The 451905-nt window shown below is 40.2% G+C and overlaps 5 protein-coding genes across 11 annotated transcripts; 2 read left to right on the top strand and 3 right to left on the bottom strand.

Moving 5' to 3' along the window:
• The first annotated feature begins 171693 nt into the window (after window positions 1–171693).
• On the top strand, window positions 171694–248470 carry neurl1aa (neuralized E3 ubiquitin protein ligase 1Aa). Of its 2 annotated transcripts, none has more exons than XM_061048384.1 (6): window positions 171694–171872; window positions 214207–214457; window positions 215661–215982; window positions 231705–232436; window positions 243887–244036; window positions 245039–248470. In XM_061048384.1, exons 1-6 carry the CDS (start codon window positions 171791–171793, stop codon window positions 245278–245280), a joined length of 1779 nt encoding a protein of 592 aa, XP_060904367.1. In that variant the 5' UTR covers window positions 171694–171790; the 3' UTR covers window positions 245281–248470. The 2 variants fall into 2 exon arrangements, with proteins under 2 accessions (XP_060904367.1, XP_060904376.1); XM_061048393.1 differs by lacking the exon at window positions 171694–171872 and adding an exon at window positions 201021–201280.
• Window positions 248471–255969: 7499 nt separating this feature from the next.
• Window positions 255970–381702, bottom strand: sh3pxd2aa (SH3 and PX domains 2Aa). Of its 2 annotated transcripts, XM_061048354.1 has the most exons (15): window positions 380747–381702; window positions 365159–365239; window positions 342263–342338; window positions 339174–339250; window positions 334509–334600; window positions 317407–317432; window positions 308343–308387; window positions 300877–301005; window positions 284678–284791; window positions 280199–280282; window positions 272331–272448; window positions 269224–269627; window positions 267465–267514; window positions 266458–266577; window positions 255970–265144 (listed from the first exon to the last, which is right to left on the bottom strand). In XM_061048354.1, the coding sequence occupies exons 1-15, from the start codon at window positions 380840–380842 to the stop codon at window positions 263126–263128; spliced, it is 3531 nt and encodes a 1176-aa protein (XP_060904337.1). In that variant the 5' UTR covers window positions 380843–381702; the 3' UTR covers window positions 255970–263125. The 2 variants fall into 2 exon arrangements, with proteins under 2 accessions (XP_060904337.1, XP_060904346.1); XM_061048363.1 differs by lacking the exon at window positions 308343–308387.
• Window positions 381703–382891: 1189 nt separating this feature from the next.
• stn1 (STN1 subunit of CST complex) lies at window positions 382892–390673 on the bottom strand. 3 transcript variants are annotated; one of them, XM_061048301.1, is made up of 9 exons: window positions 390423–390673; window positions 390149–390244; window positions 389676–389753; window positions 388150–388323; window positions 387287–387398; window positions 385994–386141; window positions 385620–385742; window positions 385438–385510; window positions 382892–383706 (listed from the first exon to the last, which is right to left on the bottom strand). In XM_061048301.1, exons 1-9 carry the CDS (start codon window positions 390553–390555, stop codon window positions 383549–383551), a joined length of 1095 nt encoding a protein of 364 aa, XP_060904284.1. In that variant the 5' UTR covers window positions 390556–390673; the 3' UTR covers window positions 382892–383548. The 3 variants fall into 3 exon arrangements, with proteins under 3 accessions (XP_060904284.1, XP_060904267.1, XP_060904275.1); XM_061048284.1 differs by having other exon boundaries at window positions 385994–386144; window positions 390423–390672; XM_061048292.1 differs by having other exon boundaries at window positions 385620–385739; window positions 385994–386144; window positions 390423–390672.
• A 1258-nt stretch (window positions 390674–391931) lies between these two features.
• slkb (STE20-like kinase b) lies at window positions 391932–422345 on the top strand. Its single transcript, XM_061048375.1, has 18 exons — window positions 391932–392456; window positions 395060–395224; window positions 401754–401802; window positions 402044–402193; window positions 407143–407215; window positions 407377–407571; window positions 407727–407808; window positions 410648–410779; window positions 411787–412497; window positions 412589–412719; window positions 412923–413046; window positions 415233–415412; window positions 417235–417364; window positions 418113–418237; window positions 418393–418584; window positions 418688–418813; window positions 419051–419164; window positions 419555–422345. The coding sequence occupies exons 1-18, from the start codon at window positions 392307–392309 to the stop codon at window positions 419699–419701; spliced, it is 2976 nt and encodes a 991-aa protein (XP_060904358.1). The 5' UTR covers window positions 391932–392306; the 3' UTR covers window positions 419702–422345.
• LOC132982064 (collagen alpha-1(XVII) chain-like) lies at window positions 421428–447542 on the bottom strand. Of its 3 annotated transcripts, none has more exons than XM_061048313.1 (53): window positions 447384–447542; window positions 444331–444404; window positions 442090–442599; window positions 441905–441952; window positions 441762–441815; window positions 441572–441619; window positions 440058–440192; window positions 439796–439897; window positions 438758–438826; window positions 438573–438653; window positions 437778–437828; window positions 436654–436815; window positions 436432–436512; window positions 436282–436326; window positions 435544–435666; window positions 434697–434999; window positions 434551–434601; window positions 434449–434475; window positions 434098–434124; window positions 433757–433819; window positions 433565–433669; window positions 433417–433479; window positions 432715–432750; window positions 432579–432632; window positions 432354–432425; window positions 431499–431561; window positions 431034–431105; window positions 430667–430693; window positions 430544–430579; window positions 429775–429810; window positions 429543–429659; window positions 429309–429425; window positions 429109–429189; window positions 428962–429012; window positions 428754–428816; window positions 428577–428636; window positions 428309–428335; window positions 428162–428212; window positions 427638–427718; window positions 427372–427410; window positions 426752–426868; window positions 426540–426653; window positions 426338–426433; window positions 426003–426143; window positions 425856–425906; window positions 425575–425703; window positions 425345–425485; window positions 425049–425210; window positions 424776–424922; window positions 424399–424494; window positions 424190–424270; window positions 423027–423077; window positions 421428–422703 (listed from the first exon to the last, which is right to left on the bottom strand). In XM_061048313.1, the coding sequence occupies exons 2-53, from the start codon at window positions 444392–444394 to the stop codon at window positions 422654–422656; spliced, it is 4671 nt and encodes a 1556-aa protein (XP_060904296.1). In that variant the 5' UTR covers window positions 444395–444404; window positions 447384–447542; the 3' UTR covers window positions 421428–422653. The 3 variants fall into 3 exon arrangements, with proteins under 3 accessions (XP_060904296.1, XP_060904313.1, XP_060904305.1); XM_061048330.1 differs by having other exon boundaries at window positions 429118–429189; XM_061048322.1 differs by having other exon boundaries at window positions 431034–431099; window positions 431502–431561.
• Window positions 447543–451905: the final 4363 nt, after the last annotated feature.

Genomic DNA, 451905 nt, shown 5'->3' with positions numbered 1-451905 from the left:
TAAGCATTTGATTATGATGAACTGGAATAATCTAAATTATGTCATATTGCTAATTGAATCTATTTCCCTTGGATCAAACTGAATATTAAGTAAAACTACAAATAATCTATTTTCAGTGTTACAGTTAAAAACTGTTCATCGATATACTTTTATGTTTCTGTAGGTCTGTTTGCTTGCTGAGTTTCATTGCATCACAAATATGAACCTTCACAACACATTCTACAGCCAGCTGGACCGACACACACTGCAACAGCATACAGGCAGAAGGCCTCAGCGACATGAGAGACAGCAGGAGGATTTATAAGCTGTAGGTAAATTAATCATTTTAACCTGCAGCTAAGGTTAATAATGACCATTCATTCTTATAGTCATAATGAGAATTTAAAAATGAATTTCTTTTTTGGCCTAGGAACAGCATGATGTACACAAGAAGCACTCTGGCTCTTCATACTCTCCCATTGTACCTGCAAGGGGATCTTCAAGAGCTCCTGCGAGGTATGTACTCAGTGCAATTATGAAAATGTCAATATCAATGACTAGTGTAAACTGTTTTTGTAAAGTAAAATGTGACTTCCTGCATTTAACAGACTTTAATAGAAGAAGAGATGGGTTTAGATTTTTCTATATTCTATCTAAATATAAGGCTTGCATGTGTTAATTACAGTGAAAGAGTATAAGGACTGTTATTGTTCTTCCACTCCATGAGGCATACTGTATTAGGCCAGGTCCAACTGTAAGACATTTTCAATCCTTGTTGAATGTAAGAAAATCTTCCCGTTGTTAGGCTGAAGCTAAAATGGTGCTTCAGCAGTCAGAGGTAAATAAAACAAGAATTAGTTGATTTTCTTTTTTTGTGGCAGGAGGAGGAAGCATGATTATCTTTGATGTGATTTGGCTAAGTCTGAATTCTAGAGGCCACGTAATAATAATGAACTTTAGGTCGCATTTTAAAACAGAATTAGGACTTTGAATTTTGTCCTTCCATCCTTACAGTGGCTCACATTCAGCAGGTATTATAGCGCCAGTATAGACAGAGAAAAAAGTGTGACTGTCAGTAACTGCCAACATGCATATTTACATGCGAGTGTTGTGTCAAGACAGAAACATATTTACTGATGCTTTTAATTGTGTGAGGAGCAAGAGCCTACTGTGCAGGACTTGTAATCTTGTTACTGGGATTATTTCCATCTTTTTTTCCTTTTATTTTTGCAGTGGGACGATAAGCCAAACTTTGAAGACACCCCTGTAGCTCTCCTCTATGTGGTCACTGACAGCTCCACTGGTACCATCCAGTTCGACCCTAACAGCATTTCTGATGTGATTGAAGCAGACCTTGATGTGACAGGTCTCCCCAGGTTGGATGATGCACATTTTCATAATGTTGGTTTTTATCTGAAGGTAATCATTTTATAAGGTTCCTTATCTATCTCAGCACATGATACGTGTGATTCATTATGTTAAATAATTGGATCTTTATTTGCTTTTGATTCCACAAAAGTTATTTTCTCATATTTTGTTTAAATTTATTGGTTATTTCTAATAATGTCCTTAATTTGCACCTTGTAGCACAGTTTAAGGTTCTTTAAATCCTGTGTAAAATAAACACTGTCAATGTTTCCATTAAAATACAGTGCACATGACTGGATCTACAAAACCATTCCAGTTGTTTCAAGTTGTATAGACTGTTTTAAACTTGAATAAAAAAGGTGAACTGAACAAAGTGAGTTGTATTACTATTTTTTAACAATTGTTACTGAAATGAGGGTTTTCTTGTACATTTTGAGCTGATGAGAAGTTATTTTGTTTATCTTTTTCCTTCGGTGTATAAGTTTAGCACAATTTAATTTTTTGATTAGATTTCCCCCAGGCTTTGGGTTGAGCACAAATACATTTATTGAGTAAAAGAGTTGGTTGGATTTAATTTGAATGAGTATCATCAAATCAATTAAAGCGAGTATGCATAACTTAAAAATATATTTTTTGAAAGTAATACATTTGAGTTGGGAAAACTTAAAAATTAAAAAAGAAAATAAGAAAACAATTGAGTGAACTGAAGTTATATTTTTTAATTTCAGTTCTACTCAAAATTGTTATTTCTACTACTCAAAAACTTTGGGGTAATCAGTTATGACAAACATTTTGAATACTTTCAACTTGTTCGGGTTTACAGTGTATGAACAACGTTTTTATTCAGCTCCAAAAGCTGATCAGATGCAGGCTGCAAATATGAAAAGTGAAAATGTAGAGAATGCAAACTGTAGCCAGAAGGCTATCTCAATCGCTACCGATCCAATATGCAAAAAGGCATCTGCAGACTGCAGAGGGACCATTCACTCTGCCTTTCAGGAGCCCAGCCATGTCTTTTTACAGAATTGACGCTGCAGGTGTATCTGTAGTATCAATTGTTGTCGTGTTTAACCACAAGGAAACGTCTGTATTTGACAGAGAACGGTCTGAGAACCTGCTGGATAGAAGGTTGAAAAGTCACAGATAAAGCTAGTTAAACTTTTAGTTCACATTATTATAACACAAAATAAATAAAAAAAGCCTTATTATCAAAATTCCTTTGAGGATAAAAATGCACATGTAACTTCCTTGCATTCAAGTTACAACATATACGTATGTTCAACCTTCTGTTTGAGAATATGCACTTTCTTCCCCATTAGTCACTCAGCTCTGAGATCGCACATATGTCTACCTGTGGATGATATGGTCCATATTTGACCTAAATGTTGTTTGTGCTTTCAGCTTGTGTTCTAACATGAATGAGTGGTCCCTGCTTAGCAATTACTCCCCCATGTTGCTTATAAGCAGCACACGTCACTCGACAGCATATCAGAGCGATATTTGTTTCTATAAGCAACACAACATGTGCTTTTATCACCAATGATTCAGACAAATAAGGTTAGTCACAACCTGGCTCGATAGTATTCGACGGAAGAAGAGGACAACACATAGTCAGCAGCATCATGCAGTGTATTTTAAATGAATGATTACGTTACAACATGTGAGGAAGAGAGTGTGAATGCGGTGTTGAGTGATTGTGTGTATGAATGACTATGAGTCTAAGACAACACATCTACCTGCAACAAGGAGAACAAAGAACAAATGGGTAGAGAGGCTAACCCTGAGGCAGTCACAGGTTCATATGGGAATCAAACTGAAGTGACAGAAATCATTACTTGTTGTATTAAGAGTTCTTATTTAAAACAATTATGAACATTTTCTTAATGCAGTTGGTGTATTGAGTCGAAATAAGCCAAACAGATCTTCAACGGGATCCAGTAGGGTTCAAATCCAACCTGTGGCTCCTCTCACACATATTGTTCCCTACTCTCTCTCTCTCTCCCTGATTTCTGACTCTATCCAGTTTGTCCTCTCAAATAAAGGCATAACAAAACAGATTTTCATAGTGACAAGCCTCCCATAGGACTGCTGGAGGTAAAATATATAAATACATAATGTTTCTTGTGTGTTCTCAGTAAAAGAAAGTATTTTGCCAAGAGGACTTCATGTTCTTTACTTAAGTGAAGTACAAATAACATACTACCAGTTGTTTTTTTCTACAACCTTAACTAGTGCATGTGATTTACAACTATCAGGAATATGACTTCATGTAGGTGATTTTTATCCATGCATTCATTTTTATGCAGGATTTTCTAATGCAGGTGAAACATTTGTAACTTCATAACCTTATTATTTTTATTATGAATGAATCTAATCTATAGTAAGGGTAGATGTTTAAAGGGATACTTCACCCATTTGCATTAATCTTTGTATCATTAGAAACCTGGTAGTATTTTTGAATGGTCGTGCATCCCTCCCTCATTTTCCCCTGAGATGGGAAATCTTTGTATTTTTAAGTCTGAAAAGGAGCTTCCAGTGACGCAAAATGACGATTTATGCGTCACTGGAAGCTGTTTTTATTACTATATTTCTACTGTTATATTGTATATTTTGGAGAAACTGTATTGATCGAATTTCCCTCTGGGATGAATAAAGTATTTCTGATTCTGAACTAGAGGACCTTAGTGGGAGTGGCCTGCGGTGCTGTGCATTCTGGGAGACACTTTCTGCCTTTTCACGGCAAAGAAGGCACCAACTTCAAAATTTATTTCACAATTCTACAACATATATGACCCAATGTCAATACAGATTCATGTTTCAACAGGTGAGGTATCCCTTTAAATGATGGTTGCTGTGGTGGTTGGATCTTAAAACGATTTTGCACAGTCAGAATCAAACAGAACGTAACTTTCTAACGATGTATGGTATGAATAATACTTAAAAACAGCAGGTGTGTAAATAGTTGTGATTATGATAAAACGCACTTCCGAGTGTGCAGGCAGACAGGATTTAACACGTGTTCAGCGATGATTAATAGAGAGGAGCTACGGGAGCTGCTTTAATACAAAATAGCACAATGCTTCCTCCAATGGGGGATGGGTCGAGGTCGGTTCATGTTCTAAATGCAAATGAACTGCACCAAAGTCCAAAAGAAAGTGGACCAAGACCCACCTTTTCAAGCGGTCCTGGGTTGGGTGGTTTGGTTCGCACCAGTGTTCGATTAACAGCTTTCACACCAGCCCAAACTCACCGCACTAGCTTGGCAAACGACTCGAGTTTGATTCAACGGAACCAAACAAGTTAGGTGTGAAAGAGCCCTTAATTAACAATGTTTCTTGTTGTGTATACATGATATAAAGTTTATGTCTAAGTAAGACAACACTAACCATTTCCAGAGTTACAAGAAAGAGCAAATACTAATGTTTCTGACTCTAACTGGTAAGACTAATTAGCCTTCAGTAAGATTTTATAAGAGATAAAAAAAAAGATGTTAAAAACTAGAGGTGGGAAAAAAAAACGATTTATGTAAAAATCGAGATTCTTCTCTTCTCTTTTTTTTATTATTATTATTATTTTTTTTTTTTGGGCTAATCAGTCAGTCTCTGCTAAGTGCTAAGGCTAGCTCTTTAACTCAGTAGAATGCCAAATGGAGCAGCAATTCATTCAGCCAGTGTCACAGATGACTGGAGTAGTAGTATGGATTGATTCAAAAATAGACTTTGAATCATGAATACAGAATCCTTTTGAATTGAAAATCGATTGTGAATCGAATCGTGACCCCCAAAAATCAAAATCGAATCGAAATTGTGAGACACACAAAGACGGATCTCATCTTAGGAGGTCACATGTACTGAATCTATAAGATACTACACGGTAAACACTCCTAAGCCTGGGGAGTCAAATACTGTCAGGAAACATGTGACATTTGAATGAGGCTTTTCTGGGTTTTCTGGTACATCAAGCAAAAAGGTCAGGCTATGATAGAGAGTCCTTGGACACACTACTGTAATTGACCTTTTCCTTTGATAATAGGGCATGGATTGACACATGCTTCTATAGGGGCCCCGGCTACAGTCACTGCTCTACAAATATAATTAGTCAAGTTGCTCGGGGAGTCATTAGGTACAGGGAGACTTAAGCTTAGAGGACAAAGTTCAGCCGTGGTGACAGAACTCAAACACAACAGCTTTTTCTTCCTGTCTTTGCATACAGCATCGTGACAGATTTACCTTGAAAACCTGAAGTCAAAAAGAGACATTCATTGCATCACTGTTGTGATGGGCTCTGGCTTGTCTTGTGTATTTCATGCCATGACTGTTGGCTTGGCTTTCTTCGAGATCAACGCCTTATTAAGATGTGCGTTGGCCGCAGGTGATTAATGACTCAGTATGTATCTGGCATCCAACACAAGGCTTACCACCTTTATTGAATTTCTACTGTGTGAAAATCAATCACAGCAAGTTTGTCACATCTATTAGTTTTCCATTTCTGAATGAGCTTTCAAATTAGGCATAGATGTTGATTCCTTCATGCAGTGCCGGGCTGGTGCAGGGCTTGCCGACCGTACATCCTGAGTGTGCATCAGCCACAGCTTAGAGGTAAAAACTCTCCTGATCACATCTGATGCTGTAATGGAGGAAGAGAGATCATTACTGTATAAGTGGACACAGATGAGAAATACCTCTAAAGAGTCTGCAGACAAGAGCAGAAAGTGATAAAGTAATAATTTCCTGGCTTTTAGGATTCCCCTGTTATTTATTTGTCCCTGTTTTATATTATTTATTTTGGCACTTACCGGGGCTGTGGTGACAACAACAGATTTGGGATATATGACATTGCATTGAAAGATCAACCTTGTGGGGCCTTGTGCCCTAACTCCCTCTCCCCATGTTACCTACACCACATGTTGTAGACCGGGGGTCTCCAAACTTTATAACTTTTCATTTCAAGGCTACTTTGACAATAAAACAAGGAGGCTAAGTTTACTGTAGCTAGGTCTTAGAGGATGTAATGTTTAAAAGAAACAGAACCAAATAATAATGAAATTATCATAAATGATGTTGAGCAGTGTAAGCTGTCCAGGTGATTCCTTCATTGTCTCAGGCCTAGTCCACACAGAGGGGTTTTTTTGTGTGTTTTGGACTTTTCTTACAGACACACCATTTGGAAAAATCCTTCCAGGGTGAAGATTTTCAGAAACTCCATTTAAGGTGGTTATGTGTAGACGAGGAAAACAGAGTTTTGGGTTTGTAATGTCACAATGTGCGCCGGTTTCTCCTCCGTTTGACATCATTGCTGGTAGATGTAAAGGATAAACCTCTTTTACATCTACCGGCAGCTGTTTTCATCACCCAAAGGTCCACCTTTACATACACCTCTGCAGAAAGGTGTTTTTTTTATCTCTCACGGTTTGACAAGAAGACACACCTTTTACTGGTCTCTAATTTCACACTGCATGCTTGTTGAAACCAATACCACACTGCAGAATACAAATACTGTTTTCTTCCCCGAGTTGACTGTGCAGGACTAGAGTTAATTAGCGATTCAATGTCCTGAGCAGCTTTTGAGATAACTGTCTGCAGCAACAAGATTGACATAAAAGCTAATGAGAAGGCATGTCAGTTCCAGCCTGTTCTCTCTCCCAACTTGTCACGGAGAGCAGCTTGATCTGTGGCCCCGTTGCTTGAAATACTCTGAACTTAGTACCCGTTGAGCATCTTTTTTTGCCTTTAGCATATTGTTTGATGTTCCATTAAAGTCCATTGACTTGGAATGAAGAGCTTGACATTCCTATTTAGTGGCTGGCATTGATGATGGATCATAAGGTAGACTAGGGTTAGGCTCAAATGTAGAACCAATATCAATTTTGACACTAGTAATTTAGATACATTGGTTGAACATTAAAATCATGTTTGTGAGGTAACATAACTTATTACGTACAAATATTGGTACTAATTTCAAACCAAATCTTTATTTAATGCCTGAATTATTATTATTTTTTTTTTTATTAGGTGCAATTAAGTGACAAACTGGTGACATACAAATGAGGCACAAAAAAAACAAACAGACAAGGTCAGGACAACGACCTGCATGCCTGACTTAAGACAATTAACATTTTATCAGAGCAGTTTTTTCCTCTACACCAGTCCACAAATTGGGGGACCATTGGTGCATCCATTGGGCGTTCTCTCTTTTTTTCACAGGTTCACCATAATTTAGGGAATATTTCTTAATTGACCAGCTCATACCATTAGGGCTGTTCTGTTCATATGATGCTATTTATCATATCAAATAATGAGCAACAAATCAGAAGACGTGATTATACCCGACCACCCTGATGCCATATTTGAGATTTTGTTGCTTTTGTTTCTCAACAAATTTGTTTTCTTTTCATTCTGGAAGTAATTAAAACTGAGGTCTATTCTATTGTTTCAATGCCAGAATTGCATAAAGTACTACAATTAATACAGGAAGAATTTGACATTCTTTCTCGAAGCATTCAGTACTGAATAACATTACTGAAGAACTGTTGTTTAATAAGGTAGAGAACATTTTTGAGCCATGCACAGTGAGAGAGAGGAGTGGGTAGCAAAATCTGACATCTTGCCAGAGGAGTTACAAAGGCCAACGGATCTGTTTTACATTTGAGTTATTGTAGGTTAAGAAGCAGAAGATGAGATGTGTAACAAGAGGATCAAAAAAAGACTTCACAAAATCTGGGGGATTTTTATTTTTTACTTTCTTTTGCATTTCCCCAATTACTGATAATGAATGTAAGATCTTTAATATTTTTTTTTTGGCTGGAATGCTGTATTTGCGGTATGTCCCTAGTCTATGTATATGTGTTTGTGTATGTATATTTATTCATACATTTAGGCATATATGAATACACATACTGCTCTTTTTAGTTCTTGGTCTGTCAACCAGGCTCTATGTTACATTGTGTTGTAGTTGTCTTCTTAGTTTCTACAGCACACTTATATTACTGCAAAATTCACTGCATTCTTTTTCTGTTTTATAATAGTGCAATACACAAAGTTATGTTGAAAAAAAACATGTTTCCTACACCTGAAAAAGCAGTTTGTTTAACAACATTAACCTTATGCCAATTGCAGTTGTACTGCCAATACTCATAGTAGCTACATTAAATTTAACGCAGCATACTTTATTAATTAACTCTAACTCGACCATGCAGCCCTTCACATGCAAAACTGTCTCTGGATAGAACCCGCATTGTCATATTTTGAAGAAAAGGACATCTGACTGTATCTTCTGTACATCACAAGTCTGGAGTTAGAACATGTCAGACAGTTGCTACCACTGTAGCTTTCACGGGTTATGACTTAGAACTGAAATCCCACTTTCCAAAGTATGTTTACTGGCTCTCATCTCTTATTTAATGTACAGACGTCTTTAAGAAACATGCAGATGTGGGCATTAATCCAAAATTAAACTCTGTTAACCGTCTAACTGCTAACATGTAAACTTCCGTATCAGTTAATCCATTGATTCCGTTAATATTTATCTGAAGTTAAAATTAACATTAACATGAATCGATATCATCAAAAAGAAAGAAAGAATCAGCTTTTTAGAATGTTAATAGATCCGACTTCTTAAGAGGCCATGATGACGAGAAAATGTGTAGAAAATCTACAAATAATAAAAACTTTTTTTATATATGTCAGCACCTCCCCTGACCCGCGTTTGTGTGTTTTCTTATTATCAGCATCATGTAAACACCTGCTGTTCTGTGTTTCACGATCCAAATCCAGCAGATCCACAGATTAATTCAAGTTGTTCGCCACTGTTCAGCTGTTTCCTCTAATCTACTCTGAACTTTTGAATGACACCTCATTTGACCAATTACGGCCTTTCATTCACTGTTCCTAGGCTACTTTAACCAACGAGAGCCTGAGTAGAAAAGGGACTATTTTTTTTCTCTCCCCTCCATAACACTGGCAAAACTCGCCTCTTCAGAGAGTCCGGAAAAATGAGGTAAAGTAACTTGGTGTTGAAGATAGTGAATTCAAGTAATGAAAAAGACGTTATCAGAAACCGAATTTAACGGAAGTTAAATGTTCTGATAATCATTTTTCAAGTCAACATTGTGTTAGAATTTTTTTTTTTTTTTAAATGCAGCGATAATTAATGTTTAATATAAGAACGGACATGCAACGACTAAAAATGCACTGTTTTAGATGTGACATGGCACCACCTGTTGGCCTGCAAAAAACTCATACAGGAAATGCACTTGTTTCCAAGGAAAAACGTCGACATAGAGGCTCAGGTTTGATTCCTGGAACCGCTGAACTAATGTTTTTTTTTTTAGCGTTTTTTTACGTTACCTTATTGGGAGATGATAACTCAAAATGCTCCCAAACAGGAGACGTTTTCCTCTTTCTCGCAGGCTCCATTTCTCGAAAAAATAGAACCAAAACTCCAACTCTCAACAACCAACTAACGCAAACTCACGAGGAGACATGACAAGTGGGTTTCGCTTCCTTTTATCCACAACCCGAAACACAAACAAATCAATGACGTAGTTCTACTCGAAGTGAGGCCTCGTTTGTCATCGATGACGCGCTTCTCTGAAAATGACACGAGCCTCGATACGGGGCCTCGGCTAGATATGCCCCTCCTACTCGACACGCTTCAAAGCCTCGGTGTCAAACGTAACATCACTAGTCATTTATTATGTATGATTGCGAGGTGGCTAGCCCCTAGTTGTTTTGACAGTATGTGGTTGCAGAATCTGTATTTTTGACTTGCTTATCGTAGCATGTAGTTTAGCTTAGTATTTAGCTTAGCATGTAGCTTAGTTTAGCCCATAGCTTAGCTTAGCAGTAAGCTTAGCATAATTAGCTTAGCATTAATGTTATAATTGTATTACAAGTGAAATTGATTATTTAATTATGTGACGTTATTTATAGCACCTTGCTAATCTGTGCATTTTCTTTTGTTATAGTATTCACTCTGAATTCAACCTTGATGAATAAACTCAGAACCTGACTCACTCATCATTTGAATCGAGTTTGGCTGACCGTCGAACTGCGTACCCACACACGTAGGTAGGACAGTTACAGTCTCTTTGTGCACTCTCATTCTTAAACATCCCAAACTGTGTCTAAAGCTTTCTTTCTGTCCGTGTACTCTGATTCAAAATCACTTAAATACGACACATTGTGAATCTCCTTCTATGCTCATCACTTGATCAGTCTATCGCTAATTGCCTGTGCTTTGCACTATCACGTCTGACAGCCGAATTACTTGTACTGCTTCTGTGAGTATTTTTTCTTTAAGAGAAGCACAGGTGATAAATCTAGCCCTGAGCAGTGTGCTTTTATTTGAATAATTGTAGCTGCCTTGAGGCACCGCTTCAGTGGATGTCATTGGTTAATGGGAAAGGATGCTAGGACTTAATATAAACGTAGATGTTTTGAGGTATTTCAAAGCCTTCCATTTAGCTGAAGAAAGCGTGAGAGGCAGGGTGAATAGTTTCTGTATCGATTGCTGCTTTAATTCTAAATAGAGACTGACAGTTCAGGCAGCTACTGGATCCTCCAATGGCTGAGTCAGTGCCTTGTCGCTGTCACAGCTGTGCTCGCCCGTGGCAGGTTTGTTCCCCTATCAGTGGATAAGGATATCCATCTTCACACCTCAGGGTTCTCAGAAGGCAGCAGCTCTCCCAATCGGTCAACTTTGCCAACACCAAGCAGGGCATTTCAGGTAAGCTGACTCTCCCTGGGATGCATCGCTCAACCTTTCAACGGGAACCTTTTTGGTGCTGGTGCAGGAAACTGGGGGGGCAATGCCTTGAACTCTGCATATCACATGTCTTGCGACAAGTTTCATGATTTAGCCTCCAAGTGTAGAACGGAGTCTTGCCAATATATGATGTATTCAATATGAAATCTCAACAAAGAAAGAAAAAAGCTTATGACAGAGCTGGGAGAAGCATATTAGAAATAGTTTTTATAACAAGTCACTGATTGTTTGCGATGATATGCTGAAGCAGAACCCACATCAATTAGGCAAAGCAGAAAGCCTGCGTCACTTTCCAATCCTTTCATACACCTACATGAAAACCTTGGACAACTCAAAGATCTGTTTCGCAGTCAAAGTAATGCATGAGGCCTCCAGTGTGTTATCAGGTATTGACAAAGATATAGTCCCATTTACCCAGACATGGTGTGCCATGATTCCAATTGTGTATTGGCCCAGGTCATCTTGTTAATGTTAATGACCTGTTAATGTTAATTAAAACTGTTTACCCTTTGTAAGTTGTACACATTATACTTTAACAGAGATCTTTCTGTTGAGCTTTTAAGATTTAGAAGAAAGCTTTTTGTTTACCTGACAACCATACGTATATTCATTGACACACTTGAGTAAAACATGCTGCCTATAATGCAATGTTAAAACAATTGATTTTTAAAAAAATTCTAATTAACAATACACGCTTTTTGATGATCTGGATGGATTATTCAATCATTTTGTACATTTTCACCACTTCATCCTACCAGTCACCCCTTCTCTCCGGTCTTACTGACAATTCCAACATAGTCAGAAGTGGAGCGCAGCCATGAGCAGGGTGTACACACATGACAGGAGAACTTCAAGATCATAAAGAGATGCTGATCATTTGGTGATATTTGACGTAACGTTGATAAACGGATGCTCTGTTCATTTCCTTGTCTGACCTGTCAGTCTATTATGGTCAGCATGGCACAACGTTTAAAATAGACTTTGAAGTGCATTTGAAACAGAGCAGACCTTGACCGACCAAGGAGCCAACTGGTGTGGAAATTGGCCAGAGTTTGCACATTGTACTGTTTTATGCTCCAGAGAAAATAGAATTAAAAGCACTGACTAGTGTTCACAATGAATCAAACTCCACCATTTCACTTTGATGCTTGCTTGTCTTTCACTGATGTGTTCAAACATAAAGTGTCTTGTTCGCCACACAGATTTTCAGTGTTTGGTTGAGTGCTACTGGCCTTGACAGTTTTGAATAGCTGCCTTTATCAAAACAACACTGTATGTAAAGCACTGAGAAAAAAAAAGGTATTTGAAGTGATATATTTCAGTAGAGGATTATTTCAAACTATTTCTTAATGTGCCAGATTGACTGTATCAAACCAGCAGGAAAGATTATGATGAATAATTAACTGAAAAACTTACCAAACAACCACAGAAGTTCTCTCTCTCTCTCTCCTCATGTCAGCTTATCTCCCTCACTCTGTATATTCTTCCTTTGAACATTGTTTAATTTCTTCTTTCACAAGAACTGTTTTTTATTTTCTAGTTCCTGTGGTTGTTAACCTTAAACCTGTTGAAGAGTTTAAGCTAGACTTAAGGAAGGAATACTTAAAAAGAAGGTCAAAGGTAAAAATATTTAAAATATGGCCTGCAGGTTAACTTATCCACATCTATCATTCAGCACCTGGGGACAGCAAGGAGTGGCATTAAAACAAATCTTCTTGATGGAATAATTTGCTCTTCTGAGTCATTTGTTACCATCAGTATTATTTTCATTCAGTTTCATAAGCAGTTTACTTACAGTAGGCTGAAACAGTCGCAGTGCAACATTTTCAAGTTAAAATGAATCATTAATGTTACATTAGTCATGTATACCCTCCTATGAAACAAATCATTGGCACTTTGCAAGACTGTATTGGACTATATATCCAGCTGTAACCATAATGCTTGTATGGAACACATAAACACATGAACAGTATGTTTCTATGCAGATTCTCCAGCCACAAGTTCATCCTCTACTAAATGTTTCATGGGCTTTTCTTCAGCTCATGTAACACAGCATGTGCTTGTGTTTGGGGATTTCGCAGTATTCTGGCGATGCATTCTCAGCAGATGTTCTTGAATTGTTGTAGTCTTGTTTCTCAGCTTCCCGGGCCTGTGAAAAAAACTCTCTGCTCAATGCACTGAACAAGTCCTTGTGACTTAAGCCAGCTCAGTAAATATGCACTGCACAGAAAAATAGTTGTCTTTCTGTACCTTTTTGTCTTTGGGATACACAGGAGGCAACTCAAAATAAAGACAAACAAATAAAAAAAAATATTCAAAATTTGAGCAGCGAGAAAATAAGCGGGTTTTATATAATGCAGCCAAGTATGTGTTAATTGAGAACGCACAGACTTCAAGAACTTGTATTAAAGTGTCAGTTTGTTTCATCGAAAAAAGGTCGGCCTATACTGAAAATGTTTATAGTTAACAAGAAAAGGAACCAACGAAAAAATATAATTTACAGAATCTGCGGAAACAAGTTAAGGCATTTTTTTTTCCTGATTCATGCATCAATCCAGCAATTGTGGAATGTATTTTTTAAGGGAGATGCATGATTTAAAAGTCAATTAGACCTCTGCAGATTGAAGTCGCAGACTTAAAGTCAATTGCCATATAGTCTGTACGCGCTGCGTTCCATCAGCATCAGTTTCGCTCCGTCGGACGGCGCACGCCATGCACCCACTGGATCCGTTTCTGGAACGTGAGCGCAGCGGAGCACTGCCATGAGCAGCTGTACACACATCACAGGAGAACTACAAGATCACACGGGAATAAAGAGGAAAAACATGCAAAACAACATGTTGCTTTGTCTTTCTGTAGTTGTTTTGTTGTTAGTTTGGTGTCAGTTTTTATGTAATGTTGATAAAGTGATGGAATATATGATTTTGAGTCCTTCTCTGGCTCGTTCTATTCTGTCAGCTTGATGAGTGCTTGCAGCGTGCTTCTTTGAAAATAGACCTGCAACGTATTTGGGGCGGCAGTAGCTCAGTCCGTAGGGACTTGGGTTGGGAATTGGAGGGTCACTGGTTCAAGTGACCGGAAGTTGGTCTGGTAGCTGGAGAGGTCCACTTCCTGAGCACTGCTGAGGTGCCCTTGAGCGAGGCACCAAACCCCACAACTGCTCTGGAGCAGAGCGGAGTGGCGCTACTGGCATGCTCCAGAGACAGACGGCGGTGCCTGCTGTGGAAACATGAGCAGTGGCAACCAACAGGGTCGCAGTGCGTGGCGTTTACGGACCAAGGCGCGCCCATAGTATGGGGAAATGGGGGATTAGTGTGTATAAATATCTAAAAACACTGCAGCCTGCTGTTTCATTTAGGATTCATTAAACGCTCCTTAATATGTTATGGGATCTTGTCAACATACTGCCTGTTCAGAGTCATTCTTGGTTTTTTTTTAATCTTTTTCTCTAATTATTGTATTATTGGGTATTCATGACTAAAAGGTCAAGTTTGGAGTGACAGTATTGATCCCTACTGGATTGAACAGATCAAAATAATTATGGCTAATTGATCTGTTTTGTATTAGTATCTTAAAGTAGCAGTGGTACATTAACTGCTCTTGGTCATGGCTTAACCTCCAGCTGATGCTTTGATAGGAAGTAAATAAATTATTAAGTTGGAGACAAAGCACAACATCAATAGGAATATCCTGATTCCTTCATCTGATTTTCTTCGACAAGCCCGGCGCCCACACTCACTAAGGCTGTGACTTTTTTTTTAACGTCCTTTGAATTTTTTCTTTTTAAAGTGATGTTTTTAATTGCGCAAGCATCAGAATCGCCACCGCTTCTGTGCCCTTTCATTTGCAATTCTCTCTTTCCTCTTTAAGAGATAGAAGAGGCAAACCGCTTTATTTCAGTGCCTCTGAATAATTGATGTGTAATGCTGTTGTGAAGTGGAAAGCACCTCATAGTGGCTGCTTGAGCGAGCAAGAGAGACACGGTGCACCTTTTTTCAAGCTTCCTCCTCCTGATTTAAGAACAGAGCCAAAGACAGGGGAGAGAGAGAGGGGGAGGAGGAAAGGGCAGTCAAAGGAGAGAGGCAGAGAACTGACCCCCGCACACACTGCCACCCCCATGGCCAGTGATATTATTAACAAGGCTGGTAGTTCTGTTCTGCAGGTTAAAAGAGAGAGAGTTTAGGACTAGACAGCAGAACAACAAAAAGACTTAAGCCAGGGGATGTTTGGGGTCAGGAGAGATACACTTAGCCTTTCAATCTTTCAGAAGTGTTTTGATCCACAATAAATGCAATATAGATAAAGTTTTATTTCATCTATTAAAAGTATTTTTGTAAATAAAAAACAGCACCTTCCTGCAGAAAATTCACTTCATAGCCTCTATTTTTGTTAAGCAGATCTGACACTGTTGACAATCTAATGATCATCGGATTGAGTTTTACTAGACAGCGATGTGTTGAAAGGATTTCCATATATTCACCCTTACTAATATACTACAAAGCACTCTACCCAATCTCATCCCAAATCAGGATAAATGCCTGAAAAGACAAGCAGGAGATTCCTGTGCCTAAAGACTGAACTTTTGACTTTGCTCGGTGAGTCAGCAGAATTCTTAAACTTGTGTGCTTCATTTAAAAAAAGTCCTTCAATCTTGCAAGACAAAAGCCTTTTCGTGTCAGTCTTCACATTTCATAATGTGGTTGTGTGGGCATGAATTATTTGCCCATGCAGCCTTAGTGGCTCTTGAACTTATGTCCCCAAGAAACTAGAACCCAACATTGAAGGCCCGATTCACAAAAGGCTTTTCAACCCCTGCTAAACCGGTGCAAATGAGTAAAAGTACACCTAACACATCCCCAACTGCGCTGTAGAGCAAACTCTTCTGTATGTTGGTGCTGTTTGCGGTTATTTAAATGAGCTGATTGTAAAGTCAATGTGAAAAATTAGTACCTTTATATGGAAATTGACCACATTGCTAGACCCATTATTCACAAACAACGGTGCTACTAATAACGAGTAATATAACGAGGGGTTAAAACAGTCAGGGGCTGTTAGCAGCTCGACATTTCATACATATGTGTGGTGATGTCTGGACGCCTTTTTTTCTTCTAGTTGTCCTTGCTTGCTCCATTGTTATTGAACGGTGAAAATCATATAACATTTTTTCAGCCTGGACTCAAAAAAAGTTTCCTCTCGCTTCCTACCTCATCATCATTATGTCGACACATTTGTGCTCTGAGAGCGCAGCCTTGGCACCGGACGTGAAGATGTATTCTCTCCACATTCAGACGCAAATTAAAAAGCAAACTGAGCGGAGCTGGACAACTTTTAAGGGCATGTTTGCGCCTGAGATATCACAAGCGCTATTTGCTCTGTGAGCTAGAACCTCGAGACTGAGCAGAGGGAGCAACAATGTGCAATTTGTTGAAGCGATCAGTGGCTATAATCCATTCTTTGTGAAACAGGATTGTTGGGTTTTCACCAAAATCATGATCTCCCCCTTTACTAACCGATCCTTTTTTTGCCTAATATTTAACAATGACTAATGTCAGACTTCTTCTTGGCCAGGTGTTGAAAAATCAGTCAAGCTTCATAGCTTCTGTTGACCAATGATCGATTGCATGGACTTCTACCTCCTGCTCTTTAAAATACAGCATATCTTCTTCCTCAGTCTGCTGTTTTTGTCCTGCACCTACAGATTTGCGTATATAACAACCTCCTTTTTCTTAATAATCTTATGTTAGCAGAGACTGAAAGGCTTTTCATGTTAGAGACACAAAAAAGAAATCCAAATCAGCTAAACTAATTTGTATTTCATGCTGAGTGGCATGGGACTAATAGACAAATCTTCACAAGACAAAAAGGAATATGATTTAAATGTGTTAAGTGTTTGGGTTACATGTTAGTCATGACTTCTCTGACAGTTAGGACCAAATCATGAACTGCATTATCTCTGCAAAGCAGTTCAACTGGATTGAAAGATCTGTAGGATGTGTCTGACAAAGTGGCAACTGCAAGAGTATGTAAAACAGACTGTGACGTGCATTTACCTGAATACCTTAGTGTCAGAGTTGTAAAGAGTATGAAAATATTCTACTCAAGTAAAAGTACTGTTAGTTTGATGAAATGTTCCTTAAGTAAAAGTAAAAGTACCAGTTTAAAAATGTACTCAAAGTAAAAAGTAGCAGGTTTGAAATGTACTGTTACGGATCCTCCTGTGAAGGACACGAGGATTTAAACCTCAAAGTTGTTTTTAATTAAGGGAAATCTCTACAAATAAAGTGTATTAACAACATAAACCATGTCAACACATGACAGAATATTCTCTTCCTGTCGAAAAACAAAACATGTCAAATGAACCATGTGGCAGCTGCTACAAAGAAAATTGCCCTGCCTCACTGCATCTCTTAATTAAAGTTCCTATATTTGTGGTTTCTTCTTTTGAACATTACTCACTAAACTTCCTGTTTAGTTTGAGCAGAAGCTGGTTTTCAAAGTTAGTAGAGCTCATCCTTGCTCGCTTTGCAGTGAACAGGAGTCCAGCACAGCTGAGGAGACGCTCACAGGCGGCTGAGGCAGGCAATCCAGTGTTGAGCTTGCGAGAAAGTTTTTTTGATTCGTGTAAATGAGTTCAGCAGATCCATATTGTTTGAGACACAGGCTAGGTACCCATCCAGCTCCCCTGTACCTTGTGACCTTCTGGAATTCATTGAGGAGAAGAAATCATCTTCATCTGATGAATGTTGCCCAACTTGCTCCACCCCAGCCTCTGCCATCTGGTCAAGGTGTTGTCTCACATAGCCCAGACCTGTTGAGTGACAAACAAACAAACAACAACACATATTGAATATTTTCATCATAATGCAGAAATTAAAATAACTACAACTTGTGTAGAAAGACCCATATTACTGCACTTATCACATGTCGATAGAAATATAGTTTATAGAACTGGGATGAATAATTAACAACTGATTGATATTAAATAATTAAATCATACCTGCTTCTATGGTATCAGCACTCTCAGTCCAGGTGGTCTTGAACTTTGGCAGAAGGAGCTTCCGTCATCCCACCAAAGTGATTTTGGACACCATTCTGAATGGCTCTGATGAGGGGCAGACACATCTTGGAGGATGTCTCCTGTCTGCTGAGTTTTGCTTGTAGCTGTAAGATCACTGGCAGAAGCCACCCCAAGTGTGTGTTGGTCTCAGACTGAAGAATGTTTAAAGCTTTCACCAAAGGCTTCATCATAGTGCAGTACTCAGTCAGGAAAGCAATTTCAGCTGAACTCAACCTGTATAACATAAATCAAATGTATACAACTTTTAGCAATCTTCCTGGAGGAATAGGTGTGGAATGTGTATGGAAATGTGTTTCGACAGTTTCATATAATTATGGAAAACACAGAAATATGCAAGGTAGCTTCAGGCATCATTTATCATTTGTGTCATTAACATTTAATACTTTAGAAAATCTGAATTAAAACTCACATGTTCACTTTGAATTCTTCACAGACATTCCTCATTGCGTCCTCCCCCTTCTCTTGTATGATCCGAATGATTCTCTCTACAGCCATGTATGTTGAGTTCCACCAACATACATTTTGATTGGGCCGGATGAGCTGGAGCTTGCATTTATCTTGAACAATTTCTGCTGCCATGTATGACCAACCTGACTTGTTCCACATTGCTTGGCATTTCCCAAAGGCTGCGCGTGATAGACGTTTGTATGTGTCATTCTTCTCTTCTGCCATGGCAGCATCTCTTGTGGCGACTAAGTTTAACAGGTGGCATGCACACCTTTGGTGTGGAGGAAGCTGGTACTCAAGACCATTATCTTGCTCCAGGATGCTGAATGTGTCCAGGTAGTCAGCTTTGGGCTCTTCAGGAGAGTCTGACTCTGAATCCTCAGACTGGCTTTGCTCACCAAATACACTAAATGCTTTAATAAAGTTTGAGCCACTGTCCGTTGTGGTTCTTACCACTTTCCCCCTTATTCTGTATTGACAGTGAATGTTATCAAGGGCACCTGCTAGGACATCAAAGGTGTGGGACCCTTTCAACCTCTGGCAAGCAAGTGTAGCGGATCTCCTCTCCAAGGTTTCTTCATCTATCCAATGCGCTGTGACACCTATGAAACTTTGCTGGTGTGCTGTCCAACAATCTGTGGTGGTGGCAACATAGCTGACTTCACTGAGATGCGACATCAAAGTCTTCTTCATCTGGTTGGCAGCTCCCTCTATTCTGGCCTGGAGAGTGGGTCTGGAAATGACCTTACATTGGCGATTCAGTGTCAATAAAAGTTCCTTGAAAGCAGGTTGTTCAACCACAGAAAACAAATGAGGTTTATCATGAGCTTGTCAACCTTTGCCTGTGGCACACGTCTGTTTGCACCTACTGCCATCACGTCACTTGTTTTTATTTTGCTTGTTTGGGGTATCTGGTGGTTCTAGGGTTTGCTTCCGTGTTGCCACGAAGTCACTGAAGTCCTTCAGCTTTGATGGATGTTTCCTCTGAACAAAATGTTTACATAATTATCAATGTTGTGTTCATTTAACAGACTGAATTGGAAATATTTACATTTATAGATAAAAGGTTTTCTGTCTTTTTACATTTCATAATGCACAATTCTTGCTCACAGAGACATCTGAAGATATGAACAAATCATGATCCCCCCCCCCCAATTCCCTCTCTGACCCGAACTCACACTGCTCCAGGACTAAGCGGGCCTGCGCACGGTTACCTCTCGTACATAACGTCGTAATACATGGCTTTACGTGATCATGAAGCGTGTTTACAAACAGGCGGACTCGGAAAAATGAATAAATATATAATAAAGAGACGCGCGGTCCAGTCCGCGTCTGCACATCGGAGAACAACACAGAGAACATGACAGCATTTACTGACTTTGTGTCATATTTTGGGTCATGTTAGTCAGATACAGCCATGAAACTCTGGATTTCTCCATAATGAACGCTGTACACGTTGTGTATCCGTGCTTGTGCATGAACTGTACCTGCCGAAGCACACCTCTTCCTTACCTCTTCATACTAGACTACGAAAACGTAATTTTAACTACCATTGCAACGGCACAAATATTATTTAAATGTAACTTACCTCTACGTGTTTGCGCAGGTTTGAAGTTGAGTTTTTATAAGCTGCTAGCTCGGTCACTCTGGGCAAACACAGCTTACAGTGCATAATGAAGCTGTTGCCTTTCTTGCACTTGAAGCCGAAGTGGTCCCTTAAATGTGGCCAGGGGTTCTCTTCATTTTCTGTCACAGAATGCGACGTTTCGCCTTCAGCTAGGTCTGCACCACTGTTGTCTGACTTGTCCGTGTCCATCATTCATGTGATTTAGCGCCAGTTTGTTGCCATGATTCACTGCAGTTTTTTAAATTCTTCTTCTGTGGTGTTTATTTGCGGTGGACACAGCAGTTGTCTCTCGCGCGATGTTTTTCTTATCGTTTTTTATTTAAGCCTACGTTTTCTTTTAATCAGTAACGGATATGTTTTATAATGTAACAAATTACATTACTTAACAAAAAAATTACTTCAGTAAAAGTACAGATTTTTAAAAATACTTAAAAAGTAGTAAGTACACAAAAAAACTACTCAATTACTGTAACGCGAGTAAATGTAATTCGTTACTTTACACCTCTGCTTAGTGTCAACATTACCTGGAACAAGGTGGCTTCAGAGCTCAAGTGTTTATGAACAAAATGTGTGTATTGGAGCGTGTAGACACACTTGACTCAAAACCACAAAATGAACATTGTATCATGGTGAAGTTGCAGATAAGCATGGGCCCCTTTTTAATCTTTAATAAATGAGTATCAGTATTTTGTCCACAGTTGTGTCAACTTCCATGTGATCAACTGGAAACTCTTCTGGCTTGTTCTCCCACCACCACCACCAAGAGAGTGACAATAAAACCTAGACACTGCAGCCAGTCCTATTAAGACACACTGGTTCCTGTACATCTAGGATCTGGAGTTTGGTACAAAAAGTCTGTTAGTTGGAAAAAAAATCCGAGGAGCTGTTTGGACTGGTAGGAGGCTTGAGACTAAGATGGAGATTAAAGCCACAATCACTGCTGGGCCAAGAAGCAGCTGGAGCCAGGGAGTGCGAATTTCCATTTTTCAATTTCTCATCCTCCAATATTTTCACAGGCCAATTCATCTAAAAGCCCCCGCCCCCTTTGAAGGAAGGGAGGAAAGCATTTGCTTCATGGCAGTCCTTAAAACAAGCCTGCATGTGTTTGTGTGTGGGTGTGCATTCACAGAAGGATAAAATGGCAAAATGTGCATGCACACTGTATGAGAAAGTGAATGTGTAGCTGTAACTGATCTTTAAAGGAGGCAGCATGTTTTGATGGATTTAGAGTTCAGAAGAGAAAAAAAATGAGAAAAAGAATCAGCATCTCTGAAATCTACTCCAGCTACTCATATGCATGTATGAATATTAATGCAACTGTGCTGCCAACAAGCTTTTCAAGAGCTGTACAGTCAAACGTGGCACTGACATATTTTATAGTCGACTCTCAAAGCTTTTATGATATTCGGACAGATGCTGACAGAACCTATCACAATCATGATCTCGGAACAAGTGGAATCTGCTCAGTTGTTTTTAGTTACAGCAATAATAAATAACAGTGAAGTGAGAACGGATTAGAGGGACATTAAAGTGCACCTACTCACCACTCTGCCCTCCGTTTAATGTCCGAGCTGATATTCAGCTGGTGCCTTGTCTTTTTATGATAGCACAGGGGATTTAGGCCTGCTATGAATATGAAATGGTAAATTAATAAATTGGTTTTGGACATAATCACATAAACGTGATTATCGAACCTAACAAAATGTGTAAAGTCATGAAACTCTGACTGTTTAGTGTAGCTTTGTATCAATTGTAAGTGTTTAGTTCTGCATCATTTGATTGAAAATGTACACATTAAAAACATTTTAAAGAGGGGGCCGAAAATTCTGTGGACAGTGACCATAGGTGTGTGGAAAAAGGGCATTGGTGTTTTGTATGTCAGTAACTGAGATTTGAAAGTCAGTGACATTTATAATTCAGTTTACCTACATGGCCAATACTTTGATTTGCTTACCAACGGATAGAGTTAAATGTTTTTGGTAATTAGTATGTGAATGTTCAATTAGTGTTGATGGTACAAGTTGACTTTTTTGAGATTAGCCTTAGCCCTGCTCTACTGCAATACTCTGGTCATACATGTTGCAGCATATTCAGACAGGACTTGATTTTCTATCTGGCAATATGGTTACCCCTGTCAGTGTGGGTTCTGTATTGAGTCACATTCTTCAAGATAAAAACTGGGAATAATGTAGGATACACATACAATAAGCATAAGTCATACTGTAATTGTTCAGTTGGACTTAGGGACTGTGTTGCAAATAATAATACAAATAATTCTGTAAAATTACAGCTTCAATGAACAATATAAGAACAGGACTTACCTGGTATAATAATTTAGAAAATAACAACAAAATCTTCTTCACTCATGTTTCTACAAGCTTTTTGAAGTTAAAATCTTTCCAGGTGGCATCACAGACCGACTGCAATTAAATGTGTCAAATTAAAAATGATTCGTCCAGCACAATTTAAAATGTATCCAAACATCCCTTTCACTCTGAATAGGCAATGCCATTTTTGCAGATTCCATCATAGTTTGTGTGCTGTATTACAATTCATATCAGAGACTGTGATTCAAAGCCAAAGTAGCCAGCAACAACAACACCACTTCACATGTTAATTTAAGGTGCTAGGAAGACAACAGACTTGCAGATAAGTGAGCAGGAAACAGTCATAGACTATATAACAGATGGACATAATGTCAGTGATGTCACCCATTGGTTTCTAAAGAGCCTTTTTGAAGCCCAATCAGCTGAAGCGCTTCCTGACTCCACCTAACTTTGTTTCACCCTCAAACATGCAAAGAGATGGATGCAGCAGGCCTTAAGCGTCTTTATGATAGCAACAATGTGCCCACCTGTCATTCAACTTAGACACACCCAACTCTTAGCCCCATTACAATATTTCTGCTGTACAAATGACTCTTCTAATATGAGATCCTATGGGGATTTGTTGTTTTTCAAAACCAGCCTCAAGTGGACTCTCAAAGAACTGCAGTTTTTTTCACTCCAGCATTGGATTCATTTATCAACACCGGAGGAAGCCGCTCGGGCCCAGTCAACATTGACTTTGGTATCACGTAAGATCCAAACTTGATTGTGTCTGAGAATCCTTTCATCGCCTTGGGATGGACTTCCCAAGTGATGGTATGTCATTGTTTGCTCTGTGTCCACATGTCATTTTCACACTTTAGATGCCGCCATGATGCTGTCACAGAGTAGTGTTCATTTCTTGTATTTATGTGAAATCATGCTATTTGACAAAGGCATAATAACATATGAGATGATGCTTTAGTGACATGAAATGCATTCTACGGAGCTGTTCAGTTAATAAAAACAGTTTTGATGAAAAAATAAACAATGACTTTATTTCTAATTGGCACTTTACAGACAGAAATCATACCACATGGCACTCAACATGTCACATAATACTTACACAAACAAGACGCTGGAAAGGAGACGGTTTACCATCAGAGTTTGAACACAGACAATTTTTCTGTTTTGTTCATAGAAAAATCATCAGAAGCTGTCATCATATACGACACATTCTACTTTTGTTTAATTTGCTAGTGATTTGAACAATAGATGCCTGTAGAAAAACATGAAGACACTGATTATTAGTCACCACAGATACAAATAATGGAGGGTTAAGTGGTGCTAGCAGTATTGTCTCTCCTCCATTCCAGATATTTTTTTCCTGTTGAAAATAGACATTGAACTCGATATGAGAAATTCAGATTTTTCTTTTGATAAAAATAAACGACAAACTTTTTTTTAGCTTCTATTTTCAGTCCAAAATTACAGTTTTCTGAGCTATTGCTATCCACTCAGCAATCTGCAATTGGCTACTATGACAAAGTCACACTCACAAAAGATCAATGTAAGTGGAATTGATAGATTCAAAATGCAAACATTAATGAGGGAAACTTTGGTGATTCACACACTTTCTGCAGCTAACAGACAGTAACAGGAACTCAAAAAGCTGATGTTGTTACTGGCAGGAAGAGCTCTCTGTCAACAGACTTTTACTCCCAACTTGTCAAATATGACAGGAGTGGTCAGCAGTCCTCCACTTCAAGATATGACGATAACAGGAACCCTGTAGCTTCAGTTTACACATACATACATGGATCTCCTGTGCAAAAACAAATGTTGACATATGACAAGGACTTCGAAAATAAAGCTTGCTGACTGATATTGAATATTTTATGAGTGTGGACCTGCAATAATCATGCACAAGTGATGCATACTGTGAAATGGTCACAGTTTGGCCGTGTTTAGGAGAAAAAGTTGGAAATAGGTGAAAATATTAATTCTTTTTAAACTGCAGTCTGAGTTATGTCATTTCAGATTGTTACATAACTAACTTTATGTTCATCGAAATACATATGCAACAGAGGTGGCTATGAATTATGCAAGAGGGAGACTTAAGTGTCACATTTTGAAGCTTTGAGTCATTGACCGAGCTGCCATATTTGACACATTAGGAGTCAAACTCGCTAAACTCTATTCCCCCAGAAGTCTCCACTCCATCTCGCAAAGCACTGCTTGGTAATTATGGTGCTAAGACAGTAGTTGTCAAGCAGAACACAACGTTTAGTATGGCCCCCCCCCTCTGCCTCGCCTTTCTCAGGCAGCTGTTTTGGATTGTACCTCTGATCTGTCTTTAATGCAGTCGTTTGTAGCAGTGCACTATTCTCTATGTATCCAACAAAGAGCTCCATTTATCTGTGCCTTCTATTCGGGGTCCAAATAGATTGTGAATCATTGCTGGATATATCCCTTTAGCCTCCCCCCCCTCCTATAATGAAAAATCATTATAGGAGTTTTTTGGTGATGCAAATTTATTCAGGTTTGGAGCAACGTATTAACTAGTTAGCACGTCTTTCCATTCAATTTCCCCCTCGCATTACTGCTTTTAATATGGTCTTTGATAACAAAGTTCTGTGAGAATGCACAGCAGGGATTTCATTGTGATGGAAAAGTGATGGATTTCATTCATTTCTACAGGCAGCTGAGGGATCAGTCTTAATTATCTCAGGTTTTGGACTTTGATCTGATTTCCTGTCCACGTCTCCCGGTGCCTGAGGTGTCCTTACACATCATTTGAATGTATTTGAAGTGTGTGCGGTTGGGCATGCTCCTTTGTGATGGCCAAAAGTCCTCATTCTGGGAGCAAAAGGCATTTTAAAGGTAATAGAATCCTTCAGGGCCAGAGTAACAATATAAGAACCCTTTAGAAATGTTACGATTTTCCGTATATGAGTCATGAGTAACAAAAAAATATTGGCAATTTTATAATTGATTGACCGGCGTCCAGTCCATGGTGTACTCTGCCTCTTGCCCAATGACAGCTAGGATTGGCTCTAACCCGCTGTGACTCCGGACGGGAAATGCTGTATAGATAACGAATGGTTGTAATTTTTAAAGTGCTTAAAAATTATCATGCAATCAACCTAATGCATTCATCATGTAAACCTCACTTTTGGGCAGCTTAAAGAAAATAGGTTAACAGTGAACAGTTTTGTATTTTTTTCCAATAGTAGGGAGGTTATCCAGGACTTAATGTGAACTACTGGTATGGTATGGCCCTTAATAACATTTTGGGCAAGTACAAGTGGGAAAAAAAAGTTTCAGCAGATGTTAAGATTAAGATTTAAGGCAAATACTGTAGAAATTGACTGGGCCCTGATAGTCCTTAAGGTCTGTAATACAGTGGGAGCACAGTTAAAAGAAGTAAGAGAACCATATTAGCCCCCGGGCATCTAGCTGAGATTATTAATGTTCAGTTCAACAATGCAGAGGCCAAATGGGTTTGTTTGATTAACAGATTGCATTTATGCAAAACAGCACAAGATGGTAATTACAGGCAAATGACTTAGAAATACATGGGATTAAAGGGATCCTTCCTGCTGAAACTCATAGACAGTAGGGAAGTGGGGCATGTTTCCGTGCCACCATGCCTGTCTGTTGAGCAAAAAGTGAAGCTACACTGCCACGCTGAGTGAACAGATTGGGCTTTTGTTTTACCATGCACAACACATGTTAAATACAACAAGGGCATTGGAAAAGGGGGATGACTATTTCTGTCATAAAACCCACCATGACATCCATCTGCAGCAGTACCATAACACTTTCTTAGTTTGTTCTGTTTAACCATATGGTCACACTTTGATATGTCACGATTCTCTCAGCACTTTTGCTCCATCCAGCTCATACGGATCCCCCAAAAAGCTCAGGTAAGAGAAAATCAGAAAAGTGTGAAACCTTGTTTCAAAGAAAAAATATTTATATTTATTTCGGGGAAAGGAACTACACCACCCACAATCCTAGAATGTCAAGAGTGACGTCTCTAATTTCGTTACCAATTACCAGTTAAATGTTTACCGCCCCTGCCAACTTCAGCTGACATTACAACATTATTATTAACAGTATAAACACTACAATGAAAAAAAGATGTAGAAATGTCAGCGTACATTTTGAAAGAAGTGCGCTAAACAATCGTTGTGGTCTAGTTGGAATTGCAATGGAATTTGGGATGCGTAGTTCCTTCACTACTGGAAAAAAATAGGTCCATTTTCCATTATTTTTTTATTAATGGAATTAAATGTTTTACAGTCACGAGCATTGGGGTAGGTGGTTGGCTTGGTTCCTGGATTCAAAAATATGGATATAATGATTTCTGAAATGTTGTTGGACGATTTTAATGAGGACAATTTACTTAAGGAACCAGAGCTGCAGAAAAATTTGGCAGTCACTGTTGGGCTCTGGTCAACATTGACTGCCAAATTGGTCTGTGCCCATGGGGTTGTCAACTGTCCGCATGAATTTGTAAACTACTGATGGATGGGTTTCAGCCTCTGAATTTGTAACAGTTGATCAACCCATGGCCACAGTTTGCAAAACTGTGCGCACTGTTTAGGAAACCATGCCCACAAATGTAGACTGGGGGGAATGGATTGGCTAACAGCTTTTTTTAACTGAGCCTTTGGGGGCTCAGTAAGCTCTACTGTAAATATGACCACCTCTCGTTTTTTTAGTTTTTTGTATTTTTGGTTGAAACTCAGGCCACTTCTCTTGACTCTCTCCAGTCATGTTTAAACAATATCCACGACTTTATAATGAAGCATGATGAAGCCTAAGTAATGAGGTGGCAGTCAAAGGCCCTTATATAGCTTTTCCCAAGCCCTTTAACACAGGGCCCTGACCTTTTTAACTAGCAGAATTAATTGGCCTGGGCTAACCTTTTAGATGCTAGCTGTGAAATAGGACCAGCAATCCCGGGTTGCCTCATTATACCACACTAGCTTTGGTGTGCCAGTGTTCTTTTCCCCCAATAGTTTTGGGACGCAAAGCAGCCAGTCAGCGGCTCAGTTGGGGAATACATTTCAGGTCAGTTCTATTGAGCCCATTGCTCACAGCCTGGTCCTTTATAATGTACAGTCACATGGAAATTGTTTTGCAGCAGTGCAGCCACAGAGTGGTCCTCTCTAGAAGACAAACTCAATAGCCTCCAATTGAGCCCAGTTATCATTTCCCTGCAAAAAATATATTTTTCACGAGGGGCCAAACCCATAAATGTAGCCATTGTTGGTTTATCTAAAAGAAAGAGGAGTCAGGTACTCTTTAAGGAAGAGCAAATCTTAAGAAATTCAAAAACATTTTTAAGAGAATGAAACTAAAATGTAATACTGGTTATTCAGTGTACAATTCCAAAACAACTGACTTGGCTGTTGATCCTGAAGACATTTTTTCCTTTCATCCTGAAGGCTGCTGCAGTTCTAAACGTACTACTGGATGAGCAAGATTTGTAAGCTGACCATCAGAATTACCATGACCTTTGACAGCTGAAAATATTCACAGACAAACACTCCCCACCCCCACATTCTTATTTTTAAATCTTTACTTTTCATTAGCATTACTAATTAGCATTAGCATACTGTATATCAGGGAGAATATCTACAGCCGTGTCTGCGTTTCAGATCCTTTTATAATTCATTCCAAGTAAAGGGAGCAGCAAACTTAGACACTCTTTTCCCCAGTTTAGGTCTGATTTTTGGAACAGACAGCAAGAAAAGGTCCTGGAACTGTAGAGTATAAGTTGCTGTACTCTTCTGACTGATATAGGTCAGAAGGCATGAAGGAAGCAGACCTAAAATAGACTTGTAGAAAAGACTATGCTAGTGTTCAAGTCTAATTGTGGACAAAGAAGACCATCCAGTACGTTCAAACAATAGATAATGATGAGTGAGGGCTTTAAACTTATATTAGTGGTGAAGAGCGTGAGCTTTGAGATGAGGCGTGCTGCGTGCATGCAGGCTATGAATCATCACCATAGTCCAGCATAGACATAGACATGGCAGCAACCATCTTCTTAGATTCAAAAGAGAGGCAGGATTTGATTCAGAAATAAAATGCAAGTTTCAGTTTGCACATTTTTCAGCTGCTGATGTGGGGTGCAAAAGAAAGAGATTCATCAATTAAAATACCAAGATATCTGTAGCTTGACAGACAATCTGTGTACCCTAAGCAGTGAAGATTGAAGGTAGGTTGGGTGGTTCAGACTTTGCATTGGACACAGACAGACAACAGCATGACTTTCTTTTTGTCTGCATTTAACATGAGTTTTAAACCGTTAACGTTTTGTTGAACACTGTTAATAGCAAGTTGTCACCATGACAGACCTCTTGGGTGCTGAGGCAGTATAGTTTCTTGGCTAACGCAAATTTACAATAATACACTTTTGTCCAACAACATGTTTTGTTATTAGACCAAGCACAAGCAATACTCCAGTGTTTCATACCTCTAAAAGAGACACAGAGACTTTAGTAACAAAGACAGAGACACCAACATTTGCTTTTCCAGACTTGACTTACAGCAGTGAACTTAACATGAAGAACTGATCATCTCACCTTGTTTCAATGCATCCAGCTGCATTGTTTTGAATGCACATCATTTTGCACCATATATTTGCACTTTTGTATATCTGTATTTTTGCTATTTTTCTATTTTTTTAAATACTGTAACAGTTTGCACCGTGATTGGGAGAGAAGCTATTTTTCTGCATGTCCAGTACGTCTGGATGACTTTGTCCTGTTAATTTTACATTTTTTGATTCCTCTTCTGCCGTTATCTGCTGGAATTCTGTTATTTTTTTTGCAAACAGCTAGGCTCTTACATGTCTGAAATTAGGAAATCTAGAAGTAAATCACTGGGTTCAAGTTTCAGGCATCTTATCAGGTATGCTCCCTGGACACCGTTGTTGGTTAGGTGTTTTATGCACATCCAACTGCGAAGAGACCATGAGGCAGACCAGGAGCATGCTGGAGGGATGATCCGTCTCACCTGGCCTGGAAATGGCCCGCAATGCCTCAATAGAACCTGGTGGAGTAGATAGGGAGAAGTGCTTCTGGGCTATAATTGCAATTGACTGTAACCAGTTCATACCATCACAAGCATCTAGACATAAATGGATGGAAACTTGAAGCTCTTTGTAATAGTGCGCACACTCAACCAAAAACTCTTTTTCTAATCAACTATACTTTGGTTCTGAAAGTCTGTGCTTTCTTCCTTTTTTCAGAAAACAGCAGAGTCAGACTGACTTCACATTGTTGACAATGTGGAGTACATAGATACAAGTTTTGCAAAACTGAAGTGACATTGCTGCTGTCACACAGAGAGATAAAAGAAAAATGTTTCTGCTGTCTGAAAGGAAAGAAATGTCACCTGAGCCTGACCTTGAATTTTATCAGGCTGCCTTGCACAGAGGGAGTTGCCAAGATTTGGGTGGGTTATCGGAAATATTCATGACAGCTCACTCAATGGATCAGGGCTGGAAATTAGCCAAGCGCATCAAAAGTGGTTTCAAGCTTGAGCCAGTGTATTAAAGTCAACATTTTAAGGATGAAAATCAAAGAATGAAGATAGCTTATACTGTATGGAACGATTATCCACAAATTTCAGCCTTCTTATTTCCTAACTGTTCAAATACTTGTGCACAACCAACCAACAACAACAAAAAACCAACAGTAAAAGAACCCTAAACAAAACCCGACCAACATAAAAACCTACAATGATTCAGGCAAAACAGGAACCCCGGCAACTTAGGTTGTTTATTAACCCAAACATGATCTAATTTCTTTTCCTATTCAAGTTGCTTTGTACATGTTTTAATTTCATAATCTCACCAAACATTACTCTCTTTTTCACTAACTTAACCTCTTTTAACATTTATAGTTTGATCGGATGTTACACTTTTATTATAGTTAACCTTAAATTGCAGACTTACACATGTGAAAATGATATAGTAGAGGGAATCAAACATCATATTGAGGTGTAAACCACTGACCGAGCTGATATGATTGGAGAACGTGGACAGAGAATGTTGCAAATTGCAATTAAATCTAAGTGCAATTATACCATTTGAGAGGAAGATAATTTACACGTCTGACTGGAAGTGTAACTGTTTTAATTAAAATTACATACAGCTTTTTTGAGAAACCTAACCCTGTAGTAACAAGACAGTGAATTGTACTATGGAAACAGAGGTTCATGAACAGTGTTTGGCATCATCTAGCAAGTTTTGAATCACCCTACGCCTCTTCAACAGAGCGGTGCACATGGCTTGTATTGTCTGCATTGAACAATTCCACTGAGAGCACGCCGACCTAAACGAGACGCATCTGCTTTGTCTAGTTGTCAAGCATGTTGGTACTGGACTGGAGCTTGACCAGAGGTAAGTACTGAGGAGTGCTGAACATCTATTTTTATATTTTGCACGACATTTAATGTTGGTCATGCCCGCCAGTTGTTTCCTTATTGACCCAGAAAAAAAGTACAATACTGCAGCCACAGTCAGGAGTGGGCACAGCAGAAAAATACAACCTCAGTATGTGATACTATTTTTTTGTCTCTTCTTCATTTATTATGTGACTGATTCTATCGCATTTCAATATGTAGTAATACATGCAAAATAAAACGAGTGATAGAAATCCATTGTATTGTGTTCTAGACGTTTAGGGAGCTGCAGTGATCAAAAGTCTTAAAAAACTAACGGAATTATACAAACGTTGGAAATCAGTACAGGTGGTAGCTTTAAATGCACAGTATGTAAATTTCACCCCTAGTGGGCTCTCAATAAAAACAATACCAGTAGATGACGATGAGGCTGGCGGGGAATCATGGGTAGGATTCTCTCTGCAACTCCACCCCTTCAAGATGGAAACAGACCTGAGGAAGCTAATGCTACTAACAAGCTAATGCATCCAAATATAATCCACATGATATTTTTATCACATTAGCACATACAGCAACAGTACGGCGGCTTCCAGTAACAGTCCCAGCTTCCTATGCAGCGGTTTTCAACTTAACATCCGGTGTTTCCATGGCAACGATCGACATGTCGTATCTGTCATGGCGGCTCTGTCATGGTGACCGCCACTACAATTACAACTGTAAGATGAAGGATTTCTCTGGCTTTGATGACTGTTGGAAATATTTGAGATATTGTAAGTTCTCCAAAAAAAAAAATATAACAGGTTTAGTCCATTTCAAATTCATTTAGATATATTAGTGTAAAAATTCTACATATTACACCTTTAAAATGTTATGGCTTTTGTAGCTGTTGATCCAGTCATTTCATGCTCTAAATTTTGAGAGCTTGGGTTGAAAATAAATTAAAATAAATTCATTATTTTTATTTTACTATTTTTCTGAGACATAAAAAAAGACCAAGAGATTGTTGAGCTTTTCTTAAGAAAGGTTATTAACATGCTTTGGTACTTTGCACCTGTGCTAGTGAGCCTGCCTCAACCTGGGAGAGAATTCTTCTTTTTGTCTAAATAAATAAAGAAAATGGCTATGACCTCTTAAATTAATAATATTTCATATCTATAGTGTAATTTGATTTGCCAGTTTAATCCTCATAAGCGCATTAATGTGTTGTTTGACCTGCATTGCTTTTTCCAAGAAAGAAAGAAACTGAAAATGAGGCCAGCGTTTTAGCAAAGCCTCCACTTCTGATGAAAGGATCCCAAGACCGTGCAGTCTCATTTTTTGACACTTTCACTTGGGTGGCAATTTCCTCGTCCCTGGAAGCTGTTAAAGTGGCAGTCTGCATTAACAGTGTGATGTTTAGTTCACAGGGTATTAACCAGGCTTATCCCTGCAGCGTCTGATGAGCTCCTTATCCACGCTAACTCGCCCAGTGAGGTTTTTATTTTTTTTCTTGAAACAGGAATTGCACATTGGACAAGGACCTGTAAAAAAAAGCTTAACCAGCAGTAACAGTATCCAACACAAACATGCATTTTGCTAAATTTAGGCCTCGCTGCATCTGAAATGAGAGCTCGAAGCTCCCAGAAAGGTGGTTCACATTTGGATGTTCACTGAGTTCCTTTCAGCAAGTGAACTAATTCTTCCTCGGTGTGTGCTTATTACTTTATTTGATGATTCATGCATGATTCATCCTGGAACTGTAGTATTTAGGAGGGTTGCGTTCAGCCTGACTGGATAATTGCACAGTAGATATTGTCTTTCCAAACACAGATGATGCAATGTTGTTGTTTTTTTGTCTTTGTTCTCTTTAGACCTAATGAGGATTTGTCATTTTTAATTACATCCTCAAGTGGCACAATGACATCCTCGCCTTCACTAAATTCCAAACGCCACCCAAACATTTGAATCAATCCAGCCTCAAATTGTGGGTGCCAGCTTTCGTCAGTACAATTCAAGTTGAAGAAAAATATAAAAAAAACAATTCTACTTTATATGCTAAAGATTTGGTCTAGGTAAGAATGCCTTATCTATATGCAAATTATAAGTTATCAACTTGAATAACTGTTGAACGAGGTGTCTCCAAACATGCTATTGCCTTCATTTGTCAGGCTGCCAGGGCGGCCCAGTTTTTAATGCAAAGCATTCAATCTTGAGGGAGATGGCAGCAAACACAGACAAATAGTCCATGGAAATAGAGAGAGGATAGTTAAGAGCCCAAAATGCCAGGGATGATAATGAGTTTTGTTTGTGTGTCGCCCACTTCATCTTTATAGCAAATGATAAACCAACTAGTCGACGACAAGTGAAAAATACCTCTGTAATGCTAATTGAAACAATTTCCAAGCGCAGCACGGGGAAATTAACAGTTTGAGAAAACACAACGTGTGTCCTTAAGAGGATTCTGGGACAACAGCATCCAGCAACCCTCTGCAAAGAAGAAAAATGAAGAGCATGATTTTAAAATAATGGCTTACCTTTTCTTTAGATTTCGTCCCACTTTATATATTGTACAGAATTTATTTCATACGGCCCCAGGGCCGCTCTTCATTCACACTTAATGCTGCCACTAAAAAAGGCAACGGCATCACAGAGCTCACAGTCGAAATATGGAAATAAAATGGACACTTAATTTCTGCTCAAAAGTATCATCAGGGAGTGTACTGGGGGGCAGAAGAGGCGTGTCTCGTTGATGGATTGTGGACGGGATGATGTGGGCGTGTCAGGATGACATCACCAAAAGGTCAATGTTTTATAAATCAAACAAGGAGGGTTTTTTGATCAAATGATTCCCTCCCTTCATCTACTGTGTGAGCAAAAACAACCAGTAGACACTGTTTATTGCCCACATTACCATGGAGCTTGTGTAGAAGAGCAATGTGCAAGGAAACACAGAAGAGTACTTTTTACTCTAATGATGGGCGGTTCGAGGTAGGGGCCAACAGGGGCCAGTGCCCCTGTAACACCCCCCTGTGGCCACCCCTCCAAAAGGAAGAGTCCCCCTAATAACACATACACAGTATTTGACTCAACAACTGGACTCACGATCTAGTATAAAATACTCTTACTGAAACAAATATAAATGATGGTATTTTATGTTGTGGTATTTAATGAGGTGCACTATTATTTTGCCTTATATATATATTTTTTTTTTAAATAGATCATCTTTGTCTATTTTTCACCTGGGGTTAATGTTCCCCTCTGACAAAACAACTGGCCCCAGTTTGACCCTCCCATTAAAAGTGGCCTAGAACCGCCACTGTTTCTACGTAGGACTTAACTAGACTGCGCTTTCACTGTTGCCAGATCTTATCCCAAATTTCTGCATACTCTGTCCGCGCCGCGGTCTGTCAGCGCAGCCGAGCGCAGCCCTGAGCAGCTATACACACATCACAGGAGAACGAAAAGATCACGCTGGAATAAAGAGAATATCATGCAAACATCTTTTTTTGTCTTTCTGAAGTTGCTTTGTTGTCGGTGCCGGCGTAGTCTGTCGAAAAAAGACTTGCAAGACTCGACTTGTTTGATACTGGAACAGAGCGCACAGAATATGTGGAAATTGGGAGTTAAACCAATGTGTCAAACAGCACCAACAATTATCAAAAGACCAAATGATTGAATATCTTTTCGAGGAATGATATACATCCCTCTACAGGAGATCATAGACTTATTGAAACAATTGGACTGAAGCTGGAAAAAAATCCCCTATCTAAGGTCTGTTGAGCACTGACCTTAGACTGCAACAATGTCTTGATAATGAAGCAGCCTTTCCATTATAATGTTTGCTCTGTTATCTTTTATGCATGTCTTCCTATATTAAGCATTTAGAATGCATTTCTGTTAATGTTTGTGTTCATGGTTATTGCATGAGTTCAACTTTATTTTTGTCTTCGAAGCTCAACTCTGAGAAAATGTATTTTTTTAAATCGTTTAAGCAGTTTAGAAGGTGTTCGTAGCACTATTTTATTTTCCTTTTTTTGTTTTTACACCTTGTGTGGGTTGTAACATGTTAGTAGATGGAGCTCATTAGTCCTTGTCTTTAACCTTTGCAAATGTATTTCGATTTGCTGCAATTTTTTTTTTTGACATTGAGAGTATTAGCAAATAAAAATTAAAATCCAACAAGAAATTCACTTTTATCATAAAAATACAAAGAGAAAGAAATGATTTAACAACCACAGGAGTGTCTTTGTTATTCAGACATACATTTCATTTGCATTTCAAAGCAGTATTCACAACATGAAATAAGCTGCCTTCAAAACATCCTACATCACCTTTCCTTGGACATGCAGGTTTTGTGTGAGGATGAAGGGACTGGGTCGCCAACACACACCTGCTGAGAAGAGCCTGGCTGCATATTCTTCCATCTGTCTGCCCACGGAAACTCTCCATCTATAAAGGCAAATTGTCACAGAAATCCAAAAGGGAAAGAGTCTCTTTGAATGTCAGGCAGTTTCATATATCTAATACACTTGAAGGCAAAACTGTTGAGATCCAGCAAGTCCCAGGCAGATGATTTGAGCCTTAGAAGCCCCCTAAGAGCTATAGTGCTTATCTGGTCCTCCTTCCCTCAGCACACGGCCACTGTGAGAATGTCTCCTCCAATCGTCAGTGCTGAAACGCTCTTATCTCTGCTCCACTGCATACCTTCTCCCTGCACTCACAAAATTGAGCCACAATTCATTTAACTGCATGTTAAGGCTTTCATCCCAAATGTTATATGTGATATATCCATTTGGAAGAAAAGGTATATATTTCCTATTTACACATATGATTGCGTCCCTTTTTTAAATATGACTACGTTTTAAGTAAAGGTCAAAAAGAGGCTGACGACTAAATTGATGTTTCAAAATACCCTTTTTGTTTGATTTGTAAGGAAAGGTAGTTTTCACAGTGTAACATCACCCTTTTAAGGCCTCTTGAAATGTGACTTTTAAAGTGACAATGACATGAAATGTTAAGAGGCTTGTTAAAAAAACACAAAATTATTTCCAAAACCTTTTTAAAATAACTCAAATTCAATCCATACATATTTTAAAGGTCTCATATTTTACAAAATACACTTGCCCATTATTTTCTATCACTAATATAGTCAGACTACAAATTCCCCAACTATGAGAAAAGTCCATCCTCTTCGTCTTTTACCTGCTCCACTTTTCAGAAAACGTGTGCTTGGCGATTTTCCCTTGTGACATCACAAAGGTAATTAACCCCTCCCCCAGGTGGGTGACACTACCTACAGTTAGGTGCTTGTTCTGCCCTCGGAGTCTGCCTTCTGACCATAAACAATAGGACATGGAATGAGAAAGTACGAGCCACCCAATCCCTTACAGAGAGGCAAGGGCGTAACTTTGAGTTGAACATTGGGGGGGTTGAGACTTTTTGCCTAAGTAAAATCACCAAAAATTTGTTTACATCTCTGTGAAACAGAAATGAACTGTTTGCAGACTGACTTTCTGTCTAAGAGGTCCAACTTGTCTTGGTGGATATGGCAAACTGCTAAATGGTTCTGCCTTTTTTGTGTCATGGTTGAACGTAGCTAAGTCTTCAACCTTCTAAGAGCACTAAAGCTCCTCTCTGCTTCAGAGGATGAGACTGGTACAACAAGGAGCAACCTGACCAGAGTTTCGACCTCAGTGAATAAACCACGCACTTCTACTGGCAAACCTGTAATAATCTCTGCAGCATCTGTGCTGCAACTGCATGGGTAGTTGAGTCTGAACATGGGTAGTTGAACTGCAAGCAACTGGGTGTTAATTTCTGGATATTCATCCACCACAGAATCAATTTTCCCAGTAAGCAGGGTGTTTTCTAGTTTCTGCAGGGTCAGTAGACCATCCTGCTGAAATCTGTCTGCTAGCTGTGAGTCAGCAATGTCAAGCACCTTATAATACTCTACTCTGTAGTGTTCCATGGGAGTTTTGGCCCTGTACGCATCTGCTTCTCCGTGTAAGCGCTTGGGTGGTTTTCTGATTTGTGGCACTGTAATGGGCTCCAAAGACTCCACCATGTAAGATGCCCTCTCAAAAAGGCTTTGAAAAGCATCATCATTTCTTTTGCTTCTCAGAGTTGATTGGACACAACCAACAGCCCTGTGCATACCAGAGATGGTCTGTGTTTTTCTTTGGAGAGAAGTGTTCAGACATTCTAGTTCTCCAACCACAGCTTCTGCTACCACAAGACCCAGCACAGTGTTGCCTTTAATGAATTGATGTTGCAGACCATTAACAGTAGCTGCACTAGGTGAACTGTTATCTGCCATCTCCCCCAGGGATGTGAGGACAAAGTCATACTGTGTGAGCACAGACCGGATGGCACTTTGTCTCACAGTCCATCTAGTTTGGCAGAGAGGTTTCAGAGCAGTGGAGGTACCATGATCAGATGTAGCAATCTGATGAAACATCTCTTTATATTTACCAGAAAGTCCACATAAGGTTCCCAACTGATGAACCCAGTCAAGTGCATCTTTCACCATTTTTTAAGCTGTGCAAGCCTTTTGTGTGACCAAGTTTACACAATGTGCTCCACAGTGCACGTATGCAGCTAGGGGCTGTTTCTGTCTGATCAGAGCCTGTGCACCTGAGTACTTGCCAGACATATTGGCAGCGCCATCATACGTCTGCCCAAGTAATGCTGACAGAGGCAAGTTTAACCTGCAAAGTACGTCTAATGCCATGTTTGCAAGACACTCCCCTGTGGTTTCTGTCACAGAATAGAATCTGATGAATTCCTCATGAGGAATTAAGTCATGGTCGACATATCTGAGACACACTGACTCTTGTTCTTTGCCTGAGATATCTTGTGTTCCATCTACAACTAAAGCGAACTGAGTGACTGGAAGACATCGAATGGTATCAGCTATTCCTCTGATTATGTCATTGCTCATTTGGCTGAGAATCTCATTCTGTATGAGCGGACTGGTGTAATCCTGCTTATGTGTCTCCAACCATTTTTGAAAGGCTGGATCATCTTCTGCTTTGTCTTTAAGAAGCTGGGACAGGTTTCCCATTCCCTGAGCATGACCTCTTAAAGCTAACCCTTGTCGGGCTAAATACTTGATGGAACCAACAATCTTAAGCAGTGCCTGCCTGGCTTCGTCTTGTTGCCTGGCTACAACTGAGGACAGTTGTGAAGCTACAGTGCTCCCTTCATGAGCATATACGGTCACTGCATGGACATGTGAGTGGCTCTTTGCATGAATTGAAAACTTCTCAACTGCTCTTTTCCAGTTTCTAAACCCTGTACTGACAAAGGCAGGGTATGACTTGCTAGCAAATGGTGACTTTTTGGAATAGATTTTGGCACAGTGGAAACATAAAACCCTGTTTAAAGTGGCACTGTAGTGCAGCCATGGAAATTTTACAAACCAACTTTGTTGAAAGGATAAAACATAGTTGGCTCGATTCTGCGCAACAATAAACTTGGGACGAGGTTGTGCAGGCTTGGTACAGGTGGTAATATCTGAATAATCGACTTGTCTGTCCCTGTTGTCTGTATTCAGCTCATGTGGCTCGGTCATCTTATAGAGAAATGATAAAAACAAGATCTGTCTGTTAAGTAACTCCAATTACATCGCTAACTTTTAGCAAAATAGAACTAATAGTAATGAGTGAGAAAGAAAATTGATTTTTTTGAATTCAGAGCATGACCTTGTCAGAGCATGATCATTTTTACCTGCTCATCTGAAACCTCTCCACAGACTGGAATGCTGCTCTCAGCCTGTCTCTCTCTGTGAGGAAAATCACACGATCACTCCTATGGATAACTAAAACTGTATGTTTTTAGCTGCTTAACAACAACATTTTAACTCTTTGACCTTATTACCTGGTCACCTGTGCCTTCTGTCTTCCCTGCTTTTGCTGCTACTTTCACCTTCCATCTGATACACACACATACACATTGTACAGCAATAATTTTAGTAATTGCGTGCTCAGTAATAATATGTGTGTATAATATAATTATATAGATATATATATATATATATAATTATTACTCAAGTTGGCTTGTCCTGTCCCAGCTTTTTACAGGGTGTCTCAGATATGTTGATCATTTTAATTCTTCATGAGAAATTCATTGGATTCTATTTATTGTCAGAAACCACAGGGGAGTGTTTTGTGAACATGACAGGAAATAATAAGGATATCATGTTGATGTTGCTTTTTTGACTTTTTGTATTTAAATTGTGCCTTGTCAGAGCGTACCATTCCTACCTGCTCATCTGAAACCTCTCTCTCGCTGCTCTCAGCCTGTCTCTCTTCACCTTCTTTGATCTGATACACATTAAAACAATACACCAAATAATTACTCATTATAATTTCAAATCATACATAGTAGTGATCATACACGGTCATGGAACAATCATCTTCATGTATATAGACGATCTTTGGCTGATCAAGTGACCGCACAGAGCGCTCCTATTGGCTTTTAGCCCATCATGTGATGGCGCACGGGTCTCTTATTGGACACACCGATGGGCTCAATGATGACAAAGTTGCCTGTTAGCTGAATAGCGAATCTGACTAACTGGCTAAGACACAGCACAGCAGAAAGTAGGACTAACTTTTGTTCAGTTAACATTATTTGACTCGTGAGTGGTGGCACTGGAGCCCTAGCAGTAGCGTACCTCCTGTTGGGAAGATATTTGTATTCTTTTGCCCAACAACAAGGGGAGGGACGCACAGGTCTGAGGTGGGAAAAAACAAATTCTCTCTGCTCTCAGAGCGGGAGGGGGCGCAGACAAACGTCACTATTTTTTACTGCTAAATTGAGAAAATCTACCACATTGTCGTGTTTATAATACTTAACATTCATTATCAATAATTATGATATCATATTGGGTGGGTTGTGGTGGCTGGTTTGGATTATTGGGTGGGTTGCAACCCATCCCCCCCATAAATTACGCCTATGCAGAGAGGGGGCGTGGTCAATCACAGCTCATTTGCATTTAAAGCTACAGACACAGAAACAGCCTGTTCTGAGCACAGCTGAAATAGAGGGGTTTATAGGCATGATTTAATATAGGATCAGAATTGATTTATAACAAGAAACACCACAGACATATTTTGGAGAGCTCTGAGTCATATTTAAACTTGTTGAAAAGGAAAATTATATGTGACCTTTAAAACAATGCAAATTTTAGTGTTATGACCAATTCTCAACTTTTGGGGGGTAAGGCATATCCCAATGTGATTGATTGAAGTTGCTATTCATTTCAGAGTTACAGTTAGCATACACATGCAACGTTAGCTGAGGGGTCCTTTTTTTATCTCAAAGCTATGGATGCAATGCTAAATGAAGGCTATGTGTTTAGCTGGTGCTTTATTACAAGAGCTAAATTCCCCCCACCAACACCAAACATCCATTACTGCAGTCAAAATTTATTTATTATTATTTTTTTTTTTCACAACACTAACACCCACAGCTATCAACAGGCTACTTTGTCGTAGACAACACCAGCACAGGGTGCAAACATCATAATGATTTTTTCTTACGACTGGACCACCAAATTTATATGGACTAATAAATACTGATTAGCATAGCCACAGCCCATCAAACAATATTCGAAACGTTTTACTGAAACTTAAACAAGAACATTTAAACTTTGATAGAAAATAATTTTTATATTTTATAAATATTTGTGTTGCTCAAGCACACCACCTTTAATCGCAGCTGTTGTGGATTTGGCTTTCTAGTTTACAAACCTTGACATAATCACAGATGCACAGAAGTGTGTGGCCATAAAACTGCCTCTCACAAATGTTGTAAAAGCTCAAACAAGACAAATCAATAGCCTGAGGAAGATTAATGATCCACAGCATTACAGCAGCTTAAACAATAATTTTGTTACAGCTGACTTAAACTCCCTGCATGCCTCTTGTGAGGGTTATTAACAAAGGAACAGTGTTTGTCATGGCTCTGTCCGGCAAATGGGGAGTGTTTGTCCATGAAGCAGTGCAACACATTTCATCACTGTAATCGAGTGCACGCAGGCAAAGCAGGAAAAGATGTTGAGTGTCCAAACTAGTGCTTGTGTTTGACATGCCAACTCATTTTAAAAATGCATCATGCACTTGTCTACAAATAAACTTCATTCACCAACTGACAGCCATACCAAAAATACAAGGTTTTTGTCTTTCATTTTGGGAAAACTATTCTACAGTAGAAACTCACAGGCATTTCTTTCTCTGTGCTTGCTTATAAAACAAAGCCACGAGACATAAGTTGGCACTGCAGGCACTGGAGCTGTAAAATGCTCTTTGTCAAAATGGCAGCGTCTTCAGTTAGCAGCTTCGCTTTCTGCACCGAAGAATTTTGCAATGCTACACAATCTTGCAAAAAGGAAACATGCTGAAGTAGGTTAGGGTGAGATAAGTTATTTGATGGTTAAATGCACTTGTTTATGTGTGTGATGTGTAATATGTTACAAAAGCACTTTTCACATCATATTTCAAAGCCTACAGTCTTGATTTTATGGGCACCCTGATTCATGAGTAATATATCAACTGCATCAAATCAATTATCATCTGCTGTAGGACTTTTTGAAGTGTAAGTGTCTTTGACACTGGCTATGACAATTCTAGAGTAAAAGGGAATGTGATGGTTTTATTTTAAGATGAACTCCAACTTTACATATGTGATTTCATAGTGGACATTTAATGAATACAATGGCAAGTGCAGAAGTGTTGGAAGAGTCGTGAGCTACAGTGAACTGCTAGTCTACGCACAAACGTTCTACAGTAATATAGCCCCTTTCACACAACATGTTCAAGGAGGGACTTTATAACACGTCCTTTTGTATCTATGCCCTTTCATAAGGTGCAGAAACTGAATGGGACAGTAGGCAGGCATGGACAATAGCATAGCTTATTTTTATAGAATGCATAGCTTTTCATTCTGTCTTAGTAGAACTTTTTATTTAAAGAGGGAGAAAGAAGGAGCTTATGCAATGCTTTACATAGTTGAAAGAAATAAGTGAAGACTCTCATCTAAACAAATAATACTCTTCCCATCTGGTTTGCAGTTTGATCATTTTGATATAAAAGTTTTTTGGCAGGTTGTAGTGAGTTAATTGGAAAACAATTATCACTGATATAATTTGTCATGACTCAGAATGGAGCCCCAGATATTAATATCCCATCATTTTCATTGAGGTTTATAAGAAGTAAATTATTTTATTGGGGGTTTCTTTGCAAGCTCTCCTTTATTTTCGGTTTTTAAGATAAAAAAAAACAAAGATTTCCCTCTCCCGGCAGTATATTCTGTATTCCTGATCACCCTCCAGCACACAAGCCAGTGAAACAGTGAAGACTTCCCCTCTATGGCTCCCATTGGGGCCATCTTCAATTTGCTGCAATTTATATGGGCCTGTCCCTATAAATCTGACTAATCGATGGGTTCAAAGTCTTTTTTATTAAATAAAGGTTGTGCGAGATGCTGAGTCTCCTGAGAATATTATAGTCAAATCTCATTTTAATGTTACAACACAGTTTAAATCCTCTGAATTACACTTTGAGGTGCACTGTCTTCAAGTCACCCTCACCCTCCAGTGTCTTTGAGTATTTAGAAAAGTCCAATTCATTATTATAATGAAAAAAGAGCTCAATGCTCATAATGTTGATCCATTTCCCATCAATATTTCATCACATAGAATCACTTCCCCACAATACATATCCCACTAAAAAAATCTGATATTACACCCAACAGCTTTTTTTTCTTGAAACAAATTTATATAATCTTATATGTTGCTCTAGCTTTGTTTTTAGCTGATACATTAATGAATTAATAATTTATTTTAATGAAACACACAACAGGAAGTGCTCACATCTGCTCTACATATAGGGCAATTAAACCTAGAGAAACAAATGGGCATGCAGGATTCACTTATCACGATGAGTTCATAAACCTAATGGCTAAATTGGTCCCCAGGGAGGCTCATGGTTAAAGACCGACGTGTCCATTAAGCCCACAGACCACAACTTACAGCTCCGGGCAGAAACACTTCCTGTGAGCTCGTCGAGAAATATATATATCAGTGAATCAGAGTTTCAAGAGAAGTGGTGTCCAATAAGAATATTTTTCAAATAATAGCAATTAACTGAAACCATCTGTTACTCAAATGTAACCCTTACGTTTTCCTGAATCTTTTCCTCAGTGCACAGCAAGTCAGCTTAGGAAATAAAAATGCAAAAAATCTGGCAAAAAAAAACATTTCAAATGATTAATGAATATTTACGGCCTTGTGTTTGTATGATTGTTGTGAAGCTACACCAGCAACAATTTAATTAAGTTTAACAGAAAGATTGGAAGCAGGGGAAACAGCTTTTTGAAGAAAACAACACAAACTTAACCTTACATTATGTGCACATAAAAATAAATTAGACCATTAAAAAGAGGAGTTATTTTTCAAGTTTGCTAATGGATTTCTGAATCTGCGTCATACTAAATACACGTATGCATGGAGTTGGTTTCAATACTTTATACTCATCAGCAACAACAGAGATGGGCACAAGTCACTTTCTGCATGTCCAAACCAAGTCTTAAGTCAGATTTGTGTTCAACTTGAGTCCAAGTCTGAAACTGGAGTCCTCACCTATAAAAATCTGATTCACTCAATTACTTCCAACTTGACAAGACTTCAAATCATGACTCTACCCTCAAGCTTCTGTTGATCAAGCAACACAATAAAATAAAATATATCCAACAGTAATGAAAGTGGTACCATTGTGAACTATTGGTTTATGCATATGGATCGAAACATTCCTAAAAGGTAAAGAGAAAAAGGTCAGCGTTTGGGTTTAAATGGGTTACAATTGTAAAGTCTCTTATAGTCTGCTCACCACTGACAGAGCTTTCAACTACATGTGACGTTCACCTTTAAACACACATTCACACACTAATGACTGAAGCTGCTTTAAGTGCAGCACTGAATATATTTTTTCTTTCAAACACTGATAGCTTTGGCATAGTCAGTACTTTAGGGTTTGGTGTCTTGCCTATGGATACTTCGACATATGGACCGCAGGGGCTGACGATCGAACAGCTGACCTGGAGTCTGGAAGATGACCGCCGAACCACAGCAACCCCTAAATAAAAAATCTACAAAAATACCAACATTAGTTCCACAACTTAAAGACTTTGTTTCACACTTAAATATAATATAAATCAAGTATATCCTCTGAAAATAACTCTGTGAGTCATGACTGTCCACAATGGGTGTAACACCCGAGTCCCACTGTCTGTGATGTTTTCAGAGTTTTCAGAGTCCTATCTTCAGTTTGTTTACATCGCCGGGACGCCGGCCGGCTGACTCCTCCCCTCGTGTATAAAAGTTGTTTAATTGAGGGACTAGAGAAAAGAAGAATAACATACTGTACTCACTGTTTAACTGTGTTTCTAGATCACGCTCATTTCAGGTAAATTTACATGCAGTGTGAAGATACGAGCATAATAAAGATCGCTAGCATTAGCATGCTAACACAACAATGAACCGCAAGTTGTTTTGGTTTCATGCTGGTGCTCAAGGGCGACATCTGCTGGATCAAAAAATCACATATAAAGCCTTTAACAGGATGTTTGCTTGTTAACGGACATCAGCTGGGAAACAGCAGTACACTATTTCATGTAGGATTGTGTTTAATGAAAAGCTAAAATAAAACGAGTGATCATAAACTATGCTCACCTTTTCAGATCACTTCTATAATTCCTTCTAAGATTTGTCACCGGTTACTGGATTCAAAATGTGATTCGTTGTTTTACTTATCTGTGCATCCCATGCCTTGGTTAAGTAGAAAAACAAAGTCCTTAGTGAGGTAATAAGAGATCGTGTCATTGAGGAAAGGCCCGCATTGTCCATTAACAAAGAGATAAGGGCACATTAATGTGTTCTGAATCTGAAGCCCCCCCCCCCCCACATTCACAAACACACCTATTCATCAGAAACCAAGGGCAAAAAATCTATCTCAATATTCATATGTAGTCGCGCTGAGTCTACCACTCAGAGGAAAAACATGCATCCTGACAGATTCTGTCAAAGTGAAGCTCACATGACGATGACCGTGGCGCGAGCAGAAACGGGCTCATTTTACCCGAGACATGTCCTCTTCATTCTACTCGTCGAGGTCCTGTAAGGACTCAAGGTTATACCTCTATCACTGGGAGAAATCATTACGGTGAGACAGGAAGACAAATCTATAAGGCCTGGTCTCTATTCCCTTAGCTAGTCTGCAGCTGACCTGTTTATTGGTATTCTTACAATCAAAGCACATGTGGTGTTCTCCTCTCTCTGTCTAACGCACAAATAGGCCGTTCAGCACATTTCTAACATTAAAATATGCTTGGCAGCTCCCTGGTGTTGCTCCCTCCTGCACCACATGCACTGACTCGTGGCTTATCATAACAGGGTGATGTCCATCAAAACCTTCACTTGTGCTCACGTCTTCTCTCAGCCCTATTGCAATATTCACAATACGCAAAAAAGTTTCACATTTGCTTTTTTCTCTCCTTGTATTGAAATGCTAAATGGACAAAAAGAAAAGAAGCCCAGTTCCCATTTTGCAAAATCCCTGACTCAGTCTGCATGGGTCTCATGTGAATGGAAGCTGTTTGCAGTGTGGCCTGACATGCAGCCCCAGTCCGCTGAGGAGCATTTTACTGCTCAGTAAAGAACAGGAGGAATATAAAGGAGGTTACTTTCAAAAGGGTTTATTGAATCCTTTAACTTGATCTTTTATCTGCCGTCGAAGCCTTTAGCAATTAACAGGTCATTTGTATTTCTTAATTGACCAGCACTGGCGAGGTGGCTGAAGTCTGTTCATTTCCTCCGGAGGGCTGTGGCCACGTTCTCCAGACTGACGCCCTCCATTGATTGTGGAGGCTGATAGGAGCGTGCCATCAGGGAGCCCCCGCTCTAAACGCCGCACACTGTTTGTTCCCTCGTGTGCTGGCTGGGCTGCGCTCTCACTCAAGTGAAAGGTTATGTGTGGGGTTCATGTCGTTCGTGTGTGTGTGTGGGGTGTTTGTGGACATGCAGTCAGACAATATAAGGTAGGAAAAACAAGTGAGGGATGATCTAAGGTGAAAGACAGACTGCAGGAGAGGAAGAGGAATAAAACAACTGTTGATCTTCCTCTTTTCCCTGGCTTTATCTTCCCTCACTTGAACGTAGACAAAAAGGTGGTGATACTGATCACATTTTGAGATCGTCTTTTTAATGGACAAGAAATGATGCACAAAAAAGCAAACAAATCTGTACACCCTTAAATTGAATCCACTATAGTTTATTTTTCTGATCTTTGGCATCCTCAGCACAGTTTTGATGTGGATTCTATAACGATGTTGGCGGAAGGTTTACAAGTCAATAATATTTAATACGGAGTCTTGCAGTTATTGCTCTGCAAACAGATGAGGCTACAGCCGATGTCATGTTAGCATCTCTGGCATATGGGTGAACATGCTCCCTATAGCAAAATGATAGGTGTCAAACCCTTAACGTGTTCAGAGTCAGTTTTGCAGATCAATGCAAATTATACAATTACATTTATTTTTTTATCTTTGCCTATATGCAGTTGCCGGAGAACGCTGTGAAGCCATTTGCCAGGTCTCTGAGATACATTAATCTGATTTCCAAGGGGATGAAATCTATCAGGGAAATCTTTTAATATTAATGTAGCATCTGTGCTGGATCACAACTCCCTGTAATATCAGTGTAAACTCAAAAAGGTCATGTGTAAGTTATTGTCAAGTTCATCCATTCTTTACCTCCTCTCCTACTTCTGTCCCAATATCCCCCTCCTCCTCCTCTTCCCGTCCTTCTTACATGTGTTTTTCTTAAAGTGCCTCTCTCGTCTTCTCTCCCATCCTTCATCGTCTTTGAATAATTTTTAAAACAGTCACTTTAAAAGCAAGTTTAAGTAACCTCCTCTGTTTTGCTAACATAAGACGTTGTGACATTTGGTACAGAAGTGGAAGAATCAGGGAAGGAGAACATGATTCTGCTTTAGGTTATTGAGCAACATCTACCTGCGGACGCAAACAAAATACTTCAAACTACACTTTGGGTTGGATACAATGTACATACGAGGGAATTAATTAAATTCAATAATATGAAAAAACAGAGTGAACCAGATGTATATTCTTCTCAAACGCACATATAGTGAGTGCATTGTGTATGTTTGCAGATCAAGTGGGGTTTTATTTCTCTCTAGTTAAGCAATCCTATGCAATATGAAGAAAGTTGTGCAACACACATACGGAGAAACTTCACAGATATCAAACTTCAAATGCAAAGACTACAAGGTGAATACATTGGTTGCAACACACACTATAGAATATTACTTAAATGATCTTTGTGCAGGAGGAAGCAACCTATCATCTTACAGGACAAAGTGTGATATCAGTGAAAAGAAGATGTTGAAGTGATGGAGCTGGGCTACAACCTGCTGTGGTCGGGCTTTGCAATAAGAAAAAAAACAAAGAAACAGGTTAGGATGACATAATGTACCTGGAGATACAGTCAGCAGGGGTTGTTTGTTCTTTAGAAAACTTGAGAGCGGAACTGCAACATTTAGTTTTTTGTCTACAGTAGCATGCTAACTAATGTGAGCCTTGGAGATACAAAATGTTTACTGTTGCTATAAAACATGGTCCCCTGCTCTTCTTCTTGCCCATGGTTGTTAGGGTACTGGAGGCAAAGGCCTGATCAGGCAGCAGTTTAATTTTTTAGTATTTGAAATCATCAGGCTTGTTGGGGGTTGGTAAGCTCCTTATACCACTATCATTACTACAACAGAAAATCTGGCACTTGTACCCACCAAGGGCTAAAAAAAAAAACAGATTTGTCCCCTAATCATTGGGGGATGAATATGGTACAATAGGCCGGAGTGTAAATCCAGCCTTAGGCAGAAGAACTGCCTTGTTGAGTAAAAAAAGCTTCTTATTAGGGTTATAGAATAAGATGAGGTTTTTTTTTCCAACTTTCCTTCACTGCACTCCAGTAGAGAATGAGCTCCTGTCTCAGCTCTGCAAAAGATAGAAAATATGTTGTTGTGGAAAGGATTTTCATTGGATGAAAAAATAATACTTTTAATATTATTTCATAGCTGTGCTGGAAGAAAGGAAAGAAAGTCTTTCTAGTCCCCACCTTGTGTATTTCTGTTTGATAATGTTTCATATTGCTTTGACTGTCAGAGTATTGCCTCAGTAACATGTATGGTATGGATTTGATTAGTTTACCATGACCTCCATTGATGATGAACACTACCAATGACATTCCCAGTAAATCACAGCTTATAATAGTGCAGCATTTGAAATGTGAACATGATTTCCAGAAAAAAAGTTTGCTGTTATTACATACAAGTCAGCCCCAATTTCAGCTACAGCAAGAAGCGGGAGGTCTTCCTCCGTCCCTTGCCAGGAGGATTCAGCAGCGCTTCAGTTGTTCATCTCTGGAGTTGCTCCACTGCACAGCTCCATTTGTAGCATCAACTGTCTGAATGCACAGCTTGTTAGCGGCTCCAGGCCAGCGAGCGCACGGCAGTGCAATGGGGACGCAAGCAGGGAAGCAGCAGGCCCACCGGCACCACTGGCCCAGCCTTAATGGTCATCATAGCAGACAGGTTGGATACTGGTTAGGGAGAGAACAAGGGGAAAAAGGGAAGATGGGTAGACCAAGGCCAGAGAGAAAACAGGGACAGCAACGGCAAGAGCAGCTTTAATGATTAAAAAAAAAAGGCAAAGGAGTTTATTTCCAAATACTGCTGTTAGCAGAAAAAAAAGACCTGGCAATTTATTGTGGGCAGTGGTCTAAAGGATTTTTACAGAAATTGGGTTGAAGCCAAAAGATGAGATGAACAGGAAACCTTTTCTAATAGTGAGGGTGGGGATTTTCTGCATTAAGCCAGAGTTACTGTACCTGTGCAAAATAATGGTAAAACAGTGTGTAATCTGTGGGTGCTGAAAGACACACAGGATTATGTATTTAAGAAAAATGTAATCCCATATGAGCAAAATTGGAGAAGTTTTGTGCTTGGATTCACAGAATGAGAAATTCTGCCACAGATTTAAACACGTGGGAACTATTGTATCCTCTTTTGAACCATGGTCCCAAAATGCAGAAGGATAAAAAAGGTAGGTTATAAGAAAGGAAATACATACAACATCAGTGCATATTACAGTACAGCAATTAGATGCAAATTACAGTAATCCTACAAAGACAATCAAAGCACAAAATACTTAGTTAGTATAGTTAGACGTTAAAGGTCACATACTGTATTAGGCAAAATTCAAACATTTACCATGTTTTTCTAACACTTATATGTGTCCCTAGTCTGTTTACAAACCCCCTAATTATGAAAAATGTCCATTATCTCTGTATTTTACCTGCTCCATTTTTCAGAAAATGTGTGGCTACATATGTCCATTTGGAAATGTTCCCCTTTGTGACATCACAAAGGGCAGTATGCCCTCCCCGAAGTTGGTGACACTCCCACACCTCAGTGTTTGTTCTGCCCCTTTGAGTCCACCTTCTCACCTTAAACAATTTGGGCATGGTGCGAGAAAGCCGGAGCCCACCCAAGCTCTTCTAGAGGGCTGTGGTTAAAAACACGGATGGCATTTAAAGCTACAGTCACAGAAACAGCCTGTTCTAAGCAGGGCTGTAATAGAGGGGTTTATATGCATGATAAAATACAGGATCCAAGTAGATTAAGCAAGAAACTTCACAACCATGTTTTGAAGAGTTAAAGACTTATTCAAACTAGTTGAAAAGGAGGAGAATATGTGCCCTTTATGTATAGGCCCCAAATGTATAGGTGGAACAAGAGTTGACATATATGAACTGGAGTTATGCACTCAGTTGTCTTGTTCTTTGTTTGAACGTGTTTGTGTGCACGGCTACTGCAACCCACAAAAACAAAGCAACAAAGCAGGAAGTGTCACACAATGATCCAGAATACAACAGCAGATGAAGATGTCATCTTTTTGAAAGCCTGCAGGAAAGTAAAAGTAAGTTTGTGGGACTTTTGCTGCAGTTTCTACTGGAAGATGTGTAATTGATCGTACAGTCTGACATGCCTCAAAACTGATATTCTGTTGTCAGTAACACATTTGTTTCCAGAATCTTTTATAACTGTCACAGAGTATGAAAAGCTATTTTTTCCTGCAAGCCTGAATCGAGGTGCACAATCTTATGTGGAGTGCAACATACCAGCATGTGTCAGCTGTTAGAGGTTTGACCATCAATGATCTTCATGCTACATTTGCAATCGCGTCCAGTTGGAGGGAAATATTAGGGCTGAACCCAAGTCAGATTTTATTCAGTCAAGCTGGCTTTGGAGGTTCAATAAGACGCTATGACAAAAACACCTTTATGAGTGTAATTTTTCTTGGCGTTGGCTGTTGGCCAAACATTAAAACATTTCCATCTGAATACTTTCTTCTTGTTTCGATTCACCCCACTGCTTGAGCTTAATTTAAGAGCAGCTTGGCTCACAGCATGCCTTACCCAACTTAAGAGCTTTTACTGCCTTTAATCCGTCAGCACATTTCATTCTCAAGTCATCAACACTTTGTCAAGGCTTTCAGCGTCACGTCTAGAGATGCAAAGAGTACCTATCAGTGCATGAGGTGCACTTGGTTTTCAACTAACGCGGACTCTGAGATACTATTGAAAAGATAAGTTTGAGAACAAAGATGGACATTAAGCAAATGACTTTCTGGCTTACTCCAACAGCAACGAACAGCTGTTTTTTAAGCTAATAAGCTAGCAGCTAAAGAGCGAAGCTAAAGAGCGAGATGTTTTATTAAAGAGGACATATTATGCCCTTTTTGGGGTTCGTATATTTAATCTATGTACCTACTAAAGTATGTTCACAATAGCTAAAGTTCTAAAAAAAGTGTCTGTTTTCATGTACTGCACCGGCTCTCTTCTGACTCTCTCTCTAAGGCTCTGAAGTGCCCACGGTCAGAGTCCCCACGTGTGCCAAGTCTGATCTGATTGGTCGGCCTGTCGGCTCTGCCGTAATTGGTCAGTTGCTCAGCCACTCTGGCTCCGAGGGCCGGGGAGCAAAAACATTAGCACCTTAGCACTACTGTGCTACCGCAGGCTACGGCATATCGTGGGCGTGCTACAGAAGTTAATGGGAGTGCAACATGAGCTGCTGGGCTTGCCACAACGAGCCAATGGGCTTAGATCAGTGATCTCACACTGACAAGACGTCACACTGACACATTTCTTTCGAGGGGGGCTAGAACCGAGCGTTACATGCAGCTAATGCTGCAGCTAACAGGAGGACGTAGGAGAAGCCGCGTTTCTGCGGACTTTGAATTTTTGCACATAGGGGCCTTCACTCAGGAGGAAGAGGTTCAAGTCCCATGTGACACCTTAAAATAATTGAGTGATTGTTATAACCCCAAGATATGTTTACTATAAATGTTCGACAGGAGATAAACCAAAGGTACCCTGTGTCCCTGTAAGAGAAGAGCTGCTTTGTGCACATACATAAATAAGTGTGTTTCTGATGATATTGGAGGTGATGTCACTGGATAACTTGGTATCTTCAAAAGCATTGTGATCAATAAACACTGAAGCATATTAGGACTACAGGTTTTTTAAGTATTACAGCCTTGTCCTGCCTTGTTCAGTGCACAACAAAGCTGCTATAAAAAATAAAAAGTAACGAGGTTTCAACTGACAAGATGTGAGTTGACTCTCAGTCTTCTTTATTGAAAATTCAAATTGTACCCTATCTATGGGGCAACCCTAGTAAATACAAACTGACATTTGTGAGTTATTTTCTCAAGATGATTTTATTTTTCTACCTGCTGCAGTTGCTGTGCAGCCTGTTGACCCAGTGCCCCCGCCAGAGGAAATTCCATCTCTCAGGAATAAATAAAGTATATCAAAAATGTAGGGTGCACTGGAGAGAACTGCATGTATAAAAGACAGAGCAAATGATGGGATGATACTGTTTACAGTCTCCAGGCTGGACTACATCCACCTACAGCAGGAATTAAACAAACACTAATGAGCAATTGCAATTCACATAAAGTCGCTCAGCCATGTTGAATCCAAAGAGAGCAGTAGGAGAAAAGGCACAGTGGTTGTCAGCGTTTGTTTTCCGAGAGGAAGAGCGAGACGAAGCCTAAAACAAACAGCATCTGCTAACAAAAGCCAACTGTATGACCCACTTTGTGCCGTGCTCCGAAACCAAAGGTCCTCTCCTCTATGTCCCACGCGCTCTCTGCACTTCAGACTTGGCTCCTCATTACTCACATTTGAACCGTGGCCGACAAGAAGCTCCATTGGCTTTTAACTTCAGCCCTGCTTGTTTTCTGTTGCCTTGCTCACGCCCGCCCAGCGTCCAGATGGAGCTGACCAAGGGGTGAGCGTCTACACTTTCTGTGTGTGTTCAGACATCTGTGCCATGCTTTTGAGGTTACTTTGAGCACGCCTCTTGGCTTAAGAGAGCTTTGATACTGAAAACAGCAGGCACAAAGTCACATTTTGCCTAGTCGTTTCTAGAGCAACAATGGCAAATTTTGAAAAATCAAGCAATTAGCGTGAAAATGGAACCAGGACAATAGCTGCCCTCCATGGCACTAACTGGAAGAGAGGAAAAAAACGACGCACCTGGAGATGTGGCATCCAGCATCAACAGAAAACTCAAACAAATGAAGTCCCATTTACAAGGGTGACAAGGTTTGAGGTGTTGCCACGTTGCTGTTTTGTTGTGGAGACATGAAAAAGCAGGAGACGGAGCAGGAGGGAGAGAGTGAGATGTAAAATGGAACAACTCCCAGGGGCAGCAGCATTCATGTTTGCTGGGGGGGGGGGGACCCTAAAAGGGATTGTTGAAGAAATATAACAGCCATTAGCTGTGCAGAAAGTGGCTGCTGACAATGAGGAAACCATTTCCCTTCAGCATGCCACTGTCCCTCAAAAGTGAATGTAATGAGCCCTGTGGAGGAAAACATTCCAGGGTCAGGGGAGGCTTTGTATGTTTGTCTGTGTGTGTGTGTGTGTGTGTGTGTGTGTTTGCCAGTGTGTCATGAAGAGGTTGCAAACTGAATATGAGGTCTTCAGCCCTGGTTAGTTCATTTGGCACACTGAAACAGCCTCCAGGTACACAGTGAAATGAGGAGCAGTAACAGGCAGGCAGTTTACTGGACCTGGAAATGATCCATTGTATGGCGCCTGTCTGCTGTGGCTGTTGAAACAAATTACAAAATAGTCCACACAATTAATTCCCCCCTGATAGACGCTGCCTTAGAGGTGCACACTTGCAGATAATTATGAGCAAAATATGTTTCAACTGGATTGATCTAATTGAACAATGCTGTCACTAAAACAAAATAAACTATCTCAGGGCTGTGTTCTGGCTCAAACACTGAGTGCAGTCTTTGAAGATCCTTGACCTGATTCAGATGATGGATTTCTTTTCAAGTCGCCTGGAATTGAATCGTCATGGCATCACAAACGGTTAGTGGACCCAGAGTGCACATAAGGTGTTAAAGTTAAACAACAGGCACACAATACTCAAGGCCACGTTTCTGAAAAAAATGAAAAAAATTGCACAACACAAGTCTAGAAGTCAGGCGAGACTCCCGTAAAAGATGTTATTTTCTGGGAGGCAATTTGTTTCGTCCTGTGTCACGTCCTTGGCTTGATGTCATTATAAGCAGATTGCAAAGAGTCTTACTTTTTATTAACCTCAAAGATTAAAACCTGTTAAAAAAAACCTCATGACTAACTTTAAACAGACTGGTTTTTGGATTTGTTCCTGACAAACTGACTCGTGTAAGAGTTTTTCTTCGATGCTGACATTGGCTGCATCAGCGACTCAACATTACTGCAACTTTTAAACTGATTTATGCTCAGTTTGTCTACATTACATTCAAGTGGCAAGTACAACGACATTATGCTCAAATATTTCAATATTTAAGATGGACTCATTTATGGCCACGAACAAATATCTATAATCACACTGGGATTGAATTCTGATATCAGTGCATTGGAATAAAGAATATAATTGTAGCCCAAACTATGATCTAGATTCTATAACAACCAGATGGTTTTAGTCACCGGTCCTAATCAAACTGTTGTGAGAAGACTTAGTTTGGGGGAGGTTTAGGGCACCAACTGTACCTTCAGAAAGTATCATGGTTTGGTGTCACCGCGCTGTCTTTACTGTCTTGGTGTGACTTTTGGACTCTGTTTTAGCCACTTTGCTGAAGTGATCAACAACTGAGAAAACACCTTCCAGTGAGGCTAGGGAGCTCTCAAAGATGTGAACTGCAACCCCGCTGAAATGCGGCATATTTAGAAAGATTCTGTTTTAGGAAGTAGAATTGCAATGGGACGTCACATTTAGAAAATCCAAATTGAAATGACTTCTCTTTCACAGCTTAATATCAGCACTTTTGAAATCATTTGCAGATTTTTTTGTATGAATAAATAATATTTATATTTGATTGCAAATCTATTGCACTGTGTCTAAAGAGCAATAATAGTTAATACACACAAAGAACTGTCTGATTTGCCAATTGTGAAAATGCATTAGGTGCATAGTAACAGCTACTTTTTTTCAGGCTTTAAAAAGCCTGAACTTTTGCCGGCCTCATAGAGGATATGCTGCTTACACATCATGGCCATGTATGTAGCAAGCAAATGAACTAGACTTAGTGAATACGACACAGCACTACAAAGGGAGTGAACTTAGATTTAACTGGTGCCCAGACAAAAACACAGAAATGTTTTATTGTTGGGTGTGTCCAACTGCATCTATCTTAAATGTTCTGCATAACACCTCTATGAGGTTATCATATAAATGTTTTGTGCTGCATTGATTGTATTTTTGTTTGTGCTGACTCCAAGGGTACAAACTAATGCTGCGTTAACTGAATGGAAATGCTAATGCTTAAAGGTTTTCTATGATCTAAAAGGTGCAAAAAAGCAGGAAAATACAAGACAGCCAATTCTAGCCATGACAACGGTGGTGTAAATCTGGCATTGTTTCTGAGAGCAAAACTATCATTTGCCGGTTCCCTTATATTCAACAGTAGACTTTGACCACAGACCAGGCTTGTCATCTGTGGGACAGGCGAGGACGATCTCTTCTCGTCACTCTCTTGATCTCAGATGGGGAGCAGGCAGGCAATTCCTTTGTGCTGACAGGCAACGGCAGTCCCTCTGAAGAGGAAGAATCGCACTTTGTAATGAGATATCTCCGCGAAATCGGCTCAGGAGGACGGCCAGAAAAGATAGAAAGTCGAAGCTGAAACACAGGTATGATGGGAATTAAAGTACCCTGCGTATGAGCGTAACATCAAACGTATGTTAATGTGTCTTTGCTTCAGTGTAGTAACTGTCACTTCTACAGACTTTAACTTCACATTCACTCAGTCAGTGATCTGTGATACAGCTAGTATGATTACGTTTCATTTTACACAGCTGATAAATGTGCCATTAGAACCTTTAACAAATGTAATTTGATGTTCAGTTCCTACAGAACATCTGCTGTGTGGGATTTCACCTGTATATTTGTACTCATGTTCCCAAGTTGACTCTGTACAACATTCTCTAAATATTAGAAGTAGAAATAAAAGTGGAGTTCATTCAGTGGTGAACAAATGGAGCCCACATGGGAGCATTTGAAAATGTACTAATTAAATATTGGCAAACACTAAGATGTCCTCTCAAGTGGCACAGTAATTAGTTGTTCCATATTCATTCTTTTTTATAAATGTTTCTTCACAAGGGAAGAGCATGGTGGACTTTTTTTAAATTGTGAATCATCAAGTTCATGCTTACTTGATGATGAAGTCTTAATAAGCACAACATACGCTATGGCACTTAATGATAAAACCTCATGCCTCAAGTTGAATTAAAATGGTGTCAAAAATGTAAAAGGTGAATTTTAAATGTTAAGGAGTTTAAAAGTAAAAAAAATCTGGTCATGTATGGAAGATTATCTCTGAAGCATAGAATGAAAATTATGAAAATTTAATTTTTTTATATATATATCAATAAATTGATTGAAGAAACCAGTTCACGTTTTTGTCATAGAACATTCCATCCATTTGTTTTTCTTACTTAAAAGACGATTCTTCTGGGGCGCTTGTGGCGCAGTGGTTAGTGCGCATCCCATGTATCGAGGCTGTGGTCCTCCAAGCGGGCGAATCCAGCCTGTGGCTCCTTTCCCGCATGTCATTCCCACTCTCTCTCACCCTGATTTCCAACTCTATCCACTATCCTATCTCTCCAATAAAGGCAAAAAAGGCAAAAAATAATAAAATCTTTTTTTTAAAAAAGACGATTCTTCTTGTATTATCAAATGTTCTTGTTGAAATGTTTTTCTTTGTGGAAAAAAACACAATACCAAAATCACCTGTAAACACCAAACTCTGAGAAGTAGCAGTTTATATGTACATATATATATATATATATATATTTGAATGCCCACAGCACCTTCATACTGTAGCTATAGCAGCCAATTATCTTAAAAGGTGAAAACATAAGGAGGATTCATTTTGATGATAAAGACCCTCTTGATGGGAACATGTGAAGGAGTGCACACATGGAGAACCCTTTCTTCTATCTAACCTTTTCAATCTGCAGGACTCTGCAGGCTGTTAATTGTGACAATCTGGGTTCCATTGGTTAATCTCTTCTCGCAAATCATGCTGCAATTACAGTAGTGCCATTGTGTGCACAATGAGTGCTTGGCTAAATTATGCAGGGTTTTCACTTTAAAACTTAACTCACAGTTACTATTTTTAGTAGCTCCGGCAAAGTACAAAAGCCTGAGTGGAATTATGATCAGGTAAGGGAACTGTCATTGAAGGCTTTTAATCAGTTTATTGCCTTTTCTCCAAAAGGATGGTTGGCATGAATATATCCAAGCTGGTTAGAATCAGCAAATATAGTATTACACTGATGCAATAACCATTACAAATAAATACAAGGCAGCATATTGGGATGCTGGTACGGAACCCCGTATTCAGACGCTACCTGCCTTGACACTTCCTGGTCACTGGTCTGACAAGAGACCTTTGGGGTCCACCTCCCCTCCTCACATTTCTCTCTCTCTCTACAGATGTCTTATCCAAAGAGAAAAGGCCAATAAATACATTTACTTACAAATACATTTAATTCTATTCAATTATTGAGAAGAAACATGATTTCTCTTTTAAGGCAATTCCACATTGGCTAGCTTATTAAACCAACAACTCTGGATAGCATTTTTAGAAACTCTATACTGCAAAAAAAAAAAAAAAGGGGGGGGGGGGGGGGGGGGGGCAGTTAACGGTCTAATTAGCCAGGTGATTTATTAGCACTGAGTAAAGAGAACTAGAGCTTTGATAAGTAATCATTTGTCAACCCCCTGCTCCTCCTTGGCTCTAGTCTTCACATACCACTGCAGCACAGATTTTAATTAGGATAATAAATTAACCTGAACTCCTCCTCATTCCCTCACTCTTTTACCTTTTACCAAATCACATATTGCTTTAAACTGGATGTCAGGTTTTTTCCACTGAATTTTTTATGTGCTTTGAACTTACATACTTAATCCCACGAGGAGAACCAGCCTGACCTTGTGTTAGGTCTCATGGAAATAAGGGTCTGTTTGTACAGGTACATGACTGAACATTATGAATTGAATGAAAAAGATGTATTTGAAAAGACGTCCAGCTTCTCCTTGAGAGGTACCACCTCAGTTATTCCTTTGTAACTGATTTAGTGGAAAGCACTTGAGAAATGTGCCGTCAAGTGATAACTATATGTTTTTCATCCCAAACTTTAACAACTTTGACATAACTTCATGATATAAAAGCCAAACACTGCTTATAAATTAAAAAGTTGCCCTTGCTTTGACAGTGTGTTTCAGTGAGAGACTTAATGAATTCTAGACTGCAACAATAGAGGAATCTGAAGTTAACAACATTTGTTTTAGAATTGGAGCTTTTTTTTAATCTTTAATCTTCAATAAAATACTTAGAAGCTGTGATCTACTCAGCAACTATGAGACTTTACATCAATAGTATCTACAACCCATGTAGGAAACGTACAATGGTTCAATGACATTATCAATGACAATATACAAGAGATAAGAGATAAGGAGACAGATAAGAGAAGAAAAAGGAATGTTCCAAACCCCACATTTTTCAACACAAGGCTTCACTATAAGTTCCTATAATCATTTCATTCCAGAAGAGTCTACTGTCAGGCAGATGTTAAAACATTTCCAACCATTACTTCTTCACTATTTTAAGCTACAGTATGTCGCCATGGTAACAATGATATCCTAAACTCACAGCTCTGAAGACTTCACCAAAGAGCATTGGACTCTAGAGATTTCTGGGATAATTGGAGTAGCCTCATTGTCTTCTCGATTGGTGATTTGAATCATTGACTTTAGAGGGCAGACCTAAGATTTGTTTTTGTTTTTTTTACAATGTCCAATACCCAAAGATATTCCTTAATAATTCAAAGCATAGAAATGCAGTAGGACCTCACACTGAAAAAAAAACAGACTAACTTCAAACTCAGACAGACATAAGTGGCTATATCGCTTTAAAACAGGGGTTACAATAAAGGGTTCCTGTTTGGTGTCTAGGGACTAACCCAGAGTGCTGTCCACTCCCTTTGCCTCTGGCAGTTTTATCATTGCTTAAAACATCTTTGAGGTTTACCAGTCTATCAGAGCGACTATTCTGTCTGAAGTACTCCCACTCGGCAACTTGCACGGTCAATACAGCTCTGAATCCAACTGGGAATTCCACAAGTTAATGGAAGCCTAGAAAGAGCCTGGGCTTGTCCCAGTGCATCATTGTAGTCCATTTCCTCTCATGTCATCAGAAGCACTGCTCTGTAGTTTTCAAGGAAAGGTGAACCACAGGTGTTTCCCCTCTGACATTAACTCCATGTGGCATGTTGCCTGCATCCTGCTTATCTCACAGCTTTCTCAGAAAGGCCAAGGGAGTTAGCTCTTCACTTTAATGCACAGAGGAACCATGACATCCAAATACAGGTCTCAAAAGGTTTCCCTTTTTTCTTTTGGAGATTATATTTTGTTTTTTTTTGCCATCTTTGGAAAGGACAGCTGAACAGTGACAATCAATGTAAGGAAGAGAGAGTGGGGGATGACATGCACCAAATGTTTGCTGACCAGGAGTCAACCCAGTGACCAGTGCTATTAGGACCGTAGTCTCTGCACGTGGGGTGACTGCTCCACCAACTGAGCTAGTTTGGCTCAATTGGTTGGAGATGGCATTCAATAAGAGAAAAAACTGTATTTTTCCCTACAGGTAATTTCAAAGTTAATGACAGCTACTCCATTTTTTATTATATTTCTAATGTTATGCATAATTAAGTGTGTGGCCTCAGTGGGTGGCAGCCGGGTGCTGCTAAATCACTGCTAAGTGTCATATCAGCTAATCCCAGCCACTGATCTTGACATCTCAGCAGTGTTTGTCGTACCGTCAGTGGAATTGCAACTTGAAATAATATGTTATCACCTTTTAGTTGGTATCCAAGTCTTTGCCTACTATAGCCTGTTGGCTCCTTCAGTGTTTTTCATACATCGATTACGTTTTGGTAGCCTAGGCATGTGAGTTAGGATTATTGTTCTGCAGAGATAATGTCATGATTTTGTGAAGAGATAACCATGGGTTAGAGAGTGACAAGGTTACAACTTTTATTTCATATCATATTGATATTTTGGTCAAATAAATAGAAACAGCTACCACAATGAATAAGATCCCATTCAGTGAGTTCTTATTTGTAGTTGAAAATGCACTGTTGTTTGAAAAATCTCATTCGCAAGATAATAAATCCCCCCATTGGGTTAGTCAGTTAACCTCAACTGTATAATTTTGATAACTTATGTTTGCCAACTTCACATTCTTCTCCAGTTGTCTAAACATGTTTCCTGTAAAAAGAGATGACGATAACCTCGAGGCCAAACTCAAATGTTAATTAAGCAGTCCACAAACACATTCTGGACATCATGGAGGCAACATCCATACCTTTTAAATAGTCTATGAAAATAGCTCACACCAAAACAAAAAATATATCTTCACTTCTTTCCCTTTCTAGTGTTAGAAAGGGAAAGAAGTGAAGGATCAGGGCAAGGATAAGTGTTTGGTGGTCAAAATATTCATATGCAACCTGACCCACAGTGAGAGCCTCCTCATCAATCCCTGCCAGTAGAATAGTGCATAATATACTATCACTTCTCCTTGTGGAATAGTTAGTCCCTTTTCAGCAATGCTGGAAATATTTATTCTCAAAAAACAACAAATTATGTTGCTTCTTTTACAATCTCAACTAGCCTTTATTAATGAACCTATTTATTAAAGCTTACTGTTGACCAGACAGTGCAATTAAGACGATGTATTGTTACAGTTTGAAGTAAAACAAACTGTTAATATCAGGTTCACTGGACTGCATTATGCTGTTATTTAATCCCAATTGTGTTTTGTGTTGACTTTTTAATGAAATAAAAGAAGGTAAGCACCCCCCTGGTGCTGATGACGGGCTGCTTGCTGCCACACTGTTACAATGCTGCTTGATTTATTTAATATGCATGAACTCAAAATGTACAAACGTAGACCTGCAATTATATTTCACAAAAGTTATTTCAAGCTGGCATATTTTTTTAAATTACCAACTTCTTCTCAGTGCTACAGGGCTGTCACCTTTTCTTTTTTTGTCTTCATCATTTTATTGTCCTCCCTTGGTTCTCATCAGTGCATAGATGTATGATTTTGTGGCTCTCATTCCAAGTTTAGTATCTCCGGTATGAGATTGCAGTGGAATTTAATTGTTTTTAAAAATCGCATGTTGCTCATTTTTGCGATCACTTGTCAAGTAGCTTATTTTTCCCACACATGAGTTTGGGCGCTTTTGGGATGCAAATGAGAGAAAATCAACCTGAAATGGTAGGTAGCAAAATAACCACCAAGTGAAAACATGCTGATGATGATTGTGCTGAAAGAAAGAGAAATTATCAGAATTTCTTTTGAGGTCGCACAATGACACATATTAAGAACGACCTCCATTTCTGAAACATCGAAGAGTTAAAATCTGTCCTGGCATGTGAGTGTGATTTGGTACTAACTGAATGCTTACTTAAATAAACGCAAAAGAACGGCACATTGCACTTAGCTGGGGGTAACTGTGGCGCAATAAGAGATGTACGTCTGTCAAGGCTGGCATCAAAATAACTCACTGAAAAAGTTCCCCTTCCCTCTGACTCATCATCTTAATGTGGACAAACCATATAATTATTGCACATTCTTGCATAGACAGGGTGCTAAAACGGACCAAATAGCAGGTGCTATTTCTGCGCAATTGATGGTGCTAACAGGCACAATCCATTCTAAATGGATTAGAATACAGGTAATTTTCTCTAAACCAGAGCTTAAATCTGGCACTAAATTATTTTGCCGAATGTTGTAGTAAACATATTTGGTTCATAAGTCTATGAGGTTTACTTGTGACATTTAGCAAAAGCAATTTTGTCAACCAACTAGCAAGGACGAATGACTAAAATGTGTAATGAACTAACATTTCGGTAAATTGGAAAATCTAATATGATTATGGTGATGCTGGGGAAAATATCTCAAGTAAATTCTGAAACGTGGAATTATTTTCTGGGGCTAACAATGTCAAAGTCCTTTATGACCTCATGCCATACAGGCTCACAGAGAAGTGTCTGTTTCCTTATTTATAACACTTGGTTGAAGTTGGTATATTAGAATGGCGTATAAGGTTAAAAGTACAAAAACACACAATGGTTATTGTTAAAATGTCTGCTCAACTTAAACTTATGGTTTCTTACAGGCCATCTGTATTGTTTCACCAATCAATTTCCCCTTACCACCACTGTAAGTTGATTTCAATTTGCTTATTTCCAAAGAGCTCATTAGACAACATATACTGGCTTCAAACTGGTTAACATTGGAGTAAGTTTGTAATCCGTTGTCTCTTTTGCTCCCTTATAAGGGAAACTTGTGTGCCTGTATTGAGGTCGTGTGGTGTTTGACATCTTTGGAATGGAATCGGGCTGTTTGTGGAGATATGTCGGTGTGGACAGCTGGCAAACAAGCTGACAAACAAACAGACTTAAAGACTCACTAAACAGAGTGGCAATCCGTGGGCCCTTCTTCTACAGGGCAAAACAGAAGATTTAAGAGTGTTTGCATTGCAGACTTCAATTGAAATACATAAAAACAGGCAAAATGTGTATTGTGAACAAAACTCCCATATAAAAACACACATGTAAATACAATGCTTGTGACTCTTTCATAACACCTTCACAAGGACATACACATACTGTAAATTGACTACATGTTGTTCTCTGAGCAGCTGGTGCTCACAGAGGCAGTTCTTTCAACTCCACTCCACAAAGACGAGAAGTTCATGGCAAAATCTGTGATGCTTTCGAACAGTGACCTCTCTAAACATCCCTGCTGGCTCCCCTGTGAATTTCACAAAGACTGCCAGGAAAGAAAAATGCAGACTGCGAGTAATAGTTTGGAATGATATATATCTAAAGAAAATGCAAGTGTAAAAAATCTAACAACGGACATATCACTGAATGTCTTGAAACTCAATGTTAAACCGTCTTAAACTATGTTATTATCTTTTTGTTTTTCAAAGCACATTGTGATGACTTAATTTTAAATTGTCATCCCTTATGTTGTCATAGATGAGAGCGAAAAAAGAAACAGAATTTTCTTCGTGTTCTCAATTTCACTTAACTCCCACGACAAACAAATTGTCTTTCTTTTAAGTGGGATTGAACCTGCCAGTCTATAAGGCTAATGGTAACATTCTTGAATGTAAGTGTGCACAGAGGGATCTTTGGATGTTGGTTAAATTGTATTTAACATACTCTACAATGTAACTATTCTCTATGAGACAACCATAATATCAACAGGAAAACAGACCCTTCATGTACACAAGAGACACTTCACTCTTAATCTCCTTAATATCACAGAGTAACCTATTTGAACTCATTTGCCCAGGGATGACAACGAAATGTTTCCCAATTAAATATTTTTTTAAAGGATACTCTGATCAGGATTCTTCATGAGTGTATTCCGAAGCTGAAGCATTTCACATTTGTGTCTCATGTTTGGAGGTTCCAATCCAATATCTCCATTCACAGCCAGGACTGATGTAAATGTATGGCAGTGGTTCTAACCCTTTTTGGCTCATGACCCATGTCATGCATTTGTCTAATGTTAAGATAAGATATTTGCATTGATAACTTAATGATAGCACTGGTAAACCTACATAAAAAGGTAACTGCACTTCTAACTAATGATTTTTGTCTAAAAGGGACTATTTGTGTTTCGTCTTGATTCTCCACTTGTCTCCATTTCCAGCACCATTCTGCAACAACATTCAGCATAATCTGTAGATCTTCTTCATGTTCAGCCAGTAAAACTGCATCATCCCAATGGAATAATATTCCAAAAAATCTGATCATCAACTTTAACTTCAATGTTAGAGGCTTTAATTATAAAGCGAGACGACCAACTCTATAGCGAGACGACCAACTCTACCAACTGATCCACAGCTGCCCACTGATCTGTTCTCCTTAATTGTAGCATGTATGATTGAGGTGACTGCAAGTACAATGAATGCGCTTGCTTCTCTGAATCAATTTTGCTCATCCAAAAGCAGACCCATTCTCTCAAGGTGGTGAACTATTCTGCAAAAATACAATTTCTACGTAAAACTAATTCGATTATGCCCCTGTAATTGAGTGGTATCCTGGGATCATTTTTTTGCTAATAGTCTTGGGCCCACTGTGTGGAAATAAGGCCGTTATCAAAACAGACTGAAATAACTCATATACCGAACAGCCTTGGTGACTTTAAGCAAAGTGATGCATGGTGTGCAGAATAGAAGGAATTAGATATAAATAGTATTTCACCTGTCTAGCTGTCCAGGTTGGATATGGACAAGTAAGTTAATACTGAGGTCTCGTCAGTGAGATAAACAGAAGGCCCACTCTGATGCAGTGTAGAGAATAAATTCTGGGATCTGCTTTGAGTGTATGAGGTCTTGCTGCAGACTTGTGGGCTGCAACCTATTTTAAGGTTGAGACAGAAACTGCAGGACACCCCCACACCTAAGAGCAGTCAGCAGGTTGTGAGGTGTGTAGGAAGCAAAGTTAGCCGGCAATAATAGTAGCAACCAAAAGCAGCCACAGTACACTGACTACCCTGCAATTAACCCTGTGTACACCTTCACTTCTTTTCTTACTCCCAATAAAAATAAATGGTGACGGGGCTCGACCTAGAATAAAGAGCTATAATTACTGCTCAAGTTCTAACAAGGTGAAACAGAGACACTTCCAGAAGACAGGTTAACTTGTCATTGCGAGGAAACCACAGATAGAACGACATGTATTGGAAATAAGTTGTCTTGATTCTTTACAGCAGTCGAGCTATCCAATGTGCCATCAAGGCCTAACTACTCCACAGGGGTTTTCATTTTATACAGACCTCCACTCATGACCGTCTAATCTCACTGAGTATACTTAACTCTGTGTTGTACCATCTCCAAAGTGTCAGTGCGGTCTTTAAAAACTCACTTATAGAAGCACTGCTTAAAATGTCAATCGTTCAAATTCACAGGATTATTGAGCAATCATAACATGGCTCTATCAAATATTTCATTTTGATTGGACAATTATGACATCCTATGATGTGCTGTCTCTGAAACGTATACAGCTGTTATGAATAAAAGACCTTCAACGATGAACTCAACAATTTTAGGAGAGAGAGTAGAAGAGTTGGAGACGCATGAAATCGATTCTGAGTGAAACATTGTAAGAGCTACGGAGGTGTCTGAAGACTGATTAAGAGAAAATATTAACAGTCTCCTACAGTTACAGGCAATAAACCTCTGTTGGGTTCAACTATCACGCTCAATCTTCAAAGAGAATGTTGGGATTTATTTTGTAAAACAAGCCTTTTCAAAAAATGAATCTGACAGTTTTTTTTTTGCTGAAGAAATAGCTTGATTTAAAAATCTATTAAAGAATTTCCTAATCAATAATGCAATGCCAATCACACATCATCCCTTACTTGTTTTCTTTGAATTGAGTGGTATTGACATGCTTGAAATCATAACCAACAATAACTCCTCTGAGGCGGACTTCAAAGCAAAATCTGATGCAGTTACAGTCAGTGACACTCGTGGCTCAGAACACTCACTCCTGTACAATTAGCCACATCATGCTTTATAGTCGTATGGAGAACCTATTCCATATCAAAAAGCTAAAATTGAGATGAGTTTGGAGTCATCAGGGGCTGAATCTGTCTTTTATTATAACTATTTTCAAAAGTGATTGAAAACACCAAAATGTGATGACACTAATGATTACAAATTGCTCCCTTCATTTGACAGATAGTGTTGGGTATGAAACAGAGCTGGAGGAAACAAAAACAAGGAGTAAATAGGAGTCACACTGGGTGTGTAAATGTAGGTATGGGGGTAAACATCTCCTGCATTGTTGACCACCCTTACAATTTAATCTGAAAATGTAGTGAAGCAATGCAATAAAAATTGATCTGATCATTGATTGAATGCAATGGATTCTGTGGCATTGAATGCTGTGTGTGTGTGTGTGTGTGTGTGTGTGTGCGTGTGTACTTGTTTTCTACTGTTGCTGCTGTTTGAAGATTTATTTCAAGCCATACTGCTCTGAAAGCGTCGTAGATGCTAAACAGGGAAATGCAGCCATGGCAAATGAGATTAAACTAATTGTTTATTCCTAGGGGTTTATAGGAATAACATTACACACAAGGTTAATTATCTTAATAAAATGAGCTAACATAATCAACAAAGATCATGTCTTTGATTAGCAGACAAGAGTTCCGTTGCTTTTTTTCCCAATTAAACGCATGATAGATGGCGTGTGACAATCTGCTGGCAACGCTCACTATGTTTACACAGGAACCCTCTGAACCGCCTTTAAAAATCACAGTTTAGCAGTGACATACAGTATAAGTCACAGGCTTTACAACTGACAATAAAGTCACGGCTCATAAATCATGATGTCACGCTGCAGCTGTTCTGCTGGGTGCTGTGATAATGACTTATATTCTGACAGCAGGCGCCAAAAAGAAAAAAAAGAGGCTGGCCCTTTACTACTATTCATTAACATCTCGAAAATGAAGTCGACCCTCCGCGGTGGCGCTCAAAAACAGATCAAATGTTCTGTCAGTCAGCGTTTGTCAGGGGAGAAATGGAGGCACATGACAGCGCGGGAGGATACCTGGATGCCACACACTTCCCGTCATTAGCATCGGTTTGTCTTGACAGCACCTGACACATGACGGGCAAAGAGGCCCTCTCTGCCTTTCATCCCAGGAGAGCACGTCTGACAACCAGCTGACTTGACTGACTCATATTCTGACTAACTGGCTGACTTACAGACAATTCTGCGGCGGAGCGGGCTGCAGCGCTATACACAGACGATGAGCAAAGAGGACAAACAAGCTGCAAGCCAGAAGTGAGGAGGGCAGAAATGTGCAGTGTGCAGATGAGGAAAGACATACTTACATGGCAAATGTGGCAGGTTGAAAAATCATGTATTTGTGCACTGTTACATGTTGAAAAGCGAATAATCTTTAAAAAAAAAAAAAAAAAAAAAAAACAGTGTTATCATGGGATCTGCCATCCCACCCTGTTTGTCTCAGTTCTTGTCCCACCCTCCCTTCCTTTCCTATCATCCACCCCCCCCTCCTTCCTCATCCCCTCTTCTTGTTTGTCTAATTCTAGGCACAGTCTGGGCCTTGATCAGCTCGGGGCAGAGTTATGCCTAAAACGGAACCCCAATCCTGAGTCTCCCTCTGCCCTTCAGTCATTCCATCCTCCCAGACTGACAACATCCTCTTCCATCATGATCAGTATCTCAACATACATTCCTCTGTCTCATCAGTAATATGATCTTTAATCATTCATTCTTTAAAACGCAGATTGTTGTGGAGTGGTCCTTGCCAGAGAAGTTTAAGTAAAGAAGAGAGTTGTAAAGTTTGTGTTTGCAGCACCTGCTCGGACTCTTTGTGAATCAAGTGCAGACACATTTGTATCAGCTATGATTCAAATTTGAAGATATATTTTATGTTTTGCACTTTCATCTTTAAGTCCAATTTCTGTTCTTTAGAGTATATTGTTAAGTTTCAGCTATTTGTGCTAAAACATGAAATGAGAAAAGGTGATACTCTTGTATTATTTCTGTGGAAAATGGTTGATACTGAGTTGAAAGGGTACTTTCTACTATGTTCTCTTCTGTACAAATCTGTATGTGTGTAATGTTTTGTCTGGAAAGTTGCCTGTACTCTGCTACACATCAAAGCCGGAGCCATTTTTGTGACCCGAGTGCCGCCCTTCCACACTTTCACGGCTCCGCTGCTCCACAATCCTCCGCCAAACTTGGAAAGGCAGAAATAGCAGCAGAGAGGGAGGAGAAACAAAGATGCTGAGCGACTCAGAGAGACTAGTGGTGCTCTGTGCTAGCCTGCCAAGTGGCACCCATGCCACTGCGCATGGAGTTAGGTGCCAAAGCTTGTCAAACAAGGGGCCCCCATCCAATCCAATCCAGTGGTGGAGGGGAGGGGGGGGCTGGCTGCCACTCAAGACACCTATACAAGAGTCCTCAATTCTCGCCACTGCCTGACCTTAAAAGCACTTGCTTTCGTTAAAGTCCTTACATGGTATGAAGACACATACGCCATACGCCTCAGAAACATGCAGAAATATAAGTGCTGAATTTTGAAATTCCTGCTAATTCCTTCCATTTGTTTCCGACTATAAATAAAATGAGGCTTCTTGCTGAACCAGTAAATTTCTCAGTGCACAAAGTTTACATGACAAATGTGTCTCATGATTGTAATTGGGGTTGGCTCGCTTGTAAAGGTGCTTTGTTCTGGGTATTTACTGGAAAAAAAAAGCACTTGAGGGATAAAAAAAAAAGGAGTGATGACTTCTCAGTGGGGCAGAGAGTCCAGACAAAGTGTGTTTGTTCTCCTGCAGGCGCGTGCAGATGTTTCTTAATTGGATTTGGCCCCGGGTCTACCTGTGCATGACATTAAAACCTTGATTGGGTTTTTGTGTGCAAGTGAGTGAGTGTGTGCATGCGTCTGCGTGCTTAATTGCATGTGTTTGCATAATCAACAATGTTACTCATTGTAAAAGCAAGAGACTATTAACAGTTTCCACACATTAACAACCCCCCCACCCTCTTCAGACCCCCCAGATAAATAAGTGAGACGTCCAAGAGAGATCATTATCGGAGAGGCTCTAAATCGATCCATCCTAATTAATTACCTTCTTGATAGATAGGAGTGAGTCCCGTCACACTCCAATAGCTCAAGAGAAAAGGACCTGCTGTTCAATTTCAACACTTATGCAAACACTGGACAGCTGTAGACAAACTGTACACACCATTGATTGCATATAAAGATGGATGATGCATCCCCTCATTGTACTAAAGTGAAGCCATAATACTGCTGATATCATGTGCGGGTGGCGACATTTGGAGCTAGGGGTGTGCAGATATGTCATTATCTGAATCTGTATCTATCAAATAATGATCTGTATTATGATAGAGAACCAGAAGTTTGTGTGTTTTTGTTTGTTTTCTAGTTGTCTTGCAACAATTATAAAAGAGGAGAACAGACGTAATCAGTTTAGAAAATGAACATAGAGAAAGGTCAAAGGTCACGTATTATAGGTTGAAAAAATACAGAAACAGGTCGGAATACTAATCATGAAAAATACACAGGGAAGGCTGGAACGCTGTCACTAGGGAACAAGATGAATTTGCACAGAAGGAGGGGAACACGGAGACTTAATACTCAAGGGGGAGTGAAGACATTTAGACACAGATGAGACACGTCAGGTAATCACAGACGTGGGAGACCCAGGCGGGAGGGCAGGAAGCAAAGGATCTGAAATGAGACACAGGGTAAGTATCAAAGTAAAGAGGAAACAAAAGACATGAAACATGAGAATAACTTTTTTTTTTACTATGCTGGAGACATGACAGTTTGTGCAAGTCTTAAGCAGATTTTTATGGTTATGGAAAGCTAAATGAATAAAGTGCCAGCGTTTAAGTCTCCTCCCCTCGTTCCTCCTCTACTTTGTTACTATCCAGGTCAAATGAAACTTCTCAGAATGAACAGTTGGACCTAAAGCAACATGATTAGACCTAACTATATTGGCAGAACACATTTTTGTGCATCATGAATTTAACATGTATTTTGATTTTACAACTAATTTCCCATCTGTTAAAATTGAGGGGGCGGACTTTATCAACCTTTACTTAAGCCAATAACCGGGGAGAGATGGAGATACATTGGCTTCACCTTTGGGGAGCTGTCATGCTGTCCGCCTGGATATGCAGTCTCTGATACAGAAAAAGTAGCCCGATGGGTCTTTATCAAATTGTACAAATTGTCTGTTTGACACATGGACATGCTGACTGTGTGGAGTGAAGAAACATCCACACCTCTTCAGAGCACACATGCATGGAGCACAGACTCTAATAAGTCTCATTTTCCTGGTGAAAAGGACTCGCTTTCTTCTTCTATAATCCTGTCTGTGCAATGATCCCCGCCTTCCTTACCCCCTCACACTGCCTTATTCAAATACATACACCTTACAAGAGGATCAGCAGGCTATCTGGACAACCAATGTCACATTAAAACCCAGTTAAGCTCTAATTACACAGTCTGTTAGAAAGTAGCAGATGAAACATGGCTCTTACTGTAATGTATCAGACAAGACAAAATGAAGAAGAGTGCAAATGTGAGACATAAACCAGCTCAAATCGGTTGAGTGAAGCATGATATATCTGCTGCCCACATCCTCTCAAAAAGCCCTGTTTTGTGCATGTGTGTCAGAGTGTGTGTGTGTGTGTGTGTGTGTGTGTGTGTGCGTGCGTGCGTGCGTGCGTGCGTGTGTGTGTGCATGCTTGCCGGGGTGCATGCATATGTGTGTGTGTGTGTGCGAGTTAGCGAGAGTGCGTGCATATGTGTGTGTGTGTGTGTGTGTGTGTGTGTATTTTTTTGTCTCTCTTCTGCTTCTGTCTTGGTTTCTGTTGAGACTCTCTGAGAATCGCCTCACCCTTATATGCTCCATTTCACCCAGCTCACTCTCTCCCTCCTTGAAAAATAGTTCTATTTTATTTTGTCGTAAGTTGTAAGTTGTTCTAAGTTCTTTTTTGGTACTTTGCAAAAAGTTTCTTTTGTGGATGATCTCAAAGATGATACAGAACGGAAATTTAAAGTTGATGTGAAATCTGAATATCTGTCAGATTTTTGAACAAAGGAAATATGAACTACAAGGAAATTGTATATTTTTATATTGACCCTCGGATTTTAAAGCATGGATGTTGTGAACTAAAGAACTGCACTTTCTCTCTGTCACTCTTGATACTCTCCAAATTGGGGCTTCTCATTAAGCGTATCTCTGACCATTTATCAAATCACATATTTCTACTTTTTTTGATGATTCATACTGTTCAGTTTGGACTCCAAGCCAGAAGTGGAAGCTAGTTGGTCTACTTTGCTAATATAGTCGGACTCAAACCGACATATCTTCTATTAATGTTGTTTTTTAACTGGTGAGTCATCAGCTTATACAGTATCAAAGAAACAAAGGGGCGATAGCAGTATTGTCTTATAGGTATAGATGTGATGGCATATAATGAAACTTCAATCAGGAGAGACATGTGAATTAAGAAAATCATGTATTACAATGAAGAACATGGAAATGTATCTTTACAGAAATACTTTGGTGCTTGGACTCTATGGGGTGGGCGATGTGTTTGGAGAATGACAATTCTGAGCGTCGACAGAATAAATCCCCCCCATGGAGTCCAGACCCTGGTGGTGGTGAAGCTGATGACTTGATGAGACCGGATGGGTGAAGAATTGATGGATGATGATTCTGCCAATCTGGGCGGTGTTGGGGAGGTGGCGGGGCGCACGAAACATCAGCATGAAGGACCTAAGGAAGATAAAGAAACATATTTAAAAGGGGAGCAGAACGATGAGAGGTGGAGAATGAGGGAGGTACCCCATGCCATTGGTTAGATGAGTAGCGCTGATGAGACAACTGATTATCCGATGACAGCCCCAGAAAATGACAGCTCGAGAACGGCAGCGGAAACGTGAGTGAGCGTGAAAAAAAGGATGAATGAGAAAGACCCGATCGTGAAGGCAATTATTAAAGCCTTCCTGACTGAACTTACACCAGAGCTTCATTTTCCTAAACCAAGCACGGTTAACAGCCTCTGAAGCCACTGGAGTTAATGGGATGTAGCAAACACAGATTTTCTCCACCAAATAACAGACCAACCAATCTCAGCTTGGACGAAAAAACACAACACAAACTGTGTCATACTGATTGCAGTGTTCCAAGGTTGTTTGTCAAATAACTCTTGTCTTGACCCCAAGATTAAAACCTGCAGGGGACCTCATGCTGAACAGAGATTCTTTTTGTGTGTGTGTTGCATTGATTAAATAGTTACAGTTCTAATTTGACTTCAATGGCATGACCAAATCCACAGCTAGATTTCTGTATAGTTCTTCAGATTATTTTTACCTGACTGTTGATGCATTTTCCATGCTACAAAAGATGGACATCTTAATAGTGCTTACATTTTGAATGACTAAATTTCACCAAATGAGGGTTCTTAATTCGGATATCAATGTTGAACGACAATAATATTTAGCCCAACATATGATCTTTTTTTTAAATCAAGTACATTTAGTTACAACAAATAAACCAACTGTGTCTGCTAAACTCCCAGCTCTTTCATGAACACCTCCTCACTTGATGTTATTGATGATATTTGTGATGTCAATGATGATGATACTGAGGAAGTTTCTGATGTTGATTAGTATATCCATGGTGATGGTGATATTGATGACAGAATCAAATCAAATAGGAAATCAAATAATGAATCGTTTATTTTTCTTGAATTGGGACAAGGCATCTTAATCAACATATTAGCAAAACACATCTATGTAAACATGCTTGAATGAGTGCAAAAGGTACATTTCATCCTCACTAAGGGTCCAGGTACAAACAAAAAAAACAGAAAACTAATTTACAGGAAACCTCGTAAGACAGTCTACAGGACAGCACACAAAATAACTTGCAGCCTGTGCGTTGCCTCTGTGCACTGCCTGTCAGCTCCTGTCTCCGATCTAATTCAAAGAAGTTTGTTGGCCTTTTAGTCACATTGTTACATCCTGTGTAGATACTTGGTTGTGTTGTATTTACTCTTTGATGAACATCGATTTGGACAAAAGCGTCTGCCAAATGAAAATGTGACATTGTAACACTTTAACTGTTGTGTTTCCCTTTTGTGAAATAGAATAGAATAGAATAGATGTTGATTGCCATTTTCACAGGTACAGGACAGTACAGGTACATTGGAATTTTTGTGCGTTTCTCCCTGAGTCAACTTCACAAAAAAGTTAAAATTATATATAAAATAGAATAGCATTAAAAGAAAAAGAGTAGAAAAGTACAAATAAAAGTAAAAAAAATAAATAAGTTGTAGTAACAGCTAAGTAAATTAAAATAAACTGTACAGAAGTTATACACTGTATTAAAGCAAATATATAATACAAAAAAACTAACAGAGGGGAACACTGTACAATGAAATGAAAATATAAATATGTTTTCTACTTTTTACATCTCTTATTGTACCTGAGATTATTGCACACATATTTTTCACATTTCACAAATAGTCCTAGTTTTGTTCGCATGATGATCATGGTAGGTCTTAAATAATACGTCTACATTGTATTATGGTTTCTCATGTGACACACTCATTTTATTGGTCAAAGACAACCTTCTTAGATGTCTCGTAGCTTCCCAAAGTGCGCACTGCTACATTGCATTCTGCAAAATCAACGATTATCAAACCGAAACAGGGTCTCAGTCGAACAATACTTACGTTACACAATGCACTCAATCAGCAGAATATAAGATTATATATGACTTTTAACATTGCTTTCTCGGTGTAGCTCACAAATGGATGTAGTGTGATGTGGCATGATTCAACCCCTAAGGATGGAGCCCTTCCCACTGTGTTTGTCTGTGTGTGTGAGGCTGGACTTCATTGAGGATACACAGGATGAGTCTGGAGGGTCTCGAGAGGTAAGACAGGCAGACACAGTGACCACGCTGCGGCGCCACACTGTGTATGACACGCTTGATCAACTCTCATTACAGCTGTGCTTGCTCAGCGGCCTCATAAACATGAACACAGAGGCTGGATCACACACACACAGATACCTGAATACACACATACACACACACACACACACACACACACACACACACACACACACACACACATACACACACACACACACACCCTGAGAGATGTAATAACCTGTGGACTCATTTACATACATTTAACTGAAGACTTGTCAGCCTTCTGGCCAACACCTCCTGCCTCGCTTTCTAACACGAGAATTGGCTTCAAGCTGTGATCATTCATTGTTCATCATCAGAATCACCACAACAAACACACACACACACACACACACACATTAGACTCACAGAGAAACAAAGGGCAAATGAGGCAGAAATGAATCCACATTAAACATGTAAAAGGGGAGAAGTAATAACAAATATATAATTTGATAAAATGTGTTTGAGTCACTGTCTTAATAGTAACAATGACTTGTGTTCCCTCATGTTGATTCATATTTTTCTTTTAAATGTCAGAGCGTGCAAATGTATTCGGTGTTGAGAAGACATGCTCCACCAAGAGAAAGATGCAATCTCGATCCACGCTTTTCACAGCTGATGTAGCTTAAAATGTCAATTTGCACCTGCCATCAAGATAAACAAGAGATCTCACAGTATCATTGAATGATTTAATTTCATGGTCCAATCAGTGAGGATTTCATGGGCATCAGCAGATCCGTATCGGAACACATTTCATCACAGGATACCAGTAACAGACAAGTACTGTTTGAGTATCGTTCCTTCACCTTCAATGTGAAGAGAAGAACATGTTCGGTAAGAAAGAAAAAAAAGTAGAGAGTTAAATGACTATCTACTTTTGCCAGCAATCGATAGATGGAGACAGTGATGGAAGCGTATTTCTGAGAAGAGTTAAAAAGTGGAAAAGATAATCCAAACGCATATCTCTGTTTGCTGCTTCTTTTTTTTACAGAGGAATCTGACAGATCCTCAAAAAAATCTAATCCTAAGCATAAAGTTTCAAATCTCCACGGTGTCAGGCTGAGCCTTTTGATGTGAGCATTAGTATTCAGGTGCTGGAGGTGTAATAATGTCAAAGGTCTCCGCCTGAAGTGCATGACTAATTTAACAGAGGTGCGGTTTCACTAAAAGAGATGGATGTGTCATAATAGCTTCCAGGTAATTTTGCTCAAAAGGGGACATTGATCTACACTTGATCTACACTGCTTGTGGCCCCAAGGACTTGATTCCGCACATCACTCCGCACTGATGAATCCTTTACTTGTGTCATAATCAACCAAGGACTCTATTAGAAGGCATCCAATCCCCAGCGCTGAACAGTCAGAGCCTTCCCCTAAAGCCTCCGAGGGACATGGAAAAGAAATGAAGAAGTGCATTCTGGGGGGATCAGAGTACTTTAAACAACGAGAAGCTGGAGTGAGCATGTGTTCCAGTGTGTCTGTTTTCTTATTGAAGCTTTGAGTTGGGCATTCTGGAGTTTTCTTGGAGCCAGAAATGACCACATTAGAAAGTGGTTCTTCAGAGGTTGCTGGTAAAGGCCACTTTATCAAAGCTGTAGAGTCTATAGCTGTGTCTAATTATAAATTAGCTGATGTTGTAGTTTATTGATTCCCCTGCAAAATTAGACTTTGTTTATGGTGGTAACTGATTTAAGTTGTTTATCTTCCTGAAAAATCCCAATGCCGGACGAACGACACAAATTGGTGTACTTAAAAAAACTGTTCTTCTAATCACTATAGGAAAAAGCCAACACCAATCCTGAAACCCACGCAGCAAATAAATCAATGTATGCCAAACAGTGAACACACTGAACTGATTCTCTGCTGGACGTGTTAACATCCCCCGTCAGATCAGGTCGTGAAGTGTGATGATGTCCAGAGTCAGCAGCTGCCGGGTTCCAGTGGAGCTAAGTCCGACACTGACCTGACTGACTGACTCTTTTGAACGTCGTTACCGTGGTTACCTGGTGTGCTTTTTGTTCTTGTGTGTTCTTTGATTGTTAGACAGCGATGAGAGACGCTGGTTCTTTGAGTTGTACTTCCTCATTTGCTTTGAGTAGTGGGTCTGTGGTAAAACCCAGTGTGGGATTTTTAGTTGTTGTTTTATGGTTGATATTGAACTAGAATGGACTGAACTTTGGGTTTGTGGAGACACTGGAGCGGACTTTTTCTTCAAATGGATTAAAATTCACGAACATAAAACTGAAATGGTGACACACTCACACATCCTTTTTTTTTCTTTTTGCACTCCTGTTTGGTGATTGTTCTGAAAATACATTATCAGAAAATTGCATTGCTGTTTGTTTGGTTGCTTTTGTGGCTTATTGCTGTGCTTGATTCATTTGTTCCTGGTTATTTCTTGATTACTATTTTGCGAGGGTTGACAAAAATATATTTGTTTGTATTTATTTTTAGTTTATCAGACTTGACTCTGACTGGCACCCCCAAATTAAATCTTGCCAAATCCGCTACAAAGTAAACAAGCCAGTTAGGATGAGGACATACACCTGTTCAGTGGCTATGGATTAGTTTACTTGACACATAACAGACAGCTAGCAGCAGCTGTCACTCAAGCAGCAACACCCTAAAGCCTTGTTTTTTAAAATCCAGTATTAGCATAAGATAATCTCCAAATGTGACTAACAACATAAAGAGTGAGAGGTTAAGTTCAGTGACTAAATTTGCTGAGATGACCCCTAGAACATAGCTTAATCTAACTGGCACTCGAAGGAACCACGCCCTCATTAAGACACGCTATAATACTTCCTTGTCGCTTCGCAAAATTTAAAACACACACACACAGGCACGCATGCACACACACACAAATTCCACTTTCAGCACACAAACACCTAACTTCCCTGAATACCTTAATACTCTCTTCGCCTCAGCTACTACCAAGCAAGCTGGAGCATGAGGGACAATAGAAGAGACAAGAAGGCTAATTGAGAGGTTGATGAGAAGGGAGTGAAAAGGGCAGGAAGCAGATGGAAAAGGGAGATGAGGGAGAAAACTGTCAGTCAAGGATTGTGGAAGGAAGGAAAAGCGAGGAATGAGAAGAGACTTAAAAAAAAGAGGAGTCCTGCTGCCTGTATTTCTGAATTCCTGCGAGCTCAAGAAGCTGCAGCAGATAGCCCAAGAAGTAACAAACACCAGCAAAAGTCAAATGAGGACAAGGGACTGGTTGTTAATCTTGGCCACTCCAGAGCACTAGAAATATCTGTCAACTTGAAGGCCACAGCATGGCTTTTGCACTAGCTAATGTGCTATATTGTGTGCAAGTGAAAGCCTGCACAACATTGTCAGTCTGGCTTGTGCTTCTGTTCAGTCTGCCAAATGTGATTCTGAATTTGAAGTCAGCTCGAGGTGTATGTGACCAACGTTCTAAGGCTGTGCTGCTAAGACTCTTGTTTTGTTTGTATCTGACATGAACCTGATGAACTTGAGGAGGGGAGAGTTCACAGGTTTGCAGTGTACATACATACATACAAAACCAAAATCAAGATGAAATGCTGGTTATGTTTATGCTATGTTGGTCCATCATTCCGTCTCAGGACATTTGGTTGTAAATGATAAATGATGGAGATACTGATGCTGAGGATCTCAGACTAGCTACATCAGTATCTTCTTTTAAAAACACATTTTTATCGTAAGGCTTTCTTACAATCCTTGTTTCATCCATGATGTTTTATTTGTTTTACTGTTAACTTTAGCCAATCTTTGTCTCGGTTGTTTCTCTTTTCTCTGTTCATTGGATGATTGCTGCACTGTTGTTTTATTTTTCATGCTTTTTTTAATAGGATTTTATTGTTGTGTATTTGACTGTTGGGATTTTTGTTCTTTCTGTAAAGCACTTTGTGACGTTGATTTTGATAAGTGCTTTATAAATAAACTTTATTATTATTATTATTATCATTATTATTATTATTATAGATGAATTCAGTAACAATTTTGAGATTACTCCAGCTAGAACAGTTGTATAACTCTGCAAACGGGGTGGGTTACAGCCAAATACAAAATAATAATAATTCTTAAGTTCAAAGCTTTGCTGAAATATCATGTTTGTGTAAATGAGATGTGATTTGGTCACACAGTTTAATCAGTTCAACCTTGAGTCTGTATTTTTCTCTCTAAGATTTATAAATGGGCTTTTGATTCCTTTATTGGAGAGATAGGGAAGTGGATAGAGTTGGGAATCACAGAGAGAGTAGGGGATGACATGCAGGAAAGCAACCACAGGTACACGATTAGATTCCGGGCTGAGCAGGACTATAGCCTCTCTAAATGGGGTGCACAAGCTAACCACCAGGACAACGGCGCCCCCTAGTCCATGTTTAAATCTTGCAACGTTTGGAGATATAACCTCCCAGATGATCAAGAGTTATGAGTTCAAAGAATGGGACACGGATATGGAAAAGGAAAGTGGACATTTTCATGTTGCAGTGAAGTTGACCTTTGAACTCTGTTTGCTTATACCCTTTTTACCATAGCCTAACAGGTTCATCTTCAAGTTTGGGATTCAGAGATTTCTGTTCAAATGCAAAATAAAGCCTGAGGTAGAATTAGCAAAAATAGCAGAACATTAGCATATTACATCACAATCATTGTAAATTGACTTTGGCCTTTGATTATTATAATTCCAGTTTTCTCTCTGTTAGCTCTATTTTTGTCTCCACACTCTCCTGAAAAAAACATTTGGCAAAAATATGCTCTGTTTTGTTCCGCTGTTAAGTGGGAAACAAGAAAACCGACACATTTGGCTTAAATGGGTTGAAAGTCTCTGAACTGCAGAATTAGTAATACTTTGTTGAGCCTCTAGATAGTATAGGCAACAGCTTCTCAGTACATGTAGAGTTTTGATGCATTGTTGTCAAACATATACGCTCATATCTCCAAGCATTGGCACAACCAAGTCCCTTCATTTTGGGGGCCAAAGGATGATTTTTGGTGGCCATAATTTTAGTTCAACCGCTGGCAAAAAAAAAAAAAAAAAAGATACAGAATGGGGTATATTTGGAAACTCCAATAGCCTTTTCTGTGATAAACTGTTTTAAGGTCTCTTAACAGACTTTGAGTGGCATGTGGCACCTGCAATGAAATACATGATCAGAATACAAAAATACATACTTTAATATTAAAAGCACATTTCTTTGTGAATATACATATATTATCTAACGGTCTTTTAGTGCACTCTATGCCTTCACTCTTCATTCTCTTTGACTCAGTCATGGCTGGAATAAAAAACAATCTAATCATTTGTTTGGTTTAATTGATATGAAAAGTGAATCATGAGCTGTTTGGGTAGCTTTTTTGAAGGGTTTTCAAAACGTGCAAATTGATGTGATTAAGTTGTAGAAGTGCTGTACAGCAGCATGCACTAATTAATGGCATGTGAAAGTAAGAATAATATTGAATTTGCTCACTTCTGGATGTACAAAAGCAACCAAACACGAGGACTCACAATGTGGTCACTGTACAAGCTTGTCTGCTACAACAGCTCAATTCACCTTTTTGATGCTAAAATGATGTCACATACACTAGGAATCAGGATGTTTGTGTAACTTACTTCAATGTTGACAGGAGCTCATGTTGGTCGGAGCTCATGAAATATTTGGTTACTGAGTAACTTAACGTGCTTATACAACTTTAATGAGATCACTTTATGTAGCCTATACTTTTACATTTAATCATTAGGTGCAGAACAAAAATATAATGTTAATGTAGAGATGCCTTGCCTAATATTTACATTTTAAATCACAAATCTGTGAAGAAAAAAAAAGGTCAACTTTAAAAAACCTGAAAACCACACTGGCACCACGTCCAGTGGTCCAACCTGATTATGCATGGAAAGCCAAAGATGAAGTCCCACTAGTAAGCAGCCTCACACATAATTTAGAAGCTAACCCTTGGCCTCAGATCTGAGCCAGGGAAAGAGAGTCAGCAATATTCATCTTTATTTGATTTGCTTTCTAATCTTTCCTGCTCAGCTAAGACGTCGTCACATGCCACTTCCATGGGGACCCTTGTATGACAGATCACATTTTTTTTCCACAGTAGTAGCATAGAGGCTTATAGTTTGAGATGAAATTTAGTTTACTGTTGCTTAAGTCCCATGTCTCCCAGCTCCCTAAGCATCAATGGAGAAGAGGAAGACAGGAAAGAACAAAGGGAAATGCTTTTCTTCCACTGATGGAGCAGTTGATACACTTCATGAGCACAGACGACAGAGAGGGAATGAAGTAGGAGAAAACAGTGAGTCACCATGAGAGGCAAAAACAAAATCCATCTTATTTATTTCTAATTTAAGACAAAGGCATACTGAGGTGCGAAAACAAATGAATGTTCAGGTGTGATTTCACACCTCTCATCTCTAATAGACCAAACTGTTCTATTAAAGCTGTCTAGGCATGAGTGGGGATAAGTATTCGGCACATTGCACACCTCCCGGACAGATCCAGGCAAATTCGTCTGTTGGAGACTTTTGGAGCTGTGCTGAGCGAGCGCTCAGTAGAAAGGACACCAACAGGGCCAGCTGGGGTGAACGGCACTGACATAAGCCCAGCTGGATCTGGTGCATCAAACCTCTGTGGCACAGCGATGAAGACAGAACCCCGGCTTGTGTGCAGCGGCCAGAGAGGAAGCACTCTGCAATGGAAGCAAAGGCTTTTTTGGATGCCGTTAATTTGCTGCGACAGTTAGGCTTTCGTCGGCCACATTGCTGCACAGGAGAGGTGGACCTTAAAAGCTGCGCTTAGCCTCTTTCTTAGTGTGATCGAAGAAAAGAGGGGAAGGATCTGCGTCGTGTGCCATACATTTGGTTAAACAGCAGCTGGCAGTCAGCCGTAATTATACACCTCAGCCCGTGCATTATTTATGCCACATTTTAAAATCCATTAAAAGTCATTTGGTCTCCTCTAGAACCTGTCATTATCGATTGACTTTACTGTAATTGCTGCTTTAAGCCCCTAAAGATTTTCTGCCTGGTGATTAAGGATGTAGGCCCGGTTGCAAGCGTGTGCAGAGAACATACGCTAATCAACTCGCTGTAAAACTCGCAAGCCCAAGTAGTATTTCACCTGGTGGTCAGCAGCTGAGGCCGCGTCTGATTGGAGTGGATGGAGGTTTTACAACTCAGATCTCTCTCCTCTTCAGGGGATGATTTGTACACTAATAAAGTTGTGGTTTACTTCCACAGTAGCAGCTACTAAATTGAATCCCGTCAACCAGTGCGAAAAAAAATTCACTGGTGGTTTCACACGGCTGTCTGGACTGAAATGAGGTCGCGTTCTCAAGTGGAAACTTTACGCAACCTGTAATGATATTTAAAAAAATAAAAATACAATTTGCTGCTCAAATCTTGCCTTCACTCTCGCAATTTAAGAGCTGCAGAAGCGTCTGAGTGGGAGCGACTAATCAATACAGACATCATTAACATGGCCTTGTTGAAGCGGCTGTCTCAACATTCAGTGTTTAACATTTAACGTCATGAGCTATTGGAAATGATTCTGGTGGGGCTTATTAATTCAAAGGCAAGTCCAGCAGAGTGTGAGGCTACCCAGCAGCCCCGGTGATTTACAAGCCAAATTGGCTCTCAATTGCCTTAGCGTGGTTTTTAACTGAGAAATGATTGAGTCCGAAGCGAAGTGCATTTCAAGGACGGTTGAAGTTGTATGGGATGGTAATAACAGAAATGATAACATCTTAACAGTGAAAAGTGTGTCTGTGTATAAAGGGGTTTAATGATCTACTCATCAATGTCCTTTAGCACTTAAGAATGATGTTACTAAAGATCTCTTTGTTCATTTATTGTTATTAGGACATTGTTGCTCTAAATTGGTTTTGTAGAGGCCCCCATGCAGACACACATCCACACATTGTATCTGTCTCTTTTCCCATGATAACAAGTAAAGTTCAAGTTGTTTTCTTAAGACCCCAACTTTTGTATCCTGAGAATCTTTTGTTCATGAAACGACTGAAATTAACTCATCATCACGGGAAAGCCAACAATGACATCCTGAGATAATGAGATAAATAAGTCAAGATCAACTGAAATGTACCCTCTATCACAGGAGAACTGAGACAAATAAAATATGTCATCTTAGGGCTTCTGTAGTTTTCGCTGTGGTCAAAATTTGTTTTGATGCTTAGCAGTGTCCGTGGAGTTGATGTTAAAATGAACCACATATATAACCTATGTAACCTGTTTAAAATGGTTTACCATTTGAGCATAAAGACCTTTAGAGATGTGTTAGGCAGCATTAAAGTACACATACACACTTACTTGAAACTTTGGTGTGTTTAAGGAGGGTTCGAGCAACATTGGCACCATGTAGATTTAAGTTTAGGCTTACGAAAGTTGTTCAAATCATCATGAGTATATAGTAATTATAGATGATGTCACAGTGGCCTTATCCACTTCTTCTGTACAGTCTATGCTCTTAACATTACATTTCAACCTTGATTGTGCCAAATGATATAAGAGACAATAAGTCAATCATCTGGGGAACATTTGATAGTTATCACAATGTTTGACTCTCAGCCAACATGGTGAACTAGCCAATTGACATTAAGATTTCACCAATTTAGTTAAGCTTCCAACATATCATTCATGCTGTAGCACATCTGGCCACACTCCCCAATCGCAGATTACCTTGCTCTTCTTTTCCATGAAACATCACCTTATTAGCAAAAAATTGGCAGGTCATTTTTTGGCATGAAAATGTGTTCAAAAACGTAGTGATGCCTGCTTTCAAAAAAAATGCTTAAGAATATAATGACCAATGTGAGAATTGGTTAAAACTGTACATGAAAGTACAAACTCTTGCTTCTCTGCATTTAAAAAAATTGTTAAAATATATAGTTCCATCCTGTTTTTATTCTATTTTATTTTGTAAACATGTGTAAATCAGAAAAAAATACTTTGCTGCAATTTTGCAATTTAAAGACAACATTGCTATAAGAGTGTAACACAAAAATAAAATAAATGTGTTATACTGGCTACATTCATACACACAAGTTTCATACTATATATTGGATAGCTTTACCACGACAGGCTTTTAGAAATCCACCTTGCAACTGCTTGTTTTTGTGGACATTTGAAACCCTGACAAGAAGCTGTGGGAGATTCGTTTTGTGGGCAATTTGTGTGAAAGAGTTACAAGCCAAACATGATGCTGGCTCTGGAGTCATGTGATACCGCTCACATGCTTTATATGCATTACCTCATCTATGTCACCTCTACTTTCACACCACGTGTACGAGCAAACTCTTAATTCTCCTCCTTCACCCTCCTTCACCCTCAGTTTCCCTTAATGTTCCTGGTTTGGTCCAAACTGCTCTGCTCTACAACTGCGAATCACACTGCGCTTTGTTTCAGGCAGTAAACACATCACATGAGGCGTTTCTGAGAGATGACAGCATATGTAGTGTCCACCTGAACAGTGTCCAGGCCAGGCCTGGGCTGGGGCTGGTCCAGCGGGGGTCTACACACCAGACTCCCCTGGTACCAGCAGATGGCTGAGAGGCTGACCAAGTATGGCGATTCAATCTGCTGCTATTATCCAAGGTGGGCCAACTTCCTCCTGCCAGCAGGTTGTCTCTTTCATCATGCGCCCGCTCTCCAAAACTAATGTTTCCTGTGTGCATCAGCTGTGATGTTTTATAGCTCTAGTTCCAGTGGCTGGAGCAATACGGGGATTTCTCGAGGTTGTGGTCAAAATTGTTATGTTACTTGATTGGAGCAAAGATGTCATTGAAAGTATTAGGAGCACTTAAAAGCCACCCAACAAGGACACATCCATTGTTTCTGTTGACATGTGTTTGAGTGGGGGAGACAATGAAACGTGTTTGTCCAATGCTGCCTCGTGTGTATCCATTTATTTGTGGAACTGCTATATTCCCAGAGATGGCGAGGGGATGAGAAAAGGAGAAACTAAATCTAACAAACGTAAAAAGAGATTTTTTTTGCAAAACTCAATACAAGATTATTTTACAAAACACAAACAAAAGAGAAGCTGATCAATCTTAAATACAAGTCCAAAACTAGCAAGCGAAATACAAATATTACGTGCACACCAAGGCCTCAATGAAAAACACAGTACACTAAAGTTGCTCAATATCAAGGCACCCGCACCCGCAAGGCTTACTGGCTACTAGCTGTGACCTCTTTCCTGCTCTTTAAACTCCAGACCCTGATTGCTAAGCTGCCACAGGGTGTGGCTGGCTTCACTGAGTCTGAAAAGCAGCAGCTGGAGAGCAAACAGGAGAGAGAGGGAGAGAAAACCAAAAACCAAAACAACATGTAACTACTACACGTAAGAATAACTCTGCATATCTGTTTGCAAAAGCAATGATTAGATTGGAGACAAATGACAGGAAACCTTTCAATTACTTTTCCGCGGGCCACAAATTGGGTATCCTGGCATGCTGGCACAGAGATTTGTAAATCAGTATTTGGGCACACAGATAACAACAAACTCCCTCCTGTCAGGAATAAGCCAGAGAAAAAGAGCTGTGCAGGTTAGCCTAAAATTTAACAAGTTAAAACCGTGATGAGGGGGGTATCCCCATGAGAGAAGCCACAAATTAAACACACACAACGACAGTCCAATCAGGACATCTTCGGCAGCACAGGTACCTCTGTATGAGCCGTGTAAAGTAAAGTAGCAACCACATGCAACTGTTTAATCTCCCATGCTTCAGTTTCTGTTTGAAGCCAGACAAATGATGGCGGGGTGAGGAAAAAGGAAAGGTCAGCCGATTCTCCAACTCATTGATTGTCTGATTTTCTACCTAAGTTGCTTGTGTGGTCCCTCGTCCGATTTCTATGATCTGAAGTGTCGTTTGCCACATGTCAGGAGCCCACACCGACAGCTGCTGATCGTGAAGGTCATCTGTAACTATAACCTCGGAAAAGCAACACATGCATACACACAAAGCAGAAACTCACATATAGTACATCTAGAGATAAAATAAACTATAACTACTGAATTAAAACAGTCCAGCGCTGTATGTTCTGCCTGTTCCCTTTCTCCGCTCTGCTCAGTCTTGCCCACACAGTCGTCTCAGCCTCCCGCACAGTTCAAGTTCAAGTCCTCTCCCAGGAGGCTGAACCACTTACCTTCTAAAGCAATATCACATTTTTTCTAAACCTTTTTCCGCAGCTCATTGACCACCTTACACTCCATTTTTACCTTCTTTACCTTGGTCTTGTTTATTTAATTCTGTATTTTATCTGCCTTCAGAAGGAAATCAAATATATTCTGTTTGACAATTCTGTCCTGTTTTTTCACATTATCAATGTTCTGTGGTCCACATTATGCTTGATTTATTTATTTTTTTATCTTTAGCAAGTAGACGAGGCTCCTAAAGAGTTGAAGGATTTTTTTACATTTGGGAATAATATAACACTAAATTACATCATGTTTTTATTAGGCCTACACCTATATAATTTTATTAGTCATGTTGTCGTCTTTGAATGGCTGTATCGATAAAATAAAGGTGAGTCTTCATATGATGTTTCAAACTTCAACAGAAATATTTCCATTCTAAATTTGCAAGGTCATTTTTTCGTTTCAAAAATTCACAATGAAATGAGTAGTGCACACATTGTTTTTCTTTGAATATATTTTTTAGAAAGGACACTTAAAATGGAAACAAATGATGTGATTGTTCTTGTTTGCTCCTTGTTTAAAAACACTTCTTACAAGTTTTAAAGTTTTAACAATGAATTGCAAACTGTCTCCTGGGACTGTGTTATATATTAATAAAAACTGTGTATACTGTGTACACCTTCTACAGCTATGACTTAATTGGGGCTCTCCACTATTAATCACCAGTTTTGGATTCATGAATTCTGTTCTCTGGCATCATGTAACCCAGCAGCTGATATGAAGACAGGCTGGAGTTCAACAACTGCTTGGTGATGGGAAAGCACTATCATTATTTCCAGCACTTCTTCCATTCAAAGGTCAAGAGAAAAGCAGATTCTTCACATTTTCAACCGGCTGGTTTTTCACTTGTTGGTACAGTTGAAGTTTCTCTATTCTTAACACCTATTTCATCCTTAGACTGTAAAAGAGTTGATAGATATTGGATAAGAACTGGTCCTCACATTTGTGCAGATTGCTAAATAGTTAAAAGTTATGTATCGATGACTTTTACGTTATCAAGCTCAATAAAAATTGAAGCACATTGTTCTTGCCTGATCTGTTGATAAAATCAAAGGCACATGGGGTGCCATAGTGTGGTGGTTAGTGCGAGGACCCCATGTGCAAGAGGCTGTGGTCCCGGGTTTCGTCCGGCCTGTGGCTCCTTACCCGCATGTCGTTCCCCACTCTCTCTCTCTCTCTCTCTCGTCTCTAACCACTGTCATATCTCTACAATAAAGACCCAAAAGACCCTAAACAAGTCTTTCAAAAAAAAAAAAAAAAAAGGCACAGCCAGCTTTAATTCTTGTCAGTTATTTGAATGGAAGTATCAAAAGGACTGTCACTCAAAGTAGCCCTGCCCCTACTTCTAACCATGACATCCCCACTTCAGTTGCTTATATAAGAAAAATCAGCTAAAGGGGTAGAAAAAAGTGTATGATTCTGCTTTGAAATGGAGCTTTAATACTATGAGCTCTACTGGAATTGACTCACTTTTGGAGCCAGCCTCACATATGATGTTATAACCCAGCCGCAGAGGTTGCTGTTTTGTTTCAACGCTGCACTTTAGCAGTACACTGAGCTGCCAAACTACAGCCAGCCACATGCTCTAGTGTCTTACATTTGCACTACTTTTCATTGGAATTTGTTTGAGCATGCCTCGCAGCCTTGATCAAGTGACAGAGAAAGCCTTCTTACAACTTACAGTAAAAGCAGGGGTGGCTTATTTATTCTAACCATCCAATCATTAACACTCACATTCAAAAACTTTTTTTTAAGACTTGGCCAAGAAGGAAAAGTTCAAATTGGGACTTTGTCTAAGGGCATGTGACCTGGTCCCAGCAGGCTGCTAGCAGATAATGCAATTCTGGGTGTCCAAATTGCCTTGCACTGCAGGACTGCTATTGACAAATAGTGCTACACATTCTTTCTCAGTGTGATCACTACACTAATGGTTAGACATTTTTTTTTAAGAAAACCTGTCACTTTTTCAGGACTTGGCTGTGAAACATGAGTGAAAACACTAGCTAAAAGTGTCATCTCCAGAGAATCATGGTAGGAGATGTAGGTATGCAGACCAACCTATTTAGAATTTCAAGTTTGACGTACAACTCCAGACTTAACTTCTGTGACATCTCACGAAGAACAGGTTATTGACTCTATGTTAGGTAAGACATTGGACTACCTTTAGTTTGAGGCCTCATACTCCCATTAAGGGCTCCTCTGACATTTAGTTCGGGACCTTGGTGGGTAACAATGTAACTCCCTATGAGTATTTGGTAATTTAAGGGTTTTACAGATTCAGTATGAAGTCTCAACGGGCTGCCTTTTAGGACTTCGGACAGTCAGTGTTTAAAAAATGTCTGTCAACAGAAAACTAAAAGTTGCCCTGTAACAAATGGTAAATGGACTTGAGCTTTTATAACGCTTTTCTAGTCTTTCCACTACACAAAGCGCTTTTACACCGCAGGTCACACCTACACAGTCACACCCTGATGGCAGAGGCTGCTAGCCATCAGAAGTTACTACTTCCATTCATACACGTTCATAAGCCACCGATAAAGCAGTGGGAGCAACTTTTGGGGAGGTGTCTTGCCCGAGGACACATCGGACATGTGGCTGCAGGGGCTGGTGAATGAACCCTCGACGAGTCTATCAACCGAGCCACAGGTGAAAAAACTTTTCAGTTAAAAGATCCTATTGAAAAGAACCCTCAATGACGTATGTGCAGTGTCACATTGTTTGGTGTGGACTATCACATGACCAGAGCTGATCACTTCCTGGTTGCACCATTGGAGGAGAATGGCTGTATCAAAGCTATAGTTACTCAAGTAGGTTAATATGAAGATAAGAATTCAAGGTGTTTGATAACCTGAAAACCGTTATGAGAGAACCAGTGAGTGACCTGATGTAAGGTGGAATCACTTGACTCTTTAGATCGGCATGTAAGAAAAAATATATAAAACGGTATGTGCAGATTACAAAAGCAGAGACAAATGTCCTAGGAGTGTTTCCCTATAGGGTCATACAAATCTGTTTTTAACAAATGACTGAACCACTGGGATACTGGTGATCAGTTTAAAGGCAATGTTGAATTCAATGACAGATTCTCCTTCATATGTTTTAATTGGTGAAGTCTTTATGATAACTTCTCTAAAGATAAATTGTTGGAAAGCAAGACACTTTAGGGAGATATATTCTGCTGATCGATATTTAAATACAAACATAAAATGTTACTATTTTGGATGTTTATAGTAAACCTCGGCAAAGTTTTTTTAAACACAGGATACACAGTTTTGTTGGTACAATCCCCAGATTTCCCTGCTGATATGAATGAGACGTCATGAGAACTTCACAGGGTAGGTGTGACCTGCTGTGTAATAAGCAATTTAGTCAGAAGACTAGAAAGGCGCTATACAAGCTCAAGTCCAATTACCTTTTACCTTTTAATTCAAAACACACAAGGATTTAAAAACTCATCCTGCCTCACACTTTTATTGGCCGCATTAAGAGTTCCTGAGATTGGTGCCCTATTATCTCAAACATGTAAGTAGGCTATGGCTTAAGACTCAACAGGACAGGAGTTATCTTGTGTAACAATTCTTTTTGTTTAAGTTTTAAGGAGCAAGTTCTAGTGCAGATTTTCTGGCAATTTCCGCGTGCTGGCATCATCACAAGAATCTGACAGAGCAGAACAACAGTTGAACTTGCTGCAGCTTAGTGAGGTGGATTTTGTTGGCAGTGGTGGGCAGCAGGAGCACAGGACCAGCCATTTGGCTCTACCTGTTGGCTCCCAGCTGCACTGTGCTGATCCCCACTGGGGTCAGTACTGTGGTATTGCTTTTGCAGTTCTAACAACAGTGTTTATGTGAGTACATAAAGTAATAACTAGAAGTATTTATGTAAAGACTTCCTCACTGTTCATGAAGGTATTTTGTTACAATTTGTATTTTAAAAAAAGTTGTCTTTATTACTTTCTAGCCTTCACTTTTATGTGCATCTAGTGCACCTTGGGTGGATAAATCTGAGTATGTATGGCTGTACCCTTTTGGGAGGCATGTTACGATTTAGGTTGAACCTTTGCAGATGCATTTATTCTCCCTCTGACCTCTTTTCATTTTCTCATGTGGTGCTTAAATATATAGCACTTTCTGCACAAACTGCAAATTTGGATACTAGTGTTGTATTGATTTTTATGTCATATCCCTTTATATTAGAAGTCCTGAGGTGTCGCGAGCTAACAGTGAAAGAAAGAATGGCAGAGAATGTTAAATAAAGGGAGACTTATTATCTCGTGTGAAGTGTATTCCTAAAAATGTATTTTCAGACCCTGACAAATACACAAACCTGTTCCTGCAGCACAAAGTTGCCCTGGAGTACATCAAATCAGTTGTGCGATGTGTTCATTAAACTTTCAAACACAACAAATTGTTTTTTCAAAACTCTGCTTGTTTTTTTTCAATTACGGTGGAAATGAATGTCATGACTGCCGCAGTTTGCTCCTGCTACAGAAGAACAGAAAAGGAAAGTGTCTTTAAAAAAAATGCTTATTAATCTACTCCTTTCTTTGACCATGACAGGCAGTTATTTATTTACAACTATGTACCATTTAATGTCAGAATAAAACTCTGTCTGGCTCAGTTCGGAGATAAAGGCCTGACTCTGTGTCAGTCATTTTTACCCCACTATTTTTATTGTGGGCGGACATCAAAAGCACCATTTTCCATTTGACATTGCATTCCTAATATGGCCTCATCACAGAGCTTACAAAGCAAACAGCGTTGTAAGCTAGGGTATAACTTAATAGCATTACAAAATAATGAAGAAGCCAGTATTTGTAAATTGAGAAAAAAAAACTGATTCTTCAATTTTTGGCTTTCCAGAGGCTTAAACGGTTCTTACTCCATATTAGAATTGCAATTACCCTGCATGCAAGCTTGTTTAGCTAAACCGCTGCCAAAAGTGCCAGGGGTCCACATTTAATTAAGCTCTGTAATAAATTATCAAGTAACTGAGCTCAGAATGCCTTCACTTCTAGGCATGGGCGGTGTTTTTATTCAACATACCTAGAGTTGTTTGCAGCTATAACCACTGATACTGCACATACCATTTTGCACACCTGCAGTATTTTTTTAAAGCATTCATTTTTTTGAAGATTAACACTGAGATCTCTAATGACTGCCATGAGATCACCAAAGGCATCAAAAGAACTGAAAATGCATGTTGTTTTTCCCAGAATCATCCGAATGTTTTCATAGTCGTTATATTACATTTCAAAGAAGAACTTGAGGAGACTGCAGGGGGGCATTTAAAAAAAAAAACTAAATTGGGTTGCATATGCAGCCACTGTAATTCTTAATGGGTGAGCACTTAATTAGGTGATGGTGGGTGGGGGTTGTGTCATGGGGGCCTAATTATTCATTTAAGTGAACTGGCCCGAACTCACTACTACTCTGTGAGAAATGATTTATGGGACTCCTGAAAAGCCCTCTGCGGGATGGGCGATAGAGGCGAGTGTGGAGGCAGAGCTGTCGGACATGGTGGCAGCGGTTCTATGAGCGTAACAGAAGGCAAGCACAAAGAGACAGGGAGGAAAAAAACACAGGCACTCTGGGGCTGATGGGAAATAAGGCAACCTTAACATGCACCATAGGACGATAGCCACCCTGGGTTTTGCTGAGCTTCAAGAAGCATTTCTGTGCCGGTGGTCAGACATTCTCCTAAAACAAAAAAAGACAAAGTGAAAATGTTGGAGACAGAAAGCTAGACAGATACAGGGGAGGGAGGGGAGAGCTGGGACAAAGAAAAACAAGACAAGAGTGACACAAGTGCAAAACATGCAGGGCTACGAGAGAAATAAAGATAAAGGTCTTGGAAAATAAACAAAAACCAGTATGGCTGTGTTGGTGTGACAGAGTGTGAGAGATGCTTTGAAGAGGAAAAAAAGAAGTATAGTTAGGAGGAGGGAATAAAAACAGACGGGGAAACACAGACAGAGAGATGAAAGTCAGTGAAGACCTTGAGCTTTTTGTCTCCCACCCCCGATGGAACCCTGGCGCTGCTGGAGCTGCTGTGCTGCCTCTGAATCTCATCGCAGTACAAAAATTGTGTCTAGGCTCCCCACATGCTTTCTTGTGCTTGGAGTGGGAGGGTTTGCAGAGTGAGGGAAAGGTTCAGTGCATTTGAGTGAGTCAGAGAAATCTTTTCTAAAATATGCCACAGGTCCTGCTGGCTGTCTTTTTAACTATAGCTACCCATCCCTGATCTAAGTAGAGATATGTCAACACAGTCAAGTCTCAATAGCTAAGAGGCAAACAAAATGAGCAGCGTTACAGTATCAGCAGTCAGCATTGTTGCTCTTATTGTCGCCACGGCAACTACAGACAATGTCGGTAACAGATTAACAGTTGAAAATGTCCCTTTCCATTTCCAAGCCAACAGCGGAAGATTTTACTGAAATAACATCAGTCTTTCTGGTGCTTTCTGGTGCTTTTTAAACATGGGTCCTAATTCTTTAAATATGTCAGGTTCCTAATGACTAATAGGGACACAAAGGTTTGCCTAAGTAGATCGCCTCAGCCAGTGGCCATGGAAAAGGCTGTAGGTGACTGTAACTAAATACTAAATCAAGTATTGAGCTGAAAGTGCTTGTTATTGCCACTGACAGGCTCACATCATAATCCAAAGTCAAACAACATTACTAAATGCATCCTGAAAGAGAAGTACCTTTGTCATGAAAAATGAACCAGAAACTTCTTTGAGAAAATCTCTGTAAGTCTCCTGAAGCTTCAGAATATATGAGTCAAAGGTGGAGGCTAGATTTGCAGGAGAATTTCTTTGAAGAAGGGTAAAAGAATAAGGCAGGTGTAGATCATTCGCTAAATGATCGTTCTGTTTGTTTACTACAGGCCACCGTAGCAGGTGTGTGTTTAAATGAACCAGTGGCAATTAATAGATTGTCTTCTTAGTCACATGCACGCACTGGATGCAACAAAGACAATTCAACATGGTGTCAGAAATAGTACGAACTCCTCGCCTGTGAGTGTTTCCACGGACAGAGTAAATGTGCCCGGACTGTTTATGCTAACAAGCTACTGGTAAAGCCACGCTACGTCGCTGCAATGGCGGATGGATTTCGCAGACCAGACCCGGTTGTTTTTGACGGCAACGTCGCCGAAAGTTGGCGGATATTTGAGCAGGAGTACGACATCTTTATCGCCGCAGCACACTTCGACAAGCCTGCAAGGACGAAGGCTTACATCCTACTCAATCTTGCAGGAGCAGATGCCATTGAACCAGAGCGCTCGTTTGTCTACGCAGCTGAAGTAAGAGCACCCGGCGACGGCGGAGCAGTAATCACTCCAGCAGAGTCCAGGGAGGATCCCGAATGTTTAAAGAGGAAATTCCGTGAAATCTGCAATCCACAAAACAACAAAATAATGGAGAGACACAAGTTTCATTCAAGAAATCAGAAACAAGGTGAGAGCATCGAGTCATTCATCAGTGATCTGAGGATTAAAGCTAAGAGCTGCCATTTTGGAGATTTGACTGATGAACTTGTCTGTGACCCGATAGTGTGTGGCATCACTAGTGAAATCCCTGTTAAGAGACAGTGAATTAACATTGACCAAAGCCATTTCTCTCTGTCGCATTCACGAAATGATGGAGGAGAGTAACAAGACACTAGCCTTTCAAGACAACAGTGTCATAATTGCAAGAAACCAAATCATTACAAGAAGTGCTGCAAATCGAAAACTCACAGTCAAAACAGCTTTAAGAAGAAGACTTTCAGACAATCTGTGCACGAAATAGCAATAGATGAGCCTGCAACATGCAGGGAGGACACTTTCTATGTGGACGGCGTCCATGTTGACAAGTGTATTGACAGCATCAATGCTCAAGCTGGCGACAAAGATGAAGGATTTGTTACAGTGTATATCAACAGCAAGCCCACTGAAATGAAGGTTGACACAGGAGCAAAATGCAATGTGATATCACAAAAGACTTTCAACAGAGTAACAAACAACGAACAGCTACAGGAGAAGACCACAAATCTTGTTGCTTACGGAGGCAGCAAAATCGAAACGAAAGGTGTGGTCACTCTGTCATGCAGTTTAAAGGAGCAGTGTCACCTCATGCCTTTCTTCATAGTAGACAGAGAAGTGCAGCCACTACTTGGATTTCGAGCGTGTGTGAACATGGGAATAATCAGCTCACCACAGAAAGTGATACAGACTTTACAAGGCAGATCCTCACACAGTACTGTGACCTGTTTAGTGATGATCTTGGAGAACTGCCAGTCACATACTCAATCACGGTGGATCCCAGCATTCAGCCTGTGGTTCGGCCAGCTCACCGCATCCCAGTCGCGATGCAGGACAGAGTTAAAACCGAACTTGAGCGCATGCAAAACATAGGCGTCATAACACCAGTCTCTGAGCCCACAGATTGGGTATCATCCATGGTAGCTGCACACAAAAAGGACAAACAAGAAATAAGACTGTGCATTAATCCAAAAGACCTCAACACAGCACTCAAAAGACCCCATCACCCCATGCGCAGCGTTGAGGAAGTCGCAGCGCAGATGTCAGGTGCAACTGTGTTTTCTGTCTTAGATGCAAAGAACTCTTTCTGGCAAATACGTCTCGACAAGCAATCTTCAATGTTGACTACGTTCAGCACTCCTTTTGGACGCTACAGATTTCTCAGAATGCCGTTTGGCATCAACTCTGCAAGTGAAGTATTTCAGCGTTCAATGGAACAAATGTTAGCAGGTTATCCATGTTCAGTTATAGTCGACGACGTCATCGGAGGCCGTGATGTAGCTGAGCATGATGCTAACTTAAAGAGAGTGCTTGAAAGAGTAAAAGAAATAAACCTCAGGCTTAATCCAGCAAAATGCAAATTTCGCCTGGACCACGTTGGCTATGTAGGTCACATCTTCACAAGTGGAGGACTTAAAGCAGACCCTGCTAAAACTGCAGCCATCACAGACATGCCAGTCCCCACAGGCGTCACCTCACTACAGCGTTTCCTTGGTATGGTCAACTACCTTGGCAAGTTCATCCCGAACTTTAGTGACATTGCCGCACCACTGAGAAAACTGACTCACAAAGGAACTGCATGGTGCTGGTTCCAGCAGCATCAGGAAGCATTTGAACGTCTCAAGTCGTGTCTGTCAAGCCCACCTGTACTGTCATATTATGATGTTAAGCAGCCTGTCACACTAACATGCGATGCATCTTGTTATGGACTAAGAGCTGCATGCCTTCAAAACGGCAAACCCGTTGCCTTTGCATTACGTACCCTCACGGACACAGAGACTTGTTATGCTCAGATTGAGAAGGAGCTGCTAGCTGTCGTGTTTGCCTGCACAAAGTTCAGAGACTATGTTTATGGTAAGCCCATAACGGTGGAAACAGACCACCAACCTTTGGTGACAATCCTAAGGAAGCCGATCAACTCTGCCCCTGCCCGTCTCCAAAGAATGATGCTACGCTTGCAAAGCTATGACATCACCTTAGTCTACAAAAAAGGTAAACACAGACAGACTCGCAGACACCCTCTCACAAGCCCCGACTACAAAAGTTCCCCAGAGCCCTGCTGAAAATGACACTTTTGAAGTTATGTCTGTTAGTTACATTTCCACAGCCCGCCTGGAAGAACTTAGAAAGCACACAGCGGAGGATGAGGTGCTACAGACTCTCACTGCAGTCATTCAGCGAGGTTGGCCCTCAAGAGAGAGCCAGCTCCTGCCTGCTGTACGTTCCTTCTTCCCCTACAGAGATGAGCTGACAGTCGAGGGTGGAATCATCATGAAAGGACACAAAACTGTCATTCCCCAGTCCCTGCACAGAGAGTACGTTAACATTGTGCACAAAAGCCACCCCGGTGTTGAAGCAACAAAACGCAGAGCTAGAAGCATCATATTTTGGCCAACAATGTCAAAACACATCACTGAAGAGTTGCTTTCATGTGCAGTGTGCAACAGCACCAGATCTCATCAGCAAAAGGAGCCTCTTAAGCTTCATCCAGTTCCAAGCCTCCCATGGTCCACAGTGGCAACAGACATTTTCGATTGGCATGGTAAACATTACCAAGTGCTGGTCGACTCTTATTCAGGTTGGTTTGAAATTGACCTTCTCCGCGACATGACGTCATCAGCTGTGATCACAAAATTAAAAAGACGCTTTTCAGTGCATGGCACACCTCACACCCTGCTCTCTGCCAATGCTAGACAATACACCAGTCAGCAGTTTAAGGATTTTGCAAGACAATGGGATTTTGAACATCTCACAAGCAGCCCTGAGTACCCTCAATCAAACGGACTCGCAGAGAGAGCTGTCCGCAGTGCCAAGCAACTGATGGAACGAACTTACAGAGACGGTTCTGATGTGTTTCTTAACCTTCTAAACCTCAGGAACATCTCCCGTGATCCTACACTTGGTTCCCCAGCTGAACGCCTGATGTCACGTCAGACACGTGCAGCTATCCCTGTGAGCACCAAACTGTTGCAGCCTACCCCAAAAAATACCCAGCAAATAAATGCCCAGCTTCTCAACAAAAGGCTCACTTTAAAGTGCCACTATGACACTTCAAGTCGCCCTCTCAGACCTTTGTCAGAAGGACAAGTTGTCAGAATGCAGACTCCCAAAGGCTACAATCAACTTGGAATCGTGAAAATGGTGAGCAAAGAGCCTCGTTCCTAAATCATCCAGTCCAACGGAACAACATACAGGAGAAATCGCCGCCACATCCTTCCTGTTGCAGAGCCACCACCGCCACGACCGTATACAGAGGACTTCGACCCCAGAACACGGACCACTCTGCAGTGGACAATGTTCCCTCCACAGCTGACAGTGTTCCTTCTACACCACAAACACCAGAGCCATACACACTGAGACCTCATCACAAATCCCCTTTAAGGCCACTTCACACAGAGAACCCCCTCAATGATTACAGTAACACCCCTTACATCTCACGGACGCATTTGCAGACCAAATCCAAAATACGTTCAGTAAAATGAACTAAAAAAAAAAAAAAAAAAAAGAAGTAAAAGGGACAGTAAAATGTGTGTTTCATTTTGTTGAGTATTTTGAAAAAAGAGAAAAATTTACAGAAATGTCATGATTCTGTGATAGTTACAAGTTAAATGTGGAAATGTTATTGAAAAGTCCATAAGTTTCTACAAAGCTGTATGATGTACATGTTAACAGTACAGTAAGACAGAATAGTTTTATGTTGATTTTGCAAAGTGTTATTTTGCTTCTGATAGAGCTAAAAGCTAAAGGGAAAGGCTGTAGATCATTCGCTAAATGATCGTTCTGTTTGTTTACTACAGGCCACCGTAGCAGGTGTGTGTTTATCCTGATCAGCGCCACTAGAGTGCGCAGATATAACATGTCATGCCTGATGAATGACACATGTCTACTCTTGGTTAATAAATGAACCAGTGGCAATTAATAGATTGTCTTCCTAGTCACATGCACGCACTGGATGCAACAAAGACAATTCAACAGCAGGGTTAAGGTTAATTGCCACTTTTGTCAATGGAGTTTGGCAGCTTTGAATATATCGTTGTCCCTATTAAAAATTATGACCCAAATATATTAAAAAATCTCAAATATATTAATATGTCAAGGTTTCAGAGCATTGGAACAACTGGTGTTGGCTGAGGTTTCAAAAGTATTCGTGTTGACTGAATGTGCTAACAAGAGTTGAGTTCTTTTGTCCACCTGATGAGCTGATGATCGTAGATAATGAGGTTTTCTTTGGCCTTGGTAGAAACACACCAGAAAGCACAGACATGTTTTCTTACAGATGTATTGAATCTACATTGAGTCCTGACATTGAAATCAAGAGTGTTTTGCAAACATCACTGACACTGATTAAAAAAACACCAAGGGATCTAGCGCAAAGCGCACAGCAATTTGGGGTGTGTCTGACTATATTTTGGCATTCACGCCTCATACACTCTGGGCACAGAGCCAGGCACAGAGCGCAGAGGATGGATTATTTGGCTTGATTATATATATATATATATATATATATATATATACATATACACGTGTGTGGCTATAAAAATGGGGCCACAAGGACGCACTGACACTAGAAATTCTGACATACAACAGACTGACACTCGACACTCTGACATACGACAATGATCTGACACAGAAGGGAAGAAACACTGAGGCCCTTTCCGAATAGTCACAGTTCAGTAGGCAGTACGTACTTTTCAGTATGGAGTTTCAGTAGACTTAACTTTCGTGGTCATTCAGTATGCATTTTTTGGGTCCACCTCAGTATACTGAACATTTCAGTATGGATACTAACTTCTGGGTTTCATGCAGTATGGATCGGATGCATCCTTTCAGGAAATGAATTGTATTTTAGCACCCACAATGCTGTGCGAAATTAAACGTAAATCGTCACTTCACGTCCGCCTCCAAATCAAAACAAAAGAGCGTTGATTAATTTAATCTTAATTTAAAGTCCCGACTGAAACCGCTACTTTTAGTTAACAACAAAAAATGTAACAAATGTCTGCATTATTATAAAACCTTTCCCCCTCTATTTAAATAATGATTTCAATATTTAAATGCGTCTTTAGTTGGTTGGTTTATTTTATATTCTGTATATTAGTGTCTTTCATTTGTACTTTCCTTTATGTACTGTATGTTATTTAGTTATTTAATCTGTCTTTTACTTGTGATATTGTTTTTTGTTTACCTGACTGTATTTGCACATTACTCTTCTTGAATAAAGCTAAACAAAAAAAACAAAAAAAACGGGTGAATGCAGCCGGTTCGGGTAACGTAAATGACGTCACTTCCATACTGAATGAATCAAAGAAGTAGGAACAAATATCTGCCTACTGTGCGCACCTACTGAATAGTAGGTACTAACAGTATACAGCACGGATAGTAGATACTGACTACTGCCTACTGACAGATTGAGTAGGTACTTGGCAATTAGGATGCACCCTGAGATTAAATAGACATGGTAATCAAACACAGGTGAGACCAACAAGACACAGGTGAGGACAATCAAGACTGGAGGGAAAAACACAGAGGCAGGTATAACACAAGGCAAGAAACACTGAGGACAACTACAAAATGAATACAAGAAACACTGAAGACACAGAGAAATCAAGAACGTAACATCAAGACACACTAGAACACAGAGGGACACAAGTATAGGAAACAACAAAATAACACAGGAAACACGGAAAACTAAACTAGGAAACAATCAAACACTGAGACAGATAATTAACTAAGTAACAAAACAAGGAATAAACTAACCAAACAAAAAGTAAAGCATGACAGCTACTTCCTTTTTGATATACGTTTAGAGTATGGTTTTCATTAGAACACAGTTTGTCTTTCTGAAAAGCTCCCCCTGTAAGAGAGACTTTAAAACTATATAGTCTATATTCTCTATAGCACTTTAAGTTTCAGATAATATGGGAATATACACATCTCGTGTGTTTTTGTGTGCTTGATCCAAACCCGAAAGTGTTGCACGTGAGAGATTTGAAATGTGGTAGATTGAAAAGTAGCTGTGTGTGTTGTCCTGATGCTGCAGTAGCGCTATAATCATTTTTAACATGTGCTTGTTGTTTGTACATACTTATAGAAATATACAACTCACTGTCTGATCCATTGTTTATACTTCATCACTTGGGATTTGCTATTGGAAATAACATTTAAAAATGAAATCCTTAATGCTCATCTCATTCACATACACATCTTTGGCTGTGAGACTCGCACACTTGTTCTGCGTTTTTGACAAAGACAAAGCCTTACCGGTCATGTCTAGTTCCGGTTTCTGAGTCATCATCGGACAAAATCTGTTTGGGGAGGGGTTAGAAAAATGGTCAATTAACCAGTGTCGCCTGCAAGCTGGCAGAGAGCCATGCCCTCCTTTAAAGTATCACTTATAATTCAACATATCTTTTAAAGCCATACATGGAAAGGACAGCCTCCTATATCAAAGCCACAGTCTATTTAAAGTGTAATCAGGCACGCTGTGGTGGGACAGCAGGCCTGGTCTGACCCCATCAAGTCTTAATGAGGTCTGCAGAGTCATTAACGCGTACATTTAAATAACATGCATCAATATTAATAGGTTATTAATGACTCAAAGCAATTATGTATACATTGAACTGGAGAGAGAGGGCCGAGGAAGACAGAGAAAGAGAACTAGAAAAAGACTATTAGAATTTAGTGTGTGTGTGTGTGTGTGTGTGTGTGTGTGTGTGTGTGTGCTCAGTGGTCAACAGGGTATTCTGTATATTATGAAATAAAAGCCGGTATACAAATATTGGTCGAGATTGAAATGTATTGAGTTTGCGGGTATGAGCAAATAATGTTTACCGAGCAGATTTCCACGATAGCAGTCTTCTCTTACAGACAAAATCTGCTCTGAATTAAGTTTGCTCTGTTGGCAGAACAGAAATAAAGATGATATATTACTAAAGCATACATTTTGGGTCATTTTTGGGTTTACTGCATAGGACAGCTGAGGAGAGACAGGAAATGTTGAGAGGAGAAAATAGGGGAGGACTTGGTCGAGGTCGGATTCAACCCCACGGTCGCTGCAACAAGGAATAAAGCCTCTATACACGGGGTAGACATCATAACCACTAGGCTATTCAGCATCCCGGCTCATGGTGTTTTTTTTTATTTTATTTTAATTGATATTTTCTTATCTAACCAGGAATGGAACTAGTTGAGATAAAAAAAATATGTTCTTCAAGTGTCCTGGCCAAGACAGGCAGCAGCACAATTAACAGAGTTCTACTCAAACAACAAGCAGCCAAACACAAAAAAAAACAAAAAAAACATTATAAGACATTAAAAGACACAAATAATAAATTTAATGAGCAAATGTTTGTCAAGATCATCCACAAACACAGCAGGAAAAACATCTACAGCAAGATGTGTCTGCCTCCGAGTCATTTAACTTCCTCTTAAAAGCATCCAATGAGATGAGCTTGTTAAGTTTCAGCTCTTTTTGTAATGAATTCCAAGTAAAGGGAGCAGCAAACTTAAACACCTTTTTCCCCCAGTTCAGTTCTTACTTTTGGAACAGACGGCAAGAAAAGGTCCTGGGACTGAAAATGATAAGTCCCTGTACTCTTCTGACTGATGTAGGTATAAAGGAAGTAGACCTAAGATAGACTAAAGGTCAGTGTTTGAGTCTGCATAGGGTCAAAGAAGTCCATCCAACACGTGCATACACCAAACAGTGATGAGTGAGGGCTTTAAAACGAGTGATGCACCTCAGAGCTCCATGATACACACGGTGTCCAGAGCATGTAAGCTTTGTGAAATAACACTTTAAAGAACTTTGTGCTACAATTTTTAAGGAGCCGTACCATTGGCTCAAAAAACAAGGTAGGCACAGGTTAGCCCACTGCTGCCTGTCGTAACCATAGCAACCAGTTATATTCAGGGGGTTCCACAACTTGTAACCGTTCGAATCCAATAAGAAGTTATGATCAAAACCTTTGATCAGTCTTTTCTAATATGTATTTAATTTCTATTTGAAAAATGATGTGTTCTTACTCTCTGGCTGGGTGGGGCTGTGTTTCATGGGTGGGCCGCCTAGACCCATAACTAGCTATGGGGCTGCTTTAAACCAAGTTTGACACTTCCTGCAGATGCCTCACATAAAAGTCTATACACTCAAAATCACAGGGTTTTAAAACATTTAATGGTGAACTGGCTAATACAACACTGATGCAATACTGGGTTAACATGACCCAGTTGCAGATGTGTTTTTAAAAACAACCAAACAGAAAGCTTGTTTTCATCATTAACCCAACAAACACACTGAGTCATACTGGGTCAAGTTAACCTAATGTTGTACAAGTGGTGTACTGACCCTTGCTGGGATTCCTTTTAGGAATCCCTAAGGAGTATGTACTGGGAAATTGAGGGATAATGACTGAAGGTTCCATTTGGTTGAACCACAGTTAACCAGAAAGGCCTTTAATGTGCCCATCCTGCACTTTACATTAATATTTGACAGGCCGCCTCATGCTCTAATGTTTAATTTATCTATTTTTACGCATGAACTCCTGACTCCTGATTTTTTTGGACAAATTAAGAAGGAATCAGGAGCTGATATTTTTTAGTATTGACTATCACACATGTACATGTCCACAAAAGATGTTCTGTTCTGGGCCAACATAAAAATACCTGTTTGGTTGAAGTGAGGGTGGGCACCTGAGTAGAGCATGCTGGAGGGGACGAGAAGTCCTCTTTAATGGGGCCTGTTTCAGGGTCAATATATCATTACTACAATACAAGGACATGTCCACAATAAAAACACTGTAAATGAAGTACTGTCAACCTCTTGCAGTGAATGTTCCAGACCTTAACCAGCTGCATTCACACATCTGCTCACCTGACTTTGTGTGGAGTTTTTACCCAGGTGCAGGCAGGAAAAGTCCCTACAAAGTCACTTGAAACAGATTTGGCTGTTTGCCCTTTACACATTGAGCCTACCTGAACAGTGTTGGGACATTTTTATGTGAGCAGTGCATGTGCGAAAATGGGCTTGTGGCTCTTACAAACAGCGAGTTCCAAAGTATTAAGAGAATCCAGACCAACTATTTTTTTGGACTATTACATGTTTGGTTAACTTTTTCACTATACAATCCCAAAGCAAACATTTTTTCATTCTGTTAAGCTTTAGCACATTTTAGTCCATGTCTAACGATCCGAGGCCAGGCAGTCCTTGGGTCCTCTTTGACTTTTTTTTTTTTTCAAATCATCAATTCCTGGGGACTTCTGGTATATTTTCAATATGCTGAATGGATTGAAGTTTATACAGCTTAAAAAAGCAACAACAATTTTAATTACTGAATCCTTTTTTTATTTAATTTGAGAAGTGTGACTCAGAGCAACAGAATGATGAGAATACTATGAATCTGTGATTTCAGTGATAACTGTTGTGGAAATATATATTTTGTTGAGTTTATGAAGACATAAGAAAACATGGAGCATGTGTTTAATGTGTGACTGTATTTGTGACAGGATGCCACTGACAGACGGCGACCATGAGGCGAAGGAACTTCACTCACTGTAAACTCATACACATCATGACTGGGGGCAAACAGCAGTGAGCCCATTGATATGCAGAGCCTTCACAGACCTATCTAGGCTAGCCAAAGTAAAAAAAACAAATGGCCAGTGTCTGGGTTGTGTATTCGTGCAGAAGTTTTCTGTCATCAAAACACAGAGGTGAGTGACTGAGTTGCTTAGTACGGATCAGCCGAAGCCCAGAAGGTTCATAGGAGGGTGAAGCACTGAGCACAGGGAGAAAAGGAGCACAGAAATGCCAAACGCTGATCCTGAGCAAACACTTAATCCTTTTATGTGAGGCACTCTTTTCATGTTGTGAGCAAAACATGCATGTGTGAACACCTACTGTAAGCAAATGTTTATTTACAGGCTGCAAATCGGCAGCATCAGGGCTTAAAGACTTGACAGCAGCAGCACGTTGCAAAGTCCAAGAGCATAAATCAAAGTCTGTTTTTCCCACCTTTGCAGTTAATTTGAAGTATAGGAGTGACCTTTAAGAGTAGCCCTTAAGTGATCACATGATCAATCAAGTTCATGCAGAGGTAAAACAGCCAATGAGACTTAGCTATATAACTGACATGTCCTGCAATGTGTAGTTTTGTTTATTATTATTCCAAAATCGAGTTTAAAGTGTGACATTTTGCAATTCTTGGTAATTAACACATTATTTTCTTTATTTGTTCAACAAGAAAATATCAACAAAAACATGCAAGAGGACATAATACTATCTTTGGAGAAAGCTGCCTTCAAGTGGAATAACAATATAATCATTTTATATTTTTGCTTAACATATATGTATTAGTTTTCATTGACACATAGTTCAGTTGAATGTGAATCACAGCAGCAAAGGTTTGTTTTGAGAAGGCTAGAGTGTTTAACGTTGCTTAAAGGGATCTTATACAGTGAACATGTGGTTAAGGTGTGTTTTTTAAAATTAATTCAAATACAAGTTTCTTAGATTTACATGTAAAACGCCAATCCAAAACCACTTACCCAAATAAATGGCCATGAAAATTGGGTTCCCTTGTAGAAATAGCAGAGAAAACCAGGTATGTCAGAAAATGCACATCAAACAGGCTAATTCTCTTTATTTTAGTTCATGTCAAATTAATATCTAGAATTGTTTAAAACTTGGCCTGTAAAAGCACGTTGGAAAGTTTATTTCAAAGGAGCCAGGGGAGAGTTGTTTTTACATGCATGAGGGATATTGCCAACCAAAATGATGTGATTACATTATATTGTTGCTTCCAAAAGTTAAATTCAAGCTATTAAAGTGCATCAAAGTTACTCCAGTGATTTTTTTTCTCTTCCAAATACAACATAATTTAAAAAAAAGTCAGAAAGCTTTTTAAAATGTTAACAAAGAACAGAATGCAAAGCGTTGATGCCAGAACATTGGACATGTTATCTGTATGCACTTTTGTTTTGAAAATGATCACATTCTTTATTTATTCATGAGGGAACATAGGGCCCAATTTTAAAGAGGGGAAAATGTATAGAGATGAGGGAACATAGGGCTGAGGGAAAATAGGGATGACCCCGGAGTTTCAAGAGGCGCGGGTAAAATGCACATTTGAACACATTACAAACAGTTTGTGGAGTTTCCCTCCACAGAGTTTAGGAAACATATGCCTGTAAGTAAGAGTGCATATGGTTTTGGTTAGCATGCTTAGTAAAATAAACAGTTTCCTAAATAGCCGCTGTGCGATGCTATGCTTATTCTGTTACCCAGTTTACGACATTTACCAGTAGCATCAAGCTAATAAACTAAGATATACATCCTGCTATATCTTTGAGAAATGGACCCCCCACCCAGAGAACAATGCACCAGGCGCTACTGTATTCTCTGGATACACACACAAAAAAAAAAAACACAACGTATCGCCCTCACAGGCTGAATTGTTATTTGTTTTACAAGAACCTCACTAAACTTCATTTATAAGCTTACTAAAACTCCCGATAAAAGTGAAACTGTTCAAAATGTAAAACCCTTCTGCTAATTGATAGATAGAGGTGCAGGAGAATGATTAAAAAAAAGCCATTTTGGAACTTAAATTGAAGTGTGTGTAGGAGTAATGTGAGATATCTTTCTGGAAAGCCTAAATGGATCTGAGTTCTGAACATGTAAAATAGTCGGGGGTTTGGAGTAGGCACGAGTACAGGGAATTAAAATGATCAAGTTGGGGCGACGCATGAATTTATGTTCAGAATCTTAAAGTGACAACATAAGACGGGCTTATGAAACATGTCGCAGAGCGATAATGAAATGAATTTAAATGCAATAAGCAGATGATTGGCCTGAACATGTTAGATCGCAGCTTGGTGTTAGGATGAGAGGACAGAGGCAGTCTTTGAATGTGCCATGAAAGCATAAATCTGTGCCTCCATGTGCAGGTTTTCCTCTGCTGTGTCCAGATGTTAATTGTCACAGCAAGTCACAAATAACAACAATCAAAGCCCTTGTGTCGTAGCAGCCTTTTCCCTTTTTCCTGGACACATTAACATAGTCAGCGTACTTTCCTCTTCAAACCACATATGGTCCTTGTAGATTGAGTTTCAGTTTTTGGTCAGTTTTTTTTTTTTTTTACACAGCAGGAGGTGCAAACGGTGAATCATTTTTTTTTTTTTTTTTTATTTCCCAGCTTGTACACCCTTGATTTCCTTCGTTGCCTCCTCTCCTCATATCTCCCCCTTAGTCTCTCTCACCTTAGATTTCAGCATAGACGGTATGAAAGCAGTCCAGGCAAGGGGTGTAAGGGGATTAGAGGTTTGGTGCAGCTGTGATCTTTGTCTAGTGTGCTGTATTATTTCTGTCGGATTAACCTTTGCTTAAGACAAATTATATTTGATATATTTTTATTTCTCACTAATGCCATTAAGACTTCTGCAAGATATACACCACTGAGTTCTTAAATTAGAGCCATATACATTTTATTGATTCCGATTTATGGATACAGATTCTTCATTCATTTATATTGTACATTATCAGGCAAAGAAAACCTTCTAACTAACCTGCACAGCTATGCGTTATGAATAACTGTCAAATTAAAGACCTGTAAAGAGTATGATTTTCTCTTGTTCCTTGACAACACTGTGAAGAGCAGCAGTGGTGATTGAACAATGGACAACAAAGACCATAAGCTGCTTCTTGTTTTTATTCACCTGCTGATGTGCGACCCCTGCTTCCTTTAAACATGACACGCAAATGACGATGACCCAGAATCCCTCACATGTTGGGCAGTTTGGTTGTGGTTCTAATTTTACTTACAGCTCCCTGCACTTACCCTCGCAAGTGACGCCTCCAGCTAGCTTCTCAAGATAGCGTTTTAGGAATTGGACTCTTCAAGAAGAGGCACTGAGATCTATTCCCGGGCCAAAGGCAGGAGGTGATTGGGAGACACAGAATGAATTAAAGAAATGAGCAACATTCAGAGAAAGTAGAAAACTAGCTGAACCCTTCCATCTTTCTTTTTTTTACAGCTCTCCCTGCCTTCATGCAGTCCACTCTGAAACTGATTACTAAGACTCGCCAGAGCAAGTCCATGAAAATGTCAAAAAAATCTCTACATTTATCCCAGGTGCAATGAGGGTTTTTGACATGAATGGAGATGGTTTCATGAGTAGCATTCACAACATGACATTAAAACAACAAAGGCATTGGACCTGAAATAGTTGCTTGCTTTAAAAGGACTGCTAACATACAGCATACTATACTTTGGCTGTGAAACAGCATCACTATCATTTTATAGACCGACAAGCCACGCTGTGTGAGTAATTTGTCTTTATGGGGGTGCTGAGGCAATTGCTAGCTAAGTGACAGTGATCAATATGTATGTTATCAAGTCAAGGGTCCACTAGATGAATGGTATTGTTATCTGCCTGGGAAAAACAATATTCTCACAGCAGTTATTCCAGGCACAATGACTCGCTCTTTATTGGCTCATGAAAATCTGAGCTGTCAAACTGTCAAAAGTAAGCCAGCTTTCACTAATATATTTCAAAACTGACTGAGTGCAGTTCTGCCGCATAAAAGAGAGGGGGGGTGGGAGAGAGAGAAAAAAGAGCAACAGAGAAAATTAAACCACTGCCAGAATATTGACTGCCACTTAGCAAGAGAAGAAAGACAGCAAATGAAAAAAATTGGAGACAATTTCATTGCTGCATTGTAAATTAGTGAGACACAAATAGATGCAATCTCAATATGAGAGGGGTAAATACATCGGGCAGAGCGTGGGACCCCAAAGGACCAAAGGGCTGAGCAAAGCAATCACAATTATGACTGTTTATAATCTGCATAATGCATCTGGAAGCCTCTGCAGTCCCAGCAGAGGCTAGCGACATCTACAGGCGTCCATTGTGGTCGATTATAACAGGATGTGCTCACAGTAACCGTGGCAACAGTTGCATATCATGCATGATGCCCGGGTCCGCCTTTGTCCTTTAATGGTGGGCTAATGAGCGGCCCCGTCATCGAAGTCTGAGAGGTCAGAGACAGAAGGAGCGGGAGAGAAGCGCAGGCGAACAGAACAAGGACCATTACTGCAGACTGAAATCATCTCTATTCCATGACAGGATTCAGACTCAGAGTATCTTGGTAACAGAAGCTGTCACCCGCACTCCCTCCCACAGTTCCATTATCTTTCTCCTGCTCGCAATATAAAGACTTTAACCACAGCTGTAACCGCCTGAACCACTGGAACACGGACTTGGCCGGGCACCAGAATGTGTGGGAGAGGGGCAAAGGAGCAAGAGCGGATAGAACTACCATTTCAGGAGGGACAACAGTGCATTTAAAGCAGAGAGGAGAGGTGGGAAATTACAAGAGCAGGCTAATAGAGCTTTAAAAAAAGAAACTATAATTCAATGATACAATAACATGTTTTAATGTTAGTTAATGTCAGAAAGCTTAAACAGGTTCAAGCTGACATTAACCACTTTTTTTCTAATTACACCTTTCTTTCCTTCATCAGTGCAGGGAGTAAATTATACAGTCGGACAAATGTTATGTAGTACACTGTGTACTTTAAAACACTCAAGTCTCTAGTCAGTCACAAACATCTAACATATATCTAACATAATGGGTTTTTTTTTACTTCCCAATAGCTTCTTTTAGATTTGTGTCTTGTCACCTTTTTTCGCTGGGTTTGAAAAATGGCACTACCAGCTTTAAATGTAGTCCCCTGTTGGTGTAAGTGCTCTGCAATGTGATATGAATTAAAGGCCATTTTTTAGCCAAACCTGAGTTGAGTGGAGCTGTGAGTGAACTTCTCTTTGTCGTGTCACAATAAGAAAAAAAAAGTATCATATTTTGAAAACAGTACTTAAATTACACAAACGCAAACGTGCTGTTCAGAACACATCTCTGACACAGCCCTGTGTCTTGTTTCACAAAGTGGAGAATATGTTTTGACACTGAAACAGTATACTCAGTCATAAATAATATTTATTTTTTCTATGAAACCCAGTATTGAGGTTTTGCATATATTAGCACGAGGAGCCTAAAGGGACACATGGCATCCTCCACCAAGTGACATCCAGCCGGCGCATGAAGCCTCAGGCGTCACGAGGACACAGGAGGCCTGAGTGACACTTCACCATTGAGCTATACGATGTCAAGCAGCTTCAATCATACACCACATGCGTATTGTCTGTTAGACATGTGAAACACAAACACACACACACACACACACCACAGTGGATACAGAATGAGTCATTCAATGTCATACACCCCTCTCACCGTGACAGTGCTCAGTTTGCTGGCGAAGACAACCTATGGGCAGATTGGGACTCAGTCTTTGGGGTCCTCTCAACTTCTCTTAACTTTTTCAATGCAAATTAAATTACATCACAAAACCTACCAAAAGAAAAACAATCTCAATCGTTCAATCAACCAGGTACTTTCCAACTGCACTGAATATAGTGAAGAATAGTGAAGTGGAGAAAATGAGACTCAATTATGAGAATTACTTTTTTCCCTGCAGGTTGCCCAGTGGCCACTGATGGTATTGCAGATGAAAATTCACCCCATGACCCAACGTTGTTAAAGAGATGTCAAGTTCAGTCACAGAGATCTTTCTATTAGGAATGTTTGATCCATTGGGGTTTTGCCTTGTCACACATGAACTTTGCTAAAAAAATGTCTTGGGCTGGTACAAGCATAGGAAGTCTGTTTTGTTGTTACAATTTCACTGCTTCTTAAATGGCAAGCAGTCGAAAAGAAAAGTGTACTTCACAATCCAAAAACACGTCTAAACAAATAAACTGAACATATTTGTTTAATCCATTAGCTTCCCTTGAAAACAAAGAATGTTCAGCATTCTACACGTCCCTAACTTACATTACAAATTTGTACTTATTCTCTTTTGGCTTCCTTCCCACAAACACATCCAGTTATATTAAGGGAAACACAGAACTAGTTTGGAGACCTCGGCCAATGAAATTAACCTGAAATATTTGCTGTGAAAGGTGAGTACTTCACCCCAACGCCCACATGCTTCCCATTTCATTCCCATTTTACCACTGCAGTGACTACAATGAACTAAACTGTGTTGAATACCCTGGATGGTATAGGCTGAGGGATGTGGAGGGGGCGGGGGGGGGGGGGATGTTGGCTCAGCAGCTCTGAATGACAGCTTCATCCCAGACGAGCTGGATGACAGTAAATTCACCTCTGGACTGAAAATAAATGACTACCGAGAAATCAGGCAAAGAACTGCAGAGCACAGCAATATAGTTCAGTTCTGAACTAGTTACATAACCTTAAGTACAGTTTATTGTGTTGATTTCTTACTTCGGGCTGTGTAAAATTGCACAAAGAGCTCTTCCATGTCTTCCTCACCGTTCTTACCCGACTGTAATCCGCTGTGCTCAAAGAGGATCAAGCTAAATGGAGTTTGTGTCCTTTTGCATCCTTTCCATAATACGGTCTCAATAATGGAAACATGCTGAAGGGCAGCACAGGGCTGTGTGTATATGTGTATGTGTTCAGAAGACAGTGAATGTGTGTCTGCTCACATGCAGCGATACAGGGGGTTGATAGAGCACCATGTTCCATCTTTCCCTTTTCATTATTTCTTTAGTGATTGTCAAAATAAGGCTCCGCTCCATTCCCCACTGCACACTGCGACCAGCCAAAGGGTTCATGTCGCAACACAGAGATCTCATATAGGACGTTCCCCACACTCATTCACACTCACTATCAGGGTGTCTCATGTCTCTCTGCCTTTTTTTCCTTTCTCTCTCAGCTCCCCTGTTTCATGATCCTTATAGACTGTATCAGCTCAGCAGTTCTCTCCACAGAGCCAAAGGTATTGTGGTAACAAATCTCACAGCCTAATCTCGCCCGGGCTTATGTCAGGGATGTCGCGGCTCGTGTTTTTTCAATCCAAGCTCTGAGCCCTTGTGTTATTAAATTACTGAGGCAAATCGGATAGGAGCACAACACTCAGGGAGGGAATGCGTGCATGTTGCTCGGCCTTGTAGATGGGGTGGTGGTGGTGGGGGGGGAGCTGTATGTGGATCCAAGCAAGTCCATCGAGCTCTTCAGAACAGCATTACCAGACAAAATGTGTCAGGATCAGTGTGAGCAAAATAATAACCGGCAAATAGAACAATGATTTTGGCAGAGGTGGATGTGTTAGCATTGATGCAATCTGCTGCAAGAATGGTAACAGGGCGAGCAAAAGCCACGAGCAAAGATCCATGGGCTGCAACAAGCTCTGCATGCGAAGTGACAGTGGGAAAGTGGGCTATGATCTGCATTGATCTCAGCGTCACAAGGCATTTCAGTTTTAAGTTTCCAAAAACATACGGGATGAAAGAGCTGAAATCTTGTTACTTAGCATCAGTTTGCAGCTTCCAGACTCCTCCATCTCCGCAAAGAAGATCAGGAAAGGAAGTTAAACTTTATTATTGTGGAAAACTTCTCTGACCTACTGTGACATTTTAAAGCACTATCCCTAAGTGACTAGTTCCTCTTAAAAAGGTCCCCAGAACTGTTTAGTCCGAAAACACCTATTGAAGCCGACAAAGAACTGCACAAAAATGACAGTTCTGAGTGGCCATTTGGGGATGGCTTTCCTAGTGGCTCAAATTATGTTAGGTCCCATTTTTTAAAAACCCACTACAGCAGAAATCAACATATTACAGGTTGGTACCCAAACCATATTTAGTCTCTTTAGGATCGTTCTTACTTCATGACTTTTTAAATAACTCACCCGTTTATGTAATATTAAGCCGTGTATAATTATGCACAGTTAGAGATGTGGTTGCTAAGAGTGACAAGTAATTGCTGGTAGCTGTCTGCTAGGTGTCAGCCTTGTTATCACACTCACTGAGTTGATATCGCTCACCTGTGTTTGTATTGATGCCCACTGGGAACTTTTTTACTCAGATATTAGGAAAAATTAGTATTAACAGACCATTTAACACACAGGTCTCTGTAGAAGTCTTTTTATTGAGATAAAATCTTGTTCTTCAGTATTTTTATATGGGCTTACACGACCACAGAGATACTGTAGTCTGTATGAGAAGACGGGTGATTGTAGGTTACCAGATTTGTGTGATTAACTAACAGCTTATAAAGATGTGGGAAAGCAAGCAGCGAATCCACAACTATCCAAACGCTCTCTTTGCGTATTAAATGCAATACATGATTAACTACGGTCAGCTTACAACATTTTTTCGAATGTAATTCTGTAGGAAACACTTTGGTTAAGTAACTCATTCACCAGCTATTGAGTTAGCCTTAATCCTGGACTGTTCACCCTTGATAACTTGCAAACACCCTTTAGTCCAAATGTGGTCAAACAGAAGTTTAGGCTTCAAAACTCCAGTCGTGAAATCAATGGTTGACATGATGGGGGCTACATCCATTTTTCATAGTATTTTCTCTGACTAGAAATAATCCCACTTGGCCAGGTAAAAAGATGTCAAAAAATCTATACCTGTTCCCACAACCAACGGTGATGTGACAGTGAAATGACAAAGCCTGAAGTTTACATCTTCATCATTGCCGCCTCGCAGAAGTTTAAGCACAAAGAACAAGACTCTAATTTTCTGCTTTGTTGCTTATTAAACACAGCCACCCGCTGATTTTAGTAGAATTGTGCACATAATAGCTTTATTGGGACCCATCACGAGGCAGAATACACAGAATGAGGGGTTTTCACTTGCAACAACTTGCTGAAAAAAAAATATTTCAATGTGAAATCATATTCTAGCACATCATAGAGGAAAATACAGTCAAAAACAATTGGTTTGCCCATGAGTCTCTTGCCTTAGAGCATGCTGTTGGGCTCCCTACATTTCCTCCTCTGGGACTAAACCATTTATTTTGGAAAGGCACAGTAGCTTCTTATTTGTGTAACCCAATCCAAGTGCTTCAAATGCTGGTCTTGAAATTGATTGCTTTCTCTTTCAGGGAGTCAAAGAGCTTAACAAAAAAGATTGAATAGTGAGAAGGAAGATGCATGACTTGTGTTTCCAGGTGACACACACTTGATTAGATGTTTTAAAATATATACATCTGGTTGTCGTAGTCACATGTTTTATCACAGTCGAAAACCTTGAATAGATTTCGGATAACCTGTCAACATGTATTCGCCCTCCTTTTTCTCAGCTATTTCTTTATTTAATTTCTTACTGTGCGGCAATGTCCTGAAATAAGAATCAATTTTTCAACCTAGCGTTTGTACCTTTGGATTTGTTCATCTGAGTTCAAAGCGACGACTCTATAAAGCAAGATGACCCTCACTGAGGCATGCAAGATAAACAGGAGCTTTGTGAAAAGGAAAAGGTTAGGTGTGTGTCAGCGGCAGCTTTTAACATCTTTCACAACCTCCGCAGATCCAGGATTAGCTGATTTTAAAGGTTCTCTATAGAGCTGCCTGATTTATACACTTACGACTTGAGAACAGATGTGCCAAGAGCCTCTCCTGAAGGTAAGAGCTCCACAAACTCACTCAAACAGAAAGAATAACAAATATATCCTGCATATATATACTGTCTGGCAAAGGAACAGAGAGAGGAACCACTGCGTGTCAAGGCCAGTCTGATGTCGGTGCCCACTGAGCCACAGCATTCACAAGAGCTGAGAAGTGTCAGACAAACACGCACTGCAAGAAAAATATGACCATTGTCTCCTGCAAGGGGTGCAAGCACCCTGTGAGTGGGAAGTGCACCGTAAAGGTTGAGCACTTTTGCCACAGGTATGTGCCTTATGTGCCGCGGCGCTGTCCAAGGTGCTGATCGTTCATTTGTTCATCTGTTTGTTTGTTCGTAGCTGTTTTTGCAGTTGTTTTTGTAGGTTCTATATAGTTTGTCATGCCAATAGATAGCCGTGTTTTTGTTGTTGTTGTTGTTGTTGTTTTTGGCGTCCGTGCGTGCATGTGTTGTTCAATGATTTCCTCTATGTCGGGGAAACAAACCCAGTTGCAGAGAGGAGGAGGAACATCGGTGTTCAAAAAACGGTGCACTAAAAAAGCTGACAAATATTGTAAATTGACATGCGACGTTTAAAAGGTTACCAATCCTGCTTTATGCTGATAGTCTATTTGGTTTGTACATAAAAGTAAGTTGTATTTAACTTCATCAAAAAAATGCATTATTTGTGTGCTTCTGAGCACAAACAATTACATTTGCATATGTCGTCTGACAGACGGCTGCAGCGCTTGGAGGGGGGTCTAGAATGTGGGCGGTCCTAGTGTTAACACATCACTAAGTCAGTCGGACAAATCATTTCCGATGCTTTACATTTCCCCGTCTCAACATTGTTCACAAATCATTTCCATATAAACTCCTCAAAAACAAACATTATTTCCGTCAATTATTTCACCCCTTTAAAAATACTAATTGGTGTTGTATTTTATATCGTTGGAAAGCCTGATTAGTCACCTTTACAACGAGGTGTAACTTTTAAGGATCATGCATTTGTGGAATGAGCAACATAGTTAAACGTGTGGGTAGTGCCCTAAAAAAATTGCCAAAATCCCCTGCAATGTATCAAATAACGTTTGGAAATAACGTTTCCAAACTTTTTTTGAGGAGTTTATATGCTTTCTGCATATTTTGGTAAATTTTGGTAAAAACTCAGACTCACACAGATGAGTGGATGTGAAGAGGATGAGCACTTTATACCCTTTCTGGAGAGATGTGGCCAAAAGTGTGCAAGTGACACTCTTCTCATCTTTTATTTCAAGTCCATATTACACTCCTACAAATACACTTCTTTGACTGCAATCTCTTTAGTTTTCTATCAAAATACTCCCTTGTCTTGGTCATCATCTTGGGCACTCGGACTCAATATAACATCAGAACTCACAGACTCATACTATGATTAGCTAGCACCTTTTTGAAAAATACTGTGGATGCAGAGTAACATCAGGAGCAATTCATGAAAATCCAAACTCTTTGAATCGGCGTACTTTCTCCTTTTTCTGCTCACTCCTCTCCTCTCTCTGTTGTTACTAACAATCCATCCATTTTGACCCACACATCGCAGAAGTTAGCTAAGGCCCGGGACACACTAAACGATTTTGAAAATGTGGGAGACCCCACAAGTGACGACATATCACGACAAATGAACAGTTCCGTTCTTATGGTGTGTGGTGTGCACAAGACGGCCAACTCAGCACACCACACACTCACCGACTCATTCACCAATAACCAGAGTCTCAACTATCAAAAAGTATAATCTCGCACAGTCAAAACGAAAGTAAACAAACATGATGGTCAAGCTTAATGTGGCTAGCTGTTAGCTGGTACATCCATTACGATATACATTTTGGTCCAACTCCTTTCTTGTTCTCCTTTTGTCAGTTGGATTGTGTTATGTTTTACAGGACACGTTTTAGAAACACTTGTGTTGGTGCCAGAAAATCAACAAGTCAGTCCTGAATTTATGACATCCGTCTAACTTTATGCTTTACGTTTGCTGGTCGCCATTGTTATGTTTGTTGTGCTTCCTGCTTCAGTCAGCTTGCTTCCCCATTGGCCATTGTTCTGTCCCACGTGACAATTTACAGAGTCCGTGCTCGGCCGACCTCGGTGTTCTTCCCAACACAACAGGATTTTTGATCGTAAATATTTAACACATTTAATTTAATTTACTATTTCAAATTGGGGCGGCCCTGATTGTCTTCCGAGCAGATCAGGGAGGTTAAAATCACTTTTAACACACATCACACCTCAGGAGACCTAGCAAGATAATCTTTGAGTCCATCAGATAGTCAGGCCTTTGCTGACTTTGGTCGTAAGCGGGGAATCGGGCCCGCAATCGGCCCTATTATCTTGTAGTGTGTATCCCCGCTTAAGCAGATGGTCATTCTTGTTCTTCTTTGGATTATTTCTTCTCAAACTGTGCCTACACTGACATCTAGGGAATGCACACCTTACTATATACAATAACACAGCAAGCAATTATTCTTGGATAGCTGAATTCTTTACCAGGTTTTTGTTGGAACATCCTAGAGAAGTAACACACAGGGTGAAAAACATAATCCAGTTGAAATCATGGTAAGGGTAACCATAAAACCTGATTTGTCCAGGATTATCCCACTTTTAAGATCTGTTTCTGAGTCCCAAAAATATCTTTAAAACATTAATATGTCCTGTTTTTTTAACATTGCCTGTCCCGGTTTTAACCAACCAAAACAATAACCCATGCTTACAACACTGATTTCTCTGTATATACTTGTGTGTCAATCAATTTCGTTGCCAAGGCTGTTGCTGTTTTAACCAATATAAAAACATAATACTGTACATGTGTCAACCAATCTCAAGGTTGCGGCTGTTGCTTAGCTAAGCCTAGCTTATCATGCTAACAGGACCTTGCTGTATAACAACAGGTAGGCGAGCTGTCATGCCAAAAAGGAAGTCTTCCAGGAGTTTTCCAAAGAGCTCCAGGAGAGTTGCAGCTTCCTGTAGTACCAAGCAATGAATATGCTGCGTTCATGCACACACTTTCCCTTCGCCCAGTGAAAATTCCGACAAAGCCATATTAAAACAAGCAAACATACATGGTGGGTACAGGCTGGTGGTAGAACTGTTAAGATCTACTTCAGTTAGCAAATGCAGCTGACAACTAACTTTTGGGCTGCTCCAGAAGGCCACTTTGCCTTCAACCTTGTGTGACCAGTGCAGGTCTCTAGATCTATACATTTAGGTTTGTTGTAAAATTAAGGTGTCCTGATTTGGAAGTTGGAAATCTTGGTTATCCTATATTATGGGGATCCATGGAGATCGTAGGTTTAATCAATGTTAAATAAAAAAACCATACAGCTGAATCCTTATTACGTTTTTAACATAAACAAAAATGTTATGCTTCCATGTTTTGGATCATCACTTGGTAAGTTAATTATCTAAAGCTAAAGCATCCAAGCAAAAGCAAGTCTTATATGACTTCAATTCCTTTTAAGTTTCAGTTGTACAAATTCTACAGAAATGAAGCATTAAAGCAGAGACCAGACATGTTACATAAGTGAAAGAAAATACCTATACCAGTGTTGAAATGTTTAAAAGGAGAGATAAGTTCCCTTTGAAACAGCAACAAGGCCAAACAGAAAGTGACTTTTTTCATATACAACTTCTTATTAGGTAAAAAAAAACAGCTTGAATGTGGGCTAATTTACTAAATGCAACTCAATCGTCTTGCATAAACACTGAATTGATTTTAATCACACTAATTCACTGAAGTATATTCACATCAGTAAGAGAGTGGGACTTGTAATCAGCAGAACATTTGAGGCGAACAATCGTGTCTTCATGGTAAGAAAAGAGATTTTCAATATTTCAATAACACCAAACAGGTCGAATCAGACTGTTGAGTCAGAGAGAGATGTAAATGGGACTGTTTAAAATGAGAGAGGTGAAGCAGGGTAATGTGTTTGAGACCTCACCACTCTGTAACTGCTTTCTTTCTTCATCGTCATGCTTGGTGGCTGAAACAGAGGTAAATGGATGAAATTGCGATTCAGACGGCAGTGGTGGCCCAATCAATTGCTTTCCCGATGCTTGCATTACCGCCCCGGCATTTTAAACACTTGTCTGTGCCTCTGTTCTTTTTTCTCCAATGTGAAATGCTTCCGCCGAGCCCCCGCCCGCTTTGCAAATGATGCATCGATGGTGTCAAAGCAGCCATATGCTGACCAATTGAGAGGCAAACCGTACTACTTGTAATCTCGCACTTAAAGTCCAATGCACCAGAGACTTTACAATATTACTGTGAGGAGAGCAAATGGTGATAATGGACAGCTCATTAGGCTAATACAGACAAAGAATCAGCCTATTACCCTCAGACATTTATTTGATGCTGTTGGCTCTGAAACATCAAATCTTACATGTCCTCGAACAAGACCTTGTCCTTGATGCCCAAAATCACATTAAGTCATTTTAGTCAGAGCGTAATCATAATGGTCATAATGGGCCTTAATTGGCCAAAGATTCACATAAAAGACTCAGTCTAACAGACATATTTGAACTTTCCTTAGCCCTCTCCTTTGTGAAGGAGCTGAAAAAATTGATCTTGATGTGTTTGTGTTTACTGAGCATGCACTTTGCCTACACTATGTGCCTGAGTGTGAGCTTCCTACATCAAAGCTTAATCATTACCTTACACTGAATGCCTTAGATGCAACTTTTTTTGTTCAGCTTCCAGCATTTATATACATTTATATCAATTCTACTTGTGCTAACTCACACAAAAACAGTGTGACAGCCTGCTGTGCATTGCAGAACTGCACTCTGATGTGGTCCTTTCACCAGGCCAGGAGGGGGGGGGAACAGACAAAAGAAAGTGTTTTGATAAATAAATCTGGTTCTATGAGGGATGCATTTTGAACGCAGCAAGGGGTCACAGTTGTGTTACTCTTAGAGTAAATGTTTATATCTGTTCTGTGGAGTTTAGATTAAATTGTTGATTTGGTAAGCCTAGCTTCGAATTCAAGAGATAATATGTTTTCATACTGTACATTAGGTTATAGCAGGGGTGGGCAATTAATTTTCCCAAGGGGCCACATGAGAAACAGGGACTGTTGTGGAGGGCCGGACCAATAGGCTAAACTCAATTCTGCTCAATATTAATTTTATCTCTTTATAAAAAGCAGTACATTGTAAGGTCTTTGATAAGCTGTGACTGGTAAGAGTAGATTTTATGATTAGGACATGAAAAAAGTGAAGCAGACATAGTACAAAGTGCAATTATGTCACTATTTAATCAACATCCACAAAAGCTATTGTGAACAAAATGTGCATGTTTTTGTCATTTTTCAAAGAACAGCATTAAATTAACTTTATACAAAGTGTTATTATCTTTTTGTTTGTAGTCTTACTACCTCATTTGCTGTTTTTCAGTTTTTTTTTCTTGTTCAGTGAGAGAAATCTAGTCTGTGCTGGGCTTGAACAAGTGCACTGAAGTCAGGTTGAATGTCAGAGGTGGATAGGCGAAGGACAGCTGACAGGTGATCATCAGTGAGAGAAGATCTGTATCTGGATTTGTTAAACTTCATCACTGAAAATGTTTGTTCACAGATGTAGGTCGATCCAAACAGAACCAACATCTTCTGAGCATGCTTCCTCGTGTGGAAAGTTCTCCTCTTTGAGAGAAGAATAGAAATCCAGCAGTGATACTGACTTAAAGTGCTCTGACAGCACTGTATCTGACTGCAGGTCAATGAGTTCGAGCTGAACATCACGAGGTGCATTGTCCCCACTGCAAGTGAAGGGAGAAGAAATCATGTGCATTTCATCCTCAACTGTTTTGAAGTCTTGAAATCGCCTTGAAAACTCACCATGCAGTGCCACTAACATGGATGAGTACCTGCGGAGGTGATCAGTTGATGGTGTGGCTTCTTTCAGGGTTTGCATGTGGGTGAGAGTGTTACCCTCCAACTGCCTTGAGAGAAACTGCAACTTTGTCATGAAAGCCTTCACCAGGCTGTGCATTCCATGTGCAAATAGGCCCTTGCCTTGCAGTTTGGTGTTTAGTTCATTCATTAGTACAGTCACATCAACAGCAAATGCAAGATCAGTCGTCCAGTTTACATCTGAGAGCTCTGGGATGTCTTTTCCTTTCATATCACAAAACTCTCGAATCTCTGCTCTCAGGTCCCATACTCTTTTAAGCACCTTGCCCAGGCTGAGCCACCTGACAGCTGTGTGGTAGCCTATGTCACCATGTTCAGTTTCATGCTCCTCCAAAAGTGACACAAACTGCCTGTGATTTAATGCTCTTGCCCTGATGAAGTTAACTGTTTTAGTTCTAACATCAATAACATGGTTCAGTTTTAGCACTGACTTACACAACACATTCTGATGTGTTCACTTCAGTCACTTTATCTTGCATCCGCTTCAAAAGTCCGACATTTTTTCCTGTCAGATTCGGACAACCATCGGTTGTAACACATGCCAGTTTGTCCCATTTAAGTCCCAGTTTGTCAAAACATGCATTTATCTCAGTGAACAAATCACTCCCCGTCGTCGTCCCTTTCATTGACCACATTGCTGCCAGCTCCTCCGTTATCTCAAAGTCTTTCGTTATCCCACGTACAAAAATGAGAAACTGGACTGTGTCGCGGACATCACAACTCTCGTCCAGAGCCAAGGAGAAAAGTTCGAAATTGTCTGCTTTGCTTTGCAGCTGAATCTCCAGGTTTCCCGCAATGTCCTCAATCCTTCTCGTTACGGTTCGCCTGGAAAGCGGCACATTCTCAAATGCCTCTTTTTTCTCTGGGCATATTAGCACAGCAGAGTCCACCAAACACTCTTTAATAAACTCCCCTTCAGAAAATGGCTTACTGTTTTTGGCGATTTTGTGGGATATCACAAAGCTGGTCTTGACTGCTGCATCCCTGGATGTGCAACGCTTGATAAAAAAGCCTTGTTGCTTTTGCAGCTTAGTTAGCAAAGCTTCAGATGTCCGTGCCCACTCTGCCTCAGTCAAGTTGTTGTATTTCTCTGCGTGTTTAGTATTGTAGTGGCGATTCAAGTTATTATCCTTTAACACAGCGATCTGTTCTCCACAAACTAAGCACACGGCTTTACCTTTGACTTCAGTAAATAAATACTTATTAGTCCATGTTTGGTTAAAAACTCGGCACTCTTTATCGACCTTTCTTTTTTTCCCATAAGCTGATATTTTTGAGGGATAACAGCTCATTCACATCCATGCTAACGTCTCTCGTGAGCTCAGTTCGCGCCTCACCAACACGGGGGTCCGACACATTGCATTTCTTCTTTTAATTATTTTTAGTTGCGATTTGCAACCAGAGAAGAAGCTGCATACGCTCGCACAAAAAAAATCAACAACAAAAAACAGTCGCCTTCAAAATAAAAGCAATGCAGTTGTATTCCATGCATGATGTACACTTATTTACGTTAGATTGCTAACTTCCCATTGACCTCACGCGGGCCGGTTAGGGACGGCCAAAGGGCTGGATGTGGCCTGGGGGCCGTACAATGCCCAGGTCTGGGTTATAGGGATGACTGGCATAAATTGAATAATTGGAATTAGAGACTTAAATAAGCAGCTTTTATGATTAAGTTGCATCTATTAATGAAGTTTCAGATTGCAACCAAGTCATAACGGTTTCCCCTTCACACACCCTTTTAAAAGTTGTTGGAGAGAGCTGCAGTAAAACTCTCAAAAAAGGTCTTCTACAGAGCTATAGTGTTTTGTTTGTCCATTCTGGGTTATGCTGTAGAAACATAGTGGTACTTCATGATAAGACCAGCCCCCCAGTAGAAATGAAGACCAAATGGTTCTTATTTCCAAGTGAACAAATACACTATTATTTCTGGTAATTATTACCCCAATCTTAGACAAGAGCATATGCCAAAATGTGGTTAGCCTAGCTTAGCATTCAAGACCTGAAGTTTAAAAAAAAAAAGCTCTAACAATCATTCTTATCCATTCCACGAATATGCTATTTGTTTTGTTTTCATGCTCACTTGTCACTTTAAAGCCTTTTCAACCTTCCTTTGGTCGGTTTCAAAGATAAAAACATAGTGGTGGGGGATGTCATTAGTCTGACAGCCGAGGTAGTGATAATGTCAATCAAAGTCTGTGTAAATCAGGGATCCACCACTGTTTGGTTGTAAGAGACACCAAGGTTGTTGCTTACACATCACTCCTCTTCTGCTGCAACTACACCAGCCAAATTACAGTTTTAGTGTAAACCACACAGTTTTTTGAGACTGTGTGGAGTTACATTATGGTACTTCTTATTTGCAAACAACAGACAAAATTAGTCACATGACTTTTGCTCAAGTCACATCAAATAGATTTTAACTGGCAATATAGAATTATGTAAACACAATTTAACTTGCTCCTCAGACAACAAACTCAGATGAATATGAACTGCTTCTGCTGTCATCAAAGTTTGCCTTTTATGATTGTTTTGATTGAGAAAACCAAAGCAGCAGAAATAACATTGGTGGTTTTAGCTGCAATGTTTATATAATGTCATAATAAAAAAAAAAGTTTTAAACAGAAGCTTTAACAACCTTGTTAAGTGTTTCTTTACAGCCCTTTCAGATGACATTTGGATTTCCTTACACTGACTCTAGGAAAGAAAAAGAAAGATACATAATGAACAACTGTTCTTGTTTCTCACACATAAAGAGCCATTGCAACACATCATTCCTTTATTATTATTATTATTATTATTATTATTATTATTATTATTAATAAACACATCTGCATAATGGACATAACGGTACAAAGCAATGAGCAGGACATGCTTAATGTCTGCCATAAGTACATAATGTCCATGTATAAATACCCATATTTTCTTTCGCAATGTTCGACCGTGGTTTTATATAAAGTTATGTGCGCACATTTTCCACACATGTAAGTGAACAGGATGCATCTGGCCGTCGATGATATTTCACATTTCCATTCAGGCAGAGAGTAAGTAGGCTGGCAACTAATGAGCCGATTACTGGGAGCAGCATATGGCGTATTCTGTATGGTTCTCTTGTCTCCACCATTAGCTCTGATGAGAGCTGGGAGAGATGTGGAGACTGGGTGGGTCAGCTTGGGGATAAAATGGGAAGATGTCTGTATGTACTGTACTATGTAACACAAAGCTGTGTACACAATCTCTTTGGGAAGGAAGGAATACAAACAGGGTGCCAAATCCTTGAGCTGCAGGGTGCTTCTCAAAATGTATGTACTTTAGGTAGATCATTACAGGACCTCAATAAATCCCTGTCCTGATTAATAAGGTCTATCCTGACATTTCTAATAAGACTTTGCCATCTGATTGTGAAAATGAGTGTATGTGTCTATCTTGCATTGAAGTCACATTGGTAAGCCTAAATATGTACACTGTAATTTAATGGTTCCCTTTATAAAAGAAAAATTATACAAAAATGATAATTTTAATATTATATAATACTATGACCTACAATGAATAGAGTTTACAGGCCCCGGAGTAATTTTGTACCTAAAAGTGGGCTGCGGCAGCTGAGAGAGGCTGCTCCATTCCATCTCATGTTGTTGCAAAATTCCTAAAAGTCCACTTGAGATTGGGGGGGAAATGTGCCACATTGTAAAAAGAGGTAGTTTCCAATTAATGAGGAAAAGCTTCTGGCAGTTCAGAGAGATGCATATTCAAGATAGAATGAAAAAAAAAAGAGAAATATCTTTGTCTTCTGTTTGTACTGTAGTTGAAAACATAACATGTAATTAAAAAAAACTCAACTTCAGCAATGTCACAGAAATCAGTACCAACTTGGCTCTGCTAAAGACTGTATACATGCAGTAAGAAATAATAAATAGTTTCAAACATTGCTGTGTTATCGTGACTTAAAGTGAGTAATTAAAAGAGAGCAAGACTTGCTTGCTTGGTTCTTAAGACCTTTTTAACAGAGCACCAAAAAAAAGTAGTTTAACACTGGAACTCTACCCCGAGGTTTGCTGCTCGCCTTGAGATCAGCAGAATATTATTGAACCATGATTTGATGAGATGTACCTTTGAAATCTGGACAAGGCTGACAATAAAATGCACTTTTTTGTAACATAGATGTCTGTTTTCTGTATTCTGAATAATTGTTTTCTACAACTGTTCAATGCAATCCTTGGTACCTGTTTAACAGAAATAGAAATGTTGGCAGACTCAGTTTGTGTTAAATGGTAACCAGCAGAGTAAGGACCCTTGATGTTTGATGTGTTATTCTGTTGTTGCTCTTCTCTGTTTTTTTGTATCGTCTTGTAAGCCCGTATTGGCTTGGTACCTTTCTGTGGGTAACTACTACTAATACTACTACTACTTATTTGATAGTTTACATATAGAATGGATCAATCCACTGTTTTTGTGGATATCAATTCTCGTAAAGCCAAAGCCACAAACTATTATCAACATACTCTGCAGTTGGCTTCAACTCCACAGTGCCTGTGGAGAGGCAGACCGGTGTGGTGGTCCCATATTTAAGGTGTGCTCTAATTATCAGGTTATCACACTTCTCAGCCTCCCAGGGGAAATTTAACTCGAGGGTGCTTGAAAGCATTGCGTGGTTGTTGAATCTCGGCTACAGGTGGAACAGTGCGAATTCCGTCCTGGCCGTGGGACAGTGGTCCAGCTCTTCAACTTCACAGGGCTTTTTTTGCTCATCAAGTCTTAATGTGTTTTGTGGACTTTTCTTGGGGCCATTGCTATGAGCCATCCAGTCCCTGTATGTTCCAGTTTGGGGGCTTCAAAATGTAATCTCTGCTTTTTTTGCATATGAAGTGGTTTAGTTGGAGTCCTCATGCTGGGACCTCCAGCAGGACTTAGGGCGATTTGCAGCCCAGTGTGATGCAGTTGGAATGGGGGTCAGCACCTCCAATTTTCCGAGGCAATGGTACTCTGCCTGAAAAAGAGGATTGCTACCCTCCGCATGGGGAGTGAGTCTTTGCCCAAGGTGACGGAGTTTAAGTATTTCAGGGTCTTGTTCACGAGTGAGGTTAAGATGGACCGTGAGGTTGACTGCATTATGCTGGACTGTCTAGCCTGAAAGCAAAGCTCCTGAGCTATGAGTAGTGACCGAAAGAAAAAGATAACAGATACAAGCAGCCAATTGAGTGTCATCCAGAGTTTGGCTGTGCTCAGATACAGTTAGGAGCTCAGACATTCGGGGGGGGGGGGGGTTGAGGTGGTTCGTGCATCTGATTGGAATGCCTCCTAGACGCCTATCTCTGGAGGTTTGTTCAGGCACACCCAACTGGGAGGAGACCTCGAAGTAGACCCAGGGCTTGCAGGGGGGATTATATTTCCCATCTGGCCTGGGAACTCCTTGGAATCCACCAGGAGGAGCTTGAAAACGTTGATGGGGAGATGGAAGTCTGGGTTGACTTGCTTAACCTGATGCCACCACGATCCGACCTCAGATAAGGGTTAGGGATCAGAAAATGGATGGATGGACAACGCAACTTTCAAAAAAATTCAATATCTTGAATCGCCTTTATAATTTGTTTAATGACACGGTTTCCAACCACTCTAAGATAATTATCTTGCTCTCTAGCTAAATACTATGCATGCTCATTAGCTAGTTGCTAACTGAGGCTGAAATCGAGCTTCATTGGAGCACTAAAAATACAAGAATAGCAATGGCCAGAACAAATAGACTTTTTAGAATATAGACTGTTGTCAGCTTGCTAAAATATGACTCAACTCTGATCTGTAGTGTTCATTTCATTTTCTCACAGATGTATTAAGGCAATTTTCCATCAGATGTTTTCTTTGTTAAAGGGGATCATAATAGCCCTCATATTAATGAGGGCTAATATGAATAAAAAGGTTGTATGGGTGTATCTTTATGTGCAAACAAAGGATCACACACTTGTACTTATAACCTCTTTAATATAACAAACACATAATAAACATAACCAACACACAATAAACATATTCCATAGAGGGTAATAATTATTGTCTTTTCCACCACAATGGCAAGAGTATTAAAGGTTAAACTGGTGCAGGGCTCAGTCCAGACAGCCCAGCAGCCTACTACAGAAATACACTCATCAACGTCACAAGACGATAGCACAGGGACTGGATTAAGTGCAGCAGACCCTGAGAGGATCCCTGCCCACAGCCTCTTCTGACCACTCAGCCAGACCATCCAGACCAACACCTCCGCAGGCAGTGCCATCGCCCCAGGAAGGAGAGGGGGAGGAGAGCAGCGGATCAGATTCAGAATCAGATTTATTGCCATGAAGGTTTGGGAACAAACTCGTGACTGTTCCTATATTGTTGCATAACGATAAAAGAAATAAGTAAATATAGGAAGAAGATGGAAGACGCTACATCATCTTAAACTAAGAAGATTGTTCGAGAGATGTAACCTTGGCTCACAAACTCCACCTCTTTATTTTTTTTATTAAAATGCATAAATAACATGCTGAAATTTTCTCTGTTATAACTTTTCTTATAAACACAACTTCCAAGGACTGAGAGGAGATCATATGAAGAGCTGCAGGTCACTGGTACTGTGTTAATGGCAAAGTATAACATGCTGTTTAAAGCTTATGAACAATGTAAGAGTAATATAAACTCAAATGTATTGAAATTGGATTTTGGCACAGGGCCCTTCAACAAGACACATAAGACCACTTACTATAACACTTATTAATTGTGCTTATTACTTTACAAAATTGCTACTATTACATTACTACAAACTAATTGCCAACTAAACAGCCAGGGTCCACGGGGCCCACTTTCCCTAATCCATTGTTGACTCAATCAAAAAGATGCTCGACGAGAACAAGGAAGCCGTTAGCCATATCTTTTTTTCCTTTGAGTAAATGAAAATAATTAAAACAATCCACCAAGTACCATAAAGCCTGTGCTTTACTCTGAATCTGCATGTGCAAAGATCGGCCATAACATCCTCCCACAAGCCCCCAGAAGAACTTTGAAATATCTGGACTTTAATAATAAAATAATTCAAAATGAGAAGCCTTTTTATTAGTGCATAATTCAGGCTCATTGATTATTTATTGCAACGGCTGGGGGCCGACTGAAGTCTGAAAGGTTATAAAGCAATATCCCTGCAACAGAAATAACCCAGTTGTAGGAAGGACGATAGAATTTTGATTTAAAAGAAGCCACTGCAGATTTGAGTTGCATACACTCTCTCTTCTTTATATCATGTAAAATTATTGACGACTCAAAGTTTGTCTTTTTGTTTTTATTTCTGTGCTTTGTCTTTACTGAATACAAACTCACTGTTGTATTCTAAATCTAAATGTCCTCTAAATCATTTTTACTGCTCTTCCAACTCATTATCCCATTAAGTGTCTATTCTATGAGGACTCGGACTCGCAGTAATGACACACACATTGTGTTAATTATTTAGCAGCACAGAGAACTAACAAAAAATGTCGACAATTATTTTGTGAAAATTCTTGCTTTTTCCATATTTTAAATATGTTTCTAATACATGACAGAAAGAAGAAAAAATGCTCATGTGATGCTGTTAGTTATTCTATGATCAAATTAATCAACATGATCATTATTTTCTTGGTCATTAAGATTTATTGTATTGCATTTAGGAATAACAATCAATATATTAACATGTTCTCCAGAAGTTCTTCTGGTGCTAAAGATGTCTCTATGTAAGGCAGGCTTAAGCATATGGTAAATGGACTTGAGCTTGTTTAGTGCTTTTCTAGTCTTCTGACTACTCAAAGGGCTTTTACACCGCAGGTCACACTTACACATTCACACTGATGGCAGAGGCTGCTAAAGTGTCCATCAGTATGAACTAATCCCATTCACACACAATTATACGCCGACGATGAAGCAGCAGGAGCAACTTGGGGTGAAGTGTCCAAAGGACACATTGGACCTGTGGCTCTAGGAGAACCCACGACTGACTCTGCCACTGATCCACAGCCACCCATTTGATTGAAATGTATCAAATGTAAACAGGGCTGTGAATTGCAAGAATATGTTAATAGACAATGTGTCTTGATACAAGGGTTACAATTCAATATACTGATATGACCATGTTAACACAGCAATATACAGAATTCACTTGAAGTTAACTGTTCTGTATGAAAAACATAGCAACATACTGTATGTGTAAATATGAGTAATTAAAATCTGACTTTTGGTATGCTATCAGGCTAGTGAGATTCTAACTTATATTTATGACAGTCCCATGCATCCATCATTATGGCATTAATTTGTTTTTCCCAATAAAGGAATGACCCCTGCTTCAAGACAAAAAATGCAGCCATGATGTAACGTAAGAACAAAATGTAAATGCTCATATGTTTGCTCTGTCTTTAACTTCAACCTGTTTCTGACTTCAACCTTAAATACTAAAAGGTAATATCTTAACCAGTGCCTTATTTCCCTTCAAATTCCAACATTTGTATTGTTGAATCTAAATTTAGACCACTGCTATTAAAAACAAAGTTTGGAATGTTATGGCACTGCACTGACACAACACGCCCCAGGATCCAATAAAGAGACCGTTTTTAAACCCAAAAATAGCCCTCAGTCACCTTCGTCCCATAAAAACCCTCAAAAAAAGAAAAAAGCCTTCGGCAACTTTGGTACTGCATGATTGTTGATCGTGTTTGTCCCTGCAGTGTCTCAAGGCACAATACTCTGTTTTTTCATAAAGAGAGATCCCAGCTACAACACTGGCTGACCAAGGACATTTGACTTCTTCTGATAGTAGAGAAGCTGAGTTTTGTCGTAATAAGCTGCCGGTTTGAGAGCTAGAATTCAAATTGACCTCATTATATACTTATTGTTACATTTTGTTATTTGTACACCTAAATATCGTCCTTTCAGGTCAGGTGGTGAAAATAGTACTGACATCAAATATAAATAATCCTCCCTGTGTGAATGTGATTGAAGCATTACATTTTGTTTTTTAAATCAAACAATTCTGTTAATTAATAAAGCAATAGACAGTGGGCCTGGAGAAACGCTGCTCCCGTGGCATTTATCGTATGTGGTTAAATTGATTAAAAATCCACTCCCCCCGTCTCCCTCCCGCATCTGTGAGCGCCCTTTTGTAGAGACCTGAGCGGGGGATTCAGTTGAGAGCAGCCCCAGTATACCCTAACCCTTACCAAACCCGGCACCTCGCCATGGTCCTCCCTAACCCTAACCCCTAACTCCTAACTCCTAACCCTATCACTGGAGTCAACGTGCATGTTTTAAACCATACTATAAGACTACAAACTTATAAACCAAGCAGGACTAAACTGAAAATATTCCTTCACTCCTCCCTTTTAAAAAAAACAGAGTATGAAAAATATCGATAGTGGATTTCAGTTTCATCCGCTGATTCTCCAAACATCAGAAACGATGAGAGCCTTTAAGAGAGACGTGTAGCATATATTTACGCACATTCAATTCATCCATTAATTAATTTATTAAAATCTCACACATGGGAATCGTACAGATCTTTTTATTGACTGCAAAGATGCCCTCCTTAAGTCATCACAATGGCATTGGGGCCAATGTAATAGTTAAGATCCCCTGACACATATTCTCAGGATTCATTGACTGCTTGACTGGAAGTGTTCCTTGAAAAACCACTCCAGCACCTGTAAAGTCAAAAACAAACAAATAATGGGGATATTACAGTCAAAGAGTTTCAGTAATGTGACTTTCCACCTCTTTCAACCACTCCGTTTTGCATCTCGACTGGCCAAAGCAGGGCTCTGGAGCTGTTTGTCAGTATTTCAAGTCAAGAGTCATTACCCATCCACAGACTGATTCAACCCTTAGGAAGGAAATAAATGAGTGACCCCATCAACATGATTATTATTGTCCCTGTTTTAAAAGGTCTCACGATGACAGCTGTGCGTGTTGATGTGGCAGTCAAAAAGTGGGTGCTAGCCAACCCACCACACGAACACACACTCTCCAAAGGAAGCCTATTACGGCGACATGAAGCATACAAGTCAGCGTTCTGCTTTTTGTTCAGGTTCTGTCGAGTCACCTGTTTGACACCGGTGGTTTTTTTTGTAACAAATGCTCCTCTCAGTGTGTCACAACTTGAGATCTGTTAGTCAGACAGCTAGCTGTGTTTTACTTGGTGCAGGGTTAGCGGGGTCACGCGGGCCTTTAGGCTTCAGTGGGAGAGGCTGGCTCTGTGTTTAATGAGCTTGGAGCAGACCCAGACTTCGGTCTCTTTCATCCCTGTAGCAGTCACTGCAGCCAGTTAGCTCACTGAAGCACGGAAAGACCCCTTTAACAACCACACAGACACACACACACACTGTGTCCTCTCTGTCTTCACATCCCTTCTCTCAGAGTCTTACCATCTCTGTACCTCTCTCTTGTCGGTCCCTCTTACCTGGTCTGGTTGTTTCCTCTGTCGAATCAGCTCAGCGTCAATGTGCACTAATGCTCGTGCGCACTTTAACTCCTTTGCCTTCTGGCTGTCAATGCACTGCCTTGTTTCTCCCCTCCCTGTCTGCTTCATTAGCTGCAGTCCCCTCTGTATCGGGACACTAGGAGAAAGGAAAAGGATGGACACTGTATGCACATGCAGGGTTTCCACCAAAGTTATGTCTGCAGATATGAAACAGAAGCCTTCTGGTTGGAAGTGTTGGGTATTGTTTCTGGAGGTGTTAGAACCAGCAGACCGGATGATCTATTTGGAGGAGGTAATTACTCTTTCTTTCCTTAGCATTGACAAGCCCTTGACCGAAACACTTAATTGCCAGTGGAAATTCATTAGCTGCACAGATGCCAGCGGCCGTAGGAGTTCTTACTTGCTATGTGACCATGTGTAACTTTCTGACTGTGCAGCCAGGCAGCCACACTATTTTGCTTTAAAATGACTAATTTTTTTTCACCATTAAATTGTCAAAGAGATGCATGAGACAGGTGTTTAACTTCCCAACACCTGTATGAAATAACGCGAGAATGTAAAAAAATATTTGACGGAAAGCGAGGGACCAAGGAGCAGCAGAGAAAAGCGAGGTAATTTTCTTCTGTCTAATAAGCGATAACCTCTTTACTTTCATTCATTTCAAGGAAATGACAGGGGCAGACCGCTTGTGAGAGACTGTCACACTGATGTACTTTAAAAAGGGCTGAAGATCCTCGTAAGTGCACGGATCAGGTGTCCCAGAGGATGGCTGAGATCCAGTGCTGGGGGCCGTGCATTTTTTACACCTGGGTCTTCAGTGTTCTCCTAACACAATTAAATCATCCCCTGATGACCTCATTATGATGATACAGCTGTTATTGTTATTTCACGTGATCACCTCGTATTCATAATGACGCTGTAACCTTGACAAGAGGAATAATGTAACACATAGCTGAACATCTACGAGGGCTACAAATACACTTATAGCAGATGTTACATATAGAAACCATCAGGGATGTAGTCCTATTACTATTTTGATATATGACAGGATGCTGCATCACAAATGGGCATTGCATACAGCCAAAATCTACGTCATAATCACACTAACAAGAAAGAAGAATAAACATGTCACATTTACAATCAAGTAGGTCAAAATGCAATAAACCTAAATAACAGATTTCAACAGGCCACCGGACATTCCAGTCAAACTGTTGTACTAAAAACACAACATGCCACCACCGCACACTCAAAGATGCAATGGCATTCACCAAAAAAAACAACATAATAGAATGTAAACACATTAGTAAAGCTAGTAGAGAAACATAAGATACACTACACTCACCACAGCTGCTTGTTATTTAAAGACAAAGTCCATCCTTCTTCCTTTCTTTACAAGAATTCAATGAGCTCATTAAGGAGCTCCGATTCCCTGCACTCTGCTTCGTTGAGTTGTAGATCCACTCGAAAAGCACCAGTGCTTGCAAGTGTCCTGCCGTGCCTTGGCTAGGTGAGTCCGGTTTGCAAACCCGTCCTGGCTCCAAACGCCAAGTCGATGATTCCCAGGAACACAATTTGCAATGCTTCTCCACATCTGTAAGCCTGGTTTTACCTTTCAAAGTTGCTGGATTGAAAGTGGGGCACAAACCCTAATCCTTTGCCCCCCCCTTCAGGATGTTCAGCTTCTCTTGAAATGGTCTTCTTGAATAAGAATTTGCCAGAAAATCCATTATCCAACCAGTTTCTTCTCCTTCAGCTATGTGTGTTAAAAAACAACTGAACTAGCTTTGAAAAAATCTATAGCACACAAAAACTTAAGTTCTTAGTGTCTAAACGTCACAAAAATAACTAAATATCACTTAATTTGAACTAAACTCTTCCGAGATCCAACACTGTATAACTAGCTAGTTTCACAAATGTTAGCCAGGCTCACTGATCAATCAAGCTGCTCTAAATTCTGACGTACTAAGGCAAGGCAACCTAGAAGGCTCTGCCATGTCAAAGAATACACCCAATATGTCAAACTCAAAACCTTGATCAAAAAATTGGTCAAAGAATATGACAATCAACATTATTGTCCCCATTTACTTAAACTGTAGAGGGATTCACTTGAAATCCTTAAGGCGTCGAAACAACAAAGGGGTGAAATCTGATGGGATAAAAGTCGAATAAGACTGGCCGCACTGGAAGAAATGCATTTGAATAAGGGAGTAGCCATAAGCTAAACTAATGGGAACAATTCTGACAAATCATATAGTATTCATGAAAAACAACAAAATAAAATAAAAGTTTGTGATTTTGACTGTGTTTATGGCCAGCAGAGAAGGTCTTGCTGGACCTGACGGCCCACCACTGCTGAAATCCCAGAGCAAGTCAAGTCTGCACAATGGGCCATTACTTTTTTGGTACCAACATTTTTTAAGTCTTAGCATAAAAGTAAACTGACATTATTTCTCTTGACCCCATGTTTACCACTTATCACAATTTTTGGCAAATTCCTGTAAGCATAGCTGCATGCTAAGCTAAAGAAAACAGGTAGTAAATCACATCAGCAGACAGAGAGCTGAGCCTGAAGGACTAGGACTGATTGATGTCTGTGAGTATCAGTGTTGTGAGGTCGGAATTATAAGCTGTTTTATCGACCTTTAATGGATCTGTTCAATGCGGTTTATCACTGAGTTTATATGGGGATATGTGGTCGTAAAAATTACTATCACTGCTCTTAAATCAACATATTAAATATTCAAATGGGTAAAAAAATGAAATCCTATTTATTCATTGTTTTTTTACAATTTGTTTTTAAAGAGCAATACCTGAGAAATGTGGAAGAAACAGTAAGAGCTTTAATAAGGAAACTGATAAAGAGAATCAAAATGATCAGTAAGATCGTTAAACTCTAATGATACACATCCCTGTCTACACTGTGAGCAGCATTTCAATGTCCAGTGCACCTCTGGGCAACACTACCTCACTGTTGGTTGGTTGTGGTACAACCAGAGAATATTCATTCATTTTTCATTTATTTATTTGAATCTTTGGAACCCTCATTGAGGTAGAAGCTTAATGTACAATGGTGCGGAGGTACAGACAACACACAAACAAAATCAGGCAGAAGTGTAGACTGTAAATGTTGTCAATTTTGCATAATCTCAAATTATCTTTTATATCACTATTTTTAAAATACGGTGCTTTGTCTGCACATGAAAAACACCTATTATAAAAAAAACACCTGTTATATTAAAATGCTAAGATAAAAGACGAGTGTTGAGTTGAGGTTGTTATGTGTTTGGTATTGAAATCAAGCCAAACTGTGAACGTTTATTTTTTAAAGTATTGTCTGAGGTGGATAATAAGAGGAAACATGTAATTTATTTGTTCTTTGGGCATCTCCGTATAAGGTTTTAAAAAATCAGCAGTATTTGATGACAATTAAAGGGATACTTCACCCATTTGCATTAATCTTTGTATCATTAGAAACCTGGTAGTATTTTTGAATGGTCGTGCATCCCGCCCTCATTTTCCCCTGAGATGGGAAATCTTTGTGTTTCTGAGTCTGAAAAGGAGCTTCCAGTGACGCAAAATGACGATTTTTGCGTCACTGTTGCGGTTAGCGGGGTGAAACTACAACGCTAGTTCCTCATATTTTCGACCACTGAAGCTACAGACCAATCACAGATCAGTGGGTGGGAACTCACTCCCAGAATCGAAACTTAACATCCGCCATATTGCTTGGAAGCTATGCTAACAGGCTCTATGGAGAAAGCTGATAATGGCGAAAAAAATATAAATATAGCGGCGAGATGGCTGCTGCCGACAGGCCGGTCTTGTGTCTTGGCTGCTGCGGCCGCTGGCCGCCGCAACACAAGACCGGCCTGTCGGCAGCAACCGTCTTGCGGCTATATTGCTGGCCGCCGCCGGCCGTTGCCACCTCAGCGGCTGAGACATAAGGCCTGCCTGTCGGCGGCGGTGAGGACGAGGAGCCGGGGCCGGCTCGAGCTGGGGCGGACTGGTAGTGTCTGTGCTCTCACTGTTTGTCTATGGACACAGACATAGAGTCTGTTTTCTGTCAGGAATTTCCAAGATCAATTCTGGAAGAAATCTCTGAATCAGTTGAGGAAATGGTCTTATGTGTTGAAGTAAATATGTCTGTAAATGTTTTTATTACTATATTTCTACTGCTATACTGTATATTTTGGAGAAACTGTAACGATCGAATTTCCCTCTGGGATTAATAAAGTATTTCGGATTCTGAACTAGAGGACCTTAGTGGGAGTGGCCTGCGCTGCTGTGCATTCTGGGATTTGGTGTCTTTCATCCACATGAGCCAAAAAGACACTTTCTGCCTTTTCTCGACCAAGAAGGCACCAACTTCAAAATGTATTTCACATTTCTACTACATATATGACCCAATGTCAATACAGATTCATGTTTCAACAGGTGAAGTATCCCTTTCACTTTAATTTGCAGATTATTATTATTTTTGATTTTCTTTTTTTCAAAGCACGATTCTTTGACATTTTGATGGGAACCTGACCACTGCAAACCTTAATTTAAAGTAACATTTTATCTTAGAATACAAAATATATGACAAAGAAAAATAGTGCTCTTAATATGAAATGAAAGAGAACATTAGGAGAAATTGATTAATCTGGAAAGCTGCAACAAATCCGAAGCTTTTGTCTTTGCACTTCTTTTCTGAACATTTTAAAAGGTTTTTATTTTTTAATTGTTCTGGTTAGAGTGTCTTTGGTTGAAGAACATGCTCTGTCAGGCTTAATTGGTGCAGTCTGCTGATCAGGACCTTGTGTTGCAACAAACACAACTACAGGGCTTTAGTGAAGGAAAGCAGATCTTCTGGAGCTGATTAAAGAAGAAAGAGAGATGGGGAAGAGCTTTCCTCTCATATCTCTGACTCAAAAGGTTCAGCAAAGAGCAGGCTCACACTTCAAAGAGCGATGGTTGATTCCCTCATTGAGGAAGACTGAGGGGTCTTTGAAACTGAGGTTGTATACAGTGTTTTTCATTGTGCGCCGCTTCACAACACTGCATGCTCACCAAAATGAATAGCAGGTTGCTACAGAGAGATAAAAAACATTTCAGTTAACGTCATTTAACACTTGAAATGATAGCAAAGGGGCAGATGTTACAATACTAAACCATAAAAGATAGTTATCCCGCGGCGTTAAATAAAGAACGTGGGTGTGAAATTTAATCAGGCGTATGAACCTGACAACACACAGAGCCGAACAGAGTTTAATCTCCTCAAACATAAAATGCATTGCAGTGAGACTTTAACGAGACTCTTACAGATTTTCTGTTATGTTTTTTCTTTCTTCATTGCATAACCAGTTCAAAAAAGAAGCACAGCCCTTTTTTCTAATCTTTATATTCAAAGTCTTTTAACAGAGAACAGAGGAAATCAAAGTAACTAGACTGTCTAGACTAGACTAGAAAAAGAGACTGATGAGAGGGGGCATAAAGTCGAGCATTTAAGATCTATTTCAGCTGCATAAATTACAGTCGTACATCAATAAGGAAAGTCTGTGAATCTCTGAAGTTTTCAAAAGAATGAAGTCACGAATCGATTTTTTTAGCACAGGATTTTGAGGTTTACAGTCAGGTTGAGCCTTTCTTGTTTTCGTTTTTTTTTTTTTTTAAGGGAGAACAGCAAATGCATCCAAGTGACAGGGTGGAAACACAGGAAACCAGTACAGGGCAACACTTTGTGAAGTAAGTGTGTTTAGAAATGTCTAGAGCTTTCATGCAATCCTAAGACAAAACCTGCTGATGGTGACGCTTTCTGACAGGAAGGAAAAAAGTAGAGGGCTGAAAATTCAACAGCGGTGGGTTAAAAATTAGAACACAAAGGATGGGGAGAGAAAAATCTGACAGGCTATTTTTTTTGGTTGGGGGTGTAAGGATGAGGCAGATTTTTGTTAACATCTTCTGCAAGACCTATAGGCATCCTGGCATAGGACCTGTGGAGGGTAATTGTTAAATGAAGAGTGAAATATGAGTGGTTGACATGAGCAGGCGCTGACACCTGACAAATTGGAAGAGAAGATTTGAGAAGACAGAAAACATCTTTCTTTAATAGTGAGCCGGGATGTCAATATGCTTTAAAAGGGTCATACATTAAAAATGTAAAATGTCATGAAATGAAATGTACTGCTTTTAACTCTGCACCAATTTGATCTGCAAAGTGCCACCTCACACACACTTCACAGGCCTGAAGCCAACAGCAGAAGACGATGCAATGTTTGATAAGTGTAGAAAAAAGAACAGACAGAAAAGCTTAAATAATGGGGGAATCAGTATAGCATGAAGCTCCTTGTTGCTGATATGTTCTGTTCTAAGCCTTTTCTTTTATTCACATCCCCCCTCCCTTTTCTTTCTTCTTCCTTTCCACCCCCAAAAAAATCAAGTCAGCCAACCTCATCTTCACCATCTCAGCTGGAGAATAAGAAAAGACACAGGGCGGCTTTCAACTGAAGAGAGAGACAAAGCGAAAAATGGTTCAAGGTTTCCCATGGATCCGTCTGGAGGTAATAGCTTCTTATAGGAATCACTACAGGAGAGCCATTCATGACATTCATGCGCATAATAGATGTCCTAGGATACATATGGAGTCAGCTAGCCAGGAAATGTCTTTATCTAACCCCCCACTTTCTTCAAAGTTGTACTAATCAAGAAATCTTACATACTACAGGCAAAGATCAAAATGCTGTGAATGGAATCACTGGCAGTGAAAATGTAGAGCTAGCTTTTTTTGTTCCCCTAAGCTCTACTAAGTGCTTTAGCCTCTTTGAGCCCTTTTTCAGTTTTACTGCACATTAATCAATTTTAAAGCCCTCCTACGCCACATTGTCCGCAATGACAGGTAGCTGCTTTCAGAGAAAAGTCACAGAAAAGACAACTAACTGCCAGCACCTAACAGAAGTGCAATTACAGTTCGCTACGTGCTCATAAATGAAGGTGCACATTTAGCAGCTGAAATGGAGATATATATCTCTCAGGAGTTGGTGGAAATCAAAGCAGCGCGTATACAGTAGGAGAAAGAATATTGGAATTTAATATTTTATTCTCCAAATGTACACCATTATTACTCAGTGTTGATGTGAATGTTGTTTTTTGTGAACATGTTAGCTATATAAACTTTTACAGCTTTTCACACAGCCCCAGCTCTAATGAAAAACTAACACAATTTGCTGTCTGAAGAGTGAATTGTTAAGGAATGTTATCAAATTTTTTACAATAAGCATCAGACCTAAATCAGGGAAAAGTTATTTTTCTTTTTTTTTCCCTCTTTTTTTTCCGCAATTTTTTTGCAGTTTTTTGTTGCATTTTTTTTATCTCATGTGACACGTTGGACGGTGATTGAGTGACTCAATGCAGCGGCACATTAACTCAGCATGGACACTATCTTGATAGAAGTACACCTCTGCTGAGAAAAGCCTAAGTGGCGTCATGGGAAGGTGTTCTGGGCAAGTCAGACAAGTGAAGTAGATTCAACGAACAAATGTGATAGAGTGAAGTACAGAGAGCAAGAGAGAAGAGGTAAAACTGAATGTTCCAGTTTGAAGTTTTTGCTGCAAGTCAAGCAATATAAAATTCCAGACATGTAATGGCAGTTTAAGAAAGCAGAATGGTACGAGGATGGACTTTAGTTTTCTTTTCTGGTCAATTAAAGTTATGGTTAAACTTTTTAGTGTAAAAATGTCTCAGTTGGATTATACTTTGGATATGTTTTATAATACCTGAATATTCTTTAGAATGTAAACATGGACCAATTCAGCCAGGACACAGGACCAAACAGTTAATGTCTATAAAAAAGAAGTGGGCCAATCCATCTTGATGCTAACCATTGCTTTGGTAGTGACATGTCAATCACAGATAGCTCCACCCTCGAGAATACCCTGCTTTATCATCAGTCAACCCAATCTCTTACTCTAATTTCATTCATAAGTTAATAAATAAACATAATTTTGTTTTGATGAAGAAATACAAATTCTGACTCTAAAGTCATCAGGAAACTATTTACAAGGGTAATTCATTTTCCCAAATGGTTTTAATATCAAGACTAGTTTTGCAGAAGTTTCAGAGGTTGAATCTGAATTGTTGGGAATCTCAAATGTCTCCTGAGACATTATTTATCCTTGCTATTGCATTTCCCAAACACTCAGTAACAAAGTTTCGCATGGGTGTAATATTGGTGTCCCTGTCTGTGAGATCATGTTGCGTTTAAGTTTTGCGGAAACACGCGTGTAAAGAAACAGCGTAAGCTCCACATACACACATATTCAGATATGCCCACGCACACACTGCGCTGTTTGCCTCAACTGGTTCTGCTGATCCCATCTTGATCCTGTAACACATCTGTTAAATCCTCTGATGGCAGCTCGAGGTGGGAGGACTAATAACTGATGTTACCCCCTCTCTTAGCTCACTGTCTATCTAATACTAACAAAGTAAGTGGCTCACCTTTTGTTATGCTAATTGATGTTTGCTGTTAAGTAAATGTCTACTTGTGATTAGAAAGATGAAGCCCTCCTGTTCTGTTCTAAATACAGCTACACACTCATTCATTCTGAGATTTTGAACAGGGTGATGAATAACACTCTTCAGAGGCTGCTGGTTGGCGAGTTTAAGGCCTGAGGTGGGCCTCCCTGCTGTTTTTATGTCCTCTCTTCCTGTGAGCCCTGAAAGATTAAAAAAGTAGAGTGAGCGGCCACCATGCTAATCAGCTACAGAGGGCACACGCAGCAGTCCCTGAGGGAGGGCGATATTGGCTTCCAATGGATCATAGCGTGGCAGAACTGAGGGAGCATGACTGGACCCTGAAGCATGCTGGGGTTGATGCTCATGGGTGTTCATAAGTGTGCCAGGAAAGTTAGTACCACATAGAATAGAGTGAAGAGGTTTAGGATTGTGTGAGCCAAAAGATCAGCTTTCTTTCAGGCCAGCATTGCAATGTTCCTACTTATGTTCAAGATGTCCATGTACATGAAAATTAAATGACCAGCAAGCTGTTGGTTATAGCGCAAAATAAACCCCCACAGGACAGTGCAGGACTTCATTGAAAAATTATTCATCCTTGTCCGTACAAAAACAGTTACATCTCTCAGCTTGGGTGGCATTCACAGCAATTAAATATTCTGTAACTGTTCCTTTGTGGTTCAGCTCTTTTTGTCTTTCATCTCTCTTGGCCTTATATCACTATCGCAATAATCAGAATTAAATACTCAACAAAGCTGTGTAATAGTAAGACATGACATAGATATTCACTGAATTAGTATTTATCCCGTGCCCTAACAATCCTACCAGCGTTCAAGTTTGTTAAGCTTCTGGCTCAGCACCTGTCTTCTTTGGCTTGGATTTGGTTGCAAACTCTGTAACCATGGAAATGTGTACCAAAATGTGTACCAATCCTTTGAGGTGTACATTTGGAGGTTTAAAAAGATGTTGACATGCTAGATTGTCCTAATGTCAATCAGCCATGGTCTGTGTCCAGGCACTTCAAATTATAGGTTACATAAGTTAAAATTTAGCTTCCCTCGACTGTGATCGTTATGTCAGTTTTAATAGCTCCATGTGCTATATAGTTTCCTTTATTTAAGGAAATATCACCAAGAAAACATGAAAACAATATATAGGAATTTTTTATCTGGAATTAGCAGCAGCTACACACCTGGAAACTCTACCATCAAAAAACAAGTCAGATTAGCTTCTCTTCCGCCATCGTTCCCCCCCCCCCCCCAGCTTTCATCTAAGAGTGATGTAAGTGAGGGTGTTTTTAGCGCTCTTGAAGTTAAGTGCTGACAAAAAGTTGGTGTTGTCACATGCACATGCTCTATGGTTGCCTTTTAGATTTGTAACACATTTGTTTCCCTTGGTAATCCTTTAGTTTTTTATCAAGTGCCATCATTAAGTCCTAATTTCAAGTTATCCAATAATTTTTTTGCCAATACTTGCATTCTTGTCAGCGTCCGCTGTGCTAGAAGTATGTGCTAATTAGCTAGTTTCAGAATGACGCATTATATAAGTCAATGCCTCACACTGCATACTAAGTGGCATGCTAAGCCGTCAATATGCGCACGTTGACATGCCAATGGAATAGAATAGAATAGACATATTATAAGCAGAAACTATACAATATAACGGCGAGTAGACAGCCAAATGAAGTGAACATGAGTGCAGGGATAATTTGTAAATTTAACATGTGCAGAACAGATTACAGTATGGAGAGACAGATATTATCATGATGACAGTTCTCTGCTCGCATGAGGTGAGCTGTTGTACAGAGTTATGGCCTTCAGTAAGAAAGATTTCTTGTATCGGTCCTTGTGACAGCGGAGTTGTATCAGTCTGTTGGAGAAGCTGCTCCGCTGTTTGTCCAGTAGGGTGTGCAGAGGGTGATCAGGATTATCCATAATGGATAACAGTTTGTTCAGAGTCCTCCTCTCTGTCACCACTACAAAAGAGTCCAGCTTGCAGCCTATCACAGAGCAGGCCTTCTTAATCAGTTTGTCCAGTCTCTTAGTGTCACCAGCTCCAATGCTGCTCCCCCAGCAGACCACAGCAGAGAACAGTGCACTGGCCACAACAGACTGATAGAAGATCTCCAACATCTTGCTGCACACGTTGAAGGATCTCAGCTTCCTCTGAAAGTAGAGTCGGCTCATCCCCTTCTTGTACACAGCCTGAGTGTTGTCCTTCCAGTTCAGTTTGTTGTCTATGTTGACACCCAGGTACTTGTACTCCTCCACCACAGACACATCCTCTCCCAGGATGCACAGCGGTGGTGGCTCTGTCCTCTTCCTTTTGAAGTCGATCACCATCTCCCTGGTCTTATCCAAGTTCAGAATCAGGTGATTTCTTCCTGTCCACTCCATAAAGTTATCCACCAGCTCTCTGTACTCCCCCTCTTGCCCATCATTTATACATCCCACCACCGCAGAGTCATCCGAAAACTTCTGCAAGTGGCATGACCTGGAGTTGTACTGAAAGTCAGAGGTGTACAAGGTGAAAAGGAAAGGAGACAGCACAGTCCCCTGTGGAGCTCCTGTACTGCTCTCCACCATTCCAGACTGAACACTGCCAAGTCGGACAAACTGTGGTCTGTCTGTCAGGTAGTCAGTAATCCAGGAGGTGATGGACGAGTCCACACCCATCAACCGCAGCTTCTCTTCCAGCAGTTGTGGCTGGATGGTGTTGAATGCACTGGAGAAATCAAAAAAAGTGATTCTCACAGTGCAGCCGTTTCCCTCCAGATGTGAGTGAGCACGCTGCAGCAGGTAGATGATGGCATCGTCCACTCCCGGGTGTAGCTGATAGGCAAATTGTAGAGGGTCAAGGGATGGTTTCACCTGCGGCTTGAGGTGGGTCAAGACGAGCCTCTCCAACACTTTCATCACAGAAGTGAGAGCCACTGGTCGATAGTCCTTGAGATCAGATGGTGTCGTCTTCTTTGGGACCGGGACCAAGCAGGACGTTTTCCACAGCACCGGTATCCTCTCCTGGCTCAGACTCAGGTTGAAGAGGTGTTGCAGAATCTCAGACAGCTGGCTGGCGCAGGTCTTCAGAACCCTTGGGCTGATGCCGTCCGGGCCTGGAGCCTTGCTAATGTTTAGTTTCTCCAGCTGTCTCTTCACCTGGCCAGTTGTTAGAGTCAGGGGGGGATGGAGCAATTCACCTCAGAGGGGGAAGTGCATTCCTGTGGTGTGAAACCAGAGTCCAAAGAGTTCACCATGGGGGGTTGGGGGGGAGAACAGGTTTAGCTCATTCGCCCTCTCCAGGCTGCCAGAATGTTGTCTTTCTCTCCCTTTGAAACCAGTGATTTCCCTCATTCCAGTCCACACATCCCTCACGTTGTTCTGATGGAGTTTGGCCTCCAGCTTTCTCCTATATGAGTCCTTGCACTCCTTCAGCTTTTCCCTCAGATCGTGCTGTATCCTTTTCAGCTCCTCCCTGTTTCCAGACCTGAAGGCTTGTTTCTTTTTGTTGAGAAGGGCTTTCAGGTCACTGGTGATCCAGGGTTTGTTGTTAGGAAAACAGCGTACAGTCCGGGCCGGTAAAGCAGTGTTTTCACAGAATTTTATGTATTCTGTGATGCAGTCAGTCATGCTGTTAATGTCCTCACCATGTGGCTCGCAGAGTACATCCCAGTCTGTGGACTCAAAGCAGTCCTCCAGTGCCTCATTGCTCTCCTGTGTCCACCTCCTAACAGTCCTTGTGGTCACAGGCTGTCTTTGGACCAGGGGGATATACTCTGGTGTCAGTAGGACCAGGTTGTGGTCTGATCTGCCCGGGGGGGGGGGGGGGAAGGGCAGTGGTACTGTATGCTTCCTTAATGTTAGCATACAGAAGGTCCAGTGTTTTATTTTCTCTAGTTGGACAGTTTATTGATGAAAAGTGGGTAGTGTTTTGTCCATTTTTACATGATTAAAGTCCCCGGTAATGGCTACAAAAGCATTTGGATGCTTAGTTTGAAGCTGTGAAACAGTAGAGTGAATGGCATCACTCGCAGACTCTGCATCAGCTGACGGTGGGATGTAAACAGCTATAACAATGGCGTACGTGAATTCCCTGGGCAGGTAATATGGGCGCATTCCCACAGCTAACAGTTCAATGTCCAGGCTGCAGAGACGTTCCTTCATACTAACATGGCCAGGATTACACCATCTCTCACTCACATACAGTGCAATCCCTCCACCTTTCTTCTTACTGCTCTTAATAACGTCCCTGTCCGCCCGAAAAGTCCTGAAGCCGGCAGTAAGCTCATACCACTGCTAAACCCTATGAGACACCAGCGTGTCTGTTAACATGTTACTTCTCAGACCTCGAGGCAACACGGGGAAAGATTTTTTTTTTTTACCAGTAACAGCACTGTTCAGAACGGGAAGAAACAGCTTAGCATGAGTGGAAGGAACAAATGGAGACACTGCAGTTTTTATCCACATGGGAGCTGGACAGTGTTATGCTCTCAGTTCATGACCAACCTAATTAATTTAGTCTGTACTGTGTTGCTCCTCAAGTAGTTTTTGATCCTTGTTTTATCTGTTTTCTGCTTCAGCTGTAACAACAATGGCTAATGAGTTCTGCTGTGTTGCACAGGGCCAACTCTCCACATGGGGACCTTAGGCTCGGGCAGAGAACAAACCCCAGTAGGGATGTACTGCTCCCTAAATATTTTATACCACTGGCCCTACTGCCCACACTTCTGAGAATCTTTTGATGGAAATCATGTTTATTCCATCCATATTGTCTCAGTCAGTGGTGGCAATTTTAGTTGCAGTGCCCCACTCTCTGAATGAACGGTGGATTTACAGTGAACAATGACTCTATGGGGAGCAACTATTGCTGTGTCACTCCCTCCATTTGGACTGGAACTCATTTTTTTAGTTGGAGGCGCTTTCAGTGATGTGCTCAGTCAGACAGTTCATAATTGCTTTTTTTTTTTTTATAATCGTTGCCTGCTGTCTGACAGCTAAAAACATGAAACATGAAAAGAGAGAATAAGAGACCATTTTTAAAGACCCACATTTTGTCTTTTTACTGTGTCCCCAGATCCTCTTGTCAGTCAAACCCTTCCCCCCCCAGTGGTTGATTCAGCTAGCCGTGAACATCAGGACTACACCCGCCCAGAAAACATCCGGTGCCCCACCAATTCCATCTGTTTAGACCTCTGGTGCTGGGCAGCCCCATAAATACTACACACAGGCGGGGGAATTGTTGGGTCCACACACCTTCCTGTTTGGCTGACTGTCTGATTGCTGTCTCTCACTCTCTAACACACTCACAGACACACACACCTCCCTTGCTTTTCTACATAACTATGAATATGTATGGCACTGTATTTGCACACAAAGGGGGTCAGATTAGCATGTGTTAATGCAAAGATAATGTGATGAATATTTGGTACTGTATGCAGATTGGTCAACAGAGAGACATATGCTTTGTACACTACAGCTGAACACTGAAACTAATGTGTATGTTTCAGTAAACACCAGATTGAAATAACAGCAACAGTAATACTCTCTGTAACTGTTAAATTGCAAAGCTTGGACGTACCTGAACATTTAGTTAAAATCCATCCTTACTTTCACCCCCCAAAAGACTACAAATTACATTCTCCGATGTTTTGGCCTGCTTGTCACCCAAGTCAAACCAAACTCTACAAACAGTAACATCGGCTAACTATGGATAACAGAAAGCGTTCATGAAATCAAAGCGAATGCCTTGGGGAAAAAAGATACATCCTCTCCACACTGTGTTTTTTGTATCAGGCTGTAAACATGTTAATTTCTGCTGTAAAAACATTTAAGGCATTTTTAAATGTGGTGGGCTCTTAAAACCAGCCTCAACTAGACCGTCGACAAAATGAGGGTTTTTTGCATTTCTGCATTGGCTTAATTTTTTAACACTGGAGGTTGCCACTTGGTCTTGATCTCTGTCATGATCTTTTCACCAGATTAGGTCAAACTATCCTGCACTCTATTATCTTCTATAAAATGCAGCAGATACAGGGTCTGAACTTTGACCGGTTCCAGATCTGACAACGTTTGAGCCTCACTGCTTTGTCTGATGGTGATTTGGCTGCACTTGGCTGAACTTTAAACTGTCTGGTACACACACTTAAATCTGTAGACCTCATTCTGCTGGAGCCCCCTGAATTTGGAAACCCTTGGAATTAATTTTAGTAAATAGAGTCAAAGTTGTGGAAGCACCAAAGTTTCGGTCATTTGCTGCTAACAAAAGGAAATGAAAGGCCTCCTTGTTTTCAAAAATAGGCCTTCATGTCTTCAGGCTCTCAGAATACATTTGGGGTGCTTTCTTAGATCAGGTATAGTCTTTAAAATATAAATAAAGCTGCTACTGTGAAAAACTTTTTCAAACAGAATTAGAGCAAGATCTCATTCACTGGATAAGGCAGCTGAAGAAAAATGTGTTTTTCTCAAAAAATGTAATTCAGAACGGTTGGATATTCTAAAGATGATTGAGGTTCCTTTATACAGCATACATCTTTCTTTACCATCTATACAGCATACATCTTTCTTTACCATCTGATGTATGAACTGTATGTTCATGGCAGTACAATCAATTACTGATATAGTGGTCAGCAGAAACGTGAGACCCTATTTCTTCTGGAATAGGGTCTCAGGTATTCTGGAATTGAAATAGAACAGTGCCAACAATTTAATCAAAATATCTTTTTTTTATGTAGCAGAGTCACAAAGTGCTGTACTTTAAAACAGAGCATAGAAATGGTAAATATTGTGAAAAGAGACACTGAAACGTTAGCCTCTCTTACAGACATGCACTCCTAAAAAATCTTTGACAAACTTCAGGACAGCCTTTTCAGCTTTCAACATACACGTGGCTCCAATCCAAATATAACTCTGCTGCTGTGCGAGATGTCTTACATACAGTATATGGTTACATCTACTGACCTAGGAGAAGAGTTACTCTCAGCTGGTAGACATGTTTTAAATGATACATTCACAAAGTTACCAAAATGAATGAATTCATGAAAATACATACTAACAACAGTAAAAGTCATTTCACATATTTCAAGTCTGGCATCAAAATAACTGAAGACGTTTTCCCTCCACTCCTAGCTCATCATCTTTTTGATGACAACATCAGCCTTGAGCGCAGTTCCTTCGAGAGCAAAGGTGCTGACGGCTTTTCTCCACTTTAAAGCGCTAAACAATATTTTTTTTCTTTTAACAATATGTTTATTGACTTTTAAACATTTTTCCAAGACACACAATTACAAATAAATAAATTCTAAGGAAAAATATATACACATACACATATGCAACTATACACATTTATAAAATAAGAAAAAAAGGTGAAATATAATGATATAAAATTAAAAACAAAAACTTGAAGTACAAAATGTAACAATAATATTACTAACAGTATTAAATAAAAATAACGAAAGATAGTACATTGCCATGGATGATTTTTTTATCATAAATATTCTGCCCAAAAACAGTTTCTACAAAAACGACCAGACCTTGCTAACTCTTTACCAGCTTAAATATATTGCAATTTTTTGTGTGGATTGTGTGCTGTAAGGGGGCAGATTGCCGGTGCTATTTCTGCACAATGACGCTATTTTTTTGGTCACTTTCTTGTGTCTTGTATCGTATGTAGTTTAACTGCCTTTCTTTTTTTCTTTTCCTGTCTTTGCCCCACTCTTATTCTAATTAGTCTCACCTGTCATTGATTATCCCCAGTGTATACAGTCTTTGTCTCCCCCTGTTTGGTTTTCTAATTTATTTGTCTAGCAGTGTCGTGGTGTCTCTATGCGTGTTTTCTATACTGTTTTCACTATTTTTAGGACCTTTTTTTTCTCCTTTATTTTTCTTGCTTGCTCCAAAAGGATTCTGTTAAAATGCTTCTGTTCAGCTTATTTAAAATTAAATCTGCGTTTGAGCCTCTTTTTTTTTATTACACCAAAGTGACGAACAGAAATATAAGGATTTTTTTGTTGTTGAGAATTTAATACATTTCAAATTACCCATATTTTATCTAGAATACTTACTCCAATGCAGCACACTTATTCAGTCTGTAAATCAGCAATGACAAATGTACTTACTGTAGAACGAAATGTTCCCATATTATCGCTTCAATTTGACCTTGACAAGAAAAGACAAAGGGCAAAATGTTCATCTGTCAGTCAGTCACACGGTTGTTTTGTCAGTTGTTGAGAGAGTTAGACCCTGAGAGACAGGTAATGGAACAAAAGAACAAGAAAAGAGCTAAGCAGGGATATTGCTGCAGATGTGGGGGGAGAGAAAAGAATGAGGTGAGGTCAGGCGGGGGTACACTGGAACTCTCATTAAATAAGTACAGCCCTGTGGTCAAAAAGCTGTGAAAAAGGAAAGTGACAAGGTCGCTGAGCTTGTCAGTGGAGGACACTCAGAGAAAAGTGGGAGTTAAGCCTCATCCTTCTTCTCAAGCTATCAAAGACACGATATAAAAAAGATGATGAAACCAAAACTGGAATGAAAAAAGACTTTGATTTATACTGTATCAGACCTCTCCCTGTGATATGGCATTTTGTGACATGAAAGCCTTTCTGTTTCTGTTTTCCCTAACAGTCGGTGCAGTGCATTTATATTGGCAGTCTCCATTGGCAGCTCGAAAAAGGTCCAATTGGTGTGGAACAGTGTTTTAATGGGGATCAAATGGAACAAGCTCAAACAAACAAACATTAGGCTCCCAGTTAATGAGCTTGGCTGCACATTATAAACGACCTGCACGAGGCTGCCGCGTCCCCTCGCTCTGTGTAGTGTGGCTGCACTGTCTAACACGAGATCTCCAGCTTGCTGACAAGAAGCAACTTGCTCAATTTCAACAATGGATGAGCATGTGAATAAGTGAGCAAGCAAGCCAACATAGCTTAATTTATCTTTTTGGTTCAAGTCATAGCTGTAGCTGCAGTCTGAGCAGTCAAGCATATTAAGCCTCCGGTATGTATATGTAACAGATGCAAATGGCTTCGTCCAGACATGACAAGATCTTGAGGGACAGTGCTGCCATGCTCATGTGATGTGGAGGGCAGTGAGGACAGCTGCAAAACAATATATGGGACAGGAAGGGATCTCAGTGTATCTTATTTTGTAGTTCAAGCCTTAATTAATGAGCTCAAGAAGCCTAACACCTGCTCTGCTCTGATTGATCTATCTTTTCTCACCAGCTGTATTGAAGGCAACGCGGACACATTCAATGCAAAGTCTGTACTTTGAGCAGATTATGTTGATGATGCAAAGATGTAAACTAAGGGTATGGCCAGAGGGTGAAGTTGTTTTTAAAGATTTTAGCATTTTTCTTTGCAACTAAAGGGAAAAAATTTGACGAATCACTTATATTACATTTTACAATCTTTTGCAGTGCACTAAAAATGCAGAGTGAGATATGAACATCCTATGTTCCTTTACAAATATGTCTCGGTTATACAGTTTGCCAAATGTCATAATGTTTCAATATTTAGAAGGTGAACATCCCCTTTGTTGGTTTAAGTTATCCTTTTTTAATCTTAAATCTTAGGCATAACATAAATGTGTCATTCAGGGGACTAGCTATAACTGATCAAATTGCAATTTAGTATTTGAGTCCAGCTACTGCTGACTTTCCACAGTGGTGCTAACCACTGGCCTCACTCGAAGCCCTGACGGTTACCTATTGCCTCCAGAGTCATGAATCTTTGTGTCAAATGTTGTGCCAAGTAGTTTGCTTTTTTTTTTTTTTTTTCTTATCCATAAATGAACAGGACATACATGCTTGTTTTTGGGTTGAATGTTTTCAAATTCAGCTCTATTGGCTTCACTAAATGAGACTCTCTCTCTCTCTGTTTAAAGAAGTAACATAAATTAAGGTACATATTAATGGATGAAGTCTGAGTGACGTCACCCATCTGTTACTGCAGGGGGCTTTGGAGTCCCATCGATGGCTGTCGCCCTGCTGGAAATCTTGTCTCAGCCTAGGTTTTTCAACCAGGTTGTAAACAGATTAATTTCTGCTGTAACTGGATGTTTATGTGTGTAAGTGGACTATTGACCAAAGGCAGGATTTTTGCACTTCCACATTGGCTTAATTGGCAACGCTGGAGATTGCCTTTTGATCTAAACCTGTAAACGTGATTATTGTTTTTGTTTTGTTGCTGTTGAGGTTCCTTATGTACATGAGAGTCCCACCATAGTGATGGAGCTTGACCTTGTGACAACCAAATGTCCTTTTTTTTTCATCATGCGTCTTTGCAAGTATAGACATTTCTATAAGGGGAGAGCTATAGTCCCCATTATATCCGTTTATGACCAAGACGATGCCGGGTATTTGAGTCCGTTTCAGGTTCATATTTCTGTTTTAACATCCCTTGCCTCCGCTGAAAATAAGTCGCGACAACAACTGAGCTACACCAGTATGCACTTAACAGCTCCCACTGCTGTTGGAAGACTAGAGATGTGTGTTAAGGGCTCCGTTAACAGCACAGGCCAATTTCAATTTGTACAAGATCAATACTGCTTTCACATATCGGCTATCCAGTTTTGTTTTTTCCCGCTTTTTCTTTTTTTTTTCACCCGTCATTTGTCCCGCAGAAAGCAAGATAAGAAACATCAAATTACATTCCTCGATCCAAATCAAATTCGATTTCAGAGTTGTATTATAGTACTCCCTGTGCATGGCTCTGCTAATCTAATCATGGGGTGCCAAGGCTCACTTCAACTCTGACCATGACTGCATGCAGAGAATCAAATGGTTTTCATTCAAGAGGATTTATGAATGACGCAAGTGTGGTTTGTCCCTGTTCTTTTTGAGAAACACTCAAAGGACCATTAACCCAAGAGGGACACACTGTAAATGTTTTCGCTGTATTGTTGGGACTCATGAACAAAGAGTGCACTTCTATCCAAGGGTGCTCAGCTCTAGCTTTTTGCTCTGGATACCAAATGAGATGAGAAATCCATTTTTAATATTTTTAAGGGTTCAGCCGAAGCGCACAGCTTGTCTAGAGACTGAATTAGGTTATTAGTGCATATTTCTACATCTCATTCAAAGATCAATTGTCATCTTTATGAAACACTCGCTCTTGTTCAGCTGCCTTTGCAAAACACAAGGGTTGAACAGTCACTTCCTTTCTCCTCCTAGGTGATCGCACGGGGCAATGAAAAAAAAGGGGAATTAATGCTGCTGAAAGATGATTAAAAAAAGGACATTGGATTAAAATCAATAGCTGCACTGCAATGCTCAAGTAGAATTATGTTGTTTTAACTCTGTCGACTGCCCTAGCTACAGGTAGGCATCGATTTATTGAACACTGTTTTGTGCATCGGTGGCAGATTTTTACGCAAAAGGGACATTTTTCTGAATGTTTTAGTGACTCAGAGATCTCACCGGAGTTAAAGACACAGCCAGGAAACTCCTGCATGGCTCTGTTACACCTTTCATTGTGGCAGGTTAAGAGTTTATATGAGGTGATATTCACCACACTGAGCAAGACAATTCTTTAATGGCCAACATGCAGAACATTGTAAGTCAGCTTTAAGTTTAAATTGCAATATAGATGTGTTACTTCTAACCAGAGACAAAAGAGACAGTTTAAAAACCAATAAGAACTGTGCAGTCTAATGCACTGTGACAGTAAGTGGAGGGTGGAGTTTAAAGACAGTGAGCAGAAAAATCAAAGACAAAGTTTGACAAAGAGATGAAGCAAACATTGACTTTTGTTAACAAGTCAGGAGTGCAAAAAAATGTTAAAAACAGGGAAGGCATACTCAACTTTTTTTGCCACTTAGATATCCCAGAGAACAGACCAGCAGTGGTACCAGGGGGTTGTGATTATAGGGAAGGCATACGGCACCTTTTTTTATAACCTTAATTCTAAAAAAGCTCTAGTGGCAGGCACCATCATACATTAAAAATGAACAAATAAAAGGCATACACAAAGTATACCATTACAATGAACAATCACAAAGTTATTCAGTCATCACAAAAATAAATCAGACACCAGAAATGTTATATTTATATGTGAAGAGAAAATTACTGTAGCACTTATGATAGTTGAATGAAGTCAGACGGATCCATCTTATCTTACATCCATGTAATGAAACAACAATAAACAATTCCTATGATAGGCAGCAGCTGCCTGCGTGCGTTAGCTAATGTTAGCGAGGGGCACACATTGCCTATACAAAGTACACCGGAAGGCACTCATTGACAATACAGCTCATTAAGACAGCTCTCTTATTGAATGTCCTTATTCTCTACCATGTTTGAAATCACAATGCCCCCAAGTTTCCATTGTTGTTGCTGGGAATTATTGCCGCCTTTGATTTCTGTTTCTTTTGCAATCATATAAAAAGCTTTTTCTTATCATCTGATTAGCATAACTTGAACGTACATATTACACTGTTGCAGGAGAAACTAATCAAAATCATAACATGCAGGAGGACCAGGCCTAATAATATGATAAATCAGTTTACTTTGACTACACTGGTCGCTAGAGAGTGCAGAACAGCCCTGTGTCATGAGTGAATAATATGCATTGGACAGGGTTTTTAACTTTTTGGTGGAACTGAGATGCACAACCGAGAGGTCTCATTAGAACTCCCGTTATCACCTTGATTGCTGGTTGTCCTTCCTGGCAGTAACATCAGTGTGTGTTTTGTTGTAGCAAGGTATCCAGCTGACAGGAACATGTTGAAATTGTGAGACGTATGTGGTGAGCTGGGGATAACCGTCTGTGCTGCAACCAATAATCTAGACAAAGTACCAGCATGTAGCCAGCAGTCATTGATGATAAATTGCCATATTTAAATCAAGTTGCTTCCTTGCTTGTTTTTTTCTGCCTCATCGACAACACATGTAAATGTTTTATGTTCAACACTGTGCACGCCGCAATTTATGGAGCACATCATTAGACCATATGTCGGTGGACAGTCTGAATTTCTGATGTCATCTGTGTTGATGCACATTTGGAAATGTGTGTGTATTCAGTTGAATTATAAACAGAATCATAAATCCCAGACACCATTCCAAACTGATACGCAAGGACAAGTACAATAATAAATTCTAACTCCTGAAAACGGTCTGATTGAGTGAAAATGAAGGTGCAAGCAATTCCACATTAGACAGAAGTTATGTTTTTTCTATGCTCTAGGATTTGTTCACCTTTTTAAAGGAAACTGAATTGCCTTGTTGCAGTTCACAAATCTAATCGGTTCCAGGTTTAGGAACACCAAGACTGTACTTTTCAATGCTTGGGACCTTTCTAAAATTGTTACTTTGGCGCCAGATGGACTGTTATAGCTGAATGGGTCAATATTCAGTGTGCTGGAAAGTTTCTTCATCAACAGACACAATTATGCTCTTGCTATAGACACAGTGTTCCTAGAAAGGCTCAGTGGAATTCAGTTCTTGGAACAGAGCTATTATTTTTTTATGTGGTGCGAACTCTATTTGGCCGTGAGAGTTCATGACCTGTCTTGTGTTGGAATCTGCCACTTTGATGCAGTGTTCCAGTTTTTTTTCCTTCTGACTGTCGAATAAGCTTGACCTTCTTCTGGATCTCCCGGTAGATTAAGATGATCTCCTTGTCACCTCTGCTTGTACTGCTTTTTAGCCCCACAAGTTTGCAAATATTCTGAAGTTTTGATTAACATATGAGTGAACAAAGCCAATGCAGAGTCCTGTTCTGATGCAGAGACCTCATCATTTCACATAAATAAAGGTTCAACGCCTGTGTCCCACCGGTGTGTTAGTCATTAAATGATAATTCAAAGAACTAATTGTTCAGGAGAGTACATAAATTAGGCACTACATGCTAAGTGCAAGTAAAGCAAAGCTGTGCTAAAAGGAAGGGGCAATGCAGAAAATCCAGCCTTCTGTGTGAAAGTCAACATCAAATATGTAACCACAACTGCTCCTGCTCACACAATCCCATTTCTTTGCACTCCAGAGTTTGGCGCAGTACTGCCCAAGCCGATTAAATATGAATGGGTGATAATCTCCTCATACACAGCAACACTACAATATTTAGCACATGGTGATTTGTGTCACAACTGATAAATAATATGATAGACAAATTATTTTGTGGTGCTCTTAACTAGAAAAAAATATATAGTATTGGATTACATTTTTTTCGAACAATCCATGTTAAAATAATTGCTGAACATGATGATTTTAATGATCTTAAAACTGCCAATCCCCCCAGAAGGGATGTGCGCGATTAGCTGGATAAACATTTAAACATAGTCGCCCTCTCTATAGTCGGCACCAAAATAACTTGGTTTACTTATTATTACTGTATTAGGCTGCCTGCTACTAGAGCTGTAGATCCATCTGATGGTGCCATACATACATAATGCTCTACTACCCAGATGTAAACCAGCACAGTGGACGAATGGTATCTCGTAGCGTGGATCGGGTTGGTAGTAATTTGATCTGGAAAAAGGAGACACAGTCAAATGAAAGCTCTGTGAGGTCAAACTGGAATATAACCTCTCTACCAGAGCACTGCCTAACCAGTATCGGCATGTGGATGTTAATGTAAGGAGGGCTTAGGACTGGTGGTTATAGCACAGCTAATGTTAGCCAGACTCTGCAAACCGATCTGAGCCGCGTCCTGTTGAACAAATTGTGCTCAGTTTGGACTGTTTTTTTGGGTGTTTTCATAACTTGAGAATGGTTGACAAGTCTGGATTTTAATTTGTGTTTAATCAAGAGGAAAATTAGTCGCAGAAATATCCCTAACTCCCAGCATGCATCTGAGGTTGTACTTGCATTGCTATTTAGAGCATCACTTCCAAATAGTAAATAAGAAAGAAAATAGGCCTTGTGTATACTTTTTTAAAGCAAGAACAAAAACATACTTATAGGCTGTAAACTTTCAAGTATCATTATGTGTCCCAGTTGGGTTCTATGAAGCTCTGCTCAGTAGATGTCTTTCTATAATACTAGACGGCGCACTCTTCTCCTCTCCTGCTCACACAATCCTATTTCTTTGCAATCCAGAGTTTGGCGCAGTACTGCCCAAGCCAATTAAATATGAATGGGTGATCATCTCCTCATACACAACAACACTACAATATTTAGCACATGATGATTTGTGTCAGGAGTGCTCTTCTTTGCATTGCATCTCACATCGAGAGCCCTGAAGAGCAATTAGGGCTCTTTTTTCATGAAGAGGAGTCGACGGCTGGGAATTTAAAGATGTGTTTAAGCAGCAGCAATACTCCAGATCAAAGCCAGTCTGTCTGAGCCTTTTACAAACCATTTTGGGATTCGGGTTGGGTACTCAAAATGAAGTAGGCTATTAGTCCAAACTTCTATTGCAGCTGTAGCTTTATATTTTTACAGAACAAAAATTAAGCAGATACACAGTGTTCTGCATGCTTATGTCACACCTCCTGAAACAATGGCATTATCGTCATTAACTGTTTTATTAGAGACTTTTCTGTGGTGCGGAGAAGTTCTAGAAAACATGAAAATATATGTTTTTAAATAATATAACAATCATTACACATATACTCTCACCTGCCCTTCTCATTGGGATGGACATAAACAAAATTCCTCCACAAGAGGGCACAGTCTTCAGTTCCAATCTCTGCCCAGCTGTTCTGTTGTAGTTGGCTATCCCTGTACCCGGGACGGGTGAGGTCAAATCTGTTAATAGATCCTTATTAGCTCACACAATCTTGCCTCAAAAAGTTACTCCATTTTCCACATTATACCTCTTCTTAATGATTTGCTAGTCTGGCTTGAACTGTTGGCTTACACTGCACAGCTACAAGCTTCCTGAGAGCTTGTAGAAATACAAACGAAGTGAATGAAGAGTAGGTACAGAATTAAGGCTCTGTCCATATCTGTTTGGGTATCTGGCGCAGGGCATAACATAGCCTTAACGTCTCTGGAAATTTGACATGAAATATTAATAATCCATATTTGATTCAAAATTAAAATTTAATGTATCATTAAGCATCCACAAAAATCTGAGTGAAAATTGACATTTTAGAACTCTTGGAAAAACTTGTTCATAAAACAGCTTATTTTGGAGGTAAGACTATCAGGACTGTGTGGGCGGGTCAGCTCACATTTTGAATGAAAAACTCCCATTCATTGTGTATTCTAAACCGTTTCTCATTTTGGTCAAAATCATCCACGCAAAGAAAACTGTGACATTTTGTTAAACTTTGTATTTGTTTGAACAAAAATCGATATTCAAGACAACACAACTCGAGTCCAACTGTTGGCTTTCAGTGAGCAGGCATTGGGAGGTTGAGGTGCAGGGAGACTGGACACCGCTCTGGGAGCAAGACGAAGCCATTTGGCAAAGCTCAGCGCTTTCCAGGCAACATAGGTTAACCGATCTTTAGGGGAATGAGCGTAGCATATGCAGGAGTGCTTTTGCATGACTGTACCACGACTCATCAAAACACTGCCTAGTGTTTTTTCAAATCCACCGTATGACAAGCTGTCATCTTCACTGGTGGATGTGCAGCCAGGCACAGCATACACATGAAGGAGCAAAGAGCAGAGGGGGAGTGAGAAAGAGAGAGAGTGAGAGGGAAAGGGATCAGAAATTTGAAGGATGGATGGAAGGCAGGAGCTAGCTAATGCAAAAGGTGACACAGTTGGCTCAGACTCATGAAGGCAGAATGAGCAGGAGCTCAGTCATTTTTTTTGCACTTCATCGGACGGATGTGTGTTTTTCTTATTATTGGTTGGAAAGTAATTGCGTGATGAATCTCCTCACCACGCCCACTTCTCAGCCAATAACAGAAAGTTTTCAAAAACCTTAAATCATTTTAAAAATGGTTTGAAGGTCATTCCTTTTTACTTTTAGAGAGCTGACATTATGTACATTAGACATTAGACTTGACAGTATAAGAAGCCTATTGAGGTTTTGGTTTTCCAGAGACTTTAAGTGATAAAATCCACAGCAAACATGAGCCCGATATATAGTTCCATCAAATAAAAAAAACATGCACCAAGGCAGAAGTGGGTGTTGGGCATCTAGAACAACTAAAGACATGTTTTTAATCCTCTTAAAGCAATCTCTGTGTGACATGCATCCATCCAATCTGTTGCCATTTTGCAAATTCTTGCACAGAAAGATGACATCAAAGTACAAAAAAAACCTGACTTGTGAACATAAATGCAGATTATTGGAGCGAAGCTTGAGGAAAGGAAACGTGGACGCTTTTAGTTCCCCTGCACTGTTATGGGAGCGGGGCCAGAATCTGCAGTGACAATTATCTTGAAATTGAGACAAATACATCCAACACTGTCTGCATGGCTGAAGACCATCAGACGTATCGAGGGAAATTAGATTTAATGCCAAGCAGCTGGATGTTATGATATATGACACATGATGTTGTGCGTGAAATAGCATGCCAGGTAGATCCTGTTGTTGTGCGACAGTAATGTCATGGAGCTGCTGGATGTGTGACCTTTACGTGAACCACAGAGGCCCTTCATATGGACTCAAACAGTATGATGTGAATGAAAGTGACAGGCTTATATATATCACGCCTATAACTTCAGGAGCCTGTAGCGAGGCTCATAGCTTATTCAATATGTCTTCAGAGCCAGCTTCCCTGACAGCCTCGCCTTTACTTTTGGGGGTTCTTGAGTTGTGCTTGGGAAGGATGACAGGAACTATGAATTATAGTCAAAACAGTTGGCTTTTGACATGCTGATAACTACTATTTGTCTTGTATGAAAAGCATTGTGCCATGTGCCTTTTAATTTTGTAGCAGGATGTGGGCCATGAAGTCTGAAAGAACGCTTACAGCGGTGGTGAAAACAACCATTATTTATACGTCTTACTGAAAATGATGAGAGTATACATAACAGAAACTACACAAAGGGCGGTAAAAGGTAGGACGCAGTGGACAAATCTTTAAAAAGAAAAAAGTAAAAGGTGAGACGGATGAAAGCCAAAGTAAAGCTGGAGGAAAACGAGAGAGCGATCCAAAGTACAAGAGGTAAACAGATCAACATGAAGAGATAGAGAGAAAGAAAGTGAGAAATAGGTAAAAAAAAAAAAAAAACAAGAGAGAGATTGTGTCTTTGAAAGCAATGGAGAGTCCAATGAGCACTGCTAAGTGCACACTGTGTCAGAAAGTATGAGCATCCCGGTTGTCATAAGAAATGGGCATTTCATGTTCTCCCTTTGGTCGCTGTGTAGCAGATCGCGGCTGTTGACCTCCCTGACAGATCCTGGGCTCCCATCCATCACCTCAGGGAGACATATTAATGTGGCAGCAAGTTTTTAGCTTATCCATCACAACATCAGATGGCCCACACAGTACCTAAGGACACAGTCTCGTCCCTCAGACGATTGATTAATAAGACCTTATCTGACTTTCTTAAAATGAAAAACTGTCAAGGATTGAGACTGTCCTTTGGTCACTGAAATAAGTTATGGTATTGAATCACAGGGTTGATTTTTATTTATAATGAAAGACGCAAACAAAGCAGAGTGTGCAAGGTTCCTTCTATTAGCAGTGAAGACTTTGATGGGATCAGAGATTAAAAGTATAAAAGTACAAAAACTCTTCTACAAGAATCCATTAGTGAAAAACGCAAATCTTGAAAATGACCCAGAGGCCGATAAAAAAAAAGAGGAGCAGGCAAGAAAGGGAAACTGAAGAAGATTAAGTGTCTGGTAACTTTGATGTCCCTGACTGTTCTGACACTGTCTGTAACTTTGTCAGATACATCAGGGCAGATTCATGAGAATGAGATCGCGGATACAAGCGGCCGAATTGAGCTTCCTCCGGAAGGTGGCTGGGCTCAGCCTTAGAGATAGGGTGAGGAGCTCGGACATTCGGGGGGAGCTCGGAGTAGAGCCGCTGCTCCTCCGCATCAAAAGGAGCCAGTTGAGGTGGTTTGGGCATCTGTTAAGGATTTCCAGGCACACCCAACTGAGACCCCGGGGCGGACCCAGAATGCGCTGGAGGGATTATATATCCCGTCTAGCCTGGGAACGCCTCGGAATCCCCCAGGAGGAGCTGGAAAACGTTGCTGAGGAGAGGGAAGTCTGGGTGGACTTACTGCGCCTGCTACCACCGCGAACCGACCTCGGATAAGCGGAAGAAAATGGATGGATGGATGGATGGATGGACCCTTTACTTAGCAAACTCTGCCATCACTGTGTGAATGGGTAGATGGACCTGCGGTGTAAAAACGCTCTGAGTAGTTAGAAGACTAAAGCGCTATACAAGCCATTTTACATAGAGACGTCACAATCTATTAGCATAACGAGGGTTTTTTGTATTGAGAGTGAACAAAAAGGCAAAGAAATAAACAGTGGTAAGTGATGTCAAACTGCTGGTCTGGGCTGCAGTGAGAGAGAGAGCGAGAGAGAGAGAGAGCGAGAGAGAGAGAGAGAGAGAGAGAGAGAGAGGTTAAAGTAGCTTGAGCTTGACACAAGCCTTTGTGGACAAGCCTGCAGGTGCCAGTGATCATCATTATTTTCAAAAATATGTATATGAGTTCAGAATTGGTGTACTTTTCCCCCATCTAACTGAGTTATATTATAGGAGCTTATATTATATATTGTTTTTAATTAACTGAATGGTCTTTAAACTTTAAAATTTTAATATGCACATTTTTGTGTAAAATTATTTCTAAAGGACCATACACTTGAAGGCTGCAGTGGAAAACGTGAGAGCAAAGAGAGGCTAAGTCCCTTACACCAGAGATTCATGGAGAGATGCAAGGACACAAAGCAAAGGAGAGCGGAAACAGCTGTCAGTTTAGTAGCTGTTTCTGTCCAAACAAATATGCACTGCATTCATTCTCATAAAATACAGGAACAGTGTTTTGTCTCTGTATGTACCTTAAAACATCTACACATGAAGAAGAACATGCAGTCTAATTATTCTATGTAATGTGTCCTGTTAAAACTGTATGGACCATTTCGGCACAAAGCTTTATCATCAAATTATTTATGAATGAGAGTATTCACCTCGGATTCTTAAGTGATGATTCACTGTCTGTGAAGCTTCATATTCAGCAACTGGTAAAGTTTGAATCGTTGAGGCTGGATTTTTATACCAGAAATATGAGTTGTTTTTCTTTTGCTCTGATCGATTTACGGTGATGTTTTTTATATGCAGTGTTGGACAAGCTACTTGTAAAATGTAGTGAGCTAAGCTACTAGTTACTCCAAACACAATTAAGCTTCACTACACCAAAGCTACCCCGGGCAGGAAATGTAGCAAGCTAAGCTACATTTAATATCCTGGAATGTTTCTATGACAGCTGTTAATATAAGAAGGCTTTAAACTGGAAAATGAACACACAAAAAAAGTCCAAAGTTGCCTACTTACCTCACTGGCGGATTTTGTCCCTTTCTCCCCTGGTCTAAATTCCAACCTCTCTACTGTTTCCTGATATGTTATGCTCCTCTTACCTCCTTTATGTTCTGTATTTATTAGTTGACAAGTTGAAAGCTGTTGTCTTCAGACTGACCTGGCGACTATTGCATAGAGCTTGGTTATGTTAGCTTGTTCGGGAATCCCCTGCATGTGTTCCCTGGTAGGTGAACTCTTGCTTGTCTGTCTGCACGTTCGCTAGCAGCAGAGATGTGGGCTTCAAGGATTAGACAGTGATATCACCCTCATGTGGAAGTGTCCACTATTAATAATTGTCATTGTATTGCCTTGAGACCTTGGATCATCCGTTGAAGTTTGATTTCAGACCATATAAAACTGCTCTGCTGAGCTTCAGCTTTGTTTGGGGGAAAATGAACCTTACCTGGGCGCTACCGTACCACTTGATAAATAAAACAGCTTATCTACTGAAAAGCTATTTGATTAAGAAAACAGCGACGCTACCACAGATCTACTGGAAAATGCAGTTGCAACTTTGCCGCTATTTGTAATGATGTTACTGCCCAACACTGTAACGGCCTTTGTCCGTTGATGTATTGCTTGCGTTGACCGCAGTGCAATCTGGGTCTATACCCGCCATATTTCAGCTTTTGTTTACACATAGGTGATCAGCAGTTACGTCTGCAAATTTTATTTTGGTTAACGTTCCTTAACTGGTGAAAGAGTTTGCTTGTGTTGTGTTAGAAAGTGCAGTAATAAATCCCACGTTGCTAAATTAGTTGTTTTTTCATTCTAAAAAGTAGTTAATGCTAACTTCAGAGTCTTGCAGAGTCTAGCCAAGCTAGTGGACAACAGATTTCTGAAACCGACAGCAGAGACGGGTAAATCTGGTCTTGTTAAGATTTTAAAATGACAGAGAATCGTACTGTGTTGTATTGCTAATCCCAATAAAAACATTTTATATAATTACAGGCTAATCTTTTCATGAGATGATGGAGACTTTTCCAGACGGCACCATCACTACATCTGGGCCACACAGACATTTTGCAGACAGACACTGCACAGATTGTCAGCCGGGGTAAATGCGAGCAAGGCGAAATAGCCTGTTTTTCATTTTGGTCATTCATTAAAGAATAACAAAAGTCAATAATATTTGTGTAAATAGTCCACTTACAGAAACAGAAACGAAAAACTTCACATGCTTACACTTGTCCATTTAACAAGGCGTATTTCTGCCTATCCTGTAAAATCCTTCAAATAAGTCAGAACATAAGCAATCCAACAAAAAAAGCAGATAAAGCATTTCTTAATTATTCATAATTTCACGTTGTAATCATTAATTAATTTGCATTTTAAGGTTTTTTTTAAACTGCACAGAGAACTACTCAATTCCAACTCCATAATTTGACTCCCCTAACTGAGACACGTCTGTATGTTATGTTGGTTCTCACTTTGCATGTTACATACATACATTACCATCTTGAATTATAATTTCCTTCCCTTAATTTAAAAACAAAAATGACTGAAGAAAGCCATCAGCTTCACAATGAGGAGGAAGCACATGAAGCTGGAAGAAGGGACCAACTACAGACTGAGAATGTAGCTCACAAGGCCAAAAAAGTGGCCAAGTGGGCACCAAAGAGGGCACATGCACACGAAGCTGGAAAAAAGTGTCCAGCTACAGGCTGATAATGGGACTCATGATGCTGGAGGAAGTGGCCAGGAAAACACTCAGGCAGGAACACACAAGCCAGGAGGTGGCTAAATGTCACTTGTGCCTTCTGAGACATGCAGAAGCACAGTAAACTGCCTGTTGGAGGAAATCAGAGAACTTCAGTGTGAACTGGATGATTCTAGGATGTCTGACAGTTTCTCTGGAGATGATGACAAAGTCAAGTACTATACAGGTCTGCCAAACCTGGCAACCTTTATTGCCTTGTTCCATTTTTTGCTCCTTCACTCCTCGGACCAAAAAGAAGACTCTCTCCATTTCAAATGCTTCTGCTAACCTTTATGTGTCTCAGGTTTGATCCGCCTGAAAAATACCTAGCTAATCTCTTCCATGTAGCCCCAGAGACAGTGTACAGAACATTTATTGTAATTTATGTCATGTAAACCTGAAGCAGTCAATTATATGGTAAGATAGAAACATTTTGCATACACATGGCAGGTTATGCTGCACTAGGTTGTTTGAGGCATTTGGACACTGAGTAGCAGTAATTAGATTGCTTTGAGATCTTCACATATCCCCTCTAAAAGCATGTGCCCAAATGTTTTCCAGGTTAAAGCACAATCACACTATGAAGTATTTGATAGGTATTACACCCAGACACTGTATTTGTTTCCTATCTAAAGGCTGGGGTGGTCAATGTCTTGGCTGATTTGGTTTGGGCATACAGGAAAGTGTTGGTCTATGTTGTGTGTCAAACTTTCAGCCTTCACTAAAGGCCGCTGTCAGCTTGCTGCAAGACATGTAGAGGAGACGAGAAAAATAGCACGTCTAAGAGTCCACGTTGAAATGCTCATTGTTTGTCAGAAATTTTAGAATTGTATCTGGCACATTACCCATCATCATGGTACTTCTTTATGAAGGTGATGATGCCACAGTTTTGTATATTATCACTGTCTGCTGTGTACTGACAAACCAATGTCCACCAGAATGCAGATGAACTTCATTTGTGCATTATAGCATTAAGCTGATTCTACAGTGTTTCAGTTACTCCTTAAATACTTCATATTTTGTTTGTATTTTGTTTTTCTTAAATGGTATATACTCTTGTTTTGTTTGGGTTATGTTCTATTTGCTCTTTCATCTTGCTACATGATCAATAAAGTACGCACAAGAGCAAGACATTTCTGTAAATGTGTTGTTCTTGATTGTTTTCCATGATTTTTCAAAAAGTACTTACCACTTTAGAAATGTAGTTAATAACCAAGTGTCTATGTATTTGATAACTTTCATGTACTTTTGGATTACCTCGATATGGAGGACTGGAAATAAATATGAGGTATAACACAAGGGTAAATTAACACAATTGCCAGCAGCAATATCAATTGATGTCACATTTTATAAATTACTTCATAGTTCTGTTTACTTTGAAAATAATTTTTGGTGCATTTAATACCATATTATTGATTTATTCATTAAGCCATTTAATTTTTTTTATTAATTCTTATTTGGGCAGATTCAGTTGTGTGTACCTCAATATCAAAAATATGAAAATATAGATGAGAGGAAAAAAAACAAGAATATTTTTACTTGTAAGTGTATGTGAGGAAAAGCTTGACTCATTTGCATGGTTACAGTCTGCCATTAATTTTGTAAAAATGTAATCCTGTTAGTATTCCCTTTTTTTTAGTACATGCTGTTTTGTAACTTTAATGGAATACAGTTACCTTTTTTATGTATGCTAATTTTGTCATCACATTACATTACAATGACAATGATGACACCCCCACTTCTTATAATTATACCTTAAATGCTATCCTCCTTCATTTTATGTCAACTTTTCCCTGTAGATTCGGAATGGGACAGAATATAAATATATAACAGAGTCTTGTAAAGTAGTTAGTTTAGTTAGTATAGTGAATACCGATGTCTATTTTGTTCAAAGTACTGTACGTGTAAGTGTGCAGATTAAATAGTGCAGTTTAACTGTAGATAAGCATATTATAATGCTAAGTAGTTTCTGCAGACTGGGTTGAACAGCGTGAACACACCCAGCTGTCCTCTTTCACCGGTGCACGCTATAGTGCCTAATACAACTATGGTAAAACCGCACATTTTGAAGTTTTGATTGTCGCATGCCACCATGTCGTCCCTGCTCTCCAGCCCATGACAAATACACCACAAAAAAATCATGTGTTTTCTTCTTTCTGTCCTTCTTTGGTAGGGCAGAAGTGTGTATAAATGGAACACCCAGTGTACCCACTGGACACCCAGTGTGATTGCAGCACACTGGGTGAAGTATCCACTCGCAGGTTCCGGAAGACACACACACTGTGACTTCTAAGAACAGCATTCCAGAACAGTGGTTTGGATGCAACAAGCAGCACACAAAAAAATTCACAATAGTCTGCATCTGTCGCAGAAATTTGTGTCTGGACTTGTTTGTAGTATGGACTGCTCCTTTTCAGCTGTAGCTCTCTGTGTATGTACTACTTCCAAACAGAAGCATCTGTCTTTACTGTTGTATGCCTCCTTCAAAGTGCTCTCCTGATACTTGTAAGGGCACTCCAAAGCAATTCTTTCCAGAACTGGTGCACCTTACCTCATTCTGTCTGGTGATGCCCCAACTTGAGGAAACTTTGGATTAACTGGTAAGCCACGCTCAGTCTTCTCAAAAGAACAGTGTCGTTTCTCAGCCTGCACTCTGTACTGTCTTCCTGCATTGTCCTTGTTTTGTCTTCCAATGTAGTAGCAACACACGACTCGTTTGGTGACAGAGCCTTCACCTCAGTTAACAATGCCCCTTCATTTGTTTGTTTTGTGTTATTTCTTTCTTTATTGTGTTTTATGTGTTTATTTTTTATGCTCTACTGTAAAGCGTCCTTGGGTGTCTTGAAAGGCGCTGTATAAATCCAAGCTACTATTATTGTTATTATTACTTTGTAGCTCCATTGTTGGGGTGACAAAAAGCTTTCACTGTTGAAAGGGCAGGTTTATCTAGGGCCGACACGTAAACTGATTGCATATTTGATGCCATTATCCATCCAGTCTGAAAGTGTTGCCATGGTGTGGCTTTGTGCTGCTTTCTTGTCTGTTTCAAAATACATTGTGCCTGCTCAGGTAAAACAACAGACTTACTTGCCAAGTTCTTGCAGTGCATGCACAAAGCAGGGAGTTCACTGCCTTCCCCTTTTCCCCTCTAACAGAAAGAGCAGTGAGTCGCATGCTGAGAGTGGCTGTACTAGGTCCTCAAAGGCATGGAAGTAGCTCGGCCTATATTGGACAGGTTTGCAGCTCCTCTCTAGCGATCCAGAACTTGCTGGTGCTAGATGTTTGAGTCCTTAAAGCATGCAGAGTTCCCACATCAGAGAATTGGAGTGGCACAGTAACCCAGATCCTGGCCTTGAGAGGAAGCAGCAAAAAAGTGAAAAAGAACAACCTGACAGCAGTCCTATGCTTTATTGGTTTCAAAAAGGAATTTGACTCAATACACAGTGGTGTGAGGATACTCAAGGTCTATGGTGTTCCTCCCAACCCTCTTCATGCCATCAGGAACATGCACACAGGCACAAGAGCAATGGTTGTTGTCACGGTTGTACTCCTCTTATGATAGCCACACCCACTGCCAGATCGTTCTCTGTTTATCCACGCAAGACTTTCCAGCACTTGGCCATCTGCCTCCTCTCCAGTTCGTCCACCTAAACGGCCTCGCTCTGGCTCTGCCTTAACTCCAGACAGTTCCCTTGAGGACCTGTGGCCTACCCTCCAAGACTCCCCCAGCCAAAGGTGTTGGCAACTCATGAGACTGTTTTCCTCGCGTTTTTCAAGGCATCTGATGACAAAGTGCCCCTGAAGCTGAGATGGCTGACATTAACTTTTCTGATGTGTTTTTAGATGTAAATGCTGGACCCTGAAGCATACCCTGCAGAAGTCCCTGGATGGATGCTACACTCAAAAAGTTGCATGTAGGGCTGAACATCAATCAGGCAGCACATGTCACCATGAACAAATTATATTGGGGCTTGCCAAAGGTGAGTGAGAAAATAGCATGGAGGACGAGGATGATAAATAAAGGAGCTCCAAGCCAGGAAACTGTTGCGATGGGAGCCCACACACTGGTATCAACCACAAGGACGTCCTACATTAACATATGTGGATGTTCTTAGGAAAGATGCACGTGCAGAAAGCATTGGTGAGTTAGCCAGATGCATGGAGGAGCGGGATGATTGGAAATGCTGCTGGAGGGCTCGTCTGAGGACGACCAAATTAATGAATGTTACCACCTCACCATCCAGGAGTACATTAAGTGAATTTATTTTTGTTTTCAAGGAGGTGTCGTCTATCCAGTGTCCCGCTTCTTCTCACACTTTTGTGACTCTGCTGAGTGTCATCCAGTATGCAGGTTGGCCAGTCACTGTTGCTGCCTGCATCGGACCACCGCCTCCAGCATAGCAGCAAATCTGTGTTAGCCTTGGCTATGCCAGCCATGCAAGTGCAATGACCAGAAGATATAGCCCCTGATGATGTGATGATGGCCCAAGGCTTGAGAGGTGTCTTACTCAGGCATTGTGAATGCAAGACCTGTAGACAAGACGGAGGCGGACAGTGACATTTTGGAACTGTTTAAGTCCTTTGCTGTGTTATCAAACGCTTGTGTTTTATTGAATGCTGATCCACTGCAGTGTCCAATTAATATAATTCCAATTATATAATCTCCAATTATTATTTATCCAATAAGGGGCGGGTCTGTCAGAAAAAAAAAGACTTCTGTGAATCACGCTGTGCATCCTCGCTCACTGTTCCTTAGTTCTCCCTCCTCGAGTCTCTCTCTCTCTCTCTCTCTCTCTCTCTCTCGCTCTCTCTCTCTGAGTAGGATTAAGGGCATTGGAATGATCTTTAAGACAGCGGTTCTGGAACTACTTCCGGTTCAAACCATGGAATGAAGAGCGAGGGCGCATCATTTAAGAGACTTGAGAGGCACCGATGGCTCTTACTTCAAATGTAGGAAATATTCAACATGGATGGATTGTGTCCAAACAAAAGTCAGGATTTCTCAAATTTAGCAAGATGTCAGAAGAGATTGTGGTCTTGTGGGTTCCTTTGACATCATTGTAGTCATGACCGAGGAAGATGTTGTATTAGTTCAGATGCATGTCTGCACTCCTTGATGTGAGTTTCAGTATCTCCCTCAGCAGCTACTGCAGTTTGAGCCTGTTAGCTCTCCAGCCTGGGATTTTTTTCCCCCTTTGTATTATTCTTGCTGTTGTGAGCCTGGTAATATCCTGGCATATCTTGTGTACACCTCCTTGTTTGAACAGACAGCTGTATAGCAGGAAGAGCTCTGAAAAGACTGGGATAGGAATTCAAGAAAGAAGAGTATAGGATAACAGTCAATGTGTCAGAGCCATGAGGTCAAAAACTTTTGTTTTCTTTGTCTCCCTGGTTGCATTTCATGGATATTTTTCCAAAAGATTTGCTAAAGTAAGACGGCATCACTCTGGTTCTGGATGTAATCCCTTTTTTTTTTTTTCACCTTTTGTGAATCAGAAACGTCCGCCTTTCTCTACCTCCTCTTCTCTGTCTGGTCTCTATCTCGCTTATCTCTCTCTCCCTTTCATAAATGACTACCTCCACCTCACAGGAAATGACAACAATCCTACAGCAGCATGAAGAGAAGAGCTTCTCATGTCAAATCAGAATGCATGTCATGCGCCTGCACATCAAAAGCAGGCTGTGTTTGCGTGCTCCTCTGCCTCTCAGGGATTGCTGGGATGTAAAACTTTCTCAGCTGTTGAAGCATCTCAATGTAAACTTTAAGTTAAAAAAAAAGCTCAAATTTCATGCAACAGTATCAGAAATGAATCAGTCAGTCTCCGAATGCCAGAGTACATGTGTTTGAGCATGAAGACTCTGTTGTGTGTGGGTCCATTACATTAGTCTGTCGTGTGTGAGTGTGAGTCCATTACATGATGAAGTGTGTCCAAGCAGTGCCCCCTTGTGGCTGCATGTGACAAGAGTCCTGCTTTGACAAATTATCCATTGAAGCCCTCAGACATGTTTCCATTCAAATCATTTCTTGGCTTGAACACATTTCATCTGAGAATCAAGCACCTCGCTTCTTGTTTGTATTTGATACTAAGGTGAAATAATTGAGAGATTCATGCATCTGTAGGCACTGAGTAAAGCAACCTGAGCTCTGCCTCCTGTCTTAATTTCAAAATGAGCACCATAAAGTAAAGATGTTGGGCATATTTAGCTGTGTTTAAAATGTGAGATCAATGGAAGAGGGGGTGGTTGGGTCGAGGAGCTCCTAAGCATGAATCATACCCTAAAGAGCAGTTATTTTTGAGCTCCACATGATATGAGCGTATACTGTGCAGCAGTTGTTGGAAACAGAATGCCAAACCAGAAAAGCCTTCCTCTTCACCGCGCTGTCGCCTCGGGGCTCGAGGAGGCTTTTTTATTTTCGATGGAGGTGAGTTGAGATTCTTCGTAAGAGGTATAACATTAGAAGCCTCTCCACCTTTGCAAAAAAAAAAGAGGTCAAATATCATTCTGCCTAGCTGTAGGCTAAATGAGAGGCAACAAAAAAAAAAGCAATACTGGACTCTCAGGAGTGCTTAGCTCTTTCTGAAAAAGCAGCAGCTCAGTCCGTAGTAAAGAACACTTTGAGATGAGAGCGCTGTGTGTGTCTTTCATCCGCACAGTGTGTGAACCTGCTGTCACGTCTCTCCTCTTTTCTCTCTCAGACTCATAACCTGAGCGGGAGCAGGCATAGCAACACACTGCAGATTGCACACATAGACCGAGTACACACAGAGAACGGAGCTGCTCAGGTGTGTAAGTGTTGGCGTTGGAGAGTTTACCTTCAGGTCCTCTGCTAACATTCCAGTGAGAGCATGTTTATCGGCCAATGCGAGCAGCCTGCACTTGGCGCTCTCACTTGTTCGGTAACTGCTCACTTTTTGGATAATTCAAGAACTGTCAGATGTCGGAGAGGGCTGCAGAGTGGGAGAGAAACAACACAGGCGATGAGAGATGTGAGGTTTCTGCTTCTTGGCAAGTTAAAAGACAACAAAATAAGTCAATTCAATTCAGTTTGTTTTCAACAGTGAGCTCAGCGGTGGCCATTTACAAAATGTCACTAAACACTTCAAGCCATGGCAAACCACAAATGTCAACAACAACAACAACAAAAAATCAAGCCTGGCACGCTGACTCAGAATGAGAGCAGCCAAACGATAAAGGCAACAGCTGAGCGTTTATCACTCTCCCAGCCAGCGACACATCCGATTGGCACGGCGGATAAACTTGGCTGTTGCTGCACCTCTCCGCAGCCTCAGGAACAGTCGCGGAAGAAGCAACTGAGGGTGAAAAATAAAGAGAGTGGGATGATTCTGTTTACAGACGAGGGTAAGGGAGAGTGTGTGTGTCTGACTGCTTGAGTCTTTATCAGTGCTGATCCAGCACTCATTGCCTGTCTGCAAATGTTGGTGAAGTTAGCGGCCCAAATTATGACATTTTAACCCCGTTTAGAAATGGACCTCCTGCAGTAAGCATCACCTTTAGTTTTTTACAGATTCAAGGGAAATTATGCATAATAAGATACTCCAAAAAAATACATCACAATAAGCCTTTTATAGCAATTTGGGGTTAGATATTTTTGGAATTGGAACAGCCAATCTACCAACAAGATGAAGACATGATCCAGCCCTGAGCCACAGCCTCCCCTTCTGTCCGTTGTTTCCACCAGCTTGTCTGTCTGCTCTTTGGTGCCTCGCTGGAAGTGTAAATTCATTGATCAGATCAGTTTTTTACTGACGTCTGATGCTGCTTAAAATGTTCTGTAGAGCTTAGGGGATCTGCAAAGTCTGGCAGAACCCAAGAATATGCTACTTTATTGTGTTCATAGTACCGGGGCAACAAATGTGAGGCAACTGCAAGGTTTCTGAATTGCAAAAAAAAAAAAAAAAAGGTGTGGATACACCTGATGTTCATCAATGGAAGTCAATCCACTATACTTTCAACAACAACAACAACCATGTTGATATCCAGGGGGACGACGTCTGCAGTTATATTTCAGTCCTCAGATGTGTTTGAGACAATTTCCACCCACAGATTCCACGCATGAAAGTCTGTTTACAGGTCTCGGGGAGTATAAAGTCGTATGAAATCTTTTGTGGCTCCACACGGAGCTGTGTGAAGTCTCACAAATGTCCTCGAGTGATGTCACTTGTAGAGAGCTACAAGTTTGAAAAATGTCGAAAAAATCCGGGGGGGTGGCGTAAGACAGAAGTGAGCTGCAGACGTGTTCAGCTGGCTCCTCATCTCTGCTTGGGGCCACATCAAGATCGAGGCTACATTAGCTGCTACTAGCATATACCACCCAGGTCTCTGACCACACTGCTGACAGTGGTCTTATATAACATGTAAAATAGCTGCAAGGTTTGACAAAGAAGGAAAAATAATCTAGTCTTTTTTTTTTATTCTCCACTAAGAGTCTAATAATATCTCTGGTGTGCATGAATAAATCCATGGAGTAGTCTTAAAGTTGTCTGGGGATGACTTTTTCGACTTGATTCACATCATTCTTGTTAGAATCAATTTTTCCAAACACAGTTACATAACGAACTTGATTTGCTTATGAAAGTCAAACAAGAACTGCAGCTTGGACAATAAGGAATACATTTGCACATTTTGCTTCACATGAAATTTGCCAGAGTGAACTTTAAATAAAATCCTGCAAATAAAATGTCAGTACTGATTTGACAAAAGAACTCCATCTTGTTTGAAGAAATAGAATAGAAAGAAAAAAACATGGCATGGCAAAAAGCATGGTAAACAAAACTAAATTCCTCTCCCCAATTAAAATTGTTCCACACAGGACAGTGGTGCAAATTTATAAATTAAAGTTAAAACAAAGTAAAAATGATATACACATAGCTTCTTAAGTGAAGAGAATGACAGAGACAACAGAGTACAACTTGTACAACAGAGACAGTGAGTGACAATTCCTGAACAAATTGAGGGTCTTAGGATAAAGCATGCTCCCTCTTAAATTAATTGTTTGAACTTCATTTTTTATTTAAATAGCAAAAAAGCTAGAACGTCAAAAGTCATATTGGGCTGACAGACTATAAAACTTAATTTTACAAAATGTGCCTGATGAGTTGAAAAGGGCCCTGAGTAATTTGTTCAGACTCTTTATCTTACAATAGAGTGCTTCCATTCATAGTAAGAGACCATCACTGTTCCTCAGGGATCCTGTGTCTGAGTATATTTGTTTGCGTGTAGGGCTGCTTGTAACTTTCTGACCTCTCGTGTCTGCTTGTAACTTTCTGACCTCTCGTGTCTGCTTGTAACTTTCTGACCTCTCGTGTCTGCTTGTAACTTTCTGACCTCTCTTGTGTCTTGTTTATTCACCTTTATGTTCTATCAGTAGTTGCTCTGGTCTCTTGTTCTTCTTTGATGGTGACTGTCCATGCCTCAATGCTGGCTGTGCAGCTGCTTCACCTCCTTTACCAACTCCAACTTCCCCCATCATTTCTCTGGAGATCTGAAGGACCCGGGAGGTCATGTCGGAGCTGGGCTTGAAAACTCCAAAGAGAAAACAGATGAAAAAGAGGCCTAGAGCTGCTGTGCTGCATTTTTGAAGTTAAATGTTGGTCAGAAGGAATGATTCCTGCTGGGGCTTTGTACCTCTCTTTCCTTACTGTTTTGTATCGGTTGGTGTTTCAGCAGTAACTCATAAAGTAACATTTCCCTTACTGATTTTTAATTCATGTTAAAATAATCTCATACCCCAGTGAAAGCGAGGTAAAAGGTGGTGTGGATGCCAACCTATAAGCAGGAAATCTAATTTTGTCATGTCTGATATCTGGTGTGTACATGAATCTGAGTTCAAGCTTATGCCAATGCTGATTCAAGTCCTACAGCCAGGAGTTTAAAAAAAGGCTACATTTTCCACCACTTGATCATATTCTTCTAAAAATGTAACTCTCCACTCAACCTGCTCTTCAGGATTTTTATCTTTTTTCTGCCAGGATGAGATGATTTAAGAGGAGCTCCAACGACTTAACACGAGAAAAAGTTTCAAGTCTACTGCTATTTAAAAGAAGTTTGAGAACGTCTCAAGTGTCTCAAGACAGAAGAACTGTGTGAAATCAGATTCATGTCCTCCAGTGATGTCACCCAAGTCTGAATTGTTAGGAGTTCAAGGCTACAAATCTGAAAAATAAAAAGTAGATAAAGGTAGGAGCAATGCAAACTTTTTAGACCTCAGTCTAACACCCTTTCAGACTTTTAGTGAAGTTTTTTTGCAAAGATTGGGTTTCATGCAGGGTCACAGTTTAAATGCCTATAACTTGATTCCTGTTTATATTATTTCCTATTGTGCTCTATGTGGAAATATACAAGAAAACAGAAGAAGCTTCTAACCATAGCTTCCCCTCTGTGCAGCGGTTTGTGTAATCTGTGGTGATTTAATGTTAGCATGGCTAGTTTTAGAAGCTAGCAGGCATGGATTTGTTCAAGTAAATGCTTTTACTACCTGTGACTTGATCAGGCCAATAAGTGTGATCATTTTCCAGAGAGTTACAGAGTAGGGATGAGGGACACTGATATAGACCAACAATGATGAGTTTATAGATGGTAAATGGACTTGAGCTTGTATAGTTCTTTTCTAGTCTTCTGACTCCTCAAAGCCCTTTTACACCACAGGTCACACTTACATATTCATACACTGATGGCAGAGATGCCATGAGACCATCAGAAGTAACTAATCCCATTTATACGCATTCAAACACCGCCGACCAAGCAGAGGGAGCAATTCGGTGGTAAAGAGTCTTGCCCAAGGACATGTTGCTACAGGAGCTGGGGATCGAACCGTCGGCCTTCCCGTTGAGAGACGACGACTCTACCAACTGAGCCACAGCCGTAAATGTACATTTTCCTTTCTCAACACAGGGTGCTGAAAAATAAATCTGACATCTAAGTGATGGTAGGTATTAGGTAAAAAAAATTCAACAGTTGTTTGCTAATTGAAAAGTTTTTTGAGGAGGGCATGGTAAAAGGTGACCTTAGCAAGACCTCTGCAGCCAGCTCGATATTATTGGCAAGTGACTTGAGAATGGTTTTGCCCCTACTAGCATAAAACAGGGCAATGGAGGAGGTTGCATGGCGGGCAATGAAGTTAGGTGAAGACAAGGTTCAAGAACCCAAGCATTAAACAAAATGTTTAATTTTGAAAAAATGTCCATTATCAGTCCAACAATGTTTGACAAGGAAAATGCAGTGCAGATGTCAACAGGTGTTTCTTCTTCTTCTTCTTCACTATTCAAACTTCACAGGATCGTCAATTTTGAAAAAAATCACCAGCATTCAATCACTAAGAGTGAGGGGATCCATGATCAAAAAAAGAAATCACACCGATATATTGAACAAACTTTTCTCGGAGACATTCCTAGAGAAGAGTTGAAGATGCTGAAGACTCACCTTATCTAACCTCACACTGATCGTTTTACAAGATTTTCTTAGCTCTCGTTATAAATGGGAAGGAGAATAATAAGCAAGTCATGAGCTGAGATTTATTCCACAAGGAGCCAACTTGTCTTCTCCAGGTTTCTGCCTCCTTTAGAAATGTCACTGACAGAGTGTTTAAAGAGTATGAAGCCTGAACTGAAGCACAGGTATCGCATGAAATTGCCCGACAGTATATGAGGGCGGGCTGCCTGTCCTGTTGTTGCATCGCAGTAAAATGACATGTGATGTGAATACCTGCATCATCATAATGTTTCCCTCTTTTCTCTTTACCTGACACCAAGCTGAGAAGAAATGTATTCGTCAAAGTGTTCTTGTGTATTTGGTCTGATTCCATAACTGCTGAAAGATGGGCACTATTATTCATCTTTCAGTATACAGTAAATACGTTTGTATGGCAGGGATTTTCCTCCTCTCCCATTGTCCCCCCATCTAGCACGCTGTAAAAACACACAACACGCTTTAATGTAATTTCCCTTTTCTTAGTCAAGCAAATATCTAAACTCCTAACTTGTATGTTTACGTTGAAATGAGACAACAATGTTGTCGAATACATTGTTGTCAAGGTTTGAACTGATCCAAATTTCATTTTCATAATTAAAGTATATGAAAGAAAAAAAACTGAAACCAATCTTTGGCTTGTGATTTAATTCTCAAATTGTATTATTTCAGAAGTTACTAACAAACATAGTTAAAAGTATAATATTTCCTATTTAAATATGAAAGGAACAGTACATTCATTATTTCTTTGAGCATTGTGTTTATTAAAACACTTTAATTCAATGCACAAGGTTTAAACATCTTTATCCTTTGTCATAAATGTCACACATTTAAATGTCTCATTGTTGAAGACAAAGGTTGAAGAAGGTCGTGAGAATTGAATTTAGATGGTAAAAAGAAAACAAAAAATCAGTTAAAAAGAAAATACTTTCAGTGTTGTTGAAGGTAGGTAGTGGAGAAAAGCACATGTTCTTCTAATGAATCATTCTTAGTGACTGTCATTCTGAGTTTCAACAAGGTTGATAGTGACTCTAGCACTTTATGGAAGAACTCCAAGAAGATGTAAAGCTGCTTTTTGGTGAGAAAGCACTGCAGATGTAAAGCAAATCTTAACCACCATGGGCTTCTTTTGTTTTGTTGTTTATTGTTGATTTACACTAGATGGCAGCTTCACACAATTCATGAACCATGATAAATCTCTGATTAGTGCTGACATGTGTGTTTTTACACGTTTGATAAGCTACTTTGAATTTAGATTTTAGTAACCGGTTACACTTCAAGGTGTTCGATCACACTTTGAACTACACACCTGCTCAATATTTTTTTAAGTATTTCTCAATTTTTGTATGTTTCTTGAACAACTTTCAAATTAATGGACAATATTAACAATTTTATTAAATAGCTAAAAAGCAGTATTACACAACAGACAACTGTAGATGTTAAACTTGTTAGGCTATGACAAAAGCAAAGTCATGCCAAAACTAACAGCTTTTCTATGGTATTATTTCTCTTACTGAAGAGGATTACAGACGTAAAGTTCCGCTGGAGAGCTTCATCTAGAGGACTCAGCCCCCCCTCTGACTTGGCACACCTGTGTGCCTGTTGCCTCTTCCGCTTGGCTCGCGCTGATGACTGGAAGACGTCATTAAAACACACACACACACACACACACACACACACACACACACACACACACACACACACACACACACACACACACACACACACACAACTACCGCCTCGTGCGTTTTGGCCAAAGAGGAAAAGTGTTCATCCCTTCACTCCGGAGGAAACTGTGTCAGCGGGATACAGACAGCAGCAGTCATCAGTCTTATAAACATCAGATTGAAAGCCCTCTTGGTATGGGTAATAATGTGTCGGGTTTACAGACGCTGCACCTTGGACAACAGCAGGGGTTCCACCGCCTCCGAAACTCTCCGAAAGGTCAGTAAACACAACACACAACTCCCTGGCTGCTGGCTAAACGCGCAATATGCGTAACTACTCATTAGGTATGGCTATATGGAAATAACGCGTCGTCATAGAAAAGCCTATTGAAGTAAACTCTGCGTAAAGTGGCAAGATGAATGTGGAAGTGTGTTTTTTTTAAGCCCCGTGTTTTACACTTCCTGCTTTACTCGTGGATCAGCTGTGTGAGGGTGCTGAAGAACAGCTCCTGAGTCAGGGTGCAGGAAGGCGGGCCTGCTTGTCTATTCGGATGTGAGGTTGTTGCAATTGTTGCGACATGAAGCAGGAGACAAATGAGAGAATTATGTGGCTTGTCAAAAGTGTTTCTTCAAAAAAAAAAAAAAAAAGACGTATTTCCTGAACAATCTGATGACTGCGAAAATCCTACATTTTGCAAAACAATTTTAAAAAAAATGGTGCGCTTCTTTCCCAGTTGACACACTTAACATTATATTCTACAGAAACATGATAGGACAAATACATTTAGAATTGATATAAACAGGCAAAGCTAGGCAGCAAACAATGCAAGTTCAAGGGTAAATATGGACTATTAAAAGTGCTTCATTGGACTGCTGAAAGTAAGTGTAGATAGATGATAGATAGATAGATAGATAGATAGATAGATAGATAGATAGATAGATAGATAGATAGATACTTTATTGATCCCGAGGGAAATTCAAAGCATCCAGTAGCAGGTTACAAAGACGTATATGACATGAAACATTTCCCCCCCTCCCATACATATATATTAACCCGAAAAAAGATTAAAGAATACCCCTAGATGAATCAAACTGTGCAATTAAAAATAGACTTATATAAGAAATGTACATAACCTGTGCAGGGATAAAAAATATATGTGCAATTTAAACAAGAACCTTTAAACAGTTGAGGAAAAAAATCTGTAATTAGACCCGAATATAAAAAAACAAAGACAAAAAGTGTTGACCTTCTGAGTTGTGTTGTTTATATATGTACAGCAATGTTTTAAAAGCAGATTTAAAATTATCAAAAAAACAGACATTAAATAACAGGCAGTGCAAACATTAAATTAAAGGTGCGATTTAAATAATTGAGGTGATCATTAAAGTGTCCGACTAGAGGCTGACTCTTGGGACAGCTGTGCAGATGGGAAATGGAAAAAGGAATATTTAGTGTAACATAGTGCTGAAGCTTTTTTTGTTGCTGACTGTTTTACCTTAGAAGTTAAAATATCAACAATCACTGCATTATAAACATTATTATACAGTATAGAAATATGATAGGGTATTACATAATAATGTGTTAATATTCTGTGAAACAGTAATCACTTCAGAAGTGACGTGTAAATCTTCTTAAACAATTAACCTTGAAGGTAAAACATCTTTTACAGCTGTGATCAATTTAGTGAGTCAAAAAAAGATTCCTAATTTTGGTCAATGTGGACGCTGCTCAAACAAACACAAAATTCAACTCAATTTGCATTTCGAGAATGAACAAGAAGTTCTAAGAATATTGAAAGTAAGCTCTATAACCTCATGACAGTGAGTGGAGTTTGTTTGCTCACCCTCTTTTGACAATAAATGGACCTACGTTATTTCAGCACTCTAACAGCAACACTTTTATTTGGTTTTTAAGACAATGCTTGTACACTGTAAAAAAAAAATAATCTTGACCCAACATAACTCGGTCAAGTCATCTTTTTCCTTTGACTGAGTTAAGTTTACTCGACATTAAGTGTCAAGTTTATTGAACATCAATAAATGAGATGACACAACTTATAGTTTGTTGACTCAACTTCCTATAGGATCTCTTGTAAATTTTCAAAAAAGACATCATTACTATTAGTGATAACCTTTAATTGTTTGAAAAGTTGATAACATCATGGTATCAAAGTGGAACCCAATGCTTAAGTGGCTTAAACATGATGGACAGCGGGGGGCGATTCCACTGGCAGCCAAAATTGTTCAGATTATATGTACATCTTAAAAGAATACAAGCTTAATTGGCACTTTATTTATTACCTCTGTAAACATTTTCCTAATTGGATCCTGGTCTTAATTGCATGTTTGAATTCTTCAGTACAGCATGGTGTTCATTAAATACAGGATGTGGCTCAATCTGGATTGCCAAATTGACGCTAAAGCATTAGCTAAACATGATCAGTTTTGGGTCAAACAAACCAGGATGGGCGGCAGCCAAAAAGCTAACAATGATGCTTTAAAATGTGTATCCACTAACCAGTGGGTGATGTAATGCTAGCTAAGTCCACTTCTTTTATATGTTGATAATTCAAGCATTGACCTACAACCTTCTGGGCTGCTTTTCAAACTAAGCAGCCTTTTTCTGGCTTTATTTGAGGCCTCAGGGCCGTTAGAATGAGGTATATTTGCAACTCTTCATCCCCATGTGTTGACACAAAGTTGACCTTCATTGGGTTGATGCAAAATCTTTGTAGTTTTTCTGAATGGATTGTAAAGGTTTTGTTTTTTTCCCGCTACGAGGTGATGTTGAAAAAACTTGATTTTTGATAATGAAGAGAACAAGACTTGGAACATTTTCAGTAACATAATTTCATCAGCATGATGCATACATTAGCTAAGATTGATGCTAATGCAAGTTGAAACATCTTAACACAGAGAGAAGTTAAAAAAAAAAATAAATAAATAAAAAGTAATTGGGTCTGTTTCTTTTTAAGTACAAAACACATCTAAAGCAACAAACTCCATCTGAGTACTAATTAAAAGCTTAAACAATGAAATGGTCTTTGTTCAGCCACCCTTTATTCTTACATACTCACTGTGAAGCTTTTCCAGGACCCTCTGGGCTGAGTCGCATGTGTAATACAATCATGTAAAGTACAGAAAAGTCCACCTCCACACCCCCCCCCCCCCCCCCCCCCTATCCTGAACCCACTGTTACATCTGGATTACAGAGAGTAAAATGAGCCTGGGGGAGCAGTTTTAAAGGGAGCTGTCATCTGGATAATCACCATAAGTACACAGTTTGCCCTTTTACATCCTCTCCTCTCTACATCGAAACACACTGTCTGAGAGCGCCCAGCTATTTTCACATCGCAGGAACGAGGCGCGGAACAAGTGAGTCAGGCCGAGAGAGAGGCAAGGCAGTGCATGAGAGTTAGAGGAGCCATTATTCGGCCAGGTTTCCTAGGCGACCACCCATAACATGTGCAACAGTTCCCATGGTGATGGTTTCCAGAGTGTGCTATCAGCGGGAGATGATGGCTGATTGGGAGATGTGGACTAGAGCACGTCACTGTGCAGTAATAAAAGAACAAGGACGTGTTTGTGCTGCTCAGCATCTGTATTTATTAGGCCATGCATACAGACAGTGGGCAGTGATTGGCCAGATCATGACAAAGAAATGTCTGGAGATAAATGCTCAGCTGAGGAGATGATGAACACTGCATGTTAAGTTTATAGTCCCCCAACTACATCCCTCCAGCTCATGTTGTGACTGCTCTGTGCTGACTCAGCCTTGTGTTGATGACTTTCTATTAACTTTTGCAGAAATCATCTATTTTGTAACATAAATCACAAATTATATTGAGAAGCTGTCATGTTTAAACTACATGCAGTTTCTGCCATTTCTCAGTTTGCTTCTTTTTGTTAGAATAAGATATTAGGCTACTTGTTTTAAATTGGCAGCTCAAAGCTTCAAATCATACCATTGAGGTTGTTCACCCATCCTTTGAGGAAAGGCACCTGTATCAGGAATGACCCAATGGTGTCCAAGTTTATGTCACATATTCATACAGTCTAAAGGAAAGAATACAAGGAGATCCAAACCCTCACAGATGAATACATTCTGGAACAAATCCCTAGAATACCAGATTATTTAACCACGAGATTACAAATCTACTGAATGCCTTTCAACAGATTTTTGGGGCAGTAAGAGATTGAAAGAACTGTGATTATATAATGTTCACTGATGTGCAATACTGACTCAGCAGGCCCTCATCTGAAAAGATGTTTGCTTATATGTTATATAATTATGTGGAAAGGAAAGAATGTTTACTCCTTTATCAGAGATGCTAACAACACATAGTTTGTTTGACGCCTTATATGTTGCAAATGCAAGAAGGGAATGTAAGTTAGATGCTTCTGTTGGATGTTATACACACCTGTAAAGCTTTCCTCAAATGTCATCATTCTTTCACATATGATGTCATGGGAAATGAAAATATCATTGTTCTGAGAGAGCTGGTTTATACAGGGTCACAAACTCCTCTGGTGCTTGATTCATGTTATAAAGCACAGCACAGATGTTTCATTTAAACCACAGGGGACTGTTTGAAAAAGGTGGAAATGGGTATAATATGTCCTCTTTAAGATTTACAGATTGCTTTGCTAAGCTAACTGCTGCTGCTAAGCAAAGCTGCTATTGGTTACAGAGAACTGTTAGCAGGGCACCTTAGCTAGTAACCCCCTTTTTACAGATTCTATAAAAATGTAGAATCTGCACCCTGGTCTCCAACATGGGTAATGCTCTGGTTTCCTTTTGCAGTACATTGGCAGTCAAAGCTGTATTGACCAATTACTTATCAGCATCCTTTGGTGTGTGCAGGAGACAGTATGTGTGGACTACAAAAAAGAACGGCCCCAATGACAAACTGGCTCCCATCAATAGTATCCTAACAATGATTAATTTGGCTCTTAAAACAGACTATGCAATAAACGTGCAGTAAAAATCTATTATAGATTCATCATTTCATCTTGAGCACCAAACCTACTTGACGCCGTGTCCCGAAAGCCAATCAGTGTTTAGATTCCCAGACTACCTGAAATGCATCAGAAATGATTTTTTTTCAACCTCCATTCAACAAACAAACATTCAACAGGTTGTTTTCATCTCCTCTTGGGGACAGAGCTGCCAACGCTTGACTCTTTAACATGATGTTATTTTGGCAAAATGTATTCCTGTTAATTGTGAGTAAATCGCAAGAAAATCGTTTTCTTATATACTCATGCTCATACTACATTAATGAGCCAGAGGGAAGCTGCTCTATAAAGGTATATTCTAATCTTGAAAACTCATTAGATGAACGGGCGCTAGTCCGGGGGATATACAGTAATGGAACAAGAAATTACCTGTGTTCACATTACAGGCATAAATGCCGCATGGAAAAGGAAGTCTTACCTGGAACTCATTCAATGCTAACACATGCTTCACCGGAAATAGGGAGAAGTTAGCTTCCTATTCGAGAGGCATGTATCATGAGGGCTTTTGGGTACTCTGCACCCTCAGCCTGGAATCTGTTGCAGAATGACTTAAAGCTCAAGGAGCTGGTGTCCTATAGGATGTCGATGTTTTAGCTCGGCTGTTTGACTCATAGATGGTTTCTATTTTAATCCAATATGTTGTGCTTTGTAAATTGTACTGTGTCTCTCTTTGTATTTCCGTCTGTAACTTTGTGTTTTTGCTGTTGCCTGTCTTGGCCAGGTCTCTCTCCCTTGAAAAAGAGGTTTTTAAATCTCAATGGGACCATAAATAAAGGTTAAATAAAAAATAAATAAATAAATTGTTTTATCAGACTGTGATATACTGTACCTTGATTGCCGATGGGTACAGAGATTGAGCAGCTAGCAGCACTTACAGCTGACTCAAGTGCTGCAGCTTTAACAACTAGAGAAGTGCCAGTGTTTACTACTTTTACTACCAGAAGCTTCAGACATGAGGGAGGTTGAAGTTGTCGGGCCCGGGGCAGGAGGGGACTCAGCAGGGAAGCAGTAAGGAATACTGTATGTTTTCAGCTTTGGTTCTGTTTTTCTGTTTCCTCATCAGTAATGTATGAGCCTGTGTTTTTAAAGACCATGATGCTTTAAATGGCACTAAGCACATGTGACAGAGAGGTTTGCAGGGCCTGCATTTAGACAGGATCCGTCCTCCGGGACAGTGAATCACCAAACGCACTTTAAACATGTTTTACAGGCCCAGCAGCAGACAAGAATTAATGTTAGAAAGCACGAGCTGCTGCATGTTCACAAGAGCTCAGCCAGACAAGAAAAACAGAGACACAAACAGATGTAGCCGAAGAGGACATGTAGTGCGGTGCCGTGTGTGTGTCTCCATGGAAAACCAGAGTGTGGTGAGACAAAGAGAGAGGCAGACACGGGGAATGCTAATGCACCGCCGAACAAGATGTAGAGTAATTCCTCATGGGTAAACAACACTTTAGTTCCAGCCCATTTCTCCATCTTTTTTAGAGATAAACCCCATCTCAGTCTAAAAGTTCTGCCTCAGTAAAGGGAATTAAATGTGTAATACCTGCGAACAAATTCAATTACTCCTGTTAAGTAGTTTCCATAAATAGCATAGAGTTCATATTTCGAGGTTTAATCCAACCGAGAAAGGGAGCTAATTTGATGTCTTCCTCAAGGACACTTAAACAGTGAGAAGATGAGCAAACCATCCAGTTAAAATGCTTCTAAAGTGCAGTCAGTAACACCGAGAGGTCAAAGTTGTGCTTTTTGCTTTTCATCCCGATTATCTCGCAGGGCCGAGGGTGCGTTTGTTGGGAGTGTTTTATAGGCGTGCGGGGTTTGCTTCATTGAGTTGTGACACAGTTCATTTACACAGAGACAGCGGCGAGGAGCTAAACAGCCCGTCTGAGCCATACATCATCACCTTTTCATTAACAGCCAACTGACTCCAGCTCAGCTCATTCCACTACATGATACTACTGCGAGGGCACCACAAGGGCATGCTGTTACCTCATACACACACACAGACACACACACATAAACAAGCAAGTGTATTACCCTGTTCATAAACTCCACTATAAATATTAAGTGATTAATGAAAGTTACTTCACCAATATACCACAGAGAGGGAGTGATGTTCTGAAAATCAGCACTGCTGAATTCAATCAAAGTCTATTAAGTCGTTATCTTTTAGTTTCATGTATTTTATTTGGGGTGACTCTGGCCTAGTGGTAACCAGAAGGTCTGGGGTTCGATTCCCAAGCTCCTGCATCACATGACAAAGTTTCCTTGGTTCAAGACACTCAATCCCAAATTGCTTCCACTGCCGTGTCGGCGACGTCTAAATGTGTATGAATGTATTAGTTAACACTGATGGACACTTTACATAGCAGCCTCTACTGTATCATAAGTGTGTGAATGTGGTGTGAATTGGTAAGTGTGACCTGCAGTGTGAAAAGCAATTACATCTGCAGGTCCAATCCAAAACATCACATGGTTATAACATCACTGAAAAAACTCAGCTAGACAAATGTGAGGAATTAGCTAACACAAAAAAAAGGAAATCCACTTTTAAATTCCAACCACAAACAAAAAAGACACTGACTAGACTCTTCTCCTCTGTTGCCCCCCGGTGGTGGAATGAACTTCCAAACTCCATTGGATTTGCAGAGTCCCTCTGCACCTTTAAGAAAAAGCTAAAGACCCAGCTCTTTCATGAACACCTACAAAATTAATGATGATGGTCTCCATATTATTGATGATGATGATGATGGTTGTGACGATGGTTTTTGTTTGATAAATGACGACTTATAAGATGGTTTCTATACTGATTAGAGCTCTCAAGAACTGCCCTCAATGTTGTGCTTTGCCTCTGGTCACTTCCTGTCAGCACCTGTGTGTCCAATCAGACTCAAAGCTGATCGTTTTACTGACATTGTTCCCTTTTTTCTAGATCCTTGCTTGTGTTGTTCTTACTCTCTGATGTACGTCGCTTTGGATAAAAGCGTCTGCTAAGTGAATTGTAGAATTGTAGATTCACATTAAGCTTACTATAGTTGAGCCTGTTAAAGGCAGGATGTGCAACATTTTACACATAAACACAGCAGAAATCAAGTATATCCTCTGTAAAATCTCTCTGAGTCATGACTATTCACAACGAGAGTGACGATCGAGTCGCTCTGTCTGTGTTGTTGTCTGAGCCATGTCTACAGTACATCGTGTTTACATGGACAGGACGGCCGGCCAGCTCATCCCCTCGCATCTAAAAGCTGTTAAAGTGAGGGACTAGAGAAAAGAAGTACTTCACTGCCTATTTGAACAAGCATAAGCGTTTTTAGATCGTGGTCATTCCGTGTAAATTTACCTGCAATGTGCAGCTACGAGCAAACTAAAGAGTGCTAGCATTAGCCTGCTAACACAACATTGCAGCTTCAGCCAAGGAAAACTTTGTCCGCTGCTTGTGCTTAATTGTGCTTAATTTATGTGCCTTCCAATTTGATAACTCCTTTGTGAAAAAGCGAGGGGAGAGGAGTTGGAGGTGTGTCGCTGTAGGAGAGCTGAGGATTCACTGTGGCGGAGGTGGTTCTTGGTTTGTTTTGGTTTCATGCTGGTGCCTAAGGGCGACATCTACTGGATCATAAAGTCGCATATCTTCCTTTAAGTATGACGGCTTGCCAATGTATAAGCTGTAGAATACAGTTTTTTTTACAATCATTACCATTTTTCTAATTTGTTCCAAAAACACATAACATCTGACCCCATTTACACTTTTGTTGTTTTCACAGAATATGCAGAAAATCTGACACATTTCTAGACTGATCACATTTTTGAACACAGGCAACGTTAAGCTTACAACACAAGATTTCAGATTTGAAAAACCTGCAATCCAAATCCTAGAAAATAGTAAAAAGCCTCCACTTCTGCAATCACAGCAGCTCAAAAGTTACACTTGAAAAGCTGATAAGCTTGTAATGAACAGATCAAAGAAACATTGAGAAACAGCTGAATTACTCCAAGTAATAGAACAAGCTGATTGTAATCTCAAGCTGGATAAAAAAGCAAAAGAGTGAAGTTCTTTCAATTACATGGGCATGTACGGGAAAATGGGGACTTTTGGATACAGAACATTGAAGAAGAGCAGAGGAGGAAAACTAATGTCTGGACAAGGAAGAAGAACTGTCGGACCAGGTAGCTTATCTACTCATCATTGCCAGAGCAGTTACCAGCAAAGGGGAATTACCGGTAATTATAAAAAATCTAGTTTTATCTTGTCTATTGTATTTCTGAAGAATTAAAAAAACAGTTTTTTACTGCCATGTATTGTTAGTATTTTGAAAATTATTTTTCCTGTTGGTGTAGAAACAAGCTTCTTTTAATAAGGATTGTGTTCTGATGATAAAATGTGTCATTTAGGTTGTAATGTATGGGTTTTCATTTAATAATCTGGTTTTGAGCATAACATTTTGAATTGGGCTGACAGTTTGGTGTAGATGTGTTGTGTTGGAAAAAAACATCAACAACAATATACAAGTATAGTTTAATGCTTGTAAGCAGTGGTTAATAAAAACAAGTCATTGTGTAGCAGTTCATCCAAAAGCTCAAGATTTTCAGTTGACTGAAAATGTTTCTTTACTATTCATTTCATTGTCAATGTACACAGGCTGCATTTCAGGCACTTAGCCTTGATGGAATTTGTTTGATATAGTTCACATTTTGTAGTTTGTGCTGCACAGAAGTAGAATCTAGAGATTATTTATTTTTCTCTAGAAGAAACATCAAACCTCCAGTGATAGATGAACTTCAGAACTTGTATGTAAAAGGAACATGTAAGCTGTTTGAACCTTGGACAACCCCTATTGAGAACTAAGTGTACCTTCCCTTTGTGCTGTGGTTATGAAGTGAAATTCTTTATTTGTTTAGAAATTATTGAACCATAAGCCATATTTCAAGGACTGCACAGCAGATGAAGTCATAACTACAAAAGGGAACACTAATACTAAACTCCTGGGACAGTCGACAGTCGACCTCGCTTTATGCGACAGTCGACCTCGCTTATGCAACGAGCCACCGACGGTGCAGCTGCCTGCCTGCAGCACTGTTTGAACATCCTTAACACCTGCCTAAATAAGAAACACAGATACAGAGATGTGATAGCTGCACATTGTCACTCCTGAGAGGATTGGAGCACCTCTGGCACTGTAATACAGCGTTCACACTTAGTAAACAGTAGTTATCAAAAAAGACTGCCTGCTCTTTTTCTAACCCAGACAGTTATTTGTGCTAGATGAGCTCATCAGGTTGGACCATGTTTCATACTTATATAAGAAAACACAAAGGCAAGGAGTTATCACAGGATTGTAATAGACCGTTTTGATTTTGCTTAAACGAAGAATATGCTTACTTTTTGATCCAGCAGATGCCCTTGAGCACCAGCATGAAACCAAAACAAGTCAAAGTGTTGTGTTAGCATGCTAATGGTTGCGCTCTTTAGTTTGCTCACAGCTTCACACTGCATGTAAATTGAGACGGAATGGCCATGATCTAAAAACGCTTATGTTACATTCAAATAAGCAGTGAGTACAGTATGTTATTCTTCTTTTCTCTAGTCCCTCAATTAAACAACTTTTCTACGCAAGGGGATGAGCCAGCCGGCCGTCCCATGTAAACATGATGTAGATACGGCTCGGACAGCATCACAGACAGTGGGACTCGAATATCATTGTAGACAGAAATGACTCCCAGAGTTCTTTTCAGAGGATATACTTCATTTCTGCTACATTTAAGTGCAAAAAATTGCAGATTCTTCCTTTAAAAGTTATCGCATGATGCACTTATGACATCCCTTCCTATAACAATTATGTTACAACTGTTTATATTATGATGTAGTCCTGCATGTATTGACAGGAACACATGATGAAATTGATGAAGTTGGGGATTTTTATTCAAAGTATGGTGGAAGATGGATTGATCATATTCTCGATTGGTTAATTAAGAGACCTTCAGCACTTACACTATGGTTCCAAGGACAGAGTTATGGCATTTTGTTCATCACTGGCCTTGTAACTGCTAGCACAGAGTAAACATGTATTGACTTTTTCTCAATAACGATGTGAATATTGCTGCTTCTCAGCGCTGTGACAGATGTGTGTTTTAGCGGTACTTTGCATTGATGTGGGAACAAACAGCTTGCTCGGCGTACTCGGCAGCTCCACAGCTTGCATAAGGGGGAAGAAGGGAATAACTGATCCAAGCCTGAATCATGATCAGGTGCATTTGTTCCAGGCAACCTCGGAAAAGCTTCAGGAAACTGTATGTTTAATTTAGATTTAGGATCTGCCATGCCGTAAAAACTACTTAACTGTCTCGGATCATGGGATCAATGCTTTGCAAACTCGAATGCATCAGTGGACTTGTTCTAAGTCCAGATGGCTCCAAAGTGCCATCATTTTCCAAGCATATATTATCAGGATACTGGGCTGCAGGTGCAGTGGTGGTGTTTATGTTGAAACAGAGCCATAAATGTTGGATTTTGGAAGTTTTTTGTGGAAGTGAAAAGGTTTTAAACGTTTTAGGTCTTCATACTTCACCTCTTGTGTCACACTTCCCGTATTTTTACTCTTGGGCGTTATGGGAGGTTGATGCAGCCCCCCTGTCTTTGTTGGAAATTCTTCACTTAACTTTGTCACTTTCACTTTTCCTTTGCATCAATGACAGTTTTTGTAGTTGATTAGACAGATTGATTGGATGATATAATTGGTCTTAAACCTTCATTTTGGTTTTATCATGTTGACAAAATATGTATATCTTGCTTGTTGCATGAAATGACTGGTGCAGTGGAAATGCTTTACCAATGTTTTCAAAGAATTTCCCCATGGGGACAATGGAGTCTAAAGTCTTAACAATTTCACAAGGCTGGCGGGGAATCATGGGATATATTTTCCCTGCTACTCCACCCCCACCCTCGATGAAAACAAACTCTGAGTTGACCGTAGTCAAGACAGCGGGGAAACAAGAAATGGGGTACAGAATATGTTGGCTGTCGATGAATGAAAATATAGTTTACATTACATTTTAATCACAGCAGCACATACCGCAACAGTAAGCCAGCTTTCAGAAACAGGTCATGCTTCCTTATGTAGCAGTCCTTGACGTAATATTCTGTGTTTCCACGGCACCGTTAAACCTGTTGTATCTGTCATGGCGGCCACAACGACAAGACACATCACGTTACAACTATAAAATGAAGGATTTCTCTGGCTTTGATAACTTTTGGAAATATTTGAGGTAATGTAAGTAGTCAAAAAAAAACAAATAGCCTATATAAGTAAAGTTTTTAATTAATTTAGACATTTTAGTGTAAAATTCTCATAAAATTCTACATATTGTACCTTTAAAATAAAAATAAAACATAAAGGCATTTTGTGGTGTGCGCTATTATGGTTGGAAAATGAACCAACTTTGAAACACAGTTTATCTTGTCCTAATGTGACCTCATGCTTGTAATGCCAGAATGTTCTTTCCTTTCAAAGACAAAACCCCCCAAACATAAAAGTTTTTCTACTTGGCATCAGATCAAAAGAAGCATGTCGAGCACACGAATGCTTTTGATTGTGCAATTAAAAAAGAAGAAAGTTGGAATGAAAGTAGGAAAAGTACAGATAATGCTTGGCAAACCGACAAGTCAATCAGGATGTTAAGTGGTGCTGCTTTTTGTTGCAGAAAAGAACGTAGAACATTGTGACAGGAAGGTGATTATTCTGAAATTAAAATGGGCTTCATCTGAAATGTGTTTTGCGTGTGCGTGCTGGAAACTAGGAAATGTGACCATAGCGTGAAAAGGAAAAATATTAGTATTATAATGTGAAAAGATCGGCATAGTATTTACAGATGAACAATCTTACTGTTCACTGAAGGTAATATCCTGAGAGCTTTTTTCTTTTCACTCAATGAGGAGAGCATTTTGCCATATTTCTTTTTTTTTTTTTTGTTCCTTTGTTTTGTTTATGCTTTAATTTAGTAATAGTAAGTCTGTTAGAATGCCAGGTCTTGTTTGAAACAGTCTGAAAGTCTTTCTTATCTTCAAAACGTACACAGTTTGTCAAAAACAAAGAGAAGGGCCCAAGTGCAGGTAACAAAACCAGTTCTATTTCATTCTTCCTGACCGCCAGGGAAAGTTCTTAACACTGGTTAATATCTGTCTCATGCACGCACAGGTTTAGTATTTAATATCAACACAGTCACATGTGACCTGGAATGACGCATGACGTAGCTTAAATAGCCCGCGTCATCACGTGAGACTTCCCTACAGAATCTCCTCGCCAAGATTCCGAGTGACAGAGAACTCTGGCGGTCATCCAGAATTCATAGAACCGTAGTTACATATGTAACTTTCAATTTATCTTAACACACAAGAGAAACAAGGAGCCCAGAGGAAACATAGCACAGCATACAGGTAGAGGAATACTTATGAACTGACAATGAGAGGGAAGGAACTCTGAGACACGGGGCGCATTCCAATTGTCATTTTTGCTTAGGAAGGTTCCTAACAGTGGCGGCCATGATAAGAGCCGTTCGAATTCTCTAAAAGTTAAGGAAAGGTGGGTCAATGCTTCCTTTATAACCTCCTTTAGCTTAGGATACACCGGACCATCCTTTACCAAAGGAGATGAGATATGACGCCCCACAATTCCTTCCGGCCGCAACATTTAAAGCGAGTCGCGCATCCGACCGCTCATGAACATTAACGATGATCGTAAAGTGACACAGATCAAGTAAGGGATGAAGTATGACATACAACAGGAAACACTAAAGACATACAGAGAACTCAAGAATGTGACAGTAACAATACAGGGCATAGAGAAAGACAATACAAAACACGAGCATATAAATGAGAAAATAAAACAGGAAATCAAAAACTAAACAAGAAACAAACAAACTAAACAAAGGCAAATCAGAACAGGGTCCTAAGTCTCTGACTAGACTCTTCTCCTCTGTCGCCCCCCGGTGGTGGAATGAACTTCCAAACTCCATTGATGATGATGGTTGTGACGATGGTTTTTGTTTGATAACGACGACTTATAAGATGGTTTCTATACTGATTAGAGCTCTCAAGAACTGCCCTCAATGTTGTGCTTTGCCTCTGGTCACTTCCTGTCAGCACCTGTGTGTCCAATCAGACTCAAAGCTGATCGTTTTACTGACATTGTTCCCTTTTTTCTAGATCCTTGCTTGTGTTGTACTTACTCTGTGATGTACGTCGCTTTGGATAACAGCGTCTGATAAGTGAATTGTAGAATTGTAGAAATCATGTCACAACGTCTCCTTCAAAAAAAGGGACATGGAAAGGTGGGTTTGTAAATAAGAAATGCCATAAAAAAACATGAATTATATAGACTTTAAGTTGTAAAAAAGTTTAATTATCCTTTAAAGTCGTTGCCTTCAGGTAATATTTGTTATACATTTGGGTGGTTCAGGTTGCTATTGTTCCACTTGTTCTCGTTTCATGAACTCTGCAGAGCTGCTGAGTAAACACTGTAAGCTGTTTATTCCCATATCACAGAGTGTTACCCATAAAACACGTCTGTCGCTGTGCGTAAAACCGTGACATGTTCCCTTTCTTTATGGGGGTAAGTCAATACATTTTTTGTTCTCAGACAAGAGCTACATGCTGTATAACTATAAACATGCCATAGTTGATTTCTGGTGTCATAGAGGTTAGAAAAAAAACTAAAGCAGCTCTACATCACACTTTGAATGTTCCTGGTGTGAATCTGTCTGATTAATAACAACGCTTATACCACTGATGGTGAAAAGCACTCTTATCATTTCTGAATGCATTCCAATCAAATCTGAAGAGTAGCATGTGACTCCAATTGCCCCTCATCACCTCTTTCACCCAAAAGCAGCCTTTCAAACTCACACACACACACGCGCACAGAAACATGCTTTCAAAGCATTTTATATACACACACACACATACACAAACACACAAAGAGGGATCCCCCCTCCGGCCTGCTGCTCTGCGGAGTTGTGCTACTGTTTCTGATGGGATAATCTCCACGTTGTGCTGTGGCCCATGTGAGGAAGGGATTACATATTTATTTGGAGAGTTGTCATCCCGCCTTTACCATCTGTCACCCCGCAGGCATGGGACGTTTACAAGAGCTTTATAGCGGAGTGATAGGATGAGAGTGGGTGAGTGAGAGACTGGATGTGAGGAAGTGAGGAGGAGGAAGAGAACGATGAGGTAAGACGTGTAAGCATGAGACAGAATGACACGATCCCAGATCCAGGCTGTCAATCCTTTGACTATAACCCCCCCTGCCCTTTTCGAAGGACCAAAAGTTTCCCTTGACACCTGGTGTGGGGCATAATCAGTAAAGTTGGGGGCTCTCCACTGCAGTCCAGCAAGATCTTCAGGGACTTTTCCCATGCTCTCTCTTAGGAGTCTCGCAACAGATCCTCTTTTTAGTCCCAGGGTGATTAAGAGCCAAGTCGGTGCTAATGTCATAATCCACATCCCTGTCGCTTGCATTACAGCAGGGACTTGATAGGTGGTCTGGCTTTCATGGCTGGCCCTGCCAACCTCAGGTGGAATGGAGAGGGTTCAAAACAAGTCAAATTGTATTTTACAGCACAAGGAATTCCTTTTGATTAAAAGGAGGGGGGGGGGCATCCTATGGTTTAAAACATTAAAAGGCAAGTGTATTACTATTCATCTTCAATATTTTTCAGGTTTGTATCCAGTATTGACATAGGATGGAATTATTAAAAATGTTTTTGAAGGACCCACAAAAAAAAAAAACAGGTCCATTATAAATAAATTGATTATTTCTGTATGTTTTTTTTAGGGTTGTCAAACATGATTAATCACTTAATTTCAATAGTTTATCATGATTAATCACATTTTTAATCACATGCTCAATATTCCATTATTTGGCATTTCAAAATAAAAGTTGTAAGGCTTCTATTATGAATTTTTTGTGTGGTTGTGTTTTGAGTATTTTACTTGCCATTTTTAAGTCAACCCTTGAAGGGCCTTCTGGTAGATTGAAGGTTATGACATTAACTTGACCACCGACAAAGGAGCTGGTTTACAGATCAAATACTAAAAGAACACAGCTAAAAGAAATGGTGAAAAAGTGAAATGTTTGATGTCATCAAGATGGATATTACCTTTGAGGCATCAACTGAGCGGTCTGAGAGTCGTTTTTATCATCTTACACCAAAAAGTTTCCTCGTCAAGTTTTCAAGTCAGCTTTACAGTGTGTTCCCCACCCCCCTCCCCGGAGTGAAAGAGACTTAAGCATGAAAAAAAGCAAAAACAAAACTGCCCTTCTAGTCCAAACAAAGCACACATGAAATAAATACATAACGTTTACTTCATGAATTAGTTTTAGTCATTTAGTCAAGTACTTTTAGAGAAAACAATTATTTACACTTTACATAAACACTGACTTATGAGTCTTTCTCTCAGCCTAACACGTCAACATTTATCAAAATAATCGTTTTTTTTTAGTGGAACAAGTATGCTCTATAATAAATGGTTACATTGTTTGTCTGTTTGTAGTCGCGGAGAAATTTGAGTGAGTGTCCTTGTGGGCATGTCTACAAACACATAGAGTCAAGAGTCAATGGTCATGTATAATTGGGCTGATATAAGTTCATCTTTAGTGTCTTCTAAATAAGGTATGAGTTGTTTTTTTAATCTTCTAACAGTTTAACTTGATGTTCAGATGATGTTCTGTTTATTTATGAAGTAGCTGTACCATTATATTTTACAGAGCCCTGCAAGGCTCAGGTATGAAAAAGCCATTTGGTAATCTGTTCCCACAGTTTACAGATCAGTATATTAACCTGATCACCTGTGCACAGGGATTTGTAAACTGTGGGCACAGATGGGGCAGCTGTGGCTCAGTTGGTAGAGTCTGTCGTCTCTTAACTGGAAGGTCAAGGATTCGATCCTCAGCTCCTGAAGCAACATGTCCGATGTGTACTTGGGCAAGAACCTTAACCCTGAATTGCTCCCGCTGCTTCGTCTGCAGCGTATACATAATGTACCAATGGGATTAGTTACTTCTGATGGTCACTTCACATAGCAGCCTCTGCCATCAATCAGTGTGTGAACTAGAAAAGCATGATACGAGCTCAAGTCCATTTACCAGATGAAACCACACCAAGTTTGCAAAACTGTGCAGTTCACACATTTGTGCCCACAGACTGGAAATCCTTGCACACAGATTTGTAATTTTTGGTAACAGATTTGCAAAGAGCTTTAATTTTTTTCTTATTTTAGCCTTCAGGATTGGTAATATTTCAATATTACAAGGTAGAATTTTTAATTTTTAACTGTAATGATAAAGAATATAAAAAATACTATATTAAATGTTAATGTATTGTATTTTATTTCTGGTTAAAAAATGAAAATAAAAAAACAAGAAAAGAAATGAAACAGACAGTTACCAAAAATAGATTAGATTACCCTAAAAGATCCACTCCCACATTATCTGGAATGTGACTTTGTTTGTCTGAATGTTTCTTTAAAGAGTAGCAGAAAGCAGTAATGACACCAAGATAATATGATATGTCTTGTGACTATCTTGGCAAGATTCTAATCAAATATTACAATGCTGCTTGAAGAGCACAAATACTCCATCACCTGTTTATGTGCTTCTATTTTATATTATGCAATAAAATAATGATGTTAATGTCAGGTTATTTTCCTGAATAATTTGTGTATTCTGATCTGCCCACTCTACTAAAATTGTAATTTCCTTAAAAAAAAAAGTCCAAAACTGAAATTGTGATCTGTTGTAGTTGGTGTTGAGTGGCCCTCTATTACATCATATTCTCTTTCTGAAGGGACAGAATCATCATGTGCTAATTGTTGAAACAGTTAAATGCCACTCTGCAGTGTTTTTAATACACTGCTGAATTTCAACTGTTATTTATTTAAAAGATTGTCTCTCTTCAGGGTTTGTCATACAGAAACACAAAGTCTTCTTTATTTGGTACACTGGTGATGATGTAACACAACAGCATTGAGTGCTTTTCATTATGCTTCCTCATGTCCTCTCTCCTCCTGTGGTCCAAACATTAGTATTTCTTCACCATCATGGAGGATCTCCTGTTTCCCTTAAATTAATTTCAACGAGACAAGGTGTGATGAAACAGTTTGACTTTGCTTAAGTCCAAAGCAAAGGAACTATAGGATTTCTTATTTGGCAGTTTCAGCTACTTTTTCTCACTCACCTTTCTCTCTAACATGAGCTAAGAGCTCATTTCAGGCAGGCCTCAGGCAGCCATTGTGTTTATTTTTGAGTATTTCCTTGCTCTCCCTGAGAGTCAAGTTTCTAGTCAGCAGCATGACAGTGGTGGTAAAGCCCCCCCTCTTTCTAAGAGTTTTATGGAAGGCAGCTTGTTTTGTTCTTACTTGTAATCAATCTGATCTTAACCCTTTCCCGTCCTCCCGCTTGTGATTTCAGTGATTTTTCCTCTGGGATAACTTAAAGATACCCCTTCCCAATCTGCGTTGTGTGTCCCGCTACCAACGCTCATAACAATTATGCCTCAGTTGAAGTAATAAAAATGTTTATGTAAGTAACTAAATTGTGAATTCTGCCATGTGCACAGAACATACAGAGTATCGAAATGCTTTTTTCTCAGACCCCAGTGAAACAGAAAAACAAGCTGGAAATAATACACAATAGAGAAAAACAATAAAAAAAAAAAGACAATTGTGCAATTTATCTGTGGTCAATCTGTTGTGTATCTGTAGAATGCGTACAACTGAAAAACCTTTTGGCCAAGGCATAACCAAATGGTGTCTGTTGAAATAAGTGCTTTAGTTAAGGTTAGGGTAATGGCGACCACACCAATAAATCTTTGGCTATGTTTGAGAACAATGGTTGTTAAAAGAAATCAACTGTCCAGCGGCCGGTTGGAGTAAAGGAAGTGAGCTAAAGTCTGTTTTAGTATGAGTTTTGTTTCCTGATGTCACTTTGAATGAACGTTGAACTCAAGCGTTGGTGTGTTCCATGTGTCCCAGTCTCAATCCTGGAAATGCTGAGTTGCCCAGTTCTCAAGTGGTCTCAAGTGGGACCCCTGCGGACTCCCAGAGGGACTGGCTTAGCTTTAGACTTGCCAGCCTTCCCTGGTCCAATTACCAACAATTCATTACCATGGAGATGTGAGTTACAGTTTTCTTTATTGCCGACTAAACACTTCTTCCTAATTAGGTCAGTTATTATATTACACCACATGATACAGAAATATGTAGAATAGTCTGATAAAAGTGTTGTCGGTGTATTTTATCATCACATTATTAAAGCTGTCTGTCAGAAGTCTCATCCTTCAGTGTGTCTGTGTGTGTCTGTCCTAGAAGACATTTGGATTGGGGCCATCATTTTAACATAACGTCAGCCAACTTCCATATTTCGGGAAAGGGTCATAATTTCTGAATCTACTAAAGCACCTTGTTACTTAAACAAATGCCATTTTTAAGTGATTTGCTGAAAGGCTCAATGCCTACACTATCCCTCTTTTTTCATCATGGAAGTTTTATCATCTGTATAAAGTTTTTGTTTTGTCCTTAACCAGAAATGAAAATAGTTTTTTTTTGTTGTTGGTTAGAGAGCTGAGCATAGAAATGACATTTCAACTTAAATGTGACTCTTCAGAGTTCTCATGACTGTGGTTATACAAAAGTTACAGTCAAAAAGTATCCACTATGGTAGATGCACTTGAGCTTGTATAGCACTTTTCTAGTCTTTTGACTACTCAAAGCCTCGCAGGTCACACCTACTAATGCACACCCATTCACACACTGATGGCAGCTATAGTGTCCATCAGTATTAACTAATCCCATTCACACACCACCGACGAAGCAGCGGGAGCAACAAAGGACACATTAGACATGTCGCTACTAGAGCTGAACCCCCAACCTTCTGTTTGAGAAAAAACTAACTCAGCCCCACAACACACTGTGTCATTTTAACAGGCTTTCTTTTAAGTTTTAAAATACACTCTATCATTCAGTTATACACTTTTCTAAACCCCCTTTAAGTTTGTCACATAACTTTGGATAAAAAACAGATTTTTACATCAGAAGTTTTAGTTTTATTTCGTATTTGATGGTTAAGAGAGATGGTTCAAATCTCACAACCACTCCCCTTAACCTTTTGACAAATCTCTCCCTTATTCACAAGCAGTTACTTGTATTTGTATTGTGTGTGCAAAGTAAACTCTTGTAAATCACCCTATTTAACTTCTGCAGAATGTATCAATTCAACAAATCTCTAGAAAATGTCAGAAAATGTTTCCATGGAGCATGCTGCAGCACGTCGCACCCAGCCAGCTCCTCATGACTTTCTGATTTTTGTACCCTGAAGCTACTGAATCTCAGCTGAATCCCGTGACTCCTCTTTCCTTCTCGTCTTCCATCCTTTTCTCAGGCTCAGAGCGAAGCATGAGACATCTTCATGTGTTGTTGTTTTTTCTGAGAGAACCTTATACTCTGAGGTCTGAGCTGGGGGGGGGGGGGGGGGGGGGGGGGGGGAGAAGAAAAGACGCCCTAAAAACAATACCTCAGTCTGTTTTTTTCTGTTATGGTCCCGATTGAGAAAAGGAACAGATTAGCCCCGGGTGTAGTCTTTGGTGGCCTCTCCTGTGTCTAATTAAAAAGGCTATCCTTTTAGTGAGAACATATAAAGCAGTGATTGAGGTGATTTCTTTCTGAGCTGCGCCAGCTCTGTGGGACAATCACAACACTTTCAAGAACTCCATTTTCTTTTGATCTTATTTTCAGCTCAGCTCCTGGAGGATCTAAAAGCAGGCTAAAAACCTGGAGAGAGAGAGAGAGAGAAAGAGAGCAGCGTTGTAAATGTGATAAATGAGAGGAGAGATAAAGTGAGGGGCACATAAACGGATAAAAAGAAAGCTCTAGTAATCTATCTCTGCATCTGGAAGTGTCCTTTTGCCAAATGAGACATGAGCATGTGGGTGTTGAGACGGCTACAATGCACTGATTCACCGAGGGCACGGTTTGGAAACCACTAAACCAGCAGGCCCCGCTGATTGATGGCGCCAAAAATCCATGCGAACGCATTCATATGTTTCCTCGAGCAGCAGCTGTCCCATATTAATCTAATGTAATGAACAATAAACACCCCATCATGATCGGATATAGTGGTTTAAAAGTTGCAGTGATGTGTTCTGAGAGGAATTACAACCACATGTACTCCTGCCGGTAAGAGAGAGGAGAGCTACATGAAACAAGTATTTCATTCTAATGAAATACACGTTTGTGGCCTTCTAAACCCACTTAATTTTCCTCTGTGGCTCCACCTCAATGAAGACGGTTTATGGTTTCTTTATTGACCAGTAATGTTCTGTTCTCGTGGATGTAGCTTCACAACCTGCATTCTTTCAAATGAGCTGCAGGAGGGCATCTCCACTGGCTGCTGAAAAAAAGTATCATTCTATCTTTTTCCATTGTTATACAGGGATGAGTGTAAACAACAAGAGTCTGGGAGTCACACATACTCAGAGAAACTGCCACCACCCCGGCAGCCAGTAAAAAAAACTTTGACCCCCTGTGCTTTGTATACAGAACAACAAGGGGAATAAAAAGGCAACAGGCTTTGTCAAAGAGGCAACAATCTTCTTAGAAATAACCGTATGTTGTAAACTTTTTCTTATTGAGTTTTTGGTCTTAATCGCTGTTGACTATGGCTGACAGCATTAACGCGTTATTTGTGACATAAATAAGGTCAGAATTCTGCACTTTAAATATTTTTAATCCCATTGATTGTGTGCTTTTTTTGTACCTTAAAAAAAAGACAATTGTGCAATTTATCTGTGGTCAATCTGTTGTGTTACAAGAATGCGTACAACTGAAAAACCTTACTAAAAACCATTCGGCCAAGGCATAACCAAATGGTGTCTGTTGAAATAAGTGCGTTAGTTAAGGTTAGGGTAATGGCGACCACAATAATAAATCTTTGGCTATGTTTGAGAACAATGGTTGTTAAAAGAAATCAACTGTCCAGCTGTCAGTTGGAGTAAAGGAAGTGAGCTAAAGTCTGTTTTAGTATGAGTTTTGTTTCCCGATGTCACTTTGAATGAATGGTGAATTCAAGCGTTGGTGTGTTCCATGTGTCCCAGTCTCAATTCTGGAAATGCTGAGTTGCCCAGTTCTCAAGTGGTCTCAAGTGGGACCCCTGCGGACTCCCAGAGGGACTGGCTTAGCTTTAGACTTACTTTAGACTTCTTTATAGCAACAGACTCTGTATAACAGACGCTGTTGCAGGCCACCCCCTATCCTAATCCTACTTGACTGTGGCCATGATGGCAAAGTCAGTGTTTTGAAAGGGTATAGTGCACAAATGCCATAATGGCTACATCCACTTCTTATATGTGGTCTATGGACATTGTTTCTCCTTTGTTATGCCTCGCCATTATGTAAAAGGCACTGAAGTGGAATGGTGGGACACAGTATTTTTGCCATTAGGGCCGCCAGTAAGGGTGTAACTGGTCAAACAAAGTATGTGTTAATGAGGAGGATGGCAAGACAGAACAACTGTGTTTGTGTCACTGACTCGTTTGAATGCTTATTTTGCTTTTGCAGTGCTCTGAAGCTGTCCTGATGCTGTCCAGCATACAAGCAGCAGTAATGCATTACAATCAGTGTAATGGCAGGGGTCTATATAGCAGTTAATTTTCACCTCAACAAAAATCACTTCACCACCTTCAGTGTTTAGACTCAAAGGGGGTATCCTATCCTGCTCTCTGCTTTTCTACCCCTAGAAAATATATAAACGGGACTTAATATCCAAAAACCTTTCATATCATGCACTTCTTATCTTACACTTATCAAATTAAATTTCGGTATACATGTAAGAAAGTCTCTCCTGATTTAAAAGCAATTTTATAGAGAAAGTGTAGAAGTGTATATACACACCGGACAAGATATGCCTTATTAAATTACAAGCTTAATAGATAATTCAAATCCTTTCATAATGTGATACCCCGGTGAAGCCCGTCACTCCTCACCTGCACATTACACTGCAGCGCTTCAGCCATGGAGACGGTATTTGGCAGATCCTGAGAAGCACACACAATAAGGGGTTTCTTTGCAAAAAAATCTAACCCCCCTGAGCAGAGTGGTACTGAGAGATATTAAAGCAGAGTGACAGATCTAATTATCAGTTCCCCACCATCGTCTGCTCCAACTGTGATGAAAACTACGACATCAGACATCCTATGCCCTCAAACTAACTTTCACCTTTGCTAATAACTAAGAGTGTAGTTATCTGGAATACCTGCTGAGGGCATGACTCAGAATAGACGGAGAGGGATTTGCAATAAGGCCGGATTCATGAAAAGAGGAAACCATCATTATTCCAATGAGGTAACTGTGCAAATGCCCCCCTACTTGTTATCTCTCACCTCTCCCACTGCTTTCTCTCTGTTTCTCATTATCTTTCCTTCATATTACACAAAGATACAAAGTCACTTTTGTAGATTTGAGAGTGTGTCACATCTCCATTACAGTTTCTCCACCTTTCCTCATGCTGTTTTTTTTTTGTGTTTTCTTGTCTCGTTTCTGGATTGTATGAGGTTCATCTGGCCCTCACTTTGCCAATGGCCTTGTGATGAGGCTTCAGAGGCCCCGGCTGAATAGGAGGTTTTGTTTCCACACACGTGCCGTGCAGCACGCTCACACAATACTGACTACAGGAGACTCATTCCACCGGCTTCCCCGCCACTCGACATCTGCTGCCAGATTCCCTTTCACTTCCATACAAATCACCTACAATGAGGCAGCAGGCCCTGTTCTGCTGGCAGGATGTTATGTTGCCCCTGTGGACTGGTTGACTCTCGCACAGCTCACACCTTGCTGTGCTATTACTCCACTAAACTGAGATCGGTTGTGTTGTGTCACTGTATGCTCTCTGTTCAGGGACTCTGAGTTCCATTGGGCTAACGGACCCTCTGTGTGTTTATGTGTATCCCTGTGTGTGATTACACATGCATCCCTGTTAGTCGTACGTAATTCCTTTCGAGCAAGCAGTTGTCGTGGAAACCCTCGTCAAGTCTGGTCTCCAGCTGCCGTCAAAGACTGGAACATGCTGGGACATGTGGCTGTGATGGTTGGTTAATCATCAGCCATCATGTCAGATCTGGAGCCACATGATGTCTGACGGCTGCACTCAATTCATGAAACCCCCCCAAAAAAAAGACAAAATAATTTGTCAAAAAGACACAGCTTTGGTGATTAACTAAACAAGCTGTTTGTTGTTGTTGTTGTTGTTGTGGTACTTTCACTTTTGATTCACCCTCGTGTTTTCCCTTTTCCCATTACTGTATATAGTAACTGTACTGTATACTGTATAAGGTTTAGCGATATGGTCTGAAAATAAAATCCCCAATTTCTTCACACCAAACTCAATTTACGGTTTTAATGAGTCTTTTACTTGTAAAAAAAATAAAGTATACAAATAACGAGAAATGACTGAAAACCATTGCTTTTATTTTACCAATAAAATTAAACAAAAGCAAACTGAATATCCCACCTGGGGTTACAGTACAAGCTGTAAACTTATCACAAAACCAAACCAGATCCAGATGATTGATAAGACTGTGCCTATTTTGGGACCATTTCATTGATGCTGGCAGCCCTGTTGTTGTTGTTGTTTTTACCAGGGTGGAAGATGTGAACTAAGAGAGCCCAAGGGGGGTGGGGGGGGGGGGGGGGGGGGGGGGGGGTGTTGTAGTGAAAATCCAGAATTTCAAAAATTGTCCTAAACCACAGATACGATTAATCAATTAAATCGATTTTTCGCTCAGCCCTAATATGTGCTGTAGATGAAGGCTGTGGATGGATAAAATGTATTAATCAGAACATTATATATTTTTTCACTTTCAGTGATGAGAGGAATCTCGGGAGCATTGAGTGTACATAAGCAGTGGAAGTAGCCACTGAAAAGACATTCATGTTTGCAGAGTCCTGTTGTGAAGACTTGAGCTTGACGTTTTGGATGGACGATATTTTGGTTTTTGGAGTCAGAAGAGACCATATTCGGACAAAGGGGAGGGCAATATGCTTTGCTACTCCTCAGTCCTGGTGAACTGGATGCTTTAATGGCGATATGTCAAACACTAGTATCATCATCCTATAGTGCATCTTGTTTTAAAGTTCTTTGGTACTCTAACTTGGACCATAACAACATACAACATCATGTAGTATTGAAGAAGATTTGAAACTAGCGATAGAAACCATAACCGCATTAAGGAATGTTAACCAATATTATAAATAATGTGATTTTTAAAAAATGTGTCGCCCCCTGCTGGCTATAAGAAAGAATGAGAAAAATACATATTGAAAAGGAGGATAATATTTTATATATGTGAGAGTTGTGTCCTCATACACTACCACAGCAACATTAAATAATGTGTTCATTAATATTAACATGAGTTTTGAAACAAAAACAAGTAACTAAAGTAGTAGCTAGTAGCTAAAGTTATTTAACCAAGGAACTTGTTTCTTTTACTGTATAAGGCAATAACTCAGTTAGTAACTCAGTTACTTTTTGATACACATTTGTACAACTGAAAAAGATTGAGATGTGCTGTCCATATTAATATAAAATCAATTCTACAGACAGAAACATTTCTTATTGGGAAAATGTAAACATAATGTACCGTGCCTTTGTTTAAATGATTCTTAACTTAATTCTTAAATATTGTAGTATTAGGTTCAGCAAGAGCTCAAAATATAATGAGTATGCAGGACGACATATGCTGATGATGTGGTATAAGACAGAGAAGTCCACTTAATGTGTGAAAACATGGATAGGTTAAAGGCATACATCAAATATATAAACTGTCAGGAAGGCAGAAAATCAGTTGAAGTTGTAAGCACATCCCTTTCATATATGAGCTGAATTGCAGAATACCATGAGCCAAACCACATTGTTGCGTGAGTACGTTATGTAATCCAATTTTGTGTACAGACTTCAGAAATGCACAGTAATAATAATGCAGAAAAGACCGCAGGCGAAAACAGGCTTTCTTAAGTAAAGGTTAAGGCGGACAGAGTGGAAGATGCATTATTAAAACAGGAAGTAAGAGCTAGAGTACAAAGGAAGGATGTTCAATGTGTTCCTGTACAGCACCAACGTCAAAGCCAGGCGAGGAAGTGCACCTTACTTCAGCCCTTTTCCTCAAGCGTGCATCTGCAAGGTTACACGACACGACTCTGATGTTTCTTCCTGACAGTCGTCTGGCCAGCGTCCAGTTGCAGCTCTTCTTATGGTCACGTCCTTGCGTGTCAAGAACTGTTATACCTTGGAGGACTTTTAAAGCCTTTAAAAATTTCAGATTAAAATAGTAAAAGTGCATCTTTCATCTCAATGGTTAGAGTCTCATCAGGCATCCACATAAATCTGAGTGAAAAAGCATTTTACTATTTTAATCTCATTTCATCTCATCAATCTCATCAGAACTTTTTTTTAAAAGTCTGTGTGGGAGTAGATCATAATTTGAATTATGTCTTGGCTTTGAACACATCAAGGTACATGTGATAATCAGTGCAGTGCTACAAAATATGTTTAAGTCATCTCTGTTAGAGTCAGAGGAGGAAGCAGAAGCCTTGACACCTGAAAAAATAATTTCAGTTGATCAGTGCCTTGCTATCCATATCATAGTTAGCACTTAGCATACACATGCAGAGTTAGCTATGTTGATCAGTTGTATAGGCCAAGAATGTAACGCTGAAGGCTGGCGCTGGTGTGTTAGACAGAATCATATCACATTTTTAAAAGCAAACTCAACACCTACCTTTTTAGTCTAGCTTCAAACTGAATATCATTTTATCTAGTTTTATTACATTTTTAACCTCCTGTGTTTCCTCATTAAGAATTAATGACAGTGTTTCCTCAGTCCGTAAGTACCTGTTTTTATCTAGTTATTTTTACCTTTATGTTGATGTTGTATGTCTTAAAAGCACTTTGTGATACATTGTATACGAATAAAGTTTGATTGATTGATTGATATTATTACAAAGCTACCCCCCCCCCCACCCCACAACAAATACTCACCACCGATAAGTTTATACAGTATACACCTGCGCTAAAATACAATAAAAACACCACCAGTTGTCAACATTTAGCTGTAACTAGCACAACTTTAGCTTACCAATAATGCTGTTTAATGCTATTTGTAAACAACTGAATAGCTGTCACATGACTTCTATTGGACTATGAGAGTAATTATGTGCACAACCACAGCCAGAATCAGGAAAATTCCATTTGTGTTGTTGTTATTCTTTTAAACATTAGATGCTAAGTAAGTATTCTGCTGTGGATTGGGGTTTTCAGTGACTCTGAAGTTCAAGTTAGTCAGGATCAAAACGAGATCTTTTGTCCTTAAATGCTGTCCTTCAACTCATCATTTCTGCTGTAGTAAAAAACAATTGACATGGAATAGCTTGTTTTCTTTTCATATCTTTATCACAGGGGGCAGCTTTGGCTCTGTTGGTAGAGTTGATTGTCTGCTAACCGGATCCAGCAGCTACATGTACGATGTGTCCTCGAGCAAGACACTTAACCCCAAGTTCCTCCTGCTGCTTCGGTTTCAGTTTGGAAATTTTCATTTTAAGTTTTGGTAGCCTTTTTGTTTTAATTAAATAGTCTTTTGTTATTCTGCACTTCCACCTCTCCTTGTTTTCCGACAACCTTGACATCAAGTCCTTTAACCATCTCACAGGTCTTACTTTTAAACACTGATGAATGCAACAATAAGGCCAATATCAAGATTTTGTATAAACATAGAGCATTGATTTCTTTAAAAAAAAACCTGAATCATATTTTAAACACATCTGTACAGGAGATAAATTAAACCATTATGTAGCCTCCAAATGTGCTATGAACAACAGTCTTCCCTTCAAATGTGCGCACCATGTGTGTGTGTCTACATTGTTCCATTAGCCAAACCAAACCTTGTCATTGAAGACCTGATTTTCGTTTTAATCATCATTCCAGCCAGCTAGAGTATTTGTTCTGGTTACACGGTCGTAATCATTAATAGCGGTGGGAAATCGGGACATGTAAATATCATTAGCTGCAGGATTTAGCATGTGTTGCTACAAACGCTAACATGATTGTAAAGCATTACGCTGTTCGTTGTATAACAGTCATTCAGCCTCACAAAAGAACATCCGTGTAACTTCATCAAAACCTTAAATGACTTCTAACAGCCAAACCAGCGGAAACATATCCATAGTCCTGATAATCATATTGTTGAAACACATTTCTTTTGCAGAGGATATGTATTGTATCATCTAGAAACATTGATTGATCATTTTAATTAACTATACTTGATACAGCATATAACTGAAATGAAGTTAATTTGTAAACAATCTACAAAGCCATACTGGACCTGTAACATGCTTTTCAGAAGATAATGCATCAGTAATAATATTCCAATAACCTGATAACACTGAACTGTGCCATATTCCAAACAAACTTAAAGATTGAAACTAATAGTAGCCTGTCTTTTGAAGCCTATAATATGTTATTTTTACCTAAAGCATGATCTCTTATAGAGATGTTTGTGTTCAAACCAACTCAATTTGTAGTCTAATAGTGAGTTTAGATATGCTGCTTAGAAATTCTTTTTTTTTTACCATGAAATGTAATTTAATACATGCTGTTTTACATTGTTTTCCACTAAGTACAAATCAGATCTTAATACCACTGCAATGATGTAATCCTGACGTCCACCCAGTAAAAAAAAAAAAAATGTCATCCATTAATTCCGATATTTAATTTAGCTCAGCCTGTTCTTCTCAATGCCACTATCTAAAAAGCCTGCAGCTTCAGGCCCAAAGTAAACACAGCAGTGTCTGGGATGAGAAGCAGTGAGGTCACCATGGATACGCGATGACAGCTCCAGTCAGAGGCCTGACTCTTGAGGGGTCACCCAGTCTGTCTGCCAGGGGCCTGAGGCACATCAGGAAGTATGTAGGGTGAAGGAGTGAGTGCTGAAAGCAAAGAATTTGACCACTTGCTCTCTGCGGGTCTGGATCCATAGTTAGCCTCAGACTACTTTATTTTTTTAAATACAAAGTCCAAGTTGAATGAATGCATACATTTTACCATCAATTCTATAAGCTACTGTATGTGGTGTATAATTAATTAAACCTTTTTTTTCATCGTTTTTATTAACCTTAACCTTCATATAGTTTTGATACCTTATTTTCAGAAAACAGGCACATATTCAAAATACTTCCTGCTTGCTCACTGCCTGTCGTGGCAGCAGCTCAGTGTGGCAGTGACAGCGTTAAAAGACGCTCAGCCAGTCTCCACCTTTTATGTAAATTGCAGTGTGTGTGTAAGTGGGACCTGAGGCGGAGAGAGAGCGCTCAGTGAATGAAGGGGGGGGGAGTTGCCATCACGGATGTGTCTCTGCGCTCACAAGCAGGAGGTGTGGGGTCTCTTGTCCACTGTTTTTTTGCATATTGGAGCAAAGAAGCAATAAGCTGTCTTTCAAAATGCGAACATGCAATCATGTCCCGAGCGCTGTTCTTTGCAAGCAGAGCATCTGAATAATCCACACTGGCGATAAGCGGACTCCAAAGGAATAAAGCAATGGGTGGCCAGATAACGCGAAATGCCTTTTACGGTAAGAAATAAGAAATGTTTAGCTTTACGTTTTGGATGTAAATGTAATATTAATGCTTCACTGCCTCAGCGTTTACCTCCAGCGATTTTTTTTAAAATAGTGGTTTTGTGATTATTCCGTTGCTATGTTTACAGTAAGCTACTGGCTGTGTTATCAGGTACCATATTGCCACTACAGCCTATTCTTCGGTCACAGTTACGTCACTCCGCTTAATTAGAATAGGAGTCTGGAGACGCGCAGCCTTTTAATTAAGGCGGTGCATCTAACCGGATGTCACCACTTCTTCCCGTCATAGTAAAGACTTTTTTTTATTTTTTTAGATAAAGCTGATAAAACTGTGTATTTAGTATTAAATAGGGGGCGAGGAAATTGTGAGTGAATGATGCAAAGTTGTGGGGTTTCCCTCTGCTCTGTTCTGCTCAGTGAAGTGCAATACCGTATCCCCCCCCCCCCCCCCCTCCCCCCTCATTAATGAAGGGACAGTGAGTGCAGCTGTGCTTCAAAAAACATCGATATATCGACTTCCTATCGCATTATTCTGGATACTGGCAGTAAGGGCGAGGAATCCATCACACATGATGGCTCCTGGCTAAAAACAAAAACAGCTGACTCTATTTCCCAAAAAAGTAGCCCATGGTTTGATGTGGTCTTTTAAAAAGGTTAGTGTTATTTTTTTCACAGACAAAAAAAAAAGGGCATAGTGGGGGATACAACAGGATGTTTGTTGTTTGCGGATTTACCAGTTTAGTCAGTTTATCAAGAGTGAAAGTCAACAGTGTAGCATCTGTGTTGTTCATAGGGAAAATGTAGGCCAGTTTAAGTGTCCTATTTAAAGCTTTCTGGTTACAATAAAAAAAAATCGGTATGATTTATTACATTTTTTAAATAAAATAAAATACAAACTTGACTATATTGCAACATCGCAGGAATATAAAAACAGTACGCATGCTTTACTGTACAGTGGAGCTGATATTATGAACAGCTCGTCCAATTTGAATATTGTTATTTGCATGCTTTTCTGTTACATATAAGGGAGACTTTGGGAGTTAAGCCAAGTCTCTGTTTGTACAGCCTCTCCTGCTTTAGACCACCTGATCATTCTAATTAAAGACCCAGGATTAATCCAATTAGTTAAAGAGGGACAGACTAAGACAGCAGCAGGACGAGGCGGCTACACCGCCTCCTCATAAGGATCAAGGTCACACACCTCTCACACAATTGCTCTCTGTTGGCTGTGTGTGGCGTTCAAAAAGCAATATTCCCTGGCCGCTCACAAAGTAAATACCGCCTTTAAACAGGTGAGTTTTTAAGTGCATATGAAATCCGTTCAGAAATAGCGTCGTAAGGGATGCTGTTGTTAACACATGACATCTAAGAACTGATATAGGTTTGACTGGAGGTCAACTAATAAATCATGTTGAAAGGTTAGGTACAGATTTTGGCATTATTCAAGTTAAGCCAGTGTGTAGAGCACAACCAATATGGGATTATAGGCCAATACCAACGTAAAAAAGCAAGAGTGTTGTTAAACTTGGAGCATGCTCTGCTGGATAAACCACATGACCATTTAGTAAACCCAACAAAGAGTTGTTTCTGCCTTAAATGCTCAGAAATAGAAAGATTTCTACATTGATGTGGAACATAAATGCAGGCGCGAAGATGTTCAAAATATGTCTGTATCAAACAAAATGTAAGTATAGGTAGGGATCTGCACCAGATGTCCATGACAAAGCTGATGTGCTTGATGGCTCATTTCAAGTAATTCAAGTAATGTCACTCCTCCTGCTACGACAAGCAGAAAAAAATCTGCTCTGGAAATAGACTGTTCATTTTCTTAGAAACTTAACTAAGCCTGTGAATGTCCTCTTTCATAATATAAACTAGTCATTTTCTTCTATTGGATTCAGTCTAATGTGTAGAATGATTTTGCCATCAGGCTTATATTTCTACATCATCTCTGTGTATTCTGTCATTTTGCTCACATACAGTACTTACAATGCAACCATTTTTCCAAGAGAATACTCAGGAATCAAAAAGCATTCAAAAATTGGCCAATTTGAAGTTCTTTGGTGAAATACACAGTCAGCTGGTTTTCATTGCAATACATGTTGCAATAATAACCAGCTCTCTACATGATCCTTCTTATTACATTGCATAGAACAAAAGAAATGGGTAATTTTGCACATTACATTGATCAGGGCTTTGTATTTGAAAGATTCTGGTGGTTCTGGTAACTTTTTAGGTTTTTCTGGAACGATTTAATGCATGTTATTAACAGTTCGTAGGCTACTAACCAAGGTTTAAAGTCTAACTTTTTAAATAATGAGCTCAAAAATGAACAAGGAAAGAAAACAAAAGTAACACAAAGAACAACAACAGTAGTAGAAACATAAAAACATATGACAGATGGCATGTGTTCATACTAAACATGTTTGCATACATGTTCTACATGAGTACATTTCTATAGCCTACATTTATGAACACACTGATATTCTGTACCCCCCCCCCCCACACACACACACACACACACACACACAGACACAGTGGACATACACGTGTTTTTTTTATCTTATAAGGACAACTATACTGTTCACTTTTGTGCCATCCTAGCAAAGGAACATTTTTCTTTTCCAATAAATAACTAGGCTAGGTCTTTTCTTATAAATTCATGGTTAATCATTTAGTTTTTGGGGAAATGATTAAGTATCAAAAGACACAATTCCTTGTGTGTCAATATTTAGTTACAGTGCAAATAATAATTTAGAAGTTTTTTAGGAAGATAAAAAATACACTTTTACTTAAACAAATTGTATTAATTCACACAAACATATAAATCAAGTTCCATTTTGTAGAATTATCTGACAGACTTTTAATCATTACAACTCATTCATAATCGGTTCTTACTACTTTTTACAGACCAGTTAAAGTAAATGAAGCTCCATAAAAAACACTGTAGCCGATATCTATATTTAGAGATATTATGTGAACAAGTGAATGGAACTAAATTTGAAATCAGCGTTGCTATGACGACATTGATAGAAAGCATTGGATCCTTCTTGTACCTGAAAACGAAGAGGAAAATTGAAAGAAAGCATGATTGAAGGGGATGTTTTTAACCTTTGTTTGCTCTCTGTTCATGCAGCTTGTCGGGAAGTTATACCTCATCAAAATGTTTATCAATTAAATTGCTACTGGCCTGATTTTGGACCCACTGAAAACATTTAGGTCTTTGGGTTTTTGTTCTACCTAAAGGTGTGACTTGGGGAAAAGATCATGCTTTCTGAAGTTGTACCTCTGCAGGCTGTTGTTCTCAGGTGTGAAGCAGCAGAGCACATCCAAACAGTGTTTGCTGAGTTGGTTACATAATTGAGTCTGCTGAGTGTGTGGGAGCTCCACTTCTGTGCTCCCGATTGACTGAAAGTGGGCCAGTGTCTGAGCTGCACAGGCTCATTCGATGGAGTGTCTGGCTCTGCTAGTTGTGAATAACATTCAGTATCCTAATGCAAAGCGGAGACAGAGCTGAAGAGATGCTACACAACATAAATAGAGTTTCTTTAATTCATAGAATCAGACCTGGACAGGTTATTGAATGCATTCAGTCCACATTGAAAATATCTTGATTTTCTTCTCCCTCTATCTTGTTTCTCTCCCTTATTGTTTGTATGAGGGCAGGAGCTAGAATTAGAAAAAACTTTAATCAGGTCCAGGCCGTTTCTATGGAGTGACAGAAACATATGAGGGTCAGGTGGCATTGTTAAGTGTGTGTGTAAGTGACATCCATAAAATCCTTACCACCTCTGACTGCTGGAATATCAATCTGTCACCTGCATCAACACAGGAGGAAAAATCCCCTCACATTTACAAGCATGTGCAACCGCTTGTAACGTGTGTGTGTGTGTGTGTGTGTGTGTGTGTGTGTGTGTGTGTGTGTGTGTGTGTGTGTGTGTGTGTGTGTGTGTGTGTGTGTGTGTGCACGTGCACAGCCAACCCTTCCATTCTCATCCTCACGACAGATCACCTTCAAGGCAGCACCCACATAATGACTGCCAGCCAGCACTGAATAGCATCTTGCCTGTGTTCAGTCGATACACACTGCATATCATTACGCCCCTCCATCAGCCTGCTCCTCTTTCACTGTCAAACAAGCCTCAGTGGATTGCATTGTGCTCCATTGTATACATGCAGCATGCAGTGTTATTACTTATTGATCCCTGTTGTGTAATCCTTCTCGTGAAGAGACTGCAGGGACAGCGGGAGGATAAGTTGGATGACGTCAGTTGAACTTCATCATCTCTGCTGTCTCACCTTTCACTGCCAGGTCATCACCCTGTGAATTATTGATAAACGAGTGTCTTTACTGGAGATGTGTCCAGGGTAGGAAACTAGACAGAAAGTGTTAAGAAGTAGAAAATACTAGGTAGTTGGATTTGTTATTATTTATATTAGGATCTGTGTTTTACAGACACATTCCCCCAAGAGAACAATAAAGTTAAACTTTAGTTTCTGTTCAAGTTTTGGTTTTTGGTTTCCAACACTTCCAACATGCTCTTTGCTTTAAGCTCCACCCTCTCTTATTTGTATTTCCTGTCTTTACTCAGCTGACCAAATGAATAGAGAAAAGTATGTCAAAAAAAGCAAAGGAATTACACACACGCACAAATAGGACCCCAAAGCTGTTGTGGGGTTTGATGCCTTGCTCAGTGGCACATCAACGGTACTCAGGAAGTGACCTGGCACCTCTGCAGCAACTAGCCCATCTTCATACTTTGATCCGTACCGGGACTTGAACTGGCGATCTTCCGTATCCAAACCCAAGTCCCTAAAGATTGAGCTACTGCTGCTCCAATCGTTGTCAATTTAGATTATGGTGAAACTGTTTGTTTCATTAAATTAGATTGGATAAAATGGCATTGATATCTTATAAACCAAGCAGTAGAAAAAAAAAAGAAGCCAATGAAATGGACTGACTGGAGTTTGAGAAAGCTTTTATTCAAACTGAAGTATATCTGATGTATGTTTAACTCCACGAGGCAACAGCGACCCTAGTTATTTTTGGCCTTTTATTAGATAGGACAGCTGTAGATTGACAGGAAACGCTGGGAGGATAGAGTGGGGGATGAAACGCAGAAAGGGGGCTGGGGGGTCGGATTTGAACCCAAGTCCATTTCGAAGAGGACTGTTGCCTCTGTACATGGGGGTGGGCGACATAACCGCTACGCTATCTGGCACCCCAACCCAACGCACTTCTAATGCAAGTAGAAGAGCAGAGTGCAGGCTGCACAGTCTGTGGAAATGCTGGACTTTAATTTTTATTAGCTGAAGTGGATCCATTTTTTATTTTTATTTCAGTCAGTTGAAGTCTGAAACTCTGGTGCAGGACAACGGTCATTTGTATGCTCCTAAAACACATTAAGGGGAGCAAATAAATCACCAGTTAGCAGCTGATGTAAAAGTAAATAACTTTGAATTGCAGGATTAATGAATTGCTGCTTTGACCGCTGTCTTTATGGTAACCCCCCCACAGAGAAGCATTACCATGGGCACGAGTCATCTATCAGTGCATCAACACTGAACCAATAGATGTGTCAAGTCGTTGCCTAGCAGCACGTCAAGCCCTTCAGTCATCACCAACATAATGACCGATGAGTCTGTAATGAGTGTCGGCAGGTAGAATAGCAGCCACAGCTCAGTTACTGTCTCAGTAACCTTACAGTCATTGAGACACACACAGCTGATTGGGTTACACAAACTGACTCTGTACGTGTGGCATCTGTCACACATGTACAAAAGCACATGCGAGGACACCTTGAAGATGAGTAAGAAGAAGAAATGTAATCCACTGTGGAGCGCCTGCTGGTGCATACAGTGCACAAAGTCAACCCTCCTGAGCTGTATTTTTTTTAAGCACCTCAGCTTAAATGATAATGTCTTTGTGATTAATCACAGCTATTATTGCGTGATTCATTTCACAGTCGGTGCTACATCAGGCTGAAATGCCATTTTATCATGAGTCAGTGGGATTGAATGCATCATCCAGACGCCGCTATGTAAACATCATTAAGATGATGTTTGTCATTGCCCTCGAGGCTTGTTGGTGGTGTTGTAAATGACACTGTAATAATAAAGAACATGAGTAAAATTTTTACACCACTAACCTTTTGTTAAAGAAGAAACTCATGTTTTGATATCCCTCCTGATTCTTGTTTTCTAAGAGAACACAATCAATATGTAAACATGAAGTACAAAAACTGCAAAAGATGTTTTCCTAACCACTCGTTTTGGTGATTTATCTTAAATACATGAGTACATTAGCAACACTTTACACTGATGGTTCCATCTGTTCATAGTGATAGATTTCACTTCTGTAGTTTTATGTTACAGCCAAAGCGACTCTGCATGATTGGAAATGAATACGTGTGTGTGTGTGTGTGTGTGTGTGTGTGTGTGTGTGTGTGTGTGTGTGTGTGTGTGTGTGTGTGTGTGTGTGTACTGTACTTGTGTGTGTGCCTGTGTTTTCACTACAATATCCTGGATGATTGTTAAGCCGGGCTTTTCATAGCAACAAGTGCAGGGCGTGGGTTGGGACGTGGGCTACCTGTGCTTCAGAAGAACTGCTGCTGTTGTGACTGAATGCTACAGACTCATCATGTTTCCACAGTGCTAAAATTAGTCCCAATGGTTATATGATGGAGATCTGGGTCAATGGTTTCTGCAAAAAAGGCAAGTTTTGTTCCAGCACACATAGGACAGAAAAACAAAGCGGACATAGTTTGGAACACATAAGAACAGACTTCACTAAGCTGTACCTGTGTAAGAAGGATTGTATACTGTTGTGTGGTGGGAATGTAATACCAGTACCCTCTCTTACTACCAATGTGTTCAGATTCTTGTATTTAAAGTGGCTGTATTGTCTTTTTGTTTGCTACATCATGGATGTTGAATATGGTTGTAATTAGTATGGCGTTAAGCAACATAATTGATAAAACATGTTTTGTTTGGTTTTGAATGATTTAATTTACTTTCTTGTGCCAAACAAATGAAGTGACATTCAAACATGGTTTCTAAGGAGAAGGCATGCACAGGTCTTTGATCTTTACTAATTAATGGTAACTATATATAGACTGGAGTTTTTCTTCCTGGAACCATTCAATGGATATGTTCAGCTGCAGGCCCCTGTTAAGGTTTGCATTTTAAAGGGCCCATATTATGCTTTTTCTGGTTTTATATACTCTTTAGTGTGTTTTCCAAGTGTCCTGTGCATGTTTAGGCACATCTATTTGCAAAAATTCAAAGTCTGCGTAAACGCGGCTTCTCCTACGTCCTCCTGTTAGCTGTAGCATTAGCTGCATGTAACGCTCGGTTCTAGCCCCCCTCGAAAAAATTTGCCAGTGTGATGTCTTGTCAGTGTGATATCACTGATCTAAGCCCATTGGCTCGTTGTGGCAAGCCCAGCAGCTCATGTTGCAGGCCCATTAACTTCTGTAGCACGCCCACGATATGCTGTAGCCTGCGGTAGCACAGTAGTGCTAAGGTGCTAATGTTTTTGCTCCCCTCGGACGGAGCCAGTGGCTACATTCCCAATATGGTAAAAGGGGTGGGACATTTCCGAGAACCGTGCTGAACGACTGACCAATTACGGCAGAGCCGACAGGTCGACCAATCAGATCAGACTCGGCACAGGTGGGGACTCTGACCGTGGGCACTTCAGAGCCTTAGAGAGAGAGTCAGAAGTGAGCTGGTGCATGGAGCAGCAGTACATGAAAACAGACACTTCTTTAGAACTTTAGCTATTGTGAACATACTTTAGTAGGTACATAGATTAAATATACGAACCCCAAAAAGGGCATAATATGACCTCTTTAATCAATGCACAGCTTGACATTGTATAATAATGTCAGGTCATTAACATCCACATTACATATTCGATGACTGTCAAAGTCTTCTGTAGTATTTGTCTTGTATGACAAATGAGAAGTTATGTTGTACGCCCGATGTACAGAGGCTATGGACTTCATAAGGGCAACCGCGGGTTCAAGTCCAGCCTCAGCCCTTTTCTCCGTGTCATCCCCTGCTCTGGCCTCTAATCATTTCCTGTCTCTCTTCAGCTGCTCTATCCAAAGAGGCAAAAAGGCACAACACTTTTCTGTAAAAAAAAAAAAAAAAAAAATTCCAGATTTCCCCCTCCTCCCTGCACTTATTGCATTTCCAGTAACAAATTTGACACCAAGTAAGCTTCAATGAGAGTTGTTGCTATGGTAAACACACCACATTTGATTGGTACCCTTAGAAGTAGTTTGTATTCCTTTGCAAATCAATGCACCAAGTGCAATTCCAGACCTTCCTGCATTCAATATTTGCCAATAATAATCAACCTGATTTCAAATAAACCAGTTTAACTCTTATCGAATGAGCGTGTTTCAGTTTCATTCTGTGCAAAATGAACCAGGAAGTCATTTGTCTACCAAACCTCAGAACAGTTTTCTCCCATCTATGAAAATCCTCTTTGCATAGTAAACCACTTAGCTGATGGCAGGTGAGTAATGGCCAAACAACTTGATAAAAAAAAAGCAAACATACAGACACACAGCTCAGCCCTCACTCAATGTAGTCGGCCTATAAAGTGCTGAGAGATTAGCTTGCTGCTTCACAGAGATGTTCATTGGAGGATGACAGGTATTAGTCGCACACAGGCCCGTGTATTGTGATGAGGGATTGGAGCTGTTGTGTGTTTGTGTGTTGTTATTAGTGGGATAAAGACCTCTACACTACGGGGCAGACTTATACAGACCTTTTACCCTGTTTGATTATAATGAGACATCCTTGACCTTTGGTAACAAGGCTCCAGAGAGGCTGTTAAAAGTGCTTGTCCCTGATAGTAAACACACAGCGCTGTTTTTTTTTTTATAAGAGGAACCTGACAGATTGATGTTTAAAGGAGCCATTTCAAGCCTTTTACATCAAGGGGTCACATCTTGGGCACTGCGGACATGAGCACACTCAAGGATTTGTGTTGCCGAGGTAATTGGAGGAGTGAGAACAGACGTCAGGCTCGAGGTAGCTTTGGTCTGTCTAACAACTTCAAACTTCAACATGGGATTTTAGAGTTAACAGTGAATCTTAAACTGAAGAACTGCTGCGTTGAAATAAAGAAGTTCACATCCACAGAATGACTCAAAGCTCTTTAGAGCATAGCGCTTAAACATTGTGTTGTGACATGCTCTAAGGTCTATAGTCCTCTGGCAGTGGCAATACATCATATAGTGAAATAAGGGTGTTGGAGTGTTTTAATGTAGGTTATCTATGAGCCAATGAAACACAGCACATTCTGATATGACAGCTTCTGAATTTATATGTGGGGATTTATTTTAGTAAGACACTTATCTAAACAGTAGAGGAACTGCCACAGTGTCCACTAAGTGCAGTAACACATATATGTAGAAAATGAATGTCAAAACAATTCACTTTAAATTTAGTTATAGACAGAATACACTGACATGTACCTTTTACATTTGTGGAATTGTTAGATAGCAAACTGTTGCCTAATAACATACACAGCCACCAGACTGACATTAGCATTCACATGGAGTCTCATATTGAGTTGTATTTTGTAGTGAGTATTAGCAGAGTGCATACAAGATAGAAGACATCTTTATATAAAAACAATCATTTTAGATGAATTGAGTAACTTTGCCGTGAGGAAAGAACTGGTTCTTTGGGGGCTTAATGCTCAACTATTTCTGCTTCTGAAATTAAACTGCATGTGTCGGCGTTTGGTAGTTGGCAGTTGTTTAACTGTCCATTTATTACGTCTGCTCCATGAGGTAAAAGCATCACATGTTCATTTGAAGACTTAAACTGTACCCAAGTAGGTGCAGCTCTTGTTGAGAGAAGTAACACTTGCTTTCTCATGAAAGACAATAGCATGTCTTGAAAACTTAATATTACAACATGGAATGACTGAAATGCTGTTAACACTTAAACATAGACTTTAAATCAAATCAAGTTTATTTGTATAGCACATTTAAAAACAGCTTCATCTGACCAAAGTGCTTTACAGGCAATGCATACAAATAAATAAATAAAAAATCTATACATATGCATATATATATATATATACATATACATGTGCATATACATACATATACATACACATAAATACACAGACACAAACATATATATGCATATACATATATACATGCAGCCTACATACATATTACAAACGCATACATTCCCTCATACCTACATGCATATACATACATACAGATACATACCTAAGCTAAATGGGGTCTGTTTCAACTTGTTTTAAATGCCAGGGAAAAGAGGTGAGTTTTGAGTTTTGATTTGAATGAATTTAACGAGTTGATTCAACTACTAACAGTTACTCTTTCCCTATCCAATAGCAGGCCCAGACTCACAGTAGAACTCAATCAGAACTGTGAATGTTTCTGGTATATCAGGCTGTACATAGGCATGATATGTTATTGATATAATTATAACTGCATGGGTAGATAAAATGATGTCCAGATGGGAAGGGGGGGTGATCAATTTAAGAAGGTGAGGACTTGTTTCTTGAGGAAATGTCATATTTTCTGAATGTTTATTTCGATCAAACATACAGTAGAAACTACACTCTCACTCTTACTGTTCAACCTGGGTATCAGGAAAGGTCAAAATGTCCCCAAGCTCTAATACACTTAATCCGCTGAAGCTCCTTTCATTGACTTGCAAATACAAATAGCTGCAAAGCCGTTGAGTCTTAAAGAAAGAGTTCTTGGTCAAGGTGTAAGTTAAAACAAAGGATTAAAAGATCAATGAGGATGACAGATGTTGGGTCTGCTGTTTTATTCCACTGTTTACTCTCCGAAGAGTGCGTACAAGCAAATAAATGAAACAGCTTAAATGTTTGACTTTAAATATATCGTCGTTGTATCTGAGTGAACAAAAGGCATATGCTGTATCCCAGTCGATAGCCGCAGAGTGAATGAGTGCAATGATCGAGACCTTTTAGATACGAGGGGTTGCTAAGGAACATGAATTCACACATAGCCTTCTCTCTACAGCAGCTGCGCCCCTTTACAGCCCGATAATGCATTCAGCTCAATCTGTCCGGGACCATGTGAGCCACATTCAACAACTGCTCTCCTGTGGCCCAGCCTAAGACAAAAGGCCTCGACCACGCTCTTAGGATGGGGGCCAGATTTAACAGTACACACGTTTTGCAGGGTGAAAAAACTGGATGGGTCATTATGAGATAAACACCAATGAGAGGGAGAGGAGGCAGACAAAGGAGGAGAGAGAGAGAGAGAGCACAAAGCGTTAGAACTGGCTGCTTGCTCTTATCAGGACTCCACAGGACAGCTGGTGCTGCCAGTGTTAGCTTTCACCTGTTTGTCAAACTGTCCTCTGTGATAATGACAGTGAGTCCTGAACTCCACAAACTTAATGTGAATCGTCGTTTCTTTGACTTTTACAATTATTTTCATTTACTTTTGAAAGCAACCACCTGCCATAGGGCTGAATTAAACTCTAAATACTGAACTACTGGAGGCAGAATTAGCTTATATTTCTTTGATGATTGATGGTCTATGGCTTTTGACTCTCATAGAATGGTGGCCAAACATTTTTTTGCTGAAATGTTTCCAGAATAGTTGAGCGGAGTTTGATTGCAGAGAGGCATCAACATGCTGATACATCAGGGTAAACCAGGTTTTTTCTGATGTTTATGCAGATGTATTAATCACTTAGAATTGAAAAGATGGGGTTTCCTTCTTGCCAGTACATCAGACCCACCAATTCCTACACCGACAGCAGTTTGAATTGCCCATAATGCAACACAGCTGGGAGAGCTTTGTCTCAGGAATGGGAATCTATCTCTCAACCCATGATCACAATTACTTCTGCCAACACCATTTCTATTTTGGCCCGCAAGTTGACCACTGCAGAATACAAAGTATGCAGGTGAGAGTTTGAGGGAAGTTTGGACTACATACACATACAACAGAGCGGAGCAGACATTTTGACTGAATGTGGGCACAACAGAAGATAAATGAATCCTCTTCACCACAAAATGCTGGAATGTCTAAACACAAATACTGAAACTTCTGGAAATCATTTGACATTCCCAGAATGATGATTTATAACATGTTGAAGCAGGATCAGCGTCTCTGTTGAAGCAATTCATCTCAGCTCGACTTCAGAATGCTAATCTAACAATTTAAATCTGGAAGTAAACCAGCTTTGATAAATCTGTTCAAATTGCTCCAGTAAACGCTGTTTCTAGTAGCTGTGCAAGTCCTCGATCTTACCACCCTCAGCTACTCTGAAGCAGACTGCATTCAGACACATTTACTACCAATAATTAAGCAGCAGGCCGAGCCTTCTTCAGAAATACTGCAAGCCGTCGAACGTCTTGGTTAGAAGGGTGTGATATGTGTTGTGTTCTGTCTTGCCAGGGACTTGTGATTGAATTTTGGGATAGTTATTTGCAAGAATAATGTAGCAACCAACTTATGCAGTCACAGTGGATAAACTTGATGAAATAGGTTGGCTTTCTAAAGTGCTGTTTGTCTGGGGAAAGTTCAGTATGCACAAAACAGAGGATCATAATTTCGGTCTGACATGTTTTGCAATCTTGACCTGTGTTGAGATTTGCCTTTCACCCTGCAGAGCCCAGTGTGATTATTGCTGATTAGCTCATTACTCCATTGCTCAGAAATAATCACCAAAGAACCCTAACAGAAGAACTCAGAAATCTTAGATTATGTTGTAATATCGGAGGATATTTTCTGTGATGCAAAAACGTTTCATCAGATTTCTAACAAAACATCAGGGAGTAATTACAGTGACCAGTCTTAACCTTCTGTTTCTAATTAGGACTTTTTTTTTGTTTCACAGTAAAAGCTCATCTCTGTCTCACTTCCCAACAGACTCCCTTGGTGGCCCGTTTCCATCCACGTCACACCGATGTCACCACAAACCCAAAAGGTGTCTGCCCATTCAGTGTGGCATCATCGGCGGGCAAATTCCCCTCAGCCCGCTCCTCTTCCATCCGAACACCAAGGGATCCCAAATTGTCATGGACGTCGCCCAGAAGACCGCGAAGAGACAGGCCAGTTTCTGCAACGCCATCACATTCTGCAACAGGCCCATCGCTCTGTATGAGCAAGTCCGCCTCAAGGTATTTTTTAGTCTGAGAGAAGCACTTGAGCTTATAAACATGTTCAAGCTTTTAAACTGTTTTCATCTGAGCGTTTAACTTAAAATATGAAGTCGCACAAAAAATGACTGTATACACAACAGCTATTTTCCTCAAATGTCAAACAAAGGGTGTGACCAAGTGCTGTTACACATTTTGCTGCCGGGAAATCAACGGATCATTTTAAGTACAGGAACTAGAAAAATCTTCAACATTTTACTATACTTGTTGATTAATCAGAAACTGAAAAAAAAATGGCTGGTGAAACTTCAGATTAGGCCGTATTTCATCATACTAGATACCATATACAATCAACATAAGCTTATAAGACCTTTTCAGCTAAAAAGTGCTGTGAGCTTCATGCCTTTTCCATTTTATTGTGTAAGCTTAGAAATTCTTTTCACAGAATCAACTGAAAATACAACAGATGGTGGAATAAGTGAGTAACGCTGGGCCATAATTGAAGGTGAAACACGATTTTAATAACCTTTTGAGATAGCAATAAACAACAACTAACATTAGCAATCAACCAATTCCTTGCTAACAACAATACTGTCAGCTAGCTATTTTGTGTTTGCCTTCTTTTGGATGGGGTATCTTTAAAATAACAGGTAATGTGAGGGAGACAGGAGGGGGGGTGTCATGCACCAACCAAGCCAAACCAGCAAGTTGTTACATTCTCTGGATTTATATTATGCAACCCAGATCAATATGAAATATTACCCCATCTGTTATAAGCATTTCCACCCTGAGTTCAATGTTGAGGAAAACTGCTGCACATTTCAACAACAAGGCAATTCAAAGTGCTTCACACAAGCTTCATGACAGAGGAAAAAAGAAATCTTAAAATAGAACCATTCGGATATTCCTTAGCATTTTTACTACCTCCTTCATATCCCAGATTTGAAGGACTCGCGTGAGATTTTCCCTGAATCCTGAAAACTTCTTGACAGGATGTGTATTTTTTACGGCTGTACGCGAAACCTCAAACTGTTGGATAATTGGGTCACAGTACTGTGAATAGCAACTCAACTTCTTGGTCTCCACTTCAATGAAGGACATGTGCATTTAAAAACAATGAAGTAGTGACAGTTGTTGTGGATTATGTCAATTAGAAGCCTGCACTTTTTACAGTGTCTCTAGGAAATAAGCTTCTTTTTGTTTGTTTGTTTTTTTTGTCCGCAGATCACTAAAAAGCAGTGCTGCTGGAGCGGGGCTCTACGTCTGGGCTTCACCTCTAAAGACCCCTCCAGGATAAACTCTGACAACCTACCTAAGTACGCCTGCCCCGACCTGGTGTCACAGAGCGGCTTCTGGGCCAAAGCACTGCCCGAGGAGTTTGCCAATGAGGGCAACATCATCGCCTTTTGGGTCGACAAGAAGGGGAGAGTCTTCTATCGCATTAATGAATCCAGTCCCATGCTGTTCTTCAGCGGAGTCCGCACAGCTGAGCCCCTCTGGGCACTCATTGATGTTTACGGTCTGACCCGCGGAGTACAGCTGCTAGGTAAGACGGCAGAAACATAAAATAACTAACCAGGCGAAGCTGACAATGGCCTGTGGCATGTGCAAAGTAAGCACCACCTATAGAGCCACAATTGCCATATTTATGGGAAATATGCTGAGTTGAAATAAAGCAGTATTATCCTTTAAGGCCTTGTTTTGTGGGGGTGGGGGGGGGGGGGGGGGGGGCGTGTCAAGTTCTGCCTTTGATAGCTTAAATATATTGGAAAACATAATGCTTACATTGTGTATAACTTATCGCCATAATAAGTCTGGGAACAGTATGTTATCGTGGATTAAATTTTACCCTACGAGTATAACCTTCACCCTACAACAATCAACTGACAATGAAAATCTTGTATGTAAATGTAATTCTTCACAGTTTTCAATACAAAAACTAACACTTGGGATATTATTTTCTCAAACTCTTTTCTTTAGAGGAGTTTTTTGAAAGCAACAAGGTCTTTTTTGGTATTTTCAGATGACCTGCGATTGTTTTGCTTTTACTTTCTACATGACGGCAGATGAAAATGCAGGTTTTCTTGTGTCCTCATGTTGACAGTAAACACGTCCTTTACTAGAGGTTACCCTTCCTGTCTTTGTTTTCAGTGAAGCCTTTCATGAGGCAGTGGAAGAATATGAACAAAGGCTATCTATATCCGACCAATATTTGGCCCCTTTCTGTTTACACTAGAGACACACTGCTGTGTATTATCAAGGTATGCTATAGCTAGCTTAACATACATAACACAGAGGCATAGCACAGGGTAGTAGCCGAGGCTTTGATGTGAGAGAATGTATACACATATTTCTTTTCCCTGGAGAGTCAATGCTGTCATCCCCTGTGTGCTTGTAAAAATAGACCAGGGGTCACATGTCCCATAGATAGCACATTTGATTGTAATTGTGCTCTGAGTTGATTGACACTGGTATCTCCAGGCCAGTGGGGGTGGATGTTTAGTGTTTTGAGCATGAGGGAATCCATACTTGTGTCTCTCTCGTTGTTCACCTCTCCCTTGTTGTCCAGTGGAACCTATTGTTCTTAATTTATGTTTTAGTCCAAAAATCATATTTAACACATTTTACCCTTACATATAAGTGTTTGCAGAAGGAATAAAACCTTTGAGATAAAGAGGAACACATAAAATGTTTCAAATATCAAACAGCAAAGGCCAACCAGCCAAGCGTAGCACCCCAAGGTTTTCTCTGATTGAAGTGTCTGTAACTCTGACCCCTCTCAAACACTGCTTAAAGGCCCCCCCCCCCCCCCCCCCCTTCAATCAAAACTTCCTCTTAGCCCTACTTAAGTCATTTCTACCGCCCTTCTAACAGTTAGACCATATGCAGGGTAGCCAACTGAGCAGCGCTCCTGTTCCTCAGGGGGCCGACTGACTGACATCTGCCCCCACAAACAGAGGCCTGTTCAGAGGGGTGGAACGCTACACCGAAAGGTCAAGATAGAACTACATCTTCTAGACTAGACACGGCCCCTTTGTGGTATTGAATGGACGATTGTGTCAGGTCTGTGCATCACGTTTCTGTGCGCAACGCTTCACAAACCTTTCCCTATCCACAGATAAGCCCTCCGGCTTTCACATCTGAGGCTTCTGCTTCGCTTTCACTCCTTATTTCATCTGGCATTTGAAGATGTTTTCCCCCCCCCCCCCCTAAAGAATTCTTAAATAAACCCATAACTTAAGAGGTATATGGAGTCAAAGGGGTGCCTTAAAAATGGAAAATAAATCTCTGGAGGAATTGGAAGATAAATGTTTGAAATATTACAGGAATTAATTATAGAACAAAAATAAAGACAAACTGTAAATGAACTGTTATCAGCATTGTGGTTGTACATTGTTTTTCATTTGAACTGACAACATAATTTGTGTTATTTTTTACATGTTTAATTATCCTCTAACGTTTATTTTTTAAATGAATTTTGATATCCTGAGTTTTCACTGTTCCTTTGCTGATTGCTTTTTGAAGCCAATTCAATTACATTGTGTGGGCAGATCTTACCTTCTATAGGCTGTAATGAAGTTTACCAAATAAATTGATTAAATTAATGAATCCAATAAATGTGAAAAATAAATGACATTATTTGCATTAAAGATAATTAATAAATCCTCTACACACAATAATAATGAAATACAGCACTAAGTGAATCTATAATGTCGAACAGGACACAAACATTTATTTCCACCCATACTTTATTTTTCTATGAACCATTTATTCCTTTGACTCCATAGAGGTATATAATCGTACTAGAAGAGGTACAAGTTAGGCATTAAGTATTTTCTTTTATTTCTTGTCGTTCCCAGAAATCTGAAAACCTAAGTAACCCTCTTTGAATACATTTTTTGCTTATATGGAAAGGTTGTGACATTTATCTTGAAGCTCTTTCTTACTTTAATTTAGGTTCTTCATCACATTTTCACTTGAAAGCACCAGTTTTCCATCAGCAGATACTTCTTTTCTATTCTCTGCTGCCGTGACGACCACATTTCCCCCTCCGGGATCAATAACATTTTATATTCTCTCCATTACAGCATTTTTCTGCACTGAATGAGATTATATATATGTGCCTCCTTTGGAAATACTATAATCCTGACTGCACAAAGATTGAATTAAAATTCTATGGTGGATTTACGTTCTAGCTCAAAGACATTTCAGTACAGCTTGTGTATCTAGCACTTTCATGATGTAAATTAGCAGGGGGCTCTTGTAGTGTCTCCTCCATTCAGCAGGAACAATGTCTGCACACATAAACACACACAAACACCCGCTCACACATGCGCACACACACACACACACACACACACACACACACACACACACATACACACACAAACACACACACACACACACACAAACATGCACCGTATTTCTATTCAGATCAACCATTTGACTGTCTTCATATCACTTTATATATATTTTTTCCAGCTGGTAAATGATGTTTCCTATTACATGTAATCCATTCCTGTTAATGGATCCTGTGAATTTGCTGATCCCCTTGACAGAATGTATTTTCAGTCGAGTGTTTTTTATTAACACTAAATGGGTAACTTGCTCTATAATGACTAATGGTTTGACAAGTGGAAGGCAGTTTTGTTATAGGACCTAATTTTTAGTAATTCTGATAACCACATCCTGCTCTTAAAACCCACGCAGAATATAAATGTCATCCTTTTATCCTTTTTAAAGGCAAAATCAACATAGCGCTAACTGTATAGCTGCACATAACAGCTATACAGGGGGGGGGGGGGGGGGTGCTTTGAGGTTTTGATTGGGGCACCTAGTTGCATTGCATTCTGGGATTTAAGATTCAAGTGGCCTTGATCGCCCGGTCATGTCGATTTGCCCATTACAACATCAGGACGCTCAGACCTGAAGTGTCAGAGCATGCTACACAGCTCCTGCTACAGGCTCTTGTAATATCATGCATTGACTATTGCAGGTATTCCTACATACATGCACTATCAAACCCTTGCTGATTATCTAAAACGCAGCAGCGTGGCTGGTCTTCGACCTAAAACAGCATGTCTCTCGGCTGTTCATCTCCCTCAAATGGCTCCCAGTTACTGCTCACATCAAATTTAAAACTCTGCTGCTCGCTTACAAAACAGCGACAAAAGTGGCTTCTTCTTTACCTAAACTCTCTCATCCAGGTCTACACTCCCTCCCGCCCACTATGCTCTACTAATGTATGGCGACAACAGGGCCCTATCTCTCTTAACGAGAGTCTTCTACTATGTCGCCCCCCCGGTGGTGGATCAAACTACCAAACTCCATTCTATCTGCAGGGTCCCTTTGCACCTTTATGAAAAAAGCTAAAGACCCAGCTCTTTTTTGAGCATCTACATACTGAATGATATCGATGAGATGACGATATTTTGGATGATTTTGATGCTGATTAGAACTTTCAAGAACAGCTGTCGATGTTGTTGACTTTGAAAGTGCTCTTCCTGTCAGCACCTGTGTCCCTGTCTCTTACTGACGTTGTTTCCTTATCTCTAGATCCTTGCTTGTGTTTTATTAACTGCTAAATGATTTGTAGAATTGCAGAATTTCTGTGTGTGCTAAATAACCGCTATGGCAAGTTATGATAGAAACCTGATCTCTGGTGGACAGTACAGGCCTTCAGTTAGACATCTTTGGTCTACATGGTCAATTGAACTCAATACAAATGTGTATGAACTGCTGTAGTAATACAAGTCATTTATTATAGCTTGCCCCCCCTCTGTTGCTACGTTACTTACAAGAAACAGCACATCAGCGACAATATGCCAAACACAAGTCTGGTGCAACCCATGTCTGCTTAAATTGTCAGCATAATTATAGTATGCCGGAGTCAAAATGTGGGCATTTTTACAGCTCCATATATAAAAAACGCATACAGGTGTGTTGCTCTGACCTATAGCACATTGGACAACCATTGTGCTGCTCTAGGTGATTGCCCAGTTTGCCTACACCACAATGTAACTCAGATTTTATCATTTGGATCTTGTAAGTATCAAGAATTAGATCCTCGGATTTTCAAAAATTTAGTTAAAAGCAGGGTTGGTAATTTTCGAAAAACTAGCATGATTTTGAAAGTAGCATTCCCTCAGTGCTCCGTCTACTCCCACCCCCTCCCCTCTGTGCTCCCTCAAAAGCCACGCCCCCTCACTTACATGCACTCTGAGTGTGGGCCATACCGTGTGGGCTAGTGCATGCAAGGGGTAGAGAACGAGCAGGGAGACAGGGAGGCATCTGATTGGTTCATCACATTGGTACCTCGTGGCAAACAATGGGTCGTAAGTTTTTACAGGCTTACAAACTGCTACAGATGAAGGATTTTCTTTGCTCCTTTTTCAGAGCACATGAGTTATTAATATCTGTCAGGACCTAAAGACAATTTCAACCAAAATCTTAAAAAGTGTATCTGGAGTAAATTACCAACTCCGCCTTTAAGTGATCTAGTATTGATACAAAATATTGATTCTAGATGCCTTCATTTTAAAGATTATTTCACACATGCTAAGAACAATATCTTTCTCTGTATTCATGTATCATCTGTTCGTCGTCCTGAGGCTGCTCAGAGGTCAGCTATCGGAGTAGGAGAGTGAGTGTTGACCCTGGGGAGACATTTTGAACGCCTTTGATGTAGAATGATTGAAATAGGAGCCTTAGTGCACCATGCGATAATCCGGCACAGTGGGGAATCACCGGAGGGATTCATCATACATGACAGGAACAAGGGAGGGAGGGGTGATTAAGTGCTCTCACACCTCCACAAGCATGTTAACAGCAAGTTAAGATTTCTCCTCCCACTTTCCAAATTCCTGATGAGGCTGAGACACTGTAAAGAAATATAGATGATGATGATGCATGAAGGATAGAGTACCTCAAGACTTTTATATATCTATATCTGCATGCTTAATGATTCCGGGTTGGCCATTCAACTAGCCTATTCTTGTGATGGGGTCATCTCAGTAACACCTGGAGGTGAATATTTCAAATGTTGCACAAACATACTCTTTTACTCAAGACTGAGCCGACTAGAGTTAAGGGTTACTGGGATCTTTACACTCAGCAATGAACGCTAATTATGACACAATTCCACAAAAATACCCAAAAGGATAAATTGCTAAAATGACAACATTTTTAATACAGGTCAACTTCACTGTGACATCATAAAGTCCTAATAATCTCTTTTCTTAGCCATCATTTCCTTTTATATACTGTGACCTCACGTCAGTCCCATATTAGATATTCTGTTGAGGTTGTTGTTTTTTTAAACTCCGTTTTTTTCTTTTACCTGTCCATGCAGGAGAACCATGTAACGTGCAAGTTATTAGTGGAAACCTCCCCTCACTCTACCCTTGTCTTACCTGTTCATTCTTAATAGGACGGTCCACTGACATTAACATCCTCTGTAGAAAATACAGATCAAGAAGAAAGACACTCTTAGGCATTATTTCCCATATATTTTTAATAAGCACTATTTGCATACAAAAAAAATATGCACATCTTGGTGCACTGGATCACATTTGATCCATGATCTATATAGATCCACTGTTCAGAATGCATTTGATCAAAGGAACATTAATCAACATGGTTTTAATGTAGGCCTACTGCTAATGAATCCCTGTGCAGTCTCAATGTAAAGAAGCAGTCTTTATTTATATGTAGGCACTTTGGAGATTTGCTGTACAAATGTGAAGACAATCCAGTATCATTTTAAATATTGTTAGCCAAATCTTGTGCAATCTTTCACACAGAAACCTATCGTATATCACTCATATTCTATTGTGTATTGGTATCAGAAGATACTTTTCGCCATTCACTCTTATTGTGATTGTGTTTACTGTGCAAGTATCAGCTGGTACCTGTGCGTGACATTGATAAAGAAATATCTTTTTTTTGTTTTTTAACAATCCCAGAAATAGAGCTCTACGTTAAGATCTGATCGATTAAACTAAATCTGTGATCTGTTTGAACCAGTGAGGCGTCTGGTTGCATCCCCTAATATGCACGGTCATGACCACAGGATTCATTTATTGAAAACACTGATGGATGTAAACTGGATCTAAACTGCAACTTAAATGGTTTTCAGAGGCATACAACATGCTAAGGGGCAATTCAAGCCATGCCTCTGCTGCAGAGAAAAGGTGTTGGATGAGGTGTTGTCTCTGCTTAGACACCTGAGGTGCTACCTCACCTGGTCTTGAACTGGGCAAATACAATATTTCAGAGGCTTGGCAAGATAATCTTTGGGGCAGTCTGAAGCTGTCCCCATACGCTTGAAATCCATCAAACTTGAAAAGCTTGTTTAATATAAATCCAATGTCCCAGTCCTAAGGTTAGCTGTCATTCTCATAATGTACACACACATACACACACACACACACACACACACACACACACACACACACACACACACACACACAGCAGAACTCTACTTGACATCGTGAAGGAGGCTGAGCAAACAGAGCAATTCCAACTGTTGTGAAGGCAGCAGGACTCAGATTGTATGAGTCGGTCACAGTGGAGCTTTAATCAAGAGGGGCCCTCTGTGGGACTTCCCTTAAGGACAGGGGAATGGAGTCTGATTGCACAGCCTTGAGGCTGCTAACACCTCTCAACCAGGCTGACTCACAGAGAAAGAGCTGGCCAATCTAGCTGTCACCACAAAGAAGCAAGGCAGTTAATTTGGTTCCAACGAAACATAGAGAGGATATCTGTGTTTCATCAAGAAAACTGCAGTTTAACTGAGCGGAGGAGGGAAACTAAAGAGCTTCTGACGTGTGTTATGAGGGATTGTCCTCAGGTGATGGATTCAATGACACGGTACAGCTCTTGACTAGAGAATTAAGTCACATTGTGCCATCGGGAAGCAGCAACATTTTCTGCCAGATTAGATGATTGACGGCAGCTGTAGTTTTTTTTATTTTTTATTATCGAGTCAAGCATAGATATGATGCAGGTTTCTTACAAACATAAACTAACGCTCAAATCTTTGTGCTGAACCCTTGAAATCCTCTCGTCTCTTTATGTAACCACACAATTGTTTATTTTTGCAAGATGAAACGGCTTTGATTGCAGAAATGTGCTTTTGTGCAAAGATGACAGATGTGGGCTAGGTGAAAGGAAAACCAAAGCCTGAAAGCTGAAGTGCTTCACTGAGAGTAAAACAATGTGTGAAGGCTTGATGGATGACGGCGCGGCAGAGACGACTCTTTTTGTTTATGTCTTTCCCAAGACATGTCAGAAGAGCTAGCTTATCTGTGACACCGCATCAGTTAGCGTGGCAGGGTCGTCCTGTTTTGAACCTTTCACAACACGTCGGTGACGGTTCAGCTAAAGTGAGGCTCCTGTCTGACTGGGATCTGAACCAGGAACCTCCTCACTGTGAGACCACTGAACCACTGTGCAGTCACCATAGTTTACAAGGTGACTGAAATACATCCTGTAAAATAATGTTTTTCTAAAAAATAATGATATTCCTGGGGGGGAAAGTGACTCAGGTAGATTCTAAAGCAAAAGTGTATGTGACAACAAAGCCTAATACTGAACTGCTCACAACACTTTGACTGACACAAGTCTGGTGAAGACCTGACTGTCTGAGATGTGACACATCTTTTAGCATGTGATGATAAGATACTCCAAACTCTCTCAGATTTAATTAGAATTTGTTACCAGCAACTTAATAAGATTGAGCAGCACCGCATTTTGGTATTTGGGTATTTATGACATAATCAAAATGAGATTAGACCAGTTGGTCTGGTCTTGGCTCTCATGCAAATGAAAGAGGCAAAAAAAAAAGAGCAGTGATGAGCACAAAGTTCACAAGTGCTATTATCAGGTTTGTTTTTCTCTTCCTAACTTGGTTTCAAATGTTTGGTTTTTTTTCAGCCTCGGCTACAAAGACACTATGTAGGATAAATATCTACTGACAATAAGTAGAACTTTTCAGGGGATCAGATGAAGAATCCCTGATCATTAAAGTCTTAAAGTGTTCTGAGAACAGACTTGTTTGAAGCATTACTGCATTATGTATGCCTGTAAACTGTGTATTTTATGCATGTATATTTAATGTAATCAATCATAAAAGAGTAAATCAGGAGGATTTTAGACGTTCGCTCACTCTTTGGTTTTCTCTGTACTAAGCTCGGGCTCCACTCCTAGGACTCAGCTAACATGAAGTCGTCTGGAATGATAGAGGTCCATTACAGTCGTTTGTCCGTGTTTTCCAGCTCAGAGAGAGAGAAACGGACCAGGGTTCCTTTACTTCAGGGAGAGAGCGATTACTTTCACTGAAATGATGATTTGATTATTGCGCGCACTTGACTGGTACTGTTGTTTGACTTGGCAGGATTCAGCGTTCCAGTTAATAGCAGCACTTACAAATCCTGATGCCTACACACAAACACCCTCCCAACGAAAACACACAAAGCAGAAAAGCTGTAGTAAATCCACCTTTTGGGACTCGTTTAGAAAGGGAAGCGATTTAAAAAACATCTAGACATCAAGCAAAGCACATTAAGGGATGTTGTGTGTCTTGGCTTAAGCTGGATTTATGATTGTTGTCGAGAGATCAAAAGTCCAGGAAGAACAAACTAGATTTGTATAATCTGGCGTTTAGATTCAGTTTTAAATGACTGCACCTTGGCTGCTCTCTACAACACTGTTTCCTGTTGAATGACATGTTAGAAGGCTTTTTTTTTTTAAATGACTCTTTTTTTATTTTAAACCAGAAAAGCAGCTAAAAAAATCCAAACTCATAACTTCAAAAGTAGTGAAGGTTACTTATCATCTTAAAATGTACTGTATATAAAAAGTATAGACTCTATAAAATTGGTTAGTTAACTCCGGGGTTTGCAGCCCTGTCCAACACAAACTTCATTCAACCTTTATTTATACTCGAAAGACCATTGAGGGGCAACCCTCGTTTACAATGACATCCAGTCATTACAGAAATAATTAGAAAACAGACATTAAATCAAAAAGAAAAACAGGGGACAGATAATACAAGACTGCTAAAATCAGTCTAAAAAAGGCTAAAATGTACAAAGATAATTAAGCGAGTACAAAACTGCAATAAATAAACACACTTATGTAAAACAGTTACAAACAGAGGTTGGGAGGCTTAAAATCAGGTTTCTAAAATGCCCAAAAGTTAATTTCCCTCAAGAAGATGCTGTATGTTGTTCCAAGAGTCCGGTGCAGAATAAGAAAAAGCAGATTTTCCCAGTTCCGATCTGACTCGAGGAACATTCAACAGTAACTGTCTTGAGGAACGTGTCTGGTAATGCCCAGTCGGGAGATGTATGAGTTCTGTCAGGTATGAGGGTCATTGTTCTGTGAGAGCTTTATAAATAAAAAGATGCCAGTGCACAAACTGCCACGTCAAAGAAAGTTTCTGATCTTGAAACGAGCTCTTCAAAAAGAATTAAATTTGCTTATACTAAAGGTAAATGTAAGACTCTGAACTACTTCTGCTGGTTCTGGTTTTAATAAGTAGTCAACATCAAACTGCATATGTGACTCAGAGGTCTCCTATTTTGGGGAGAACTCGTCTGAAGGCGTGTCTCAGTTGTTTTTCTGCTATGTCAGTATGGATGGACTTCAGGATTTGAGGTCATGGTTGCGTCTACTTTTGTCATTATAAGCAAAGATAGATCTGATTGAAGTGTCCAAAGTGTCTTGGATTCAGACCCCCCCCCCCCGCCAACATTTTTTAAATTGACAAAATAAGGCATTTTGGCTGTTGGTGATTACTGTGAGCTTTTTAATGTAAATATTTTTCTTAATATGAATGGCAGCAAAGCATTGTGGACGGCCTGTGTTGAGATTGTTTGACTTTCCATGGTAATAAATAATTAACAGCCTTTTCTCCATGCCATGAGCTCAGGAATAAAACCGGGCGGCTTTAATTTAAGAACCTTAAATGATGGAGGTTATTACTGCTGAGGTCCCGGCATTCTGATTGGCAGAGAAGGGGCGGCTCATGCTGAATTCTGCAGATGACCTAAGGATGGGGGCTTTTGTGACTTGCCAGGCGTTCTGCCCGGCTCTTTGTTATGGCCATGTGTCGCCCTGGGAGCCTGCTGCTCTTTCCAAAGCCCGGGTTCAAAGCCGCTCCAGCCTGAACAGGGAGTGAGATTGGACCAATGCCAGGGAATAAAGAACAACCCCAAACATCTAGCACAAAGACCCCTCTGACTCCATCTCTCTTTTCTGCCATCCTACTCTCTCCCTTTCTCTCTCTTAGCTGCTTTATATGTCCATCTTTCACTCACTACAGGCCGGTCAGTTTGGGTGTCTTAATTCCTCGATCAGTCACTGAGCTATACTCAGCCTCTTTCTCCCACAAAGACCCTGGGTTGTCTCCCTGACTCTGTACTCTACCTGGATATCCATCTCTACCTTCGGCCTTCATAGCTGATCCCAATTCCCTGAACAACTTGTCTCCTTATGTCCTCGTGTCTCATCTTTCTCTCCTCTCCTCATCCACCTCCTCTAAGAATCACCTCTTAGATTTCTCTTTTCATTTTCTCTCTCCCTCTTCACCTTTGCCGACATCAGATGAAACCCTCGGGAGACTATGGATGAAGATAAGCCCTGTGAGATAGATTGTGTGCGTGAGACTGAGTAAATCCCCCCCCTCTTCTCGAAGCACTGGCTCAAAGTCCTGGCACGTTCCGTTTGCACAGACTAGCAAAGCCACTAAGCCTAGCCTCTATCTCTCTCCACCTCCCCGTGCACAGCATTAGCTAACCTGCTTTGCGGCTATTCCCTAATCAAAAACATTTACAGCATGAGCCAGGGCCGGTGCATGGGGCCAAAATAGACACACTGCCACTCTACATCCCAATCAACCCGCCACCCTTGTCCATGTATTTGAGGTGGATTAGTCCAACAGGTGCTTAATTATTCTAATTTAAAAACGCTCCAAGGAGGAACCAGGGACAAAAAAAGGCAAGGCCAAATGGGTTTCAATTTTTCAAAAAGTCTTATAAAAGAGCTGACCCGTACGTCTCACATTCCCCCTGCTTCAGTTAATTAATGGTTGAACTCAACAGGTGCTACATTTAGTTTGAAAATTCAATCAAAGTTGAAAAACCAGGTGATTAAACCCCCCCCCCTCCACTTTCTAAACCGCCACAGGCTCACAGTGTCAGCAGCTGCATCTTCCATGGCCCCATTTACAAAGTCTTCCTACATGAGAGAGAAGGAAACAAACACACACAGACACTGACAAACACACACACAAACACACACAGTTTAACGATTTCAAAGTACACAACTCTGGCCTGAGCCAATAGGAGAGCGTCTGTGAGTGTTTGATTTGAAAGGGACCAATAGGACAAAGAGGATTGTATATCCGCTAAAAAAAAAAACGCAGGTGCACCATGATTAGAAAGCAGCAGCTGGTGAGGTCACAAACAGACACGGGGATACACACACTGTAAAAGTGCCCAAGTAAACACATATACACACACACACACACACACAAGCTTTTTCAAATGCACGGTAAATATTCTCCGGCACTTTTCATTCCACTATCTGGCCTTTGAGTATAACAACAAGTTTTATAGGAGCGCATAAAGTACCTCAGCGCCTCCGTCTCACCATCCTTTGATGAATAAAGAAGGAAAAAAAGTATGAATACACACACCATAAGCAAGCCAATATGGGTTTGAAATGACTTCCCTTTGAAAAGTGAGTGAGAAAGAAGATATGAAAGGGAGTAGTGAAATCCTCAGAGGATTTTTTTTTTTCCTGAAATAGCTTATGAAAGACTATATTTTTAAAGGGGAATCAATTGACTGTGTGTATGAGTTTGGGTTCACACATTCTAAGTTTCAGTTCGAGTCGGAGCAGCACACTGAGCGAGCAAGATGATCTGTGGCTCTTTTTAAAAATCCACAGACTCCTTTCAACATAAATCCAGCATTGTCACAGGCAGCCATCCATTCCCCATCCCTGATTTACCTCCCCGCTCTATTCTCTCTCTCTCTCTCTCTCTCTCTCCAATCCGCTGTTATCCCCCGAGACATGTCATCATCTTCTCTGCAGCCCGGAGGTCTCGCAACATCGTAAGACCCATCGTAATCCAATTTAGCATGGAGGGATGGGCAGAGAATTGCCAGCTCTGGAATACATGCACGCACAATTCTGTTTTTGTGATGTCATTCAAATCCCTCCAATAACTCGGAGCCGGTGGGCATCACGATTGCTCCGTGGTCGGAGTCAGTTAGCAAATGCTTGCTACTGGGTCTGTGGCTAAAGAAGAGGCCTTTTTTCTGATCACCAGAGAGCTTGAGTTTGAGCCCCATTAAAGGTCCCACTGCTTCATTAAAGGCCTCCCCTTCAGCAAAAGGGGCTCTCTGTCTGATGAAATGGCATAACATGGGGGAAATGGCAGATTGAGCTGTTCAATTACAAAAGCCGCACGTCGATAGGCTCTGTTCATTTCCACAGCCCTGGCCGTTGAGTTCTGGTGAGAGGGGCTTACACGGAGTCCATCAGGAGAAATCGACAGCAGAAGGAAATAGTAAATGAAATCTGAGCTGGCGTGCTAGTCATCTTCAGCTAGCCTCAGGGACCTCGGTTAACTGCAGCACACTTCTGTGAAGAGAGGTGTTTAATGGTTGATTAGCAGTCTATATGAGCTGCCACACACACCCCTCCCCCCCACACACACACCACCCACTAGACCAAAGGCACTGTCCTCTCCAGTTTATGCCCCTCTGAAAAATCAATTAGCTCAATCACAGGGCCTTAAATCCATTAAACATTAATGGCAGAGCGTGGCGCTCAGGGTTAGCGGCTGACATGACTCTGAGGGAGAGAGGTGATTACATCTCAGCTTTTCTGTTTTCAAGGGCTCATCAGACACATCAGAGAGCGTTTCAGTGATGATGCAGAAAATCAGACATGCCACTGAATGAGGATCAAACACTTTGGAGTTTTGATGTCATCTGCAATTCAGTGAAACACATGAGGAGCCTGCTTCTTGATGTCAGCAAGTGTCTGTGTAGACGGCTATCCGGTGTTACAGGTTCACTTCAGAGACTTAAAATAAGAGGTGGAGTTGGATCTTGTCTCATCCTTAGTGCTATGGTCACTATTCTGATGTTTTATTGCTTAATTTTCCCATTGTTGTTACTGTTTTTTAAATATTTTTTGGGGGGGCTTTTTTTTAGATAAGGAATTTGATAGAGATTGGGAAAAGACATGCAGGAAAGGAGCCACAAGTCGGTCTTGAACCCGGGCTGTCCGCTTAGAGGAATGTAGCCTCGGTACAGTACATGGGGTGACACTTAACTGCTAGACCATCAGTCTGTTCACCCAGTGTTTCTTGTTTAAATGCACCAGTGAAAACATTCATGTCATTCTCTGGATTAATTTGATTTATCCATGAAGTCTCAGCATTAGGGTAATACTCACTTTAGCTTTTGCACAAAATGAATTTTGGCAGGAAAATTCTTTACTTTTATATACTGAAGCTTACACTAATTCATGCAATTTAGAATCTGAAAATGAAGTAATTTGAACCTTACTTGTGAGTCTTGTGAGAGTTAAGGTCCTACAAATCCTGACCTGTAGCTTTGATCACCTTTTGCAGCACTTTAACCTTAATGGTTGTTTTTTTCTCACTGAAAAGTATTTTAGCTTTTGAGATCTAAGATCTAAATTGTTTTTTTGTTCCCCAACTTCCAGTAGCCTGTAATTAAGAATGAGCAGAAAGTTCCCTCTTGACATTACTGAATACTGAAAGGAGGCCAGAAGGGATCACATGTATCAATGTTTGTTTTGAAGTGATCTGTTTTCGCATCGAAGTTCTTCTCTGAACACTCAAGATCATTTTAAGGAGCACACTCAATAAAATGTGTCAATATAAAATTGTCTTTGTCTTGACACTGGTGTAGAAAAACAAAAACAAAAGATCCCCTTAAAATCCTGCCAACTCTGTCAACCTAAGAGGCTTGGGTGTTCTGTTTTCAGTGCTCCAGTTTACAGTTAATGGTGGGCAGCGTCTCCCACAGCCCTGCTAATAAAAGGCTAAGAGGTTTATCTGGAGTCAGGCTCTCAGGTCCTGGTCAGCCCCCTCTATCTGGCCAGGACCTGAGAGACTCTCAGAAGAGAGAGTCGGCAGCTGGTTGCTGTCTTTCATCCTCCATCCTCCTCATAGCCCGCCCTTTTATTTTTGTCTTAGTTGCTCTCCTCCAGGTCCTGCTTTCACCGAGGAGGGTCTTCTACTATCTTCCTGACCCTCCTCTGTGGAGAGGGGGGGCAGAGGTTATTTTGTCTCTCATCTCTTGTCTCTTGTTTCTTCTGTCTGTCACTCCTGCAAATACACATGATGTGCATCCAGCACACACACACACACACACACACACACACACACACACACCCAGAGAGCCCAGCCCTCCTGCACACTTAGAGTAACAAGGGTCTCTCTCAGGACACTTGGCTAATTTAACCCCCACCCCCCAACCTAAGGCAAAGCAGGAAAAGGAGGGGGGAAAGACAGAGGGAGGACACTTTTGGAGGTGCTATTTTAAAATGAGACCATAGGCAACCTGAGGGCATCGTATCTTATCAGAGTCATTGGTGCACGTATTTGTGTGCACTCTTGCTATTAGATACATGTAAAGGCAGATATTAATGGCTCTCTCTCTGTGGAGCAATACTGTACTATGGAGTGCAAGGAATGCAGCTAACTCACACCCGCACCCACACCCACACTGACACACACACACACACACACACACACACACACACACACACACACACCCATGCATGTGTTTCAGGACATTGATTTATTCTTTGCTTACTGACACCGTACAACATTTTTTTTCTATAAAACGGGATGATTCAGCTCTGTACAGATACAAAAACAAGCCACCACTTGCGTTCATTTCTTTATCTTTAAATAAACCTCCTGACAGTCTCATTTGCCGCCGAGATGAGTTATTAGAACTCACCGACATTTCCGCGACTGAAGTTAAATTGCTCTCTCTTTTTTTTTTTTTTTATCATTATCTTGTTGTCAGAGTATAGCTGCAGATTCAGCCCTTCCTAGAACTGTATTCTCACAAGTTTCATTCAACTGACTGCAAAACTTCATCACCACAGTCCTCGGGCAAATTGCTAATCAAAGTGAAACACAGCAAGACTACTATTAACTGCTGCTCTCTCTCCTCTTCCTCGTCTCTTTCCCCTTCCCCGCTTTAGACAGTGAGATTGTCCCCGCCGACTGCCTGCGCCCGCGCTCCTTCACCACCGTGCGCTCCTCCTCTCTGCGGCGCGAGGCGGACGACTCCCGCCTGTCGGTCAGCCTGTGCGACCTCAACCTGCAGCAGGAGGACGGACGCTCGCCCCGCAACCACGCCCACCGCCACACCCTCCACCTGGCTTCGTCCTCCTCCTCCTCCTCCACCTGCCCCATACCACAGAACTCGCTCAACTCCCAGCAGTCCTCTCTGCTGCCGTCATCTCTGGAGAGTGACCTCCACTTCCACCAGTTGCGCGGCGCGCACATCAAGACGCTGGACGAGCAGACCGTGGCTCGATCCGAGCACGCGCGAGAGGAACGCACCCTCGTCTTCACCAACCGGCCCCTGCGCACCGGAGAGACCGTCTTCATCAAAGTCACCAAGTCCAGCCCGGCGCGCTCAGGCTCGTTGTCCTATGGCGTGACGTCGTGCGACCCGTCGGTTCTGCGCCCCAGCGACCTGCCCTACAACCCGGAGGCCCTCGTGGACAGGAAGGAGTTCTGGGCGGTGTGCCGGGTGCCCACGCCTCTTCAAAGCAGCGACATCCTGGGCTTCCTGGTCAACCACGAGGGGGAGGTCATCCTCAGCCACAACGGCACCAACGTGGGCATGCAGGTGTGTGTGGACAACTCCCGTCCACTCTGGATGTTCTTTGGTCTGCATGGGGCTGTGACTCAGCTGAGGATTCTGGGTAAGTAAGAAACCACATGGCATGATGTTTAACACTAGTGGGTAGACACACACATTGGACGATCATTTAAAAGAAGACTGAAAAAAGGTAGCCAGGTGATTTAATATTGTCCTTTCATACAGTAAGAAACATTTGTGAGACCTTTTTAAACACACATCTTTTCAAACTCAAGGTCCCCCAACTTTTCAGATTTTCTGTTACTGGGCAAATTAATTGTCAAGGCAGACATATAGTTTATATTTTAAGCAAGAAGTAGCAGAACAAAGCAGCTACCTAGATTTCAAATAGAAACAATAGTATCCCGAAAATGTGCACGTTTATTTTTCTTGGTAAGATGATCCACTTAGTATCATAAATGTTGAAGACTTTGCTTCCTGACCAAAAGATGCTGGCTCTTTAGGCCATTTTTGTTTCCAAGGAGTGCCCCTTGAAACCCATTGAGAAAACTTACTTGCATGGGCATCAGATGAGCCAGTCTAAAAAATATGCCACCAACAAATGTTTGACTGAACAGACTACTATACAGACAAAAAACCTTGTAAAACTTAACAATTTCAATCTGATATAAATGAAGACAATGGAAAATGGAAAGCATCTTAAAATAACCATCTTACTCCAGAATTGTGTTCATGGTTCACTAATAATTTAACTTGTACATCATCAAATATTTCATCTAGCTCCTGTATGTGACCTGAGTGGAGTAATGGCTGCCCTTAGTTCTCTGACAGCACGCTTTGTCTTGAGAATAATCCCACTTGAAGCAGTAATTTATGATGGAAATAACCGTCCTTTAAGCCCAGCGATGCGTCCCGGGTCAGGAACTCACAGATAAAGATATTGATCTTCATTTGGCACAGGCGCTACCACTGGTGGGACCTCCGAGCTCCGTGCTTAATTCACTTACTCTCAGGGGTTGAAAATCTATTTGTGCTAAGTGTTGATTGCGCTGACAGTATGCCTATGGAGGATGAACCACATACCCCCCTCTGTGTGGAAAATACAGCCATGGCCACGACCAGAACTAAAGGGTCAAGAGTTTGAGGGAGCACTTTATTACTTTGTTTGTCACAATATTTACAGCAGATGTCTTGAGGCAGGAAGCTTCTGTACACGTTCATAGGATTAGCAAGACAAGTACACACTCTGTCACGAACCAGGGAAGATGAAAACAGGAAGAGAGAGAGTAGCTCTTGTGTGACCTGCACACAACAGGAACAACAAAATGTCTCAGTGGGGGGGGGGGACGACACTTCGCCTCCTGGAGGTGTGCTAGGACACCTGAGGTTTGTTTACCTGCTCTAAATGCTTGTAGTGACAGGGGGAGCTGGAAAGGTGTGAGGCAGTTTATTACTGGCGTTCACTTCACCCTGCTGAATATATTGCCTTCCCCACGAGATGCAGGCAGCTGGAAGAAGTGTGGGGAAGGTATAACTTTGCTGTATTTCAACATTTTCCATTGTGAAGATATTGATGATTTGCTAAGTTATAAGATACCTCTTGTATTTAGACGATGGATGACAGATTAAGATACAGCATAAAACATTAAAAAGTCTTATTTGACTGACACCTTCCCTATTTCAATAGCTGTTGTGGTTTGAAGTTTAGGCAGTAAAAAAATAAATATTGAAATCCCTTAATCACAGTGCTGTTATGAATCTAGTTATACAACCAGCGAACTCCAACTACAACATGAAGTTCACTTCTCCATTCACATTGTTTATGAGGCAGGGCTGCACTCAAGAATAAAAAAATGGAAGGCAGCTTTATGGCCTATACCATTAAGTGTTTTGCTTCGAGTGGCATTTTGTTCACAAATCTGCCAAAGTCATGTCCTAAAATCCTACTCGCACAAAGAATAAACACAAGCTGTTGAATTCATCCGCTAACAAGCCGTGATTGTATATGTTCACCAAGTCATTGCAAAAGCAGTTGACAGTAAGGCCGCCTCTCTGTCGGCTGTATGATGCAGATTAGCGCGTGCAGCAGTGGAGGCTGTCTCCTAATAATGCAGCTCTAAAGCGGCATAACAGCCAAAACAGCAGCAAGCCTTTCAAAGGTGTCACAAGTCTGTGGAGGAAGAGGCGTCTATAAATACATCCTGCTTTTCTTCACTGACGGCGGTGAAAAAGGGAAGCAGACGTTAAAAGAGGTTAGAGGGGAACAACCTCAGCTTTAACTAGAGACTGGAGATAAACCTTTATCTTGTTAAAAGCCTTATTTTAAACTTTTAAACAAAAGAGAATTCACTGTGCTCACCATAGGCTAATTGTGTCCTCTGTTAGCTTGTCATAAACTGACAACAAAGTAAACAAAGCTACGTGCATACAAGTGCTAGTGAAATAGAAAAAGAATATCAATTATCAAATAAATCTATGAATTAATTGATAAATTGACAAAAAGCAGAAAGCGGTACAGAGGACTCACAATGTTCCAGCCAAATCTTCACCCTCCTCATATCAATGTATCACATCATCTCCATAAATCAAAATCTTACCACCATTTAAAGATGCAGTACATTAGCATCCATCTCGCATGTTAAACTTACTACTCAATATGCTGGTATAAAGTTTTGGTGTGGTGCTAAAACAAAAATAAAACATAAATCATTGGGCAACCAAGTCTTTTTCAAGCATTTGGACTCAGGTACGGACCACATTTCATTCTGCTTTCTAACAAAAAAAAAAGAAGGGACACTTTCCATTCTTTCCGTTGCAAAAACATCTGAATATCTTAACGCTACTGTAAACACTACTGCTGGATTCCTGTGTTATTGCACAGAGGGATCACATACTTCACAGTTAAATTAAATGTCAGTTTGGCAACTGTGCATAACACACCACCTGCTTTTTCTATTTGCATTTCTAACAATCATTTACTGATACCAGAGAGCTTGACAGCACAACAGGAAACGTAGAACAATGAAACCGGTCGGAGGCACATCCTTTTATCAGAGCAGATCTTGGAATTCCCACTGAGGTGTGGATCATCTTTATACCAGCTGCTTCGAATCAGGAAGCAGCGCTTATCTCGCTCTTGCAACCCCGTGATCTATCGCTTTGGGTCGACGTTTTTAGCTTTCAGTTAGGCTTGATTCGAGCCGTGCCTTTTTTCTAAATGGAGTGAGGGATGTTAAACTTAAAAGTTATGCTCTCCCCAGAGGACTCTTGCTCTTCAGGGTGGCGAAATAAAGCAAGTCATGACAAGAGGCCTCCTGCTTCAAACAAAGCCCAAAGTAATGGAGCTCTCTCTAATGGGAACAGACACACTCAAAGAGAAACATCAGGTTAGCTCGGGTCAGCCTGTGAGTGCTCAGACAGGTTAATGACAGTGAATGAAATCGATACTGCATTACTTCGATTGGTGCTGAAGGCATGGGGTGCTACAAAGGTTATAATTGTAATTAAAAATATCTGTCTCTTTTACATCTGTTGTATTGAAAGGTTGTGTGTATCTTTGTGGCTCGACAAAGGTGTCAAATATCCTTCCTTATAGACCAATTGCTTTAAATCTTGATTGTTAGCTTTTAGCTTCGTGCATCATGCACTTTGCCTGCATGCTTTGGTGGGTGCATGTGTGGGACCCACTCACAAACAAGTTGGCACCAGCAGTGGTCACAATCTCAGCAGGGTACCTATAATTTAAACTTCAGAACAAGACTAAAAGACAGCTGCTTGGCATTTAAGCCCACAACATGAAAGAAAAACAACTTTGTTCTTGTGCTACTTGTTGATCTATTAGTCACTCATCCTACAAAGATCATCATTATTTCCCTTGGTCCCTTTGCTCCCGACAGCGATAAGCTTGTTGGGACCAAATGTATGTAGTCAGAAACTCAACTCAATCTTAATCTATCCAAGCAGTCATTAAGTCTGTCCTCTGCAGTGAGCTGTATATTATTACTGTCGCTACATTAACTTGCATGCTAATGCGAAGTACATGCTGACATTTTTTAACACGTTGATGGTAGATCTACTAGCTATGATGTCACGAGATGGCATACCTTTTCTGCTCCTACTGTTTGTAACCATAGTTTATTTTTTGCCTTTTAAACTGTAAAATAATTGAAACAATAATTGCATCTTTTCATCCCGAGCTCCACATAAATTAAATTCTATTTTAACTACAGAAGACATAATGACATCATAAGTGTGCTCCTTCTGGGATTCCTCCAAAATTCAGTTTTAGTCCTTCACAGTTCTCGGTTAAAATAAAAGGATCAAATCTTCACTGCACGTCTTCAAGTCGTTAATATTTGATGATATTATAAAACAATATTCTAGCTAAGGGCAAACCCAACTAGCTTGCCATACTCACTATTTGGGTTTGCATATGTTAGCCAGCTTCCAGTAACAGAATATAAAAATTAAATATCAGACACATGAAGAAGAGAAGGAATTTAATTATGTTATTTTGTAGATTTTATGGGATGTTTGTAAAAGTGTACAATGAAAATTCTGACCTACAAACTGTTGAGTCAAAACATTTTCTGCAGTACACAATAAGGAATGTGAGAAGAATTTGTGACAATTTCTAAAAAAAAATTGGAAAAGAAGAATAAAGTATACAGCAGCCTTTTTTGTTTAGAAAATGTTGGTGGTGAGACACAATGATCAAATAAATGCCATCCCAAGAGCACCACCAGAAGCATGGCACCCCCATCCAAGGGTGGTTCAGTCTGACATGAATATAAGTGACAGAATTTGTGTTTTCTAAACTCCCTGTGCCAAGACACGTACAGTTTTACCCACAGGGACACACCAACTCTAAGACGTCATGTCCTGTCCAGTATCCTTCTCTATTGTCCACATTTCTCCCATTAGAGTGATTTATTCAACACACAAAAAAAAACACAGAGCAGCTGACAGTTGAACTCTGAGAGGGAGATATTGAAGGGACCCTGTGCCTCGTGGCGGGGGGAAATAGGACACCCATCCAGTGACCCACTTCACATATATTATAGATTCCATTAAAATGTCAGCGTGCTCATGCTCCAGTGAAACCTCTCACCCACCCACATCCTCATGCACTGCAGCTGCCACCCTCCTCTCTCCTCCTCTCCTCAACTTCTGTCATCTTAGCTGCAGTCTTCTTCTCTCCTTTCTCTATTTTTTTCAGCTCACTGCATCTTTTTTGTTTCTACAGGATGTATTCAAAATGAACACGCATGTATCCCTGCTACATGAATTCCACTCAATCCTATATGTCTGTGTAATGTTGTTATAAAGCACTGCTCTTTCTTATATGAGTGCACTACTTAATTCTAGTCCATGTAAACAACAGTTTGTGTTTGGTTTGAGAAATGTGTGGATGGGAGCGCATGACGTCAGAGGCCAACACTGAAAACAAAAATGTAAATATGTGAAAGCTTTTTCCAGTGATTTCTTCAGGAGTATAAACCTGTTAGACATTTTTATCAATATTACTGTATTTAAAGTTGCACTATGGAGTTTCGGTAGAGAAATGCAAAAGATGGAGAAGTGTACAGATTATGTGGTTTATGTTCATAACTCTGTACACAAACTGTCCTCAGAGGGAAATGTGACACCGTAACTCTACTGGTAGCTTTTTAGCACCAAACAGTGATCCAGGGACCCAAAGTAAAGTTTGTGTATTTAGTTCAGAAAATATAGCAGAGAATTGTTTCCCTTCTCCAACTTTCAAATTCCACTACCAAATCTACATAGTGCACCTTTAATTACTAAAAGTCTTGATTACCTACAGAAGGGTTCTGGGACCAACCAAATGATCAAAAGGAGAGGGGAAAAATAGATTTGTATTGTATTACATTTTGAAATTTAACAATGTAAGTGTAAGGTATCAGTTAAAAAAAAATGTTGTTTTTTTGCATTTACAGAACTTGTTTTTTTATATTAATAGTAAAGTGAAAATATCTTAATGTTATGACATTTTCAGAACCAGTGCAAAAGTCAAAGCAAAAAGTGAATCTTTGAAATTTTTTCTTAATTCAATTCAATAAAATTCAATTCAAAATGTTTATTGTCATGTGCACAGTAGGAAACATGTTTCCCTGTACAATGAAATTCTTTCTTTGCTGTCGACAATGAATGCCAACAATAAAATATTAAAAATTAAACATAGCCAAATAAAAATAATAATAATAATAAAAACAATAATAATATATACAAATATACAAAAAATAAGGCAATTTGAAGGCAGTAGAGTGCAAATATAAAATTTTAACTGTGCAAAAAATGAGTGTAATATGTGCAAACTGAGCATGAGGTAGTTTGTGATTGTTACACTCCTGTCAGTTGTTTAGGAGTCGGACGGCAGTGGGAAAGAAAGAGTTCTTGAGTCTGGAGGTCTTGCATTCAACACTTCTGTACCTCCGGCCTGAGGGTAGGAGTGTGAACAGTCCGTGCTGGGGGTGCAGAATGCAGAAGAATTTTTTCTATTTGCTTAATCATTTTAAACTAAAGGTTGACCTTTTGACCTTATCCTCAAAATGCTTGTGGATATGTGTATGATACTTGATGTGTAGCTGTGCGGGGTGATGGCTTTGGTACCATGGAAGGAAACAAGCTTTAGTCTTTTTGCCCACTCGGCTTTAAAGATTGAATGATGATCTCTAATGGATAAAGTTATTTTGTACTGAGCTTTTATTTATTTTGCAAAACTGGAAAAGCAAAACATGTCCAACTGACACCTCAGTTATTTTTTTAATTGACATTGCAGGTTTTTGTTATTTTTTGATGCAACAGTTCAAAAGGCTATAGAATGTGAGCCCGAGAGTAAAACAGGCTACTCTTACTCTTTTTATTTTGTTCCAGAGGCTTTTTAAAACCTCCAAAAATTTATTTTATCAACCCTCTATCTTTTTAGTCATAATGTTTGCATGCAGATAGTCCACATAGGTTCATACATATGCATGGAAGCACTCACACTCTCCTCACTACACCTGATAGAGGGATTTAAAAAATCTGGGATTTATGACTGCATCCTGCTTTTTTTTTCCTCTAAAGATAATATCTCCAGCACATTTTCTGCAGCATGGTGAGCCATGAACTCAAACTACTACCTTCTTAACTGTTTTCCTCTCATCCAATCTACACAGAGACGTTAAAAAAACAAAGCCTAAGTGCACATTCGTCCCGATAGAACCACAGAACAAGAGATTCTCTGCAATTAGATTAACAGCCACCCACTTTGAAATGGCTTGTTTGAAGATAACATTTCACAGAGGAAACGTTAATGTAAACTATTCCTACTCTTCTTCTTTTATTTCTGTTGCTTTTGTGATTCATCAACAGGCCTGAAGATGTAACATTCACCCTTCACTCCCCTCGTGTGTTGTAAAAATGAATGTCTCCTTTTAAACATGAACACACACTAAAGCCTCGCAAACCCTTCTCTGTCCTCCTCTACATCCCTCAGCCCCACCCGCCTCCCTCTTCACATACTCTGCATACCTCCCGTGCTTTAATAAGAGGAGGCTATCTCCAGTAAATGTTGTTCTAAAGATGGATAGATGGGTGGATGACTAGATGGATAGATAGCAGTAGAGATGTGGCCACAGAGAGGCAGCCTGTCCTCACAGCTGTTCACACAGGTCACTTTAATCAAGTGTAGAACAGGCGGGATCAGGGCCGGGCACCACAGATCCTGCCTCAGCTGCCTGGGAGGGGACGTGCCCGACTGCCAAAGGGATTAACAGAGAGAGATGGGCAGAGAGAGGGGAGGGGAGAGGTGGGAGGTGGTGTAGAGGGAATAAAGATTCAGTTCCAGGGGGGACCTCTTGTGCTGCAGGGCTATCAGGCTAGGAGTAATCCAACGAAAAGCTGAACCATGTCACAGCAGCACCTTGTAATGGTGGCACAGTGTTTATTAACAACACTAAGTGATTCAATCTGAGCCTTTACTTATATACTGTAGATTACAAAACATGTCGGACATGTAAACAGTGAGGTTTCTAGAGCTGCTTTATTTCCTTTTTTTTTTTGCAAGGTTAAGGACCTCAGTATGTTAAAACATAGAGATGTTTTTTTTTGTTTAGGAGGATCACTATGTTGAAAATGTTAGCTGAAAAAAAAAAGTCAGCAGGGATCATTTTTGTAAATGGTCAAATTGATTCAACGTTAAAAGTTTTTAAGATTGCTTAACTAATTATGTGAAGCAATGGCAGCCTGGGCACTAGTTGCACCATTTTAACGATGTCAGCAAGTACTGATTATGTTTGATTTGATTATTTTTGCCATTTCCAAAAAAAGAAGAAGAAGAAAAAAGAATCCTGCACAAAAGATAATTCACAATAAATTAGAAATCGAGATCAGATTAAAAGTAGGTATAAAATCACAAATATGATTTCAAGGAAATAATATATCGACTTAAACACAAGTAATGCCACTCAATCATCACTATGTGCCGCTGTACATGTGTGGTGCAGAGACCCTGTCCTCTGTATTTTGATGTTTTGGTTGACACATGATGTTTCTGGGTAGGGAGCTGGTGTGTTTCCCTAAGCCAATGACAGGGCGCAGGTGAGTTCAGGATAGGATTCAATTAAGCGATTTTACGCAATTCAAAACCTGTAAATATGACGGCTGTGGCAAAGACAAAATATCACGGTCAAAGTGAGGGAAATGCCAAATGGATAAAGCTCTTTCAAAAACGTAGGGATGAACCTTGTGTTAGCTTTCACCAGTGGAATTTAGAGTTTGTCTGCTTTCTGTTGGACACTCGGGTGCTAAACACAGGCGGTTAGCTCGTGCTAACGTGCTAAATAATTGGCTTTTTCCATTATAACAAATGTAACAGGCCTATACTCTAGCATGCAGTGTAGCTACAGGCAGTTAATGTTACACGCTAAAGTCCTGCAGTGGTAGTACGCTTATGGTGGCATTTAGCCCAGGAGCAGGGGCCCACTTTAAAAGTTGTGTTTACAAGCTGCAATGAACATTTCTACTGACTCTACCTTTAACACTAAAAGAGTATCCGTTTTATTATAAGACCCAGAAACATTATCAAAATTAAATAAAGATTGAATTATGTTATTGAGACTACAACTACTCAGGATTGTGAAAATACATTTTAATAATGTAAGATAATCCTGACTCATCATAATCATCATAATAATAATACAGAGAAAATGTGACTCTTCCCCAATTTATCCTCATTTGAATAATTTGCCAATTTGATTACTTAAGTAACAGCAACCTTAACCAAAATGATTCATCAAGTGGCTGCAGATACAAAAGTTAGCACCATGCTGCAAAACTACCTTTGAAAATCAACAGAGCACTTTGTGATTCTGTATGGTTCTTTTTCAATTCATCTCCGCAAAGACAAGTTGTGAGTTTCTTTATAAAGAATCAGTCAGTGTGTCCCTGCCTTTTTCCCCAGTGCCTGCTCATACTTGAGCCTGTAGAGCTTCTCACGCACACTGCCTCGATAAGGAGTGTCACTCTGCTCATGTTGTCCCCTGCTACAAACTCACAGTGCTGCAAGAGACCTGTTACATCACGTCACACACTTAACATACTGTACAAAACATGCACACATCAAGGCGCCGAGGGGCTCGGGAGCACCAGGGTAACCCCTGGTATGCAAACAAAAGAGATCCTTGACAACCCCCCTCCTTGTCCCCAAAATACAAATTCACAGCTGCTGATACGGAGTCATACCATTGACATGACGACTCACCAACAAAAGCATTGCTACTCTTTATGACCTGGCTGTTATGGGCCAGTATTTCTAAATTCTAATGACCCATTATTGGTTTGGCCCTAAAATGAAATCTGCCTCCGTCTGGTGTCCGGGGGCATCAGATGGATTGATCGAGCTGCCGGTGCAGATGGCGGTCTGGCAGACTGCTGGGACATTCGTTAGCATGGAGCTGTCATCATAATGTTTCTGGTCAGTGTTGACTGTGACTCTGCCACAACAGATTACTCTGGTTCCACTTCTTTCCTCCCTCTGTCACCACACTAAAGTGATGCTTTTTTTATAATAAAAATATTTCTGAACTAAGATGGTTAAATGTGAACGCAGCGGCTGCTTCGGGGGGGCTGTTGTTGTTGTTGTGCTATTTTTGACAGCAAGCTTACAGAAGGTAATTAAAGTAATCAGCGTTTACGTTGGGAGGCAGCTAAGCATTTGATGGGAATTCTTTGTTGATGATTTTATGCTTGCTCCGTAAGGCAGCTCATTTGCATCTTAATTTGTCGGGTATTTTGGTGTCTCTGCAATACCTTTGATGGTAAACTATTAGAGTTATTTTCAATGACAAAGAATACCACCAAATAACTGACATCAGACGCAGCCTGTGGAAAACATTTATTCTGTCATTTTAGATTAAACACCACATTTTGCATATCTCTGCTGATAGTGCAGAGTGGCATTTTAGAGCCATGTTACTGTTTTCAGATGAGTCAGAACAAACCAAATACACAACATCTCTAATATCAATAATAGGATCGCAGTTTAGGCAGATGGCTGTTCATCATGAGCCTGGTTTTGCAGGATTTCTGCCTCTTAAAAGGAAGTGCTTTATTGCCACTAACTTTGCTAAAACAGTCAATCCGAGTTGGCTATCTGTAACTTTTAAGTTATTGTCTCCATTAATAACTGAAGATGTCTGCCTGGTAAAAGGACATTTTTTTCTTGCCACTGTAACTTTTATAAATGTTGCTTAGTGCTCATGATGGATTCATGTTGGGTCTTTGTAGATAATATAAGAGTACCTGCTCTTTTGGAAAATTGTCTTGAGATAACATTTGTTTTAAGTTGGTGCTATTCAAATAAAGATTGATTGATTTCTTCACTGCTGGGAGACACATCCTGGGCGGTTTCGATGCTAAATGTTTCTTTTCTTTTCACTAGCTAGCTACTAACTAAGCCGCCACCAATCATCAGCGTCTTTCCAAGTATCGCAGGCATCTCGACATGTGTTCTCTAAACGTGCTCTTGGAACTCCCATTTGTTCCAACTGTCCATCATGTAAATTTAGGACATGGAAAGAATGGAGGATGCCTGCTTTGTTTTGAAAAGTACTTTCCTAAAAAAAGAAAGAGGGGCTCTCCCCCTCTTCTGTTAAGTAATGTGTATTTTTAAAATGGCTGTCTTCATCTCGACTATAAATGTAACCCCTGATCAGTGACAAATAAGCTAATTCCACTCAAGCTCATTGTCTGTATTATTGTTTTCAAGAAATTCATTCGGGAGGGAGAAAAAGCTGATAAATGGAAAGTGTTTTTGCTTAAATTTCTTGCAGGTTTGTTGCTTTGGCCACTCAACCTCCTTTATAATTTCATATGAATGAGAACTCTTTGAATTTTCTATTCCAACTTGATCTTCAGTGTCCTAAATCTCTCTTAGACTACCGCATTAATCACCAGTAATATCAACGAGACAACTTCCACACTATTTCTTTCAACTGAGGTAAATGGCGTGATGATTAAGACGACTAACTCCCTGCCGTTATCTACCCCTAGGTTCCACTCATCTCGGTGATCAGCGCACCACCTCGAGCCCCAGCTCGCCCTCCTCCTCTCCCCACACCCCCAGTGCCCTGGACAGTGGCAGCTCTGATCCAGTGCTGAACGGAGGCCTGTGCTCTGCCGCTTACTGCAGCTCAGCAGGGGGTAGGTACACCCAGAGAGGAAGCTACCACTGCAGAAGAAGAGAATCAATCACCCCACGGGGGACTGAGAGGAGGTCATTAATGGGTAGTAGCAGATGCCATCCTGCAGTAGTTAGGAACAATGGCCAGCACTTAATTGTCCCACTGGTGCTGCAGCTGGATGCAGGAAAATGTTCAGCACGAGTCACAAAGCAGGGTTATGTAAATGGACCTGACTCAGTATCTTTTTCTTTGAGAGGATACAAGACACCAGACTTATACAAAACTTACTACACAACAAGGCCCTGTATTAAAGTCTTTCTATGTGATTTTTCACACTTAAATGTAATATAAATCAAGTATATCCTCTGAAAATAACTCTGTGAGTCATGACTGTCTACAATGGGTGTAACACCCGAGTCCCACTGTCTGTGATGTTTTCAGAGTTTTCAGAGTCCTATCTTCAGTTTGTTTACATCGCCAGGACGGCCGGCTGACTCCTCCCCTCGTGTATAAAAGTTGTTTAATTGAGGGACTAGAGAAAAGAAGAATAACATACTGTACTCACTGCTTAACTGTGTTTCTAGATCACGCTCATTTCAGGTAAATTTACATGCAGTGTGAAGATACGAGCATAATAAAGATCGCTAGCATTAGCATGCTAACACAACAATGCACCGCGAGTTGTTTTGGTTTCATGCTGGTGCTCAAGGGCGACATCTGCTGGATCAAAAAATCGCATATAAAGCCTTTAAGAGTCGACATTGCCTCTTAAAATTTCTCTAGCTAAAAGCAAAAAACCCAAACGCAAGCAATAGAAATCAACACTTTAAAATTTGTATGTGGTTTAGTACAGATTTAGTAATTGCCCAAAACAACTTTTAGTAGTAGCTTGGTTTTCAGCAACTTTGTTATACAAGTACAAAATACAAGTAAAATAATGTGATATAAAACTGAAAATTATTTGACTATTATGTGTCCCCTTATGTGTGTTTTTTTTTTTTATCTTTTAATGTCACCACAGGAACAACCCCAAATTCACCAGTCAGCCTCCCGAAATCCCCTACGTTCCCAGCAGGCCGCGGGCCCTGGTCTGATGAGTGCTCCATCTGCTACGAGAACACGGTGGACACAGTGATCTACGCGTGTGGACACATGTGTCTCTGCTACACCTGTGGCGTCAAACTCAAGAAGATGTCCAACGCCTGCTGTCCCATCTGCAGACGGCAAATCAAAGACATTATCAAGACCTACCGGAGCACATAAGGGGGACAGGACGCCTAACGGACAGGGCTGCCTTCCTTAAAAATAAATCGGCATAATCCCAGTGTCAGGGAAATTAATGTCTCAGTTCAGGGAATATGAACTCTGGTACATCCAATTCTAGTTGTTTGAACCTTTTCCAAAGCTGGTACCGTGTCTCTGGAGGGTCTCTTTCTCTTTAGAGGTGACGTCACAGCCTACCTGCAGACGGTGCACTGTAAGAGGCATGGGAGGTTCACTCTCTCTTGCATCCTGACTGACTTTGAAGGGGAGACAACAAATTCACTTACACTCTGTAGTCGGTTGAGCCATGTTGTATGATTTAGGGAACGCTCCGGAGCAGATTAGTCACTTTGGGGCTGAATGTGTCAACAATAGTTCTCTTAAGAAGAAGCTCTGAAATATGTCTCCGACCTGGTGCGGACTTCTGACATCAATCAAGACGAGCCCACCTTGCAGCAGGTCACATCTCAGTATGACACAACTTGTGTCTGTGTGTGACTGAGATGTGAAGACAAGAAATCGGTCTAGTAATGATGTAGTGATGGGTTTCTGTAATTGTCGTGGTGATTTATCAGTCAGTGATGTGCTTAGAGATGCAAGACAGTACTGAGTCAAATTTAAGTAGGATTGTCAAACCTCTTTTTACTTGTGTAATCTAATGTACCGTAATGGTAGTTCTATTGCAAATGTCGGTGGTAGCTATGTTGTTAGGCTAGCTGCTTGCTCTGCAATGTGGTATGTTGCACTGAAATCGGCTTCATCCTCTCAAAAAAATTAAAAAAACGCCCCATTATTGACAGAGGATAATGAAAAACCTGCGTCCAGCCAACTCAGCAGCCTCAAATCCACAAAAAAAAAAGAAACCGGAAGTGATTCTCCTCAGGGTTAGCAATCTTTTGTAAGAAGATTTGAATTATTTCCCCTAACTTTTCCTGTACCCAGGCCTTGTACACTGTGAGCACTCATGACAAAAAGTGAGTTCCTCTTAAATAGTTCCCCAAAATACAACATTACGTCAAAGGATTGTTGCTATGATATCAGGATCAACCACAGATACAGTACAGCCTCCTGCCTTAACCCAGAAATGGTTCAGTTGTCACATGCAGATGTGTCATATTCTGTGTTTTTCCAAAGCCCCTTAAAAAAAAAAAAGGTACCAAATGACGCTGTTGTGTGCCACACACGGCTTTCTCAGAGGGAAAACAAAGCACACAAAATTCAAGATATTTTTGTAACGTAAATCTATGACATTTCAAATATTTATACACTTCACCAGCAACAATCCTTTATAGCACTCAGTTCAGGGGCTCATATTTTTAATATTTCTACGATAACTATCCCCTTTAAATTCATGATGAAATGTCTGTACACCCCCCTTCTGAAATGTCAACTGAGCAGTAAGCCATAGCTTATAACATGACATCACTGGAAGCTGAGATTCTCTTTTTTGTTTTTTGTTCAATCTACAATAAACTTCATTTTGTAAAAAAATCAACACATGGGGCTCAAACCTATGCTGCTATTGTATTCGCCAGCTGTCCTTTTCTGGGCAAAACACCATCACCAGTGATGACACATCTCCTCCTCCAACTTTTACACTTGATTACGCTACAGCTTGAAGTGTTAAATCACATTTGAATGTTATCTTTATGTATTTAGAGAGTTATTTTTTATCAGTGTGCGTGAGTTGTAAAACAAAACAAAAAAAAGTATTTTTTTTTGTCATTATGATTCTGAAATGTTTCCTTGTTCATCCAAAATCACGAGAATCTAAATCTATTCTTGTTTCCTAATAGAGAGAATATAGAGAGTTGCTTTTACCGACGCAATAAGAAATATTGCAGTACACAATCAGAGCCTCATTGCTTCGGTGTGCAAGTTTTAAAATCTTGGTTATATTACAATTTCAGTATTCCAGATGGTTTTTTTTGTTTTGTTTTGTAATTTATCTTTTTGTGTGTGAGCCCAGTTTAGAGAGCCCTCCTATCCCTTTCTGTATTTATAATTCTTATCATGATATAGTCAGAAAGCCATCACTGTATGGTAAAATGATAAATGTCACTTTATAAAGCTACTGATTGTAATCTTGTAAATGTTTTTTATGCCACCTCTGCTTTGGCTCAACTATGGCTTGTTTTATTCTGTGCAGACTCTCCGACCAAATTGTCTTTATTTTAAATACATTGTAAAAAAAAAAAATGAATTCCCTCTTTGCAAAATCCTGTGTTCAATTTGGGTCAGCCATCATTATTCGGACCACATTATTTGGTAATTAAGCTCCTATTTTAGTAAGAGTTAGGAAATGATTTGTCTGAAGTTTTATCACATGTAACTGATCTGCACAATCATTTTTGTGAAAGGATGTAATGCCATTTTTTTAGTTTTGAGATATATTTTTGAATTCAAATGAGTCCACAGGCTCCTTGAATGTTTCTGATCCTGTAATTTGATATTTATTTATTCCTCCGAACCTGCTTTGCTGGAGTGTTTTCTTTCTTTCTGCATTGCAACTATAGGATACGAGTGTGTCTGGGTAAATCTTACAGCAGCACATTAGAGATTCTTTCTGTAGATTCTTGGTACTTTTCTTTTTCAAACATGCATGAGTTATCGGTTTACTACTCTGCGTGAACATCGGGACCAACTTAAGACTAGCATCAGAGTGGAACACTGTTAGTGTTCATGTAGACTGGAACCAGTGGCTAGAAATAATGTGTATATATAGCCATTGTTGTGACACAGCAAGCAAACCTGTATTTTCTTTCTTTTTTCTTTTGAAACAACAAGTGTTTGTTTGTGAGCTCTGTTCTGTGTGAGTCGGATGATTGTGGTTAATAAACTTTCCAGATGTGTTTGAGCATTGTTTTTGTTTGATGTGTTTTCTTAAAGCTGCATTCATTTCTCTTTTTCGCCCACCTTTGGGTAACACGACAAGCTGCAGAACAATTGTTAAGAATCATCAAGCCTTAGCATGCCAACATTGAGATCCAGAAAACACTAAGCAATATAAGCAGTCGTCAGGGGCGTGTCCAGATGTGCTGGACTGGGGTGGCCCAACTGGTGTAGTGACTTGTGAAGGGGTAGCCTGAAGTTTGTGCGCCCACATCTGAATGAAGGACATTTATTTACCCCGCCTGTCTGCACTAATCACAAATAGACTTTCACTTACAGAAGATAATGGCACCATACATCTTCTAAGCTTCAGTCTTCAAGGATTGTAAACAAACATCTGCACACTGAAAAATATCAGCTGCCTGTTGCAACAAAGCATGAATAGTGGATTTCAACCTCTGACAAGGAAAATAGCTTATCATTGTGTTTTGGGGTTTGCACCTGGGGTGGCCAATACGATTTCAATGGGGTCCCATGCCACCCCTCTGGACATGCCCCTGGCAGTCATTTCAAGTTATGTTTCTATTTTCTCTCTTTCTTCTATAAGCTCTGTTCTTCTCTCGACCAACGGCTGAAAAAAACGTAAGCCACATTGTTGTCAGCCTTGAATCAAAAAACTTTTCTTGTGATTTCACTGTTGCAGACATTTTTCAATGTTGAGAATATAATCAAGAGACTTATGTGCATGCATTCCAGACATGATGTTTTTTTTGTTAGGTGGACATTGAGCTTAGTCTTAACTCTCTTAAGTCAGTCGTTATCCAGTCTGGACATTTCAATTATCAAAATAGTTATGTTTTTTTGTTTAATGGTGGCCTTACTCTTTCACAGACACATTTCCAAAGTAAAATCCTGAGAGTTTTGCTAGAGTTGGGGCGCACTCTTGTGATCTTGGTTGTTTTGTGTACGGGGGTCATAGAACTTAAACCAGGCGGTTGTAATGAAGTCTTTTTCTCGTCTTGGCTTTACCATAACATCAAACTTCTTAATATTACCACTTTAGTTTTCTCTTATGCAAGTTGAGTTGTTGACGTCACCATTGTCAACACCTATTGGAGAGATTTGGCCAGCACCAAACAGGAAGATGTAAAAAGGCAACATAGCGTTGAGGCAAAGGAACGTGCAACTCTCCTGGACTGTGGAAAAGGAGGAGAAACTGATGTCCTCCCTTTTGTACAACGATAAGAGTGTAGAAGGAAGAAAGGTGGACAGAAATTGTTGTTGCCATAGAAATCCCCCATGAGTATGTTATAGTTCCGGTTTCTAACCATGAATATGAACTCAATCATTATTGTCTAGATTTCGAGGGGCCACAGCAATTACTTTCAACCTGTTTCCTTCTCCACTCTGTCATGGTACAAAAGGGAGGACAGGTCAGACAGTCTTGCCCTCTCCAAAACTCCACCAGTTTCTCCTCCTCTTCAGTTTCCTCTTTGCTAAGTACTCAAACTGGCATTTAAAGGGTTAAAATCCTGAAAATGAATACTTTTTTATATCAATCAACAGAGCTGGAGTTGGTAAAAAAAATGAAGTCAATCAAAGTAGGAAAAAAACAATAATAATAATAAATTATAATATAATAATAATATAATACTTATAATATAATACTTATATTGCCATTTATGAACGGCTGCCAAGTTTTGCCACGATGACTCTTAACGTTACATTTAAAATAAATAGTCTGAAGGTTAAATTCTTTAAGTCTAAAATATTTTCTAATGCATGACATTTAATGTGGTGTAATTATGGTCAACAATGAATAGATTTATTCCCTCCAGTACAAAACGGGAAGCAGCAACATGGACAGAAGATCAAAATCCAAGGCACTGTACACATGGCTGCTCAACTCAACCTAACATGATTGTTGAATGCATGCTAGCTACAATGACAGTGAAAGCACTGTGACGGTAGGTTCCAGTTAAAGGGATACTTCACCTGTTGAAACATGAATCTGTATTGACATTGGGTCATGTATGTAGTAGAAATGTGAAATACATTTTGAAGTTGGTGCCTTCTTGGTCGAGAAAAGGCAGAAAGTGTCTTTTTGGCTCATGTGGATGAAAGACACAAATCCCAGAATGCACAGCAGCGCAGACCACTCCCACTAAGGTCCTCTAATTCAGAATCAGAAATACTTTATTAATCCCAGAGGGAAACTCGATCGTTACTGTTTCTCCAAAATATACAGTATAGCAGTAGAAATATAGTAATAAAAACATTTACAGACATATTTACTTCAACACATAAGACCATTTCCTCAACTGATTCAGAGATTTCTTCCAGAAGGAATTGGTATCTTGGAAACTTCTGGCAGAAAACAGACTCTGTCTGTGTCCATAGACAAACAGTGAGAGCACAGACACTACCAGTCCGCCCCAGCTCAAGCCGGCCCGGGCTCCTCGTCCTCACCGCCGCGGCGGCCAGCAATATAGCCGCGAGACGGTTGCTGCCGACAGGCCGGTCTTGTGTCCCAGCGAGCGGCCAGCAGCTGCCCCGGCGGGTGGCCGCAGCAGCCAAAACACAAGACCGGCCTGTCGGCAGCAGCCATCTCGCCGCTATATTTAAATTTTCGCCATTATCAGCTATCTCCATAGAGCCTGTTAGCGTAGCTTCCAAGCAATGTGGCGGACGTTAAGTTTCGATTCTGGGAGTGAGTTCCCACCCACTGATCTGTGATTGGTCTGTAGCTTCAGTGGTCCAAAATATGAGGAACTAGCGTTGTAGTTTCACCCCGCTAACCGCAACAGCTTCCAGTGACGCAAAAATCGTCATTTTGCGTCACTGGAAGCTCCTTTTCAGGCTTAGAAATACAAAGATTTCCCATCTCAGGGGAAAATGAGGGCAGGATGCACGACCATTCAAAAATACTACCAGGTTTCTAATGATACAAAGCTTAATGCAAATGGGTGAAGTATCCCTTTAAGGTCGCATTTAGGTAATTAGAGCTGAGAAAGTTGGCTGGACACAAACAAATACGGTAAAGTGGCTTAAAGGCTCTCTGGAGCTAAGGGAAAACAGATTAGAATGACGTTTATTTGATGGTTACTACATTCTGTGTTTGACTGGCAATGACTCAGTCAAACATGTGGTCTTGTAACTAACAAGGTCTGGCATGAACATCACATCAAGTATATCTTCACTAAGCAAACACATTAAAGCTCCTGCCACTGCAAGATCAAATACTATGTCTATAAAGGCTGCTTTGCCTTTCATACCTCACATTTGGTGTTGTCCTGAATTTCACAATCTGAATAATTATGCAGCTGTGTACTAATGGGCAGTAGCTCTGTCATGCCCTTCTGCAGGAATGATTACATGCTCAAGCTGTGCTGGTTCATTAATGCTCTGTGGCTCTGTGCAGCAGAAATGTCCCATGAGTCACTAAGGGCCAACTTATATCTTTCAGTTTTTCCTTTTCCTTTGTGCAATACATGGAAAATAGAAATGTCGGAACCCACATAAAAGTAACATACTCTGGTATTCTACCCTTAGGCCGCCATTGATTTCCACTTCTGGATAGTGACGTCAAATGGTGGCACCAGTCTTTTTCACAGAGATAAACACGTCTTCTGTTCAATTTGATTTGATAACCCATGTTTTATGAATGGTGTTTACTCCATCTGAAAGGCAAAACGATTTAACAAAGCTTACTTTCTTTCACTGAGACACTTGAACACCAGTAGCAAAATTGAGATCAGGTTTATCTCTGATATAAAAAAGATAACAATGATTAAATGGATAGGTCTGTTTATTTACAAAAGGTTGTATTTTACAAAAGGTTATCGCAGAAGCTCCTTTTTTTCCAGTTCTGAAACCTTTCTTCAGTAAACCTCTGCTCAAAGTTGAACCATCAAAGGTTCCTGGAGGATCCCCTGAGCATTCAAGGTTCCCCAGAGTTCCTTGGGGCTTTCCTACTGTGAACATAGATTCTGAGTGTACATCACTTCTTCATTACAAACTGAGACCTTCATCAGATTTATCTGGTGCTTTGACTTTGTTTCTGTCCCTTCATCAGCACTTGAAGGTTTGCTTTGTTGACATATACTGTATGTGCTTTTAAACGTGTTGCCTATGGCGTCTTTTTGTGGTATGGTTGTAGGTTGTAAATAGGCTGAATAAACCGGGACACCAATACTTACAGCCACTTCTGAATAGGCAATTAGAGGAGATAACCATATGACCATCTTTGGACATAGCACTATGTTTTATTTGCAAACTTGTATATTTCTTTTGCCATTTCCAGTCATCAATGTACTGTAACCTTCTAAAATGTAAAGTTAAGGGGTACCGGTGGTGTGGTGGTTAGCGCATGCGCCCCATGTGCGGAGACTGTTGTCCTCCAATCGGGCGGCCCTGGTTCAAATCCAACCAGTGGCTCCTATCCCGCATATCATTCCCCACTATCTGCCCAATTTCCAAATCTGTCCACTGCCCCGTGTATTTGTACTAAATTCCCCAAATAAATCTATAAAAACAATGGACCAATGTACCTTCTGGCACTTGGCTGTCCTAATTGAATGTACTGCATTGCTTTCTTATCAACAGAATTCTACGACACTGCATCATCACCACACAGACCCTAAACTAGTTCTTCAGCCCCGTGTCTCTATTTCAACCATGCATCAGGAAATTGGAAAAAACATTTTTCACTCGTTATGTTTCCCTCCACCGCACGCCTCAACAAGTTTCTCTTTTTTCTTTTCCACACTTTGCTTCTCACCATTACACATGAAGCTGAGCTTTCCTGCCCAAAGTAACTGAAAATAATTGTGATTTCTTCTATTGAACCTGAGTGAAAATAGTTTTTACGACTTTTTGAACAAAATCAAGGATTTTATTGTGTTCAGGTTTTTTATTTGTCTGCTCATTTTGCTAAACAGTATACTGTGTAATTGCACATTTGACAATGTGTAATCATCACACGGTAATAATCTGTGTAGTGTGTTTGCCTTTAAGACTTGCAGCATCAATTCCACTTCACACTGTGTTCCACTGCCTTCCTTCTTTGCTGATATAATATCTGAAGTCTCAAATGTTAACACTGTTCATGTGCACTTGACCTTTGACATTTTGACTAAAAGAAACCGAAATATACAACTTGTATCATAACTCCGACATAGCAAGTCGTGCCCTTTGTGCTGTTCGGCTGAAACGCAATGCTAAGACATGTAGAGGCCCCCGGCACTCTGTTACATCATGTGTTGTGGACTCTTGTTCAAATCACAGCTGCTGGGGGGGGGCCTCAAGGTTACAGGTAGGGGATCAGGAGATCAGTGGAAATATGTGTAACTCTGAAACATACATTGTAGATGTGCTGCTGTTGTAATCAGTGCATTATGAATTGAAGAAGAACCTCAGTCTACTCAGAGCTCCCTGATAGTCATCTGTCTGTCCGCAATAGAACGGAGTATGACATCCCCGTATAAAAAAAACTGACTAAGGGATATGAATAATATGAGTAATAATCTCATGAAAAGACGAGGGTTTCCAATTATTTTCATTGTTCAACTGAGCATTCATTATACTGACAGAGATTATCATCCTTCAGTGTTCACACCCAATATTATTATGCTGCATAAAAATGTCTGGAAAATAATCGAATTTCATCAAAACGCAGTGTCAACATACATATTGGGTTTTGTACTGCGCAGGTCTATTCATATGAAAATCTCTGTTCTTACTGTCTGTCTGTTAAACACTGATGCTGCCTACAGGAAGCAAGACTGGTTCAAGAGAGCCATCTAGTGGAAACAACCTGTATGTTTGTCTCCATAAGAAAGGTGTAGGCCTACATTTTAATAAAGATTAATTTTGGTTAAAAATATTAATTCATTTTTCATATTTTTACTTGATTAAATTGTATTATCTTGTTGTAGCATTAGTATTATCTCGAGATCTTAAATGGATCTCACTCAGATGTCATTGAATTTACAGCAGGACCATTTTTTAACAAACAAAAAAAAAAGGGTCACAATCTTCACTAATTCATACTTTTGTCTTTTGATGACAACTGAATTATCCCCCTGACGAATCTGAAAAGAAAGGAAAAATCCAGGTCTTGGGTTAAAGGTTCAACGTTCTTAACATATTGAAAGTTTTAATAATATCAAACTGACTAAAGATGCAATCTTCTAAAAAGGGCAAAAGAAAATGTGTTATGTATGAGGTGTCGACTAAGCAGAAAAAGATCACCTGTGTGTTAAATAAGTTGTGGTTGCAGGTTTTATTTTAACAGGAGCCTTTAGGACCTGTGACAGTGGCTTTGAAGTAAATGTAATGACATAGCTTAATTTTGTTACTACAGCTTCGGGTTCATTCCAGCAATTCATAGAAGATCTCTATGAATCAGTAATGGATCAGCACTTAGAACAAGTTTTAGATAATACAATTAATTACTCTGTCCACTGTAAATTTAAATTCCACTGGAGTTCAAATAAATCCCTGTGTGCCTTCCCTCTGGTCTCCACAATGCAGAAGTTTCTATAATATTCAGGTAATATGACCAAACTGTTTTGGCTTCATGCATGACCAAGGTGCTTTCAGAGAGATGAATGTACTTTTGGCTTCACAACATTGCTTTAGACCATAAAATAATGCATGCTTCAAAATGTATTGTTTGAAACATTAAGTCTCTACATTGACTTTTCTGCAGAAAATCTGTCGAATAGCCTTATTGTAGGCTAGCTGCTTAGCACCAAACAAAGTGCAACTAAATTTAGCAACTAGCCAACTAGCCTAGTATTAAAGCATGCAGTTGCTTTAGCGGGGACCAACACTAAGCTAACTATGCTAAGTAAGTAGCTAAGAAGAAAGTGAATGATCTCAAACCATTACCTTTTATCATTGAACTCAACTATTGGAACCCTGATGATTTGTAGCATGGAAACAATGCTCAAAATTCTACTTGTATCTATAATATTAGCCAAATAATGTTCCATTTTGATACAGTCTAATATTAAATGTTCCAGTTGTTCATTTAGAAGAAAAATCTAAAAACTCAAATTATTTTTTTACGCTACCTAAGTGATCATTTAGCAAGTGAAAAATATTCTACAGCTTTAAAATAAGTTATTGTTGTCAGCTAAGCTAACTAAGCTACCTAATTAGCTATATAGTGAACTTTAAGAAGAAGAATTAAGAAGAAGAAGAAGTTACCTTCATCAGTTAGGCAGTGACACGTCTTCAAATAAATCATTAGGCTTCATTTCTGTCTCAGTTGAGACAGCTCATATATCATGATATGTAAATCATCATGACTCTGTAGCTGTCTCTCTATCTGCCCAAAAGTTATCAGAAAAAGCACGACTGCTGGAAACAGCATGAATTAATCCCTGACCTGCTTAATCCTCCTAAAAACCTTTGACCTGTTAAAGGATGGGGATTGTGATGGTTCGTGGGACAGAGGTGTAAACACATATTTCATGTAACTCTGGACACAAATCATAAATCTCTCCACACACATATGGATACAGGGGAGCTGTCATCTCCCCTCTTTAGAGGGAAACTGGGGCTCCGAGAACTCGTTCGTCTTCATTCAGAGCTCTCCACCTCCTCACACTGTTTCTCTCATAAGTCATACCTTGCTATATATAACCAGCTGCATTTTTCTGCTCCCCCACATCTAAGCTCACTTAATCTGGCTTTCACAATAAGGCGAATAAAGATAAATGTCTCAATCTGTTATATTACTGTCACACACTATCTAGGAGCAGGGACGGGGGACGGGGACGGGGGGAACATATCTGCAGGAGCACATATGACTGGAAGTGTGACACAAATGAGAAAAAAAAGAGCCAGTTTAAAACAACAAAGATAATACATTTAATATTGTTTCTCTTTTGGGCAATGCGAGATACAATGTAAACATGTACAAGATACAAAAAAAAGAAACAAGAACTGTCAAAATGAGAGGGTAGATAAGAAAACGTCCTGTTTTAAAAAGGATGCACGTGGGCAAAATGGATTAGATCTGAAAATGGGCCGTGTCAGCTCTCTTTTATTGTAATCCTGGTCCACTGATGTACAGTGTTTTTAGGATTTGAACACTAAGTGTTCTTTCATCACCAGGATTTGGTGGGCAGATGACTCATCATTGGATGATTCATTGACATTTGCAGTGATAAAAAAAAGCCTTCTTAGCTTGCTCAAAGCATGCCTTTTTGAAATGTTGTTTTAGAGACGTTCAATGAAACACAATTTGCAATAACAACAATGGTGATAAAAAAAGAAAAGAATAGCACTTCCTTTGGTCCAACTCGAGGCCTGTAGTTGTTACTGAGTCTGTTAGTGTGGTAGACATGCTGGTAACAGATTGTTTTTGTCAGACTGCTTGATGGCATCAACTTCCAAGTGGGTTTTTTTTTTTTGGCACGCTGCTTTCCACAGCAGGGCGATGACAAACTCGTTTCTATAAATGCAACATCCAGGCTAAAAACAGGCACCACCTCTATAAATCTACCTCAGCTGTGACACCCAAAATCAATCACTTTTGACAGCTCACCTCCACCACGGCACGCCGCCAACGCAGAATGGCAGAAGCCGTGGCGTTCTTGATTAGGAAGCTGTTGGCGCTGGAATATCTTCCGACAGGTTTAGGGGTTAATTAAGACACACTGTTGTGCTAATTAGGGAATTGGGGGTTTCAAACAGAGACAGAGAAAAGTGCCACAGAGACACAGCTGCACGCCTCGTTCCTCGACACAGCCTCTTTTTCTGGAGCTCAGAGACAGCTTCCCCACTGATGCCCGCTGGCGCGTCAAACAACTGCGATTCTGTGAGGAAGTTTTTTTAAAATGACATAAATAATCAGCTTCCCCTGATTCACAGGCTTTTGGAATTTTTTTCACCCCAACTGCTTGAGAAAAAAAGTCCTGCAGCTTATTCTTACCTTTTATTTTTCTTAACCAAGATGTTAATTAAAAACCTACAAAATCATCTTCTTAAATATACCTCCCACCTGCTCCCACACACTTACTCAAACTTTCTTATCGGAAAAAAAAACCTACGCCTCCTTCAATCAAACGTCTGCCTTTTATTAACTCAGCAATCACACCATTTCCAGAGCTCGCTGCTGTTGACTTCTCTTCGTTTGGTGATTTCTCTTCCTATTATGAATTGAAGCCTCGTTTCATTTGACGTGAGTAAGCCTTTCAAATCATTCGTTACACTTTTATATAGCGCTCAATTATTTTCTCAACAAAAAGCACAAAGTAATAAGAGATAGAGAATCCAACATTTGGAGCCATGTTTTTTTTAAGTCTCATTCCAAAAAAATAAATAAATAAAAACTTTCTCAACTTCCAGCCCAACTCTCTCACACCCTCAGGGCTCCAGAAGATCTGAAGACACTGACAGCAAAAAGAAGCAAAAAATCAGACGTGGGATCAGATTTTTAAAGTTCCTCTCTGGAATAAGAGCGAGACAGAGAGAAGCTGCTGAAGTGTGAACTCGCTCGTCTCTGACTGACTTGCACTTCCTGGTAAAGCAGCTTCAAAAAGTGCTGCAATTAAAACATTGTTTGGACTGATGAGATTTCACGGCTCCCGTTTAGACACAAGGAGCTCATTAGGTATGCGGTTGGAAGGAGTCAGAGGGAATTATTTTTCATCGTTTTCATGGAGGAAGTGTAGCCCACTGTAGCCTTTCATCTGCCTCTCATCAAAGCAGAGCTCCTCTCTCCTCACTCTCACCTTGTCTCAAAGAATCCACTATCTGATCCATCTCATGTCTCCCTGCATCCTCCTCTCACAATCCTTTCCCTTGACCTCCCAATTCTCTTTCTTCTGAGTGCACCTGCGAACAACCCATCTCATCATGCAAAAACACAAACATGCACACAAACAACCCCCCCCCGCCCACCCACCCCACTCTTTCCCTGCACAACCCACCCAGATATCTCAATCACTTCACCAGGAATAGACTTAGCTCGGCTGTGTCGAGGAAACAGAGAAATATAAAATGTGCGGCTGAGGAAGAGAAAGAAAGAGAGCAGAATGGGGGGAGGAAGATTATGCTATGGCAGCAGCTAGTGTTTGGGATTACACAGTTTAAGGTGCTTCACGCTCGAGAGGTGCCGTCCATTTGTTAAAATAAAAACGAGAGTGAGGAATAAAAACGGGGTTTCTGGTGTAGTGGAGCCGTCTCACCCGGCTGACCTTTCAGGAATATGTCAGGAAACTCATATTGCATTTCCTCTGCCATGAACGATTTCCTCATCATTGCTGAGTGTGTGTTAGCATGTGTGCACATGCTGAGCTGTGCAGGTAGGATGCAGAAATACTGCCTCCACCAATTCCATTTCCATTCTGCACGCAGGTTAAAGAACCAATGATGTCTATCAGATAAGCTGAGCGGGTTTAATAAGAATCCTGTTGCTTACAGGTGTAGCCCTGCATTATTGGAAATACACTTAACGGCTTCCTTGATGATAGTTAGATAAAAAGATTGATACCGCTCTCATACCAGTGCACCTAATGTAAAGCTGGCCCAGAGGTAGTTAACTGAGCTTAGCATTAAGACTTGGCCTGAGATAATTGCAAGCATTGCTCTTTTTTAAAGGTTAGAAATCCCCTTATAAGCTCCCCCAGAGCATACACATTAAACCAATATATCTCACTCATTTGCTGCGTACAAAAACAAAGCAGTACGAAATACAAGTTCTAATTTAAGAAGAAGTGTGACCATTTACTGGCTGAGTGCAGTTACTTCCTCATGTTTTATAATCTTCAAGCTGTAAAACTAAATCTTGTCTTTTTATTTATGTTTTTTATTTCTCTCCAGTCTTGACATTTGAAGACAAGGTCTTCACAGCTAATCCAATTCTCTACTGTCTCAAGCTTCTTCTTTTTTTCAAGCTCTCCTCCAAACATTTTTTGAAAAAATCCTTTGAATTTTATTTGGTCCAATTTCTTTTTTATTTTTTTGCCTCATTTAAGAGACGGTCTATGCTGAAGTGAGTTTTTCTTTACAGAAGTTTGAAAGTTCACAGCACACTGCAAAGTCTATTCTCAAATTCAAGTTTACACAGCAGACTTTGGTTAGAGGCATTCTGGAGAATTATTTATATTTGATATAACAAAATCTGCTTTTACATCTTTAAGTTAGATTTAAAGCATTTTAAGAGTAAGGAGGCTATAACAACATTTTTAATAACATGAGAGAGGCATCAATATTCATATCTAACTATTGGTGAAAAAAGCAAAAACAGGATTTTTTTTCAGTTGGATTTAAACTACAACATATTGTGTGTGTTGGTCTGTTCGCTCGCTCAGTCTTTAGCACGATGACATGCTCACCTGTATCTCATGGATCAGGCCTGCCTGGGGCTCAGCAAAGGGAGAAAAAAAAGAAAGGGTTTTTCTATTTTTGGTGTTGAACCTGAAAGTTGATGGATTGAACTGAAACGGCCTGAAGGAGCATTCATCATCAGCTGTCTTGTTTACTGCTGAAACTCTCCCAATCCAAGTCTCTTTGCTGGCGGGTTCCGAATGTCTCCCCCGTGCCGTGGTGATTGTTGAGGGAAAAGTCAGAACTCAGTGTGACAACGGTGGAGTAAATGTCAAGAGAGACATCTGCGTAGGTGCAGAGAGGACACACTCCAGAGGGAAAGAGAAAGAAAGAAGAAGAAAAAAACACAACAACACAAAAACAAGAAACTATTGAGATTCCATTCAGGCACGAACGTGACAGCTCAGAGCAGGGCCACTGAGGCCCCTGATCATGGGCCCATGACTCGCCGTCTTGGAAGAAGACCCCAGGTGGCTTTAATGTCAATACAGAACGGGTCAGCGGGTTTCTGCCATGCTGCTCATTCATTCTGTCCACTGCTGATCCCGAGCAGGAGGAGAACAGATCCTCATGTTTGTTAATTATAAAAGTCCATCACTTCAGGAGATGATGAGATGTCACATTTAACTGCTTTGGTCCAATGACTTTTTTCTGATGCTTATAGGGCCTTTCACAAGTGCCCTTCAAAAAAGATACGCTTAGAACGATGGTAAAAGATCATGACTGGCAGTTTGACTGGCAATATCTACACCCAACAGATGTAATGGCATTGTTCACAAATCTTCCAGACCTTTGTGTGACCTTTGTTGGAGCTTGATGTGTTTCTTATCTATTGCACAATTCCTCGCAGGTACATTTCAGGATATGACAGAGCAAAAAAAATAAAAGAAAGGGGGGGAAGGAGGGCAGATAGATGCAAAACAGAAAAATGTATGCTTGTCACAGAACCATTCCCTCGCTATTTCAGCTAAGTGAAATCATCTTTATCAAAGAAAGCACTATGTAACAATAATATGTGCTGGAGAGAAAATGTTTCCAGTGATTCAACACATTTACATAATGCCTTCGTCTGGATGGGAATGTTGCCTGATAACAACATCTTCAGTTTTGGTCCTTATGTGGGTTTAATTGACTTTTTATTCATGAAGATGAATGACAAAATACCTCAAATACTCATCCAAATGTTATTTCAGATTGAGGCTGCTTTTTGCACATTTAGGTGAAGAAGCCTAATTGATTAAAAATGTTAATCTGACTGGAGCGTCAGTGTATTTTTAACAGGGGATATGTGATTGTCAAACCATGATAAGGAACAAAACTCCTCATAATAAATATACATAAAATCAGGCATTATGTAAAGCACAATAAAGATGAAGGAAGCACCCATGATTTGCTAAAGTTGCAGCACACAGCATAGAAAAAAAGGAACTTCTTTCAAATTTTAAAACAAAAATTTGCCCAATAAAAAAAACATGTGCTACAAAAAAAGTTTAGCTGCACTCAGATTTTTTTTGAAGAAGAAAAAGTCTAGATTTCTGTACACTGTAATTGTGAGACTCACTGGCCAGCAGTGCATTTCCTATTGCACTGAGGTAGTATGGCTTGTAAGCCTTGTTGAAAGAAAATCAAGTTGTAGTACCTGTGACTGCCCACAAGAGGTCTCTGTTTCTCCAATTCTATCCAAACTTTAGCATGGTCACTGTCACTAACAGTGCCATCTCTTCTGTGAGCTGAGATTAGAAAAAAAAACTCAGTACTTAAATAATTAAAACATAAATCTAAAATAAATAACATGCTGAGTATTAACTGCACTTTACATTAATGCACCATAAAAACAGGTTTAAAGTGCACTAATTCACAAAACAGAACCACTTCGTTCCTCATTATCGCCACTGTGTGATCACAAGGTAACAAATTAAGAACAACAAAAAACAAACATAAAACAAATATGCCTCACTAAAATAGACAACTGCGATCTAGCAGGTACTGTACTTTGTATAATACTATGATAACTGTCCAGCAGAAACATAAAAAGTTAGCGTTCAGCCTTAAAGAGCGCCTCAACTTTCGTTAGAAAACCATTTCAGCAGTCTTGAACATCAGCCTTTTTGAATTTTGATCCAAGATAGAAATAGAAGTATTTAAAATGTCACAATGAAAGTTATTTGTGAGGTAAATTATTCCAATCTTAGAATGTGTAAAAGTCCTCCTTAACCTTGTTCTTTACATTTGTATTAAGTATCAAGTGATTCCAGGTGCTGACAGGAAAATGTGTTTTCTGTTCAGAAGTTATAAATCATTGTGTTTCTTGTGTCATAAATAAGTCGTAAAATCACACACAAAAGACTGTTTTTTGGTGTTGATCACATTATGGGCTAAATGCTTTGCATATATATCCCTGGGATTCTATTATTTCACTGCATTTCCAGTATTTTCATATCTACTCATCAGCGGTTACATTTTATGTCAACAAAACACAACACATACATATTTATATATCATTACTTGTCCCTGAAAGCATTAAGAGTAAATGTAAACCTTTTGTTGTTCATTTTTTCAGGGTGATTAACCACTTCATATGAGGTGAGATCTTAAGATAATGGTTGTTCCTTTGATTATCCAGAAAACTAAAACGTTGTTCCTTTTTTGTCTTTTTTTCAAGTTTTGCAGGTTTTTTTCAGATCTTTCAATCTGGGTAACAAAAAACAACACTGATATTAACAATTTTTTTGGAGCTTGAAGCTCTAAAACAAAGCATGCTAATTTCAATGGGCTTCTTCTGTGTATTAAGCCAGTTCTTAAGATAGTTTAAACATAGAGCAAGAGTTTTTACTTTTTTCCAATTCAAGGCTGTCCGTTAAAACAGATGTAACAAGAGAGCAGAAATAATTCCCTAAGGAAGACTTGCATTGGCAGAAGACGTTAAAACATGTACAATGAAAGTTTAAAAAAAAGTTGATAACGTGAGTAACATGGGGATTTAGCGTGCTTGATGATGTGTGGCTTAAGGTGAATACATTTTCTGGTGAATCTGGAGACTAAATCTTGTTGGACCAGTGAGAGCGCTCCAGGGCAACGTTATATTTTGGTGATCTTTGTTACTTATGGATATACTCTCGGTGGTGTTCATCGGTCTATGGCACTCGAAGAAGATTTGGTTGTTTCATGTTTTTGCCATCCACCATTTAGGACCTCCATTCAGGTGAACAAACACAAAAAGGCACTTATCGGCCATCATAGTCAGAAATGGGCAGGAATAAGCCATAGCCATTACCCTGCTCAACTTCCGTATTATGCGGTGCAAACCTCTTTAAGAGGTTTATCGCTCCCATTCATTTCCTTTTTTTTTTTTTATCTCGCAGACACTGTCCTCCTCAAATACTTTCACTGAAGGGTGACCAATCCCACATTTCTGTCTCTCAATCCTGCCAAAATATTACAAATCTTGACTCTCCTCTGTGTATACATTTTAGTAAACCAGCACTAAAAGTGTTCCTCCTCAACAGATTTAAACATCTCTCTTTTTTACACAAAGTCTTATTTTTTTAAATTTACATTTTCAAGGACATATTGCTTATGGGAGATTGCAGGTAACATTCTTAAGAAATGATGCCACCCATGTCCTTGAAGACATCAAAAGACGGGGGAAAAGTGTGTGGGGATGGTTTCATTTTTTCCGCTCTAGGTAGTTGGATGGGACCCAGCCCTTGCGGGGAAGCAGGCTGTCCTGCACCTGGCAGTACCACCATCCATTGGGGTTTCTCTCCAGAACCTCCAAACAGGTGCCCTCTGTGAAACCCATCGTTTCCTCATCGCCCCGGTAGTCAGCGATGGACACGTACACATCCCTGCCGAGGTTATTGTGAATCAGCTGGCTCTTCTCTATGGGCTTGGGTCGGACTGTGGACACGGGGATACCGTTGCGTTGGCTAACTCTGCTGAGGGCGTCCTGGACATTGCTTGTGCTGAACGCGCTCCCCGACGACCCGAGGCTGGAGCGCTCGACGGGCCTTGTCTGACTTTCGACGACTACATGTGGCCGCACGGTGCTGAAGGAGGCGTTTCTACGCACACCGAGAGTGGCGGAACCAGATCCATAGTGATCACTTCTGCCCAGTGATTCATTGCGCCTCAGAGAGCCTGTCATGTAGTGTGCATCCTTGGCCGGCTGTGTGGTGGTCACAAACACAGACTGTGGCCGTACTGCCACCTGGCGTACCCCATTTCTCATCCGAACACCTCCATTTACCATCCCAGACGGCTTCTGGAAGCCCCCAGGAGGTTTCGAAGGAATCGGCGGAGTATTCCTTCTCATACCTTGGTGCTGCTGGTTCAGACCCTGAATGTTGATGTTGTTGAGGGCCAAAACGTGCTGCTCATTTTTCTCCAGGCTGTTGGACTTACTCCCACCACTCCCATGTCCATCTGATTCCGACCGGCCTCCATCAGCTGCTTGCCTCACAGGTTCCAGGTAGTAAGAGGGAGCCCAGCCTTCCTCGGATCCCCAGCGGATGTACCACCATCCGCTCTCCTGCTTCTCCAGGACCTCGACCTCCACCCGGGCCGGAAAGCTGATCTCAGAGTCCTGGACCTTCTTGTAGGCATCAAGGGAGCGGTAGAGATTGGGGCCTTCCACGTCCGAGTCACCCCGGCTCCCTTTGGAGTACACAGAAGAGAGATCTGAGGTGCTGTGGGAGCACATGGAATCCTCTGACGAAATGACCGAGGCCGTTTCAGAGTCTTCCCCCCGTCCAGGTTTGAGACCGTGTCGAAACTGACTTGTAGGCCTCAGCTGTCGTCTCAGAGAGCCGATGTCCATCCTCTCAGGAGTCTGGGGTTCAGATTTGGTCAGAAGTGGTTTGGGTCTGACGGATGGCTTGGGTCTGGTTGAGGGGCTCTGGCCTATTCTCTGCTCTACATCCCGGCTGAAGGCGGGAACTTTCTTGGGTCCTCTGGTCAACTCGTCTGATGAAGAATGTGGGCTGTTATCCTGAGACCTGAGGCTGATGTCTATGTGCCTGCCCAGGGTCTGGCTTCTCCTGTTCATCTCCGGAGTCATGGTCTTCATGGGTCTGCCCGCTAAAGGTGAGGATCCGGAGGGTTTGCGTGGAACTGTGGAGGAATGGTAGATCCTTGGGGAATTTGGCTCACTGGCACCTTTGACAGCAGTGCCTTTGCCGCCACTGCTCGACCTGAAGCCGTCGTTCTCGTAGATGCATTCTTCTTTTCCGACCTCCTCGACGGATCTGAAGGAAGTTCGTCTGCGAGTGAAGACGGGGGACGCTTTGCAGACAGGAGGAGAGGCCTTACAGGACGGAGGAGAGCTGCGATACTTGTCACCGACCACGTTGCTGATCTTCACATCCAGGGAGCGCTCATCCTTCAGGGAATCTGTGTCTGATTCACCTTCACAGCCGACGGCAGGGACATCATATTCAGGCTCCTCATACACAGGCCTGCTCTGCGGCTCTGCGACTTTAGGAACAGAGCTAGCAGGAGTGGGAGTTTCTTCAGAGTTTTGCTTTTTGACAGGTGGTGCGGGGGGTGGGACTTTGGGCCGAGTCAGGGTGCTGGTCCGGCGGCTGAGGTTTGGCTTTTTGCGCTTGTCAATGTAGGAGCACGGGGCCCAGCCCTCCATCTCTCCGATCTGCACATACCACCAGCCCCCAGGGTTCTTCTCTATTACCTATACGACAAGACAAAAAGGATGCATGCTGTTGAAAAGAGCATTTCTCCTTCTGCAGGATTTCAGTCAAATTTAAAATTGAAATTGGTCGAATTTCCTAAAAACACAGTATTTCCCCTGATGGTGGTGCCTTTCATCCTCCTGAGAACCTAGTGCTGTGTGTAACCCATGTTCTTGTAGGCTCCTTACTTACCTTGATAACCAAAAAATTGTCTTAAGTGTACACATGGCAGAGACATAAACCCTTTACAGACTGCTTTCATTTTTGTAAAAAAATGCTCTAACTAAACTCAGCGGTCAATACTTCTTTAAACATTCATATTGATTCTGTGACAGCATAATATTAGCGTCTCAGTCTGTAAATTCACATCGCCATTAAGCAATGCACGGCACAGCAGGATCTCCACATAGACACACAGTCAGACGTGCATGCACACACAGTGGTGTACTCCCTCACCCCTGTAACTCCTCTCATACTACCTCAAAAGATGGTACAGAGGTGGGATCACTTTGCCATTATGCCTCTGCGACATTCACAATGAAGGTGAAATGCCACAGAGGGGCGTAAGTATTGCGGCAGCAGCAGCAGTCTGAAAAGGGCTATAGAAAAACTTTTATTTTTACTCCTTTGAACTTTTCTGCTGGCATGGCTGAAACTTTGCTAAGACTTGATATCTACGACTAACTATCTTACAAAAATGGATTGATATTGAGACAGACAGATGTCCAACAACAAAACTATTTAGATTGGGTCAGTTGATCTGCATTCTGATATCAGTATAGCATTGATTATTACATTACCAAAACTTTGATCTGTTACTAAAGCTTACCAAACTGCAAACATTGAGTTTTGTTTGGGCAAATGCTCAAAGGTTGGTTCCATTTAGGCAGCAAAAACAGTTGGTGGTTTGACGGTTTTGCTGCTTTCTTCCTGCGAAAATACTTCAGTCCAGGTGAAATGTATTGTTTGAGTGTCTCCAATGGCGTCAGCCAAGGGTTTAGGACAACATTTCTAAGATGTGCTTTTCTTCTTGCAGGGAGCTCAATGAAAAAAGACCACACAATAGTAATCCTACAACTCCCAGTTCACCATAACTTTACCTTGAAGGTTTCTGAATGATCTCATCCCTCTACCTGAGTCTCTGCAGAGTTCCATTCTTTCTACATCATCACGTTCAAACACAAATCTCAAGGTCGAATCGCTATTGCCTCAGCTTCCGAGTCTATCTGGGGCGGCACTCGGTCACCATTCATATTCAACGAGCCCTGACTGTCTATATCTCAGCGACAACAATGTAGATGTGGCCTCTTACATCAGCCTTTTGTCCTCCACGGAAACTGATGCCATCGGAGATTGAGGACTGGAAATCTGCTATGGTGTAATACTCTGCTTCCACAGCAGGGGGCTCTGGTGGCTTAGGTAACTGGAATCCCTGCATCAGAAAAAGAGGGGGAAATGTCATCATTTTTAGACATCATCATACTGTATCTGGCCATGACTTCAGAATGAGTGTACGGGCATAATAAAAGAGACAACTCGTTTAAAGGTATGCTTTAGGCTTCATGTGATAAAAAAAACATATCAAAGCATGTACAGAATTCAAATGTGTTCAGTGGTGGATCAGATATGCGGAAACTTGTGTGTTTCTCTGTGCTTTGCTGTTACTGGGGTTGCTATGCCAACCGGGAGCTCATTAATAACCTTTTCCGTTTAACTTGTTATTCTTGCTTACTCTTTTTGTACTGCTTTGAAAAATCTTTTCCAGCTTGCACCAGCAGCTTGTTAGATCATTCTTCATTGTGATCATGGGTAGCTCTGTGATGCTTACACAGTCCTGGTGAATATAGTTTAGTCCTGGTGAACATAGCTTAGTCCTGGTGACCATACCTTAGTCCAAGTGAATATAGCCTCGTCCTGGTGAACATAGCTTAGTCCAGGTGAACAGAGCTTAGTCCTGGTGAACATAGCTTAGTCCAGGTGAACATAGCTTAGTCCAGGTGAACATAGCTTAGTCCAGGTGAACAGAGCTTAGTCCTGGTGAACAGAGCTTAGTCCTGGTGAACATAGCTTAGTCAAGGTGAACAGAGCTTAGTCCTGGTGAACATAGCTTAGTCCAGGTGAACATAGCTTAGTCCAGGTGAACATAGCTTAGTCCAGGTGAACAGAGCTTAGTCCTGGTGAACATAGCTTAGTCCAGGTGAACATAGCTTAGTCCTGGTAAACATAGCTTAGTCCTGGTGAACATAGCTTAGTCCAGGTGAACATAGCGTTGTTTCAAATGAAGCCCTAAAGAAAAACAGTAGCTTGTTAATTACTTACGAGGTTGGCTTCTCTTCTTGGGGGAGGTTTTTGCCTCAGATTTGGAGAGCCTGATAAACCAAAGAAACATCTCATTCATTTACAAAGTATGAACCCACATCAGACTAACATTTGTGCCTCGTTCCCATGCCCAGGGAGTCAGAGTGGCTGGTGGTGGTCATGGTGTTGGTTTCAGACTGACAGCTTCACTCAAAGTAAAACCCCCTCTTCTCACCAATGAGCAAATTTCTTATCTTACTTTTAGAGACCCAGGGTTACACAGGAAGCCAGAATGTTTCATTCATAGCACTCGTTTTGGTGTCTCATTACTGGATTTGGAGACTCGTGTATTGCCTAAAAAAGATTATCTTGATGACTGACTGATCGTCAAACTCACACAGAAGTGTGTCCATGAAGCAGATGTAGCAAGGAAACCATACTCAAGGTAGCATCAGCAAGGCTCCATTAAGATTGCCATTGGTATTAACAGTTAGTATGGTAGGGAAGCACTACAAAAAGGTGAGAAACTCAGTCCAAAGCACCCCAAAAATAGTTGAAAGTTCTAGTGCAATGCAGCAATAGCTAGTTTAAGAATCCCTGGTTGTAGGTGAATCTGTACTTTACCATCTAGCACCCTTACTTGGTAAGCATCTCATTTTCATCATAGACAGTATGCAGTGGCTCACTAAGCTAGCCACTAGTTGGCTTCCTTGATGGTTAGAAGCTGAACAACCTCAGCTTGATTATTATTTATTTCCTGTAGCTCATTTTGAAAATAAGACCAAGTGTGTCTATTTTCTTAACCAAGGATTTTTCACAAGTATCCAAATTTTGTTCTGATCCTTACACAGCAAGTTTATACACTATTTAAAAATATATCTCTTAGACTATTATTTGAATATGAAGTCACAATTCAGGGATCTGATGTTTGAAAGGAACTACTGCCATTTAAAAAAAAATAAAAAAAATCCTTGGCTTTGCAGGTGACAACCATTCAAGTTCTCAAACTACTATAGATCATAGCTTCAAAATAACATAGCGAGGTTGCAACTGGCAATAAAACTAACTATCAACATCCAGTCACAAATGATCATCTCATATTTTTGAAAGTTTTAGATTTCGTTACACTGACTCCATGGCGTTTGTTGAGCATGAGAGTGCACAGAGCAGATGTTGCAAAAAGGGAAAGAGACAACTGTGAGCACTGAGGGTCTTAGGGCTTGCCCAAACACATGTTAATCAAAAGAGGAAATGATGAATAAACCTAATTAAGTGCATATCAGCAAACCTGCAAACCAACACACTGAGCACTAATTAGATTATCGTTTGCTCAAATTAAAAGTTGGCGATAAATGTATCTCTCCAAAAACATGTTCCCAAAATACTTTTACTCCTTCTGTGTTCAACATGTCCAATCACAAGCTCAGGAATGAGGCACAAGTGTAACGCAGTAATAAACAAAAGCTCAGAAACACATAATGTACCAGTGTTACAGTCTTAGTATGTGATTGAGATGGTAATAACACACCTACAGTAACAATTTAAAGCCCATGTTAAACAGCCTCACAGGTTATTGAGTCAGATTCTGAGATTAGATTACAATCAGATAAAACCAGCAGCTTACCTATAGCATCAAATCCTACACAGAAAGAAAGCAGCATGTTTTAATGCCTCGTCCAAAGTTTCCAAACCCTTCTCTCTTACACGTCTATGCATTTACAGATTTAATCACTGCCGCAGAAAGATTCATTATGTCCCAAACACTCCACAAAATGCTCACCAATTTCCACTCGATGAGGCGCCACTCTAGCAACAGCTGGGGACCCTGGCTCGCCTCTTGCTTTACTCTCTCTGAGTGCGGCGCTCGCTGCTATTCCCAGACACGGGCTGTTGGTGTCCCGCCCCGCACTCAGCCTCCTGCCCGTCTCAGCGTTGATCTCAGAGTTATAGGGCATGGGCAGGCTGATCTCGCTCTTCGAGATGTGCCGCTCGGGCGAGGTGCCGGCTTCTCCGTCCGTCTGGATGTCCTTCTCGCTAACCGACTTCTTCTGCAGCAGGTTGCTGATCTCCATGATGTTGCCGATGATCTCCACGGGGCCCGTCAGGGTTTTCTTTCGAGGGGAGAAGTCCTCCTTTACCTTTTTCAAGTAGGAGGCAGGGGCCCAGCCCTCTTTTCCTAAATATCTGTGGGTAGGAGACATAACACAGAATGAATGCATTCTCATGTAAAAGTTCAACTGCACTAACTCATCAGATATTTTTACATGACATGATGTTTGAAGAAGGGTAAATGTACCAAGCAGGACTACAACAAAAGATATTATTGGTTACAGTTAAACTTCAATTAATTGTCTGGGCTTTTATTTACTTTGGTCCATGAAATGACTTGATAATTGTAAATGTACACCAGTTAGAATATTGAATATTCACTCTGCACCAAGTTAGGATAACGCTAAACAAATTGAGTTAAAAATGACTTATCTGATCTTTATTTTTAGGACAGTATGCCAACCTCCTGCATGACTGCTACGCATACCAGCAACATTCTGTTTCTCTTTGACAAATGTTGAAGTATTTTTTTGTGTCTCGCTGCTTTTTCTCCAGATGTTTGATCCACTAACTAATCAACACTAAATGCATATGAGCCTCTAACTGAGACCTGCCTTTTATTTGTCAAAAATTTGCATAGTAATCATGAATCACTATAGAAGAAGTGAATACCCACAGAACACTTCTCATGCATGAGGAACAACGTATGAGTCATTCTAAAGTCATATAATGAACAAAACAATCTCTCTTTTCTTGGTCAAGATTTTTGATTTTCACTATAATATGCTACTTCTCTCTGTGATTTTCCGAGGAATTAAGCCTGTACTCGAGACTGATGTGACACTGACTGCTAAATTATAGCACTTCTTCCTCCAATAAGAGAAAGCCGTTATTGTTTTTTATGACGATGTATATTTATTAAATCTTAGAAAGTCAGATTTCTAGTTCTTTTGGCACATTATTTTGCCTACTTGGGTTTTTTTTGGCATTCATTCTTGAGGTGAGTCTGAGAGCATTTCATTACTTTTTTTCTATTCATCAGTCTCCGTAGCTCAAAGTGTGAGACAAATCCACCTTTAAAGGGGCACTGATGTAGACAGCCTATAATTTTTTGAGGGGGGGAGGGGGTGAATATGCAACAGAATTTCCACATCCTCTGGACTTAAGTATGCAATAAAATGCACCGTGTAAGATAACAAATATTGAAAAGCAGAAGCTATTGTAATTCTAATGATGCAGGGGTAGCCAAAAGCACGTAAATAGACTGTATTATATATGCAAAGAGACACAAATGCTCCCTGCATTTCCACACTCATTGTAAAGCAAATGGCTCATTTAACAGAGCAGTGTGCAACAATAGGTAATGTTTCTAAAAGCAACTCTGACTCATTTGCCTCTAGGTGGGCCATTTTCTGCTCAGAAGAGATGGGGTCATTTCGGCTCCCCTGTTGCATGACTCCAGCTGTGACCACAAGGAGTCCCTATGACTAAAAATAAAACCCTGTGCTGTGATTTCACTGTAAAAAAAAAAAAAAAAAGGGGGCACATTGAGTGCAGCATGACTCAGATGTACACCTGGAGAATTTTTGGACAACATGCTCTAAAATGAGTCATTATGCATTGCAGTAAGGGGAGTGAATAAATCAAATCCATTTTTTATTTCTTTGCTATTTATTTAGTAATATAACATATCATAAATTTGAAGGGTCTTTAGCATCTGTACAGCATATGACAACCTCCTCCCTAAGTTCATGCATTGCCATTAGGGATGAGAATTGTAGCTGCAAGAATCTGGCAGCACAATACACATGAGGGGTAATGACTAACATGTTGTTATAGTGCAGGTAGGACCACATATAAAGGCCCCTTTATATGAACCTGACTTCTGAAGTCTGTGTTTTTTATGTTAATGTAGCGACACGTGCTAACTCTTTGTAGATAGATACAACACTGTGATCTTGCAGTCGAGGGTTTAAGCACAAAATCACGAATCACAAATACTTTTATAAAACTGTTAATCAAACATTCTAACATTAGTTATGAGTGTATACAAATTTTTACTATCCTTATTCTGATAAAGAGAAGCTCCCCAAAAGGCAACAAAAGTTAGCCTTTATTCCACTAAATCACACAAGCACCTTTCAATAAATGTGTTTAGTATATCCGCCTGCACCCTGTTACAGGAGCATGTGCACGAGAGCCACAAGGCAGCATGTGATAGCAATCCTAAATGCAGATCAGCTCCACCCAAGAAATGCTGCTAGCTGACAATAATACAAAGCTCAATGTGATGATAATATTAATGAAATATCATTCTTACTTCAGTGTTTTTTAACCATCAGAGGAGTGCCCTCTGTCTATTCATCAATGCACTTCTTTCTCTAGAAGTCTTTGATTTGTCATCTGCATTGGTAAACAACGTTAATGGAGAAATATTTGATTCCATTATAAGAGCTGCTGATGATCCACGTTCTGTTTAGTGTGATTCCAGATCTATATGTGATATGTTACTGAAAGGGGACGCACTTGGGCACAATTACGATATGGACATTTTAGTAAGCACATGATTGGTTACATTTTGAACGATTGAAACATCAACCCTGATTATTTGTGATGTTTAGGAAACAGCAAAAGTCTTTTTTGTTCTTTGTTTTTTGCACTCATTCTGTATCATTTGTAGATTTGTATGCTCATGCCAACTGCAAGGATAGGTGATAGAATTTGGAAAAAGCTGGTGTAAAGCTATAAATTAGAAACAACAACAACAACAACAACAATACTCTCTTAATGAACTGCTGTGTTTTGATGCTCTTTCGTCCCTGAGCAGATTTTACTCACCTGATGAACCACCAGCCCTCCAGGTTCTTCTGGATGACCTCCACGGTGACCCCTTTCTCAAAGCTGACTTCGTCTTTCCCCTGGCTGGTGTACGGCTGTATTGTCACATATTTCTCCTCTGGAGTGCATGAAAGTTAACGGAGAGAGGAAAAGAAACAAAGTGAGTGAAATATTGCCATTTAACAGTCTTTTTTTTTTTTTACTGCAGTGTGATACTACCATATAGTTTACATCTATCCCAGAGGACCATATCAGCGGGGGGGGGGGGGATGACGACTCTGACCTACTTAAAATGCTCTGACTATTTTTCATACCAACACAAACACAACCCTCTCCCCCTCCTCATCTTAAGGCAATCATAACAACCGGCTCCCTCTACTGGCTGAACCTCTCCTCTTTTGCGGCTCGTTTCTGATCCACGCCTGGCCCATTTTGGACCTTGATCCAGCGTTCCTCTCTCTACAGGGAGATTCCTCTTCTAGCATGCAGGCCCACATCAGGGCCTCATTTGAGAAGATAAGACTTATTGGACCAAGATATCTCCGCTCATACCCCTTTTTTTCTGATTGCCAATCCTGTCTCACACACTCTGCAGTACTTCCAAAAGGAATTCAAGGCAAAACGATGGGAGCAGAAGAGGAGTCTTAAGACTGGCAGGTAGATCAGACCATGGACACCAAGGAGAGATGATCACATTACCACTTTGGCTGCACTCCATGGCCTATATAAATGAATACGGTATGCTGAGAAGAAAAAAAAACTCATCCATTGCTAGAGACAATTACAATGGAAGAAGTGGCTGTAGGTATTGATCTTAATCAGTACAGAATAAATGAAATAAAGAGGAGAGAATAAGACCTGATATTGTTGGAGGTAATGAGACTGTTTTGATGAAAACATGAGGGGCAGGGAGGGTAACTCAGAGGTATGTGTGCGAGTGTTTATTCATCTGAATGCATGCTTTCAGTAGGTGGGGTACGTCCAGACGGCGGGGATTCCAGTTCCTCTCCTGCCTGTCAGTGCGGAGCAGCTGGGGTCAATAATGTAATGTCAAGCAGGGTGGAATGTCTAGCCCTGAACCTCAACTTGCAAAGCATGTTATGTATTTATGTGTTTGTGTGTGTGTGTGTGTGTGTGTGTGTGCAGAGCTGGGGGTGATTGCTTACAGATGGACAGGGAATAACAAATGTGCCGGCTCACAAAATAATCTGAGACGTCTACCTTAATACATGAGCTTGTTATGAGTGTATTGATGCAATATAACAACATGTTTTGTACTGTAAAGTTTCAATAAGGAGGCGTTCTTCTCAGACTGATAGTGCAGAATTTCTCTATTGGAAATATTAGAAAAAAATATATAAAGATTTTTCTAGTGGTATATTTGTTTTTCACTATTTTATCCCTCTCAAATCCGCAACTAATTCTAGGGGCAGTTTTTCCAGACCCCCCCCCCCCCCCCCCCCCAAAAAAAAAAAAACTAACCCAAACCCATCACAACCCCCAACAACAACAACAAAAAACCCTAAACATCTGGTCTCATTCTGTTTTATAAAATTGCCCAAAACTCACAATTTGTGCTTTAAAAAATTGTTCCAGGATTCAGTTTTTTATTTTTTTACAATATCAGGTAAGTTGTGTTCGGAGGAGATTTGTTGTGTCTGGATGTAGCATCTCAAATCAGTAGAAACAGATGATAAAATCACTGACTAGTTTTCACTCACAAGATGTTACAAAACAACACACGTAAAGAATACACAGCAGAGAGGTAGTGCCAGGAGAGGTTCTCAGATAATGAACCAATCAGGGTATGGCATCATACTCTCTGATGGACAAAAATAATATACTAAAATCAATAGTAAATAAAGCTGGGAGGCATTTAGAAGTAAAGTCTATGATGGAGAAACACTTTAAAAATACCCATAAGGCTCCAGAATGATAAGAAATAACTTTATTAAAGAGCACGTTCCCAATGACCTCCATGTGCTCAGCTCTGATGGAGCATGAGCTGCAGACAGTGCTGAGAATGTTGTAAACTATGGACTCTTGGCGTGATCTGCTGGACAAACTACATGAACACGACAAGTTTAATATCCCCATGGATTGGAAATCATAAATGTTGATACCTACAGGATGTGTGTCAGGCCATATTTGAAAAATAAGATTGGCAGACTGATTTTTATCAGCCAAGGTGATTATTTTGAATTTATCATTCCCAGGGGGATAAGAATGAAAGATGTCACTGATCACATCCATTAATCACATCTGTGTTTTGTGACTTTCATGAGCTGTGCACATGCCTCAGTGGTCCATCACCGTGTTTGCGTTGGCATCAGCGTCACACTGCAGTGACGGCACAGTGAGTCCAGAGGAGGGTCAGTAGGGACTATAAATCACATTAGGGACCTGCTGTAAATGATAGCACTCAGAGAAAGGACGAGCAGGGCGGAGGAGGGAGGACAGTTTTTTTATTGAACCCCTGCCAAGAATACAATGAGGTCACACTGCAAGCCAGTAGCCAATCGGAGACCCCGCAGCGAGGTCAAGACACCCTGACCCGGCTTTGTGACAGAGCATCTGGGAGTCAAAAAAGTGATGAACCTTAATTTAATTTCAGTCTTGAGTGCGCCCTTTATTTCACTGTCAACATCATCTCTATGAAGCATCCCGTGAAAGAGCAAAGGGAATCTGCGTCAGCACACGAGCTGCAGATTCTGGAGGAGGAGACGACTGCTCTCCCTCCATTAGCAAACGAGCTCCCCGGGAGAACATAAATCGTATTGAATCAGTCTTTTGTTTTTGTCCTTTTCCAGCGCTTCTAAATCACGCTGTATCTCATGTGTCCGTGCTGAGCTGTAAAACCTCACTCACCCATTTCTTATCGCTAAGCCTGGCAATGCATTATCAGGCCCCGGACAGTGGTGCCTCCACTCACAAAGCAGAGAAAGGGGGAAATAGGGATGACAAGAAGGTTGGCGAGGATAAGACGAGGAGACTGGAACTTTTTTTTCTTCAATAATAGCTGCTTTTTTCTTTCTTTTTTTGTCACTGTGCTAAAACTTTCAAGATAAAAAAACACGGCACCAGGCCAGTTCCACTACACTTTTCTTGTGGTTGTCTTTGCTTTCTGGCAGTCATATTATTCCCAGTAGCACACCCTCGGGCCATCTGGTGCAGCAGGTCTGGACTGAAGCACAGTTGAAACCGAGTTCAGGCACAGACAGGCAGACAGCACAGTGCGGTAATTGGACAGCACGCCGACAGAAGGTAATACAGTCACAAAGTGAAGAGCGGTTAATGATTGAAAAACCTGGAAAATCCACGGACAAAAAAAAAAAAGGACTGAAGGCGGCAGCAGCTGCAGGTTTCATGGTGAGACTATTTCAGAGGTTGGATAGAGGGGCGGACTGGTCAAGCCTTTTGACATGTCCGCAATGCAGCGAGTAACTCTTACAATTTGAAAAACTCTCTGTCCTCTTATGTGTCAGTCCTTTTTTACCCTACAGTATGTGTGGCTTCATCACTTTCAGCCAAACCAATCCCAGCCCCACTGCATGCTGATACATTCTCTCATTAAGCTGTATTCCATGATAATGCAGCAAAACCCTAAAACAAGAAGTTTAAAAAAATCAACCGGCCTGAACTCTTAACATTGTGGTGTTAAAGATGTTGAGCTATCTTCTCCTCATATTTGTCATTCTGGGAGATGCCATTGGTGAACCTCTAGGTGAAGTATTGTATGTAGAGTGAAGCTGCCTCTGATATCTGATCATGTGCCTGTCAGCAAAAAAACGTGCTGAAACTGGAACTGCAAAAACAAAAACAACAGAAAACAAGTGAATTTGCAAAATTTGACAAAGTGTCTTAGAATTAAAAAAATAGCAAAGCTTTTTTTTTTGGTGGCACGAACAGTCAACACAACTCTAAACAGCCCAGGTTACTCCAGTTACCCTGTGACATGACGTGTAGTAGATGTATTTAACTCTCATATGCAGGAAGTGGAACATACACTCGGTAAGCCACTTATTATTACGAATCGGAATAGTCATTCATCTCAATTTTGGCAAGTTTCATGTAATGAAGCAGGAGCCATCCCAAGGACTTCATGCTGTTTCATCAACGTCAAACATTACTCAAAAACATCTGCAGCCAAGTTGTCTTGAATAAAATAAAACTTGCCCTTGAACTGTTCCACGACTGTAATACAATCTGCTGTCACCTGTTACTCTTGGGAGATGTACAATCCTATCTCGACATGTTGGGAAACATTTTTTAATCACATTTGCCTCACTCAAACTGCATGTCTGGGATGATATATTTCATGTTTTGTCAGTATATTAAGCAACTCACACCCTCAACTCAACTGCATCACACTACTAAAAAAAGGTTTGATCTCACTGCACATTAAAGGCTTTATATGCAATTTTCCATGTGTCCGTGCTGATGTCGCCCTTGAGCACCAGCATGAAACCAAAACAACTCGCGGTGCATTGTTGTGTTAGCATGCTAATGCTAGCGATCTTTATTATGCTCGTATCTTCACACTGCATGTAAATTTACCTGAAATGAGCGTGATCTAGAAACACAGTTAAGCAGTGAGTACAGTATGTTATTCTTCTTTTCTCTAGTCCCTCAATTAAACAACTTTTATACGTGAGGGGAGGAGTCAGCCGGCCGTCCTGGTGATGTAAACAAACTGAAGATAGGACTCTGAAAACTCTGAAAACATCACAGACAGTGGGACTCAGGTGTTACACCCATTGTGGACAGTCATGACTCACAGAGTTATTTTCAGAGTATATACTTGATTTATATTACATTTAAGTGTGAAAAATCAAATATAAAGCCTTTAAACTTGAAGAAAGTTTGTCTTCTTTTCTCGATTCAAAATTGTTCAAAATACATCGCTTGGCAGCCAATGTTAAATATTACACTCTCAGTGAAGTGACATCTTTGAATGTATAACAAATATGGCTTCAAACATTTGAACTGTAACCACACTGAACAAAACAAGCAAGTTTGAAACTCAGTGAAACAGAGAAGACCTGAAATGCTCTTCTCACTACACTACAGTCAAAGATTAGACGTCTAAAAAAAAAAAAAGTGCTTGAATTCCAGAAACGGCCTCCAAAAGTGCTTCATGGCCTCATTCTCCAGTGGCGACAGCTAGCCTGGTGACTCATCCACACTCTATAGACGTTGAGGTTCTGTGTGATTAAAACCATTCTGCAGATTGGGCTGCTGCCCCACTTTCACACTTTTCCACCGGCTCGCTTTGGGCCAAGCCTCGCTGTTCTGAGAGACGTTATCTCGTTAGGTAATGTTCCTGCAGACCTGGCTAATGCTGTAACCCTAACTCTGATTCTTACTCTTTGACTGATGATATACTGCTCAGCGTCATCCTCTAATCTTTCTTCCAAGATCTAACTACCCAACTTTAATTCCCAGAGTGTGAGGGTTGCGACTGAGTGTTCCCCGGTCTCTGAATAGCTACCACTCTTTCCTACAAAACCAAACACTTTAATGATGTGGGTATGTGGCAAAGTGTGTAACTTACACTGCATCAACTGCCTGAGGCTGTGATATAAGAATATGTCTGGTATATTAATATGTATGTTTTTAGAAGTAGGGGCCCTTCCATTTGTCTCCTGTACAGTAGAAGTTACTATTGGCTTTCTGGAGTAGAAGCAGCACATGTCGTGCTCCTGATTTCCCTCTTTTTTTTTACCTGCTTGCTAAGTATAGATGGTATCACATTCATTACAGCCAGGCCATATTATGAAGACAAGAAACAAAGAGTCTTATTAAGGGTTTCACAGAGGTTTCTCTGCTCCAGGAACAGCTTCCACAAAACAGATCGTAACTTCAAGGTGTCTGCTAGGAGCCCTGAGTAATCCTGAGAGAAGAAAGGCACCCAACTTACAGTGTGGAAAAAGCTTTGAAACGTTAGAGCTGATTCATTTCCTAAGAGGAATGAAATGTTGTTTCAGACATGGACTCATGTCTCCATTTCAGCATCAAAGCAATATTGACGTAACCAAATTGCAGTTCATTTTAGAAATGCAAATATTAAAAAGCGTGCAATGACATTTTCATGTTTGTCTCTATTTGAACACATAAACTGAAGCAGTCATTAACAGCTTTTTCAAACCGAGGGGGAGCTTGCTTTGATCAAGCTGTTATACAATCATTTATGTTCACATCATGGCTTGGTGGTTGTCAAGCTTGCTTGGTCTGTGCTGCGAAAAAGCCGAAAAAGCCTCAATTATCCAAACATATTTAAAAGGCAGCCCAATTATTTGTTTTTGCCCAGTGTGAGTAGAAGAGCATTCCAAGTTTGATGGAGTGAGAGTTGAGATTTTACTGTCAGAGCTGACTCACGGCCACCCAATAATCTGCTCCCGGTAGATTCTCCAGGCCAGTTGTTTGTTGGCTGACTGCTGAGGATGTGAATGAGGTTGTTTACCATGTGGACCACAAAATATGTGAAAGTGAAGACGAGTGGGGCCCAAAGAGGGGCTCAGCAGAGGTACAGTGCATTTTCCTTGTACTGTATGAGTTGGTGAATCAGTTTCAAACACTTTCTTTGTCATCTTATTCTGACTTTTTGGTGCTTTTATAATTTTGCTGAATGTATCACCTAAAATAGAATGTAACACATGCATGTGAAATGAAAATTACTCCATTCAAAGTTCCACTTCCTAGCTTTATCTGAACTTCTTCACCTCACCGTCTTTTTTTAGGCAGGAGAAATAATGCGAGTAATACTTTGTGAGCTAATATCAACTTGACAGTGGAAAGTAGAGAAATATAGTAAATAATTTTTTCTTAAACTGACCTTCGCAGTTTCAGTGTTCAACCTACAGCAGGGCACTTAAACATTTGAAGCTGGCAAACCAATTAGCCTGCTTTGACTCTCTCTTGTTCTGACTATTTCAATCCTACAATTATAATTCTCCACATTTTCATCTCTGAAAAGAAAATCTAACAAGTGTACATGCTGATACAATTATCTCTTGAAAAGGTCCACGTTCTAGCTTTGTCTGAGCTTCTGCGACTAAGTCTTCATTAGACGTAACAAAAGATTTATGTGAGCTCATGTTAACGGCATTGTAGGCTAAAACATCTGGCTTTTTAAGAGCAATATATTTGCAATCTTTATTAATTGCCGATATATGAAATTGTAAAAAAATAACTATTGTTTACTTTTTTCTAAGTTAGGAGCATATTCAAAATCCATCCATCATATATAGCCTACTGCTTTTCCCATTCAGGGTCTCGCCCAGCTGTTGGTGCCAGAGGCGGGGCTACCTGGACTGTTGGCCAGTCAATCTCAGGTCTGACATACAGAGACAGACAACCAGCCACACTCTCACTTACGGGCAATTTTAGAATCACCGAACGAGCATTTCTTTGGACTGTGGGAGGAAGCCGGAGTTCAAGGAGGGAACCCACACATGCACTGGGAGAACGTGCACAGAGAGGCCCTGCTCGACGGGGATTCGAACCAGTATCCTCCTTCACTGTGAGACAACCACTGCACCATAGTGCAGCCCAGATTAAGTATCTCTACTGTTAGTCTGCCACCATGAGCTACAGCTCTCCTTTCAAGTGATTGAAAAGACACCGTGAGAGAACATGCAGGACAGTGTTGTCTGAAATATTTCATCTCAAGATCTATATCTTTGGTGGACAACCTTTGAAAACCTTGCCATAATGTTGCACAACAGAATGCGCTTACTTGAGAATTTTTGACACATGCACTCTTTTATAATAAAGAAGGCTCATTCACGTGTACTGTGTGCGTTCTCTTCTTGCAGTGTGTTCCGTGTGCGAGTGTGTGTGTGGGATTTTTTTGTTGCTAAGGTCACCTCTGCTGTGCTGACGGTTCACTATCCCCCCCAGAGTCCAGCGGCGGTCCAGCCTCTTCAGATGTGCCTTGCGTCTCTTAGTAACTGGGTGGCGATGAGAAGCAGCCACAAAGAAAAACAAACAAACAAACAAAATGTTGGGTTAGTCCAAAAAAGCATCTGTTAGCAAAAGTCAACAAAAGCAAACAAAAGCTGCTGTTAGAATCACCAGAGGACAACTGCAAATAAACACCATTTGTCTGTCACATGTGAAGAGAACAGATCATGTTATGTAAGGGTAAAAAGGGTTTTTTAAGTGTTTAAGACAAGGATTTGTTTAATGCAAAATTAGTTTTTATTGTTGACATTATTTTGAATCCATTACACAGTACACAAGTGTTAGGTAAAACTTCTCATTCTGGAAGTTTGTGGAGGGGAAAGCAGAAATCAAAGAGGAGTAGGTAGAATATATTTGAAGGCAGAATCATATGTATTTAGTATGGATGGTGGAAGATCAAATGTGTATATATATATATTTTTTTTAAATTAATTAATTAATTAATTAATTAATTAAATTAAATTAATTTGATTAATTTAATTATCTTTTTTCTCTTCGTACCTTTTCTTTGGATTTTTATTTATTTTTTATTGTATTTCATGTTGTATGTATTCTTGTATGTTTTAAAAAAAAATTATATACTGTATAAAAATGTGGCAGGAAGAACAAAATTTATGATGAAATATGAGAAGTTGTAATGCAGTAAAACAGCCTGCAATAAAGTAATAAAAAAAAAGTGTACTTTCATCTTTTGTGCATATGTACTGTACAACCTGATAAACCAGTGAGCTAAAATGATGATCAAAGATCCCCTTAAACAACAATGATGAACTTCAAGCAACGACAACAGCTGTACTTTCTGCCCTTTTCCCCTGAAAAACTGACAAAAAGGTAATAAAATAACAAGTTTTACAAGCATGGACACAAATGCTTTCTTTCAATTTTCAGTTTTAGTTTTCAGAGAGAAGTTCAATCTGTGGTGCCAGATCTTGTAAAAGCGTGCTGCTTTGGCTGAGACAGAGCTATAACATTGCCATGATTTTTTTTTCATCAGGAAGAAATGTGGTTTGTGAAAAAATTGGTACACTGGATGACTCCGTTGCTGAAGAAGCAAAGAAGCAGTCATAATCTTTTCTTAACTCCACTTCTCCCAATTGAGTAAAAAAGACCTGGCGCTGGTCTATCATAGCAGAGGGAGCAGAGCAAGACACAGATACAGGAATAGACTCTCAGTGGCCGTGTCTTATCTGAACCGTTGTTACTACATCCTTCACTGAAGAGTGAAGGATCAATGGCTCACATAGGAAGGATCAAAAGGACAGATCTGATTGATATGAAAGAGGGAAACGATGATGTCTGCATCCAGAATCTCAATGGAAAACTTGCACAGCGTGAACTCTTAGCCTCCATCTCTCCTTAGTAGTTCCAAGCCAGCGTGATAAAGAAGCAGTCATAACAGAACAAGTCATTTTTTTCCTGTCGAAGTGCCATCTCCAAGGCCACATGAAGAACAAAACTATTCATGTTGGGGAAAGACAGATGGAAACAGCCGATGTCTTCTGCCCATCTTTGTACAGTGCTGATGTAATTTTGGTGACTCTTCACCCTCTTGTCTCCCAATCTTTCCTCCTGCTCGACATCTGCCCTCCTCTCTTTGTGCGCTGGCTGCTACTTGTCATTTCCTCTTCCTTTTGATTCCTTTCTGCCTTCCATCCATCCCAGTGAGCGCCACCCTACCCCTGTTGACCTCCTAATTGAAATATCAGCTAAGGGAAGGCACAGAGGGAAATGTTATTTCGAGGTAATTTCAGTGGGGGCCGGGGCCTGCGCTCGTCGGTTCCTCTCCAGCAGGCAGAGCTGTCAGTGGAATTAGGTTACAGACCACGCAGAGATAATGAGATGTAAGAGACGACAGGAAGCAGGGAGAGGGAGATCAGAAATAAGAAGTGACGATGTGTGCAAACACAAAGACACCAGGCCTAATGGGAGAATGGGGCCACTGACAGAGGAGGGGTAAGAGTGTGTGTGTTTGTGTGTGTGGGTGTAGCTCAGGCCCTTTCCACATAAATTTACTTGGCTCTTCTAATGGTATATATTTCATCTTGATTCCTAAAACAAGCCAGCTGTGTTCACTAAATAAAGGCTTGTGGTGTTTTTGAGAAAAAGTTCTCTTCAGAGTATTAAAAAACATCACAGGTGCACTTTCTTTGGTGGATCGTCTCCCCACGCTCTCTCCCGTGTCCACCTGTGTAAAGAGGGGTCTACTGAGATGCTCTGCAGGGAAACATCCACAAAGAGACATCTTCTCGTTAGCCCTCAAATTGATGCACCGGGAACAAAGATGTTTTTTTTTGGTTTTTTTATCCGCACCTTAGGCTTGTAAAAACATAGTGGCTTTATTACTCACAATACAACTAGGCCACAAACAGTTAATAATAATAATAAATTGGATTTATATAACGCCTTTCAAAAAACCCAAGTACGCTTAAATTAAGTCAAAGGTTTTATGAAAGAAGCAGCTAATGTAGTTTCAGCAGGGACCAGATAAAACGATGCATCCCCTCTGTCTTCCCTCTTTAGTAAAAGCCAACCACTGCTGGGTAATAGATGCAGCCTGTGTGTGTTCAACTTCAATTAGACACTCAGTTTTTTTCCATATGGCTCATCATACTTGTCTTACCGTTACTCATTTCACTTAAAGGTCATATACTATACTCCTTTTCAACAAGTTTCAAGAAGTCTCAGCGCTATTTGAAGTTTCCTGCTAAAAATCCACTCTGATCCTGTATTTGATCATGTCTATAAACCCCTCTATTTCAGCCCTGCTCCGAACAGGCTGTTTTTGTGTGTGTAGCTTTAAATGCAAATGAGCTGTGTCTGACCACGCCCCCTCTTTGGATGGGATTGGTGGCTTGGGCTTTCTCGCTTCATGTCCTATTGTTTACAGTGGAAAGGCAGACTCAGAGGGCAGAACAAACACCTAGCTGTGGGAGTGTCACACACCTGGGGGAGGGGTTACTTCCCTTTGTGATGTCACAAGGGGGGGGGGGTCAAGTCAGTGGATAGAGTCTGAAATCGGAGAGAAAGTGGGGAATGACATGCTGGAAAGGAGTCTCAGGTCGGCTTCAAACCCTGGCACACGCTCTTGAGGACTTAAGCCTCTGTTCAGGGGGCGCGAGCACTAGCTGCTAGGCTACCAGCGCCCCCCCTAGTTTGATCTTTTAATTATGTTTATAGTCATATAACCTGTGGTCACAGGCCTACCCGTTGACACAGGTCAGGACGTCTACACCTGTGTGGATTTGTTACTATTTGCATTTTATGTTTTTCTCATTTGACCACTAACTGCAGTGCAATGGGCTGAGAAGCCCTCAATTGTAATTTGGCCAAATGATCCTTTAAATGAATGCTCTATAGCACACCAAATTTAATCAACGTTAGTTTAGTGAAAACACGAAAATACAAATGAGACACCACTCATTAAAACATTGCAAACATACAATCCCCAAGCAATAAACACTACATATCCATTAGGCTGTTATTTCACCTCTAGGATACAGACTGTATGAGAATTCACTGTTGCAGGCACTGACAACATATATTTAGTGGGGGGGGGGAGAAATCCCTGAAACGAATGAGAACAGCAAATAACAGTGACTGTGGCAGCTGTGCAGGAGCTGTCATCATTCTAGCAGAGTGTGTGTATGTGTCTGTGTGTATCTGTGTGTCTTGCAGAATGTGCACAGTTCAATGAAGCGAGGAGGCTTGCACATCTTAATGAGAGACAGACCATGTTTGTTAGATAATCCAGTGGCACTCTGAAGCATGATAAACCATTGCACCAGTCCTGTTTCATTTCCACACACTGGCTGCAGATAAACCATGCAACCATGTGTATGGCATGTATTTCTAAGCATGCGTGTGAGCATACTTGCGTGTTAGCACTTTATTTATCTCTATTGGATTCCCTTGGTCTGAAAGCAGAAATGGGGGCCTTATGACACAGTGATGAAATGCTCCATCCCTGCAGTCAGACTAAACATTAGGGAGGAAAGGGTCACAACAGAGCGAGCCTCCTGCAAGAGTTGCAGCCTCCCGAGGGAGTTAAAAGGAATTTTTCTGTGGTGCCAAAATATTGCAAACTCCTTTGGCTGTGGTCTGGTACCATTTCACCATGGAGCCGCGACTGTGGTCTTTAAGGTTCCTAATGTGTGACTGGAAGTTTGTGACTGTGTGCAATGTGCTTGTGTGTTTACAGCTGGCTACTGTGCTGCTTTTTTTTTTTAGATTGAGATAGAAGCACAGAAAAAACCACATGCATAAAAAAAGGATTATTTAGAAATAACGGCCGGTTCTACTCAGGGGTTTTCTCATCCAGGAGGAACATTTATGTCTTGTCTGTGTTTTATGAATCTAATAATGTCGTGTTTGTCTGAGCTAACCTTCCCCGGTCCTCGAGGTGCCCAGATCCAAGTCGTCTCTGGTTACATTCTGGGAGTCCAGGTATGTGGCCGGCACCCAGCCCTGCTCCTCTGCTGTGCTGACAAACCACCAGCCTGAAAATAAAAATAGAAACAAAGAGGGGAGACAGAAATTAACATAAGCACTGCTAGCAATCACCAAGTCATGAAGTATGGCAGCTGCCAACATTCCCCCATGTGGTGATTTACATCAAATAATGGGAATTACACGTCACTGTCGCTCATCTCTACAGTGTTGCAGCATGTGGATGACCCAGCATTTGAAACATAGCAATTTCAGCCTGTGTACGGATGACTAAACTGTACGTTCACTATGCTGGGCTTTTTTTGTGTATCAGCATGACAAAGAGATAGGAGGCAGACCCATTGTGGATGAAAGTTTCACCTACTTGGAATGCTTTCATCATTACTAAACCAGACGTTGAAAGAGATGGAGAGATACCAGATAGGAATGTTTCGGAGACTGAAGAAAATTGGTTTAAAAAGTTCTTATTGTGAACGTTGAAGATCAAGATTGTTGAGGCTGGTGGATGGATTAAGAAGTCTCTGCTTTTTTTCATTATTACTTATTTTGAAATGTTTTTTTACTGCTGCTGTCTTTCCGTACTTCTCCCAAAGCTAATTGACAAGTTGTGTGGAGTAAATAAAATTTTCCAGCTCCTGTGAGGTTGTTCATAGGCACAGTGCATGGCGTCAACTAGGATAGAAAAAAAAAAACTTAGAAATATGTTTCTAGCCTCACTTCAGGCTCCCAAAACACAACATGGCAATGGTCAAACTTCCAAACTTGAGGCTTAGTATATCACCAAAGTTTCTTATCATTCTTTACAAGGGGGACATGGTTGTCTGTACTAATTTCCATTGTAGTTTATCTAATGGTTCACTCAATCAAAACGTGTCACCCTTATTGTGGTACAAAATTTCCTTAAAACCTCAAAAGTCTGTAAAAACGTTTGTGTCAAATTAAAAGACAGAAGTGGATATATTTCACTGGACAAGTGAGACATGTCAATGTGCTGGTGGTACATAAAAAGTTAGGGAGAAACCCGCATTTTACAGATTTATCGTCCGAGAAGTTTCAGTCGTACCAGACTGTTGGACAAACGAACTGGTCTGGTCGATCAACTGACCAACCAAATTTGCCATTCCTGCAGCCCTGTCCACCATCATGGCTACCGTCGAGAAGAATACTTCACCAACCTGAGTCATGGCGTGTTGACTCATTGCCATTACAGATGCTGAATGTATATTTTACTGGAACTCTTTACAACACTGACTAAATCACTGCACTGCAGCCAAAGAACCTTTTTGCACATAAGTCTAAATTTCCACAGACTGTCCTTTAAATATGTCTGACACTGGCTGACTAATCCTATGTCTTTGGGGAGTCTCACAAAGGACGGGTTTCCACTCAGGAATGGATTAAATATCATGGTCGCACCATTGTACTGCAGTCATTTGACTTACGTCTTAGGCAAGAGAGATGAATGCATTGAATACGAATGACTAATGTTTGTGGTCAAAATGCCGGCTACTTTGGTACGTCATCCAGACAGCTGACATCACGCGATCACATAAAACTCATCACTGTGAGCGGGAGGCACATCATTCACTTCAACAGCAATTCAATGAACGGCATGTGTCCTCTTTTGCAAATCATCGGCCTTGACAAGTTGAACATGACAATTGTCTTTAAATTGGGCAACATGACTTAATTAGTCCTAAGAAACCATAGGATTTAAAGAAAAAAACTGGAATGACAGCCAACTGAGTCAGATGTTTGCAGTTGTTTTAGGTGTTGTCTAGCTGTCACAATAGTGTGGAGGAAATATAAATCTGGGATCATATTGCTTGCTTTTTTGGCACTGATAGTAGCTGATGTGCTCTATACACACCCCTGATTCCCAAGGATCTATACAGTAAATTGGCAACTCTTGGTCTGAAGGGCTCAGACTGGTCTCAAGTGTTCCTTTGTAAGTGTGACTGAACATATAAGTAGAGTAGAAGTGACAGATTTAGACTGATGGGTGGAGGGAGACAGAATTTTTTTCTTATTCTAAATAAGTCCAACAATTAGATCATTGCTGCTCACCATACTGCACGGCGTACTCTGTAATGTGGTTGCAGAAGCCTGGATGAATCAACCAATCACGCCCTCTTTTACAACCGAGCGAGACACCAATCACATTAACACGTACTATGAATGATGTGGAAACTATGCCTGTTGAATAGAACTGTATCATTGGGAAAGTTACAGTAATGGTGAAGAAGGGTTGTGTGAGATGTGTTTGTACAGTAAAAAGCAGCAACAGTATAGAAAGGAGGTAACACTTCACAAAGAAACAGAGATTTGGATGCGACAGAGAATGCACATGCTTTTTGATAATTGCAAAAATATGATAAGATAATACTAACTAAACCAAACCGACAAATTTAACCTTAAAAAACTTTTTCAGAGCCTTCCTGACGCGTGATTTTCCTGAGCTTTCAATTTCTTTTCGTGGTCTTCCAAACAAAAGCGTCTTCGTCATTTAGGGCAACCTTCATCATCAAGAAAACTGAATCAGCTGAGGAACTAACCCACAGAAGAAGACCATGACATGAGCTTTTAAAGCAGATACCAAGGGGACCCTCAGTTAAAATGTATATTCCTTTATTAGTAGTCAAAGTACTACTACTGTACAAAGGCTGGACAATCATAGAACTATCAATATTATTTAGTGAAATGTCACTTTTTTTGAATGATCAGTGAACATTAACTACCTCTTATTTAGTTCACAGGTAGTCTCAACGCAGTTCAGATGCATTTGGAGCTTCTAGTAGGAGTACAATAAGCTTCAAATTGGCGCTTAGCTCAATTCACTCTGGACTGTAGCATTAACATCTTCTCCCAACAGGTATTAAAATATTATTGGGTTGACACTTAACAGACCCCGGCAGAAGAGCCTGCACAACCGCCCCCCCTGCATGTGGCCTCATCTCTCCTCAGCCGAGGATAAGCAGAATGAGGCCTGAGCCACCCGGACACTGACAGCTTATGTGTGGTATAAAACACTCGCAGAGAATCACACACACAATCTTACTGTTCTCCTGAATACCCCCACAGCATGTCTCACAGTTAAACACAGGAGTTAATTCAACCTGAGGGGCCACAGACAAGGGGGGGGGGGGGGGGTTGGTTATGCACAGTTGTTGCAGTGTAGCCGAACTTCCTCTTAGTCACCTTCACTTTCTGTGGATGCTCTGTACCTGCCAACAGCCTGCATGCCTTCTGACTCCTGTAGAGACGCGGCGGTGCAGTTTGGCATCCACAGGGGTCAGCTCAGTTCATGTTAGACCCGTCAGGATCAATTTAGGAGCCTGTAAGGTCTCAGCCGGTGGAGGTAGCAGTTTTCACATGAAATTGTATTTGACACCACGACAGTTATATTGCGCTAATTAAATCTTACACCATAACTCCTGGTTTAAGAAGCCCAGTGTTAAAATGAACAGCCTCGACACAGCGCTGGGACTTGTAAACTCAGGAGGGGCTGTCAAACACGGGCATGTAGGGGACCGTTCCTGTGTGGGTGAAGGTAAGAGGAGTCGGTTGTGGCCAAACAATGGATAGATTATACTGTAAATATAACCGTTTCATGGTTTTATGCATGAATGTTTAAGAAGTGTTCATATTTATTGTGTCTATTTTTTGGTTGTGCACACTTAAATATAATGAAACCCGAAGACTACAGTAGTAAATGATATCACATGTTTAAGGGTATAACATCAAAGGGAAGTTAGAGTCTTAGTCAGAATATATCTTTAGGGGAATAATGGATAAGACTTGCATGTATTTTATATACAAAATGTTTAATTATAGAGATGTGAATAAAGGTATTTCTGATAGCTTGGAGCCTTTCACTTTGTTATTTTGAATGACAATTCTCAAAAGAACAAAGCAATGAAATATAATATAATATATATACTAAATCAGTGCTTCCCAAAGTGTGGGCCCGGTCCCCTGGTGGGCCGTGTGGGTACTGCAGGTGGGCCGCGAAAAGCCCTCCACCAATTTAAAAAATAAAATAAATATCACAATTCACCATGAGTCGACCCTTTAAGTGATTAGTAAGGCGTGTCATGACTATTCATGGACATATTGTTTACTAACCTTTTGTGTCTATCTTGCCATAATATCATGTTGTCATGTCCAATAATTTACCCTAACTGAAAGTGATAGCTGTAGTCAATTTATAATGGGCCCCGGAATAATTTTGTATTTCAAAGCGGGCCGCGGCAGTCTTAAGTTTGGGAAAGGCTGATCTAAATGATAGAAAACACTTTGCTGGTTCACTACCTGGTGGATTAGAAATGCTTCCACTATTTAAACAGTTGATAATGGCTTCCAGATATGTTTTCCATGTGGTTGACACCATGTGTGTGAAGACTGATTTCATTTTGAGATTGTTCAGAAGTGGACTATACTCAAGCCGCTTTTAAAAGTGCCAAAGGCGGAGAGTTTATGTGGTGATACCTGAAGGTTTCAGTCATTTTCTTTTGTGCCAGAGTGTGAAAGTAAGAACAGCTTGCTCTCTATGAAACACACTTCATGGGCTGATTCATTGTAACTACTCAAAGAGCTGAAAGAAGAATTGGAGCCACCTGTACGGAGGAGTGAAGTAGTTCTACACAGGGACACGAGCAGGAGTTCCTTTTCTCCTGAGCCCACCTGGCTTTAGCTGGAAAATAAACTGCAGGGATGATAAGAGGACTGCGGTGACTGTTTGCCATCAACAGTGGCAAGTGTAAGCTTCTCAGTTGCCCTTTATCTCATCTTACTACCGTCAGTGATTCTCTTATCTTACCCTCAGTAAGATAAGATGGAAGTGATCGTAAAAAGAAGAATTCTTCAACTTTAAAGATCCGATAACTTGGGAATGATCACAGCCTACTTCATCATGACTAAATCTTCATCAGGAATGTTGTGATTTCATCTGTATTTGCTGCTCAAACTCATTCTCTACAGCTATGGAGAGTTAAAACAAGGAATTGTTTTGGAACAAAAATAACACAAATGTGTTCAGTTCTTAAAGTTGTACTCCATTCAGAAAGAGACAGCACAAATCTCTTCAAACTGTCATCACAATGAGAGGTTGTACCTGAATGTTTACCTGCTGTTGTTGCTGTCTGAGTTAATATAAGCAGCAGTGGTAAAAAAAATAATAATATAATGTATAATATATGCGCCTCTTTGCGAGTCTCATGTCTTGGCATTTCTCAAACTGGCTCGAGCCAGCAACAGTTAGCTGATCATAACAGACACCAAAGAAACAAGCTGGAAGCAGCTTGCTTACTTGGCTCCATCCAAATGTAACACAATCTGTTAAAGCACCTCTAAAGCTCTAAAGCACCTGTTACATATAGCTCATATATTTATATTTATATATTTTATTTTACAACAATCTTAGGTGGAAAACACATGAAATATGAGGTTTCTCTAGATTTTCCCTTGTTCTTACTGTCTTAAAGTTTAGCTAAGTTACCCCATTTATGTCTACTGCAAGATCCATCCATCCATTTGTCTGTAATATACCACTCATGCTGTTAAGGGTCCGGGGGTGGGGGTGGTGGTGCATGCTGGACAGGTTGCCAGTCAATCAAAGGGCTGAATTAAGCAGACAACCATACACACTTAGGCTCACACCGATGGGTACTTTAGAATCAACAACAACTTGCATGTTTTTGTATTGTGGGAGGAAGCTCGAGCTCACAGAGGGAACCCACCAGCTAAATATGAACAGTAAAGTTGCACACATTTTTCTCATCTTGTGCTCAAAGATGATAAAAGTATTCGTGTAGGTCATTCTCTGCAGTACAGTCACAGGGTTTGAGAGGAAAACTGTGTTGTGTAGAGTTGGAGCGACTATCAGCGTGAGAGGACAACAGTATCAAATCCTCCTCATTTTGTTTCTGTTTAAGCATGAACAGGTTTGTTGTTAAGAAAAATGAACAACATAACTTGACCTGCCCAGGCTTTGTCTTCTTCAGATTATGCACAATAAACATTCCCACAAAGGCCAGGAACCTTTTCGAAACACTTCTCTATCTTCCTCACACATGCCGAGCTTCAGAATCCATCATGTGCACACGTGGTAGTCCAAGGCCAGGCTTAGACATGGCCCAGTTCTCCTATAAATCCAGCTCTGCAGAAAGTGGGCCCAGTAAAAGCAGATAAATGAGGACCAGAAACAGAGCTGCACCTCCCTGAAATACAAATACAGACGGCACACAGGCCTGGAGACAAAGAATCAAAAAAATGGAGATGCAGATGTGGGTATAGTTATAAGACATTGAAGTAAAAAGATAGAAAATCAGTCTCTTATCTCTATGTTATAGGCAGTTGGCACTATTGCAAACCTGATGCCAAAGCGAAGTGGGCTGACCCTCATGCACGAGAAGCGTGCAGTCGGTTTTCACAGAAAATCTGTCTCGTAGGAGGAGATCTGGGCCCAAGATTGGCAGCCAGATGGAGAAATATTACTCACAGTCAATTAAACCAAAGCATAACTTGGCTCAAAATATACATGGAATGATGCACACACCGACCAAGTGGAGCTCAGTGAGGGCGTGGTGGGCCAGATTACTGTGAGGGTGAATATTCTCACTCGCAAAAAGGAGTGGCTGACAGAAGCAGTTTGCTTAGTGTGTCAGATGATGACCAAATGTAGATTTTTTTTTTTTTGGTATTTGGATGAGATCAAATCCTGTCATCTTAGACTAAGGTTTAAAACAGTGCACACTATTAGACATTATGCCCTTGCAATTGATGCTGTTGTAAATAAGAAACCATGTATAACACATTTGAAGCGGTGTCACCAAAAGAGCAGTAGGATGTTTGTGGTTACATTTTAATTCCATTTTAATTTGACCTTTATTGATAAGGATATTGCTTACACTAAAAAAAGAATCCCCCCAAAATCTAGTATATATCAGTCTCTCTACAGCTACTTAAAATCCCTTAATATTGTCTTTAAGACTCACTACAACAACTACATTTCCTGTAGTTTCCCTTCATGCTTAAAGAAGAAGAATTCCTAGTATGTTTTTCAGTCTGCAGAGCATTGTCAATCTGAAGAATGTCATAATCAGGTGCCAGGGCCTTTCTTTTCATTTTGACCAGGTACAAGCATGTTGTGTTGAAAAATATAGTTCTCCTATCTTCAAGAATGTGGATGACAAATGAATGTTTCTTTGTTGTATTCTCATCTAAGATGATGGAGTTTAGTTTGGACTTCTAATAAAGCCACAAAGCACACCCTGGACAGGTTTGCAGTTGTGATCAAAGACCAGCTTCACCTACCTCATATCACAATATGCTCTCTGATACATGACCATTAAGTGCACATGTTCATATACATGACCTGCAGTAGAAAAACAAGAGTCGAGCTAGTCAAGGGGTGGGCGGGTTAGTCAGCAGCAGCTGTGAAAATGAACGAGTGCGGAACAGGACAAATAAAAGGTGTTCAGTCATCTGTGCCTACAGTAGAACACAGACCGCTGTTATTTTTACAGGTTGAACTCATCATCTCTTGTTATTGGTGGGTTTGGTCCACTGTGTCTGTGCATGTGTTTGAGCATGCATGTGTGTCTGTCTTTGAGTGAGTCAATGCAATGAGCTCTGTGAGTCCTCTCTCTACTTGTCTCTGAGTTGTACTGCCCGGTGTTTTTGATATGATGACAATACGAGTGCTCATTTCCCCGTTAGGTGTCGGGTCTTTTGATTGGCCGGGAGCTTGCTTGGGTGGAACTCAACTACATGTTTCAATCAAGCAAAAAAAAAAAATCAGATCCATAGAAGATTCATTTATACCCGGTTTACACCTTCAAGCCATTGGAGGAAAAACTTTGTCAGGCACCTTGATGGGCATCAATACTCAGTCCAGATGATCTGTTAATGTAAGGAGTTTACAAATAGCATCTTTAATCTCCAGGACCACTTCCACATAGAGTCAGTAAAACACTCATGGGCCTCCATACACGAGTGGTGGTGTCTGTGTCTGTCCTCCGCTTGTCCTCTTATTTTCTCTTACGTGGGCAAATTACAAAACGTGGAATTTAATGGCTTAACTTATTTGGTCAGTGGGGACTCACAGAAAACCCCCAGGTGGTGTAATGGGGCAGCAACTGTTAACAACTGGACACTGAAGTTGTGCAAAAATATTACGTATACTTTTCAGTTTAGAGAAACAGAAGTTTTAAAAGTCTGGAAACACCATGTTAACTCTATTCTGCAGTGAGATGTGGGGGGAAGATTTTCTGTCTTGGTTAAATGGTGTGATAAACATAGTAGCATTGTAGCCTTAGGACTACAGTGTTGATTGTTTTTTTTAGTAACTTATTTCTTTATAATCCTTTCTCTCTCGTTGTGCTTTCATTTAGTCATTTTCCTGCTTTACAGTATCAAAAACGTTTGAAATGATCAGGGCGGCCCAGATGAGTCTTTAAATTCAGAGGCAGTAGAGATGTTTGTTGAAGCTTGTAAAAATAACAACATTCAATCTGGACCCCTGTTCCCTTGTGTTCCTCGCCCCCCAGAAGCACACACTCACTGCGGGACTTAGCGTGTACGCTTTCAGCTTGTACCTAAACTGCAAGCTAACGCATGCCAGCACAAGCTAACCTGCCGGTGATTGGCCCCTGTCTGTCCAATAGAAAGCAGACCAAAACAGCTAGCCTAAAATTCACCTTATAGCTTAAATTAACATTCTTGCCAGTTTGTATTACACAACAGACCCAACTGGTCTGGAGGATTCATGAGGCACTGAGCAACTAATGACTGATATTAAGAAAGGTAATGCAGCAACACCTGCTGTATCTCACATTAATACACATGCATATACACAACCACGAGCATGCACACACACACACACACACACACACACACACACACACACACACACACACAAACATGAATATGTAAGGCAGCAGAGAGGCTGTAATTGGCATTTCTTACAGCACTGAGAACTAATTGGAGTTTCTAGCTACACCATGTCTTGGCAGGCAATAATTGCCAGTTTTTCTCCCGCAGAGGGAAAGCCGAGGTCAGGGTGAACTGAGTTGTACAGTAACAGCAGCGAGAGCAAGATTATCAGTGAGCGTCGCATGCAAAGGGCTGTCGGAGAGGTTTGGGGGAATGGGACATGCACAAAGTGAATGCTGGATACGAAATACAATGGGCCATAAAAAATAGACAGAGGTGAAAGAGAGAGAGGAAAAGGAGAGAGGGGGAAACAAAGATTAAAAGAGTATTGAGGGAGAAAGCCAGCAGATGTTTGGCTGAACGCTTCAAAGCCATAGTATTCCACACTAATTCCATGTCCAAAAAACAACACCACATGCTTTTATTTCGCTTTCTCGTCGTGGTGTCGTCCGAACGATCATCAGACAGTTTTGACAATGATGTCTGTTAAAAAAGGGCATCCAGGGGGCCCTCAAGGTGGCTGTCATGTTGTTGTTCTCCTCTCAGTTTCTAATTAGGGACAGATCCCCTGGAGAGAACAGAGCGCTGGAACGAACACTTTCCAGGGTGATGCATTGAATTGCCTGCTAAACTTTCTGCAGTGTAAACAGAGGAGAATATTTGGAGAAAAATACATGGAATAGCAGCAAAACAATCGTCGTTGCCTATCACAGCCATAACATTGAACATAGACCACAAAAATGTAATTTCTGTCCAAGCTTCTTCAACATTTTTAAATCTATTCTATGTCATCCTCACCACTTAAAACAACCTTTTCTGACCCATCCATAGCCAACAAATCGACTGTGTCAGTTAAATCATGTTTTTTATATATCGTGTACAAAATCTAAATACTACGAAGTGAGTTTTTCAAAACTTAAAGGCTTCGCAGGAAAAAAAACACCACCTCAATGAGTTCTCATCCCAAGCAAACAAATACAAATGCTTAGTCAAGGTTTGATGTCAAACAGTACTGCCTGTCTTCCTTTTGGAAAAAAAGAGTTTAGGTAAACTGTTTGGATTGGGTTCAGGAATATATAATTACTTGGTAAAGTTCAGGGGAAAAAAAGTTGGTTAAGTGTAAGACAAACATCGCTGTGTTGGTTAAACTAAATCTCAAAGTTCACTTTTGCTTTCACATTGTACTCAAACAGCCATTTATGGGTCAACTCCTCCCTGTGTTTACTTCATCTATCCACCCCTCTACCACGAGGCCAAATAGATGTTCTTTATTTTCATCCTGCATTTGGAGAAGTGGATGTAAGTGTCTAATGTGATCTTGGATGGGTTAACACAGGTTCAGAAGGGACATATTACTTCAGAAACTGTGTACAAAACTGTCCTGAAAATGTTTCCCTCTTCAAATAACATTCACCATGAAGAACAAATTCACAAACTTATAAAAGCTACCTCCCAAATTTATAGGGATGGGTATGTCATAGTGAAAAAGATTAGATTTTTGGGTCGAATGCCACCTCACGACACTTTGAAGTGTTTCTCAAAGTTAAAAATAGGTATTTAGGGGGGCCACCTAATCCATTCCGTGCTGTTCCCTCCAAGAAAGTCATTGCCAATTTCAAGGTTCTGGTCTTTATTGACACAGGAAGACTGAAGCATTATATCCCAGTTTGAAGATCGTGTTACCTGGCTGAAGTTTTCATAAAATGTGGGGGTCTTGTTACCGTGCCAGAATTGTTACAAGTGAAAGGGGATAGCAGGCTGTGGGAGCTTTCAGAACCCAGTGTTGACTAAACATCACACTTTAGATTAATGCTCCATATGGTGTATGTGTTACCTTAAGCTAAAGACTTTAATCTGTTTGTATCTGTCAGATGTGTGTACTTTGCAAAGCTCACTGAAACATGCTGCATTTAACCTGGTCAGTCTCCACGGAGCCTCTACTATCCCACAGAAGTAAACTATATGGGACTGAAGCTGTTCAGCACTCCTTTTACTGCATGAGAGTGAGGCTAGCTAACCAGCTATGCTAGTGTGTTGTGAGAATGATACTAGGCCATCCCTTGGCTCAAACGTACCACCCTGATTGATGCTGGCTGTCTCTTTTACAGCCTGGAGGCGATGCTAATGCTTTCCTCAAGCCTCCCATGTGAACTCTGTCCAAACCAAAATCTTCTCTGATGCAGAACATCCTATAAGCTAGTCCTCAGTACACCTTGATTAAAGACATAAGATACCTTTGACAGCCTAAGGCGAATGGTATGTCAAGCTAGCTTCTATGCAAAACCTTTAAAAGCTCCCTCTAGACAAGGCTTTTAAAGGAACTACTGCATCATTTAACACTTTAGTACATTGTTTTTAGGCCCATTTAATATTCCAAATGCCATTCATATTCCTTTAAAAGAGCATCTGACCATTTTTTCAGAATCTAAATATTACATATTTGTGGAATTATTAATGGAGCTATATTGAAACTCTGAGTGGTTGATTAATGGCTTAGTGGTGTTTTTTATGTTATTGTACACTGAATATGTTGATTTCTTGTTTAGGTTCTTTGTTTTTTTTTGTCATATCTAGGGCCGTGTTAAAACGTTTAAATTAAATCTGTGCTTCAAATTTGTCTATCTCTTAGTGGGGAGGACTTTACACAGCAATCAGTGATGTATTGGTAGAAAAACTGATCCTATCATTGCTTTAATTCAGAGATTTTTGGGACATTTTCCAGCCACTATGGCTAAGAAGTTCTGTAATTATTTTATAGCCTAAAGCTAAGGCCTACCCTAAGTGAACCGCAGCTTGTAGTGCAAATGACCTAATGCAATGTGAGGTTCATATAATACATTTTTAGCCGAAGGCTTTCTCTTATGAAACTGACTTGCACAAGGAACAATCTCTAGCCAGGCCAAGCAAAGCATTAAGGACTAACCGTTGGAAAAGCATAATGGGTTAGACTGCCAGCCTAACCAGATCTCCTGGGAAAGGTGCGGTGGGGAAATGTTTACAACATTCCTGGCAGTGATTCTCCTACAAACATCATTTTACCTTCTGACAAGAAATGCCACAAAAGTAATAGATGTCTTACATTTTTCCATGTACACCATAGCAATTCAGAAGTCTAGAAAAACATTGCAAAATGATTTTTCAAAATGAAGATAAGTATTATTTGGAAACATATCAGGGGTCATACTGTAGGTGAGGGGTCCAGTCAATTCCATAGAGAGGTTAGCAAATCTCTCAAATGATTTTGAATCAATTGTGACAAAATGCCCCGAAAACTTGGCAGAAAAAAGGGCAAAGATATTTGGGTAAATGGCTTCTCCGGCTGGCGTTGTGGCTTGGGCGGTGCACCAACCCAAAGAATAAAATGTTTTGCAGTTTAGCGTCAAGGCCCTCATGGCAGATCCATTAGTCATGGCTGATGGAACAGGGGGGGTATTCCCCCCATATTTTCCCCCTCTGACACTGTGACAACAGAGTGGAAGGCTAGTCGCTTGAATTTACATTGTCTGAGATGATGCTAGACAGTGTGGAAGAAAACATGAGTGGGATTACTACTCATGAGGCCAAGTGTTCTGCACATCAATTATTTCATTGATTTGGCATGCCCTGATTTAGAACTACACGGTAGACCTATCAGAGAGAGAGAGAGAGAGGGAAAGAGAGAGAGAGAGGGAGAGAGGGAGAGAGAGAGAGAGAGAGAGAGAGAGAGAGAGAGGAACTTGGTACAGTACTAATACTGGACCTAACCACGATGAATAAAACCTAAATAATTTCATTTGGTACACAAGTAAGGTTGGCCATGCACATCATTAACTGTCGACATTAAGATGTACATTTTGTAAATTGAGATATGGGCCTTGCAACGGATGTCTAAATCAGAACACTCATCAGAATGGACACAGCGAAACCTTTTCAACTTCATATTAAAAACAAAGAGACCTGATCCGAAACTGATAGATTGTTCGAAATTGTGAACTTGTAGCCCAACAAAAACCTCCATGTGTCAGAAGTCATCTCTTAGATCAGATTTTGGGATGACTCTAGGACTGACCTGTTGCTTGAATACTTTGAGGTGTAAGAAGATAAGAAAGATCCTTTACAAGTGCAGTCCCCTTAGATATTTACCATTTCCTGTACCTGTCTTTTGGTCTTTCCATCCCTTCGACCCTGACTAAATTATCCTGACAAGGATGGGATTCGTTGGACTTTTGAAACCGGTATTCAGGATCCCAAGAAGATGGATCCAAACAGGGTGATTCCGTCACTTAGTGTTTAGCAACATCCCAGGCTTGACATGTTAAGTAGAATGTGTTATTAACTGCCAGATGGATTGCCATGAGGTTTGGTATAGATTTCCAAGCTGCCTTTAGAAAATACCTTAACTTCTTTGGTGATCCTTTTGCCTTTAATTTCTGTAATTACTTGATAGAGTGTCCCACTATTTGATACAGACATAACGATCCCCAGAAGATGACTCCTGGTTACTTAGATAATAACATGACTGTTTGTAATTTGAAAAAAAGATGTATTGCCATGGAATTTAAAACACTGCGCTAATCCTATAAACTCTTCAAAGTCAAAGTCAACTTTATTGTCAATTTCAAAATATGCCAGACATACAGTGGAATCGAAATTGCGTTTGTCTCCGACCCGCGGTGCAATACAACCAAATGAGGTAAAAAGATAAAATAAAATGAGGTAAAAATAAGATAAATAATATTTACAGTAATAAATTCTAAATTACTGTTACTGTTTGTTTCGCAAATCACACAAGGTTGGCCTGAAGGAGACAGACCATCTTAACCTATTCCTTAACTAGTTTACAAGAGGAATCTACAAGTATTCAGGAATGTCATCAAGTATCCAACACAGGACTGTGGCTGGTAAAACACATCGACCTTTCCTCTCAGCCTCCTTCCTATCACTGCCTCCTCTTACTCCAACACGCCATATAATTTTACTGGTCACATATGCAGATTTATTTTCTCCAGCTGGGACATTCCTCACTCCAGACACTGAAGGTTCCCATGTCCGAAAGGGAACCATAGGGAGAAAACCAGGACAGTGGACCATTCCCCGACTCCTCTCTAAGGGGCGATTCCAGCTTGTCCAGCCCTCAATCCCACTCTGTGCTTCATAAATCTTATTTTAGCGTGGCAGTTTCTAAATACCTATCTTGGGATAGGTGGACATGGACTTCACACACCGTTGGAAAAAACCATTGGACACAAACTCACCCACAGTTAAACTGTGTCTCATACAATGCTTAAACCAGAACCAGGTTGTACTGTGACAGGAGTCCTTTTTGACACACTCCTGCAAACAGCTGGGTGTAGACTTACAAGGCAATGACTTCTCACTGAGGCAAAACAACAACATCCAACTCTGGAACCCATTATTATGACAGGTCAAGCCTGCAGACACTTAAAACTGGTGGAAATATCCTGTGTTTGACCGGGGAACTAAATATTAATGTATGAAACCATCTGTGAAGGAACAGCATTTCAATTAAAAAGTAGATAAAAAAAATGGATTTGTGCTTCTCTTGGAGAGGATTAAAATACATCACAGTACTGACTTGGATGTTAAAGGAAATAAGCTGGAATAGCCTTTGGGACTGTCACTGTCCCTTTGTTGAAAACGTCAAAGGAAGTTAGCACGCGCAGACCAGGAGGCTGCAGTAAAACCTTGAAAGCAGAATGGGGGTTGTGGGATATTATACAAGCTCTCAGATGTGTTTGTCTTGGCATAGACGCCCAGTGATGTCGTCATCATCATCATCAGCATGGCTGTTGCTCCACTTCTTTGGCCCAGTAAATGACGACAGCACACATATCCAGCTCTTGGGCAGGAACTCAAAAGAGTTGCTCATATTGTTGTAACAACTTCAATCAAGATTTCATGTGAATTATTCAATAAGAAGCCTCAGACTAGGTCTGGTGAGCAGATGCTGTCAGGCCAGAAAAATGTCCAACAGTCCATGATGCATGTTTCTTTCTCCAAAAAAGAGTTTCTGGTAATGAAAAATTGCACTAGAAAACAAACGGATTTCCCCTGAAGTCAGAAGCTTACAGGAACACTTAACATTTCAAAATCTCACAGAGCTAGAAGTCGGAAATGAAGACATCCAACTTTAAAGTGAATCTTAAGATGACAACAACTTACTTGAATACAAGATTGTGCCAAAGCCGCATCATGAAAATAAAAAAAACCTTTCTCTTGCAACATCTTTGCTCTTTCAAAATCTTCATTTAACAATTATCTCATTCATGCTGACAGGGAAAAAGCTGAAAATGTGCCAAATGCAAATGTAAATCATACACAAAGGCGACAAAATGACAAGCCTGTTCGATGCTAAACCTGACTCATAAAGGGCACATAATCACTCGAAGATGTGGAAGCCAAGATATCTTCAAGACGAATAAATTCACACGTAATCAGTGCAGAGATAAGGGCTGAGAGAATGATGGGATGGGGTTTTTTTTGCCCAGCTTTCTCTTGTGCAAGCTGCTGGCTGTCAGTTTCTGCTTGCATTGAGATCCTACAAGGATTGCTACACAGAATTTCTTTATCAGGACGCGAGGTGAAAAAGTGAAGGGCTACCTTTGTACTGATGCAAATCCTAACATTTGAACAAATTCTGTCCCTGGAGTTCCCTGTATACACATACTATAACCAAACGAATGTTGGCTTCACCTTGACACCCTGGCTTTAATATAGAAACAGAACCAACCAATTAAACACCTCAATTCTCCATTTTACAAGCCAGAATAATTACATCCCATTTGAACCCGACATTCTAACTGAAAAAGGCAAGAGACTGGAACTCAGCCATAACACTACCTTTCCTCTGAACCCACCCCTTAACTGACTGCTGCCGGCCTTACAGCAACTCCAGCTGGTGCCAAGCCCCATGCTAGGAGATCCAGAGATTGGGAAAAGAGGGGGACCGGGGGGACTCTTGCAGACAAAGTGAGAAAAGGAGGGAGCAAAGTCACAAGAGAGTGAACATGACTCTTTGGAGAAGTGTGTTTACTCAGATAGAGGTAGAAACATCAGGAAGCAACAGACAACATTTCAAAAGCTAACTTTTCTTGAATCATGTGTCATAATGATGTTCTTGTGTGGATCTCAGTACATAGATGGTTGTCAAAGTTCAACAACGGCACGTATGGCTAAAAATACAACATAATAATCCACTTACCGCTTTCGCTCTTCTCGATCACATCCACCGTCTCCCCAGCTTTAAGGCTTATCTCGGAGTTCTCCTGCCTCTCGTAGTTGGCCACGGCCACGTACTGCTCCAGCACCATGGGCTCCGAGCTGTCAATCCCTGAGGGGAAGAAACAGGCTGTCAGCCACCTGCCTGCTGTTGCACCCCGCGAACGCCCGCTGCAACCAACTAAGCTGCCGCCGCCGTGCACCCTGTACGCCGCCATGGGCCGACCCCGGCTCCCTGCCGCCCCCACCGATCACAACGCAAGCTCACGACTTGGCTGCATAGTCCCAAACATCTGGCCATATAGCTGAGTCGACCCCCGGCCCACAGCAAAGGACTGGGGAGCATTGGAAGGCATCAAAACAAACGCAGGGTGCGGAAAGGAAAAACTTTATTTAGGCTGCATCTTCAATCTAAAGGGGGATCCATGACCTCGAGCAAACTTTTCAAATCCAAAAAGAAAGAAGGTAAAAGAAAAAGGAAAGAGAAAGAAAGCTGTGTGTGGTTGGTCGGGGAAGACTGGGGAGCAAATGACTGGAAGAATGGTGAAGTTTCCTTGTGGAAAATCAACAGTGTAGTTGAGAGGAAAGGCCTCCCCTCTGCTGCCTGTGGGACACAGCCGTTGGACAGCGAGTCGGGAAAGGGGGGTGAACACACCAATCATGGTAGTCAGCACTGCTGGCCTTAAATAGAAACATATGAGTGGAGTAGAGAGAAGGAGAGAGAGGGAGAGAAACAGGGAAGGAGGCAGGGTCCATGTTTATGTGAAACAAAAGAAGAAAGCATTTCTGATGGGGTTAGGCTGCTCTGTTTTCTCTCTCTCTCTCTCTCCGTGAAGTTTAACCTTTTCAATGCCAGCAGTGGTTTCATTATTAAGTTCATGTGATACATATCTGATGTTAGTTGCAGGTATGCTTTCTTAAGTGTCTTGCTGCAGAGAGATGACCCATGTACATTTCAACTGATGATGCTTGTGACCTGTTTTGTTTCGTTGATGAGGTGTCTTAGTATGATTGTATCATGGATGAGATAAACAGAAAGTTTTATGTGATGAGGAAGAAGTTGATGTTGTTTTGCATTCAAACGGTACAAGAAAGACCATGAAATAATTTGCATTTACAAAAGCAGATTGTTCTTATTCACTGTTCATACTTTTACCGAGTGGTCAGGGGTGATGGATGAGTCAAACAATGCTGGATATTCACCCAGGAGAGCAGGGATCGAGCCCAGTGTTGAAACAAAAAGTCAACATTGAGTTATTATTTCAACCCACACCATGATGTGATTCCTAAACTTAACCTCATTTTTTCCCCCATGTGAAATCTTAACCAAATGGACTGTTTCAAGTTAGCCAAGTGAACAACAGCAGAAAGTAAAGGAGGAATATAGGCCGTAAAACAGCTGTTTACAGACAGTATGTTGTACGTCTGTATGAGACGCTTAAGGGGGGTTGTTGTTGACAAAGAGTTGTGTTTGATGACCAGAATGTGAAAAAAGTTGACACCAATATTTTTTGCACAACTTATCGACATATCACATCCAATTCTATAAGGATAACTGAAAAAAGGCACATGTTCATTCATGGCTGTAATTTGTTAAAAGGCAGATTTTAAGAAGAGAAGAGTTAAAATTGTAGCAACAAGGTGATCATAAAAACATTGAATGAATGACTCCATTCACTAACCACAACACTGACACTTATATTCCTTATAACAAACTGTTCCAGTGACTCATTGTAGGGCCCGACCGATATGTCATTTTTTGGTTGCAGTATCGATACAAGGGAGGGGAAAAAAATCTGACACGTGTTTTGCGTTGATCCCTCAATTGTAGTTATCAAATACTTGTGGAAAAGTAATACAGTATAACAAATAAAAGATGGTCACTCAACTGGAAACTAACTGTTGCATGTGCCTTACTGTTTGACACTCTGGAGAGTGATAATGCTTTTTTGTAATCCATATAACATATTCTGCTGGTGAAAGATAACTGCTGGTGTAACACAATGAAAGTCAAATGAAATGCTTTTAGAATGGTGAATAAATCTATGATATCGGTACAAATCTGGGATAAAACAGTAGCCGATACCGATAGTCACTTTCTAATTCATTGTGACAATCTCAAACACTCTTTTGAAATAAATTACTGTTACAACAATATTCATGACAACTCGCGTTCACTAGTTGAACTAGATGTTCAATAATTACAGACCATTATAATTATAGGGACACAATTACAAGCTGTGTTAGCACTAGAGTTTAGATTCTCCTGAAGTTGACGGGCCGGGTCGGGTCGATATTTCATGCCACTATCCTCGGGCTGGGCCGGGCCCTTGATCATGCAAGTTTGTTTGAGCGGACCGAACCGAGAAACAGAGTGTGGAGAGGGAGTAACACACACTCGCTCACACATGAAGTTCAACACAGGGAAACGGTACCATGTAGCAGACGATAGGGGACGTGGTCCACAAAGCAGCAGGTTCGGCAACAGGGAAGCGGTCCGTATCAGCAAAGTGTCAGACAGAGAAACACGATCTGGAGCGGGCGTAACAACACATACAGTCAAAGAAGCACAGCTCAGTGTACGGATACACTCACACTGATAGATCAGAAACATCCCGGGAGACGAGCAGACAGTTTGTAAAAAGTGTTTTAATCCATGTTTATATCCATATGTTATTCCTACAGCCTACATGCTTCCGTGTAGCGCTCATTTAGATTTTATCTGAACAGATTTCTGGCATTTAGACAAATTGAACTTTTCATTATAAAAGCCAACTTATTAAAAAAAATGTCGGGTTCCAGTCGGGCTTGGGCCCATGAATGCAGTTAATAGGTCGGGGTCGGGCTGGGCTTGGACAGAACGTGCACGGGCTCAGGTAGGAGTTGGGCTGGATTTTTTTGGGCCTGATCTACGCTCTAGTTAGCATGCACCTTTACAGCACCTTTAAGCCCTAACAGTTTCCTCACAATTACAATCTTTCAGAAGTTTAATAAAATAGTCCAGGGAGAGCATTTAAAGTTTAGTTTGAGTTAATGCAACAAAAGCTACTGATCCAGAGGACTTAATCACAGCAGTTTCTTTAGAACAAAGAGGAATAACAGTTGTTATGAAAACTATAAAAAAAATAGGACTATTAACTCCCAGGAAAACATTCTGGAGAAATACACTCTCTACTCTTTAACAAGTGAAGAAGATAACTATTTCAGCTGAAGTCACATTAGGATAAAGACTAGAGGGAAAACTGACTATTTATCCAATCAAAACGTGAAGCCTACAAAACATCTCTGCAGCTCAGTAATTAACATGTTGACAAAAGAGAAATGTTGCACAATGTCTTGTAACTCTTTCTTTCTTGGCATAAACAGCCAGGCAGGAGAAACTGGACTGACCCTATGATGCCTGACAACCTGAACTATTGTTGGATATGCTGCACATTAGTTTATTGTGCTGTCAGATTCACTTCTGTTCACCAGAAAGTGTTTCATCGATTACTTTAGAGGTGCTTTTGGTATATTTTTAATTCAAGATGTTTCCTTTACCAGTGGATTATCATGTCTCACTTTCATCATTTGAACAGGTTTTCTCTTTTAACTTAAAAGAAAAAGCATTTAATGTTATTCTACAACTTGAAAAGCTGCTTTAAATAAGCGTTCACCAACCTTCTCTGTGATTTAATACATGAAACTAAGGCTAAGGTGTTATATATATGAATGCATTAACACACTCATTCAACTTTAACATTGGCTGTATCAGACACAGTGGCCTGATTTGCGTTGTTTTTTTTTAGCAGTGCAAAAAAGCTCAAAATTTTCACCTAGAGTTCAATATATTATCTTAAATCATGTCTTAGCATCATATATATGTCAACAGAACACTGACTGAGAACAGGCATCCAAAAAAAAAACCATCCAAGTAAAACATCTCTTTGTTGCCATCGATATGTCTCTAAAAGCAGCAATGTAACAATCAATCATCCATTTCCAAAGTGAAATGAATTGCAATGGAGGCCTTGGAGTCAGCTCTTGTGGTTGGCTGGCTAGCACCTGGGTATCTGCTAACTCTAATCATTCCAGATGTTTATTGGCAAGCGGATATTTAGAAAAAAGTCAAAGATATGTCTTGGTCAGCTGATATTATGGGGCTGATATTGGCATATTACGACTATACTGCAGCATCTGTTTTCAGATACATGTTTTTCGGGGATACATGTTCTCAGATCTTTGCCTATTTCTAAAGAACATGCAGAAAACTAAACTCTAGAAATGCAATCATCACTGTTTGTCAAAAAAGCTTGCTCAGATTTCCTCTTTTTAAACTCTCTGAGCACATATTGTATCATATTAGGACTTTGTAACATTCCTAAATAAAGTTATTTATTTAAGTAAGCAGCCTTCTAAATAATAAGCAAAAATGATTGACAATCAATAAAGAAAAAGTCTTTTTTGCTGTGTTGTATATTTCTACTTTAAAACATTGTTCTATCATCAAAATCCACATCTGTCTGGCTGAATTAAAGATGCTGATGTTTAAAACAATATATATACAGCATACATAAAGGCTCCAGCAAAGACACAATGGTGAGATAAGTCACTGATATGGAAAACCACGAGAGCTGTCTAATTGCTTTGGCTGAGAAGAAAAGAAAGTTTCAAACTTTGTCAGCAAATCTTCCCATCTTTCCGCTGTCGTCTACATCAGAGATAATAGATTCTCTGCAGTCAGCCTCTTTGTCATTTAGCAAACGGGGATAAGACCTTGAACATGATTTGTGTTGTACGAGTTAGGCTGAGAGACAATCCTGCATGTCAGACAACACTGTCCTTTAAGATCTCAGAGAGCGGCTCACATCTATATGCTGCCTCTTCACAGTGGGCCTTTTTTTTTTGCGCAGTGCTTTAAAAACAATTAAGCATCTTGACATGTTGTTCCTCAAATAAGCAGGCAGGGAACACCGAGGGAATGCTCGTATAATGTCACTTCCCCACTGAGCGCGGCTTGGCATTCATCTCTGTCTTTCTTTAGCACTCTCCCAGGAGGCGAAATAAAGAAAAGGAACTTACTGCTGAGAATGTAAGCAGCCTATGTGCGGGGGGAGCAATCAAAGTCAGCCTGAGGAAGTAAAGCAGCGACAGATCAAGCTATTTAAAAAGCTTTATGCTGTTGTTATGGCGACCACACCTTGTTGAGAAATAACATGAATCCATACAGACCTGTTACATGCTGTCTGCAATGTTCCACTTCTGTTAAAGCTCAACATTTCTGATTGTATTTTAGTGGGAGAGTTGTTGTCATCAGACTTCTACACACTCCATACACTTTAGGGTGCACTCACACTCGGCTATTCGTACCGCAGCCTAAGCACGCTTCACCCTCAAAGTCCAGTTCGGATCCGTGCTAAAGCACATTCCACTTTCTTGGCAACTGGCATCGTTGCAAGAGGTGTACGCTTTGGTACGCTAAAGCTGTTCATGCAGGAGCACAAGCACGGGTAGGCTACACAACGTGGACATGAACTTCCATTATCGAGAAATCCCGGAGTGCTCTGGATTTATCTAAACCAAAACGACTCAAAATCAGCCACAAAGTCAGTGAAGTAGCAGTCTGTCGTCGTTCTTCGATCTGTGCCTACTCCGACTTGTAAACTAAGCACTCTTCATAATTAAAGCCTTCCTAGTGTTGTATTACGATGTTATGTACAAGAGGTAACCATGCTCAGGTCCAGTTAGTCCTGGAGCAGTGTGAGTGCAGGCCAGTGGGGGAATGTGGAGGGCCTTATGGGGCAACTGGGCCCAGTGTAAGTGCGCCCTTAAAGAGGTCATATTATGCCCTTTTTGGGGTTCATATATTTAATCTATGTACCTACTAAAGTATGTTCACAATAGCTAAAGTTTTAAAAAAGTGTCTGTTTTCATGTACTGCTGCTCCATGCACCGGCTCTCTTCTGACTCTCTCTCTAAGGCTCTGAAGTGACCACGGTCAGAGTCCCAAGTGTGCCAAGTCTGATCTGATTGGTCGGCTCTGCCGTAATTGGTCAGTCGCTCAGCACAATTCTCGGAAATGTCACGCCGCTTTTACCATATTGGCAATGCAGCCACTTTGTCTCCGAAGGGAGCATAAACATTAGCACCTTAGCACTACTGTGCTACCGCAGGCTACGGCATATCGTGGGCGTGTTACAGAAGTTAATGGGAGTGCAACATGAGCTGCTGGGCTTGCCACAACGAGCCAATGGGCTTAGATCAGTGATCTCACACTGACAAGACGTCACACTGACACATTTCTTTCGAGGAGGGCTAGAACCGAGCGTTACATGCAGCTAATGCTACAGCTAACAGGAGGACGTAGGAGAAGCCGCGTTTCCGTGGACTTTGAATTTTTGCACATAGATGTGCCTAAACATGCACAGGACACTTGAAAAACACACTAAAGAGCATATAAAACCAGAAAAAGCATAATATGACCCCTTTAAGGTACATTTTGGGGTTACAGTTCCCAACTATTAATTCTGGCATTGGGTTGGTTTGGTATGTTTTCTATGTATTCTGTTTAAATCTATATATTACATTTTTCATATTAGCTGGGATTGGCTCCGGCCCCAAACGGGATAAGCGGGATAAGCCGTATAGATACCAGCTGAATGGATGGACGTTATCCATTCTATTTTGATCTTCATCAACTCTCTTGAAAAACTTGTGTACACTGTTATTTTCCAATATGATTTTACTTCCTTTTTTCATTATAATGGCACACATAATGGGGTATCTGAGTTTGATGTTCCAGACTCACTCTGATTGGCCGATAGTTCCAAAGGCAGGAAAACGACATATGCGTGTCTTTCCCCAGCAATGCCTCAACAACGACTAAAGAACACTGGCTAAATATTCAACAGATGTGATGATCTGTGGATGTTTTTGTGTCTGAAAATGTGTTTTTTATATTTGCAGGAATATCCTGTTCTTTTTTTGGATGATGTTCATTTGCAAAGGAGACAATATTGAATGCAATTCTTTCGCTCTAAATTCATGGTCCCTTTACAGCGACAGTTGAATGAGGTCACAGGCATTGATCCACAGCCAATGTTGCAGGCAAATGTAAAGAACCAGACTTGACACCTCGTTTCAGTCTAAGACACTTTGCTACATGCAGACCTGAGGTCCATGTTTCTCGCTCTCTGGCACCGTGCCCAGCTGTTGTGTTGGCCAACCACGCCTGCTGAGATTGATGGAGAGGGTGCAGAGAGAGAGAGAGAGAGAGAGAGAGAGAGAGACAGAGCAGCTGAATTTGAGCAGATGGGTAGAAGGAGAGGCTGGTGACAGCGCATGCAAAGCAGATGTCGAGAGAAACTCAAGTGTGAAGAGAAATAAAGTGAAGAATCAAAAGGGGATGCAGCCACTCGAGCACAGTAGTGCATGCAAATTCAACATGTTGACATAAACACACAAGGCTACCTGAGGCCTCTTTCCTCGGGCTGTCTGTAAAGCCGTACATCCATACTGCAGACAGAGAGAAGGAAGGAGAGAAGCAGAGAGAGATTATTCAGTTTGACAGCATGCAGAAGCAGCAGTATGGCAGAGCACACCTTTGTCACACCTACTGAACTCTAAAAATAAAGAGGCGAAGGCATAAATAGCTCTGGATCCAAAGTCTGGGCCTATTCCTCTGGGATCGTTACACAAAAGTGGTGGGCAGTGTCTGAAAGTTTCATGCTGGAGAGCATAAAGAGCATCTAAGGACAAGTAAGTGGACGATTACAAACACCCATTATTAATCTCACACTCAAACCCTCCCTCTTTTCAAACTGATAAACACTCACTCCACCCTTCTCATGATACCCCTTTTTCTCCATCTCCTCATATCTTTCAACATTTCCATCCCTCTCTCTGGACCTCCTGGAATGTCTGAGAGGGACGTCAGCCACATCCCCCCTCCTCTGGTTTAAAAAAACATCTCCGTCCAAAACCAGGAAATTAAAAGCCATGCATCAGAGAAGACGGGGGACGGGGAAGCTGGTGACCGAGATTCTGCGTTGCAGCTGATTGATTTGAAGCATGACTATCTGACCCAAAAAAGTTTGTCAGTGACATCTCATCGTGGAAGTGAGACAGCACTGGGGCTTCAGCACTGCTGGACAAAGAAGGACGTATAGATATGGAGTAATTAGACCTGGGACCGTAGCGAGGAATGTTTACGTTCTTCTCATTGAGTCTGTAGGTTTTATTTTTCCAAAAGGTTTTTTGTTTTTTTGTTTTTTTTTACCTAGACCCACCCTGTGCCATAATTGGCAGCAACAATAAGGTCAAACACAAAATTTTGACCTTGGACCCCAATTTTTGCTTCTGGTCTGAAATACACTTTAAAAAATAGAACACATTTTTCAACCATGATTGTTTCTATACTCTCGAGTAAGGAGGTGCCAAAACAGAGGTACATGATGCACAGTTTGAAACACTTTGTGGTTTGTTTGTTTAGTCGTAGGAACAAACCCTATTGGTTCATTTTGGCAAAGATAATATTTTAGATTTAGAAGCAATCATTGAATTTGTGAAAAACAGCATTCTCTGGGTAGAAAGCCTTAAAGCATATTTTAAGTCAAACAAGATCAGACAATCACAGCACAGTAAGGCAGTACCAGGCTTCACTATGTGATCACTGAGTTTTGTAAAGTGCAAATTCTGAGGGTTAACCTTGTATGGTTGGTTAGAACCTTGGATGCTTCCTGGCATTTTCTTTCACACATAATGTCTAATTTGGTTTGGTTCAGGGAAATGATAACGTTTTACAGAAGCTCATAACCCTGACTTTTGTTAAACTGGAGGTTTATGGGCTTAAAAGATTACATCTTTTATTGTTGCTTTAGGGTCAATGGAAACATTGAAAAACCCCACTGCAAATGTTCAGAGTTTCATAAACATGAATCTGAAAGAGGGCGGGTTCCTAAATAATCAACACCTCTTGTGAAGAGACCCACGTTTGAACGCCTCGTAAGAATCATGCTGCCCTGGATCCCGTCCAGCTCTGCCCCTGCTGCGAAGCCGACAGCTCCTCTTAGTTGACTCACGTGAGATAATAAAGGGAAAAAAATCCCCTCTCGCTATCCACCCGGGCCTCAGGAGCTTTAGCGGATTGATGTTGGCCCCAGAGGGAGGGATACGGGCTGGTCCCAGGTCAGCCAGGGTCAAACCCCGCTCACTTACACCCTACCATGATTATAACCCACATGGCTGCTCTTAGTGTAGCACTCAACATCTGATTGATATTAACTCTCCTCCCTTCTTTGGGTCCTCCGTACAAACCCGCCACACACACACACACACACACACACACACACACACACACACACACACACACACACACACACACACACACACACACAAACAGATGCTTAATTCCTTTCAGGACTCTCTGTTGACACCACAAACCAGCAGAACCAGCAGTGTTTCTTCTGTCCCTTTGCTGCGTTGGGTAATTTTCCTACAACTGACTCAAATGTCTACATAGCCCTGCAATCGAGAGCCTAGTGAGGGTGAAAAATAACATTTCCTTTCTAGGTTAAGATTGGAGGGGCTTATTTGACATCACGGCAATCAAAAGGATAGTCTGAGGACTTTAAGGAGTAACGCTTCTGCTCAAACTGTTCGGCCTAATCAAGGAACTACAGGATATCTTCTGAAATAAAACTTACTGATGATGAAACTACAGCAAGGCAAGCAGCTCTGCATGGTTAAACATGATGCACTCTGATACTCTGAGCTAAATGCTGATCGGAGAATGTGCAAAATGTTGATTCTGGGCAGGTGTTGGAGCTAAAAAAAATATGCAGATATGTTGGTATGGGTATATGTTGCCAATAAATACCAAAAAACTGCTGCAAAGAAATGCAAAATTAGGCTTTAAGCAACCTCCAAATCTCCCGGCCAGGCAGGAGGTCGATTTAGCCTACTGGGCAACCAACTTCCAAAAAACACACATTCCAGCTCAAAAATGTACCATGTAGACTGCAATGCTGGTAATCTCTTACTTTTTTCCCGAAAAAAACTGCATTGAGACTGAAATATAGCGCTCAGGGTCTAGAAAAATCGTTGAAGTTTGGGTGCTATTCGACAACATCAGGGTGTGAGAGATTCATCTCTACAAAGAGAATACGTGAAAAAGCTGATTATCTTAAAATTAAAAAAAAAAACGTCTCTGTGAATCCATCCACAACTCTCTCGTTACAGCTGCCTCTATGTTGAAAGATACAATCAGGAGCTAGGAAGGTAAAACCTTGTCACCTGATACTATAAGACAAAGGCAACTAATAACAAATCACAACTAACCAGTATTGATTCAGCACCTCTGAAACAGTAGCGAGACGCCCAATGCTAACTAAGTCAAAGCACAGGCGGGAGCTAACTAGTATTGATACACTGCTTAGCAGGAGAAGGAGGGAGCCGCAAAGGCAAACTAATTTGTTCTCACTGTGACACAAACGTTCGTAGTGACAAATGACGTTTGTGTGCAAACAGGGTGGTGAATGTCCCAGTGCTAACAGAATACAGCCGTTAGCAATGACAGAGCCTCGGAGGGGTCACATCACATCACAGGTCACATCTGTTCCCCAGCGAGCACTGTCACTCCACACGGTCGTAGAGACTTTCTCCTCTTCCTGGTCTCTCATTATGAACGTAACTCCGTTTACACTCTGGCTCACCTCATTTACTGTTTATTTTTTTCGCCTTTTAAAATCTTCTCCTAAAGATTGACAGTCCTTCACTTCAGTTTATGTTGGCATTAATATTTCATATTTGGCTGAGTATTTTCCTGGTTACATTGATAAGCCTCACTGTTCACCTTTTTTTTTTGGACAAATAACTTAGTTCTTGCTCAAAGTTTAAAAAAAAAAAAAAGCGAAATCAGAAGAATGTCATCTGACTATAGTGAACGCATAACTCATACAGTATCCTGCCGTCTTGGACAGGTATAGTGTAAGCTCCTTAAATCACCTCAGTCAGGAATAATCTTGCAATAAATCTGACCATTTATAGCCAAATGGAAATATGGTTTTGCTTGGCTACAGATGGTCCCTGGGTTAGCCAAGCAGTGACGCTATAACTTTCTAGGGCGCAAATTGCTTAAAACCCCAAAAGGGTGAACCAAAACTTTTAGTTTAGAAAGGAGGAGGCTGGTGTGGTAGAGGTAAGGAGGCAGCAGAGTGTGAGCATCATTACCCGGGAAAAGGATCAGTAAGAAGGAAGTCGTATTTAAATGGACCTCGCCTTGTTGTGAGAACGTGCTGTGATTGGTTGTGAGTGATAAGAAACAATGATTCAATCAATTTGTCAGCTGATTATAGCTTGACGCCTGGGTCCATTATTTGATTTAGGTCAAAGTCGACCAACTTCATCTATGTTTCCTAGGAAAAGGCTGATTACTGTAAACTTGATCAAAGTTTATGGATAAAGAATTTTCAGATTTTTCTATGTCCAGTAGATGCTCCGCCTGAACTGTCATTAATTTACGTATTGTAAGATTGTTTAATTGTAGCCCTTAGCGAGTTAGCTAAGAGGGTGCTAGTATTGAAATGTCTGAGCAGCATGGGAGGATAACGGATTTCAGGGCACTGGAGCTTTTGACTTCCAGGAAAAGCAGACTCCCCGTGAACTTGGACTGGAGAACACTGGAGGCCACTTTGACAGTACTGAGGTGATTTAAAGCTGCTCTGTATGTGAGTAGGACTTTGAGAGGTGAAGAAGATGGCTTGGTTACAGCAGAGTTAGCCGTGTGCATGCTGCATGCTCCTCTGTTGTCCCCCAGTGGTGGAATGAACTTCCAAACTCCATTCAATCTGCAGAGTCCCTCTGCACCTTTAAGAAAAAGCTAAAGACCCAGCTCTTTCATGAATACTAACTTAATGATGATGGTCTCCATATTATTGATGATGATGATGGTTCTTGTTTGATAAACGATGACTTATAAGATGGTTTCTATACTGATTAGAGCTCTCAAGAACTGCCCTCAATGTTGTGCTTTGCCTCTGGTCACTTCCTGTCAGCACCTGTGTGTTCAATCAGACTCAAAGCTGATCGTTTGCTCTGACTGACATTGTTCCCTTTTTTCTAGATCCTTGCTTGTGTTGTTCTTACTCTCTGATGTACGTCGCTTTGGATAAAAGCGTCTGCTAAGTGAATTGTAGAATTGTAGAATTGCAAGAAACCAAATCTGGCTGTACTGCGAAAATATTCTACCTTAATATAAGTTAGGGTGCTTCGGTTATTAAGTCTGACACTCATTGAGGTTGAAACAAAAAAGGCCCACCAACAAACAGTTAGACACACTGGCTGGAGTCGTGACTGGACTTTAATAAAGATGAACCACAAAGATTCAATAGTTTCACTTATTTTTCTCTGTCATATTATATTCCCCAAGCCTGCAGCAGCTGTTATTTTTCTGCCTAAATCAATACTCACTTAACCATATCTTCAGTATTGATTTGATAAGAGTGTGCAGACGTTATTATTGCTGGAAATTAAGTGCTCTGTGGGATGTAAACTGTGTAAAAGTCAGCATAAGACGGGTTTGAGTCCTACAGGTTGGTGTATGGAGGCAGGTAATGGAGTGTGTAAGTGTCATACTATAAATGTGTCCACTGACAGAGGAGGTCCTGATGGTACAAACAACAGCCTGGCTCTGAGATTCTAATTAGCTCGGACAGCTTAACAGTTATGTCCACAAACTAGCCCTGATCACTAAAACCTACACATGTCAAAACACACACAAACACACAAAAAGACACAAGCCCTCCTCGCTCCCTCCTCTGAATAAATATGACCAGGCCAGTCAGGCTGAAATCTTATCCACTGTGCCACGTAAACAAACTAGTGCCTGTCTAACAGTCTCAACCCCCGTAAGCCTCTGCAGCCCAAACAGCACCCTCCTCTGATTCCTCTGAATCTGGCCCTCACATGGAAGGAGTACGAGTTCCATCTGCACTGCAGAAATGTGGGGCAAGTGTGGAGCTATGAGCCCTGAAACTCCCTGAATCTGACCCGCATGTTTAAAAAAAAACAATTCTGACATCTTCATCCCCTTGCGCCATAAGGATAGTTTTTTTATTTCTTCGGTAAGGAACTACCAAGATGTTCTCATCTTTATCTTCATCATATATCCTGTGTATTATGAGCATGACATTAATGGCATTTGTCTGTGACGCAAGAGAGTCTCTGGATAGACTAAAACTGAAAATTGTACATTTGAGACAATCCAGATGCTAATGCATTTGAACTGACTTGGTATTTCACAATACTGAGGCAATAAAAAAAACAGTGTACATGCTTTGTTAAAAATATCCTCTGTCTCCTGGAAAAAGTGCTCTGCTTCAATGAAAGTGATTCATTTTTTGTTTTCAGCGGCAGCAACAACAACATTGTGTTTGGCATTAACAGAAAGAACAGGAAGATGCTGCACGCATAGTCATTATGGTTAAACAGAAAAAAAAAAAAAAAATCTGCTCCAAGTTACAAAGTAACTACGGGAACACCAGCAGACATGTGACAGTTTGTATAATCACGGGAAGTTGAATATTTCATGACAAACAGCAGTCAAATGTCCATCTTTCTTCAGCTAATGTTGGGGACGTCCAGAACATGTTGGACGATAGTTTTACACATGGATGGTTCCAAATTTGGCAAGATTAGAGTTTTATGATGCTTTTATCACACATAATGCAACAACTGTATGTACCTCTTAAACAAACGGGATACAAGCTCTTGATTAGAAGAAGTGTTGAGAAGTGTTTATTGGGCTTGTTTGTAGAGAATTTTTCCTTCTCCACTGTGAATAGGTTTAATGCTAACATTGTCAAACCATGTCTTTTAATATTCATTTTGAAAAATACATATGACAGTGCTAGAGTTAACAGTAATAGATACAATCTCCATTTTACAGTTAATAAACAGGGGCGACCAACAAGCTGAAACCCTAGTTGATGGTGAGAGGGTTACTGTGGTTGCAAAACAGAGAATGGTAAGCCTTCAAAATCATCTCAGTGACTTCCACAGAGAGCAGCAGCAGAGAGGAAACCTCACAAAAGAGGTTGTGTGCAGAGGAATCTTCAGAGAACTTGATATCTTTGTGTCATTAAGGTAGAGTGTTTATTCATTATCCATGCAAAGAAAAGCACAGGTTCTATGTCCACAAAGAGTGTGAATCTGTCAATATTTCATATTTCATTTCAAGTCCAATTCTGAGGGTCATGATTCAATCGAAAAATCGACTTTGGATTCAAACCGATTCCTGATTCCAGGATCGACTCCAACATGCTGTGCCCAAAGAACCCACAAATGGTTATTTGACATTAAGAAAAAGCTCAATAAAATGTGTTTAAGATGCTGCAGCCTCGATAGTTGTAAAGGTGTTATCAGCAGGTCATTGAAAATGAACCAGACGATAGATGATGTTATTTTTATTGTCCATTCAGAATTGGGTGCAGATTGGTAAAGTGATGTTCTATTTATTTTAACTTTGGGTATAGTGGCATATGATGTGAGCTTAAACATTTGAATCATTCCTGAAGTAATTCATTTTCAGTTTCTAGATGCTGCGTGTTGAACATGTTGGGTCAGGCTCACTCTTACTCTGTGGTTTGTAGAATCCACAGTGCGCTCAAATGCTTGCCATCACTGAAAAGGAACACACTGAAGGCCTTGCTGATCCATAGACAGTACAGGCAGCAAGTTGGTATGTTGGACACAGCTTTAACATCACCAACACTGTGAGCTAGCTAATGTAGCTAATGTTAGCAGCGCAACTGACAAGCCAGGACATGACAAACAATCTGCTGCATGTACCAAAGAAGGTGGAGAGAGGGCGCACGGAAGAAAATGCCAGCGGTGGGTTTGCCATGCTCAAACTTACTGCTGGCGAAAATGTACTCAGGATGTAAGATGGTACGTTTTGAAAAAACTTCTATGGGACATTTTGAATCAATTCCGATAAATAGAAATGAACAAATGCGATTCTGACGGGAAGTGATTCTAAGAATAGACATTCAGACGACCTTAAAGCCCCCCCTGACTAACTTTGTTACTTCAGGTCAAAGCAGAGACACACAAATGAAAGAATCCACCTGTTTGAAAGCGTAGTGCAAAATACTTCACTAAGGAGATGTGGAGAAAATACTGCAAGCTGGCTTATCTGCAGCAGCGATCTGCTTCCAAGAACTCAAACCACTTTGAGGAATGTCAGTGTAATTGAATTGGTAAGCACCCCGCAGGACTACAATGCCTTGTGGGAGGGTCACAAAGTTCCCTTTCTTTAGGTCTAAAAATAAACTCACCATCAATGTCAAGACTTGTTTACCTGAAGGAGATAGAATTCAACTTACACACAACTTTTCTGAATGAGGAAAAAAATTCAAAGAGCCCCCCCATCCCCAGCTACTTCCAGCTTTGCTTTAAAACCTACATTATGAAGAAGTATCCCAAGATGTTTCTATCCATATACACAATATTTGAGTTAAATATCAATACAAAGAAGTCTTTAACGGCATCTGTGGCAAGAAAATCATACCACAAGCTTTTTCTCTAGAATAATTCACAAGAGGAAAGACTGGTGTTTCTCTTAGTTTATTCAGCCTACATAGTCTTAAATACACAGGGCTCACAGATGCATATGTGAGTTACTCACTCGTATTTTTTTTTATAAAGCAGGTGTACGCTAGCAAATTCCCCTGTCATTACAGTACATTTGAAAAGATGCTTAATGAGGCTGAAAAATCCTTGACAGAGAGGAAGTCTTGTAGTCAAGCAAGCAAGTTGTTTTGTGTTTTGTTGGCTTATATGTACTACATTCACATGCAGGATATGAAGGCAATGGTTCAAGACCTGTCCAAGGCTATACTCTTTACTTTACTGTATTGTGTTTGTTCGCTCTAATGGAAGTATTACAGCCTGTGTTTACCTCCTAAGTCCTGAGAAACAAGACCACACAGATCCGGATAAAATCCAAAGCCTCTTACAAGCGCATACTTTCATTGCAGTATATAACAAGAACATTTCTTTCTTCTTCCTTGTTGAAAATGGTTTGGAATATCTACTGACATGTAGGCTGTCATGCAAAAAGAGCTTAGCCTGAAACTGAAACCACTGCAAACTCACAATCTGTCAAATGTCTCGACCACCACAACAGAGAACAGTGTTAATGACTCTATTTTCACATCGCAAACATCCATCAGGCAATTCTGAAACCCCACCCTGCAATCTATGGCCAGAAGTAGAGGGGCTTGACAGCTTTTTGAAACCGCCACCGAATCACGGTCGACAGTAAGTCAGCATCCCACAGCGGGACAAGTAAACATATCACACATTGACACCACATGGATTACAGACAAGTCGCAGAGAGAGAGATTCAGAGTCGTATGCCAAAGAGCATAACATCCTGCCTCGGATCCCAAGGAAGGGTTTTATTAAGAGCAACAAGTTCAAAGAGAAAGAAGGCTGTGAGCTATAGGATACTGAAGGAAAACAGGTGACTTACCCGATTTGCGCTTGGAGCCATAGTCCCTGAAGGAGAAGCAACACAAGAGGGACATAGTTAGTGGTCAGCAGACGCGCTCCCCCCCCCCCTCCTCCAGGTCAATAACAAAGCATGCAGTCACCGCATATTGATTCTAACACTCCTGAATGGGAAAAAAGAAAACAGCACTTGCTCCAAACACACATGCATGCAATCGGCTTTGGCAACGCTAAGAAATGCATGTGTTTTGAGGGAGAGGGAGAGAAACAGAGCGAAGGATGGGGAGAGAGAGGGAGGAATGACTTTGGCCGGCTGCCCGTACTCCCCGCAACAGACACAAATTAGTCATGTGACTCCCAAAGCGGCACCACCATCCTCTTTCTGTACTCCTTCTCTCCCTCCCTTCCTCGTCCCGTCAGAAAGAAGGCGACCTCTCCCCACATTCAGAGAGACGGAGGATCACTTTAAGATGCCCTGCTTAATGGATTCTAATGGGATTATGCCACAGGGCTAAGCTATAGATGGAGGGGGGGGGGGGGGGGGGTGACACAGAGTTTTAAGTGTGCTTGTATGAGGTTTGCTGTGCTAGGCTTGTCCACCTTTGCCCTTGTCAATAGTGCCTTTCGGACTTGGAATTGTGTTAAAAAAAAAGATTGGCAAAGTGAGAGATCAAGGTGAAGATAGCTATTTATAGAAACGCAGACCTGACAATCTGTCCATCGTCACTCTGCAGCCTCCCTCCCATCCTTCCTCCCTTCCTTCCTGCTCTCTACTCTCTACTGCCTCTTGTACTATTCAAAATCATGTGTCTTTTTCTGTTTTCCCAAAGGGCTTTTCAAAACCTTCATCCAACCTCAATTTAGCCCTGTCATCCTCCTGCAGTACATTTGGAAAATTATAGAAATAGGCAGCAGCTGTGTAGTAACACAAAAGCACAATTCTGTAATAAAGAGCAAAATCCAACAAGGAAGCATTTCTCTACTTTCGAAGTACATGTTGTTTAAAAATAAACACAACACGGGTTCTAATATCAACCCCCAGAGACAGAGAAGTGCTTTATGGATGACTGATGGCAACATAACTGTAATTTGAAGAGGAGTACCAGATTGCTTGTGATGGCTGTTGCTTTATCTCTGGATAACAAAGGGATGTGTGTGAAGTCAGCAGGTGTAGAGGCAGGCGTGTTGGAGTGGATGACAAGTTTGAATTCATGCCCACAAAGAGGCATTGCATGTAATTGATCGTGGATGTCCTCTAAGATTCAGGGTCAACTACCCGGCTCTGAGAGTGTATGCTTGATTTGGGACAGTTGACCTAGCTTGTGAAACAGGCCATTTTCCCTAATGAGGGACCTCTCCTCTTGTCAGGTATGATGCAGTGCAAATAGGCCTGGAAGATTATGCCGCAGTGCCAGGAGAGCAGAGACAGCCTCGGAGCATGCATAGCCAGCAGTCAAGGTAGTGCCCTCTCACGGCATGAGGTTAATGAAAACCTCCTCTCGGCTCTTGCTGCGACCGCACTCCGGCTAATAACCCACATGAACGCAGGGAGACATTGTAGGCGCAGACAGACCAGACAAGCAGCAAAAAAGCAACGTCTCAGGATGCTTTAGTGTCACTGTGCTTTGCTCTTGCTCTTTCTCTGTCCCATCCCTTCATCCCCCCACCCCTGTGATCTGATGCATCTGTCTCTTTGTGACCGGCCACAGCCGATGAATAAAGCCTTTATACTGACCTCTCCATCAAGATCGCTCTGTGCTAGCAACCAGAATATGCTTCATTGTCACCAAAAGTGGGACACAGAGAGAGCGGGACTTGACCCTCGCCTCATCCCATCCATCTGTAGCAATGCGGGACGTCATGACCTCTAATACACAATAAATGGACAGCGTTCCATTCAATGGCCAATATATTTTAAATGAGAGGCAACTGCAGAGTGCCTGGATGTTTCTTAGTGGAAAGTATGCTGTGGACAGACCGAGCCTCAGATATGGCAGGATATTTGCCAGGATGTTTGTCCTTTTTGCTCCAGGCTTGCCACAGTGAAGTTAAACGACGCTGATTTCCACTGTTCAAGCACACAGGAATGTTTAAGATTTCCAAGCGATGCTAACCGCTGTGTTCACTTTGTCATTTACCCGGTACACTTCTCTTTAGGGCCGTCTCCTTGAGGTATTCCAATCAGAAGTCTTGAAGACCCGTAATCAATTTAGATTTGATCAGTCAACTGATTGTCCTTTGTATTTTTTCAAAAGCATGACGGGCCGCATACTTAAAAAACTGAATCTCAAAATAGCCCTTCAGTGGTAATCGTTAATGTCTAGGAGTCGAAATATCCACAGCTGGTGTTTTGGGTTGGTGCTCTTGATCGTCAGAGGAGGATGTGAGCTGAGCTGCAAATTTGAAGGGTTGCTCGGTTTTGGCTCGCCTTCAGTGTTAATCATTTGCAAGGTTGTAATTGGTGACCAAAAAATAACAACATCAGTCTTCTTCTCTCTAAAAGTATGTTTCATGACAAATGCAAATCTCTTTAAAGCTCTTGTTGGGGGCTTTGGGGGTCTGCAAGCTGAGTCGTCAAAACTTTAGCTCAGTAACTGGCTTAAATCCTTCACATGGGTCATTTATATAGTAAGTCTAAAGGATGGCGATGTGAGAAATGGAAGTACTTGAGGAAGACTCTGATAAGTAAATGTGTGTCTAAAAGGTTGAATCGTGAGACTCCTGTAGGCTTTGGAGTTTGATGTAGCGCTAAACTGAAAAAAGGTAACTCCTATGGCTTAATAGGGCATGATGGATTCAAGTCAACTGGTAAAAAAGCATCTGCCATAGCAACCAGCACAATTGTCAGCTAGCCCAATTTGCCACATTAAAATATGTGATCTCTATTATTTAAATATCCAGTCTTTCCTTTCTATTTCTCTTCTTTATATTTGTAGTATCGCTTATACAAAAATGATTGAAAACTTGTGTTAGTAAATGAAAAAGCCTGTAACAAGTATAGCCTTTGTAAATGACAGTTAACCAAAGAGCAGGCGGCCTTATGAAGGACTGCCCCGCCTTCAGCCCATGCTACAAATGTTCTGATGTGCATGCCGACTGACTACTGGGTTAATTGAACAGGCTAACGGTAAACGATCCACACAGGGTGACAATACAACGGCGTGGGACCTGGAAATGGCTGGGTGTAACTTATCAAGGAGGTGAGGTGAGGACAGGGGGCCAATGAATGAGTTTTGTTTCGTGGAAAACAGCGGCGGCATGAAAAGTACTTTGCTGTAGCAACACTCCCAGGGAGCCTGTTAAGCTATTCATGCTGTGCTTGGTTTGAAAGGCAAACACGACCTCAAAGCTCTATAAACAACTTCCAATCAAGAGAGAGTAAGGGGCGTAAGCAGTTTCTGGTCCAGCTCTATACGTCTGAGAAAAAAATCACTCATCTTCTCACTCATTAAGAAGATGCTGTGCTGTACTCGACTGTCCGGGGTTAATTGTTTTTAATGTATAATCAGATGCAGCTTCAGAAGATACAGACGTTGAAACTTGTTGTTAATCCTGACACATATAGTGATTGCTAATTGGATCAATAGCATGTGCTTTTACTGTTGTAAAGGAAAGCAGGTCAAAGTAAAAGGTTGGCTCGTATCACGTGTGGGTGGTTGTTGGCATTAAGCATGCACAATGGGCTTTAGCACAACATGCCTGAATGCCTTCGAAGCATTAGCCCACTAAAAGAGCTCTGGAGGGAAATATTAGTCAACATGCAGGCACATTAGGCATGCTAGAAAGTAGCAGGTAATTACAGAAGCCCCTATTTAGCAGCCCAATTAACCTGGTTTGAGGAAGAGGAGGCATTATTTTCGATAATAAAGTAAACGTGAGAAGGCTTGTTAGCGAGGCGGCTAATATTTAAAATTATATAAGGACATGCCACAGGGAGTCTGGCCTTTATTTTTTGGCTTTATCTAAGGTTTTGGAGGCATCTGCAAAGCATTAGGACACAAAGGAGGAGCATGGTAGGGCAACACTGTGAGTGAGGGTTGGAGGTCTAAGGAGGGAATACAGAAACACAGGGTCCAGTTCTCTGTGCAGTGACCCGAATCCTTGAGGCTGAAATCAAACTCTTCCCTCGAGGGCTGAGCAACCAGGCTCCGGCTGCCAACTTTTTCCCCACGTCTCCTCCAGGTATGGAGAGGAGGAAGCGAAGGGTGAAAGGGGACGTGAAGAATACATACTGCAGTGGTGGAGAAAAGTGGTGGTGCTTTATGTGGCTAGGTGGGGATTTCAAGGTCTTTTTTTTTTTACAGCCAGATGCGAAAAAGCTACACCGGTCCTGCTGACAGTTTGTTTTTGCACAGGAGTTCTTGAGATCTTACAATTTAGCAGTATACTTCTAGCATTATATCACAGTGAAGAAAAAGGTTTTCAAATGAGACCAAGATCTATTTGAAGGAGCAATATGTGAGATATCTACAGAATGAAACCCTTGAATGGCCTTACTTTAATATCAGACATTAAGGAAACATGCTGTGTTGAAGTGCTGGCTTCTCTGATAACAATGCAGCAGCACAGTATGTCCTTCTTCTAACTTTTGATTCCAGTCCGTATTTGCTTTGACCAGAGAAGGAAGCGGTTTTAAGGGACCCCCCACACAGCTGAATTGGACGCCCCTCGGTTTTTGCCAGGCAGGTGTTGCAGAGATGAAGTGTGCAAGCGAACTGGTATAGACATAACTGATTATACCCGACATTAAAAGCCTTTTTTTTCTCACCAGAAACAAGGTAAAATAGAATAAATATTGGTGATGGGAGTTAAGACTAATGCAGAGCTAAACACTGAAGCTTCCGTGTCCGGGACATGGGCAACCCGCATGCGCATCGACTCTAGTGAGGAAGGGGCGAGGGGAGGCAGCTCTTACTAATGTTTAGAATTTGGACTGCAGTACCAATTTTTAAACTTTACGTGTCAGAGATTTATTTTATTTTTTTAAAGATTTATTTTTGGGCTTTTTGTGCCTTTAATGGAGAGACAGGACAGTGGATAAAGTCAGAAATCAAGGAAAGAGAGAGAGAGGGGAATGACATGCAGGAAAGGAGACACAGGTGGGATTCGATCCTGGGACCGCCCGCTTGGAAGACCAAGGCCTCCATACATGGGGCGCACGCACTAACCGCTGGGCCACCAGCGCCCCTGTGTCAGAGTTAAATATTGATCCTTTAATAACTGTCTCTTTTGCAGAGACACTTGGTTTAAAAATGGTGCGAAAATATTTAAGCATGCATTGTTACCGACAATGCCGCTAAGTTAAAATTGTTGTGATTCTGACCACAGGAATGTTTTGGTAAAGTTTATGAAGTGACTAAAGGTGCCTCTATGTGTTGGGTTTGTGGGTATAAATCTACCAAGGCATGTGCGCTGAACCACACACAAAAACACGAGCAGATGGGCCGGTTGAATACACAAAGAACACACACACTCACAGACTTTTTTGTCACACTTTTCATCACATTCTGACGTTTGGTCACGGTGTGTTCACTGACTACAGCTCCATGAAGCAGGAGCACTTTCATGCATGTCTCATCAGCTCCAGAGTTGGAGGCTCTCGACATTGATTGTCAAGCACAAAACAGATGTGAGTCCTTCTGGTGAGGCAGGCCATGTGGTGGAAGGGTCAGCAGGGTCAGCCTCCGAGATCAGCTGACTACAGGACGGTTAGTCAAGATATCTTTAACTGTTAGCTCATTTATGGACATAAATTTGATTTTCAAATACATTACTTCTGCTGTGATCACAGATATACCATACCATACCGACGTTGTGATATTGGGTCTAAGGAACCACTCTCTTGACTAGCTGCTTTTGTCGAGTTGAATTCAGAATTGTGTAAAAATGAAATACCTACATTTAGAGGTAAACTGTTATCGAAAGGATTACCATTTTTTGACTGAGAGGAACTTTGTTTGTGCCTGTTTACACCTGTAGATGCATGCCAAGTCGTTATGAACGGACCTGAGATATACAATTTTCAGATGTGTTTGTATGGGTGGTAATCAGTTTTGTTAAGTTCTTAATGATTGTTTTGAAAAACACAGTTTGAAGAATGAAGTCACAGCAGTTTGTCTGCCACAATCAGACACACATGATAATAAGACACGATGCAATTCATGGCTTTTGTTTTCCACACTGCCTTGCTTCCCCCTCTTTCCTGGCTGGTGTGAGATTGGAGCGCAGCTGAACAGGGATTATGTTGGCTCTTGTGGTGAACAAAATGAGGTTGTTAGCAGTTTTAAGCCTCTTAAAGACAAACACTAGTTCTGATTAACTAGTGCATACTCAAGTTCAGTTGTACTCACAGTCAGGGAATAATAAGTGCTTCGGCCTGCCATTTGTTTTCTCACCTGCTGTCTGACTCTGACATTCCTGCATTATGACATTTTTTTTCTAAAAGCTGGGAAAACTCAACATGTATAAAACTTTGGAGCAAAAGGAAAATCTCTTGTAAAAGAAAATCCCTGGACAAGTTGTAAAAAATTCAAAAGCTAAAAATAGTTCTGTGGATTATTCCACATCGCACTGTGTCAATAAGGTTTCAGTTTCATGTTCTATATTTTATCCTTCTTCCAAGTATGAGAATGATTGGAATTGACAAAAATTTACTGTAAATATTTTGATACCAACTCTCTTTTTTTTCACAAAAAAATAAATAAAAGCTTAGAAAACTGCTGTTAAGGCAATGAATTTAGTCATTAAGATTATATTAGTGGGATGACAGAAAGAGGGCTAATCAATGTGTTTAGCATACAGTAACTGCTGCAAGTTAATGACTCTCAAAGGCCCCCTGCTACACCGGCCTGCAGGACCAGTAAACAAACACTTCCTGGGATTACTGTTTTAGCCTCTCTCTCTCTCTCTCTCTCTCTCTGTGTCAACCTCCCTCCCATCACCCCTTCCCTTCACACCTCCAGTTTATCCCAGAGTGTCATCAAATCTAGACCCCAGACCTAACCCTGTTAACCACAGGCCCACCTACTCTAAGCCCCTCAAGAGCCCCAGATTGCCCCCCAGCCATCCCCTGTCTTTCAGCGCTGTGGAAAGACTAAAACCCACTATGAGCATTAGCACTCCAGACGGGATTCAAGGAATCAACTGAGCTCAACACACCTCTGTACACACAAGAGTTACTTATTGTAAACACATGGGCAGTCAGAATAATGAACAAAAATGTTATTTTTTTGTTATTTTAAGAATAAAAGTACACAGAAAGTTCCTGCTCCTGTGAGGAGGTTTTAGGATCCTCATGCATAGAACACTGTTTTATTTCTGAGTTAGCTACTAAGTGAGTTGTCTGTCTACATAAGAGGACCTGTTAACACATGTTACCCTAAATGTTGTGCTGCATGTGGACAGTCATCACAAATGTAGTATCTCTATAACTTATTTTTTTAGTTGACTAAATGTATAAAACACAGAAGCAAACGTGGCTTTTAGTTATTCCTATCTTTAAAATATTTGATTGTTATTGTACGTCCCCTTTTTAGCATATTATATTTCAGTGAGAAATAAAGACAAAGTCACTGTGCCGTCCTACTAGAACATTAACTTCTGAGTTGAATCATTTAGAGATTACAATAGATCAAGATAAGCTATAACACTATTTGAATTCTGCATTTCTTCTGTGCTTCGTTTATGTTCTGTGTTGCTTTGATAAACTCAACTGCTGGTCAGACTAACTTCAGTACAAACGTCAGCTAATATACATTACCAACAGTGACTTAACCAACTCACTGACCTGCAGCTGTTACACTTTCAGACCACACATAGCATCTCCAATTCAACTACTGCCAACACTAAAACATGCTGACTCACCTATACCTTAATATTTTAGAACATGTTCTATAAGCTAAGCTAACTCCCCTCCTCCTTTTCAGGCACCAAATAACAGAACATGTTCACTCTCCTCTCCACAGGTGGAAATGCAAACCTGACCTTGAGCCTATTTTTGATGTTATCCTCCACCTCCATGCACAAAAAGATGTCATCATTATCTCTTTGTTTATGTCACTCTTTGCTCCAGAACCTTTATGAACGTGACACAAAAGTCATGTGAAGCAAACACTGTGATTTCTTATAATAATAGTCAACACTTGTTTGTTTGTTTTTTCAGCAACACAAGCAGCAAAATACAGATTCACAGCTATAGTGGGAGTAAGAATGTAAATCTCAAGTTTGATAACTACAATAAGCTACTTGTCATATACTGAATAAGGCTGCAGCAGCTCAAGTCCAAAATGTTTCTCATCAAGCGAGGCTGCATTTAAGTGCTAAGGAATTCAGCCTTCCATTCATGAGAGAAAGAATGTTATTTCTTTCACTTGTTTGTTTGTTTTTTCAGCAACACAAGCAGCAAAATACAGATACTGAACTGAACGAAAAGCTGAAAAAGGCTCAGAGAAATGCTTGAGAATCTGGTCAGACAGAGGAGACATTTATAGAAAGAGGGAAGCCCCAGGGAGGTTTTCTGAGTGGACAAGAGATTGGACCACAGGCTGACCTGGATACAGACACTTCCAGCTGTTTGTATTGTGAAGTACGCCACCATGTGGACGATGACTGGAGGGTAGAATAGCAGCTTGTGTTAAATGTCTGTGATTTCTCACTTTTGATGATGACGCTGATGAGATCTCTTTGCAAAGACAAAAGGCTGAAAAACGTACCATGAAACACAAGCAGCTCCATTTACAACATCGCAGGAAAAGATCAGGACATTGTTGAAGGCTCTTTGACACAACTTTGCTCTTTGGATCTAGATCTACTTTGAGGAATAACTGAGTGAAAGAGATTCTCAATATAACCTTGTTGAAGCTTCAGTTTGATGCAAACAATTTGTATGAATGCTTAGAACATCATCTGAGTCGGAGACAGAACCTGTTAGCCCGCATCAACAGGTTATCGCTTCAGGCTGGTTACTAGTTTGAGCCAAACATGAGCAGAATTTGTCTACTCATCCCAAAAGATCCAAGACAAAAGAAGACATACATTATTTTGTCTATTTTTTTTTCATTCAATGTGGTATTTCCATGAGAACAAGAAGTCTATCATTACACCCCGAGTATTGTCTATGAAAGTACCAGAAGGTTTCTGTGTGTTCTGGATAACAATAGAAGCTTTGCAAGAGCAAGATGGTGAATGGCAAATTCTCCTTCTCAGACGATGCAAATGTGGAACAGTACAGAGATCCAGGGTTCACTAGTGAGAACGGTCAGGAGGTCTCTTTTCCAGCAGTGTGTTGCTTTTCTCTCTTTTATGCATGAACAGCACTTCAAACAAGTTTGTATGCATTAATATCATTTATAAATGTGGCTATTTTTTAAAGTGACACTGCCCAGCTCTAGACTCATTTTACCGAGCTATAGTGGAGAGAGAGTCACACATACTGTTACATTTGAAACATCTCAGGAGACAGAAAAATCACGAATGACACCGTCTCAAAAAAAAGATACTAACATAAGAAAAGGAAAAAATTAAGACTTTTTTTTTTACATTCTACGATATCACTGTGTGGCCTTTAAAACTTTAAGCTTGAACAACATCCACGAGCTGATATTATCGAGCTGATTGTTTCACAGAGCGTATACTGCCGAAAGCAATGATTGGGGGTTATTATCAAGAGGGTGCCATCAAATCGTTTTTTTCTAACATACACTGCATTGTTTGCAAGACTCTCTGCACTGTCTGCAGCTCATCAAGCAGACGGTGGTCTGCACTGGCATCGTGACAATTTATAGTAACATCAAATGTTCTTCAATATAGTTACCTTCTTAAGAAAGCAGACTTCTGAGCACCATTACACAGTCACATGTGTGAAGAAAAAGTGTTCAAGCCGCACAGGTGAGGTCTGTTCAAGCTTAAAAAAAATCACTCAATTAGATTCCAAATGAGTATTAGCTGAATTGTCCCATCCTAAGATGAATTGGTATTGGTCTTTATTGGCAGGGCTCCACTCACGACTCCTTGTGCGGGTCCAAAAACCCAAACTTTTTGGAACCACTCAGATGGAGGGAACAGTTCCCATGTGTATGAATATGTCTTTAACGTCTGTAACTGTGTTCACATAAACTACATGTTTTCACACATAAAAATGTCATGAAGCTTTTATAGAGTCTTTGATTTCAGGCTTCTTGCAAAGCGGGAGAGAAACATCCCACGTTTTTTTTTTAAGTTTTTTACTCTGCAGGACATTTCATCACATCAAAAAGGAACAAAAAAAAAAAAAAAAAAAAAAAGAGCAGAGATTTCCAGCTGATGGTCCAATCAAAATATATATTAAACATCAAGGAGCGCTCTCGGCTTCAAAAAGAAGCAGCTGATTGCATGAGAGTGGCATCAGCTTGGAGACTCGCTTCCCCCCACTGAGCTGCAGTGCTCTGCTCGACAGACAGGGGTCGCTATGATTTAAACACATGGGAAGAGGGAGAGGGGGACTAGGAGACTTGCTCAGGATCTGTGTTTGGATTGACGGGATAGATTCTTGTGCTGCTCTAAGAGGCACGTGGCTACTATTCCCAATCACATCGTATAGTCTGAAAATTCAATCTAACGTTGTAGAGAAGGAGAGGTGATGTTGTTGTTAAATAAGAGTTTATGGATGGAGTATAAAAATAAGACGTCACAGTTCGATCTGGTCATAAAAAAGGTCAGATTGTGCACCTCGCTCTAACCTGAATGCCAATATGTCGCATCCGCTCCCTTGTATATTGATCATTTTTTTTAAGTCTTCTGCGGCCTGTCAGAGATATCACGGGGATGACAGGTGCATCGGTTGGCCTTGCACTCCTCTGCTTCTTGACCTCCTTGCCTCCCTTGGGAAACCTCCTCTATCCTCTTCATCCCCTTCCTCCTTTGACAGGAAGTGATGCAGTGGACATATTTCATCAAACCTGGTAGATTTACAGCTGTCCTCAGCTCGCTCTATCCGTCACCCTCATGTACAGTCTGGGGCCCTCCCAGGAGCTATTAGTGTTGCAAGAGAGCGAACCCTACACCTTGACAACACCCTGTGAGTAAGTGTGCGAAAAAAAGAGATCACAAGTGAGTCAGACGCCGCATCGGGTGGGTGGGAGGGTAAGGGAGGGTGAGTGAGTGCATGCCGTGTAAAGATGGTGCCGAGAGAGAAAATAGAGCCGAGACTGTAGAAAACAGACAGACAGACGCGAGGTGCACTGAAATAGCCTGGCAACAACAAGCGGGAGCAATTTAGTCTTGGAGGGAGAAAAAAAAAATGCTCAGCTCTTCTCTTGCACAAACATTTTAAAAGATAATTGCAAGAAGTGTCTGAGATCGATGAACGCTCACACATAAGAGCGCATACATGTCCACACACACACACACACACACGCAAAACCTCCCACAGGCTGCACGCTCTGCTGACCACTCCTCACAACTCTGACACACTTTAAGTGTTTAACCCCTTACATGCCGGTGCTGCACATTGTTGGTAGTGTGCTGTGTGGTCTCCAGCGAGTGCTATTGATCCTTATAGTTAGAGGAGAGGGAGAATCCTATCCATTATGTTCTGAGTGAGCCTGTCGCCTTTCTCCTGCTCACAGCAGACGGGGAGGAACGGACAGATGACAGGGAGCATAAAGATGGAGGAGGAGGGGGGGGGGGGGGGGGTTCATAACTCCAGGACAATGTACAAGAGGAGGAGAGGGTGACTACAAATGGGAATAGAAGGGGAATAAGTGAGGAAAGGAGGTAGGGGGAGGAGGAGAGGAAGCATGACGTTTATTTATGTGGCAACTTTCAAGAGCATGATGGGACAAATGTTGCAAAAAAAAGGCAGCAAGAAAGTATGTTGTCTTATTCACTGGCTGAGAACATTTGAGAATATGAGTTTTTTGGCTCTGGCTTGCAGTCTGTTTTTTTAACTGTTGTTTTTAAGCCATACATCCTCCTACATGTGCAGTCATGTCCTCTGGCTAATACAAGATACAAATGAAGCAGGGATACGGTCATCATTAAAAATCTTGCTCAATAGAACACTCCAAAGGATACTTTTGATTCAAAGTGAATCAACAGATGAGTATTTCTAAGCTAAATCAAACTTCATAATTTAAAATTAAAATGTTTAAAGGTTGTGTTAGTGCTGGTTCTGGAAATAAATTAATTCAGGTTTAAGTTTGATAAAATAGGCTGAACTACTGCAAAAGTTCACCAACAACCGACACCTCTGATTGAACAACTGGTAAAGACAATTTTTGACTTTAGAGTAGGATAAAAAAGTTTATAAAATATTTTACTTCTGTTCTCTTTTTCTGCTGTTAATGTTTTTAAGGTTAAACTCATTGGCCCAGCCTATCTGACATTTCTGCTTTTTATTATATGCACTATACGCTTGCTGGTATCTTTGGTAAACCAAATCTAAACACAAACAACTCTCTCTAACTGAATGTCAAACTAACCAAACATAATCATCAGCACTTGAGCTTATACATCAACTCAACTCAAGTGAGTTACCTGCTTTAATACTTTGACATGTTTTAATGTGAAAATGTTCAGATTCAATAAATAGAAAGAATTGATTCAGATTTGGTTATTGTGGACCCAACCCTAATCAGGACTAACTGTTGGCACATCATAACACTGAATGACTTCAATCAAGTTTGAACAGGACGTTTCTAGAGCCACTCAATTGATTAGACATGAGAGACAAGAGAAAAAAAAAGAGGAAACCTACGTTAAGGAGTCAATAGCAGATGACCAGAGTGTATTAGATGAGCTGATACACACTTAAAAACACACTCAGACCAGGATGGATTAATATTAGTCTTGAGCCGTCAGCCTGTCTCTGGGTTTCAAATCACTTTTCTTCATTTACTGCACTTAGGACACACATGAATTTGCACACAGACATTAAAAACCCACACAGTAGTAACACACACACTCCAATCAGGACTTTAAATCAATAGCCAATCTCATTCCTGAACCACAATCCCCCCTATGATTCATTTTCATCAAGCAGATGCATTATGGGGGGGGGGTGGAAGCAACCCATCCAATTTAGCCCCGACACAAGTCGAGTCCTCTGGATCATGACGTCTACTAACTATTAACTGAGGAGACTTTTTTTTTTTTTTTTTTTTAACAGAGAGCGGGCAGTTCAGCCCTCTGAGTATGTTCTTCTTTTATTAAGAGTGGAGAGTGAAAGCCTGCAGGGATCCAGAGAAGCCAGAGGAGGTTTTGGCTCCATTTGATCTGGAGCCGACTGGAGTACAGCAATTCTTCTTGCTGAGGTTTCAACAACTTCAACATCTCTGCGTGTTCGAACTACAACCTCAACTTCACACTGTGAATTTCCGCTGAAGTGTATTCTTTGAGTGGAATCTTCTGACAGCAGTCTTGAGGAGTTATTAAACCAACCTCAGTATGCGTGTTTACATTGTAAATGCTAATGAGCCTCTTATTCAGGGACAGCTTATTTGATGTCGTTGCAGCTCTATTACTTGTTCCATGTCGCAGTGAAAACTCATATTAATGTGCTGACAGCTTATTTTTCATTCAGCCTTATATGCAAGTACATTACTAAGTTACATATTTGTTATTTGGCAGGATATTTAATCATTTAGACATACAATTACACAAGAGATTGCCAAGCAGCAACCTCTGGTGTTAAAAAAATAAACTTTTGACTGACATGTGGGTATAGTTGTTTGCCAGGAGGCTCATGGCCCACCTTAACTCCAACGCTCTGCCTCTTAATAGATTGATCAAAGGGTAGTTTCACAAAGAAATTCCAATATGGCCACTGCCATTGATGGGCTTCAAAATGCTTCATCAGCAACCAATGGAAGACGTCACTGAGACTACGTCCAGGTTTTATATTGTCTATGGAAAGAACTGCACCGTACCATGCAAAAAGTACATCTCGGTAACAGTTATTTTAAAAAGTGTTTTAATGTCAATGAAATAACATTTAAAATAAGATTTTTAGAAGAATAATAAACTTTAAAAAAAAAAACATGTCTACAATGTATACTGATAAAGCACTCTTCGTATCTCCCAGGATTTCTCAAAGCAACTGGGTAAATATGTAGATGTGTCATACAGCAATCTCCATTTTTGAGCATAATCCAAATTGAGAAAATTAATAATTAGTTTTACCTAAATCAACAAAGTAATGGGCAGTTACCCCCAAAAAATGACAATGTCATTATCATAGATCAAATATAAGACGTGCCAAAACAAGTCAATGGATACAGAACAATTTAAACACAACTCATGATCAAAGTCAATGACATGAAACAGAATATCACCTTTTTGTATATAACCTAATAGGTGTTCTTCTTTTTGTCTAATAAGAAAGTTCTTCATATCCCTCACAGACTACCTTTCTGATCCTCTTCTGACTGGTGGAGTTCCCCAAGGGTCAATCCTTGGGCCACTCTTTTTGGTTTTGTTCCCTCTGCATACCACCTGGGCCTGCCTTTCTCTCACTCTCTAACATCTGTTAAACTTGATCAGATGACAATAAAAAATATATAAATTGAGTGTACTGTGTGTGACAGTGATGCTAACAGACTGTGTCTGGTGAGCATAGCATGTATAAACATGGCTTCATCTCCCAACTACTTACAAGAAGACAAATGCTGTATCATTATGCATCTAAATGCAGCAACATACACAGGGCAGAGGGAAAAAGAAAGGAGAATGATGCTTGAAGAGAGGAAGAGAAATAGATTGGAAGAGATGAAGGGCGTAAGTCAAACAAGAGTGCAGAAAGATGAGATGAGAATGCAAGCAAGATGGAAAGCTGTATGGACAGCGAGAAAAAGAGAGCTGTTGATCAAAGAATTAATGCGTTGGTGTTTGCAACCTTAAGCTGTCTCGTCAATTAAACACACTTTTAATAAACGAGGCCAAACCAGACACAAGGAGAAAGAGGAGGATGGAAGATATGGAGGGATACCCGATTATACTGAGCTGTAAAACATCAGTAGGCAGAGGTCACTAAATCCAGCCTGCATCACGTCTTCTTCCTCAGCCTATAAAAACAAATCTCTAAACTACAAAAAGTGGAGGAAGGGAAAAAAATAGAAAAGGAGAAACGCAGTTAAAATATAAAAAAGACATAGCCCGGGTCTAACTAGAGTACTCTGTTGCAGAGCCCTGGGTGCAGATGACTCGTTGCATATAGAAACATATTAAAATTGAATAGTACGATACTGGCATTTGAGCTTTGGAAAGTCGAGTGTGTTCTCTAATTAAAAACTACCCAAAGGGTCTCCTGCTATGAAACAAGTCATTCTCCTCCTCGCACACACACATATCCATCAACTCACTGTACCCCCCCCCCCCCCCCCCCCCCCCCCCGCCCCTAGCCTGGTATGAGCTTTTAACGAACTCTGAGAGAAAGCACTGATCAGGGAATAGTCTTTATGGACAATGAGAAAAGAAAGAGAGATAATGAGCTTAGTTTCAATATCATCATGCTGTATTTAAGAGACGACATGCAAAGATGATGAAATTCATAGCTCGTTCAAGGATGTGTGCTATGGGGTTATTAACAACATGTGAGATCATTTCAGCTCCAGAGATAATGTAAACTTGTATGCTTGTATGTTGCAATGATGGAATTTAACAGTGAGCATAGTCTACAGTGTGTTGCATTCATATGTGCCATCATTACTGGGGAGGCATGTAAATACTGTAGAGGAAAGGAATTGTAATATCCAGCTGTTCATGTTTAGATTTTGGGATGAAAGATATCCAGGATCTTGTAAATCCTGCTTCAAGGTGAGTCATCATCATCCCAATGTGCCTAAAGTACAGTTATACATCAATATCTACTTTGCAACCAAATCCAGTCCAGTCCTATGTAGAAAATATGATCACTGTTCCCCTGCAAATTAAAAAAAATGATGTCACAAAAGATTCTGGTGCGCTTGCGTATTCAACCTGCTCCAACTAAACTAAACTAAAGCCGAGCCTCTGTTCCCTGCAGTCATTTTCAAAAGAAATCCCTGCAATTAAACAGATCTTTGAATATGTCCTGTCCTGAATTATTATTCTATCTGGTTGGGGTGCAGACACAATGGATTGGTACACTGGTACACTTAGAATCTCCAACAATTATGATTGTGCTGTTTGTAGACATGCTGGTTAGTTGACAGCAAGTGCTCAATTATTGCAAATATTCTCCTTTAAATCTACTGGCCATACCATAACAAATAAGGTTGTAGCAAAAAAACTGTGTATTGAATTAGGGAAGGGTGAATTTGATAAATTAACGGTCGTTCTTTAGTACCTTATACTTGATATACAATCACTGCGCAGCACAGTGTAGGTCACACAAATGAAGAAAAACATAAAAAGGTCAGCGGAAATGCTCGTTACAGCTTGTAAACACAACATTCAAACTAGGACTCTCCTCCTGGGCTCATCGCCACCAAAAGTGCATACCCACTGCAGGACATTAGCGTGTACGTTTACTGCCTGTAGCGACACTGCAAGCTACCTGAGAATAGGCCTATTATTGTGAAAAAAACTGTCAATTGAGCAAGCTAGCACATGCTAACCGCCTGTCTATGGCACATGCCAGTACAACAGAAAAGCAGGCCAACTCTGCATCATTGGGTGAAAGCCAAGTTCACCCTCATTTTGGAACAAGCTTTATCAGCTTGGGCATTTTGCCTCACTGTGATGATATTCTTTTTGTTGCCGCTATGTCGAGTCCAATGAATCAAGCCGGAATTGTATCCACTCCCAAACCCCCCTCTGCGCCTTCATTAACTGGGGTACCAAAACAAACCAAAACGTCAAAATACAGGCAGAGCACAGGTTCTCTGCAAACACAGTCACCACCACACATGTATGGCAGCCCATGAAGTAAAGCTACTAAATCTGCCTTTAATGTTGTTTTGCTCCTTGAAGCAGATGTCAAAACCATTGGTATGGGGTCCACATATTCACACTGTGAGTGGAACTATGTTCAGCTGATGCGCCGCCGCAGTAATGATAGCCTTGCTGTGGAGCTTGACACATAATTAAGTTGGCACCTAAGTGATTTGTGTGCATGTGTTGGCCATTTCTTTTGTTGTGTGTATGCACAGTGAAGTCTGTGGCACTCACTCCACAGGGGGGTTGACGTCCTCAGCTTTTGTCTCAAAGAAGCGCAGCACCTCCTCACTCTGAGAAATCTGTGGAGGGAGTCTCACCAGCGCCTAAAGAGAGAGAGAGGCAGAAAGAGAACGATGGGCGTTAAAAAGACAACAGCCTGCAATTAGTTTTGTTCTTTACTCAAGTGTGTTAAGGCTGCATATTACTGCAATTAAAGGTTGCTCTTTTGTTAACTTTCACACGCTCTTCCTGATTGTGAAAATGTTTATTACATCTCTGTTATATCTGTGCCTCTGTCTCTGCACTGTTGTTATCTTCAACACAGAGGTCCTTCTTAGAAAGAGTATCCCAATCCCTACAAGATCACACTAAAAAAAATAATAAAGGTATCAATTTATATCAACACATGTGCAGGTTGGAAGTTGTCAACCTCAACAAAACATAGAATTGTGACCAAACTTTGAAGTAGGCCTGCACAATCTGAGAAAAAAAATATATGCAATGTGCGGTAAAATTGTTTAATCATGTGAAACAAATTGCGAAACAAAAAATAAAGACTGCAAGTAAGCTATAACCAGGGACATTGCAGAGGATTTCAGAGGGACAAAAGGAGCAATTTTTCAAATCATTAAATGAATACATGCCCAGAATGACAACTTTTCCGACACTGTTAAATGAACATTAAAATATACACATCTAAAAGTGGAGGGAAGTGATGAAGGGAGGAGTTAAAGTCTTTGTCTTATGGTGCGTTCCAGTTGGTCTGGGAAGTGGGAAATTCAGAGTTTAACTCCTCCCTTCATCACTTCCCTCCAAAATAAGATCCTACCAAAAAATGAATTAACTTGAAAGTTAAAAATCTGCATTTTCGGGGCGCTGGTGGCACAGTGGTTAGTACTTAGTATGGAGGCTGTAGTCCCCCAAGCGGGCGGCCCAGGTTCAAATCCGACCTGTGGCCCATTTCCCTCATATCGTTCCCCACTCTCTCTCTCCCTGATTTCCGACTCTATCCACTGTCCTAGCTCTCCAATAAAGTCACAAAACGCTCCAACAACAACAAAAATCTGCATTTTCCATTCTTTGTTACCAACCCCTTATTTGCGTTCCTTCATTTGTTCTAACACAACGTAATGTTATGTTGCTAGCATCATTTATGAACGCTAGCAAACATTGTTGGTAGCACATTTAAGCGGCTGAACAGTTCAAACAAAGAGAGACTCTTCCTTCTGAATAATGTGAACCCTTTCATTACACCCATCAGTAGTAAAATCAAAAACAAGCAACAGTTGTAGTCATACTTTGGTCACAAACCTGATGTCTGCCTCCGCCTCAGTAACTCACACTGACAAAGTGCATGTGCCTATGCGCATTAGCACTTAGGCGCGTGCATGTACAGAACATTAAGGAGAGAGCATCATGGTGGCCTTCGTCGGAAACTTGGGATTTCATCGTCTACAGTACATGATATCATTAAAAGATTATGAGATTCTGAAGAAATCTCTGCTGAACAGCCTATGTTGGGTGGCTGTGATCTATAGGCCGTCAGATGGCGCAGCATTAACAACAGATATGATTCTGTAGTTGATGCCACATTTGTACTAACGGGGTTATATGTTTATTGATAAAGCAAACTACAGTGAAAGAGAGGATCATATGTCTGACTAACCATCCATATTTAATGATTTGTTCACTCTCCACCCGAGGTCTAGCTCATGAACAACACAGAGGTGCCCGACCATGAAGATATGCGACAACATCAGCACAGCGAGGGCCTTTCATTTAAATGAGCACAGTCTGAGGCACCTTCATATTTCATTCATCAGATCTTATATTATTGAAAGAGCCTCGTGGTCGGGATTGAGGATGTCGTATCTTGCCGTGTACTCAACGTTGGCTGGACTCCCACAATCTCTAGAGAGCAGATCCCTGGAGAATACTGGGTAATTACTCTTCCTCTCTGTTGTTTGCCTCATAAACAGGATGCAGGAAGTAAACAGTGCGGCACACTCCAGTGCTGGGCTCGCTATAACAACCATAAACATTAGAGCGCTCTGGGTTATTTGGGTAATGAGGAAACATGTGCAGAGCAAAAGGATCAGGTTGATTTCAGATGAGTGTAATTGCATTCGTTTCTTAGACTTCTTTTGGTCCCAATTACTGGGTTGACACAGTGGCTAACTTTTCCTAAAACAGGACGACAATAACTGCAAACTAATTGTTTGCAAAGAGATAAATAAGTGCCTTAATTTGACATTAAGCCTCCTAAATTTGGGCTTGAACTAGTGGTCAAAATGTATTCATGATTTCAGGGTTGAGAGTCTTATTTAGCATCTGCTAAAATCTCTTTCTCAACATTGGTGAGGTGTGGCTTATCAAGTTTTGATTGACAGTCTGTTTGAATCATCTGAGAAGAAAGCATGAGTGCCAGAGATTTTTATTTAAGTTGGTAACTGGAAGCTTCGTTAACGAAAATGATTGTTGTCCCTAATATAGTTTGCAGCTAGCATAAACATGCTACATGAGCTGGGATTATTTCACTCAGTCGGTGGTGTTACCCCTAGACTGCATAAAACATGGATGTAGTCTCAGTGACCTCACCATGCTGGTTTCTTTGGAAGCTTATCGATTGGCGATTGCCATTTTGAAAATGCTGTCTCAACCAAACTTTCAGTCATAGTTAAAGGCAAAGAGGTGCAGCTCAGGCGGGCCTTAAGCCCCCTGACAAACAGCTACAGTGTGCCATCTTGCTGTCAGATCAATCATGCCCTTTAATTATGCACAACTCTTATCTTTCATAAAATCAAAACAGATGCGTTATAAAAAAATGGACCTCCTGTAAAATGTGTGTCGATAAAGACCTGAACTAGTTAGAACATGATCGTTTTTGGTACCAGGGTATAAACGTGTTTATTTCTGCTGACAAAATGGACATTTCGATGTGGGGTATGGAGAGATGCCAGCCTCAAGTGGACACTCAAGGAACTGCAGTTGTTGGCACTTCCGCTATGGCTTCAATTTTCACAGGTTACCACTTGGTGTTAACTTATAATGTGATTATTAGAGATGTAACAAATATCATCAACAGCCTGAAGTAAAGACTGCTGAATAACCATGGTCAGTAAAAAGCCAAAAAGTAGCCATTTCACCTTTTTTTTAATAATAAGTTGGGGATCTTTCTTGCATCATTTTTGTTGTAATACCCAAACATAACCACGCCAAATATAATCCCAATATCAGGAAAGCTAATATAAAGTCAAGGCATTATATTTCCAATTTGGATGGACACTTTGATTAAAGGCTTTATATGTGATTTTTTGATCCAGCAGATGTCGCCCTTGAGCACCAGCATGAAACCAAAACAACTGGCGCTGCATTGTTGTGTTAGCATGCTAATGCTAGCGATCTTTATTATGCTCGTATCTTCACACTGCATGTAAATTTACCTGAAATGAGCGTGATCTAGAAACGTAGTTAAGCAGTGAGTACAGTATGTTATTCTTTTATTCGCGAGGGGAAGAGTTAGCTGCCATCCCAACGATGTAAACAAACTGAAGATAGGACTCTGAAAACTCTGAAAACATCACAGACAGTGGGACTCGGGTGTTACACCCATTGTAGACAGTCATGACTCACAGAGTTATTTTCAGAGGATATACTTGATTTCTATTATATTTAAGTGTGAAAAATCACATAGAAAGCCTTTAAGGGGATTCCTTTTTTGGCCTTTGTTGATATACAGCTTAAGAGAGACAGGAAACAAATTTGGGATGAGAGAGTGAAATAGACGTGCATTAAAGGAGATGATTTTTCCTGGAGGGGAGGAAACCTGCGACTTGTGAGTGGAGGACTGTACAGTAGACTCTGTCTGCATATAGAGCTCCTCCCATTCAACCATCTAAACCAGAGCTCCTGAAACAGTTTCTTCAATATTTTGAGATGCCTATTTTTATGTTTACAAGACACTTCAAGGGTTTTTAAGTGGCTTTAAAGCAACCTGTCCCTCTGCTTGTGTGGATTTTTGCCTCGATGAAGGAAGGAAGGAAGGAAGGAAGGAAGGAAGGAAGTATGAAGGGCATGACAGAGGAAAGGGCCTGTATCCGGGATAAATAAAAAAACTAATTAGAGAGAGAACAGGAAGTGATAAGTTGAGTCTCCCTTGAACTTGGGATGACTTTAAGGCTCTCAGGGTTTTCTCTTTATTTCTATTTAGGACTGGAGAAGAACTTTATTTCTAAGTGTAACAAATGAGGGGATAAGGTCGTTGAGAGTGAGCCTTTGAAACGAGGCCCACTCAAATTCTCTTTCATGCAGCGCAGTGACTCAAAAAAAGTTTGGTTGCACAACTAGGTCGCCCCACTTCTCTGACTAGTGGCACACATAAAATAAACAACTCTCGATTGTAGGAAGAGTTCATAACCAAGCAAGAGTCCGTCGGAGCCTCAGAAAAGTCCAGTGTCAGAGCACATTAGTGACTCTTCAGAAGCCTCCAAGAGCTAAGACACACAGGTCTTCACAGTAACCACTCTGAAACTTTTCCATGTCCACAACGAGTAGTATGTCTGAATCCCATTTTTTTTTAAGCATGTGAAGGGGGGACCTTTGACCCCCTCACAGATGGGTGGAGGGGGGGGGGGTGGTTGTTCCCAAGAGTCAGATGAGGAACTGAAGGATGTTTACCCTGCAGTAGTCGTCGATGAAACGCAGTCGCTTCATGGCCACGTCTCGCACATGGCTTCTCCGGAACAGGATTTTGCCTGGAGAGGAAGAAAAAAGAGGAACGAGAGGAGATTAGAAATGTGAGAGAGGACGGATAGGGTGAAGGAAAAGGCAAGCTTGTTTAAACTGAACCTTCCAGAAACAAAGCAAATCAAAGTGCTTTGAGAGGGCATTGGAATGCAAAAAAAAAAGACATGCAGACACTCTTTTCTTCAACAAACAACAACTTTGAGCTTATCTGACATTATAGCCTGCATCATGTGAAAACCCAATCCCACCAGGAGATGTCAGTAATGTACACTGGTGATACTAAAGCCATCTTTGTCCCACAGTCAAGCCCCTAGCATGTCCTCCTATATGGATTCCGTGACCTCTGCCTGCGACACGGCTTTTAAAATAACAAATAGGATTCATATACACATGGGTCATGAAGTTTTCCTCTCATCCTCTCATCCCACCCATGGGGAACATAAAAGGACCCCCTGACGATCAAATGTATGCACTGACATCCTGTGCAGGAAGTGTAAAATGATGAGAGTGCTTATTGCATAATCAGCTCGTCTACAGGCTCTATTTCAAGAGTTCTACTTTTACCCTGGAATAAAAATAACTATTAATTTACATATTACACGAACATTTTACTCAAGCAATGACTTATTCATTTTTAGACCATCAGGGATTTCTGACAAGTACAAGTCTGCATCACATGAGCTGCTGAAAACCAGATAATTTAAAATAAATGTGCAATCAGCTGCAACTGTTCCTCGGGTTGGACACTGCAGTCTTTAAATGAACTAACTGGTCGTTAGAAGTTCAACTGGTTGTCTTTTATGTAGAACAGCTATCTATAAGAAATGTGGGAAGTATTAAAGTAGTCTTAAGGGCTGCAACTAACTTTATTTTGCATGTGAATTATTTGACAGTTGTTCATAAATCGACTGATCATATGGTCCATAAAATGTTACAAACTGGGGAAACTGCAAGATGCATTCATAAAGCTTAGATAATGACTTCTTCAAGACGGCTTGTTTTTGTCCAAACAGGAAAACAGAAAAAGATTTTGTTTTCAGTTAAAACTGCAACTATGCAAAAAAAGAAAAATTACAATATATTTCTGTAATATTGAATCTTAAGTTTAAAAAAAAAAAAATCAAGACATAAAACAAAAAAAACCCTCCCTGCCTCTCTGTTGTCCACAGCAGGGGCAGAGAACTGCTGACCCCTTCTTGACTACCAGCAGACAAACCTGAGTCATTCATGTCTGCAATAAAAACATGACTAACATTATATCTGTTTCAAAATGTGCAAAAGCAAAGAAAGTTAAAAGGTGTGTGTCAGAAAAAGTATGGAAAAATAACACTAAAATGTGCCAATTTGATTTATTCCTCTGATCTGACATGACAGCGTCTTAACATGAGGTCCCAGTGCGGGGGGTTGTGTTTCAGCTGTGGTGCAAATGTGATTTATTTGCGCTTAATTACTGAGCATGAAATACAACGGATCGTTTTTGTTTGGCTCCTTCAAGTCTAAAAGCAAACAACAGGATATGTTGCGTGCTCCACCTGCAGACGCTCATTACCTGAAGCAGCTGTTCAAGAATTAGATCACTGGCTAGACCATCATAGACATGTAAGTGTATGATGAAAAAAAAAGCCAAGTCAGAAGTTGGTTGCTGCAGGAGGCCACTGTCATTTCAAAGTCATGGCCGCTGAATAACTTCCTTTAGAATGTGAGCCAACATGCCATGGATCATTTAAAAGACCTGGCTCGAATGTGTTGAGGAGAAATGTTTTCATTAAAATGACGAATCACTTGAATATTGTAAAGAAGATTGAAGGTCGATTCCAAAAGCGGGATTTTCTATTTTGAGTGGCAAAAAATGTACGTTTATGGCCCATCCTCGTCTGAAATATCATCCTGTAGTTTTAATGCATTCCATGAGTGTCACACAAGCAAGGGCAAGAGGAGTTTATCCTCAAATAAACATCCTCACAAACAAACACAGACAGTCAATAATGTTTGCATCTGGTGCCACTGGCTTCAGAGATAAGAGGTATGTGGACATTTGGCTGGATTCCAAATAGTTTTTGTTTGTATGTGTGTGTGTGTGTGTGAGAGAGACATCATGAGTAAACACACAGGGGAGGAGGATGAGGAGGAGGATGAAGAAGAGGAGGAGGGCTTCAGGTGAGATAGAGAATGTACAGTGTTGTTTGCAGGGCTCGAGATGAGTGTGTGTAATAATAAACAACACTTAACAGACAGACTTTGGACAAATGAATCTAGAGAGATCTGCATGACCAGCATACAAGTGTACAGAGATACACACACGCACACACATTCAAGACATGGGTGTGATTAGCAGAATCACTGTCAGCCCTCCTGCCCTGGACTCTGAACTGCCACAAACACCCTCATCGATCACTGCCACACTGCACTGTAGGTCGCCATGAGCCTGAATGTCAGGAGACAACTTACAGCAGGAGAGACGAGCATGTGTGTGGCGCGACGCCAATCAATGTTAGGACACACACACACACACACACACACACACACACACACACACACACACACACACACACACACACACACACACACACACACACACACACACACGGCATGTATATCCGTGCTTATCAAATTATTAAGCACATGAAAAACAATCTCAGTTCTAAAAGTCAAACTGATTCAACAACGCCCTTAGATGAAAAGTCACACAGATATACAAGCTGGAAAACACAGCAGAGATTTGAAAGTCACAGATAGCGCCTTGTCAGCAGCAACACACACACACATCTATACATGCATACACACACACACACACACACACACACACACACACACACACACACACACACACACACACACACACACACACACACACACACACACACACACACACACACACACACACACACACACACATGCAGCACAGGCAGCACAGGCAGGCATCAGTAACCAGCTCATATTGACGCTGCGCTACTGCCAGCCATACATTATTAATATGGGAGCCTTGTTCAGATAAATGGAGCTGAGGAGCAGGCTATTACCTGGGAGAAATGGGATGATCCTCTTCTTGGGGTCTTTCTGCCCTCCCTCAATTGGGAACTTGTCAAGTATCTGCATCTACGGATGGAAGAGGAAAAACAGTTTTAGTTCAATGTGGTGGTTTTTGGTCAAATGTTGATCTTGACTCCTGAGAGTGAGATGATAAGATCGATATCAAGCTCAATCTGTATCTTAAGTGTGGAGCGGGAGCCAGCAGCAAAATAGCTTAGCTTAGCATAAACACAGGCTGACTTGACTCGTTTCAAAAGTTCACACACCAACCAACCAGCAACTCTTCGATTCCAGCTCATGCATCAATTCATGGTATCTTGTGTGTGTTTTTTACTTCATGAAGTATCAACAAGAAATGGTATCCATTCAAAACCGAACATGTCATGGTGGCACAAGCAGACGACCCTTATTTTTGGAGCACTGACCATCAACAGCCTTTGGTCACTGCAAACAGCAATCCATTGAACACATCCCCCTTCAACTGTGAACCAGCTCTTGAATATAAGTAACCTAAACATCCAGCTCAAAAAAAACCTGTAAATAAAACAACTCTGTTTAGTTCTATCAGCAGAGCGGGCACCACATGTGCAGCTGATACACCAGGTCGCTGGTTCGATCCCAGCCTGGGAGCATGTTGCATGGTATCCCCAGTTTCTCTCTGAAACACGTCTCTCTTCAGCTCTTCTATCCAGTAATGGCAGATAAAACAACTAGGTTATTTCTAACATGTCTGATGACTTACTCGTATTATTAACTGAGGTATACATTCATAATGACTTTTTTCATTGTTTTGAGAGTCTAGATCTGACGACTTGTTAAAGAAAGTGTCCACATTGCTGTCATGCATAATGTCTGTACAATGTTTCATAAGATAAGATGTATTTATTGTCACTGTACAAGTGCAACAAAATATTGTTGGAGCAAACCTGTAGATGCTGAATAGAAGCAATTAAATATAGAAAAATATACAAATAGTAAAGCCGTATTATACAAGCCGTAACAGATGGGTGACATCACTCAGGCTTCTTCCATTAATGTTTACAGTCTATGGTTCAGAGTCAGTGTTAAAAGGAGGGACGGGGTGGTGGGTGGGGGTTCCGTATCCAGTGATGGGGAGCTTCTGTGTGGTGCAGAGAGTCAGCGTATGGAGGAGGATGGGGGGGCTGCGGGGTCTCTGGGTCCAGGGGATCCGGGTCCAAGCCAGGTCCAAGTGCAGTTTTTGTGTTATACTGCTTACATTTTCCTGACATGAGCTCTTTGCTTTAGCTACCTCGAGCTGCCTTTTTTTAAACTGGATATAGAGCAATCTAAGTTTAACAGTGATGCCTCTAAATGACAAACTGAAGCAATCCAGACCATCAACTGAAAGATTCATTACATAATTGTAGTTTTAGTGTTAACAGTAAACGCCTGTCAGAGCTGTAATCAGGCCTGATACAGAAAAATGAGTAAGTATGGCATGCAGATCTGAGAGTCTGGGTTTTACATTCTCCAAGACAAAGAGGATTTATTTGTATGTACCACATGTGTGTCTTTATTATTCATGAAATAATTATCTGATAACTGTCACTTTAATTTAAACAACTCCATTGAATACGTCTCAATGTTCTGTATAGTTTTGAGTGTTTAGTTAAGATCTTAATTGGTGTATAGTTTACTTAGTACTTGCTAATAATAGTTGTAAACACATTGAACCTATCGTTATTTTTTATTTTTTTGTTCTCAAATCTTTTTTATTTTTTAAACTTTCTTTATGTCTTTTACATATTAACAATATTTCCATTTGGTAATGTCCGTACAGAATGTGTATTTTTTTCCAACAAGAACAAGATAAACACATGCATACAAACAAACAATTAGACCCCTCACCCCCACCAATACCCCTCCCCTGGCACATATCCCCTTGAGAAAAAAAAGAAACAGGGTTGACAATAATAAAAAGTGAAAAATTGCAGGATTTTTCAGGCTAGGTTCTCAGTCCAGATTAAGATTATGACATTCTGTGCTTTTGACATATGACAAAAAGGGGTTCCAAGTGTTATGTTTGTTTTAATTCATATTCTTATTTTATTTGCATGCTTGTCTTTCACTGCCGCAACACTTGAATTCCCCCCACTGGGGATCAATAAAGGATTATGTCGTCTTAAATTCATTATGGGAAAAGGCTGTGTGTGTATAGTTGATGGAGGTCACAGTAACAACACTGGAAAAATGACTAGCTTACATTAAATTCATTCTGATGGCTTATCATGATGAAGACAAAACAATGCTGCAGGTTGTATATAACATCATCTTTATCAATGAAAACATTTACTGTACACTGAAACACAGTTTACTAAGTGTTTACCGTTGTCTTATCTCACATGGCTATAAATAGATATGCATCCTACACATAGCAGTGTCAGGAAATACAAGATGTACAAAAAACTGCATCTTTCTTTTTACTCAGTTCCAGATTCAATTCACACACAAGCAAGACCCAAAATCCTCACAACTCTCTTTTTGTTTGTCACTGTCCACAGAAACAACACAAAATTAAAAGTTCCTCTTATCGCTCCCATGCGCCGTTTCCAGATTGATCTATCTGTTTAATATAAACTCAGTGACAGTGGATGGTGGATCATTTCAAGTATTCTTGCTTATTAAAAGACTCACCATTGGACAAAAATAAACTCTTTACTCCATATTTTGGATAGGAAACATCAAGTTGTATCTTTTCCTGTCTGATGGGGATATGCAGCATTTTAGGGTTCGCAACCTTCATAAGCACTTAATCCCAAATCCACATGAGTGTATCACACATATTCTCAAAAATCAAAGCCTGTCAACACGTCTTTTGGTCCCGCAGGCTCAGAGCAGCGGTGGCTCAGTGAAGTGCGGGGTTCACGGGAGTCAAACAAGCTCCTATTTATTCATAAAGCACGGGCGACATGAACGCAGTGAGAGAAAGAAGTGCTGACACCGGAGCTGAAGGTGCAAGAAAAGAAAAAAAGAAAGAGTGAGGGAGGATGGATGGAGAGAAAGACAGGAGCAGAGAGAGGCAAAGCAGGAAAATATTTCTTTTTTTTTCTTTTTTCTTTTTTTTTTTGAAGAGAACAACTCGGAGAGAAGGAGAGACATAGCAGAGGTCACAGGGGTGTAGATGATTGTGTCAGGCCCATTGTGTTTACCCGGTTTCACCCTCCAAATAAATCATTCAAGAGAGGGATTAGAGTGGAAGAAAAAGGCAAAGCAGAGGAGAGAGATGCAGAGGGCTCACACACACTGTACAGCACTGCAGCACACTGTTTCCTACAGTGATCAGGCACAGAGAGGAGGTGAAGAAGAATGTTTATGTTCATGTGTGTGTGTGTGTTTGTGGAGGGGGGGGGGGGGGGGGGGGGGGGGGTCCAGAAATGAATCTAATCAAAGGAAAGGAGACATCAGTTGTTTCTGTATCCAAAGGTTTAAAAAAAGACTCTTGGGGAGCTAAGTGAGCACACACACACCCTGATGGGGCTTCAAGATGTCTCCTATTGAGACATCCAGTCTGTCGACTTTTTTACCCAGTTCCACTTTGCAGAACAGAGAGAGAGAGAGAGAGAGAGAGCTACGGAAGTCATCAGAGTCATGGTCCAGGTTTCTAGTCTGTGCCTGCCTCCCTCCCTCCCTCCCTCTCTTCATGCTGTTTGGAAGATTTCTTTTAAGCTGCCAGGTTTCTGCTGCAGCGACAGCACAAAAACTTGCAGCAGACCCAGCTGTTTGTTTGGACCCCCCTATGCATGCTGCCAGGGACCCAAAAAAAGAAAATCCTGCTGATATAACAACACACCCTGACACACTCGACAAAACAGGAAGAGATTGATGATGGGCCAGTGAGCGAACCTTTAGCTCAGAAGCAGATTTAAATTTGACTGCAGCCCCACTTTCTTTAAAATCAATGTCAAGGTGGATTGTGAGGTGGGATCAAGCTGAACAGGGAGTGTGGGGTTCTGTAAGCATTGGATATTATAATCCGGCCTATGTGTCTTCATGTGTCGATAAGAAAACTTGATCTTACAGAACTTACCATGCCGATTGAATGTTTGGGTTATTTAGACATTTAGTCATCATGATGTAGTTTGTGCACAGCATCAATTCAGCTTCTATTCAGTTACATTAACACCCACTGGGCTTTAAATGTATCTTCTTTACATGCACTCTGTGAGTAGTTACACACGTTAAGATTTTTTTTCTCATAGTCCACTGCACAGCTCCTACATTGCACCTTTTGTACATTTTGTGGTTTTTTTTTAATTTTTTTAATTTTTTATTTTATACTTTACATTTTTAAATTCTATTTTATATATTGTAATATCTTCTTAAACTGTATTATTTAAGTTGTTGCCAGTTCTGCATTATTTCCTTGTTAATTGTCAATACACCAAGTCAAATTCCTTGTATGTGTAAATGTACTTGGCAATAAAACCCTGATCTGATTCTGATTCTGATTCTGATTCTGATTCTAAATGTTTTATAAGAGTCTTAGTATGGCTGCACATATTATAATTCTATTTTCATGTTAATCATGAACAACATAGTTACATATCAATGATTTGCCTCTCTCTCTTTCAGCGCTGGCAGTAGCACATGTAGGAGAGCATCAGCTAAGTCATGGTACACATCAGAAAAAAAATGATTTGTAATAACTTTACACTATGTTGGGGCGCCAGTGGCCTAGTGGTTAGTTCGCAGGTCTCATGCACAAAGGTTTAAAAGTCCTCAAAGCAGACAGCTCAGGTTTTAAAGTGGCCTGTGGCTCCATTCCTGCATGTCATCCCCCACTCTCTCTCTCTCCCTGATTTCCGACTCTATCCACGTTCCTGTCTCTTAAATAAAGGCATAAACAGCCCCCGAAAACAAATGTTCAGCTGCATTACACAAATGTGAGTTCTCCTCTCTAAAATCCGTTTGATCACAGAATTCTATCTTAGTTGGGCTCTATGCATAATGTTTCTGAGTGTGTGATCATGTGTGCGCATGGTGCAGGGTCGAAAAAAGAACAGCAGCGTTTCTAGAGTTCAACATGGCAGCTTCAGCAGGGTGGACTATTTCATTTGCTTTCATTTCCCAGAGTTGAACACACACACAGTGAGCTCCCCGTCTTCTTAGCGTACAGCTCCAGCCCGAACTGGCCCACTTGGATCAAGGTCAACACGTTATTCAAACAAGCTCCGGTTGGTTCTAGCTCGTCCTTAAATACACACTTCCCCCTGTCCCGGCTGACAGATTCTTGGCAAACGGAAGCGTGCTCGCTTCCCGTCAGGAATTGTGGGATCACAGACACAGAATAATGGTGAGAACAGGTGGGAGGGTGTGGATCAGGTGACGGAGCCGGTGGCACGACTGCTCCTTCTACATACACAGCACACATGCTGCACACTGTACAGGAGACAATCAGCCTCTTGTTGTTTGTAATTTGGCAAACACACAATCATCAGTCCAGGTGGTGATATATTTCTGTTCCCAGGATGTCGAGAGAGAGAAAGAGAAGCAATAAAATAAATAATAAATAAATAAATAAAACACTCATGCCAAACCGTTGCTCCACTTCCCAGACTTCACTTCACTGTCTCCTTGGTAACCAGCACAGAGAGGAGTATGAAGAAGAGTTGTGAAGGGACGTGATTGGATGATGCTGCGCAGCTCTGGACCACTGGTGTAAATGTTGGGAGTCAGGTAAAAAAAAAAGAAAAAGAGAGGAGGAAGAGGTTCTTTTATCTGTTGTCAGAGTGTGTGCAGATGACTATGATGTAATGGGTCCAATCCAGCAAAGCTCTTACACATCACTCCTTCAGGGAGATTTTGTTGTTGGTTTTTTACTCTAATTTCAAAGTGGCTCGAATACATCAGCTTGAAAGACTGAAATGTGGAAACATGGTAAACCCTTACTGATGAATAAATGGAATACCAATCTCTCTCTCTAAGTGTGCTTATCTGATGCCAAACATCACAGGGTGGATTATATGTGTTTGGTTCTTGTAATATGTGGACGTTAAGGACTCGTTTATCTGGTCCCAGTCCATGGTTTTTTGGGTAAAAGTCTTTTAGGTTCGGAAATGTTGGATCAAAACGCTCAACAAACAGACATACATAAGTAATGAAAAATAATTCAAAAATCCAAAAGGGACCCAGGGACAGTCAAAACTACACTGAACAGACGAATAACAGGACCTGCTCCCAAATGAAACTGCATGACGCAACACAAATGAATAACAAATAAGTCTAAAATAGCCAACATTTGTATCCATTTTTCATAATTTATCTTATTTTGAAGCTCAATAGCAGAAGGCAACTTTAAACTTGCTTTACGTCAAAGCAGACTTTCAGGATGTTGAGATTTGTTGCTTTAGAAATGATGGATTAGCCAGCTTTGTTTCATACTGGATTCTGTCATCGGATCGACGCTGGTGATGTCATTTTGAGTCAGGGTTGCCCAGTAGACTCCGTCTGTAGACTGGAAATAAATAAGGACATCAGTGACGTCAACCATTAGTCACTGAAGGGGGTTTGCTTAAAGCCCCGTCAACATATTGAAAATGCTGTCTCAAGGCGCTGCATAGCCTAGCCTAGCCCCATGCATGGAGGCTATAGTCCACATCGCAGCGGCAGTGGGTTTTAAATCTGACCTCGGTCCTTTACTGCAGGTCAGCTCCCCATGCTCTCCTCCTAACCTTTCCTGTCTCTCTTCAGCTGTCCTATCCAATAAAAACGGCAAAAGGCCCAAAAATGAGTTTAAAAAATAGAAGAAAACACTGTTTCAACTTTTCTTTCAGTCGACAGGCAAAGAACTGAAGCTGAGACGGGTCTTAAGCCTCCTGACAAACAGCTACAGAACACCAGCTTGCAGTCAGATCAATCAAGCCCCTAACATTGAATAACTCTCATCCCGTCTTTAAAACATGAACTACTCAGACCATGTTTGCTTTTTGAAACCAGCAGTAAACATGTTTCTTTCTGCTTTTACAAATGGCATTTTTGAGTGGGTGTGTGTATGTGACTTGTGGGGGTTTTCTCAAGCGAGCCTCAAGTGGACGCTCGAGGAACTGCAGTTGTTCCACAATGAATGAATGAATGAATCAATCAATCAATCAATCAATCAATCAATCAATCAATCAATGTTTGTTACCGTTCCTCCTCTGCTCCACTAATCCGGTGCACACAGCACCTCAGGAACTCCATTTGTCAACAAAGCTGTCAATCATGGGGACAGACCGCTTTGTATAGCATCAAATAACTAATCAAAACTAAACTTCTCAGAATAATGTACATTCTGACAAAAACCAGCATGATAACACGAACAACAAGGCAGCTAGTTTGTAGGGGGGGAAGGCTCCATATTATTAGGTGTCACTTTAATAGTCTATGCTTCACAATCAATGGAAGAGTTGAGAAGTTAAGGCAGGCATGTTCTTTAAAATAAAACCCTTTTCCGAACCATATAGATGCATGTTTTTTAACATTTTAAAGAAACCATGTCATTTTAGTCTCCTACAGCACTCAATCTGAGTTTATATAACTCCCCCCCTTTATAGTGAACTATCCCTTGTTTGAAAAAAACAATTCATTTATAACCAAACCAGCGCTCATTTTGAGTAACCTTGAACCATTTTTCTTACCACCATGATGATTTAAAAAAGGTACAGGTAACTGTAAGCAAATCAACATCCACATCAAGACTATCCTATTTTCCAAACTGCTACTGTACGTAGCACGGTGTAATCTAATGTGGTGTCTTTACTAAAGTTTCAGTAAGAAACATCACGTGACAGAAGAACAACTGAGCCAGAAGCAGCCGCCCCTTCTTCATATCATGCACATGTGCTAAGAATAGAGCCTCCATTTAAGGAACTGTGAGAGTCAGAGGGCATTAAACTTAGGGGGATGCCATTCTGTTCATGTGAAGCGGATTGATGTCTTACTTCCTGTTGGTTGGTCATGTGACTGGGGAGGGTTTACCCCCTCGGCGTCACAGTAGTGGAACGAACCGGGATGGTAATAAAACACACACAAAGATGAAAACTCTGGAAAGACTCATGACCAGCACGACCAGGCAGCCATGTGATCGTTTTGCACCATTTCCACAGCAACATGCTTGATAAGTGAGCAAGAGAAGAGGGGCCAAAAAATGAGCAGGCTTGTTCTGGCTGGTCTCAGGGTAACAACATGTTATTTTGCTCCTGCTGCTCCACTTGTGTCTGCAGGCAGAGTGCACAGTTAACGAGGAGGTCGTCACATTTCCTGTCCTCGTAACTGTAAACACGTTGTTCTTTCTCAATTCTATTCTCAGGGTCCATCAAACTGCAGTTCTCTCTTTTTCTTCAGGAGCACATGATCAGGACGGGATATGTAGTAGCAGTGAAGTGGAGCATATGAATCAAGTCTGAACACGCATTAGCAGCCAGTGGTATTCAGTTTCCGAGAGACAGATGTCTAAGATCAGCTCGAGGGGAAGGGAGGTCGTTCATTTCCAGCCACAATCACTCACAAGTTGTGCCTTCTAAATATAAACGGGCAATCCTGGCACCCAAATCACCGCCAATGGTTTGGCCTATTATATTTGGATGCAACATGATATTCTGCATGCTTCTATGCAGGGAATGCATGTATGGGAGTGGCGTTTGTATGGGGGGTTGGATTTGCCAAAAATCTGTTCCTGGAGATGTCAACAGTGTGGGTATGTGGACCCCCCTCCTGTTGTTTCAGTATGACAACAGGTGTAGGGGATGTGGAAACTTGTGTCAGTCTGTCTTCCGTCGCTCACTCGTCACTCCTCAGTCTCAGGCCGGAGAGCATGCTGTGGTCTTTAGAAACAAGCCTCCGGGGGGATGAGCTTTTGACTGGGATACACTCTTAGTGGAATCGGATAACCCTAACCCTATTTTCTCCAGGGGACTAAACGGGAATTCCCCGCTTATCTCAAAAACCTGGCAAGCATCTGTGGCCGTTTGAGTGATGTGAATGGGATGGGTTTTGTACTGTAATGAACGCCTACTTTGAATATTGTAGTGATTTGAAGTGGAGCTGGTTGAATGTTTCTCTTTTTCCTGTTTCTTGCATCATCAGTTAGTCTATTATTTTCCTTATTGAATGGGAACATTTTTCATTGTAATACATACAAAAAAATACAATTCAAAAGATGAAGATGATCTTTAAAAAAGCTGGCTTTATCGAACTGTCAAAAACAAAACAAGATCTAATCTAAAACAAACTAATCAGAGGAAAATAAGGTATAAAGACTTTTCTTATTATAAAGACTTCTCTTTGTTTCTACTTGATAAAAGACTAAATTATATTTGCTAATAAACGCAGGTGTTTTCTGCAATAATAATGAGTTGCAATTTGTCCCCTACTACAACACTATCCAATGCAATTAACCTTTATATTTTGCCCCAAAAAAAAAAAACAGAGGTTAAGTTGTTAAATTAGTCCCGTGTGAACCAGCAGCTCATTAATTCTAGATCGGCCTGTAGTCTGTTCTTTGTGGGAAAGTTTTCCAGCTTGAGAACAAAATAGCAGTGGAGGCTGCTGATGAATGATTACAGTTAAACTGCATAATTCAGTTTCATCAAAGCGCTGGGTCTGAAACAAATTAGAGACTTGTGAACCAGTTTGTCAGTTGTGTCGATTGTGTTAACGCTGTGCCGGAGCAAAACATCGCCTGCTGGAGGAGAACTTTCTCTCTCTCTCTCTCTCTCTCTCTCTCTCTCTCTCTCGTTCTCTGCATCTCCAGAGTTCAGCAGAGGTAATGGTGTTGACGTTTTGACATCTGGATGCTTTCCTCACTTCATTAAATATATATTATTCAAAGAGATAAAACAGCATAATCTGCAAGAAAAGGGAAGAAGAGGTTTGGTCGGAGAGAGCAGCTGTTTGAAATTTCACCTCAAATACTGTAATTTCACAGGCTTTAGTGCCACAATAGCTATTTATATTGAGCTCATATAACATATTGTTTTCAAGGGTTTACAACAAATGAACGTCCAATGGCAGTTTCATGGAGATAAAGAGTAACCAATCATTTTATAATATAACCTTCACCTTCCATTTATTGTCCAAAGAATTACACCTTTCCTTTTTTAATCGGCGCACCAGCTAAATTGATTTCCGGGCCATTTACCATTTCAGAAGCTTTCAGCCGGAGCAACCCAACAACTCACTGATTCACAGTGTCCCCTTAAACAGCTTGTTAAAAAAAAGAAAGTAGGCCAGCCAACTTACAGTCAGTACAGGCAAAGGCAAAGAGGAAGGGGGCGTCTCACCTGTGGCAGGGTTCAGAGCTAGAAGAGCAGCGTAGCACCTAATTTAGCCATGCTGACTGCCCCAAGAGTTTCCATGCTGACAGGCAGGACAAAAAACCCCGGGCACTGTGGCCAAACCACAGTCCCTCCCAGAAGGGGTGAGTCGGGATGGCAGTGCCCCTGTATGAGTATGTGTTCAATGCGCTCCAAAGGCCGACACTCAAAAGGGCGTGGAAGTGAAATGAGAAGTCAGGTTTAGAATAAAACCATGAGTGGGCTGAGCGAAGAAAAGAAAGCTTCAAAGAGAAAGACTAAAAATACTGGAAACAAAGCTGCAGACACAAGAATGAGTTCAGTTGAAATAGAATAGAATAGAATAGAATTACTTTATTGATCCCAAACTGGGAAATTGTGGATAAGCTGCTTTTCCAACATAACACATGAAAAGGACACCAAGTGCTAGGTCTTGGGACTGAAGGCTTGTTTAAAATTATGAAATAAAACGCTCATCAGATTGCTGTCACTTTTTGGGGGTTTGACTATGACTGTTTCCCAAATCAATTTCTTCCATACATTCTATTCAGAGTGCATATTGCTCCAACGCTGACAGCTATGGTAACATGCAGTTCACTTTATGGACCACATGTGGTTCTTATGACAGTCAACATTTAAGGCTGGACTGTAAGGCATTTCCTCAGCCTCGATGGCTAACATGGCCAAAGAGATGGACATGTCACTGACGGTCAATTTCCACCTCAAATTAAAAAAAAAAGGGGCACAGTCAAGGAAGTCAAAATAACAGCCTTACATAAATTAGAGCAATTCTCCAATTCAAAGAAAGTCAGAAAAGTCAAGTGACAGTTATTGAGTTATTGACAGTGATTTGAGTCAACAGTTCCATATGAAAACTCTCACATTTCTTAACTAAGTATGAGATCAAACGTTGGCCTACATGGTGGTGTATAAACTGAAACATCACATTGAGATACACTGTGGTGCTATCTCCAACCTTAATAAAGGGACTAACTGATTAACATTTGTCTTCTTAAACTGTGACTGTGTTTTACATTTTGTAACGGGACGTGTCCTCGCGGCAGCCGGCATGCGCCATGACAGACACAAAATGTTTATCGTTGCCAAGGAAACACCGGATGATACGTCAAAGGCCACTGCAATAAGGGAGCAGGGAGCTGCTGCTGAAAGCTGCCGTGCTGTTGCTGTATGTGCTGCTGTGATAACAACGTCATGTCAATTGTATTGGATACATCGTCGGTAAACATATTGTCTTTCTCAGGTCGGTTTCGCCCGTTCATATTGACTACGGACAATACAGAGTTCGTTTACACCGGGGTGGGTAGGGAAGGAGTACAAGAGAGAACTCCCATGATTCCCCGCTAGCCTCAACGTCTTCTTTTGTTATTGTTTGTTGATTTTACATACTGTGCGTTTAACCTCCTTCTGCTTGTCAATGGCGTGTATGAACGGGATGGGATAGCTAACACTGATGGACTCCTTCAAAAAAAGGACTTACAACCAGACAGGTTTAGCCCCTGTTGGCTGCAGGACTAAGTCAGGTTTCAGGACCACAGTAAACATTGTTGTCTATGTTGATTCATTTTTTTTTATGAATTTACAAAGGACCAATGGAATCAACAGGGGGTTTCCCTGACAGCTGACTTTCTAACTCAAAATGATCGAATCGTCCACTGAAGAGTTTTCATATGATTGTTTTTTTTCCTTTTAAAGCTCCTTCTGTGTGTACAGTGTAAAAAACGTTATCTTACGATGGAGGGCAGAGTGAAGGGTAAAACTGGGTCATCAAAGTAATGGAAAGAGCAGCCAGGGTAATGAGGAGAAATGCTAGTAAATGCATCACACACACAAACATGCAAAACACTCGCAAATAAAACACATGAATGCTAAACAGCCTACATAGAAACCCACGTCAGAAATCTCAGCGGCCTTTAGCTCTGTAAACTGATGCACTTGACCCCCTAGAAACATGCAGGTCATGTTGGATTAGCCAGAGAGAAACTCGCTCAAAAGACACCCAAAGGGGGGGGGGGGGGGGTTTGTTGGTGAGGGGATGAGTACTGCAGGAGGGGCAATGCCTTCTGAGGAGAGACAGAGACAGATGGAGGAGCTGAGAGAGATGCGCGAGCAGCACGGGGGGGTAGAGCGATGAGGGTGAGAAATAGTTGGAATGAGATATGAACGTCAGAGAGTGTGTGGCAGCAGGGAGGACGTGCCGAGCGAGGCGTGCGGAGGGAGGGAGGCAAAGACAAATAGGGGAAAGACGGATGGGAACAGCAGAAGGAGAGGAGATAGACACCTGGGTTTCACTTTGAATTCTGATGGGAACTCTCATCTCTTATCACCCTGTGTCTCTATCTCGGTTTCATGTCTCTCTCTCTCTCTCTCTTTTTTTCAATCTAACTCAGTGGCATTAAAAGCCTGCGTCCCGTGTGACCCAATCGCAGCCTTCTGTTTGCCCAACTGCTGATCATTAACCTGCAGACAGAGAGGGAAAGGCAGGGGCATTGGCTGGACTCAGACTGGACATAAACACAGATACTGGAGATAGGCAGAGACAGTGTTTCTGGATTTCTGCAATATCAGCAAAAAAAACACCTGCAGGGATGCTTTGTTTAAACATGTCTGAAGTGCCAAGCGGGTGGGAAAAAGGCATCAGGGGAGATTTTTGTTAAATATTGATATCTTGAGACCAATAACAGTGCTGTGGATTCATGTTTTTATATGCGAGCTTTGAGATATTTATACATGGATGCACACAGGCTACGTCTGTGTGCTTCGTCACAACATAGATCCCTGCCTTCTGAACACTATTCTGCTACTACACAGCTGGTAACTCGTTGAGATAAATACTGCATCAGAGCACGCACAAAGACAGAAAGGAAGAAGACGGCAATGTGAACAAACATTGATGTTAACAATCCATGTTATAAGATATCAAAAGTTTCATAAACATTTCTGAAAGATTGCTTGCTGAAAGTTGCTCGCTATATTGTTCAAGTTGTACTTTTTAGATCATTGCAGAATTTTTTGAAAAACCCAGAGGTGGATAAAGTTTGGTATTTTTATGAGCAAATAATGACTTTCCAAAGTGACTATTCAAATGAAACATTGCAGACAGATGAGTGATGATACGTTGCTTTAGTCATTTCTTGTTTTCAAACATTGGAATCCAATGAAGAGAGGTATTTTGTTTGTATTACTTTATCATTTTTTATTTTAGTTATGTTATATAAAGCCAAAAAAAACAAGGCTTGCAAACTGACCTTAATGCAAATGCAAACACAAAATGAGTCATCATTCATTCATTTCCAACGTGAAAAGGAGAGAGATGCACATCAGGTAGGCTACATATCCCTTGTTTGTTTTCGTCTGAAGAAAGAACGCTTTGTTGAAACAAGATTTTTAATGCCTTGCTGATTGGGGAAATTTTGTAAAAAGATATTTCTTTTAAATTCTTTAACAGAAAATGGATGAACAGTTTAGACTTATTTTGAGCAAGCGGGTATAAATGAATTTCACTTTGAGGTGTCATATGACATTTTTTTTTATAATGTTACACCAAATGAAGAGAAAAAAGTGAGAAGGACAGATAAGTATTTTTCCATTTCCTTGGCTTTGTCCCTCTGTATCTGTGGATTACAAATAACAGAATTCCTTTCATACCGTTTCATATTCCTTTTTATGTCCCTGATCACATATGTCCTTCAATCATTCAACAGTAAGCTCTGCTACGCTCCACAATATCCGCACACACAGATAGCACAACACTTCCCTCTCTGAATAGGACACACAGTAGGAGTTTAAAATAAATACAGTGTGATTTATTAAACGCCGCACCGAGGCAGTGCAGGGTGAGAGAGAAATGTACTAAAAAGAAGAAGAAGGAAAAAAAAGACGTTGAGCACAGCCTCTCTGTTAAAGGCTCAGTGTGAAGCAGAGCTGCCAAAGATGTACAAAGCACTCAAAGTTTTCATCTACTCTCCTCACCATCCCATTCAGGTGGAGGAGACCTTGAGCTGAACAGAAACATGGAGGCTGGCCAGCCGAGCGCAGAGAAGTGAGGGGGAGAAAACAAGACAGAGACAGATAGAGAGCAATAGAGGTCTGTCAGCTGCCACATACATCTCCAGATAACAGGAGGAGAGGCAGTGGAAACCAAGGAGGCAAACAGCGGGAATACACGAACATCTCATTAATATGTGGGGGGGGGGGGGGGGGTATGCCCAATGACTTGTCCATCATCAGAAATTAATGTACTACATGGAGCTGCTAATAGTCATAGTCATTTATATGCCAAATAATTTAAACCATTATTTATGTTTTCCTGCATTTTTCAATCTGAAGTGTATCACAAGCTCTCTGGTATTGCCTCAGCATCTGTCTAAAAACCTGGAGTAACCATTACATTGCTACAAGGTTCTTATGCAATGGAAATGTAGTTAACTGCTTTGCTTATAAATAGAACTAATCTGGAATGAGAATATGACAAAAGTTACATTTTGACAAGTTCATCCCCTCATGGCTCAGCTTCAGTTTCTAAGCTAATGTTTTATGCTAGCATGATTCAAAATAAATTCAATTTGATACAGTTGACAAACAGTGAGTTTTAAATTAACAGCAACTTTAGACAGTTTTAGCAAGCTGTACAGCCATGCCTTCGACCGAATGTTTATATCATGATTTTCCAAAATGATTTTCCAAAACAAATGAAAGGACATATGTGCTCTCAGTCAGCTTGAAGTAGCGAGTTGACAAGAAAAAAAACGTTTTTTTTCATTGAGTACCATGACTCTCTTTACCTGAAAACACCTGAGGGTTTGACTAATACTTGGACAAATTAATACATAAAGCATTGTATGAAAATAAAACGAATGTTGATTATTGCTCCATTAGATTAGAAAGAATCCTACGAGTTGGTGGCCCCAGCTCTTTAATTTAGAATGCTAAACAGTTACAATAGAACTACTGAGTGGGCGTTTATTCTCTCAGAAATGAACGGACATCTTGCTGCCCGATGTAGGACTGGCGCAGACCATGGTATGAACTGTATTCAATCAAACATAGCAATCGTCACCAGAAAAAGTCAGAAGAGGAGGAGTGAGAGCGGGATGTTAGAGGGAAAGGATAAAGGTGAGCAGAGATGTATAAATCTGTATACAGCAAAAACTGATCTTTGACATGAATTCACCTTGAGAGAGTTCTCTCGAGAAAAAGACGTGAAAATAGAGAATAACTGACATGTTTTCATGAATCCCATCCTCAGCCTGTGTCCATACATGCAGAGGCTTTGGAGGGCCTCTACCTCAACACAAAGAAAACAAACATACAGTAACCCCCCTCCCCTTCTCACACTACCTAAATGTCTTACATAAACATATGGGATCAATGAAGAAAAGGTCTATGCTTCTTAAGCTAAGGCTTAAGGCAAGAGATATTCTTATATGGGCTATCCACGACGCATATTTACTGGAGGGCACGCCACAGAGCTCAGGCCATATGCAACTACTTGAAGTGCAGGATGCAAACAACATGACGACACTTAAAGAGATACTTCACCCGTTGAAACATGAATCTGTATTGACATTGGGTCATATATGTAGTAGAAATGTGAAATACATTTTGAAGTTGGTGCCTTCTTGGTCGAGAAAAGGCAGAAAGTGTCTTTTTGACTCATGTGGATGAAAGACACCAAATACCAGAATGCACAGCACTGCAGGCCACTCCCACTAAGGTCAGGTATACAGACATATTTACTTCAACACATAAGGCCGTTTCCTCAACTGATTCAGAGATTTCTTCCAGAATTGATCTTGGAAATGCCTGTTAGAAAACAGACTCTATGTCTGTGTCCATAAACAAACAGTGAGAGCACAGACACTACCAGTCCGCCCCAGCTCGAGCCGGCCCGGGCTCCTCGTCCTCACCTCGGCTGCTGAGCTGGCAGCGGCCGGCGGCGGCCAGCAATATAGCAATATAGCAATATAGCAATATAGCCGCGAGACGGTTGCTGCCGACAAGCTGTTTTTTTTTCTTGGCTGCTGCGGCCAGCGGCGGCCACCATCTGAACTGTTCCCACTCTGTTTTTTAAACACTTTCCTCCATGTTCTCATTTAGTTTTGCAACTTTCCACATGGACATCTTAAAAAGGAACTCATCTGGCATGTTTGTAGCTGTGCAGTGGCAATGCCACATCGTACACATGTGGATATTTGCAGACACTCTCTGCCCATTGCTTTCCCTTCTGTGTTGACCCTCAGCCTATACACTGCCCCCACTGTTCACGTGGACACTACATCTTGCGACAGAATAGTGGCATTCATTTTTGAGGATGTGCAGCGCTGGCACTCCAAACATACGCAGTTTAGCCATCATGTGCACGCAAACACTTAGCTAAAAGCAAAGTTTGTTCCCAACTGGAAATGCTTCCCTCAATCTTGAATTGTTATTTAAGGTGTTGATCTAAAAGCTTACGCCATGTCTAGTATCCTCAGCCAGGGTTTCTCCAAATCCATTATTATTTTGCACATTTTGGTCTTCACAAACACTTGAACTTGTCTCTAATACAGGATGTTTTTTGGTTTTAAAAAAACATCTGCCTTTGTTCCTAATTTTTTTTTAAATCAAATGTATCTCCTTTTCTTCAACCTATCATCCGACATTAAACATCAAGTTTCCTCCGTAGACTCTCCAACCCCGTCTCTTCTTCTGTCTTTGACACATTTCAGGGTACAGACGGGAAATCTCTCTGATTCCCTGAATGTGGCCCAGTCACCTCACAGTCACACTGCTTAGCTTCTTGAAGCATGGAAACATCCCACAAATGGCTGAACTGTTCTCATTCATCCTAAATTTAGCCCACTCTCCTGATCCCTTCTCCATGGCTGTGGGAAACACTGCATACCTCCCCCCCCCTCCCCCTCCCCCTCTGCTCAAACTCCAGAGAGGACCAGGCCTGGGCCGTCCTGTCAAACACTCGATTGTAACTCACAAAGAACAGGTCTTGTGTTGTTTGTGTGTAGGTGTCCTTCCTCTGACTCTCATTGGAGGCTAAAACGTATGTTTCCTGCATTCCCCTGTCTTTCACACACACACACACACACACACACACACACACACACACACACAAACACACACACACACACACACACACACACACACACACACACACACACACACACACACACACGTACATAAATAAAATAAAACAGCCCTTTATCCTCGACCTGAAACAATGGGCTACCTCATTCAGATGAGTTACAGTACATCCACAGAGCACTTCAAGGACAAAAAGGCTGCAGGCTATTCAGCGATTTATCCTCGAGGATGGCATACCGATAATGCCTTGTGGTCTAGACATATGTTTCCATCAACCCGCCCACTTAGAGGTTAGAGATTCCCAATTCAGTGACCTTCCTTTAAAGCGCTTTGACCACAGCTACTGTATAATTTTCTGCCTTAAACACAACATGCTGTTTGTTGAGGGGCTTGCAAAAAGCTTTCTCTAAAAAGGATTGAGTTTTGACCTTGAGATTAAAGATAAAAGTGACTAATATCACACATTGGTTCTTCAAAGGTACACTAAACTCTGACGAAAATGGGATACTAGAGAAATATAACGTTCAAACTCAAGCAATCTGAATATTCAGTTGCTGCGGGGAGGCTCAAACAAGGACAGACTTGGAAAGAGTAAAGAGAGGTTTGTTTCGGCGTGTGAGGGCAGAATACAAACCAAAGGGCCCTCGTAAAAAGTGTGAGTCAGAGCGTGTCCTTCTCTCACATGGTGAGCCATGCCACAGCCCTTAAATATACAAAAAAAAAACTTTGCTAAGGGCCCAAGGACACCAAGGGCAAACTCACCCACTCCTCATTTTCTCCTAAGTGACCCTGAGATCCACAATATCTCACCATCTTTCACTGCTCCCATCTGCATCATCGATGTCGTCAGCAACAACAGCATGGAACTTAATCACCAAACGCCACTGGTATCGCTGTCATCCTCATTACCATAATCCCTTTCATATCTTTCATCACTGTCCTCCTCTGCCTCATTATCACCACCAGCATCATGATCATCCTCCTCTAACTCCTTACTGTGTTTTCCCTCCTCAGGGCCTCTCCAGATGACCTGTCCCCCCCCCCCCCCCCTCCCCTCCCTCCCTGTCCTGGTTTCCTCCCTGCTGAAGAGAAACTTAGGCGGCTTACTTCTGACAGAAGGACAAACTGTTTGACTCATTCAGGAATTGCTGTGAGAAAACCACAGAGGTGCTGGAAGAGTCAGTCATACCCTGATGAGGTATGAGCGGTTCTCTAGTGGACAATCAGAAGAACAAGGTAGGGGAGGCATGTGAGGGTGTGGAGATGGATAATACTAAATGTATGCCGGGCTTGTTAGAATTTGGGTGACACATATATGTAATGATGTGGAAGGTATGTGTATAAACAAGCCTCTGCCTGCCTTGACTTGCCTTTTTCCTGCCTTGTACCATGTCTATTAGTGAGGTATGTAGTAGGGCTGTCTTCAAATATCATGGCAATCTCCCAAATTTCCAAACCAAGTCTCGCAGTGCCTCTTCAACGATAACCATTCGAGCAGTTTTCAGTAACATTTAGAACGATCCCCAGAGATCAACTACCCCGTCTCTTGAAAACCACCCGGTGACTAAAACACCAGGACGGCTGTGGATCAGCGGTAGAGTCGGTCATCTCTCAACCAGAAAGTCAGAGGTTTGATCCCTGACTCCTGCAACCGCAAGTCTGACGTGTCTTTGGGCAAGACACTCACCCCCAAGTCGCTCTACTGCTTCGTCAGCGGTATATATGTGAATAGGATTAACTTATATTGATGGACACTTTACATAGCAGCCTATACCATCAGTGTGTGAATTGGTATGAATGGGTAGGTGTGACCTGTGGTGTAAAAGCACTTTGACTAGTCAATATTTCTTCAGTGGACACTGTCAGGAGGGACCAAGAGCTGAGCTTTTGGTATACTTCTGTGGGTGCTCAGCTTATTTCAAGGTTAAGATTCAGTGCTCATTGTTTTGAATTATCTTCCACAGAGGTTTACATCTTTCTAAATCAAAGACAGTGATTAAAACAATAAAAAAAATTAAAAAACAGCTTCTTAATTTTTTTAATGTTGTTTTCAGGACGTTGAGGGGGCTGCTGGCTGAGCTGCTGCTCGCTTGTTTCTAAGTGCTTGTAACCAAGAGTGGAACTACCTGCATCTCGTCCTCTGGAGAGCAGATAGACCTGGTGGTTAAAGTCATGTGTTCGTTAAAAATAGACTTTAACTGATGAGAAAAGGGTCCTTACTGAATGACTAGACGCCTAGATGAGGAAAGGCATACTGTATTCATTTTGCATGAAAATGTTATGACTCTGGTACAGCCAAGTTTGTGGATTGTCCTGGTTCAATGTGCAAGAGCCAACAAAAACTCCACTCCAGCAAGGCGGCTCCAGGACCCCAAACGACTGTTAGAAAAGAATAAATGGAAATACGGCAATGGACGGCAGAGAGAGAGTTTCTCCTTTGTCACCAAAGAAATGGACAGCGCGAGATCTAACAGACTCTTACAGACAGAATAAAAGTACCATGCCAAAATAGCGAGAGAGAAAAAGTAACAATATGGTAAATGGCTCCTTTTTTCTCAAAGGGCCACTACGCAATACTGCTGTGGCTCCAGTTATTTTAACATTAACACGTTTTTATCAGCGCAGGCATCACAATAGGCGAAACACTTGGGAATGTGACAGGATGCATTTAAATTCATCGTTTTCCAGGAGCAAAGCTTTTTGAGGTGGGAACACAAAGAGAAAAATTACATTAGATGTATGTATGTTATGGTCAGTGCTACACCAAGTACATCAAACAACTCTGTAAAATTAAAGCTTGCACTTCCTCTGGGCCATGCATCTTGTGCAGTTGCTTTTCAGATCAAATGTAGGCATAATAAGTCAAAGGAACATCTGCTCCGCCTGTCCAGAACCAAAGCCAATACATTTCCAGGAAATGAGAGCATGTGCTGGTTATTACTAAGAAACACTCTTGAAATCCCCAGTGGCCTTTGCCAAAGCTATGGTTAAAGCGCTCTCCAACAGTTTCAGAGAGGCCATCCATGTTTCTCCCGTCGAAGGGTTAGCAGGGCTGCTGAGAGCAGCAGGGTCTCTGCTGTAGACAAATGTTTGGACAGGAGAGGCTCCAGGTTGCTCTAAAAAACAATGGGACCATCAAAAGGCATCAGGCGAGATCAAAGGTTGGCAAGAGAACTCAGTTTTCGATCCATATACCGGCAGTCATGGAGGATTCCTTGGTATAAGAAAACAAGTATGTCAGTACTGTTAGAGGTAGTTTTATTCACACGTGTCACAGCAAATGGACGGATCAAAGAACTAGGCAGAGTAAGAAATGAGCAGCGAAGTGCTGGTGCAGATATGTTGCAGTGGTCTTTAAAATGGAATCCCTGGTTATTTCTAGAGATATTAAGCCGTGGATTTCCCCCAAAATATTTAGCTTAACTGCAGCAAACTCTGGAAAACGTTGCCCATGAGAGAGCCGCTTTCTCTGGTGACTCAATAAAGTGCAGTCCAAGTTGGGTGACCTTCGACCTGCGACTTTTGACAAAGCTAACAAAATGTGGCCGTAGACTGGGAGTGCTTTTGTGCCAAGCCATCCATGAACCATTAAAGTTCATTAATTTCCTCCCGGGCAATTTGGTGAGGAAGTAGCAACGTCTGGGGGGAACTTGGTTTTGGGAACCAGAGGGTCACCGGTTCAAGTCTTGGAATGGACCATGTATGGAACTGAGAGTGGTTGCTAGAGGGGTTCCAGTTCGCTCTCTGAGTATTGCAGAGTTGCCCTTGAGCAAGCCCCAACTCTGAGTCTCTCTGCAGCCCCCCCTCACTTGATGTATCTCCATAAATGCACGTCATATATAGGTCCTGTTTATGCTTTCAAAAAGTATTTCAAAAATAATGATCTTCTATTTTTAATTTGCGGACCAAGCTTATGTTTGTAAGACGCTGAACACCAGGTGTAAGCCATGCATCCACTCTTCTCTTCTCTGACTTTTCCAGCATGAAGGAATATCCTGGCTATTTCTTTCCATGTTTATTATTGTACCTCTTGTCTTTTATGCCACATCGGGAGTAAGCTGTTTGAGGGGGGTCCATTTTCCACCACTGGTTATCAATGGGATCTTTCAGAAAAGACCTTTCCTCCACTGATTGAAACATCATTTCCTGCTAGACCATGCACACTGGGGGCTATTGAGATGTGCCCCCTGTAACTCTCTCACTATGGCCCCCTTCATATTTACTACTGACCCTGAGACCTCTGGTCCAATATACATATGCTATCAGCTTGCAGCAAGCTGAGGGTGCAAGAGCTAAGAGTACACAAACATTCATACCCATTTGGAAACTGAGAGACACAATGCAGGGTTTTCACTGGAACTGGTGCTCAAGTCCAAAACAAACAGAGTCCTGAAGAGAGATCTTGACACTTAAAAGAAAGAGAGTAAACTATCCGAGCCAAGCCTACAAAACTTGATGCAAACTGAGGCTAATATTATCTGTAAAAATGTTCCTTTCACAGATATATCAGTGTCAAAGCAGCATATACATTTTTTTTCCTTTCAGAAGATATAATGCATTAAACATTCTTGGGGTGTTTTTTCGAAAATGGTTTCATCAAGTTGTTTTGACAGAGGAGATATACCAATTTCATAGTTTCTAACATTCTTAGCAATAATGTCTGCAGCACATGTAGCAGAGCATCGAAGCCAAGCAGACTGTCTTACATATGAGAAAATGTTGACAGGCCTGTTATAATAAGGCCAAATATACAGTACATTGATGAAGTTGTTTTTTTCTGCATATCTGTGCAAAACAGTTTTGTTTTCTATTCCAGCTCAAAGGCGTAACTAAGTAGGCCACTGTATCAGTAATATGGGAGTTTTTTCTGAGCTCATTATTGATCATCTTTTGTAAAAAAAAAAAATAATAATCCATATCAATAAGGCTCTAAAGAAAACAGATGAAGACCTCCAGCATATAACTTTGTAAAGAATCAAACCAGTCTGAGCAGCCTTCCCCTAGAAAATGCAACAGCAACCCACTGTAAAGCACGGCGCATTAAATTGACTTCCCCTGTGGATTTCTTGCTTGTACTATAAAGTAGGCCTGTCAGCTCCCTGACGTTTTGAGGGTAAGAGAGAGATGAGATGAGAAGGAAGAGGGAGAGGGGCGAAAGAAGCAGGGGTGAAATATAGACAGAAAAGAGAGATAGAGATGCGTACACTGCAGCATCTCTACGAGGCGAAAGGGATACAAACCATGTCTCCCCTGCTCCCCGACCAATTACTAACATATACATTGATTCATTGGGGTGACGAGGTGTGGAGAACACGGGAATAGCAACGGCAGCAGTGAACAGTTGCGGGGCTTAGACATTAATCTATACAAAACAATGCAGAAAGTTCACAGGGTAGACGTGGTCAAATATATCATCAGCAGAGGAAATGAGGATTTCCGCACAAACAAGAACCCTGCATTGAGCACGGAGGGGAGCGTTGAGTGATTGAAGATTACCTGTAGGTCAAAGAATTTGCTGTATCTTCTGTAGATGATGTGGGATGTGTTGTCAGAGTAGGTGACATTGATGAGATATACCTGCCAAGAGAAGAGAGGCAAAGTTAAAACATATTGGTTTTATCAGATTAATGGTGCATCATTTAACATTCACCATGGACTAACGCCCAGTGGCTACAGAAAAGAACTCGGGCACCAACATATATTACATGCAGGTGGCCCAACACTATTTTATTTTTATTGCTGACTCTGATGTTACACTTTGACCTATACCTTATAAGTCACTGTCACATCTGTTCCAACTGATACATTTTTTACATCCTTTATTAGTTCCCTGCCGTGCATCCATCATGTGCTTTTACAAATTTTAAAAACAAAGTGATATTCCTTTTAATATAAGCATAAATGACTGACTCAGGCGCCGCACCATCTGCCATATTCCCACCAACTCTGCACGCTAAAGGCTGTTGAATGCTGAATAACTACTGCATGGACTGTGACTGTATGGTGGGGTCACCTGTAAGGTCCATTCATTTTATGTATCTAAGACACATTCCTGCTGTTGAAATTCTAGATTGCTCAAGTTCTCATTGGGCGACCTGTTTGTCTGTTGAATTGTTGTTACTTGACATGTGAATGTAACTGTCTGAATGCTGCCGTGATGTGTTTCTTTACTTTATGTTGTCTTGGCTTCTTTCAATGACTCGGTATAGGCTGCAAAACTGAATTGCCCTTCTGGGATTAATAAAGTTGTCTGAATCTTGAATAAAGAGATGAACAACACTGTTAGTAAGAACATGATTGTATTACATAAATGATAATAAATATCTATTTTCATTTTGTTCCTGGCTGTTCACTCATTCAAGTATCACAGTCTTTGAATACTGAAATTGCTTGAAAAGAAAATTCATTTTCTCTGTTGTTTTTACATACATACATTTTACATTGATATTTTTATCATCCAAAAAGTACATCAGACTCAAACCTCAGGGTTCTTGTTTCCTGTGGGGTGGGTGCTTAAAATGTTAATCTGTTCCTTCACAATACTGAGTCTGATACCAAGACTTGAGTAAGGCCAAGTATTCTGGTGGTACAAATTCAATTCAAATAAACGTGTTCATAATTGCTGGAAAAAACAACATTGCTGATGTTTCTATAGCTTTGACTGACATTAAACATTCCACTTGCTCTGTGCTGGGTTGTTTCATGATAAATTAACTGAAACTACTAACATGTTTTGTACTGGGGGAGGGGGGTATTAAATGATGGAATCCAAATGGCTTTTTGACTTGCATAATTGCAGATACTTTATTCCCATTTTTGTCTGTACCAATACTGGTATTGTATCTAAACAACTGAAGAACCTACATCTGATATAAGTTTAATGAGCTGTATGTTGCAAATGTAATGCCATTTAATTTGATAAATGAAAACTGATTTTCTTTCAGCTGACTAATCAATTACTCCTTTAACCTTTTAAGTACTCCTTAAATCAATAGAAGCCATTGTATTAATTACAATGGCAGACACATTTGTGTTTGTACTTTGCAGTACCAGCAACTTACAGATAACGTGCTCACACGGCTCCAAACCAGTTCCCTCAACATGGACGTTCATCAACACAACTCATAAATCTGTGAATGATTAATACCACCTGGGTAAGAAGGTGACATCATCGCCCTGTTGTCAGCAGCACACTGACCTACTTGCCTTTACCCTTGGCTGAAGCAATGCCTCAGCTATGAGAAGCCTGTTAAGATTGAGATAGAGTCCATTTATCCGTCAAGAGAAGCCAAGTGATGCTGCCGTCATGTCTAATCTAATGAAACATTGATAACCCAGGTAACAGATCCAGACGCCAGGAATATTTCATTAGAGACAGTAAGAGCAGGTGGGACTTCTCAACTGCTGATTTAGAGATGTTCAAAAGAGGGCTCTGGATGTGAAAACCCTCAAGTGGATAAGTTGTTACATAACATTACGCTACAACCTTCTGAAGGGCAAATTACACAGAGTAACCAGTTTATTTGGTACACTTCCAGACTGTAATACAACCTCTTAAAGCTAATTAACGTTTTAATACCCGGGCCCTATTGATGATATTCATGTAGGTGGATTAGAAACCTCTCTCAATATCATGTGATCGAGTACAACATGAAAACAACTCAAACAAGTTCTAGAAGTTACTCTGCCAATGCCTTCCAAAACAATCCATCAAGTGTTTTTTTTATGAGATGCCTCTGTGGGTATTGGTGGGAAAGCATTGTTCATTCGTGTTATCTAAGATTCCTAGCAAAATGTATTCATACCGTATGAGCCTTTTCTAGTTTTCAAGCTGTATGGTTTCTGTTGGGAACTGATCAGAAAGCACAACTTGTTTCGCATTAGGTTTGGTTGTTTCTTTCACATGACCAATTCTATATCTAAAATGTACAGACTTCCTAATGAGGATGTAAAAAACCCCACTGGAAAAGGAAAAAGCGGGGGCCCATTGCAGGTATTTATGGATCCAAATAAGTTCTGATTCTTTCGGCATTTGTCCCAAAGTCCATGACTTTTTTGAAGGGTACAGAATGAATTGGTCACAGGTAAGATAGGCCCAAATAAATACACCCTTCCTATTTTGTCTGCTTATACATTTGTCATTGACTTATTTTGGGGAAAAGAAATACATATCCCATTAAAGGTGTGATTAAATGTGGTTATGGTAAAAAAGAAAAAAAAAAAAACAGTTTTCTCTAAATAGTTATCTATATATATGCAGAATCTGTAGGGGAGTGGACATAATTTCATTGTTAGTGGTGTTCTAGTTCCAGTTATTTTGGGTAGAATTGACTAATCAAGGTTTAAGCAGACTTATTGTAGCTAAACAGGACAAGACAAGAACCCAAAACTTCAGAATCCATAGGCCAAGATTGTTTCCTGGAACCTGTCAGCTATGATGGATGATAATAAAGTTTTTTTTTATGAATTCATAGATGTTGTTGGTCCTCAACTAAAACTCCATATTCACATTTCCAATTTTTAGCTGAGCTGTGTAAAAGTGAAGGAGTGGAAATGTAGAATTAGAATTAGAAGTAAATTAGAATTAGTTAGAAGGAGAAACAACATGGTTCCAACAAGCTCATAAATGTCTGTAGTATGTGGTAAACAGCGTACTTCTTGCAAATGTATTTTCTCTGTCTTGCATTAACAACTGAACTGTTTTAATTTGATTTTCTATTTATCTTGATCTGTTACTTCTTAAAGCCTCCCATGGGCAGTTGTTGGAAAATTAGCATTTTGCTATAAACACTAAGAGCAGTGCATTTGGGACTTGTTCATTGGTAAATGTTACAGCGATATTGTTACTGTATGTCCGTGTTAAATAAAGTGAGGTTTTCTGGCACAACTTCACCAACTACCAAGGTGCATGAAGAGTGAAAGGCTTGAAGAGGTCAAAACGCTCCAGCAACTAAGCGTAGTATGAAGATCAACGATGAATGATTTCGACTTGTGGCCTGATGAAGGACAAGGCAAAAAATTGCTGCACTAGGATGTCAAGCTGTTTCAACCAGGATATATTTCCAACAATGTGATCCATTAAGACTTACAAATGTTTCTTTTCTTGCAATAAAGATTAGAAGATTTACCAAAATATCTGGTTAAACTGTCTGTACTGTGCATTGTGTGCTTGCCGAGCCGTTTGTACTGACATAGATGTGTCTTTGTTTCTGTTGGTGTTGCCAGATCATGACAGTTTATGTAAAAATCATTCATGGTTTCTTCCAGAGATTCCTAACCAGCTGAGTACTTCAAAGCGGCATACGTTTGGCAATCATTTTACAGATTTTTTTTAGCTTAAATAGCCATTATCAAGTGATTTGCAATAAAACACAATGCTGTCACCCAGCCAAGGCATTCCAGCTAAGTGGTTCAGACACAGCGCAAATAGAAATCCACTTAGCTTCAAGCCACCGTGAACACAGAAACGATTGACTTTGCCTCATGGATAGCATTCAGATCAAATAAAGGCAGCGTGTTTCCCTGGTGAGCCAGTTCCTGCTCCTTATTCCTGCAAGCTCCATCTTTGTGACTGATCTTACACTGTCACTCCGAACCCTCTGTACCTGCCAAGAGCCCCCAGAGCAGAACCGGGGATGAATGAGGTCGAGTGTAGGACCCTGAAGTTGACGCACGAAGGGCAGCAGCTTGAAACAAAAATGGTTCAACAACAAAGCCGGGTGTTAAAAGGCCTTGTTGCTGCTGAAGGGGCTCAGCGGCTGCTGGCAAGGAGCCATCGCAGTATGTTCACTCCCATGCAAAACACAGATACTGGCATCCTGAAGCTGTGACTGTCACACTACACTGACAAACTTGTTCTTAACACAGTAGGGAGTCACCACAGCGATTAGCCTGGCATTTATTGCTATGGAAATGTGCTCCCCTGGGTACTGCCTGGTAACAACATCATAAAAGTAAAAAAAAACAGCCAGCAAGATTTCAGAAGTGTCTTTGTGTCTTTTGTAGCATAACAAGGACTTGCGAGTACCGCAAAGAGCTCTTCTTCCTGCTCATTAACAAAGCAGCTCTTGATAAAATAGAGTACATGTCAGAAAAGGGCAAAAAGTGGGTTGACTTTAGCTCAGGCTTCCTAGCATCCTGTAGGCCTCATCCCATTCTTTAAAAATGTTTATGTCAAGGCTAAACTTGTACTGAAAACATCTGGAATATCTTAAGCTATTAGTGCATATACCCTTCAACTCTAAAGGGCAACTCTAAGATAAGTCTCGTAGAGAATGGAGGGGCTTCCCTGACACTTGTTTTTTTTTGGGTGGTAAGAATGTCTGTTCTATTATGTGATACAAGTCTGACTCACTCATTTTCTTATTAACAATATGCTAACAAAGAAATTGGCTGAACGGCTATTGAGTACCTTGTCAATGGGTACAACAATGGTGTATGTTCCTGAATGATTGAAGGGCTCCCATGACTTTAGTGCAAACATGAGTTAGAGATTAGTGTTTTGAGTCAAAATGTCTCAACTACAGCAGGAAATATGACTAGTCAATTTGATAAGCATATTTATGTCTGCCAGCAGTACAACTTGTAATAACTTTGTTGATCTCCTAAGATGATCAACTTGTTATAGATATCGCATATAAGAAGTTAGTCACCTTGACCTCCTCATCGGTTTGTGAACTTCAGTCCTGAAGCTTTGAGTTTGATCTTTTTTACTGTTTTGTTTTTTTACCTTTGGTGATTGAAGCAACATTATTTGGGGAGGTGGTGGAAAGAAGCAAAGCATTGACAAAATCTAAACTAAAGTACTGCAAAGCACTGTTGCCACAATGTCAAAATTACAAACTTTGAGACGATACTGGTAAAAAATGATGTACTGCTATATAACAGCAATTAAATAGAAGTCCTATAGGCAGTACAGAATAATTGCTTGTTTTTCCCAAAAATGCAAGCAAACTCCTGCACACTGTTTAAACTGCTCAAATACATTGTTAACATTTTGCTACCAACACTATGCTAATATTCTTGTGTAATTTTTAGACAATGACTTCAGTTGTATATACTGTAGATGGTTACAGACCCATTTGAAAGTATTCCATCTCAGATATCACTCGTAATCTAGTTTGAACCTTCCTGGGAATGTGAACGCACCACGGCTGCTCTATGCATTTTGCTCAAGGCAGCTTTGGGTTAAAGATATGACTGAAGATCTGTAGGTTTTCTAAAGATACAATTGATCATGAAATAACGGAACTTGTATCGTTTTAAGACATTTGGTATCGAAACAAAGGATCTGATGATCAGTTTGATTCAGTAATAACATCGGTTTGGCTTCGATGGTACCAGCTAAACATAAGCAGGTAAGCAATGTCCTTGTAAGCATTTGTAAGCATGGCAGTGCATAGTACCAAAAGTAAGGCTGCAGATTGTTGTTCAAGTGAGTTCACAATTTCTGAACTGCAGTTCCCTCTTGCTTATCAGGTCAATGCGTTTCCATACACATACGAACATCGGCAGTAAACACATCGCAGCAATATCTCTGGTGAACAAATTAGCAGTCGTGCCATTATCTCATATGCACACACTAATTGCAAATGCATGAGTAACTCACCCCATTTCTACTTTGAGGCTGTGTGTGTGTGTGTGTGTGTGTGTGTGTGTGTGTGTGTGTGTGTGTGTGTGTGTGTGTGTGTGTGTGTGTGCTCTATAAACTCCTCTGACCTCAACGGTATGCCAGAGTATCTTCCTCTCATCATACCTCAAGGCCACATAATTTAACGCAGGGGAAGATCATTGCTGCGCTGAGGCATAAAACAGGAGCCAGGCAGGAAGACGTGCACTCACACCCCCATAAGCAGATGGGTATGTGATGGCGACCACTGTTGATAACACAACTAATAACCTTTCAAGCGCTTCCCATGCCCCAAAATATCAAGCTTAAACCTAACGCTCCCCACAGTCACCCAAAAATAGCCTACTCACTCAACACAGCCAGTACATTATCAGGTCTGAACTGCTTGCCTCTCTGGATAAATCAAGACACATCTTAGCATCTGCTCGCCAGCCATGACATCTGATTATTCATTTTGCACATGACGCTTTGTTTCTCTCTCCATGAGGAATGGGACACACTCATGCAACCACCAACAGAAGTCCAAAGGGGCTGACTCACATCCAGTCAGGAAAATGAATCAAATAAAGCAATTGGTGGAACAAAAACCACTTCTCTTTGAGTCTCCTTCAACAGCATTTATCCACATTGTATAACACTGAATAAATAGTAACTGTTGTAAATCAAAACTTTATTGTCTTTTTTTTTTTGTTAGAGCTATATAACAGTGTTAACAGACCCAGTTTGAAGGATACGTCTAGTGTTTATGACTGATAATGTTGAAAGGGTTTGTTGGTTTGGTTTTAATTGGTTTGGAAAAAGTTGCAAATAGCGCCCCTTGTTCATTAAATGTTAGATCTGTGTTATTTAACAAACAAGGGAAATGTTATTTCAGGGTGGAAAGGGGGCTTCAGCAGCTTAGTTAGCTCGTGCAAACAATGTTTTTTTTATATAGTTCTCCAAGCGGGTGGCCCGGGTTTGACTCCAACCTGTGGCCCCTTTCCGGCATGTAATTCCCCACTCTCTCTCTCTCTCTCTCTCTCTATCTTAATGATTTTTGACTCTATCCACTGTCCAATCTCTAAATAAAGGCATAAAAAGCCCCTCAAAAAACCTTTAAAGAAGGGGGGTGGGGGGGCTTGGGGGGGCTACAACTATGTGCTACTTTAAACCCATTCATTAATTATTAACACCAGCATCCAGTCCGTAGTGAAGAACTAAAGTTATTTGCAAATCATTAAAACATAATCTTGATTCTGCCCACACCTTATCAAAAGTGTTATAAAGCATTCAGGGATGTTTACCAAAATAGAGGGGATTAAAGTGTTTCTATCAAGAACGTGACTCACTCAAATGTCAGATAAAAATAATCCTCCTAATTATGCCGTATTAAAGATAAACTGAGACAAAATGACAAGCCACTTTTACAGCAGCCACACAGACTGATGCAGATTTTTCATGTAGTACAGTACAGCAGAAACGAGTCTCCAGTTTATCTCCAGTGTGGGGATTTTAGAAGCCCAGAAATCAAGATAAAAAGTTAAACATTATCTTGTGATGATTGCTCACAGACATTCTTGCACAGCAGGCCTGTCTGAACAATGAGGCAACAAGGCTGAGGTTACAAAATGAAGGCTGAATTTTTGTGGCAAGGGAAGCTCCATGAACGCATGATCCGTATGATCGTTTGATTTGTAACAGTCAGCTGCTCGGCATTTGGAAACAGGAAGGTGTTGGGAACTAAAGTGGGTATCGAGTGGATGAGAGAAACAATGAGTAGACTGAACCATAAATCACTATAAATGAATTTAAAGGGAACAAAGATGGCAATGTCTGAGCTCATGTTGCATTGTATAGCAACTACTGTGGTAGAGCAATTGTTTTGAGGAACATTCAACACCTCGATGACAAAAACCTGTCTCCCACAGCCTACACATGTCGATTCTTCATTTCTTAAAAAGTGAAATTTCTTTTCCAAGGACTCTGAATATGAATTCATAAACAGAGAAAACAAAAGAGGGGATCATCTAAATAACTCAAAAATGGCTTTGGGGGCTTGTATGTCCCATTTAGCAAAAAAAAAAAAAAAAGGAAAATGTACTAGTCATTTTCCAATTGAGGAGACAGAATTTGAAAACAAAAGTTTTATTCATGCTTTGAAGACAGGAAAAAAAAAAAAGGTGACTTTTTAAGTCGGAACAAATTGGACCTCATGAATATTCAAGTCAAGTTTACAGCTTAACTTCTGCTTTCTCCGACTCCCGTGGAGATGTAATTGCTCTTCTAACACTAACACAATACATAGGAGAAAGTGTAGATAGCTTTTAAACATGAAAAAAAAAAATAACTTACAGTGTTCGGAGGGAAGCCAGGAGCCAGTCCTGCAGCTTTCAAGTGAAGACGGCAAAAGAGACGAGTGCTTGGTGGGGCAGAGAATGTGGGCCTAGCCACTAAATGCAGTGAACCCCGCCTAAACTTCTAAATTTAAAGTAACCTATAAAACAGACCCATGTAATACTTCCAGACCATGAAAAGCACAAATGATCTTAAAAAAAAAAAAGTGTAGTTGGAAAGATTCTCTTAGCATGAGAGTTAAGTTCTTCCACATGGAGCCATGGCTGCACTAAATATACTCTCTTCTCTAATAAAGCCGGTTATTAACAAATGACAATAAAAGCCTGACAAATTCTTCAAAGCCGTGTCTCAGCAAAGCCAACAAAGAAGTCACAAGAGTGAAACAAACTGTTGGACAATTTCATTCATGAGCTTTGGCAGGGGGTCTTTGGAAAAATATAACTCTACAGAGGCAGCTTTTTGTATTTGCTGCCAAAACGGTGCCCTTTATAAACCACACACCAGGCCTACGCCTCGACTTTCCGTAACTGTGGTCACTTCCCCTTTGAAATGGACCAATCACGCCTTCAAGCGGGCACAGGAAGTGAGGGTCAGGGGCGCTGCTGAGGGGGAAAAGTGCATTAAGCAGGTAAACCTTTGATGGCGTATTTCTACTTGTTCACAACAACAACAAAAAACAATCCTGGGGATTTTTTACATCGGATTCTAACAAAGATAAAACACCAACAAAGCAATAAAGTCATGTACTGAGATTTATTGGATGGATTCCAGCTGACTGCAGTTTGCAGGAGTGAGTCTCGCTATAAGCAATTTAATGTGTGAATTAGAAAACAGCAGAGACAACTAACAGAGACACAAGCTGTGCCATGTAAATATTGCATGATAACCGATGCTACACAAAGATCAACCACATCAGCAACCGCAGTAACATGTGAACACAAAGTCATGTTTTAAGCCCTGTGATGGGAGTCTAAAATATTATCTAGTTGAGTGATGAGTTCTTCATAAACAAACTGCAAGTCAGGATGCAAGTTAATCATCCTGTTAGTGCTGAGCAGCAGTTTAAAGGGTGACAAAGTACAATACAGTACATATGCAAAACAGTCATATCAGGGTCTAAATGGAAATGTGCAACGCAAAATGATTTACAAAGGCAGTGGACGTGGTATATAGAGCCTGATATGAAGGACTGCGTCTCCATTCTATTCACACTTTCAAAACCCAATACTGTCTCAGTAGACGGCTGTTCAACACGAGTCTGGTTCAGCTCAAGATTTCTGCCTGTTTTTTCCTTGCCACTGTTATTTGCTACGGTTGGTAATGCTGTAATACTGTATGTTGGGTCTTGATACAATAGTGATCAAATTGAATGTTATGTACATTAATGTACCTGATTACAACTAGAATCAAGTTCATTTTTTTAAACACATCCAAGAAACTGTGGTGCCAACTTTAGGAGGAAAATGTAACAGTCCAATTTGAAATAGAGTCAGCGTTGACTTCTGGGAAATATTATCGTATTATTTTTATATAATGGGTTTTATTATAAAGCAGATGAGATATTTCTTAATGAATAATCCCCTGAGTGCTTCAGTAAAGAAAGAGTATCTTGTCATATTCATTATGCCGAACTGATTCTAATAACATTTAAGTGAATTTCCTTGACTATCAAGTATATCAAAAAGAGAGCTGGAAGCAAGAAGAATTCTCACTCAAAATTGTCTTCCCATTACTCTCTTCTTCCTCCACTGTCTTTCAGCCATCCTTCTTCTTTTTTTACACGAGAACACACACATCAAGCCAGATGACAACACACATGATGTTGAGAAAGTTCAGTTCAGGTCATTTTTCCCACGCAAAAATTACAAGAGCCAAACACGATGCACACACATTGCTCTACCTCGTTACAGAGCAACGACAGGTGATGTTATCAGAAGTCAAGAAGACACACATCTTTGAGTTTGAGGCCATTTTCAAACAAAATAATGTGCTTTTACCACCAAGTATAACAGACTTTGTGCTTTGGGAATTAGAGCTTGTGTTGAGATGTCTTCAGGAGACACAAAATGTTCCACAATCTCAAACAACATCTGGTATACTGGAACATGTGAAGAGGAACTCCCAGCATTGGTGGGAGGTCCTGCTACTGGTAACAGTGGAAGGATGACAACATCCAATGCTTTTGTCAACCTCGCATGTCACAGCCTGCAACATGGATACACACTGTCGTCAGTGTCAATGTCAAAGTTAGGGCTATTCAAATAGAGCATCAAGAAGATTGAGTCCGCAAACACACACACACACACTTTCACACATATGGCCCTTGAGCCTTGATCAAATTCTTCCAAACAATGGGCAACCACCCCCCAACAAAAGAGCCAGTTTCACAAACTTCTCTTCCCCCCCAGCATGAGCCTCTCAGTTTGAGGTGCGCATCTGAACACAGGGACCTTTTCACCGAGATATCACTCCATGTTTGATAGACCAATAAATATTTGAGTGGGAAACAGCTCTCTGAAGAGATGTTTTATGGTGCCAAATAACAACACCAACTCCTTAAGCCTGGGCCTTTGCGTGGCACAGGAGTCTCTAGAAAATGAAATGTTAAGGGACTGGGACTTGTAAGGGGAAACAGAAGCTTAAAGTAAACATGGCCGAGCCCAACCTTCACACTGTCTTTTTATCACCTCGTCCTGTAAACACAACACACACATGCACAACAAACCAGTGTGAGAGTGTGTACGTGTGTTTTTGGATGCCTGTTTTGCGACTCAGCGGTCCAGTTTTCCCCACGGTCCAACGAGCACTTCTCTTTGACAAAGCCCCAAGTCTCATTCCCCCCTCCTCTCACAAGATAAGCATTTCCAGCTGGTTTCACAAACATTACAAATGAGATTCAATGGGTGACACAGATTGTGTCTTTCTCTCATTTTCTCTCTCTCTCTCTCCCCATTTCCCTTTTTTCTTCTCACAGTGACTAGCCTTGTCTCATGAGACAGGGTAACTAGGGAAACTAGGCCACAGACTGGCCCGCTGAGATAGAAGAGTCCAAAACACATTGCAGCTCAGCTCAGCTTTAAGGAGCTCACGTAACATTATAACTGTGCATACAGTAGCTTGGGTCCTACTAAACAAAACCAACCTAGAAAGTTGTACTGATCCGGGGAGCTCATGTAACACCAAACTACTCGGTGGGAGAAACAACTGTATAACAACAGAGGACCACTTACCTGCTGCCTTTAAGCACCACATCATTCTGCCAGAGAGTGTTTTCTCACATCAGCTAATGCTAACGCTAGCTAAACGCAAAGCCCAATTATTTGTTTTTAAGAGAGTGCCTTTTTAGAGAAACCTTTAAACATCTTTCCAAAAGTGGGACAAGACGATTTAACATACTCTTATGTAGGCTATGTGCATAAAGTATGGAGCTTTACACTGGAGGCAGTTAGCATAGCTTAACTTTGTTATGATTATTAGCATAAAACCTGGAACAGGGGAAAACCATTGCCTGGGCCGTCCAAATTGCTATAGTTGTACTTACATTTATTCACATTGTTTGTTTAATATAACTAATTCATCAGTGAGTTGGCAATGTGCTGATTGTTCTACTTTGGAACACACGATGAAATGAAAAGCTAAGTAGACTAAGCTAATCGCCTCCTGTTATACTTCATTTGTATGGAGTTAACACAATTCAAAAAGTCTACCCATAGAATTGGAATGATAAGGCAAGCTTATATTACTAAAACAATTTGTCATTGTGCATTTAAAGTCATATCTGTCATATTTGCCTGAAAACAAATTGCCATTTGAACAGCAGACCAATTATTCACTGGCATTAGCCCCGGTATAGTCTGCCAGACCTTTTTTTTTTTTTTTTTTAACCACATAAGCCTCCTAGGCACAATCATTTGTCTTCAATGTGCTTTAACAGAATAGTTTGACATTTTACCAAGGACATGGTGAGTGGTTTGTCACTATTTTAACGCTTATGCATAGCTCAAGTATTCATGCTAGCTAGCGTGAAAATAAAGGAGTGAAACAGGTTCACAGGCTCTGTCAAGTTTCCACGGCACGCTGTAAAACCATAACTTCAAGGTTTTACAAAAAAAGATTTAACTTTTTTATACGTAAGCTAAAGGCACAGATAGGTTTATTTTTTAAATATTATTAAGCTATCTTCTTGCAATGGCAAGCATTTTATATATTGAGTAAGCTAATTGCCTGCACATTCACCACATTCACAAGAGAATGGTTTTTCGGTTTTCTCACCTATCAATTATACTGTACTAAAGAAATTAGTCGTAAATTACTATTCCTTCAATCATTATTCAAAGACAGCTGTCACTCTATTGTGCTGCTTCACTTCTGCCTTACTGGATTGGCTACAAAAAAAATCTTACTGACAGAAAACTGGAGAAAAAAAAACTGGATGAAAAAGTATATTTATCTTAAAAGGTCAGAGGAAGAGATGTTCATAGTGTGAACCTTTTATTGCATTCAAAGGTCAACCACACTGACACCAAGAAGCATCAACTCTTGTTTTTCAATCAATATCATGGCCCCGAAGTTTTTGAGTTATTTGACATCCGTGATTGGTTTAGTACAGTGAAAGAAACCATCACAGCAGATTTAAGGCCACCTTAGCTTGAATATCCTCATACCAATTTAGAGACACTCATGGAGGCTCTTTAAAGTGCTGCATCCTGATATATTCATAAATATTCAGGGCCTTGATCATGACTAATAACTAGCCAACCCTTTAAGCACTTTGAGAACAAAGCACACACCTGAATTGGGGTACAATTTACCACTTACTTCTAAGTCATGTTCAAGGCTCCGTCAACAACTAAGTAAATAGGTGCCACAGTAGCTCAGTCTGTGTAGGGACTAATTGCTGCCAAGTCACCTCCCAAGTACTGCCAAGCTGCCTTGGAGCAAGGCACTGAACCTTACAGCTCAGGAGCACTTCCTGTGAAGCAGCCCCACTCTGACATCTCTCCATTTATGCATTTCCATACCAATCGGGTCCTGTTTGTGTGTTTTTCAGGCCTGTAATCCAGAATTCCCCCTGGGGAAGTAATAAAATATATACAATATAATCAAAATTACATTTTTAAAATGTAATCGTACATCTTTCAAATGTCCAAAGCCAACAGAGACTCATATAATCAAAATTACAATCAAACAAAATCTCACTTTGTTACAATTTATTTTTACAACGTTACATTAAGTGCCTCGAGGCTCATTCTGCATCGTAACCTAATTTTGAAGCAATTTCAACATCTAGTTTAAAGACAATTATTAATTTAGTTGATATTGTTCTTAAAAGGACCATAAATAAAGTTGTGCTTAAGCAAGTCAACATAAACTAATTGGCGCACAGCAAACCTTGGGGCAGGTATTAACTCCAGTACGAGAGCATTGGTTGGTTTTAAGAGCTCCAGGCGAAGATATAATTAAGCTGCCATGTCTAGCCGACTATGTACACTGTACTACTTGATGTGTGCTCGAAGGCGACATATACAATATCCTGGGGGGAAGGGGAGGAGGTTGAGGGTTGGGGTTGTCAGTCGTGGACAGGCAGCTCATTTTTGCCCTGGGGGTTTTGAACAGTGATGCCTCCACAGTGTCAGAATGTAGGTATCAGTTTCACTGCAGGTCACCCCATACTGAAAGACATATACAGGCATATTGCAGTACAGTGTTTTAAGGGTGGTGTTATAAACTAAGTAAAGGGTCATATATGAAGAGACCCCTGAGAATGTCTCTTATCAGTAGAGAGTAAGAGTGCTAATTGTGTCCAACTATCATTAGGCTCAAGGGTCTCCAGGAATGTAATTGCATATGAGCAAGTCTTTTATAATGGCTTGTTTATGAGCTCAAAATAGGTTCTGAATTCGGGGCCATGAAATGCAAAGCACAACACAGACTGTGTCGTATAAATCAGGGGTGGTATTGACAACTAAGTCCACAGCAGGCAAGAATCAGGAAGGTAATAAAAATCACTCAAGCCTGTCCTTAGTTTTTTTTTTGGTTCTGGAGGAAGACAACGTGGCTTACATTCTGAGGAACTTATTGATGACATGAATCAAAGAGAAATAAAAAAACATAGTGGAAAAATGATTGGCCATATGTAGTTAAGAGACATGTTGAAGCTCTGTAACAGATACTAAATGAACCTTGTAGTTCAATTATCTTGTCAACAGTTCTTCCCAAGATTAAGAATGAACTTCTAATCAAAACTTTTTTATCTAAAATTAGCAATGATCTCTCTGATTACCGAAGGAAAAATCACAGGGATTTGGATACTTATAATTATTCAATGACAACTGATCATATACTCATTCTGATTAAGGTAATTATCAAAAGAGCCAAAAAAAAAAGCTACTATGTGGTGAACTGATTTTGTTAATCAGTTAACACATCACTCAGGGTTATTACATAAGAAGGCCCTTATTGGTTGAAGAAAATAATAAATTAATGAATAATAATACATACTTGGTGACAGACATATGACTATTGACTACTCTGACATGTTGACTGGTCTACAAAATTCTCCAGGACAATGTAATAAAAAAAAATTAAAAAACACTGAGACCAAAAACTTCAACTCCATTTGGCTGTGGAAGTTTTTGTTTCAACCTTTCAGCTCATTGAGAAACACAGGTTGACCATACAGTATAGTTGAACATTTGGTGCATTGTGAAATTCCTCAAGTATTTGATCCTTTTGACACCAAACAGATCTGAAAATGACTGCTAACATCACAGATTGAAAAGCCAATAACATGTTAGGCACTCTTTGTCATCTTCAATATAATAAAATCCATTAGTACTTGAATGTGCCCCGGATGCACATTTTGACAGTGCACATTTATGACAGCTCACCTGTGTTCATGAAGTAGCTTGTGTCTGCTGCTTTGGAGTAGTTAATCATTTATAAGCAGGAGATCCTGCAGAACTAAGAGTCTCCCTGTGAGCTTAGCTTTAGCCATGCTATTTAATGGACTAAATGCTGCGTTTAGGTGTCACGCTGGGACTGTGAAACAGGCCAGAGACGCACCGCTGACACATTCTGAATGGGACAAGGTGGGAATGAAGCTGAAGCAGGCAACTCACGTAGTGTTTAGACGGATTGCGCCTCTTCTCCACGTCCACGACTTTCACGTCCAGCACAGTCCGAAACTGCATCTTGACCCTGCAAAGGCTATGCATTAAGGGCGACTGTCAGGCAGACAGGCAGCTGCTGCGGCTCCAGATAGGCTATATCTTCTAGGGGCTATATCATGGGAGAGAAATCACACACACATTCATCGCTGTGTCATTTAACCATTCGGCGGTCCATTAAGACATCAGCAGCTCCTCGCAGTGGATTCGGCCGCCCCAGACTTCTTCCCCCTCCGATGACGCAACGCTCCTCAAATCTGATTAGAAACTTATCGATAGTCAAATTGAAGACACGCGGTGAAACAGCCACGAATATCCAAGAGGAGAGACTAGATTTTCACGTTGGAGGCTGCTATCCAGCGGCTGACGGTGGAGCCCTTGGTGAAGTCGGTCACCCTTAAATAAAAAAAAAAAGTGAAGCAAGTTCCTTTGTGTCTGCCTCGATGCTTACTGAAAAGGGGCATCAGATCTACCTTGGAGGTTATTACAGCGGCTGGCTGAATGGAAAACGGGGAGCCGGCAAAATCCAGCGAGCGCCCAAACGCGTCCTGCTGCGTTCCGGCAGGCGCAGTGAATTTAGGGGGGGACGGAGTGGGATGGGCTTCATCACGTCCTCAGGGCTACTTGGAATAAAGCTGGGGCTAGAAAAAATAATAGGGATTTGGCTGTGCCTTCCTTGAGGAGAAGCGTGCTGTTGATATTAAGCTGCGTTTGTAAGCAGCTGACACATCGAGTGGGAATTTATCATTCTCATCATCCATGCGTCTAGCCTACCCCACTCATAACTTTTCCTCTCCATCTAAGAGAATATGAAACATTATATATGCTATACTGAGACTATTTTCGCCTCAAACTGTTATTTATTGAAATGTTCTCCCCCATTGTGTGCAATAGATGACAGCGTGAAAACACCACAAGTTAGTGTCGTTCACAATCTCCACGATCCGAGTTGTGTGTGTGCAGCTTTCTGGCCGGAGACACGAGCTGCTGGAACTATGGATACAGATGTTTCACCACCGACCAATCAGCAGCCGGGCTCTACATGAAAGAGCCAATTAACGACCAAACACTGCCCCCCTGTGTAGACAGCAACACAAGCAAGAAGGTAAAGAAACCCATTCAGAGGCTGGATTTCTTTTTTTGTGTGTGTGTCGTTCAATACAGAAGCTATGAATAGCACAATTGTACCATGTAATTAAAGCATCACTAAGACAAGATAAGTATCACTTTTAATCCTTTTTTTATTTAAATGATTTCACTACAGCTAACAGCCTCAAGCTGAAATCCTGCTTGGCATTTGCCCCCAGGCCCCCTGAGAACTCCTGGGGTCCTGAAAGCTCAAGACTTACTCTATATCAACTGCTTTGTGGTGGTGTTATTGAGGATTCATATGAGATTATAAAAGGCTTGATTGCAACACCAAAGGTCCCCTTGTACAGTCATCAATAGCACCTGGGGGTTTGAAATTATTCGCTTATAGTAGGAGAGAAAGTACTTGGAGCTAAACTTTACTGACTTTATGAGTGAGATTCAGGTCACCAATAATAATAATCATCATCAACATAATCATAGTAATAAATTGTCATTTTAATTTTAGACCACTTTTCAAAATCCACATTACTAAGTGCTTTACAAGGCAGAAAAATAATACAGGCAGGCCATACAATCGTAATAAAATATATTTCGAAAGAAGACTTTCTTTCTTTTCTGATAGAGTTAAGGTTCCTTCCTCATTCTTTATGACCTGCTCCACACAGCAGATCTGTTGTCACTGACTTGTGTAATTGCTGCTGTTGACTATGTTTATCTGTTTTGTTTGCACTCGAAGGCCGTCAACTAAATCGTCCCTCTAGAATAAATACCATACCATGATTAGTGATGCTCTGCATGTAGAGGATGTTTTTTGTTCTGTGGCTATGAAAGGAGATTTTTAAAGCCTGGCTCCTTTTTTTTTTTTTTTTTTTAAGTCTTTTGGTAAATATCCACTGGGGCTGTAAGGCAACAAATCCTTCACTACAAGCCTAACAGAATGGTTAATGGAATTTAAAGAACTGTGCACTTATCATACAGTAAAAGTCAGATTTTTTTTCTGTTCAGTTGCATTTTGGGAAATGTAGGATTGACTGTCTTAAGAACCAGATGTAGCCTCTTGGTTTTGAAAGGCAAGGCAATTGCGTTTGTGCCTCACACCTCCATTCTTTATAATGCCCAGCAGGGGGCCAGTCCACTATCTATATAAAGAACTTGTATTTTCTCTTTTTGACCATTGCCTCAGTACTGACAGGCATAGTGATGTGTCCCAATCTTCTCAAAGAAAACAAACAAAAGGAAAGCAGATAGTAAAAGAACATCTGGAGAGACGGACCAGACTAAACCTGAAGGTTTACTTTTTCCTGAGGACCCCCTTGCAAGTGAATCGAGCCACGCACACACCCAATCTTTGCCGTCAGTTACTTAATCCTTGTAAATAATGACCACATATAGGATGCTAAAAGCTTTCATGATATTCAATTTGTACGATTTTTTTCTTCCAAATAAGTTTTTATATTTTACCCATGCTAACAATCTTCAGTAAACTTTAAAAAAACCTAATTTGTACTTAAACTCGTGTTGTAAAGTGCTAAACTTGATGAAAAGAAGACTACAATGCCATGATTGACTAAAACATATTTCACGCTCACATTTTGGAGCACTAAGTCATACTACACACATCATTATGCAGTACTACAGGTCCCAAGCCCGACTGTCCTCAGGTCAAAACACAGTGTAATGGTTGTCACTGGTGCTGACGATGTCACTGTTGCACTCCAGTGATTTGAGCACCAGCTCCAGTGCTGCTTTGCTCACATTGAGGCTGTGGTGCTGCCTGACGGCAGACAGAATGTGCAGGATGTGACAGCCCTTCTCTGAATCTATAGACACAAGGAAGAGGAATAAAAATATGTCAACACATGGGTGGTTACAGTATGCAGCCATGGAAACCAAGGTTATGTGGAGAGAGAGAGAGAAATCAAACCATGTTTTTTGATGGAAGATGGAATTTTCATTTTTTTAGTTGTGATGTCTTATTGATTAGATTTAATTTTTACAATCACCTTCAGTAAAACATTTTTAAGTTCAGCTCGTTAGTTAGAATAACATTTGGTACAGTAGATGTGATTGTAGTGCTGAATTTTTTTATGACAAGCAGTTGAAAACTGTTATTCTTGATTACTCGATTCACCATAAACACACAGATGCCATTCCAGTGACATAGAGCTAAGGGTGGGAAGCTCAAAATGTTCCCCTCTCAATCCATCAACAAATGAAAAGTATTTTCATATACCAGTATTTACCAATATTTAAGTCACAACAGCTCGTGTTATTATTCAACCAATTCCTAGCTAACATTACTGTGACATGGAAATTATGCCTTTTTCTACTTATAACTTTAACACAGCATTACTAACTGATTGAATGCTAAAATTAGGTGACAGGTGCTAATATGACAATTTGCATGAAAAGTCAGGAGGGACATCGGGCCATATTGAAAGTCATAACATTCTTAATAACTTATTTTGTTGATTTTGTACTGACTGCTAAGTCACAACAGCTCGCCTCACCATACAACTAATTCCTTGCTAGCATTAAAGTCAGTTAGCTAGAATGACCTATAGGAGTTCAGGTCTTATTGTATGTTAATGTATAACACTATCAGATAGTAATGGATGCTAACAAATAGCATAAATGATAATAGATAGTGAAAATCAACATCATGCTTGATAACTCGTAATGTAACAAAAGCTAATTCACAACAGCTAGAAGTAGCATCAAACCATAACTAGCTAACGTAACTGTTAGCTAGCTGACGTAAGCTAGGAGTTTGTATGAATTAACGTTAGCATGGAAGTGGTTGAAAGAGAACGCTGCTCTCTAAAGGTTGAACATTTGTTATTAAATATGTTTTCTTAAAGTCTTTATATGTGATTTTTTGATCCAGTAGATGTCGCCCTTGAGCACCAGCATGAAACCAAAACAACTCGTGCTGCATTGTTGTGTTAGCATGCTAATGCTAGCGATCTTTATTATGCTCGTATCTTCACACTGCATGTAAATTTACCTGAAATGAGCGTGATCTAGAAACACAGTTAAACAGTGAGTACAGTATGTTATTCTTCTTTTCTCTAGTCTCTCAATTAAACAACTTTTATACATGAGGGGAGGAGTCAGCCGGCCGTCCCGGCTATGTAAACAAAGTGAAGATAGGACTCTGAAAACTCTGAAAACATCACAGACAGTGGGACTCGGGTGTTACACCCATTGTAGACAGTCATGACTCACAGAGTTATTTTCAGAGGATATACTTGATTTATATTACATTTAAGTGTGAAAAATCACATATAAAGACTTTAACTTGAAAGATGACCAGATGTACCACTAGACTTCCTGTTGTTTAGTTTGCTTATTAATTGAAAGAGAATAAAATGAAAGCAATTTATCCAGTTCTCAAGCTTTGTTTTACAAAACTAGATTTAAATGAGCAACCAATTCAATGATGATAATTACTACTCAAACACTCACAGAGAGGTGTATTGTGAATTAAAGCTCAAAACTAAAGCAGGTCAAAATGAACCAAAAGTAAAAGAAATGTCAAGTGTCCTTACATTTCTCCCTCCTCGAGTCTTCCCTTATAATGTCTTTGACTGCCATGAGTAGATCTTTGTCTTCTGCAGTCACCTGTTGTTTGATCACACAATCAAAGAGAAACACATCCAAGATGAAAGCTCACAACAATTGCTCTCTGAAGCGGGAGGAACTCTTTTCACATTTCTCTATTGTTTCTCACATGGTAGACTTCATCCTGGGATTTGACTCTGCGGTACACGATACCCTCATCCTGTAAAAGCTGAAGGGCCTCCTTCAGAAGATGGCGTAGCTGCTGACATGAAGACGGACCCGCCACAGACTGCTTGATAGGAATAGAGAAGCATTTTAGTTTATGACTAGTTTAATAATTGTCTTTACTATGGCCATTAACTTCATTTTTTTTAGCACATGTCCATGCTAGAAATTCCATCCTGGCTATCTTCCTTTATTCTATTCATCAATCTTGACTAAGGAGTATGATTCAATACAGCCTGGTATTTGATTTTTGTATTACACCCCATCATCACACATCTTCAAAAAGAAAAAGGTAACCACACTTTTGTTCTGGCTTACCTGGTCTGCTGATGCTGTTTGAGGCTGGCTGGAGATCAGAGGCTGCAGGAGATCCTGTACATCATAGGGTCTGAACCTGCTCACAGACTTCTGCTTGACAAAATCCTTGATGATATTTGTAGCCTTGCTGAGGGGATTGATGGCTACGCTACTGGAGGGAAAAAACAGACACAAAAAAACAGAACTTAATACAATTTGTTCTTGTGTTTACCTATATTTTGCATCCTTATTAATAACTAATAATATCAGTCCTTTTCAGTTCATAAACTAGTCAAGGGTCATTTAATTATATTGATGAACTACTACCTACTCTTCATTTTTAATTAAAAAACTACTGAAATAAATAAACGTTTAATTTATAATTGGTTTAATGTTTGACTACAAAAACTCACTAAAAGCTTTTAATCAGAATTAATAACTGCAGTTTGTTACCAGTTTTCTCAGCAGGAACACAAACGATCAAGTGGAACTACAGTTAAAAGTGATGCTACATTTAGGTGGAAACCTACAGTAGCTATCTACAGTAGTTGCATTATAACATTAGAGTAAGGAAACTTGTTAGATCTTAGTGCTGCTTTTGACACTATTGACCATCAGATCCTATTATACAGACTAGAAAATTTACTTGGAATTACAGGGACTGCTTTAAGTTGGTTTGAATCCTACTTATCAGACCGATCTCAGTTTGTACATGTTAATGATGAGTCCTCTATACACACCAAAGTTAGCCATGGAGTGCCACAAGGTTCAGTGCTTGGACCAATTCTCTTTGGTCTGTGATTGTTGATTGACGGCTTGCCTCCCCCCACCCCCTTGCTCCCTATCCCTCTTCCTGCATCTTATCCCATCTCTCCCCCTATCCCTTTCCAAGCCCTGTGCAGTCTAGGCCTGTGAAGGCTGTTTCATCATGAGCCGGGGATCCAGCCCAAGATTTCTGCCTTTTAATAAGGCAGTTTTTTCTTACCACTGTAACTTTTGCTGCTTCGCTAAAGTGCTCATGATGGATAGGCCGGGTCTTTGTAATATAGCAATGAGTAAGGTCTTTTACCTGCTTTTTGTAACATAACAATAAGTAAGGTCTTTTACCTGCTTTTTGTAACATAACAATAAGTAAGGTCTTTTACCTGCTTTTTGTAACATAACAATAAGTAAGGTATTTTACCTGCTTTTTGTAACATAACAATGAGTAAGGTCTTTTACCTGCTCTTTTGTGAAGTGTCTCGAGATAACACTTGTTATGAGTTGACACTATACAAATAAAAATTGATTGATTGAAGGGATGACGGTTTTTACCCAGTTGCATTTGGTTGCAGCTTGAATGGTTTGTCATAGCACTGTCTGTAAAGCTGAGGAACCTCCATCATCCACGCTATCTGGACGGCCATCACCGGGTCGTTCACTTTATCTGGAAACATACAGAGACACAGATACATATACACATGATGAACAGGCAGAGGTTATAGGTGGCAGGCACTGAGAAATAAAACATGTGCTGTGTGTAGTTGCGTGTATGTGTGAGACAGAGTAGACACATGAAGGCCATCATAGAGTGGGACTGCAATGCTAGGATAAAGAACGCCCTTGGCAGAAACTTAGTGTGTGGGGGATTATGTGAGTAAGTGCATTTTGTTTTTGAGCATTTACACAGGATGCACACACACCACACATTGCACTTTGACACCCTGGACACTTTACACACTGACACTTTACACTGTTACATTATTCTATATTCAAATAATTATTTTTGTAATTTTACATTATATTATATTTTACTGTATATATGTGTATTAGTAATTTGAGTGTATTGCATGGCCTTGCGGAACAGTCTTTACATTTCACTGCACATCTGTATGAGCATGTGACAAATAAAAATCTTGAGTCTTGACTCTTGAACCATTTGTTAAATGTTGGTATTCTTGGGCATTTGGTTCACACCCAGTTCTATAAGGTTGCAAAAGCAATCATTGCATCATAGCAATAATACCATCCCCAATATGTACAGATGAAATCAGAGTCCCTTTCTAAGTGTAACCAGTCTGGATGTGTTTACTTACTCTAATATTTGAAACAAATTGCTGGAAAATAAGTGAAAATGAATGCTTTATTGAACATCAGACTCCCACTGTGGCCCGCTGAGGATAGAACTCTGCACTCACAGTAGACCGAAGCCGTGATTTCTCTCTGTTGCCTCGAAGTCTTCACCGGTCCCCTGACTCGGAGCAGCTCTCCAATCTCCAGGTGGCAACGGCTCAGCTGAGCCTGTCTCAGCTTCTCCAGCTCAGCGACTGGGCTGAGGCCTCCCAGAGCCCCATCACTGGGTTTCCCCCTGGCTGAAAATGTAAAAAAGCAAAATGTGAAAATGACACAGGGTTCTGCAACAGTAATTAAATATATTATGTTGAATCTTTGAAGCACTGATTAAAGAATTTAGAGTTGTGTATAAAGCTGCAAAACCTAAACAGCTGAACTAATCAATATTCAAACTAACGGTAATGAGTAATGGAGTGTTTGTAGTGCTGGCATAACACAGACTGATCATCAAGTTGAAGTGTACCGTTCTGCACACCAGATATACTGAATATTTTAGCCTCTTTCGCTTACTGTTTTAGATTTCTGACTTTTCTCTTGTCAGCTTTCTTAATGAAATCGCTTTAATCGTAACACTCAGTGCTGCCTGCCGAGAACAAACCAGCAGACAGACAAAATAAGAGACTACATGGTGCACACTGTACATGAAATAAAGAAAGCACCAACTCAGAAAACCATACAATATCAAAGAACAATTGGAATTTCAAAAGAACCTGAACATCACCTTGTGTTAAATATTTCCTCATTTATTGTGTCCTTATCTTATGTCCACATTTCTGCATTTACGTAAGTGGCAAAAGCCTGTTGAAAATAATGTGGGAAGCATTTTTGAACCGTGTTTCACTTTTGAACACTTTGCATATTGTGACTCAATCCAAAATCCAGCTTTATGCCAAAATAAACTGATATCTGAAGAAAACAATTTGACTTGTTTACTAGAGAAACAGGGCTCTCCAGTCTATTGAACAGGAAGAAAAAGCTACCCTGGCCTGAGGAATTTTTTACTATTAGTATCAATCTGCAAAAATGTTTTGTTGATGAGGCCCCAATTTGAGCCCAAGAAAGCCCCAACAATACAACCCGGGGAAACTTTTTGTACCGGCAACACAGATAGACAGTGAACATCTACTTTTTCACATCAGTTAACCATTCGCTTATTAATGGGAGATAAAAAAAACGATTTATACATGTAAAAAGTTACATACAGCCCCTTTAATGAAGATGATCACCCTTTAATTTTTGTTACTTGTAATGGAAAATATGAAAAGTGGTGTCTTCAACATGTTTGTATGGCCTCAAGGACACATTAACTGAATGTAAGCTGTGCTTTTGAAGGAAACTACAAATGGAACCTTTAGCATCAAAATCTTACACTATAACAACAAGATGCCAAAAGGTTCTTACTTACTATTTTTTTATGTAATATATAGCTGTCTGATACATCTGACAAATAAACACAGATGATCACACTTATAAACAGCAGTTAAATTAGCTTATAGAATACAAATGTATAGCTTTGACTGTCATCTGATGACTAATACTGATCATGACTTCCAACTATGCAATTCTTTAGTTCATATAAAAGTAAACTTACATCTAGTAGGATCCCCCGCCTCCTTCAATAGGTCATTTTTCCAGCATAAACAGTTTATAACACCAGTACCATCGTCCACTGTGAGAGGAAGGAAAGAAACCCCAAATCAGACAAAGACATATTTGTATGTGAGGAAATGTATCATTCAAAACCATGCTATTTTAAGTATTTCATACAAAAAGGAGCTAATGTTTATGTCAGTTTGTTGAATTTGAAAAAAAACGTAGGATGTGATTTTCTCAATGTTTTATTAGAAACATGCAACAATGTCCTAAAGACAGCATTAGATATAACAGTAGTGATTAAATTTTTTATTTTTTTTAATCAACATATAACACACCTACACACGCACACTCACACACACACACACTCACACTCACACACACACACTCACAGACTATGGGGCTATAACCTCAACTTGTTACTGAAATATGAGCAGTGTTGCTGTCCATAGCAGGAAAAAGCAAGATTACCTCCATAACAGAAGAAGTCTTCTCTTTCTCTCTTGCAAACTACTGTACCCAGTACATCAACTTTGTAGATTGGGTGAGAGTTGTAGAAGTAAATACCTGTGAAGCATGGATGGATACAAAGATAGTAGACTATCATAACAATTTGAAAGTTTGCTGGGAACTCAAAAAGTAAACAACCGAAATAAACTCTAGCTGGTGTTTGCATTTAAATTGGTCGTTTGTTTTGTGTTTATTTAGTCACATGATAAGCAATACTAAGTTTGTCTGTTATTACCTGGCACCTGTGTGGACTCTGTCATCTGCAGTATATCTCTGACATACAACTTGGCGAAGGCACAAAAGATCGGGTCCAGTCCCCACAACATCGACGGGGGCTCTTCCGCTGGATCCATCGTAGCTGCCTGCATTTCATTATTAACACAAAAGCATATTATCAGTCTTTCGAGCTGTTTTCCTTGAAGACGAGCAGACTCCAAAAAGAAGCAAGTTAAGCTAGCAGCAGCCGAGTGAGTGTTGATCACGTGACACGTTGTTAACAAATATAATTTTTTTTTAGCAAAATAGCTGGTAATATTAATTTTCCGAACAGTTTTCAAACTTAGAATAACGTATTATAAAAACATACAGCTTAAAAAAATGAATTGTTATCAGTTTGTGTTTCGCAAAGGATTGTGGGACATGTAGTTTCAGTGAGTACACAAAGAATCCTGACAGCTTTGGGGTTTTTTTCGGGGACGCTGGTCATTGGATATGAGGGACAAAAAATGACTAAAGTATAAATAAATTAATAAATGTTGGAAGAAATGCATACAATAATGTATAAATAAATAAATAATTAAATAAATGCATCAATAAATATATAAATGCTGAAAACAATACATCAATGAATAAATAATAAATACACTTTGTTAATGAAAAAGGCTATTTATATATTTTTACATGTATTTATTCATTTATTAGCGTATTTCTACAGTTATATATGTATCAATGCATACATTTACACATTCATTGAGTTATTAGTTTATTTCCGTATTTTTACATTTACACATCTATTTATTTCTGTGTCCAGGTCGTAAGAGGAAAAATATATATGTAAATTTACTTCTGTCTGTTTTTCAAAATTGACCAATCCTACTTCAGTAATGTTAGGACGGGCCAATTAATTTACATATTTACTTTTCCTTGTACAACATGGACACAGAAATACATACATGAATATATTTATTTATATATTTATTGATGCGTTTATTTAATTATTTATTTATTTATACATTATTGTATGCATTTCTCTCAACATTTATTTAATTATTTATTTATTTATACATTATTGTATGCATTTCTCTCAACATTTATTTAATTATTTATTTATTTATACATTATTGTATGCATTTCTCTCAACATTTATTTATTTATTTATACTTTAGTCATTTTTTTGTCCCTCATAATTATAAAAACATACAGCTTAAAAAAATGAATTGTTATCAGTTTGTGTTTCGCAAAGGATTGTGGGACATGTAGTTTCAGTGAGTACACAAAGAATCCTGACAGCTTTGGGGTTTTTTTCGGGGACGCTGGTCATTGGATATGAGTAACAGCTAGTTTAGAGCTTTTTTTATTTTTAAAAATGAAAATAGCATCGTTATCACCGCTACTAGCTTTTTAAACCAGTTTCAAAGTGTGTGTTGTCTCCTGTACAGACGAGGGCAGCAGAAGACTGATTATCCCCCCCCCCTCCGCCGCCGCCGCCAACGGTCGAGGGGGCAAGAAGAGAAAGAACTGAGCTGCGCACTACGGCTGCGCACCGACACTAAATCCGCTAGATTACTAAAACCCGTCCCACACCAAGGAAGAGATGAATGCTTTTTACCTTTTTTTAACGAATGTTAATGTTCGGACAAGCTGAAACAATTTACACCTTGAAGAAAACTAATGAAACACTCTGTGGAATACTTCTCTTTTGAAGGACTCGTCGTTTTCCTCTAGTATCTGGACTTACCAAAACAGTGTCAAAAGGCTAAGCTAAGTATGAGAGCGACACCGTGTTGACCAGGCAGATATTAATAACTAATGAGACACATGTGAATGTAAGGAAACTGAAACTGCTTTGCTATTTACAAGTTGAATTACTCTTTTTAACTTGGATGAAGCAGGATTCAGTATGTCATTTTTCAATTTCCGTAAAATATTTAAATTGGGGGCCGAGAAGAAGAAGAAACAGTATGAACATGTGCGCAGAGATGAAGATCCAGAGGAAGTATGGGACATAATCGGTGAATTGGGAGATGGAGCATTTGGAAAAGTGTTCAAGGTAGGTCATGTCTCCTTTTTGGTTTCTCTGTGTAGAGGATATAGCCTTTTCCTCCTGTGTTTATTGTGGTGAAATGGGACAGCATTTGAGCCCTTTGTCTCTAAACAATCCTCTTTTTTTGAAGACTGACATAACGTGATAGCAGGGCCACAGCAGTGTTGTTTTGCTTTGTCCCACCCACCATCTCCAAACAAAAAACACCAGCCCTGTGACAGAGGTGGGGAGGTCAAATATTATCCCTTTCATGCAAAAGACTTCAATGGTGTGGACGTTTTTCTCCTGGCATATACAAATTGTTGAGATTAAATATTTGGTACAAAAAAAGAAGAAAAAAAAAAACAGTCATATTGGAAATAAAATGTAAAAAAAAAAAACCCAGTATGATTGACCCCTGCCTTTATGTACACATGGCAGACATGTAAATGTCATCAGTTGTGATTAATGTTCTTAAAACTTTTCCCTGATCTCATTTGGCATAGTTGAGAGTTTACCATGGTTAACTTACTCTTCTTCCACTATGATACTTATGTCTTTATTGATCACCAGTTACTTGTTTGGAAGCTGATATTGTACATTTTGAGATAAGTGCAAACATATTTTCATAATAGATTGTTCAATGCATAGCAGACTACCTTCTCAAACAATAACTTAATGGGCAGGTATTTCATCATATATATAATTGTTTATTGATTGTTACAAGAATGAGCCAGTATTTGCTGACAAACTACATAGCATTTCTAAATCACTCCAAGAATAGTTTGTTTGCATACGTTCTGTGTTAAAAGATTTCAAAATGGCACTCACCTATTCGAAAACATTTACACTCCACCATCTCCAATTTCAGGAAGTCTGTGGCTAACAAACGCAATTTACATGTTCTATTTTGTTCTTTGTTGCCAAACAGTATTTTTAGACCCTTTGAAATAGTTGGATTGACCCAAGATCCAGAGCTGGGTTTCCTTTGTGTCATACTTAAATTAAGCCTAATCTTCACAGACAATGATTTAGCCATATGTTGCCAATTAATTTCCCCTGCATTCAGAGAGCAAGGTTCACATAAAACAGACTGACTGTTCAATGTCGCTGTTTTGATACTTAAACCTATTTGTGAATCAGCCAAAACAATGTACAGTTAAGATACCGATGAAAGTATGATGTGTATCATGCAAATATTCACAGAAAATGATTACCATAGACATGTTAAATTTTCTAGTTTGAGGCTGTCATGATTCATATAAACATAGAATAAATTACATTTTAACATGGAGAAGATGTTTTTACCCTTTTAACCCTTTGTCTGCTGAGGAGGTTCAAAAATGACATTTTTTAAGGTGAAACCACTCAAGTTTTTCCTGGTTAACCTTATGATGTCTTACCTCTTGGAATATTTGTCTCAAGAAGAAAACCCTTTTAACAATGACGATCCAAAAAAAACTAATGTTAACTCAAGATTAGATATGTTAACAGTTGTTGCCGCCCATTTGACATGATGTCTGCCCGGCATGGGAGAAAAAGATTTTTTTTTAACTTGAACCACTTCATTCAATTTGGCTTTGACCTACAATACATTCTTTGAAATCAGTTTTTCTTCACTGCTCCCAGATGGCTGATGCAGTCAGCAGCCGGAATAACGTCCATGGTGGCAGAAACACATGGATTGCTGAGGATTGAAGCTGTGTTTTTTTGGAGCTGTGAAGAAGAATTGTTTCTGTTGAAAGAGTAGAAATAGTTTGGGGACAGAGACTGGCTAACTACAAATACCTTATAGATGTTTAGCTTTATCTGAGGTATTTTCAAAAATGGTATTGTATCAGAACAACTCTGCTTTTAAAGAAAGGATGAAGTAAAAGAAATCATGATGGCACAAATCCTGTATCATCATTATTCCATGGAAAACTGCAGTTCATGTTTGCCCTGCTAGAAACAGCAGAGTGCAAACAAGTAAATAACTATGTTATGTATTCTGGGCCATATAACCAGTTGTAATATCTGCACCAATGCATTACCAGGACAGTCCACACACTATTGATAAATATTGAAATACAAGCTGTCTGCTCTATTACTGAGGAGTAATATGAGGGGTTCAGGTTGTATGTTTGTATGGCTCAACCTACAACACAGGCAGGTCACCAGGAAGTTGCTGCATCCCATTTCACAGCCGCAACTTCATTGAGCACATCCTGCCTGACTGCAGAGAAGCCAAAACAAACAGGAGGAATTTCCACTTTAACAAGAAATGTCTCGTGTTCTGCAGACTCATTCAGACCTGCAGCAAAGCACACATTGTTGATTTGGTTGTTTTAGGCTTTATTAATGGTTGTTTGATGGGGTTTTTTTTTATTGTCGCTATTGCAGACCATGAGTCAAGACAATTTAAAGTCCAACATGAACCCTGTTTGGCTTTATCTAAGTCTTTAAGACGGCATTATAGTGCATGAGCTGCAAGCCCCCCGAAGCTCACTGTTCCTCCTAATGTCCTTTGACATTTTACTAACGTTTACTAAAAAGAGACAAACTTTAAAGCTCACTGTAAAAGACGAGGAAGACTTTTAACGGAGTCCTCTGCACAGACTAGGTTCTAATACTTTTTTGTCATCCCACAGGCTCAAAACAAACAGACACGGATCCTCGCTGCAGCCAAAGTTATTGACACAAAGACTGAGGAGGAGTTGGAGGACTACATGGTGGAGATTGACATCCTGGCCTCGTGTGACCACCCAAACATTGTCAAACTGCTCGACGCTTTCTATTTTGAGGGCAAACTCTGGGTGAGTGCTGGAGGGTGGAGCTCTTTGGTGTGATAAAGTCAAAAGTGTTTCCTCTGTGCCCTCAGTGTTTACCACCTAAGCAGAGGGACATATACACATCAACAGAGGTTTGCTTTAGCCACAAATAAGGCATGTCTTAAAGTTATGGATTAAATATCAAACAAAGGTATTTAGCATTTAGCACAAAATAAGCACATGTATTTAAGTGAGTCTCTCTAAAATCACAGAAGAAATACTGTTTCAGTGAGTTATTTTGTGTAAGCTTTTTATTCTATTTGTCATGATCGTGGGGTTTTTGGGGGGGCTCAGAATTGGCTTTCACAATGGCATTCAACTTCACTGGGCTGTTATTTAAAGGTTTTTTGCAGCACAGGCGTGTTTCTTTTTCCCTCTTGTTTTATTGATATCAAAGTGTTGGGCCAAAGTTCACACCAGCAGCAGCTTTCTGAGCTGTTAATCATCATACCAGTTTATTATCCATCCTCTTTTAATGAGCTCATTTTTGAAAGCAAGTTTCTCTGTTCAAAACAATCTCAGAATGTTAGTATGTGCAACAACCTTAATTTGAGTGATGCTTTTTTTTATTCTAGAGAGACAAAAGCATGAAGCCAAAGCTTTTTAAGAATTAATATTTCCCAAATGATATACAGTAGGACGATGGAGCATGGGTGTGTACATTTAGTGGCTGGGACATGATGATAAGTAGTGCAATGCATGACTCATAAGTTAATACACAAGCATCTATAAAGACTGTCAGGTCATTATGAACTCTCATGATTACCTGAGTATTTAATTTCAGTGCGTTTCATGGAGCGCTCGGCCCTTTTCCTCTTCATTGTCCTCTGAACAATGGCTCTAGCTCGATAGAGGCCGTCTGTTGATTTTAATCTGGGCCTGTGCGCCACCTGTTTGTGCAAAGTGAAGTTCCTCACAGAAGATTAAGTCATTAAATCAAAAGAGCAGAGAGTGTTTCTAGGACATTTCTTCCTTGAGATGAAAGGTTTTTCCCACAATTGACCAGGAAAGTCTGGGATAGCTAACTGTATTGTTGTTTTACTTGTGTCAGTCAGTTGACCTTGTACTGTTTTATGCTACATTATATAACAATCTGATTGGACAGGAGGCATTCTGTGAGTGCTGAGATCGAGTTCAACATCACTTTAAATTCTCACTCTGTGTATCACTCTGCCTCAGCCTGTTTTGAATATTGTGAACCACAGTTGGAAATGAACTTTTTTTGCCACCTGCCACTGTGTCTGGTGGATTCAAAAATCTACCAGCAACTCTTTTTCTTTTTACAAGCCAATTTATTTAACCAGCAACATATTGTAAGTATGTAAAACAATTGAGTCTACAATCTCAATAGCAGCCTGTCCTCAAAGGTTGATTTAGCTGCAAACCAACCTCGACTGATAGCAAAGATAACTTATGAATTGTCTAAAGTATATGAGCTTAAATGAGCAGAGTCATCACACTCATAAAGCTTTCTACTGGAAAGTGTGAATTTCATTTTGTGATTGCACATAATCCCATGGAGATGCAAATCTGTGTGTGCTTGGCTCAAGTGATATCATTGAAAACACTGACACGAGGAAGTGGAGCCCTGTGGTTAGTGAAGCTTGCAGGACCACCTGGCTCTGCTTATAAAGTCAGGGCTGAACAAGCAGAAGACCGGGGTTCAGTTTGTGTTGTTTTCTGTCACGATTCACTCTGTTGCGTTACTTTTATTTACCCACCACTTTTGCTGGTAGGTTGAGCAAATTCACCCACCACTGCCATTACAGTAAACTGTGTTTCTTAATTACTTGAAGTTGGTGATTAACACATTAGACTTCTATTAGCTGTGTAAAAGTTCTGTCTTAAGTTATGGTGTAATGTTCACACTAAAGCCTACACTGAAACTAGTTATTTTGAAACTTAAGTTGAGACATTGTTGATTGCTAACCAAAATAATATCGCAGAAATGACGTTTTAACTTCATGTGAGTAAACAGTGAAAAGCATTTTCCTAATGCACTGTTTGTTACATTCTGCCTCTCGTGCCTATTTGTCTCTTAACGGACTAACAGCTAAAAATAACTTCCGTTAACTGCAGATAATCCACAACCAGCGACAAACTAATCGTCATGATTATGTGAAAACTACAGCCTACAACCTTAATCTACATCCAGTGTAAAATAACAGTGTCGTTAAGAGGTTCAATTGTCAACTACAACTCAAGGTAAATAAACCATTCTCTGTTATTGAACAGATGAAATTAGCTCCCGCTAAAACAGGAATATAAACAATCTCATCATACGTTACATAGAGGTGTAATTTATCATGTTGAACGCAAACAGCCAGTAAGAACCTTAGCTCCTTTTTAAACTCTCAGTTATCCCACCTTTCAAAACTACACCAGGACAACCATATTGTATGGATGACTCTACACCTGCTAAGAGGTAGGTGTAAAATTAAAGGTGTAATTTGTGCCTACGTTAGAACTATCTCAAATCAACGTTTAAACTAGGCTACGTTTGAATTTAAGCCTGGCTCACACTTCAGGATAATCGGGCCGATTTGAGCTCCGATTCCTGCTTCCTGACTCAACGCTGCTCGGACCCGATAATCTGCTCAGATTATCTTGTAGTGTGAGCGGGACAAAGATCCAATCTTAATGTCCCCGATCTGCCTTGCGATCGTCGGGGACGCCCCGATTATTTCAAACATACATTTAAAATCTTGATGAATACGTCATGAAAGGGTCCGGCAGAAGTTGTGTGTGACTACAATATAATCACGAAAGACAAGGGAGGAATGTAGTCATGGCGACCAGCGGCAGGACGCAACCAGGCGTTTCTTGTTTTTATAGTTTTCAGTTCAGATCATCAGTGCAGCACTTTTCTGAAACTTGTATCCATATATCTACGATTGTATCTACTTTTCTATATCCTACAACAACTTCCTCTTCCTTCTCTTTCACCGACCGCGGTCAGTTGGAGTTTTCAAATGAAACTTTATTAACAATTGTCAACGCTCCGTCCCGATTTCACTCGTACAGTGTTAGCTCTACGGCTGTGCCCGACAATTGGGTCGTACAGTGTGAGCACATAAATCTCAAGGTCTGGTCGGGCATCATAAACGATTCAGTCGTACAGTGTGAGCTGTACAATACAATCGGGGAAAAATCGCAGTGTGGGCCAGGCTTTACACGTAGCTAGTGCAACCTGGTACTGTGGTAACCATGGACACAAACAAAGGAGCAAGAGTGTGAGAGTGTGTTTGGGTTGCTGTTGGCAACAGTCAAATTTCAGTTAAGTTGTTAACTGGTTGAGTTGGTGGAGCAAAAAATACTAATCTGTTGTGGATTTTTAATTTTTACTATGATTTTGTGCTTGTTTAACTTTTGTATAAAAGCAATATCTAACAAGAGGATGTTTGTCTTTGACACTCGACCTGCAGCCTCCTGCCTACAACCAAGTCCCAGCAGTGCTGATAATCAGTTCATCATTCCCTTTCATGTGATATTGTTTAAATAAGTTGCACAGCCACAGTTTGTAGGCTGTTAGGTTGCTTATATTTTCATCCTTGATGGGCTGTTACACATGTAGATGAGATCCTTTACACTCGTACATCCTTCCTTTCTATACCAAACGGATTAATTTAAAAGATGTGGTGCACAGTTCTCTAAAATCTGGGTATGTTAAATAGACAAGTGGGGAGGGGGAAGCTGCAGCCCAAGCCTGATGTTCTGCCCTGCCTCCCTCCACTCTGACAAACCACAGTGAGGGCCATTGTACAAGAGCCGGGCCACTATAACAACAGAACGCCTACAGTGAAACACTAGAATGGTCTGGTGTTGAATAGATAAGACTGAGACTCGAGAAATTGTGTGTCTTGTAAGGGCTTTGTTGTTGTAAGTAGAACAGTCTTGAAAAACTAATCTGAATAATAGAATCCCATGGAACCCGGGGAAAAAGTCTTTTTTTTAGTTTCATTATCTCAAAAGTCAAAAGTTAATATTACTTTGATCGATTTGAATACAGACTGACCCTGACAAAAGGTTAAGCCTTATCAACAGATCAACAACATTCAGTTTCTCAATGGTTACAAAATTGCAGAATTGCAGCTCTACTTCCTGTTCCATAATGTGCAAGATTTGGCCACATGTTCTTCAAATCTTAGTGTAAAAGACTGAATTAAACCCTTTTCACACTCCTGAAAAACTCTGGAGATTAGTCTACCCGGAGGTTCTTTAGGCTATGTGTGAATGCAAACAGCCGCATTTTTCTCGCGGACTTCTCCTGCCGGACCTCTAGTATTTTATCCGCAGAAAGTCTGAGTGAGCTGATGTCTGAATGCGGCAGCATATACTCCAGAGATTTCAATTTGAGCCAATAGAAAGAGAATGACGTTTATATACAGTGACTGTCTAAAGTGTCTGCACACGACCTCTACGATCTCCGTGCACGTAATTAAACGTCTGCATTCTGTTTTCTGTTCGTCAGTATGTTCTTCTCTCTCTTTTGTGGATGTTGTCATTCCATTGGATTACACATAGCATTGATATAAAGACAAATATTCTCATTATAACGTCGTGTAGCGGACTCTGTTGCTTCGGCCGCTACTTCCGCGTTGTTTATTTACGTCACGTCTTACCTCAAGAAATCCCCCTCCCCTCTGACAGGGAAAGTCCCCCGCTGTGAGGAGCATATGTGAACGGCTAGTTTGGGAGAATCTCCGGAGCGTTCCTCCTGTAAATATCTAGATATTATCTGGAGTGCATATGAGAAAACGGCTTATTAGAAGGCAGGATACTATTCATTATTTTAATTGTTTTAAAAATACAGCTTATTGAGTTTTCTTTACATTCTCTGCTGGAACAGAAAATAGTGACTGAGATGGTGAGCAATAAGACACAACTGCATTAGGATGAACTGAAACCATGATACTAGGGCTGAGAATCTTTGGGTTTCTCCCGATTCGATTCGATTTGGATTCTTGGGGTCACGGTTCGATTCAGAATCTATTGTCGATACAAAAAGATTCTGGATTCATGGATCTATTTTTGAATTAGTACTTCAGGATCTACTCCTGTCATCTGTGAGACTGGCTGAATTTCTTGCTGCTACATTTGGCATTCTATTGAGTTAAAGAGCTAGCCTTAACACTTAGCAGGGAGTGACTGATTAGCCCAAGAAAAGAAAATCGATTTATGGAAGTTATGAATGTATTTAAAAGATAACTATTTTTTCCTGACCTCTACTAATACTGCCATGATCTCGTTAACAGAGATGTGAAAAACCAGGAACTCTTATGTTTCATGTAAACATGTTGTCCTGAATAAGATAAATGTAGTAACCCTAACCCCGTACTTAAAACTGTGATACTAGTAAGTATGTAAACACAGCTCCAGAAGCTCTACCTTACTTACTTCCATAATCATAGCCATGAAGGTGCTCTGTCCGTAGATCTTTAATCCTGCTTACAGAATAAGGCCTCTGGCAGTATATCTATCTAGCCAGCTACCTAGCAGCTGTGTCAAACCTTTTTTCCACAATGTGGCCCCAACTGGGCCAATCCTCTTACATCAACAGCCATGCTGAAAGCTCCTAAATGCCTCCAAGGGCTCAGTGTTTCATTCACACCGGCTGGGTGGAGGTTCATTCTCAAATTGCCTAAGCTTAGTTAGTAAACAGGGAACATGATAATGTTGAGTCCATATGAGTTTTGTTCATGCACAATGAATGTTCCAGCAGAAAAAAATGCATGGATGTATAAAACACTGCTCTCTGGATCTGAGAACCATCCAGACCCTCACAATAGATCTGAAAGTGATGGGGGTCATTCAGAGCTTTTGTTCATAGAGGGGCCGTCTCACCTCTTTGAAATGGGTTTTGTAGCATAGCTCAATGCTAATTGTTAAATCATAGAGGTGTCATGGTTTTTATTCTTATCGTATGCTGTAATTGGGGGAAATTAGCTTTCAGTTTTGGTCAATAAAATGAAATCAGGATTAATTCACACAGCTAAGCCTAAACAGACAAGAGGCTGGACATGTACAAAACAATGCTCTGAAAAACTGATTGAGGTCCTCATTTACAAGTGTGTTGTTAAGAAAATACTCTTTAATACATTGTCTCACAGGGGGGGGAAGGTATGAAGACCCATATTTGATTCTTAGAATTGTCATCATCAGCGTTGATGAAGGCCTAGTACTGAAGAGCGCCCATTGTTGTTTTGTACGCTGCTCTCTCTTGCCCGGATAAAGGAAACTTGAAGGACATTTAGTGTGCTGACTTTGTTGTTTCATTTTAAGTCTTGTTGTGGTCCTGCACCTGGAACTTTATTTATTGTCGAGTGATCTCCTTTTTTGCTGTTTTTAACCGTAATACGAAAGTCACACAATTCTTAGACTGTCAGTGTGACACATTACAAATACTCTTTCTGTGTGTGATGCACCTGGTTTTCCATAAACAAATACCCATGTTGAAAATGCAAAAAAAAAACAAACACATTGACTCTGTCTTTCTTTTTCCCCTCGTTTGCAGATCCTCATTGAGTTCTGTGCAGGAGGGGCTGTGGATGCAGTTATGCTAGGTGAGTCAGCATTTCCTCTTTGCATACAGGTTGTACCTCAGTGCAGCAGTAAAAAAAAAAAACAAGGTCAAACATCATTCACAAAAAATTTCCCTGTAGACCACCCACATATGACAGTCTTTATTCATCAATACACCAAGTGAAGCTTATCCCTCATTGCCGTCTATGATTAGATTGCATTAGTGAATTCCTGGTTCAGGAATGCTAAGCATGTGTTTGTGTGACCCTCGTCCCCCTGCAGAACTGGAGAGAGCCCTGACAGAACCTCAGATTAGGGTGGTGTGTAGGCAGACTCTGCAGGCCCTCGTCTACCTCCACAATAACAACATCATCCACAGAGACCTGAAGGCTGGAAACATCCTCCTCACTCTGAACGGTGACGTCAAACTGGGTAAGGGGCAAAGTCATATCCTGCTGTCAAGGCCACAAAGTACATCCTTTCTTTTTTCTAGCTGGGTAGCTCCAAAGGTTTGGCATTAAAACAACCCTGTGCATGGATTACATAAAAACATTATCATTATTATTATTATTATTATAGATCTACATTCAAATTTGGAATATAAGTTGCACCGGTATATAAGACGCAGTCTGACTTGAGAGGTTTCCCAGAGAGAAAAAAGGTTGAAACTGTCTACCTGCATTCTGATTTCTTTCACTCATTACATTTAACATAGGAGTCTTTCAATCAGAAGTGTGCTCCACAAGGTTTATTTACTGAACAATATAGGAAGGATTATGACATAATGAGGGAAAATATATTTAAGTCGTGCAGCCTGTCTGGTCTGTGTCACAATGTTTCCCAGCACAGCTTGCAATACACAATGGATGGGGATGAATATTCAATCGCAGGTCCCGTGAAGAGGGTGATGGTAGCGTCTGCACTCGTGGTTATGACAACCTGTGTGTCAGGCAGCATGTGGTATATTAGTCACACTGGAGTATAAGGCAGCACACTTTTTCTCAATGAAATTGGTATTAAAAGTGTGTCTTACACAGCGGATTTTACAATTTTACCTTTTTAACAACAGAAATAACTCAACAGCCCCTTCCACCTTGCCATCATCTAAATTGTTTCTAAAAGGGCAAAACACATTTTCCACTTTTTAGATCTTGTACATTTCAACTTGTACCTTTGAACTGAAATGAAGGATTTTAGTGACTGGACGCTTGGAAGTGTTGAGAAAAACAATCTGAACTAATCTCAGTTGCAGCTTGGCTCGCAGCCCCTGCAGCCCTCCTCAAAAAGCCTCAGAGAAACACAGATTTTTAACATAAAAGTGCTTTGTTATATGTTACCCTGTTTTATTTACTGGAAACTAGGGGTGCAAACAAGTATTCGGGTACCCGATCATTAAATAATAATCGGTTAAAAAAAAAAAAAAATGTAATCGATAATGGTTTTGTAGTCCACATTTTTGTAAATGTTTCTTGTTGCATTGTGGGTTCTAGGATAGGCCTAATTCAAAACAGAAAAAAAGGAGCACACTCAAACAGAAATAAAACTTCAGGTGCACAAGCGCAAAAAGAAAATAGATGACAAACAAAGCGCTGATAAAGGCTCTGTGCTGAATACGCTGCTACCCTAACAAAAATATCCCTTTAATTTACCCCTTTATGAATTCACAATGAACAAAAAGTCCCAAACAAATGAAATATGCAATTTGATCTACGAAAGTTCAGTTCAAAATGTCTTTTTAGTCCACAGAAAAAGAAGGACTTTCACTTTGCGATTACCGCTTTACCCACCCAAACCAATGATGTTTGATCATCCAGGACAGAGCAGCATAACTAGATGTTTTCCTATAGTTTGGAATTTTAGATGATTATTCTTTTAATAACTACAAAACGGAACAACCTTTATAGGGAGAAATAGCTCATAGCGGACGGACGAGCGAGTGTGTCATTACGCACAGAGGAGAAAGATGAAACAGACACTTAAATAGTTCACCTGTTCTATTGTACCTTCATTTACCAGAGTAAAGTGGGCTCTACACTGCAGACTGTAGTCTTTGTTAACACAATGTTTCTGTCAAAACAGCTTCAACGTGCGATGAGTGCGCATTGATGTCTGCACGTCCGCTCGCCACACTCACTGCTCTAATTATAATAAAGTGTTACAACGGTCAGAAGATATGTCTGTGTTGATTTTTATTTGAGGTTTGCTGTCTGTTGAAGTAAGAAATTTCCTAATTTGAACGATAACACAAAGGCCTATTACTAACAATTATTAAAATCCTGAAAATTCAAATGAATCAGTAGATACAGTCGGCATCGCTTCATAGTTGGGGCGGGGCCTCCCGTGGGGGAAAAGAATCACAGAAAAAAAAAGAACTACAAAACGATTACTCGAGTACTCGCTTTAACAGTGGGAAGAGTAATCGATTAGAGAAAATTTTGCATTTCTGCACCCCTACTGGAAACATTTGTGCTGGAGAGAAGGAGACTTTTTTTTTTAAATAATTCCGCTCCAACACCATGGGGTGATAAACACTAAAGAAATCTTACCCAAAAAACTGAGCTAACTTCATAATGAGCCCCTCAGCATGCAGACACTCTAGCTTCATCTATCCACCTAAGAATGTTAAAAAAAAGTGACGTTTTTTATTATTAAACCATTTTTTATTTGGTTTTTAATGTGTCAATTTTTTAAGTAACATCACCTGTGTACCTGCCGATTTAAAAAAAAAAAAAAAAAAAAAGCTTAACGTCCATACACATAAATACTTAACTTAAGACAAAAAGGGACTATCTTGCATAGAACTTAAAATGTAATCAATGAATTACTGCTTTATTCCAGATTTTTTATTTATTTATTTATTTGCTTGAAATATTTCAGACATGTAACATTTGTGAAGACAATGTAGACATATGTTTCTAAACTTTATCTGTAACTGTTACTCGTGAGTCATGGTCCATCTGGTCTCTTCAACCTGTCAGAATCTATTTGATTGCACCCCTACATTGGTTATGCCTAATGAGCACTGGTATATAGGAGAAGTGGATGAAAAGAGAATCCATGTCATCAGGGACATACAGTGTGTTTGAGAAAGTTAAAAGCAAAGGAGGATTGTTTTGCCCTGCAGGTCCTTTTTTTGATGGCTCAGTCATGACACTGTTATAGATACAAAAAGGAAAATCACACATTAGTTCAGGGTCTAGAAGTGTATGTGTGTATATCTCCATGTATTCATCTCATTATTCCTCATTAGTGAACTACTGGAAATGGCTCAAGAATGATCTGTGCAGTGATACAAATCATTCACACGTGTATCCTACATATTCAGATATCTAAGTTGTTTTCATCATTGACACACAGATGTGTAAATAAACTGTGTGAAGCTGAGCGATCATGTGGTTTCATATAGCTCAGAGGCTCAGAAGAAAAATAAAACTGCTTTGATGTTTGTCAGCACTTGTTCATAGCTCAGAGAAGTCACATGATTGTTCTCATGACATTAAACTTAATGCATGTAAAAAAAAAACTCAGTCATGATGAAGAATCTTGTGCCTCTATGATGCTTTGACCAGGGTTTATTTTGTTTCAGTTTTTTTGTGACGGATAATAAACGGAAACATTGAAATATGTAACATTCAAACTGACCTGACTCTTTAAACTGATTTAACAATTGAAGTATTTGTGTGGAAAAATAATCCTAAAGCTGGAAAGGGAATGCTTGTGAAATTGATCTAGTTATGGTTTCCTGTTGTGTGTTCTCTCGTGGAGCTGTAAGTACTTGAGAGGGGGGGAGTTACTGTTTTGGATCTAAAATGAAAACATGACAGCTAAATTGTTTATTGAGCACTGACATACAGTACATCTTGACGTTTACAGTTTGTTTTTACAGCAGCAAATTCTGGAGTTTAGAGGGGTGTACTGTACTATTGTCTTAGATTTCTTAGATTTATGAGGGTTGATCTAAGATGAACAGTCTGATTGAATTCAGAGAGTCACACTGAATCCAAAGATTGTTGTCAAGTAAAACTTGGATGAGGAGGAGGACGAAGAATCTTTAATGCAAGTAGCAATTTTTGGGTAAGACCAGGTCTTTCAGAACGATCTCCATTCAGCCAACATCACTGTTTCAGAACTCTGGATCTCCTTTTTAAAGTTCAAGGTCTGCAGATGCAGATCTTACTTATTCTTACAGATTTTAATACATACACAACATTTGTTTTCCCTTTGGCAAGAGTTTACATTCTAAATAAATGACATATCAGTTAAGGATGCAACATGAATAATAGGAACCAATCAGCAAGGGAATGTGGGTGTTTGCACTTTGTTTCCAAAAGTCTCAGATTCTGAAGGTACACATGAAAATGCAACCCCAGAGTTTTAGGACGTACTCACACTAGTCAATCGGTATAATGCCTAAGCACGTTTCAACCTCAAAGTCCAGTTCATTTGACTAGCATGAGTGCTTAAGCATGGTACAGGACCACTGGGCCTAGTGTGAGTGCGCCCTGAATGGTCAGAGTTTAAAAGGTTAGCAGTGTTCTCAAGTGACTCAGTGTTTGGGCTCGATAACACAGGAGGAGTGTTTGAACTTTTGTTAGTTTTAAAGAACCTCATTTGCTTCCTGAACTGTATGTGAAACCCTCGGCTCCTTTTGTTAACTGTGTTGATAAGCAGGCAGAATCAGTGGGCCACAGCAGCTGACCTGCAGTTGTTTTAGGAACATTAGCATGTTGTCCCCGTCATCTCATGCATTTACTTTTGCCTCATATCTCTAATCCACATTTGAATCTGTTGAATGTAAATTTAAAAAGAACTGTGAGGGGCTGATGCTGGACACTCTTGAAAGAAACATGAAAAAAATGAACACATTCAAAGATTGTTTTGACCTGCTCCTCAGATTGTACACAAAGATTTGTTCACAGCAGATGCAGTTATGTAGCTTACTTAGAGGGGTATGAGTCACTGCTGGTGGATGTTACAAGCTCCGAGCATCAGACTACTAACATTCTGTCCAAAGACATAACACATTACACATGACACACAAAGAGGGGCTGTGCATGGGCCTGCAGGGCCAACAATGAGGTGTTACTCACATATGAGGACATTGTGCAAATGCAGAAAGAAAGAGTGTCGGGGAGAATATTTGTTCTGTGACTGTGTTAAAAGTAACACTTCAATTCTGAATGAGAACACTAATTACATTTCTCGACTGACAGGCACTGTGAAGTTCCCCCATAGAGCTAGCTAGGAGCTGATTTCACCTCTGCTATCTTCTTTTTGTTTCTTACTTTAAACCAAACTTTGTGTTTGTGTGCACACGTCTGGACAATAAATGGTGACAGTGGTGATTTTGTGGCTAATCTTTTGTCTTTTTTGTTTTCCAGCTGACTTTGGTGTATCTGCAAAAAACACCAAAACACTACAGAGGAGAGACTCTTTCATTGGAACACCCTACTGGTGAGTGAACTTGGATTTCATAATCAACTTTCAATATTTTTTGTCATCTTACTTACAGAAATTCTTTTTTTTTTAAGTTCAGCATACAGTTTGCCTTTTTATCTTTCTTGAACATAATGTAATCAACACTCCTTTAAATTACTTCTCTCCGTTCCTTTCAGGATGGCTCCAGAGGTGGTGATGTGTGAGACCTCAAAGGATCGTCCCTACGACTACAAGGCTGATATCTGGTCCCTCGGGGTCACCTTGATTGAGTTGGCGCAGATTGAGCCGCCCAATCACGAGATGAACCCCATGAGAGTTTTGCTGAAAATAGCCAAAGCAGATCCCCCAACCCTGATGCAGCCGTCACGCTGGTGAGTCACTCAGTAAATCTCTCCTCCTGTCGGGGATAAGGGAGTAGGTACCGTGAGGTTCCTGGCTTTGATGGTCATGCATTGGTAGTATTGCATTTTGTATATTTGTATATTTTCTATATTTAAGTCTATTGTTTTTCACTTCCACTCTTAAGGTCCCCAGAGTTCAGTGATTTCTTAAGGCGGTGTCTGGACAAGCATGTTGACAACCGATGGGGTGCTTCACAACTACTACAGGTAACTTTCACATGGACTCAGGGTGGTTTCACATCAGGGTACACTTGACATCAAAGTCCAGTTCATTTGATCAGTGTGACCATACTCGGGTACTGTGCCTGATTCCGCTTGAATAGGTGGTCTAGGGCACGACACGTGTACTCAAGCCGGTCTGCTGAAGAGGTGAACACAACCGTTCTCAAACAAGGAAGTCAACCGCTTTATGATTTTCATGCTCTAAGATACACAGTAGATGTGGAAGTATTTAGAGCAGGGGTGGGCAACTGGCCACATGCGGCCCCCATCAACCCTCAACGTGGCCCCTCAGGTCAATTTTTACACATCAATTAATTGGAAACATGAAGAAAACATGACAAAATCTGCCATGAAATCATACAAACCAGAAATATGTCCATAATAATATTTGATCACTGGTATATGTTGCATTAAGTTTGAGACATAATTGATTGTAATCTTTTTTGTATTCTACAATTTGGCCCTCTGGCAGTGAGAATTAAATGAATGTGGCTCTTGCTGTGACCAAAGTTGCCCATCCCTGATTTAGAGGGTCGTTGTTGGTGTCTCAGGCCTCACACTGGCCATCCGTACCATGCTGTACCCAAGCAAGTTTGCCCCCCCGCAGCGCCCGCGGTCACACTACACAGGACTATCCGTGCCTAAGCACGATTACCTCTTGTACATAACGTCGTAATACAACACATGCATGTATGTTATTATGAAGCGTGCTCAGTTTACAAACAGGCGGACGAGAGAGAGAGAGAGAGAAAAAGAGACGCGCAGTCGAGTCCGAGTCGGCACATCAGAGAAAAACACAGAACATGACAGCTACTTTTCTGACTTTACAGCTTATTTTAAGCCATTTTAATCAGACACAGCAATAAATAAATTTAAAAATAAAATAGACGCGCGGCCGAGTCCGCAGCCGCACATTAATCAGACACAGCAATAAATTAATTAATTGTTCTCTGATGTGCGGGCGTCCACGCGGACTTACGCACGCACTCCCGCGCGGACGCCCGCACATCAGAGAACAACACAGAGAACATGACAGCTACTTTGTGTCTTATATTGTGTAATGTTAGTCAGATACAGCCATGAAACTCTGGATTTCTCCATAATGAAGGCTGTCAGCGGTGTGTACCCGCGTGCTTGTGCTCGTGCATGAAGTGTACCGTGCTGAAGCACACCTCTCTGAAGTGTGCCAAAGCCAAGGAAGTGTACCGTGCCTGAGCACGATACGGAGCGTTCACACTGGCCAAACAAACTGGACTTTAGCGTTGAAGCGTGCTTGGGCACGGTACGGATGGCCAGTGTGACCATGCCCTCAGAAATAATTGCTTCTACTTTTTTGGCAGATTACAAATCCACTATGTGCATACTGCCGCCTGCTGTATCGGACTGTATACATACGCAAGTGTACTTAAGAAGTCCCAGAAAACAGAAACAAATCATGCAATTGATGAATTATTGGACAATGTTTTCTCGCCCTAATTTTTTATAATTATAATAATAATTTTTTTTTTCAGTTATTGCTTGAAGGGTCCTTTGAAAATCACACACATCCTGCAGAGTAACAGAAAGACAGAGAGATGTTCTGTGGTTTTAATAACCTCTTGTTAAAACATTTATATGATACTATCTCATGCCATTGTTTTGTAAGTGAGCATGCGTGGTGTATACATTCCAAACCATTGATTGCTACAGTTTTGATGTGCTAAGTTCTTAACAACAAGCCTCATGCACATTCAGCTCAGCTTAAGTTATAAAATGAAAGCAGCAGAGACCAGAGGTGTAGGTGTGAGTCTGTGGGTGGGGAGTACTGGTGTAAGGTGAGCAGATTAAGTAGCAGTTGTTAGTAAACACTAAAATAAAGTGCGGAGTAGGCCTCAAGTGGTGAAAAATGGAAAATGGTAGAAAAATAGGACTATCTTATCTTTCAAATTGCACCACAATACTCACATCTATTAAAGAAAAGTTCCAAACTTCTCATCAGTACTTACTGCACAGAAGCCGGTCACTAAAAAGAAGCCATAATCTTAGCTCACCCATTTCCGCACCCATGTACCACCTGCCATGCATCATCTTACCTGCCTGCTGTCAGGACTGTGTCAGGGACTGCACCTTGTGTCCTCCTGCCAAGAATGACGCTCATCCCTCTTTGCCCCGAGCCGACGTCAGCTGTACAGGCTTTTCTTTTTCCATCGGGTTTAAGGTGCTCACCAGGTCAGAGCCTCTTACTTACAGACAGACAGCGAGGACACACACACACACAGACAGACAGACAGACACAGCCATAACTATGCAACGCTCCAGCTAAAGAATTGTGCAACACAGAAGAAGACTCAATGGGCTTGAAAATACGGAATAGCGGTCTGCCTCCGATGAAGGTTTTGATATCGAAGAAGCTGCACATACTCAGACCGGCTATAGAATATGTCCAGCAGATTTCCAAACCTAAAAAGGTGAGGCTTTCAAGAAATGTCGATGCAGTTAGTTAAGTGTTGTCTTTCATAACATCCTAGTTTACTGACCGATATAAGGCTTGATTTACTTGCTTGTTTGTTTTCTGGGATGTCAGACTGATATGTGAAACTTCCAGAGAGGAAGAGTGTGAAAGAAGGATTCAAGGAAGATAGTGTGGACTAATTTCACATTATTGTTTCATTGTATTAAAATATTTACTTTGGTTTATCTTATCGACAAAAGAGTGGAAGAACATTTCTCTTGAGGTCAATTCATGTCTCAGAATGTCAGATATGTGATGTGAGCGAGTCTATGTTGTGAATGTTATAAAATGTGGTTTCTAATCATGTTGTGTATTAATCCATCATTTGCACAGCATCCGTTTGTGTCCAGCGTTTCGGACAGCAGGCCACTAAGGGAGATCATAGCTGAGGCGAAGGCTGAGGTTACCGAGGAGATCGAGGAGCACAAAGAGGAAGAAGAGGAGGAAGAGACGGAAGCACATCTGGTGTGTACACGGTTAACCAAAAAAACACTTTGAAATGTTGTTTGCTTAGTTGAATCTGACTGTTTTGCTCCATTACTTTGTCCTGACATGAGCAGAAATATGAATTTACACTGATCCTGAAGTCACACACTACTCACTTTATAGTCAATATGTCATTTTGTAGGGGTGTCCGAATTCTGAGTGAGCTTGATCATACCATATATAGTCCACTCATTGTATCCCACAATGCATTGTGAAAAGTAGTGTACAACCCATGGTCACTATCCAAGCAATATCTACCATCATGCATTGCGGTTCATGGCTTTTTGCGAGTTGAAAGGGAGAAACACAAAAGCTCATGGAGAATCAGCAGCACAAATGAATATTCAGAGGCATTTTGATTGTTAAAAATCCTTGACTCTTTATGAAAAAGGTTTTCAGATTTCAGAGTAACATTAGTTTTTTCCTAATGATGATGCCAGACACGAGACCAGAGTCTGTAAGCAACAATAATGAGTTTTGGTGTGAAAATATGTTGAGTCAATTATTTAAAATTAAGTGTTTTAGATGTATGTATTTTTAAAATTGTTTTGTGAAACAACTGTATTTTATAAGGTATCAATATTATTCCTGCTGTTATTTACCGTTATTATTGTTCCTCAGCCGGTGTTAAGCTGCGCGTTTTAGTTATGCAGCAGCAATGACGTCATTGTCGGCGCCCAGCGAGTGAGCGAACCTAGTGTCCAAAATGTTTTTAAAAATGAAAACTTAAATGTCTTTTGGCTTTTCAGTGTTGGTTTGATAAAATAATTTAACTGAGTATGTCATCGAAGGATTTTGGCAGTACAATTTGTTTGTTTTTTTCAACAACAAAAAGTTGATTTAAAATCAATCAATGCCTACTGAAATGCTGATCCAGCAAGAAACACCCCAAAACAATTTGTACATCAGCTCAGCCCCATTGTGTTGTGTCCTTTTGAGAACCCACATTTCTGACTCTGCTCTTTTACTTCTTACTTCTCCCGTAGGGCCACAAACGCGCCCCCTCCGATGCCAGCGTTGCCAGCTCAGAGGATGAAAAGGTCCCCCTCTCGCCCTCCGTTTTGGAACCAGTCCCCGAGAAGGTTGAGCCAAGTCTGCCGGTGCCCACACCTACCAAGCTCCCCGTGGCCAACCATGTGCTTGACACAAGCTTTGTGGAGGAGCCTGCTGCCCCTGCTGCTGCTGGTAAACACACTCCAGTTGAGGATAGAGAGGTGGAACATAAACCAGCAGAGGAGAAGCTTCCTGAAGCAGAAATTAATGATGCCTCCCCGGACACAGAGATTGAAACAGGGGTACCTGCTGAGGAAATGCAAAACCTGGAGATAGCGGTTGAGGATGAAAAGGAAGTTGACACAGCCGAGGTTCCAAGCAGTCCACAAACCACCACAGAGTCCACTGAGCCTCCTCAGGAGGAAAAGAACGACGTTGGTGAGGAACCAAACACACCGGCAGATGAGGAGGAAGACCCATACAAGCATCTGAAGGTGTCAGTGACTCTTCCAGGGCAAGATAAAGTTGTCCCCAAAAAGGAAAATGAGGTGGAGAAGAAGATTCCAGACAAAGCTAAGGATGACAAAGAGAAAGACTCCGACTCGGGGAGTGGCTCTGCTGCTGATAACAGCAGTGTGGACCTGAATCTGTCCATCTCAAGCTTTCTGTCCAAAACAAAAGAACCAGGATCTGTTTCCATACAGGTAAATCACTCAGTCCACAAATATCAGACACTGTATGACATCCTGCATAGATACAGAAAAAAAGTAATACACTTCTTTCTTGTTTCAATAGGACACCCGGCGCCAGAAGAAGACGCTGAAGAAGACTCGTAAATTCATGGTGGATGGAGTTGAAGTTAGCGTGACTACATCAAAGATCATCACTGACAATGACACCAAGAACGAGGAGATGAGATACCTGAGGTATTCAGCCCTACTTTGCATACACCATGTGCATCAGTTTATGCAAATCTTATGTAAATGGTACCAGGATCCTTAGCTCACTGTGAGGAGATAATCTTTAGAAATGCTGAACCTTTTTTTTTTTTCCTCACCACCTTGAACCACTTTATTCTAAGTAAGACACATAACTTTTATTATTTCTCTCTGTCTCTCCTGTTCTCCAGGCGCCAGGAGCTGAGGGAGCTGCGTCTCCTGCAGAAGGAGGAGCAGAGGGCCCAGCAGCAGCTCAGCAACAAGCTGCAGCAACAGAAGGAGCAGATCTACAGGCGCTTTGAACAGGAGACAACGGTGAGTCACTCGGTTCAGAAATGTCGGTGCTGAATCTGCTGACTTTTTACATTTTGTAGTATTTTCTTTTTGGCTCAAATGCATCTGACAACACTTCAGATGTCTCTTAAAAGTCTCTGTAGGACAGTCTGCTGAGACAACCATGCTTTACCTTTTCTCTCTATTCATGATATTTCATGAGATGAAGATGTTGATCAGTTGGCCTTTAAATTATTTTCTGTAATAAACAGATTCCCAAGCCGAACATGTCATATTTGTGCAATAAGGACAGCATGCAGGAGTTTGCTTGCAATTTTTGACAATTCCTTTCTTCGGACACCTGACTTTTTTTTTTTTTAAAGTTTTGGTACTTTTTGATACCATCATCATTAAAATTACAGAGATCGTTATAAAACACGTGGTGAAGTATGGAGAATGTTGACAACCTGACTCAGTAGTGATAATTGTTTTTGCATTCACATCAATACAGCCAGTATTCAAAATGATCCACGATACATTCAAACGACTGTAAAGCCGTTTACAGGCAGGCAGTTTGTCCAGGCTTTAATGGTGCTTCTTTGTTAGACTGTGTTGGATGTAAACCTGTCCAGATGTTAAAGTCTTTATATGCTTTTTTTCACACTTAAATATAATATAAATCAAGTATATCCTCTGAAAATAACTCTGTGAGTCATGACTGTCTACAATGGGTGTAACACCCGAGTCCCACTGTCTGTGATGTTTTCAGAGTTTTCAGAGTCCTATCTTCAGTTTGTTTATATCGCCTGGACGGCCGGCTGACTCCTCCCCTCGAGTATAAAAGTTGTTTAATTGAGGGACTAGAGAAAAGAAGAATAACATACTGTACTCACTGCTTAACTGTGTTTCTAGATCACGCTCATTTCAGGTAAATTTACATGCAGTGTGAAGATACGAGCATAATAAAGATCACTAGCATTAGCATGCTAACACAACAATGCAGCGCGAGTTGTTTTGGTTTCATGCTGGTGCTCAAGGGCGACATCTGCTGGATGAAAAAAATTGCATATAGAGCCTTAAAAGTGTAAAAGATTCATCTGAGGCTGATACTATCATGTACTGCACAAACATCCAGATATTTTGATATCTTTGCCTTAGTAAATGTAGTGTGTTAATGTCAAAGATGTCGTGTTAAGTAGCTTACAAAGGAATTCCTTCCAACTACTGTGGCCCAGCGCCGTCAAAAGCAACTGGAAAAAGATCTATTTTAAAGTCTACATACACACCTGCAACCTCTCAAAGGTGTATCATGTCCTAAGATCGTCTTATGTTGATGCTCCTGTTAATTGAATTCAATTCCAAAATGTTAATTATTTCTGTTTTTTGGAAATCTCTGAATAGTCCTCTTCTTCATTCTTCTTAAATATGGTCAAAGACTTAAAGGTCCCATATTATGCTTTTTCTGGTTTTATATGCTCTCTCGTGTGTTTTCCAAGTGTCATGTGCATGTTTAGGCACATCTATGTGCAAAAATTCAAAGTCCGCGGAAACATGGCTTCTCCTACGTCCTCCTGTTAGCTGTAGCATTAGCTGCATGTAACGCTCGGTTCTAGCCCCCCTCGATAAAAATGTGTCAGTGTGACGTCTTGTCAGTGTGAGATCACTGATCTAAGCCCATTGGCTCGTTGTGGCAAGCCCTGCAGCTCATGTTGCACTCCCATTAACTTCTGTAACACGCCCACGATATGCCGTAGCCTGCGGTAGCACAGTAGTGCTAAGGTGCTAATGTTTATGCTCCCCTCGGACGGAGCCAGTGGCTACATTCCCAATATGGTAAAAGAGGTGGGACATTTTCGAGAACTGTGCTGAACGACTGACCAATTACGGCAGAGTCGACAGGCCGACCAATCAGATCAGACCTGACACACGTGGGATTCTGAACGTGGGCACTTCAGAGCCTCAGAGAGAGAGTCAGAAGTGAGCCGGTGCATGGAGCAGCAGTACATGAAAACAGACACTTTTTTAGAACTTTAGCTATTGTGAACATACTTTAGTAGGTACATATATTAAATATATGAACCCCAAAAAGGGCATAATATGGGCTCTTTAAGACTTAGACTTTGCTCATTGGACCTTATTTAAGGTTCTTTTCATCTAATCTTCTTCAAAATTGCCCTAAAACTTTACACATCTTTCACGTCTCTGATGTTTCCACCCGTGTCTTTCAGAGTAAGAAGCGTCAGTACGATCAGGAGGTGGAGAACCTGGAGCGACAGCAAAAACAGACCATCGAGAGGCTGGAGCAGGAGCACACCAACCGGCTCAGAGACGAGGCCAAGCGCATCAAAGCTGAGCAGGACAAAGAACTCTCCAAGTACCAGAACATGCTGAAGAACCGCAAGAAAGAGGTAAGCATGTCCACTTCATCAAGTTTTAGTTAGCTTTGTAAATGTTCTGCTTATGGTGGGTTGTTTTGATACTCGGGCGCACACATGGACTTCTGATCTGTCTTATAAGTGCTTACATAACCAGCGTTTAGCTGCACAGAGGATTAATCAGTCTGCCTGCCACCTCTCATTTATTTTCTCAACCAGTGCTAATCTATTCACAGCTTTTGTCATATTTGATTTTCCTCTATTGCTCATGGCTACCTCCATATTGGCCAAACAGGAAGTTGAACTGTGTCATAAGCATGTTACAAACACTATCATTAAAACATATTAAAGAGGATTTAATCCAGGCCCCACCCGAGGAGGTAATGAGGGTTTATATTCCTGTGTTCATTTTGAAGTTTGATCTCCTCTACCTGCCCCTCTCAGATAAACTATCGTGTTGGAACAGGCTTCAAACTGTGTGAGAGCAGCATGCAGAAAGTTATTCAACATTTTTATTTATTAGTCTATTTTTTATGTTTTTCTGACTTTTTCTCTCCTCTCCAAACCTTCCACCTACCTGAGGTTGCAGTGCCCACCTGGTTTTTAATGTGTGGTCAGTGTTTAGTGCAATATGTAGGAGGGTAATGTACAGTGATCCACAGGGAGGGGCCCATGTTATGATTCAGTCTCTTCAGTTGTTGTCATGCGCCCTGTGCAAGGTGCATGCAGGGTGACAGCTTCTTGTGTCGTAAATCAAAAGGTATTATTCTTTGAAGTACACACCAGTGCATGCAAAAGGGTCAATAGCAAGAAGCTGCACTTTCTGTTCTATGCTTTCAACAATTTTCTAATTTGGTCCCCAAGAGATAAATATTTACTGCTGCAGAAGTTCTGTGAATGTTTATCTGTTTTTATTTTTTTCACAATTGTTGTTCTTTAAGGAATCGGGACAGTGCTAAGAAATGGACAATACATTCACTTTAGTACTTTGCATTGGGAAATGTTTCATGATAATACAACTGTTTTTATATAGCACCTTTCAGCAGCTCAAGGTGCTTCACATTTCAGTTAGGAAGCAGGTAAAGAAATCAAACAGGGAAGTGAAGCAAGTGCACATTCAGTGTGATAAAAATCAAGAACATAAATAAATGATACAGGGGGGGAAAAACGAGAAAAGGTTTTTGCTTAGAATAAAACCTTCTTTTAAAGATCAGAATCACAGGAGTAATAAAATAAAAGATAAGGAGCGAAATAATTAAATATAAACTAAAGGAAGGCTGGCAACAGGTTACAGGAAATGTTTTCTGTGGTGAAAGAGGTCTAGATATTCTAATCTGTGTCAAGGTTTGTTTAAAAACTGGCTACAGAGGATCTCATGGACGTTTGCAAAATGACGACCAATTAATAATGAAGGCTGGTGCCAAAGCTTTGAGAGCGTATGCTAAGAATAATTCTGCTAAGCTTAGAAAATGTAGCATTGTTTTATAAACAGGCAGAGAGTTGAAAGCTTCAGAACTGTTGAGTTTACTGAGTACTACATCCCTACATCCCCGTGCAAAAGTAGGCCAGATGAATGTGACTGACACTCAGGTGAAACGGCCTCCATCTCCACTCGTTGATGTCTGGTTCATCTCTTTAAACTGTGTTTAATCTGAAGTGAAGATAAAGTCAGAGGACATGATTATCTCTGTCTGTCAGGGCCTCACTTATACACAGATTTCTCATTTGAAGTTGAAGCCTCGCTGATCTGATTGTGTTTTGTCTGATTCTTTACATGCTGTGCATTTGTAGACTTACACCTGGACCTGTTTTCATCATATTTAAATAATTACGATCTTTGTCATGCTTCATCCAGGAACAGGAGTTTCTTCAAAAGCAGCAGCAGGACCTGGACAGCGCTCTGAAGAAGATAATCCAGCAACACAAACACGAGCTCGCCACCATCGAGAGAGACTGCCTGAACCACAAGCAGCAGCTTCTCCGAGGTACGTTTGATATATGCATGTTGCTTTCATGTAATGTGGGATGGAAGGGGTTACTTAAGACAAATATATATATATATATATGTGATACTCACTTCCCTGTCTGCGTCCTTTTCTCTAAAGTATGTGTTACATTAGCTGTTGGAGGTTTTTTTTTATTTTTTATCTCAGGTGTGCTTTCCTGATGTGTTTAGTGTGTTACAACATTTAAAGTAATCATCCTATATTTAGCAACTCAGATCAGCAGTGAACAATCTCGTTTGAGGCAGAATAAATTCTTCCCTTTATCCTTTCTAACACCGACAAAAGCTGCTCCAGCATGATTGCAGTGAGCAGCAGCAAGTTAGCAGTTAGCGCTGCTGCTGCTGGTACTTAATCCCATGCTTAATGTGCCAGGAGCAACACAAACAACACTTCTGAGAAATGAGCTGTGTGTACCAAGTCATGGGAGGTTGGGACGCTGCTTCAGGAGCTTGTAAAGAGCTTTGAGCGGGAATAGAAATTGTGAGATAGTTGAAAGCTTAAAAGCTGAAACCTCAGTAGCAAAGTTGATGTTGGTTGACATAAGTATCTGAAAAATTCTGCTTCTAATGAGGGAACTTCAGCTGACAACTGCTCCATCTAGTGTCTCTCCGCTGCATAACATCAAGTCAAGCAGAAAGTCGTAAATTCCCCTAAAATAAACCTATGAATGATTCTACTGTGTGATGATTTAGCTTTGTTTTGTGTTCATTTGTGTGCCTGCTCACAGCACGGGAGGCTGCCATGTGGGAGCTGGAAGAGCGCCATCTGCAGGAGAAACACCAGCTGTTCAAACAGCAGCTCAAAGACCAGTACTTCATGCAGAGACACCAGCTGCTGAAGAGACACGAGAAGGTCCGTGCTGAATAAGAGCCAAAGCCTTTTTTCTTTCTCTTTTTTTTTTTTCATTCAATCTGTCAGAATTTAGCTTCAACAATTAGCATAAAAAAAATGTATTTGGAAAAAGTTGCACTGGAAGGTTAACTCCTTATGTGTTGTTCCTCTTGCAGGAGATGGAGCAGATGCAGCGCTACAACCAGCGTCTGATCGAGGAGCTGAAGAATAAGCAGACACAGGAGAGAACCAGACTGCCCAAGATTCAGCGCAGCGAGGCCAAGACCCGCATGGCCATGTTCAAGAAGAGCCTTCGTATCACCGGAGCAACCATCAGCGTGGAGCAGGAGAGAGAGAAGGTCAAACAGGTAACAAGCTTTATGGAGAAAAGAAATCAGCTGGAAAGCCAAAGCAAACAGTCGCCTAAATGAAGAATGACTTATGAAGCCTGATCATATCTTTGTTGTCCAGTTCGCTGCACAGGAAGAGAAGAGGCAGAAGAACGAGAGGCTCCATCAGCATCAGAAACATGAGAACCAGATGAGAGACCTGCAGCTGCAGTGTGATGCCAACGTCAGAGAGCTCCAGCAGCTACAGGTAGACACTTTCAAGAACATTGAACTTTACCATGATTGTAAAATCAAACATTTAATGTGTGAACCTGAGCCTTTTTATGCATCTTTTCAGATTTAATATTGTCTCTTTGACAGGACAAATGTAATTGTTTCCTGTTACTTTAAAGAATCCCGCTCTTTAACAAAAGAAGTTCATCTCTACCCCCTGCAATTAAAAAAGTGATTTTCTTCTCACATGGCATCCCTCTGTGTCATTCAGAATGAAAAGTGCCACCTGCTGATCGAACATGAGACCCAGAAGCTGAAGGAGCTGGACGAGGAGCACAGCCTAGAGCTGAAGGAGTGGAGAGAGAAACTACGACCCAGGAAGAAGGTATTTGTTTATTCCGAGATGATTACTACCAGCCTTCACTGCACACATCGAAAACCAGACTCCTCCATTTCCAAGTACCCCAAGATTGTAGTTTTTATTGTGATAAAATCTTCTCACATTATCATCCCTTCCCTTTTTTATGACCAAGGCAGTGATCTGCTCTGAGCAGGAAGCCGTGTTGAGTGACCTGTTGTCCATCCACTAAAGTAGAGGAAATATCATTTTGAATGTGTCAATGTTATGAAAATGAAAATGGTTTGTTTTGTTTGTGATTACTGATGTAACAGTTTTTCCTATGTTAAAACATTATATTTACTATATTAAAAAGTGTCCTTGAATATTTTAAAAATGATCCTATGAAATTAATTTGTGTCTGTTTGCATCCTTCAGGCTCTGGAGGAAGAGTTTGCTAGGAAGCTGCAGGAACAGGAAGTGTTCTTCAAGATGAGCGGAGAGTCGGAGTGCCTTAACCCCTCCTCCCAGAGCCGCATCTCCAAGTTCTACCCCATACCAACTGTCCACTCCACCGGTTTCTAGGAGAAACCTACCTATACCTGCACAGACATACACAAACACACAGTCTACATGCATACGCTGAGCATGTGGATGTGTGTGTACACACACACACACACACACACATACACACACACACACACACCGACAGTGAGAACCGAGCCTGCGCTGCCTTGCCCTCACCTTCTGGGAACTTCTGGAGGGTGTAATAACAAGCATCTCTGTTTCCGGACTTTGGTCCTCAGTCTGAAGCTCTGTCTTTTTTTTTCTGCTCTTTTTATCATATCATTCATCATTTTCACACTATTACAACCATTTTAAGGAAAATGAAGTAGGATGTTTGCAGATTCGGCGTAACGGTTATAACCTCAAAACCACTGAAGTGAAGTCTGTCTGTCAAACCTCCTTTTACTGATTGATTTATGTCATTAAACAAATCCAGTGCCTGTAGAAATTGATGTTTTTGGCTTTGATGTCTAAAGCAATTTAAGATGATTACAGGTATTTGCTGCTCAATTCTTTTTTCTCATTTTGCACTAATGAAGATATGGCATCTTTATACCACTTAAGACATAATGTTGGTGATTTGATTTTAAAATGAAGAGCAAACATATCACTTGGAGTTGGTGCTGAAATAGAATGTATTTCTGATGGAGACATTTTTAACAACACTCCTGTTAAAGAATCAATATGATACAGTATATTTTTAACAGATAACACTTTGCGCTCTAACTTTAACTTGTGATACATTTGAATAAGCAGGCTAATGCATGATTTCAAAGCAAGCTGCGGGAATATGTTCCTGCAGAAATGAATCTGTCATTCAGGGTTTTTCTTCAGAATGCCTTCCTGTCCCAAGCACACGACTTTTAAACTATTATCAAGCAACAAGCAGAGGTGTAAAGGATTGTAGAGGACAATAAGACGAGGCGTGGAGCTGGTGTTTACATACAGAGACAAAGGATCACTGTAAATTGAAAACTAAGGAAATCACTGTGGTGGCAGAAAGAAAGACTACCGGTTTGTTGGTCCGGTTTTTATATCGTAGGTTTTACCACTTTATTATGATTACAAGCTACATGTATCCATAGGACTATTATTCAGGGCAATGTACCGTCTTGCTTACCTGTACAATATTTCAAAATAAATCATAACTCTTATTCATGATATGTACGGCATCAACAGCTTCTTTACATTTAACTGCTTCACACTTTCAATTCAAAATAGAAACATTTCAGCAAAACTGAAGAAAAAAAAAAACACTTTTCTTCCTCTGACCTCTCATAACATATTTTGCAACAAGGTGTATCTTGTGTAGGCCTGCTTTTGTTGTTTTGTTTTTTTAATGAAATAATACTGTTTTTATTAGTATGCTAGCTTATAGCCTTAACACTTCAGAAAAGCTGTCTGGATATACCTGATATGACTGCCTTTAAAGACTTTAGTCTAACTAAAGAATTGATGCTAGCTCGTAAACTCAATGTTCCTTTTCTATGACTGTATGGAAAATAATGACGGTTGCAGAAATATTACATTCGTATTATCGGCTGTATATAAGAGGTGGACGTAGTACTCGAGCCCCGAGTGAGGCATAATGACAGTCAACTGTTTTTTCTTTTTATTTACGTAGTAGATGTTTACTGTAATATTATATTGGATGCTAACTGGGCTAGCAAACACTGCACACTGAGGGAGAACTTTTAATTGGGCCCTGGTGGTGACCAACTAAATAGAGATAAAACAAACCCTGTTTCTTGTCTCTCTTTTTTTTTTTTTTACCTTAAATCTGAGCATTCTAAGTGAACATCGTTCTGTTTTGGGGATGACTTGGAAGTAGTGATTTAGATTAAACGTGTTCAGATTTTTTAGACTTAATTACATTACGATCTTTTTTTCAATCAGTAGCGTCATCCCCTACTGGCTATTAGAAGAAGTGCTAGTAAAGGCACTTTGTTACTGGCCTTAGTTTGAAACCTAGTGGCTAAATCCACATCTAAAATACAGTCTGTGATCTGTTATCAAAGACACAAAAAGGAACATGACCTTGAAGTATTTGTTTTTAGGTAGATGTATTAAAATGATATGAAAGCAATGTCATATTTGATGCAGTTGCAAACACAAGCAAGATAAAAAAAATAAAAAAAAATGACCTGACTGGTTTAGGTCATATTTATGACATTGGTTCCTTTTTCCGCCTCGTTTTCTTTTATTATTGGCTTTTGAGAGTTCCAGATAGTCGAGGTATTTAATAAATGAACTGGTTGTGTAATGAAGGAGTGCTGTGCACCTTTTACAAAGCTGACTCAGCAGCTATTTCTATGGACATGTCACCCACACTGCAGCATCATGCTGTGCTTCAGCCATTATTCTTCCATTGGTGGTTTGGTGGCATAAAATACTATAATCACAAAATCAGTTCCGTCTGTATTGGTCGGTTAGATTCTTCAAATTAATGATTGAATTCTGAATGTTGAAAAACAAATGTCCCTATCAAAATCATTTTGCATTTTTTTAAATGTGTAGTTTTAGAAAGCCTGTGTCGTGTAGATTTCCATTTTGTTGTAAATAAAAAAAAAGTCTTCTGTACAACAGTTGTTTTTTCTTTGTTGTTGTTCCACCTGGTGATACACTAATGAAATGCTATTACAGCTTAATACTAGCAACATAAGAAACAAAATGTAAAATGTTAACAAATAACCTGCTAAAAGGGAAATACATTGATTTAATCCATACAATAAAAGATATCACCTCTCTGAATGACACCATTTTAAACAATGTAAACAAATTAAACAATAACTATACATAATCCCTCTATTCAAAAAGACAGTTTGCAAAAGAAAAATCACAAAAAAAAAAAAACTGAGGGAAATTTGTTGTGTTTTTATAGTTCAGTTACTGCCTTACACCCAAAATAGTCCATATACTGTATTACACAATATGATATGTATAAAAAAGGTTCTTATAGTTGATATCATTTTAAACACCAATGTTCCTTCTCCTTCTTTTTGTCCTCAGCGTGAATTCGCCTGAAAAAAATAATGTGTGGGTTCTGTTATTTTCCAGAATACTGAATCATTCATTCTTGTAGCAAATATGTCAGAGACTCAGTTCTTCTTATAGACAAGTGCAGGCTATCATGTAGTTAGCAAGCTAATGCTGCTACTGCTTGTTTCAATCACTGTCATTGGTTTGTTAACCCTGACTGACATTACTACTACAGAAAACTGAATTTTTTTAAATAAAGCACACATGAGCTTGATCATCTAGAGCCATGATAAATAATAATTTCATCAAACTACATTCACATTCAAAGCACAGGGGCCAGCCCCTTGTGTAAATATGAACTAACCTCTGTCCCCTTGTCCTCTGCGTCCTTCAGGCCCATGAAGGTCTCGCTCACCTGTGTCATGACAAAGAGCAGTGCTTTGAAATGTCAGCTATTGCCTTGAAATCCAAATTTTGGCTTATACTTTATAATGATGTTAATGTTTGACAACTCCAAAGGCATTTGGAGCATTGGAGCTCAGTTATTTTAGCATTCATGTTTCTCTTTACTAACATTACTCTTTGATAGTACATGTTAGGAAAGACATACTCCAAGCAAACTAATGTTTTAGCTAGCTGACAGCTAACAATTCTGTGAGCTAGCTTAAGTTATTGTTAGCTTGGAATGGGTTGAATTCTAATGACAGCTGTGACCAAGCAGCATCCCCTTGTGTTGAAAAATGAGGCCTACGCAGAAGTGCCTAAACCTGCAGTTCCTCTAGTGTCCACTTGAGGCTAGCTCAAAATACTAAAACATCCTGTTCATGTCCATAATTGATTCCCAATTTTTACAGCAGAAATAATAATGTTCATAACCTGGAACAAAACACACATTTGGTCTCTTTAGCTCTAATGTTCTTTGTAAAGACTGTAAAGTGGTGATGTATTTTCTAATGCATCCAGTTTCATTATATTTTGGCAAAAAGTAATGCATAATAAGCAATGATAAGGGGCCTGGCTGATTTGAATGAAAGGCAGGCATGTTGTAGCTGTTTGCTATGAGGCTTTACTTAGCTGAATCTTTTCTCTGACCTTAAATAGTAGGCTTTGCTTATGGTGTTTTCCCTGTTTATAATATGCTAGCTGGATGACAAGCTAGGTAATCCAGATGGAGCGTGTTTAAACTAGAATATTCATTCGGCCCACATCAACTCCAACTCTTTGCCTGCTTCAGTCGGCGTCAACAATTCCAATATAGCAACTTTCATCATTTGGAACACATATTCAGAAATCAACGGATGACCTCACTGAGACTATGTTTTATAAAGTCTATGTTTGTGACTTAGCTGTCATTATCAAATGAATTATTAAATGTGTTGTAGTCTATTTTCATGCTGTATTAACAGTCTGATGTTTCATTGCATTTTCACTATTTAGTTTTTACGTTTTTAAGAGACTGATCAATCAGGAAGTCATGCAATTTTAACTATTACATTCTCCATGTTTAGAGTTTCCTTATAGGTGTACCTCTCTCTCCTTTTGGCCCCGGGAATCCTATGTCCCCTTTCTGTCCTGGTCTCCCAGGCGGTCCTACAATGGCTCCATGTGCTGTCAGAGTACAAATTCAAATGTTTTTTTTAGCCATGCTTGTACTTAAGCCCTTTTGCTTTTCAGATAATAAATGTTTCTATGTTTGGCGCAGCATGTGTTTTCTAAGTTTGTCTGTACTTCTTTACCTTTGATGTATTCAACTACATCAAGGCCAGGAGGGCCGGGTGGACCTGGCAGCCCTTGGAAGTCACGATCATTGTGCTCGTGCAGGAGACCATGGGCTGTGAATAAGAGAACACTTTGTGATGCCAGTTTAAGCTCTTTTGCTACATTCAACCTTAGGAAAATAATTAAAATTGTCAGAGTGGAACAAATTTTAAGTGGAGTCACTTAACCCTTATTAGTAGGGTGTTTGAAAAGAAGAACTAAAGGCTTTATCTTTCTTTTTTAAAGTATGGCTGAAGTGAGACATTATTGTTTGAATTTACAAAGATACTGCCTATCATGGGGTTCTTGGCCTTGAATTATAAAAAAGTGTGACTAATAAGCTAATAATACTTACATTTGATATATTCCACCACATCTACAATGTTTTCTCCGTAGCTGACCAATTGACTGTGTCCTGGCACTCCTGGATGTCCAGGAGGTCCTGGAGGTCCTTGAATAACATGTTCAGAGTCTCTCAGAACATCCCTGAGCAGACCGTGAGCTGAAGGACAGTAGATGTCAGTCAGGTAAGATGTAGACTACATTATTATGAAAGCAAGATTCAGAGTGAAGACAATTTTTATTAGTGTTGCTGTCATGACAAACATCCTCCAGTGCACCTACGTACATTTGATGTAATCAGTAACTTTGGCAGCCATATTGGAGTAGTCTCCAGAGTCTAGGTTCAAGAGTCTGCTCCCAGGCACACCAGGGTCACCCTTGTGTCCTGGGGGTCCAGGAGGGCCTGGCGGACCAGGAAGTCCAAACATAGCTCCTGCCAAGCCATCACCTGATGAAAAAATCCACATTTTAAGACTTCAGAAAACCCTGCAACTTTTTATGACAATGAGTCACAACCCAGACAGATTATTATAGAGACATGTTTGTAAAGGTGTATGATGTTTCATATTCCTTTAAACATACTCTTTATGTATTCCTGTCGTTCTGCTTTAAGCATCTCTCTGCCAGCATGCTCAGCATAGGAAACCACTCCATGGATTGGATGAGGGCGATCCTCTTGTCTAGGGGGACCTGGAGGGCCTGGTGGGCCTCTGTAGGAAACACCTTTAAGAAGAAAATAGAAAAGATTTGAAGTCTAACAACATGTTCTGCATAAACCCTAAAAAATTTATGAAGCCATTGTGTAGACTCACTTTGTAAGTAGTCTCGAATATCTGCACTGATATGATTCCCATATCCTGGTGGGCCAGGTGGTCCTGCTGGTCCAGGTGGACCATGTGGACCAGGGATACCTGGGGCACCAGGAGGCCCTTGATAACCAGCTAGTTGGGGACAAAGAGAAAATCTGTAGGTTTAAGAATAATGTTGGTCCTATATACGTTTGGTATAAAAACTAAAAACATAAATACTATTACCCCCTCACTATGTTTTTTAAAATGATTTATTTTACCCCCTATCAAGTTTCCAGGAATACCCGGTGATCCAGGAGGTCCTGGGGGTCCAGAGGCACCTACATGCCCCCTCTCTGGGGAAAGATAGGACCATCAGTCAATCATGCTTATGTTCTCAAAAAGAAGAGCTTTGTTATTCAGACACCTTAGGGTCCATCAATGACACTAACCATTCATCAGACTGAAAACACGTTCAGCCACCTCCTGGGTGTTGATAATGTAGCCACCATGGCCTGAGCCTGGTGCTCCTGGTGCTCCTGGTGGTCCTGGTGGACCGGGAGTGCCTGCTACATATCTCCTCACGTCCTCTCCTGGACACAAACAATTGACACATATAGGAGAGTCTCACAGGCTCAGCTGTAGAACCATGTAAAAAACAAACACACTGCAAGATTTATGAAGAAATCAAGTCATCAGTTTGGCAGAATTAAAATAATCGACAACAAAGCTTGTTGTTAAATAACCATCTTTCCGAAAATGTTGTAATTTTAACCTCCTGACTTACGTTGTAATAGGTTGATGATGTCATTAATAGAGACAGATCCAGGTGGACCAGGAGGACCAGGAGGGCCAGGAGTCCTATCATATCCTCGACCTGAACCTGGACAGGAAAATGTTATGAGCAGGTTTCACCAATGTTAGTAATAAGTAAAGATTCAGATACAGACATGCTGTGTATTAATATACAAAACATGAGTAAATCTCACCCTGGATGTAGGAAATAACTCGGTTGGCCATATCATCAATCGACCCGCCCCCTGGGGGCCCTGGAGGACCTGGGGGCCCAGGGGGTCCAGCCAGGTATTCCCTGATGTTACCACCTGCATGTCAAGAGACATTTGTCTCAAACAGTTCACTTGATTGAATTGCTTGTTTCATCTGTCTGTATTTAATGCAAAGTAAATAAACAATAGATTACTCTGTAAGTATTCTGCAATATATCGTCCCACATCAGTAGATCCAGACCCACTTCCATCCCTTCCAGGTGCACCAGGTGGTCCAGGTAGGCCTGGGGGGCCAGGACTGTATGAGCCACCTTGTTCAACAAAACACATTTCTCTGATTGGATGTCATGTCATGTATGAATGACTGAAATGACAATTTTTGAACAATATTTTCTCAAATAAATAACAACATTGATTTTTTCATCATAGCAGTAACATTTGACTAAACAGCACATTTGTATGGACTTGATGCAGGGGCTTTTTACCAAGATGCCATTGCAAACTAACAATGCCATTGCTTTTATAAGAGTGTTCTGTCCACATTAGAATCAACATTCCAGTTTGGCAAATATACTGTATGTGTGCTATTTGTATAATGAATATTTCTAAGTCTCCAACTCTCTTTCCAAGAGCAATCATTAAAGCTCAAAAGTTGCTCAAGGAATTATTAAAAAATCTGTCTTTAGAACATGTTTGCATGATTTACTGGTGTCTCGGAGAATGTGTCAGCTACTTCTTGCTTTTGACTCTGTAGACTTTTTGAAAGCACGTTATGAGTGAAAATGATTCCTACAATTCAAATGAGTAGTCTTACCAGTTGATACTCCAGGGACTCCTGGGGCTCCTACATCACCTGCAAGGAACATTGTGAGAGACTCAAAGGCTAGCTGTCTTCTGAATAAAGGAAATTTGTTGAAAAAGAAATATACTGTAGATGTAATGGACAGAGAGAGTTTGTGTACAGCTATCCACTTTAGTTAAACCCTTATTAATGACACATCCAAATAAGGGGAGGTTTAGGAAAGACGTCTGTAAGGAAGAGTTTGAAGAGGGTTACTCAGAGCATTTGGTCGAGTTTACCTTTAGGTCCTTGAGGCCCCGCTGGACTCCCTGGGCCTGGTGGACCTTGAGGGCCAATAGGTCCAGGCTGACCCGGGAAACCTGACATGAATACCAAAACATAGACTTAACATCTGTTTAAGAAGCATGGGGTTTATTTATTGACCCTTTAATAGCGCCAGAAATCTGGGGGTTTAGGAACACCTGCCGAATAAAGCTGCTAGGTATGATTTAAAGATTTGGAAACATTTCCAGTGAGTTGACCTTGTGATATGAGTTTTTTTTAATCACCCAATTCATTTTCTTTTTAACAAGCTATAGATGGATAAAGAATGGAAGAGTTAGAGACCAAGAGTAGTGTACCAACTTTATGTGAAAACAGGTAAACACCTTCTGCCAGCCGCTGTATAAACACCTCTAAAATTCAAACTCATTGTCTACAAGGCAGGGCCAACAGATAGAGATTCTTGGACCCCCATAGATTCTTTAAACTATATATTGTATGTAAAATTCGATCTCAATGAATCTCAATGTTCTTTACTTACCAACACTTCTTTCGCCTGGATTGCCTGGAAGACCCGGTTGACCTGGTTCACCTGAAACAATCATTATTACACTAAGCTAGAGCAACATTTATGTACAAGACTAGTTTCCAATCAAAACGGTGATGGCATTGATTGCAGTTTCCTCACCTTGGTGTCCTTGTGATCCTCTTACACCTAAGGGCAATGATTGACACGGCAAGGGAAAAAAATCTGTGAATTCAGAGGTTCTAAAAAGTTTTGAAGAAATATTCTTGACCAGTAGCTGTTCATATTTTGTTAATGACAAGCCCTGCATCACAAATGCCAGAATTTTAACCATACAATTTTGCCATAACATTGCACCTACTCTGACTGGCATACAAACAGGGCTGAATAGTTTGAAAGTTTTCAACAGCATCACATTTCTCAGACCTACCAGATGAACCCTGTGGGCCTTGGGGTCCTGGAGGTCCTGGTGGTCCAGCGAAGAAGGTATCTAAGACATAAACCAGGAAAGACTGCATCAAACATGCAAAGGCTAAATATGACATGTGCTCTTGCTCTGGTCCCAATAGTACTACAATCAATCTTACATTGGATTTATGTCACTAACCTGATGTAGGAATGAAGCTGCCAGGTTCTCCTTTCACACCTGGAGGTCCAGGTACACCAACACCTGTGAGGAGAGCAACATCATTTTAAATAATTTTAATATTAGAGAGAAAAGTATCACTCTTTTTTTCTGATACTGCTGGAATCATTCTTTATGCTGATGATGTATGTATCTATCATTTTGTCTCTAATGGATGGTACTTGTTTACCTGGCTCCCCTTGAGGACCTCTCCGCCCCGGAGGACCTTGTTTAGACACACCTGAACCAGAATTGAAGCAACATTTTAATAATCATATAAACTTGTCCAAACTGTTTGGAAATTCACTTGATATTTTATAAAAGCCTCTCGACAGACCAGCGGGACCTTGTGGACCAGGTTCTCCAGGAGGCCCTGGAGGTCCTGGTGGGCCGGGCTGTCCAGCCCCTGAGGAAAGTCCTGTTAGAAATGGAAATATAGCGTATGTAGCTGTGTCTATAACTGTAAATTACAGTGATGTGTTTAAATACCACCAGGAAATTAAAGAAGTAGCATGTTAAGAAAAGACAAGTACTCACTGTCTGTTTGGGTTTCTGTCAGTTTCTCACTGACAACAGGTTCACCAGGTTTTCCTTGACCTCCCTTCTCCCCTTGTTCTCCTTTATCACCTTTCTCGCCTTGTTCTCCCTTAGGACCTGAGTAATAATGTGTTACATCAGAAAAAAAATCAGTTTAAAGTGTAATAACAATCCAAACATGTATCAGATGATCCGTGCAAGATGCTTGGAGTTATTCAAGGTGTTTTAACTTACCAGGTTGTCCAGGAACACCAGCAGGGCCAATGGGACCAGAGAGACCAGGGCTTCCAGAAGGACCTGGAGGCCCAGCAGGCCCAGGGAGTCCGGGGATAACCACAGCATCAGAGCCAACTTGAAACAAGTAAAGAAAAAAAATCCACTTTACAAGATGGACATAGAGGAAAAATACTCATAGTATTCATATTCTTCATATTTTATTTGAACTGAAAGTGTAGGTAGTGCTTACTTGGAGATATGATTTTACCAGGTAATCCTGGTTCACCTTAAAGACAGTATTATATGAGATTGCATTAAAAACCTTTACATTACAAATCAATGTTTCCCTTTGACAAAAATGAAAAGGCTCTGAGGTGAACGCCTAATTTAAAGTATAAACCTTATATCACTTGATTTGCTCCCATTTGCAAAACTAGTTATTTACTTTATTATGCGCCCGCTATAATGTGTGGATGTTAAGTTTCCATTTAAGCTAAGAGCTGGCTCAAGAGCTTTCAATGTTAGTCGATTGATGAGTTGTTCCATTACTTTGATTCGGACAGAAACTGTGGCTTGGTTCAAACGACCAACAGATTCCCCATGCAAAGCCAACCAACGTACTCAGGTGATGATCGGCTACTACTACCCTCCAATTTATCTGTGAGACCAAAAACTAAATGGGGCAATTTGATTAATCAGCTCTTAAGAAGGGAGGAATTTTGTGTTTCTGTAATCATACAGTGCATTTATGATGTCAAAGTCAAAGTCAATTTTATTGTCAATTTCAAAATATGCCAGACATACAGTGGAATCGAAATTGCGTTTCTCTCCATCCCACGGTGCAATACAACCAAAATAAGGTAATGAATGTTTTATTCATAAGTAATACAAACAAACTTCTGTTGCATTGAGGTACTAACTGAGAAAATGTGTTAACGCAGATTACTCTTTAGACCCTGTAATTCTTGTGACCAGTACCACTTTCCATTGAACTTTTCAGGGAGGCAATGAAGCTTTACCTTGAGCACCAGGCTGTCCTGGATTTCCAGCAATGCCTGTGTTAATGGATCAAAACAAGTATTGATATATAGAAAATCAAATCTGTATAAGAATAAAACTTATTTCAGTAAATGTATTCAAACCTGGGGGTCCTTGGAGTCCGGGAATTCCTGGAGACGAATAAAAACAATGTCATGGTGTGGCATTGGAAAGATTATCACATTTCACGCACACCCAACTATGTTATGGAGTAGCTGCGTAGGACGACAAACTATCACTTGAAAAGAAATAATCCTGCACACTACTCTTGCTAACCATCACCAAATGATTAGACACACTTGATTTTTCTTAAAGAAATTGGTGATGTTTAGCAATAGTAGTGTGCAGGATTTTTTCTTTTTAAATGCAATCAATTTGAAATAGTCAAGCCAAATTCCCTAGGACAGACTTGACAAACACAAGTTTTCAGTTTATTATGTATGATACCATAAATTGATAGTGTTGTGGTACCTTGGGGCCCAGCATCTCCAGGAGTTCCTGGTGGTCCTCTCACACCAGGGGGTCCCATCGAACCTGCTTCACCTGCAATTTATGAGTTTCTATTTTACACGACAATTCCTACTGAAACTTTGACAGCAATCCAGTTTTTAGATCTCCCCTTATGACATGATGGCTGTTCCATTACAGGGGGGGTTGTATTTTCTTACCTCGGTACATAAAAATCTGTAAGTGTGGCAGCCTATCTGCTCATACAATTGAACTTCCTCTGTAGCTTATTTATTATGTCTTGCCTTTATAAAGGACAACCACTCATCAACAGCGTTTACAGCACTGCAGCATTTATACGACTGTGAAACCGTTTTAGGGCGCTGTTAGAATAAACTTAGCTGTCTGGAGATTAGATGCAGTCCTCATTAAATCCCTCTCAGTCTTGACATCTATGTCTTAGAATTATTTTGAAGCTCTTGAACTCACCACCAACTCCTTCAGGTCCCTTTGGTCCAGCACGTCCTTGTGGCCCAGGTTGTCCTGGTTCACCTTTAATCATAAACCAATAATTTAAAAAAATGATAGACCTTTCCCCGATCAAATGTATTTTTAACCCTTTTTTTACCCATTACCTACTCTTTAATTCAAATGCAGAATCATGCATTATTTTTAACAACATCGATTGTTTGAGGTTCTTTGATAATATTTGTCTCAAAGATTCATGTGTTGAAACCAAATCACAATCATAATCGTACAAACATTTTACCTCCAAAAGCTAAAGGGGAAAGTAATCATCTGTGTTCAAGTTTTTTGTTGCTAAATGTCGGGGTCATAACAAGAACCGGGGTAGTTGTTTGTAAAATATTTAAAAAAAAAAAAAATGTTAAGCAGTAAAGAAGGGCTTTGAATTAATATGTATGTTGATAGTTCTTTAAACATGATTATGATAATCCACATTTGAGAATGTTACACAGTTTGATAGTTTATCATTTTAAAGTTATTCTTGTTTAGTGTGTTTTTCTTTTCTTAAATATTAAAAAGATACACAACAGTTACTTTCAGATGTTACTAAATACTAAATACTGGTCATACCAGAACAAGATTGTAACAGCAAAGATTTGGAGAGAGAGAGAGAGAGTTGCTCTGATCAAGTGTGCATCATTACAAAGTTACTTCATTTGTTCTATGAAGTTTTATGAACACTGCACATAAAAACAACTTTCTCTGTCTGCTGTTCTATATGAATAGAACATTTGGGAAATAAGTTTTGGGACATGTTAATATCTGCTGTGATGTGAGCTGTGTTATAATTCATCACGTGCAGGTCTATCTGGGACACACCTGCAGATCCACGTTGCCCCCTCTCTCCCAGGTCTCCTTTGGCTCCTGGAAGCCCTGCTGTTCCTTGATCACCTGCAAAAACAAAATAAACATCAAAGCACTAAAGAGGTTTATAAAACCTTATTGTTTCTATCGATTGTGGTACTGTCATGTGCCTGTCAACATCCCTGTTATCTAGTTAATATGGATCATGAAAATAAAAACAGGATAAAGCATATTAGGAACCTTTTGCTCCAGGAGGTCCTGGTTCTCCGTGGAAACCCTTTATACCAGGAGCACCTGCAGATGAATAAAGCTGATTTAAAACATGGCTGCCAATCAGGACCAAATAAGAGAAAATGAAAACTAATAGATTCTTTACCAGGGCTTCCTGAGGCCCCCTGCTCTCCCATGGCACCTTGGGAAAAACAAACGTCAGCTGTTCATTATTGCATTATTGACAATGCTTTATGTATGCAGCACCTTAGACTTAAAATCTGAACAATTTGAATAGACTAAGATTTTTCCCAACCTGTCAATGGTTTGTATTCACTGCATCACAAGCAATTCTCTTGGGGGACACTTTATTTTGATGGATCAGTGTGTAAGATTGAGTGTCTTTACCAGTAAGATTATGAATTGCAGCCAACTGCCACTTCTGGCAATATCTGACTGGACCTATAAGAGCAACACTTTTGATTATGTCAGCATTTCATCTATCATGAGATGACATGTGTGTTCACTTTTTAATTTCCCAGGTACCTCCCGCTGATCACTCATTTACTCAGGCTATATACATTTTTACTTACTTAAGTTTTCTCTTCTTTTGGGTCTCCCCCTTTTTACATTTTTTTGCTGTTTTTATACTCTTGGTCTTTGTGTTTATTTGTCATTTCTGTTGTACTAAATCTGGTCATTGGTCATTACCTCCCTGCATTATTCTGTCTTGTTTTATTTATACCTTTTTGTAAAGCACTTTTCTTGCACAATAAAATAAAGTTTAAAAAAAGAAGCAAAATATTAGTATAGTCCTTTAAATGATATTTGATCTGACCTTTAACTCCATCATGACCTTTGACCTTACCTTTTGGCCCCATAGGTCCCACAGGTCCAGCGAGACCAGGGCGTCCCTGCTCACCTTGAGTTCCTGTCATGACAGGTTTTATTATCAAAGAATGGACATCTCTACAAATTTTGTTCTGAGATTCAAAGTAGGAATATTTTTTTTTTACCTTTGTCTCCTTTCTCTCCAAAGCCTGGGGGTCCAGCCTCGCCACGGGGGCCCATCTGTCCATCCCGGCCCTTCTGGCCCGGTTGTCCTTCAGCACCTGATTCACCTGTTTAGAAATGAGCAGAGATCAATGTTCTCATCTCTTAAGTGTTTATAAATTCACACATGGAAATGACCTCAAGTAAACACACACCTGCACTTCCCTTTGGTCCTCGTGGGCCATCAAGTCCTGGGTGACCCATCTGCCCCGGATGACCTGGAAAAATAAGATATGTCATTAGGCAATAGACACAGAGTTGGGGCTGCAAATAGCATTAATAATTATCCCCATGTTCAGAGGCTTTAGTCCTGAAAGTGGATTCCCCACTCCCACACTCATACCAGTTTCCTACTCTACTCTCTGTCCTCATTTACAACTAAGGTATAAAAGCCCAAAAATACTCTAAGACGAAAATAAGACTAACAGAGAGTGAACTATTTACTCATGATTGGAGGAAAACTCTAAAACTAAGGCATATTTGCTCTCAGTCTTACCTGTCAGGCCAGGGAATCCACTATCACCTGAAAAAGACAGATTCATAATTGTTGCTTATCAAAATATCATAAACTGGGTAAAAGGTAACTTTAAATAAGCACATCACACAAGAAATAATCCAATATATAGCCAAGATGCTTTCACCTCCTAAAAGATGTCCTTTCTTAAAAATGAGAAAACTATCTATAGTGAATCCAAACATATTTCAAAATGAGTGCACAGGTCTGATTTTACAATAATTTTTTCACATTACAGGATTCAAATATAAACAATATATTTATTGTAAGTGCCAGAGAGGAAAATATAGATTATCAGAAAAAATGAAAGCATTGTTGTTCAGTGTTCCTCACCTTTGTGTCCAAGCTGCCCTGGATCACCTGTAAACCACAGCCAGTGTTAAGAATGGATCACAACATAATATTACATTTCCAGTAATGTTTTTGTAAACATGCCTTTAGGTCCTGGATCTCCTCTCTCCCCTTTTAGTGAGTATGCCAGTGTGTCTGAAAGAAGAAAAAAAAATCATGGATCATTCATATGAGCATCAGGTGGTTTGTTAAGAACTGTATTAATCCATCAGTGTGTTACTCCTCCGCACCTCTTACAACATCTGAGCGGAGTTCAGCCATGACCAGCTGCTGGACGACTCTATGAAGGGCAGCACTGTCCGGTCCTGGTCCGCTTCCCGCGCCCCCTCCTTGCCCAGCAGCTTCCAGGTTGATGCTGTTGTCGGTGCGAGTCAGTGTGGACCCAGCAGGACTTCTCTTAATGTACGACGAGTCCAGCGGGTCGATGATGTTGACACCAGAGGAGGTTGACAGGCGGCTGTGTCTGGCCGATGCGGTGCCAGTGATGGCTTCAAGAGCATCAACACGGTTCTTGAGGCGTTTGACTTCCTCGCCTGTGAAAACAAAGAGGAGATGATGGGCATGTGCAGGTTACATTCAATGACCCTTATTGAAGGCAAATAACACTCTGTCACAAGAGAAGAATGTAACCCCCCCCCACCCCCCACCGGATTGTTGATGGACGGTTTGCCTCTGCATCTTATCCCATCTCTCCCCCTAGCCCCTTCCAAGCTCTGTGCAGTCTAGGCCTGTGAAGACTGTTTCATCATGAGCCGGGGATCAAGCCCAAGATTTCTGCCTTTTAATAAGGCAGTTTTTTCTTACCACTGTAACTTTTGCTGCTTTGCTAAAGTGTTCATGATGGATAGGCCGGGTCTTTGTAACATAACAATAAGTAAGATCTTTTACCTGCTTTTTGTAACATAACAATGAGTAAGGTCTTTTTACCTGCTCTTTTGTAATGTTAACAGACAAAGAGTAAGGTATTTTACCTGCTTCTTGTAAAGTGTCTCGAGATAACACTTGTTATGAGTTGACGCTATACAAATAAAAATTGATTGATTGATTGATTGATTGATTGATTGATTGATTGATTACTCAAAGTGATGAGTCCAAAGAGGAGGCCGAGGAGGAGGAGCAGGCTGAGCAGGAGGCCGAGCAGCCACTTCCACCAGCTGCAGCAGGATAAGAAGCCGAGGCCCGACTTATCTTCACGGATCTCTGAGAGACAACAAGTTTGAAGACAGAATAACATTTTTCTCAAAGAAAGGAAACCAACAACTGTTGGGACCAAGAAAGGAAATAAAAAAGCTCAGCAAAGATTGGTATTATTGAGACTAAATAAGGACTTCACTTTTTTTTACAACAAACATGTACTACAACAGCATATTGCTGAGCTTGGTTTCTTCATTTCAGTAGATGTATCAGTACTTACATGTTCTATATCTTGCAAGATCAATTTGTTATGCTACATTGTGCTTCTTGCTGAGATATATACTGTATAGGAAGATTGATACCACACTGATGTCTACATACTGAGAGGCTAAGTTTCACTTAGCAAGAGATACACTACAGGGGGCAATTTACCATTGTAAAGAGATGTTTGAATACTTTTCTAAATTATTGCACATATGAGCTCAAATGTCTGTATCCTTAAAGGAAATTTACGGTCAGGAGACAGAAGGCATTTCTTGCTTAGCTTAGCCTAGTTTGAATGAGACCTCAGGGGGCAAACATGCTTTGTCCAGATGGGTTATTATATGTTTTAATATTTAAAGAAAAGATAAGCATGCTAAATGTAACAATGGGAATTAAAAATAACATGCAATCCACTACCTGCATAGGTGGCTTTGTCTTTTGTGGATACTTTTAATGACGCAGCTTTAAAACAATGAAATAACAAAAAAGCAAATAATTACATGCAGATCAAAAAAAACGATATCATGTATGCATTTGTGGGATCTAAATTTGATAATATGGATGTACATTTAGCATCTGTTCCCTCCTCCATTGTGCTGGATGATAGTTTTTGTTTCTCTCGCTTCAGTGAGTCCTCCGAATAGGTACCTACAAGACAATACATTCCATACTTTACCATTTATTATGAAAAGAAATTGCAAAACGAGTAAATTTTTTTTTGATTTTGCTAAAAGAGTAAGTCAGAGGGGAAGTAGAGCAGTGTAGCAATGTGGTCATCTTTAGGAGTACCAGAAGCACTAGCAGGTGCAGCAGACATGAACTGCTTCACCGTGTCTTTGGTCATGATCAGACGCTCCGTCTCCTTCTTCACAGGAGCGTTCTCCTTCTCTAGCAGCACAAACTTAAAGTCTTTGTCCGGGACCTCGAAATGAACGGGACTGCTGGGTCTCACTGCAACAAACAGACAACACGACGACACTGAGACCTCAGACTGAAAATCGACAAATTGTGTTGCAGTTTAAAAAATTACCACCCAGCGTTGTTTGCAGTAAAACATAGTCATTTGCATCTACATCGTTGGTAAAATAAAAGCTAAGGTAGATCAAATGTCTTAGTGATTATGACATTTTAAACAGCTAAGTAACCAAAAACACATTACATAATAAATCTTTGAAAGTGTTTTTTTAATTCAGATTCGCTGAATTATGGATCTATAGACACCGTAACTTGGTGTTTTAGCTCTTGCCACCTTGATGCTTTGGGGTCAGTAGTGACCCTATTTTGACAAGAGTGCAGATTAAGCTATGACTCTTAACTGACTAAGAGTTGACTGCTGGAGGGGACTATAGATAGCATCACATATAGACATATTGTGAACGCTGGGAACTTGGAAGAGAATATTAATTTTTTAAGAACATGTTTACTTAAAATGAACTAAGCTATCGGTCCCAGTTGTGGAACCGGGGGTCGTACCATGGGCAGCAGGTTAGGGTTAGGGTTATTAGGGTTATTATTTAAGTGGGATGGTTTACATACCCATGACATATGAATTTGGACTGGTGTTTTGATGTTACTGGTTTGTTTGATTGTTTTGTTTTTGTTTTTATAGTATGCTTTACGTATGTCTTTTCGTTTCCTCACATTGGTGATTTACTTTTGGAAAAATAAAGTACAAAAAAAAAAAAAAAAAAAAAAAATTGAACTGAGAAGAGGAGTTGCTCGTTGCTGGTTATTAGAAAACATGTAGGTGTAAGGCACTTTGGCGTTGTCTCTGTTTTGACACCCCATGGTAATCTGTAGTCTATGATGGGGACAATGCTACACCTCCTATAACTGGAGAGAATTATATATTCGATACTATGTTAAAATGATAAACTCAACATTCACACATATCTTAAAATGTAAAGTCTCACCTGTGGTTGGGCTCATTCCAGGGCCAGATGCATTTTTCTGCACACCATAGACTGTGAAATGACAGATATATGCACATTTAGAAAGCAAGGCATGATTCCCTTAAATATTTTGTTCCCTTGAAATGACATCGCTTGTGATACTTGCAAGGTATTTTAATATCATCAAATCTTGAAGACAAGTTTTTAAAAAGAAAAAAAATGATTACAGAATCAATATGTAGATAGATCCTCCAGAGTTTGTTGTTCAAAACTTTTGAGTAGAATTGGGATAACTTTGATCCAAATTGTTGAATATTATGATCTTATTTGTATAACAATGTTGTTACTTAAAATATATTTAACATAATTTTTCTTGAGTTGCTAAATCAGCATCATGTCATCAAGTAGACAATAGGGTTGTAAATAAATACATAAAGGATTCTGTCCCTGTAAAATATTTCACCAAATAGCTGTTAATATCAAACATAAAAGATTCAATTGTAAGAAACTGTCAGGATCTTTCAGTTTGTGTGGTTTTTGGCGCCCCCTGTAGTTAAAGAACATAGACTCTTGTAATCCAGAATTGGTTATCTTTAATAGTCTGCATCTGGTTCATGTTGATCCGATCCAAATTTTCTTTAAAAACAAGGAAAAGTTCAATTGGATCACCTGATCATGGGTAGCAAAAAAGTGGATTTTCAAATCTGGATCGTTCCTATCCAGATTAAAGTCTACTAAACAACTGGACCCAGATGATTTCAATAAAATCTTTACATCATGCAAGTGTTCATTAAATTTGTTACTTCACTTTTCTACCTATCTGTGTGTTGCTTCCAGAGGGAGAGAGGAGAGTAGGGCTGGTACCGGCCAGGTTATTCTGAACTCCGTAGAAAGGAACTGAGACAGGAAGAATAAAAACAGCACGGTTATCGGATCTTAGTGCAGAGCTGAGGATGTGAAATCCCAATGGGTCAAAACATGACAGAAAGAAAGACGCTCACCAGTGCTGCCAGGAGACAGGCCACCGTTCATAGAGTGAGAGCTGAGTGTCAGGTTGTTCTGAACTCCTCCTATAAGTGTCAGAAAAGAGCACAGACTTATTTTACTGTCTGTGACACATGGGCAAGGAAAATAAAAACGCACCCCTACGTACCATCTCGCACTACAGGTCAACAGCATAGATGACTAAAGGTTATGGCCAATGTTCTTATTTCTACAGGAATTACCTACTGAATAGAATACTGAATAGTGTCTCAATTTCCCCCTCTTTAAACGCACGGTATGGTGGCTCTTAATCAAAACAACAACTAACAAGAAGACCTCAAGGCTGGCGGGGAATCATGGGAGTGATTCTCTCTGCTACTCCACACACTATCCCCAATGAAAACAAACTAGCTGAGCATAGTCAGGACATCATGGGAAAAAGACATCAGTAAGAGAATATTTTCACCAACGAGCTACTGTATCCAAGTATAGTTTATATAACTTGTGATTATCAACGCAGCACGTACAGTCACAGAACGGGAGCTTTCAGTAGCATAAACATGATAGATAACACATAACACACAACATGTCATGTCTGTCATGGCGACTCTGTCATGGCGGCCGCCGCAACATGACACGTCCCGTGACAACTAACTGTTGGAAATAACTGAGCTAATGTAAGTACTCAACAAAAATTGTCCACAAAAATGTCAGCTTTTAATGGATTTAGATATTTTGGTGTAAACATTTTACAAATTATGTTTTTAAGTTTTATTTTGCCTGAAGTTTTAATAAAGATGATTGAAAAACATTGGTTATTAAGGAGACATGGCATTGTTTCTGAAAACAACAAGTTGATATTAAGTTGTCAATATGTCATCTGAGCGCACCTAAACTCCTATGATATCAGTAAAACCACAATGTGCAAAAAAACATTGGCCATTTGTTCATTTATGACCTGAAACACTTAAATAAGAAGCTCTTGTTACAATTGCATCAAAACATCTGCAATGATATCCTATTGTAGCTCATATAGTTGGTTATGTATGACTTACCTGACTGGTAAAGGGTGGAGGTTGTGGACAGGTTGTTATGGTTTGTGTTGTAACTGTAGCTGCCGCTGTTCACACCTCCAGACCAAACGCTGCCGTAGTGGTCTGAAGAGAAGACAGAAAAATTGAACGCAAAGGATGAAAAATGTAGTGCAAAGTATCACACTTCATAATCATACAGCATTTTATCATTCTGTAAACTTCAGACTTTAACTTGCATTCAAAACATCTCATGAGTGTGAACACTTGGTTTGAGTGGTTGAACCTGCACTGGAGCTCTCGGACATGGTCCTGGTCTCCACGCTGGCTTTCTTGGGGATGGGTAGGGTGTTGTTGCGGGACCGGGGGGGGCTTGGGCTGGTTCCTCTCAAAAGACGCTTCACATCATCCAGCTCAGTCCCTGAAAGAATGAAAGGAAATCAAGCAGTAGAAAGGATTGTCTGCAGATACCTTTGGCTCCCACTTCATCCAAACTAAATGAATACTCATGATAATGTTCTACGACAGACTCACAGTGTATAAGGCATAAAGAAATATCAAAGTGTTGCATGTATAATACATTCTAAGGAGGATATGATGACTTTTTACAATGAGGCAGATATGGCGTTAAGGTCTGACAAGTAAAGCCAATGTGAAAGTGATTAAACCTTTCTAATTGCCAGCAGCGATGTCAAGCTATGTCAGAATGACCTTACTTCTTACTGACCACATCAGTAAACATTTCCATAATGTGTATGAGGGCTCAGTCCCTATATTCAAGTTTCATTTTGTTGATCGCTGTCCCACTAAATTAGACGACACAAAGGGTCAAGCTTGGGTGCGGGAGGCTAGCCAATAATTGAAAAGTTGTAACCACACACACCTCAGAAAAAAAACCTTGTTTAGTGTTTGTTGTAATGGAAGATCCAAAACATTTATAATATCCCCTACACAGTACTAACTGGCTGCAGGTTAGGTCATAAAGCCCACCTCCTCCATGTTAACCAATGAGACACTGATCAAACCAGAAAATGTAAATACACATCAAATACATTTTTCTCAAACATGTTTTCTGTCTTTAACGTTAGTTCGTATCATGCTAATATTTAGCCATTTCTCTCACTATATCAAATGTGTGTTTTGGTTAGTTTATCGGGCGGGGTGTCAAATGAAACTTCTGCTGTACAACTCTGGCTCCACATTACGTCACCAGTGGAATATGCCAGCGACGGTGCTGAGGGGTATTTTGGCTTAAATTTTGTACAGTGGGAGGAGTTAGAGCCAGTGCTAGTGTAGTGTTTGATAACCCCTTGTTAAATTTTTGCTCAAAACTACCTATTGATACGGTCACCTCTCCATTAAATCTCAAGGGGACAAAAAAAAGGCCAAACTTTAAAAAAGCTTAAAATTAATATAGCAAAAAGCATAGGCTGGTGGCCTTGAATACTCTAGTACAGTGCTTCCCAAAGTGTGGGCCGTGGCCCCCTGGTGGGCCGTGTGGGTACTCCAGGTGGGCCGCGAAAAGCCCTCTACCAAGTTTAAAAATAAAAGAAATATCACAATAATGATGATTTACCATGAGTGAACCCTTTAAGTGATTAGTAAGGTGTGTCATGAATATTCATGAACATAATGTTTAGTACACTTTTGTGTCTATCTTGCCATAATATAATTTTGTCATGTCCAATAATTTACCCTTACTGAAAGTGATAGCTGTTGTCAAAACTTTTATTTTATAATGGGCCCCGGAGTAATTTTGTATATTAAAGTGAGTTTGGGAAAGGCTGATCTAGTACTCACAGCTTGCTGTAGGCGAAGCACTCTGAAGCCGGGCTCTGATCTCACTCTCTAAAGACACAGAAGACATTGTTGAGTAAATATCTTTAACCTGTGATGGAAAGAATCGTCATAGACAATGTTTTGTTTTTGTATTTCAATGAAATGCTTATGTGTTGTCCCTCAATGTGTGGTGTGTCAGTGCTGTCAGTACCTCTGCTCTGAGTTCTCCCTCTGGTGGCAGACGTTGAAATTGCACTTGATGTGACTAAAAGATTAAAATAAAAGAATCATTCATGACAATTTGAATAGAACTGCTCACACCATAGTATAATCCAAGAAGAAAGAAGAGCTTACCATACTCCTTTCTCTTATACTCTGGAGAGGAATTTGTGCTTGAACTCTCTGAAACATGGTGACAAATTACAGGCCTCGTTACCCCTCAAGTTTACTTTCACTATGCTTTTTCAAACAGTGTGAAACAGGCCACAAAGCTATCTGAAACAACACAAATTAATTGACCAATGTGTCCTATGACTGACCGTCGAACACCTCTGACAGGGCTGCTGCCATGGTAGTTATGGTCTTCCTCTCTTTTTGGACAGGTGAGTATGTGATTGCTGAGGACGATCCTCTCTTGGCTTCCCCAGATCCAGCAGTGCTGTAGCTGCTCTTCGTCACTGTTGAAACTGTTACAGCACCAAGGCCCCCTTCCCTTTTCCCCTCTCGGCCACTCACAAAACCAGAGGACATGCTAGAAGAACCCCTTCCAGCAGCCTTAAATTCAGCTGCTGAGGCCTCCAACGCAGCAGAACCACCTCCTCCTCCTCCTCCTCCTCCTCCTCCTCCTCCTCCTCCCCCTGCAGAGCTTCCTCTAGCTGAAGATACAGCAGAAGAAGAAGCTCCTAGAGTGGTGATGCTGATGCCTCCAGATCCCCCGGAGGTGGTAGTGCTGGAGCTGCTGGATGTGATCAGAACTGAGCTGCTCGTGCCTCCTGAGCCTCCTGACGCAGCTCTTCCACCTGACCCTCCTGAACTCAGGGAGAGATCCCCTAAAGACAAAAATATCAAGAAAAGAGAACATGTCACTGGTAAAAAGTGAGTGATGTGTTACTAAATGTTCTTGTCTCTTAAAGGCACATGATGTCAAAGTCCTCATCACATTGTAGATGATTCTGCCTGATGGGGCTGAGAAGGCTTTAGGCTTTTATGTAATTACCTAAATCCTGTTTCCCCCACTATTCTTCACTGACAAAGTAGGTATATGACCTATATAGTGAAAGTCCCCTGTTAAGGTTTTTTTTTTTTTTTTTTTTTATCAAATAACATTCCTAAGTTAAGCCTCTGCTTGCCTGGTAAATGTGCCTGAACATGATGCCTTAGTACTCTATACCTACTCTATAAATATCAATTTTCTTCTGCGAGGTTGTCTTCAGACATTCATCAAATATATAGGCGATGCTGCTGGTGCTGCCCAGGGTAATGGGTTTTCTTGTCTAATAAAAACCCCTGTCACTTACAAGTTTAGAAGCAGCCTCTGGCACCATATAGTGGCTCTCTCTACAACTTGTTGCCCACAAGGAACATAAAAAGCTGCTTTTATTCATATCCCCTTATAAGGTCATTTTGGCTAATTAAGCAACAAAACATGTTACTTATCCAGAGTGCAGAGCAGCATTACAATGTGTTAAAATTGTAGTCCAAAGAATCGCTTGAAAATGAACAGATTCATCAGCTTCAGAAAGTAGCTATCTTCACAAGCTAGCTGCTGAGTCTTTCCATCAAGCTATGAGTTTATTTTGTAGTCTTTCCCACTGAAATTAGCTGGCTGATAGATTAATAAATGAATTTTAAAAGAGCTGTTAGAATAAACTAAATCTGTAAGCGCTGGAAAACCAAAACAACAAGCAGAAAAAAGTAAATATAACTCGATCTTGCAGGGTTTTTTTTATGCAGTGGCTAATTGTTATGTTAGCATATCACTATTGTTCTCTTATTTCACAAACATAAATTTAAAAGAGGCATAAAAATTGTATTTGGCCACTTGGCAGCTTTACAGCAGAACAAGCTGGGAGTAAAGACAGTAATATACATTTTAATGTGGCAGCTAATGTGCAAGCAAAAATGATGATAAAAGCTGTGAGACACAAGTGAACACAAATGATAAAAACAATGAGCATGTTAGCTTAGCTTATCATAAACACTAGAGACAGTTGCTATAGCATTTTAACAACATCTACTTGTTTGGGCAGAACAACATAGCAGTAACACTGTGGCAGTCTTCATGAACATTTTGACATTTGTTTTGCATTCTGGTGAAATCTGCCCATTACCTTTAATGTGTAGAGGTAAATGAGACAACGAGGTTAATATGTACCTGAAACTAGCAGCATGTTATCTTAACAATAAGCTAAATATGCTCTAGAGTTCAATGGCCTTAAGGAGGACTGCACAGTGGGGTGATCTATAGATCTGACTCTGAAGTGATTAAAGGCACAACTTACTTTGTGATGTCAGTCTTGTAGTAGTTACTGATTTTGTGATGAAAAGAGAATGAAAGAGAAAAATAATCAATCACAACAAACATTACTCATGTACACTGATTTACGCCTTTTCAAACCATGTTATCTTTATCCTTTAAATGTTTTCACCAAACTTGGACTGTACAGCCTTGTCACTGTATATCATTGACATTTCATCACCTTTTACTGCTTGTTTAAAGGTATCATGCACCGATTTGACATTTTAGAAAAAGTAAAGCAAAAAGTTAATACAAATCTCACCTTTACCAACTCCTCCTGTGCCTCCACCTGAACTGGCAGTCTGGGCAGTATTTAGATTATCCATCCAACGCTAGCTGTTTAAAAAAGAGACACACACATTTTTTTCTTCTAGAAAGTAGAGGGTATAGATCCACAGGGAAAAACTCATGGGCTACTGTGTCAAATATGAAAGGCTAAAACTCAGCATAAGTTAGATGTTCATGCATTCTCCTAGAATGTTGTTATACCCTCAGGAAGTACCTGCAGCCCTTTTGAACAAATTATTTTTTTTCATTTTGTGTGGTCATATTTCATCCTTTGTAGCCATTCCTCCTTAGGACAGGTCTCTTTAGAATCAAGCATGCTTTTGATTTACAGTGTTCACCTGAAGCTGTATGGAGAGGGCGTAGCCCTTTGTTCACTTGATGAATATGACTTTGCTTCCTACAAAAGGGACTTACAGTGTGAAGGCCAATCACTACAGAAAACTCAGGTTCCACTCATAGCTGCAAGAGATGACATTAAATATTTAGCCAGCGGTCACACAGGTGGATTGAACCTATAAAGACGTGTATAGACTCAGAAAAGAGACACAGGCTGACATGAGCTATTTCATGTTATTCTATTCTATTTAGCATGCGCTTATATCCAAAGCGACAAACATCAGAGAGTAGGTACAAGTACAACACAAGCAAGGATCTAAAGAGGAGGAAACAACATCAGTAAGGGAAAAGTGCAGTACATGCAAATGAAATAACAACAGCCACTCTCTCTAAAAAAAAGAAAAGAAAAGATTTACAAAAAAAAAACATAAGAAGCATTATTTCTTTGTATTTGACCCTTACAAATAAAGTCAGGTAATATTTCTCAAAAATATAATTAATGACAATGTTTTGGGACATTTTTCTACAGTTAATATATTGGGCTTTTTAAAAAAAATCTAAAGCAGTGGTTCTCAACTGGTGGGTCTGGACCCAAAAGTGGGCAGCAGAGCCGTTTTCAGTGGGTCGCAAATGTATTAAAAGTCTGTGAGGGATGGCCTACAAGTGGGCGGCCCAGGTTCAAGTCCCACTGGTGTCTCCTTTCCCGCATGTCTTCCCCTCTCTCTCTGATTTCTTACTGTCCTATCAAATAAAGCCCAAAATGAATCTTTTCTTTTTTTAAACATGTTTGAATTGTTCTGGAGTTTATTTCGGTTGAATGGTTTTTACCGGCTGACGTCCAAACTGCACACATTTCAATGAATAAATATGATTGGTTAAAAAATGTTTTAAAATAAAAGAGTTGGTAGAGGGTCCTGAGGATACCAGTTGAGAACCTAGACTATACAGTATATACGAGTATATAAGTATATATATACGGCACATGTGTATGTATGTATACTTCCTTCCTATTTTTTTCCCATTGCCTGTTTCTGTTTTAAATTAAAACACCCTTCAATAAAAAAAAATATATATATATGGTTGCGAACCCCTGATTTAAAGCAGCAAAAACTCAAGTTCAACAGGACTTTGAGTTCAACTCAAATTCAAAACTAACCGGTGTGTATGACATTTTTTCTGTGAATGTATCTCAGTGTCACATGTTTTCATGATTTGTTGGATGGGGTAGTAGAATACACGGCTGTGTATCAGTTCTGCCACTGGGGGGTACTTGAATCTCAAGTTTTGGAAGCATAAACACAGTAGCTTTAAATAGCTTAAGATCTCTATTTTTTTGCTAAAAGACATTAATGGTATTAAAAAAAAGTCATAGCACAGCGAGCAATTCCGACTGTGGACATTATTGATCATGAAGAGGATGTAAGATACCATCAAGTTCTTTAAATCAACAAAGATCTTAAATTAATCAATTAATCCTTTTTTTTTATAACCCCAATTCATAACAAATGTTATCTCAAGATATCTTACCAAAAAAGTGCGGATCTATACCTTACTCTTTGTTATGTTATTTACAGGGATCCAACATTGGGGCGAGTTGAAACTTCCTTTGAACAGGCAAAAACCAACCAACGCTTGTTGAACAGATTTCTGCTGCAACTGTTCTCAATACCTTCGTCCAACATCCATGACGATATATGACACAAGAGGGAGTGATTCTATATATGTAACATTAAAAAAATGCATGCATGTTTCTTAGAACAAAGAAAAAGATCAATTCATAACTAACTGTTTTCAGTTTAGTACACGTTGGGCCTTAGCTGCTATAGTATTACTTGGTCTGGTATGAGCCATGTTGGCTATTGTTACCAATTGTAAGACAAAAGAGTATGGGTCTTTTATCTGCTCTTTTGTAAAGCGTCTTGAGCTACCATTTGTTATAAATTGACAAATAAAGATTGATTGATTGATTGACCATTGATATAACAGTAATGTGAATTCATCATTCTTCTCTTATTGTACTTCTGTTACACTTTACATGTTTTACTATTTTGGCATTATCACATTTGTTTCTCGTATTGTTCAGTGGAAAACAAAATTATGGTGTATCTTTAAAGATCTTGACAGAGAGTATGTAAACATGATTGTCTATGTCTTTTAGCTGAGCTGAAGCTTAATAGAAATATTTGTTTCTTTACTTCTTGTTACCCTCTTGAAGTTTCATAACAACTAAATGTAAAGAAGTAGATTAGCAGGTAAAGCTCACATCTCGACGTTTGCATTCACAATCACCTGCATTATGTCATGCACATTTAACAGAAAAGCTTTATATTAAACATCAAATCTGGGCTGAGAGGGAAAAAAAGATGTGATGTGGATGTTACTTTTTAAATCTTCTTCCTTTTACACAATGTTTTCTCCAATCATAGTGTTTCATGCTGCTAATACTGATACCTTTAATGACATCTCCTCAAGCAACTTTTTTTTTGCAGTTTTTAGGACTTGATCACTTATGCATGTCATAAAATGTATATCGTTGTATAACCCTAATGCATGTCTGAATACATAAATATAATCTTAATAGCAATCTTTTTTTAATTTCCAACCCTGATATGTACAGTACAGATGTAGATTCATACATTAAGCACCAATTGATTCCATTATAAATAAAGACTCATAGATATTTTTTCTTACCTTTTAAATCATTTGTGCAAATAATATTCCCTCTCCACCTTAATGTCCAGAAGCAGTAAAACCTTGATCACTTTGTCCTTCTCACCACATCACACGTATGAAGTGGAGGGGCTTGCAGGTACACATACTGTACTGTGCCAGGGTCTTGAGTTTATGTATTATCTTCGTGTGACTCATAGCTTCAACCGACAAGTTCCAACAAAGTGAAAGCTGTTAATTCAGCCCATGACAGGCAAACTGTTCAGGCAGCACAGGAAAAACAGCCTCAGGCTCAGCGAATGAACGAGTTAAACACTTATCATTAAAAAGTAGAAGTGATTAAACAGTGTGTTGCACTAACTGTATTACTATCACTGTGGTTTGTTTCAACTACAATGTTATCATTATCCTGAAGAGACATGCTTGTGTTAGTTGTTAAACTAGGTGAACATGCTTTATGACTGCAAGTCGTAAACAACAGAAGAATTTAACCTTGAACACTGAACAGTACATCATTGGAAAGTCAAAGTGAAAACATGGCTTTTGAAATGTGAATAAAAAGCAGATATTCCTTTAATTATTATTCTTATTTTTTTTTTTTTAATCTTGTGCAGTCCAGTTAGATGAGAGGCTCTTATGCAGCAGCAGATTTGTGTCTATAAATATATTTCTCTCTCTTTTTCGTTAAATGCAAACTGGTGAGTAAACTTCTGGCACTGGGTACGGGAACGTCTCAGAGAAGGGTCAGTTGTGTAAATGATTCAGAATAGAATAGAATAGATGTTTATTGCCATTTGTACAGGTACAGGACAGTACAGGTACATTGGAATTTTTGTGCGTTTTTCCTTGAGTCAGCTTCTACAAAAAAAGTTAAAATTATATATAAAATAGAATAGCATTATAAGAAAAAAAGAGTAGAAAAGTACAAATCAAATTAATAAATAAATAAGTTGTAGTAACAGCTAAGTAAATTAAAATAAACTGTACAGAAGTTATAAACTGTATTAAAGCAAAGATATAATACAAAGAAATAACAAAGGGGAACACTGTACAATGAAATGAAAATATAAATATGTTTTCTTGTCTCTTCACATAAAAGTTCATACAAAACTTTAATGAAATCCGAAACCTCCATTGTGAAGTTTAAATATTGAAATGCGAGGACTTTGTTTACATAGTTTTGGCTTTTCAGTGGCAGTGAGGCCTGTAGTGCACACCGAGCATGGCACCCTGTCAGGTTTAATCATATCAGAGCTGAGAAATGCAGTCTTTGCTACTTCAGTTTGCTTAGGGGGGCAATGCCATTATATGTATTGACAAGTATTCAAAATGATGAAACAGAGGAGCAGTGAAAACATCAGATCAAAGGCAGGACAATGAGACGCTGATCTGACATGGTTTTTCTACATCTAAACTCCCGACTTCCTCACTGCATTGCTTTCTATGTTTTATTACACCTACGTTATTGTTTCATTATTTTTCTTTTTCTTAAACGTTTTAAATTCCCCCACTGGTGTTCATTCATTTTTATCTCCCGTAATGTTTATGTAAATAACTTATGTATTTGTTTATATGCACTGATATGACAACCCAGTGCTGTAACTCGGGGTTGCACAGACTAGGGGACGTGTCCACTTTACAACTGTGTGATAACTCTCTATGAACGATGTCGACTAATTGCCACTGTCCTCCTAATAAACTGGGACTGAGCAGGACTTTGGCAGCAAGTTTTTTTCCTCTGCACTCCCTTACTGTATGGTAGTTGTAAACACACACGTTATTTGGCTTACAGCCAAAAAACCTCTGCCGGGAATTAACCAGCAAATCAATAAATTAATCAATCTCTCAATCAACGCACTTTTCTGCTGTGTTGTTCTGTTAATCAGAGCTTTTAGTATGAGCCAAAATCATGTGAAGTCTTTTACAGAGTTTATAAAAATAAAAAAGAAGACACTTCTGTAGTAGTTAGATGTATTTTCATAAACTGTTTAAGTTCCTATTTAGGAGAAGATTAGCATATTTTCATGAGCATTTTTCTTTACTCTAGCAAAGATGTTCATGAAATCAGGATTAATCCGACATTCATTTTAGGGCCTGAAGGCAAACATACCGTTTGTATATGTGTGAGGTGTGAATGTTGGCCTGAAGCCTGGAATCATGTCACTCAAAGACTGAAAATCTGGATATTTGAGAAAATATATTCAAGGAGATAGGAGAACATTAACATATAATGCTTATACAGCATTCAAATAAATCCCAAGATGAAGTGTGATTTTTCAGTACAATCACATCTGGTACTTGAACAAGTCTGAAACCATTGCACATGAAACTTATCAGGAATACATTCTTCAGTGACACAGACGCTTTTCATGAGACATGCTCCAAATAGCAGCAATGAAATAACAACGTGGCATTGTGTTTCTTTTATTCTCTCTTATGTCAACTTTACAACTTTGCTCACAGAGTCATTTTCACTCAACTGTAGAGGGGCAGGCAGCCTTGTTTTCCATCTTCAGACTGCTTTAAAAAGAGAAAAAGAAAAGCGCAGCTCAGGGAGAGATAGATGAGTGGAATGTAAAATCCCACACCTCACGGCTAAACATTATTAGTCAGGTATGCTTTAGTGTCAGGCCTCGGTAAGTGTGAATCTTCACCAGCAGGCTTCAGGGTCTGTAAGAATGGAAGGATAAAAAATAGTGCCCCCAAGTTCCAAATAAAACCTGCTTCGGTAAATAGACAGAAATCTATAATTTAAAAAAAACAGAAAAAACTTGATACATTAAAAGTGTTCAGATATTCATGAGCAATAAAATACTCTTATAGATGAATTGAAACTAATGACAAATATATCCCATTTCTAAAACTTTGATAAATATCACAAGATATTTAAAGAATACAAACATTATCCAAATCCTGTTTAGTACACACTCCTTAAACACAAGTCAAATATGAAATGATTTTGAAACTGTTTGATATTATTAATAAATTAATCAAAAGTTAAAACGGTTGTCAAACTAATGCTGCAGATAAATCCCGCTGCAGTATCACATGACTTCTGTATGAATCATAACTTCAGGCTGTCATACTGGCAACCAGCCGATCACAGGTGTTTCATGGCATCTGTTCTTCTGAAATATATTTGTGCAACATTTTTTGTGCAAATTGTGAATATGACTCACTGTTAGCTGGGCTATAAATCCTCCCACGCATCTTAAATGTGCTTTTTCATATTTCTCATAACTTAGATGTCTGAAAATTGACCTTTTACAGAAGTGTTTCCTGAGGTGTTTTTAAAGGACAGGCCTCTTGGTAATTTGTATATTTCTTATCTCCAACAACTTAAATGTTACAGGTAAAGTAGTGAAGTGAAAGTGGTCCGTATAGTAAAGGTACTGTTGTGGTATAAAAAAGCTATAGTTCCCAGCTGGACTGTAATGTGTACTGGACTTTGGTATTATTGTTTTTTTTCTTTGTTTGCTTAATATCATATTAAATTGTGTACACTCTGTTTCAAACTCAGTGGAGTGGAGGGATTTAAAGGTATGGACCTACAGTAGCAGCCACATTCAACAAAAACAACTTTTTTTGCAAGCTATGCCGATAAAGAAGTGCCTTAAACCTGCATTTTTTTCTCCCACCAGCAGGGGGCAACGTTATTAGCTGCAAATTTGAGAATGTTTGATCGAGATGAGAAAATGACCCAACTTCCCACTGGCCCAAAAACAACTAACTAAACAAAAAACCAAGATTGTGATAGCAAGTTCCAAACTCGGTCTTCCACAAACCAATGGGTGATGTGAAGTTAGATTTTTGGCTTTAAACACACAATAAGTAGATTCCGCCTCCACTGGGCTCTCAATACAAATAAAAAAACGAAAGATGACGTCGAGGTTAGCAGGGAATCATGGGAGCCCCATTGAAAACGACAAATGGGCGATTTCGCTGGCTTTGCTAACTGTTGGAAATATTTGAGGTAATGTAACAAAAAATACATATAACACAGGTTCAGTCAATTTGTACTTTGTACTTAATCATTGTCTTACAATTCTACATATTGTATGTTAAAGGTAAATTAAAATCTAACAAAAACCAAGTCAAGTTCAGATCTCCTATTTGAACCTTTTTAAATACATTTTAAAATAAAAACCATTATAAGTCTTCTGTTTTCACTTGGACCTAATATAGGCTATTTGATTCTTCAGATATCCCAATGAAAGAAAAAAGAAGATCCTATACATTTCCAGAAAACCACAAGCCTGAAAGGTTCATACATGTTGTGGTACAGAGGTAAGATGTTTTAGAATAGCCACAAGGCATGTCAGGTGACAGCTCTGACCTTTATCCCAAGTATGGTGACTACTAGGCTCATAACTCAGAAAAACAAATGTGGTGTGACTCATATCTTATACATTAAATGCTGATGGGCATGTGCTTCATAAAGGTCAAGAAACATATATATTTAATGTAATTTTTTAATAATTATATTCCTGTTTCCTGTTTTTCTTGAGCTGTTGTAATGACAAAGCCATTTGGAATTGCAATC

This window comes from Labrus mixtus, chromosome 2 (assembly GCF_963584025.1).
Source record: "Labrus mixtus chromosome 2, fLabMix1.1, whole genome shotgun sequence".
Taxonomy (NCBI): Eukaryota; Metazoa; Chordata; class Actinopteri; order Labriformes; family Labridae; genus Labrus; species Labrus mixtus.
This window is presented reverse-complemented; position numbering and strand designations above follow the sequence as displayed.

Coding starts and splice junctions, on each gene's coding strand:
- LOC132982064 (XM_061048313.1), bottom strand. CDS start 444,394: ATGGATAATCTAAATACTGCCCAGACTGCCAGTTCAGGTGGAGGCACA. Junction 432,426..432,578: donor AGGACCTCCTGGAGCAAAAG/GTTCCTAATATG, acceptor TTGTTTTTGCAG/GTGATCAAGGAACAGCAGGG. Junction 431,106..431,498: donor GGGACCTGAAGGAGTTGGTG/GTGAGTTCAAGA, acceptor CATAAATTGCAG/GTGAAGCAGGTTCGATGGGA.
- sh3pxd2aa (XM_061048354.1), bottom strand. CDS start 380,842: ATGCATAGCCTTTGCAGGGTCAAGATGCAGTTTCGGACTGTGCTGGAC. Junction 301,006..308,342: donor CCCGAGGAAAGAGGCCTCAG/GTAGCCTTGTGT, acceptor TCTTCCCCTCAG/GGATTGACAGCTCGGAGCCC. Junction 267,515..269,223: donor GCCTCATCGAGTGGAAATTG/GTGAGCATTTTG, acceptor TTGGTTTATCAG/GCTCTCCAAATCTGAGGCAA.
- neurl1aa (XM_061048384.1), top strand. CDS start 171,791: ATGGGTAATAATGTGTCGGGTTTACAGACGCTGCACCTTGGACAACAG. Junction 171,873..214,206: donor CCTCCGAAACTCTCCGAAAG/GTCAGTAAACAC, acceptor ACTTCCCAACAG/ACTCCCTTGGTGGCCCGTTT. Junction 244,037..245,038: donor TTACTGCAGCTCAGCAGGGG/GTAGGTACACCC, acceptor ATGTCACCACAG/GAACAACCCCAAATTCACCA.
- stn1 (XM_061048284.1), bottom strand. CDS start 390,555: ATGCAGGCAGCTACGATGGATCCAGCGGAAGAGCCCCCGTCGATGTTG. Junction 388,324..389,675: donor GGCGGGGGATCCTACTAGAT/GTAAGTTTACTT, acceptor TTACATTTTCAG/CCAGGGGGAAACCCAGTGAT. Junction 387,399..388,149: donor AATCACGGCTTCGGTCTACT/GTGAGTGCAGAG, acceptor GTATGTTTCCAG/ATAAAGTGAACGACCCGGTG.
- slkb (XM_061048375.1), top strand. CDS start 392,307: ATGTCATTTTTCAATTTCCGTAAAATATTTAAATTGGGGGCCGAGAAG. Junction 392,457..395,059: donor CATTTGGAAAAGTGTTCAAG/GTAGGTCATGTC, acceptor GTCATCCCACAG/GCTCAAAACAAACAGACACG. Junction 418,238..418,392: donor TGCTGAAGAGACACGAGAAG/GTCCGTGCTGAA, acceptor TTCCTCTTGCAG/GAGATGGAGCAGATGCAGCG.